Below are 460945 nucleotides of genomic sequence, written 5' to 3' on the forward strand. Positions count from 1 at the left end.
TAAGTAATTTCAGTCACTATCTCACCCACACCATATTAATGTCTCTAAAATAGGTATTTTCTGAGAAAAAGCTTTCAAAATAACACTAATTGGAGACTACGGTTTATTTCAGAGTTTATTTCAGCTTATTTCTAAATACAGGGTAGAAAGGTATCAGCAGAATAGATTACATCGAGTGGACTGAACCATTCTACGCGTTTAGTTTCCAATAGATTGTTCCCACAGAATTCTCCTGCTGTGTTTAGATAAATACCATAGCTTTCAAAGAGCGCGATATGTTTCACAGCGCGGAATTATACAGAAGGTTCACCATGCTGTCTGTGTCAGGTTGGTTTAGTGTCATTTCTGTCGCTGTATTAATATTATATAAAAGTATTAATACTTTACGTTCACGTCGAGCTCCCCAAACTTGTTGCCCAGGTTAAGTTTGGGTGTGAATTTTTCTTCAAATCTTCTTATTCGGGCACTGTGAGTGAGTGACCAAAATTAACGGGCATGGTGTGTTTTATACAAAGTCAGATCTGCCCCAAGTTACAGAGATTTGGGAATGGGGGGGGGGGGTGGTGTGGGGGGTGGTGGTGGGGGGAATCACAGTCACAAAAAAAACAACCCATAACACGTCATGGAGTGCTAAAACAACCTGGAGCTGTTACAGACAATCTGAAAGCTACAACCTCTGTCTCAGTCTGTGTCACTGTCACCGGCTCCAGTTCATCCGCCTCATTTCTGGAATGACTTTTAGGCAAATAAAATACAAGTAGATATGAAGTGTTGGCATCTTGTTTTTCTTGGCAATTCTCCACAAGACGTTGCTTCCCGCTGAGGTCTAACCAATCTCACCAGGCACCAGACACTGCCTCGCTGAATTGGCAATTCTCCACGAGGGAGGCGGGACAGCGATTGGTCGGCTATTCAACTGCCAGAGGCATTACAACCAAGCCCAAGCCCATCCTCGCCTGTCTTCCATACGTCCAATAACCAGCGGGGTCACTGAATAAACGATCTGCTTCCCCCTCCCCACCCCCCTCACCACCTTCCCCCAGGGGTCCTGAGGGCAATTGTAGTATCCTTTCTGTCGGCCTGGCTGAGATGATCTAACTCGGGAATAGAAACTGGGATCTTCTGCTTCCCAGGGCTCCGTTCCATTCTTTGCCAACTGATGCAGGGGGGGTTGCAGTGATATTTTTTAAAAAACAATACTGTACTCGTTGTAACAACAGAAAATGCTGGAAAAACTCAGCAGGCCAGGCAACATCCGTGGAGAGAAAATAGAGTCAACGTTTCGAGTCAAACCCTTTGTCAAGACTCTATTTTCTCTCCACGGATGTTGCCTGGCCTGCTGAGATTTTCCAGCATTTTCTGTTGTTATTTCGGATTTCCAGCATCCGCAGTATTTTGCTATCGCACTGTACTCGTTGTATTGGAGTTCCCTGAACTGATCTGAAAAGCTATTTATGTCACACTGTGCAGGCTATGTCAAACTGACTCATTCTCACACCAGAAGGGCATTTGAAAGTGATTTCCATTTCCCACGGATCCAAACCTCTGTAGTTGGGTGTTTATCTGACCAAAGACCATTCCGAGAAGGCCTTGAGTTTGACGCCAGACAGTATAACTCCACGACAGCAGCCCAGTGATATACAAAACATTGCTGAGGGCATCATTTCAAGCTTCTGCAGAGTGTATAAGTAAATCAGTTTACTTCAATGTTTTTGCGAACGTTTTGCTTTCCAAACCGTGCTCTCGAAACGGATAAACAGGGACATAGGGCACAAAAGCAAGGAAGTTATACTAAACATTTATAAATCACGGGTTAGGCCTCAGCTGGAGTATTGTGCCCAACTCTGGGCATCACACTTTAGGAAGGATGTCAAGGCCTTGGAGGGGGTGCGGAGGAGATTTACTAGAATGGTGTCAGGGATGAGGGACTTCAGTTATTGGGAGAGACTGGAGAAGCTGGGGTTGTTCTCCTTAAAGCAGAGAAGGTTAAGAGCAGATTTAATGTAGGAGTCAAAATTATGAAGCATATTAATACAGTAAATAAAGAGAAACTGTTTCTAGCGGCAGAAGGATCGGTAACCCGAGGACACAAATTTATGGTCATTGGTATAAGAGCCAGAGGGGAGATGAGGAGAGTTTTTTTTACGCAGCGAGTTGTTGTGATCTGGAATGCGCTGTCTGAAAGGGCGGTGGGAGCAGATTCAATAGTAACTTTCAAAAGGGAATTGGGTATATAGTTGAAGGGGGAAATGTTGCAGGGCTCTGGGGAAAGGGTGGGGGAGCGAGGCTGATTGGCTAACTCTCTCAAAGAGCCGGCACAGGCACAATGGGCCGAATGGCCTCCTTCTGTGCAGCATCATTCGATGATTGAACATGATGCTGTGGTGCAGTGAAAGAAACAAACCCAGAGCTTTCTGCCGGCCCAGAGAGCCCGAATTGCAGTCGGACTGTCTAAGCCCAGGTGCTGGTGGCTGCACACGGAGACTGAAGCGACTGAGCTGAGATGGGGAGCTGCCGTCCAGCCGCAGCCACTGGTGCTGGTGTGACACTGGTGCTGGTGTGACACTGGTGTGACACTGGTGCTGGTGTGACACTGGTGCTATCGCCGCCAGTTTGGCTTCACACTGATTGTTGCAACTCGTGCAAGCGCCAATCTTTAAAACAGGTAACTTTAAAAATCTTTAAAAAGTAACTACGCCACCCGACTGGACCAGAAACGGAAAATGCTGGAAATTTCAGTCAGCGTCAATAAAGTGAAAAGACAAGTTAATGTTTTGGGTGTGTATTCTTCATCTGAACTCCTCCCGCAGTCTGCTGGACCACTTTCAAGTTTCTAATGTAAGAACCCCGCTATTGAATTGCCGCCTTGCCCCTCCACCACCAGAGACATTGCCCTGGCCTCGGAGAAGGTGTCGAACCAATATCCTGAATACTGACACAAAATAGTGCGGAGGCTGGCAATCTGTTAACTCTTGTTTCTCTCCAGGGTGCTGCCTGACTCGCTGAGTATTTCCAGCATTTTCTGTTAAAATTCCTTAATACTGACCAGCTTCACACACCTCCCGTGTTGCCCTTATACTGCATACCATGAGTCTGTGCTAGCTAATCGCACTGGTACAAGAGGCGCGGTATAATCCCAGTGTAACTGTATCAAACTTGCATCAATTTGGAGTTTCTCTCGCTGTTGCAAGCGGTTTCAATCAGCCTGATGCCGAGAGTCAGCAATAACATAATTGCAAACTGATTGAAGTTGATTTTTTAAAAATATATAGTTACATAAGAACATAAAACGGAGGAGCAGGAGTAGGTCATTTGGCGCCTCGAGCCTGCTCCGCCATTCAATAAGATCATGGCTGATCATCGACCTCAACTCCACTTTCCTGCACTATCCCCATAACCATTGACTCCCTTATCGTTCAAAAATCTGTCTATCTCCACCTTAAATATATTCAATGACCCAGCCTCCACGGCTCTCTGGGGAAGAGAATGCCACAGATTCGCAACCCTCTGAGAGAAGAAATTCCTCCTAATTTCCGATTTAAAAGGGTGCCCCCTTATTCTGAAATTATGCCCCCTAGTTCTAGATTCCCCCAGGAGGGGAAACATCCTCTCTGCATCTACCCTGTCAAGCCCCTTCAGAATCTTATACTAAAGTTTAAAAAGGAACTCGGGATGTTCAGCTTCATATTTCTAATGATACGAATTTCACTGGAAATCGGAGCCAGGAAGCAGAGTATTTATTTGTTCCCCCACTGCGCTTTCCCCGAATCTGAACGATGCAAAAAGGCAGTATAACTGCAGTCGCTTGCTCATAAATGGTGCTGGTATCAGACTGGTACTGACAGTACAACTGGGGCAGTCTGCATGTGCGCAGGGTGACCTTTAGATAAAACACCGAGCACCCAATCAAGGCTGGAGGCTTTAAGTAAATAAGGATTTTGGTGTCATGTTCAATTAGGGTTTGCTCACTGGAAAACTAATGTAATTTTTGCCCAAGTCATCAAAATGCTGAGATTTTTTTTTAAACACTACAACTTCGCAGAGGATTAGCTGGTCTAAATGATTCAAGGAGTACTGAAATGCCATCGATATGAAAAATAGGAATATAACATAACATGATATTGGTTAACTAAAAGCACACTTCGGGGCTGAGAGAATAAATGATAATCCGTGTTCGTGAGTAATTATACGGCGGGGATCTAATGAAGGGTTCAGGCAAGGTCATGAACTGCCAGAGCAAAGTTTCCAGTGCCTTACAAACAACTCGAAGGTTGTGGGTTGAAGCTCAAGTCCTGTCCATATAATCCAGGCTGACACTCCATTGCAGTACCGAGGCAGTGCTGCATCGTCGGAAGTGCCGTCCTACAGTGGGCCAGGTGAACATTACAGATCCTGAGGCACCAGTCAAGAAAAAGTTTTCTTCCTGTCCTGCCCAACACCAGCAAAAACGGATCAACCGATTATTCATCTCATTGCTATCAGTGGGATCCTGCTGTGTACAGTATGCCACCGCCCCGCCCCCCCCCCCCAATTGCATCCCAGTCGTAATTAATTGGAAGTATTATGGGATGTTTTTGAGATGTGATCAGGCGGAATATAAAGGCAGGTCGGTATTTTTCTGCAGCACCTGAATTTTTCCGATTGGAGTGAAGCTTTGTCAACATTCAGAGGTACCCCTTCATCTATATATTGCTTCATCTTATCTGCGAGAGGCCGTTCTATCTGGGCCCAGCAGCAGTCGACAGTAACTATTCTTGCACATTGTGTTCACCAGATTACCGCGAGACCATCAGAAAATAATATTGTTGATAATCCGGGAAAATTTACATTTGATCTATAGCAGTTCAAGTGACGAAATATGTATATGAATTATAAAACAACTAAAACGGATACTAGTTTTTCATACATAATTTCAACAAAAATATTGAAAATTCATTTTTTAGATACATATCTAAATTATTACAGTAAAAATTACAGTTTAGAAAAATAATGGTTCTGTCAAATTCAACACAAATTTACTGCCACATTTGGATAGTCAGCTTCCGTTTTCAGTATTTTTTTCAGTGTTATTTTTCGGTTTCGATATGTTTTAACGGTGCCAAGGTTTTCTCATTTCAGTGACACTCCGAAATGCTAAAAGTACTTGTTATAAGTAGATTATATAGTTTCATATTTTGGCATTTTCTCCTTGCAATCCTTTAAATTGTACCATTAAACACGCAATATTTAAACGAGATATCTAGCCCTTATCTTAATTCCCGGCACGCCTCTCTGAACTTATCTAACTTGCTGCAGACAGGCAGAAATCGGTGCAAAAATATAATATTGCCTGGTACACATTTTGGAACTGCGTGAGTGTGTAAAATTTGCAATGGACACATGCTGGCGCAGGTTTGTTCTCAATACCTGGACATTAAATTTTTTGCCAGTCTTTCACTTCGATGCAGACAGCTTGACGAGAGTTTCAGAGAAATAAATCCTCCCTCGTTTCAATTTCAGCAAATTGCAAAAGCTAAAATAATTTCAGAACAGATCTCTATAACATTTTGAGGGCTGCTTCTCAAGACTGTGGCAGGAATGAGATTGAGATGCATGGTTTTGTGTCGGGGTCGCATCTTTTGGAACCCTCTTTGTAAATGTGGTCGTTACATTAACCATGGTATTACCCAGAGCGACCGGGGAAATTCTCACCTTTTAGTAACTAAGATTAGAGTGAATGGTTAATTGCCCCCCCCCAAAATGCATTTGGACCTTTAGTAAAAAGCCAGATCCACGCTATATCAGCCTGCTACGGGCTCCCCAGAATAAGATAGCGTACACATAGATTGTCGAATCTGTTTATTAAGCATCAGCCAGAGTGCAAATCAAACTTTCTTGTCTGTAAACTTTGGCCTTTTTGGGAGAAGGTTGCGCACATTCGATTAGAATGAGAAATGCCGTAGCTGCCAGCTTCAAGCGAGGAGTCAAACCGTTACAAATATTAAGAACTCGACAAATTAAGAAGAAAAAACCTCACGGAAAATGAGTGTGTTAGTCTGCAGCCAATCGAAGATCGCGACTGGGGATGCACTGAAAGGGATGTGGTCTTTATGGTCAATGCCTGATTGAAAAATTCGTAAAAGGTCCCGTTTTTAAAAGGAAAAATGACACCGTTTGCTGGTGCAGGGAGGCTGTGCAAGGGTATACAACAGTGAATAAATCACAGCAGCCCAGTCTTTACATTCCTAATCTATTGACAAAGCCGCAACTCAAGGTATGCTGTTAGAGGACATGCTGTCTTTTTTTAACCTTTAAAAACACTACTTTATAGATAATTATTTCACATACAAAAGGAAAACAAAAAAAAAGTTCATTATATACATCATATCCCGCATTACAACCTAGAAGCCGGAGTTGTAATGGCCATGCATATTTTGAATTGTATATCAACTGGATTAGCAAATATTTATCTGCAATAGTTATGTATATAACACTCTTTTTATGAAAGCTTTCTAAACCTGTCCACATGAAAGGGGAATTTGTCTTCTCAATTGAACAGGTATCATTTTTAGCCAGCGCTGTCAAGGTGGGAGCTGGTGCTGTACATTGATGGGTCAAAGGTCATATATTTAGGGTTAAACCGATTTTTTTTAAAAAAAAATAATCACTAGGCTCATACAGGTCTGTCCACCGCATATTGACACGGACTTAGGTTGGAGACTTGGTTCTGAACTCCTGGGTAGCCGAAATTGGTGTGCTGCTTGGCCTTGAGCCGGAGACTGGCGAGGCTGGAGTTGCATGTGTCCCGGTACATGTAAGGACTGGCGGTCGAGGCATAAGGACAGGCGCCGGCAGACACGGCCGAGTTGAGCGAGGGGCTGTTGAGGTTGTTCAAATTGCTTAAATTATTCAGGCCGGCCCCCGGCACCCCGCTCACGGCCGACGGGACCATGGGGGCTTGCATGGCCATGGAGGAGATGGAGCTGGGGGGCGAGAACATGGGCTGCGAGGACAGGGGACTGACGTTCATGGAGTTGAAGAACTGAAAGCTCTTGGCCGAGAGAGGGCTTGTCGTCAAGCTCTTGGTGGCCCAGTTGTTGTAGGAATAACCGGAATACATATCATCATAAGGTTGCATGAGTCCGTTAAACTGGGCACCGAATCCATTTTTACACAGCTCGGCCTGTTGGTTACGTTCCCTTTTCCTCCACTTCGCCCTGCGATTTTTAAACCATACCTAAACCAGAAAAGATAGATTTCATTAACTTTGGCTGGCGCGCGTGTGTATGGAACAAGTAATGGCCAAATAGATTCCTTTCCATTCAGATGTCGTTTTGCCCCCAAATACAAATGTTATTCCCATTGCATCTCACGGGTCTGGTCTGTACACATGGGAGAACATTTTGGTAATGATTAGGCTTTATTGATAATGAACAGAAAAGCGACTATTTGATAGCAAAGTTGAATGTAAAAAAAAAAATCAGAATGTATAATTCATAGGATGATACAGCACAGGAGGAGGCCATTCGGCCCGCCGTGCCTGTGCCGGCTCTTTGAAAGAACTCTCCAATTAGTCCCACTCAACCTGTTCTTTCCCCACAGCCCTGCAATTCTTTTCCTTTTCAAGTATTTATCCAATTCCCTTTTTTTTTTACTATTGAATCTGCTTTCAGGCAGTGCATTCCAGATCACGACAACTCGCTGCGTTAAATAAACGTTCTCTTCATCTGCCCTCTGGTTCTAATTCTACCCAGATCGTGCTTGAAACTTGGTTGTCAACATAACATGGTGATCGAATGATGCATAATAATTAATTCCGGGTCCCTGTAACTGCCAGCGTGGAAGATATATGAATTTCGCTACAAGATGAAAACAAATCTGAATCGTTCCTGGGAGTCTGTAAGGTCCAATTCTATACTGACCGTAATTACTTGAGAGAACACAACAACATATTGGCAGCTTCAGGCTAAACATAATATTGTTCTCTCACTTAAAATGCAAGGTTAATAACAGATGCCCACCGTTAACCACCTACAGCATGTCGAAATGAGCGCTACAACTCACAGTTTTGGAATTGGCCTGTAAATGATCCAGCAAAACCAAATTCTTGGAGATCCTACCAGATTCTTTCGCTGTTAACTTTTACTCGACATTTCTTGCATTGCTTTAGCACTTTGGAATCCTCTTGACTAGATTGCCAATAACTGTCATGCTTAGATCTGGATTTGTCTCGAGTGATCATAAAACTCAAACGCCTGGCTTGTAATATTATACATCAGTCATTTTAATTACTCATACTCCAACAAGTTCTAAATCAAAAACATGACATGGAATGTATTTTAGGGATCATGAAGTGTGTAGAAGTTACTGTCTTCAGTGTCTAGGGTAATAAAACAACGAATAACTGGGGGGAGAGGGAGGTGGGCAATAGGCTTTGATCAGAATCCTGCACCTCACTGAATGCTGGATCGGCAATCTGTCCACAGCAATGAAAAGGAGTGGGAAATGTGTTATTCTTTAGACTGTTTGACATTGGGTAAGTCTTTGGGATCAGGTATGCCCTTTACCTTTTAGTATTTCTCTGGGTTATCTGTGAAGCCATCATTCTACAACAACAACTTGCATTTATACAGCGCCTTTAATGTAGTAAGACGCCCCAAGGCGTTTCACAGGAGCGATTATCAAACACAATTCGACACCGAGTCACAGAAGGAGATATTAGGACAGGTGACCAAAGAGGTAGGTTTTAAGGAGCGTCTCAAAGGAGGAGAGGTAGAGAGGCGGGGAGAGAGGTAGAGACTCGAGACCCCGAGAGAGGCGGAGAGGTTTAGGGAGGGAATTCCAGAGCTTGGGGCCCAGGCAACTGAAGGCACGGCCACCAATGGTGGAGCGATTAAAATCGGGGGATGTTCAAGAGGCCAGAATTAGAGGAGCGCAGAGATCTCGGAGGTTTGTGGGGCTTAAAGTGGCCAACTTGGCATTTGGGCAATGACAATACTTTGAATGGGACCTATTATTAACTTTCATTCTCAGTCTAAAAATGGGACTTCACTCAAGACCGCCTTACCCTCACTCGTGCCTCGGTCAAGTTTGTCCAGACAGCGATCTCCTCCCTGGTTGACATATCAGGATATCGGTTTCTCTGAAAAGTTGCCTCCAGTTCCTGAAGTTGTTGGCTTGTGAAATGTGTCCTTTGGCGTCTCTGTTTTTTCTTGATAGAGGGGTCCTTTGAATCCGAATCATCTGTTTGGTTCTGCTGAGATTTCTCATTATCTGCGAAAGTAAATCCCATGCTCTAGATTAATCCTGCTCTCCTTTCCCTAAACACTTCCATAAATCCAGCTGTTTATTTTGTGGATTGTAGATAAATGCGGTCACAGGAAACATATATGTGCAGTAAATAACTGTAGTTGTCAGGGTTCTGAGTGATTGCAGCAAAGTTCTGTCACCAATACACTTATCGAGTTATGAACAAAACTAGTGTGGTTCAAATTGTTCTCTCCCCCTTTGATGGACCTATGGGATTTACAAAACTCTGTTTTTCTGAAGGTTTCGCAGAGCCGAGAAATTGATTTCGAATGTGTCGGGGCGGGTTAAAATTGCAGCTAGTCACAGGGCAAAACAGGCGCGTTCAAGCGACGGGCGGAAGGGACGCCAGACAGAGGGGCAGTTTAGAAGCAAAATGACTTTCTGTTAGTGCAAATATTATCTTTGAACGGTCTTTGCTTTAACCTTTTCCCGATGCATTTATAACCAGATCAGGATTGCTGTGTCATTTTAAAAGATGGTATTAATTTTACATGGCAATGGCGTATTCTGGGATGCCAAATTAAAGTAGATTATCAAAGGGCAAACGATGCTAATTACCCCTCACCTCTCACCCCCTCCCCCACATCCCCCCTCCCTCTGCACAACATTTAATCACAGGGACAGGGAGAGGTAAATACAACCTTACTTTATAAACAATAATAATCCAGCGTTCCTCAACCGATTTGGATCATTGATTTTTCTCTCCAGGAATCGGTTTCATTCCTACCTGCACATTGGCTGTTCGGGGTGTCGACCACATTTCTCAGTTGATCGGCGTATTGTCCTTTCGGGAATCGGAGCGTTTGAACATTGGCTGACATTGCAAATCAAAACACCAGGCGAATAAATCTCAAATCTAGTTTTATCTCCTGCCTAAACAGTCGGGCGTTCAGATTGCCTTAAAACGCAATCGTGTGCTCTGTCGCTTCCCAAGCCAGTAAGCCTCTCCCAATCCCGGGACCCCACAAAGGGCATTGATTTATCTGCGAGTAAATCCCCAGCTCAGACACACTGACAAGGGCAGGTATGAGGACCCCCTGGTCGCCGCCTTCCCTTTAACTCTTGTTTGTTAAAGGCTTAGCTTTTGGGGGCAGTTATAAATGTGTACTGGCTGAACCTTCGCACCTCTCCTTATTGTGAGGCCAAGAACCTCAAGGCGGGTCCGCCGGTGATGCAAGCTGTAAACTGACACAGAATGGCTGTCAGAAACCCTAAGCATCCGCGGAGAGCCAAAGAGAGAAAACATACACCCACGTCAGACAAAAGGGCAGACAATTTAGAATAAGCACAGCACTCTTGGTTTTTTTTTTGAATTTGGGAGGGATTAACTGCAGATAGAAGAGACGAAACAAAATATGCCCAACCCCGATTAGATTTCAAGAACTATTTGTAAGTTCAGTTTTCAAAGGCACAGACAAATCTTATAACACTGCGCTTTAGATTTTCTGTGCAACCGACACCTGGTGTATCTCTCTTTTGATTTGTTGAATTACCTGAACACAATGAAACTTATTGTGTCTCTCCAGTTTATATACCTTTATCGCAATATTATGGGATGCAATACTTTTGCAATTGCAAGGTTTGATCATATTTCTTCCATTACTCGTTGCTACTAATTCATGAAATCGACCTGAAATGAACAACTGGAAACTGCAGCTTTAAGTGAACGGACGGATAGAATATTAATTTATATAAAACGAGATTAAATTCATAAATAGCTCTCTTCACTGGAGCTCAAGGACTAGCGTCAAACGATAACAACGAGGTCACAGCGGTTTATATATGGATGAGTCAAATGTGTGAAATGTTAGAGAATTAACATTAAAACCAAGAAAAAAACAGCCCTGAGGTGAAACCTGTGTTAAGAGTTTATTGTGGAAGTGGAGGGTGAAATGCTTTTCCATTTTGAGCCTTTTTCTCTGCATCACAAGTTCCTGCAGTTCAAAGCAACTCATTGCATGTGAAGCACTACATAAATGTAAGCCGTTTACTTTTTAATTATAAATCTTACGATCAACCACCCCACGTGTATTTAAATTCGATAAGTAATAATGTGGGCAAAAGTTACATTATACGTCAAGAGAACATTAGGAAAACATGCCCCTTCATTACAATAACACCTCGGATGCAGTCAGAAACTCATGTTCGCCTCGTTCACTGTCTTGAGTTTGGGGCGCTTTCGGTGTCGGCCATAGATTGAGAAAATAGCTGGTGAAAAATAAGCTTTTGTCACCAGTCGGGAATGTCAACAAGCCGAGATAACTGGCCAAGTTTCGCAGAGATTTCACCCGCTGTCGGTCAGTTGAGCATTTTCTAGTTAAAATGTAAGCCGAGTTCGGCAAGTGGGTTTTATGGCATCAGAATTTCACGCCGTGTCAGCAAAAAGCTGCTAAATTTCCCGGTGCATATTAATTTAACAATAATTTATGATGTGTGAGTCCTCTTGGCGCCGCGTCAAACACTTACAGGTGAGAATGCGCATTTATTCTACCGTTTCCTTTAAAAAATATATAGATTTCAGTAACTCTTAACAGGACGCTACACTCCTCGGGCGGGTACCTATCAGTGTCTGCCCTCTGTGTTATTACAATACAATCATTTCAAATATCACTTTGCCTTTATTCCCAATTCTAACATTAACGGACTGTTCCCTAGGGTGAAAATATTGAATCCACATCTTGAATTATCCGAGTATCGTCGATGGAAATTCAGTAAAAGTTTTTTTATTTAGCAGTGAAAGAGTTAATATTCATGGTGTATAGTCATAATATTTGATGTACGTGTGGCTAGGGGAAAACTTCTTAAATATTCCTAAATGCCAGTTTCCCCAGATAGGGACTATTTACAAAAGCAGTCACAATATCTTCCTGTTCAATATTTGCTACTGTCTCTCTGATTGTAAATTCACTCCTGGGACGGCCCCTGGCATTTGTTCATAAACTGAAGCTTATTTTAACTCGATTTAAAGTATCCACATCACAATCTCCCCAGGTGATTGCACACTAGCTTTTAAATTGCGCGAGAAGCGTGACACGGAGGGTTAAAATGCGCACAACACTGATAACAGACTGAGTTGGATCTGCAACTGATCGATGAAAGAATCAACTCCTTAAATTGTTTGGAAAATGGACACAATCTGGGCTCTGTGTTGTTGCTGACAGACTGTGCAGTTTCTGTATCCGCACCAGAGAGAGGGCATCCCTCTCTTTCGTGCTTAAAATAAAAACCTGATTTAATAATTAGGAGGTAAAAAAATCATCATACCACCTATGGCCGTTTAGGATAACATTTATAATCTGTGGGTAATAGACATTATTACAGAGAAGCTGAAGTATTAAAGGAAGGGTTAAAGGCTTATCGCTGTGTACTGTTGGTGTTATCCGCACAGGTTTATTTCAGGATGAGGCAGAGTCCGAGTAGCCAGCAGTCTTTAATCAGCTTTCATTACAAATATAAGCATTGAGTTTAAAAACGGGAAGTTTAAATGCCTCAGGGATGTTCATTGCAAAAACTGGTTTTATTGGAAAATAACTCCCCGCAGAGAGAATGCTTTACCGAGCTGGATTTCATAATCATAGTATACGCATGCATTTTAATCCCGTTAATCCAACCGCATCGTAAAAGAGAGAAGGGATTAATATTTATTTTATTACGGTCTGAAAGCATCTATCTGAATTGTATTTGAAGAAGTGCCCCAACATTTGAGTCCAGGATCCACTCTCTCTCTTTTCGTGTTGTGTACAGATTTGTCAAAATGATTATAGGAAGACAGCTCGTTCATATTCAGTAGGGTTTAAAATTGAGAGGCACGCAGCCTATTAATTAAAGTGAAGATGGTGTTTCTCCTGCAGTGACTGGAGTCTTGCCTGGTGCCGGTACATTCAAAACAAATTAAGGTAAACATTTATTTATTTATTTCCAGCCGCTGGGAGGTTTAATTTATTTGTTGCAGTTTTTTTTCAGACATAGCATTTTGTTCACACCATGCTTTCTTTTTAAAACAAAGCGAGCAATTCGCTTTACAATTACTCGTGCGCTTTCTGCCCCAATATATTCAATGTTATTCTTTGCCAACGGCAACCGAATAAAGGAAATAAAAACGCCATCGCTAAACAATAAATATGGCGAGATACAAGTGCATTTAAAGAGGCTATTTAGGATCAAATTGTCCAGAACTCAAGAGGTGGCTTGTAAACAATTGTTGGGTTAAAAGTGTTTATTGACAAGCCTGAGGGTATGATACACCAAGATATTACATATATATTTACTCGGGGTATTCCAAAGTCTCCTTCCTTGTACCCAACCATAATATCAAACAATGTCATCACAGTGCCCGAGTCATTTGCAAGCACACAAAAAAATCTTCAACAGAATTCCACCCCAAAAATCACCAATGTATTTTTTTTGTACCGTGCTTAGACTGATCTGCAAATATCGGAATCAGGTCAATATTTAAATCGCAGTCACGAATATAAACAATCAGCTTTGAGCTAGACTTCAGTACAAGTCACAAGGGCCGATTACTGACTGAAATATAATGTTGATTTCAAGTGGAAAACGCGACAATCCCTCTCTGCTTGTAGTTTTTCCCCTCTGTCGATTATTTTTTTTACTACAACAGCCTTTCTCGCTTCCTTTCCGTCTCCCTTTTCTTTTTTTTGCGCCCAGGCCTCCACCAAATAAAGATGTGACTGATCTGTCAGTGAAAGATCAGCTTTTGTAAAGTAAATATTTTGATGGTTTTTTAAACAGAGAGCCCCATTGCGTGCCAGATCGCGGCGCCGCCAATCCCTTTTTAATCAACTGGCTTCAATTCAATTAAAAATCCCACTTCTAAAGCCGGCAACTGCAGGATCTGCCCCTGTCTCCTCACCTCACGTCCCGGCGCTGGGAAGAAAATGTCCAAAAATGTGGTGGTCTCTGGGTTTTAGAACCGGAAGTGCCCTGCTCTGATTAGATCTTTGTTGAAATGTATGCTTTATCTTGCTCACGAATTCTACTAAGCCTCATTAAAACTCGGGAGACCATTTCCAAAGAAAACGACGCCTAATTCGACCCTGCAAGCAGTCTACAGTATATACACTGATAATATAAAAGAGAATTTTATTTTTTTTAAATGGTGCAAACTTTGACCCTTATTTAGTGGGACACCAGCTGGTAGTGTTTGAAATGTGTTACAAGTTTGAAGGTTTTGGGTGGCGGGTCAGCCTTTATTTCACAGCCACATCTCTCCAAAAATGAACATGTCTCTTTATTTCGGGGCAGAGAAGAAAACATATTTTCCTGCGCTGTTTCTTAAGTTTGTGTTGAAATCAGCAGCAGGGGAGACCTGATAAATGACTGGATGCCCTCGACTGTCTTGAATCGGAATGTGGTTTGTATTTTGGTTAGAGGTTGAAATTATTTCAAAATATTTTAGGACTTCCATGCAAATACGGATGTTCTTTCTGGAAATGTTTACACTTTGACATTGTTCTTCCTTTTAATTAGCACTGCCCATGCAATTAATTAAAATCTCCACTGTACAGATATGTTCATTAAGGTTCCTGAGATGGAACAAAATCGCTGTGAATCGTCGGCATTAACGCTGTTTAGAACGAAAATATTATTTCAGCTAAACTATCTGCATGTGAGCAGAATAAGGTTGGATATGCGGTAGGCGGGAGCGGTTTTACCCCACAGAGATCCGTAAACAGACTTATAATAATGTGTGGTGCACGATACAGCCACAATTAATTTGATGGTCCTGGGAATTCTTACGGGGAATTCGTATGGCTTACGCCGAGATTTATTCCACTTTGTATATGATGTCTTTATTCCAAATCCAGTCCTGGTGGACAATTGTTTATTTTATTTGCCAGTTTGCAATACAACTAGATCAGATTCCTACTTGCAACCTGAACTATTAAAGATTTAATGGATTTTGTTATATGAAACCAGTGGTGTGTGCGCCGCAATTTATACTTCCTAACTTAATCCAACATATTTACAAATGGCTTTATTACAGTGTGAAGTTAATTGATATTTTATATATGTAATGGTAATCGCCGGTGCAATTTAGATTTTTGTAAATGATTCACAGGTTATTAAATGTCCCTACTTATATCACCAGTGTACATCATATAATACAGTAGGGATGTTTAGCATCCATATTTGTGATTATGTTATCACAAGAATATATACTATTTTATCAACTGACTTTTTAACATTTCAACAAACACACTTTTATCTTCCTGCAACCTGTAGCAAACCCAAAACAACCCACTTCCACGACAGAAAGGCCAAACTGTTTGCAGGGATGCCCCCCCTCCCCATTCAGACAGAACATGCCCACTCGAGAGGGACCAGGCGAGACATTGACAGCACCTTGAATCAAACTACTGTCACTGAAGGAATACAGCAAGGAATCGACAATGTGTATCTACAGCAGTGCTTCCGATATCCTGCTTTATCATTCCCCAATAAATAGGATTCACCAACTGCTGAACAGGTTTAAAGCCCCGTTTCAGTGCAGGTGCCCCGGCAGTAAGGGCAACAATCGCCATGTCCTTGTGCCATAGCGCGGAAATAATTAAACACGTGTTTTGTCCCTTTTCTTAATCTAGAGTTACAAGTGTGACCGCGGGCTGAGGCTGACCCAGACAGATGTTGTGACGACGCGCAATGAAACCCAGTCATGTCCCAGTGTTAAATGAATATGGTGATAAGGCGCCGGGTCATTCTGCCATCTCACCCAGCAGACTGCCTCCTCTCTCTTCACTTCAATCTGTCTTTCTTTCTTTCATATTGTTGTAATCCGATCGACTGGAGTGGATGCTCACTTGCAGCATTTTGAGAACTCCGTGCAGATTATCGACACCTATTTTTTTTTTACTTTGCAAACATGAGCAGGGGCAGTGAAAGAAATTACAGGTACAGTCGACACTATTGAGACAATAAACCTGCGTTTGCCGTTTCCCTGAGGCCCTTGTATTAAACTCAGCGGCCACTAGAGGTCGCCAGCTTTAAGAGTGATTCATTTTCAATCATTGATTCTTGGGCCCATTTTCTTCCCAATTGTCATCCTCCTTGCTTTTGTTCTTTGTCCCTTTTTAGGGGAAACGAGTCAGCTTTCAGCCTCTTTACAGTCTACCTCCCTATTTAATTGCTTGCTCTCCTTGCTGCCCCCCCCCCGCCCCCCGCCTCTGATGAGCTTGCAGTCATTCACAAGTGCAGTCAGAAATGCAACCAACTCACCGCTGCTGTCCTGCTGTGTCTTACAGATGGGTTCCCTCTGTGGGGTCCCGGAGTCTGAGAGGGTCAGCGGGCTGTGATCAGGAGCGTCCGAGTCGGTCAGAACCCCGCTCGACAGGTTGTATTCCATCCGATGGGCCTGTGCTGCCGGAAAAAAAAACAATTCACATCCAAGTCAATACACATCAGCAAACCCAGTCTGAACAAAGACTTCTCCTTCAGCAATTCTCTCTGAGCGGGCACCTTGCTTTTGCAGGGACAGTTACCAGTCTTGATTTCCCAGGATGTGACTATGCTGTGAATATCTTCACCTGAGAATTAAACCTATTCCAAAAACTGTAACTCAGGATTACCAGTTACCAACACACGTTCTGAAGCTAGCTTCCAGCTCTGGTTGGCGATTACATCTGAAGCTTGGAAAAAAGGACGGTCACAACAATACTGATGAGGATATTCCTATTAATAGCTAACTAAATCCCAACTGCGTTTTGTAAAATTCCTTCTCACTGTTTCATTCTTCTTTATCTTTAGAATTACGGTAATTCACAGCGGAAGCACTGACAGGGAGAAGACAAGTTCAAATGGGACAAGACAAGTTCACACAAGTCGCGAAGGCGGCCATTCATCCATTTCCCTCCTCCTCAATATCAACCGATTTTAACATTTTTTAAAACACCACACATGGTAAAATGTACATTATGGTATTTTGTAGGAATATGGTATTCTTCATTCCATGAAGTTAATATTATAATCTATCCATCCTAGTGACCCGTGTCTTGCCTTTGATCCCAAATATCAGGCGACAGCGCACACATTTTCTGAAATAGGGTCAGTTACAATGAGTGCATCACTGGACCATGCACTGGACCATGCACTGGACCCCACACTCTTGGCAAGAAAACCATTGAACTCCAATCTGAGCAAATTCCCAGCTTTTGCTTATTGTAACGGTGGCGTTTATTTCAAGCACATTAATCGATATGTAAGTTTGTAATTAAACGCTGCACTCGAGCTGAGAAGTGGTAGCTGTATAATTACTGTAAGTACCTTTCTCTGCTTTACTGACTGTCCAAAAAATGCAGTCTTGTTTCTTTTGTTGTGGTGAAACTTGTTTCCAAGAGCACGCGCCTATAGTTTGCTTACACAACAATAGTCACTGTGCTCCATAAAGGCATTTATTGTCTGTAAAGCGCGTTGTGGTGTTGCGGAGAGAAGTAATAAAGTGCGGTATAAATATAATCTTCTTTTGACCAAAGATTCAGACAGCAACGTCCATCAGGAGACCATCTCCAGCCAGTCTAAGAATTGAGATGTCGCATATGACAGCCTTTGTCACAATACAATTCTGTTCATTGAACTTTTAGTTTAGTTTGGTGCATTACAGTTGGTTCAAAACACGTGACGATACAATGGCAATTTAACCAAATGGGAGCTTTGTGCTGTTCCATGCTATTTTTATCCCAAAGACAAGTGCTTTCAATTATTTTCTTAGGATCGAAATTATGCTTTATCTAAATTCTGGCCCATTGAACGATATAAAAAGACTTGCATTTCTATAGCGCCTTTCACAACCTCAGGACGTCCCAAAGCGCTTCACAGCCAATGAAGTATTTTTGAAATGTGGTCACTGTTGCAATGTAGGGGGATATACAGGATTCATGGGATTGCTGCCTTGTACCTATCTTTGGTGACGTGGCTATTCTGCTAGGGCGTTTCCTGGGATAGTTATTTTGATTTTTTTCCCTTGTTAAACCTTTAGCTATTTATCACGCGAGTTTGTCTGTGATTTGGAAATTCGTGCAATGATGTATTCGCACTTCGTGTCAAAACTTTAATGTCATTTGAAATAAATCCAATCAAAAGACCATTGTACCGAAAGTCTAGGCCACCATATTTGATAGGGTCTTGGCTTCGGGTGAAACAATGAGGTGGAGGGTTCCGAACATGTGTTGTCCATAACCTAGGCTTAGGACATGTTTAAAATGTCACTTGCAAAATAAAAGCACGCACGTTAAATAGTATATCCTGCAATTCATGAAGTCAGATACCTCCATCTGTGACCAGAGACATAACTATGGTTTTACACAATCTGATAACACCTTCCACCGGGGGAGAGAGAGAGAAAAAAACATAAACGCGCCGTGAATTAATTTCTTGGATTAAGATTTGATTAAGATGTGTGTCAATTTGCCGTCCCATAACTTATTAAGATGCGGCGGCTCCCGGGCTGTCCCGATATATACATATATACAGATATAGATATAGAGGGAGCAGATGGAATTTTGACGGAATGTTTGTAGATGATAATTTCAGCGTTTCTGCCCCCATTTGCATCTGATTGCATCTGTCAGGCGCCTTTCCGATCTCCAGGGCTGCCTGTCTCGGGGTGGGAGGTGGGGGGGGGGGGGGGGTCATGTAGATCAGAAACAGCTTCATTTAATTCCAAGTCACATTTATTATCCAATCTGTTTGGACGCATTAATATTCAATATTGAGCCGAGACGGAGCTTATTCGTCTTCCGAGCCGTAGCGGAGTTAATTCAAAGCACTACAAAAAAAATAATAAACCCAGCGCCTGTCGCCCTGCCGTGTGTTGGACAATAGTGGGCTCTTTTCAGGGTCCAAACGGGAACTCGAACAGGCAACAATTTTAGGAGTTATGCTGCTACAGGAAGAACACTTTGGGTGGTTAAAGTCAATTTATTAACTGATTAATCGGTTAGTCGATACGTCTCCTATCAATAAAACACAAGGAGATAAGGATGTGTGATGGACATTATGTGTGACCTTCCCGGTGCATGGTTCGCCCTGTTCTTATTTTCTAAATGGCGTTATATTTTCTTCCGGTGAAGTGTCCCAGAGAGGGTTTACTGAGCAGAGACTGGGATTTAGTCGCACTGTACAGCGTGTGCTAGATGCACACACACACAAACACACATCAGTAACAAGCTTGAGTTGCCAATGCGAGCAATATCTGCGCTTTATTCGGATTTAAGGAAATTCCGAGCCCAAGATGATTGCGTTCGGAATGTTATCAGTAAATCTAATTTATCTTCACTTGGTGCAATTGCTATCTGCGGCCAGACACCTTCAGAAGGGACCCTGTCATTGTGATCTGAATATAAGGCCTTTGAAAAGGAAAGGGCGCCCATGTCTATTTCATAATTAAAATCAAGATCAGAACTTGGCAGAAACCCCTCTCTAATTTTTCTTATTAGTTTAACAGCTCGGGTCTTGTAGTGTTCAGTGCCATTTTCGTAGCATTTACAGAACTAATAACAGAGGAGGTCAATCGGCCTGTCTTGCCTGTGCCGATTCTCTTTTTAAATGTATCCATTTCCAAAAGTTTATTCCGTGTAGGGAAAAGAATAAATAAAAATCGACTGCAGCCTGTTTTGAGGGAGAACTGTTAAAACCCTCGTCCGTTTAATGTTCAATCTTTTGGTTTAAAATACTCAAAGACTAACTACTCGTGACATTTATTCGTCTTCAAAATAAGAGACAGTTCGTGTGAAATTACTCTCAGAAAGAATGCACACGCTGCCCTTGTATTCCTTTCGGATGGTCTCTATAATCAGTCCGAACGCTGCATTTCGTTTAGTGTCAGTAGCACAACCGCGCCGGGTGAACACACAAGGTGGCGAATTTGTTAGAATTTTGGAAACATGCGCCTTATGTTGTTCAGTCGTGTTCGTTTGTGCGGACTTATACCTCGAGCTGCAAATGTTAGTCTTAACGGCTCTTTCTGGAAAAATAAAGCGACGCCCGCCGTAGATTGTGTTACTGACTCTGAGCTCCTTTCCCTGTGAGCATATCTAAATTTGCCAGTCGCCTCAATCTGTTTCGAATCTGATACCGTGCGTATGCAGAGCAAGCAAACCACGCCGAGACACTTACCACTCATGCTTGTAAAAAGCAGCGCCACTATTATCCGAAACACGGGTGATATTTTCTCGTACAACTCGCAGTTAGCGAGCGCGCACGTTGATTCCACTGTTTATTTAAAATCCAGATTGATAGAGGCGTTTACCCCCCAACCCCCCCTTCTTACTGAACTCCAAACGCCCCGTGTTGTCTCTGGTACTTTCTCCAACTTGAGTGTTGTCCCTTGCAGTAACTGTGCTGAAAGTTTGCGGGTCTTATACCGAGTCTCCCGTGGCTAGGACGCACCTGCTGGCCATCAATATCCCATCCGAACCCGCTCGGCACAATCGTGAAAGATTCCTTTTGTTCACTGCCCAGCCACACACGGGACAGCAGAATATATTATATTTATATATATATGTATCTGTATTGTTTGAGGAAGCAGTTATTCTGTCCCGGGCCTACTTGGATTGGATCTGAAAGTAAGTGTCAGAATCCAAACCGATTTCAAATGATTCGCCCTTACCCTGGTGCGTTGAATAACGCCCAGAGCACTCGGTAATAAACCCGAACAACTGCTGCATTCTTTAGAGACAAGCCCATTAATTGTTTTGAGCAAGACAAAAAATATATATTTTACCACTTCTGAAAAAGGCTATTTTTAAAACCATTTTAGGCTGGATTGGTATTTTTCAATCTCTTTACATTTAAATAATAGTTTAAAAGTAGGCTAAGGTCTTTTCAATGTCTTTTCCTTCGGCCCGGATTTTTAAAAAAAATTTCAGCCAGCTAATATCAGCATAGTAATAATCTGAACATCATTCAAATCCTTGTCAAATCGTGGGTCTGTCGGCTCTTGCTGCGTTAGATGGAAGAATGTATTGTTGGATTTGCAGCTGCCCGCTCAGCGAAAGGGTGACATAATTTCAAGAGAATGTTACTTTTGCACAAACAAATCGGTCCTATTCCTGCCCACTAAAAAATGAAGCCTTACTTGCGACTTCACATAAATGGTTGGGTTTTACTATCACAAATATATTGCAATCTTTAACTCACATCGCCTTTTTGACATGTATTTATGATGTTTGCTCATTCATTTGGATCATCTCTCATTTATAACCAAACATCATTGGGACTCTGCTTTTTGCTGATAGATTGTTTTATTTCAGTCAGATTCTGGGTCTTCCAACAGCTGCCAAGTTACTTCCCCGCCGCCTTCACTGCCCTCTTCCTTTCAAAGGTAGCTGAAAGTGACAATTGCCGTTTCAAACCTGTTTCTGGTTATGTCGTCAAATAATTGTACGGAGTTCGTAAAATCGTTTCCTTCCTGCTGTCACCGTATTTTTTTTTTAAAAAAGGTATTGGACTTGACACGCGGAACCGATCGGCCCAGCCATGACTGTATTCGCTGGTAAAAGCTAGGAATTTAGCATTGCTCGAATAAAAGTGAAGCAATCCGTTTGGAAATATTTTCAATTTTTACACACTTGCCAAGATTCGCCTGCACTCTAAATGGAGAAGCCGCTGTAAACCCTGGTTCATTAATCATTCTCAAAATATCCCCCTGTTAGCACGCCTTCGATAGCGAGCCCTGGACATAATGGAATAGGTCATTGAGGCTTGAAAGGGAGTAAATCACAGACAATCTCGCGCTGTTGGATCACTGCTAATAGGGTCAGACTTCAAAAAAGTTCGGAAACAACCCCCCAAAACATTCAAACATTCTCAAACGATGCATTAGGTCCAAGGCGTCGCCTAAAATACATTTAATGCACAGTACAGCTGAACTACATATCATAGATTCAATTTCTGGGGGATTTCCTGTTTAAAGGAACAACGCATTCAATTATATATATTATATATATACATATACACGTATATTAGTTGTTGAGGATATACAACACCCGACATGACATCCCCGACGGCAAAAGGCATGCGGCAACTCAAAAAGACCCCCACAGAATCTCAAACATTTATCAATGGGAACAAGTCGATACCGACAATCACTTACAGCAAATCCCTCTTTAAATGAATAAATCCGGGGATAGGATAAGTTTACCGAAGATTAGTGGTTCCTGTAGCTGTCAGAATTAAGAGTTCCTTCGAAAACACGCGGCCAGGTCCTTGCACGGAGAGTCTCGGTGAAAGCCAAGCTGTGCGATCCCATTTGCTGGACAGATTGATTTTATGCCAATATCATCGGCTGCTACGAAACGACGCGACCACTGTGTGTGAGCAGAGAGGTCCAGCCCACTCGAGTACACGGCAAGTCCCAGCCCCTCGGATTCATTCAGAAGGGGTTAGGGAGACTGGATTGGATCTCTCCACACGCACGAATCCATTAAAGGCTGACAATTAACAAATTCACAGCAGGAAAAAAAAATGGCAATTTCTCTGGATTTCAGCATCTACCTTTTCCGGATTATGAAGCGTTTGATGGGCATCTGTTCATTCATTTACCTGTCGGAAATTCACGTGTCATTACAGGGGGTGATTTTTCGTAAGCTGACTATTTAAGATCTAAATTTGATATTGTCAATTTCCTAAATTCAGGCGCAGGTGACGCACGAGGTGTCTACCTCAGCTGAAACAGGTCCCCAGGGAGGTCCACGTTAAATATTACATGCTGCACATTCCCAATAAAGGGACGAGACACTGGGGCAAAGTCTGCCGTTTTAAGGAAATATTATTTTAAAACGCTCTTTGCTTACTTGGTTTAAATTCATTGGAATCAAGTCAGATTTTGACCCTGAAACAAAATCTGTGAAGTCACAACACTCACAATGTTCCCCCCAGATTTATTCGAATTCCTATCCCGACATTTTCAAGTCGGAAATTGTCCTGGGAATAGTCTGCGCTGCCACGGAAGGTCTTGTCATAATAAATGCATGGCTGGAGACACACGTCTGTCGTTATGAGTGTCACACCCTATTGCACATGGCAGGATTTGTTGTTTTGTGAGCGAGCTGAGCACTGCTTGCAATTCTCAGATCGTGCAACTTTCTTCATTTGACCATTATGCGTTTTACTGCTTCACTCATTGCTTGAACATCCACCAGCGCACAACAATAAAATGGCATGAGCAACCTTTCACGGGGCGGGCGCCACGTCATTTCTTTCAGTGCCAACAGACATTGCACAGAGTTCAGGGTTCACTGCAGAGTTCACAGCCAGGGCACAGGATCAAAAATAAACAACGCATGCTGATGGATTTTATCGCAAAGGAAGAGGTGTGTTGCTGCAGGGTGCAGAGGCTGTGTGTGTGTGTGTGTGTAAGGGCCAGGCTGGGGTTGCAGTGAGTTGGGAGGGAGCCAGTGTCCCAGGACCAGGGCTTGTCCCAGCATTGAGCATCCTGGAGGACTGGCCCGCTATCCCAGCAACCTCTGCGGCGCTGTCGGCTCCCACTAACTTGATGGCCGCGAGCCCGCCTCCTCCGCGCCCATTGGTCGCTCTCCCGACGCCGGCGGGCCAGACGGTGTTCCGATTGGCTGCGCCGCCCCGTCAATCATCCCGGCGGCCGCCAGCAGGTTAGAGAGGCGGGGGTGGAGGGGGTTTGCGCCTGCGCATCGCGTCCGTGGGAGCCGGGCCGGTTCTGAGCAGGTTTGGAGCTGGGAGCCGGGACTGGAATGTAGAGCGGGGACTCGGGCCTGCCATTGCTACTGCTACTGCCGCCGCCTTCTCCTTCTCCGGTGCCGGTGCCGGGGATGTCCGAGGCGATTGGCGGGGGGACGCTCGGTGCCTGCCAGCTGCCGTGGGAGCCCGGCCGCCGCCATCTTGGATGTGTTGGAAGCCGCCGCGGGGGGTGAGTGCGCCCGGTCCCGGCCCAGTGTGCGCGAGTGTCCGGGCCCGTGTCCGAGAGTGCCCGGCCCAGTGTGCGCGAGTGTCCGGGCCCGGCCCAGTGTGCGAGAGTGTCCGTCTGTCAGAGGCCGAGGCCGGGTTTGTGTGTGTGTGTGTGTGTGTGTGTCTGTCCCTCCCCTCCCGGTGCGAGGCCTGAGGGCCCCAACTGCGCCGTTAATCTCCCCTCAAAGAGGGCATTGGGCCAGCGCCAAAGGCCTGACCCTCAGCTAAACCTTTGGAAACCGCCTCCGGGGGAAGTCCGCCTGTCTCTGTCTGTGTGTGGATGTCTGTAGATAGACTAGATGCAGGAAGGATGTTCCCGATGGTCAGGGAGTCCAGAACCAGGGGTCACAGTCTAAGGATAAGGGGTAAGCCATTTAGGACAGAGATGAGGAGGAATTTCTTCACCCAGAGAGTGGTGAACCTGTGGAATTCTCTCACAGAAGGCAGTTGAGGCCAATTCATTCATGAAATATATTCAAGAAGGAGTTGGATATATTTCTTAAGGCTAAAGGGATCAAGGGATATGGGGAGAAAGCAGGGACAGGGTACTGAATTTGGATGATCAGTCATGATCTCATTGAATGGCGGAGCAGGCTCGAGGGGCCGAATGGCCTACTCCTGTCCCTATCTTCTATGTTTCTAGTGTTGGCCTCCCCCTCCCCCGCACTGACACCCTCCCGTCACAGTGCAGAGCTTGAGAGCTCCAACTGTACGGTTAATCTCTCTCCTCAAACGGGATTGGGCACTGCCAAAGGCCTGACTCTCCGCACCCCTTTCTAAACCACCGGGCTTGCCCTCTGCTGGAGTATTGTGTCCCAATTCTGGCCACCACACTTTAGGAAGGATGTCAAGGCCTTGGAGAGGATGCAGAGATTTATTAGAATGGTACCAATGATGAGTGACCTGTATATGTGGAGAGACTGGAGAAGCTGGGGTTGTTCTCTTTAGAGCAGAGAAGGCGAAGAGGCGATTTGTTAGAGGTGTTCAAAATCATAAACGGTTTTGATAGAGTAGATAGGGAGAAACTGTTTCCATTGGCAGAAGGGTTGGTAATCAGAGGACACAGATTTAAGGTGATTGGTAAAAGAACCAGAGGCGACATAAGGAATCTTTCTTTACGCAGCGAGTTTATTGTGATCTGGAATTTGCTGCCTGAAGGGGTGGTGGAAGCAGATTCAATTGTAACTTTCAACATAGAATTGGATAAATACTTGAAGGGAAAAAATTACAGGGCTATAGGGGAAAGGGCAAGTGAGTGCGATAGCTTTATCAGAGCATTCGCAGGCACGATGGGCTGAATGGCCGCCTCCTGTGCCGTATCATTCTATCACAATAGCAACTTACATTTATATAGCGCCTTTAACGTAGTAAAACATCATCAGTTGCTTACATAGAATTACATCGCATCTACAGCACAGAAACAGGCCATTCGGCCCAAGTGGTCTATGCACCACACGAGCCTCCTTCCAATCCCTTTTCATCTAACCACCATCAAGATATCACTGACATTTTTCCAAGCACAATAAAGATTAGAGATATACACAAGAAACAGCAGCGTTGAAGATTTGGTAATGGGTGTCAATGCCCTCTCACCAACAGCGTTGGCTCAGTGGGTAGCAGGTCCACTTCTGAGGCTTGAGTACAAAATCTAGGCTGACACTGCAGGGCCAGTGCTGAGGGAGTGGTGCACTGTCGGAGGGGCCGTCTTTTGGATGAGACATTAAACCGAGGTCCCATCTGCTCTGTCAGGTGGACGTAAAAGATCCCATAGCACTGTTCAAAGAAGAGCAGGGGAGTTCTCCTTGCCAATATTTATCTCCCAACCAACATCACTAAGCAATAGATTATCCTGTTATCACATTGCTGATTGTGGGAGCTTGCTGTGTGCAAATCTGTCTTAAAATACTCCTGTGCAGTGCCTTGGGATGTTTTGCCACGTTAAAGGTGCTATATTAATACAAGTTGTTGTTATATTGAGTATTTTTAGAGAGGATGTATATTATGGGATGCCTATATATATGAAGGTTTAGCACCAAAGATTTCAATCAAAATACTTATTCTGAAGAGTAAGCTTTCAGAAGTACTAACTTGACAATAAGTCCTTGCAAAATAGGAACACATTTTAAAAATTGACTTGAAATTAACGATAAGGCAGTTCAACTTAGTAATGCACATGGCATCAAAACATGAGAAATTAGCTGAAGTGACTTAATGTTAGTGGAATCTTGAGATTGATTTACTGCCTGAGACACACCCAAACATTTATTTATATTATGCAATCTATCATTTACAAATAATGTTCATCTGTTACCTTTGTTGCCTGAATGCCAGTAGAAGTAGTACAATGCAGGTGAAAGTATAATCAAGGTGATCCTGACATGAGGCTTCAAGACATTGTGCAGTGGGAAACTGCACAAATACCACTGCCTTTCTTAATAGCATATTTCCAGCAAACATATAACATTGTTTAATAATCTAAAAACAAAAACTGCTTATGGAAAGTATGCGCCAACTTGCACTTGTATAGCGCCTTTAATGTAGAAAAACGCCCCAAAGCGCCTCTTGGAGATGTAATCAATAAATGAATAGCAAGGCTTCTCCACCAACAGATCAAACTCCAATCTCAACATTGCTATTGCATTCTTTTTAAGGAAACTTAAATTCTCCCTGCAGTTTTGCAATTTATCAAAGACATTTTATCCCTAAGCTTAATGCGCTTGCTATAAAATTGCTGGAAGAAGGAACTTGCATTTGTATAGTGCCGGTCTCGTTCTCAGGATTTCAGAAGTGCTTTGTAGTCAATTAATTACTTTTGAAGTTTCATCCCTGTTATATAGGCAAACCTGGCAGCCAGTTTGCCCATAGCAAGTTTGCAAGAATAACAATTATGTAAAGGATCAGTTAATTTATTTCAGGGTGTTTGAGATAACCTGTTGTCGAGGGTACTGGGCGACCGCTCGTGCTCTTCGAATAGTGCCATGCAGGCTTTTATGTCCAACCGAATAGGCAAGGTGGTACTTTGGGTCAGTGTCTCATTCGAAAGGTGGCACCTCTGTCAAACCAGCACTCGCTCAGTACTGCACTGAATCAAATTTGTGTAAGCAAGGAAGCTGTTGTATGGCCCACAAAGAGCCCGAGAATGGTTTCCACTTCCTCAAAAAGCTCGAGGTAATTCATAATTTGATTGACACAGTTTATACCTGACCCTTGGAGTAAGGGAGTAATGTTGCTGGTGATGAGTGTTGGTGGAAACCGATACATAGACCTTGTCTTTGCTGCTCTGATAATGCTAGGTGGGAAGTGAATGTTAATAACTGAAGTCAACTCCCTTCTGATAAAGTTAATGACAATCCTTTGATCCTGGCAAATTCGATTTGGAGAGGAGTTTCACAGTTTTTGTTTGCTTATATAGTGGCTTCCATTAAATTTCCATCAGTATATTTAAGTAATAACTGGGGCAAAGGTAACAGTCAGTTTGGGGAGGTATTATTCCAGCAGGTAGATCGGATCATTGAAACTGGTCAGTGTAAGCCATGGCTCAGTTGATAGCACCCTCGCCTCCGAGTCAGAAGGTTGTGGGTTCAAGTCACACTCCAGAGACTGGAGCACAAAATCTAGGCTGACACTCCAGTGCAGTACTGAGGGAGTGCTGCACTCAGAGGTGCCGCCTTTTGGATGCTCTCTCGTAGAAGATCTCATGGCAGTATTTCAAAGAGTTGGGGAGTTATTCCAACATCACAAAACAGATGATCTGGTCATTATCACATTGCTGTTTGTGGGAGCTTGCTGTGTGCAAATTGGCTGCTGCGTTTCCTACATTACAACAGTGACTACACTTCAAAAAGTGCTTAATTGGCTGTAAAGTGCTTTGGGGCATCCTGAGGTGGTGAAAGGTGCTATAGAAATGCAAGTTTGTCTGTCTTTGGAATTTTGCAAATTATGCTGGTCCAGAATTGGGGACAATTACAGCTGACTCCAGTTTTGGGAGATTGGGTATTGATATTACTGTTAATTCAGTAGTTTTGGCACCATCTGCTATTTGTTAGACAGCGAGCTTTACTTTGTTTATTCTCTGTTCAAGTTTGGCATCTCTGAATAATCATAATTGATGTAACAGAGGTGTACTAATTTCCATTGATTATTTAAAAAAGATAAGCTTGCCCGAGGTCCTAGAATGTATTACTATGGAAAACAATTCCATGTATTAAATTTTCAAGACTGTCCATTGTTGTAGACACTTTTGGAAAGCTACAGGATTTTCCAAAGCAGTTTACTGCACTCTAAATGTCTATGCGAGTATTTAGTTTTCGGTAAGAACATGAGAAATAGGAGCAGGAGTCGGCCATACGGCTCTTTGAGCCTGCTCTGCCATTCAATAAGATCATGGCTGATCTTCTACCTCAACTTCACTTTCCTGCCCGATCTCCATATCCCTTGATTCCAAAAATCTATCGATCTCAACCTTGAATATACTCAGTGACTGAGCATCCACAGCCCTCTGGGGTAGAGAATTCCAAAGATTCACAACCCTCTGAGTGAAGAAATTCCTCCTCATCTCAGTCTTAAATGGCCGACCCCTTATCCTGAGACTGTGAGCCCTGGTCCTAGACTCTCCAGCCAGGGGAAACAACCTCTCAGCATCTACCCTGTCAATCCCCCTCAGAATCGTGTATGTTTCAGTGAGTTAATTTGTTGTAATATTTATGGGTTTAACTTAAAATTGGATACATTTTGAGGTATGACTATTTTAAAGTACAATTTTAAGTATAATTAAATGCACAAGCAACAAAGCTAAAGAACTAATCCTGTAGAATTGGTAATATTACAGCTACATTGCATCTACTTGACATTTTAACTTTGAAAGGTTGTGGTTGCACTCTTTAAGGTAGTGTCACCTGAACTTAGGTCCTGATCTTGAGCTAGTTTTGCTACTGTTGGCTGCAATTCTTGCATCATGAGGCTGAAACAGTTTCCCAGTGATGCAAACTATGCACTTTTCCATTGGGGTCAATGGCTAATCAGTAACACCGGCAATTCTTTCCCCCTTGATTAGCCTGGGAGTCCCTACACAGATTACTGCCATCATGGTCGCGATCCGCTATCACAGCAGAGACCTGGAATCTTCCTAATCTGCTCCCCTCCACACCTGACGCTTCCCACAGTGGAGGAGCTCACATTGAATTATATTACTGGACGTAACTGTATTAGAGGATGTTGATCAAGTTTGAAGTAACGTGTAAAGATTATTCCTTTTTCCGTCTGGGAATGCAGCAACTCCTTGGCCTTTTCATCTTTAATAATGCGGCTATAACTGGAAATGGAGAGTGAGCTTATGTTTCCAGCATTAAACATAATTTGGTATTTTTAAAAATTCATTCACTGGATGTGGACATCGCTGGCATTTATTGCCCTCGAACGTGGTGGTGAATTGTCGTCTTGAATATTTTATTTCAGAGGACAGTTAAGAGTCAACCACATGCTGTGAGTCTGGAGTCACATATCGGCCAGACCGGGTAAGGGCAGCAGATTTCCTTCCCTAAAGGACATTTATGAACCAGGCAATCGGTACTTTCATGGTTACCATTACTGAAACTAGATTTATTACCAGATTTATTTATTTAATTTGAATACCGTGGTGGGATTTGAACTCATGTCTCTGGATCATTAGTCCAGGCCTCTCAATTACTAGCCCAGTAACATAACCACGATGCTACCGTATCTCCTATATGCATACAGCTGAATGAAATCCTCACTTGGCCTGTTTTTAATCACCATTTTTCCCCATCCACAGATTCTTCACCATGGTAGATAAAAGCATTTATATTGTGCAAGGTGAAATAAGTAGCGTGGTTGGTGCCATAAAGCGAAATTCAAGATGGACCACGCATACTCCTTTGGTAAGTTTTCCTGAGGAACTTTTTCTTTTAGCTCTTCTGGTAGATCACATTAAAATAGTATGCAGAATACATGGTATGAGTGGAATGAGCCAGTGGGCTTTGGTGAGGTCAGGAGATTTCCTTTGTTTAATCAGTGTGACTGATTGCCAGCTCTGTTGGGGAGGACCCTTGAATCGGATTATGGGGGTTGGTAGCAGGGCTGCTCTTGTCTGCTAGTCAGTGTCTGGGTGTTGGTTGTGTCGCAATTTTGTGCATTTATACAAAAAGTGTCTCCTTCCTTGTGTGGTGCTTAAATCACGAAGTGAGTATTTTCCAGCTTGCTACCCAGCCACTGGCAGGAGGTGGGGAGTGGGAACCAGATTTTAGAAGCTACTTCATGAGTTGGCCTTTATGGATGTTATTTTTTTCAGACCGGGCTATTTTACCCAGTGTTACAAGTGCTATGGAGCTCAAAGGTTCACCTGCTGCCATCTCAGTGGGGTGAGTGGAATGAGCCAGTAGGCTTTGGTGAGGTCAGGAGATTTCCTTTGTTTAAGCCCATAGGATCACTGTGGACAGGCCCAGGAATCACCGCACTGGGTCCAGGCTGGTTGGTTGTGCTAGTTGAATTATTTTATCATTCAGTCGCATAGGGCTGGATCTTTGGGCGTGACCCAGGAATGTTGAGCATTGTGGCTGCTTATCTCCAGCGTTCTACTAACGTTTTATGTTCATGTTCATCATAAACTGTTAATCTAGAACCCACAAACTAGTCATCCATTTGGATTCACATGTCCTGATTTGAGAGCTCAAATCTGCATGGTAATTTAAGTTAGTTTTGTTCTATTTATTCTCTGTTTCCTTAATGACCTTATACTGGGAATCAGGGCTGGGGAGATGTGAAGAGAATAATTCATGTCTTACAATAACATTGTCCAGCTGTGAGCAGCAACTTGTTTATTTAACACCTGCAAGGAGAAAGCTTCATCAGGGTGGTCCACCATTCTTTCTCTTCCCCCCCCCCCCGCCCCCCCCCACAACCCGCTCCCCCTAATTCTCTGTTTCTCTCCTAAAGACACTGACTCCATCTGTGGGGTGGTTGCACAGGTGCTGGCCATCCTTGGCTATCTCATTAAACGGACCGTTCTTCATGTCTGAGTCCAGGCCATGTATGTTGGCAGATATTATACCAGACCATCATAGCTGTGCCTGAGCCTGTCCTCACCTGATATTCACACGTTTCAGCAGAAGCTATTCAATAGAAACTGTTCTCTTTCTCCTTTCTCGCCCAGGGTCCTGTGGTCACTTGTGTGCCCTTAATGGTGTCCCAAGTAATTTTTATGTAAGGCAGTTCACCCGGGTGAGGGTGGAAAATCTTTGTCTTTAGGCACTTGTATTGCCAATTCATTAGCCAAAATGCTTTATTTATATTCTAATGAAACTTCAAAACTGCCTTCAGGTTGGGCAATAATTATTTCGAAGGGTACGTTAGGAAAAATCCACTTTTCTGATTGACGTCCCATTGCTGTGCAGTGGTGAGATGTGGGCTTTCACTTGTAGTTCATCATGTGGGGACTACCTAACCGTGGCAATACCGACGCTGGGAGCTGCCAAGAGGGGGCCAGGTGCTTCCATGGTGAAAGAGGGAACATTATTAGGAGGCAAGCTGTCCCAGATAAGTTATGCTCCTTTCCTTGAGGCTGGTTACAGAGGAGAGTAGGGAGCAGTTGTCCACCTGTCATTGTCTGTGAAATGATGCATTTCACAGGACCATTAAAAAAAAAAGTGAGTGTAAAGATCTGCAAACCAGCGAGGCTGTCCCGACTTAGGAATTTTAGTTATTAAAGAAGCAGATCATTGATGTAAACTGCAAATGGCTGCATCAGTGTAAGTAACAGGAGGCTCTTGTATCAGAACCAGCTGGTAGCTGTTTCATTGTGAATTTCTTTTTTAAAGGTCCCTGTCTGGAAAACATACGAGGGAAGAATAATGTTCCTGATGGAGTTGTGAATTTTTATCTAAGTTTCCCCCCTTCCATATTTTTGTATTGTTTGTAACAATTGTAATCTTTCACTGCAGTAGCTTTCACCTGTCGAGAATTCATTCACAAGCCACCCCGTATGCTTGCTGGACAGTATGTGTCATTCTTTGACTTGGCCTGGGTAAGACAATGATGGAGATTTCCTACACGATTGGATTAAAACTCAAGTTTGGAGCAGTTTAGGTTGTTTTTCCAGAAATTTTGGCGATTGATTCAAACACGAGCACGTGTTGGCTTCCTTGTAGGGTTAAGTCACGTTGAGATACAGAATCGGAAATGAAAAGGCAACTTTCTGACCTGGCCATTTAGAAAGTTTCTGTTTACATCCAATGATGTTTAAACTAATTAGTGGGGGGGGAGGTTTCTAGAGAGCAAATAATAAAAATGACAACGGAGAAGGTCATAGACCTAGGTAGCAGTGGGGGAATTAAAAACCAGAGAGTGTCAGGAAGGGACAGAATGTATGGAGTAAAAGGTAAAGTAGTAAAAGGGGAAAAAGCAGGAATAAAGTGTCACAAAACATATTTGGAAGTTCTTTATCTGAATGCATGTAGCATTCAGAACAAAATGGACGAGTTGACGGCACAAATAACTACATATGGGTATGATCTTGTGACCATGACTGGGAATTAAACATATGAGGGTATTTAACAATCAGGAAGGACAGGCAGGAAGGAAGGGGAGGTGGGGTGGCTATGTTAATAAAGGAAGGAATCACTGCAATACAGAGAAATGATATTGGGTCAAAGGATCAGGATAGTGAAACAGTTTGGGTGGAGATAAGGAATAAGAAGGGGAAAAAACACTCGTGGGCGTAGTCTATAGGCCTCCTAACAGTTGCAACTCTGTTGGACGGAGTATTAATCAGGAAATAGTTGGGGCTTGTAATAAGGGAACAGCTATAATTATGGGGGATTTTAACTTTCATATTAACTGGACAAATCAAATTGGGCAGGGCAGCCTTGAGGAAGAGTTCATTGAGTGTATTAGGGATGGGTTTCTTGAGCAGCATGTAACGAAACCGACCAGGGGGCAAGCAACCTTAGATCTGGTCCTGTGCAATGAGACAGGATTAATTAAAAATGTCCTAGTAAAGGATCCCCTTGGAATGAGTGACCATAACATGGTTGAATTCCATATTCAATTAGAGGGTGAGAAGGTTGGATTTCAAACAAACGTACTGAGCTTGAATAAAGGAGACTATGAAGGTATGCGAGTGGAATTGATAGAGTGGACTGGGAAAATAGATTAAAGGGTAAGACGGTACATGATCAGTGGTGTACATTCAAGGAGTTATTTTACAACTTTCAAGAAAAATATATTCCACTGAGGAAAAAAGGGTGTAAAAGAAAAGATAGCCATCCGTGGCTAAGTAAAGTAATTAAGGATAGTATCCGACTAAAAACAAGGGCATATAAGGTAGCCAAATCTAGTGGGAGGATAGAAGATTGGGAAGTCTTTAAAAGACAGCAAAAAATAACAAAAAGATTGATTAAGAAAGGGAAGATAGATTATGAAAGTAAATTAGCAAAAAATATAAAAACAGATAGCAAAAGTTTCTATAGTTATATAAAAAGAATAAGGGTGGCTAAAGTAAATGTTGGTCCCTTAGAGGATGAGACCAGGAAATTAATGGTGGGAAACATGGAGATGGCAAAAACGCTGAACAAATATTTTGTATCCGTCTTTACGGTAGAGGACACTAAGAATATCCCAACACTGGACAAACAGGGGGCTCTAGGGGGGGAGGAGCTAAATACGATCAAAATCACTAAGGAAGTGGTACTTGGTAAAATAATGGGACTCAAGCTGGATAAATCCCCTGGACCTGATGGCTTACATCCTAGGGTCTTGAGGGAAGTGGCGGTAGGGATTGTGGATGCATTGGTAATAATTTTCCAAAACTCCCTGGACTCAGCAAAGGTCCCGGCAGATTGGAAAACTGCTAATGTAACATAGAAGATAGGAGCAGGAGTAGGCCATTCGGCCCCTCGAGCCTGCTCCGCCATTCTATGTGATCATGGCTGATCATCCAAACTCAGTACCCCGTACCTGCCTTCTCCCCATATCCCTTGATACCTTTAGCTCTAAGAAATATATCTAACTCCTTCTTGAATATATTTAAAGACTTGGCCTCAACAGCCTTCTGTGGTAGAGAATTCCACAGATTCACCACTCTCTGGGTGAAGAAATTCTTCTTCATTTCTGTCCGAAATGGCTTACCCCTTATCCTTAGACTATGACCCCTGGTTCTGGACTCTCCGACCATCGGGAACATTCTACCTGCATCTAGTTTGTCCAGACCTGTCAGAATTTTATAAGTTTCGATGAGATCCCCTCTCATTCTTCTAAACTCCAGCAAGTATAAGCCCAATCGACCCAATCTCTCCTCATGCGTCATTCCTGCCATCCCAGGGATCAGCCTTGTGAATCTTCGCTGAACTCCTTCCATGGCAAGAACATCCTTCCTCAGATAAGGCGACCAAAACTGCACACAGTACTCAAGGTGTGGTCTCACCCAGGCCCTGTACAACTGCAGCAGGACATCCTTGCTCCTGTACGCAAACCCTTTCGCTATGAAGGCCAACATACCATTTGCCTTCTTCACCGCCTGCTGCACCTGCATGCTTACCTTCAGCGACTGGTGCACAAGGACACCCAGGTCTCGTTGCACTTCCCCTTCTCCCAATCTATTGTCATTCAGATAATAGTCTGCCTTTTTGTTTTTGACACCAAAGTGGATAACCTCGCATTTATCCACGTTATATTGCATCTGCCATGCTTCTGCCCAATCACCCAACCTGTCCAAATCATCCTGGAGTTTCTCGGTATCCTCCTCGCAGCACACACACCCACCCAGCTTTGTGTCGTCTGCAAACTTGGAGATATCACATCTAGTTCCCTTATCTAGATCATTAATGTATATTGTGAATAGCTGGGGTCCAAGGACCGATCCCTGCGGTACCCCACTAGTCACTGCCTGCCACTCGGAAAAAGACCCCTTAATTCCTACTCTCTGCTTTCTGTCCGCCAACCAGTTCTCTATCCAAGTCAATACCTTGCCCCCAATCCCATGTGCCTTAACTTTACACGCTAATCTCTTATGCGGGACCTTATCGAAAGCCTTTTGAAAGTCCAAATACACCACATCTACTGGTTCTCCCTTATCTATTTTCCCAGTTACATCCTCAAAAAATTCCAGTAGATTAGTCAAGCACGATTTACCTTTTGTAAATCCATGTTGACTTTGTCCGATCCTGTCACTGTTTTCCAAGTGCTCAGCTATTACATCCTTTATAATGGACTCTAGCATTTTCCCCACTACCGATGTCAGGCTTACCGGTCTGTAATTCCCTGCTTTCTTTCTACCACCCTTTTTGAATAGTGGGGTAGCCCTCCAATCCATGGGTACAGTTCCAGATTCCAGTGAATTTTGGAAGATGATCAGCAATGCATCTACTATTTCTAGGGCCACCTCCTTAAGTACCCTAGGATGTAGATTATCAGGCCCTGGGGATTTATCGGCCTTCAATCCCGTCAATTTCCCTAACGCCATTTCCCTACAAATACTGATTTCTTTCAGTTCCTCCCTCTCATCAGACTCTATGTTCTCCAACATCTCTGGGAGGTTATTTGTGTCCTCCTTTGTGAAGACAGAACCAAAATATGCATTTAATTGGTCTGCCATTTCTTTGTTCCCCATTATAACTTCCCCTGCTTCTGACCGCAAGGGACCTACACTTGATTTCACTAATCTTTTTCTCTTCACATATCTATAAAAGCTTTTACAGTCAGTTTTTATGTTCCCTGCAAGCTTACTCTCATATTCTATTTTCCCCTTCTTAATTAATCCCTTTGTCCTCCTTTGTTGAATCCTAAACTGCTCCCAATCCTCAGGGTTACCGCTTTTTCTGGCCAATTTATATGCACTCTCCTTGGATCTTATGCTATCCCTAATTTCCCTTGTTAGCCACGGTTGAGTCACCCTTTTTGTTTTATTCTTATGCTAAACTGGGATGAACAACTTCTGTAGTTCATCCATGAGGTCTTTTGAATGTTTGCCATTGCCTATCCAGCGTCAACCCTTTGAGTGACATTCCCCAATCAATCCTACCCAATTCGCGCCTCACACCATCGTAGTTTCCTTTATTTAAATTCAGGACCCTAGTCTCCGAGTCAACTACTTCACTCTCCATCCTAATGAAGAATTCTATCATATTATGATTGCTCTGACCCAAGGGGTCTCGTACAACAAGATTGCTAATTAATCCTCTCTCATTACATAATACCCAGTCTAAGATGGCCTGATCTCTGGTTGGTTCCTCGACATATTGTTCCAGAAAACCATCCCGTAAACATTCTAGGAATTCCTCCTCCACAGTATTTTTACGAATTTGGTTAGCTCAATCTATATGTAAATTAAAGTCACCCATGATGACTGCTGTGCCCTTGCTGCATGCTTCTCTAATTTCCCTTTTAATGCCATCCCCAACCTCCGTATTACTGTTTGGAGGTCTATATACCACTCCCACTAACGTTTTCTGCCCCATGATATTTCTCAGTTCTACCCATACAAATTCCGCATCATCAGAGTTAATATCCTTCCTTTCAATTGTGTCAATCCCCTCTTTAACCAGCAATGCTACCCCACCTCCCTTTTTTGCCTATCCTTCCTAAATATTGAATACCCCTGGATGTTGAGTTCCCAGCCTTGGCCACCCTGGAGCCATGTTGCTGTAATCCCAATCAAATCATATTCGTTTACCTCTATTTGCGCAGCTAATTCATCCACCTTGTTCCGAATGCTCCTTGCATTAAGACACAAAGCCTTCAGGCTTGTTTTTTTAATGCTCTCAGACCAATATGAATTATTATTTACTGTGACCATGTTTGATTTAAACCGTTGAGTTCTTTGCCTTCTAATTTTGTTTTTCTCCTTCCTGTCTTTTGCTTTTTTCCTTGTTTCCCTTTCCTTTGTCTGTCTCCTTGCTCAGGTTCCCAACCCCCTGCCACTTTCGTTTAAACCCTCCCCAACAGCACTAGCAAACACTCCCCCTAGTACATTGGTCCCGGCCCTGCCCAGGTGCAAACCGTCCCGTTTGTACTGGTCCCACCTCTCCCAGAACTGGTTCCAATGTCCAAGGAATTTGAATCCCTCCCCCTTGCACCATTCCTCTAGCCACGTATTCATTTGAAATATCCTCCTATTTCTACTCTGACTAGCACGTGGCACTGGTAGCAATCCTGAGATTACTACCTTTTGAGGTCCTATTTTTTAATTTACCTCCTAACTCCCTATATTCTGCTTTTAGGACCTCATCCCGTTTTTTACGTATATCGTTGGTGCCTATGTGCACCACGACAACTGGCTGTTCGCCCTCCCCCTCCAAAATGTTCTGCAGCCGCTCCGAGACGTCCTTGACCCTTGCATCCTGGAGTCTCGATTGCGGCCGCCAAAACGCCTATCAATTCCCCTTACAATTGAGTCCCCTATCACTATAACTCTTCCACTCTTTTTCCTCCCAGCCTGTGCAGCAGAGCCACCCATGGTGCCAGGAAGTTGGCTGCTGCTGCCTTCCCCTGATGAGTCATCCTCCCCAACAGTATTCAAAGTGGTATATCTGTTTGAGAGGGGGATGGCCACAGGGGATTCCTGCACTACCTGCCTGCGCCTCTTACGCTGCCTGCTGGTCACCCATTCCCTTCCTGCCTGTACACCCTTTACCTGCGGTGTGACCAACTCGCTAAATGTGATATTCACGACGTCCTCAGCATCGCGAATGCTCCAAAATGAATCCATCCACAGCTCCAGTGCCATAATGCGGTCTGTCAGTAGCTGCAGCTGGACACACTTACCGCACACACAGTCGTCAGGGACGCAGGAAGCGTCCCTGATTTCCCACATAGAGCAGGAGGAGCACACTACGGGGCTGGGCTGTCCTGCCATGACTTGCCCTTTAATTAATAAAATTAAATGAATCCCACCAATTTCACTTCAATTAAATGATATACTCAAAGGCCCTTGCTTAATAGTAGTCCCCCCTACACAACAGAGACCTTAGAAACCACAAAATTTAAGTTTAGGAAAAATTTAGAAAGAAAATACTCGCCAACCAATCACTTACCTGCTTCTTGGTGATGTCACACTTCGATTACTTTTTGCTTCCCTCTCCCGGAACCTGGATTGGTAAGCTCCTTAAATACCGCCGCCACCTCTGGTGCTCCCTCGCAGGTCCTCCGCTCTCTCGGGGGCTCTGGGCCTCGCTGCTCGCTGCCTCGGGGCTGCTCCTTGTGTACCGCCGCCTCTGGTGCTCCCTCGTAGGTCCGCCGCCTCTCCGCTCTCTCGGGGCTCTGGGCCTCGCTGCCTCGGGCTGCTCCTTAAATACCGCTGCCGCCTCTGGTGCTCCCTCGCAGGTCCACCGCCTCTCCGCTCTCTGGTAAAAGGGTAGTAGACAGAAGGCTGGAAACTATAGACCAGTTAGCCAAACATCTGTGGTTGGTAAAATTTTAGAGTCCATTATTAAGGAGACAGTAACGGGACATTTGGATAAACATAATTTAATAGGACAAAGTCAGCATGGTTTTACGAAGGGGAAGTCATGTTTGACAAATTTGCTTGAGTTCTTTGAGGACGTAACATACAGGGTGGATAAAGGGGAACCAGTGGATGTAGTGTATTTAGACTTCCAAAAGGCATTTGACAAGGTGCCACACAAAAGATTATTGCTCAAGATAAAAAATCACGGGATTGGGGGTAATATTCTGGCATGGGTGGAAGATTGGCTATCTAACAGAAAGCAGAGTTGGGATAAATGGTTCATTCTCAGACTGGCAATCAGTAACTAGTGGTGTTCTGCAGGGGTCAGTGCTGGGACCCCAACTCTTTACAATCTGTAACGATTTGGAGGAAGGGACCAAGTGTAACATATCAAAGTTTGCAGATGATACAAAGATGGGAGGGAAAGTAGTGAGTGAGGAGGACATAAAAAACCTGCAAAGGGACATAGACAGGCTAAGTAAGTGGGCAGAGATTTGGCAGATGGAATATAATACTGGAAAGTGTGAGGTTATGCACTTCGGCAGGAAAAATCATAGAGCAAGTTATTATCTTAATGGCAAGAAACTGGAAAGTACTGCAGTACAAGGGGATCTGGGGGTCCTGGTGCACGAAACACAAAAAGTTAGTATGCAGGTGCAGCAGGTGATCAAGAAGGCCAATGGAATGTTGGGTTTTATTGCTAGGGGGATGGAATATAAAAACAGGGGGGTATTGCTGCAGTTGTACAAGGTATTGGTGAGACCACACCTGGAATACTGCATACAGTTTTGGTGTCCATACTTAAGAAAAGACATACTTGCTCTCGAGGCAGTACAAAGAAGGTTCACTCGGTTAATCCCGGGGATGAGGGGGTTGACATATGAGGAGAGGTTGAGTAGATTGGGACTCTACTCATTGGAGTTCAGAAGAATGAGAGGCGATCTTATTGAAACATATAAGATTGTGAAGGGGCTTGATCGGGTGGATGCGGTGAGGATGTTCCTAATGATTGGTGAAACTAGAACTAGGGGGCATAATCTTAGAATAAGGGGCTGCTCTTTCAAAACTGAGATGAGGAGAAACTTCTTCACTCAGTGGGTGGTAGGTCTGTGGAATTTGCTGCCCCATAGAGCTGTGGAAGCTACATCATTAAATACATTTAAAACAGAAATAGACAGTTTCCTAGAAGTAAAGGGAGTTAGGGGTTACGGGGAGCCTGTCCCACAGGGGAATAGGACTGCTCCCAGCCAGACAGAGGGAGAGATGCACAGGACGTACGCAATACCTCAGACAGAAACAATCCATTAAGAGACAATAAGCAGATGTGCAGCAGCATCTACTTCCGCCTTATGGATCAAGGACTAATTAATAGAAAGAACTGTAACCAAATTGTATTAACTTTTGTAGACAACTGATGTGATCTTTTTTTTCCCACACTTAGACACGACAAACACGTACCACTCTTTAACCTATCATAGTAAAAGATCAAACTTAACATGAAATCCTTATATATTTCGACCTGGAATATCCAAGGTCTACGCTCTTCACTGCGAGAAGTGAAAAGTAGGACCCCAGAGTTCATAGATGAAACTAAAGACCTAGATATTATCATTTTACAGGAAACTTGGTATAAAGGAAAAGGACACACTGGCTGTCCCCAAGGGTACACTGAGCTGGTGGTCCCCTCCAATAAATTACCAAGTGTAACCCAAGGCAGAGACTCCGGAGGCATACTGATCTGGTTTAAAACAGAACTTAAGAATTACATCAAATTTATAAAAAAGGGCGAAAACCATATGTGGCTCAAACTTGAGAGGGAGATTATCTCAAACACCCAAGATGTTTACATTTGCGCACTTTATATCCCTCCAATCGATTCCCCGTACTTTAAAGAGGACACCTTCTCCAACATGGAGGGGGAAATTATCCAATACCAGGCCCAGGGGAACGTGTTGATCTGTGGGGACCTCAATTCAAGAACGGGCGAAGAACCAGACTTCACCAATAATCAGGGAAACAATTACGTTTTCGGGAATAACCACTTTGACATCCCTTCCCTTCCATACAGGCATAACTGCGACAAGCAGTCAAATACCAACGGAAAACAGCTACTACAGCTCTGTCGAAACCTGGGTCTGTACATTGTCAATGGTAGGTTCATAGGAGACCTCCAAGGAAGATCGACCTATTGCTCACCTCTTGGCTGCAGCACAGTAGACTATATGATTACAGACTTAGACCCATTCTCTTTCAGAGCATTCACAGTCAAACCACAAACAACACTGTCAGATCACAGTCAAATTACTATGTTCCTCAAAAAGACAGAAACAAACAACATAGAAACACAACCCAGTAAACTGTACAACACCAAAAAATCGTACAGATGGGCCAAAAACGACACGGAAAAATACCAGAAAACAATTAGCAATGCATCAACTCAAGCTCTCTGACACCTTTCTGGATAACATATACACTCACAATAAAGAAGGCGTAAACCGGGCAGTTAGTAAACTAAACAATATTTTTGATAATTTGGCAACAAATGCAAACTTGAAAGCTCGCAAGAACAAACCCAAAACAAAAAACTATGAAAAATGGTTTGACCGAGATTGCCATAACATGAGGAAAAAACTTAGAAAAATATCAAACCAAAAACACAGACATCCAGAAAACGAGGAACTACGCCTTACTTATTGTCAGACACTAACACAATACAGAAACACACTCAGAACCAAAAAAGAGCAATATATTAAGAATACACTCAGCTCCATGGAGGAATCCATTGATTCCAATTGTTTCTGGGAAAACTTGAAAACACTACACAAAAAACAACACGACGATTTGGCCATTCAAAATGGGGACACATGGGTAAACCACTTTGAAAAATTATACCAGAAAAACACACTAAGACCAGAGCAACACCAAATATGCAAAAAACTGGAAAAGCTAGAAATGGCCATAAAAGATAACCAAAACCCGCTGGACGCCATAATAACAGAAAAAGAACTTCTTGAAAAACTCAAGGACCTGCGACCAGGAAAAGCCTGCGGGACAGACGGCATACTAAACGAGATGATTAAACACACAGACAACAAAATGAAACTGGCTATCCTAAAACTCTTCAACTTGGTTCTGAGTGTCGGTTATTTCCCTGATATCTGGAACAAAGGACTCATAACGCCCATATACAAAAGTGGGGACAAAATCGACCCAAAAAACTATCGAGGCATCTGTGTAAACAGTAACCTGGGGAAGGTATTCTGTAGCATCATAAACAAAAGACTTATAAACTTCCTTGAGGAGCACAATGTCTTGAGTAAAAGCCAAATTGGATTCCTGCCAAACTATAGAACATCCGATCATATCTTCACCCTACAGACCCTAATTGACAAACACGTTCACGATAACAAAAGCAAAATCTACGCATGCTTTGTAGATTTCCAGAAGGCTTTCGACTCCATCTGGCATGACGGTTTATTCCTGAAACTTATCGAAAGTGGGGTAGGAGGGAAAACATATGATGTAATTAAATCAATGTATACAAACAACAAATGTGCAGTTAAAATTGGAGACAAACAAACAAAATACTTCCCACAGGGGCGGGGGGTGACGCAGGGCTCGCCAATCTCACCGACACTCTTTAATATTTACATAAATGGATTGGCAAAACTACTTGAACAATCTACAGCACCCGGCCTCACCCTATATGAATCCAAGGTTAAATTCCTCCTCTATGCAGACGACCTGGTTCTGCTGTCACCTACTAAAGAGGGGCTACAGCAAAACCTGGACCTGCTGGAGTCGTACTGCCAGACTTGGGCCCTGACAATAAATCCCCAAAAAACCAAAGTCCTTGTGTTCCAGCAAAGATCCAAACATCAGGGACCCAAAATAAATTTCACAGTAGGAACAACCAAAATTGAACAAACCACTAACTACACATACTTGGGCTTAAAAATCAGTTCTACGGGAAACTTCAAACTGGCTGTGAATGAACTGAAAGAGAAATCAAGAAGGGCTTTCTATGCCATCAAAAAATCAATCCAAATAGAAATCCCAATTAGCATTTGGCTCAAAATTTTCAAATCAGTAATTGAACCAATTGCACTCTATGGCAGTGAGGTATGGGGACCGCTAACTCAACAAGAATTTGCAAAATGGGACAAACACCCAATTGCGATCCTACATGCAGAATTCTGTAAAAGTATCCTCCGGACTCAAAGGAAAACAGTAAACAATGCATGCAGGGCGGAACTAGGCCAATATCCATTAATAATCACTATCCAAAAAAGAGCCACCAAATTTTGGAATCACCTACAAATGAGCAATCCCCAATGCTATCACTACGACGCCCTGAAATGCCAAGAGCTGACCATAAAGAAGAATACCCTCAGTCAACTAGTCCTGGGACTCAGTGAAGTAACTACTAACAATACTAACAATAACCAGCCCCAGGACAGTGACAGGGTAACACAAAGAATTCGACCCAACACAATCGTCGCTAAGCAAAAGGAAAAATATCTGACATATTGGGCAGAAACAACAAAAACCCAAAGCAAAGTCAATTGCTACTTGGCCCTAAACAGACAATACAACATAGCTGATTACCTGACCATGGTAAAGGATAACAAACTGAGAAGAACCTTGACAAGGTACAGACTTAGCGAACATAGCCTAGCGATCGAAAAAGGCAGACCAGGCTGCCAAGAGAGGACAGGATATGCTCTCACTGCAGTCAGGGAGTGGTGGAGACAGAGATGCACTTCCTCACAGCTTGTGGAAAATATCAGGGCATCAGGGAGAATTTCTACCAAAAATTCTCACAAATATGCCCTGATTTCAGAAATCTGAATGACAACCAAAAACTCCCATTCCTACTGGGAGAGGAGAGAAGCTGTATAACACTGGCGGCACACTATGTTACAGCTTGCCATGAACAGAGGGACAACCAGTAAACTAAGAAAAGAATATATATAAACAATGCGAATGTATATTTATACACTCAGGGATATACCTGTTTATACACTATGAATAGAACTGCGTTTATGTGCTAAACCATAAATGTATTTTGATGCTTTGGCAACATAAGATGTAACTTATCATGCCAATAAAGCGATTTGAATTGAATTGAATTGAGCGGGCAGGAAATCGGACATGAGTCTAGGTTCGGATCGGGCATGGCCCTGTGGGTGACGGAGCGGGCCCAGGGGCCGTGTAGCCTGGTCCTGCTCCTACTTCTTGTGTTCTAATTCTGTGTTAGATTTCAGGAGATGGTTCTATTCACGGGGATTAGTGGAGACCTCGGGAACAGGCTGCCAGCTAGGAGTCCTTCAAGAGTAAATTGGGCCTGTTCCTGGCTGGGGTGGAGATCATCTTTTACAGAAGGTAAGTACTGCAGGAAATACAGGGACAGAGTGATCTCCTGGACGAGTTTCGATCGCCTAGATGGGTCGGAGAGGAATTTCCCAGATTTTTTCTCCCAAATTGGTCATTGGGTTTTTTAACTGGTTTTTCGCCTCTCCCGGGAGATCACATGGGTTCGGGTGGGATGGAGAGTGATAGTAGATTTGAGGTTAGGATCAGATCAGCCATGATCTTATTGAATGGCGGAGTAGGCTCGAGGGGCCGATTGGCCTACTCCTGCTCCTATTTCTTATGTTCTTATTACAAAGCATAATTAACCCATTATGTCTTTTGGGAACTTTTTTCCGATTGTACGGTTTAGCATTTACTTAATATATCACTGGAAGTTTAAATCAATGTGGGTTATTTTAAGCTGTAAAATCTGTTGTATTCAATATCCAACAGTCCAATGTGAGAGTGGTGGCAAAGTGTGAGACTGCATTAAATTCACAATACTGTACTTCAATTAGGGTCATTGTTAATCCCTGGTTTAATCTCTGCAAGTGCTGATAACAGAACAAGTAGAGAACAACAATCACGTGGGGGAATTGCTGTGAAACGATATAAAGAGTAACCAGAAATATAACAATACAAAAATGTAATTTCAAGTATTTACAGATAAGTTAGGTGACCCAGCAGTGCCCTTTAAGCTTGTTTGATGGTAACCTTGGATAATAAAATTAAGTTTCTGCAATGCCAAAAAACAGGAAAACAAACACTTATCTTTTTTATTTTATGACGAGGCTCTCAAATGATGGTTTCTTGAAGGTCAAAAAAGGTAAGTGTTCAGTTTAGTCGGCAAGAGAAAAATCTTTCAGCAGTTTGCACTGAAACATTTCTATACGCAGTCAGTTTGTTTGCTTTTGGTCACATTTGAATTACTTTGCCCAGGACTATCATAACTTTCTGCGTTGGAATTTTTTTTTGCTTAATGTCGGATCTTGCAGTTAAATTGTTGCTACACTGTGATGTAAGCAATGTGCAGCTCACTTTTCTAGATTTTTAAACTGATGAGTAACATGCATTTTTAATTCCTTGTTCTTTACCTTTAAAATATTTCATTATGAATTTTCCTCCTTTTCTCTGCTCCTCGTGAACATAAGAACATAAGAAATAGGAGCAGGAGTAGGCCATACGGCCCCTTGAGCCTGCTCTGCCATTCAATAAGATCATGGCTGATCTACCTCAAGTCCACTTTCCCACCCGACCCCCATGTCCCTTGATTCCCCATGACTCCAAAACTCACTCTATCTCAGCCTTGAATGGGATTGGGAGAAGGGGAAGTGCAACGAGACCTGGGTGTCCTTGTGCACCAGTCGCTGAAGGTAAGCATGCAGGTGCAGCAGGCGGTTAAGAAGGCAAATGGTATGTTGGCCTTCGTAGCAAGAGGGTTTGAGTACAGGAACAAGGATGTCTTGCTGCAGTTGTACAGGGCCTTGGTGAGACCACACCTTGAGTATTGTGTGCAGTTTTGGTCGCCTTATCTGAGGAAGGATGTTCTTGCCATGGAGGGAGTGCAGCGAAGATTCACCAGACTGATACCTGGGATGGCAGGAATGACGTATGAGGAGAGATTGGCTCGATTGGGCTTATACTCGCTGGAGTGTAGAAGAATGAGAGCGGATCTCATTGATACTTATAAAATTCTAACAGAACTAGACAGACTAGATGCAGGAAGGATGTTCCCAATGGCTGGGGAGTCCAGAACCAGGGGTCACAGTCTAAGGATAAGGGGTAAGCCATTTAGGACAGCGATGAGGAGGAATTTCTTCACCCAGAGAGTGGTGAACCTGTGGAATTCTCTACCACAGAAGGCAGTTGAGGCCAATTCACTAAATATATTCAAGAAGGAGTTGGATATATTTCTTGAGGCTAAAGGGATATGGGGAGAAGGCAGGGACAGGGTACTGAATTTGGATGATCAGCCATGATCTCATTGAATGGTGGAGCAGGCTCGAGGGGCCGAATGGCCTGCTCCTGCTCCTATCTTCTATGTTTCTATGAATATACAGGCGCTCACTCTTGCTAGGCTAGGTTTCCATTGGCGCTTGTCCCTCCTGTGCCACAGCCCAATTGTAGTTCTTTATATATGGGCCGAGATGAGTATCAATCCTGAGAATCCCAATCCTATTCTTGCCTGATGTCTGCACAAAAATACTTTCCAGCAAGGACCACGGAGTGCCAATCAGGAGCCAAAATCCTGGCTGATCTTATCTTTGTATTCATTGCTTGCCTGACCTAGGCATTGAGGCCAATTGGAGTGGCCCAATTGATGCCCTGGGTGATATCAGCTAACTCAGCACAGAGCGGGGATCGAACCTGGGACTTTTTAGACTGATTTAAAAAAAACATTTTTAATTTCTAACGTGTCATGCTAGATGGCATAAATGGTTTGGAATTTTGGAGCTGATAGTTTCTAACAATTGGATCTCTGATTTGTTTTTCAACATGAAGGTGGACATTAGTTGAGTGTGTCTTACACAAGTTTTTATGGATGTGGTGACGTTATGAAACGAATTGGAAGATGCTATCTTTTCTCAGCCGACCTGTCTAGTTCTTTGCTTCTTCATTCTATTTTTTTTACCGCTTTGTTTTCCATTTCCTTTGTTGCTGCAGACTGTGTTTCTGGGGGAGAGCAAAACAACAAGGCCGTATCAGGTATGTCATAGTAGTTTTACTGTGATGTATCTGCTGCGTGCTTGTTACTTAACTGTGGCACCAGGTGGATGCCAGATGTTTTTTGACAAGTCTCTTGTATGTCACATTGCTGTGTAGTGGCTGTAAACTGTCATGCAGTGTTTGCATCATTTGTAGACTAATTTGACAGTCAGTTAGACCTACTGTTATTTTTTGAGAGGTACGTTCCTCTGCTTTTTTGATGTACAAGAAACTTTCATTTAACCGGAGGTTAAAAGTCCGGAAAGCTCTATCTACCAGCAAAATTCAGGAGCCGTTTTCTATAAGTTTTTTTACTTCTCGTTGCTTTTTTTTTCCCAAGTCAGGCTCTGCAAGGTCTGTAGCTAAGCAACAGCTTCAGCTAGAGACGCTTGCAGCTGCAGCCGACTGTTTTGAAGCTGTTAAGCAACAGGGTTTGTTGAGTCACATTAACGCTGGTTTATACGGCAGTTTTGATCTAACGGCACCAGCTCGGTCCCGTTAGTGCCGGATACCAGAAAGTTTCCTGTATATAAATGACCTGGATATTGGATTACAGAATAGAATTTCTAAATTTGCCGATGACACCAAACTTGGGGGTGTGGCAAACAGTGATGATATTAATCGACTGCAACAGGACATAGAAAGGCTAGCAGAATGGGCAGACAAGTGGCAGATGGAAGTTAATAGAGAAGTGTGAGGAGGTTGAGGGGTGATTTGGTAGAGGTGTACAAGATAGGCTAGACGATGAAAGGCTGTTCCCACTAGTTGATGGTACAAGGACTAGGGGACACAGATTTAAGGTTTTGGGCAAGAGATACAGGGGGGTTGTGAGGAAAAACTCTGACACAGCGAGTGGTGATGACCTGGAATTCGCTGCCGACTGAAGTGGTGGAAGTGGAGTCACTCAATGTTTTCAAAGGGAGACTGAATAGGCACTTGCAGGGCTACGGGGATAGAGCGGGGGAATGGGACTGACTGGATTGCTCGACAGAGAGCTGGCACAGACTCGATGGGCTGAATGACCTCCTTTTGTGCCGTTATGACGGACGTTCAGCTGCTGTTTGAACACCTTCCCTGATGGCATGATTGTAATGTGAAAGTTGGAGTCTGTGAACAAATTTACAAAGAACACTGTGTGAGTCTTCTATAGGCATATAAATAGTAAATGGGTAGTAAGAGGTGGGGTGTTGGCGATTAGTAACCAAAAAGGAGACCTACGCATGGAGGCAGAGGGCATGGCTGAGGTACTAAATGAACACTTTGCATCTGTCTTCACCAAGGAAGATGCTGCTGCCAAGGTCCTAGTGAAATAGGAGTTAGTTGAGATACTGGATGGGATAAAACTTGATGAGGTACTAGAAAGGCTGGTTGTACTTAAAGCAGGTAAGTCACCAGGACTGGATGTGATGCATCCTCGGCTACTGAGGGAAGTAAAGGTGGAAATTGCGGAGGTACTGGCCATAATCTTCCAATCCTCCTTGGATACGGGTGGTACCAGAGGACTGGAGAATTGCAAAAGTTACAACCTTGTTCAAAAAAGGGTGTAAGGATAAATCCAGCAACTACACGCCAGTCAGTTTAACCTCGGTAGTGGGGAAACTTTTAGAAATGATAATCGGGGACAAAATCAACAGTCACTTGGACAAGTGTGGATTAATTAAGGAAAGCCAGCATGTATTTGTTACAGGCAAATCGTGTTTAACTAACTTGATTGAGTTTTTTGATGAGGTAACAGAGATTGTTGATGACGGCAGTGCGATTGATGTGGTGTACATGGATTTCCAAAAGGCGTTTGATTAAAGTGCCATATAATAGGCTTGCAAGCAAAGTTGAAGCCCATGGAATAAAAGGGACAGTGTCAGCATGGATACGGAATTGGCTAAGTGACGGGAAGCAGAGAGCAGTGGTGAACGGTTGTTTATTGGACTGGAGGAAGCTACACAGTGGGATATCCCAGGGGACCACTGCTTTTCTTGATGTATATTAATGACTTAGACTTGGGTGAACAGGGCGCAATTTCAAAATTTGCAGATGAGAGAAAACTTGGAAGTATAGGGAACAGTGAGGAGGATAGTGATAGACTTCAAGAGGACACAGACAGGCTGGTGGAATGGGTGGACACGTGACAGATGAAATTTAACGCAGAAAAGTGTGAAGTGATAGATTTTGGTAGGAAGAACGAGGAGAGGCAATATAAACTAAAGGGTACAATTCTAAAGGGGGTGCATGAACAGAGACCTGGGGGTATATGTGCACAAATCGTTGGAAGGTGGCAGGGCAGGTTGAGAAAGCAGTTAAAAAAGCATACGGGATCCTGGGCTTCATAAATAGAGGTATAGCGTACAAAAGCAAAGAAGTTATGACCAACACTGGTTTGGCTTCACCTGGAGTGTTTTATCCAATTCTGGGCACCGCACTTTAGGAAAGATGTGAGAGGGTGCAGAAAAGATTTACGAGCATGGTTCCAGGGATGAGGGACTTCAGTTACGTGGATAGATTGGGGAAGCTGGGGTTGTTCTCCTTGGAGCAGAGAATGTTGAGGGGAGATTTGATAGAGGCGTTGAAAATCATGAGGGGTCTGGACAGAGTAGATAGAGAGAAACTGTTCCCATTGGCGGAAGGGTCGAGAACCAGAGGACACCAATTTAAGGTGATTGGCAGAAGAACCAAAGACGACATAAGAGAAAACTTTTTTACGCAGCGAGTGGTTCGGATCTGGAATGCGCTGCCTGAAAGGGTGGTGGAGGCAGATTCAATCACTGCTTTCAAAAGGGAATTGGATAAGTACCTGCAGAAATTTTTTTTGCAGGACTATGGAGAAAGGGCGGGGGTGTGGGACTAGCTGAAGTGCTCTTGCAGAGAGCCGGCACGGTCTCGACGGGCCGAATGGCCCCCCACTGTGCTATGATTCTATTCTGTGATTCCAGTCATCAACAGCCAAGGTGTTAACTTGCAGCTCTTCCAACCCCAGAAAACAAACTGCTGTTGAAATATTAACAATACTTTTGGGAGGGACGTGATTGATGTGGTTCGGACCCCTCTTACCTTTCACATTTAGGACCTTGGTTTGAAAGCGGCTTTGACGATTTAAATCATAAACCTACATCTGTGCTTTATAAGGGGTCTAATATATAGGAACAGGAGGAGGCCATTCATCCTCTGGAGCCTTTGCTGCCAGTCAATGAGATCATGGCTGATCTGTTCCATAACTCCATCTACCTGCCTTGGTGCCATAACCGTTAATACCCTTGGCTAGCAAAAATCTATCAACTTCAGTTTAAAAATTATTAATTGAGATAGCATCTACTCTTTTTGTGGAAGAGAGCTCCAATACAGTGGTTACAATTACCTTGTTGCACAGACTATGAGTGCTTAGGTTTATATGCTTGATGCATTACAATTGTGCACACAATTAATTCTTCAGAAGCTTGGAGTACTGTCACCACCATTCACACAGGCCACAACTTAGATTTGTCTAATGCTTCTCGTATGCCTGGGATGTTCAACATTCCCATGGTGACGGTAGTAATAATGGTGCTACAAGATTTGGCCGAAACCGTTATCCGGGGTGTATGACCACTGCTGTTGGTATGGACATTTTGATGTGTGATTTCTCAGTCCAAGGCTTGAACTTGTGTTGGTGGGTAAGCTGTCACTTCACGACAATGTGACATCATGCTGTGAAAAAGATTCTGAGGCGCGTTCCTGCTCCTCTTGGATTGGAGCTAACAAAATGAGGCATTGCTCCTACCAATGTAGTTAGTGGTATTGCGTCAGCATGTCTGCAATTGAATGCTTCTGTTGCATTTGTCGTCAAATCTATGAATCTGGCCTCAACTGAAGCGGACACCACTAAAATGATTGTGGACCATTTCAATGTAGTTCATTTTGAGTGTGAGCTCGCAACAGAAAGTTCAGTTCTGACCGAGGTAGCTCACTCAGAGAGAGGCTGCTAGGTTTTGAGAATTCCCAATGTACTGTGTTTTTAAAGAAGCAGTCTGACTATGAAGCATCAATGGTCACATCTGCATTGACTGCCAGACAACGTGGTCAGAAAGTCTCGCTCTCAATTGAACATTGCCCATGGGAAGATTATAGATTTCATTTCTTTGTGGCAGCAAGCTTAAAATTTGCTGGTATTGCCACACAGTTTAGTTTGTGTGGTGTTCAATCTTGCAACATGTTGCCTTTGGTTCACAGTCAGATTTCCCAGTTTGAAAACTCATTAGCTAAATTAGGTAGCAATCAAACATCTGTTATAACTAGGATTTACTATATTTCAGCTAGGAAAGAATTGGGAAGAGTATGAAGCAATGTGCTGGACATGACTAGGTACTTCAAGTTCTAAATAGCACATTCCTCCCTTTGATTTTCATGTCCTGACAGGAAATAAATATTCCTTAAATCAGAATAATTGTTTTAATCTATATTTTCATACTTTATATGTTTTTATTTCAGGATGAAGAGCAAGACCCACTTCTAAATAGTTTCAACCATCTCAAAGAAGTGTTGAACAATATAACAGGTACCTACTAGTTCATTGATAACTATTAGACTGAGCAAATTGTGCATCAAACATTTTAAAGGTCATCTCAATCAAACTTCATATCTTGAGGTGTTGCATATCATTTCCTGTTCAGGAAATTTGTATTTCTGTGCACAATGTAAATACAGTTGCCGAAATCAACATTTAAAAAGCAAATAAATGTCATGATTTGTAATGTGCATTTCTCTAGTATGTTCGTGAAGTTAATATTCTCTTGAAGGTTAGTCTTTTTTAAGGTTAGTCGAATATATTCAGCAAATTCTTCTAATCCTGTGAGCTGCATTGTAATAAATTTCAACTTGGTTTGAAATGCCTTTTTTTTCCCTTTCTGTGCTGAGACTCGGAACTAAAATATTTGATCAGGTGTGGTAGAAATATCCATTGTGAAGTAGTGTTCTTTAGATTTGTCAATATTATCTCTTTTTCCCATTTTTATGGCTTTCAGAGTTTATTTATAATTTTCAGACTCCCTTAGGAAGTGGTAACATGGTCTGTTCATTATTTAACCAAAAATTGTAATGAAGTGAGCGAGGCAGTGTAAATGTTAAGCAGTGTTCCAGCGGTGCACAGTTTGCTCCTGTGTGTTGCCTGGTGGTATCTCTGTGCAAAGTGCTGCCCGTAATCCCTGACCCACCTGCACAGCGCTGTGCTTCAGTGCTGCAAATCGCAGAGCAGATGCTTACTGTAGCATAGCACACATTTAATAGAGTTTTATAATGTTTATGCTGGATAAACAAACCCATGTTAAAAATAGATGTATGTTGTCTAGACTATACTTGTTGGATTCATTTTTAAGATTCTAAAATAATGGTCACGGTTTAGGGGGTTTGTTTCTTTGAATGATGTTGATGTGAGCAAGATCGTGAGAGAGACACATTGGTCACAGCATTGTCTGTGTCTTGCCAAGTGTTGTTCAGTTCCTTTCCCATTGACACACTGCTACCGAAGCGCATCGAAGGCTTGGTTTTATTTTTTCCGATTTGATCTTTCTCTAATGGCTTCAAGTGATGTTCAGATACAAGGGTATTTTTCGCCGTTGATTATCATTCTTGTCGTCTCTTTTCAAAGCATTGTATGAACTATTGGCCTTTGTTCCTGACATTTTTCCTGAGTTTATCTCCGCTGTGAAGAAATGATTCTGGAGCTTGGCATCACCCAGTGGCGTAAACTTCGAACTAGATAAGTTGGTGATGACCCACTATACTACTGAGAGATCTGGTTCCTTCAGAATAAGGTAGATCTTTGATTGACCCCTGTGACATCAGTAGAGACTGCATTATCCAAGTGGCAGGCAAACTCGCTGCATTGGCTGAGCTCAGTACCATAAAGAACCAATCTTCATGCTTTCAAAGCAGATTTCACATAACTGTTGGTAACTTGGTACTGTCTGTTCCGTGGCATTTCAGTGATCATAGTGTATACTTCAATCTTAGTGCTGTTAAAATAGGTTCTTCACTATTTCCTGTTACTGAGTGTGGTGCCTTGGGCTGATTTGGTGATTGGTTATTGTAATACACTTCGACCACTCTCCCCATCTCTGTCACCTCTTCCAACCCTACACCCCGCCGCGATCTCTGCTCCTCCAATTCTGGCCCCTTACGCTTCCTTGATTTTCATAGCTTCATTGTTGGCTGTTGTGCCTTCAGTTGCCTTGCAACCTACTTTTGGTCACCTGTCCTAATATCTCCTTCTGTGTCTCAGTGCCAAGTTTTGTTTGATAATGTTCCTCTGAAGCGCCTTGGGACGTTTTATGATGTTAAATCTGCTATATAAAGGCAAGTTGTTGTTGTTCTCATCCACACTTTCCAGCAGGAGTCATAGGACGTTGATTAGGATTGGGAATCCAAGTTGATTTTCCCCTCCCATGTCAAGGGCATATTGAAGTGAATTGTAGCATCCTAACTGCTGCGTCAGCTGAGGTTAAAGAAAAGAAAGACTTGCATTTATATAGCACCTTTCACGATCACCGGACGTCCCAAAGTGCTTGATAACCAATGAAACACTATTGAAGTGTCGTCACGGTTGTAACATAGGAAATGTGGCAGCCAATTTGCGCACAACAAGCTCCCACAGACAGCAATGTGATAATGACCAGATAATCGGTTTTGCTGATGTTGGTTGAGGGATAAATATTGGCCCCAGGACACTGGGGAGAACTCCCCTGCTCCTCTTCAAAATAGTGCCATGGGATCTTTTACGTCCACCTGAGGGCAGATGGGGTCTTGGTTTAACGTCTTATCCAAAAGACGGCATCTCCGAGAGTGCAGCACTCCCTCGGTACTGTACTGAGTGTCAGCCTAGATTTTTGCACTCGAGCCCTGGAGTGGGACTTGAACCCACAACCTTATGACTCGGCCCTAACCAAATCAGCACCACTCAAGAATTAGGCATGAGCCCTTCTGGTCTGTATGGCTTAGCAATACACCAGTTTCATTGATTTACCCACTGTAATCCAAAAGTCTTTTACCTGGTTTAACATGCTGTACCACCTAACCGTTTATCATATATTGCCTTGCCTGGTTCCTTGCTCTTGTACTAAACATTTTGAATCTGGTTGCATTGTTCACATTATTTGCTCCGCCTCCTATTTCAGTATCGTTTGCAAGCTTGGAGATTTTATTCGTGATGCTCTCTCATCCAAATTATGAATATATAACCAGGATTCCAAGACTGCTCCATGGGGTACCCCACTTGTTACCTCAAAACCCCTGCCCAAGGAGATTACTTGGCATTAACAGCCGGTGTTATGCGGCAAACTGTACATCATTTGGGGCTTCCTTTAAATGTGAATGGCTGTAACCGAATGTATTGGATAGGACATTTGTAATAAGGGTCCATTTCCCTGCATTGCGCTGTCAAGGATGTACATTCTCTCAGTACTCGGGAACTTGCCCAGACCGTTGTGCAGCAGCAGGACATTGCAGTGGATGCTCTTTATTCACAAACATATTTTACAGTCTGTGGTATGCTGCTCTGTTTGCATTCAAGACTGTGTGTATCTTTACTATTTGATCTGTGGATTTGCCAGAGTGGTCCTTTCTGGTTAAGGTCCTCGATTAGTAAGCAAATGGAAAATCTCTTACTGGAGGATTAAGAAAGAAAGAGTGAACTTGCATTTATATAGCGCCTTTCGTGACCTCGGGGCACCCCAAAGCGCTTTACAGCCAATGAAGTTCTTTTGAAGTGTAGTCACTGTTGTAATGTAGAAAACGTGGCAGCCAATGTGCGCAGCAAGCTCCCACAAACAGTAATGAGATAATGACCGGATAATCTGTTTTAGTGATGTAGGTTGAAGGATAAATATTGGCCAGGATACTGGGAAAACTCCCCAACTCTTAGAATAGTGTCCTGGGATCTTTTATGTCCACCTTAGAGGGCAAACGGAGCCTCAGCTTAACGTAACATTTGAAATAAGGCACCTCCTGATAAAGCAGCAGTCTTATTGCACCGAAGTGTCAGCCTGGATTATGTGCTTAAGTGTGCGGAGTGGGGCTTGAAACCACAACCTTCTGACTTGGAGGGAGAGTGCTACCACTGAGCCAAGGCCGGCACCTATTATGAAAAATATTAGAGAGCTTCAAAACAATTCTGGATATGGGCCTACTGCATCCAAGAAGATCAGGAAACAGATGCCAGTCGGCCCAGATTCACTCACTTGTTTTTGTTTTAATGGTATTGCTCCATGTCATGGCGGATAAAGATCACTATCGTAAGTGATCTGCCAAAGGCAGGTTCTGGTCAGTTTTCCCTTCTCCCAACCACTCTGTCTTGTGCCACTCTTCAGTTTGTCAGATGATCTCCCATTCTTAAGGTTGTTCAGAAACATCCTACTTTTCCTCCCTCTTGGTCTTTTTCCTTCCATCTGTCCTTGTAATACCTCTTTCCACATCCCATCCCATTTCAGCACATGTCTAAACAATTTAATTCACCAGACTGATACCTGGGATGGCAGGAATGACGTATGAGGAGAGATTGGGTCGATTGGGCTTATACTCACTGGAGTTTAGAAGAATGAGAGGGGATCTCATTGAAACTTATAAAATTCTAACAGGACTAGATGCAGGAAGGCTGTTCCTGATGGCAGGGGAGTCCAGAACCAGGGGTCACAGCCTAAGGATAAGGGGTAAGCCGTTTAGGGCAGAGATGAGGAGGAATTTCTTCACCCAGAGAATGGTGAACCTGTGGAATTCTCTGCCACACAAGGCAGTTGAGGCCAATTCATTAAATATATTCAAGAAGCAGTTGGATATATTTCTTAAGGCTAAAGGGATCAAGGGATATGGGGAGAAAGCAGGGACAGGGTACTGAATTTGGATGATCAGCCATGATCGCATTGAATAGCAGAGCAGGCTCGAGGGGCCGAATGGCCTACTCCTGCTCCTATCTTCTATGTTTCTATGTTTTCTGATGACAAAAATCAAACTCTGTTTTTCTTGTATTGTTTCCAGCACCACCTCAGTGCTTTTCTTATCGATCCACTTTACTCCCTCAATGCATCACCCAACCCACATCTCATAATTCTCTCGAAGTCTGACCTCCTTTTCTCCACATCCATGTTTCAACACCACACAGTACCAAAGTCCATATCAACTCTTCACTCGCCTTTTCTTCAGTTCTCTATTGAGTTATCCACTCAATATCCTCTTCTTTCTGTTGAATGCAACTTTTCCCATTGTCATCCTAGCGCTCACCTCCTTCGCATATGCCATCTTCACTCATCATACTGCCCAGATATTGACCCTGATCCAACTGTTCCCTGTTTATTAAAATGCTCTTTCATCTGCATTTCTAGATACCTTCATAATGTTGGTCTTACCTACATTGATCTTCATTCCATAATCCATTGCTGTAGCAGTCAGGCTACCCACCAACAACTGTAGCCCGTTCACGTTACAGCATTTGCTACCAAGGCTTTATCAGCAAATCTGACCGCTTTCACGAGATAAAGCTAGGCTAAGAGAAATATGATTTGAAAGTTTTTAAAAGAAGTAATTTTTCTTGCTGCTCTGCAGGCTCTACCACCCTCCTTGCTGGGACTCTGACTTTAAGCTGTCCTGAGAACGAATCCGGAGCCACGGGACACAGGGTGGGGGTTAGAGTTGGAATTCTGTTCCCTGGGTCTTCTGCAGCTTCAGCCGATACCGCAAGTTCCCCTGGTTGAGTACCTGTTTGGCTGGTCTAAATCGTGGGTCCAATTGCTTCCAGTGGAGCTGCTCGAGGACATATGGAGCCTCCTAGTCAATGACATCATGGAGTTGCCTAGTGGGGGGAGGGGGAGAAGGCCTGACCTCTGGTGTCCTCCAGCAGGCAAGCATGCTTAAAAAGCACTCCAAATGTAACCAGATTTTGATAAGTCTATCTTTATCCAGCAAAATGGGGGCGTACTTTGTATTAGAAATATGTTTTAAAATCCCCCTCCCGCCCCCTCCTGACTTAACCTTTCTCATTAATGAAAGAAAGAAGAAATACTGTATGACCAGAAATAAGAATTTAGTCACGGCTGAGTGAATGAACGTGGAGGGAAAAAAGGATTATAGGTTCATTCAGACCAATTGAAACAATCGTATTAGCAAGCATGCATGATTTAATTCGGTGCAATTTGGGTTTTCTTTATGTTAATGGTTTTATCAAGTTGCAGAGTTAAAATGCCACCTCTTGACGGTGCAGAGTACAGATTGTTTTGCTGCTAATGAATAGAAACATTATGATCAGTGCTAGAATGCAAGGGATTGCTCTCTGCCTTCCGTGGACAGCTTTGCACCACATACAACACAGCTGGCTCCACAGGAAAGGCATTAGATGGACAAGCACTTGTGGCTGCGACATGGCAAACACCCTACAATGGAGTTTTATTCAACACCAAACTCCTGTTCGTGCTTGGTTATTCTGAAGAACTGCCACATGTGCATAACTCTGAACTGATTCTCTTTTGTTTTCTGCTCCTGCAACGATTACCATTGCTTGTTTGATGCCCGTCATTTCTTTGGCCGAATGTTCGTTTGACACTGAAGAGTTGCTGCCGTATGCAGAATATCTGTGCTGCTTCATGGTTTTTCGTTTTACTTTTGAAAGGGGGAGGGCAATAGAAATCTATGTGCACTTGGCTGCAATCGTATTTCCCCTCTTAAAATCCGGTTACCGAGTGACTGTGCAGTTGCTGATGGGGAAACAAAATACAAGTGCTTGACAAACTTGAATTGGTTCAAGTCATTATCTGTATTTTAAACTGTAATTTTCCCCACACACGTACGTGCCTTTGTCTCCACAGAGGGCCCAAGTGCACTCCACTAAATCTGCTGTGTTGATGTGCCAGTAACCTATGGTGTAATTTCAGAACCTTAATGTCTTCACTAAACTTAACCTATTGAAACGACTTCAGCAAATAGCCACTTTGAATGATGTGGCATTATGACACCAAAATGATTTTGAAACGCTGACCAGTTGTAAGGTTTTTGAGGGCTCAAATTAAAATTTTCTGTGTGGTGGGGGGGGAACAAATAGCAACTGATGCTTTTCGTCTAGTCTCAGATTTTAGCATGTTCCAGTGCATTTCTCTACAGCTCAATCAAAACCAGGAAAGGTAAGATTCACTCAAGGCTCAGTGACTGGGAATTAGCGGAGTTCCAATCCATTGGACCAATGAATGCCTGCCAGTGTTGACTTGTGCCAATTGCATTGTGGTCACAAGCATATTAAACTTTCTGCCCAGCGCACATTTTTTACATATAGATTCCGAGGACCACCTATGTCTAAAAGTTAAGCTAAGTTATGTTTTCTGTAATGTTGGGGATGGCAAGAATTGGTGGTTTTCATTTTTGACCAAGTATTTTTTTTAAGCTGTTTTGTCCTACAATCAACCATTTGAAGTTTTAAAATGCATAATTAACCTCCCAAAAAATGTAATTTTGGACAAATTTTTTTTTTTACATTGGCCATTTGTGCCTTTGTATACAAATGGAACCACTGGGCTGACCGAGGCTCGGGTTTAAAGAGGGACTTGAAAACCTTTAACATGGATACCACAAGCTGTGAAGATATTGCTAAAAGGCTACACTGGAGGGCTGTGCAACACCGGGAAGTAAAAGAGCTTGGAGAGGTGGCTGAGAGAGAGGAAAAAGACGAGAGCAGAGAGGAAAGCGCATCAGAATTCGAGAGTTAACACTGGGGACTTCTTCATCTGGTCCTGTGATTTACGTCTGCTTCACCTGTGGCACTCGAGAATTGGAATCTTCAGCCACTCTCAATGTTGCAGCAAAGTAACTGAACCACTTTAGCGCCTACACCATGGTCTTTCAAGACGGATGGTTGCCATATATATGGACTGGACATGACCGTGATCGTTGTCACCTTTGTGTGGCGTTGTAAATGAGAAATAAGAGGTGGTATTGTGAGCTGTGTCCTTCTGGTTGATCGTTTAGAAGCAAATATGCTCCCTGTTCCAACAAAAATCTTGGAAATACAGCACATTGAAAGTGCAGTTTTGTGGTAACCTTGATTGTGAACCATAACATATCAAACAGTTAAGCAGAACAGTTTAAAATCTTCAGTTTGTCTTTGCCTGGCACATTGAAATCTTAATTCCTATTATTTGATGTGAACAGATTTAAATTATAAATTCTACTCGTAATGAGTGCCACCCTAGGCAGCAGTGATTTTTTTATTTCAGTTGATTGAAACTTTTGACTTGGGGCTTGTGATTTATCATTTTTATATATGTTTAAAAATGCAGTTACTGCAGAGACTGAGCATATATTATACTATTCAGAGTGTTACGGTTAAATCATTTGGAAGAAATGGCCTTGTGATGAATTTTAGTCACCAGTTCATTTCCTAGTGCACTGTTCTCTATATCTTCTTTAACAAGTGATTGACAGGAACATGTGTGTATTGTGCAGCTGGAAGTATATCATCTGCAAATTCGGTTGGGTAAATATAGTAGACAGTCTGTCGAGTCGAGAGATGGATTGTTCTGGGAAAGGAAGTGCTGTCTATATTCTGAAAATAATTTCCTGCACTTCTGGGACTATATATTTTTTTACAAAGACAATACAGTGAGGGAATTGGCAAGTCTGCGTGCAATTGAGGAAACACTTGTGGTTGTCATGTTTGGGGGAGGGGGGAGAAATCACTGAAGTTGGAAGATAACTGATTCATTCCCCAATGGCATGGGTTTCTTTAGGTGCGTTCTGCTTTTCCAGAGATTTGCAGAGTAGCTGCCGAAATTGTGTTTGTTAGAGAAATGTATTCTTCAGTTATTGAGCAAAATTTATCCTGCAGTAATTTGTCTTTCTCTTTTAATGGTACTGTAAAACAGTAGGTAGACATCGCCCTTGCTTGTGAGATGTGCTTTTAAAAAAAAAAATCATTTTCTTGCTGTAAAGGTCAGAGTTTGATAGCTTTGTGGAGGAACAGAGCTGCTAAATCCCCTCATTTTTATTCATACAAATACAAGCATTTAGTGAATCCCAGACAACCACAAGGCTCAGTGGCAAGTTGGAGTTTGAGTGACAGCTGCAACAGGCTCCCCTTTCTCCCTCCACCACTCGCTTGAATTAAATTTACAGACACGTTTCCCTGTTAATAAGAAAAATGCAGTTAATAGTTCTCGTGTCAGTCTCTTTGGGTTGAAACCGGTTTTAGTTGGTCATTTTAAACATAGTATTTCTGACAATCTTGTTTGTCATCATTTTAAGTGTGTCTTCACAACCAGACCCTTATTTGCAAAAGAATGTTCAAGGGCGTACATAACGTGACACTATCGGGGATGAAGTCAGCAGCCAGGTTAGCTGTGAGAGGCTGTTTTGTTTGCTTTGGACAGGTGCCTATATTTATGCTTTCTTTCTGAGTATTACCATATAAGATTTAAAACCATGTTGTGTTTTCCAGGACATTGATTGATGCTTTATTTCCTGAAATAATAACTCCACTTGTGAAGGAACTACTTCCCTGGGAAGTAGAATTGTTGTACTTTATTTTTTTTTTTTTTAAGTGTCAAAATGGAAATACATTTCTATTAGCAGTAATGGAACCTTTAGAACATGCATCACATTGGATCTTGCATGCAGATGACGTGTAGAGAAATTATCCAATAATAAAGTTTCTTGCAAATCTTCATGGTACTCTGGCTACTACCAGTGGTCATTTTCATTAAATAAATGATGTGTACTACCTGAGAAGCTATTCTGAAGTAAATAATAGTGCATATTAGTCAGTAATAAATGTCAACTTGGTTAATCAGAACCATAATGTTGTTTTTCATTTCTCTCCTCAGATTTTCATTATGCCATTGGGGGAGATGCCAAGTGGGGGGTGTCAGATACTTCTCGTTGGGGAAGGGAAATGACGAGATAGTCATCCTATGCTACTCTTATAACACAAACTCCAGTGCTTTTTTTAAAAATGAGTAATACCAATAATTTGTAAGGATCATGTCATTGGCTTTTATCAAGATTTTCACTGCTGGCATTTGTTGAGGATAAACAGGAAATGGAGCCAGCTTGACTGCAAGGTGAAAAACAGGGAGTCAATGTTGAAATTTTTGGGAAATTATAGAAGGTAGAAACTTCTGACTTTAGAATTTGGAGTGTTGCAAATGTAATAGAATAATTTTGTTGCTAAATTTAATGGTTTCCCTAAACCTCTCCACCGCTCTCATTTAAGACCCTCCTCAAAATTTACCTCTGACCAAACTTTTGGTCACCTGTTGTAATGTCGTCTTCCTCGACTCCTTTTTTTTTTGTCTGATTTGTGCTCGAGTGAAGTTCCTTGCGACACTTTACTACATTAAGGATTGCTATATAAATGCAAGTTGTTGTTGCACATCAGGTTTGATTTGTTGCAATCAAAATGAAGGATTTGATGACTATTTTACAGCAACTAGTTGTTTTTAAAGTCACCACCGTTTACTTGCTGATCATTGAGGTGTGCAACATAAAACCTTTTTAAAATTAACTTAATTAACCCAGCTATAAATAGATTCATACAGCCAGCTGCCAAGAAATTGTACTTCGGGCTGTAAATCTGAGCCATTAACGGAGGTTTAAACGAGGACTGACAGCTCGGCTTAGGCCTGGTGTGAGGAAGGATGCAACTGTTGTTTTTTTTTTAAGCATGGTTCAGTTATATGTGCTGAATAATTTAAGTGTCCCAGCAGGAGGTAATTAATCACTTAGGTTTGTAACTTGGTGACAGAAACATTGTGTAAGACATTTACAGAATAAACTGGTGAACTTCAGAGGCAGTGCTCATGATGATGGGCATTGAATTCCAATGAGTAATGTTTGATGTAGGCCCCTTGTTTCCTGGCTATAATTAGCAGCCACTTAAATTAACGTTGGAGCTTTTAATTAATTGTATAGGGAGAAGACTGGCCTGCAATGGGAATAAAGAATAGTTGGATTGGTTGAAGCATAGTCCTTCAAATGTCCGATTTGAACTGCACTTTGAATCCTCAGATCTTCCTATTAGTTTGAAATCCATTGAATAATACAGTTTGCCACCAATATTTATTGTTTAGCATTGATCAGAAGCAATTGGATTATGGGCTCATTTTGCAGCTTTCAAAAGATATTGTCCAATTTAGGCAGTAATCAGTTAATCAGAAGTAAAGAAGGCTCTGTTATCACTAATGGTCAACTGGAGATGGTGGTGGACGCCCATTAGGGCAGTTGAGTTTGAAAGCACATCACCCAGCCAGTAAGATTGTGGCATTTTCAAAGCAGCAACAACTTCTTACTACATTAATAGCGCTATATAAATGCAAGGTGTTCCAAGGTGCTTCACAGGAGCGATTAGCAAACACATTTGGCATTGAGCCACAGAATGAGATGGTTAGGGCTTGGTCAAAGTGTTCGGTTTTAAGGAGCTTTTTAAGGGAGGTTAGAGAGACGGATGGGTTTAGGGAGGAAATTCCAGAGCTTTGGGCCCAGGCAGCCGAAGGCACGGTCGCCAATGGTGGAGCGATGAAAATCGGGGATGTGCAAGAGGCCAGAATTGGAGGAGTGCAGAGATGTTGTCGGGCTGGAGGAAGTTACAGGGATAGGCAGGGGCGAGGCCATGGAGGGATTTGAAAACTGGGATGAGAATTTTAAAATCTAATGTGATTGAGGAATGTAAATGTGCCCCAGAGTAAAATATGCGAGGAGCCTCATAAGAAATTAAATAGATTCGCAATTTTTAAAAGGATCGTGTATCAGTATTTCCATTCATTCATGTAAATATTTAGAGCCTTTATTCTTACTGTGAAGTTTTTTTTTAAAAACCTATGAGCAGTCCATAACTTCAAGTGATTCTCAAACCTACCAGGGCTGCCAGGTGACTTTGGTTTGTTTATGGCTAGGCCACCAGATGGAGCAGTACGTGAAAGCAAGAACGTGTCATTTGCTCCCTCTATGAATATGTAATTATTTGACCCTATGGAACAGAAAAGACGTTGCCTTTGGAATGGTTGTTCCATTACCAGTTAGTCACACTTAAGCCGTTTATCCACTGCATTGTTTGACTATGTACGTGCTGACACTTTCGAGCCAAATGCATTTTTTAAGGGCTTCGGGCAAAGTCTTGATCTTGACTACCTGAAAAAGGAAGAGCCTTTTGGTTTTCACTGGCAATGTGCAATTTGTCACTAATAATAGCTGACATTCAGCTTGGATCATTTAAAACATGTAAAACATGTCAACATCTCAACAAACTGTACGGATGTTCTCGACCAATGTCAGTATTTTCAACCCCATTCTTCCTTTGTGCAATAATTTTGGTGCTTTGTTCACTGTACCTATGTAAGTGCGTCTGTGATACTGTTGGCCTTTTTTAATACCCTTTGATTGAAACACTATATGCATTGCCTGTAGACATGTTACATTTGAGTAAAAAACTGGTCATAGTGAAAACTAACTGAAGTTAGAAGAATAAAAGAATGTGGACAATTGCCTGCCAAAATCTTAAATCACAGACTGCAGAATGCATTTAAAAAAAAAAAAAAAAAGGCTGTGATTAACAGGTTTCACAGAGCCCTGGATAGAATTGTGACATTTCATCCCCAAAATTGGTAAAAATCATGAATTCCATGCAATAGTAACTGAGTAAATAAATTCTGTTTTTATCAACCAATGGTCCTAATTGTAACTTTATGGAATTGTGGGATGCAATCCTCAAAACACCAATTGTTAAAATCCTGGAAACCCAGGTTAAAAATAGAATTTGACTTATTCCGTCACTAAACCAGTGCTTCGGGCTGTAGGTTAAACTGTCAGTTGGGTCAGAAAATTGACCAAGTGGACGCAGTCAGTCTAGGCATTACAAGCTTTCGTAGTAATTTCTGTAACTCTGGGATCAATAATTTGCTGCTGTCAACTGCATTATTTGTATGCTGCCTGTCAATCTTATCTACTGCTCAGACAGGTTATAATTCAGTTGAGTAAAAAAAACAGCGGTGTGGTGAACAAATCACTTCAGAGATCTGCACCATGGGATATGATTAAACTCGCACCTTGAATTGTCTTTTGTGTCTCCAAATGCCTTCATTAAAGTTTCACTTGAAGTTCTTAGCCTATCCTGAAAGCCTGGGCTTGGAGTTGATATTTTCACCTCGAGCTGTGAGCTGAATTTGGATTGTGCAGTCTACGCATGTGCAGTGCGCCCAATTTCCCAGGATGCATGCGTCCCATTTACTCCGCTATATGGAGAGATTTTTTTTTTCTTTAGCTTGTAGCAATTTCTGCCCTACATTCTTCAAAAATGTTTGAAGGAAAGGTAGAGGACAAATTTCAAAAGCTTTACTAAAGAAGGATTGAACAAGCTGGGATTAATTTCTCTAAAAAAGAGAAGGCTAAGGGGTGATTTGATAGAGGTCTTGAAGATTATGAAAGGGTTCGATGTAGAGAAGATGCTTTTTCTTGTGGGGTGGGGGGTGGTGGAGACCAAAACTAGGGGCCATAACCGCACTCCCTAACAACACTATGGGGGTACCTTCACTGTGCGGACTGCAGCAGTTCAAGAAGGTGGCTCACCATAAGCACATAACGTAAGAATTCGGAGCAGGAGTAGGCCATACGACCCTTCGAGTCTGTTCCGCCATTCAGTAAGATCATGGCTGATCTTTGACCTCCGCTCCACTTTCCTGCCTGATCGCCATATTCCTTGATTCCCCTAGAGTCCAAAAATCTATCCATCTCCACCTTGAATATACTTACCATCACCTTCTCAAGGGCAATTAGGGATGGGCAATAAATGCTATCCTTGCCATTGGAAATTCAGGCGAAACTTCTTTTCCCAGAAACTACTTTGCCCAGAGAATGTGGAATGTGCTACCATAAGGAGCAGAAGAGGCAAATAGCATAACGTGCAATGCCATGGGAGACCGACCAACACATATCGTGTTGTGCGTGCATGTAAAATGTACCTTATGTCCACCAAGGTGAGGTGCCGTTCCTCGAGCTTGCGTTGAGCTTCATTGGAACAGTGTCGGAGGTCAAGGTCAGAGTGGAAGTGGGATGGGGAATTAAAGTGACAAACAACTGGAAGCTCCGGGTCACACTTGCGGACTGAACAGAGGAAGCTTTTCTTGAAAGTGGTATGTCAATATAATATTTGTAAGAAGTCACACAACACCAGGTTATAGTCCAACAGCTTTATTTGAAATCACAAGCTTTCGGAGCGCTGCTCCTTTGTCAGGTGAAGTGTATTATATATTTATAATTGCAAAATACTGCGGATGCCGGAAATCTGAAATAACAACAGAAAATGCTGGAAACACTCAGCAGGCCAGGCAGTATCCGTGGAGAGAGAAACCGAGTCAACGTTTCAGGTCTCTCTCCATGGATGCTGCCTGGCCTGCTGAGTGTTTCCAGCATTTTCTGTATTATATATTTGTTTCAATAACTTTTGGCTAGCCACTTAACCTCCTGCAACAGTGCAGGTGGCCATTAACATATTCAGATTTACTGTTGGGTCCAAATATTCAAATTTAGGTTCCGTGATTATTATCTGTTCTAATAACATTTGAAAATTCAAGTTTTCGTGATTAAATCCCGTCACAGTTTCACATTTATAGACAAGTTTCCTGTATCTGCATCTTTGGAATGAAATGATCTGATATACGAGACATCGTATGGACAATTTAGTACGGTGGATGGTATGTTGGTCTTTATTCAGCTATTTGCAGAGATTTTGCTTGTATTATATCATTTAACTTCATCAGCCAACTTTGTTTCACAGTTGTCAGTGATATGTTGGTTTATGGGAAATGTTTGATACCACAGGTTTGAGTTTATCTGACACTTGGTCACAGCTCATCAGTCACATTTTTGATACATGTGTGATACAAACATCTACATGTATTTTTAGAAGCAGAAAATTTAGAAGAATGTTTTGATAATTAAAACAGATTACCTATTAAGTACTGCCATTTGTATGAATACGAGCCAGTGCATACATTCACACACACTTGTACTCGCGTGCTCTGGCTTCATCTTTCAGTGGTTGCCATTATATTTTCCTTTGTATTCAGATCTCTGCTTCTCCCCTTTTAGTTTTTTTTTCTCCAGTTTCTGTTTGTTTAATAAGGATATAGTGCAACCTCGGTTCGGTCTTTTCCAACTCTAGCTTTTACAGTAATGTCATGTTAGTGCTCGAGTTTAGTGCTTTTTTCATTGAGAAATTATGGAAAATTGTAGCTAAAATTAATTATTTTGCAGTAATGTTTTATAGAAACATAGAAGATAGGAGCAGGAGTCGGCCATTCGGCCCCTCGCGCCTGTTCCGCCATTTAATGAGATCATGGCTGATCATCCAAATTCAGTACCTTGTCCCTACCTTCTCTCCATATCCCTTGATCCCTTTAGCCTTAAGAAATATATTTTTTGGTTTTCATTTTATGTATGTACTGCCATTTAGATTATGGATGCAACAAAAATATAGTACTGTGCCTGCTGGAAATCTGAAATAAAAACAGAACATGCTGGAAATACTCAGATCAGGCAGCATCTATGGAGAGTCCATACAGATTATGGAGAGTCCATACAGACCTCAAAGACCCCGCTAAGAAAGCCCTATTCAGCCTGCGCCTCATAACCAACCTGATGACTCCCCGTGATTCAGAGACACGAGTGTCCATGGCGCCTGGTCTGCACTCAACGCCTCCATAATCAGCACCTGTGAAGAGACGCTTGGTCAGTCGACCAGGAAACAAGAAGACTGGCTCGACGAGAACAACCAGGAGATCCAGGAGCTAATCCGCAAGCGCAAGGCATTCCTGATCTGGAAACAGCAACAGAACTCGAGAGCAAGCAAGCCGCTCTACAGACACCTGAAGGCTGAGGTCCAACAAAAAACTGGTGACCTAAAGAACAGATGGTGGGTGGAGAAAGCGCAGGAGATCCAGCAGCTCGCCGACAACCATGACGTGCGTGGATTCTTTAGTGCAGTCAAGACCACCTACGGCCTAAGCATCCAAGGTCCTACCCCACTGAGGCCAAGAACGGAGAGGTACTCATCAAGGACAGAGAGGCAGTCAGTGCCCGCAGGAAGGAGCACTTCGAAGATCTCCTTAACCGAGACTCTGTCTTTGACGCGAGTGCCCTCAACACCATCCCGCAGCATGCTACCCGCCACAACTTCAGTGCAACCCCAGCCTGGCATGAGGTTGAAAAGGCCATCCGACAACTGAAGAACAAGAAGGCCTCGGGAGCAGATGGAATCCCCGCCGAAGCACTATTGGCGTGTATACATGAACTCATTTCTCTTATTTGGAAGGAGGAGAGCATGCCAGGGGATCTCGGAGACGCCGTAATTGTGACCATCTTCAAGAAAGGTGACAAGTCCGATTGCGGTAATTACAGAGGCGTTTCCCTGCTGTCTGCCACAGGGAAAGTCATTGTCCTCGATCGCCTTCTTCCAGTGGCTCAAGAGCTCCTCCCAGAGTTGCACTGCGGATTCTGCCCACTAAGGGGCACAATGGACATGATCTTCACTGCACGTCAATTACAAGAGAAATGCAGGGAACCGCACCAACTGCTGTACATGGCCTTCTTTAACCTCACAAAGGCCTTTGACACTGTCAACCGTGAGGGATTATGGAGTGTTCTCAAATTCGGCTGCCCTCAGAAGTTTGTTGTCATCCTCCGCCTACTTCACGACAACATGCAAGCCGAGATCCTGACCAACAGATCCACCACAGCCCCAATTCACGTACGGACCGGGGGCAAGCAAGGCTGTGTCATCGCACCAACACTCTTCTCGATCTTCCTTGCTGCAATGCTCCATCTCACGCTCAGTAAGCTCCCCGCTGGAGTGGAGCTAATCTACAGAACAAACGGGAAACTGTTCAACCTCCGTCACCTCCAGCCCAATTCCAAGGTCGTCCCATCCTCTGTCATCGAATTACAGTATGCAGACGACGCTTGCGACTGCGCTCACTCGGAGGTTGAACTCCAAACCATCGTCAACACCTTCACTGAAGCGTACGAGAGCATGGGCCTTGCACTAAACATCCGTAAGACAAAGGTCCTCCACCAACTTGCCCCCGCCACACAGTGCTGCCCCCCCCCCCCGATTATCAAAATCCTCGACGAGGCCTTGGACAACGTGGACCACTTTCCATACCTCTGGAGCCTACTGTGTGCCAGTGCAGCCTTCGGTCGCCTGAGGAAGAGAGTGTTTGAAGACCAGGACTTCAAACCCGGCAGCAAGTTCATGGTCTACAGAGCAGTAGTGATACCTGCCCTCCTGTATGCTTCAGAGCCATGGACCATGTACAGCAGGCACCTCAAAGCACTGGAGAGGTACCACCAATGCTGCATCCGCAAGATCCTACAAATCCATTGGCAGGATAGGCGCACCAACGTCAGTGTTCTCGCTCAGGCCAACATCCCCAGCATCGAAGCTCTGGCCACGCTCGATCAGCTCCGATGGACGGGCCGCATCGTCCACATGCCCGATCCGAGACTCCCAAAACAAGCGCTCTACTTGGAGCTCTGACACGGCAAGAGAGCCCCAGGTGGGCAGAGGAAACGCTTCAAGGACACCCTCAAAGCCTCCTTGGAAAAAGTGCAACAGCCCCCATCGACACCTGGGAATCGCTGGCCCTAAACCGTACAATATGGAGGAGAAGCATCCGGGAAGGCGCCGAACACCTCGAGTCTCTTCGCCAGGAGCAAACAGCGGAAGGAGCGCGCGTCAACCCAAGCACCCCACCCACCCGCCCCTTCAACCACCGTCTGCCCCACCTGTGACAGTCTGTAGGTCCCACATTGGACTCATCAGTCACCTGAGAACTCATTTTTAACGTGGAAGCAAGTCATCCTCTGTTCCGAGAGACTGCCTAAGAAGAGAAAACCTACCTCTTTTGTTTGATAATGCTCGTGAAGCTCCTTGGGACATTTTACTACGTTAAAGGCGTTATATAACTACAAGTTGTTGTTGCGCACACAATGTAACGAGTCATCCATTGAGGATTCTTAAATCAGTATCGCTTCTACTTTGAACGCATCAAAAGTTTTCTCCTGCACATACATTTTCGTATTTCAGTAAAGTAAAAGTGAAGTACAGTTTCTCTTCCGTTTTAATTTGTGAGCCAAAAAGCCACCCTGCTCTTTAATTTCCTCTTGTGATGTGGTACCTTCAGCTCCACAGACCTTTTTCAGTGATTGGAGTCTGGTAGTAGAAAGCGTTGCTCATCTTACGAATGTTAACTGCTTCCGTGTCAAAAACGTATCTTTTTTAAAGAAAATATTGAGGCATAAAATGGACTCTAAACTGTGGATGCACAGGGCCAACAATATGTTTGCCACAAAGCAGCATGTTTGGCAGAGATGTCGGGCAGAGATTTTTTTTAATTCATTCTTAGGATGTGGGCGTCACTGGCAAGGCTAGCATTTATTGCCCATCCTGAGATTGACATGATTCTTTACTGGAGGAGGAATCAGTGGGCGCATCTCCTTCAGACAAGCTTGAGCATCATTGGCAGAGAATTGGGAATACAGTGCCTCGAGGAGAAAATAAATAGTGAAGAAAAATAAATATTGAAAGAAGGTGCACTCGGAGGCCAAACAGGCAGATACTCATTTGCTTCCAACAAAGCTGAAGGTACCACATCACAAGAGGAAATTAAAGAGCAGGGTGGCTTTTTGGCTCACAAATTAAAACGGAAGAGAAACTGTACTTCACTTTTACTTTACTGAAATACGAAAATGTATGTTCCTGGGCCCCTTGTCACATTATCTACATGAAGTGTGTTTTGTTTTAGGCCATTTTGTTGCCAACGCCTGTTTGAATTGCACTTCCATCAATGGTAATAACCCTAGTGGGACAACCGTAAGCAACCCAGACAACCTTTCTTCATTTTACTGCCGACTGCCCTCCCACCCAAGTTGGAGGAGAGCACATCATGATTAGTATTCAGGAAGGGTTGAAAATGTAACGGGGGGGGAGAAGAAAGCCCTGTTTTAATTTAAACTGCTGGAGATTGAATGATTAAATGGATGGAGTTGCAGATAATTCTGTCGACAGAATTTTGCCCAAATCAGCGTATTTCTTGGCAAACCAGTTGTGCTGCTTATTGTTGGATTTAACAGGCGTACCACTTTAGGGTCCTGTAAAGTCCACTGTAATCCACACAGCATGTCTGTATACGTGGAACTGTACATTGCAGTACCTGAAGAGCTTCACATAGTTAACCTTGCTCTACTAAGAAGAACTAGCATTTGAAATGAGACAAATCCAGCCATTCTTGGCTGCTTTGGATGACAAAACAGGATAAAAATTCAGTTTTGATTCAACAAAATACATTTTATAGTTGTACTAAATTTTCACTTAATAATTTGAAATGCCTCCCTTTTTCATGGTGGAAGTTTAAAAAATGTTTGATTAGTTACCCACCCCAGCCCATGGGTATGAAGGAGCTTGTCTTCATGTCATGCTCTGTAAATCCATTTGCTTACTGGCAAATTGACCATGAAAACTACAGCTCTGCTACCAATGACCAGACCAGATGTCTTTGGTTGTTTCTGCACTGCACACTTTTTGCTTATGAAAATTATATAGCAGGCAATTTTTCATCTGAAAGATTCCATTAACATAGTTATACAAATCAATTTGTTCCATGCAGTGATAATTCAGTTTGTTCTATATTCTGCACATTTAAAACTACAGGAAAAATCCAGTTTTGAGATGTGCTGTATGGATGATTTAGTGCAGTCTTAGCTGGACGATCTTTTCCCAACATTCTTGCTCCCTGAATACAATTAGAGTATGAGGATTTGTGTAATTTAAGCAATGAATTTCCTAGCCACATGCACCCTACAGATACCAAAATGTTGCAAGCAAATACATTCCAACAAAATGGTACCAAATATTCTTTTCGGTATCATGAACCTGATTGGCACTCTTGAAGTTGAGAACATACCACCTCAAAGGATCTAAGTTTTTCAGCACAATTTCTTTTCTTTTTCTCCCTCTTCTTCCCCCCCCACCCCCCCTTCACAAAAGCATTTTACTTTAATCCATGTACCCGAGAACTCAACCATGCAGGTGAGACTAATGCACACTTCCCTTTGATAGTCTGTTCAAAGTCAAGAAGGCTCCCCTTAGGGGAGCATGTGGTCTGGCCTGATTACTTAAGTAGTTGAGTCCTAGATTCTCAGCCAACAGGTTGTAAATGTTGTGCTTCATTTAAACTTGCTTTGTCTTTTTCTTCAAATGATGAGCGGAGGAGCAGATGGAATGGAAAGCTGACCGTAACTTTGGTTACGCAGATTTCTGATTTTTAACTTCTGTTCATGATATAGCTGCCTTAATATTTCACTAACCAAATGCTTTAGCCACAACTTTATTTGTATTAATCTCGCATCCTGCACTAATTACTTGACGTCAGCCCAAGTAGTCATCAGGGAGAATTCTGAGTGTTGTATCACTTTAAAATTTTTATTTTTTAATATTGGTGTTCTCCAGAGGATCTGACCTTCCAACACCATCTATACGGGACAAACTGTACTCGTGACTCCGTCCCCTTTCTTGTTGCGAGTTCAAGCACTCACAAGACCACTTGCATTGTTGAGCAGCACTTTTTTTGGAAGATTGCATTGCCAAGCAGACTATGTCGGAAGCCTCTGTATGTTGCTAGAGTTGGCCACTGCACCATTGGGCAGCTGTTGGGTCAGATAAAACCAAGAAGTTGTTTGTCCTTTCAGGTCCTGTAACGTACGAGCACCACTTGATTATATATTATCATCGTGGCTCCTAAATCTTCGTTTGAAGCCAAGCTTTGTACATGTACATTTCACAGTCATAACAATTCTCTGCATTTTTTGCTGAAAGGTTCTTTTAGGACAATATTCTCCATAGCTCCAGATTTATAAATGCTGGGTCGGATCTAAATTTGGTTTTGGAGCCAGTTTGTTACATTTTAGTGGCCTTAAATTTCCGATATGGCAAACAACCTTGCTGGTGGCTTTAGCCAGCAGGGTGAATGTGCTCCAAGTATTGGTTGTCACACAGTAACTACCTCTTCTACAGGAGGATAAGAGTGATTGGACTTCATCTGAGGTTCATTAGGGATCACTTCTGTATTCTCTCTCTCTCTCGAGATTACTATTTCTGCTTTTGGATAGGAATAAATTGGATTGCTGAGATACCCAAAGATGCACCATCTAAAACTACTCACTTTTTAGTTTCTGCTGCTTTCTTTGCAACACCTTTCTTCTTGAGTGGTGTATGTTGGCACAGTGACGAGGTACTCTGTATGGCTGGGGTGCACATCATGTGTAAATATACAAAAGGCTACATCATACAAGGAGAATTTGAATCTGATGCCATGTCATTTTGAAAGTTTGTTTTGATCATTGTGTTTATATAAAAAAAAAGAAACCCTTTCATCATGCCGACAGGTATGTCAGAACGTTTGCACAGCTGATCGGAGTACTGCCAGCGATATTCAGAACAAGATGATTGTTGTGAATAAGGCGGTAGTGATTTGACATGCACTACAGCTCCAATTAATTTTTCATTTGGTCTAATGTGATCTTTGCTGTTCATCCACATTCTAAGGAAGGGCATTTGGGATGAACTATAGATTGGAGCAAGGTGAAATTGATGGGGTAGAAATTTCCTCTAAATTGATCCCCGAGTTCATTTATCGGATGCTTCTGCAGCCAAGAGGATAGATATACATCCTGCTCCAAGATCACTGCCATTGTCCCCGATACCTGCTCACCATGAGGCCTTACAGCTGTTTAGGCATGCCTTTCCTTTCAGTTTTTCTCAATCTCTCCCTGTTGGGAAATACTGCAACCTCTATTTAACATAACCCAGATCAGAAACATAGTCGGCTGGGATTCAAAGCCTGTGTCTGCTTGCTCTGTGGTTCTGAGTATTGGCACTGCAATAGTCGGCATGCTTGCTGCCCCAGCCCAAACAAGTATTTAATGAAATCTGAGTCATGAAATTTGAAATTGGAGGAGGATAATCCACTGTGGGTTTTTGGTCTGGAGGTGAAGCTAAGAAAATTATCTGCACACTTCACATCTATATCTATTTTTAAAAATTCATTCACAGAATGTGGGTGTCGCTGGCAATGCCAGCATTTATTGCCCATCCCTAAATACCCTTGAGAAGGTGGTGGTGAGCCGCCGCCTTGAACCGCTGCAGTCCTTGAGGTGAAGGTACACCCACAGTGCTATTAGGGAGGGAGTTCCAGGATTTTGACCCAGCGACGATGAAGGAACGGCAATATATTTCCAAGTCAGGATGGTGTGTAACTTGGAGGGGAACTTGCAGGTGATGGTGTTTCCATGCGCCTGCTGCCTTTGTGGTGGTGGAGGTCGTGGGTTTGGGAGGTGCTGCCAAAGAAGCCTCAGCAAGTTGGTGCAGTGCATCTTGTAGATGGTACGCACTGCAGCCACGGTGTGCCGGTGGTGCAGGGAGTGAATGTTTAAGGTGGTGGATGGGCTGCCAATCATGGGTTGCTTTATCCTGGATGGTGTCGAACTTCTTGAGTGCTGTTGGAGCTGCACTCATCCAGGCAAGTGGACAGTATTCCATCACACTCCTGACTTGTGCCTTGTAGATGGTCGAAAGGCTTTGGGGAGTCGGGAGTTGAGGCACTTGCCACAGAATACCCAGCCTCTGACCTCTTGTTGCCACAGTATTTATGTGGCTGGTCCCGTTAAGTTTCTGGTCAATCCCTAGGATGTTGATGGTAGGGGATTTGACAATAGTAATGCCGTTGAATGTCCAGGGGTGGTGGTTAGACTCTCTCCTGTTGGAGATGGTCATTGCCTGGCACTTGTGTGGTGCGAATGTCACTTGCCACTTATCAGCCTAAGCCTGAGTGTCATCCAGGTCTTGCTGCATGTGGGCATGGACTGTTTCAGTATCTGAGGAGTTGCGAATGGAACTAAACACTGTGCAATCATCAGCGAACATTCCCACTTCTGACCTTCTGATGGAGGGAAGGTCATTGGTGAAGCAGCTGAAGATGGTTGGGTCTAGGACACTGCCCTGAGGAACTCCTGCAGTGATGTCCTGGGACTGAGATGATTGACCTCCAACAACTACAACCATCTTCCTTTGTTAGGTATGACTCCAGCCAGTGGAGAGTTTCCCCCCTGATTCCCATTGAGTTGGATTTTGCTAGGGCTCCTTGGTGCCACATTCGGTCAAATGCTGCCTTGATGTCAAGGGCAGTCAATCTCACTTCACCTCTGGAATTCAACTCTTTTGACCATGTTTGGACCAAGGCTGTAATGAGGTCTGGAGCAGAGTGGTCCTGGTGGAACCCAAACTGAGCATTGGTGAGCAGGTTATTGGTGAGTAAGTGCCGCTTGATAGCACTGTCTATGACGCCTTACATCACTTTGCTGATGATTGAGAGTAGACTGATGGGGCGTTAATTGGCCGGATTGGATTTGTCCTGCTTTTTGTGGACAAATATAAATATAAAAACCTGTGTTTTTTCACAGATGAGTTGAATTTGTTTAAAAATCACGTGCTGAGAAGTGCTCAGATTTTCTCTCGGCTTCCAGATAACTAGGACTTAGTGTGTGTGTGTGGTAATCCAAGTGTCCGAACACCAAATAAATGGCTAAGTGAGGCATTGAGCCATACTAACTAGGACGGACCTTGTTTTGATCCAAGGCCTGTGCTGAGTCTGTTGATTTCAGTAGGGTTGGTTCCAGTGTGCATTTGTGTATGTCCGGTGAAAGCAGGTCACTGAGCTTGGTTGTCTAACCCCATGGTAGAATGGCCTGTCAGGAATCATTCTTCTGGTTCGCACGTGAATGACCTTTTGGCTGAGGTGTCAGAAGGCTGTTGGTGTTCGTGGAACTGTACCTCCGCATGGGCTCATGTGTTCCTGAGAGGAGGATTTGGGAGGGAAAGTGTACAGGCTCAGCAGTTTTCTGGTGGCCGAACTGTGCATCCAGCAGCCCTTACTAGAGCACTAACAAAGGTCTTCAATCCCCAAAATTGTTGCTAATGCTTACCACTGTCTCCCTAAAAGATAAGCCATATAAAATGTTCTCTTTGTAACAGACCCTTCTGTTACTTTATATTACTCTCATAGACTTCATTATGGAAGTTCTCACTGTAAATTACAATTTAAAAAATATATCATAAAAATGGTGCAACAATGACATGACCACATGCAACAAAGAGCCAAAAGCACTTTTCGATGTAACTTTGAAGGAAGCTAATGAGGATGGATATGCATAGAGTGCTTGGCTGTGTTAAAAGTCTGTTGACGCTGAAGTCTTGTGCCTTATGCATACTGACAGCTGGGGGTTGGGCTGAGAGAAGAAAACAATGTTTTTGAGATCTGCCTCAGGATTGTTTTTCTGTTTGTTGTAGATGGCATGATTGTTGGCGCAGTGGCAGGGCTGTGTTGCCATTGCTAAACATACATACTTGACAGCTTTATAATGGGTTCCAGGAAGTTCATTGGAAAATAAAAACAAAGCAACATTTATAGCTGATTGAACTTGAAAAGCTTTTTTTCTAGTTGAATAGGAAATATGCGTACTTCAGCATTCCATGTCACTGATGCAGTCAGGTTGGATGGGTTGACCTTGTATATGCAGAATGAACTGCAGACACTACTGCATGTAGTTTGTTCCTTGTATTGGAAAGTTTAGAGAAAAACATGACGATGTATGAAAAGCATTCAATTTTATAATGTTTTTTGCTGTTGTTTGCAAGTCTGCTAGAAACACTCAAACAAAAATGTTGAATTCACTTCAATTAAATTGCATTTCAAAGATGGTTTCCGTCACTCACAGTGAATGAGCAGTAATGATTCACTGGGAATGTTTTTTGCTTATGTTATACTTAATTAACTTGGTTTACTTTTTATAAGTAAATGCTTGTCTGTTGAAAATGGAAGATATATACGAATATGATTTGTATATAATATAATATACACACAAGTGCTGGAAACTTCTGCTCACCAGTTAGGCAGGGAAGAGTTGCTTGCCAGCTTTGGTGTATTAAAACCACACAGCTCGCCAACTTGCAAGTAACTCGGAAGTATTTTTAAGAATCCATTTTTTTTTTTCTATCCTTCATTTTTCTGCCCCCTCTGGTTTTTTGTAGCATTTGACTCGTTGCAGTTCTGTAGCACCAGCTAAGCTTTATCGAGGGTTCCTTGCTCAAGCTGGGGCTTGTATTGGAGCAAAGTTTTATGCACCTGCAGCCATCTTGTACCGCAACCAAATGGAGTCCGTTCTTGTGCGTGCTTTCAGAATGTCAGCTGGCTGCTGAATGATGGGGGTCATCACGGCTGAATTTGTTCCTGTTAATCAACATGCACTGAATCGTGATCAGTTCGTACGATTAATGTTTGCTGCATGCAGTGTATTATTACTTGGCGTAAATGTAAAACAGTGATATATCAAAACTGTTCTTGTGGGCAGTTCAGTCACTGTTGCACAGATATGTCATGTGAGTACTGTAATACAGTCGTAGTTGTATAAACATAGCTGAGAGCTTTCCGATATGGAAGTGTGTCTCTTGCAATAAATGAAGCCCTTAATTTTACTTGACCGACGAGTAACCCTCATTGATACATCTGGGACATATAAACAAAGAGGCCAACATTAAGTTATCCACACATACAGTTCAAAGTGTTAACTCAATAAGTGCAGCAGGGAATTGTTTGATTTTTCTGGCAGAGGGGGAAGGGAGCAGATCGTGCGAGCCTGAGTATTTGGTTGTGTCACCAGTGAGATGGGCAACGTCCTCTTCTCCCTCGACCACCCCCCTCTCCCCCCAATCATTTCTTTCCACTTTGTTTGTGGTGGAGTGGCGAGGAAGGAAGAAGAAAGGTGACTACACAGCCAGAGAGCACTGTGCCAAATGGTGGAAGGTGTTGAGGACTATGATATAGTGTACACACATTTTCCCTGAATACTGTAACAACAACTCTGATTTATATAGCGCCTTTAACGTAGTAAAATGTGTCCATTCTGTTCATGCTGCATAGGATATAGTGCCCTGCTTAAACTTTCATGGTGAAAGTGTTTGGTGTGCAGTTGTTGTACCATGGTCTATAGCTTTGCAGAGCATTTGCCACCTCTGGTTACTGGGATCATTAAATCTTTGCCCCACACTGTAGTTGTGGTTGTCCAGGGCCTCTGAAGTGAGGGCATCATGTTGTAATTATTAAGTGCAACCATCTTCAAACTTTAGGAAGAGGAAGAAATTGTTATTTTAGTATTTTTGATACAGGAAACTTTGTGCTATCCGGCACCGACGGGACCGAGCTGCTGCCGTTCCCTCAAAACTGCCGGACACTCCCGAGCTAATGTTGAAACATACGGAGATTTTCATCTCCGTATGAATCAACAAACCCTGTTGCTTAGCAACAGCCTCTAAACAGTCAGCAAGCGTCTCTAGCTGAAGCTGTTGCTTAACTACAGACCTTGCAGAGCTTGACTGTTCAAAAAAAGCAAAGAAAAGAAACGAAAAGAATAAAAAACGGCTCCTGATTTTTGCCGGTGGCTCAAGCTTGCCGGATGGTTCGCCTCCGGATAACACAAAGTTTCCTGTATTTTGAAATCAACCTCCTCTGGTATCTAAAATGGGAACCATGAGCAATTTCCAGCATAGCAATATAGGAAAACACAGGACTATAAAAGACCCTGCAATCCATTTGATTGATCCTAAAAAGTAATATCCCTCAAATGTTCACTATCGTTAAATCTCTATCCAATTCTCCCGTAAATTTTTCAGCAAGGTGTCAACCTTGGCTCAGTGGGTAGCACACTCGCCTCTGAGTCCGAAGGTTGCGGTTCAAGTCCACTGTAGGCTTTGAGCGCATAGTTAAGCTGACACAGTGCAGCACTGAGGGAGTTCTGCACTGTCTGAGGTGCCGTCTTTCAGATGAGGCATTAAACCCTGTCTGCCCTCTCAGGTGGATGTAAAAGAAGAGCAGGGGTGTTCTTCTGGTGTCCTGACCAATATTTATCCTCCAACCATTATCAACCAGATTATCTGGTCATTATCTCACGGTTTGTGGGAGCTTGCTGTGCGCAAATTGGCTGGTGAGTTTCCTTACATTACAACAGTGACTACACTCCAAAAGTAAATAAAAACCGAAAATGCTGGAAATACTCAACAATTCAGGCAGTATCTGTGGAGAGACAGAGAGTTAACGTTTCAGGTCAATGACCTTTCGTCCGAACACTTCAGAAGTACTTAGTTGACTGTAAAGCACTGGGACGTCCTGAGGTTGTGAACGCCGCTATATAAATTCAAGTTCTTGCTTTGTTTTCTTTCTATTTGCCTCCAGTGCATCCCTGGATAGTCTGACTGACGCATTCACCATCCTCTGCATAAAGTAGTTAAACCTATACTGCGTGTGCACTTTCTTCTGAGGTTGAGACTGTGTCACTTGCTTCTACAGTTTGTGGCAATCTCAAACACATCTGTTCCCTTCAGTGCTGCAGGTCTGAGTTGATCAGTACGTTGTACAAACTCACCACTTCATGCGATTTGTGCTGTACCCTCGGTCTATGCATCCTTTTCTTGCTGCTGTCACACACTGTTGGTTTCGGTGAACTATCCACCAGTATCTCTTGCTCCGTTACATGTGTTGGTACCTGTATCTAAAACTATTTCGTTTATATTCCTGAGATATATTTTCCTTCCCTCGTTACCTTGCATTAAATGCTAGTTGCCACTCATAAGCTCATCCTCCAAACCTCTCCAGATCTCTTGTATTTGACTATTCCAACACACGCCTGGCTGGCCTCCCACGTTTCTACCCTCCGTAAACTTGAGGTAATCCCAAACTCTGTTGCCCGTGTCCTAACACTCTCCAAGTCCCGTTCACCCACCATCCCTGTGCTCGCTGACCTACATTGGCTCCTGGTTGAGCAGCGCCTCGATTTTAAAATTCTCATCCTTGTTTTCAAATCCCTCCACGGCCTGGCCCCTCCCTATCTCTCTAACCTCCTCCAGCCCCACAACCCTCCGAGATCTCTGCACTCCTCCAATTCTGGCCTCTTGAGCATCCCTGATTTTAATCACTCCACCATTGGCGGCCGTGCCTTCAGCTGCTTGGGCCCTGAGCTCTGGAATTCCCTCCCTAAACCTCTCCGCCTCTCTTTTCTCCTTTAAGATGCTCCTTAAAACTTACCTCTCCTGTCCTAATATCTCCTTATGTGGCTCAGTGTCAAATTTTGTTTCATAATGCTCCTGTGAAGCGCCTTGGGACGTTTTACTACATTGAACCACTATATAAATACAAGTTGTTGTTGGCCTCTTTGGTTCTGTTTTGAAACCTCACCCCTCTGCCATTTAACCTTTGTGAACGACTTTTTTCCGTACTCCTTTCCAAGTGTATAAATAAAGCACTGGATATGCTGGACTTTTCTATAATGGGATCATTAGTAGATCCTCATGCACGTTCCCTGTTTGAGATGGCAGTCAGATGAGCAGCTCACAGACCCAGCGCTACTTTGCAACTAGCTAATATGTGCATGCGAGTGGGCCAAAAGGCCGAGTCTGTGATTTAGTTTTGAAACGTCGTCATCATTTTCTGTGAGGAAGCACCACACTCCACACGACATCTCAGTGAATGACTTTGAACTTGCTGGGTGGAAAGTTGCAGGCTTGAACTAGCACTTTAACATTACGTGATGTAGTGCACGTCAGATATCTGTGCTTCTGAGCTGCATTGCTGCAGAGGAATTTTTATTCATGTTTATCTTGTAGCAAAAGCACAAATGTGATATCCTGAGGCAGTTTCATGGAAATAGTAACAATATTCCCAGACACTTGTATTTAAATAGTGGCATGGTGTCAAAAGACACTGTTGTGCAAGTGCAGCTTATTACCAAATTACTCTTAAGGCCCTTTTTATATTGGAGAGCACTTCCTATATTGGGTGTCTTGTACCAGTTCCCTGCCCCACTGATGTTGGAATTTGCAGCATAGGTTTAGTGGCATCTGGATTGACTGAAGTAACTACCCATGTGCTTTAGAGTTCATGTGTTTGATTGCTTTCAGTAGGGACGGCTTTGCTGCCTGTCTAGAGGCAGATTGGAATGCTTTGCTCACTCAACCTGCCAGTGGGCATGGTTTTTGGGCTGCCTTTGTCTTGGATGGAATGCTGCATTGGTATTTACTTTGGAGGCTGAGGCAGTGCTCACTTCAATGGTGAGCATCACTTCTGACAGTCCTGGTGCTCTATTAACATTGATTGAGGGTGCTGCCAATGGTGGCAAACTCCTTACACAGATGAGGTGTGAATGTTAGCAACAACCAGCAACAAGTTTGTGTGTGGGACCATATACACCTTGCATTTCTGTTATTATACCTACGTTGTCTGCAATTTTAATCATGCATGGAATGGTTAGTAAATCTTTAGTCACTCAGTGCAAAAACAAAATACTGGGGCTGGCCGTTTAAGACTAAGATGAGGAGAAATTTCTTCACTGAGGGTTGTGAATCTTTGGCATTCTCTGTCCCAAAGTACTGTGGATGCTCAGTCGTTGAGTATATTCCAAGCTCGTGTAGCTAGATTTTTAGACTCCAGAGGAATTGAGGGATATGCAGATGGGGCAGGAATGTGGAGTTGAGGTTGAAGATCAGCCATGATCTTATTGAATGGTGGAGCAGGCTCGAGGGGCTGTGGCCTACTCCCGCTCCTAATTCTTATTCTTATGTACTGCGGATGCTGGAAATCTGAAATAAAAACAGAAAATGCTGGAGATACTCAGCAGGTCAGGCAGCATCTGTGCAGAGGGAAACCGTGTTAATGTTTCAGGTTGATGACCTTTCGTCAGGTGGGCTTTGACGATCCAATTTGAGGAGTAGTAATGCTTTCTCCCCGTCTCCTGGACAACATTTTACCCACTCGCATGCACTTACTTTCAGGTCGATGACCTTTCGTCCTCTTAACGTTAACTCTGGCCCAAAATTTGCGGTTGGAGGCTTCCCGAGGGCGGATGCCTCCGACTTGCAAAAAATCTACAAATTTACCTGGTGGTCCGGGAGTTTTGCAGATTCACGCTCCTGGGCCCCTCCGGGTACCCATGGGTAGAGGCCCATGTATCCCAGGGGCGCATGCGGTTCACAAGCGCCCCTGCTATCACGTGGGCCGGCCCAACCAATGAAAGAAGGGAATCCCCATTCATACTTATGGGAGTTCTGAACGTACGGATTCCCCTTAAGTATGAATGGGGTCACTTAAATACACGCACACATGAAATTAAAAAACATTGCATATTTAAAATGAATTAAAATGCCATTTAAATAAATTTTAAACACTTAAGTTTTCGCACATGCGCGTATGCGCCCGTAGGGGCTGCAAAATATGGCCCTCTGTTTCTCTCTCCACAGATGCTGCCTGACCTGTGTATTTCCAGCATTTTCTGTTTTTATCTCCGACACTCAGTGTTGTTTTAAGCAGTCTTGGCCTTCTCAACTCTAATGAGGACTTAACTTTAGGCGATGTGGAACTGGTAACCCGTACTTTGTTGGAAAAAATATCTACTCAATGTATAATACATTTAGAATGCTTCTATTTTGGGATGTATCTTGCACAATGCTATTGGGGATTGCTAGTACTTTTAAAATGCCAAATGAACAAGAAAGGAAATATCCTTGTATAATGTTTTATCATGTTGTTGAAAGGACTTAAAAGTTCTTGACACACATTATTTTTTTGAAGTGCAGTGATTGCTATAGAGGCAAACACAGAAGCCGTTCAACATACAAACAGCAATGAAATGAATGGGCAATCATTTTTTTGGCTGTACTGGTTGAGGGAATGCGGATGATCTGTCAAGACTTGACGGATCGCAAATTCCGGGTTTTCGCGCATGGCCTTCGCATGGATAAACCCAGAAGACGGGAAGAAATCACGACTACTCTTAAAATTGGATCTTCAGTACCCACCCAAAGCCGGCAAATGGGACCTTGTTTTATCATCTCATCTAAAGGATGGAAATTGTGCATCTGCTACAAAATACTGGCAAGGCTTTCGAAGATACTGCTGTGGGTTCCATCGTTGAAGTCGCAAAGTGTAAGCTAAAGCGAAAGTGCAACTCAAGTCAAGTCAGAATCTTGCACTGGCCATTGTGTTGACTATGTTGATGGTACTCGAGCACTCTACTATAACGGCCTTAATGCGTGTTTGGGTTCAGCGCCAACGCTCCCTCTAAGCTGCGTGGCCGCGCAGCCCATGACAGGCTTTTTTAATGTTAAATTTTACGAACTGTGAATTGGCCACGCAGCCCCTTAAAGGGTCCGCACAACCCCCCAAAATTAGGCGGAACATTGTTCAGGACTTGGAGGATTTTTTTTTTTAAATTGAGTTTTTTTTGTTTTAAATTAATCAATGTGCGAAATGCAGATGAAAATATTTTTGATCCAAACAGGAAGTTTAATCTACAATATTTATTTGAAAGTTATTGGAGGCAAGCGTTCAACATAAGTCAATGGCGAAGATAAACATTGTAACATTCACAGATGAATAAGGCCAAGGATGTCGACCCTTGTCAAGTTCTTCAATTGTGATTTATATATTTAAAAAATAAATTATTCCCAAATAAGGATTATGGAGTTAATTTAAAAAATCGATAGCCAAATTTGTTGTGTTCAGTGCAAGATATGACAAAAAATCAGTGCAAAACTCTCAACTACTCGGTGGTATTAAGAGCACTTTACTTTTCACTGCCGATGTGATACTTAATGTGTTTTGTTAAAAAATGTAAAATAAGAATAACTGTCTCAAAAGCATTCTGCATGCGCAACGCACATTCTCATGTGAAAGTGACCCACACTGTTTACAGCACAAAATTTTAATTTAAATTTGTGGTTGATTATACCATAACAATTTTTGGGTAATGCATCAATTGGACTGCTTCCCATTTGTTGAGTTATATTCGTTTTCAGGGTCTCTTCGAAAAATCACAGTTTTCCATATAAAATGTCAGCATCATTGGCTCTGGTCCCTGGTCTGACAAATAATTCTGCATCGGTTTTGGTTTTTTAAGACCAGTATTGTTGCTGCTTCGTTCTCGGGTGGGATTGACGATGTCTCTTTTCTATAATCTTAAGAAATGTGTTTTAACTCTTTACTAGTTACTGTGTTATTGCTGACACTTCTGAAGCCTACCCATTCCCTATTAATAGAAAATGTTTTGCTACTGAAAGAAAAAAAAAAAAGGAAGACTTGCATTTGTATAACTCCTTTCACAACCACTGGATGTCTCAAAGCGCTTTACAACCAGCGAAGTACTTTTGAAGTAACGTAGGAAATGTGGCAACCAATTTACGCACAGCGAACTCCCACAGACAGCAATGTGATAATGACCAGATAATATGTTTTTAGTGATGTAGATTGAGGAATAAATATTGGCCAGAACACTGGGCATATCTCCCCTGCTCTTCTTTGAAATAGTGCCATCGGATCTTTTGCGTCCACTTGAGAGGGCAGACGGGGGGCCGCTGTTTAACGCCTCATCTGAAAGATGGCACCTCCGACAGTGTAGCACTCCCTAAGTACTGCATTGGAATGACAATCTAGATTTTTGTGCTCAAGTCTCTGGAGTGGGACTTGAACCCACAACCTTCTGACTCCGAGGCGAGGGCGCTGCCCACTGAGTTACGGCTGACACTCATTGAGCAGCTATGAATAACGTGAGCAGTCTGAGATTATAAAACTGATTAGCAGAGTGTTGGAAAACAAAGGAATTAGTACTGTCATAAATGTACGGGTCTGAACAAAGCAATGGAAACAGATTTCATTGAAATCTAGTGGCAGGTGAGGAGAAGCAGATTTCGATTGTGATTGGAGAACATTTGCTATGCAGACAATAATGTCCCATTCATTACCAAGTTGCTGGCAGTGAATATTATAAAATCTTCATTTTTTGCTTCTTACATTGTTGTCAGTACAGTAATATGTAAAGTTTTATTACTGATTGTGTGCAACTTTTTTCATCCCAGCCTCTAACAGGATTTTTGTGCGTTTTATAAAATAAGAAAGACGACATTGAATGTTCTGTTTGATATTTTTTAACTGATTTGATTTTTGATAGCTGAAGGTAAAAGGAATGTATGAAAGACTGATTTTTTTTAAATTTAAGCTTGCTGTTTACCTCCGAGGAGCTTTTCAATCCAGAGTTGATGGATAACACATTTATCGTGAGGCTGCAGTTGACCTTTATTGCAAAGGGAATGGAGCATAAAAGTAGGGAAGTCCTGTTACAACTGTACAGGGCGTTGGTGAGACCACACCTGAAGTACTGCGTACAGTTTTGGTCTCCTTATTTAAGGAAGAATATACTTGCATTGGAGGCAGTTCAGAGAAGGTTCACGAGGTTGACTCCAGAGATGAGGGGGTTGTCTTATAAAGAAAGGTTGAGCAGGTTGGGCCTATACTCATTGGAGTTCAGAAGAATGAGAGGTGATCTTATTGAAACCTAAGGTTCTGAAGGGGCTTGACAAGGTAGATGCAGAGAGGATGTTTCCCCTCGTGGGGGAATCTAGAACTAGGGGCATAATTTCAGAATAAGGGTCACCCTGTTAAATTGGAAATGAGGAGAAATTTCTTCTGAGGGTTGTGAATCTTTGGAATTCTCTTCCCCAGAGAGCTGTGGAGGCTGGGTCATTGAATATATTTAAGGTGCAGAAAGACAGATTTTTGAACGAGAAACATAGGAACATAGAAGATAGGAGTAGGCCATTCGGCCCCTTGAGCCTGCTCCGCCATTCAATGCGATCATGGCTGATCATCCAAATTCAGTACCCGGTCCCTGCTTTCTCCCCATATCCCTTGATCCCTTTAGCCTTAAGAAATATATCTAACTCCTTCTTGAATATATTTAATGAATTGGCCTCTACTGCCTTCTGTGGTAGAAAATTCCACAGGTTCACCACTCTCTGGGTGAAGAAATTCCTTCTCATTTCTGTCCTAAATGGCCTACCCCTTATCCTTAGACTGTGACCCCTGGTTCTGGACTCCCCGACCATCGGGAACATCCTTCCAGCATCTAGTCTGTCTAGTCCTGTTAGAATTTTTATAAGTTTCGATGAGATCCCCTCTCATTCTTCTAAACTCCAGCGAGTACAAGCCCAATCGATCCAATCTCTCCTCATACGTCATTTCTGCCATCCCATGTATCAGCCTGGTGAATCTTCGCTGCACTCCTTCCATGGCAAGAACATCCTTCCTCAGATAAGGCGACCAAAACTGCACACAATACTGAAGATGTGGTCTCACCAAGGCCCTGTACAACTGCAGCAAGACATCCTTGTTCCTGTACTCAAACCCTCTCGTTACGAAGGCCAACATACCATTTGCCGCCTTAACCGCCTGCTGCACCTGCATGCTTACCTTCAGCGACTGGTGCACAAGGACACCCAGGTCTCGTTGCACTTCCCCTTCTCCCAATCTCTTGCCATTCAGATAATCTGAAGGGAGTCGAGGGTTGTGGGGAGCGGGCAGGGAAGTGGAGTTGAGGCCAAGATCAGATCAGCCATGATCTTATTGAATGGTGAAGCAGGCTCGAGGGGCCAAATGACCTACTCCTGCGTCTTATGTTCTTATGACACGGTGGGGCAGAAACCTGATGCACCAGTGGGGTGGGCTTCATGGAAAAGTTGGGAACACTGTACAGGATTAGAATTTCACAGGAATCTAATCTGTTGTCCTGCCACAAAATATAACAATTTCTATACAAAACACAGAATTATAAGTAATGGGCATTGCTGTTCAGATTTTGGTTCTAGTGACCTGAAAAATCATAGGTGAAACTCGAATGGGTTGTAAGCGTCATGTATAATTTTAATCTGGTACACTGAGGTACTCTTCTGTGTTTATAGATTCAGCAGCAGCAGACTGTATTTATACAATGTCTTTCACGTCTCTAGAAATATCAGAAAGCACTACATGTACAAAAGATTACTTTAAAGTGCAGTGACTATTATGTTGGCAATGCGGCAGCCGTTTTGTGGCAAACACAATTCTTGCAACAAGCAGTGGGATGAATGAGTCATTCACATCCATCTGAACCATCAGAACAGGAAGGTGGCAACCGGTTGCACAAAGCTTAGTGTGAAAGAATTCTGTATTTGTACTGCACACTTCTAGCATATCGCTCGTGTAGTGCAGCAGCGTCAGGTGCAAGACACTGATATTTGATGGAACTATTCGCTAACTTGAGAGGTTTAATGGAACTTATGCACTAACGCAATATCACAGCCATTATGGTTATTCTCGAAATTTGGATCTTGAGCATTAAAAACATAACTATTCTCAATGATTTGAAATTTCAAAGCATCATTTTAAAAGTGTGATGAGAAGCCACAGAAGAAGCCATTTTGAGACTCAGATATGGAGACCGTCATATGTTAATTCATTGACCCTTCCCTTTTTAGAATTCTTATCTCCTGTTGCTACTTCCCTTTCAGTCCTAAGGGTGTGATGGTCTGGACCAAAGAGTATTTCACTGCCACTAGTGTCACTCTGATTGGCTGATGGGAGGTGCGGGGGAGCGCTGCTGTAATTTTATTGCCTTTTCCCACACCTTGAAATATACCATTTCATTGGCATGCAGTACTCCATCTAATGGTAGGGCTGGGAATATGGACAAACCTGCCAATGAAAATACAGGAAACTCTTTGGTATCCGGCACCTACGGGACCGGGATGGTGTCGGTTGATTAAAAATTCCAGATAACAGAGAGGTATCCTACCAAGGTACGAGAGCCCTGTTACACGGCCACAGGTGCAGGAGTCCCTGTTACACGGCCACAGGTGCAGGAGTCCCTGTTACACGGCCACAGGTGCAGGAGTCCCTGTTACACGGCCACAGGTGCAGGAGTCCCTGTTACACGGCCACTAATATACAGTAAAACTTACCTGAACCTACTCCTGAATTTTGCTGGTTAAGAGAGATTTCTGGATATTTAGGTGCCGTTTAAACGAGAGTTTCCTGTAAGTAACTTTGAATGTCTGATGTTGGAAATTTGGAAAACATTCCACTCTATGCTCTGAGATACTAGGTTAACCATCATACACTTCGTAAAATAAATTGTTTCAGTGAAATATATTCCGGGTCAGATGTGGTTTTAATTGCATTTTAAAAGCACTATATTAGCAAAACTTCGAATTCTGTTTGAATAGATTCAGAAATACAAAGGTGTCTTAGCTGATCATCTCTCGTGGTTTCAGCATTGTTATTGCTCCAGCGTGTTTGTTCACTAATACTCCTGGGCAATTGCAGAAAAATAATTAGTGCTACTTTTCAATTCGGATTATATTTTATTTATTTTTGAATGTTACTTTTGCTGGCATTTCGAGGTGGTGATGGGAGGGGAAATGATCCACGTGGTCTTCGGTACAAGGAAGCAGAAGATTGGTGGCAGTGATGTGCTATGGAGTGAAATTCTGTTTTAAATCCACACAATGAAAAAGACTTGCATTTATATAGTGCCTTTCATGACCTAATTACGTCCCAAAGCACTTTACAACCTATGAAGTACTTTTGAAGTGTACTCACTGTTGTAATGTAGGAAATGCGGCAGTCAGTTTGCGCACAGCAAGCTCCCACAAACTGCAATGCAATAATGACCAGATAATCATTTGTTGGTGATGTTGATTGAGGGATAAATATTAGGCAGGACATTGGGGAGAACTCCCCTGCTCCTCGTCGAAATAGTGCCATGGGATATTTTACGTTCACTTGAGAACAGACGGGGCCTCGGTTTAACGTCTCATCTGAAAGACGGCGCCTCCGACAGTGCAGCACTCCCTCAGTACTGCACTGCACTGGGAGTGTCGGCCGAGATTTGTGTTTGACTTGAACCAACAACCTCTGACTCAGGCGAGAGTGCTACCCACTGAGCTATTTCTACTGATAGCCACAGTTGCTTCACATGGCTTTCAATTATAAATGTAAAGTGTAGCTTAGTATTCAGAAGTTGCAGCAATTTCCATTTAGTGCTCTTTAGGCAATGTGTTTCTTATTATTTCCCTGGTATTTTGTAGGTGGTGAATTGGGGTCGGGTATGGGCATGCTCCCAAGCACGTGTTTTTTTTTACTTGTATTTTTTCTATTCCTTCGGAACTTTGGAGGAGGTGATTGCAATGATTGACTGGCAGTTGGAGCTACGAATAACTGCGCGATAGGATAGCTGTAATTGAATTGGGACCCGGAATAATTTGAGTTCTTTAAAAGGCATAACCACACGACTCATTTTCTATCAACCATAAATAGGCCCTCTGATTTTTCAGGGGTTTTTTTTGACTTAAAAAGTTGTGTAAAAAGAGTAAATTTATAACTTTTTGGGTCATAAGTAATCATCATAACCTTCATAACCAGAAAACTTTTGGTTTAATAGGAAAGTAACAAAAAAAAAGTGATCAGTGTAACAGTAGGTGATGAACAATCTACATATTTGTAACACTCCTGGGCAATTACAGAAAACACAAGGATGTGCCTCGTGCTGTGACTTGTTTATAGCAAGAGCGCAGAGAGTCATTTTATCTTGTGATTTCCTTCGACTCAGAGGGAATTTGCGCTTGTTTTATCAAGTTTAACATCAATTTTTAAATTTATTTTTCAAAGAATGATTATAAAGGAAAAGAAAGTAGTTGCATTTATATAGCACCTTTCACGTCCTCAACAAGCCTTAAAGCGCTTCACGGCCAATGAAGTACTTTTGAAGTGTAGTCACAGTTGCAATGCAGGAAACATGGCAGCCAGTTTGTGCACAGCAAGCTCCCACAAACAGCAATGAGATAAATGTCCAGATCGTCTGTGCTAGTGATGTTGGTTGAGGGATAAAGATCAGCCAGACACTGGGAGAACTCCCCTGGCTCCTCTTCGAATAGTGCCATGGGATGTTTTACGTCCACCTGAGGGAGCGGACGTGCCTTCAGTTCCAAGTCTCTGCCGACAGGCGGCACCTCTGACAGTGCAGCACTCCCTCAGTACTGCACTAAACCCTAAAATGAATAGGGCAAATCAGAAAGCAGTCCTCCTTCCCAACAGAAACCGCTGACACAAAACTGGCATAATTAGATATGCAATAAGGCAGATAAGACTGTGGACTTGTTTGATGCTAAAATTCCATGGCAGCTTCAGTGATATTAGTTACAGGAGGAATATTGTGAATGAATGGCTAACGCTCACAAGGATCAGCTATCTGAGATTTGTGGTGTGTTTATTCATGGACTGTCTTGCAATATACACTGGGCTTTACTGCTATTTCATTTGGTAAATTAAAACTCGCAGGCGGAATGCTAAAGCTCTCATTAATCTTTTGCTTCAGTTTTGGATTACTTGTGGTGCTGCTGTTGCTGTCAGCACTGTGGACAATCTACGCCAGTTAGCTGAAACAACTCAGATTAATATTAATCCTCTTAATACTGCTGCTCATAATATAGTCATTAGGTGACTTGAAACTAATCCTGCCCACCTAACCAGGATGATTTATTAAATACACATCGCAGATTACCCATAATACAGCTTTGTATGAATAGGCATCAAATAAATGCACCCATCATCTCTGTTTTTACTGGTGGCTTGAATAATGTGCTTTTTACATTTGTGGGTTTATCTGAAAACTCAAGTGTCATATAATGCACAAAGTAAATTCTGTAAAGATGACTCGGTTTAAGTTTTTCAGGATCCTGCGTAGTCCTGACAGCAGAGGAAAAATAATGAACTCACCAGTGAAAACGTAAATGATGAGAGTTCAAGTAATTGGTCAATTTGTTTTGAAAATTGTCAAATTGGAGTTTGCTGCTTGAAACGGAAGGAAAGGAGGCCCTAAATTGTCTGCTGTGCTGTATTGCCAATTTGTGAAGGTACTATCCGGCAATGGCATCAAGATTCCTAGAGGGGAAGCGTACAGATGAGCTTACCATGAAGCTTACTGGACAGCTTTAACCATGTTCAGCTCATTTGTGCGCTGCTTTTACTGGTCGTTTCTAATGCAGAAATGCTGTCTACATGTAAGTCTGCTGTGCGTGGTTGAGGATTCTCACAATCCCACAGGCATGCCATTAGTGGGCCTGAAGGGACTGAGCAGGTGAAACAAATAAGGAGGAGGTTATTGCACAGTTGTGGATACTGGAACTTATCAGGACTGGTGTGAAATGTTGTCAGAGCTGGAGCATGTGGGGATTTTCTATGCAAACTACACACCAGCTGTGGTTAAGTGAGCGCATGAGGAGCACTGGGAATTGCTCCGTTCGCTGGTGCTTGTTTCTCCTCTTCGCGTGATAAGACATCCGTTATTTGTAAGTTGATGAAGCATAAACTATTTCATTATAAAAAAAAAAAAATGACCATCTATCACATTGTGATATAATGGGGGCCTGCAAAAGACATTAACTGTATGGTTTGCCTGACATTTTAATCCGTTAGAATAATACAGCTTCTGTTTCAAGCATGCAGCATAAAAAATGAATCCACTGTGCAAGAAAACAGGTGGTAGTTCGTAGCACTATATTCTTTTTCCCTCCTTCCTTCCCCCCCCCCCCCCCCCCCCTCCAAGTTTAACATTCTGTTTCACATCCTTTATGCTGTTTCTGCAGTGTACAGTGTGCTTGGCCTATTTTTGTTGGCTTTTACTTTTTGTACCCGAACGATTTAGAGTCTGCACAATTGGAATTGGAAAGCTTTGTGGTTGATCAGCATCAGTGCAAACCACAACAGTATCTCGTTCTGATCCACTGAGATTGAAATGTCGCCAGACCACAGTATGTGGAGGTTGGGGTGGAGTGGCGGTCGTGGGGGAGGTAGCAAGTTTCCAATTGAATAGCATCTCTTTATTGGAATAGGGAAATCTTAAAGGCCTGGAATTTGCAGTGGGTAATAACAGCGAAGGAACAGCGTTCTGTTATTACCCCTTTGAAACTGACCACAGCGTCAGGATTTGGCGTACGCGCATCCTAACACACAAATCCTGAAGTTGCAGTCAGTCATTCGCCGCTTTGACACTGGCTGCACTGTACGCTCCCCCCAAATAGCCGGTAATCGGTGAAACTGACAACTTGGGATTTTCTGCGGTAATATTGCTGTTAAATACCACATTAAAAGTTAAACCTTGTTGGATTAGGAGTAGCTGGGATTTTAACAGCGTGCTGACTGCTAAACAAAAGCAATGGCCCTGATCAACGAATTTAAATTTTGTGGAGTGTCATATTTCTCCATTTTAATAAAAATTCCAATTTTTAAGAAACTTAAAAAAAAAAATCATCTTTATTTCAGGTTTGCCTTTTCCCCATGAGAGCCTCAATCTTTGTTTTGCTCGCTAACATTTAAAAAAAAAAAAGTTAGAATAAAAGGAGCTTATTCACTTCCTGTGAGAATTCAGCATTGTGATTGGCTGCTTAGACAGCTTGTTGACTTCACAGCAGCTCGCGCTATGGAATTCCCCGTTAATTTACACTGATCGGACGGAAAAGTGGAGTTGAGGTCGAAGATCAGCTGTGACCTTGAATGGCGGAGCAGGCTTGAAGGGCCGTATGGCCGACTCCTGCTCCTAATTCTTATGTTCTTATCTCAACTGAACGTCAGGAAAGCCGAACTTCTCAGCACAGAGATCTCCAGACCTTTGTGGGAAGCTTACTTCGGGGCCAGTGGCAAGCGCTTTTGCTTCGCCGCTGACCGCAAATTACGGGCCAATATGTTTTGTGAGAATGCACTTTTTGATAATGGAATCGTAAATGTTTGATTCCACCGATACATGTCAAATATTGAGCATTTTTTCCCACTTCAGTTTCCCCTTTTTCGAGTAATTATTGCTTGCCTGCGTGAAAATTGAACCAGTTTGATTTCTGCAGGAGTGCTGCCATTTTGTAGGTTGACATTCTAGTTGTATGAAATTTGTCAGAAGTTTTGTTGAACTATTAATTTTAGGACATCACAAAGTTCCATTTTTAAAATCTTATGTAGGGTCGGTGGGGTTGCTGTTATTTTTTTAATAAAAGACTGAATTTGGAGAATTTCCTAATTGCCAATTTAGCTGCAATTAAAGCAGTCCCTTAAACTCTTTTAATCCCGATGTCAAGAGCTGGGGTATTCTGTAGAATATTTGGGAAGTTGAAGTCCCAAACTGCTTTGTCCTCCAAACTGGAGGTGGATATACAGTATTAAGCAACATGGAAAGAGGGGAAGAAAAAGCACTGGTGTATATATTGTGTACTGAACCACTATTTCCTCTCCCACACAATTTGGCACCCAAAGAAAGACTTGCATTTATGTAGAGCCTGTCATGACCTCAGGACATCCCAAAGCGCTTTACAACCAATCAAGTATTTTTGGAAGTATAGTCACTGTTGTAACATAGGAGATGCGGCAGCAAGCTCCCACAAACAGCAGTGAGATAATGACCAGATAATCTGTTTTAGTGATGTTGATTGAGGGATAAATATTGGCCCCAGGACATCAGGGACAACTCCTCTGCTATTCTTCGAAATAGTGTCATGCAATTTTTTACGTCCACCTGAGAGAGCAGACGTCTCAGCCAAACGATGGCACCTCCAACAGTAAAGCATTCTCTTGGTACTGAACTGGAGGGTCAGCCCAGATTGTGTTCAAGTCTTGGAGGTCTAATAGGTGATCTATTCCCCGATCTCTACCATTGTTCAATCAGCTTGAGAAAAGGTGCACAAGGATTTTCTCTCTCAGCTTTTGCTCCAATTGGAGCAATATATCCTCTGTACTTTGTGGCTCCCTCTGATGGCCCAATTGAGATGGGGAGAATTTACCTCTGCACTTTCTTCCAGATTTACATGATGGTTCTGACTTTGACCTTCCTGTCCCTCCTCTCGATTATTAGCAGATCCTTTGTGTTTCTTGGTTCCGCACTCTCTCATTCTCTCCCTAATCCTTGTGCTTTGCTGTCTCTCTCCACCTTTAAAAACTGCCTCAAAGCTGACTTCTTGGACCTTTCCCTAATTCTCCCCGTGTTTGCGTGGGTTTCCTCCGGGTGCTCCGGTTTCCTCCCACAGTCCAAAGATGTGCGGGCTAGGTTGATTGGCTATGATAAATTGACCCTTACTGTTAGGGGGATTAAATACACGGGGATAGGGTGGGATATGTGTTGATGTAGGGGTTACGGGGATCGGGTGGGATATGTGTCGGTGCAGGCTCGATGGGCCAAAATGGCCTCTATCTGCACTGTGGGGATTCTGTGATTGTATCCCTTTTAGCTGCAAAAAAGTGCCTTGGGCTGTTTACTACATTGAAGGCACTATATAAATGCAAGTTATTATGAAGTAGGCTTACTTCAAATTTTTCAAATGCACGTAATAATGTTTTTTTATGAATTGCATACTCTTTCAAGCCTGCAAACTGCAATTAGTTTTAGTTCACATAACATTTCACACTTGTCAGTTTTTTTTAATATGGCTTGCAATATGGAAGTCTTTATAACCTGACAGTAAATATTTGGAACATTAAAAATGTTTCCATGTTACTACACATTTTGCATACAATACTATCTTGTTGAAAGGCAGCATCATAAATTGATAAGGAAACCTATTAAAATCAGCTGCTAAAATGTGTTCTCTAAAGCTTCTCCAAATTCTGCCAGTGAAATGTTCACTTGTGCTTTGTGCAGACCATAATCAAAATGGTCATGAGCATGTGGTTTTAATGACGTGCACAAGGAGTATGTTGGACAGTTGCTATTGTTAATGACAGCTGTCAAAGTGGCTAATTTTCTTTACACACATTTGACGTTGGGTAGCAAAGTTCTACAATACTCGACAACCCCTGCCAGAGATGTGGTTCTGGTATCAGAAGGTGTTTTGGAAATAAATGATCAACATTCTAATAAACTGGTGTTTCGCTAACCAGTGAGGTTACAGGATTGAGTTTTTGTATACTCGGTGGATACCAATTATTTTGCAGCATGTCACACAGAACTAGGCACCGACCTGTGGTCACTGTAACCAGTTTCACTCCTTTTTTTGGGGGCCCCCCTCGAGTGTCTCTTCCTTTTCAGTCTCTAATTTTGTTCCCGACATCCACTTGGCCTGATGTCTCTGCTGCCGTTAGGGGTGATGGCAGGAAACACTTCTTCACACAAAGGGTAGTGGAAATCTGGAACCCACGTCACCACAAAAAAAGCAGTTGAGGCTGGGGGGCCAATTGAAAATTTAAAAGCTGAGATTGATGGATTTTTGTTGGGCAAGGGTATTAAGGGGTGCGGAACCAAGGCGGGTAGATGGAATTAAGATACAGATCAGCCATGATCTCACTGAATGGCGGAACAGGCTCGAGGGGCTGAATGGCCTCCTCCTTGGTGGCCAATGTCATCTTAGCCAAACCACCAGGAGGTCCTTGCATGACTAATATTTGCCTCCCACTTTGCGCCACCCTGCTTGATGCAGCTTAGATTGGGAGTTCAGCACAATGTCACTTGAACCTTTTGTCTGTCTTTGCTTTCCGGCCGTGAGTGTTGGGTTGAAGGCAAGTCTGTCATGCTAGCTTCACTCATTTTCAACTCGTAAGTTGTTATTAAATCTGTTGATGCCATGCTAAGCTGCAAAATAGTTCTACTGTAGCCTAATTTTAACTTGGATGAATATGTTTCCCCTGTACGAGATTTCTGAACATTATTTGGTGACTTGCTTTGTAAGCGATTGGGTGATTTTAGTGCACAGTACAGTCACAGACAGCTGATCGGCAGTAGTTCCACACAATTTGGTTTTACTGCTGTGGCTGTCGAAGGGCCAGACAGGTTAATGTGGAGTTTGCAGCTGTTTATTCGCATAGAATTCCCTATAGTTTTTTTCCCTCTTGGTCAGAAAACTTCTTTGATACTAAAGGGAGGATCGCATAGGAAATGAAAAAAAAACCTGTACGGCTTAAAGTTAAAATAAATGAAATGGAAGTTCATTGCTTCCTCATTTTTCCCTTCATTCTACAAGCAGTTAACTTTTTAATATTTCATCCCATCTTCTTTTCTTTTTCCCTCCTCTCCCTTCCCATTGATTTAACCCTGGAAACAAGTCAACATGGAATTATGGCAACAGATTTCAGATTTCTGGCTAAACCTCCTATCTGGAAGATCAGATAGTAAGGATATGGATTTATCCCTCAAAATATTTGTATGGTCCCTTGGAGGTTGTATCATCAGAAATAATCCATTGGTGTGTTCTCTTTCTAGAAAGTGGAATTGAAATGTACACACCATGCATTCTGTACTCAAAAGTCTTAAAAAAAAAGTAAATGGCAGAGTAATTCTACCAAATTTACTTGCCTGAAAATACTGAATTAAACTTGCATCTTGCACCAAAAGTCTTCATTTTTCCCCCTGTTCTAGTGTAGCCCTTTCTTCCAAAATATAAAAGTTAATTTCCAAATCCTCTACAATCCTTGCATTGCTCCACAGGTATTTCTCAGATTGTGAAAAATTAGCCTATCAATTTTTTTCAAGGAGTGAATTTTACTCTCTGGATTGACATATTTGGGATAGCAAGGGACTTTTTTGTTTAGAAACATGGGTATTGGTGAGCAAGTTTGGGAAATGAGATGTGGGCCAGTGATTTGGTGTCTCCTATTTACTCATCGATCTCCCACCTAGTCTATGATTACTGCAAGTCCTTTTCTCACTAGTGCAATTCTGAAGTTCAGAGGTGTTCTATAGTCTTTATTGTAGTGTCTTATCTCCGTTATCAAGTAGGCCCTGATGTGGATTGAGAGAAAGAGAAACCTGCAAGTGCTGGAAATCTGAAATATATGACGGGCACTACATAATCAGCCCGTGAGCAGCTGAGATAGGAAAGCGCGGTTCATACTTTGGGCCTATGCCCTTTGCCAAAACCATCACTTCTGATGAAGGCTCTGCATCTGAAGTGGTAAAGCATCATTTCTCTCTTCAGTTGCTGACGGACATGCTGTGTAGTTCAGAAGATCGCAAGATAATTACAGATGAGGAAGGTCATTCGGCCCATCTTAATTCTCTCCAGAGAAAGCTTAAAAGTTCCCTCATTTCAGCATCCAGATGTTCCTTAAGTGATTCAGGCTTTTCACCTTCACGGGAGCTAATATGCTGATCACTGTCTATGTGGAGAAGAATTTTCTGACATCAATCTTATATTGACCTTTTATTAGCTTGAGGCTTGTCCTGCTCTTGAAATTTAATTTAAATAAATATTCCAGATTTACCTTTAACTGATGCCCACATCTGACTCACAGTCGGTATTGCTTTCTTGGATTAAAACCTAAGCTGGATAGCAACATCCTGAGCACCAAACTGCCACTGGGAGATCGCAGCCCAAATGTGGATGAAATTTGAAAGTGACCGAGAAATTCCTGAGTGAGAAATCCCCAAGCAAAACTGTGTGCAGCACTCGACTGCATCTCTCTCTACTTTCTCTCCTATCTCCCCATATGCCCTCGCTAACCTCATCTTGTTCCTGAGACCCATCACCTGCTTCCTGGTGAACCTGTACTAACTGACATTGTAAATAGTTCCCCATCTCAAGTACTGCCCCCCTCCTTTTCAAAACTACTACCTCCGCTTCCTCAAAAAAAACACCCTCAAATCCTCTGTCCTTGCAAACAACCACCCCATCTCCATCTTGAACCTGTTGCCACATCTCAAATCCATGCCCATTTTTCCTGTGACATGTTTAAATGCTAGGTTGTAAAAATTAAATAAATCTTGCCATGTTATAGGCCTCTGATTAGGGTCACCATCTTTATCCGTTAGCTCTGAAGTACCCCTAGGATCTAAGCTTGGCCCCCTCCTATTTCTCATCTACATGCTGTCTGTCGGCGACATTATCCGAAGACATGTCCGGTTCTACATGTACGCTCACGACATCCAGCTCTACCTCGCCGCCACCACCACCACCTCTCTCGACCCCTCCACTGTCTGTGATGTCAGCCTGCTTGTCCTGTCCAACCCAGTCCTGGGTGAGCCGCAATTTCTTCCAATTAAACATAGGGAATATCAAAGCCATTGTATCGGCTTCGCCACAAGCTCTGTTCCTTTGCTACCAACTCGATCCCCCTTCCTGACCCCACACTCAAGCTGAGCCCGACTATTCTTAACCTCTGCATCCTATCTGACCTTGAGTTGATCTTCTCACCCCATATCCTCTCCATCACAAAGACCACCTACTTACACCTCCGTAACATTGCCCGTCTCCGCCCCGCCTCAGGTTATCTGCTGCTGAAACCCTCATCCATGCTTTTTAAGCCTCCAGATTTGAGTATACCAATGCTCTCCTGGTCGGCATCCCATCTTCCACCCTCCATAAACTTAAGCTCAACCAAAGCTCTGCTGTCTGTATCCTAACCTGCATCAAGCCCCGCTCAATCATCACCCCCTGTGCTCGCTGACCTACGTTGGCTCCCGGTCCACCAACGCCTCAATTTTAAAATTCTCATTCTCATGTTCAACTTCCTTCATGGCCTCACACCTCCATACCTCTCTAACCTTCTCCAGCCCAACACCCACTCCAAGATCTCTGCGTTGCTCCAGCTCTGACCTCTTGTGCATTTCCCACTCCCCAAACCAAATCCCTGGCGGCCATGCCTTCAGTCATGAGGCCTTAAGCTCTGGAATTCCCTCCCTAAACTTTTCTGCCTCCTTAAGACGCTCCTGCTCTCTATCCTATCATAGAAACATAGAAGATAGGAGTAGGCCATTCGGCCCTTCGAGCCTGCTCCGCCATTCAACGAGATCATGGCTGATCATCCAAACCCAAGCACCCGGTCCCTACACCGACAGCCGTCCCACCCAAGCCCTATCCCCGTAACCCCACGTATTTAATCCCCCCTAACACTAAGGGTCAGTTTTTTTTTTAATCATGGCCAATCAACCTAACCCGCACATCTTTTGGACTGTGGGAGGAAACCGGAGCACCCGGAGAAAACCCACGCAAACACGGGGAGAATGTGCAGACAGTCACCCGAGGCCGGATTTGAACCCGGGTCCCTGGCGCTGTGAGGCAACAGTGCTAACCACTATGCCACCGTGCTGCCACTATCACTGACCTTCCCTTTTGTTCTTTCATCCCCTCCCCCTTTTCCCAGCCCCTACACTTGCTTTCCATTTCCTGTTTTTTTTTTCCAGTTCTGACGAAGGGTCATCGACCTGAAACGTTGACTGTGTCTCTCTCCACGGATGCTGCCTGGCCTGCTGAGTGTTTCCAGCATTTTCTGTTGTTATTTCGGATCTCCTTAAAACCTACCACTTTAACCAAGTTTTTAGTCACCCATCCTAATATCTCCTTTGGCTCGATGTGAAGTGCCTTGGGATGTTTTCCTACTTTAAAGGTGCTTTTTAAATGTGTTGTTGCTCTGGACTATTGCTTCTATCTCCCCATTTTTTTCTCTCTGCCCTTTCTCTCCTGTCTCCACGCCTTCCTGTTACTTACTCGTACAAACTTTCTTTTCTGCATCTGTAAACCAAGTTTTAGTCAAAGTCAGGATACCAATCCAGTTTTCTGCAATAAGGTCGTGGCTGTTAAGTGCCTTGTTCATTAGTGAACAGACATTCTGGAAGGAAATGCAGGGAAAGATGGTGATTCTTGATCTGGCAGAGTCCACAGGGTTGGCGTGAGCTGAATGGGAAGGAGGTTGGCAAGATTAGCCTCCAGGGGCGTGCTGGGCGGGGAGGTTGGTGACGGAGGAGAATGAGGTTGCTGCTTCTGAGGAGGCAGCGACGGAGCCCTTTGGAGAATGCCAAGAGAGCCATGGAGGATAGCTGTGGGCTTAAGCCTGAGGCGGTGGCAGGTGAGTAGGAAGGCAGAGGGGTCACAATGGGATGGGGGGTAAAGTGCTTAAGGGGAGAAATTGAAGGTAGCATATCTGGGTGACGGGGAAGGGCCATAGAGGGGCCTAGAAAAAGAAAGACTTGCATTTCTTTAGCACCTTTCACAAACACCGGATGTCCCAAAGTGCTTTACAGCCAATTAAGTAATTTTTGATGTGTAGTTACTGTTGTAATGTAGGAAACGCGGTAGCCAATTTGCGCACAGCAAACTCCCACAAACAGCAATGTGATAATCTGATTTTTTTTAGTGATGTTGGTTGAGGAATAAATATTGGCCAGGACATTGGGGATAATTCCCCTGCTGCTCTTCGATATGATGCTATAGGATCTCTTACGTCCTCCTGAGAAAGCAGACGGGGCCTCGGTTTAACGTCTCATCTGAAAGACGGATGAAAAAAGGGAGATAGAAATAATAGGCTTGGTTCTGGAGTGGCAGTCAAAAATGTGCATGCAATTGGACACAGAGATTTCATGTTACATCGGTATGGCAGAGATTAGAATAGACATGTTCTGGTCATAAACAGAGGACAGGGAAGAAATTAAATTGAAGAGTCCAAAAGGTGAAGTCCACTGGTAGACCGCATGGAGCATCCACTAGATTTGTAGGTTGGTGTGGAGAGGCAGCTGATTCTGGAGTTGTTCGAGGGGCAGAGTATCAGTGGGTGTGCTGCTGGATGAGAGCCAGGTTTTTTTTTGTGGTAACAATAACGGAAAGCAGAAATATTTCTGTCTGACCAAACTGCTTTGTCAGCTGGTGGTGACAATCATTTTCACTGCCATCAGTTTCAGATGTAGTGTACAAATACATTCTGTTAGTGATTTGATGCAGAGTGGTTAATGTGCTTACTGTTTCAACTTCAACATGTGGATCCGTTGGCCAAGTGCATTCCAATAACTAACGTGCTAAGATGGTTGCTGCTGTACTTTGACACTGTGGCCACAAAATAATTTTTAAAAATGTAATTGTGCAGTACAGACCTGTATTCTTAAATGGTACAGGCTTAAATTTCTGCCAATCTATTTACTAGAATTTGAAATATTTGATTCTCCTCATCCTGACAGTATGTATAGTCATTCATGCAGGGGAGCTCTCCCCAGTGTCCTGGCCAATATTTATCCCGCAATCAACATCACTAAAACAGATTATCTGGTCATTATCGCATTGCTGTTTGTGAGAGTTTGCTGTGTGCAAATTGGCTGCCGCGTTTCCTACATTACAACCGTGACTACACTTCAAAAAAAAGTACTTCGTTGGCTGTAAAGCGGTTTTGGATGTCCTGAGGTTGTGAAAGGCGCTAGAAAGACTTGCATTTATATATGTCATTTATATTATTTCAGTAACACAAACTGATATGTATTTTTGTACTTCCATGGTTGGGAACTATCAGACAGTAGGGATTGGCTGAGAAATGGGCCTAATAATCCAGAGGCCTGGACTAATGAGCCAGAGACATGAGTTAAAATCCCACCACAGCAGCAGGGGAATTTAAATGAAATTAATAAAATAAATTAGGAATATTGAAAAAAAGCTAGTGTCAGTCATGGTGACTTTGTAACTACCAGATTGTCATAAAAACCCATCTGGTTCACTAATGTCCTTTTAGGGAAGGAAATCTGCTGTCCTTACCCGGTCTGGCCTATATGTGACTCCCAGCAATGTGGTTGACTCTTAACTGCGCTCTGAAATGGTCTAGCAAGCCACTCGGTTGTCAAGAAGGTGGCTCACCACCTCCTTCTCGAGGGCATTTAGGGACGAGCAATTATTGCTGGTTTTCCCAGCGACGGCCACATCCCGTGAATGAATGCATAATTAACTTGGAAGTTGCATTATTTTCATAGTTGAGAATCCAAGCGATTGATTTTTTTTACTAAGCATCTTTGAAATGTGTAAATGTTGCATAGATTATACATGAAAACCAAAAGTCTTGTGATTTTAGTCGCTCCAAACAGCTGTTTGTTTCCACCTTTTGAGTAACAATAAGTGAGGAGATTTGCGGATTTTGTTATTATCATTGATGTGGACAGTGTGTTTACAAACCGACACAGAATTACATCGAATTTACAGCGCCGAACAGGCCGTTTGGCCCATGGTTTGTACGCTGCCCTGTGTGTTGTGAATGTGGCCACCACATTTAAGAGAAGTAAAAAGTTGAAACGGTTTCTGTAATTAGACCAGGGTCGTGCACTGACAAATTGTCAGAATATATATATTTTCTGTACTGTAATACTGCACTGAATTAACAGAACCGTATATTAACCAGCCGGATTATTTTTCATTTCTGTATTTTGTTGAAAACATAATTAAATTTTGGTGCTAATGGCCTCTTTGTTTTCCTTTTTGGAGTTTTGAGTTTTTTACTTTCTTGAGAAAATGTTACAAAAAACAAGGCAAGTCGTGCATATTTATCGTTGAGCATCACATTGAAACCATTGAGTTTGACAAGGTTCCAGGCATTAACATGGTCCATCACTGTTGAAAGTAAAACTATAAGTAAGTGATCCATTTTCAGTAGTTTTACTTTGAAGCGTTTGTTTCTATGATTTGAGTTCCTTCAGATCATCCTGTCTAAGAAAATCCATAAGGAAACCACTGAAGCTTCAACATCTGCTGGTCTATATTCCAGTCACAGCCATTTTAATACAGCACGGGACTCGCAGATGTCACTGAATCACCTGAAAGTCATATCTTTACATACTTTTGATGTGTTGGGTTTGAAATTCAGAAATCTCAAATCAGTGAGGTCTGACTATGATGCACCTAATACCTGTGCTTTGTAGCTTGAATGCTTCATATTGTAGAGGTATTGCACACACAATTCTAGGTTATATAATATAGTGACCTGAGAGAACTGATTGAGGTACTGTGCGTAAAGATTGTATAGACAAAGAGACAGGACTGATTAAACAGCTGCTGTTTATCTAGTTGGAGCTTGTGCTGTGTTGTCACTTTTAGGTCAGGTTTGATTGTGGTTTGTCCAACAAATGACAGCATTATTGAGAGAGAACAAGGTCACCTAGAAGAGTAACCAAGGCAATCTCACGGAGGGTGTTGAGCAGTTGCTTTAATGACTGTGAGGATAATAAGAAAAAGAATATCATCTTTTAAGCATTAATGACCACTCCAAATGTCAAACAGATCACACGTACCGATAGAACCACTTCAAGCTTCATGGTAAAGTTTAGATTCTCGCGCAGTGACCTTGTCATTTCCTGAAAGACTGATTAGTTAAAAATAACACGTGGCATGGCTGATCAAGGCTTCACACAAAGGGTTACTTATTTTGCAATAAAGCCCAATTTGCTGATAAATAATCAGTGGTTATATGGTCACACAGTATGTGGCAACCTTGACTTCTAGATCTCGTCTGCTTTGCTGCGATTGTACCTGATTTTCAACTCTAGGATTTTCTCAGGCAAAGGTATCAAAATATTTGTAATTTATTTACATAGGATATACGGCACAGAAACGGGCCATTCGGCCCAACCAGTCCATTTGCCACTGAATGCACAGGTAAAACCCCCAGATTGTGATGCGCCCTGACTGCTCAACTGCATGAGTTTTCACATTGGTCGAATATTGTTTGTTTTAATGAATCCGTTAAATTTTTCAGAATGTAAGGACACATGAAATACTTGAATATATGCAGAGGGCTGGAGTTTATTTAAGCAGTTAGCTGAATACTGTATCACTTGTAACTGGAAGTTACAATCTTGTCTTTTTATCCAAGTCTTTTATCTAAGTTATATTGGCTAGGATTTAGGGGTATAAGGAATCTAAGGAGTGTTTTTGTTTAGCAAAGGTTATGTATCAGTGGTGAATTGGGTGGAGGGAGGAATATGGTCCAGTCCATACTAGTTCTCATTCGGGTATGCGTGACTCTTTAAAGTAGGGAAAGAAAATGTCTTCGTCCACATGTGTAATTGTACTTTGTCCTACCAAAAAGTAAATTCCATTGTAAGTGGCATCAAAATTTGAGTGTCTGTGTTCGGCAAGGAGATATTTTTAAAAAAACCTTGGCCTAGAAATTCACTATAGCCCCGTTTGGGGCGCCAGCCTCGCCAGGGCGCTAAAAGTAGCGCCCCGGAAGCAGTCGCGGCCGCCCGCCGGAAATTCAGTTTGCGCGCCCCAGAGTGAAGCGCGGCGCTACTGGAGGTGCCCTGCATCCCTCTTGGAGCGCTGCAGCTGAATATCGCTGCGCAACGTGCCGCAGCGCCACACGCTGCAGCACGGCACGCTGTGGTACTGCAGGCCTTCCTCCCCTTCTTAAAGGGGAGGGGCCTTGTGCAGCATGATCGAGGATCGCGAGTGCCGGCAAAAGAGCCCGGCACCGAGGAGAAGTGCCGGGCTCTTGAAACGCAGTCGGCACTCCGCGGGTGGGGGGGGGGGGGGGGGAGGTGGGGTGCTCAGGAGGCTGGGGACGGCAGCACGGAGGTGTGCTGGCAGGCGGCCAGCAAAAAAAATGGCTGCCCCGCACCTCCTTTAATTAGCGCCTCTACTGCCGCAGGTAGGCCCCTCTGAACCGGTCACAAATAGCGTCTGGTGTTAAAGCAGGGGGCGCATCTAAATATCGTGATTGGGGTGCGGCGCACACCGATGACATCATCGGTGGCGACGCAGCGCTAGCGGCTAGCGCCGCCATTAGCGTTCCGCTAAATTTAGCGGGAGGCGTGGCCAGTGGCTTCTGACCCACTTAGCGCCCTCTTAAGGTGCTAACGGGTGGTGCAGCCCACTGAATTTCTAGGCCCTTGTGTTTGATGATTCATGCACCTTGTTTTTTAATACTTGTTTGTGTGTCTGCCTGTCTGTATTGTACACCGTGAAGGAACAAATGCTTTTTCAGAAACTGCAGTTTAGCAAAAAATAAAATGTATACAGTGATTTTGCTGTATCCAGAATTTTAGTTGGAAATGGAGAATTGCTTTGTGTATTTTATTCCTATTGCTAAATTGTATTTGTGCTTCAACTTGGTGTTCTAGAGGCTTAAATATACTGTTATGAACTGGAGATGCAATTTAGTGGTTAAAAATGAAGATGTTAATTCTACACTGTGTTCATACAAATAACACTGCTTAAAACAAAATATTTAATTGACCTTTTCCTTTCCCATCCTTTCAATATTCTGACAGCAGGCAGTGGTTTTACCCATTGTGGGAGCCGGCTGCTTTGATCAGTTCTGACTTAGCAAGCACTAAGCTTCACCAAGAGTTCATCAAGTATTTCCAACTTTTCTGCTATAGATTACACAACCATTATTTGTATTTCAATTAAACATTTTGCAGTCATGTGAGTCCATTCTTCTGAAGTCGAATCTTTCTCTGCCCCTGTACTTCCTGCATAGCCTCATAGCTCTGAATTCAATTCTAATGACATTGCGATCCTTGATTCCTGAATGTTTTCCTGCTTCTAACTTACTGCTGTCACTAGGATTTTTAGTAAAGCAAGATAGATGCAGGATAAAGGGACCATAGGAGCTGCCAGGGTAGTGGTGGCACAGACCACCTTTACATTCTATGAATTGTAGCCTTTCCTTTTCATAAAAGGTGCCACGTTCTGGCGAAGGGCCGTATGGATCAATTATGCTGCTGGCCCTTAAAAGGGGAGACAATTCTTGAGGTACATTTGCCACATTAAAACCAATACACTTCAGTGTATGCTCCTCTTAATTTATGACAATTTTCCAAGCACCATCTGAAACCACCAAATCTTCTGCTACACAACTCCATATTCTCTACAGAGACAGCTGAGCTTTGGAAGGTCAAAACTCTTTGATTGCACTGCTAGGTGTATTCCACTGTTCAAGTGGATGTAATATGAAAATTTTACACACCCATCATTATGCTTTTTGTGTTATCACGAGAAAATTCTATAAAGAATCCTGTACCACCTCCAGAAACACGCACTCCCTAATTTACCTTAATTTACGTTCTGTTGTGCAGTGTTAGTGACCAGCTTACATTGCTAAGACAGATTGATTGGTACCAAATTAAAGGCTGCAATCTAATTTTTCTGTAACATCTACTTCAAAAGACCACCATATTATTTCAAACTATAGAAAAGGATCTTTTATTCCACTATGAAATTTGAAGTCGGAATTTGAAATGCAATACAGTACTTGGAATAGAACTATCTCTCTCGCTCTCTCTCTCTCTCTCTCTAAGACGTTCCTTAAAGCTACCTCTGACCAAGCTTTTGGTCATATATCTCCTTATGTGGCTTGATGTCAAATTTTGTTAATCGTTCCTGTTAAGTGCCTTTGGACGTTTTTTTGCTATGTTAAAAGTGCAATGTTGTTGTTGTAATTATTGTTGCACCAGTGGTGATCGGATACTTTCCGGAGGAATGAGGAAAAATCAGTGGATGTATAAGCTCACACTGCTCTTGCTTATCTCCAGTGGCTAGTTACAGAACCAAAAGGACTTAATCAAGAGAATGGGCTGGAGGCTTCTTGTTATGGGAAATGTACATTTATGAATAGGGTACAAGAGGAAGAGGAGAAAGCGAAGGACAAGTAGTTTGTTGGTCACTTCATCAAGTACACATTTCAAGATGGAATATATATCACATAAACAGTGCAAAAATGTTTAAAGGAATTAAAGCTTCATTGTATGCAGTTCCACTGATTTGGGAGATGCTTCAATCAACATCAACTACTTGTATTTATACAGCAAAAACCTTTAAGGTGAGAAACAAAATGTAAGATCACTTCAATACTAATAGAGGAAATAATAGTCCCACTCCCCAACCAATCATGTCCCCATCTCTTCCAAAGGCAGTGACGTGCTGGCTAATGGTTGCACAGGCAGCTGTCGCCCTCTTGCTTTGCTTTTCCCAAGTGGGCATTCTGCATGCGCGAACTACAACAGTTGAGTGTTGCTGAGCTTTTTGATCATGAAGGCATCACAGCCAAGTAAGCCCTCTTCTCATCTGATGTCTGTGCGTATCCAGTTTCCAGCATGAGTCACCAGATTGTTGGAACTGCACAGAAATTCCAACATGGAAGCGGGCCACTTGGCCCAATCAGTCTGTGTTGGTGTTTGTCCCCCACAATAGTCCTCATCCCATGTGCCGCACCCTACTCCCAGATTTTCTCCAGCTCAGGTACATGGAGACCAATTCTAGTGTCTCCATCACTGCCCCAGCTCTCGGTGGCTAATTCAGCACCAAGTTGGAATTGGGAGCGTCTTGATTTGTGTGGCTAAATACTACACAGGGTGGTGTATTTGTCTTCTGCGTCCTGGGGAGTTTGAGAAATGGTATTTGAAGAACTATTCCATGTCAGCAATTTTTTATGAATCAATTTCTGTGCAGCATTTTTTTTACACCACTAACGTTCAATTCTTTCACAAGGAATTACTAGAAGGCTGCTTTATTATAAACATTCTGCTACTTCCTGCGATTAGTGGAAGAAAAATACAGACTTCCCTCGACCAAAAATCAGTTAGACTTCACCTCATTCCCGAAATATTAGTCAGTGCTGCATGTGCTGCTTCAGCTGTGCACAGATGTGAATTGCTCTAAATTGTGTTTGGCCAAAACTTTGGGATAATACGGTAACTACTGTAACAAGGCTACTGAAGGCAACTTTAAAGGCACTAGCAAAAGGTTTAATTTCCCACGGGCTTCTAAATTGCTAGTTTTGTGCAATGTTGCTACTTTTTAATCTGGTGGGGACTCTTGCAAGCGAACATAAAATACCATAGTCAGATGTGCAGCATAACCATATATTGTAGAGCTCTACAACATGAGAGCAAGCCGACGATCTAATTGCTTTGTTTGACAAGTGCCAATTTCCTTCAGACAAAGTGCTTAAAGTTGACATGCATCAAAGTTCTCCGATATAAGACGGATGGATCTGAATGTCCTCCAGACTTCTGCTGGTGAATTGAAATTCTCTCAGGATTTTATTTAGTCTAGCCAACCTTGTTAACCAGTCCTTCTACGCATTAGAAGTGGACTTCAGAACCTGACTTAAATTCACAATGGTGTTACAGATCAATATCTATCAGTGTTTGGTTTTGGACCACTGAATTTGTCTTGGGGTGACTGCTTTACTTTGATTTAGTTTTATTTAGTAATTTCATTTTGAGTTGAAAGTGACTAGGGTGCCAGCAATTGGTCCCACGAAGGGCAAAGGCACTGAAGCCTGGAGTCAATATCCGTTAAATCTGTGGAAGATTTTTTTTTCAAACTACCATGATTTATTTGCATAAATTATTGTATTACTGCTGCGTTTACAAGAAAGCAATACAATAATCAATTTATCCAAGCACTGTTTTGAAATGGCCATGCTGCATTTGAATTGCATAACCTGCCTAATATTGCACTTAGATACTTCCCAAGTATCTTCACTTGGGAAGTATCTGAGGCATCTGCTGGCTGCTGTAGATTTATTTTAATCCTTCCCCAGATGACCTTTGACCTTTTCATGCAAAATCACAGCTCGCTTAGTTTTAGTGCCCTCCTCCCTGAGCCGGGCCCTCAAAACATGACCCCCTGCTAATTACATGTCAGTTAAAGCTTTAGAAGCATTTTAAATGTAATTCCTGATCTCCTGGGTTTCAGCAGTTCCTTAATGTAACTTCTAACAACTGTTGCCTGGTTGTCACTTCACACACACACAACATGAGTAGGGCTATTTTTATACCATACTATCTTGTGCAACATCATAAGAGAAATATGTTTAAAATTACATTTTGTCCTTCAGGTGTCTCAAATTTCCATCCTGTTGCTTGGCTGTGACCAACCCACATTTCAACTTTAATAACTTTTGCTTTTTTTTCTCATTAATCAGGCCATATGAGTTTTTTAAAAATCCATCCACATACATGCAGATGGGCACATGCCCTAAAAGTTTCCTTTTTCCTTCGGAAGGTTGGTATGGCCAACAATTAAATTGCGACATGCTTAATTATCTTTTTACTGTGAAATGACTTGTATAGTTATGTTTAGGAAACAGTACTTTTAGCGGCGCCCATGTTACACTTGAGGCTGCGTGGCCCGTAAATCAGATTAACTTCCATTCTAGAGCTACTTTAAAAGTGGCAGTATCTTCATATCACAGTGAAGTTGAGAAACAAGTTATCTGCACAGAATGAAGTTTGGCCTTGGAGTAAATGTAAAATGACAGGATCAGAAATATTGCTTTGCATGTTTCGGGTATTGCAGCTTTAATCTTCAACATTAATCAGCAGCGGTTCAAGAAGGCGACACACCACCACCTTCTCGAGGGCAATTAGGGATGGGCAATAATTGCTGGCCGTGGCAATGACGCCCACATCCCAGAACGAGAATTTAAAAAAAACTTCAACTTCCGTTAACATGAAAAGGTTCTATTTCTCCACGGAGTCTCGGTTTCCCCCGACACCATCACATAACCCAATTTGTCCATTCACCATTCTCCGCACAAAGCCGCTCTTTACGTCCTTGTACAGGAGTGCTGCAAATACAAGTAATTGGAAACGCAAGTTTTTTAAAACAGCGACAGCAGTAAAAATCCCGAGGGTGCTCTGAGAGAAATAAATGCCAATGATACTTAATCATAGGTCTGGCCTCTTTTTTATTGGCTTCTGGTCTTTTGATCTAACTCTGGGACTGTAATCCAGAAGTTCTCTTGTTGGTGTAAACAAAAACCCCCATGATGACTGGAAAATGGAATGAAAATAGAAAATACAGTAAACATGCTGTATGGAGGCTCGTGTTTTGGATGGATCTCTTGCTCAGAACTGACCCAAAAAATTAACCTGTCACTTTCAGCTGCTGACTGTTCTGTTGTGCATTTTCTGTGACTATGGAACATAGAAAGATTAATGCAAAAGCAAAATACTGCAGATGCTGGAAATCTGAAATAAAACCAAGTACTGGAAATACTCGGCAGGTCAGGCAGCATCTGTGGAGAGAGAAGCAGAGTTAACGTTTCAGATCTATCACCTTTCACCGCTACACTTAAAGCTTAAAGGGAGCATTGATTGGGTGGCAGATTCACTTCGCTGAAGTGTTAGTGAACCAGTTGGGTTTTTATGACAATCTGGTGACTTTCATGGCCATTATCTGGTGCTAGCAACAAATTACCAGATTTATTGAGTTCAGTTTCACAACTTGGCATCGTGCGACCTAAACTCAGGACCTCTGGGTTGCTAGTCCAATACAGTAACCACAGGCTATCATACCCAATGTACCATCTCACATAATGGCATGATCCTCCTGTAGTAAAGTGATGAAAAGTGTTTGCTATTCCGAGGTGGGTTGGTCCAGTGCTTCATACAGTCTCTTTATCACTGAGTGTTATTTCTCTGGCTATAACGCCACCTTTAAACATTCACTCCCTCCACCCCCGGCGCACCGTGGCTGCTGTGTGTACCATGCACTGCAGCAACTTACCAAGTCGTCTTTGACAGCACCCCCCCAAACCCGCGACCTCTACCACCTAGAAGGACAAGGGCAGCAGGCGCATGGGGACACCACCACCTCCAAGCTCCCCTCCAAAGCACACACCATCCCGACTTGGAAATATATCGTTCCTTCATCATTGCTGGGTCAAAATCCTGGAGCTCCCTACCGAACAGCACTGTGGGAGTACCTTCACCACATGGACTGCAGCGGTTCAAGAAGGCGGCTCACCACCACCTTCTCGAGGGCAGTTCGGGATGGGCAATAAATGCTGGCCTTGCCAGCGATGCTCATATCCCATGAATGAATAAAAAAAAACAAAGATCTTGTTTGCTTTCTTTACTGCTGTACATTGTGCTATCCGCCAGTCCACCCCAGGTCCCTCTTTGTTGTGGTCTGTACCTATGAATTTATATTGTCGTTGCACATTCACTTTCTGCAGTTTAGTCACTTTGCGTTTATTCGCATAAAACTACATCTGCTGCTTGTCAACCCAATTTCTGAATATATCCCAATTTAGTCCACTTGTCTTGTGTTATTTGTAAACCCCCCCCCCCCCCCCCCCCCAGTTTGGGAGGCAGTTAGATGTTACAGAATTAAGGCATTAATCAAGACAAAAGAGGTATCCTCGAAATAAATGTTCACTTCAGAAATGCTGCATGTTGACAGTTAAACTGTGCTGCCAATTTTGGTGGCTGCTCATTATTTTTGAACAGCAGTGTTTGTGTAACAAGTTTGCTCAATTTAGTTTGTCAACAGTAATGTGTTTACAATGATGTAACGCCTCTTCATTGTGTGGAGAGAGCGTCTGCAGCACTAAATTATACTGCTGCATCACACAACAGGCATTTTATGATTTGATGTGAATGCAAATGATTTTTATAAAATATGCTTTTCCTATTTCATTCTGAAACCTTGCCTCCGCCAGGTATATACTGCAGTTATAATGGTAATGATTTGGAGTCGGTCAGTTGCTTGCTTCCATTTTTCATGCAATTTTAAAAATTGATATTCTTAATGAGAAATATTCGCACTGACCGAGGGGTAGTCCAATATATTTCACATCTGAAAATTACGACCCTTCACATAATTACATTTACCCCATTACTTTTCAATCCTTTCCATAGGTCCTTCTCTGAAGCTTTCATGTAATTGAAAAAGCTCAGATTTTCTGATTTAGCACTGTTTTAACGCTAGGAGTAGCCCGATGATTTAAAATGAGTCACTGTCAGTGTTAAAATAATACAAATTGGAAAATCCAAGCTGTGGTTTCCCCAGTTACAGATAGAATCTTGAGTTACCAAATATTATTCTGCTTATTGGTAAATTTTTGAGACGCTGTTTCCAACAATTTCAGTCCTTTCAACTGCTTGTCACACCTACGCCCATGTGTTATTCTATACATTTGGTGGCTTCTTGTTGCTTTTTCCTAGATGTCAGCCTTGGCTCAGTGGGTAGCACTCGTGGATTTGAGCCCATAATCTCGCCTGGCACTTCAATGCAGTACTGAGGGAGTGCTGCACTTTCAGATGAGACGTTAAACCATTCAACAATGTTAGACCCACAATTCGAAGAAGAACTGGGTAGTTCTCCTGGTGTCCCAGCCAACACTTATTCCTAAACTAACATCATTAAAAAACAGATTATCTGCTCATTTTATTTTATCGCTGTTTGTGGGATCTTGCTGTGTGCAAATTGGCTGCCGCGTTTCCTACAGTACAACAGTGACCCGACTTCAAAAGTACTTCGTTGGCTGTAAAGGGCTTTGGGGCGTCCTGAGGTCGTGAATGGCGCTGGCCACTGTGGGTGATGGGCTTGTCCAGAATTGTTGGTCAATTCTCGTGGCTTGCAGATTAAACATTGATGTATGTATTTTCCCATTCACCCTGACTAGTTTCTTCCTACCAATCTGTAGCAGCAGCAGTTCCAATTTATCTTAAACTGCTTTCCATGATTTGCCCTGAAGTAGCTGTTTGCTTTTTCAGTGTTTTCCATTAAATAATAATAAAAGCACATGTCTGTTGTTGTGCAGTAACTGTGATCATCATGTGCTTCAGAACTTTGTGCCTGTCTAAGCCCCATTTAGTAGACTTTGGGCTTTGTCAGCCCCGTCAGGGGTGGGGTATATTTCTGAGGGGGGAGGAGAGAGGAAGCGTTCTAGCGATGTTAAACAGAGATGTGAGCAGCAACCCCAAAGTCGCCCACATAACAACAGACTCCCTGACAGTGAGCCTTTGTGAGTGCCATTTTGAGATGTTTTGGTGTGATAAGATGCTATATGTATTGTGAAAGGTATTCTAAAAGAATCACATTATACAAAAGTTGACTTTGTTATCTGGTGGTGGGAAATGAACTGATGTGATCTAGTGGACTCTTCAAAAAGAAGTCATTCGCTCAGTTGTGATTGGATTAAGCAAATACAATAGCATGATGAGTTTGGTGCCATCTGTCAAGTTGTATTTGTGTTTCCAGTGCCACTATCATGCTACTTTGAACAGCTATCTTCATTATGGTCATTTCATTGGCCAGGCTGTAAAGTTGTTTTACTTTCTGAATTTGCAGTCTATGGTTCACAAAGTAAGGTATGCCTTGGCATTTGTACAATCTTTCACACTAGGTCATTGGAATGTGTGAAATTATTCATTTTTAAAATATAAATTAGTTACTCAGTACATGAATTATATTTGTCCATGATTCTCTGGTTTACTACATCTCTCACAAAATTGGATGGCGATTCAATAGATAAGTCCTTGCTGAAAATGCTCGATTAGAACTCTTTAAACAATACTGAGGAAGATTATACTGCACCGAGTATTTAATTTTGTTAGAAGGAATTAATTGAATTACAGGATTTCCCTTTTGTAGGTTTTGGCCTTGCTGAAAAATTGCTAAAAGTAAAAATATTTGCCAAAAAAACCCAAAAGATTTTCAACATTGCATGCAATATGATGATGACCAAGGGCGCATCTACCCTACAACTGTAGCATCAGTGCAAAGCAGTTTCACTTTGCAGTGATGTTCCAGTTACAGTGTCAATGCAACTGGGACACGAACTGAAAATGAAGTGAAGAGGAGCGAGACTCCCTCCTCCACGGAGTGTCACTCTGCTCTTGTATCAGGACATCTCTCATTCCAAATTCATGTTACGTTTTTATGCCATGTTGGTACAAAGTGAAACGAGGTCACACCGTGCTACGGTTGCAGTGTAAGTGAACACCTTGTCACTGTATTTTACAACACCTGTCCTGTCAGAATATACAAGGGGAACGACAAATTGATGTTACAATTGATGAGACCCTTTTAATCAAGAAAAATACTTTGCTGACAGTGCTACTGTTAGCAATCAGTGTTTTCGAAAGAAAATTACAATTATAATGGATGATATTCAGAGTTAAGACAATAGAAAAATATTTTGGCTTTGGTTTGTTTAAATTGGAGTTTGATCAGATGTATCATACATGCACCGTTCCTCAATGAAGCACAGAAAAGTTCTCGCAAATGATAGGTGGCAAGTTTTGAGGACAATCCACTTCACTCCAGAAGTGCACTGAAGCAGTTGCTTCATTGTAGACCGTTAACTCATTAGGAATGTTGTACACAGGTCAGTGTGCTTGACCGTAAGAATTTGAAAGCTGTTTCTCATTGTTTGCTTGTTTGTCTTGCTGAATCTCTCTTTTTTTCTCCTGTGGTATTGAAAATTGATTTTAAGTATAGTGTCTTATTCTGCCAATATTGAAGAAGATTGGGAGGTTGTTAGAGGCAGCCTACTGAAAGTGCCCCTGGGCAGTGGATCAATACAGCAGAAATCATTTCATATCTCGTAGACGCACACAGAGTGGACAGGTTTTTTTCCCTGAGTTTTGATATTTAAGAGGTGATGACCTTTTCATGAGCTCTTCATTATCTACCATTGACAGTTTCTCCTCCACCCATTTACCCCCCCCCCCCCCCCCCCAAATATGAGCCAAGTAGCATCTTCGAAACTTTTACTCAGAGTTGTACATAGATATTTTGGCCCAGATTACGCGTAGACAATTACGTTGAGGCTATCCGTGCTCACCGTTGTAACGGAGAAAATCTGACAGCAACTTCTGGCATCCGCACGTGCGCAGTTAAACGTGGAAATCCAGAAGTTGTTGTCGGAGATACCCCGCTCCTCCACTGGGCACTCTGCAACAGTCCTCGATGAAAGACTAGGCACTGAAATCAAAGAAATGACGTGAACTTACTGAAGACGCTAGAAAAAGTTAAGGCTGGTGCATTCAGGTGTAAATGAATTTTTAATTACTGCCGAACAACCCCTCTGGCCCTGAAAATGTAATTTTACAAGTGTGGAGTCTCATTCCTTCAGAAGTTGATCAGTCTTAAAATGTTAAATTAAAAAAAAATCTTCTTTACTTTTTTTGTCTGTCTCTTTTGTCTCTCTTAATCCCATCTGGCTTTCCCAATCTTCATTTTGCTTTCTGTATATGATTTAAATCTAATATATACTTCCTGGTTTAGACTCTGCATGTCTCGATGAGGATTCTTCAATCCGATTGGTTGAAGAGCCTCACCGTTGTTTGTGCTGCTCACAGACACCACAGCTCCCCTGCAGAGGGCGCCGTGCTGGATCAGACACCGGAATACAGCAAGTCTACGCGCAAAAGCCCGAGAGAACTTTATGGGCAGCTGCCAGTGAGGTGAACGGCAAGCGCCGTCCCTTCGCCGCTGACTGGAAAATCCGGGCCATTGTGTTTAAAAGGTCTTTGCAGCACTTTATTTTAAGATGGTCCGAATTTAGAAATGCTTTTGCAAAGATGTAACGGAACAGCCAGTTGGTTAGAATTATCATTGATATAATAAATATCTTGTATATTGTATTTCACCTGGCTTTAATTATTGGCAATATTTAATTTCAATTATACAATAGAACTGTAATCAGTAGCAACATTATGCATGGTTAATTTAAATACATTTAATAGCTTTTATGTAGGTAGCTGATATATATCACTAGCTAAATATTACAAATCTAGTGTATACTGATAAATATAGACATGTGTTGCTATTGATATGGTGTTGGCATTCGCTTCTAGATAGGTAACCACACAAGAATGATGTAGGTGTCATCATATCGTGCCTCTAGTTGTTATCTGGAACCTTTTTGCAAATTTCATAGAAATCCATCAGTGTATCAAATGTTTTCCAACATGGCTGAAAATCCATTCTATACTTTGTTGTTGATGCACTAAATTTGGATGTAATGTCAGAAGTTTTAATAAATAAAAATTGCCTCTTTAGACAAAATCCCCGCTCCTGCTACTTTTGCCCAATATTTGCTTTTAGCTCAGTAGTCTGGACAACCTGATTAGCAATGGTAGTGCGGTTCTGACGTTGAAGGGCAGACTTGCAAGCGAGTTTTGTGCTTTTTCTGAGATGGATCACTGCAGCTGCTTTTACATTGCATTTAGTGCCGTGCCAGTGCTCTGGCTCCCGATGTGCTAGTCTTGCGCAGCCAAAGTAAACTTACCACATTCGCTAAGGCTGGCAGTCCAGTTTAAAGGAAACAAGTCTCTTCTGGCTGCTGGGCTTGAGTAAATCCAGCAAGTTTACTCGGGTGTTGTCGCGAGCTGCAAAAAATCTGCATGCCAGGAGCTGATAGCAGAGGCACATCCTGAAATGGAAACATAAAGACAGCTTTCATAAATCCATTTTTCCCATAAGAAACTAATTTGGGTGCAGCCCCTCACTGGACGAATTGTATATGGTCTGTTTTTTAAAAGAAATTTTTTTTTTTTTTTTTTTAAATTGCATTTATATAGTGCCTTTCATGACATCTGGACATCCCAAAGTACTTTACTGCCAATGAAGTACTTTTGCAGGGTAGTCACTGTTGTAATGTTGTGAAGGATCGCGCTTAATGGCAGTTTCTCAATGCCTTCCATGGTCTTGCCTAGAAGTGGTGCCTGGTTAACGATTGAAACTTGCCCATTGATGCAGATGAAATGTCTGAATGGTAATGTGTTGCTTGTTGCCAGGTCAGACATCTGCAATGGTTTTGTAGTTAAATGAGCAGCAGATTTATCCGGTGAGTCAGTCAGGCCAGGAAATCCTTGGGTTTAATGCCTGACCTGGGCTGGGTTTGCTTACCTCGGTAGGGGCTCGGCAATTGGCGTCAGCATCTCTGGGTTAGGTGAGGAAAAATTTGGCCAACAACAATTGTACTCCAGCAAGGAGGGAAAGGGAAAATATTGGCAAGAAAAAAAAATTAAAATGCTGATACATTCTGTCCTATTTATCCCTTGAATTGCTAGTCATTACATTTCTCTTCTTTCACAACAGATTCTTGATCATTTAAGCATTTAATTACCAAAATGTTTTCTTTTTACAGGTTGTTGTACTTGTGTGAATGTCTTGTTCAGTTCAAGTACTTTGCCATTCATATGCCTTGACCTAAATTAATTCTTAGCATTGCTAGTGTTCTCCATGTTAATAATTCTGTTTGAATCTTGCCAATTGACTGAAGGATTCAAGCTTTTTGCAGCTTAACACTATCAAAAACTGCATGCAAAAAGCAGCATTTTTCATAGTTTTTATTTTGCAATACAGTTTTACACGGCTGCCTTAACAGCAGGCCCTGGTATTATAATTACATACAAAACATAGAAAATAGGTAGAGAGCCACACTATCTCCAACATGCCTTGGTTTTTAAAAAATGCAGTATAGGTTGCAGGTTGTCCAACATCAACATCAATTTGAAGTGTTGGCCACTTGGAAATATATAACCAGACAGCAGTGTGCTGAGGATTTGAGTGCTCGGGTTCACAGGCTAATGGGCAAGGCAGATGAGAACACCAGCTACGGTACTACCTGACCCCTTTTACACTGGAAGTAATAATCAGACTTGATCCAACAAAAATCGTATCTAATATCCGATCCTGAGGATTTTGGACAACAAGACTTAATGTGTTGAGCAATGCCTTTTTTAAACTTTAGCTTGAAATTTCCAATAAATGCTGTTCACTTGTTCAAATTTCAGGGTCTTTTAAGATCTTGTGTGCTTGCGTGTCTTGTACTGCAGGTTGCCGATGAGGTCCTATGTCTGTTGACACAAGTAAGAGAAGGCCAAAATAATAGTGTCATAATAAGGTGGTAAAGGCCCATAAATCTGCAGCAGAAAAATGGAGTATCCGTACTGTTGATGAAAATGTGCTTTGTGTTCAGATTTTAAGTTCTTTGGCACAGGAGGTCAGTTTAGCCTTTGAAGTCCTTTATTGCATCTCGGCACAATTAAGCTATGTATGGCTTTTAATGGATTCATTTCTTACGAACTGCTGTCGCACTCCATCTGTATGAAGCAGGATCAGGTCATTCGGTGATTCGTGACTTTCAAAATTCTTGAATGTTGTTCTTACCTGTTTTATATTTTTCTGTGCACTTTTTCTGTTTTCATTAAATGGGTGTTATTAGAGCAGCTGATACCCCTGAGATGTTTTTCATCAAATTAGATGGGGCCTGCTTAATGTAGCTTGGTAAATGTAAAATAAAGCATTAATCAACTCATTCACACAAAGGAGCGACAAGAAATCTTATTTTAACTGACATTAAACGTCAACAGAAATCTTTGCTGCAGACTTAAAATCAGCAGCAAAACTGGCCACAAGCAAATATACCACAAACTTAAGACAGTCTTTGTAATGCTTCTTCTTTATGAGGAGGAGAAATGTGAAAATCTATCACTACTTGTTTTCGACACGGGCGTAGAATATTGCTACCGTAGCACGTGGGGGTGGAGAGAATGGGGGAGGGAATGGAGGAAAGGAAATCATGGGGGCACTGTCACTAAGAAAGTCTTCCCTTGAGCAGTGATTTCCTTCACTTTTCTGTATTAACCTCTCTACTCTTTATTGTTCTGTTGTTGGCTGCAGATTCCTGTTGGCTCCCATGACAAAAGTCTGTATTCTCGTAATTGATGAGCAGCTTGGATCTTCCTCCACATCTGTACAGTTTGGATGGAGGAAGCTTTTCCCCAGCTTCATTGAAAGGAGGATATATTCTGCTTGGCTTCAGTTTACTTGAATTCACTGTTTTTAAGTTTTTGCACCTCAAGCACACCGTCTTATCAGTGCTCAGTTTGGCATTCCTGTACCAATTCTTAGTGTATGAATCCTTGCACAATTGACTTGCAACATAATTTCTTACATTCTACATAATCGCACACTGTTAGTAGATGAAGCTTGCTACAGCCTCAGTGCAGGACTGAGTGTTGCAGGCTCAATCATCCAGATCAAAACTATGAAAATAAAAATCACCTGTCTGTGATGTATAAAAGAAAAACTCTTTCCCAGTTCTGCAACAGTATTCTTAAACATGAAGTTTGCGGTTAGCATACGTTTCGCTCCTCCTTTCATTTAAGTTTACAAGCAGCTGCAACTGCTTGCCAATTGACTTCAGGAGTTTATAAGTAGCTACAATTACCTGGATTGCCTATTTAGACCACTTACCACAGCGAGTACTTGAGCAGTGGCCCTGAAGGGACAGACCAGGTTCAATATAGCTCATCTTAGCAGCTGAACATCACAACTGTGTTTCACATTCCAGACTGTCTGTGACACCACAGGAGATTTGCTACTGGTAAAGGAAGGAAGGAAGAACGAAAAGAAGAAATTTGCGCAAAAAAAGATTTACTAGAATGATACCAGAACTGAGAGGTTATACCCATCGGGAAAGATTGAACAGGCTGGGGCTCTTTTCTCTAGAAAAGAGAAGACTGAGAGGTGATCTGATAGAGGTCTTCAAGATTATGAAAGGGTTTCGATAATGTAGATGTATAGATGTAGAGAAGATGTTTCCACTTGTGGGGGAGACCAGAACGAGGAGCCATAAATATAAGAGTCACTAATAAATCCAGTAGGGAATTCAGGAGAAACTTCTTTACCCAGAGCTTGGTGAGGATGTGGAACTCGCTACCACAGGGAGTAGTTGAGGCTATTAGCAGAGATGCATTCAAGGGGAAGCTAGATAAGCATATGAGGGAGAAAGGAACAGAAGGATATGCTGATGGGGTGAGATGAAGAGGGGTGGGAGGAGGCTCGTGTGGAGCAGAAACACTGGCACGGACTAATTGGACTAAATGGCCTGTTTGTGTGCTGTAAATACTTTGTAATACTTTGTAATCTCGGGTTGTCACAAAGTGCTTCACAACCAACAAATTACTTTTGAAATGTATTAAATGACCAATTCATCATTTTTGGTGGTGTGATTGAGTGAACAATATTGGGCAGGACACTGGGACAACTTCCTGCTCTATTTAGAAAAATAATTTAAGACTGAAAACCTGAAATACATGTAACCAATCAGAGAGCATAAGGTTTATTATGTTATTTATTCAAAATTACATTGCTGGGTCTCTCAGACTCCTGTTCTCACAGAGACTTTACTGCAAGACTTTTAGGGTTGATTAACGCTGGAAGTTTAGCATTGATTTGAAGCAGTTTCAGCTTTGCATCAATATTAAACTTGCATAGTCTACGTCTGGTGTTCAGGCCCAAACTGACTCTGAAGCAATGCAGTGTGAAATGTCCTTCTCCGGAGAGCTTCTGTTCCACTCCCGATTCAGGCTGCATTTACAGTAGAGGTGCGGCACGGTCCAGTGAAACTGCTTCACACCAATACCGTAGCTGTCATGTAAATTTACTCTTCGATATATCATCGAATAGAATCATAGCCATTCAGCCCATCATGCCTGCACCGGCTCTTTGAAAGAGCTATCCAATTAGTCCCACACCCCTGCTCTTTCAGCCCTGCAATTTTCTCATTTTTAAAGTATATATATATATATATATATCCAATTCCCTTTTGAAAGTTACTATTGAATCTGCTTCCACCACCTTTTCGGGCAGCGCATTCCAGATCACAACGCCTCACTGCCTTAACAAAAACTTCTCTCTTCTGCTCTGGATCTTAAATCTGTGTCCTCTAGTTATTGACCCTCCTGCCAATGGAAACAGTTTCTCCCGACCTACTCCATCATAACCATATAATTTTGAAAACCTTGATTAAATCTCCCCTTAACCTTCTCTGCTCGAAGGAGAATAGTCCCAGCTTCTCTAATCGATTAAAAAAAAATATATATATATATATTGCCTGGAGCCATGGGATCATCAGACAATTTTGGTTCCTCATTTGGTATTATATGCCCCCATATACAAATTTAGGATATATCTGATTTGCGTCAATGAAGTAATTCATTACTGTGGTAGGAAGCTGACTTTTTCTGAGAGCTGACTGTGTTCAAGCCCAACTTGTGCATGTAACTGATTTTAGGAAGTGCATAACTTAGAGATGTGTAAAGGATCTTCAGAGATACTGCTGATTGGATGCAGAATGCAAAATTTACAATTGGACACCAGACATAGTTTGAAAAATACAGCGCAATGTTTGCCTCCTGATGGCACACACAGGTTTTCATGTGTTAGTTTGCAAAAACCAAAGGGGTTGACCTTAAGCGCTGTACTCAGTAACAAAATCAAGCCCATGATGAAAGGCTTAGTCAATAGAATTGATGTAGAAAAATGATTACTGTAAGAATTGGTCTTTTCAGTGCTTTGACACACTATTTTTCCCATACAGCGCATTAATTATCGAGCTCTTACGAAAATAACCATCATCTGAAAAAAATGGGCCTTGAATTCTGTTTAAACGAAAGCGTCTTACTGTAATGTGAAGTTTTATATCCTGAAGGGGATTGCATTTGTTGAAATTTACAGCTTTCGGTCATTCACAGGGATACGGCTAACAGCACACACTTCAATGAGCATATCTGGAGAATCAGAGTGGAGAAAAAAAATCCTAGGCCATGCGTTTACTGTACATGTGTTAGTTATTGGCTGAAAGTTAATTATTTGTAACACGTCTCATACATGCATATCTCATTCAGCTTAACTCGGTGAAAGGGAGATCCAGTGTTGATGAATTTGTGGACTAGCACGAGATTTCTGTAACTTTTCAGCCAGGTTTCTGTCTCTTCCTGCATCAGGAGATGAGCATTTTATTTTTTAACCCTACCCTTGCATTCCTTTGCCTCCATGCTAAATTGCTTGATGGCTACAGCATTGCTTTTTTCTGTCATTTTTAATGGCATTTAACCCGTCACCCCTCTGAACACGGACATTTTTAAATGTGCTTGTTTTCGTTGTGATTTTATTACCATGCTGACGTATCAGTGTGTTTTTCTCTTTTTCCATTGCTTGGGTCTCGCTGCAACCTTTGTGGATAAGACTGGAGGCTCCACCTTTCCCACTTTTTCCACTATTTTGTCGTGACTTCTGCCCTGTTATACAGCTGATTTCAATGACTTACCAGTTGAAGGGTTCTGAACACGAAACTGCATCCAATTGTTCTTCTGTGCAGCTCACCTGAGGCTTCGGTGCATTGTGCCAGTGGGCACCACTTTGTTAACGACTTGAGAATTCTGCCCCCATAATGATGTAAAGGTTACTGTAAGACTGTAAATAAGATGCGAGGAGATAGTCTAACTGACTTCAGCTAGCAGAGTGGTGGTCTTAAAAATGTTAACGAGATTGCATCTAATTTTGAACAAAGTTTGAATGTGACAATGTTTATTGACAGATTGTTCAGGTGCGGTCTAGACAGCAAATCACCGATGGTATATAGCCGCCTTAAATGCCACACAAATTAATGGATCAGACCACATCTGTTATTCACTCAAACTCTTCTGGGGCAGGGACATTCACTGCGTCTACGTCCAAACCCCATGACTGGCTGGCATCTCCAAATGTAAATGCCAGTAACCCCTCTGGGGAAAATAAAGCTTCGTTTACACTGCAATATTGCGAGAATTGAATGAAATTGAAGTTTTTTTTTAAAGCTAACTTATTATGTACTTTACATTAAACAGACGATTGCCTATTTTAATTTTTCTGATGTGAAAGGATCTTTCATAGATTAACTCTTAAATGCTGAATAGGTGCACAATAATTACTGTATTTATATTGTTCATTGTGCTTATAATACTCATTTTCCAAGTCTGTGCAACAATGATTCTTTTTGATCAGCCACTCTACCAGCTTGTATTTTTTAATTATTTAAAAAGTGTATTTTTCTTAATTTGGAGTTCATTGTAAATGTCAGAAACAAATAGCATTCCACAGTTCAGCAAATCACACCTTTCCTGGCTTACTTTGTAGCATTCTTGTCAGAAAGTTGTTATTGCATGCTCCACTCCAGGACTCGCCTGGTTCCATTCTTACCTGTCCAGTCGTAGCCAGAGAACCACCTGCAATGGCTTCTCTTCCCGCTCCCGCACCATTGCCTCTGGTGTCCCCCCCACAAGGATCTATCCTCGGCCGCCACCTATTTCTCATCTACATGCTGCCCCTCGGCGACATCATCCGAAAACATAATGTCAGGTTCCACATGTACGCTGAATGACACCCAGCTCTAGCTCACCATTACCTCTCTCGATCCAAATTGTCAGACTGCTTGTCCGACATCTGGATGAGCAGAAACTTCCTCCAACTAAATATTGGGAAGACTGAAGCCATTGTCTTCGGTCCCCACCACAAACTCCGTTCCCTAGCCACCGACTCTATCCCTTTCCCTGGCAAATGTCTGAAGCTGAACCAGACTGTTCGGAACCTTGGTATCATATTTAACCCGGAGGTGAGCCTCTGACCACATATCTGCGCCATCACGAAGACTGCCTGTTTCCACCGCTGTAACCTCGCCTGTCTCTGCACCTGCCTCAGCTCATCTACTGCTGAAACTCTCATCCATACCTTTGTTACCTATAGACTTGACTATTCCAATGCTGTCTTGGCCGGCCTCCCATCTTCCACTCTCCGTAAACTTCAGCTCATCTAAAACTCTGCTGCCCGTGTCCTAACTCGCACCAAGACCCGTTCACCCATCACCCCTGTGCTCACTGACCTACATTGACTCCTGGTTAAGCAAAGCCTCAATTTTAAAATTCTCATCCTTGTTTTCAAATCCCTCCATAGCCTCGCCCCTCCCCATCTCTGTAATCTCCTCTAGACCTACAACTCTGAGATATCTGCAATTCTGGCCTCTTGGGCATCCCCGATTTTAATCGCTCTACCATTGACGGCTGTGCTTTCAGCTGCTGAGGCCCGAAGCTCTGAAATTCCCTCCCTAAACCCTTCTGCCTCTCTACCTCTCACTTCTCCTTTAAGACACTCCTTAAAACCTACCTCTTTGACCTCACCTAATACCTCCTTATGTGGCTCAGTGTTAAGTTTTGTTTGATAACTACTCCTGTGAAACGCCTTGGGACATTTTACTATGTTAAAGGCGCTATATAAATTGCTGCTGTTGTTGTTGACTTGAATGTATAAACTGAGTCCACACTCAGTTGCAGTATCGAGGGAGTGCTGCATTGTTGAAGGTGGTGTCCCTCAAATGAAACATTAAATCGAGGCCCTTTCTGCCTCTTCTGGTGGTTCAGGAGGACATTAGAGATCTGATGGTACTGCTTAAGGAGCCCGGCATACTCCCAGTGCCCCTGCCAACACTTCCCCATCGATCAACATTGAAAACAGATTAAATGGTCATTCATCGCATTGTTGTCGCAGAATCATTGTTGTATTTGCTGACACAATACTCATTGATCTTCTGTTAAGCCCTTTAAGAGGTTTCAAAGAGATAAGGTGCTATAAAAAAAAATTATAAACGTTGTGCATATCACATTATGAAAAAGGAAGTTTTGTCGGAAGTAAGGTAAATGCCATGGAATAGATACTTAAGATCTATTCCTGGTGCAAAGTACAGTATGATTTGGCCTAAAGCAGAATTATAGAGCAATGAAATGAGCAGGGTACATTACATTTCAGTATATGGGTGCTTCCAATAGGCCCAGTCTTCGATTTGATGATGTGTGGAATGATATCAAACTTGGTTTCCTTTTCTCTTGCAGAGCTCTCAGAAATAGAACCAAATGTTTTCCTTCGACCTTTCCTGGAGGTGATCAGGTCAGAAGATACAACTGGACCCATCACTGGGTTGGCACTAACATCCGTTAACAAGTTCCTGTCGTACGGATTGATCGGTAAGTGTATTTTCTTAATTGTAAAATGCTCTGCTGCTGAGGTATAACCATCACTACTAAATATTTGAGCAGAAACCGTCCTTCAGTTCTTCAAGGGATCTTACCATCCTCAATTTCTGAGGCTAATCACGAAAATATGTTTTAATTTGTAATTATCAGCTTGTATTTTGAAGATAAGGTCCAAGCTCTGGTAGGATTCCTTTTGACAAAACAACATTTATTTCTGGCCAGCTCTTTAAAAATGCCTCTAACCTTTAATGATGAGAGGTTGCAGTATTTTTATACTCACTCTTTCATTGAACATTGTTGCTATTGTGCAGCTAGCCAGTTTCCAAATCATTACTTGAAAATTTTCTCAGAAGCTTTTGAACCTTTTAATGGCAGTGAATAATTCTGTCCGTCCTTTTCAAGTTCAGAACAGTATACTGTACTCCGGACAAGAGGATCTCTGCAGTTATTGACCATGAGAGTGGCCTATTGTGACTCTGTCTCTGATGTTGCCCTTCCCACCATGTGTAGACATTTCTGGCCTTCTCTCCCAGATGGCAGAACTAAGATGAGCAAGTTGCTGGTGTTGGGATTTTAGTTGTGAGCCCAGGGCACTTCGTTATTCGATAGCAAAATACTGCAGATGCTGGAAATCCGAAATAACAACAGAAAATGCTGAAAAACTCTGCAGGCCAGGCAACATCCGTGGAGAGAAAATAGAGCCGACGTTTCGGGGCAAACCCTTTGTCTTGATCAAGGGTTTTCCCCGAAACGTTGACTCTATTTTCTCTCCACGGATGTTGCCTGGCTGCCTGAGTTTTTCAGCATTTTCTGTTATTTCGTACTTCCTTATTCCATTTTTACCTAGTTCTTTAGTTCTTCTTACTGCCACTTTCAGCTGAGTGGTCTGGACGTTGTGCTTCTCCATAGTCAATAGTCAATAACTGCTGGTCCAACATTTCCTGACCAGATGATGTTTAAAATAGACATGATTGCCAGAAAAAATACATGCATACTATTACTATTGCTCGATAATTGAGATAATTTCCTAGTTTTTTTTTTTAAAAGGAAGTTTTGTTTTGTTTCTATGTGGGTAGGGGTCATCTTTACCACTATCTGATTTATAGTTTTAAAAAGTCCTGAAACAAATGGGACATTAGTGCTTTGACATAGAGCACAGAGGTTTCCTCAGCATTTTAGGTAGCTTGATGATGTTCGTAGCTTAGACCATGGGTCAGATGGAAGATGAACTACTTATACTATTCAATAACTCTCCATCATACCTTCCACTTTCTGGAGGGGAGGGTAGTGGGAAACTTCACATTTATGATATTGAATTATGTGTTTTTCTTTCCCTAAATGTTTTAGTGTGGATTTTAATTGTCAAAAAATGCTTTCAGTAAATTTGCACAAGGCTATTTCAATTTACAATGACATTTACTTGTCTGTGTGTGTTTTTCTTCTCATCACATTTTGAATCACTTTCACAACCCCCAGATGGGGATCAGCTGATTTGCTTTGGTTTCAGCAAAGGAAATTTGGATTTTCTGAACCTGCAATATATTAAATAAAAAAAAAATGTTTTTTAAAGGCACAGTGTGAGTAATCAGCTATTACAGGGCTGCATACAAGCAAAGCACCATTCACGGAAACCAGAAAGAGAATTTTGGGGAGAAGGGAAAAACCTAATTTGTTCACTGGGAAACCAGTGAAACACTCGGTTGGACGGCTTGGGTGATTGTACACAGAAGTTGAATATTTAAAAAATTTCCTGAAGAATTGCTGTCGTGGGAAGCCGACACTACGATTTCATGGTACGACTTGCTGCGGCAGCTGTAGAGAGGTAGAATAGGACAATACTGTGTTCGAATGTACAAAAATGAAGGACAGGATAAGATCAGCTGGCCCATCCAACTAGCCACACTATTTTCTGGGCCAGGAAAAAGATCCTGAGAGAAATTTATCCAATACACTCTTGAGTGTTTGTCGTGGATTTGTGCGCATTGCACGAGTTGCCAACTTGTTCCATCGGTTGACTACTTTCTTTGAAAAGAGAAATACCTCCGACTCCTGATATCGCCTAACCTAGATCTGTGCTTGCATAACCCAGGCCTTCCCTTACCTATATAACGTAAATAGCTTAGCCACATGGATAGAATCTAATCCTTTCATTATTTTAAAGATACGCAGAATGCACAAGGAAGTTAAACATGCTGTGATGCCTGGTGCAGTGGGTGAGAAGGAAACGGTGATCTGAATTGGATCAAATGTATGCTTTTCTCCAAATTAATTTCAATTGGCCTAATTTGGAATTATAAAATTTTGATTCTGTACGCCTTTCTTGTAATAACCTACTTTTCGCAGAAAAAAACAAGCATCAATGACTATTATATAACTGTACATTCAGGCCAAAGTTGTTTTCAATATTTTTTTAGAACATTATAAACTTGTATCTTCCTGTAAAGCAGAATCCTCACTGGTTGAAAGGTGCACTCTCCCTGCAGACATTTTATTTTGTACTTTTGCTTGACGACTATGTACCGTATTTTATAAGAATCACTGTTTTGTACAGAAATGGGAATTTTTAAGAAGCACTGGGAAATCAAGTGAATTTTTTTTAAGTGAGACCCCCTGGAAAACTCTAGCATGTTCCTCAAAAATAGTAAAAGTACAAAGGAGCAGGAAGGTTTTATATTCGCTTGAATCCTCTCTTCAGTTTAAATTTGTCTGAAATACACAGTGGAATCTCCATGCATTGAAGTGAAGAGGCTGCCCAAAAGCCACAATATGTTGAGACTTGGAAATATTTGGATTTTTTGCTCCCTTTCTCCTCGTCTGACACGACTGATGTACCTGCGGTGGCCCAACTCTCCCGCAACAAGTGGGGCAATAGACCTCTTCATTATTCCCCAGCACTGGCCTGCTGTTCTCTCTAACTCCGACTCCCAGTCAGCATACCAAACAGTCAGCAGCAGAACGATAATTGCTCTCCCTACCTCTGCATTGGTTTGTTTGGATTTGGTGGGCCCCAGCAGCATTGGGGTCTCCGTGCTGCTCCCTCACTCGCCGAACCAACGAGTGGAGATACAGAATTAGTTTGATATATCTGAGAAAAATTCAACAACATTTTACTCGAGACTAGGAGCGAGCCAGAATTTCGGTTATATTGAGATATTCATATATATGTGCGTGTAATCAGCACTCGCACATCTCCCATGGCATTGCTCAAGTTGGAAGCGGGATGGTAAACTGTTTTATAATGAAAGGAGCATAATTTGTTGTTCTGCTGCCTTGCTGGCTCTGTGTTTAAGCTGACTTGCCCCTTTCAAGTTTAATTGTTGTAAATAAAGAAATCCTGCGATCAATCCGAGTTTAATTGCTTTTTAGGAGTGGAATTTTCAGATTGGAACGTGCATCAATTTCCAAGCAACAAGTACAACAAAGTGGCTATATCGCGTCTTCATTAATGTGCTCTCCAGCATTTGTCCCTCAAAATTCACTGTTAACTCTTCGTGCCATATTGGTGTTGAGAATGTAACTGTTGCTGAGAAATGTCTCGAGCTAAAATACTGATTGTAATTTTACTTGCGGTGGTTACTATACTACTTTTGTGGTGCCGTTTCAGCTTAATATGACTGAATATCTCCTTCTGATTGAGCCACACGGGGCTCGTTTGTTGAAGGATAATGTACAGTACAGTGCTGCCAGCCATCAGTAATCCCCTCCGAGGAATGTTGGTTGTGAAACCCAATTCCATCTTAGTGTGTGTGTGTGTGTATGTAAAAGTTTGGTTTATCTTTAATCTATATGCCTTTTTCTCCAATGTAGAAATTGAAATACTAGTTGAGTTCATCTTAAGGACATGAACTAAAAACAGGCTTCATTTACATTAATTATAATTAGAGTTTTGCAAGTAGATCTTGCATTCACGCCAGGGTAAAAATCTATATTTACTGAAAGAGTTAAATACTTTGTTTACATTTCTCATTTTTCTATTTTAAAATATAATGCTTTTTTATTGAGGCCTGCTATCTGAGACGCCATTGTGCTAAGGTGAAAGCAGTATTTGGGCATGATTTGAACGATTTGTTGGAGGGAGGGGCTAAGGCTTTGGTAAACAAATATGAGCAAATAATTGTTGCAGGCCAAGAAGTGGAAAGGAAATAATGTTCAGGATAAAGAGAGGATGTGATTATAGAAGGTGTTGCAACATTTCTATGCCAAGCCAAGGAGCATTGAAAATAAGCTATTGGTCTGAGAGGCATATGCAGCTTGTGAAACCTCTGACACTGGCAGAAACATGGCTCCAAACAGAAGACGGGCAAGAGGTGAAACAGAGAAGTGCAGAATGAGAGAATCGCTTTCTAGTGTCAAGAAAGAAGGACATTTTCTCGGATGATGTGCAAAGAAAATAATTCCTCCTAGAGGGAAAGAAAAAAGTAACCAGTCCATCTTAGAAAGAAGCTCAACCATTGCTTTAAAATGGTGTAACTCTGATTTCCTCACGGTGTGTGGTTGCAGCTTTCGTCCACATGAACACGGAGAGATGGTGAATGAGGGTTCTCGCCCCCACTTTGTGGGCACCTGTTCAAAATTCTGCTGGGTGATTTTTCTGATGGCTGTCTGTGGAAGTCCAGGCAGTCAACAGTTTGACCAATGAGAAGAACTAATTGTTGTTCACCGAAATCAAAGAAAAGTTTGTTAGACTGCCAAAAACTTGTGGGTTGCTTTATAGTTTCTAAAACCAAGGAAGCTTTTACACCATTTCGAGACCTCGGGGTTGTGAATGGTTGACCTTTTCCTACATTACAACAGTGACTACACTTCAAAAGTACATCATTGACTGTAAAGTGCTTTGGGGCGCCTTGCGGTTGTGAAAGGTGCTAGATAAATGTAAATTATTGTGTTCCTTGATCAGTGGAGAAAGTAAGATTCTCAGTAAATTTATTGCCATTGAGGTTTGCAGTGAAGTGTGAGTCCTTGTGTTAAAGCCCAAGTTCACTCTTCATATGCTGTGACCACTTCTTGGATCAACATTTGGGTGGTTCCATTCAAGACCATTGCAGCATTTTGGAGCAGTATACATTCTTTTGCTCAGCATTATTGCCTCCGCTTTATTTAGTTGATGACAAATGCTTTTCTCCAAGTTAGAATCGTTGAATCATAGAATGATACAGCACAGAAGGAGGCCATTCAGCCCATTGTGCTTGTGCCGGATCTTTGGTAGAGCTATCTAATTACAGGAAACTTTCTGGTATCCGGCACTGACTGGACCGAGCTGGTGCCGTACCATCAAAACTGCCGTAGAAACCAGCGCTAATGTTAAAACATACGGCGCTTTTGAGCTCCGTGTGAATCAACAAACTCCAACAGCTTCAAGAAAGTTGGCCGCAGCTTAAAAGCGTCTCTGTAGCTAAGCAACAGCTTCAGCTAGACCTTGCAGAACCTGACTAGAAAAAAAAAGCAACGAGAAGTAAAAAAACTTATAGGAAACGGCTCCTGAATTTTGCCGGTAGATAGAGCTTTCCGGACATTTAACCTCCGGTTAAACGAAAGTTTCCTGTAATCAACAGGAACGGTAGCATAGTGGCTATGTTACTGGTCTAGCCTGCACTAATGATCCAGAGATGTGAGTTCAAATCCCACCATGGTAGCTGGAGAATTTAAATTCAGTTAATTAACTAAATCTGGAATAAAAAGCTAGTATCAGTAATGGTGACAATGAAACTATTGTTTTGTCGTAAAAACCCATCTGGTTCACTAATACCCTTTAGGGAAGGAAATCTGCTGTCCTTACCTGGTCTGGCCTACATGTGACTCCAGACCCACATCAATATGGTTGATTCTTAACTTCCCTTTGAAATGGCCGAGCAAACCACTCCATTGTACATAAAACAATAATCAGAAAACCGGACGACCTTGGCACCGGCTTCGGACACGCCGGCACACACAGCCTGGTCGACCCTGCAAAGTCCTCCTCACCAACATCTGGGGACTTGTGCCAAAATTGGGAGAGCTGTCCCACAGACTAGTCAAGCAACAGCCAGACCTAGTCATACTCACAGAATCATACCTTTCAGCCAATGTCCCAGATTCCTCCATCACCATCCCTGGGTATGTCCTGTCCCACTGGCAGGGCAAACCTACCAGAGGTGGCAGCACAGTCAGGAGGGAGTGGCCCTGGGAATCCTCAACATTGACTCCGGACCCCATGAAGTCTCATGGCTTCTGGTCAAGCATGGGTAAGGAAACCTCCTGCTGATTACCACCAACCACCCTCCCTCAGCTGATGAATGTGGTACTCCTCCACGTTGAACACCACTTGGAATAAGCACTGAGGATAGCAAGGGCACAGAATGTGCTCTGGGTGGGGGACTTCAATGTCCATCACCAAGAGTGGCTTGGTAGCACCCCTACCGACCGAGCTGGCTGAGTCCTGAAGGACATAGCTGCCAGATTAGGACTGTGATAGGTGGTGAGAGCCAACACGAAAAACCTACTTGATCTCATCCTCACCAATCTACCTGTCACAGCTGCATCTGTCCATGACCGCTTTGGTAGCAGTGACCACTGCACTGTGGTAGTGCCACACAACACCAAGGACATCCTCCATCGTGTTGTGTGGCACTACCACCGTGCTAAATGGGATGGATTCCGAACAGACCTAGCAGCTCAAAACTGGGCATCCATGAGTTGCTGTGGACCATCAGCAGCAGCAGAATTGTATTCCACCACAATCTGTAACCTCATGGCCTGATATATTCCTCACTCTACCATTACCATCAGGGGACCAACCCTGGTTCAATGAGGAATGTAGAAGAGCATGCCCAGCATCAGGCACACCTAAAAATGAGGTGCCAACCTGGAGAAGCTGCAACACAGGACTACATGCATGCTAAACAGCAGAAGCAGCATGCTATAGACAGAGAGCTAAGCAATCTCTCAATCAACGGATCAGATCAAAGTTCTGCAGTCCTGCCACATACAGTCGTGAATGGTGGCGGACCATTAAACAACTAACGGGAGGAGGAGGCTCCATGAATATCCCCATCCTTAATGATGGCGGAGCCCAGCATGTGACTGCAAAAGATAAGGCTGAAGCGTTTGCAGCCATCTTCAGCCAGAAATGCCAAGTGGATGATCCATATCTGCCTTCTCCTGAGGTCCCCACCATCACAAGCCAGTCTTCAGCCAATTCAATTCACTCCACATCTCCACGTGATATCAAGAAACAGCTGAGTGCACTGGGTACAGCAAAGGCTATGGGCCCTGACAACATCCCGGCTGTCGTACTGAAGAAGCTGCGCCTCTAGCCAAGCTGTTCCAGTACAGCTACAACACTGGCATCTACCTGACAATATGGAAAACTGCCAGTTATGTTCTTTCCACAAAAAGCAGGACAAATCCAATCCGGCCAATTACCGCCCCATCTGTAAACTCTGTCATCAGCAAAGTGATGGAAGGTGCCGTTGACAGTGCTAGCAAGTGGCACTTACTCACCAATAACATACTCACTGATGCTCAGTTTGGGTCCCGCCAGGACCACTCGGCTCCAGACCTCATTACAGCCTTGGTCCAAACATGGACAAAAGAGCTGAATTGGTGAGGTGAGAGTGACTGCCCTTGACATCAAGGCAGCATTTGACCGAGTGTGGCATCAAGGAGCCCGAGTAAAATTGAAGTCAATGGGAATCGGGGAAAATGCTCCACTGGCTGGAGTCATACCTAGCACAAAGGAAGATGATTGTAGTTGTTGGTCAGTCATCTCCGCCCCCGAAAATCAATGCAGGAGTTCCTCAGGGCAGTGTCCTAGGCCCAGCCATCTTCAGCTGCTTCATCAATGACCTTCCCTCCATCATAAGGATAGAAGTCGGGATGTTTGCTGATGATTGCTGTGTGTTCAGTGCCATTCGCAACTCCTCATAATGAAGCAGTCCATGCTCAAAAGCAGCAAGACCCGGGCAACATTCAGACTTGGGCTGATAAGTGGCAGGTAACATTCGCGCCACACAAGTGCCAGGCAATGACCACCATCTCCAACAAGCGAGAGTCTAACCACCTCTCCTTGACATTCAATGGCATTACCAACACTGAATCCCCCACCATCAACATACTGGGGGGGGGGGGGGGCCACCATTAACCAGAATCTTAACTGGACCAGCCACACAAATACTGTGGCTACAAGAGCAGGTCAGAGGCAGGTTATTCTGCGGCGAGTGTCTTTCCTCCTGACTCCCAAAAGCCTTTCCACCATCTGCAAGGCCGCAGCTTAAGCTTAAGAACACGCAGGCAGAGGGGGAATGGGTGACCGCCAGACAGAAGAGAAGGACCAGGCAGGTAGTGCAGGAGTCCCTGGAGTGCATCGCGCTCTCCAGCCAGTATTTTGTTCTGAGTACTGGTGAGGGCGATGGTTCCTCTGGGGAGTGCAGCCAGAGACCACGGGTGGCTGAGCTTAGGGGGGGGGAGGATAAAGAAGAAGAGCAATAGTGGTTGGTGATTCAATAGTTAGGGGAGCAGACAAGTGTTTCTGCGGCCATAGACGTGACTCCAGGATGGTATGTTGCATCCCTGGTGCCAGGGTCAAGGATGGCACTGAGCGGCTGCAGGACAGTGAGGGGGGAGGGTGAACAGCCAGAGGTCGTTGTCCATATCAGTACCAACGACCTCGGCAGAAAGAGGGACGAGGTCCTGCGGGCAGAGTTTAGGGAGCAAGGCGAGAGATTAAAAAGCAGGACCTCAAAGGTGGTCATCTCCGGATTACTCCTGTGCTAGTGAGTACAGGAATAGGAGGATAGAACAGGTGAATGCGTGACTGGAGAGATGGTGCAGGAGGGAAAGCTTTAGATTTCTCAGGCATTGGGACCGTTTCTGGGCAAGGTGGGACCTGTACAAGCCGGATGGGTTACAGAGCCAGGACCAATATTCTCGCGGGGAGGTTTGCTAGTGCTGTTGGGGAGGGTTTAAACTAGCTTGGCAGGGGGATGGGCAGCAGCATATAGGAGTAGAAAAGAGGATAAGGTGCATAAAAGAGTGATTGTATTGGATAGTTCTAGAGAAGATCGTACTAGAGGCGGTAGTAGTACCATATTAGATAGGAGCAGACGAAGAAAGTCTACGAAAAGTTCAAAAATAGGTTTAGAATGCATGTACGTAAACGCTGTAAGTGTGGTGAATAAGGTTGGTGAGCTACAAGCACAATTAGCCGTGTGGCAATAGGATGTTGTGGCAATAACGAAACGTGGCTTAAAAACGGCGAGGACTGGGCAATTAATATTCAAGGGTACAAGGTGTTCAGAAACGATAGGGAAGGAAAAAAGGGAGGTGGGGTGACCGTGCTGATTAAGGAAGACATTGTAGTGTTGGAAAGGGAGGATGTTCTTGAGGGGACAAGGGCAGAATCCATTTGGTTAGAGTTGAGGAGCAAAAAGGGTATGGTCACGCTATTGGGGGTATTCTACAGGCCCCCAAATAGTGAGAGGGAGGCAGAGGAGCAAATCTGCAGGGAAATCGCAGAGATATGCAAGAGCTATAGAGCGGTGATATTGGGGGACTTTAATTACCCAAATATCGATTGGGATAATGCTAGGGTAAAGGGAAAGGAGGGGGAGGAATTTCTGAAATGTGTTGAGAATTTCCTTGACCAATATGTTCTTGGCCCAACGAGGAAGGAGGCATTGCTGGATCTGGTGCTGGGGAATGAGGTGGGCCAGGTCGACCAAGTGTCTGTGGGAGAACACTTGGGTACGAGTGACCATCGTACCATAAGATTTAGGTTAGCAATGGAGAGGTGCAAGGAACAATCTAGAGTGGAACTTCTAAACTGGAATCGGGCTAACTTCAATGGGACGCGAAAGGATCTAGCCAGGGTAAAATGGAACCAAAGACTGACAGGAAAAACTGTAATGGAACAATGGGTGATCTTTAAGGAGGAGATGTTCCAAGTACAGGCTAGGTACATTCCAACAAGAGGAAAAGGTAAGGGAACCAAAGCAAAGGCTCCTTGGATGACGGAGATGGAGAAGATGATGAAACAAAAAAAGAGGGTTTATGATGCATGTCAGATGAATTCTTCAAGGGAGAACCAGACCAAATACAATAAGTTGAGGGGGGATGTGAAGATGAAAATAAGATTGGCAAAGAGAGAATGAGAGTAGAATGGCGGTTAACGTAAAAGGGAACCCAAAAATCTTCTAACGGCATGTAAACAGTAAGCGGGTAGTAAGAGGCGGGATGGTGCTTATTGGAGACGAAGGTGATATATGCTTAGAGGCGAAGGGCAAGGCTAGAATACTCTGAGTACTTTGCATCAGTATTTACTAAGGAGATGGATGCTGACAAAATATTGGTAGAAGTAGAAAAGGTAGAAGCAATAGAAGGGGTGAAAATTGATAGACAGGATGTACTAGAAAGGCTGGGTATACTTAGGTGGACAAGTCGCCTGGTCCAGATGGTTTGCATCCAGGTTGCTAAGGGAAATGGGGGAGGAGATAGCGGAAGGGCTTGCCATAATTTTCCAATCTTCCCTAGATGTAGGGGAGGTGCCTGAGGATTGGAAAGTGGCAAATGTGACACCGTTGTTCAAGAAAAGGTGCAAGGACAATCCTAGCAACTACAGGCCAGTCAGTTTAACATCAGTGTTGGGTAAAGTTTTAGGAACAATAATCGAGGAAAAAATTAATAGGCACTCAGAGGTTTAAGCTAATTAAGGAGAGCCAACACGGGTTTGTAAAAGGAAGATCGTGTTTGATTAATCTAATTGAATTTTTGATGAAGTAACAGGGAGGATTGATGATGGGAATGCAATGGATGTTGTCTACATGGATTTTCGAAAGGCGTTTGACAAGTACCACATCGAAGGCTGGTTAACAAAATTGAGGCTTGTTGAATAGGTGGGTCAGTGGCAGCTTGGATAAGGAATTGGCTTCAGGACAGAAAACAGCGAGTTGTGGTAAATGACTGTTTTTCAGACTAGAGGATGGTAGACAGTGGTGTTCCTGAAGGGTCAGTGCTGGGGCCACTGCTTTTTTTGATATATATAAATGACCTGGATATTGAAAGAGTAGAATTTCTAAATTTGCCAATGACACCAAACTTGGGGGGTGTGGCAAACAGTGAAGATGAAACCAATCGACTGCAACAGGACATGGAAAGGCTAGCAGAATGGGCAGTCAAATGGCAGATGGAATTTAATAGAGAAGTGTGAGGTGATGCATTTTGGCAGAAGGAACAGGGAGAGGCAATACACATTTAATGGCACAGTTTTAAAGAGTGTGCAGGGACAGAGGGACCTGGGAGTTAATGTACATAGGTTCCTGAAGGTGGCAGGACATATTGAGAGAGTGGCTAACAAAGCATATGGGATCTTGGGCTTCATAAATAGAGGTATTGAGTACAAAAGTAGAGAAGTTATACTGAACCTTTATAAAACTTTTATTAGGCCACAACTGGAGCACAGGAAACTCTTTTTTATCCGTGACCGACGTGGTGCCGGTTCATCAAAAATTCCGGATAACCGAGAGCTATAGTTAAAAGATACGGAGAGCTGAGAGCCCCGTATAAAGCAACAAACCCTGTTGCTTAGCAACAGGTGCAGAACAATGGCCACAAGTTCCAAGCGTCTCTGCAGCTTAGCAACAGCTGCAGCCGCACCCTTGCACAGCAACAGATTGAGGAAGGCAAGTACAATATGAAGTAAAACTTAACTGAACCTACTCCTGAATTTTGCCGGTTAACCGAGATTTCCGGTTATTTAGGTGCCGGTAAATCGAGAGTTTCCTGTATTGCATCCAGTTCTGGTCACCACACTTAGGAAGGATGTGAAGGCCCTTGAGAAGGTGCAGAGGAGATTTACCAGAATGGCTCTGGGGATGGGGGACCTCAGCTACAAGGACAGGTTGGAGAAGCTGGATTTCTTTTCATTAGAGCAAAGGAGGTTGAGGGGTGATTTGATCGAGGTGTACAAGATTATGACGGGTTTGGATAGGCTAGACGGGGAAAGGCTGTTCCCACTAGTTGATGGTACAAGGACTAGGGGACATAGATTTAAGGTTTTGGGCAAGAGATACAGGGGGGATGTGAGGAAAATCTTTTTTATGCAGCAAGTGGTGATGACCTGGAATTCGCTGCCGACGGAAGTGGTGGAAGCGGAGATGCTTAATGTTTTCAAGGGGAGACTGGATAGGCACTTGAGGGAAATAAACTTGCAGGGCTACAGGGATAGAGCGGGAGAATGGGACTGACTGGATTGCTCTACAGAGGGCCGGCATGGATTCAATGGGCTGAATGGCTTCCTTCTGTGCCATTATGACTTTAAGTCAGGAGTGTGATGGAATACTGTCCACTTGTCTAGATGAGTACAGCTCCAACAATACTGAAGAAGCTTGACACCATCCAGGACAAAGCAGCCCGCTTGATTGGCACCCTCTCTACCACCTTAAACATTCACTCCCTGCACCACCGGCGTACCGTGGCTGCAGTGTGTACCATCTACAAGAAGCACTACACCAGTTTGCAGAGGCTTCTTCGGCAGCACCTCCCAAACCCACGACCTCTACCACCTGGAAGGATAAGGGTAGCAGGTGCATGGGAATACCATCACCTGCAAGTTCCCCTCCAAGGTGCAGACCATCCTGAGTTGGAAATATATCACCGTTCCTTCATTGTCGCTGGGTCAAAATCCTGGAACTCCTTCCCTAACAGCACTGTGGGAGCACCTTCACCACACGGACTGCAGCGGTTCAAGGCGGCGGCTCACCGCCACCACCTCGAGGGCAATTAGGGATGGGCAAGAAATGCTGGCCTTGCCAGTGACACCCACATCCCAGGAATGAATATTAAAAAACCCACTCCCTTGCTCTTTCCCCGTAGCCTGTAATTTTTTCCCTTCAAGTATTAATCCAATTTTCTTTTGAAAGTCACTATTGAATCTACTTCCACCACCCTTTCAGTGCATTCCAGATCACAACTCGCTGTGTAAAAAAAATGTTTCCTTCTGTCGCCCCGGTTCTTTTGCCAATCACCTTAAATCTGTCTCGTCTGGTTACCAATCCTTCTGCCATGGGAAACAGTTTCTCCTTATTTACTGTATCAAAACCCTTCAGGTTTTTGAACCCCTCGATCAAATCTCCTCTTAACCTTCTCTGCTCCAACGACAACAATCCCAGTTGTCCAAAGCATTTAAATCTTTCGAGTTCCACTGCCATTTTCTGTACTGCTCTGGTGCAATTCTCATTGTATGTAGCAGCTGAATAAGGAGCAATGCTGAACTACTACCTGTCGGTATGTTTTTGTGCCTTCTTTCAAAGAAGATCAACCATTGCTTTAAAAGCTTCCAGCCAACCTATTTCTCTGATCTTGTGTGACTCGGAAAAGCTTTTTATTGACTATTGGGGGTTCTTTTTCTAATTTGGAATTTGAATAGTGCTTGCTCTGGGAAAGGAGACGCTCTTTTATGCAGCAGAGTGGGGTAAGATCAGCTGACTGCCCAGAGCGTGAATCTCTTAAAGAAACTGTGCAGTGTGATTATTCTTGTGGGATGACAGCTGTTCCTATTTGGATTTTGGATTTAGGTAATCTGCCGTTCTTCCTAGTTTTTTCAATTTCCACATGCAAGAGGATATTTGTCATCCACTGCAGGAAATCACACGGTCACTTTAAAAAAAAAAAAAAAAAAAATTAGTTTGCTCTTTTAGTAGTCATGTGATAGCTTTCGTGAGATCAAGTACTGTAGGTCGATCAGCCAGCAACTAATAGTGAGCAGAGGTGAAGTTCACTCTCTTTGGACTCTATATGCAGGAGGGTTTACATGGTATTCAAAAAGTGGAGCTATTTGTAGAAAGTCACTTTAGAGCGAAAGACTGGCATAATATCTTTGAAGAATTCAGAATGATTACTCAAAGTGGTGTGAAGGGGTGACCTGATGATGTTCAGGATTATAATGAGATTTCAAATTTAAGATAGCAGAAAGAATTAAAGGGACTTCGAAAATATTCTTTACACAGAGGTCAGTGAGAATGTGGAATTCTCTGTCGCAAACCTTTGTTGAAGCGTAGTCCATGAATTCTTTTCAAAGGCATTTTAGATGGTTGCTTGAAAATGAATATAGGGTATAGGGAGAGAACAAGTTATCTGGATTAGACCAAGTGGTCCAATGGGAAGAAAGACACTCGTACAGACAATTGATCAAATGGCCAATTTCCATATGGTAGCATTGTATGGTTCTTTCAGGTAAGGATGGCAGTTTTCATGCTAGCAGGACGAGTTGGGTTTTTACAGTAATCCCACAGCTTCATGGGCACTTTTTAAAACTGAATTCAAATTCTTAAACTGTATGATGGGATTTGAACTCTGGATTCAGTCCAGGCCTCTGGATAACCAGCCCTGGAGCATAACCCGTACACTATGTATGCATGGCAGGCCACCCTCAATTGCAGAGGACAAAATGTTCATCAATATGGACAGTTTTTCTCCTTTTCAAATGAAAACTTAAATAAATCTATTAATAAATAAACGTGAACGAATGGCGTAGAAGACGTTGGGTTGGATACACCAGGGCAAATTTGGCAGCACGATTCACGTCACCTGCTCGATCCAATTGTACTTGTATAGTGGCTGTTCCTTCAGCCAACATCTGAAGGGTTCATCACCAAGTTTATTTGCATTGCAACATGGAGGCGGGCACCTGTATCCACTGAGCATTACTGTCTTACTGTGGCAGCTTAAGACAGAGTGCTTTGTTGCTGTAATGTTCCAAGCTGGCCGGAAGAACTAGGTCCTTGGAAACCTGGAATACTTTGGTATATTCCCACGTATATGTAGAGGTTGAACAAATTACTTTTACGTATTATCATTATTCGATTGAAGTTCACTCTCGATGCAGAAAACTCCCTTCCTGCCTACCTTTTAAAAAAAAATCCTGCATGGGTTTGAGTTTCTTACATATCGAATCAACAAAATGGTTTTTTTCTCGTATTTTTGAACCATGTCGCTGCCTCCTCTCGGGTAAGGACCAGAAGGTGAAGTCCAGTATGAGGTGGTGTGCATGTGTAGACATAATATTTTTGCGCAGTGTGGAAGGGGGAAAACAAGTCGACTACAAAAGCAGGAGACTTCTAAAAGGAGTATTCCCAGATGATTTGTCTTCTGATGAATGACATTTATCCAGTTGTACATGGAAGTAATACTTCAATCAAAGAATGAGCAAAATTAGATTTAAATGTAAGTCACCTATTATTTCCTTCTCCTCTCTCTTATTCTTAAACATACCATACATTTTTAGCCTTTTTATTTCTTTCTGCATTCCCTTGACTGTCCCTTCTGTGCTTTTTTCTCTCTCTGAACGTCATTCCTTACTCTCTGTGCTTTGTGCGACACCCCTGATTAGTCCGTGAACTACAACAGTTGCTGTTGCTACTCTTGGCCTTCCCAGCAGTGTCACTGTTCAGCACAGATGCACAAGCTGTAAGCCCATATGTTTGGCCTTGTAATACTGTAGTACCGTAGCTTAATTTTTTTTAACATTTTGCAAAATGAATGCTGAATTTTGACAATTGGACGTTCGTGAATAGAACAGGCACTTGTTTCCTTGCGCAATGAACCAACAGCCTGTCCTCCCTTGGTTCCACCCTGGCATGCATAGCTTCAAGTTGAAATGTCTGACCTCATAAATTTCAATTAAAGTCTCTATGGAGATGTGGCTAAACAAACAGGCTTGTCTGAAAATTAAAAAAAATTGTCTGTGGACACATTACTTAAACCCATTGGCTTCCCCTAACATTTATCCAGCATATCGATCATTTTACTGGGACAGTGTTTTTGTAGAGTACACAGGGCATCGATACTTGAAGCTGCATATGCTTAATATAAGGTATGACGCCCTTTAACACGTGAGATTATGCAGATTTAAATTCTACATCATTAGCCGAAACTTTAATGCAGTTTGACAATGCCTTTACGAAGCAATTTGAAGCTTTAGATACATTTGTTTTGAATCTTTACAACCTTTTTTCTATTGAAGAATATTCTCACTAAAATGACATGAATGATTTCACAAGGTTTCCCCAGTTCCTCCGTGTAAAGCTAAGTCACCTTCAGATGAAGAAATAAAGCAAAGTAACTCGGTCTTAAATCGGGTTTTCCCCTGGGAAAAGTTGATTTAAGACCAAAGATTAAACAAAATGCCCTGATGGTCTGGGAATTCTGTCAAATCCAAACATATTGTTCCTTTTTACCAACACTATGTTGAACGACGTAATTCAGACCAAAAACTAGACATAAGTAGATTTAGTTACCAGATGGAATGATGAGATAGGCAGTCAGAATATTGTATTTTTTAGATGCATGTTTTGTACATTATAAATTTTATCGATGAAATTTAAATTTTGTGATGAGTTGGAAAAATTATTCGAACAGTGAGTGAATATTTTGTCCTTGCTTGTATGCAGTGCCACCTATAGGCTAACTGAAATAAGTATTGAAGGCATGTTCCTTGATCTTGTGAATTGGAGTCCTAAACTTTATTAAATAGTCAGTGTAATTACAAGTGAGAAATTACATTAACAGTTTTGCAATGCTTAAAATTTAAAAGGAAATTTGAATACTTAAATAAATTTAAGTCATCTGAAGTTACAGAAAAATTTAAGGTCAATTATATTTTCTCTATAAACGGTTTTAAAGCATTCAATAACTTTTTACATTTTGCAACACTTTAGAAAATCATTTGTATGGTTACTGAAATTGTCTCTTTTCCCGCAAACGTTTCATTACATTTTTGACAAATGTAGTTTCAGTAAACTTTTCACTGTTTCTGATACAATGTCTCTGGAAATTCTCATTGAAAAGATACTGGCTCACTGGAGAGGCAGTAATGCAGACTAAATTTATATCCTAAACACACACTGCTGGCACAACTAGCTCTGAAAAACTGTGTCTGAAGTATTTAAATATACAGAGAACAGGAAATGCACACACGGAAAAGTCAATATAAGCAGAAAATGTTAGTACTGTATACTATTGGTTTATACAATTCACGAAACATGGAAGTGCCTGTTTGATGTTATCAAATACAAGCGTGCCTTAAAAGTACCTGTGTTTAAGAGGAAAATTATTAAAATGCAATACAGGTTTGAAATAAATTTTGAAAGCAACAGGAAACAAAGGAAAACTTAACTACAGCCCAACAATTCGTTTTTAATTGCTCTTCAATACCACCATATCTATCAAACCCTTATTTCTCCAGAAATATCTCGTGGTCACTTGACTCCATTTACTTCTGTGTCTTTCTCTTGTGATTTTCTTTTCCCCATATGACTCGTACCTCTATGTACGGATTAGTTCCACCTTGATTCCCGATTTGGTTCTAGTTAATAGATGTCCCCTGTATTTGAAATCCTTTATCATTGTGAAAAAATGGTCGATCAATTTTATTCACGTCTTCGTGACTTTGGAATCTTTATGCGGTCACCTTGATACCTAAGATCAAGCCCAATTTCCTTAGTCTTTTTAAATTTCTCAAATCTGCTATCTGCCTTAAACAGCACCATTTTCAGGGCAATTGTATCTTTCCCATGGTAATTCACACAGTTGGGTTTGAACTCGTACCATACAGAATAACAACAACATGAAAAAAAAAGCCTCAAAGAGGAGATATTATCCAGGTATGTTCATCACCCCATCCTGGTTGACCTCTGCAAGATCCCTGTCTTCCAACACACTGTATTCAAATCATTGTCCTCGTTCACAATTCCCCCCCCCCCCCCCCCGGCTTGCTCCAACCTGCCTCTGCACTCTCTTGCAGCAGTACGCCCCTGCATTCACCCTAAGGTGCCTTGACTCTGCATCCTGTGTAAACTCCCGTAAACTTGTTTGTCTTGCGACTCCTCTACCCACCTTTTATTTAAAAAAAAAAAAAAAAAAAAAAATTTTTTTAAATCTCCCTAATTCCTCTACTGTAGCTCAGTCCTGTTCTCTCTTGTGTTAAGTGCCTTGGGATGCTGTATTATATTAGAAGTTCCATACGAGCACAAGCTGCTGTTATGCAACTGAAGATGTTAAACAATGTAGATTACAGATTTTGAAATGAGGCACTTAGTGTAGACCTTAAATGGAAGTTAATGGGGTGTGCTTATTTGGTGAGAAGTAGCCCTTTCTGCTTGCCCATGAAGTATGTGAGTTGGTCTTAAAATTAATTGGCATGCTGAATGCCAGTGTGCATGTCTTTCTAGTCCGTTTTGGTATGAAAGAAAAATAAAGATTTGGTCAAGAGAGTGGGTGAGTAAAATGTGATTTTGATCAGAACATTTGTTTCGGACAGTATTACTTTTTTAAATGTCTGCAGTTTGGTAAAGTCAGGTCACTTAACATATTCAGCTCCAGAACAAATAATTAATGGGCCTTGGAGTTGTTTGTGGAAGTTAAAATGAAGCAGTGTGAAACTCTGAAAATGAAGAGGAAAATAAACCAGTGGGTGGGGGCTATGTGTCTTGCCTGAGAAATTTGTCTTTGACAATGAACGGAATGATCTGAAACTTCAGAAATAAGAGGTAAGACGTTTGATTAAAAAAAGTGCTGAAGTTCTATTTGACGATTGTGCAGTGGCTTCCATGCTTTCTCGCACAGCTACAGTGACTGCTTCAAATGTATTTGACTGTATGTGATGCATTTTAGGAACATCTTGATGGACGTGGCAAGACGCCGTATAAATGCACATCCTCTTTCCTTTGTTTCACGTTCTTGCTCCTTTTTTCTCTCTCTCATTAAAATGTAGATGTATTTTAGCAACAGTATAATCAAAATTCTGAAATGATAAACCAATTTTTATCTTCATTTGCTGCATTTGTTATGTTAGGATCCCATTAGCATCCTAGGGCAAAAAATGTGCCCCTGTTGACGATGTTAAATAAATTTCTCCTCCGTCCGAAAGAACAGATACAGCCTATAGTTTAGAATCGCTACTTCACAAATACTGGTTTTGTTGCATTTTGTGATTGCTTTGTGAAGACAAGCTGATTAAAGAATTAAATAAATTTGCATATTACTGCCACAAAAACCGAACAGTGGAAACAGATTTCCAGCATCTGCAGTATTTTTGCCTGTATTGCATTTTACTGTGTTGCTTGCTGTGAAATATGTGTGAGTGCCAGTTACATGCTGACATTATTTGTTCAAAAATAAACCTGAGCGATGATTTAAATTTAAAAAAGAAATTGTCATATAATTTGTCGATGTAGTCATGCAGTCCTCTGTACTCCACTCTTCCTCCCCTCTCCCATCTGTTTCATTTCCCCCTCCTCCTCCACGTTCCCCCAACAACGATCCCTTTCCCCATGCCCCCCTTTGACCATTTCTTTTCCCCTTATTCCGCTCCTTTTCTCGCCCTTCTCCACCCCCCCCCCCGCACATAACCCTTTCCCTCATTTTGTCACATCAGTGTATCCTTTTGAATTTGGAGGAAGTGAATGAGGTAGCTCTTTAAAAAGCTAAAATGGCATATTTTGTTTGAATACGACCCCCAATTAGAAGTGAACCAGAAACCGCATTCGTGGGCAACAAAGTAGTGAACGAACGGACTGCTGGACCTCACAGATGTTGCTTTTTTGAGTGATGGCATGATGGAAGTTAATTATAGTTTATGATCAGTGCAGTGAAAACAGATACTGTGCTGGAGCAAGTGGGACTAGTTTGTTTCTGAAAGAGCACCTGTAATGCCAAGTTTTAGTGATTACCTTTCTTTCAGTTCGTTCAGCGATGGCTTTTGTGTAGTGCCAGACACAAATAAAAAAGGAATTACTTTCAGAGATCAAGTGTCTCTACATGCCCAAGCTGTAAAACCCTTAAATTCTTTGGTGCTTTTTGTAAAATTAACTTTGATACTGCCTTTGTTCACTTTGGTTAAATGTGATGGGGATTCGAACACAGCACGGAGAGAAGATTACCTGTAACTTTTTTAATGTTAGGTATCAGCAGTAACACAGTATGATATTGCAACATAGCTTTCATATTATTTGTTGATCTGAATTGCTCTTATCTCTGCTGTCTTCAACATACTGCCTACAGCTAACCTTCCAGCAGGCCTTTGCCCGTGTTCCTTTTGAATGAGTTGCCAGGGTGCCTTGCACCCTCCATAAGCATGAGCTCGTCCAAAACCCTGCTGCCTGTATCCTAACTCGCACCACGCCCTGATCGCCCATCACTCCTGTGCTCGTTGACCCACGCTGGCTCCTGGTCCGGCAACACCTCAGTTTTAAAATTCTCACCCTTGTTTTCAAATCCCTCCATTGTCTCGCTCCTCTCTCTCTCTGTAACCTCCTGCAACTCTTCAATTCTGGCCTCCTGCACATCAACGATTTCCATCGCGCCACCATTGGTGGCCGTGCCTTCAGCAGCCTGGGCCCCAAGCTCTGGAATTCCCTCCCTAAAACTTTCCGCCTCGCTACCTCTCTCTCCTTTAAGTTGCTCCCTAAAACTTACCTCGTTGATCAAGTTTTTGGTCACCTGTTCTAATACCTCCTATGTGGCTCAGTGTCAAATTTTATTAATGCTCCTGTGAAGATCCTTGGGATGTTTTGTTACATTAAAGACACTATATAAATGCAAGTTGTTGTTACATAAGAAATAGGAGCAGGAGTAGGCCAATTGGCCCCTCGAGCCTGCTCCACCATTCAATAAGATCATGGCTGATCTTCGACCTCAACTCCACTTTCCTGCACTATCCCCATAGCCCTTGATTCCCTTAATACCGAAAAATCTATCGATCTCTGTCTTGAATATACTCAACGACTGAGCCTCCACAGCCCTCTGGGGTAGAGAATTCCAAAGATTCACCACCCTCTGAGTGAAGACATTTCTCGTCATTGCAGTCCTAAATGGCCGACCCTTATTCTGAGACTGTAACCCCTGGTTCTAGACTCCCCAGCCAGGGGGAAACATCCTCCCTGCATCTACCCTGTCGAGCCCTGTAAGAATTTTGTAAGTTTCAATGAGATCACCTCTCATTCTTCTAAACTCTGGAGAATATAGGCCTAGTCTACTCAATCTCTCCTCATAGGACAATCCCCCCATCCCAGGAACCAGTCTGGTGAACCTTTGTTGCACTCCCTCTATGGCAAGTATATCCTTCCTTAGGTAAGGAGACCAAAACTGTACACAATACTCCAGATGTGGTCTCACCAGGGCCCTATATAATTGCAGTAAGACATCTTTACTCTTATACTCAAACCCTCCTGTAATAATGGCCAACATACCATTTGCTTTCTTAATTGCTTGCTGTACCTGCATGTTAATTTTTAGTGATTCGTGTACAAGGACACCCAGGCCCCTCTGAACACCAACATTGCCCAATCCCTCACCATTTAAAAAAATACTCTGATTTTCTATTTTTCCTACCAAAGTGGATAACTTCACATTTCTCCACATTATATTCCATTTGCCATGTTCTTGCCCACTCACTTAGCCTGTCTATATCCCCTTGAAGCCTCTTTGCATCCTCCTCACAACTTACATTCCCACCTAGCTTTGTATCATCAGCAAACTTGGATACATTACATTTGGTCCCCTCCTCCAAATCATTGATACAGATTGTGAATAGCTGAGGCCCAAGCACTGATCCTTGCGGTACCCCACTAGTTACAGCCTGCCAACCTGAAAATGACCCGTTTGTTCCTACTCTGTTTTCTGTCCGTTAACCAATCCTCAATCCATGCTAATATATTACCTCCAACCCCACGTTGTTGTCAGGAAGCATATCATTGTAGCTTGGTGACAAATCTCCTCCTGTTTAATCTTCTTTTCCCTCCACTGCATCTACCTCGTGCCTCGTGACATCAACAGGTCTGAGACTAGCAGCTCAATGACATGGGGTTGAAAAAAGATGCTGCATTTATAAAGCACCATATCATGTTATGCAATTATCTAAGTGTTTTAGACAGTGAATAATTTTTTTTGGCGTGTATTGACTGTATTGTCGGCCGAGATAGCCATTCTGTGCTAGCAACATCAAGCAGACAACAGTAAGGTGAGTAACCTGCTCGTCAGTTTTTGGTTGAAGCAGGATGCTGGAAGAGCTGCATGCTCTCTGAATAGTGCCATCCTTCTTCTTAGGCAGTCCTTTGGAACCGAGGATGACTTGCTTCCACGTTAAGAATGAGTTCTCGGGTGACTGATGAGTCCAATGCGGGATCTACAGTCTCTGTCACAGGTGGGGCAGATGGTGGTTAAAGGGGTGGGTGGGTGGGGTGCTTGGGTTATTTGCGCTTGGTTTCTGCTTGCTCCCGGTGAAGAGACTCGAGGTGTTCGGCGCCTTCCTGGATGCTTCTCCTCCACTTTGTGCGGTCTTGGGCCAGGGATTCCCAGGCGTCGGTGGGGATGTTGCACTTTTTCCAAGGAGGCTTTGAGGGTTTCCTTGAAGCGTTTCCTCTGCTCAACTGGGGCCCTCTTGCTGTGTCGGAGCTCCGAGTCGAGCGCTTGTTTTGGGAGTCTCATATCGGGCATGCGGACGATGTGACCTGTCCATCGGAGCTGATCGAGCGTGGTCAGAGCTTCGATGCTGGGGATGTTGGCCTGAGCGAGAACACTGACATTGGTGTGCCTATCCAGCCAATGGATTTGCAGGATCTTGCGGAGGCAGCGTTGGTGGTACTTCTCCAGTGCTTTGAGATGCCTGTTGTACGTGGTCCATGTCTCTGAAGCATAGAGCAGGGCAGGTATCACTGCTGCTCTATAGACCATGAGCTTGGTGCCATAGGATCTTTAACGTTCACCAGAACCACTCGACAGATGACGGGGCCCCAGTTTAACTTTCCATCCAAAGGACAGAATACACTGTCCTCACTGCTGTGGTGTTGGAGCGAAAGGTTGGTGCTCCATCACATTGCCTATTTAGGTTTTATTAATCTAACAAATGCAATAAAAATGAAATTCAGAATTTTAATTCTCTTTCAATGATTTAACAATTCTGTGTTCCTTTTGAATGAACTGCTAGGGAACCTTGCATGCTCTGTACTGTAAGTATCTGTTCTATGAACAATAGTCCCTTCAAGTGAACCTTGTGTCCTATAGTCTGGCGAATAGTATTGGAATTGACCGATACACCGCCAGAGTTTTTACAAATTTATTTACATAGGAAGCACAAAAAATTGGCACATGTACAATCTCTGATATACATATGATGAGAAAGTCTAATGGGTTCATCACAATAACTCCAGAAGCACTGGGACTGTTTCTGTTGGCACCTTTTAGCAAGCCCAGGGATTGGATGGAAAACCCTAGGTACTGTAATTTGCTTTCCTGCTGATATCATGCCTTCAACATGATCTTCCTCGCCTTGCAGTAATGATGGCAGTAAAAGAAACACTTTGCTAGACCGTGGCTTGGGCTGTAAACGGATCAGTTCACCAGTAAATAGATAATTGAACAGAACCAGTGATGCTCTGCAGAATTACATAGTTACCAACTTAACTATACATCTTCAGAAAATAACAAAATAGTTGAATCTGCTCTGCTGAGTCGCGATGTAAACTGGACTCAAGGTGCCTCAATGTTAACCGTTATATGGCGGTTTAGTTTCTCTGTTGTGTGACCCACTTTCAATAGGCTGAGAAATAACTTTTGAAATTTGACTGGGCCAAATGAAATTTTAAATAGTTGTCTCACACTCCGACCTGCCAACTAAACATATGTTGATTGTGTTTTCACCTTCGTTACATTTGTAATTGCCTAGTGCAGAGAGGGCAATTGATGTACGCCAACTGCAATCAGCAAACTAAGCACAGACCTTCTGTGTCTGTATGGCTCAATTCTACATTGGCAAAAGCACTAACTAACCCAAAGCAGAGGATCTCCATAATAACTAGTGAAAATGCTTATGTCTCCTCATAGATTTGCAACTTTAATTCAGCAACTTTTATTTAGGGGTGAGGAATCTTCACTCTGAATTATGATCAAAAAGTAGTTTTCACTTTATTCCTGCCATAGTGCGATCCCTTCTGTGTAAAGATCAAGTGCTTGCACTACAGGGGTGTTTCAATAGACAGATGATTTTTTCCTGATTACATCCGATTTATTGGCTAGTTCCTGAGTGTTGCATTAACTGCTGTGTGCGCATGATGTAAGCTAAGTGACTACACAATTACAAAAGCAAAATACTGCCGATGCTGGAAATCTGAAATAAAAACAGAAAATGCTGGAGATACTCAGCAGGTCAGGCAGCATCTGTGGAGAGAGAAAGCGAGTTAACGTTTCAGGTCGGAACTGGAAAAAGCTGGAGATGGAACAGGTTTTTAAGCAAGTGTAGGGGCTAGGGTTGCAAAATTCTGGGAATTTTTAAAAGAGGAAACTTTCCATGGGAATTTTTGGGAATTTATGGGAATTTTGAGTTTTTTTGCACACTGATGGTTTTTGTCTCTGACCCTTATATTATCTTTGTCGTCAAAATAGACATACTGTTCCATACAAATAGAAACAGGCTTTCAAAACTTTATTTAGGTTATAATTTTGAACTTTATTGAACCCCCACAAAAAAGACCCATCTAAAATAAAATAAAAAGAGCGTCAGCTTATTTAGCCTGTAATTTGTCCTTATTTTGTCCCTTTGAGTCTTCTACTCATGAGTCTTCTGAGTCTTCTGCTCCTCATTGCTCCTCCTGATTCTCTGACTCTGGCTCTGATGTGTCCATTTCCTCCTCTGTGTCAGTGTCTAGCTGTGTGGTGGACACTTCTGTATCTGGCTCAATAAGTTGTAGGTTCGCCCGGATAGCCACCAGTTTCTCCACTCTCTTGTTAGTCAGCCTGTTGCGCACCTTTGTATGCGTATTCCCAAAAAGTGACCAGTTTCGTTCAGAGGCCGCTGATGAAGGTGGGATTTGGAGTATCACCGATGCAATAGGTGACAGGGCCTCAGATGCACAAAGTCCCTTCCACCAGGTATGTGCACTGATATGCTTGCATGATTCCCATATCCCATCCCCATTCCAAAGACCTTGCTTGGTAGAGAACTTTGCCAGACTTCCCAGAACTTTGCCCACATCCAGATTGAGATGGTGTGAGAGGGTAGAAATCACACTGTAAGCGCTGTTGATCTGTTCTCCAGAAAGTATTGGTCTCCCAACATGCTTTGGGTCCAGCATGTATGCTGCAGCATGAATCGGCTTGACACAAAATTCTTGACGCGTCTGTATGAATTGAACAATTGCCTTCTCCTCTGCTTTGAGCAGCAGGGATGTGGGTAGGGTAATGCTGATTTGTTCTTTTAAATCAGTAAAAAGCCTGAGAACATCTGACAAGACAGCGTCATCTCCTTCAATCTGAGCAATTGCAGATGCTACTGGTGAGAGTAGTTTAAGGCTGCTAACCACTCTCTCCCAAAACACATCATCCAGCAGTATTTTCTTGATGGTGGTTTCCATATCCCCAGACTGGGATATTGCCATTTCTTGCAGCGACTCCTTACCCTCCAGAAGGCTGTTGTACATTATGACAACACCACTCCATCTAGTGTTGTTGGGCAACTTCAGTGTGGTGTTCTTGTTCTTTGTCATTTGCTTGGAGTTGTAGGTTGCTGCAACTACCTGTTTTCCCCTGACATACTTAACAACTTGCTTGGCTCTCTTGTACAGTGCTTCCATGGTTCTCAAACCCATGATGTCCTTGAGCAGGTTAAGCCTATGAGCTGCGCACCCAATAGACGTAATGAGGGTAGGCCTCCTCCACTTGAGCCCAAGCAGCCTTCATATTCGCAGCATTGTCAGTAACTACTGCAAAGACCTTTTGTGATCCAAGATCGTTGATGACTGCTTTCAGCTCATCAGCAATGTATGTGCCTGTGTGTCTGTTGTCCTTCGTGTCTGTGCTCTTGAAGAACACTGGGAGAGGAGTGGAGACGATGTAGTTTATGATGCCCTCCCCTCGTACATTTGACCATCCATCTGAGATAACTGCAACACAGTCTGCCATCGCTATCGTTTCTTTGAGCTTTACTTGGACTCTGTTATACTCAGCCTCCAGCAAATAAGTAGACAAAGCATGTCTGGTGGGAGGACAGTATGCAGGGCGAATAACATTGAAAAATCTCCTCCAGTACACATTGGCTGTGAGCATGAGGGGTGAGCCTGTTGCATGTCCAGCTCGAGCAAGGCACTCATCTGCATTCTTCTGGCTATGGTTATCCATTGTATCAAAGAACCTTCCAAGTGGGCCAGGAGTTGCTGATGATAAGGAGCCTGATGCTGAATGAGAACCATCATCTTCTTGAATGGAAGCAGAGGAACTCTGGGCTGACTGCTGTGAGCTTTGAGTGAAGTTGTTGCATTTGGATAAATGCTGCTGCATCTTTGTGGCATTCTTTACATATGGCTTTCGACAGAGTTTGCACATGTACACAGTCTTTCCATCTTTAATGCCTGGGGTAAAATGCTTCCACACATCCGACGGTAAACGTGGCATTGTTCTATGCAGAGAAATAAAGGGCATTCATCTCTGTGTCGAACTGCGGTCGATCAGCACGATTGCAACAGGGTGAGTACATTTTTGCTGATGCTCCATGTGATGGAAGCATGACCTGTACACACACGACGCTACATCACCAATAGTGTATTATTATTTTGTATATTTTAAATTGAAGGACAACAGAGTTCAACAAGTAACTGGTTTATTTGGTATAAAGTCTGATTTACTTACTGCATCATCACAACATCAGCAGAAAACAAAATGACTTCCCTCAGGACCCCTAACCTGGATCTTAAAAAAACTATAGCAGTCTTACAGATGCCTGCAGGCCAATCACAATTCGATATGCAAATATTACAAATAGAGGGAGCTAATCGCTCATCCACTCATCCAACCAATCAGGACACATTTGTTCACAGTCACACACAAAACTTGTAATTATTAAAACAAGCCAAGTAAGAAGATAAATATATATTGATTAAGAAATTCCTTAATAATTAAGATTCCATCTCTGTTAGTAATTTTAAGAGAGGACCTGTGGGGAAATAAAAGAAAGAAATACAAAAAAAACAATATTATGCTAGCATGTGCTTTTTTGGGCAAAATTCCCAAGCTAAACTTCCCGTGGAAATTTACCGGAAACTTTCCACCCCTTTGCAACCCTAGTAGGGGCAGAGAGAGGGGGGAGGGGAGGAAAGAACAAAGGGGAAGGTCTGTGATAGGGTGGAAGGTAGGAGACAAAAGGGATGATGGTGCAAGACAGAAAGGAGATGGTAATGGGACAAGTTCCTTGTCCTTTTGCCTTGTACCATCTCTTAATGTCTCTTAATCTCTCCTGCCTTCCATCCTATCACAGACCTTCCCTTTTGTTCTTTCCACCCCTCCCCCCTTTCCCGGCCCCGACACTTGCTTAAAAACCTGTTCCATCTCCAGCTTTTTCCAGTTCTGACAAAGGGTCATCGACCTGAAACGTTAACTCAGTTTCTCTCTCCACAGATGCTGCCTGACCTGCTGAGTGTTTCCAGCATTTTCTGACTATACACAATTGTTCTGTTGAAAGGTGGCCGATTTAATGTAGAAGTTATGATGACGTTCGACAGAGAACCTTTTAAATGTTGACCCAGTTGTCAATATATTAGTTGGATCCTAGTAAATACCATTCTGCACTCATGGAAGTGATCTTTGCTGAACAGAAAGCTGCAGTATGATTCAGGCCACTTGGTTTGTCAGTTTATGATCGGTAGTGAAATCGATTTTTAGAAAAAGTAATCACGTGAGTAGTTTGCTCGTGTGCCGAGTCCCATTACAGCACCCTAAGTGCTGATACTTTTTCCTGAAAAGTACAATCAGTACCTGTGGAGGTTACTAATGGCAGTTTTGAACTGCTGGACTACATATGTAGCACTTTACAGAAACAGGTACAGGAATAGCTGGTTTGGAGATTGGTACTGCTTTGAACCACATTATCCTAACCAGCTGCAGTATATGTGTGTCTGATTTATAAACAACTTTTTCTTTTTGTTACTTTGATTCATTTCTCCTGTTGCTGCCAGTTTGAGACTTCTTAGTAATGAGAGCGCGTCCCATGACCAAAAGATGAATGTTGTTCTTGCAGTGGAGTACCATTGTAATAATTGTCTAAACATACAATGATTGAATTACTGCCTTATACCTTATTACCAGCAGTGAATGGCGCAGAACCCCCAGATCGAATTACTGCCTGGAGCTCTGCCAACTATTAGTTAAGCTTACTGAAGGTAATTTTTTTTCGGGGTGGGGGGTGCGGTTCTGCCACTAGTGGGGGAGCCTCATCTGCCAACTGCCTAAACGTGGCAATCTCTGGTCTGCTGCTCGTCATTACCTGCCTGCTAAAATAAATAGTTAGGAAATCACGGGCAGCATGCCCGGTTTGTGTGGGTGATGCTCCCTGCTGGTAGCACGAACTTCAATTGCTTAAGATCCAGTCAGTGGTTAGTATTTTTTGTGTAAAACTTTTCACTAAGTCATGTGCTAGGCATGCTGATCACAGTAGAAGTGTTCCTACTTTGAGCGTTTAATAACGAGATGCTTCACCACACTTTAGTATGAGACTTAACATTTCCTTCCCAGCAAATTTTGAGCAAGTTAATTGTACACCTGTATTACAATGCGGTTCTGTCCAACCCAGTGCGCTCACAGCACAGAAATATTCTTTCCCCATGCTGAGCTGTAGAGCACCTTTTCTGCTTGGGTAAGCGATGTCACAATTCTTTCTAGCCATACCAACGAAGGAAGCTCACTAAAAAATCTCCCAGTTCTACATCCAGTCAACCTGAAAATAGCCCCTTTCCCTGCCTTTGCACCTGCTTAACACGTGTTACATCTCTAACCTTTTCCAGTTCTGATGAAAGGTCACACCTGACACGTTGACTCTCTCTCTCTCTCTCCACGGATGCTGCCTGGCCTGCTGAGTGCTTCCAGCATTTTCTGTTATTTCAGATTTCCAGCATCCGCAGTATTTTGCTATTTTAATATCTGTTGGTATTTAGCTCCACAGTTCCCTCCTTCATTGTGGACCCCCTTCCTCACTGACGGCAGTAACATTATTTATAATCAATAAGACCTTCTGTAACAGTGATATAGTGAGAACGTTATTGATTTTCAGGTTCTTGTAAACCTGGTGTTGTGAATTTAAAACTTCCAGCCTTTTACTGTAATGTAACTGCGTTTTTCAGTGAACATAACATAAGAAATAAGAGCAGGAGTTGGCCATACGGCCCCTCGAGCCTGCTCCGCCATTCAATAAGATCATGGCTGATCTTCGACCTCGACTCCACTTTCCCGCCCGATCTCCATATCCCTTGATTCCCCTAGAGTCCAAAAATCAGTCTATCTATCTATTACTGATTGTTAATTGTAACGGGACCTTATTTAAAAGATTCTGGTTTCAGGAAACCCTTGAATATGAAGTCTGAGTCTGTAAGGGTTTGTGCGGAGCGCTGTGTTTCGGTTCGATTGTCGATGAATGGTTTGAAATTGGCGGTTGCACAAAGCTGGAGTTGGAGCTGGAAGATCAGAGGCCGCTCTCTGCTTTGTCTGTCACTCTTGACACTGTCTCCTCCCCTCCCCGCCTCTCTCGCTCTGCACTTTCTCAGTCAAGTCGGGGCCGGCTGTATAAAAGAGCAGCCAGAAGCAGTTTGTTTCTCATTCGGCAGCAGTTTGACTGAAGAATCGGTATGTCTGGCAGAGGTAAAGGAGGCAAAGGACTGGGAAAAGGCGGAGCCAAGCGACACCGTAAAGTGCTACGTGACAACATCCAGGGCATCACCAAACCAGCCATCTGTCGCCTGGCTCTTAAACTTCACACTGCTAATACCATGCTCTGTAGAAGCAGCAGTGATTTATTATATGGCTATTTATTCCTACATAATCCTAAAGCATCATCTCTTCACCCGAGTTCTCCCTTCCTCTAAACCCTCAAAATTGTCCATTGTCTCTCTCCACATCTATATCCAAAGAGCCCACAGCCACTTATTGCCACTGCCAGGGTGGCTTAAGATGCGCAGCAGCAACTTGGGTTGGGCTCATTCTTATTCCTTCACATACTACAGGAGGATTGCTTGAAAGATTCTGGAGAATCCATGTACTTCGTGGATACGTGAAAATGTAATTATGATGTTCCAGACGGGCAGTGCCATACAACACTGTCCTGCTTGTATTAAACCCCAGGGCCTACATCGTGGCACTGATGGTTGTTTTACAAAGGACCTCTAGTTGCTAAAAGTCCAGGACAAAGCTTCCTACCCTTCTGCACCTGGATGACACTGCCCTCACTTGGTTCCATTTTAGGTTGGTTGTTTGAGTTAATCCAATATATAATTAATATACCAGCACTTTACTGATCATTAAAGAAAGTCTCTGACCCTTACACAGCCAAGCCTATTGTGTATAAAAAATGATAGTGTAGGAATGTCTAGTTCCTATCAAGAGACTGAGGTCGACTCAGGCGATCAAACAAACGATGTTTAATGTAAAACTAATTGAGTTTAACAAACAGTTGCAAGAGAACTACGAATACAGGTCTAGTCAGTTCGGAGGTTCCACGAGGACTGCTTGGGCGGTCCCGTGGCTGACGTCATCACGTTTTCCCCGCCGGTGGGGATCACGTGATGAACGGGGCGACGTCATCGCGTTTGCCCGCGCTCTTAACGGGACCGCGCTCTGTACATGCAAACAGTATATAGAAAGATACAGACTCAGGCTGTAGCTAACATATTGTTAAAGGGAATTATATACATTTGATCGGAGTCCCTTAGTGGCTCCGCCACATGCGCCCCCCCAGAATTGTCTTTAACAGAAAAAGTGAAACGGCGAGGAGGCCTGACAAGCCTGTCAGAGCGACTTCTGTACACTTGGAGTGGAAGCTGGTGGGCGGTTGCACTTGATCTGGCACGGCGACTGTGGGCGGTCGGCCACGTTTTGGCGGCTGTGCGGTCTCGACCGGGCGGTCAAGGTCCAAGTGTGCCGGCTTCAACCGATCAACCAAAATGTGGCCCGGTTTACCTCCGATATCCACCAAGAAAGTTTTGTCTCCCGGCTCTAGCACGCGGAAAGGACCAGTGTAAGGGGCCTTGAGCGGATCCCGATGAGCGTCGTGGCGGATGAACACATATTCGGCGTTCTTCAGCTCTGCTGGGACGTGAGAGCTCTGAAAGCCGTGATGCGACGTTGGTACTGGTGCAAAACACCTGGCTGCCTCCTGGTGGCTGATGAGTTGATTGGATGCGGACCATGGCTCTGTTGGAGTCGGAAGGCAATCCCCTGGTACACGTAGCGGCTGGCCATAGACGAGCTCTGCCGAGGACGAGCTAAGATCTTCCTTGGGTGCCGTGCGAAGACCCAACAGGACCCATGGTAGCCTGTCCACCCATCCAGCGCCTTGGAGGCTGGCCCTCAGTGCGGCTTTGAGCGACCTGTGAAACCGTTCGCACAGGCCGTTTGCTTGTGGATGGTAGGCTGTGGTGCGATGTAGCTTGATGCTGAGCCACTGCGTTCCAGCGCTCAGAGGAAAATTGCGGTCCATGATCAGAAGAGATGTCCGCCGGTACCCCGAAACGGGCGACCCAAGAGGAGATGAATGCCCTGGCTACGTCTGCCGAAGTGGTGGATGACGAGGGAACTGCCTCTGGCCATCTAGTGGTGCGGTCTACCATCGTAAGGATATGTGTAAACCCATGAGAAGGTGGAAGTGGCCCCACCAGGTCCACATTCACGTGATCGAACCGTCGCTCCGGAACAGCGAAGGTGGCCAATGGAGCTAGGACGTGACGCTGCACCTTGGCCTTTTGGCAGACCATGCAGGTGTTGGCCCAGTCGCGGACATCCATATGCATGCCCCGCCAAATGAACTCGGACGACATCAGCCTTTGTGAGTCCTTCATGCCAGGGTGTGACAACCCGTGTATGGCGTCAAACACTTTTCGGCGCCAGGCGACCGGCACGATAGGGCGAGGATCTCCTACGGAGACGTCACAAAGTAGCGTGGTGCCTGTGGCGTGTAATTTGACGTCGGCCGCTTGGAGGCTAGAGGGGCTGGTTCGGTAAGCTTGCGCCTCTGGATCCGAGGCTTGATCCGCAGCCATGAGGGCATAGCCGATGCCGAGCTGGACTGCCTGAACGGTCGCGCGGGAGAGGCAATCCGCCACCAGGTTGTCTTTACCGGCCACGTGCTGAATATCAGTAGTGAATTCAGAGATAAACGTTAACTGACGTTGTTGTCGGGCTGACCACGGTTCGGCAGTCTTGGCCATAGCGAATGTTAGTGGCTTATGGTCTACAAAAGCAGTGAAAGGACGTCCTTCCAGCAAGAACCAGAAATGGCGGATGGCCAGAAAAAGAGCCAGCAACTCCCGGTCGAAGGTACTGTACTTCCGCTCGTTTTGCCGTAGTTGACGGCAGAAGAACGCCAGCGGTTGCTACGTTCCATTTACCCACTGTTCCTGCACTGTGTCGATGGTGAGGGCAATGGTGGTACCTGGCAGCGGGTATGCCAACATGGTCGCGTTGGCGAGGGCGCTTTTTGTGTCAACGAACGCCCGGTCCATGTCGACCGTCCAGCTTACCGGATCCTTGCCAGACTTGCCCTTGAGGGCCTCGTACAGGGGCTGCATGAGCAGAGCTGCCTTAGGCACGAAGCGGTGGTCCCGAGGAACTCCTGCAGGGCGCGGAAAGGATGTCACCGCCTCTACCGTTGCTTGCAAAGGCACCGCTCCCTCCGATGTGATGCAACGTCCCAGGAAATCAATGTGGGGCAGACCAAACTGACACTTGGCCGGGTTGAGAATTAGGCAGTGTTGGCTGAGGCGATGAAAGAGGGTGCGTAGGTGCACGATGTGTTCCTCCTTATTTCGACTGGCCACGAGGATGTCGTCTAAATAGACGAAAAGGAACTTGAGGTCCCGCAGCACGGAGTCCATGAGGCGCTGGAAGGCCTGGGCAGCGTTCTTCAACCCAAAAGGCATCCTCAAAAATTCAAAAAGGCCGAATGGGGTGATGACTGCGGTCTTCTGCACGTCCTGCGGGTGTACCGGGACCTGGTGGTAGCCTCGGACCAGGTCCACCTTGGAAAACAGTGTTCCCAGCCAAATGGGCAGAGAAATCCTGAATGTGGGGGATCGGGTATTGATCAGGAGTGGTAGCGTCGTATAGTCGCCGCATGGCCGCCATCCGCCGCCAGGTTTCGGTACTATGTGGAGAGGCGCAGACCAGGGACTATTGGACCGGCGAATAATCTTCAGGCGTTCTATCGTAGCGAACTCCGCCTTCGCGACCGCCAGCTTGCCGGGCCTGTGCGTGGACCGGGGGGCCGGTGGTAGTGATGTGGTGTTCCACACCATGCTTCATGGCTGTATAGGAGAACGTAGGTCTGGTCAGGTCCGGAAATTCACTGAGCAGGCGAGCGAACTCATCCGGAGTTGGGAAAGCGCAGGAGACGGTGCGCGACATGGTGGTATCACGGTGGCAAGGAATGGAGTGAAACGTGGCCGAGTTGATCAGCCGCCGGTTCCGCACATCGACCAGGAGGCCGTTGGCGCACAAGAAATCCGCGCCGAGGATGGCTTGTGAAACCCTGGCCGTAACAAATTCCCAAACAAATCGCTGGCCGCCGAAGCACACCTGGACCCGCCGTTTGCCGAAGGTCCGGATAGCTCCGCCATTAGCCGCTTCGAGTGAGAGGCCGTGCCTCCCAGCTTGACCATCAATAGCGGACGCAGGTATAATGCTGCACTGTGTGCCGGTGTCGCATAGGAATCGCCGACCAGAGATGGAATCAGTGATGAACAACAGCTTGCCAGAATTTCCGATTGCCATTGCAGCCGCGGGGCACCCGTCAGACCCGTTCTTCTTTTGCCGGGGTTGCAGTTTTTTTTGGGGAGAGAAGCTGCAGGGAGGGCGGCAACATCTGGCTTTCGTGCCAAACCGCGCGTGGTAGGAGCACAGCCCCGAAGGTTGAGGAGCTGGGGTGGCGTCTGTGGGGGATGGGCGCCTCGTGGCAGCGCAGTACTGCTGCGTCGCCGCGAAAATCTTGTCCGCTTCGGCAGCAAGCGCTGCGCAATCTGAGACTTCGGACCTGGCCAGGGCAACTTGTACTTGCTCCGGTAACTGACTGAGGAAAAGCTCCCTAAAGAGGAAGCATTCCGGTTCAGAGCCAAGGAGCGTGAACATTTGGCTCATGAGCTCAGACGGCTTGGAGTCCCCGAGGCCGGGCATAGCGAGCAGTCGGCGGGCGTGCTCCGACTTAGTGAGCCCGAAGACCTGTAACAACCGCGCCTTGATTGTTTCATACTTGCGGTCGTCCGGGGGGGTTCTCAAGCAGGCTGATGATCCGTGACGCGGTGGAGCTGTCGAGTGCGGAGACCACGTAAAAATATCGGGTCTGATCCGCAACGATGTTCCGTAATGCAAACTGGGCTTCGACCTGGACGAACCACGCGGTCGCTTGTTGCTCCCAGAATTGCGGCAGCTTCAATGCAACGGCGCTTGTTTCCATGCTTCGTTCCTTCTGCGAAAACCGTTCGCAAAAGTCGGGGTCACCAATGTAGGAATGTCTAGTTCCTATCAAGAGACTGAGGTCGACTCAGGCGATCAAACAAACGATGTTAAATGTAAAACTAATTGCGTTTAACAAACAGTTGCAAGAGAACTACGAATACAGGTCTAGTCAGTTCGGCGGCTCCACGAGGACTGCTTGGGCGGTCCCGTGGCTGGCATCATGACGTCATCACGTTTTTCCTGCCGGTGGGGGATCACGTGATGAACGGCGTGACGTCGTCGCGTTTGCCCGCGCTCTTAAAGGGACCGCGCTCTGTACATGCAAACAGTATATACAAAGATACCGACTCCGGCTGTAGCTAACATATTGTTAAAGGGAATTATATACATTTGATCGGAGTCCCTTAGTGGCTCCGCCACAATAGAGTATTGATTCTATTAATAGTTTTAGTCTGTGATGTAGCTGATTTGTATCGCAAATGTTAAGCTGACTAATCAATGTAAGCTTGAGGAACAGCACCTCCTCTTTCGATAAGGCATTTTACAGCCTTCTGGACTCAACATTGAATTCAACAATTTCAGATTATAACCCCCTCATTTTTTTCAGGTGGCAGCTGTTGATGATTTTGCCATCCCCATTTGCAACATTTAACCACTGCTGCCTTGCAATCTAGCACAGACTGTCCCTTCAGTTCTTTCCTCCCCTCTTTCTCCACCGCCCCCCCCCCCCCCCACCCTTTCCCTGCATCTGCTTAAAATCTGTTACATCTCCAACTTTTTCCAATTCTGAAGAAGGGTCTCCAAGCTGAAACGTTAACTCAGTTTCTCTCTCCATGGATGCTGTCTGACCTGAGTGTTTCCAGCATTTTCTGTTATTTCAGATTTCCAGCATCTGCAGTATTTTGTTATTGTAATCAGAAATGGCATTTGTTTAGCACTACTAAATATGATGACAAAAAGTTAAGGGATTTTTATATTCCTGATTTTCTGCAGACCCTAGTCATGAAGGTGCAGCGGAGGGAATTGAGAACATGGCTGACGCTGTCACACATGCTCGTTTCGTTGGCACAGACCCAGCAAGTGACGAAGTTGTCCTAATGAAAATTTTGCAGGTAATGCAGTCTGTTGGTTAACAGTAAGCAAAACAGCTGAACCAATTAGTCAGTGGTATTAAAATGAAATCTGGTTACTTGGCTAGTAATTAGAGTAATGATGTATTCAGTTTCATTCAAATCCATGTGGGAATACCATGTTTTGGCTTCAGGATTTCTCCTTTGTCTTTGTTGTGAGCAAGGGGATTACATAGTACTCTACATTGTTCTGATTAATTGCTTCTCTTGTCCTCAGTTGATTCTGTAAGCCTTTTTTTGGCAATTTTTCCCCCCCTGCTCACCTGAAGCTGGTGACTTATACTGGGGTTCGGTTACATGGGCACAATCGGGATCAAGCCTCAGTCGCCATTTGTTTGCCATCTTAGATACTGAGCGCTGGCAGACTGTTTAACCAAGACTCCACATGTCCTCAGTTGATGTCCACACGTACTTTCCAGCAGGGGTCACTCGAGACCGACGGGAATGGGGGATCCCGCCTGTTTTTTGTTCCCTCCCTTTACTCCCAACCGAGGCTATTTCTAGTGCCCTGGCAAATGCCTTGGTTGAGGCTAGCAAACTTTGCATAAAACAGAGAGTGGGGATTGAAGTTGGGTTCTTTTTGATCTATATGGCTTTGCACTCCATTGCACAGTGCAGAAACCCATTGAGCCATCTTCAGGGGGAGTCCTTTAAAACTTATTGAAGTAGAAATCTGTTGAAGGACAAAAGTGATTTTTTTTTTCCCCCCATAAATGAAAAGCAAAACCTTTACTGTTACGGGAGATGAGATATAGAACATGGGGGTGGGGAAAGAATACTTATGAAATGCAGTACTTCTCTCTCTTTTTCCCCCCGCCCCCCCCACACACACATGAAATATGGGTATGCTTTCCAAGTCTGTAATCTTGCTTGAAGTATTTGAGTTTAAAGTCACTTCTGCATGGAAACATGGAGCTACTGAGCTTTGGGTTCTGTCAGCAAGCAATACTGGCTGGATTCTTCCTGAAAAACATCCAGGACCGAAAGGCTACTGAACAGTCTTGTGCCCTGTGAAGCTGGTGAATCCTATGGCTGATGTTTGGAAGCCAAAAACAAAAAGTCCTCAAGTAGCAGAAATGACCTTAAATATTGAATACTGTGTGTAAAGTGCAAGGCTTTTAAAACCTTTTCTGAATTTACCAACAAAGGGGATTACTTAAAACAAAAAACGTCTGCCACACTTAAACCTACTTATTGAAATTCGAGATTCCATTAATAATAAAGCTTCTATTTCAAATTGTGGGCTCTACTTTTACAGATCTATAGCACTGCACCCATTCACTATAACAATCCAAATTGCCTTAGTATAAAGTCTTACTGCAATGCATCAGTATTTCTCCTTTCATGCCTCTTAGTATTTTACAGAATGTTCTTTTATTTCAAAAACTTATTGAAGTCACACGTACAAGAGTAATCTGTTCCTCTCCAGTCACATTACAAAATGTTGTTTTTTTGATTGTGTGATATCTGATTTGATGTTGGTTCCAGCAACTGGATCACCGACTTGTAGACACTAACTTCAGTAGAGCACAAAATGCCTGGACTATGACTGTTGTGATGGAATATCAGTGCAGTTAAGCTTATATCTTCCCAAGAAAGTTTCAAAGAACTTTGCTGATTCATGTTACACAATTTATTTTTTGCCACATTTGGAGGAATTTTGAATATACAGGAAACTCTCTTTACCGGCACCTAAATAACCGGAAAAATCTCTCAACCGGCAAAATTCAGGAGTAGGTTCAGGTAAGTTTTACTTTATATTAGTGGCCATGTAACCGGGGTTCCTGGATCTGTGGCTGTGTAACCGGGGTTCCTGCACCTGTTGCCATGCAACAGGGACGCCTGGATCTGTGGCCGTGTACGGGGCTCTCGTACCTTAGTAAGTATACCTCTCTGTAATCCGGACTTTTTGATCATCCAGCACCACGCCGGTCCCGGATAAAAAAGTGTTTCCTGTATATTAAAACACTTAACTTGTGCGTGCTTTCAATTTCTCAACTTTCCCTCTGCTGTTGAAAATGGAGAAAGGAGAAGGACAGATTTTTTTTTTTTCCTGATAGCATTTGAGTCTATCCATAATGACCAGTATATCACTCCGTAACAACAATCCTCGAATTTTAACCCAATTTAAATCGCTGCTTCTGATTAAGGCTTTGACTTCATTTAAAAATAGATAAACTGGGATTGGGTTATGTGTTGTCTTATCCATCAGATTACCAAAGGGATCACCATTTTTCATTTTGTTGAATTTCATGCTCTGAGTTGAGGATATAGTTTAGGAAACGGGTGATTTTCTGTATGTTAGTCAGCATCTACTATATACATTTACCCCAACCTGGGAAGAGCTGTCTCTGCTGTAACAAGCATGATGATCAGCAGACTTCATTTTAGTCCCAATTAGTGCTGAATTAAAGGAAGCCTTGTGTCTACTGGGAATTGACTTACACTCTCCAAATACATTATTTAACTTTGGCTGCGAGATAAAGAACTTCGATCCTTATTGGTTGGTGCTGAATTCAACTGTTGTGATCCCTTATTGTGAATAATCCCAATGGTCAGCAAGGTTGGGAAAATGATAAATTTGAGTTCTTGTGTGCTGTCCATGGGCTGTTGAAGGCAAGCTTAAATTGGGAACAGTTGCCTGTGCATTCTCTTAGTTGGGGAATAATGTGCGCTGATCTAAAGAGGCAAAAGGAAATAACTTAGAAAATTCAATAAGGAAACTAATCCCATCCAAAAAGGCTCTTTTTTTTCCTGCACTCTGTACTTTTCTAGTTAACAGTGCGTATGTCAAAACCTATAATAATTGGAAAGCATTTTAGTTTCTACTTCAGGACAGGAGTATTGTACTTGTATTATCAAAAAGGTTGTAATATTGGTGTATTCACTTGCATTTCGGAACATGTTTGTACATATGCTTTGTCCTTGTCTTGCATGTGTACTAAGAATGGATTTATTAATATGCTTTCTGGCATTTCCTCTCAACTGTCTTGGAACTTGCAGTAACTGCTCCATCAGACCAGCTGCAATCTGGGGAATCATTGTTCAAATTGTATACAGCCAGGAACCACATCGGTGGCCCTTGAATTGAAAACACATAATTACAGATTGAGTATATTGCCCGTCAGTTTTTAAAGTTTTGTTAATGAGCTTTGAAGAGTATTAACTCCACAAACTTATTAAATCAGACTGATGCAAGTAGTATTTGAAATACTATCTGCCTAATAGACAGCACAACATTCTTCATAAGTTAAACTTACTTTTGGCTTGTTCTAATGATGGGTTTATGTTGATGAAAGAGTTGTGTAGACAGAAACATGAATGTTTTATGTAATGTTTGATTCTGTCTTTTAGGTCTTAAGAACATTACTACTCACTCCTGTTGGTGCTCACCTAACTAATGAATCAGTCTGTGAAATAATGCAGTCATGTTTTCGAATATGCTTTGAAATGAGGCTGAGTGGTAAGTTTGTCTTGACTTAATGGGGGAATGGGACTGACTGGATTGCTCTACAAAGAGCCGGCATGGATTCGATGGGCCGAATGGCCCCCTCCTGTGCCTCTATGACTCTATGATAATGCCTATTTTACCATGATCTATTTGGCTTTTGGTATTCTGAGCACCTGCTGGATAAGGGAACTAAATAAGTGGCAACTTCACAGCATCCCACATGCAGACTCATGTCCCACATAGGCTAAGCGTTGAAAATGATAGCATGTAGTGGAGGTCTATGTGGGTTACATTCTCCAGATTAGCAGTTATGTGCAAGGTGTTCTACTGCTAATGGTGCTTTGCAGCAGTTAAATGTGAAAGGCCGACAACTTGGGAGTATCTCAGCGCAAAGAAATCATGATGGTCTTTGCATGAGTGTTATTCACCACTGCTGGTAGGATATTCTTTTCACTCTGGCCGTACAGCTTAGATTAATTTTGTATGTCATTATCTACTGTGCTACTTGCAATTGGTTTGAGTCCTCTTACAAAGGAGTGCAACTCTAACCAGGAAAAAATGATTAAGAAACATTACCTATTTCTTGAAATAACTCAGTAAAGTGGTCATATAATATATTTTGTGGCCTTTAAAAATACTTTCATTTCCAGTTGGAAAAACTGCTAAAATTTGCTATATATATATTCTATCTATATCTGAGTATTTTCAATATATTTTGCAAAATCACAGGGCATTTCTGTATTTGTTGAATAAAATCGGTTTTAATTATGGTTTGGACCTAAAGCATATTTTAAGTGTTATTTTCTTGTGCATTACACATCGAGTTTCAAGGTAAGTGCTTGATTATAACTGCAGGAAAACACCACGATCGTTGATCCTTTTGTGTGAAAGACTTGAATACACAGTGGGCTGGTGTTCATATTGGCCGTTAGAAGCTAACCATAAACAAAACAGACTGCCATCGAAAATTGAATGAGTATTTATTTCAGTAGCTGGTGTTTCAAGTCCATAACCATGGCTTCAGATCACTTAGTGTCTTCTGATTCTTAATTAGCGAACTACTTTGTAATTGCAACCAGTTACAGGAAACTTTGTGCTATCCGGCACCGACTGGACCGAGCCGTTGCCGTCCCATCAAAACTGCCGGACGAACCAGGGCTAATGTTGAAACATACGGAGATTTTGAGCTCCGTATCTGGCAACAAACCCTGCTGCTTAGCAACAGCTTCTAAACAGTCGGCCGTACCTTGCAAGCGTCTCTGTAGCTTAGCGACAGCTTCAGCGAGACCTTGCAGAGCTTGACTGTTGAGAAAAAAGCAACGAAAAGAAAACCCTAACGAAACGGCTCCTGATCTTTGCCGGTGGCTCGAGCTTGCCGGACAGTTAGCCTCCGGATAACACACAGTTTCCTGTAGTTCTTTTTCCTTAACTAGAAAACATACTGATTCTACAACAGATGAGGAAATAATTTTTTTTTTTTCTCTTCTCAAACTGTGGCCACAAGGGCAAGCGACCTGTTTCTGGGTCTCCGCCTTTGCTGTTTGGACTGAGCTCATGCAGGTGTGTGAGGGCAGCCTGGGCACGACTCTCCCTCTGTTCATTCTTGTCCCCTGCCCACCCACTCTCTTTCTCTTCCCCCCCCCCCCCCCCCCCCCCCCCCCATCCCTCGCGGTGCAGAAACACCTGGCCTTTCGTGACCACTTTTTACGGCACAGCATCTAGGACCAGGAGTTCAACTGTATCGGGGCTGCAGAGAAGCAATGTTAAGTTCTGAGAGGTGCTGTAAAATCAGTGTCACTTGGTGAAAAATAATTTTATTGCAGCAGGATTTAGTATATCTGCACAGTCTGATCCCACCATAGGCTCATAATAGGCATAGTGTAAGTGACTATAAATAGTCTATAGTGGAACAAGATGAGGAGGGAAGACGCCACTGGCCAATTGCTAAGCCTAAGTGGAACAAATTTCTGTTATATCCTGTTAGGAATATTTATTTCATGATATTTAGTTAACCTATGATGTATTTATCACCAAGAACTGTTTTGCACAGAAGGTGCATTGCTAGTTGTGTGGTGTGAAAAGTCTGGTTGCATTCCGTGCAGGTCATCAAAGGACCTTTGCAGCACCATGTTGATCGAAGTTTTCCATTCTAGCTGAAGGATGCCTTCATGATTTAACCCTTCGGGTACTGACCGAGCATTTCATCACTTAAAAAAATCCTTTGAGTAAGGTCCTAGAGAAGTGTTAAATGACTCTCTATTTCTCCCAGATTCTATTTTATAAATGTCATACTGTTGGAGATAAATAGGTAATGTTTGCAGAAATATGTGTATTTTATTTTAAAAGCAGTAAAAGGGCATTTAGTGCTCTGAAGGGATAAACAGACAGCTGCTCACACAATGGCTGACAGTGCTCTAGTGCCATCTTCCTTCTGTTTGTGTCAGACAAATGCATCGAGTTTAATTTAAAATGGTTTAATAAGCTCTGCTTAATCCTTGGTAAACAAAACTAGGAGGGAGGTCTACTTGTTGGAGCCTCTTGATAATATCACAATGCATAATGACACCTGTGTTATTTGTTTTCTCTCTCTGCAGAGTTATTGAGGAAATCTGCTGAGCACACACTGGTAGACATGGTGCAGCTGCTGTTCTCAAGGTAGAATACTGAGATTAACCTGTCACAGTTCTCCCTTGGGGCTAACCAAGGGCAGCTATCTTGTGTGTTGATACCTTAATAAAAAAAGTGGACTTGTTTCATTTAATCCTGGTATTGCTATTTTATTTTTGAGCAGTGCAAATGTAAGAATTTTTTATTGACCTGAAGAGGTTTTTTTTAATTTTTAATTTGAACCAGCAATAATGTTGAACAGGTATGTTATTTGAAAGAGTTAGATTGCAACTTTTTCCTGTGTACCCTGCTATGAAAATCCACAGGGTGTGATTTGTTTAAAGTTTTTTAATGTGCTTTTTATTCCGTTTGGTTCAGAGTTCTGTTTTTTGTTTTATCACCTTTGTGTCCTCCTGCCTCATCATTTTTCACCACCTTCAAATCTCCTCTTTCCATTCCCTCCGTACCATTTCCCTCGTTGAGCTGACAGGCAGGTGTCTCTTGCTGATATCACTCTTGAGCCAGCCATTAGGGTGTGTATGATGGCGGAGGGACAACGTGTCCTCTGACCTTGTTTCATGTATGTGCAGTGTAAGCTGACTGTAATGGACTGGTTGTGCATGGGTGTTCCGTCTGTTTGAAGTGGCTGCCCAATTTATTCTTCAAAGCACAGTAAACCAAGCAACTTCACCTTCATTTCCAGGGCCAGCTGTGGCAAGCCAGTTATCTCGTCTGCAGCTAATACCGCAGCTCATTCTGGCACTCAAATTTAAGTTTCTATGTTAATTGTGATAGAATGTGACGCTGTTATATTGCAACACTAGGATGACCAGCTGGAGTGTGGCTGAGTGGGTTCGTGACCAAGTGGATTTGGGATCGCCCTTACTGCACTGGCAGGGTCATTTGATATAGCTCCTGCTCATCTGATCCTCCTGGTGCTCTTTATCTGATCCTGAATCCCAAACAAATCAGTTGCTTAGAAGGGGATGCTATTTTTCCAATTGAAGTGTCATTTCGTGTCCATCGCAAGTAATACATTTACTATTGAAATGTGTGAATTTGGTTTGGGATTCCGATTTTGTCCATTGTAAATGATTATCCACGATGTAACTGCTATACTTTTCCTCCCTCCATGCTGTTTGTCTGTCCCTGTGGGGAAGTAACTTCCTTCTGTGGCCTGTCTGAAATTGTAAATTTGCAATGCAAGGTAACACGGGCATGAGTCTGTGTTCTGCCATTCGGTGGGATACAGCAATAATCCAGTGAAGTGCTCGTGCCACCAGCCTGCTTAATTCCTCGTGTGCATACTTGAAATAAAGTTTTTCTTCCAATGTTGCATGCATACTGTTAATTGTATATATTAATTTCTAAGTGCTTTCTAACATTCCTGTCCAGATTTGCAAATATAATTACTCTTTCTAGAAATTTCACTTTATAAAAAGTCTCTGATCATCATAGAATATTAGCCGGTGGGTATTATGGAAAAATTATCTGACAGATCCAGAGTAATAACTGTCCATGGATCAGTGATGGTGAGAGTTTACTTTTTAAAAACTTCCATTTGTTTTTAATATATAATTTTACCTAATATATATATTTTCTATGTCCTGTTTCTTTATTAAAAGCAAACTTGGAATCTCTTTCCTTCTCTTCATTCTTCCTCCTCGAGTCTCCTGCTGTCCATTTTGAGCACTTTTTAAAAGAAAAATGGTTTGGCTAAGAACCAGCTCCTTGAGTTTGTTCTTTAAAGTAATCTAAAACTAGGAGTGTAAAAACTGGCAGTTTTATTTCGGACAAGTTGTATGTCTCAAACTGTGAAGGGGTTGCTGGCGATTAGAGTAGGTTTACAGAGATTGATATGGGTGGTGAGTAAACTTGTGCAGCATGCTAAAAGTTAGAGATATGGTGGATATGGAGAAACTGTTTCCACTTGTGGCTGAGTCCGGAACAAGGGGGTTTGCATATAAGATAGCCACTAACAGATCAAATAAAGAATTTAGGAGGAATTTCTTTACAGCCGTGTCTCAGTGGATAACATTCTCACTTCTGAGTCAGAAGGTTGTGGGTTCGAGTCCTACTCCAGAGACTTGAGCCCAAAAATCTAGGCTGACACTCCAGTGCAGTACTGAGGGAGTGCTGCACTGTCGGAGGTGCCGTCTTTTGTATGAGACGTTAAACCGTCTGCGCTCTCAGGTGGACATAAAAGAGCCGATAACACTATTTTGAAGAAGAGCAGGGGAGTTCTGGCCAATATTTATCCCTCAATCAGCATCACTAAAAAAAAACAGATTATCTGGTCATTATCACATTGCTGTTTGTGGGAGCTTGCTGTGCGCAATTGGCTGCTGCGTTTCCTACATTACAACAGTGACTACATTTCAAAAGTACTTCATTGGCTGCAAAGCGCATTGGGATGTCCTGAGGTCATGAAAGGTGCTACATAAATGCAAGTCTTTCTTAACAGAGTGGTGAGAATGTGGAACTTGTTGCCACATGGAGTGATTGCAGTAGATAGGATTGATGCATTTAAGGGGCTGCTTGATGCATGCATACGGGAGAAGGGAATAGAGGGATATGGGGGCAGGGTGGGAAGAGGTGATTAGAGTGGGAGGAGTGTCCTGTAGAATATAAAATATATGTGGAGCCTATGTAAATTCTGTCTTTCTGAAAGTATAACTATCTTGATCTTTGGTAATTGTCAAAAGCTTCAGTGCGTTCCTTTCTGGTTACTGGAAACATGGCATCTCAACAAGTTCGTTCAAGTCCAATTCACAGACTAATTGTCACTATACTTGTGTTTATTTATGAATTCTTTGCTCTCATTACGGCAGTTTTGTTTCCTCTGCCTCTTCACTGTTGCACCCACCCCAAATTCTGCTTCTGGTTTTCATTGCTTCTCCAGCCCACATTTGTGATCTCTTCTAACAACCTATTTAATGCGTACTGCCACAGTTTTAACTTCACCGCCACTTTCCAAATGTCACCACTGAGTTCTTCAGACATGCAATATAAATGAAAATCTTTTTCAATTTCAATAGCACTTTTACCATCTGTTAAAATTTGGTGATTTGTTTTGTCAAGTATTGGAGATTTTTGTACTGATGTGTACACGTGTCTTCTCTGCGTTCTGTGGTGAGGTAGCATCAACATTTCTCATCCTGTAATATATTGGGAATTATTCAGACGCTTTGTATATGAGAAGCGCAAAAATTAAGTATGGTCCATCAGTTATTGTGTAACGTGCAAAAGGTTAGAACCAATCCTTAACTTTTTACTACACACTGTTAAGACCAGAAGCAGAGACACCTTTCTATGGTGTGGGTGTGGTTTTTAATGCTAGTACATCTTGCTGAATACTTGATGACTTTTCTCCAACGGTAGAGTTTTGTTCAGTCGGATGTTGGGGGACCTGAAAGAGATGCTTATTTTGTATTCACATGATTGCTCTTGGTAGTTCTGTTCCATGCGCATTGCTGATGAAGAGAGCTTATGGGAGGAGCAGATGTTGTGGAATTAGGACAATCACAGCACAAGTGGTAAAATACAAGATTAAATTGTACGGTGGGATTTAGAACATCAGATCTGTTTATTCTAAAGCTGTTTGTGGAGCAGCTTGTTGGACACTGCACTGATGCCCTTTGTTTTTGACCACCCACCTAATGCCTGATCTGTTAAGTATTGAGTTCTTCTATAATAAAGCAGCACAATTGACACAAATTGCAGTCACTTAATGGCTGTAGAGATTAAGTATTCTTAAAGAAGTACGTGGGCACTGCAACTAGAATAAAATTAAGAGTCCTATCATGCCTCAACACATTGACCAGTTGTTGCTTATATTTGTCAGTTACAGATTGGCTTTATAAAGTGCTAAGTATGAACTGTTACAGTTGACTGTAATAAGCAAGTGTGTTAAGACTATACCAAGGCATAATTTTTAAAAAAGTAAGTCCCTGATAGTTTATGGGATTTAAACAAGTGTCCTTTAAAGAATATAAATGCCGTCAAATAATTTATAAAGAGAATTATATGAAGTTTTTTTTGACTCGTTTTCCACTATTTTGAAATTACCATATTTTCTCCTGTGCTGTGAACCCTTTTTCAGCCAATTAGGTAGGCAGACACCAGGCTACCAAATTCCTCCTGATACCCCTCTTGAGCCAGAAGTGAATGATCGTTGTCCAACCAAATGCATTGTCTAGTTTTCCATCGCTGCTTATGAGGAAGTGTCTGGTCTTGGCTTGATGATCCCTCTCTCAGATGTAAGCTCACTTTATGCAGAACGGATGGGTGACCCCTTGCCCTATGACTTTGTGGTGCAGTGTATCGGTGCATTAATGAACTTTACCAGTAGATTAAATTACAGCTAATGATTCCTAACCTATTAGTTGTTTCTGAATGTGGCAGAAGTAGTTGCTTAAACTTTATAGAAGCACTTTCTTCCTTTTTTAATTTTAAGTTTCTTTGTTACCAATCTTGAAACAAGACTCAAAGCAAGCAGAGGCATCTGTATATTGGTTGGACAGTAATGGATGTGTGGGAGTAAAGTACATTGTACTTTGTGACCAGTGAGTCCTTCATTCAAGCAGAAGTCTTCCATTGACAGTGTGATGTAATTCGATATTCAAAAATGTTATTTCCAGGTCCTGTTTTTAAAAGGACATCATGTCTTTGGTTTCGAGAAACATTAGAGAGACAAGTGTGAAATGAGACTTTTTAAACAATGTTCATATCCTAGCTGTTAGTATTTCTTTGGCTTGTAAACAGTCACAGCAAAGTTAGTAATTTGATTAAAAATAAACCAGCCGTAATGCATTGCTTTCTTTGGTTCCATTGAGCTACCCAACACCTTGTATATGTAACAAGTGTAAGCTGAATTGGCATTGTGAATTGGTTCCTCTTAATTGTGCGTTAAAGAACCGGTAAGGAATACAAGGAAACAAATCGGGAATCGGCCATTTAGCCCCTTGAGCTTGTTGTGGTAAGGTTCTGCAGGATTGGAACCATTGTGTCGCTATTTTAAAAAAGGGCAACAAAATCGACCAGGAAAACTTCAGGTTCATTGGGGACAAGACGAGAGAGGGATAGCAAATTAAACAACCAACATGGATTTAAAAGGTGAGCATCCCGCTTGACAAACCATCTTTATTTTAAGATGTTGCAGACAAGGGTGCCCCCATGTCGCACATTTTTACATTTTCACTTTTTTTGTCGAAGTTCCACATGAAAGACTTTTTGAGTTAAATTAAAGGCAGTGGAATTCAAGCTAACATGAGATTATACAAGAAACTGGTTAGAAAAGAATGGAAATAAAAAGTACTTGAGAGTTCTAAAGTCAGACAGATGGAAAATGTTGCAGTTTTGGGTTTTTATAGGGGATATTTTCTCAGGTTCAGCATCCCAGACCAGCGGTGTACATAGTGAGTGTGCCTTTATTCAATATTTAGGTAATGGTAGTGAGCTCGGGCTGCACAGAATCCTTTTAAGAGGGACCAAAACAAAGGAATTTGAGGCCATTTATGTCCAACACAGAGTTGCTGATCAGGAATGTACTATAAAAAGGTTCACAGGTGCTTCATATTTGAGTTGAATGGCTTAACCTGGCAGTAGGTAAATCTGTCCCAAAACACTTATGATGTCATGTGTGATGTGTTCCCCACCCAAATAGTTAACAGAGGAAATTCTCTCCCCCCCCCCCCCCCCCAAAGCGACCTGCTAGATGTATTAAATCTTAAGAATGGTTCATAATTTTGAGCTGGCTGGTATTTTTTTTGTGATGTAGAATCATAGAAATTTACAGCACGGAAGGAGGCCATTTTGGCCCATCGTGTCCGTGCCGGCCGACAGAGCCCTCCAGCCTAAACCCACTTTCCAGCTCTTGGTCCGTAGCCCTGTAGGTTAAGGCACTTCAAGTGCCACATCCAAGCACTTTTTAAATGCGATGAGGGTTTCTGCCTCGACCATCCTTTCAGGCAGTGAGTTCCAGACCCCAACTACCCTCTGGGTGAAGAAATTTCCCCTCAAATCCCTTCTAAACCTCCTACCAATTACTTTAAATCTATGCCCCCTGGTTGTTCACCCCTCTGCTAAGGGAAATAAGTACTTCCTGTCCATTCTATCTAGGGCCCTCATAATTTTATAGACCTCAAAGGTCTATTGAAATATGTACACTTTTTTGTTTTGGAAATTTCCATCTGATTGTCTTTTATGTTTGCTCATAAGTTGTCTGCGTCCTTCATGTACTTGGAGATATTGACGAGCATTGATTATATAGGTTGCATAGTATATTAGCAGGATGTAGTGCATTTTTGGGTGTAATTATAACATATAACTAACACACACTGGACAATTATTATAACATATAACTAACACACACACTGGTGTTCCCCAGGGTTCAGTGATAGGACCACTGCTGTTTTTGATATACGTTAATGACTTGGACTTTGGAGGTACAGGCAACGTCCCCCATAAGCTGCACCGCCTCCTTCGCTGCTTGCATCCCCTAGTGCACGGCCCATTCAAGGTTTTGCGCATGCGTGGTATCTATACAATGGGAAAAGCTGTTGAGCAGCCTGCTCGGGAACTTGCAGATGACTGCGCAGCTTAGCGGAGACTTTGGGTGCAGGGCACAGTTTTGAAATTTGCAGATGACCAACTTGGAAGTGTAGTAAACTGTGAGGAAGATATTAATAGACTTCAGGAGGACACAGACAGGCTGGTGGAATGGGTGGACACACGGCAGATGAAATTCAGCGCAGAAAAGTGTGATGTGATGTATTTTGGTAGGATGAATAAGGAGAGACAATAAAAGCTAAATGGTACAATTTTAAAGGGGGTGCAAGAACAGAGAGACCTGGGGGTGTTTGTGCACAAATCTTTGAAGGTGGCAGGACCGGTTAGAAAGCTGGTACTAAAGCCTATGGGATCCTGGGCTTTATAGACAGAGGCAGAGAGTACACAAGCCAGGAAGTTATGCGAAACTGACATAAACACTGGTTTGGCTCCAGCTGGAGTATAGTGTCCAATTCTGGGCACCACACTTTAGGAAGGACGTGCTGGCTTTGGAGAGGCTACAGAAAAGATTGACTAAAATGGTTCCAGGGATGAGGGATTCCAGTTACATGGATAGACTGGAGAAGCTGGGGTTGTTCTCCTTTAGAGCAGAGAAGACAAAGAGGAGATTAGAGAGAGGTGTTTAAAATCATGAAAGGTTTAGATAGAGTAAATAAAGAGAAACTGTTTCCAATGGCTGATGGGTCGATAACCAGAGGGCACAGATTTAAGGTGATTGGCAAAAGAACCAGAGGCGACAGGAGGAAAAACTTTTACGCAACCAAAATGTATCACCTCGCACTTTTCTGCTTTGAATTTTCATGTGTCCACCCACTCCACCGGCCAAATGTTAGGTTTTGGAATGCACGGCCTGATGGGATGGTGGAAACCAATTTAATAGTAGCCTTCCAAAGGGACTTGGATAAGTACTTGAACTAGAAAAAATTGCAAGGCTATGGGGAAAGAGTTGGGGGGGGGGGGGGTGGGACTAACTGGATTGCTCTTCGAAAGAGCCGGCGCAGACTCGATGGGCTGAATGGCCTCCTTCTGTCCTGTACTGTTCTATGATTCTTTACATAAAATGTATATAATATATACGTATGTAAGACAAAAAGGATATTTATTTCAAAAACTGTTCCCTGATTCTCTCTTTGCTAATTTCTAATGTTTGCTAATTTTCTATAGGTTACCTCAGTTTAAAGAAGAAGCCAAGAGTTTTGTGGGAACCAGTATGAAGAAGGTAGTATGATATTACTTTTTTTGATTGAGTCCACAGTGGCTTTTTGCTTAAATACAGCAGTGTGTTTAATTTACTCCATCCTGTTTTTGTGTGTTTTCTTTGCTTGTATGCATTAAGATCTTATTTTGACTGCGTTGTGCTTGGCATTGGTTCCTCGCTGTTTCTCAGAGTTCAGAATTTTGAATAAAAACATTTGAAAGGGTGCAATGACGGTAAATCATTATTTGACAGGAAATTGAGGATTGAGTGTTCTTTGGAATTTTCCCAATGTAAAATCTGATGTGCCCTTTTTTATTGGTAAGAGGCAAGCAACGCAGCCTTAACAATTATCTTGGGCATCCAGTGATCTCACCTGCTCTCCCTGCTTTCGAGAAAGTAATTCTAAGTACTGGTGCAAGTGCTATACTGATAACAAATCTCCATAATTTTTCTACAAGGTTCAGATGTATGCAGTTTTATATAGGGAGAACAAATGTTGCCTACCAGTTCATATCTGATGCCAATGTTGTACTTGTAATATAAAGTTTGTGTTGTTTTGAAATCAGGGAAAGTAGCAAGTGATTTTGAACCAAGTATGAAAAACATATGGAGAGTGCAAAATTGCTCGACTTCTTTCGCCAAGCATGTTTTTGTAGTTCTGACTGATCTGAGGTGTTGCTAGTGCAGATCAGTAGGCACGGTGGAAGATGGTCCGAAGCAAAGCCAACCTTCGTGTTTGAAATTACAATCCTGCTGGTCCGAGAGCTGTTTCAGTTCTCGCATTTCCATTTAAATTATAAGCATTTTCACTGCGGTGTAGGCATCTTGGAAATTGTGGAAACTTCTGGAATTCTTCCCAGATTTTAAACGTTCCAAAGACTTCAAGAACTAGGAAAGAGCGGAGTAAGTGCAGAACAAGGAAACCCTCACTCTCCTCTTCTCCTGCACACTCACTTTCTCTTAACTATCACTCTTTTTCTCTCACTCACCCATTTCCCCCCCACCCCCTTCAGCCTCTCCAGTGCACACACATGCCTTTTGTTGTTTTTCTGAGGGATCCAGGATTAGGACCTCAATTTTACCCCTCCACTTCCAGCATTGTTCACTCCCCAGAACCGGAGTCAAGAACTACAGACCTAACTGTTTGGAGCTGGCCAACATCAGCTGTTGGACGAGTTGAAATTTCTTTCAACTCAATATTGATAAACAGAAGTCACCCTTTTACGCTTCTGCTAGCATTTACTTACCTGTGGCACAATCAACTCCCTGGTTGCCACCTCCAGATAAACCCTAAGCTGCAGAACTTTGCCATCCTTTTCAATCCTGAACTGAGATTTCTACTCCATATCTTTTCTTTTGTCTCATCTCCCTCACCGCTGCTGAAACCCTAATCCAGGCCATCATCACCTTGACACTCAGTTTATCAGGTGCTTGCCTTGCTGGCCTTCCCACCTCCACTAAATCCACCTTTGAACATTGTACTGTCATCACCCCCATCCTTACCAAACTCCACTGGTTTCCTTTCCACCATCAAATTGATTTTCAGATTCTCATCTTTGCTTTCAAATCCCCTCCACGGCTTCGCAACATCCTACCTGAAGGAGGTTCTCCACCTGGACATCCCTGCATGCATCGTAATTCCTCTGACACTGGATTACTACTTGTTCCCAACTCCATCATTAGTGACTATTCTTTCAACTGCTGTGCTTGTGTCCTCTACAAAAAAAACTCCTAAAACCCCTCTCTTCAGCTACCCCAATTTTTTTCTTCTTCTGTCTTCCTACATAGTGTCCATCTTTTCTCATCCCTATAAAGCACTCGGACCTTTTTTTGTGAAGAACACCGCAGAAATATAAATTGTACTTTCACCAGTACTAGTAGAGAATTTGTGTCACTAATAAATTACTGCATTCATTCCAAAATTGTGGCACAAAATACTTAGTCCTGAGTTCATTATAATACCTTTCCGCTGTATATAAATTAAAAAAATAAAGCTGCACTTTTTAAATGCATGGGTGAGCATGCTGAGAACTTGTAAATGGTTTCGGAGTATGTGTAAGATGGCATGTAACGTGGTAATATTTGAGCTTCTCGCTCTGAAGATCAGAATACATAGCTTCTGTACCCGAGGTAGTAGATAGTAGAATAAGAAATGGATAAGCACAAAATGACCTGCTGGTATTTGCAAAGAAGCACTACCGTAATGTATATAAACAATAGTTGAGCTTCCAGTTAAGACTTTGGTAATTGGCTTGTCTTGTTGAAGTGCAGGTAAATGGTAATTCCAAGTAAGGCAAAGAGGTAGCACTTTGAAATGGTCTATTGTGTCCTCATTATAAAGCCTTTAAATATGGTGCATGGTTTTCGTCAACTACTGCATGATGTGGTGCTCGTGTTTTTGGGGCTTCTCGTTCAAGTGAAGTTTGGCTAAAATGGATAACCCAAGGCATGAATATCTGTCTTAAATTCATACAAGGGTGCATTATAATGAGGATCTTTAGTTTCATGAGCTTTCAAATTTTAATTAACTAAATAACTGAACATTATATTTAGTTTAGAGTTTAAGTTTAGTTTTTTTTTAACCCCTTTATCACAAGTCATTTTGCAACTTATATTTTTTTATTTACTGGCAACTGCAATTTTTTCCTCCGAGGCTTACACTATCTTGTGGAAAAACAAACGAGTGCAGGTAAGGATGTTACACTGATGCAAGCTGTGTCAGTCCATGGAAGGTCACCAGATCTTTCCCGATGGTTCAAGGCTTTAACTGCGTTTACACTGGCGGGGGTGGCGGGGGGGGGTGGTGGAAAAGAGGGGTGTTGAATAGCAGTAACTTTATCAACAATGCTCAATATTCTTAAAGGTTGGAGGTCCTATGATGAAAGAACTGTTTATTGAAAGTTAATTTAAAATACGTTTTTATTCTGCATTTGATTTGTACCATCCTCCCCCAGAAATACCACATCCGCATGTATTGGGCGTATACCAAATAAGCGTACTTCTGCAAGAACAGACGCTGTGCTCTCGTGCCATTTCCGTGTTGTGCTTTGTCAGGGTGTGAATTCCAATTACTGATACACACCGCACTGTTGTACCCAATCCATCAGATGCCAGTCACTTGAAACTGCCATTAGCTGAGCACTGGGTTGATCTGTGTGCCGCCACCTTGGATATACTGGCAGATGTACTGGACTGCTCGAGATCTGTTGCCCAGAGATTTTTTGCTCTAACCTTTACACTGATAGCCACCTGTAGATAGGGTGTGTGCTTAAACACTGTTTCTCTGCATGTCACAGAATAAATGACAACCTCCATACATAACTGCATACTGTACTAAAATGTAAGAATCTGTTTGCAGATTTGCTAGGACATGCTGCTACTCAAGCACTCGGTTTTCTGTACTAATCATAAATTTTCTTTTACACTCGATAGTTGGAGGTTACTTTTCACCAGACGTTGATAAATGTTCTGAGATTTCTTGCGAATTGGACTTGAGAAAATTTATTTAATTTTTGGGGAAAAAGTTAGTTCACTTGTGAAGACTTCTGTAATTCTCTTGAAGAACAGTGAAGAGTTTAATGATGCTGCACTAATTTATTGCAAAAGAAGGTCTGTGTTGACTTGGTTTAGAGACTTTACGTAGAATAGCTGTATTTAACCAAAAAGTGGGCTTGTCAGCAATAACGGTGGGTATGATTAATAATGTAAGGATAATAGCAGTTATATTACTGTACAAACAAGGCAGAAGAGTACAAAATACAACAGCGCAAATAGTATAAACATTATAGCAAGTTCATCATACACTAGTCATGATTACAAGCATGTTTCAACATTAAAAAAGCACATGAACTGTTTAAATATTGGTAAAGATTAGGACTGTTTGTTACCCATGAGTTATGTGGGTCGGCAGCAGAAAACGCAAAAGGCGATTTACAGTTGTTTCACAGTTTAACAAGAAGGCAGTTAAAGTTGCAGCTAATGTAAGGGCACTGTGATTGCTGCATCCTGTTGGGAATGCTGAAAGCAAGACGGATAGAAATTCACCGCAATAGGGAAAGATTGTGTGCAGAGAGCGACATATACTGAAACTGAACGTGTTCTCTTAGTCCGTGCATTCTTGCAGCTTGCACTGGTGCCGCATTCTAAAAACAAGTGAACTGATTATATCCTTCGGGTGACTGTCACATTTATAGTTTTGTTTAATTTATTTACCTGCACAATCCATTTAGAAATATAGAAACATAGAAGATAGGAGCAGGAGTAGGCCATTCGGCCCCTTGAGCCTGCTCCGCCACTCAATGAGATCATGGCTGATCATCCAAATTCAGTACCTTGTCCCTGCCTTCTCCCCATACCCCTTGATCCCTTTAGCCTTAAGAAATATATCTAACTCCTTCTTGAATATATTTAATGAATTGGCCACAACTGCTTTCTGTGGTAGAGAATTCCACAGGTTCACCACTCTCTGGGTGAAGAAATTCCTCCTCATCTCTGTCTGGAATGGCTTACCCCTTATCCTTAGACTGTGACCCCTGGTTCTGGACTCCCCCGCCATTGGGAACATCCTTCCTGCATCTAGTCTGTCTCGTCCTGTTAGAATTTTATAAGTTTCAATGAGATCCCCTCTCATTCTTCTAAACTCTAGCGAATATAAGCCTAATTGACCCAATCTCTCCTCATAAGTCATTCCTGCCATCCCAGGTATCAGTCTGGTGAATCTTCGCTGCACTCTCTCCATGGCAAAAACATCCTTCCTCAGATAAGGCGACCAAAACTGCACACAATACTCAAGGTGTGGTCTCACCAAGGCCCTGTACAACTGCAGCAAGACATCCTTGCTCCTGTACTCTAATCCTCTCGCTATGAAGGTCAACATACCATTTGCCTTCTTAACCGCCTGCTGCAGCTGCATGCTTACCTTCAGCGACTGGTGCACAAGAACACCCAGGTCTTGTTGCACTTCCCTTTTTCCCAATCTATTGCTGTTCAGATAATTTGTCTTCCTGTTTTTGCTACCAAAGTGGATAACCTCGCATTTATCCACATTGGGCAGATGCATGGCAAATGCAGTATAATCACCCAACCTGTCCAAATCGTACTGGAGTTTCTCTGCATCCTCCTCACAGCGCACACGCCCACCCAGCTTTGTGTCATCTGCAAACTTGGAGATATTACATCTAGTTCCCTCGTCTAGATCATCATTTATATATATTGTGAATAGCTGGGGTCCTAGCACCGATCCCTGCGGTACCCCACTAGTCACTGCCTGCCACTTGGAAAAAGACCCATTTATTCCAACTCTTTGCTTCCTGTCTGCCAACCAGTTCTCTATCCAAGACAGTACCTTACCCCCAATCCCATGTGCTTTAACTTTGCACGCTAATCTCTTATGTGGGACCTTATCGAAAGCCTTCTGAAAGTCCAAATACACCACATCCACTGGTTATCCCTTATCTATTCTACCAGTTACATCCTCAAAAAAAATTTAAACTGCAAATGAGGTATTTTCAAAAATATATTATTGACTGTATGCAGTTTGTCAACTTTTCTTCTTTCTTGGCAATGCACATAGAAATTAATTTTAATACTCTCAAATTGAAACAAAAATACTGAATATGCAGAGAAGGTCTGCCAGCACCCGAGTAGAGGAAAGATGGTTTAATGTTTCAGGTATTAATCCTTCATCAGAACTAAAGGCTCTGAACCTTAAATGTTGTTTGTCTCTTTTCAGAAGTTGACAGACCAGCATTTTCAAATATGTTTGTTTTCCAGCATTTACAGTTTTCACTTACATTTACATAAAATGACCTAGACCATACGGCACAGAAACCGGCCATTCGGCTCAACCAGTCGATGCTGCTGTTTATGCTCTGCTCGCAGCTCCTCCCATTCTTCCTCATCTAACTCGAGCAGCATAACCCTCTATTCCTTTCTCCCTCATATGCTTGTCTTGTTCCCCTTAAATGCATCTATACTATTCGCCTCAACCACTCCCTGTGGTAGCGAGTTCCACATTCTCACTACTCTCTGAAGAAGTTTCTTCTGAATTCTCTAATGGATTTCTTGGCGACTATCTTATATTGATGGCCTCTAGTTTTGCTCTTCCCCACAAGTGGAAACACTCTCTCTGTATCCACTCTATCAAAACCTTTCATGATTTTAAAGACCTGTTAGGTCACCCCTCAGCCATCTCTTTTCAAGAGAAAAGAGGCCCAGCCTGTTTATCCTCTCCTGATAGGTATAACCTTGCAGTTCTGGTATCATCCTTGTAAATCTCTTTTTTTGCACCCCCTCCAGTGCCTCTATTTCCTTTTTATAATATGGCGACCAGAACTGTACTCAGCACTCCAAGTGTGGTCCAACCAAGGTTTGATACAAGTTTAGCATAAGTTCTCTACTTTTCAGTTCTGTCCCTCTAGAAATAAACCCTAGTATTTGGTTTGCTTTTTTTAATACTCTCAAAGCTGTTACCACAGACGACTTTACGTACACAATTTGTGGTTTTAAATGGCTATTGTAGTCCATTTTGGCACAATTGTGATTTATTTTTAAAGCTGCATATATGCATATATTTAAATCTGTGTTTTTGCCCCATGGAACAAGCTAAGCTTACCTGGAACCACTTAAGATGAACAGATACTCCTCCCCCCCCCCCCCCCCCCCCCCACTTCCCCAAAATCTCTTCAAATGTGTAATTTATAGAAGGGTTTTCATCAAATGATTCTGCTCTGGCCAACAGCATCTTTGAGCATTCTGTCTCCTACAGTATCTTGAGCTGTCACATTGATTCGCCTTGCGGTAAATTTAGATTTAGATGGTGCAGTGGAACTTAATTACCTTTGGCGGAATAAATTATTGGGCGAGTGCTCGTGTTAAAATATTAAATTTATGGCAATCTCCAGCTTTACTTGGAAGTCTTTAATTTCTATAGTATCGCTGCATTCTACAGAATACGGACTACTCCTGATAATTCCAAGGTTTTTTTAAGTTAGATTTAGTTGCAGCACACAAGACCAACTTTGGCGGTTCTTGTTGCAGCTGCTTCTGCCATTCTTACATTTACACTTGGGTATGCTGCCGCAGTGACTGGTGGTTGTGCAGTGAAGGAGAAAGATTTTTTTTTTTACCTGGGTCGTCTTTGTTCTTTAATAATATGCGTCCTCCAGACTATGATCCCACCCATTTTGGCTCTGCAAGGCTTTTGGATGAGGATTAGATAAATGGCTATTTAATTTCAGTTTAGCTTCAGATCAAAGTGAACTGGTGCGGTGGCTTAAGTGATAAGATTTTGTACGACATGATAGTCTCGACAGAGTCATTCTATTTTTTCCATGTATGCTCAGCATGTGATTTATCCAGAACCAATCAACCTAGGCTAGACTCCTTTGCTGTGTCTGGAATGCACTTAATTCAAGGATTGAATAAGACCCTACCAGTTATGTAATATCTTTTCTCGAATGTGCATACAAAGTTGAAAAAGTATAAACTATATATTTAAAAACAATATTATTTCAAGGATAAAATCTGATGCTAGAGTTCAGTTCACAATTGTGAGCCAGTGGAGAACTACACTCCTTAGTTTATAGTCACTTCTGAGCATCTTAATCTGATTATAACCTTCTGGTCACTCTCAGATCAGTGCTATACTTTATCTTTTTTATCTTTAATTGTGGTGTAGGCATGGTAACATTGAAGGGAGAATTTCATTCTGTAGAATTGTTTTTAGAATTTCTAAAATGAATGTAACAGAAAAACACTATCTTCAATTTGATTTTGAATTTCATACACTGAGCATCACCCACTGCAAAAAAAAAAAAAGCTAAAGGAAATATGCAAACCGGGAAAAATCTTTGTCTGGATCTCAGTATTTTAAAGCAGTGCTCATATCACCGTGTGTTTTAATCCAACTTGCAGCTTAAAATGAGAGCAGGAGGAATGAGTGACTCGTCAAAGTGGAAAAAGCAGAAGAAATCCCCACGGCCATCTCGTCACGCCAACAAACTTCCCCTCACACCGGAGCAGCAGTCAGTGCCAGGCCAGGTTTTGCACAGTTCAATAGGTGCTGTACCTCCGCTCTTGAACAATCATCCAGGTATGGTTTAGCTTTTTGCCCTTTGTTCCTGAAAAGGAAATCTTGCAATCAGTCCTCCTTTTTGTTTCAAATTTTGCTTTTGGAATATTCATCGTTTCTCTTGAACAGCAGCAGTGCTACCCGTGCAACAGTCTTAAAGGTATTACCGAGAATGAATTTGAAAGAGCACAAATTTAAGGTCATTGGCAAAAGAACTAGAGGTGACGAGAGGAAAAACTTTTTTACGCAACAAGTGGTTAGAATTTGGAATGCGCTGCTTGATAGAGTGGTGGAGGCAGATTCAATAGTAGCCTTCAAAAGGGAAATGGATAAATACTTCAAAGAGAAAAATTTGAGGGATATGAGGAAAGAGTGGGGGAGTGGGACGAACTGGATTACTCTTCGAAAGAGCTGGCGCAGCTTTGATGCGCCAAATGGCCGCCTCCTGTGCTGTACTATTCTATGTAGAGGTGAAATTAGTCCGAGTTAATGGCAACTCATTGATGATTGAGTCATCTCACATACTATCCGAATCTGTAATCATTTCCAACCAGCTCCCTCAATGTAATCAGTGGTTCCTAATTTTTAAAAAAACAATGGAAAGACTAAGAACATAAGAAATAGGAGTAGGCCATTTGGCCCTTCAATAAGATCATGGCTGATCTTCTACCTCATCTCCACTTTCCTGCACTATCCCCATATCCCTTGATTCCCATAATATTCAAAAATCTTACCGATCTCTGTCTTGAATATACTCAATGACTGAGCCTCCACAGCCCTCTGGGGTAGAGAATTCCAAAGATTCACCACCCTCTGAGTGAAGAAATTTCTCCTCATCTCAGTCCTAAATGGACGACCCTTTATTCTGAGACTGTGACCCCTGGTCCTAGACACTCCAGCCAGGGGAAACATCCTCCCTGCCAAGCCCTGTAAGAATTTTGTATGTTTCAATGAGATCACCTCTCATTCTTCTAAACTCTAGAGAATATAGGCCTAGTCTGCTCAATCTCTCCTCATAGGACAATCCCCCCATCCCAGGAACCAGTCTGGTGAACCTTCATTGCACTCCCTCTATGGCAAGTATATCCTTCCTTAGGTAAGGAGACCAAAACTGTACACAGTACTCCAGGTGTGGTCTCACCAGGGCCCTATATAATTGCAGCAAGACATCTTGACTCTTATACTCAAACCCTCTTCTAACAAAGGCCAACATACCATTTGCTTTCCTAATTGCTTGCTGTACCTGCATGTCAACTTTCAGTGGTTCGTGTACAAGGACACCCAGGTCTGAACACCAACATTTCCCAATCTCACCATTTTAAAAAAAAAAAAAAAAAAAATACTCAGCTTTTCTGTTTTTCCTACCAAAGTGGATAACTTCACATTTCTCCACATTATATTCCATTTGCCATGTTCTTGCCCACTCACGTAGCCTGTCTAAATCCCCTTGAAGCCTCCTTGCATCCCCCTCACAACTTAAATTCATAGAATAGTACAGGACAGAAGGAGGCCATTCAGCCCATCAAGTCTGCGCCGGCTATTTCGAAGAGAAATCCAGTTAGTCCACTCCCCCGCTCTTTCCCCGTATCCTTGCAATTTTTTCTAGTTCAAGTATTTATCGAAGTCCCTTTTGAAGGCTACTATTAAATTGGTTTCCACCATCCCATCAGGCCGTGCATTCCAAAACCTAACATTTGGCCGGTGGAGTGGGTGGACACATGAAAATTCAAAGCAGAAAAGTGCGAGGTGATGCATTTTGGTTGCGTAAAAGTTTTTCCTCCTGTCGCCTCTGGTTCTTTTGCCAATCACCTTAAATCTGTGCCCTCTGGTTATCGACCCATCAGCCATTGGAAACAGTTTCTCTTTATTTACTCTATCTAAACCTTTCATGATTTTAAACACCTCTCTCTAATCTCCTCTTTGTCTTCTCTGCTCTAAAGGAGAACAACCCCAGCTTCTCCAGTCTATCAATGTAACTGGAATCCCTCATCCCTGGAACCATTTTAGTCAATCTTTTCTGTAGCCTCTCCAAAGCCAGCACGTCCTTCCTAAAGTGTGGTGCCCAGAATTGGACACTATACTCCAGCTGGAGCCAAACCAGTGTTTATGTCAGTTTCGCAAAACTTCCTGGCTTGTGTACTCTCTGCCTCTGTCTATAAAGCCCAGGATCCCATAGGCTTTAGTACCAGCTTTCTAACTGGTCCTGCCACCTTCAAAGATTTGTGCACGAACACCCCCGAGTGTGTCTGTTCTTGCACCCCCTTAAAATTGTACCATTTAGCTTTTATTGTCTCTCCTCATTCTTCCGACCAAAATACATCACATCGCACTTTTCTGCGTTGAATTTCATCTGCCATGTGTCCACCCATTCCACCAGCCTGTCTGTGTCCTCCTGAAGTCTATTACTATCTTCCTCACAGTTTACTACACTTCCAATTTCCCACCCAGCTTTGTATCATCAGCAAACTTGGATATATTACATTTGGCCCCCTCATCCAAATCATTGATGTAGACTGTGAATAGCTGAGGCCCAAGCACTGATCCTTGCGGTACCCCACTCGTTACAGCCTGCCAACCCGAAATGACCCATTTATTCCTACTCTGTTTTCTCTCCGTTAACCAATCCTCAATCCATGCTAGTATTTACCCCCAATCCCATGAGTCCTAATTTTGTTTAATAACCTCGTGTGGCACCTTATCGAAAGCCTTCTGAAAATCCAAATACACCACATCCACTGGTTCCCTCTTCTCTATTATGCTAGTTACAACCTCAAAAAACTCTTCAAACACGATTTCCCTTGCATAAACCCATGTTGACTCTGCCCAATCCTATTATTATTTTCTAAATAACTAGAACCGTTCCAGAGGAGGTATGGGTGAATTCTTCTCACAGTTGTTGGATAATGACACCTGAGACCCTTTAAGCAAGGAGTTTCCAGACTTTTTTGTCTTTGTTGACTGCCTTGGAAACTTGGGGGGGGGAGGGGGACACTTGTAAATTTTAAATCGTGTTCCCATGAATTTGCATGAGCTGTGGATCTAGATCTTCTGGTCCAGCAATGAAGCAGTAGCTCTGAGAACAACATTTTTCCAAATGCAATACAAACCAGGGAATAAGAAATTAAAAACACAAATAGAACTGTGTTGCCGTGGGGTAAGTGAACCGGAAATGGCCCATAGCCCAGAATTTGGACACTCTTGCAAATATAACATCAAGTATCATGAGTTGAAGGCAAGAATTGAATAATTATGAATTTTAAACTTGTGATTTATAGATCTATAATTCTGATATCTTGGTTGCTTTTAAAGATGAAGCACCTTTCCTGGAACATTCAGTTGTATCTGCAAGCAGTGCAACTTCCACTTCAACCACTGTTTCTGAAAATCTGTCCACTGTCTCGAGCCCCACCACAGACAGTGGTATGGAACTTTCTTCAAAGACAACGTCAAAAGAAGACCTTACTGACCTTGACCAGGTCAATTCTGCAGGCATCACTCCAGCAAACACCCCTTCCACTGAGCCTGGTGAAGAGAAAATGATCGAACCACATGCACAGCAAGAGTCTCAGGTAAATGCTGCTGCAGATAGAGGTTTTTTAGCAATTATTTTTGGGTGGTATTGGTTGAGAGATAAATGTTGGCCAGGACATGGGAGAACGCCCCGGCTGTTTTTTAAGTTACTGCAATGGGATCTTTTACATCAACCTAAATAAGCAAAATGGGCCTTCGTTTAAAGCCTCATCCTGAAGATGGCACCTCCGATAGTGCAGCAGTTCCTGTCTACTGTATTGGAGCGCCAGCCTAGATTATGTGTTCGAGTCTCTGGAGTGGGACTTGGACTCAAAGCCTTCTGCCTCAGAGCTTAGAGTGTTACCAGTCAAGGCTGACAAGACAAAAATTTGGTAACATTATGACTGGGATACCATTACAGTGCATTGTCCCAAGTTAGCTAATGTTTTGAAGTTGCCATGTACTCTCTTTATTCCCTCTAAGATAGCTGCATAGCCATGATACTGCATCACATTATTGGCCTGTTATAAGAATTTAAGAATTAACAGAGCCAGAAAAGAGGATAGTAGTTCCTCTGACTGGTACTAACGTTCCAAAAAATACCATACTATGGTTTGTTTCTTCTGTTCATTGGATTGATTTTTTTGAACAAAAAAACTATCCATTAGCCCCTCAAATTTACCAATCCTGTCCTCCTCAACTGTCTCCCTGAGTAGTCTGTTCCATACATTCACCATTCTGAAGTAGTTCAATCTGAACTACCTGTTTACACCCTCTCTTCTGAGGTCAAGTCTGTGCCTTCTGGTTAGAGTGCTTATGGTCATGTCAAACAATTTTTTTCTTTCAGTTTATCTATACCCCTTAGTCTAGTTTGAGTACTTCCCAGTAAAGATCTTGTTGTATGTCAGTAGTGGCTAAGTAAGTTTTAAAAACTCATTAGGTTATTTATAATTGAGAAGGTTGGTCCTTTGCTGTACATGGGTGGTGAGCTTCCTATTCCTCAAGTAGACCGTTAGACCTTGACCACATAGGAGCTTTGTTGTTCACAGATGTACCATAATAAAGGATTTATAATATAATTGTACTATACAGTTGAGTTAACTTGAAGCTTACTATTTTTCTAGAAGAGTGGAAGAATGGAAGGCTTTTTACCAAAGGAAGAGAAGGCTAAATCCACATCAGTGGAATCTATTCCAGAAGTATTAGAAGATCGTGATTCCCTTACAGAAACATCTGATACTGCTTCAATCCATGAAGTACACGACATGGACTATGTTAACCCTCGTGGAGTTAGGTTTACACAGTCAACACAGAAGGAAGGTTTGTGTTAGTACTCGTATATCCTGGTATTAAACACAGTGTGCAAAATGGTGATAGAATGGTTGCTATTAATTGTAATCCTGAATCAAGAACTGACATAGAAACATAGAAGATAGGAGCAGGAGTAGGCCATTTGGCCCCTCGAGCCTGCTCCGCCATTCAATGAGATCATGGCTGATGATCCAGATTCAGTACCCTGTCCCTGCTTTCTCCCCATATCCCTTGATCCCTTTAGCCTTAAGAAATATATCCAACTCCTTCTTGAATATATTTAATGAATTGGCCTCAACTGCCTTCTGAGGTAGAGAATTCCACAGGTTCACCACTCTCTGGGTGAAGAAATTCCTCCTCATCTCAGTCCTAAATGGCTTACCCCTTATCCTTAGACTGTGACCCCTGACGAAAAGTCATCGACCTGAAACGTTAACTCTTTGTTTCTCTCTCCGCAGATTGAAAGGTTGTGGCTTTTTTCTTTAAAAAAGAGAAGACTTGAAGGAGACCTGATGGAGGACTTTAAAATTATGAATGGGTTGGACAGGGTAGATGTGGAGAGAAGGTTTCCACTTGTGGCAGAATCCAAAACTAGAGGCTATAAATACAAGATAGTTACTATTAAATCCAATAGGGAAATGATGAGAAATTTCTTTACTCGCAGGAAGTGGCGAGGCACATGGCTTAGATGCTTTCAAAAGGAAACCGAGAGAAATGGAAATAGAAAGATATGCTGAAAGGCTGAGATGAGGTAGATGGGGCCGAATGGCCAGTTTCTGTGCTGTATATTCTATGTAATTTAGACTCATGTATGAGTGTCTCTCTTTCAGGTGCAGCTCTGGTTCCATATGGCTTGCCTTGTATACGGGAGCTATTCCGTTTCCTTATATCCCTCACCAATCCACATGACCGCCACAACTCTGATGTGATGATTCATATGGGCTTGCAGTTGCTTACTATAGCATTGGAATCGGCGCACATTGCCAACTATATATCATTGCTTGGTCTTGTTAAAGATGAACTCTGTCGGCACCTGTTCCAGGTAAGAATTTGGTATTTCATGAGATTTTTTGGACTGAGCACATTTAGTGACTTTGTATCTGAGGATATTCAACAAAGGTGTTGCATATTGTTTGTTTTTCAGCTGTTAATTGCAGAGCGTCTTAATTTGTATGCCACTTCTCTCCGGCTGTGCTTCCTTTTGTTTGAGGGTATGAGGGAACATCTTAAGTTTCAACTTGAGGTAGGTGGAATTTAATGATGGAATTGAGTTTCAACAGAGTAGTCTCGTTTGGTCGAACCTGCTTCGCATATACATTAATCAGCATTCCCTGCAACTGACCGTGATGATCATCCTAATCCCTAGTTTAATCTTGGTATGGAGATACCGTCCTTCAGTTCAGGAGACCAAATTCTTGCACATTACTTTTTGATGCTTGTTCATTTTAAACTCAGTGATGAACAAATTGTGGTATCTTCTTTTTCATAGGATTATATTATGATTGTAGCAAAAAAAAATGAGACGTGCTAAACGATGCAGAAAGGGGCGATTGTGTGCTGGTCCTGAAAGGGCATTGATTCAGAATAATTGGGTTATAAAATGGATCTCTGCAATAATGGGCATAACTTTCAACTTTAGCTGGGGTGTAAAACAGGCGGTAGTGGATCAGCCGCCCATTATACACCCTGACCGATTATTCTTTCCACTGATCTCTGCCCAATAACTTCCTCCTTGTTCTTCTGCAGTGATGGAGATGATGGCTTTAATTGGTAAACGAGTTGCAAAACCGTCTTCAATGTTTCCATCAGTAGGGCTGTTTTTTTTTAATAGCCCACTGTAGGCAGGAAGGATTTGATGATTTCAAGATGCATTTTGTTTCGGGAAAGATTTTAAGCTCCCTACCTATTCCCGATGAGACAATTTTATGCATCTATTAACAGCGAAGAACCCGAGTTACATTTATCCAGTATTCTGCATGAAATCACAGTTTATCTTGCAGCTAGCTTATTTGCAAATGATGTGGCAAATATAGGTTTGTTTAACAGGCTTTGACTTCCACAAAGATGCTTCATTGGAGTTGATTTGTTGTGTTCGAGTTAGAAATTATATCAAAAACGGTGGGGACGCTGTTCAAAGTGAATTAACAAATTGGTATTTTTCAGTAAGAAAACTTTCTGTTGTCCACTTGCACTGTGACAAGAATATGTTTTGCAGCTGTAGTTGGGAACAGTGTTTAGTGCCTTGCTGATTGAGGCCGGCTGCAGGTCTGAGATGAGTTCTGTAAGGGTTTGGAAATTGTGACTGGCACTACGTGTGGAAAATTTATGTTTTTTTCCCCCCTAGATGTATTTGAAAAAACTAATGGAATTATTCACCTCTGAGAATCCCAAAATGCCATATGAGATGAAAGAGATGGCTTTGGAGGCGCTCGTTCAACTGTGGCGAATCCCAAGCTTTGCCACCGAGCTGTACATCAACTTTGACTGTGATTTCTACTGTTGTAATCTTTTTGAAGATCTTACCAAACTCCTTTCCAAGGTACATTTTGGTAAACAGACTCTAGGGAATTATTGGCCAAGTCAAATACAGGGTCTCCCTTGCCACATTAAAGTAGTAGTTTTTGGTCTAATTCATCAAATAAGGGTGTTTTTTTTTAAAGAAATTCAATATCTGTAATGCTTTAATAATTTACTGGAATGATTCTAAAACGGGAAAGTGGGTTTTAGAAATTCCGTTACAGAACAACTCTGTTGTGTGCCATTCACTGGAAATACACAATTTATTAATTGGAATTTAAGCTACATAATACTTTGCAAGGAAACATATTAAGTCCAAAACAACAAAGTCTTAGATGAGAATTAGCATAGTTGTTCCTGCTTTTCAGGACTTCCCTACATTAAATATATACTTTATATGCAAGTCCGTTTCAACCCATCCTTCCTTCAAGGTGCAATGTTTTCTAAATTCACAGTCTTTTATGATTGTAAGCAAAGTGTAAAAGAATATCAACCAAACAATCTCATTGAATTATTGATGAAAATGTGATTCATTTAGAGCTTTTGTATCTGCTCTGCCAGCTTTACTGAATTTCTCTTGCTGGTTCTTTTTGCAGAATGCTTTTCCTGTATCTGGACAACTGTACACCACTCACTTGTTGTCACTTGAGGCTTTGTTAACCGTTATTGACAGCACTGAGGCTCATTGCCAAGCCCGGGTTCTCAATAATACTCTGCAGCAGGACAAAAGAGATGGAGGCACTCCGACAATAGAAATGAACCAGAGCAAAGACATCACTAACGGTAAGGAGTAGTTCCAGTGTTGGCTCTCGGTAAAATAATGGGACTCAAGGCGGATAAATCACCTGGACCTGATGGCTTGCATCCTCGGGTCTTGAGGGAAGTGGCGGTAGGGATTGTGGATGCATCGGTAATAATTTTCCAAAACTCCCTGGACTCAGCAAAGGTCCCGGCAGACTGGAAAACTGCTAATGTAACACCCTTATTTAAAAAGGGCAGTAGACAGAAGGCTGGAAACTATAGACCGGTTAGCCTAGCATCTGTGGTAGGTAAAATTTTGGAGTCCATTATTAAGGAGACAGTAACAGGACATTTGGATAATCATCATTTAATAGGACAAAGTCAGCATGGTTTTATGAAGGGGAAGTCATGTTTGACAAATTTGCTGGAGTTCTTTGAGGAAGTAACATATAGGGTGGATAAAGGGGAACCAGTGGATGTAGTGTATTTAGACTTCCAAAAGGCATTTGACAAGGTGCCACACAAAAGATTATTGCTTAAGATAAAAAATCACGGGATTGGGGGTAATATTCTGGCATGGATAGAGGATTGGCTATCTAACAGAAGGCAGAGAGTTGGGATAAATGGTTCATTCTCAGACTGGCAATCAGTAACTAGTGGTGTTCCGCAGGGGTCAGTGCTGGGTCCCCAACTCTTTACAATCTATATTAACGATTTGGAGGAGGGGACCGAGTGTAACATATCAAAGTTTGCAGATGATACTAAGATGGGAGGGAAAGTAGTGAGTGAGGAGGACATAAAAAACCTGCAAGGGGACATAGACAGGCTAAGTAAGTGGGCAGAGATTTGGCAGATGGAATACAATACTGGAAAGTGTGAGGTTATGCACTTTGGCAGGAAAAATCGCAGAGCAAGCTATTATCTTAATGGCAAGAAACTGGAAAGTACTGAAGTACAAAGGGATCTGGGGGTCCTGGTGCACGAAACTCAAAAGGTTAGTATGCAGGTGCAGCAAGTGATTAAGAAGGCCAATGGAATGTTGGCTTTCATTGCTAGGGGGATAGAATATAAAAATAGGGATGTATTGCTTCAGTTGTACAAGGTATTGGTGAAACCGCACCTGGAATACTGCATACAGTTTTGGTGTCCATACTTAAGAAAAGACATACTTGCTCTCGAGTCAGTACAAAGAAGGTTCACTCGGTTAATCCCGGGGATGAGGGGATGGACATATGAGGAGAGGTTGAGTAGATTGGGACTCTACTCATTGGAGTTCAGAAGAATGAGAGGCGATCTTATTGAAACATATAAGATTGTGAAGGGGTTGGATCGGGTGGATGCGGGGAGGATGTTCCCGATGATGGGTGAAACTAGAACTAGGGGGCATAGTCTTAGAATAAGGGGCTGCTCTTTCAAAACTGAGATGAGGAGGAACTACTTCACTCAGAGGGTGGTAGGTCCATGGAATATGCTGCCTCAAAAAGCTGTAGAAGCTACATCATTACATAAATTTAAAACAGAAATAGACAGTTCCCTAGAAGTAAAGGGAATTAAGGATTACGGGGAGCGGGCAGGAATTTGGACATGAGTCTAGGTTCAGATCGGTCATGGCCCTGTGGGTAGCGGAGCGGGCCCAGGGGCCGTGTAGCCTGATCCTGCTCCTATTTCGTGTGTCTAATTCTGTTAGATTCAGGAGATGGTTCTGTGATAGTAGATTGGCGGTTAGGATCAGATCAGCCATGACCTTGTTGAATGGCAGAGCAGGCTCGAGGGGCCGATTGGCCTACTCCTGCTCCTATTTCTTATGTTCTCTCTACTCCTCAGATAGGCAAGTCCCACTAGAATGATTGTCATGCTTTTGACGAGCTCTATTGTTGAAAAGTAATAATGCTTGTACAAATAACCATATGTGTTAGATGAAGGTAATTGCAACACAGGAAACCAATTCAAGACAAATTTTTGTTCCAAATATCTGTCATTTGTTCTAGGTATCATTTGGAATGTGTAGGCTAAGGCTTGCTATTTACTTTGCAACTGAAGCTTAGGTTATATGATCTGCATGCTGGCAGTTATTGATATTGTGTCAATGCTCAAGGCAATACATTTTCCTACAATTCACTTTTAAAAACCAAGCAAAAATCCGAGCTGTCAGCATGTTAGTTGTTCTGATCTGGAACGCACTGCCTGAGAGGGTGGTGGAATCAGATTCAATAATCCCTTTCAAAAGGGAATTGGATATATACTCAAAGGAGAAAAATTTGCAGGGCTATGAGGAAAGAGCAGGGGACTGGGACTAATTGGAGAGCTCTTTCAAAGAGCTGACATAAGCATGATGGGCCGAATGGCCTCCCTCTCCTGTAAGGTTCTATGAACACCAGACAAATCGCAGGTGTGCCATTTTCACCCGAGAGTCAGTCGCATCCCAAGACTTCGCTTTGTGCTACAAAATACAAATGGTTAATAGTGGCAAGCTACCTAGACACACAAGGCATCAAGGGGTATGGGGAGAGCGGGAATATGGTATTGCGATAGAGGATCAGCCATGATCATATTGAATGATGGAGCAGGCTCGAATGCTCCTATTTTTCTATGTTCTATGTTTCTAAGCTGCACCCCTCACATGGGTTAAGGAGGTGGCCTGTCCTGAATTTAACCTGAGTTCCTGTCGTATTAGCTCAGATATGGCTGCCTTGAGTCACTGAATTTCTTCAGTTATTAGTGACTGAGTTGCATCACCAGGTTTACCACTGATCGCAACTTGATCAGAAATCACTTGAGAAGGATGGACATTGGCTGCAGTCTGGATACCGCTGATGCTGCATTCTGCCAGAGGTACAGAAAGTTTAAAGAAATCTCAGGTTGCCTCCTGTACCAACATTCTCATTTTAGCGATGGAAAGAAACTGTCTATATTGTTTGTTGATTATTTTAATCAGTAAAAATCCCACTGGGTTTGGGAGACAGTGGGCAGCGCTGCATGTTCGAGTGCCATGAATGCAGCCCTGCATCACAATGATGAGAGCAGAAAGTGAAAGCAAGGTTCTCATTTGAGTAGCTTGACAGTAACTTTAAATAGGCACATCACACTGAATCCAGACATAATCCAGTTATTTGAACGATCTGGATTATTGTCTTGAAGTTCACTGAAAGATTTCCATTGTCCTTTCATGTACTCGGAAGATACAATATTACTTTGTATATATTTGAAAACTCAGTTACTCCTGCAGGCAACATATAGTTAATTTACAGGCGTATTTTTATTAGGCTTCAGCAGTTATCCATTATTTTGTACTTTGGACAGTTTTAGTGGGGTGCCTAAGAAATTAGTGTTTGGAATTTTTATTACTGGTAAATGCCAATGTGCTCGTGACACCTGGATGTCATCAAGTCATATGTTTAAGGATTGCAGGACAAGCGTTAAGTAAATATTAATGCAATAGTTGAACAAAATTATTGGCCGTAATTGCAAGCAAGGTTGTGGATTGCATCTCTCTCCAGTCTCCAATAGAATACAGCACAGGTGAAACCAGTTTACTTGTTGCGGAAATGAACGAGTCACATTTTCACCGCTTCTAAGTTTTGAGGGTCAGTGAAGATGTCTGTCAAATACTAAATATTTTGAAAAGTTTATATCCTAAAAAGCAGTTTCTATGATGATTTGAAGTTTTAAAGTTTTAATCTATATACTTTTATTGTTGCCATTGTCCCGCTGGAGATCTGATGCAGTTTGAAGATTCACGGCTTGTGAAGGAGTTGCTGAGTTTGTGATGTAGGACCTGCCGTCTCTTTTTGTGAAGGTGGATTACAGGAAAACACATCAACTCATGTTCCTAATAAACTGCAGCATTTCTAGTTTATTCTGCAAAAACGAACGATAATTAACATTTGTTCCACCTCTTGCTCAGGTGTTCTCAAAGACAGACTTATGCAGCACATAAAATCATTCCAAATGTTTTCCAAGTTGCAGAGGAAGGTTCATGATCATTCCCTCATTTGCTAATGTATTAGAATTTCATGACCACAAACTGCAATGTTTGATGCAAAAACCAACTCTGGACGTAGAAAGAATTTTGTTGGGAGAAAGTCTATGTAGCCCTTATATTTTTTGCAGATTACCGAGCCTATGTACTCAACCTCTAAATTGTCTGCAAGGTGAGTGATTTGAGACTGTGTTTGAGAACTGGGATTTACAGCTGAGCTTGAGAGAGAATCAGGTTATGTAAATGATTGTAGTTTGCTCGAGGAAATATTGAATTGAAGAAAGATATTTTACATTTTTCTATATAGATTATTGAAATAAAATGATTGATTTTTGCACCATGTGTATTCTGTGAAATTTAGCGATGCATTGTCGGCCATGGCTCAGTGGGCAGCACTCTTGCCCCTGAGTCAGAAGGTTGTGGGTTCAAGTCCCACTCCAGACTTGAACACAAAATCTAGGCTGACACTCCAGTGCAGTACTGAGGGAGTGCTGCATTGTCAGAGGTGCCATCTTTCAGATGAGGTGATAAACCGAGGCCCCGTCTGCTCTCTCAGTTGAAAATAAAAGATCCCATGGCATTATTTTGAAGAAAAGCAGGTTCTTCCTGGTGTCCTGGCCAATATTTAACCCTCAATCAATATCACTAAAACAGATTATCTGGTCATTATCATATTGCTGTTTGTGGGAACTTGTTGTGTGCAAATTGGCTGTCGCATTTCCTACATACAACAGTGACTACACTTCAAAAGTACTTCATTGGGTGTGAAGTGCTTTGGGACGTCCTGAGGCTGTGAAATGCGCTGTAAAAATGCAAGTCTTTCTTTTACTTCCTGTGTAGGTATTGAAAGGACAGGTACTAGTGGCAGCTCACCTCCTTTGGATATGGAAACGTCACTACCTCACCCCCCAACCAGCGGTCACCTTATGGCTCAGAAAATGAAACTGGGACGGCAAGTTGCAGATGATAGTGAAACAGGTAAAGCTTCCAGCTCAGTAGAAAGGACCTGGGTTGTTTTTATATTATTGTGTGTGCCATATCATTAGAGTTTTGACAAAAGTGTGAAAGTCTTTGAAAAAATCTTATTGGTCACTCTGCTTGCAACTATCCCTTCTGGCAGTGGTTCCCTTTGGTATGTGATGTGGGCAAGAGGAAATTTCTGTGTGAGACAAATGCAGTAAGTTTGAATTAAATGATGGGATAGAGCTTTACTTAATTTTAGTACAGACCAGTTGGGAAAATAGCTGAATTGTGCGTCAGATAGACATTTTTTCCCTATGCAATTGCAAAATACTGCGGATGCTGGAAATACTCAGCAGGCCAGGCAGCATCCGTGGAGAGAGAAACAGAGTTAACGTTTCAGGTCTGGGACCCTTCATCAGAACTGGAAAAAGCTGGAGATGTAACAGATATTAAGCAGGTGCAGAGACAGGGGGGGGGGGTTAGGAGGGGAGGAAGAAATAGAAAGAACATACTGTACTTTTGGAAGAGGCAGGAAATTCCCATTTGCAACATTTTATCTTTCCTGCCTCTTACAAAAGTACAGGATGTTCTTTCTATTTCTTCCTCCACTCCTAACCACCACCCCGACCCCCCCCCCACCCCGCCTCTGCACCTGCTTAATATCTGTTACATCTCCAGCTTTTTCCAGTTCTGATGAAGGGTCCCAGATCTGAAACGTTAACTCTGTTTCTCTCTCCATTTCTTCCCTATGGTTTGGACTTGGATTAAAAAGTAAGAGATGGCCCTTTCCTGGTGAATTACGCGTTGTACTTAGTGACTGAGGCCAGGAAAGCCCCCAGGGTTAATACGTGGTCTGTGCTGAGCTAGCCAGTATCTCAGCTCAAGGTGAAATGGAGGTGCTGCATTTGGTTGCAGTGTCCATGGGGAGGGAGAAATTGGTTGCGGTTCCCATTCCTCATCCAGCAGCCCCCTATGTGTTATAGTGTTGGTGACCAGATTATGCATGGCTGGTGTGATCCACCCATGGCCAAAGAGATTGCATTTGTGGAAACCATACTATGTCACCTCAGTATCTTGAAAACCTTCGATATCACAACAGCTGCCTGTGGTTCCTTCTGGAAATGAGATGGATGGAAAGGAGAAGTTTATTATGTCCGTGTGTAATTGAGACACGGACTGCAGGAGTGGGTTACAACAGGTCTTTACTGAGTGGAGACAAACTGAAACTAACTATGCAAAGTTACTACACAGGCTTATATACAGGGGTGGTCACTACTGGTACTGCAGTATACAGGGGCTGCAGAATATAGTTCCTTCTGCAAAGTACATACACTACAAAGTTCAGCTTTGTATTTCTAAGATGTGTCCATTCAGTACTTCCTTTGTTAAAATCCTTCCTTATAGAATCAGGATTCACACACGAGATTCTGCTTTGTACCGAATATATTTCTGGTCAGAAAATCAGGAGTTAAAATGCATTCCTTATAGTATATATCGACATGCTTTCAATATTAACATAAGGTTTCAAGCTCTGATATGTTCTTTTACAGTAGAGAAGAGGACTTCCAAGAAACCACCTCGATTTTCTTCTTTCCTACCAAGTGCTAAAGAATTATCGGAGATTAAAAGCAAGAAGAAGGTAAGTGATTTATAAAATTGTGAGCATTTATTACAAAGTTAGTTATGCCATTGAAGCAAGAGTAAAACAGTCATTCATTTTGTTCGAATAACTTGCATGCATCCTGTTTCAATTCCAATTTGTACTTAATCTTTTAAAATCACTTCTCTTACTCTACCCTCCCAACTGCAACTGCTTTGTCCATGAGCTGGAGAATACTAACCTTGTTGCATTAGTACAGGTACAGGAAAATTGCTACTTGAATAGACTTAATACCATTGAGGCTTGGAGTGGCTTCCTCCTTTCTACACCTTGATGCTACCTCCATAAAACCCTCAGAGTCTGTTATTTGGAGGAATTTCTCTTCTTTCTCCCCCACCCCCTCCTCACCTCCCAATTTAGATTTCTTCATGCCTGACAAGTGTCAAACTGCTCCACAGCTGTCACTCATGAGCTGTGTGAATGTGGCCCATGTCATTCAGTTTTCCATCCCTCCTTTGTTTAATTGGGAACTTGCTGTGTGAGGAACTCTTAAATGTTTACTGCCAATATTTGAGTAAAATGCATCCAATAGGTATAAGTAACTGTTGTGTGACAAGACATGTATAAAGTATCTAATACCTGTTAAAATAAGTAACATAAAATGAAAGGGAGTTTCGAAAATTACTGAGTGATGTTAATAATGATGCTATGAGGCAAAATCAAGAACCTCACCACTGAAAGATGTCGAAAAAGACTGGATGGAACAGAAAGATCTCAATTTCTCCATCCTCCTCTATTCCCATCTCCCCCAAAATTGTGCACAAAACCATGTAGGGAAAAAGCTGGCAATGGTGGTTGTGAAAATAAGTATTAAATGAATAGACACAACATGATTAAATACCTTTTCTGGTTTGTCCCTCCCTATCTCCGTATGCTCCTCTTCCCCACAAACTCTCCGTTCCTCTGACTCTGGCCTCTTGTGCAATCCCCCTGTTCACCTACCATTGGCAGTCCTGCCTTAAGGCAGCTAAATCGCTCCACCTTCCCGCACCTTGTCTGTTATGACCCTCCTTAAAACTCTTCACTTCTCCTTCCTATCTTGTCCAAACTTATGTGGTAGAGAATCCGTTGCAGATTGACACGGTTTTCAAGTTGCGCTGTTGTGCAATCTATCATATAAACAGCTTAATGCAACTGTTCTGAGCTCGAGGAGATGATCTCATGCCAAATGAGGTTTTGCCCCAGCTGTATTATTAAACAAAAAGTTTAGTAAGGTCCCTGTGGATTAGCTTTAAGTTTTTAATGTTAATAAAGTGTGGGCTCTTTACTGGCAACAACATTTCAGAAGCATTCGGATTCTGGTTGGCAGAGATATTTATCAAAATATGCATGGTCAGGGATTTCCCCTGACTAAAGAGCAGTACTTGTGAGGCAGTGTCCGTTCTGGCTGCTTGTGCAACTTTTAAAGCAGATGCTTGTGTCAAACCTGCATAATTGCATCAGTAGAAAGCACATTTTGAAAAAAAGTAGCACGTTTATGCACTTCAAAAATGTGATTTTTTTCTTTCTTGTTTTCCCTCGTTAAGTTGCTTATTACAGGAACGGAACAGTTCAACCAGAAACCAAAAAAAGGCATTCAATTCCTTCAGGAGAAAGGCCTGCTCACTTCCCCTATGGACAACAGCGAAGTAGCTCAGTGGCTGAGGGAAAATCCACGACTGGACAAAAAAATGATCGGCGAGTTTATCAGTGATCGGAAGAGTATTGAGCTCCTGGACAGTTTTGTTGGGTATTGAAACTTTTTTGAAAACTTTATAAAAAAAAAAAAAAAAAAGTATATATATTTTCATATGAGTATCCTGTTTATGCAAATATTAACTGGACAGTAGGTCCATGGGGAACCCATTGGTTACACGGGAAAAGCCAAAGCAGTCTTTATTTTGGCCGTCGCCTATCGTAATGAGTGTACAGGTGGGCATGGCTACCTGCCCTCCCACTTTGAGACGCCAAAAAGCTAAGCTTTCAGTGCTGGGACAGACCCCATTGATTCCACCAAGCACCGATGTCCCTACATGTGTAATTGATTGCTGTTAATTCTATAAACTGTTTTCAATTTATTATTGAGATACATGGAATACAGTTGTTCATGTCATACATGGGACAGAATCATAGAAACATAGAAACCTAGAAGATAGGAGCAGGAATAGGCCATTCTGCCCCTCGAGCCTGCTCCGCCATTCAATGCGATCATGGCTGATCATCCAAACTCAGTACCCTGTCCCTGCCTTCTCCCAATATCCCTTGATCCCTTTAGCCTTAAGAAATATATCTAACTCCTTCCTGAATATATTTAATGAATTGGACTCAACTGCCTTCTGTGGTAGAGAATTCCACAGGTTCACCACTCTCTGGGTGAAGAAATTCCTCCTCATCTCTGCCCTAAATGGCTTGCCCCTTATCTTTAGACTGTGACCCCTGGTTCTGGACTCCCCCGCCATCGGGAACATCCTTCCTGCATCTAGTCTGTCTATTCCTGTTAGAATTTTATAAGTTTCAGTGAGATCCCCTCTCATTCTTCTAAACTCCAGCGAGTATAAGCCCAATCGACCCAATCTCTCCTCATACGTCATTCCTGCCATCCCAAGTATCAGTCTGGTGAATCTTCGCTGCACTCCCTCCATGGCAAGAACGTCCTTCCTCAGATAAGGTGACCAAAACTGCACACAATACTCAAGGTGTGGTCTCACCAAGGCCCTGTACAACTGCAGCAAGACATCCTTGTTTCTGTACTCGAATCCTCTCGCTGCGAAGGCCAATATACCATTTGCCTTCTTAACGGCCCGCTGCACCTGCATGCTTACCTTCAGCGACTGGTGCACAAGGACACCCAGGTCTCGTTGCACTTCCCCTTCTCCCAATCTATTGCCGTTCAGATAATAATCTGCTTTCCTGTTTTTGCAACCAAAGTGGATAACCTCACATTTATCCACATTATACTGCATCTGCCCAATCACCCAACCTGTCCAAATCATACTGGAGTTTCTCAGCATCCTCCTCACAGCGCATACGCCCACCCAGCTTTGTGTCGTCTGCAAACTTGGAGATATTACATCTAGTTCCCTCGTCTAGATCATTAATATATTGTGAATAGCTGGGGTCCGAGCACCGATCCCTGCGGTACCCCACTAGTCACTGCCTGCCACTCAGAAAAAGACCCGTTTATTCCAACTCTTTGCTTCCTGTCTGTCAACCAGTTCTCTATCCAAGTCAGTACCTTGACCCCAATCCCTTGTGCTTTAACTTTATACGCTAATCTCTTATGCGGGACCTTATCGAAAGCCTTCTGAAAGTCCAAATATACCACATCCACTGGTTCTCCCTTATCTATTAGAAACATAGAAACATAGAAGATAGGAGCAGGAGTAGGCCATTCGGCCCTTCGAGCCTGCTCCGCCATTCAACGAGATCATGGCTGATCATCCAAACCCTAGCACCCGGTCCCTACACCGACAGCCATCCCACCCAAGCCCTATCCCCGTAACCCCACGTATTTAATCCCCCCTAACACTAAGGGCCAATTTTTTTATCATGGCCAATCAACCTAACCCGCACATCTTTGGACTGTGGGAGGAAACCGGAGCACCCGGAGGAAACCCACGCAAACACGGGGAGAATGTGCAAACTCCACACAGACAGTCACCCGAGGCCGGATTTGAACCCGGGTCCCTGGCGCTGTGAGGCAACAGTGCTAACCACTATGCCACCGTGCTGCCACGGTTCTACCAGTTACATCCTCAAAAAATTCCAGTAGATTAGTCAAGCACGATTTACCTTTTGTAAATCCATGTTGACTTTGTCTGATCCTGTCACTGTTTTCCAAGTGCTCTGCTATTACATCTTTTATAATGGACTCTAGCATTTTCCCCACTACCGATGTCAGGCTTACCGGTCTGTAATTCCCCGTTGTCTCTCTACCACCTTTTTTGAATAGTGGGGTAACATTAGCTACCCTCCAATCCATGGGAACTGTTCGAGTCTATAGAATTTTGGAAGATGACCAGCAATGCATCTACTATTTCTAGGGCCACTTCCTTAAGTACCCGAATCATGTTTCACCAATCCTGCTGATTAATGCGAATGTTTCACGTGGGTTTTAAGTCCTTGGATGCAGCTGGTTGCCTGGTTGTTCATTTTTTTCTGTTCCTACACTGGTACAGACACGTACCAAAGAGCTGTGCCTGATCCAAGAGTTCACATGGTAAAGGTGTTTTGAGAAATTGACTTCGAGTCTTTTGTGCACTTTCTTCGAATTATGACCACAGTTTACGTTTTACACTGGCCTCATGTAGTTGCCAGGGGAGCACGCCTAAGAAAGAAGGACAGACTTGCATTTCTGTACCGCCTTTCATGACCACCGGACGTCCCAAAGCGCTTTACAACCAATGAAGTACTTTTTGAAGTGTTGTCACTGTTGTCATGTAGGAAACGCGGCAGCCAATTTGCGCACAACAAGCTTCCACAAACAGCAATGTGATAATGACCAGATAATCTGTTTTTGGTGATGTTGGTTGAGGGATAAATATTGGTCCCAGGACACGGGGGAGAACTCCCTGGCTCTTCGAAACTGCACACAGTACAGTTGTGTACTAATGTCAAAAGATTTGTTAAATACTGAGCTTCTTACACATGGCTGCCTGCTGTTACAGACAGAGGGGTCACATATTGTTTTGTATAAAAAGGTTTAAAAAAAACTTCATTTGGCAACTCGTGGTTCCCGTACGGCATTAACTTGATTACCTTCTGATCAGAAACCAGCCAGTTCCACATAGCGCTACTTTCTGATATCAGCACAGGAATATCACTTTTAAAAGAGAGGCAACTTTAAATGGTGGGTCTCCGTGGGGCTAAAATACAAGAGTGAAATTAAGAATACCTCGTATGAGGAGATTTTGACATTTTTTGCATTGCAGATTCAGTTGTGTTTTGCATTAAAAACATCCTCATTTTCAAATCTCTCCATGGCCTCGCCCCTCCCTATCTCTGTAATCTCCCCCAGCCCCACAACCCCATCTCTAATTCTGGCCTCTTGCGCATCCCCGATTTTAATCGCTCCACCACTGGCGGCCGTGCCTTCAGCTGCCTGGGCCCTAAGCTCTGGAATTCCCTCCCTAAACCTCTCCGCCTCTCTCTCCTTTAAGACGCTCCTTAAAACCTACCTCTTTGACCAAGCTTTTGGTCATCTGCCCTAATATCTTATGTGGCTCGGTATCAAATGTTGTTTTATAATGTTCATGTGAAGGCCTTGGGACATTTTACTACGTTAAAGGCGGTGTATAAATACAAGTTGTTGTTGACAAAATTGAATTGTCTAATACTTTGAACTAAGCAATCGAAGAACAGCAAAATGGGAATTTAGTGCTAAAAATTTGAATTGTCAAATAATTTGAACTCATTGACTGTTGAATTAAGAGGAGTTGACTGTATGATGGAAGTGCTTTTTATTGTAAGTTGCTTTACATTTTATCTTTTTAATTTTCGCGAGTTTTATTTCTGACATAGTGAAGATGATGCAGCTGCTCCTTCTGCTATTTCTATTCTATGTGAAGTAAAACTACCACACAGCAAACCCCGTGCTGATCAGGCATTCATTGGCTCATCCTTACCAAAAATATGCGTTTACAATGAAATAAAGAAAATGGTATTTTTCTGCAATCTCATAGAAGTGTGGTTTGTTTGAGCCAGATGGGTTTTGAATTTTCATATTTTGTTTGTACGAAAGAAGTGCGGATTTGTACATTGGTCCAAAATTGCTACCGTTCGGATTACATTGTGTGCTACAGTAAAGATTAACATAGACTAAAGAACTTTCTAACGTTATTCTAAAGAAGCTAACAGTTATTGACTGGTGCTTTTGTTTAAATACTAGGACGTTTACTTTCCAAGGATTGAGAGTTGATGAAGCATTGCGCTCATATCTAGAAGCCTTCCGACTCCCTGGTGAAGCTCCTGTCATTCACCGATTACTAGAAGTCTTCACAGATCACTGGCACGTATGTACTCTGCAAACTAACAAATAACAAGTTGTGAATAGTTAGAGGCTTGTATGATGAAGGTAATCCTGAAGAATAGTGAAATTGTGCAGGTACTTGCTGGCAGCTATTACCAGCATGTCAGACGATTTCTTTACCATCTCTTTATGCTGTTGGTGTACCTTCCAGAATGACGGCTGGCAGATTCCTGTTAAATAAACTGTTCGACTTATCTATTAGTACTAGCTTTTAGGGATCTATGTTTGTACTTAACACTGTAACAGAGTGGTAACGTTTCCTAATGTGGCATGTTCCAGTCTCGGTGCTATCCAGGGAGATGCTAAGTGGGAGGCACACTGCTTTACCACAGGCGGGAGGGAAAAGTGGGATGGATGGTGGGAGTCTCTGAGTGCACCTCCTGGGGTTGGATGAATAGCAGCTTTGGTGGAGGCTGGGAACATTTTATTTATATTCTTGGCTGGAAGTAATTTGTGATGCAAGAGGCAAGATTTTGATGCAGTCTATTCTTAATTCAAAGTTACTAAATTCAAATTAATTTTAATTCTAATTGAAATCATGTGCAAAAGGACACTTGCACTGTTTCACAAAAATATTTAATTGGAACTATTGGATAATTGTTTTTTGAGTAAAAGTGACTGATTTAATGGGAGTAATTGACTGCTGTTTTGTTTTCTCGCTGTAAGATGAACAGCAAATTTGTTCACAATGTTTTTAACCTGTTGCTGCATTGGATTGCAATCAAAATGCCATCACACAAATATCTTCAGTCATTGGCTGCGTGTTTGCAGTGGCTGGTGATAGAGGGAAAAGAGAAAGATACGTGGCCGCATAACTTGAAACGAGCCATGACTTTGTTTATTGAAATTATTAACCTGTGTGTTGATTCTGGTTGCAAAGTATCCTTTTGAACCAGTTGTTGCATTTTTGAGTGGGAAATTTCTGCATTTGCCTCTTCCTCTTTACAGAAAATTAACGGCTCACCATTTTCCAACAATGATGCCTGCTTTGCACTTGCCTACGCCGTAATAATGCTCAATACGGACCAGCACAATCACAACGTTCGTAAGCAAAATGTGCCAATGACACTGGAGGTGAGTGGATCAGGGGCTTTGTTGGTAAATGAATTTTTGCAAATATTGATTTACTTCTCCTCACACCGGTTATGTGGTATTATTGTTAAAAAGATAATAGAACCTGAGAGAGCATGGAAACCAGGAAAGGCTTTCCAGCTCAACCTCCCCAAATAAATGTGCAACCTGTCAATTTAACAAGTACAAAAACCACTGAATGCTGTCCTCGTAAGCGTTTGTATTACAGGAGCCATAATAGTTATATGGTCTTCCTACAGCCCTGCTACATGTAGTGCTTCATTGTGAAATCGTTCCTCTCGCCACCCTCCCATTATTAGCAGCAGTTTATATTCTGGGAAAAGGTTAATTGTTAATGTGTTTTCTGGATCTTTTGTGCCATGGGAATCAATAATAGCACAGGATTGTCTTGTGTAGATCCAGAACCCGCCGTAACATGTGAGAATTACTGAGCTTTTTTGTATGGGATGTTTGTTGTTCTGTTGCAGTCCATTATCCTAGGTTAAACAGGTAAATAAATTGGATTTGATGTTAACAAAGGGTTGTCTGATGATGACTGAAAATAGAATTTAACCACCATACAAGATATGATGGCAGAAAAGTTGTCTGTGGTTTTTAAGTTATTTTTGAGCATTGTGTCCTGACCTAATTTGTTTTGTAATTTAATGTGTGTATTTAATATTTGAGGCATTCACTTTAAAATCCACTTGTAGAGGACAATAAGGCTAGTGCCACACCCTGTCAGATTAAGGCTGCAGATGGACACAGACCACCAACTTCTGTCAGTTTTAAACTGCTACTCCCTGCAGGCCTGATGTTTAATTAAAATTTTAAAGGCCACTTAACCCTCTTTGCCACCTTGCTGATGATTGCACATGAGAGAAAATTCTAATAGAGTTACTTTGGTGGTACCTCTCCAGTGCTTTGAGGTGCCTGCTGTACATGGTCCATGTCTCTGAGGCATACAGCAGGGCGGGTATCACTGCTGCTCTGTAGACCACGAGCTTGGTGCCGGGTTTGAGGTCCTGGTCTTCAAACACTCTCTTCCTCAGGCAACCGAAGGCTGCACTTGCACACTGAAGGCGGTGTTGGACTTCGTCGCCGACGTCTGCCCTTGTTGACAGTAGGCTCCCGAAGTATGGAAAGTGGTCCACGTTGTCCAAGGCCTTGTCGTGGATTTTGACTCCAAGGTCCTGCAAATCCATTGGCAGGATAGGTGCACCAACGTCCATGTTCTTGCTCAGGCCAACATCCCCAGCATCGAAGCTCTGACCACGCTCAATCAGCTCCGATGGATGGGTCACATTGTCCGCATGCCCGATATGAGACTCACAAAACAAGCGCTCTACTCGGAGCTCCGGCATGGCAAGAGAGCCCCAGGTGGGCAGAGGAAACGCTTCAAGGACACCCTCAAAAAAAAAAAAAAAAAAAAAAAAGTGTAACATCCCCACCGACACCTGGGAATCGCTGGCCCAAGACCGCACAAAGTGGAGGAGAAGCATCCGGGAAGGCGCTGAACACTTCGAGACTCTTCGCCGGGAGCAAGCGGAAGCCAAGCGCAGGCAGCGCAAGTCAACCCAAGCACCCCACCCACCCGCCCCTTCAACCACCGTCTGCCCCACCTGTGACAGAGACTGTAGGTCCCGCATTGGACTCATCAGTCACCTGAGAACTCATTTTTAATGTGGAAGCAAGTCATCCTCGGTTCCGAGGGACTGCCTAAGAAGAAGAAGAGAGTTACTTTATCAGTGACTGCGTTTTAGAGCAGTCAGGGTTGCAGTGCTCCTCGGAACATTCCTGATGAGTTGAGAGCTGTTTATGCCAGTGTCATTTGAAAGGGGCGTCGTCATCTCTTGGGAAGATTTAATCCAGTAACGCCATCATGTGGCTGTCAAGAAAAGTTTGTTTTAATTTAAAGATGACGACATTTTGCAGTGTGGTTCTTGCATTTGTTGGTTTCCGGGATTCATTGCTGTAAGTTCGTATCTCTCATTTAACAGTTGGATACATTTTGTTAACGGAATTTGGATGATGGTTCCTTTGAGAAGAAAAAAATTACATTTATATAACACATTTCACATGCTCAGGATGTGCCAACGTGCTTCACAGCCAATGAATTACTTCTGTAGTCATTGTTTTGTAGGCATGTATGGCAGTCAATTTGCGTGGATCAAGGTCCCACAAACAGCAAATGAATGAATGATCAGATAATCTGGTGTTGGTTGAGGGAGGGATGTTGGCTGGAACACTGGACCAAGCCCCTGTTCTTTGAATAGTGCCCTGGGATCTGATCATGCAGCTGGGGCCTTGGCTTAACATCTCATCTGAAAGATGACCATTGATCAACAGTGCAGTACTGTGCTGAAGTGTCATCCTAGATCTTCTGCTCTAATCCATTGTGGAGCTTGACCCCACGACCTTCTGACTTGGAGGCAGTACTGCTGACAACTGAGCCAAGCGGACAGCGTGCGAGTTGGGGTCCTGTCAGGTGCTGCTGTGGCAACATCATTTGCACCTTTGAAATTGGTTGCCGCACATTCTAGCCCAGAATAAATTCAGGCAGCCATTTACTGTCCCATCTCTGGAATCATACAACCTAAAACACAGGAAAGTCCATTCCATTTTTGGACTATAATACCTGTGGAACATATCCTTTTTTCAGGTGTAAGTAGTTAACTATCTAATGGAGTAGACTTTTGAAGAAATATGTCTTTTGATGCCCTTTCTAAGCTCCATACTGACTCAAATTATTTGTGGTAATTCTGTAAGATCATTGCTTCATTTTAAATAATAAAATGACTATTCCATCCTAATGGAAAGATGAAGAAGGTTTCAATTTTACTAACATTGTCAAGATCAACATTGAAGTCTACCGTTTAAAACTCCAAGTGAAAGATACATTTTCTTTGACAGACAAAGTCAACAGTAATTACACTTGTTCACTGTAAAATAAGCTTTTAAATCCCTATACATACCTAAAGTGGTGCTGCGTTTCATCAGATAGCCTGCTTGACCTATTCCCTGAAATCAGTTTAATAAACTGAAAGCTAAAATATGTACCAGGACTGCACCTGTCCTTCATGTTGTTTATAGTAAGGAAAGTGAGTGATAGATTTTTAATGTTAATACATTAAGGTGACTTTCATAGTGTGTCTTATCCACCCCTTTTTTAATGTTGATTTGGGTAGGTGGGAGCAATATCAACTACCTGGCGATTATACCAAGAATTTTTGGTCTTAGTTTTGTTACCTTTTTTCCTGCTGCAGCAATTCAAAAAGAACTTGAAAGGAGTCAATGGTTCTAAAGATTTTGACCAAGATATGTTAGAGGACATCTATAACGCAATCAAGTAAGTAGGTTTCACTTAAAACTTTCACTTCCAGTCAGCTTTTAATTGCCTCACCACGTCAGCTTTTAATTGCCTCACCACCTTCATAGTTTTAACAGCAATCTACAGAGTGAGCTGCAGATATGGGTAAATTCTTCTGTTTATTTTGATAAAGGATATTTCTAAACCATGTTTTAGAAGTAAACTTTATACGATGGAAAGGAAAAGAAAGACTTGCATTTCTATAGCCCCTTTCACGTCCTCAGGATGTCCCAAAGCGTTTTACAGCCAATGAAGTACATTTTTGAAGTGTAGTCACTGATGTCAAGTAGGAAACGCGGCAGCCAGTTGCGCACAGCAAGCTCCCACAAACAGCAATGTGATAATGGCCAATTAATCTGCTTTTTTGATATGTTGATTGAGGGATAAATATTGGTCAGGACACTCTGGGTAACTCCCCTGCTCCTCTTTGAAATAGTGCCGTGGGATCATTTGCATCCACCTGAGAGTGCAGATGGGGCCTCGGTTTAACGTCTCATCTGAAAGACAGTATCTCCAACAGTGCAGCACTCCCTCAGCACTGCACGGGACAATCCGCGGGTAGCGCGGTTTATGCACGGCCGCTGACGCTCCCCCACCCGCTCTGTGTCTCGGGCCGAGCGGTTGTGAGTCCCGGCCCGAGTGACCCCAACTCACCTCCCACTCCCGGAGCCGCAATGTCGCAAAGGGAGGGGGGGGGTGGTTAGGAGGGGAGGAAGAAATAGAAAGAACGTCCTGTACTTTTGTAAGAGGCAGGAAAGATAAAATGTTGCAAATGGGAATGGCAAAAATCATACTGCATGAAAAATGGGGGCAGGGATAATTATCTGAAATTGTTGAACTCAATGTTGAGTCCGGCAGGCTGTAAAGTGCCCAATCGAAAGATGAGGTGCTGTTCCTCGAGCTTACGTTGAGCTTCATTGGAACAATGTAATAGCCCGAGGACAGAGAGATCAGAGTGGGAGTGGAGCGGTGAATTAAAGTGACAGGCGACCGGAAGCACAGGGTCACCCGTACGGACTGAACGGAGGTGTTCCGCAAAGCGGTCGCCCAATCTGCGTTTGGTCTCCCCAATGTAGAGGAGACCGCATCGTGAGCAGCGAATACAGTATATTAAATTACAAGAAGTACAAGTAAAGTACAGGATGTTCTTTCTATTTCTTCCTCCCCTCCTAACCACCCCCCCCCCCCCCCCCCTGTCTCTGCACCTGCTTAATATCTGTTGCATCTCCAGCTTTTTCCAGTTCTGATGAAGGGTCCCAGACCTGAAACGTTAACTCTGTTTCTCTCTCCACGGATGCTGCCTGGCCTGCTGAGTATTTCCAGCATTTTCTGCTGTTGTTTCAGATTTCCAATAGATAGATAGATTCGAGAGAGAGAATTATAAAGGAGTCTTACTTGCCACAGGGATTGAGGGTGTATTTACACTATAGGGTAAATTAGTGAGACCCTGCACTGAGAGCTGGTGCATATTCGAAAATCATAGCGAGCAGAATTTCTCCTTAAAGCTTTGCTGCGAAAGTGAACCAGAAATTATTTCGTGATACTGAGGTGGTCTGTAAATGCACTCTCAATTGCCCTCACTCTTTTACTTCTTCCTATCCCCCCTCTCTCTCTCTCGCTCCCTCCTTTCTTTCCCACCCTCTCTTATCCTTTTCTTTAAAGGGCAACAGCCTTGAGGTTCAGGTGGAGGCAGAATAGCAGTGGCTGCTGAGGCATGGTGGGATGGGTGTCATTGACACTGCTGTATGCTGGAGGTGGGGAGCCTGCTGTTGGATGTAGGGGCCAGAGCTGTTGGCAGCCTCAGGTTCTGTCTCTGTGAGTCTGTCTCAGTCAGTTGCTCCAAGCTGGGTTATTGCTCTCCTCCCACACCCAGTACAAATTTATGCAAATTTAAAATTAAAAGAAATTCTCGGGTAGTGATTGGGGCTTTGTCAGCAGGAGTGCACCAGATTGAACTACAGCGCCTGGTCCCGCCAGTGCTGCTGTCCTCCAGCCAGGCCCTTCCCGAGGAATCCACAATACTGCAGCTCCTGGTCCCGCCAGTGCTGCTGTTCCTCCGGTCAGACCCTTCCCGAGGAATCCACAGTACTGCAGCTCCTGGTCCCGCCAGTGCTGCTCTCCTCCGGTCAGACCCTTCCCGAGGAATCCACAATACTGCAGCTCCTGGTCCCGCCAGTGCTGCTCTCCTCCGGTCAGACCCTTCCCGAGGAATCCACAGTACTGCAGCTCCTGGTCCCGCCAGTGCTGCTGTTCCTCCGGTCAGGCCCTTCCTGAGGAATCCACAGTACTGCAGCTCCTGGTCCCGCCAGTGCTGCTCTCCTCCAGCCAGGCCCTTCCCGAGGAATCCACAATACTGCAGCTCCTGGTCCCGCCAGTGCTGCTGTTCCTCCGGTCAGGCCCTTCCTGAGGAATCCACAGTACTGCAGCTCCTGGTCCCGCCAGTGCTGCTCTCCTCCAGCCAGGCCCTTCCTGAGGAATCCACAGTACTGCAGCTCTTGATTGAGTTAGGGATCCCTGTGTGATTTTCCACAAGCCCAAGGAGATTGAGGCCAGTTATACCCCCCTCAGCTCCTTGGCTGACGAAAAAAACGTGCATTTATTTAGCAACTTATCACGTCCTCCGGGAGGACTAAGCAAAGACCAGGGATTGAAGCTCAAATTTTCTGATTTAGGGACACCAGTGCCACACCGCTTGCTGTATCTACTCACTGTGAACTGTTGGTGTAACCTTATAAAGTAACTCTTTAAAGAAGTATTTCTGTGGCTAATAGCGATTTTCAATTGGCAAGAAGGGTGAAGTTTTGCCTTTGGAGATAGTTCAATCACAGTTGGAGAGAGTGAACCCATTGGTGACCTGTTTCAGAAATGTAAAAAATGTATTTAATTCACTTCAAGGGCAAACCACTATAGTTAATAAATGAAAGACCACCGCTCAAGTATGAATAACCGCGTAACAAGCTAAAGCAATATTTGGCCACTGGCATTTGGTCCAGTTCATATGTTCCTCATAAACCTGGGTGGCTGTGATGTGGTTTTAAAAATAGAACTGCGGAGTATTAACGCTGTTTGAAACGCCAGTCAGATGTTTGCAAGCTATTTATATTGTTACCCTTCCTATCATGGGAGTCATTTCACTGTGGTCATACTTACCAAATGGCTCACACAAATACGTATGTTTTGATGCTTCAATGTTTATAAATTTATAATTTTTTGGGAAGGAAGAACTTGCCAAAGATTTTAGAAATATGGTAAATATATATTCTTGATTTAATTTAGTCTAATGCCCGGGATTGGTTGCTTGGAAGATTAAGAGCTCAAAGTGCCTGAGACGCAGGATGTTCATATTGCCTCAGATGGTTTCAATCTGGGACACATGCAATTCATAATTATTGAAAGCTACTTAACTTTTGCATTTAGTATTAAAATCTTTTATCTGCACCATATACAGAGATTAATGACTCATGGGAACATTTTATATTTCTAAAATTAACTCTGGGTGGGGTGAAAGTGCTGAGCATTTATAAAGTAACTTATCACATCCTCCGAGTATCCCAAAGCACTTTGCGTCCAATGAATTACTTTCTAACTTTAGCCGCTCTTGTTACGAAGGGACACGTAAGTTGAATATTTTACATGATCCAGTGTTGTAACTCTGAATATTGGAAGTTGTTGATCAGCATATGCTGACCTGTAAAACTGCAAAAAGCGTCTGAACAGGTTGAAAAAAAAACAACTCAAAAACAGCTCTGAATATCGGCCAATGACCGGAGTCATCGGTTTATGGTTACTGGATAAGTTCAATTCTTGTTATTGCGTGGGATTCTAGGATAGTTGTTGATTTTTTTACCAGTGTTTTCAGAATCACATTTGGTCCATTTATCTATGAAAACTAAAGCTAATTGGCCTGCTTGAGTGATTTTTATCAGAAAATGCAGATCCCAGTCAACAAGCCTTGCCGAGAGTAATGCTGATGGCTGATGTGAATGCACTCCAGGGACTGAACCTGGAAAAGTCTTTGTGTGTGGCTCAGTACCGCAGCAGGTGTGGAGCATTTACCCAATGAAATGCCAACATTTCTTAAAATCGTATTTAATAGATTCGCTGCTGTTCATTAATTTTGATTAAACCACCTAACTAAAAGACAAAAGTAGTTGTAAAGGGGCTGGAAGGTTGCAGAATGTGGCAACTAAATTTTGGTTTACTAATTAGCATATCATAGAATGATACAGCACAGAAGGAGGCCATTCGACCCACCGTGCCTATGTCAGCTCTTTGATCGAGTTATCCAATTAATCCCACTCCCCTGCTCTTTACCCATAGCCCTGTTTTTAAAAAAAAAAAAAAAAAAAATTCTTGTGAAGTATTTATCTAATTCCCTTTTGAACATTACTATTGAATCTGCTTCCACTGCCCTTTCAGGCAGTGCATTCCAGATCACAACAACTTGTTGTGTAAACAGTGTTTCCTAATGTCACCTCTGGTTCTTTTGCCAATCACCTAAATCTGTCTCTTCTGGTTACCGACCCTCCAAAATAGTTCTTATTTTTGCAGTAACTTCAGATTTTACAACCATGTTTGATGTTGCCCCTTGCTTCCATTTTGTGGATTGCATCTGGGCCAGATGAATGTTAATTGTACTTAATTTCCCTGTACAAGCTGATGTACAGTGCACAAATTGCAAAATAAACTTCTCAATTTTTTCCTCCTACCCAAAATGAAACCTTTACAAAATTTGACAGGAATATTTATTTTACCATTGGGGATAAAGTGTTAATTAGAAAATAGGCTCAAACTGAATTTACTTATTATTTACAGAGCCAAATGTGCCGTATCATTCCTGGGTTGCTGTATGTGCTAGTACAATATCTCAAATAATTTTCTTTTTTTTTACCCCAGGAACGATGAGATTGTGATGCCAGAGGAGCAAACCGGTTTTGTGAGGGAGAACTACATATGGAACGTACTTTTGAATCGTGGGAGTTCATCAGAAGGCATTTTCCTCCACGTACCTCCTGGAAGCTTCGATCACGACCTATTCACCATGACTTGGGGTCCCACCATAGCTGCGCTTTCCTATGTTTTTGACAAGAGCTTGGATGAAACTATAATACAGAAGGCAATATCCGGTTTCAGGTAAAAGTTATGGAACGTTAATCACTTGTGTGTCTTAAAATTAGTGCATATTATAAAGGAAGGGATCTCTATGGTAGAAAGCAGGTATTCATGTTTGGAAAAAGTGCATGTGTAGAAAAGGAGCTCAGTCATGCCACAGTTGATTTTGGTGTGGAGCAGTGATGGCTGATGATCTTGTGTGTATGATGCTAAGGAGGACCTTCAGCTGAGTGAAGCACTCCGCTTCACCTCTCGCTTTAATCAGCTTTGTTCCTTATTGCAACACAAAACGCATTCCAACACTGATTATACTTGTGGCTTTGAGTTGTAACACGCTAAGCCAAACCTTATAGTGAATCTTCATGGACTCTAATTGTAGATTAGGGAGATTGTCGCCATCAGTAACTCTTAAATCGAATATTAAGAATTTAGATGAACGCCTGTTTTTCTGTCATTCAGTTTTGCTTTTTGTTTTATTTGAGCATTCTGATAATTTCAGAGTGGAAATTGTTTGATCAGCGTGTATCTGTACAAGGGAAAATATTGAAAATTAATAAGACATATCGTTTAACTTGAACTCATTTATTCAGGTATCTTAGTATGTGTATTTCCATGTTCACTGAAATTGTTAATAACTGTTATGTTCCATTGAACTTGCGCAAGCCTGGCCATTCGGAGTGTTCGAGCTTAAGTGTATGATCAAATCATACTCGATGTTTACCCTTTTCCATAGTTAGAACTTGAAAGACTGATTAATCTTTCAGTGCAGTGATCATTTTTCTCTCTCCCACGTTTAGGAAATGTGCAATGATCTCTGCTCATTATGGACTGAGTGATGTGTTTGACAACCTTATCATTTCCCTGTGCAAGTTTACAGCTCTCAGCAGTGAGGTTGGTGCTTTATAATACTTCGCTGTTTCACCTAACTGCTGAGATTGTGTCCTGACAGGTACTGAGGTAACTGATACCCTGTACCACTTGTGCTTTGCTTTTGTTAACATTAGTAATGAAGAAATTAAAAAATATATATATTTTGGGTCAAGAATTTCTGCTCATTTGAATCTTTTGCTTTCTCTTATACAGGAGGCTAGTGTAAATGCAGTTAATTTTATTACATGGTGCAGTATTCATGATGGGTGATTTACAGTACTGATTATTCCACTTTGCTCTTGGCAAGGAATAATGCAGTATAATTGTCAGGCCTCTGTTAGACATATTTATCCAGTAGTGTATATTTTTGAGTGCGATATGAGGTCTATTTGATATCCTAACTGGGCCTTGATAATGAACAAGAAACAGTTTAAAAAAAAAAAAAAAAATATTTTTTTTTAATAATTTGTTTTTGAAGCTATGCAAGATTCATTTGACAGACTGTAAATGATTTTGTGGAAATGATGACAAAATTGCTTAAGTTACTGTCATAGTCATATATATCGATATCTGTGTTCTGGCAGCAAACACTTGGATCCATAGGTGGCAGGCTATGGAAAACGGCTTGAGCAGCATAAGCATTGGGTGCCAGGCTCTCAGAATCCAAATTGCAATATAAAAGCAGCCTAAGGGTAACAGAGTGTGGTGAAGAAAAGCAACCACTTTTGAACGTATTGTCTGTGTTTCAGCTATAGCTCTTCTGCTTCAACGTACATGACACCAGGGAGCATATTATCCACTTGTTAAATAACACTAGTGCGTTTATTACATCATGAGCCACATTGTTCAGACCTTCAAATAATTATCATCTTCGGCTTTAGCTGTCCCCTTTCAGTGCATCTTTAACAAGTGGATGCTGATGTTAGAATCAAATTTAAAAGAACAGTATAAAAGCAACTTTAATCGTGTATCATTGTGACCACAATCCCCCTCTTGTCACATAATCTGCCCACCAAATTACATTGTCTGATGTGGTACTATAATTGTGGGCAGGGAATTATATGTAAATAATTTAATCTAAAATATATTCAGAAATTTCAACATCAAATTTATTTAGGTACAGTGTTAATGGGAGCTGTATCTTAAAGTTGTATTCATTTAAATTCCTTTTGTGTTTCTAAATGTTTATGTAGTCAATTTAAATCTTCCTTACTTAAATACCGGTGTACTGCTTTGAATTGGATGATCAAGATTGCCCAGAAAAATCCATTTGCCGCAGCACTAGAACTTGAAAGATTTAACAATTTATCTGCTAAAACTTGCTTTCAAGAATTGTCAAACAAAAGTAAGCAAAAAAGTTTGTGGAGGAGAGAAAACTTCAGGAAAGTTCAGAATTAATTAAAACTTTATGTAAAATACCATTGGCCTGTTTTAAGGTGAGGACATTTTGAACAAAGTAAATGACAATATGGCGTTATGATCTGTAATGGGAGTTTTAACGTGGTGCATATGTAGTTGGAGAATTTAGTCGAGTTGGTGCTTGTGAGCAAAACCACTTGACAGGACATTCACAAGATCTACAAATGCAATGTGAAAGTTAAAATGGAGATATGAAAGTAAGTTATTGATTCATAGAAGATTCACAGAAACAGCATAGGAGGCTATTTGGCCCATCGTGCCTGTGCTGGCTCTTTGAAAGAGCAGCCGTGTTTAGTCCCACACCCCCGCTTTTTGTCCGTAACCCTGTAAGTTCCTCGTCCTCAATACCTGTCCAACTCTGTTTTAAAATTATTGATGGGACCAGCTTCCACCACATTTTCAGGTACAGGAAACTTTGTGCTATCCGGCACCGACGGGACCGAGCTGTTGCCGTCCCATCAAAACTGCCGGACAAACCAGCGCTAATGTTGAAACATACCCATATCTGGCAACAAACCCTGTTGCTTAGCAACAGCTTCTAAACAGTCGGCCGTACCTTGCAAGCGTCTCTGTAGCTTAGCAACAGCTTCAACGAGACCTTGCAGAGCCTGACTGGTGGAAAAAAAAGCAATGAAAAGAAAAAAAACCTAACGAAACGGCTCCTGATTTTTGCCGGTGGCTTGAGCATTCCGGACATTTAACCTCCAGATAAACCAAAGTTTCCTGTAGTGTGTTCCAGATCCCGACAACTCTGAGTGAAAACATTTCTCCATCTCCCCTCTAGATCTTTTTCCAGTGATTTTGAATCTATGACGTCTTATTGACCCACTCGCCAGAGGGAATAGTTTTCCCTTATTTACTCTATCAAAAAATCTCTCATCATCTGGAAAACCTCCATTGGGTCACCTCTTAACCTTCTCTGTTTCAAGGAGAAGTCTTAACTTTTCCGACCTCTCCTAACTGAAATCACTCATCCCTGCTAACATCCTGGTAAACCTCCTCTCTACCCTTTCTACTGCATAAGTACACTGATAATACAAAGCTTTTTGCACTTTTTTGTTTTAACTAATCATTTGAAATTAAGCAACATAAATAGCACGCCACAGTGGGGACTGAGCACTTAAATAAGAGATAATTAAACTGAGGAGTAGACTGTACATTATTAGAAAACTTGCACGTGAACTTCAAAAACATCGGAGGCATTTGATAGTGCAATGATCTGCCATTCAGATTTCTCCTCCATCCTAATTCATCTTGAATTTTACAGTTAACCTACAGCACCCTTTAGATCCAGAACTGCCAAATGTAAACTAGTCAGCTGCCAGTGGGTCATTTCACCAGATGGTCCTACTGGTGTGGACACGTGAGACACGAGCTTTAACATTCTAGCCCCAATTCAGCAGCTCATGCTATCAATACCATCCCCACTGTCGGAAATCTGGAATAAGATCTGCTTTGATAAAATAGTGGGATATAAAGTTCTGCTACCTCATTTAACGGACTTGCTGGTGAAGCATGTTTCTCTGTCAGTTTGAGAGCATGACGACAATTTTGCTGCTCCTTGTTGGCCTCGTCCCTTCTGCCTACTGCTGATGCCGTTTCCCCTTATGGGCCTCAAATTTGTGTCATTCCCTCTCCCTGCAATCCACATTGTTCTTGTTCCTCTTCCTGTCTATGTTGCTCAAAGTCTAATTGAAACTCATGCTCTTTCGGCTCAATCTCGCTCCTTCATTTTTTCGTGGATTGCCAACCATGCCAACTTAAGCTCGATCCCTTTTAATTAAATCAGTTGCAGTCACCACCATGCTTTTTTTTTGCTGCTAATCCATTGTATTGTGCTCTTTTTCTGCAGTCTGTAGAAAATCTTCCAAATGTTTTTGGTAGCAATGCAAAGGCTCAACTGGCAGCCAAGACCGTGTTTAATTTGTCGCATCGTCATGGTGACATTCTCCGAGAGGGGTGGAAGAACATTATGGACGCAATGCTGCAGCTTTTCCGTGCGGAGCTTTTGCCCAAAGCCATGGTGGAGGTAAGTATTTCCTCCTGAAGTACTTTTCATTGTTAAGTTAAATTCCGGTCAATACTTGTAACCCACGCACAAAAAAGAAATTTGACAAGTTTATGCTAAAATATGTGGCTGTTGTGACGTTTGTTTCTGTAAATCAATTAATCTTTGGCAATCATATAACGACATCAAGATAGTTATTGAGATGCGACAAAAGCATGCTTAATGTATCACGGTAAATTTTTCAGAAAATGCTGGTGCACTTTTAGCACAATCCTAATATAAATGCTAAAATGAAGAACTAATGCTGGTAGACAAGAATCTAATTTGAATTGCTTTCTTGAGTTTCTCAACTTCATTGTGCACAGATGTTCAAACAAAGAAGAATCTGGTGATGGTCCAAGTACAATAGCGGGTGGTGGTTCATATTTATTCTTTGGGAGTGAAGGATGTTTTCACTGCTTGGTGGAAAAATAATTCACTTGAATAAAGAATAAATGTACACAATAGTTGGCAGGAACGTTCCCCCCCCCCCCCCCCCCCCCTCCCCAAAACCCGGCATATCCTAAACAGCACTGGGAGCTCCTTCCTTCACCTCATGGACTGCAGCGGTTTAAGGCGACGACCCACCACCACCTTCTCGAGGACAACCAGGGATCGGCAATAAATGCCAGCCTTGCTAGCGACGCCCATATCTCACGAATGAATTAAAAAAAAAAATCAGAATTAGAAAGATCATTCATTTCTGAAAACAGAATATCTGAGCGTGGTGAGTCCTGGGAATTCTTTCAATAATACGCAAGAACATCCTTACTATTTAAAGAGTGGCGTGATGTCATTTCAAAGCCCTGTACAAGGAAGTTTCTCCCCCCGATTAAATTTGTTGACCGGGTCATGCCAGTGATGTCCAGGACCCTCTGCGCCAAATGCTGCAGTGAAGATTTGTGGAATTGGTATGGAGAATCTCTCAAAGTCAATAAAATGTATTAAACCGAAGTTAAATAAAAGATCGGGCAGCAAATGCTGGAAACATACAGCAATGTCCATCAACATCGGAAAAGAGCCCAGATTGATTAACATTGGGTGGAAACTGTTATTCAGAACTGGAAAAAGATATGTGAGGCTGATGTAAGAAAACTACTAGGCACTTGGTCTAAGCATTAAACAAAGCTTTAATCAACTGTTTTACAACATGGAGGTCTATTTGTGTCCTTCACTAGTTCCTGTTAAGAATGTCCTACGCAAGCTGGGCCCGTGCCCGAGTATTTATACTCTCCCTGGACAGCGCCACCCGCAGGCCACTCAGTATTATTTCATAAGTCTTTCTTTCATGAATGACTGATTCATGTCAAGGCCCTTTATAGGATTGACTAACATAAAGAGGGAGGGGACAACGAGAGGTGAAGTCAACGATACTAACAAGTTAATGGCAGTGTTAAAAATCTGGAAGAGCTGAAAAGTACCGGGTAGCGCACACAGGTTATCGCAGTCAGGCTGTGGAAAAGCGCGAGAAAGACATACGACGAGTACAGTAATTCCGTAATAGAAGGGAACAATGTGGGAACGTAAGTGGGAGAAAGAGCTCGGGTCAGAAATGTATAAAATTGGTGTTGAGACCGGAGGGCTGTAGAGGGGGCAAGGGCAAGGAAGTTGAGACTCTGTTGTTCAGGTTTGCATGGAGCTCACCGCAGGAGGCTAAGGATGGAAAGTCAGAGTGGGAATGAGGTGGGGCAGTCGCAGTGTTAACCAGTGGGAGGTTGGCCTCGCACTGACCGGCAATGTTTAACAAACCATATATGCATTATTACCATTATATCTTTAAATTGTGTTTTTGATCAAACAAAATACATGGCACTATCGTCCTATAGTAGTTCCACCTACACAAACAAGCTTTGTACAGAAGTACCTAGAGGCCACAATTTGAATTTCATTATTCTCATTTTAACTTTCCTTATCTGCTTAATGCCCTTACTTCTTCCTTAAATCGCTGTAAACCTACTGGTTCCATTTCTTGTGCAGTTGAGTTGGGAGGGGCAGAAACAGTTCTTTGTGGAATGTAGGTGCCCGACATTAGAACGAGAAAAATCATAACTCTGCGTTCAAGTGCCCATTATTGGTGAAATTGTAGTTCTATCAGTGTCCAGTCATGCTTCTGTGGTTATCTCCCTGTTCATCACCTGACCTCCCAAAGGTTAAGCATTGAAAGTTCAGTTAATCACTGTGGCAAGATGCTGGTTTTATTAATCTGCTGAAATCCGAGCTAGATGTTAATCTCGGGTACATTAACAGATTGCCATGATTTGAAATTTGCTAAGCGCCAAATTAGCGCTCAATGGTTTGAATTGACTCCTGTTTATTCCGGCTTGACAAGTCATAAATCCTTCGTCAGAAACTAGAGCATAATTTGAGAAGCAGATTTCAGTGAAAAGCAGCCACTTTTTCCCCCGTCAGAATCGCTAAATTGTTGCATTTCAAGCTAACATTAAGTAATGTTGTAATAATCACACCCTTGCAGAAAAACATACATGTTTTTTTTCAGTGAAATTCCACTGTGGTGGACTGGTGATGATATTGCAGATTTAGCCTGTTGAAAGTGATGGGACAGCACTTTCAATTCAGTCAGAATGGTTAGAAGCATGAATAGATTGAGTACAAGCCATGTCTTTCATTTTTGTGATGTGGCTGAAATTCCCTGTGCATACTGTAAATCTTGGATTATGATGCACATCTGCGCTTCAAACCATGAGCTCTAAGGAAAATTTAGTACTGTGCCTGATACTGCCTCCGCCCACCCCACACTCAAGTATTTTACCAAGACCAATATTGCAGCAGGGAAGCTTACGATAGTTGAGTGCACTGAGTTGTAACCATTAGGGCCAATGACAGGGTTCCAGTGAGACTTTGACGAGGTTCTTAAAAGAGAAAATCGACGAGATCATTCTGTGGAATAAAAATGTTTAAGTGCAGCCAGCGAGCTTAACGTCTGCAAAGAGAAATGCTGCATACCTAACATAGACGTCACTGAATCTGAAGGAAGATGGACTTCGACTACATCAAAAACAGCACCCAGGATGACGATGCTAGTCCATGCGCAGGATTTAGCTGATGCTATCTATCATGTTCTATTCAAATCTGATGATGGCTTCCAACCTTCAATGGGAAACACCCCCACAGCATTCATATCAGGCAATGGGTTGCAACTATAGACGGGCTGGAGAACAGTGGGTCCCTGGGAAGCCAGGCTGGGAAATTTGCAAAGGCGGATTTCTCCGTCTCCCAGGCTGGTCCAAAGTTATGAGCCCTTGTTGCATGTGGCTCGTATACTTCAGTTTGCTTGTATCCTTACCTGTTGTGTGTCAACATTTGAAATGTGTTAATGTTCTCTAAATGAACAGTGGAAAGAAGACAAAGAAACGGCTTTAATAAAGGAAAGCCTCTCGTTCTGATCGAACTTTGCTCATAACAGGGTGACACTGCCACCTGCTGTTCAGTTCCCAGATCATCAATTTTTAAAAACCATTTGGTATCTTTCTCCTCTTTCATTGAAGTGCTGTTACTTGTCAATGCGGTACGATTTAAGTCTGGGCTCTCCAGATCTGCTGCTACTTTGGTGGAGAGTCAGTGGGACACCACAGAAACAGCATAAATAGCCGTTAACGCCACTCCAGGGTTTCTGCTGACGGGACATTGGGGGAACCTGGACAGAAATTCTACCCCATTGCTTCTGCTCGTAATGATTAACGGCAGTAGGAAAGATTTATCTTACGGATAGACATTGCTAATTCTCTATAAAGCTAATGGTGCTTCAGTAAATCAAAGATCGTCGGATGAAACAGTAGGTAAAGTGCCCAGACTTTGCAAGCTCTTGAATAAATATGTTGCATGTATTTTCATCTAAAACAGTTGTTGTAGTGTGGAAACAGATGAAGTGCTTGATCGTGCGCATGAGATTAACTATAAGATCAGTCATGATCTCATTGAATGGCGGAGCAGGCTCGAGGGGCCAAATGGCCGACTCCTGCTCCTATTTCTTATGTTCTTATGTATTGTTGGTGTTGGTATAAGCAGCAACGGAATCATCAGTTATTACCTGTTCCACTGATGTTTGGGAAAGGTTTAGTGAAAGACGATTGTACAGTTAAAAACAATGTTCCCTCTAATTTATTTTTCGTGCGCGGCCCCTTTAAATTTGGTATCTTCCAGTGGCAACAGCTGGTGAGTGCCTGCACAGGACCTCCCGATTGATGCGCGCACCTTAGGGGGAACATTGGTTGAAAATGCTAAGAAATTATATTTCTGACAGATTGATGCATTTCTCAATTATCAGTCTTTTTCAATCAGTTCAGTGTTGCTCTGTTGAAAGCTTATGGGAAGTTTTTGCGAATGTACTGTAACTAGAGACAATAACTCCCAAGTATGGCATTCTCCTGCCAAGATTTGAAATTCCATTATGACATTCATACAGTATTCCAAATATTTTTGCCAATGTTTAAATCTTCATTTTTTTTTTGAAAACGTGATCATTTTGCTATGAAGTGATGTTTCACTCTGGCCCTTGCTACAGGAAACTTTGTGATATCCAGCACCGACGGGACCGAGCTGTTGCCGTCCCATCAAAACTGCTGGACAAACCAGCGCTAATGTTAAAACATACGGAGCTTTTGAGCTCCGTATCTAGCAACAAACCCTGTTGCTTTAACAGCTTCTAAACAGTCGGCCGTAGCTTGCAAGCATCTCTGTAGCTAAGCAACAGCTTTAGCTAGACCTTGCAGAGCCTGACTGGTGAAAAAAAAACGAAAAGAAAAAAAACTTACTGAACCGACTCCTGAATTTTGCCGGTGGATCGAGCATTCCGGACAGTTAACCTCCGGATAAACCAAAGTTTCCTGTATTTAATCTCTTAATGTTCTCAGTGCCTATTGTACCTGTTTGATATTGCATAATTACTTAGTTATGCTGACAGTTCTAGTTTAAAACCATTTTTAAACTGTGTTCTGAAAGCATTTGGATAAAATACAACTGACTGATTAAGATTCTGAAAGGCATTCTGTCATCAAACAATCTTTCTGTTCCTGTAGGTAGAAGACTTTGTGGAACCCAATGGGAAAATCTCTCTCCAGCGCGAAGAAACCCCCTCAAATCGGTAGGAGGCATATTTACATTGTTGAGTGATCTGAGAAGATTCAAATTGTGCTCGTCTGATGTTCGATTTTGAGTTTTGCCGCATTATAATCACTTAAAACCTCCACCTGTCCTGTTCATTTCCCAAGTGTTCCGTTTGATTTAGAGTATCAGTCAGTCTCCCATAGCATTGCTCTAGTGGAGTTGAGACCAGATGCAGTATTCAGGTCAGGCAGAGTTAGAAAGAGGGGATAACTAGACCCAGATAAGGGAGAAGGCAGCTGCAGGGGGAGAGGGCGAGGCATTGGGAGAGAGAGGGATGGGGAGGCGAGGAAAGGGGTTGAGGGGATATTGCTAGAAGGTGGAAAGAGGGGAGGGATAGGTGAATGGGAAGGCAAGGATAGGGCAAAGGGGGGACCGGGGGAGGGGGAATAATAGGAGGAGGGCAGGGAGGTGGAGGATATTTGGATGATTAGTGGAGGGTGGGGTTACCAACTCTGCTTGGACATATTCCCGGAGACTTCATCACCTGACCCACAGCCTCCGACCACCCCGCCCAGTCAAACAGCTTTTCTTCCCCATTTCCAATATTTTTGTAACAAAAGAGTTCATTTAAAAAATAAAAAATAAAAATTTAATGCCCCGATGAATTTTCTCAAGTTTGCTCACCGCAGTGTCCAGGAGATTAATCTTCAATTCCTGGAAACTCCAGGGCAATCCAGGAGGGTTGGTAACCCAGGAGGTGGTGAGGGTTGGGAGTGAGAGGGTTGGGTAGTTTCCCAGGGCCTGTTTTAACGTCGTTTGGAGGAGAGGGTCACAGGGCCAAGGACGATTTCCTTGTTCATTGCTTTAGGGTCATGCTTTACACCTTCACTCCTTGGCCGATGAGTAACATGGTCGGATATGTACTAATCGGTATTAAAAGAATGAACAGTTCAAGGGTTAATTATGTTCTGCTCTTGTAGTGTAAAGCTACTATCATAAAATAAGTAATTTCCTCCAATCCTACTGTAAATTTTATAGATACTGATATTAAAATGCTTTGTGCTACCCTCTATGTCCTTATGCAGTGCCATTCAAAATTATCACCATTAAGTAGAATGATATTGACTCTGATTTTAAATATTATATACAAAAACTGAACAGTTTCAACAAAAAGCTGGACAACACCATTTTAATAGCTTAAAGGATGTAAACATTTCTGCCATAATTTTTGTCAATTTTCTATACAACAAATACACTTCTCAGAATTCCTGGCAGTCCAGTTAACCCATCACCTATGTGCTCGCTGACCTACATTGGCTCCCGGTTGAGCAACGCATCGATTTAAAAATTCTCATCCTTGTTTTCAAATCCCTCCATGATCTCGCCCCTCCCTAGCTCTCTAACCTCCTCCAGCCCTACAACTCTCCAAGATCTCTGCGCTTCCCTAATTCTGGCCTCTTGAGCCTTCCCGATTTTAATCGCTCCACCATCGGTGGCCGTACCTTCTGTTGCTCTGGAATTCCCTCCCTAAACCTCTCCGCGCCTCTCTCCTTTAAGACGCTCCTTAAAACCAACCTCTTCGACCAAGCTTTTGGTCATCTGTCCTAAATTCTCCTTATGTGGCTCGGTGTCACATTGTGTCTGGTAACGCTCCTGTGAAGCGCCGCGGGACATTTTTACGACTGTACGTTAAAGACGCTGTATAAATGTAAGTTGTTGTTGTAAAATCCGATATTTTTGTTTTGAAATGTAGCGGTGAATCCACAGTTCTGAGCTTTGTCAGTTGGCTCACGTTAAGTGGCAATGAACAGTCCGGCCTAAGGGGACCCTCTATCGAGAATGAAGAGGCCAAACAAGCAGCCCTGCAATGCATCAAGGTAAATTTAACTTCATGCTGCCTGGAAGATGGCCATGTTTTTTTGGAAGATGTTTAACGTTTGGTGGACCTCTGTAGCTTCTAATGTATTAAACACCGCTTATCCTTGAATGTAAGCTGTGGTCTGGGAACAGGAAAATGGTGCTCTCTATAATTCGTTCACCTGCTCAGAATTATTGCATCGCATTACAGTATTTCAGACTTTTACCACTTGCCGTTTCTTTTTCTTTTAATCCCATTAATTTTGTTTGTATAATTTTTTTTTAATGATTTCTCAGTACCTTTTTAATAGGTTTGCCCGAGAGTAAAAGCATGCCTTCTATTCTAAATATACCCTTCTATTAGTTAAACACCATTTAGCACCAGTCGCGATCACGAAGTGTTGAAACGGTTCTCCTATCTTCCCAGTGTTATTTGCATTTGATGATGATGATGGGAGGAGGTGGACACACATTTATAATGGGCCTTGAAATTAAGCTGTGAATATCAGCGGGTGAATGCTTAACATGTCCACCTTGGGAAGAGCCACACAAGCTCTGGGTAATGTGGAGTCTTCAACTTCTACCAGGCAAAGCTTCCAAACACCATTTTATGTAAATACAACAGTGCGTGTCTTTAATAATAACTGGTTAACAGTGATGCAGATCAGCAACTGCAGTCGCACTTAATCTTCCACCTGTCCCCCTCCTTCTGTTCCTCCACAGAATCTACAGTCCCACCTTTCCTCTCCCCATCCTCAGGGGTTTGTGGAGTCACAGCATCACCTTCTCATAGCCAGTCCTTCAGCGTCATTATAAAGCAAAATTCCTTTTGCCAGCTATTTTTACTTTGCAATTGTTCTACCCCTGAACTTAAGACTACCGACCTTGTTTCAATTTTGCTATCTCCTCCCAAAAATTCTATAAAATCATTTCTTTTCTGACATTTACCAGAAATCTTGTACATGCCTCCTGATGGTTGTAGGTTCAAGTCCCACTCCAGAGACTTGAGCACAAAATCTAGGCTGACACTCCAGTGCAGTGCTGAGGGAGTGCTGCACTGTCGGAGGCACCGTCTTTCGGATGAGACATTAAACCGAGGCCCTGTCTGCTCTCTCGGGTGGACGTAAAAGATCCCATGGCACTATTTCGAAGAAGAGCAGGGGAGTTATCCCCAGCGTCCTGGCTAAATATTTATCCCTCAATCAACATCACTAAAACAGATAATCTGGTCATTCTCACATTGCTGTTTGTGGGAGCTTGCTGTGCGCAAATTGGCTGCTGCGTTTCCTACATTACAACAACGACTACACATCAAAAGTACTTCATTGACTGTAAAGGTCTTTGGGGCATCCGGTGGTCGTGAAAGGCGCTATATAAATGCAAGTCTCTTTTTATACCCTGTTCTTTCAATTGCTCGAGATGTGAAATGTAGCTTAATCATTTCGCAAACTATTTCATATTGTTTGACTTAATATCGCAGCGGTGTACTTTGCAGAGCGTACTTATCAGTTGAATCAATGTTTAGTGGCCCGTGATATACTACTCGGGAGTAACAACATTGTTGCCCATCCTGCTAGTTTTTTGACTCATCGTCCTTTGACCTTTTTATTCCAGCAATGCGACCCTGAGAAGCTGATTACTGAGAGCAAGTTCCTTCAGCTGGAGTCTCTTCAAGAGCTGATGAAGGTATTTATAAAATAAACATTGTACAAACTGAGGATCTCCCGTGCCATTACTCGTGGATAGTCTTGGGTCTTGCGCATGGTGATCTTTAGCTGTTCATGTGGCCTATCCCATGAAGGCCATTGCTATAATGAGGCAAATACGGGTAATTGCAGTTACTTATAGATTACCGAGGTTCGGTGGTGGGCAACTTACAAGAATTTGCTAAATTAAGTAAGGAGTTGCACTGCACTGTTTCAGCAACGTGGGATGTGTAGTATAACTGCCTCATAGTATGAGGGCACACAAATCTATCACATTGAACAATAATTTCTTCATGTATAAAGCTACAGGATTGGTCGTGTTGCATTCATAATGCAACGTTATTCTAATTTTGGTATTTCTTTTTTGGAAATTTATTAACTTGTTTAGATTTAGAGCTTTCTCGTTACCCCCTACCCCATATTAAAACTGGTTTACTTAACCTGTAATTTCACCAGGCTCTCATTTCTGTGACACCAGACGAGGAGACCTATGATGAAGAAGATGCGGCTTTTTGCTTAGAAATGCTGCTGCGGATAGTGCTGGAAAACAGGTACATGGGAAGCACCTGGGCCACTTCAAGGTTAATCTCAGAAACTGAATATAGATCAGATTTATTATCAATTATAGAACAGTTAACGAGCAGAAAAGGACAGTCCCTACTTTGGACTGTTGACAAATACCGGAGATAAATGGCTGGCCTGAATGCTATTTGCAAATGGGAAGCTTGTAACATGCCAAAAAAGCATACCCTAATTCAAGGGACTGACATGACAGAAAACATACTTGAAAAATGTGACGACATCCCACCAACTCTTCCAAGCTGATGTCGATAATCTGCGAACATCAGGGCACGAGAAAGAATTCACCCCAATCAGGCGAGAACTTGCTGTCTATTCCGAAACAGCAGACTCAAACAGGAGAAATTCACCATTCTCCCACTTTCACGGATTACTTAAAATCACGGAACATTGTTCAGGTTGCTTATTTTTTCTTTACTAATTTTTTTTCTCTCCTTCCTTACTAAAGAGACCGTGTTTCATGTGTCTGGCAGACTGTACGAGACCATCTCTACCATTTGACTGTTCATGCCACAGAGCAGTGCTTCCTTGTTGAAAGAGCGGTTGTAGGTCTGTTACGGCTGGCAATAAGGTTGCTGCGCAGAGAGGAGATCAGTCCACAGGTACGCAGGAATAGCACAACTGAACTGAACTAAAAAAGGCATAAGTTATTTTTGTTTAAACTTCAGCTAGTAAACCAAACTCCTACACATGGACATTAATAGAACCTTTAAATTTAACCTTGCAACAAAGGGCGCGATCTTGCCAGCCCTGGGGTGGCGGGACTGCCGGGAAAATGGCAGAATCTGGGGGCGGGTGCCCATCCCGCCTCCGTGCCGTCTTCCCAGGAGGCGGGTAGCCGACCAGCGCCGGGTCCTGTCTCCTGGAGGCGGGAAGGGGATTACAGCTACTTAACTGCCCGTTAACAGGTAGTTAACAGACAGATAAGAGGATTATCCCCATTTTACCCACACAAGTGCGGGCTTCCCGAAGGCTGCAAACCCGCCAGGGTCACCGAGGCGAGCAGTGGGTCTGTGGGGGTCAGAGGGGTGCAAAAGTGCGCTGTGAAGGTAAGTGATGGGTGCAAGTGTGGAGAGGTAAGTATGTGAAGTGAGTGGAAAGTGATCAAAAATGTTTACTTACCTTTGTTTCTTCCTGCAGGCTTCAAACGTTGGGGATGCAGAGAGTCCCACATCTCACCGGCAGAGATGACAGATGGCCGCTGTATTCTCCAATGCAACAACCATCTAATTTCTGCTAAAGAAAGGTTTGATGAGTCTTGAATACAAGGACTCATCAAACTACAGAGAATGTCGGTGTTTGACAGCTTCACAGAGCTGTCAAACGATGACAATTCATCTGTCAAAAATTTTTGACAGATGAAATGTCATATGCCGACGTTGTCTGTAACCGGCTTCCCCTTAATTGGCCTGCTAAACCCGCTGGGCGGGCTTAACAAGGTCAATCAAGGGAAAATAGCGTGGGTTGGCCAGAAGTCGATGGAGGCGGGACTGAAACCCGACAAGTGGGAGTCCCGCCTCCAAAAGCTCCCCATTGGCAAAATCCAACCCATCGAGTCACAACATTTTACAGCACAGAAGGAGGCCAGTTGGCCCATTGCACCTTTGTTGGCCCTCTGAAAAGAGCTTCGTCCTATCCCCATCCCTTAAGCCATAATCTTTAATTTTTCTTTTTATCCGCTTCTCTTTTAAAGCTATTATGGATGCTGCTTCCACCACTATTTCTGATGAGGCATTGCAACAATGTTCCCTGTAATATTTTTTGGCCCTGCACGTCCCCTTTATGGGGCTGCGTGGGCCATTTAAAATACCGCTCGTGAGGTTTTTACATTAAAAGGCCAGCTGTGTGGGTTCCCTGGCGAAGTACATTGCAACCTTCTGCATAAAAAAAATTCTCCTAACCTCCTTTCATTATTACAGCGATGATCTTAAATTTTTGCCCTTTAGTTACCCGTTGAAATAGTTTTTCCTGAATTATCTCATCAAAACCTCTCTTAATTTTGAGCACCTCTATCTTAGTTCCACTGAAAAGCGCCCCAGTGTATCTAGTCTCCACTTAACTAAAGCCTCTTACTCCTAGCATCATAATCATTTGCGCGCGCTCTCCCTGTAACCTTGACATCTTTCCTAAAGTAAGGCAGCCTAACCAATAAGTTGTATAGTTTTTGCATTACCTCTTTGCTAGGGATAACTCAATTTGATTTTTCCAAATGGAAATTGAACAATTGGAATAGCAGCAAAACACTGAGCAGTAGCACAGAGCCACGTTTTCAGTTATCTAAAACCCCTGGAATCTGATATTTTTAATCTGATGCAGAAGCAATGTTCCTTTGAATTTTTTTTTCTGTGCGTGGTCCCTTTACGTGCGGCTGCGCATGCGTGATATCTCTTCCAACTTGTGAGCGGCCTGTGCAGGACCTTCTGATTGCTGCACACCCATGCACCTTAGGGGGAACCTTGTGCAGAAGGAATCCTGTTCTGGTGACTGAGGTTAAAATCCTTTCTGCAACTGCTTTAGAGTAATCTGTGTAAAACCACGGGACAACTAAATCAAGTTACTGAATTTTCATAAATATTCAGTGAGAATTTTTTACTGACTCTGAAATAACATGGCTCATTTTTGTGGTGAATTTTGTGCTCATAGAGGTGTTAATGCTGCAGACTGGAACTCTGTGTTGGGCACCAAGTATAAAAATCAGGTATAACACATTTAGATGCAGAATAAAGCACCTTTCACTCGACCCCAATAGAATCTGTCAGTCCCAGGCTTGAAAGCACCTTGCCACTGCACCAATCCAACCTATCTAAACTGGAAGTTGCTGCCCATTTTGATTTTATTGGTATTGCTGTGAAGTAGAGATTATGTAATTTTTTTGGTAACAATAACTTTTTTTTATTCGTGTGGGTGTCGCTGGCGAGGCCAGCATTTACTGCCCATTGATGATGAAGGAACGGCGATATATTTCCAAGTCAGTATGGTGTGTGACTTGGAGGGGAACTCGGAGGTGATGAGGGCCCACAATAAAGTCCACCATGTCTTCAGTGCCCATCCAGTGAGGAATCTGACATCGACTCCTGTGGCACCTCTGCGATTTATTGTCCCCGTGATGTGTTGTCTAATGGCAGTTTTAAGCCAGCTACAAATACCTGAATAGAATAAGGGGAATGAATTTTTGTCTCTAATATTCTCATTTATCTTTCAGGTGCTTCTCTCCCTGAGAGTTCTCCTCATGCTGAAACCCATTGTCCTGTCCCGAGTGAGCCGACAGATTGCATATGGCCTGCACGAGCTGTTGAAGACCAACGCTGCCAATATTCACTCAAGTGATGACTGGTGCACCTTGTTTACTCTCTTAGAATGTATTGGTGCAGGAGTCAAACCTCCACCTGCTTTGCAGATAACATCTGGAGTCGATAGCCATGACGCAGGTTAGATTTCCAGAATAACCCCATTTGCTAAGTAGCCTCTCTGCTGTTATGAAAAGTGAAGCTTCATTCACTGATGAGCAGCTGGTGTTTTCTCCGTTTGTTAGTCGTTCAAAACAAAACAGACACTGGAGAAGGCGGGTGGGGGGGAAACAAACTGAAAACAAGGCCGCAAGGAGAATTTGAACACCAGGTGCTTCAGCTACTTTTAACTGTAAACAGAGTCTTATGATACCAGCTAGCTAATATATTTTATAAGACCTGCTTGATCTCGAACGGACTCCATTACTGAAAGATGTAGTGAATCTCACTAATTGCTCCAAACGCTGAACTTGAGTTGAGATTTTTTTTTTAATTTATTGTTCCTGGGATGTGGGCGTCGCTGGCAAGGCCAGTATTTATTGTCATCCCTAATTGCCCTTGAGAAGGTGGTGGTGAGCAGCCTTGAACCGCTGCAGTCCGTGTGGTGAAGGTACTCCCACAGTGCTGTTAGGGAGGGAGTTCCAAGATTTTGACCCAGTGATGATGAAGGAACGGCGATATATTTCCAAGTCAGGATGGTGTGTAACTTGGAGGGAACTTGGAGGTGGTGGTGTTCCCATGCGCCTGCTGCCCTCGTCCTTCTAGGTGGTTGAGGTCGCGGGTTTGGGAGGTGCTGCTGAAGAAACTTTGGCGAGTTACTGCATTGCATCTTGCAGATGGTACACACTGCAGCCATGTTGCGCCGGTGTTGGATGAGGTGCCAATCAAGCTGGCTGCTTTGACCTGGATGGTGTCGAGCTTCTTGAATGTTGTTGGAGCTGCAGTCATTCAGGCAAGTGGACAGTATTCCATCACACTCCTGTCTTGTGCCTTGTAGATGGTGGAAAAGCTATTGGGAGTCAGGAGGTGAGACACTTGCCGCAGAATACCCTGCCTCTGACCTCTTATTGCTACATTATTTATGTGGCTGGTCCAGTTAAGTTTCTGGCCAATGATGGCCCCCAGGATGTTGATGGTGGGGGATTTGGCGATGGTAATGCCGTTGAATGTCAAGGGGCGGTGGTTAGATTCTCACTTGTTGGAGATAGTCATTGCCTGGCACTGGTGTGGCGCGAATGTTACCTCCCACTTATCAGCCCAAGCCTGAATGTCGTGCAGGTCTTGCTACATGAGGGCATGAACTGCTTCATTATCTGAGGAGTTGCAAATGGAACTGAACACTGCAGTCATCAGCGAACATCCCCACTTCTGACCTTATGTTGGAGGGAAGGTCATTGATGAAGCAGCTGAAGATTGTTGGGCCCAGGACGCTGCCCTGAGGAACTCCTGCAGCGATGACCTTGGGGCTGTGATTGTCCTCCAACCACCACAACCATCTTCCTTTGTGCTAGGTATGACTTCAGCCAGTGGAGAGTTTTCCCCGATTCCCATTGACTTCAATTTTGCTACGGCTCCTTGATGCCACACTCGGTCAAATGCTGCCTTGATGTCAAGGGCAGTCACTCTCACCTCACCTCTGGAATTCAGCTCTTTTGTCCATGTTTGGACCAAGGCTGTAATGAGGTCTGGAGCCGAGTGGTCCTGGCGGAACCCAAACTGAGCATCGGTGAGCATGTTATTGGTGAGTAAGTGCCACATGATAGCACTGTCGACAACACCTTCCATCACTTTGCTGATGATTGAGAGTAGATTGATGGGGTGCTAATTGGCCGGATTGGATTTGTCCTGGTTTTTGTGGACAGGACATACCTGAGCAGTTTTCCACATTGTTGGGTTGATGCCAGTGTTGTAGCTGTACTGGAACAGCTTGGCTAGAGGCGCGGCTAGTTCTGGAGCACAAGTCTTCAGCACGATAGCCAGGATGTTGTTGGGGCCCATGGCCTTTGCTGTATCCAGTGCGCTCAGCCGTTTCTTGATATCACATGGATTGAATCAAATTGGCTGAAGACTGGCTTCTGTGATGGTGGGAACCTCAGGAGGAGGCTGATATGGATCATCCACTCGGCACTTCTGGCTGAAGATTGTTGCAAACTCTTCAGCTTTGTCTTTTGCAATAACTACCAAAAGTGGCAGATCTAATGCATTGGTAAGTCAGATATTTCAAATATTAAGAAAGATAATTAGCTACATTAAAAAGGTAAATGCTGTTACCATTTTCAGTGAAACTGGAGTAGTGTTGTGGTAGTTAAATGTTTCTTGATGTCCCTTACATTATCTTAATTTTGAAGTAGGAGTTAAAATTGCGATTCATTAAATATAATTATTGATAATATTGCAAAATATTGGGTGTTGGTTAAAAGGTGGAGAATTGCTGGCATTTTTTAATTGAGAAAATATCTGTTAAATGTTTACGCTTGGGTCACCCGGGAAGGACGTTTTCCTCATCAGATGCATAGAATTTTATTGTTTTATTAGCAACCTTCCAGTAGATTTGCTGAAGTTTTTTTTTTTTTTTTTTTTTTTAAAGGCTATAATTTCTCTCTTGCCCCAAGTCCCCTCAGGCTACATGTTTCTGCACAGGGTGGGCTGGTCAAGTGATCTGCTTTCGAGTCTCTACGAAGTCAACAGGAAGTTCACAAGTAGCCCAGGGTGACTGAGTATTCAATCTTTCCCTTTCTATGGAGAGTGACTAACTCCTGGGCTGCAGTTCTCCCAATGGCCTGGCTAAGATCTGGAACTAAGCCAAGGAGCAAATTGCTGCAGGAGATGGCGAGTTGGAGAACTGTTCTCAAAAGTATCTTTGGATGTAGGAAATCCAAGCTATGCGGAACTAATTCAGTATAAATCCATAATAGGAGGCATGGTTTTCAAATATATTGATCCTCTGGTAAGATGATTCCTACTAAACTGGGCTTGTATGAGATTGCAGCTGGCTGGAGACACATTGGTCTTCCTCCATTGGTTTTGCTCCCAGATTTGGGGAACCAACAACGTTGAAAATATGGGTTTACAAATGAGCCTTTGGCTGGAAGTAGCCAGTTTTAGTGAAGTCCATGTGTGAAACTCGCCCCAGTGTTAACCTGACTGATTATCTGAGGGTACTACCCTACACAGCTGAGCCCGGCATGATTGGTACCCAAAATGAAAGCTAAAAGTGGGAGAGTGACTCACCAATGTTTCTTTCTCTGTCGGGAACAGCGGAAAATCAGCTGGGGAAAAGTGCTGCGAAATTGCCTAATCTGTAGGTTTGTACATCTCAGGCACTTGTACCTCATTTGAGGTGAGTTCAGATGCAGGCTCCCTCATTCTAAATTGCAAAAAAAAGTAAATGACAGGAAATCAGACAGCATTGTCTTTAGTTTCTGCAGCCTGTGTACCTGGCGCCTTGGGTTATAGACAAATCATGAAATAGGATTCACTGTACATCAACAGAAAATGCTGGAAATACTCAGCAGGTCAGGCAGCATCTGTGGCGAAAGAAACAGAGTTAACGTTTCAGGTCGATGATTCTGACGAAGGGTCATCGACCTGAAACGTTAACTGTGTTTCTCTCTCCACAGATGCTGCCTGGCCTGCTGAGTATTTCCAGCATTTTCTGCTGCTTTTTCAGATTTCCAGCATCTGCAGTATTTTGCTTTTGTATTCACTGTACATCAGCTGTCCTTGCATTAATAACATTATTGAGATTTTAAAGCTGAATTCCCCACTCGTACTGGGGAAGACTTCCATTGTTTGCTGCGTATAATGAAATTGGAAATGTTGTCTTTATATGTACGCACAGTTCGTTTCTTTCTCTCTCTGTGCAACACGGTCTGATTGGGCTGAACGGCCTGTTTTGTGGTGTTAGTTCTGCGTATACTGCTTCTCCCCTTCCCCCATTTTCTGAAGTTGGCAGCATCGACAGCAATTTGGTTTTTATACAGCGCCTTTAAATTAGAAAAACGTCCCAAGGCACTTCACAGGAGCGTTATCAGTCAAAAATTGACACCGAGCCACAGATATTCGGGCAGGTGACCAAAAGCTTTGTCGGGGGGGAAGGTTTTAAAGAGTGCCTTGAAGGAGGAGCGAGACGTGGAGAGGTTTCGGGAGGGAATTCCAGAAATTGGGGCCTAGATGGCTGACGGCACGGCCACCAATGGTGAGGCGAAGGAGGTCGGGGATGGAATATCAGTTGAATTCAGATCTTAAATACACAGAGGTGAAGTATTTTTGTTAGAGCACTCTTCTCTTCCCTCCTTCCCCCCCCCCCACCCCCCCACCCCACCTCCCCATCAAACAGAATGTTGTCCCAGATTTCAGGCGGTGCTTATTGTAAATTTCCAAGACCCACATGACTTCTGCTGATTGACGTTATTGTGTTTCTTTAAAGGTGCACAGTCTGATAGTGAAATTGCATCTTACCATCTCAGTGAAGTCAATTCAGATCGTGGCTACACCTCCGACTCTGAAGTGTATGCTGAGCACGGCAAACAGACCAAGGTACACCGTTCCGTCACTGACGTTGACATTGCCAGCAGTGGCTGGCTGGTGGTGAGTCTCACTAGTGAACTGTACACATTTTGACTTTTCTGTGTTTCCATGTTCTTAAATAATCTATTGAAAGCATTTATTGCAAAAAGTCTGAAAAACTGCACTGTTCATTGATTTGCAATGAGCTGGTTGGACACGAACTCGTGAAATTACCTGATAATGTACAATTTGCTGCATGTTAAGATGACACCGAGCGCCTTGTTGTATATTAAATGCATTTTTCCATGCAACCAGTAACACTTTGTAGAATCATACAGCACTGAAGGAGGCCACTCGGCCCATCGTGCCTGTGCCAGCTCTCCAATCAGTCCCTCTTTCCCCGTGGCCCTGTAAATTTTTCCTTTTTAAGCATGTGTCCAATTTCCTTTTGCAAGTTACTATCGAATCTGCTTCCACCACTCTTTCAGACAGCGCATTCCAGATCACAACTCAACTCGCTGCGTTTTTAAAAAAAATACTCCTCGTCCTCTCTCTGGATCTATTGCCAATTACCTCTGGTTGCCGTGTAAGCGGTTTCAACTGAAGCAGTTGCAGCAGTTCTATAGGAAATGCATGTGATTGGTATGTCTGTATCTCTGTCTATCGACAACACTGGAAAATTCTCCTGTTCCCACACCAGCCATCTGAGTGAGATTTAGGTGCAGGTTTTCCACTGAGTCTGTGCCACAAAGATCTGGTTTGGGACTTTTTAACAATATTTCACTTGGAGCTCATACTGCCAAGGCAGTGAGGGCTTTCGTTCCATCAATCGGTGCTGCATTTGAAGCCAGATTCCAGAGGTATCTAAACCACTGCACAACACAGTCCTGATAATTCTGTTTGAACATCCCTGGGAATCCCTTCTCAAGGTTTTTTGTTTAAGGGCATGCTATCTTTCTGCCACCAAAATTTGAGAAGTTCCAGTAGGACCTGTTGATTATTTCTTTGATTAATAGAAAGCTCTTGATACCCGAGACGTGACCTCAGAAGGTGAGTGCTTCCTTGAGTTGATGGTCAGAGAAGACCCTGGTCACAGTGCGTTTTTCCCTGCCATGTGTCACAGTCACAAGCCCAAACAAAGAGACCGTTCTTTTTGTGGTGGCTTCCAACTGCATAATGCTTTGCGCACATTTAACAATTTTACTCTTTCACAGTATCAAGAAATTCTTGTGTGGCATCTTGCGAGGCAACTAAACATTGTGATACGTTTTGTGCTGCCTTTGTCTTAATTGCCACTCTTGTCTGCTATATTTTTTCCCACACAGCATTGGAATCTGGGATACTGCCAGACACTGATTTCTTTGACTGTGTGACACGTCATTTGGTGTTCGTGGAACGATATCCCGAACTGCACAAGCATTGTTTCTTCTCTCTCTTCAGGATAAAGGCAAACTTCTTGAGATTAAGTCTGCTAGTTACTGAATGTTGAAACATTGTCCTTAAATGAACATTGCTATCCTGTTTATACAGAACTGAGTTAAGTCGTTTTGAATTCAAGTGAAGTAACACTGAAAGACCAGTTACTTGAGTGGCTGTTGCAACACATTACAGACGGGCATTCTAGAATTTCCTACTTGTGTGTGAATTAATTGCCTGTGAAGTGTTGACGTCGCATCAAGCTGTTTTTCTGAAATTGGAACCAGGTCAAATTGTACTTCTAAAAAGATTTTAAATTAAAGCAGATTTCCTGCTATTTATGAATCCATATTCTGCCTCGTGCCAAGTCCCGTTCACCCATCACCCATTGTGCTCGCTGACCTACATTGGCTTCCAGTCCAGCAACGCCTCTAATTTAAAATTCTCATCCTTGTGTTCAAATCCCTCCATGGCCTCGCCCCTCCCAACTCTGTGTAACCGAGATCTCTGCGCCTCCAATTTTGGCCTTTTGTGCATCGCCCGTTTCCTTCGCCCCACCATTGGCAGCCGTGCCTTCAGTTGTCCAGGCACAAAGCTCTGGAATTCCCTCCCTAAATTCTCTGCATCTCTACACCTCTCCCCTCCTTAAAACTTACCTCTTTGACCAAGCTTTTGGTCACCTGTCCTAATATCTCTGTGGCTTGCTGTCAATTTTTTTCTGATAACGCTCCTGTGAAGAGCCGTGGGACATTTTACTCTGTTGAAGGCGCTATATAAATGTAAGTTGTATATAATGGGCAACATCTGTATGGTCATGAGGCAGTGTTTTGCATTGTCCCCTATATGAGGCGATGATATGAGAACAGTTGTGTATTTATTTATAGCCCAGTTTTTAAACTTTAAAAAAATCTTATTGCTCATGTTGTTTGCAGGTGGGGAGAGATGATTTAGATACCGGCAAACTTTCTGGCCAAGGAACAAAGCAGAGCCCTTCTCCTCTCGTCAATCAGTACAGCCTAACTCTAGGGCAGGATATGGGCTCACATGATACAAAGTCGCTGATCAAGTGTGTGGAGTCACTGTCGTTCATTGTCAGAGATGCTGCCCACGTGACGCCCGAAAACTTTGAACTCTGCGTAAAAACTATTCGCATCTTCGTAGAAGCAAATCTCAATGGCGGTAAGTTTGTAGAAGTGGTTTTTTCCCCTGATTTAACACTAGAAAAGTATGTTTCTCATTATTCAGCAAACTAGCTAGTACCAGTTTAAAGTTTTGTAAATATCCTTTACCATATGTTGCAATTGCAGAAGTGATAGTTTGGACCTCCTGTGCCTGACACACACCAACCTGAGGCAGTGTCGACTAATACATTAACCACATGTGACTAATTGGGAATCCAGGTGTGGCTAATTGCATATCTTATTAAATAAAAATTGAGTAATAGACAGTTGTTGGGGCCTGTGATCTCAATATTCATATTTGCACGGCGTATGTGTGTGAACTTAAACATTTTGTGCGTTTGTTGGTAAAATGGTCAGACAAAAAGCCGAGCGTGCAAGTGTTTATTGATCGTTGTGAGTGTTTGACTTCCTTGGTTACTGAATGGTGGTAGATGGTTGTTTAGTAAATATACACACGTGAAGTGCATTTTCCTATATCGTGCGTGTGTGTGTGTAGTGCGTTTTCTACTAAAGTGAGTGCATGTGGCTAAAACAATGTAACCGTACGGGGTATGTGGCTCCTCCGTGATTTCTACTGGACAGCACCAGGCTAAGGAAAGTCGATTTCAAGAAACAAACTGCCATGTGACTATTCCGCTTATTGAACTCTGTTGGTGTCTGTCGATTTTCAAAGTATACCCACCTGTACTGCTCTGGTACAATATAACAAGCCGTTACTGTGAGGCTTGTTTCCAGAGAGACATGCTGTTGTACTGTCAAACATGTTCTGGGTGAAAATGACCACCCCAGTTCCTAAGAGGGTGAATACTTGACCCAATTCACGTATGAACTGGGGTCAAGCAAGGCCGTGTCATCGCACCAACGCTCTTCTCGATCTTCCTTGCTGCAATGCTCCATCTCACCCTCAGTAAGCTCCCTGCTGGAGTGGAGCTAATTTACAGAACAAACGGGAAACTGTTCAACCTCTGTTGCCTCCAGTCCGGATCCAAGGTCGTCCCATCCTCTGTCGTCGAATTGCAGTATGCAGACGACGCTTGCGTCTTCGCTAACTCGGAGGTCGAACTCCAAACCATCGTCAACACCTTCACCGAAGCGTACGAGAGCATGGGCCTTACACTAAACATCCGTAAGACAAAGGTCCTCTACCAACCTGCTCCCGCCACACAGTACTGCCCCCTGATTATCAAAATCCACGACAAGGCCTTGCCTTTCTGTGCTGTAAAACTCTATGACTCTATGACAACATGGACCACTTTCCATACCTAGGGAGCCTACTGTCAACAAGGGCAGATGTCAATGACGAAGTCCAACACCGCCTTCAGTGTGCCAGTGCAGCCTTCGGTCGCCTGAGGAAGAGTGTGTTTGAAGATCAGGACCTCAAACCCGGCACTAAGCTCATGGTCTACAAAGCAGCAGTGATGCCCGCCCTCCTGTATGCCTCAGAGACATGAACCATGTACAGCAGGCACCTCAAAGCACTGGAGAGGTACCAGCAACGCTGCCTCCGCAAGATCCTGCAAATTCATTGGTAGGATAGGTGCACCAACGTCAGTGTTCTCGCTCAGGCCAACATCCCCAGCATTGAAGCTTTGACCACGCTCGATCAGCTCCGATGGACGGGTCACACCGTCCGCATGCCCGATATAAGTGCTCCCAAAATAAGCGCTCTACTCGGAGCTCCGACACAGCAAGAGAGCCCCAGGTGGGCAGAGGAAACGCTTCAAGAACACCCTCAGAGCCTCCTTGAAAAAGTGTAACATCCCCACCGACACCTGGGAATCCCTGGCCCAAGACCGCACAGTGGAGGAGAAGCATCCGTGAAGGCGCCGAACACCTCGAGTCTCTTCGCCAGGAGCAAGCAGAAGCCAAGCGCAAGGAGCGCACGTCAACCCAAGCACCCCACACCCACCCGCCCCTTCAACCACCGTCTGCCCCACCTGTGACAGAGACTCTAGGTCCCGCATTGGACTCATCAGTCACCTGAGAACTCATTTTTAATGTGGAAGCAAGCTATCCTCGCTTCCGAGGGACTGCCTAAGAAGAAGAATATTTGCCGGACTATTTAAGCACTCTCTTTTCATTAACGTGCAGATATTTTTTAGATGTTTGTAGTAAATAATTTATACCTGAGTGAGTTATTTGGTAGAAATTAGTGTTTTTAAAAGTTAGTTTGCACAGCAACTTTAGCCTTGCTGTGAAGGTTTGCAGTGATGCAAAAGTGAAGGTATATTTTAGAGCCGGGTCCCAAGTTGATTCTGGAGGACAGTATCACAAGACTTGGATTTCACACTGCCTGGCGTATAACTGAAGTATGGTGTTAAACCTGCCTTACAAAGTGCTCCCTTAGACCTCCTATGTACCTTTTAAACCTACCCTTACTTAACTCTATTGAGACAGAAGTCTCGCAATTGCAGCGACAGAATAAACAGTCCCTGAAGCTCCCGTGATCATTCTCCGACTACTTTTGTACCTGAAGGACACCTGCTCAATACCAAGCAATTAATGTCCCAGTTGTGTTCTTTTTTTAAAAAATGTAAAAAATTCTGAATAGTATTGTTTTTGAAAGTTGTAGCCTCTTATTGCAGGGTACAAAACACACGAAAGGAAATCTAAAACCTACAAGTTTGACAAATCTAACCGACTGAAGAAGAAGCAGAAGGAGAGTTCCATGAAGCGGTCGAAGAGTTTTAACCATCGTCCATCGAGGTCGCACAGCGATGATGATGAGGATGACAGTGTACCAGCGAGTTACCACACTGTGTCATTACAGGTTAGTCAGGATGTAAGTATAGCAGGTCTTTCCCATTCCTGTTCTTGGTTCACGCTACCTGTTCTCCAGTAAAGCTGTTCTGTCACTTTGCTGAGCTCGTAATTTGATTTTTATTCCACCCCCCCTCCTTTCCCCAAGCTTTGCATCATTCCTTCTTCGGAAACCTCTGCCATTTGCTCATTGATGAGTTGTACAAGAGTGACCCAGTGAATCTGCCCTTCCCGTTTCCTTTCAATTCCTACAATTTCCTCCCCACCCTGGATCAGGATGTGTCTCCCAGTGGTCTGACTCAAATTAGGAACTCCCCACATGGGTAATGGTCCACACATAAGAACATAAGAAATAGGAGCAGGAGTAGGCCAATCGGCCCCTCGAGCCTGCTCCACCATTCAATAAGATCATGGCTGATCTGATCCTAACCTCAAATCTTCTATCACTCTGCATCCACCCGAACCCATGTGATCTCCCGGGAGAGGCGAAAAACCAGATAAAGACCCAATGGCCAATTTGGGAGAAAAAAATCTGGGAAATTCCTCTCCGACCCATCTAGGCGATCGAAATTCTTCCAGGAGATCACTCTGTCCCTATATTTTCTACAGTACTTACCTTCTGTAAAGGCGATCTCCACCCCAGCCAGGAACAGGAATAAAACCATCTCCTGAAATCTAACACAGAATTAGAACACAGTAGGAGCAGAACAAGGCTACACGGCCCCTGGGCCCACTCCACTACCCACAGGGCCATGACCATTCCGAACCTAGACTCATGTCCAATTTCCTGCCCGCTCCCCGTAACCCTTAATTCCCTTTACTTCTAGGAAACTATCTATTTCTGTTTTAAATTTATTTAATGATGTAGCTTCCACAGCTTTCTGGGGCAGCAAATTCCACAAACCTACCACCCTCTGAGTGAAGAAGTTTCTCCTCATCTCAGTTTTGAATGAGCAGCCCCTTATTTTAAGATTATGCCCCCTAGTTCTAGTTTCACCCATCATTGGGAACATCCTCACCGCATCCACCCGATCAAGCCCCTTCACAATCTTATATGTTTCAATAAGATCGCCTCTCATTCTTCTGAACTCCAATGAGTAGAGTCCCAATCTACTCAACCTCTCCTCATATGACCACCCCCTCATCCCCGGGATTAACCGAGTGAACCTTCTTTGTACTGACTCGAGAGCAAGTATGTCTTTTCTTAAGTACGGACACCAAAACTGTATGCAGTATTCCAGGTGCGGTCTCACCAATACCTTGTACAACTGCAGCAATACCTCCCTGTTTTTATATTCCATCCCCCTAGCAATAAAAGCCAACATTCCATTGGCCTTCTTAATCACTTGCTGCACCTGCATACTAACTTTTTGAGTTTCGTGCACCAGGACCCCCAGATCCCTTTGTACTACAGTACTTTCCAGTTTCTTGCCATTAAGATAATAACTTGCTCTATGATTTTTCCTGCCAAAGTGCATAACCTCACACTTTCCAGTATTGTATTCCATCTGCCAAATCTCTGCCCACTTACTTAGCCTGTCTATGTCCCTTTGCAGGTTTTTTATGTCCTCCTCACTCACTACTTTCCGTCCCATCTTTGTATCATCTGCAAACTTTGATATGTTACACTCGGTCCCCTCCTCCAAATCGTTAATATAGATTGTAAAGAGTTAGGGACCCAGCACTGACCCCTGCGGAACACCACTAGTTACTGGTTGCCAATCTGAGAACGAACCATTTATCCCAACTCTCTGCTTTCTGTTAGAGAGCCAATCCTCCACCCACGCCAGAATATTACCCCCAATCCCATGATTTTTTATCTTTAGCAATAATCTTTTGTGTGGCACCTTGTCAAATGCCTTTTGGAAGTCTAAATACACTACGTCCACTGGTTCCCCTTTATCCACCCTGTATGTTACTTCCTCAAAAAACTCAAGCAAATTTGTCAAACATGACTTCCCCTTCATGAAACCATGCTGAGTTTGTCCTATTAAATTATGTTTATCCAAATGTCCCGTTACTGTCTCCTTAATAATGGACTCTAACATTTTACCAACCACAGATGTTAGGCTACAGGTCTATAGTTTCCAGCCTTCTGCCTACTACCCTTTTTAAATAAGGGTGTTACATTAGCAGTTTTCCAATCTGCCGGGACCTTTGCTGAGTCCAGTGAGTTTTGGAAAATTATTACCAATGCATCCACAATCCCTACCACTACTTCCCTCAAGACCCTAGGATGCAAGCCATCAGGTCCAGGGGATTTATCCGCCTTGAGTCCCATTATTTTACCAAGTACCACTTCCTTAGTGATTTTAATCGTATTTAGTTCCTCCCCCCCTAGAGCCCCCTGTTTGTCCAGTGTTGGGATATTCTTAGTGTCCTCTACTGTAAAGACTGATACAAAATAATTGTTCAGTGTTTTTGCCATCTCCATGTTTCCCACCATTAATTTCCCGGTCTCATCCTCTAAGGGACCAACATTTACTTTAGCCACCCTTTTTCTTTTTATATAACTATAGAAACTTTTACTGTCTGTTTTTATATTTTTTGCTAATTTACTTTCATAATCTATCTTCCCTTTCTTAATCAATCTTTTGGTTATTTTTTGCTGTCTTTTAAAGACTTCCCAATCTTCCATCCTCCCACTATATTTGGCTACCTTATATGCCCTTGTTTTTAGTCGGATACTATCCTTAATTACTTTACTTAGCCACGGATGGCTATCTTTTGTTTTACACCCTTTTTTCCTCAGTGGAATATATTTTTTTTGGAAGTTGTAAAATAACTCCTTAAATGTACACCACTGGTCATGTACCGTCTTACCCTTTAATCTATTTTCCCAGTCCACTCTAATTAATTCCGCTCTCATACCTTCATAGTCTCCTTTATTCAAGCTCAGCACGCTTGTTTGAGATCCAACCTTCTCACCCTCTAATTGAATATGGAACTCAACCATGTTATGGTCACTCATTCCAAGGGGATCCTTTACTAGGACATTTTTAATTAATCCTGTCTCGTTACACAGGACCAGATCTAAGGTTGCTTGCCCCCTGGTCGGTTCAGTTACATACTGCTCAAGAAACCCATCCCTAATACACTCAATGAACTCTTCCTCAAGGCTGCTCTGCCCAATTTGATTTGTCCAGTTAATATGATAATTAAAATCCCCCATAATTATAGATGTTCCCTTATTACAAGCCTCAACTATTTCCTGATTAATACTCCGTCCAACAGAGTTGCAACTGTTCGGAGGCCTATAGACTACACCCACTAGTGTTTTTTTCTCCTTATTATTCCTTATCTCCACCCAAACTGTTTCACTATCCTGCTCCTTTGACCCAATATCATTTCTCTGTATTATAGTGATTCCTTCCTTTATTAACATAGCCACCCCACCTCCTCTCCCTTCCTGCCTGTCCTTCCTGATTGTTAAATAACCTGGTATGTTTAATTCCCAGTCATGGTCACCCTGCAGCCATGTTTCTGTAATGGCCACAAGATCATACCCATATGTCATTATTTGTGCCATTAACTCATTCATTTTGTTACGAATGCTACGTGCATTCAAATAAAGAACTTTCAAATATGTTTTGTAACACTTAGTTCCTGTTTTTTCCCTTTTTAGTACTTTACTTTTTACTCCATACCTTCTGTCCCTTCCTGACACATTCTGTTTTTTAATTCCCCCACTGCTACCTAAGTCTATGACCTTCTCTGTTGTCATTTCTATTATTTGCTCTCTAGAAACCTCCCCCCCACTAATTAGTTTAAAGCCCTCTCTACAGCCCTAGTTATATGATTCGCCAGGACTCTAGTCCCAGCACTGGCCAAGTGGAGTCTATCCCAACAGAACAGCTCCCTCTGGCACCAGTACTGGGACAGGTGTCCCAAGAAGCAAAACCCATTTCTCCCACACCAGTCTTTGAGCCACGCATTTAACTCTTTAATTTTATTTATCCTAGCCAAATTCGCTCGTGGCTCAGGTAATAACCCAGAGATTATTACCCTTGAGGTTCTGTTTTTTAATTTGACCCCTAGCTGCTCATACTGCTTTAACAGAACCGTCTTCCTTGTCCTATCTACGTCGTTTGTACCAACATGGACCACGACAACTGGATCCTCCCCCTCCCACTCCAAGTTTCTTTCCAGCCCAGAAGAGATGTCCTTAACCCTGGCACCAGGCAGGCAACACAGCCTTCGGGACTCCCGCTCTTGACTGCAGAGAACCCTATCTATCCCCCTAATGATACTATCCCCTACCACTACAACATTTCTTTTTACTCCCTCCACTTGAATGGCCCCCTGTACCACGGTGCTGTGGCCAGGTTGCTCATCCTCCCTGCAGTCCCCACTCCCGCCCTCACAGGGAGTAAGAACCTCGATCCTGCTGGACAAGAACAAGGGCTGCGTCTCCTTCAACACTACATCCTGGATCCCTGTACCTTCCTCACTCGTAGTCACACCGTCCTGTCCCTGACCACGGACTACATCTGCAGTAATTAACTTCATAGGTGTGACCATCTCCTGAAAAATAGAGTCCAGGAACTTCTCCCCCTCCCTGATGTGTCGCAGTGTCTGAAGCTCGGTCTCAAGCTCCATAACATGGAACTTGAGTTCCTCTAGCAGCAAACACTTGTCGCAGATGTAATCACCGTGAGCCTCAATGGGGTTCACCGGCTCCCACATCTCGCAACAGTAACACATTACCTGCTCCATTCTATATAATTAATTTAATTTCTTATTATTAGTTATGAAGACCCTGCCCGGATATATATGATAATATCACACCACTATTCAATAGGACTTACCAACTTAAAGGTATAAAAGAGAAGAGAAGGAAGAAAACCAACCAACCAGCTGATCACCAACCTCCTCCTTGAATACTGTCTGTGGAGCCTGTTTGGTTGACTCGTCTCGCTGCTCCGCCTCCGCAGTGCTGTCTAAGCTTCAAATAATTGACTTCTTAACACACTAAAATTCACAAAATACACTTAAATGATTTTTCTCCCACTTAGCAAAACTCCAACAGCACTCAATGCACAATATTCACCCAGCCCGTTCCTTTAACTTCCTCAGACTCCTTCTAACTGTAACCTTGACTGATCTCTTTACTGCTGGTTGGGATTTCAGATTTTAAAGACCGCACATTTTTTAGGTGACTGGATAAAGAAATTTAGATTTTAGTTAAGTCACAAGGAGTATCGAAGCTTTCGATCCTATTTTGTTTAGTTTCGATGTAAACGAGCTCCCTCTCCTCTTTTGGGGAATGTTGTTCAACTAAACTCTCCTACACACGAGGAAATCTTTTCCCAAGTGAATAAAACTCCAGATTTCTCCTCACAGATAGAACTCCTGAATAAAGTGGGTCTGCATTTCATATTGAAGTTATTGTGCCTCTTCAGCCCGAATTATAATGTTTCCTCTGAAGCATGCGGTTCGATGATTCTGACACCAATCTGTTATTTATGCAACAAATTAATTCTTTGGTTATTATTAATGGAGCAGAAAAAGTTTGGAGAATGATGATAAAAATGAATGTTCTCTCTCATTCTAGATTTTGGTACTCAGAAATTCACATTACTATCAGTCTTCAAGTACAGGAAACTTTGTTATATCCGGCACCGACGGGACCGAGCTGTTGCCGATCTATCAAAACTGCCAGACATACAAAGCTAATGTTGAAGCATACGGAGGTTTTCATCTCCGTATCTGACAACAAACACTGTTGCTTAGCAACAGCTTGTAAATAGTCGGCCCGTACCTTGGAAGCGTCTCTGTAGCTTAGCAACAGCTTCAGAGAGACTTTCCAGAGCCCGACTGTTGAAAACAAAGCCACGAGAAGAAAAAAAACGTAACAAAACGGCTCCTGATTTCTGCCGGTAGATCGAGGTTTCCGGACATACAACCTCCGGATAAACCAAAGTTTCCTGTAATTGCACTTTGTGTATATTTTTTAATGGCTGCACAGGGTTAATAGATGTTGTCATATTTTGGGGTTTACAAAACATTCTACTCTGAAAACTCCCCTCGTACCCAGCATGTCAATGCCAGGTTGCATGATACAGGAAACTTTCGATTTACCGGCACCTAAATAACCGGAAATCTCGGTTAACCGGCAAAATTCAGGAGTAGGTTTTACTTTAAATTGTATTTGCCTTCTTCCATCTGTGCTGTGCAAGGGTGTGGCTGCAGCTGTTGCTAAGCTACAGAGACGCTTGAAACTTGTGGGCATTGTTCTACAGTTGTTGCTAAGCAACAGGGTTTGTTGCTTTATACGGAGCTGTCAGCTCTTCCTATCTTTTACTGTAGCGTTCGGTTATCCGGAATTTTTGATGAACCGGCACCACGTCGGTCCCGTCTGTGCCGGATAAAAAAGTTTCCTGTACTAGATACATCTTGTTGCAGTATAGCTTTCTAACTTTTATGCGGTTTCTTTCCTTAACCCTTTAAGATCTATATTGTTGTACCTAATTTGTATTAGAACGCATGTATTGCTCTGTCCTGTGTTTAAATGTGTAACTTGCAGGCTAGTTCATCAGGTGAGATCTGCACCGTTAACATCTATACTGGTGAATTCGTACTGCATTTTTAGGTTGTAGTGTCATTATTTGCAGAAGTTGCCACAGTTCTATTGAATGCAGTGTGCTCCGGGTGTAAACGTGTTCCGTTCCCGGAGCTGCACCTCCGGGAAGATATATCAGCCTTGGAGGGGGAGCAGCGCAGATTCACCAGATTGTTACCGGGGCTAAAAGGGTTAAATTATGAGGACAGGTTGCACAGACTGGGCTTTTATTCCCTGGAGTGTAAAAGATTAAGAGGTGATCTAATCGAGGTGTTTAAGATGATTAAAGGATTTGATGGGGTAGAGAGAGAAATTATTTCCTCTGGTGGGAGAGTCCAGAATAAGGGGGCGTAACATTAAAACTAGAGTTAAGCCGTTCAGGGGTGATGTCAGGAAGCACTTCTTTACACAAAGGGCAGTGGAAATCGGGAACACTCTCCCCAAAAAGCCAGAGGCTGGGGGTCAATTGGAGCTTTCAAGATGGATTTTTGTTGGGCAAGAGTATTAAGGGTTACGGAACCAAGGCTGGTAAATGGAGTTGATACGTGATCTAATTGAATGGCGGAACAGGCTCGAGGGGCTGAATGGCTTCCTCCTGTTCCTATATATAAACTCGCTGCATTTCTAATAGAGATGGGTTTGCTTGCAGGTAATTCAATTGATCCTATTGATTTGCTTGTGTTTCTGTTTTCAGCTTCTGGACTTGATGCACACACTCCACACTCGAGCTGCCAGTATTTACAGCTCGTGGGCCGAGGAACAGCACCACCTGGAGTCAGCAGGAAAGAAAATTGAAGCGGATGCCAGGACGCTGTGGTCTCACTGCTGGTGTCCACTGTTGCAGGGTAAGTCCGTGCAGCAGGAGCGTAGAGAGATTGTTCAGATGTTGAATATGTCTTGTTAATAAGCGCATCTTCTGCTTTCCAAGAGGTGAGAAGAAACTGACCATTATTTGTATTTCTTTTCCACTTTCATTGATTCAGTGCATTTAAATACTGACATTCCTAAAAGCACCAGGTATACCAGTGTGTAAACCAATCGCCCAATTATCCAGCCAAAATCAATCTGCAGACGGTTTCTGACTCGCGCATATAAGATGTCTCACTGACCGTCACAGCTCCCCCGGGATCGGGAAATTTGATTTTATGCTCGCTCGCTATTTCATTCCTGTCACTGCTGTGCACAGGCATGATGTGAGAAACTGGACTCCTGAGAACTTGGTGGGGGGGGGGGGGGGGGGCGGGCTGAAGAGTTCTCAATTGACAGAAAGTGGGAGCGGGAACAATATTCCACCTAATTTTAAATTTTGATGCGCGGTCCCTTTAACGGGCTGCGTGAGACTGGCAGACAGGCTGCGCGGCCACGCAGCTTAAGAGCAGACATTGGCCAGGAGCGGTCAGCGCCCCGTACTTTGTTTTTGGGATGTGAGCCACATTTATTTGGCCATCCTAGTTTCTCAAGAGGAGGTTCCCCACTGCTCTGAGCTCAGAGCTATATTACTCACCTTGTGTCCAAGCACATACAGTAAGTTTTTAAATATGTATGCAAGTTTTATTAGGCACATAACATATTCTTACTGCAATGCTGAAATGGTGCAGGTCTGCTTACCGCTACTGGTCTCCCAGCACTTCACTCAGTTGAATTTGGGCTACTTGGCACTGAATGACACTACACAGTCGTGTTACTGTAAAGCCAAAATTGCTTTATGCTGGCAGAAACTGTAAGGTGCAACTGCAAGGGTAAATTCCACATTAATCTAAAATTCACACAGAGGTGTCTGGTAGGCTGATGCAGTCGGATGGTTCTCTTGTATTTCCCGTCAGTACTGCTCGATTCCCATGACTGGAAGAATGCCCAGTGTCGTGCCAAAATAACATTCATGCTCTGTATGCTCTATGATCTGCTTTATGTGCTGAGCACGGGAGAGATCTCGAGGAGGAGCCATCAGTCCTGGAACTTGGGCTGCTCTTGGCGCTCATCATTTGCTTGAATAATCCTTAACCGTTCTGAAGAAGTTTTGCCTTTTCATGAGCTAGATTTTTGAACTGCTGTAGAATTAAACCTTCGTCTGTGCACTTTTTGATTTACATGGAGTTTACAATTGCAGTTCAAATTTAGATTGTGGGAACAATGTGGGATGGGCTTGAAGTGCACCCTGCTCGGTCCTGAGGGCGCCCCTACAATCTCCATGGCGATGTGTAGATTAACAGAAAAATCGTGATTGTGCTGAATTATTGCATTGAACAATGGCAGCAAGTACCTGTGCAAGAGTCCACGATAAAAGCATCTGTCGAGGGTTATTTTAAACATGCCTCTTACTCATCTCTGTACCTGTCTCTTCAGGCATTGCTTGGCTTTGTTGTGATGCCAGGCGTCAAGTCAGAATGCAAGCGCTCACTTACCTACAGAGGGCACTATTAGTGCATGATCTGCAAACACTGGATGCTTTAGAATGGGAATCCTGCTTTAACAAGGTATTGACCCACCCCACCTGCACCAAGTAGTTGAAAGTGTTAACTTTTTTAAAAGATTAAATTGAAACATAAACAAATTTGTTTTATGATGTTCCATGGCTGGTTTGCGTAGGTGTTGTTCCCACTACTGACCAAGCTCTTGGAGAACATCAGCCCAGCTGATGTTGGAGGGATGGAAGAAACCAGAATGAGAGCTTCAACTCTGCTTTGCAAAGTGAGTTTGTCACCCACAATGTACCTTGTTTTGAGAGGAGGCTTTCAACCAACTGCAGCACCTGACACCCAGTGATTGATCAGATACGGTGCAATGTGGTTTGTGTGTTTGTCAGTATGTTTTATTATACTGATAGAAAACCAGTGGCAGCTTTGAACAGTGTGCAGGTTGTTCAGTACTCGAGTTAATGCACACCGTGATATATGCTAACTCCATGTTGTGGCTCCCAGTGATGTATTTGTTTACAGTTATGTAGTGCACGCAGCACTCTACACTGCAGAATGTTTGAGTTAGTGAGACTCACCAATGCTTTGGGGTAGTTTTTGGCAGCTAATTGTTTGCACTGTATGAATCAGATAAATGCTGAACTAGAAGCCCCATATGTAAACAAAATAGGCAGAAACCCTCATCGCATTTTAAAAAGTACTTGGATATGCACTTGAAGTGCTAGAACCTGCAGGGCTACGGACCAAGAGCTGGAAAGTGGGATTCGGCCGGCACAGACACGACTGGCTGAATGGCCTCCTGTGCCGTAAATTTCTATGATTGTATAACCACATTGAGCTGAAAATAAGCTAGTTGGGCTGGGAAAGTCTACCCCGTTCTGTTATTTCCAGCTGAGTTCCAACCTTTGCAGTTAAAGAAATCTACTTTCTGCCAATTTTAATTTCCACTGACCAACCAATGACTGAAAATCAAATACACATTTAAAAAAAAAAAAAAAAACGACTTTAGATATTAGTCATTCGGGGATTTTATTTTTGTACCAAAACTGAGCTTTAGGGTGTTGCAAGTGCCTGGCTCTGCATATTTTCTCGGATCATAATAGTGTAATTTTGCATTAATTGGCTATTAAATATGTATATAGAAATTGTGTGCAGTATGGTTGCATGTTATGCTATTGACTGGAGCATTTTCCTATTTAAAAAAAGGACTGTTTTGTGCATTTTCTGCCAGAGAGAATATATTTCAATCTGTGCAGGTCCAATTGTGCCCGTATGAAATTGTATATCATGTGGATGATGTGCCTGGGAAGTCCCTCAGTTGTCATTCATTAAAGTAGAGACTGCCATTCTCATAAGGTTCAAGTATCAGATGGTACTACTTGATCCCAGAGTTATTCTGTTCTGGTTGCAGAGGTGGCCGGCGCATTTGTCTTGTATCATTTTTCTTTGGACTGTTTTGAGAACATTGACTTTCTGTTGTAAAGGTTTTCCTTTTCTGCCCCCCGAAGGTTTTCCTCCAACATTTGTCTCCACTGTTATCTCTGCCGACATTTACTGCTCTTTGGTTAACGATCCTGGACTTCATGGACAAATACATGCATGCGGGATCCAGTGACTTACTGGTAGGAAAAACGTATTAGAATTTGTACAACGTTTGCACAAAACTTAACTCAAAAATGATATTTCTCATGAGAAGCTGGTCTTAATTCTTTCCATGATCTCATAGACAATTTGAGAATTTTAAAATTAATTGTCTGGTGGTTTATCTCAGTATTTTCTCATGGCCTCGTCTCCTCCCTATCTCTGTAACCTCCTACAACCCTCCGAGATCTCTGCGCTCCTCCAATTCTGGCCTCTTGTGCATCCCCGATTTTAATCGCCCCACCATTGGCAGCCGTGCCTTCAACTGCCTGGTCCCTCAGCTCTGGAATTCCCTCCCTAAACCTCTCCGCCTCTTTCTCCCACCCACCACCACCTCCCGCTCCTTAAAATCTACCTCTTTGACCAAGCTTTTGGTCACCTGTCCTAATCATCTCCCTTCGATATGATAAAGATGGAGCTTATTACCCAAGTCTCTATCAAATCCATATAATTACAATATGTATCAACGCATTAATGTTACTTTTAACTCTTGTGTTTGTTATGCTGCAAACCAGTGACACTGTGAATGCTGCATCCATCTGATAGTGTGCTTTGGGTGTCAGTTGCCTGGTCTGTAATTGAAGCCTCAGAATTAGTACTAAATAGGCTTAATTTTTAAAAGGGCTTTGTAGAAATTATTGGAAATGTTATTCGTTTAATTCCAAAGTTAATAAATTACAGTTCAGCAATTTGATGGCATTAGGTGTTTGAAGATGGCACTTGGACAGATTAAAGGAATTGATTACATTGGACTCTCCAGTCTCAACTTCTGATTTAATTGGTTTCCTTCATACCATCGTAAGCTTCAGTAACCCATTGGATGCCAAAAGCAATTAACTGAGTAGATGATGTGCCAGAGATTTCCTTGAAAAGCATTCGAGAAACTGGCACGAACACACACAGCTAATCTGTACACACACACTTAAGTTTGAACTTTATAGTAATTTAAATCCCCGCAGTCTGGATCTCACAAGCACTGGTTTCATTATACGGCCCTTGCAGCTTCGAGCAACCACTGTTCCTAGTACGATGCTACAAAGAATTGTTTCTTAAACAAGTTTACACAGTTGATAGGTTTACAGAAGCAGGATAAGATGTTACAGGTGATCCTGAAACAAATTATTTACATATCTTTAATTTTAAAAAGGAAGTACATTTAGTGTTGTTCATCGAGATGTCTCCAGGGCATTTATTTACAGCATGAGCGTGCAGGTTTGTCTTTGTGGGCCTCTTGATTGCATTTATTGAGTAGATTGGGCCTATACTCTCCGGAGTTTAGAAGAATGAGAAAAGATCTCAATGAAACATGTAAGATTCTGAGGGGGATTGACAGATGCTGAGAGACTGTTTCTCCTAGCTGGAGAGTCCAGAACTAGGGGGCATAGTCTCAGGATAAGGGGTTGGCCATTTAGGACTGAGATGAGGAGGAATTTCTTCACTGAGGGTGGTGAATCTTTGGAATTCTCTACTCCAAAGGGCTGTGGATGCTCAGTCGTTGAGTATATTCAAGGTGGAGATAGACAGATTTTTGGACTCATGGGGAATCAAGATATGGGTATCCAGTGGGAAAGTGGAGTTGAAGTCGAAGATCAGCCATGATCTTATTGAATGGCGGAGCAGGCTCGAGGGGCCGTATGGCTTGCTCCTGCTCCCAATTCGTTTGCCGGCTGGCCTTTGGGCTGCATATAAAGTTAAATTAATGATCCCATTAACTGGCATATATTTCCAGTGTTGATACCAAAGATCTTGGTGTTCTGATTTAGGATGTATCCACTAACGAGGCAACAACACTGAACAAATTTTTCCAAACCAATTGACCCATGAAATTGAAACAGAAGAACCCAGCAGTGTGATCAGTTTTGCACTGTTTTAGTACAGAGCCTGCACAGATACTCCATCTTCTGTAATGTAAACTACGGTTCCAATGAGAGAGAAATATAAGCACATATACAACTGAATTGCCTTGGGATTGGGAGCTGAAATTAGTTCACTGGCCATAGTTTGGACACCCCGGTGCAGAGCGTGTTGGAGACATCTGCTCAGCGAGCAATAGTGAATTCCAGTTGCCATTGTGGAATTTGCCATCAGAAATTCTAACGCTTGCAGTGGCTTTTTTTCATCTCAATGTGGTATGCTGATAATTTCTTTCCTGTTCAGTTGGAAGCAATTCCAGAATCATTGAAGAACATGCTGCTGGTTATGGATACGGCTGGCATTTTCCACTGTGCTGAATCGAGGACTGGTTATTCCCAGCTTTGGGAGATTACGTGGGAGAGAATCGATTGCTTCTTGCCGCGACTGAAGGATGAACTCTTTAAACAAACAGTTATCCAAGGTAAAAAAAAAACTGTTCACCTCTCAAATTTGCTATTTAGGCCCAAGATGTGTATATTTTACGTTCCTGTGTCCCACTTGCACATAAATTCAACACAAAAATATTAATGAGAATATCATTCCTGAATGCAGATGTTTCGGAAATGATGATTAAATTGTCACGCTGCATTCCCTGCAGTGCCAATAAGAACTAGGCCTCCAATATGACCACAATCCTAAAGTGACAAAGGAATGTTGGCATTAATTGCCCAGCTCCTTTAGTGATCAGTCTAAAAGGACTGATTCACAGTTGTGAGTGCGGAAAATATATTGGACTGAAATCTCCTAAAACAGCGTAACCAACAAGTTACGTCCAAGTTTATGCCGATCTTGACGTTGGCTACATATGCTAATGAGATTCTCAGGAAATGTTAGCATATCAGAAATCAGTGTAAACGATCAGGGCCCAGGAAAGCGGTAAACTTGCATCATTTTCCTTCTTTAAGCCCCTTTATATATAAATAAAAGTTTATCAAATCATTATTTAGGCACAGCATGTTCAAGAAAATGTAATCGTGGAAGTTTTTCGATTTTTAATACAACTTGCTCTGCTGTGATGAAGTTACATTGCAAGATACAGAAAATATTGAAGCTCTTCCCATTTAAAAAAAAAAACCCCAAAAATATGACCAATGCCTGCTGCGCCTAATATACAGCCCACTCAGAACTGGCGCAAATGCAGGAATCTTGCTTTCTTTGGTCTTTTGCATGGGGCGGAGTTATGTTTGGCAGAAGTTTCATTGAATTGGTGTAAAACATGAGGAAACTCAGGTGCAGTAAAAACTGGTGGAAGTCACTTGCGCCCGAATTTCGTTAATCTTTGTGCCAATAATTGGAATTACGCCATTGTTTCGGCGCAAGCTTTGAGACGATTGTCGTTGGTGTGCAGCAGTAGCTTGTTTTGGATGTGTGTGGTCACTGTAGCATAGTCGTCCAAAACTTCAGAGTAGGAATTTTCTAACTAACTTTAAAAAAAACTTTTGGTTTTTAATTTTGTTTTATTTCCGGTCACACTATAAACTGAGGTAGAATTAGACAATAGCAAAAGTTCCATTAACCGTGTTAGCTGTGGCTCAGTGGGCAGCACTCTTGTCTCCAAGTCAGAAGGTTGTGGGTTCAAGTCCCACGCCAGAGACTTGAGCACATAATCTAGGCTGGCGCTCCCAGTGCAGTACTGACGGAGTGCTGCACTGTCGGAGGTGTTGGCTTTCTGATGTGATGTTAAACTGAGGCCTCAGGTGAATTTAAAAGATCCAATGACACTTCAAAGATCTTGCTGTGCGCAAATTGGCTGCCACGTTTCTCACCATTACAAGTGACTACACTTCAAAACTACTTCATTGGCTAGAAAGTGCTTTGAGATGTCCTGAGGTTGTGAATGGCGCTATATAAATGCAAGTTCTTTATTTCCTGCAATCTGAATTAATTTAGTTTGTTTAATTAATAAAGTGGAGTTCTGTGCACAAGTATATGAATTTTGTTTGATTCGTAGCCAGACAAGAATCAAATCTGTAACTACTGGTCTTGGATTGATAGCTCTGGTATAAAAGGAGCCTAAAAGATTTTGACTCCAAAATAAATGTGTATCTTTGTAGGAAAATGACAACTGGATTTTATCTTGTAGATCCTGTCCTCGGTCCACCAGTGGAGCCAGCTTCTCCAAATTCAATGCAGCATGTTGGCAGTGCACAAGCATCTATACTCCCAGGCTCAGAAGCAAATCCATCCAGTCACGTAACTGCATCAGAAAACCTCGCTGAGGCTAGTGCCAAAGGTGAGTTTGAGCTATTCAGTTCAGTAACTTTGTCAGGCTGGCAGAACTTTAATGCCCAAAGTCCTATGCTATCTTTCTACATTTTAAAAATGAGCCATAATTGGATTTTAGATTCGGTATCGGTCAGCATTATGGTTTACGTCCTGGAAGTAGTCAAACTTTCCTGCATTTTTCCATTCATCTAAAGCTTTCCATTGCTGATTTTGCTGCTCCCAGTACAACAAGTGTCAGCTTGGTTCAGTAGTCACCTCGAGTTGGGAGGTTGTGGGCTCAAGTCTCAGTCCAGGACTTGAGCACATAATCACAGCTGACAGTGCAGTCATGGGTTGTCGGAAGTGCCGTCTTTCAGATGAGACATTAAACTGAAACCCATGTAAGATCCTTTGTATGCTGCCAAATTTATTAACATTTCAGCCTAAGGTGCTTGGCGCATGATTGCCCCTGAATCAAACTGTCACGTCCTTTCTCCGGTTCCAGAAATGTTGCAGGCAAAGTTGCTAACACCTGTCAATCTACTAGAAAACTGTTTCTTGTACCTGCACTAAATTCACATTTGTGCCAACAGTAAATTGTAATGAGATTAATCCTGTATGTAAATACAATTTAAAATAATTCACATTTTGCAAGTCTTCCTATGTCTATAACACTGGGTTAAGTATGCACAGACTCTCCTGCAATTTAAACTAAACGAGAGCTAACGTAAAGGTGCCTTTAACCCTTGGCATCCCCAGGCGAGGGAACAAATCAACTAAGGCTCTCGCGCCTGATCGCTATTTACTAATTCCTGCAGGAAAGAGCATGTGTGGACTGTGATGCTTTCCGTGGTCAAACAGATGGGGTAGAGTTTCCGCTAGGGCGCAATCCGCCAAACCAATGCAAAAGATCGAGGAATTTCAAGCGCAAGTTACGTCCAGCGCAGAGTTTCCGCGTTCTTTTACACTGGTTTAAAAAACATCATGCTGGAAATCTGCCCATTTGCTGGTCTTCGAGGAGGCTCTTTCAAAAATTAGTAAGTATTTAATTTACTAAGAAACTGATTAGTGTACACCCATGAAACTACTAAATGGTTCTGTATAGTTTTTTTTTTGTCATTTTCGATTACTCACAGGTGTTGGACTAGACATTAAAAATGCTTTTTTTTTTTGATAAACCCATTTTCAGCTGTATTAATAAAACTGCACCAGGTTACCACTGCCCAATTGCGCTGGTTAATAGAAGATTTTAACTATAACTTGACTTTGAAATACTGGCACAATTTTGGCCCAGATTGCCCCCAAAGCGGAAACTCTGTACATGAAGAATGGCCATTACCCGTGGAACTATTCACCAGGAAGAGTCAGTATCTTCGGGGTTGGGAAGTTTCAAAATCCAGTCCCTGCAATGTGACAGAGAATTGAATAAAGAAAAAAATACTTTGTGTGTGTTATGTCTATTTTAACTTGCTCAGTATTGCTTCTAGTTGGAAGGATTTTCTCACTGTCCAGAAACTGTAAAATATTAAATTTATTATTGGCTTGACTTTTATTTTACCCCCCCCAGATACTGAAAACGTACGAGTTGGAGGGACTCCCAGCCTTACTCCAATAGCAACTCCGATCTCTACACCAGTGAAGATGAGTGTTGGGCCAGACGTTAATCAGTCACTCGCTCAGTCTCCATTAATTCTGCACCCTCTTACTTCTTCACTACAAATTGGTGTTCCATCCATGCCTTTACCCATCATACTAAATCCAGCTCTAATCGAAGCTACATCTCCTGTCCCATTGTTGTCCACACCCCGGCCTGCCAACACCACTGTATCCGAGGTGAACTAACAGATCTAGCTGGGGCAGGAACCAATTCTCTACCACACACTTCTGTGACTAGTCTGCGCTTTTCACACGCCCAGCAACTTGTTTTGTAGATGCATTGATGACAAGTCACTTTCTTCTGTCCAATTTTGTTTTATAATTCACTTGTTTCATACGAGTCAACCACTGGCTTGGTGTCATTATGCATCCACCACTATTAAGAATGTACTGCTGCACGGATAGCATTGCAGCTGTTCTTACAGCAGTAGCTAAAAGCCATATATTGTCAAACATCCTCCAGGTGGAATGTTGTTGAAGACATCTGTGGTCTGCGCAAGTTATGTTTCTAAAATGCTATGAGTCGTCATGTTATAGTTTACATGAGAATATTTATTATTCACAAGTGAATTATTAGTTCTGGCCATGAAGTAATGGTCATGCCCCCCAAGTCATAACTTAAATCACTGACTCGCTTTCCTTATAAACCAGCATATGCACATTTGAAAACTGCAGATCATACTATTTAAAAAAAAAACATTTGAATCCTACCTTTGTGTTGTAGCCTCTTATGTCCCTGTAGCTGCCCTGTTAAACTAATTTTCAGAAGACTCAACGGTGACACTGTGAAGGGCTACAACAGGATTCCAATTAAAGTACTCAGGTTGCATCATACAAAACAATAACACAGAGAAAGTTTTGTTGCTGTAATAAAATGCAAGATGGTTTAAGGAAATTCATGTGACAGGATGTTTTAGCTAACCTATTTCTGCAAACATGCGAGATACAATTCAGTCTGCACTGGCCTTTTTAAAATCCATCTCCATAATAGCACCATTTAATAGTATCACTTCCTTTTCCAAGGCCTGACCCACACTCCCCTCCCCTTTCAAATGCTAATTCATTACCTTTTGATTGGCACCACCCACTGCTCTAATCATTTGCTCGATCATTTTTGCCTGTATTTGCCAGGCGTATTGTCAGCTGTGGCTAAAATCGTTTCTGCACTGCACATTGTAACAGTCAACAAATGTGGACTGGGTTATGAGTGCAAAACATTAATGTAAATATAATTCATAATTTGCAGTAGTCTTGCTTTTCACTTGTACCATCTTTATATTTAGAAATTTGTGGAACTGCAATATTAAAAAAATGCTAGTGGATATGTTGAGCCTTGCTTTACATTCGCTTGCCATGCTGGTACCTAGGGTTAGTTGTAAATGACCTGACACCAATAAATAAATAGGCATGAAAGGCCAAAGCTTGTGTAATTTGAGACCAACAGAATCTATATTTAAAGTCTTTATGCTACTTTGTTCTAGATTTTGTACATTTCAGTCTCCAATTTTAATTTAATGGTAATGTGTGGAAAATGTCAGCAGGGCCTTCATTGTATCTGGTAAAACTTTCATGATCTGTTCCACTGTATTGTAAGGTTGGGTAAGAACAGGGGAGGGATGATAAATACATAATAAAAGGTAATGTATATAAATTAAGAATGGTAAAAACAATTTAAATGTACTTTTTACAGAGTAATAAATATCAAATGTAAAGAACTTTCAGTGGTGGTTTGTTGATTTTGTGGTAAATGCTCAGCTGTCAGTTCTTTGTTTCATTCAAACTATTATAGAAAAAAAATTACATTATCAAAATCTTTCCCCATCATCTTGTTCTACATCACAGATCAAGGCCAGGAAGTGTTTCAATGAAGAATAAGCAGGTGTTTTTTTAAATAACAAGTGAAAGATTGTAAGTTTCAACATGGTTCTTGGTGGCAGATCTTGTAGATAAATACCTTTTAAGTTTAACTTGTGCAGATACAATATTACAGGAAGGGTTAAATATTTGTGGTAGGACAGCTGTTAAGCTGGTCTGGTCCATTCAGATCATAAAGTGTTAACATAGCATCAGATACATTTGCCATCTGGCAAAGAAAGTATGAAATGATTATCGCTGTTTAGATGTCACCAAACACTTGAACATTTAATACAGATTTTCTAATTTTGTCAACTTCACATAGAAACATAGAAGATAGGAGCAGGAGTAGGCCATTCGGCCCCTCGAGCCTGCTCCGCCATTCAACCTGATCATCCAAATTCAGTACCCGGCCCCTGCTTTCTCCCCATACCCCTTGATCCCTTTAGCCTTAAGAAATATATCCAACTCCTTGAATATATTTAATGAATTGGCCTCCACTGCCTTCTATGGTAGAGAATTCCACAGGTTCACCACTCTCTGGGGGAAGAAATTCCTCCTCACATTTTAATCATTGGTGCAACACCAATCCCAAGCTTGCTTAGGGCAGGTGCTCTCCGACTAGAAGTTCGATAAAGGAGCAGGTGTGGCTAAACCAAAGCATAGTGTGAACCACATTCGAGGTGGTCACAATTTTAATTCTTTGTCGTTGCATTAACTCATCACAGTAGTGTGCTGCAGACTTGGGTAAAACAGGAAACTGATTTTATTCACACACCTATAGATCAAAGATGTATGAAATGCAAAGAATTAGGCACCCAGGCATTAATATGATACAATTGCAGAGGCATTTCTGATCCCCACAAATGTAAAAGTTATAGCTGAGAATTTATGAAATAGGTACATTAGGAAAATTCAATGCTCTCTCCAAGATTCCCCAAGTCCTGTACCAATATGCCATAATTTTTCCAACTTGAACCCTAAATCCGTCCGAGTGTACAGCACTAACAAACTAACTGAGCGTGCGTGTGCTTTGTTTGACCTTTAATTAGAAGAGGGAGTCAGCAATGGTAGCACTCAGAGTCAGAAGGTTGAGGGCTCAAGCCCCACTCCAGGCACTTGAGTTCTCATTCTTTTGGTGTCAGCGAGATCACGTACTGTCAGGGTGCTGTCTTCTGAATGACACGTTAATCAGGTGTCCTGTCCAATATTTATCCCTCAACCAACATCACAAAAACTGATTATCTGCGACTTGCTGTACACAAATTGACTGCTGTCTTTCACTTTGGGGAAAAAGTACTTCATTGGCAATTTCACGTCAGAGTTGCTATATATTTCTTTATATAATGGACCACCTTTGTATCCAGTTGTCGACAACAAATTACATCACTGCAATATCAAAAACAAGAGATCAAGTTTTTTTTTGTTTTTATTTTTTTTAAAAAGCTGCCACACTATCAAACTACAGCAAATGGTACAGGGAGATGTAATGCAGCCAAACAGCTGCTTCATTTTCCAACTGTTCCTTTACACACTGGAATGTGAAACCAATGCACTAGCTTAACAAAAGGGATACGTAAAACCACAAAGACATGGAGTCATAAAACAATGTTCAAGCATGAAACATCTTCCACTAAACTGTTAAATGTCACCTTTTTAAAAAAAAAAAAAAAAAATCTAAACTTTAAGTATTTCAGTAAAATCACAAAAAAAGTAAAGGATGCACAGTATCAAGAAGGTTGTTTTCTGAATTTCCCCCGAAAGTAAATTTCAAAACCTTTCCCCTGCTTGGGAGTACTATAAAAAATGTAATCAAAAGTTTACACTTCAACCTCAGAATATGTTCATGATCACAGAACTCATACTTTGCACCTTCTCATTTACTTTTTAAACACACACACGCACACTTTTCTGTATTGTTGGACAAAAAGCTGTTAAAATTCCCAGCTTTCCATTGCTTAAAAAAAAGATAAAAACAGGTTACTTTGTGTCAAGTTTTGCCATTTCCTGCACATAGATACCGATACTTTCACTGTCGAATAAGACAAAAAATATGTTCTTCAGCGATGATGATGTCGTGTTAACAAAATAATTGGAGATGGCCTTGAGGATCAGCTGTGCTGCGATGTGCTTTGGGAAACAATTTCTGATGGTAAAAAACCAAATTAACCATTAAACTTCACTTCCACATTTATTATGGCTGTGCACCAAACATCTGTAAAGGGCAAAATCTTGTAATACTTTGCAGATACCTGCAGTTGCCCAGCAGCAGGTTATGTACTGACTAGAATATTTACATTAGTAATTCAACTTGAAATTGATTACTGTTCAAAACCATGGTTAGGCCAGTTACAATACTGTGTACAGTTTTGACACCCCATTATAAAAAGGACAATTAAAGCCAGAGTGCACACAGCATAGGAACGCCACGAGGATGCCAGGGCTGGGGAACTATAGGTATAAGTTGAGACTGGAGATAATAGGACTATTTTCTCTGGTTGGGGAGTAATCAATTTTAAAGTTACTAAAGGTAAGAGGAGAGGGGTTAGGATATGATTTTACACACACAAGGTTGGTGGAGAGACCACTACATCTTTGAAGATACAAGTCTATCGAGAGAGTAAGGAAGTGGGATCAGTTTTGGATTGTTATATATCAAAGAACCAGCAGACACTATGTGCCAATGCGCTCCTGTACTGTAAACTAGAGCAAAAAGTTCTCGTCCCTTACATTTAAGTGACAGTGCAAAAATGAATATCCCATTACTGGGGCAAGTTATGCATGTGGCTAATCCTATTAAACATTTAAATTAGTTAGCCCACACATGCTCAGCTGAATAAAAAACCCTTTTCTCTGCCACACAAAATGCTGTCTGGGATTGTGACATCTGTGTTGGAAGTTCAATGGCAAAGTTGCTGGAGTTAGTACCATAGTAGAATTTCTTCTGGTGCTTAGTTCCTGGCTGCTCCTGCTTTCCACACAAGTCTCCTGGGTGTCTGATCCAGATTAAAATGTTTGTATCGCGTAAGAAAATTGGCCACAAGGTTCACTTCTTTAGAACCAATTAATCTTCAGTCTGAACCGGTACAATGATGTACTCTGCTGCTGCATCAGTGCACAAGTCTCATGGAGAATGTTGGTAGCATTGGCAGTCTCAAGTATCTTCAGAGAGGAGCAAGAGACCAAATAGAAATATCCTGGTCTCCATCAGAACTCCTTTGGGACCAACACTTAAGAGAACTTCTGACTAGTACTGTGATTAACTTGCAGCCTACGTGTTTAGCAGACTCGAGCCCATTATGTAATCTACCCATACCGCAAGAATCAAAGCTGGAGATCATTTTGGTCACGTATAACATGCTTGCTGCTTTGTGTTCTGTGCAGAACATCCAGGTCATGATGCCACAATCAACTGGTTATGGAGGAGGGCCCACTATCCTTGCCCCTTATTTAGATCCAGTTTTTCATTAGCCATTGCAATATATATCTCTATATCCTTGATTAGTATACTGCAACTATTTTGGAAAAGCTACCACCTGCCTATTTCCATGGTTCACCTACAGCTGTGTATTTGACCAATTCCAATCCATAGCTGACCAGAGGCATTTGAACTGCTCCAAGTATGATTGCACAATTCCTGTCTTACAGCAGTAGTCAGGTTTTCCTAGGCCCTCAAGATCATGCAGTCAGATTAATACTATAACATTGGGAAGCATTCATCCTGATCAACCATTCATAGCCTTCATTGAAGGCTATGATCATACATCAAGCAGTCATTTGGTGGACCAAGGATTTTCTAACTACCTACTGAAATGGAGTGTATAGAGCAAGATAAAGGAATTGTTGGGTACCAATGGCGGTGTCTCTCAAGGCACCAAACTTGGCAACCTACCCTTTCTAATAATAATGAACAATCTTCAGGTTCAAGGACAATGTTAAATATGTGGATGACCACCATAGTACAAGCATTTGAACATCCTACCTTGATTGGTTTGCAGACCGACCTGAAGCTCGAGAGCTGGTCCTGTCCAATGACATGGAAATCAACCCCAAAAGACAAAAGAGTTTATTATTAATTTTAGGAGGAGACTCCCTTCCCCCCATCATTCAGGGGTGATCTGCATTAAGAGAGCTCCCACCGTGAAACTTGCATTGAATTACAGCACAGAAACTGGCCATTTGGCCCAACTGGTCTATGCTGGCGTTTATGCTCTGCACAAAAGCCTCCTCCCCACTTTTGGGAATAATGTGGGGATTTAAACTGGGAAGCTCAGATTTCCCTTCTATACAAAGCAAATGGCTGCCTTTACCAAACAGTCAGGTAGTGGTCATCCAAAGGCAAGCCTTCCGTTAGATCAGCATTTAGAGGGGACATGCTAGTTAGGTCTGGCACACCAACTTTATGTTTAAGCTTAATGCCGAAACTAAATGGGTACAACAATTTTCCGTGGCTATAATGCAAAATGCTTAGCAAAACTGGAGTTTGTCGCTGGCCACTAATGCAGTGCAGGAAGTTTATTGGAACTATAGGTCCTTTGCAATCTTTGCTACTAGCTTACCTTTGAGCATCAACATATTTAACATTCGGATTTCAGTTAAGGGAGGAGGATGAAATACTATCCACTATATATATATAGCTTCAAAGTGGAGCCTGCTCCAGAAGAATTTTTATAAATTCTTGTTTGAAATTTACCTTGAAATCATCACCTGTCATCCCTGTCCACAACCACTGCTTTACGATTACAATTTTTAAATAATGGTTATGGTAGTAGGTAATATTTCCCAATGTTTTGCTAACACCGATCATCAGACTGTGATGTGGTACTAATAATTGATTTTAATGATGGGCTGTTAAGGCGATGTAGTTTAATCTTACAATGCTCAGTTACAATTTAAGAAAAGAATTTGGAGCCCTGGTCAGGCATTCTGCAGTTTCAGGAATCAAACTGTGTTGGCATACAGACTTTGTTCAAATCCCTCCAGGGCCTTGCCCCTCCCCTTCTCTGTAACCTCTTCCCGTCTACAACCCACTAAAAACACTGGACTGGTGCTTCCCCCCCCCCCCCCCCCCAATTCCTTCAACCCACCAGTGAAGGCCGTGCCCATCAGCCGTCTAGGCTTCAGGTCTGCAATTCCCTCCCCAAACCTCTTTACCGCCACCTTTAAGACACTGCTTAAAACCTACCTCTTTGACCAAACCGTTGGTCACCTGTCCCAATGTCTCCTCCTTTGGCTCCATGCCAATTTTTACCTGATTACGGTCCTGTGAAGTACCGAGACTTTTTGCTGTGTTAAAGGCACTATATAAATGCAAGTTGTTACCGTAGACAATATGTACTGACATGCCTGACTCTAGATAACCACTAGATCCAGTTGCAGATCGGCCTTTACTAAACTGTTCAGAGAACATACTGAGGTTCATTCAAGTGGGACCAATTTGAAAAAAGCCATGAGTGCTATTTTTGGTGTCTCCTGTAAATCCAAAACCCTCCCATAGGCTATAGAATAATTTTATACACCCCCTTCCAACACTTCAGGACAAACCATCATTAGACAAGATAGATTTATCATGCTCAAATTCTATCTAAGGGAGCCTCAGGGAGAGGCAGAGGTTTTATTTATTACTTTGTAGTAAACCTCATCCTAAAATTCAGGAGGTTCAACACCTTTTTGAGAAATATATGACAGTCACTCTTCTGACAATCCAGGAAGTACAGCCCAGGCCTAAAGCAACCAATGTGAAGAATGTCTGCTTTCATCCAATTATCGGGATTTTCTAGCGTGACCAAAAGTATAATTCCCCTTTCATTATACCTGCGATACTCAGTGATTTCATATGTCCAAGAATTTACTTAGGTTTGCAAAGTTCACATGTATAGCAACCTCAACAACTGGTTTGTTAAATGCACACCAAGGAAAGAGCTGAATTACATTCAGGACAAGCCACAGAGTGTTTCTATTACTTGACAAACCTATTCCAGGTTTCCATGGCAATCTAAATGGATGCAGCAGCAATTAGAACCTCGTTCGGACATCACACCCTTTATAGGTACCATGATCCAAGATACCTGTGGCCAGTTAACAGTTTTCAGGCAGAACTATTTAGCATCTGTAATCTTTTTCAATCTTTGAGCACAAGTAGTTTTCCAAACTGTAACAGGAACCCACTGCAGTAACTTAACTGGCAATATTCAGGCAGGCCTGTAGCTGTAGCCTTTGCTGCCCTCTAACCTCAACCATCAATGCCTCAGACTGTGGATAGGATTGCAGCCCACAGACACCTCAACAGGCTGGAATTATTGCTAGTCTAGTTTGGGCTGCAGTTCTTCAAGCCTCACTGCAAGGTTCATTCTCACTCCAATTGCCCAACACTTGGCAAACTACTGGATCTCCTCAGTGGGATTATGATCCGATCCAGTGAATAAATAAACCCTGCGTAGAATGGTAGACTCCATGATCTTGTATCAATTAGCTTGGCAACATGTGAATTCATTTGCTTCAAATCAAGGCAGCACAGCTGAAAATGTTGCTCTCTTCTTCCCCTTCACCGCCCCATTCATTTTCAATCACCAAAACCAAAGTAATATCACACCATATTGGTCACAAAATCCATGGCTTTAAGACGGTGTCCTTTCTGGTGAATCTTCATCATGTCCGAGTAGCCAGGATAGACGTCTCCCAGACGCAGAGTTTTTTTTAAGTGTCTAGTGCCACTCAGCTTGTGAGTTCATCTCAAAGGGGGCTACCTCTGGCATTATAAATACTATTTAACCACCCTATAAATCCTCCACTTTTTATATAATTGCTCAAGGAAAAAAGATAAAAACATGCAGTTTGGTAAGGCTGTTAAAGAGAACCCCAAAACGTCAGAACTTTTATGCACTGTAGAGCAGCACATTCATTGACAGCCACCTCAAGTTACTTTAACAGTGATGAGAATCTCGCCAAGAGGAAAAGAATGTTTTCATTTAAGGAACTTTGACTTTTTTCACCACTGTGGTTGACTTTACCCTATTTGGCAACTTTGATTGAAGAAGTACATTCAATACGATCAAGTACTATCCTTCCCCCACATTAAGGAAAATAGCAGGAGGTCGTTGTAGCTTCTGCTTTGTTTTTGCTCCCACTGTTTCAAGTCACTTTCTTGTCTCCAGTTGGCCATCCCCTGCCCGAAACGGTACTGAATCCTGCGGTCTTGTACATTTGCTGATTGGCAGCCACGGGCAGAGGGGTGTAGGGTTTCCTGTGGACCCACTGATGCTGCTATAACTGGTGTCAACCCATTTTCTTCCTCTAGTTCTCAGACCCCCAAATGGTTTGTCTCCGTAAGAGAGGGGAAGCTGCATTAAAATGGAGCATCATATCTTCAAATAGTTTGAGTCATCCTTTTATGAATGCCAATCGTGATTCACCATAAACAATCATGATCTCCTTGCTCAACTACAAAACATTTCTGTGCTCTATATATTATTTTTAACAAAAGCAGAATCACTCAGTACATTGAGTGGTGTTCTCTAACCAATGTAAAAATAGCCTTTACTTTCAGTAAGTTTTACCTGCTGCTGGCGATGGACGGGAAAGCGATTGATTTCAGTTTCTTCTCATCTGCCAAGGCCAGGCAATTCTTCACAGTTTTTTCCAGTTGCTCTTCACATTTATCCACTCCCCACTGTGGGATGTTGCAGTGAATGATGAATTTTGCTGGCAGTCCAGGGGCCTGACCCAAAACAGCTGCAACAGAACAAGGGGATTAACTGGCAACCAACTCCTCAAAGATGGCATTATTTGTACCTCTAAATAGCCTATCATCAAACAGTATTCATAAGCATGGAAATTTAAAGGCCAATTGTTAAGCTCGTACTCCTTTCAGTTATAGGTGTGTATATTTTAAAGGAAGGCCACTAATGAGCGTAGTTAACAATGTGCAGTGATGTTTCGATCGCTCAGTTTCTTCACGCTCAATTCTACTGAAGTGGTTGCTGCAAAAAGTCCTGAAATTTTGTAGAAAAATAGCTAAGTGACCTATGGAACGGCAAGAGTATTTGGTACCACGATTATGACTTACCATTAACATGGGACCTACTGAGCCAGAATCTTGCAAACTGCCGATCACATTTAAAAAAATCATTCTTGGGATATGTTCGTCGCTATCAAGGCCATCAGTTATAGCCCATCCCGAAGTTGCCTTGAGAAGGTGGTGGTGAGCTGCCTTCTTGAACCATTGCAGGTAGAGTTCCAGGATTTTGACCCAGCAAGGATAAAGGAACAGTGATATATGTCCAAGTCAGGATAGTGTGTGACTTGGAGGTGAATGTATTCACATGTGTCTGCTGCCATTGTCCCTCTAGGTGGTACAGGTTGTGGGTTTGGGACATGCTGTCAAATAGGTATACGAGGCCAGAAGGAATCTTATTTATGAGAGACTCTGCCCAGTGCCATCCCAAAATCAACCACCTCGGAAAGGCAGGTCCTACTTCACTCCAGTTGAACACTGTCAATTTACAAGGAAACTCAGTACCTCAGAACTCAAATGAACTAATCTAAACATCGATATATATTAAGGTGCTGCAGTCCAAAAAGGCTATTTCCATCCACAAGTAAGTTACCAACCCCTGTGGGTGCTTCTGTCAGGCTAAGTGATAGAACTTATTTCAGATCGTTTATTGGATTACATCAAACCTCAAAGCCTTTTGTGATTTGCTCACCTCCGCGTGACAAAAAGCAAGGTCATGTTTTGTGAGCAGATTGGCATTTTCAGAGGTGTCACTATTTTGAACTTCAGTACAAGAGTGTTGAAGTACATTAGGTCTGGCTGTTTTAAACCAGAGAATGAAGTTTCCTCTGCCCAAGCATGCAAAAAAGCAAGACACTTAAATGAGCCACATGGAGGACTGCATAGCTAAAGCAAAACCTCAAACAGATCTGGTCAATCTGGAGAGGCAAAATTCCCTGCGCTACAACTCCATGCAAAGGGTTATTGCGAGCATCTACACAACGTTGTTCACTTTCAGATTGGGAACAGCACTCTGAGCCGCTTCATGTCATGAATAAATGGAGCTCTGGGGGTTCATGAGCCTCAAACCTCATTTGATGCCATCAGCTTGCAGTTTATATCAGCTCCCACTTGTCTGATCAGGAGAACTACTGGCTCAGAAGTCAGACTTCACCAAGTGTTCCACTCACCTCCCCCCAGATCGGTTTCTGCTGCGTGAATTAATGAGGACGAACACTACCATTATACACAGTTGTATATCACAACAGGCTGTTCAAATAAGCAGTGACCCATGGGTCTCTACTACTAAACTGTAATCAAATAGGAGTCTGGAATGGCATGGTGCCATTTTGATATTTAAACATATTAATCATTTCCTGGTTCCCCCATAATGCCAATTGTGTTAAGAGGTCACAGGTGTAAAATACCCAAAAGCATTTTTCCCTGGATAAAACGTTAAGACATACTTGCAAGATGAGACTATAGTATTCGGAAGCACCAATATACTGTATTGTGATATTCATAATTGTTAAAATTTCACTATAAAAAGTGTCTCGACTATTTTAATACTGTATGTCAAAGCAGATTCCTCACTGTATTGTCCATGCAGACTGCAGATCTTTGAATGTGAATTTCTTAATTGACTTTAATAAAGTTAACTGCATAGAATAGTAAACTTAAAAACTACATTACAAATTACTACTTGCCCCCAGCCACTTCCAAAGGTCCATTGGATTTTCGCAGCTCTTTCACAGCATCCAAAAACTCCTTTCCACCCGCTTTCTCCAAAGCGTTACCTGAAATTACAATGACTGTTTAGAACATTCTGTAGGCTGGTTGATGGGTCTACTGGTGGTGTAGTGGACTGAACCTCATCAGAAGGATCCAACTGTAACACCAGTTCCACCGCCACCCCCCACCTCAATATGTAACAGTGCCATCTTAATAACAAAGGTGGTCTTAAAACGAAATTGTAAGCTGAACTCCCGGGGCTACCAGTGCTGGAAGTCTCCCAACATAGGTCTTTATATGTTGTTCACTCAGAAGGGTGGAAGATTGTTTTGTGCAATAAAGAGAAAGATCAAAATTTTGTTACACGTATAATAGTCAATACCTTTCTATATCCCTATAGTAATGAACAATATTACATTAGCACTGTAGAGCTTGGTAGCATTTTGGTACAAGAATACATTGAGTGAAATACATAGAAGACATCTCCATAGATATACACGTACATTTAAGTTCTTTTACTTATAGGCTCAGTCCATGGTCACCACACGTTCCCAGTTTATTAAACCCTTGTACCTCTAAGAATTTTTAAATGATTGCAGCTTGTACAGTGCCTATGCCTCACACCTCTGCGAGAACAGGTGCAGATGTGGAGTAAAATCCAGGTCATAAAGTTAAGTCAGGAAATGATCAGTTGACTCTGAACATGCAGGTTGGAGTTCTGCTTGGAGATGGGGGTGACGGGACTGTACTCGGTCATCAGTGGCACTAAGCTGCAGAGGTGTAAATCAGACCAACAACAGGAAAGCAGGTGGCAGGCAGAAGACAGGATTCAAGGTCATTCACTCACCAGGTTACAAGGCTTGTGTTTGGATCAGCACTGGCAAATAACCAACTCATGTGAGGGGTGCTATTTACACTGGTGTTAATTTGGAGTCTATAAATGGATCAAATCATATTAGGGGCTAATCTGTTCTTCAAAAGTCAGCAGAACCAAAGTTCAGATTCTAGCCATGAACTTTACTTTGGGCCTTTCCTCTTGGTGGATTGTGGTCACCTTTAAGAGGTCATTATGAACAGTTAGTTGATACCACTAACAGTGCAATTTTACAGACAGCCAATCAAAAAAAGAAGTACCTTTTACTATATATAATATAGTGGACCCATATTGCCACTAGAATTACTGATTTAAATATGAGCAGGGTGAGCAGACGAAAGCAGCACATCGTTACCCATTCCCATTTTTCCAGACACAGTTGTGAATTAGGGAACAATTCTTCAATTACATGAAGTTCATCGAAATAATTACTTTTCTGTGCACGTTTTTATTTTAAAATGAGTTTCCATTAGGATTATCAATTGTCCGAGGAAACAAGTTAAAAAATGACTAACTTAGAGCTGAAGAGGGGCAGTGAATCTTGCAATAGTGCACTCAAGATGGAGAATGAAGTAGTTGACTCAGAAACTAGGGTCCTCAATTTAAATAAAGGAAACTACGATGGTCTGAGGAGCGAGTTGGGTAGGATTGATTGGGGAATGGCACTCAAAGGGTTGACGGTGGACAGGCAATGGCAAACATTCAAAGACCGAATGGATGAACTACAGAAGTTGTTCATCCCAGTTTGGCATAAAAATAAAACAAAAAAGGTGACTCAACCGTGGGTAACAAGGGAAATTAGGGATAGCATAAGATCCAAGGAGAGGACATACAAATTGGCCAGAAAAAGCAATAATCCTGAGGATTGGGAGCAGTTTAGGATTCAACAAAGGAGGACAACGGGATTAATTAAGAAAGGGAAAATAGAATATGAGAGTAAGCTTGCAGGGAACATAAAAACTGACTGTAAAAGCTTTTATAGATATGTGAAGAGAAAAAGATTGGTGAAGTCAAGCGTAGGTCCCTTGCAGTCAGAATCGGGGGAATTTATAATGGGGAACAAAGAAATGGCAGACCAACTAAATACATATTTTGGTTCTGTCTTCACAAAGGACACAAATAACCGCCCAGAAATACCGGGGAACATAGGGTCTGATGAAAGGGTGGAACTGAAAGAAATCAGTATTTGTAGAGAAATGGTGTTAGGAAAATTGATGGGACTGAAGGCCGATAAATCCCCAGGGCCTGATAATCTACATCCCAGAGTACTTAAGGAAGTGGCCCTAGAAATAGTAGATGCATTGCTGGTCATCTTCCAGAACTCAAGAGACTCTGGAACAGTACCCAGGGATTGGAGGGTAGCTAATGTTACCCCACTATTCAAAAAAGGTGGCAGAGAAAAAGCGGGGAATTATAGACCGGTAAGCCCGACATCGGTAGTGGGGAAAATGCTAGAGTCCATTATAAAAGATGTAATAGCAGAGCACTTGGAAAACAGTGACAGGATCAGACAAAGTCAACATGGATTTACAAAAGGTAAATCATGCTCGACTAATCTACTGGAATTTTTTGAGGATGTAACTGGTAAAATAGATAAGGGAGAACCAGTGGATGTGGTGTATTTGGACTTTCAGAAGGCTTTCGATAAGGTCCCGCATAAGAGATTAGCGTGCAAAATTAAGGCACATGGGATTGGGGGCAAGGTATTGACTTGGATAGAGAACTGGTTGGCGGACAGAAAGCAAAAAGAGTTGGAATAAACGGGTCGTTTTCCAAGTGGCAGGCAGTGACTAGTGGGGTACCGCAAGGATCGGTCCTAGGACCCCAGCTGTTCACAATATATATTAATGATCTGGACGAGGGAATTGGATGTAATATCTCCAAATTTGCAGATGACACAAAGCTGGGTGGGAGGGTATGCTGTGAGGAGGATGTCATGAAACTCCAGTACGATTTGGACAGGTTAGGTGATTGGGCAGAAACATGGCAAATGGGCAGAAACATGGCAAATGCACTATAATAATGTGGATAAATGTGAGGTTATCCACTTTGGTGGCAAAAACAGGAAGGCAGATTATTATTTGAATGGCAATAAATTGGGAGAAGGGGAAGTGCAAAGAGACCTGGGTGTTCTTGTGCACCAGTCGCTGAAGGTAAGCATGCAGGTGCAGCAGGCGGTTAAGAAGGCAAATGGTATGTTGGCCTTCGTAGCAAGAGGGTTCGAGTACAGGAACAAGGATGTCTTGCTACAGTTGTACAGGGCCTTGGTGAGACCGCACCTTGAGTATTGTGTGCAGTTTTGGTCGCCTTATCTGAGGAAGGACGTTCTTGCCATGGAAGGAGTGCAGCGAAGATTCACCAGGCTGATACCTGGGATGGCAGGAATGACGTATGAGGAGAGATTGCGTCGATTGGGCTTATACTCACTGGAGTTTAGAAGATTGAGAGGGGATCTCGTCGAAACCTATAAAATTCTGTCAGGCCTGGACAGGCTAGATGCTGGAAGGATGTTCCCGATGGTCGGGGAGTCCAGAACCAGGAGTCATAGTCTAAGGATAAGGGGTAGGACATTTAGGACTGAAATGAGGAGGAATTTCTTCACCCAGAGAGTGGTGAACCTGTGGAATTCTCTGCCACAGAGGGCAGTGGAGGCCAGTTCATTAAATATATTCAAGAAAGAGTTGGATATTTTTCTTAAGGCTAAAGGGATCAAGGGATATGGGGAGAGGGCAGGGACAGGGTACTGAATTTGAATGATCAGCCATGATCTCATTGAATGGCGGAGCAGGCTCGAAGGGCCGAATGGCCTACTCCTGCTCCTATCTTCTATGTTTCTATATTTCAATACTTTCAAACAATTTTAGGTATACTAATGTGAATACAGTAAGTTCATGTAAATATATCCAGCAGACTTTCAACCATTTTATAAAGCTTCCCTCAGGTATAGAAATAATTACTGTAAGGCCCGGTGGGGGAAAAAACCCCAAAAACATACCTACGTCCTCTTTAAGGTCTATTTCAGCATTTGTTGGGTTAATGATGCACTCAACTTTAACTGAGCCAATGTTACTGATTTCACTCTGAGTCAACGACAGCTGAAAATAGAGAAGATACAATCTAGTAAACCACATTAATAGCAACAATTTAAAAGCAACAATTTAAAAGCAAAGATGGTCAAAATAGTTTAACCTGAAAACAAAGATTGATTTATATCATGTTAAATCAGAATATAGCTTTAATAGGTATCAATCTTCAAACAAAGCAGTAAAAAAATTGCAAAAACCGATAATATATTATGTACTGAACTGAAGTAAATACAGATGCATGTCCAAACTGTTGGATTAATTTAACTCTGAATTTGAATCAAAAATGCGTCACAAATCTTACCTTTTGCCCCAGGAAAAGGTTCTTTGTTGAAAGAATTGTGAATCCGTCACCAGGCACATCATCTGATGTGGAACTAGATGCCCCTTCCTTATTGCTTTCTGTTCGTTTACCCTGATGTAAAAAAACACATTGGTTTTGGTTTTTGGAAAACTTAATTTCTTTGTTGTTGAAATAATCCAAAACTGCTCCACTATTCCGACATGAGTATTTTTACAAAAGCAATGTGCTGCATTTCCCAATACAATTACAGACATTACTTTTGTTTGTTCCGTGCCATAGCAAAGCAATAGGCAATTATAACTCCAAAACTGACTCTGGTATTAAAATGTTGACACATTCAGTTTCTCTTACGAGTGTCAGTGACCCATTAATCTTGTTTGGAAAGCAAACCCCACTTGGCCTTCCTGTTTTTAAGCACATGGTATAACATATTCACAAAATGCTCAGGCATTGTGGTAATATGGTGATTCTGCTAAGACTATGATATGCAATCTGTTGCCCAGTAACTATTATGCAATATTAAAAGATTTCTATGGTGCCCGTATATTGGCAGATTCCCCTTTCCCATATCCTATTAGGCAGAACATCTATATTTCTATCTTTGTAATTTTTATATTTGTTGGATTGAATGTATGTGTTTCCATATGTTCAGATAAGAAAGCATCAGTGGTACTAGATGGGTTAAGCATTACTACTTTTGATCCTACAAATCTGTTCAAATCAAATCCAGAAAAAGGATTAATGTCATCTCTCATGGATAGCTGATCAACTTTAAACCACAATTTTAGCAAGTGTCATCTCAGTTCCTGGAGAATGTTCTGAGTCACAGCACAAAACTACCTTTATATTAACAATATCACTCAAAGGCTTTAATGATAATGTGGGAAATGGAAATGTCACTGTGATTAAATTGTGAGTTAGACATAAAGTAGGAATGTTCCCCTTGATGTAACAGACCTTGTCCTGCCTGATACTGGGTACAGAAAGACATGTTTGGGGTAGGGGAAACAGAATGTTACATTTCCCTGCGCTGACATCCCTCATTCTAATGGACCCAAAATGGTGAATTAATGCAACTCGAGTTACTTGTGACATGTTAGCGACAAGTGATCTAACAGCAACGAAGAATATTCACCATCGGTCTACTGGGTTGGAACCTAGGTCATAGAAAAGACAGTGTGCTAACCTGCTGCACCATGCTCGTCTTGCTCCATGTCAAATTTCACATATTAAAAATCAAGTACCATTGCAAGTTTTTATTCATCAGGGAGCTACCTCCATTATCCACCAGTGACATATTTTGCAGGATGAGGTTTTAAACCAGATGACGTTGTACCCATCCAAATTCACTTTGCCAGTAACCTTCACTTTCCAATGCAGACGTTTAATTTAAGATTAGACTTATCCTAAAAGTTAAATCAATATAAATTTTGCCAAATTGAAGATTTTTCTGCGACAAAACATCAGGTCCTTCACACTACTTTTCCCAGTTTGATGAGGGAAGTGCAAGATCAAAGCCCAGGAAAAAAATTAAATTACACTGCTTAAGCAGAGGTGAATTTTATGCTTCAAAAGCTATGTACGTCAAATGGAACTTTATGAAACACAGGATTAAAGCCACAATAGCTAATAATTAGCTACTAATTACTGGTCCTGTACAGTTTAGTGCTATTGTGCCACACTGATTGTACCTCCATACCATGTTCAAAACAATATGCCAGGAACTTCTGTGATGTGTACTTACCTTTCTGACAGATTTGGATTTTGTAGCCTTTTTGACAGATGCTTTCTTGGTGGATTTTTTGACTGGAGAAGCCTTTGCTTTTTTTGCCTTCTTTTCTGACGGTGTAGAAAGAATGGTTTCCACTTTACCTCTGGCACCACGTTTCTTCGCCAGAAGTTCAGGATGAATTCTGGGCAGCACACCACCACTCGCGATTGTTACTCCCCTCAGTAGCTACAGGCACAAAAGTAACAGCAGTTCCAAATACGGCAGATTTACTGTGGGTGTGCAGATATATATTTTCATTAAAAATGTTGGTAGATTGTGGCATCGCTATTCCAGCAAAATCAAACCAATAAATTAGAAAAGACGGGTTGAAGTTTGTTTTTGGTTCCACACTTTACACCACAGTTCCGGTTTGTGGGAAGCAGCACCATTAGGAAGAGGGAAACACTTCATTTATCCCTTGCACGGCCCATTAGAATCAGACGATTTCAATGCACAAAACTAGATGCACGTTTAATTTATATATAGAATGAAAATGGACAGTGTGCCTGATATTTCTAACATGCATCAATGTACCCCCTGGTGTTAGCAGTTAGCATTCTAAATAGTTGTTATAATCACAGCCAATCCATTAGTAGACTGTTGTTTTAAGGAGAAACCAGCACATTGCAGTTCTTGTTGCCTTTACATATTTATTAATTTGAAAAGAGAAACTTATACAATTATTAACTTAAGTTTATAATTTTTTTTAAAATTCAGAATGACCCCTTATGTGGTCTGAACATCTCAGATAATACACACATACAGTAAGAACTTGCATTTATATAGTGCTTCTCACATCCTCAGGGTGCCCCAAAGCAGCTCTGCAGCCAAATAATTAGTTTTGAAGTGTAGTCACTGCCGTTTATGTCGGCAAATGCAGCAGATAATTTGCATAAAGCAAGTGCCACAAGAACTTTTATGTCCACTTGGACAAGACAGTAAACCATCTGCCTGTTCAATAGACATCTCCTCCAACAGTGCAGCATTCCCTTAGTACTGCTCTGATGTGTTCAAGTCTTGCAGTGGGACTGGAACTTCCTGACTCACAGGTAAGAGTGCTACCAATGAGCCAAGCTGACACTTAACATCACTTCACTCAGATCAAGATAGATTATTGGAGTTTTTAACTACTCGCAACAGCATACCCCTCTCAAATTCTATCCCAACGAACATCATTCCTCGGTGATAGGGGCAGACGTTTACCAACACTGCTCTGTGACAGGCCACAGAAAGACCTGCGGCAACTCTCAAGAGTTGCAATGCCTCACAGCTGATCTCTCCATAGACAGAGTGAGGTAATGCAACTCAACTGCGCAAACAAAAACCTAACTAATTCCAGGGCACTTACATCCCAGTAGCAGAGATCAATGTAGCCACACAGCTATCCTTCACTCCTGCCCGATTTCTACCCACACCCACCCACATTTTCAAAAATCATTAAATCTTATAACACAAAGGAAGCCATTTGGTACATTGTGCCTGTGCTGCCTCTTTGAAAGCTATCCAGTTAGTCCCACTATCCCTGCTCTTTCCCTAGAGCCCTGCAGATTTTTCCTTTAAGCGTATATCCAATTCCCTTTTGAAAATCCAAGATTCCTGAAAGTATGTGTAAATCAACCATGTGAATTATTTGAGACAGATTTCAACTAGATCAGCACAAATAACATTACAAGCCTTACTTGATTTAGTTCTTCATCATTTGCCACTGCCAGCAGAATGTGTCTTGGAGTTATTCTACTCTTCTTGTTATCTCTTGCTGCATTTCCAGCCAGTTCCAGGATTTCAGCTGCAACAAAAACACGTCCGAGTTAATAGGTTTAGAGCAAGTTATACTCTAAATTATTATCTGAAGATTCAAAATAAAATGGTTCCCAAGATTAAGGGATCCATTTCTGTAACTTTCTTTCCTTCCAAAGAGTTTTTTTTATAACTGTAAACATTAACACTATGTTCTTTTCATTTTAAAATTATATTTCTTTTTTTTTTTTACCTGCTAGGTACTCTATGACCGCTGCCAAGTAAACGGGTGCCCCCATTCCAATACGATATTTGAACGTTGCTTTCCGTAAGTATCGCATCATCCTACCAACAGGAAAAATGACCCCTGCTCTAGCTGACCGTGACAACTTGGTCATCTTCTTTTTTCCACTTCGGGCCGACATCTTGCCTGTTGTGGGTCAGAATCTTACACCAGCTGTAGATCTAAAGAAATGCCAGTCACTTAGACATAGAATCTTGCCGCACAGAAAGAAGCCTTTCAGCCCATCATGGATGTGCTGGCTCTTTAAAAGAGCTATCCAATTAGTCCCACTCCTTGCTCTTTTCCCATTATCCTGCAAATTTCTGTGTGTGTATTGGAATCAATTGAACCATTTTGAGAGTGGTTTGTTGTCCATAACCTGTATCAGCAACAACTTGCATTTATATAGCGCCTTTAACATAGTAAAATATCTAAAGCGCTTCACAGGAGCATCATCAAACAAAATCAACAAGATGCACACGAGTATCTCAAAATTAGAGGAGTTAGATGGCATTAGCTGGATATAGGAGGGAGCTGTAGCAGATCTAGAGAAAAGGGAGCAGGCCTGTTCAATCTTTCCTGATGGGTATAACCTCTCAGTTCTGGTATCATCGTAGTAAATATTTCTTGCACCTTCTCCAGTGCTTCTGTACCCTTTTTATAATATGGAGACCAGAACTGCTCCCTGTACTCCAAGTGTGGTCTAACCAAGGTTAATAAGAACATAAAAATTGGAGCAGGAGTAGGCCATGCAGCCCCTCAAGCCTGCTCCACCATTCAATAAGGTCATTGCTGATCTTCTACCTCAACTCCACTTTCCCACCCTATCCCTAGATTCCTAAAATCTATCGATCTCAATCTTGAATATACTTAACGACTGAGCATCCACAGCCCTCTGGGGTAGAGAATTCCAAAAATTCAGAACTAGAGAGTGAAGAACTTACTTCTCATCTCAGTCCTAAATGGCCAACCCCTTATCCTGAGACTATGGGTGCGATCTTGCCAGCCGTGGGGAGGCGGGTATGGAGGTGGGACTGCCGGGAAAATGGCAGAATCTGGGGGCGGGTGCCCAACCTGACTCCGTGCCATCTTGCCAGGAGGCCACGCCGGGACCCCTCTCCTTGGAGGCGGGAAGGGGATTAGTGCCACTTATCTGCCTGTTAACAGGTAGTTAACAGGCAGATAAGAGGATTATCCCCATTTTACCCACACAAGTGCGGGCTTCCCAAAGGCTGCGAACCCCACCAGGGTCACCGAAGCGAGCAGTGGGTCTGCGGCGTGCAAAAGTGCGCTGTGAAGGTAAGTAATGGGTGCAAGTGGGGAGAGGTGAGGTAAGTGGAAAGTGTTAGAAAAAGTTTACTTACCTTTGTTTCTTCCTGCAGGCTTCAAACATTGGGGATGCGGAGAGCCTCGCATCTCACCAGCAGAGATGACAGATGGCCGCTGAATTCTCTGATGCAACAACCATCTAATTTCTGCTAAAGAGGTTTGATGAGTCTTGAATTCAAGAACTCATCAAGCTACAGAGAATGTCAGTGTTTGACAGCTTCACAAAGTTGTCAAACGATGAAACGTCATACACTGACGTTCTCTGCAACCGGCTTTCCCTTAATTGGCCTGCTAAACCCGCTGGGTGGGCTTAACAAGATCAATCAGGGGAAAATAGCGTGGGTTGGCCACAAGTTGATGGAGGCAGGACTGAAACCAGACAAGTGGCAAAATCCAGCCCTATGACCCCCAGTTTGAGATCCTCCAGCAAGGGGCAACAGCCTCTCAGCATCTGTCCCATCAAGCCCTGTCCGAATGTTATACATTTCAATGAGATCACCTCTCATTCTTCTAAACTCGAGTATATAGGCCTATTCCGCTCAATCACTCCTCATAGAACAACCCTCTCATCACAGGAATCAATCTAATTAACCTTCATTGCACCGCCTCCACAGCAAGTATATCCATCCTTAGGGAATGTGACCAAAACTGCCTGCCAGTTTTTGACTCCAAATTACCCAGGCCAGATCCTTCTCCAGTTGAGTATAGGGGTATGGTGGCATCATGGTAATGTTACTGGACTAATCCAGAGACCTGGACTAATGATCCAGAGTCACAAGTTCAAATCCCACCATGGAAGCTGGGGAATTTAAATTAATTAAATAAATCATAAATAAAAAGTTAGTATCAGTAATGGTGACCAGATTGATGTAAAAACCCATCTGGTTCACTAATGTCCCTTATGGAAGGAAATCTGCCACCCTTACCCTATATGTGACTCCAAACCCATAGCAAAGTGGTTGACTCTTAACTGCCCTCTGCATGGTCAAGCAAGCCACTCAGTTGTATCTACGAAAAACTATAATAATACCGGACAGACCACCCAGCATCGAGCTAGGCATCGGATTCAGACACGACAAAGACCCTGCAAAGTCATCCTCACTAACATCTGCTGTCCCACAGACTAGTCAAGCAGCAGCCAGGTACAGTCATACTCACAGAATCATACCCTTCAGCCAACATCCCAGACTCCTCCATCACCATCCCTGGTTATGTCCTGTTCACTGGCAGGACAGACCCACCAGAGCTGACGGCACAGTGGTATACAGTCAAGAAGGAGTAACCCTGGAGTCAACATTGACTCGGGACCCCATGAAGTCTCATGGCACCAAGTCAAACATGGGCAAGGAAACCTCCTGCTCATTACCATCTACCTCCCTCCCTCAGTTGATAAATGGAGTACTCCATGTTAAACACCACTTGGAAAAGGCACTGAGTGTAGCAAGGGCACAGAATGTACTCTGGGTGGGGGACTTCAATGTCCATCACCAAGCGTGGCTCGGTAGCACCACTACTGATGGCAGAGTCCTGAAAGACATAGCTGCCAGCAGGTGGTGAGAGAACCAACACGAGGGCAAATCCTACTTGACCTCGTCCTCACCAATGTCGCAGATGTCACCACAACAGTATTGGTAGGAGTGGCCATCGCACAGTCCTTGTGGAGACGAAGTCCTGTCTTCACACTGAGGACGCCTTCCATCACGTGGCACTACCACCGTGCTAAATGGGATAGATTCAGAACAGATCAAGCAGCTCAGAACTGGGCATCCATGAGGCGCTGTGGGCCATCAGCAGCAGCAGAAACGTATTCCACCACAATCTGTAACCTCATGGCCCGGCATATTCCTCACTCTACTAATACTATCAAGCCAGGGGATCAACCCTCATACAAGGAGGAGTTTAGAAGAGCATGCCAAGAGCAGCACCAGGCATACCTAAAATGAGGTGCAAACCTGGTGAAGCTACAACACAGGACTACATGCATGATAAACAGCGGAAGCAGCACTCTATAGATAGAGCTAAGCGATCCCACAACCAACAGATCAAAGCTCTGCAGTCCTACCACATCCAATTATGAATGGTGGTGGACAATTAAACAACTAACGGGAGGAGGAGGTTCCATGAACATCTCCATCCTCAAGAATGGTGGAGTCCAGCACGCGAGTGCAAAAGACAAGGCTGAAGCATTCGCAACCATCTTCAGCCAGAAGTGCCGAGTGAATGATCCACCTCGGCCTCCTCCCGAGGTCCCCACCATCACAGAAGCCAGTCTTCAGCCAATTCAATTCACTCCACGTGATATCAAGTAATGGCTGAGCGTTCTGGATACAGCAAAGACTATGGGCCCCAACAACATCCTGGCTATAGTGCTGAAGACTTGTGCTCCAGAACTAGCCACGCTGTTCCAGTGCAGCTACAACACTGGCATCTACCCAACAAAATTGCCCAGGTATGTCCTGTCCACAAAAAGGACAAATCCAATCCGGTCAATTACCACCCCAGCAGTCTACTCTCAATCATCAGCAGTGATGGAATGTGCCATTGACAGTGCTATCAAGTGGCACTTACTCACCAATGCTGTTTGGGTCCCACCAGGACCACTCGGCTCCAGACCTCATTACAGCCTTGGTCCAAACATGGACAAAAGAGCTGAATTCCAGGTGAGGTGAGTGACTGACCCTTGACATCAAGGCAGCATTTGACTTAGTGTGGCATAAAGGAGCCGTAGTAAAATTGAAGTCAATGGGAATCAGGGGGAAAACTCTCCACTGGCTGGAGTCATACCGAGCACAAAGGAAGATGGTTGTGGTTGTAGGACAAATATCCTTGCGGGCAGGTTAACTAGTGCTGTGGGGAACGGGATATTGCAGCAGGAGTTCTTCAGGGCAGTGACCTAGGTCCAACCATCTTCGCCGTCCCTTCATCGTCGCAGAGTCAAAATCCTGGAACAGCACTGTAGGTGCACCCTCACCACACAAATTGCAGCAGTTTAAGGTGGCGGCTCACCACCACCCGTGAATGAATAATGTACGAAAGGCTGATATTTAGTAGACGAGAATCATATACATATATATAAAATTCAAGTGTACCCACTGACCAAATAATATTACCCATAATTGCTCCTGGGTAACTAAAAAGCTAAGACTTGTTCAAAATGCAGCTGCAAAAACAGTCAAAAGCAGTTTTGACTTAAGTTCTGATAACAAACAGCCAGTGAAGGTTAAATTGCTAAATAACATATTTAAGTAGAAATTAGAATTTGCTTAACAAAACTAATTGCAAAGATATTTAAAAAATAATTAGTATAAAGACATAAATTGAGAAAGATCATGGAGATATGGTACTTATCTGGTAGATTAAAGTGAGATAGTCTGGATACCTCAAGACTAGTAAAACAGCGCTGATATGGGCCCTTGGTATAAAGGCCTTGTACCAGGGAGGCAGGAAATGAGAGATAAGTAAATTCCAATGGGGTGAAAAACTATAAACAAAATAAGACAGCAGGATAGGGTTGACAGAAAAATACTGGAAAGGCAGGATGCTACCTTAGTCTGAGTGACAATGGTATTTTAACCATTAGAACCAATTAAAAAAGGTGATTTTGTTAAAGACCATATATGGACACTGGCCAAACCAACTTTTGATAAAAGGGTTAAAACCTCAATACTCAAAAGAACAACTTTCCACAGACTTACTGCGAGAACAAAGGATCAGACTTAAGACGACGTCATCTGTGTCAGAGAGGTTCCAGAGGCCAAGGGCTGCGAGCTACTCGTTAAAACTATCGCCTAATGTTAAGTATGTTACGCTGTAAGTTTAATCTATTGCTCAAACATACTGGCTGCTGCCTATTGGTGTCTTGTCCAAGAACTCTGAGATCATTAAGATCTTACAATAATAAAGAAGTATTTTTATTCTAGATTGCTCCTTGTCCTTCTCCATAACTAATCTAAACCATACGATATTATAATCACTGTTCCCAAGATGCTCGACTGACATTTTCCACTTCATTCCCCAGAACTAGATCCAGCAATGCCTCCTTCCTTGTTGGGCTGGAAACATACTGATCAAGAAAGTTCTCCTGAACACACTTCAGAAATTCCTCCCCTTTTCTGCCCTTAAAACAATCACGGCCCCGTTCAATATTGGGGTTGTTAAAGTCTCACATTATCACTACTGTATAGTTCTTGCAACTCTCAGTAATTTCTTTGGAAATCTGCTCCTCTATCTCTTTCCCACTATTTGGTGGCCTATTAAATACACCAAGTAGCGTAACAGCTCCTTTATTGTTTCTTGTAATTAACTCCAACCAAATAGCTTCTGTCTTTGACACCTCAAGGACACACTTTCTAGCACTGTAATTTTCTTAATCAAAACTGCTACCCATCTCCTTTTTCCCCCCATTACTATCTTTCCTGAATACCTTGTACCCAGGAATGTTAAGCATCCAATCTTCCCCTTTTTTGAGCAAGGTCTCAGGTATCGACACCATGTCATATTCCCACTTGGCTATTTGTGCTTGCAGTTCACCAACCTTATTACATAGAAACATAGAAGATAGGAGCAGGAGTAGGCCATTCGGCCCTTCAAGCCTGCTCCGCCATTCAATGAGATCATGGCTGATCATCCAAATTCAGTACCCTGTCCCTGCCTTCACCCCATATCCCTTTAGCCTCAAGAAATATATCCAACTCTTTCTTGAATATATTTAATGAACTGGCCTCCACCGCCCTCTGTGGCAGAGAATTCCACAGGTTCACCACTCTCTGGGTGAAGAGAATTCCTCCTCATTTCAGTCCTAAATGGCTTACCCCTTATCCTTAAGACTATGACACCTGGTTCTGGATTCCCCAGCCATCAGAAACATCCTTTCTGCATCTAGTCTGTCCAGACCTGACAGAATTTTATAGGTTTCGATGAGATCCCCTCTCAATCTTCTAAACTCCAGTGAGTATAAGCCCAATCGACACAATCTCTCCTTGTACGTCATTCCTGCCATCCCAGGTATCAGCCTGGTGAATCTTCGCTGCACTCCCTCCATGGCAAGAACATCCTTCCTCAGGTAAGGTGACCAAAACTGTACATAATACTCAAGGTGCGGTCTCACCAAGGCCCTGTATAACTGCAGCAAGACATCCTTGTTCTTGTACTCGAACCCTCTTGCTACGAAGGCCAACATACCATTTGCCTTCTTAACCGCCAGCTGCACCTGCATGCTTAAGCAGGGGAAATTAGTTTAAACCGTTCCCCACAGCAGTAGTTAACCTGTCCGCAAGGATATTTGTCCCAGCTCTGTTCGGGTACAACCGGTTCATCTTGAACAGGTCCCTCCTGCCACAGAACTGGTCCCAATGACCCAGGAATCTGAAGCCCTCCCTCCTGCACCATGTCTCCAGCCACACATTAAACTGCCATATCCTCCTATATCTACTCTCACTAGCGCGTGGCACTGGGAGTAATCCAGAGATTACAACCTTCGAGGTCGTGCTTCTTAAACTGCCTCCCTAGCTCTTTCAACTCTTAACTGCAGGACCTCAAACCTCTTCCTCCCTATGTCACTGGTTCCGACATGGAGGACTCGTAAAAATCAACATTTCATTGTGCAGTACACACGTCTGCTGCATATATGACAAATAAAATTGAATTGACCACGACTTCTGGCTCTTCCCCTTCCCACCTGCAGAATCTTTCAGGATAAGTGGAAAGGACACAAGGAAATCAACTTTGAGCAGGAAGAACTCAAAAGAAGCAGGCGTAGGAACAAAAGTTGGCCATTCAGCCCCTCGCGCCTATTCTGCCATTCTAGCGTACATGGATGGGCTGTACCTCAACTCCACAAACCCAACAAAAATCTCAATCGTAGAATCATACAGCACAGAAGAAGGTGGCCATTCAGCCCATCGTGCCTGTGCCGGCTCTTTGAAAGAGCTATCCAGTCAGTCCCAATCCCCTGCTTTCCTACATTACAACACTTCAAAAGTACTACAGTGGCTGTAAAGCACGTGGGGACATCCTGAGGTTGTGAAAGAAACTGTATAAATGCTAGTCTTTCTTTTGTGCTTTCCCCATAGCCCTGCAAATTTCTCCCTTTGAAATATTTATCCAATTCTCAAGTGCACAAAAAATTCTTTTTAATCCACACAAAACTTGCAATCAATAGATAGGTTGGACACAATTACACTTTCAGCCACAATTTTTTTTTAATTACGTCTTTTTGAAGGACATTTCCTTCCCCAAATATAGTGAAGTTGTCAACAAAAAGAACTCAAAGCAAAAAGCTCGAGATTATTATAAAATTATATTAAAAAAGAGACCCAACTTATATTTAACGTAATAAAACAACAACTTGTATTTATATAGCACCTTTAATGTAGTAGAATGTCCCATGGGCTTCACAGGAGTGAAACAAATTTTGACACCAAGTCATATAAGGAGATATTAGGGCAGATGCTTGGTCAAAGAGGTAGGTTTTAAGAGGCGTCTTAAAGGAGGAGGCGGAGAGATTTAGGGAGGGAATCCCAGAGCTTGGGGCCCAGGCAGCTGAAGGCAGGGCCGCCAATAGTGGAGCGATTAAAATCAGGGATTTTCAAGAGGGCAGAATTGGAGGAGCGCAGAGATCTCGGCGGGTTGTGGGGCTGGAGGAAGTTACAGAGATAGGGAGGGGCGACCAAGGCGGGCGGGGTTACAAGTAAATCATTTTAAAAAGAGAAAGCATACACACAAACATTTTTTTTTAAGACGAGCTCAACAGCCCCCTTCCATCTTGCTGAGCGGGGAGGGGCGGCGCGAGCCTTTGATTCAAACTTTCGCCGCCAGCCGAATGGAAGCCTCGCGCCCGAATTCAAACCGCAGCTCGAGCGCCCCCAGCCAACCGCCAAACCGGAGCGACGGCGGCTCTCGCTCTCTCACACACGAGAGTCCGGGCCCCGCATACACACACACCGGGCCTCGGCTCTCTCACACACAGGGTCCGGGCCTCGTCTCTCTCTCACACACAGGGCCCGGAGCGGCGGCTCTTTCTCACATACACAGGGTCCGGGGCTCGGCTCTCTCACACACAGGGTCCGGACCTCGGCTCTCTTACACACACAAGAGTCCGGGCCCCGCATACACACACACACCACACAGAGTCCGGCTCTCGGGCCCCGCACACACCACACAGAGTCCGGCTCTCGGGCCCCGCACACAGGGTCCGGGCCTCGGCTCTCTCTCACACACAGGGCCCGGAGCGGTGGTTCTCTCTCACACACACACACACACACACAGGGCCCGGAGCGGTGGTTCTCTCTCTCTCTCTCTCTCACACACACAGGGCCCGGAGCAGCGGCGGCTCTCTCACACACAGGGCCCGGAGCGGCGGCTCTCTCACACACAGGGCACAGGACCTCGGCTCTCTCACACGGTCCGGCTCTCTGATCTCACACACACACACAGGACCCGGGCCTCACACACACACGGTCCGGAGCGGCGGCTCTCTCTCACACACACACACACACAGGACCGCGGCTCTCGGGCCCCGCACAGAGAGTCCGGGCCTCACACACACAGGGTCCGGGGCTCGGCTCTCTTTCACACACAGGGCCTCGACTCTCGGGCCCGCACACACACACAATGCCCGGGCCTCGGCTTTCTCTCTCTCTCATTCAGGGCCTCGGCTCTCGGACCCCCCGCACACACACAATGCCCGGGCCTCGGCTCTCTCTCACACACGGCCTCGGCTCTCGGGCCTCGCACACACACAATGCCCGGGCCTCGGCTCACAGGCCTTCCCCTCACACACACACAAACCAGGAACTCTGTGCGGTGAAAAGCTCGGAGTTACGAGGACCCCCCGGTAAGAAATTAATGTATTCCACCATTAGGAAAGGATTGTTTCTGAAGATATTTCTATATTAACCGACATATCTGAGGGCGGGCGGCATCGCCGCTCAAATTTACCTCCGAGGAGAGAAGGGCGGGAAAAAAAAATCGGCGGCTGCACGATCCGCCGCCCGCAATAAACAAAAAAAATCCTCTTTATATTTTAAAAAGTATTTAAAAAAAGATAAGCCTGGAGGCCTAAGAAAAGGTTCGTGTAAAATACACCAAAAAAACCCAGGCCGAGCGCTTCCCGCCGAAATTATCTTCCCGCAGCGACAATAAAAAATGTCCACCTTCTGCGGATGAAACGGATTTTTAAAAATATACGTATTAAAAAATATATATTTCTTCGCATTTTTAATATTTAAAACCGCGGCGGAGTTAAAACATCCAAGGCGCCGAGGACAAGCCTGGGTTACCGTCTCCCCCCATAGAGATTTTTCAAATCTATTTTGTGGCGTTGAGCAATATAGTTTTCTCCTTCATTTGAACGTACTGTGTTTTTTAATGTTAATTTTTAATGTTGAACGCACTGTAGGGCTTTTTTTAAATATATAAATTGAATAGATGTGTATATTTGGCGCTCACCTGCTGTCCCGGGCGGCTGTAGCTCCTATCCGTCCTTTAATCCCGTGTGCAGCAGGAAGGGGAAGCGAGCTCTCGCTTCTCGCATACCCATTTGAAAAATACAAACTCAGCCTATCAGCAAGGGCAAGTGAGCAGGAGGAGGGGTGGATAGGCTCACAGCGAGGAAGGAAAATCAAAAACACACACAATCTCCCCCCCCACAAAAACATAACCGTTAACACACATTTGGTCAGCCTTCGCAGCAGGGATCTAGCTCACGAACCAGTTATCACCTGCCCAGTGCCATTGGGACAGATGGTGCAAAAAAAAAACACAACAACCCCCTATACATTATATATGACAATCTGAGACACCTTTCTGTGCAGGAAATGGTTGTGCCTTTTCTCAGTAAAACTGGGTGGCCCCGGATTCAGCAAAAAAAAACTTGTGCCTCCCTTTTTTAAGAGGGGCGCAATTAATTGAAAACTATAAAAGACTTTGATTTCTCCAGCGCCTTTCACGACCACCGAACGTCCCAAAGCACTTTACAGCCAACAAAGTACTTTTTGAAGTGTAGTCGTTGTTGTAATGTAGGAAACGCGGCAGCCAGTTTGCATACAGCAAGCTCCCACAAACAGTAATGTGATAATGACCAGATAATCTGTTTTATTGATGTTGGTTGAGGGATAAATATTGGCCCCAGGACACCAGGGAGAACTCCCCTGCTCTTCTTTGAATTATTGCCATGGGACCTTTTACATCCACCTGAGAGCAAATGAGGCCTCGATTTAATTTCTCATCCGAAAGACGGCACCTCCGACAGTGTAGCACTCCCTCAGCACTGCACTGGGAGTGTCAGTTTAGATTTTTGTGCTCAAGTCTCTGGAGTGGGACTTGAACCTGTAGTGTATGTACCTTGAAGAAGGAACTATATTCTGCAGCCCCTGTATACTGCAGTACCAGTAGTGACCACCCCTGTATATAAGCCTGTATAGTAGTTCCAGTTTTGTCTCCATTCAGTAAACACCTGTTATAACCAACTTCTGCAGTCTGTGTCTCAATTACACACGGACATTACATTGGCGACGAACAGATCCGAACTTACCTACAGTTCTGCACCACCTCACGGGGATCCATCCCTGAAGCGAATTTATTAGAGGTCGAAGCCAGAAGGAAGAAATCCAAAAAGAAAAAAAAACAAACAGAAGAAACGGGCGTCGACCGTGGGCAACCGCCCTCTGATTCATCGAATTCGAAGATTTGCAGGAGAGGCTGTCGAGAGCTGGGCTTGGTTATCCAGTCTATGGTGTTCCAGCTAATCGGGCTGGTGGCAGGTAGTACACTGATCCTTCCTGGGCTGCGGCGGGCTAGAGCTCAATCGGGTGGCTTTTCAACGGGGCCGAGCAGCGTTGTTGGGAAGAGGAGAGAGAGAGAGGGTGGAGCACACAGGGCGCGGCCGGTGCTACGAAGCCGGGCAGCGTACAGACCCGAGAAGAGGGAGGGAAGTGTCCCATAGGGTCTGCTCGACGACGGGAACAGTAATTAAAATAAAAGAAAAAGAAATTAGAAGCGCAGAAAGCCGCGAGGAGCTGCAGTTTGCCACGGGGACCGCGGAGAGCGGCGTTGGCAGCAGCGCAGGGGGAAGTGCGCGAAGACCATAGGGCGTCGCCATCAAGGCATAAAAACGGCAGCAACAGCGCTGGCAGCAGCGGAAAAGACAGAAAGCGCAGGAGGCGCCATCTTAATCCAGCGGGGAAGAAGGCAAAGCACGGGAGGCGCCATTTTGTTCAATCGGGGAAGAAGGCAAAGCGCAGGAGGCGCCATCTTAGATCTCCAAGATGCCGAAGACTGGCAATATCACTGCCTTCGATAATGCAATAGAAGACTGGACAACGTATGTGGAAAGAGTCGAAGTATATTGCAAGGCAAATGAAGTAGCCGATGAGAAAAAGGCATCGGTACTACTAAACTTAATGGGCGCAAGAACGTACGGCTTATTGCGGAACCTGAACACTCCAGTCAAACCGATGGAGAAGAGTTTTAACAAAATTGTTCATATCCTACAGGAACACCTAAATCCTACACCACTGCTGATAGCAGAAAGATTTAAATTCCACAAGAGAAATCAGCATAAAGATGAGAGCAATGCTGATTACCTTACGGAACTACGCAAGCTATCAAAGCACTGCCAGTTCGGAGTAGGACTGGCAGATACCCTACGGGACAAATTTGTCTGTGGACTCCTGAGTGAAGGAACCCAGAAGAGGTTACTCTCAGTGAAAGAGCTGACGCTAGATAAGGCTTTCAGCGTGGCAGTATCGTACGAAGCAGCAGCAAGGGGAGCTGCGGAAATACAGCAAAAGCCACAGGAATACGGCACCCATGAAATGACACGGGGATTTATAAAATGTTATCGCTGCGGCAGAACAACCCATGACCAGAAGGACTACTGGTCTAAGGACAAAACATGCAGGCAATGCGGAAAGATGGGACACATTGCACGAGTTTGCAGGTCCGGGAAGAAGACTAACGACAACAAAAAGACTACTAAGGAAAAGTACAGGAAAGTACAAAAGATGACGGACAGTAGTTCCGAAGACCAGAAGAGTGATAGTGAATCCGGGAACAAGAGACTAAGCTGTCTCAAACTACACAACGTAATCACAAAAGAGGATCACCGAACCATTTGGGTCACCCTCACGATAGCAGGGTCCCAAGTCAAAATGGAATTGGATACAGGATCAGCTCTGACCATCATGAATCGACGAGACTACGAGCGGCTATTCTCACACATACCCTTGAAAGACATATCCATTGTCTTGAAGACTGATGCGCTATCAACAATACCAAAGACTACGAGATGGACTTAAATGAAGTAGGCTTTTATTGACTAAGAACTAGAGCATGCCTCTGCTAGTGAATCCATCCTAAGAGCTCTCGGGGGAAGGGTAGTGAGTCACCTTTATACCCGGGCTTAGGGATGGAGCCAGGGGCTGAGACATGCCTGGACTTGTACAGGGTTAACAGTGGTTTACCCCACAGGCATGTACAGGTTAACAGTGGTTTACCACATTCACCCCTCGTTTAAAAAAGAGTCCGACGGGGTGAAGTGTTTCAAAAGTTCGTATACGAAAGTCTCTCCAGGGGTCTTGTCTGCCGTAATGATCTTCGTGGTGCCGGTTGCGGCGGTTCTTTGCCCGCGGCCGCTTCTCGCGTGGGACGGAGCACTGGCATGTCGTCCTCTTGGGGTAGGGATGGCACCGGCATGTCGTCAGTTCGTGGTAGACACCCCGGTGGTGCGTCGTGGGTAGTGGTGGTGGGTGGAGGTAGTGGATGGTGATCGATGGTGTTTCGGGTGGTACCTGAGGGTGCGAGGTCTCGAATTGAGACCGTGTCATCCCGCCCGTCAGGATACGCCACGTAGGCGTACTGTGGGTTGGCGTGGAGGAGGTGAACCTTTTCGACTAGGGGGTCCGTCTTCTGGCTCCTCACGTGTTTCCTGAGCAGGACGGGTCCCGGAGACGTCAGCCATGGCGGTAGTCATGTCCCCGAGGTGGATTTCCTGGGGAAGACGAACATCTTCTTGTGAGGGGTGGCGTTTGTGGCAGTACAGAGCAGTGATCGTATGGAGTGGAGCGCATCGGGGAGGACATCTTGCCAGCGGGAGATTGGGAGGCCCTTGGATTTTAGGGCAAGCATGGCGGTCTTCCACACCGTTGCGTTCTCCCTCTCTACCTGTCCGTTACCCTGGGGGTTGTAGCTGGTAGTCCTGCTCGTGGCTATGCCCTTCTCGAGCAGGTACTGGTGCAGCTCGTCGCTCATGAACGACGAGCCCCTGTCGCTGTGGATGTAATTGGGGAAGCCAAATATGGCGAACAGGTCGTGGAGGCACCTGATGACTGTGGCGCTGGTCATGTCCGGGCAGGGGATGGCGAAGGGGAAATGGGAGTACTCGTCAATAATATTGAGGAAGTACGTGTTGCGGTCAGAGGAGGGAAGGGGCCCCTTGAAATCGACGCTGAGACGTTCGAAGGGGCGGGTGGCTTTAATCAGGTGTGCCCTGTCTGGCCTATAAAAATGCGGTTTGCATTCGGCGCAGACCTGGCAGTTCCTGGTCATGGTCCTGACCTCGATGGAGTAAGGCAGGTTGCGAGCTTTAATAAAGTGGAAGAACCTGGTGACCCCCGGGTGGAAGAGATCATTGTGGAGGGTCCGTAGCCTATCGACTTGTGCGTTGGCACATGTCCCACGGGATAGGGCGTCTGGGGGCTCATTAAGTTTCCCGGGCCGGTATAAGATATCGTAGCTGTAGGTGGATAACTCGATCCTCCACCGCAATATCTTATCATTTTTGATTTTCCCCCTTTGTCTGTTGTTAAACATAAATGCTACTGACCGTTGGTCAGTGAGCAGGGTGAAACGTTTACCGGCCAGGTAATGTCTCCAGTGCCGTACAGCCTCCACTATCGCCTGGGCCTCCTTCTCGACTGAGGAGTGTCGAATTTCGGGGCCCTGGAGGGTCCGTGAAAAGAAGGCCACGGGTCTCCCCGCCTGGTTAAGGGTTGCGGCTAGGGCGAAGTCGGATGCATCGCTCTCCACTTGGAAAGGGATGGACTCATCCACTGCGTGCATTGTGGCCTTCGCAATGTCCTCTTTTATGAGGGTGAAGGCCGCACGGGCCTCTGCCGTCAGGGGGAAGGAGGTTGACTTGATGAGGGGCCGGGCTTTGTCCGCATAGTTGGGCACCCACTGGGCGTAGTAAGAGAAGAACCCTAGGCATCTCTTCAGGGCTTTTAGGCAGTGGGGGGGTGGGTAGTTCCAGGAGGGGGCGCATTCGGTCGGGGTCGGGGCCGATGACTCCGTTTTCCACCACGCAGCCAAGAATAGCGAGGCGCGCGGTGCGGAACATACATTTTTCTCTGTTGTATGTCAGATTCAGCCGTTGGGCCGTACGGAGGAATTTTTCTAGGTTGGCGTCGTGGTCCTGCCGGTCATGGCCACAGATGGTGACGTTGTCTAGATAGGGGAAGGTGGCCTGCAGCACGTTCTGGTCAACTATCCGGTCCATCTCCCTTTGGAAGACCGAGACCCTGTTGGTGACGCCGAAGGGGACTCGGAGGAAGTGGTAGAGGCAACCGTCAGCCTCGAAGGCCGTGTACTGGCGGTCCTCAGGCCTGATGGGGAGCTGGTGGTATGCCGACTTCAGATCAATCGTCGAGAATACCCGGTATTGTGCTATCTGGTTGACCATGTCAGATATGCGGGGAAGTGGGTATGCGTCTAATTGCGTGTATCAATTGATCGTCTGGCTGTAATCAATAACCAGGCGCTGTTTTTCGCCGGTCTTTACTACCACCACTTGGGCTCGCCATGGGCTGGTGCTGCCCTCGATAATCCCTTCCCTCAGGAGTCTTTGTACTTCTGATTTAATAAAGCTCCTATCCCCGGCACTGTACCGCCTGCTTTTAGTAGCAATTGGCTTGCAGTCTTTGGCGAGGTTAGCGAACAACGGGGGGGGTTTGACCTTCAGGGTGGACAGGCTGCATACTTTGCGCGGCGCCGTGTTTAAATTCTGCTGGCTGCAGACTGTAAGTGGGGGCAGGGGCCCGCCATATGCCATCGTGACACTCTCCAGATGGCACTGGAAGTCTAATCCTAGCAGTACGGGAGCGCAGAGCTGTGGCAGGACGAGGAATTTAAACTCTCTGTACTCCACGCCGTTCACTGTCAGAGTCGCTACACAGTAGCCGCCGACGTCCGCCGTATGGGACTTTGAGGTCATAAAGACCTGGTGGCGTGTGCGCATAACCGATAGGGAGTAGCGTCGCACCGTGTCGGGGTGGATGAAGCTCTCCGTGCTTCCGCAGTCGAAAAGGCAATTTGTGGCATGGCCATTTACCTTTACGTTCATCATGGACCTGGCTAGTTGGTGGGGCCTAGATTGGTCCAGGGTGATGGAGGCCATCGTCGAGGTCGGTGGGTTGCTGTAGTATTCGCCCGCGCCGAGGGCCTGGTCCCGAGATGGTGTCCAAGATGGCGGCTCCCCCTCAGCTGGTGGTGTCCAAAATGGCGGCCCGCACGGCTCACACGTGGTTGGTGGGGTCCAAAATGGTGGCCTGTATGGTTCACACACGGCGCTGCTGGAATTGGGGGTCGATTTCGCCTTGCACACTCTCGCGTAGTGGCCTTTCTTGCCGCATTTGGAGCAGGTCGCGTCCTTTGCTGGGCATTGCTGTCTGGGGTGCTTGGCCTGGCCACAGAAGTAGCATTTCTGGCCTCTGGTCATTGCAGCTGTAGTTGGGCTGCTGGCGGCTTGTGGCCTTACCGGGTCCCAAGATGGCTGCTCCCGTGGCATCCACGTGGCCATCCGATCAGGGGGGTAGGCATCCATGTTCTGGAGGGCCACGTCTAACGAGTTAGCGAGGGCCATCGTTTTCTGCAGGTCGAGCCCCCTCTGTTCCAGCAGCCTCTGCCGAGTATAGTTGGACCTGATGCTGGCTACGTAGGCGTCTCGGATCAGGTCTTCCGTGCATTCCTTGGCCGTCACCGCTTTGCAATTACAGTCCCGGCCGAGGACTCTCAGTGTCAGTAAATATTCAGCGCCCGATTCCCCGGGGCGCTGTTTTTGGGTAGCCAGGAGGTGTCTGGCGTAGACCTCGTTAACAGGCCTCACGTATTGTTCCTTTAGCGTCGCGATGGCGGCCGCGTAAGTAGTGGCGTCTCGGATGATCGAGTAGACTCGGTGGCTCACCCGTGAGTTCAAGACAAGCCGTTTCGCGTCATCTGTAGTGACAGTAGTGCTGGAGGCCTCCAGGAAGGCTTCGAAACAGCTCAGCCAGTGTTCAAAGTTATTGGCTGCATCTGCTGCTTGAGGATCCAGGTCTAAACGTTCCAGCTACAAGATTTGCTCCATGTTGAAAATTAGTCAATAAAATTGATGCGCTATCAACAATACCAAAGACTACGAGATGGACTTAAATGAAGTAGGCTTTTATTGACTAAGAACTAGAGCATGCCTCTGCTAGTGAATCCATCCTAAGAGCTCTCGGGGGAAGGGTGGTGAGTCACCTTTATACCCGGGCTTAGGGATGGAGCCAGGGGCTGAGACATGCCTGGACTTGTACAGGGTTAACAGTGGTTTACCCCACAGGCATGTACAGGTTAACAGTGGTTTACCACAAAGACATATATGGGGCAGAAAGTATACCCCAGAGGGAAAATAAGGGTGCCTGTCGAATACAACGGCAAGGAAATACAAAATTGTATCTGTACATACTGCAAGATGGTGGACCACCGTTATTGGGACGTGAATGGATCAGAAAGATAAGTTTAGACTGGCACTCCATTCAGGCACTGACTGTGGCTGGTAAAAAGGATGATGACGTCACACCTGGACGATTCTCAAAAATCTTAGCTAACGCTAAAGAGGTATTTCAACAAGGACTGGGAACTCTTAAAGGCGTAACCGCCTCGATAAAAATAGAAGAGAATGCAATTCCCAAGTTTTTCAAAGCAAGACCGATACCGTATGCAATTCGCCCAGCCGTCGAGGCAGAGCTGGAGAATCTGGAGAATGCAGGCGTGTTACCTAAGGTAGACTGGAGCGAGTGGGTGACACCCATCGTTCCTGTCATGAAGAAAACATTAAACAATAAGTCTGAGGAGCCAAGGAAGGTTCGCATCTGTGGGGACTTCAAGGTGACTGTGAACCCAGTCCTTCACACAGTACAGTATCCTCTTCCGAGGATAGAAGATATTTTCGCCTCACTATCTGGAGGGAGACGTTTTACAAAAATTGACCTAGCGCAAGCATATTTGCAGATGGAGGTTGAAGAATCCTCTAGGAAATATCTCACGATAAACACTCACAAAGGTCTTTACCAGTATAATCGACTGGTATTCGGAGTAGCATCAGCTCCGGCTATATGGCAAAGAGCGGTGGAACAAGTCCTGCAAGGGATTCCGGGGACTCAGTGTTACTTGGATGACATCCTAGTGACAGGTGAAAATGACAGTGAACACCTTGCCAACCTAGAGCAGGTGCTCACTGGACTAAGAGAACATGGGCTACGAGCCAATCGCCCCAAGTGCGAGTTTTTTAAGAAACAAATATCGTATTGTGGCCACATGATTGATGAAGAGGGGTTACATAAGTCCCCTGACAAAATTGAAGCGGTAGTTAAGGCTCCAGCGCCTGAAAATGTGTCGCAACTGAGGTCATTCCTCGGATTGGTGAATTACTACCATAAGTTTTTGCCGAATCTGTCCACAATTCTGCACCCACTGAACGCCCTGCTACGAACAGGGGTAGCATGGAAATGGAGCGATGAATGTAAGCGGGCCTTTCAGAATTTTAAAGGCCTGATCACTTCAAAAGAAGTATTGGCTCACTACAACCCATCACTACCGATAAGACTGGCGTGTGATGCGTCTCCCTACGGCGTTGGAGCGGTACTGTCACATAAATCCCTTGATGGTTCAGAGAGGCCGATAGCTTTTGCGTCACGCTCGTTAACTGCAGCCGAGCGTAACTACGCCCAGATTGACAGAGAGGCCCTCAGCCTGGTGTGGGGGGTGAAGAAGTTCAATCACTACCTGCACGGACAGAAATTTACTCTACTAACTGATCATCAACCTCTTGTCTCCATTTTCAACCCTAAGAAGGGCATCCCAATAATGACAGCACAACGGCTACAGAGGTGGTCCCTTTTCCTAGGGGCACACCAATATGACATCGAGTACAAAGGAACTAAACAGCATGGGAATGCTGATGGATTGTCGCGCCTACCGTTGCCGATGGTGGAAGAAGCACCTGCAGTGGATCCTGTGGAGATATTCCACTTGACCATAGTCGAATGTCTACCTGTGACGAATGCAAATATAGAAAAGGAAACACGAAATGACCCGACACTCTCCAGGGTCTATGATTTAACGGTGAAGGGATGGCCAGCACATGGCGAACCACTGTTGCCAGCATTCTCGCCGAGAAGAGAACAGCTGTCAGTGTGCCGAGGAACCTTGATGTGTGGATCCAGAGTAGTAATTCCACCCAAATTGAAGGATAGAGTGCTCAATGAGCTTCATGAGGGTCATCTGGGAGGGGTAAGAATGAAGAACTTAGCCAGAGCGTTTGTGTGGTGGCCGGGAATCGATAGAGAAATCGAAGAGATGACCAAGAGCTGTACAGGATGCCAGAAGGTCCAAAACGCCCCACCACAAGCCCCTCTACATCCATGGGAGTGGCCCTCATCTCCATGGCAAAGGGTACACATTGATTTTGCTGGTCCATTTATGGACTCGATGTTTTTAATTGCAGTGGATGCACATTCAAAGTGGCCAGAGGTAATAAAAATGTCCTCAACCACCACAGAAAAAACTATCGCAGTCTTACGAACCATATTCGCCAGAAATGGGCTGCCTGAACAGATTTGCTCCGACAATGGACCACAGTTTGTGTCTGAAGAGTTCCAGAGGTTCTTAAAGAACAATGGTGTTAAGCATTACACATCCGCCCCATATCATCCAGCCACCAATGGATTGGCTGAGAGGTTCGTTCAAACATTCAAGAAGGCTATCAAGGCAATGTGTAATGAAGACATACCCCTACAACACAAGGTGGATAACTTCTTGTTTGCCTACCGGAATGCGACACATGCGGTTACCAACCAAACTCCAGCCATGATGTTCTTCAATCGAAGACTAAGATGCCGCTTGGATTTGGTTAAGCCAAACATCAGAAGAGATGTGGAGAACAGGCAGTTTCAGAATATGAATGAAAGGCCAACCAGGAGTTTCAAGATAGGTCAACCAGTTTTGGCCCGGGACTACCGCACAGAGAAATGGCAGCCAGGAACGATCTGCACACGGCAAGGACCTCTAATGTATACCGTGGACGTTGGAGAGAGCATTGTAAGACGCCATGCTGACCAGATTCTAGAGTCACTGGAAAACGTCAAATCTACACCACGATCCTATACACCTGGTGATGAAACCGAAGTACCAATTGCATCTACCTCAGAATCGGTGATATTGGAAGCAGACGAACCAAACAACGACGTTGATCCCGAATCAACTTTGCCAGAAGAACCTGATACCCCAAAGAGGCGTTATCCGGACAGAATCAGGAAGCCTCCTCAAAGACTGAATTTATAATTGATTAACTTCAGCTAATGTATATAGCAACTGTAATTGTAAATATGTTATTTAATTATTGATCGAATGTTATGTACTGTTTAGCTAAAAGGGGAGGAATTGTAGTGTATGTACCTTGAAGAAGGAACTATATTCTGCAGCCCCTGTATACTGCAGTACCAGTAGTGACCACCCCTGTAGATAAGCCTGCGTAGTAACTTTGTATAGTAGTTCCAGTTTTGTCTCCATTCAGTAAACACCTGTTATAACCAACTTCTGCAGTCCGTGTCTCAATTACACACGGACATTACAGAACCCACAACCTTCTGACTCAAGGGCGAGGGTGCTGCCCACTGAGCCACAGCTGGTTTTATATTTATATAATATATTTTAAAAAACGTATAAAATTAATTAATAACAGCCCATAATTTGCTGTCAAAGTAATGGCGAGTCTAATGGCACTCGGTGTTACTTATGTGCAAATGCTACAGCAACTTCAGGCGAGGGCAGATGCGTGCGATTAAACGCAGAAATCCAAAAGTTGTTGTCCAAGCGGGTTGCGCTGCTCCTCTTCGCGAAAATGGCGTCTGTCTCACAATTGAAATGCCTTGAGCAGTGTGAAGTTATTGTACTTACATGGCAGATACTAACTAAACGTGTCACAGGAAGTTAGAGCTGGTGACGCAAGGAAGCCTGTTTTGGAGCTGTTTAAAATCCGTGCATATTTAATTAGCCTGGATTAGCTGTCAGATTCTTTTAACTATGTGCTAATTGTTAATTACTGCCAATGAACCGCTCTGAAATCGAAAATTAAATATTACAAGTGTGGAGTCTCATTCCTTCAGGTTTTCATTGTTGTTGGATATTCAAAAAATGTGAATTTTTTTTTAACATTTGATTTCTGTCTGTCTCTTTTTTCTCTCTTAATCCAATCTTTCTCTTTCTGTACTCACCCACTCTAATTTGCTCTTCCTTGTCAGCCCTTTTGCGCTGTTAATTTCACAATCCTTCAATCTGTGGTTAAATATCATTGCGATTAAACTGGCAAGGGCAAGTCTAAGAAAGCTTTTGATTCACTCCTACAGCAAATTATGTCCCTAAATAGTCACCTGTGTCCAACAAGCCCTCCAGTCCCTGCAATGTCCACTGATTGCGGCATAGGAATGGTTGTGTGATGTGCTGCACACTTTCTGATCATCTTTAAGTGTCACTCCTTACATTTTCACTGATTCTGGCAAATAGTTGGCAATTGACCCAAGTAATTGCTTACTTTTCTTTTAAAATATGGCATTAATAAATAATTCTCAGCATTCCCCTTTCTCGCCCCCACCCCACCACCTTCTCCAATTTCGCATAGCAAGAGAGTGATGCAGTTGCTCTCTGCATTTCTCCAGAAATTAGCATTTTGCCCAAGCAAGCAGAACAGTTCTTGCAGCACCCAGGGACGGTCTGAGGACCTATGCAATTGCACGGGGCCTCAAACAGATCAGGTGAAAGGACACCGACGCAATTAATAGGTGATCCATGATCATTTTGTAAACTATTTTTATATTGCCAATTGCAAACTTGCCTTTTCATGATCGTACGAGTGTGGATTTGACAGCAGATTAAGTAGGTAGTCTAGTAAAATGTAGGCACCTCAAACCAAACCATTGCACAAGATGCCCACCGGTCCCTCCCCCTGCAAGGCAAACTCTTGGCCCCATCCAAAAGAAATTTAGAACAGTTCTTTCCCCTACCAGCACAATAGCGTTTGGCATTTAGCTTTTTTCCAAATCGTCCAACCTATGGAGAGGGAATGCAGCTAACTGAAAAATAGCAAGTCATACATCTTGAACAACATAACTGAGACTTGAGTAACGTTTTTCTGAAAACAGTGACCAACTGGCTTCAAAGTAATACCCCACAATAAGCCATCATAAATTTGCTTATCCTGAAGGCTTAGTTATTAAAATTAGTGAACTTCTTTCCATTTTTTAACGTACTTGCATATAGCAGGCTTCCCCATAAGCCCAGACATTTGTTAGGCTGAGGAAGGCTGGGTGCTGAGGCATAATATCAAATGTCTAGCCCAATGTTGCCATCATCTCTGTTTTTCATATTGAGTGGAGTGTCTCCACAACAACAGCGATGCCTGGGTGCGGCCAAGAGCAAGGTTTACCTTGCAAGGGCCCATGCACAGGTTTGGTTTGGGGCCCCTATGTTTTACTAGACAATGAAACTAAATACTATCTACTCAATCTGCTGTTAAATCCGCACATATATGATCATGAAAAGACATGTTTGTAAACTTTCAATGCTGTTTAATGACAGCATAAAAATGGCAGCCCTCTGTATCTTAGACCAAAGCTGGACAAAAGATGAGGATTTAATCACTGTACTTGGGGGCGGTGGGTAAAATGCCCTTTTATTCCCAATATTCAAAGTTGGGAAGAGCAGCTTCAACCGGCGTAAACATTAGGAATTATGCACATACTGTGGCTCTGATCTGGAAGCCAGCAATGCACTTTTGCACCTGAACCAACTTCTATTGAAATAAATGGGGAGACGAGTTGATCAATGATAAATGGAAAGATTTGGAAGAGGGTAGCTCTGGTAACTTTTCTGTTTGAGCTGGTGATTAACCTCAGGAGTTAGGGAGGAGTTTGGATAATGAACTGCTCATTTATCGGGGGTGGTAGATGACTCGTAATCCAGTTTTAGATACATCAGACTGCAACCTTTCACTAAACCAATTGGGTACTGCAGGAGTTAATGAACAAGATGGGGTAATAATCAGATGTTTGGTGAATTCTACACTCTTCTAGATAAGATTTAAAATTAAATGCTTGATTCTTAACCTCACCTGAACTTGGATCTGATCTCTAAATTATTCTTACCAGTGCTGATTGAGGACAACATATTCAAACACATTGCTATCTGGTTAAATTAGTCTCAGATATCTGGTTGTGATAAATTGGATTTCATTTTCCAAGATGTTAACTACACGATTTGAAAAATAATTCTTTAAGAGTTGAGGGAATACCCACTATGGGAGGCAGATAAGGCTGCATGGTAAGGAACATAAATTTTGTATGCATATTATAAAAATAAGTTGAAATTTAGGGAAATGGAGAACTTTGAAGGGAGAATTAAAAATTTAGAAAGGTAAAAGAGGAACTGTCAAATCATTTTGCATAGAACATAAGATTTGGGCGGATAAAGAGTCACTGAATTTATGTAGTGCCTTTAATGTAGTATGGTAGTGCCAATCGTAATATGATTAGGCAGAGTCAACATAGTTTTATGAAAGGGAAATCATGTTTGACAAATCTGTTAGAGTCTTTTGAAGATGTAACGAGTAGGATGGATAAGGGGGAACCAGTGGATGTAGTGTATTTGGATTTTCAAAACGCATTCGATAAGGTGCCACACACAGGTTATTACACAAAATTAGGACTCATGGGATTGGAGGTAATATATTACCTTGGATTGAGGATTGGTTAATGGACAGAAAACAGAGAGTAGGAATAAACGGGACTTTTTCGGGTTGGCAGGTTGTAACTAGAGGGGTACCGCAATGATCAGTGTTAGGGCCTCAGCTATTTGCAATCTATATTAATGACTTGGATGAAGGGACTGAGTGTAACATATCCAAGTTTGCTGATCATACAAAGTTAGGTGGGAAAGTAAGTTGTGAGGAGGACGCAAAGAGGCTGCAGAGAGATATAGACAGGTTGACTGAGTGGGCAAGAACATGGCAAATGGAATACAATGTCGGGAAGTGTGAAGTTATCCAATTTGGTAGGAAAAATAGAAAAGCAGAATATTTTTTGAATGGTGAGACTGGGAAATGTTTGCATTCAGAAGGACCTGGGTGTCTTTGTACATGAATCACAGAAAGTTCACATGCAGGTACAGCAAGCAATTAGGAAAGCAAATGGTATGTTAGCTTTTGTTACAAAGGGATTAGAGTATAAGAATAAAGAAGTCTTACTGCAATTATACAGTGCATTGGTGAGGCCACACCCGGAGTACTGTGTACAGTTCTGGTCTCCTTACCTAAGGAAAGACATACTTGCCTTAAAGGGAGTGCAACAAAGGTTCACTAGACTGGTTCCTGGGATGAGGGGATTGCCCTATGAGGAGAGATTGAGTAGTTTAGGCCTATGTTCCCTAGAGTTTAGAAGAATGAGAGGTGATCTAATTGAAACATATAAAAATCTTAAGGGGCTTGACAGGGTTAATGCTGAGAAAATGTTTCCCCTGGCTGGGGAATTTAGAACACGGGGTCACAGTCTCAGAATAAGGGGTCAGCCATTTAGGACTGAGATGAGATATTTCTTCACTCAAAGGGTTGTGAATCTTTGGAATTCTCTACCCCCAGAGAGCTGTGGATGCTCAATCGTTGGGTATATTCAAGACAGAGGTTGATAAATTTTGGGGAATTAAGGGATATGCGGATAATGTGGGAAGGTGGAGTTGAGGTAGAAGATCACCCATGATCTTGTTGAATGGCGGAGCAGGCTCGAAGGGCCAAATGGCCTACTCCAGCTCCTATTTCTTATGTTCTTATGTAGTTAAAAAGTCTCAAGGTGCTTCACAGGATTTTTATCAAACAAATGTTGATACCGAGACACATAGGGAGATATTAGAACAGGTGACCAGAAGCTTGGCCAAAGATGTAGGTTTTAAGGAGGTTCTTAAACAAGGACAGCGAGGCAGAGGAGAGGTTTAGGGAGGGAATTCCAGAATTTGGGGCCGGTGGAGTGATGAAAATCAGGGATGCGCAAGAGGCCAGAATTGTAGGAGCGCAGATATCTCAGGGTTGTAGGGCATTACAGAGATAGAGAAGGTCGAGACCATGGAGGGATTTGAAAACAAGAATGAGAATTTTAAAGTTGAGGCGTTGCCGGACCGGGGGCCAATGTAGGTCAGCGAGCACAGGGGTGATGAGTGAACGGGTCATAATGCAAGTTAGGATAAAATTATACAATAAGATTAAACCCTCCTATTTTATGAACATAAAAATGAGACAAAAAAGAATTAGTGCATACAATTAACGGGTGGGGGGAAGCTTTTCATTCCAGCAATTCAATTATTATTTGATAGGTCGATGACAAATCTAACTGAGATAAATAGCAAATTTATGAGGAATTTTTAATCATACCATTCGCATATCCTCAGATAATTAAGCAGTCCATGCCCACATGCAGCAAGACCTGGACAACATCCAGGCTTGGGCTGATAAGTGGCAGGTAACATTCACACCACACAAGTGCCAGGCAATGACCATCTCTAACAGGAGAGAGTCTAAGCACCTCCCCATGACATTCAATGGCAGTGTCCTAGGCCCAACCATCTTCAGCTGCTTCATCAATGACCTTCCCTCCAACATAAGGTCAGAAATGGGGATGTTCGCTGATGACTGGACAGTGTTCAGCGCCATTCACAACTCCTCAGATAATGAAGCAGTCCATGCCCGCATGCAACAAGACCTGGACGACGTTCAGGCTTGGGCTGATAAGTGGCAGGTAACATTCGCGCCACAAAAGTGCCAGGCAATGACTATCTCCAACAAGCAAGAGTCTAACCACCTCCCCATGACATTCAACGGCATTACCATCACCGAATCCTCCACCATCAACATCCTGGGGGTCACCATTGGCCAGAAACTTAAACTGGACTAGCCACATAAATACTGTGGCAACAAGAGCAGGTCAGAGGCTAGGTATTCTGTGGCGAGTGTCTCACCTCCTGACTCCTCAAAGCCTTTCCACCATCTACAAGGCACAAGTAAGGAGTGTGATGGAATACTGTCCACTTGCCTGGATGAGTGCAGCTCCAACAACACTCAAGAAGCTCGACACTGTAGTGTATGTACCTTGAAGAAGGAACTATATTCTGCAGCCCCTGTATACTGCAGTACCAGTAGTGACCACCCCTGTATATAAGCCTATGTAGTAACTTTGTATAGTAGTTCCAGTTTTGTCTCCATTCAGTAAACACCTGTTATAACCAACTTCTGCAGTCCGTGTCTCAATTACACACGGACATTACATTGGCGACGAACAGATCCGAACTTACCTACAGTTCTGCACCACCTCACGGGGATCCATCCCTGAAGCGAAGTTATTAGAGGTCGAAGCCAGAAGGAAGAAATCCAAAAAGAAAAAAAACCAAACAAACAGAAGAAACGGGCGTCGACCGTGGGCAACCACCCTCTGATTCATCGAATTCGAAGATTTGCAGGAGAGGCTGTCGAGAGCTGGGCTTGGTTATCCAGTCTATGGTGTTCCAGCTAATCGGGCTGGTGGCAGGTAGTACACTGATCCTTCCTGGGCTGCGGCGGGCTAGAGCTCGATCGGGTGGCTTTTCAATGGGGCTGAAATAAAGAATAGATTTGCCTTTCTAATCTAGGCTTTATTAACTTAAAAATCCTGTAGCACATCTTCAACACCCAGTCCCAACTAAAGGCTGGAAAGAACTGAATTTAAGATGGCCACCACAAATCACATGACATCAACTACCAATGAGATTACAGCATATATCCCAAGGCAGGAAACAAACAACCAATCACAATACTTCTTACTAAACATAAAGAATAATCACCACATTCACCCCTCCTTTTAAAATATACTCCAACCTAAATAACCGTTACAATTTATAATTAATTATTTACAACTAAAACTATGCACAGACAAAATAAAACTATTCAACATGACACAATACTAAGTGAGCAACAACAAATAGTAACATTGCACATAAGTATTAAGTATCTCTCAACTAAAACAATATAATATAATATTTCAACAATTTTAAAACATTACTATCAATTTAAAAGTCCATTTTCAATCGGTCGACCGGATATCTTGTTCGTGTCGACCTTCTTAACCTTGGTGAAATTCCTTGCCCTCCCACACCAGGAGACATAGAAGTATCTTCTGCCGGATGACTATCCATATCCCGATTTTCAACGGTTTCCGGATTAGAAATCCCACCAGGAGGTAAACTGGGATGGTCATGAACATCCATCGAGGGCTGACTAATAGAAGTATAATTATCTGTAGTCGGATTGGAAATATTCGTAGTATCTGTAACAGCATCCACATTATCTGAATCATGACTATTGTTAATATCCTCAGAAGAGGGCTGGCCACCACAAGGAGCCAAGTCTTTAATTGAAACGGTACTTTCTTTCCCATCTTGGAATCGAATATGAGCATATTGGGAATTTGCCTCCAACAGCTCCACCTCCTCCACTAAAGGATCATATTTTGACAATCTAACATGGCGTCGAAGCAGCACAGGTCCCTGCATAGTAAGCCATGAAGGTACCGAATATCCCGTAGTAGATCTCCGCGGATAGTTAAAGAGCCTTTCATGGGGGGTCACATTAGTAGCCGTTGAAAGCAATGATCTAATGGAATGCAGGGCATCAGGCAGTACCATTTCCCACTGTGTATTCTTAAGGTTCCGGGATGTCAAAGCCAACATAACTGCCTTCCAGATCACCCCATTGTATCATTCGCACTGTCCATTACCCTGGGGATTGTACAGGGTAGTTCTGCTAGTAGAAATTCCCCGACTCTGAAGGTATTCCTTCAACTGGGAAGACATAAAAGAACTTCCCTGATCCGAATGGATATACGCAGGCATCCCAAAGATGACAAAAAGTTGAGTCAGACATTTGATAACTGTAGCAGCTGATACATCTGCGCAAGGAAAAGCAAAAGGGAACCTTGAAAACTCATCCACAACAGTAAATATATATCGGTTTTGAGTAGTTGAAGGAAGAGGCCCCTTAAAATCAACGCTCAAACGTTCAAAAGGAGAAGTAGCCTTTATAAGATGAGCTCGTTGAGGCTTAAAGAAATTCGGTTTACACCGAGCACAGATAGAACATGATGAAGTCATCCGCTTGACGTCTTCAACTGAAAAGGGCAAATTCTTACTGCGTACGAAGTGTATCATCCTCGTAACCCCAGGATGGCATAAGGCATTGTGAAGATTAATAAGCGTATCTCCGTGAATCACAGAACAATAAGCCCTCGACAGCGCATCAGCAGCAACATTATCCTTCCCCGGACGATAAACTATATCAAAATGGTAACATGCCAACTCAATCCTCCACCTCATTATTTTATCATTCTTAATCTTTCCAAAATGTTTGACATCAAACATAAAGGACACAGACTTTTGATCAGTTACCAACGTAAAATGTCGCCTGATAAATAATGTCTCCATTTACGCAGTGCTTCTACTATTGCATACGCCTCTTTCTCTATTGAAGAATGCCTTTTTTCACTATTGTTCAAGGTACGTGAGAAAAAGGCCACAGGTCTTCCATTTTGGTTCAAAGTAGCCCCAATTGCAAAATCAGAAGCGTCCGTCTCAATCACAAAAGGAACCTGCTCATCAATAGAATGCACAACTGCTCCAAGGATATCCTTTTTAAAATTATCAAAACACGTCCTGGCCTCCCATGATAGAGGATATGTCGTAACCCGAATAAGAGGCCGGATCTTCTGTGAAAAATTTGCAATCCAATTAGAATAGTAAGAAAACAGTCCAACAACTCGTTGCAAAGCCTTAGAATTAGTAGGATAAGGTAAATCAATCAATGGTCGCAGACGTTCTGGGTCTGGTTTAATCTTGTTTCCCGAGATAATGTACCCCAGTAGATTTACCTCAGTGGTCGAAAAGGTACACTTCTCTTTATTGAAAGTTAAACCAACTTTTTCCGCAGCTTGAAGGAATCTTTCTGAATTAGAATCATGCTCCACCCTTGATTTGCCACACACCGTGATGTCATCTAAGTATGAAAAGGTGTCAGAGAGAGAGTTATCACTTATAAAAGCATCCATTGCCCGTTGAAAACAAGCAACACCATTAGTAACACCAAATGGTATTCGGCAAAACTGATACAGCTTTCCACCAGCCTCAAAGGCCGTATATGGTTGATCCTTCTTAACAATAGGAATCTGATGATAAGCACTCTTTAGGTCAGTAGTGCTAAAAACCTTATACTGAGATACTTTATTGATAAGCTCATCAATCTTAGGCAAAGGGTACGCATCTAATTGAGTATACCTATTAATAGTTTGGGAATAGCCTATCACCATTCGTTTCTTATGTCTCTCGTTAGTCGTGACAACTACCTGTGCCCGCCAAGGCGAACAACTAGGTTCAATGATTCCTTCCAATAACAGACGTTGAACTTCAGAATTAATAAATTCTCTATCCTGACTGCTATACCTTCTTGACTTGGTAGCAATTGGCTTACAATCCGGCATCAAATTGGAAAAAAGTGATAATGGAGAAATGGATAAAGAGGTTAATCCACAAATAGATAAAGGTGGCTTAGTCCCTCCAAATGAAAGACTGAGAGACTCGTGTAACTGAAGCACATCATGACCAATCAAAATATCCGCACAGAGATTAGGCAAAACAGATAGGCATATATCAGTATACATATTACCTAGAAGAATTAATTTCACAAGGCAACAACCAGCTACTTGTGAAGTGAGAGTCGTCTGAGCCATACACACCTGATAGGAAACAGGCGAAATTTTCAAATGCTTCTCCTTTGCAAACTGAAGACTTATAAAACTCTCGGTACTGCCCGTATCTATAAGGGCCTTCACTTCCAACCCATTAACTTGGGCCGTAACTATAGCTTTGTTTAGGCCATGAGCAAATGCAGCAGAAATTGATGCAATAAACGCCCTATCTAAAGGCTGAATAGTCACAGAGGAGGTAATTGAACCTGATGATTTACACACACGTGCGTAATGACCTCTCTTGCCGCATTTACTACACACAGCCTCCCGAGCAGGACACTTCAGACGAGGGTGCCGGACGTTCCCACAAAAATAACACTTCTGAATCCTAGCGGCAACAGCCACTGAAGTAGAAACTGTTTCAGAATCTAGTAAACCACTCCTATTAAGTCCACATAATTCCTTTTCATCCGGAACTGCCGAAACCACAGTCACAGGCCGATTAAAAAGAGCATAAGAATCCGAACTTCTCTGAGCCACATCCAATGTAGAAGCTTGCTCAAAAGCACACTTAAGATCCAAAGTCTTATTTTCTAACAACCGCTGACGAATTGATCTAGACAGTAATCCATTAATAAAAGCATCCCGTACCGATTCTTCCTTATATTCTTCAGCCGTCACGGCCTTATAATTACAGTTAATACTAAGGCACCGAAGTGCTTGTAAATAAGTATCCAAAGATTCTCCCACCTGCTGCCTACGGGCAGATAGAAGGTGACGTGCAAATACCTCATTCTTTGGTTTAACAAAAATCTTTTCCAATGTAGAAATAGCCACTTCGTAAGTTTTACAGTCCAAAATATACTTATACACATCCGGAGCAATGTAGTTGATCAGCATATTCAGCTTATTTAGAGACTCTTGATCCAACACGCCCAAAAAGTTTTTAAATGTACAATACCAGTGTTTCCATTTATCATCCACTCCTGCAGAATTAGGGTCAGCATTGAATCGTTCTGGTTGAAGATATCGCTCCATTCTGACATAAAGTTAATAAATTGAAATAAAGAATAGATTTGCCTTTCTAATCTAGGCTTTATTAACTTAAAAATCCTGTAGCACATCTTCAACACCCAGTCCCAACTAAAGGCTGGAAAGAACTGAATTTAAGATGGCCACCACAAATCACATGACATCAACTACCAATGAGATTACAGCATATATCCCAAGGCAGGAAACAAACAACCAATCACAATACTTCTTACTAAACATAAAGAATAATCACCACAGGGGCCGAGCAGCGTTGTCGGGAAGAGGAGAGAGAGAGAGAGGGGGGAGCACACAGGGCGCGGACGGTGCTACGAAGCCGGGCAGCGTACAGACCCGAGAAGATGGAGGGAAGTGTCCCATAGGGTCTGCTCTGACGACGGGAACAGTAATTAAAATAAAAGAAAAAGAAATTAGAAGTGCAGAAAGCCGCGAGGAGCTGCAGTTTGCCATGGGGACGGCGGAGAGCAGCGTTGGCAGCAGCGCGGTGGTAAGCGCGCGAAGACCGTAGGGCGTCACCATCTTAATCCAGCAGGGAAGAAGGCAAAGCGCGGGAGGCGCCATTTTGTTCAATCGGGGAAGAAGGCAAAGCGCGGGAGGCGCCATCTTAGATCTCCAAGATGCCGAAGACTGGCAATATCACTGCCTTCGATAATGCAATAGAAGACTGGACCACGTATGTGGAAAGAGTCGAAGTATATTGCAAGGCAAATGAAGTAGCCGATGAGAAAAAGGCATCGGTACTACTAAACTTAATGGGCGCAAGAACGTACAGCCTATTGCGGAACCTGATCACTCCAGTCAAACCGATGGCGAAGAGTTTTAACGAAATTGTTGATACCCTACAGGAACACCTAAATCCTACACCGCTGCTGATAGCAGAAAGATTTAAATTCCACAAGAGAAATCAGCATAAAGATGAGAGCAATGCTGATTACCTTACGGAACTATGCAAGCTATCAAAGCACTGCCAGTTCGGAGCAGGACTGGCAGATACCCTACGGGACAAATTTGTCTGTGGACCCCTGAGTGAAGGAACCCAGAAGAGGTTACTCTCAGAGAAAGAGCTGACGCTAGATAAGGCTTTCAGTGTGGCAGTATCGTACGAAGCAACAGCAAGGGGAGCTGCGGAAATACAGCAAAAGCCACAGGAATGCGGCACCCATGAAATGACACGGGGATTTGAAAAATGTTTTCGCTGCGGCAGAACAACCCATGACCAGAAGGACTGCTGGTCCAAGGACAAAACATGCAGGCAATGCGGAAAGATGGGACACATTGCACGAGTTTGCAGGTCCGGGAAGAAGACTAACGACAACAAAAAGACTACTAAGGAAAAGTACAGGAAAGTACAAAAGATGACGGACAGTAGTTCCGAAGACCAGAAGAGCGATAGTGAATCCAGGAACAAGAGACTAAGCTGTCTCAAACTACACAACGTAATCACAAAAGAGGATCACCGAACCATTTGGGTCACCCTCACGATAGCAGGGTCCCAAGTCAAAATGGAATTGGATACAGGATCAGCCCTGACCGTCATGAATCGACGAGACTATGAGCGGCTATTCTCACACATACCCTTGAAAGACACATCCATTGTCTTGAAGACATATACGGGGCAGAAATTATACCCCAGAGGGAAAATAAGGGTGCCTGTCGAATACAACGGCAAGGAAATATAGAAATTGTATCTGTACATACTGCAAGATGGTGGACCACCGTTATTGGGACGTGAATGGATCAGAAAGATAAGTTTAGACTGGCACTCCATTCAGGCACTGACTGTGGCTGGTAAAAAGGATGACGACGTCACACCTGGACGATTGTCAAAAATCTTAGCTAACGCTAAAGAGGTATTTCAACAAGGACTGGGAACTCTTAAAGGCGTAACCGCCTCGATAAAAATAGAAGAGAATGCAATTCCCAAGTTTTTCAAAGCAAGACCGATACCGTATGCAATTCGCCCAGCCGTCGAGGCAGAGCTGGAGAATCTGGAGAATGCAGGCGTGTTATCTAAGGTAGACTGGAGCGAGTGGGCGACACCCATCGTTCCTGTCATGAAGAAAACATTAAACAAGTCTGAGGAGCCAAGGAAGGTTCGCATCTGTGGGGACTTCAAGGTGACTGTGAACCCAGTCCTTCACACAGTACAGTATCCTCTTCCGAGGATAGAAGATATTTTCGCCTCACTATCTGGAGGGAAACGTTTTACAAAAATTGACCTAGCGCAAGCATATTTGCAGATGGAGGTTGAAGAATCCTCTAGGAAATATCTCACGATAAACACTCACAAAGGTCTTTACCAGTATAATCGACTGGTATTCGGAGTAGCATCAGCTCTGGCTATATGGCAAAGAGCGGTGGAACAAGTCCTGCAAGGGATTCCGGGGACTCAGTGTTACTTGGATGACATCCTAGTGACAGGTGAAAATGACAGTGAACACCTTGCCAACCTAGAGCAGGTGCTCACTGGACTAAGAGAACATGGGCTACGAGCCAATCGCCCCAAGTGCGAGTTTTTTAAGAAACAAATATCGTATTGTGGCCACATGATTGATGAAGAGGGGTTACATAAGTCCCCTGACAAAATTGAAGCGGTAGTTAAGGCTCCAGCGCCTGAAAATGTGTCGCAACTGAGGTCATTCCTCGGATTGGTGAATTACTACCATAAGTTTTTGCCGAATCTGTCCACAATTCTGCACCCACTGAACGCCCTGCTACGAACAGGGGTAGCATGGAAATGGAGCGATGAATGTAAGCGGGCCTTTCAGAATTTTAAAGGCCTGATCACTTCAAAAGAAGTATTGGCTCACTACAACCCATCACTACCGATAAGACTGGCGTGTGATGCGTCTCCCTACGGCGTTGGAGCGGTACTGTCACATAAATCCCTTGATGGTTCAGAGAGGCCGATAGCTTTTGCGTCACGCTCGTTAACTGCAGCCGAGCGTAACTACGCCCAGATTGACAGAGAGGCCCTCAGCCTGGTGTGGGGGGTGAAGAAGTTCAATCACTACCTGCACGGACAGAAATTTACTCTACTAACTGATCATCAACCTCTTGTCTCCATTTTCAACCCTAAGAAGGGCATCCCAATAATGACAGCACAACGGCTACAGAGGTGGTCCCTTTTCCTAGGGGCACACCAATATGACATCGAGTACAAAGGAACTAAACAGCATGGGAATGCTGATGGATTGTCGTGCCTACCGTTGCCGATGGTGGAAGAAGCACCTGCAGTGGATCCTGTGGAGATATTCCACTTGACCATAGTCGAATGTCTACCTGTGACGAATGCAAATATAGAAAAGGAAACACGAAATGACCCGACACTCTCCAGGGTCTATGATTTAACGGTGAAGGGATGGCCAGCACATGGCGAACCACTGTTGCCAGCATTCTCGCCGAGAAGAGAACAGCTGTCAGTGTGCCGAGGAACCTTGATGTGTGGATCCAGAGTAGTAATTCCACCCAAATTGAAGGATAGAGTGCTCAATGAGCTTCATGAGGGTCATCTGGGAGGGGTAAAAATGAAGAACTTAGCCAGAGCGTTTGTGTGGTGGCCGGGAATCGATAGAGAAATCGAAGAGATGACCAAGAGCTGTACAGGATGCCAGAAGGTCCAAAACGCCCCACCACAAGCCCCTCTACATCCATGGGAGTGGCCCTCATCTCCATGGCAAAGGGTACACATTGATTTTGCTGGTCCATTTATGGACTCGATGTTTTTAATTGCAATGGATGCACATTCAAAGTGGCCAGAGGTAATAAAAATGTCCTCAACCACCACAGAAAAAACTATCGCAGTCTTACGAACCATATTCGCCAGAAATGGGCTGCCTGAACAGATTTGCTCCGACAATGGACCACAGTTTGTGTCTGAAGAGTTCCGGAGGTTCTTAAAGAACAATGGTGTTAAGCATTACACATCTGCCCCATATCATCCAGCCACCAATGGATTGGCTGAGAGGTTCGTTCAAACATTCAAGAAGGCTATCAAGGCAATGTGTAATGAAGACATACCCCTACAACACAAGGTGGATAACTTCTTGTTTGCCTACCGGAATGCGACACATGCGGTTACCAACCAAACTCCAGCCATGATGTTCTTCAATCGAAGACTAAGATGCCGCTTGGATTTGGTTAAGCCAAACATCAGAAGAGATGTGGAGAACAGGCAGTTTCAGAATATGAATGAAAGGCCAACCAGGAGTTTCAAGATAGGTCAACCAGTTTTGGCCCGGGACTACCGCACAGAGAAATGGCAGCCAGGAACGATCTGCACACGGCAAGGACCTCTAATGTATACCGTGGACGTTGGAGAGAGCATTGTAAGACGCCATGCTGACCAGATTCTAGAGTCACTGGAAAACATCAAATCTACACCACGATCCTATACACCTGGTGATGAAACCGAAGTACCAATTGCATCTACCTCAGAATCGGTGATATTGGAAGCAGACGAACCAAACAACGACGTTGATCCCGAATCAACTTTGCCAGAAGAACCTGATACCCCAAAGAGGCGTTATCCGGACAGAATCAGGAAGCCTCCTCAAAGACTGAATTTATAATTGATTAACTTCAGCTAATGTATATAGCAACTGTAATTGTAAATATGTTATTTAATTATTAATCGAATGTTATGTACTGGTTAGCTAAAAGGGGAGGAATTGAAGTGTATGTACCTTGAAGAAGGAACTATATTCTGCAGCCCCTGTATACTGCAGTACCAGTAGTGACCACCCCTGTAGATAAGCCTGCGTAGTAACTTTGTATAGTAGTTCCAGTTTAGCCTCCATTCAGTAAACACCTGTTATAACCAACTTCTGCAGTCCGTGTCTCAATTACACACGGACATTACGGACACCATCCAGGACAAAGCAGCCCGCTTGATTGGCACCCCATCCACCACCTTAAACATTCACTCCTTCCACCACCGGCATACCGTGGCTACAGTGTGTACCATCTACAAGATGCACTGCAGCAACTTGCCAAGGCTTCTTCGTCAGCAGCTCCCAAACCACGACCTCTTCCACCTAGAAGGACAAGGGCAGCAGGCGCATGGGAACACCACCACCTCCAAGTTCCCCTCCAAGCCACACACCATCCTGACTTAGAAGTATATCGCCGATCCTTCATCGTCGCTGGGTCAAAATCCTGGAACTCCCTCCCTAACAGCACTGTGGGAGTACCTTCACCACACAGACTGCAGCGGTTCAAGAAGGTGGCTCACTACCACCTTCTCAAGGGCATTTAGGGATGGGCAATAAATGCTGGCCTTGCCAGTGATGCCCATATCGCATAAACAAATTTAAAAAAAGCAATGGCAAACATTTAAAGAATTAATTCATAATTCGCAATGAATATACATTCCCCGAAGGAATAAAAACCCCACAGGATAAGTAGTCCAAACGTGGCTAACAAGAGGAGTTAAAGATAATATTAGATTAAAGGAAGAAGCTTATAATGTTGCCAAAAAGAGCAGTAAGCCTGAGGCTTGGTAGAATTTTAGAATTAAGCAAAGGATGACCAAGAAATTGATAAAGAAAGAGAATATGAGAGTAAACTAGCAAAAGACATAAAAACAGATTGTAAAAGCGTCTACAGATATGTAAAAAGGAAGAGATTAGCGAAAGTAAACATGGTTCCCTTAGAGGCAGAGACAGGAGAAATTATATTGGCAATAAGAAAATGGCAGAAACATTAAAAAAATACTTTTTACCTGTCTTCACAACTAACATTCCAAAAATAGTGGGGAACCAAACGAGAATGAGGAACTTAAAGAAATTAGTATTAGTAAAGAAAAATTTACTGGAGAAATTAATGGCACTTTTTTAATGGGACAAAGTCAACAAATCCACTGGACCAGATGGCTATCATTCTAGGGTTATAAAAGAGATGGCGAGAGAGATAGTGGATGCATTGGTTTTGATCTTCCAGAATTCCCTAGATTCTAGAACGGCCCCCATGGATTGGAAGGTTGCAAATGTAACCCCACTATTCAAGATAGGAGGGAGAGAGAAAACAGGGAACTATAGACCAGTTAGACTGACATCAGTAGTAGGAATAATGCTAGAATCTATTAATGGGGACGTGGTAACAGGGCACTTAGAAAATCATAATATGATTGGGCAGAGTCAACACGGATTTATGAAAGAGAAATTGTGTTTGACAAATCTGTTTGAGTTTTTTGAGTTGTAACTAGCAGGGTAGATAAGGGGGAACCAGTGGATGTAGTGTATTTGGATTTTCAAAAAGCATTCGATAAGGTGCCACACAAGAGGTTATTACACAAAATTTGGGCTCATGGAATTGGGGGTAATATATTAGCATGGATTGAGGATTGGTTAACGGACAGAAAACAGAGAGTAGGAATAAACGGGTCATTTTCGGGTTGGCAGGTTGTAACTAGTCAGGTACAGCAAGGATCAGTGCTTGGGCCTCAGCTATTTACAATTTATATCAATGATTTAGATGAGGGGGCTGAGTGTAATGTATCCAAGTTTGCTGACAATACAAAGTTAGGTGGGAAAGTAAGCTGTGAGGATAACGCAAAGAGAACACAAAGAGGCTGCAAAGGGATATAGACAGGTTAAGTGAGTGGACAAGAACATGGTGGATGGAATATAACGTGGAGAAGTGTGAAGTTATCCACTTCAGTAGGAAAAATAGAAAAGCAGAATATTTTTTAAATGGTGAGAGATTGGGAAATGTTGGTATTCAGAGGGACCTGGATGTCCTTGCACACGAATCACAGAAAGTTAACGTGCAGGTACAGCAAGCAATTAGGAAGGCAAATAGTATGTTAGCCTTTATTACAAAGAGATTGGAGTACAAGAGTACAGAAGTCTTACTACAATTATATGGGGACTTGATGAGACCACACCTGGAGTACTGTGTACAGTTTTGGTCTCCTTACCTAAGGAAGGATCTACTTGCCTTAGAGGGAGTGCAACGCAGGTTCACTAGACTGATTCATGGGATGAGGAGAGATTGAGCAGACAAAGCCTATATTCCCCAGAGTTTAGAAGAATGGGAGGTGATCTCATTGAAACATATTATATTCTTAAAGGGCTTGACAGGATAGATGCTGGGAGGATGTGTCCCTTGGCTGGGGAGTCTAGAACTAGGAGTCACAGTCTCAGAATAAGGGGTCGGCCATTTAGGACTGAGATGAGGAGAAATTTCTTCACTCAGAGGGTGGTGAATCTTTGGAATTCTCTACCCCAGAGGGCTGTGGATGCTCAGTCGTTGAGTATATTCAAGACAGAGATCGATAGAATTTTGGATACTAAGGGACTCAAGGGATATGGGGATAGTATGGGAAGGTGGAGTTAAGGTAGATCAGCAGCCGTGATCTTATTGAATGGCGGAGCAGTTTCAAAGAGCCGAATGGCCTACTCCTCCTCTTCATTATGTTTCTTATGTTCTTACTTATGACCTTGTTAATAATGGCTGTTATAATATTATTGTACTGTAAAATGGTTGTAGACTTGAAAGAGACTCCTTTGTAGATCTTGTTCAGCTTCATATAACCCTTGTTTAAACTGTTGCTGATTTGAAGTGGAAGTTTGATCCATGCATGTTCTTGCTTTCTACTCTGCATGTATTAGTGAAAGCAGCATGGAGACTAACTGTAGACACTTAAATGAGGCCAGCTTCATTAAAGTTGGACTCAGGAACATGATTTCTGAGATTTAATTGGGCACCAGGGATGCAGTGTAATCAAGCCTTGAAAAAATTATGATTTGTATTCATTAGCTCCTCTGATTGCTGGGCAATTAAAATAAAACAGCAAAAATATGGTTATAAGCAGAGAAAATGGTGAAAAGTCGAGTTTCATTTGCAAAATAAAATACTGTTTCTGCTTGAGTTGCACCCTGTTAGTGGTAGGAGCAATAGATACCATTTGTGGCAGGGAAATCATATTTAGGAGTTATTTGCTGAAATACAAATCTTGCTCTATGGAGTTTCATGACAAGGAGCAGGTCCTGGGCTGCCAGCTTAGTTTGCACAATGAAGCCACCATGTTCACTGTGTGAATGCAGGTGGAACAGTTGTATATGTAAAGGCTGTGTCTCCTTCAGCATCATTTTGCGAAGTGGTTTTAGTGCTAAAATTATTATTTCTATTTCTATTGTAAAATTCTCTCTTAGGGTTAGAGTATAAATGCATTGAGTGATGTGATATTGAGTCACACAGAGTAGGAGCTAAGCGAAACTCAGTGGGGTGTACACTGTGTAGGCTCAGTGGGCTGAAGGGGAGAAAAATTGTCTCGTGCTTATGCTCTTGATTGTTGTCCAGTGATTTGATTCTCACCTATGGAACTATACCTCAGCAGGAGTCACTGCCTTGAGGAGGGGAAAGCAAAGTAAATTAAAAGGCATTGGTAGAAGATGCATTGGAGTCCAAACAACAGCCCAGTAGCTTCTCTACATAACACATATTATCCTCATGTGAGACATAATTTGCTTCTGTATGTAATTCAGGTGACAAACAAAATCCCTCTATTTCCAAAGTGAAAGTGTGCATTTGGTAGCCTAACCTTGATTCAAAATTGTATTGGACAACCAATAGAAGAGTGCATTAAAATGGGACGAAACCATCTGACCCTCTTTCCTCTTGAAAGACAATGCACAATCTACTCCTTTATGCATCTACCAACCCATTTCATCTCTGATAAAAAGGTTCTACAAAGTATATCCCAATCCTTTCCCAAAGGTAAATCATACAAAACTCCAGAATAAATATCTATTCATGCATCCTACACTATTCATCCTTGGTTTGTTGCCATAATTAAATAAGATAGTGGTGCTGGTTGAAGGTATTGATGTTGTAGAGGTTAATGAAAGTTGCCTGCGATACGCTGACTGGAAAAAAAAACTGTTAGTATCTGAATTAGGAACCTAAGCTAACATTAACCTCTTCCTCATCAATGTTTCTTCCTGGGGATCCTGAGAACGATTGCAGCACTGCCATGCTGCATGTGATTGCCTAACTAAGCACATTCATGGATTGCATGCCAGATCTTTGTAGTTTCTCTGATTCATTGCCACATCACACAGAGCACTTACCCACTGGGCCTGCAAGAAAGCCTTTTACATCAGTATGAACTGGCCAGACAATCTAAGTAGAACCAGGATTAAAAGAAATACTGAAGTGCTGGAAACTAACCCATGATATATTTTTTTAAATTATTCGTTCATACGATGTGGGCGTCGCTGGCAAGGCCAGCATTTATTGCCCATCCCTAGTTGCCCTTGAGAAGGTGGTGGTGAGCCGCTTTCTTGAACCGCTGCAGTCCTAGTGGTGAAGGTGCTCCCACAGTGCTGTTAGGGAGGGAGTTCCAGGATTTTGACCCAGCGACGATGAAGGATTGGCGATATACTTCCAAGTCAGGATGGTGTGTGACTTGGAGGGGAACTTGGAGGTGGTGGTGTTCCCATGCACCTGTTGCCCTTGTCCTCCTAGGTGGAAGAGGTCGCAGGTTTGGGATGTGCTGCCGAAGAAGCCTTGGCGAGTTGCTGCAGTGCATCTTGTAGATGGTACACACTGCAGCCACGGTACGCCGGTGGTGGAGGGAGTGAATGTTTAAGGTGGTGGATGGGGTGCCAATCAAGTGGGCTGCTTTGTCCTGGATGGTGTCGAGCTTCTTGAGTGTTGTTGGAGCTGCACTCACCCAGGCAAGTGGAGAGTGTTGTATCCGTGTGTTAATGGAGACACAGAATGCAGGAGTTGGTTTCACAGGTGTTTACTGAACAAAGTCTGGAGGTGAACTAACAGATACAAGACACTATACAGGCTTATATAGCCCGAGTGGCCATTACCGGCATTACAGTACACAGGGGCTCTTAAAGGCACATACACCACAATTCTTCCCCTTTTAGACAACCAGTACATAACATTTTAAGTAATCATTAATTAACATGTTACAAGAACAATAATCTACACATTTGCTGCAGTTAATCAATTATAAGTCAGTCTCTCTGGAGGCTTCCTGACTCGGTCCGGATAATGCCTCGGTGGTGTAGTAGTTTTTGGTGGTGTAGTAGGTTCTTTTGGCAAGGTCGATTTGGCTTGAATGCCAGTGTCGGGTTCATCTGGTTCCAGTATCACCGGATCGGAGGTAGATACTATGGGTATCTCTGCTTCATCATTAGGCGTATAGAGTTGTGGTGTAGGTTGTCCCTTTTCGGATGACTCTATGATCTGGTCAACATGGCGCCTTATTATGCTTTCTCCAATGTCCACGGTATACATCAGCGGTCCTAGTCATGTGCAAATAGTCCCAGGCTGCCATTTCTCGGTACGGTAGTCTCGGGCCAAAACTTGTTGACCTATCTGGAAGGTTCTAGTTGGCCTTTCGTTCATGCCTTGAAATTGCCGGTTCTCCACATCCTGTCTGATGTTTGGCTTGATCAAATCCAGCCGGCATCTTAGGCTTCTATTGAAGAACATCATGGCGGGAGTTTGGTTTGTAACCACATGTGTTGCATTCCTGTATGCAAACAAGAAGTTATCTACCTTATGCTGAAGTTTTATGTCTTCATTACCCATGGCCTTTATGGCCTTCTTGAAGGTCTGGACAAACCTTTCAGCCAATCCATTGGCGGCAGGATGGTATGGGGTGGACGTGTAGTGCTTAACCCCATTGTTTTTTAAGAACTTCCTGAATTCTTCGGATACAAATTGCGGTCCATTATCAGAACAGATCTGTTTAGGCAGCCCATTCCTGGCAAATATGGTCCTTAATACTGTGATGGTTTTGTCCGTGGTGGTGGAGGACATCTTTATTACCTCCGGCCACTTGGAGTGTGCATCAACCGCGATTAAGAACATTGAGTCCATAAATGGACCAGCAAAGTCGATGTGTACCCTTTGCCATGGAGATGAGGGCCACTCCCATGAATGTAGAGGAGCTTGTGGTGGGGCGTTTTGGACCTTCTGGCATCCTAGGCAGCTCTTGGTCATTTCTTCGATGTCTCCATCGATACCTGGCCACCACACAAACGCTCTTGCTAGGTTCTTCATTTTCACTCCACCCAGATGCCCCTCGTGAAGCTCCTTTAGCACTTTATCCTGGAGTTTGGGTGGAATCACCACTCTGGATCCACACATCAAGGTTCCTCGGCACACTGACAGCTGTTCTCTTCTTTGCGAGAATGCTGGCAACAGTGGTTCGCCATGTGCTGGCCATCCCTTCACCGTTAAATCGTAGACTCGTGAGAGAGTCGGGTCATTTCTCGTTTCTTTTTCAATGGCAGAATTTGTTACTGGTAGACATTCCACTATGGTTGAGTGGAACATCTCCACTGGGTCCACTGTAGGTGCCTCTTCTACCGTTGGCAACGGTAGGTGCGATAAACCGTCAGCATTCCCATGCTGTTTTGATCCTTTGTATTCTATGTCATATTGGTGTGCCCCTAGGAAAAGGGACCACCTCTGTAGCCTTTGCGCTGTCATAATGGGAACACCCTTTTTAGGGTTAAATATGGAGACGAGGGGTTGATGGTCTGTCAACAAGGTAAATTTTTGTCCGTGTAGGTAATGGTTGAATTTCTTCACTCCCCATACCAGGCTGAGTGCTTCCCTGTCGATCTGGGCATAGTTACGCTCAGCTGAGTTCAATGAGCGTGACGCAAAAGCTATCGGCCGCTCCGAGCCATCAGGGAATCTATGCGATAATACCGCTCCTACGCCATAAGGGGATGCATCGCACGCCAGTCTGATTGGCAGTGATGGGTTGTAATGAGCCAAAACTTCCTTGGACATGATCAAGCCTTTGCATTTATGGAAGGCACGTTTACAGTCTTCGCTCCATTTCCAAATTACTCCCGTTTGTAGCAGTTCATTAAGAGGGTGCAGAAGAGTTGACAAGTTCGGTAAAAATTTATGATAGTAATTTATCAATCCCAGGAACGACCTTAATTGTGAGACATTTTCAGGTCCTGGGGCTTTTATGACCGCTTCAATTTTTTCAGGTGACTTATGCAACCCTTCCTCGTTAATTATGTGGTCACAATATGATATTTGTTTCTGGAAAAATTCGCACTTGGGGCGATTTGCTCGTAGGCCCCGTTCTCTCAGCCTAGTGAGCACCTGCCCCAAATTGGCAAGGTGCTCGTTGTCGTTTTTTCCTGTTACAAGGATGTCGTCTAGGTAGCATTGAGTCCCCGGAATCCCTTGGAGGACTTGCTCCATAGCTCTTTGCCAGATAGCTGGAGCTGATGCTACTCCGAAAACCAGTCGATTGTACTGGTACAGGCCTTTGTGTGTATTTATCGTGAGATACTTTTTAGAGGCCTCTTCAACCTCCATCTGTAGATATGCCTGTGCCAAGTCAATTTTGGTGAAACGTTTCCCTCCGGATAGTGAGGCGAAAATATCTTCTATCCTCGGAAGAGGATACTGTACCATGTGAAGGACCGGGTTTACAGTCACCTTGAAGTCCCCACAGATGCAAATTTTTCTCTGTTCTTCAGATTTATCATTATTCAATGTTTTCTTCATGACCGGAACGATGGGTGTTGCCCATTCGCTCCAATCTATCTTGGATAATACGCCTGCCTTTTCCAAATTCTCCAGCTCTGCCTCGACTGCTGGACGAATTGCGTATGGCACCGGTCTTGCCTTAAAAAACTTGGGAATTGCCGCATCTTCCACTTTTATTGAGGCGGTGACGCCTTTCAAGGTTCCTAGTTCCTGTTGAAACACTTCCTTGGCGTTGGCCAAGATGTCTTTTAATCGTTCAGGTATGACGTCATCATCATTTTTTTTCTTACTGGTCACCGTCAGTGCCTGAATGGAGTGCCAGTCTAAACGTAGCTTCCTGATCCATTCACGTCCCAACAGCGGTGGACCACCATCTTGCAGAACGTATAAATACAACCTCTGTATTTCCTTGCCGTTGTATACAACAGGCACCTTTATTTTCCCTTTGGGGTATACTTTCTGCCCCGTATATGTTTTCAAGATAATGGATGTGTCTTTCAAAGGTATATGCGGAAATAGCCGCTCGTAATCCCGCCGACTTATGACGGTCAGAGCTGATCCTGTATCTAGCTCCATTTTAACTGGGGACCCCGCTATCGTGAGGGTAACCCAAATGGTCTGGTAATCTTCTTTGGCAATTACATTATGTAATTTGAGACAGCTTAGTCTCTTGTTTCCAGAGTCGCTATCGCTCTTCTGGTCTTCGGAACTACTGTCCGTCATCATTTGTACCTTTCTGTACTTTTCCTTATTGATTTTTTTCCTGTCCGTGGATTTTTTTTCCCCAGAGCGGCATACACGTGCAATGTGTCCAATCTTTCCGCATTGTCTGCATGCTTTGTCCTTGAACCAGCAGTCCCTCTGGTCATGGGTGGATCTGCCGCAGCGATAACATCTCTCGAAACCCTGTGTCATTTCATGGGTGCCGAAGTCCTGTGGCTTTTGCTGTATCTCTGCAGCTCCTCTTGCGGCTGCTTCGTATGATACAGCCATACTGAAAGCCTTGTCCAGTGTCAAATCTTTCTCAGAAAGTAGCCTTTTCTGTGTTCCTTCACTTAGGAGACCGCAGACGAATTTGTCTCGAAGAGAATCTGCCAGTCCTGCTCCGAATTGGCAGTGCTTTGACAGCTTCCTTAATTCGGTGAGGTAATCAGCGTTACTTTCATTCTTGTGCTGATTCCTCTTGAAGAATTTGAATCGTTCCGCTATCAGCAGCGGTGTTGGGTTTAAGTGCTCCTGTAGGGTATCAACAATCTCCTTAAAATTCTTGTCCTTTGGTTTGGCTGGAGTGATTAAGTTTCGTAACAGCCCGTATGTCCTTGCGCCCATTAGATTTAGAAGTACTGATGCCTTTTTATCATCTTCTATTTCATTTGCTGTGCAATATACCTCCACTCTTTCCACATATGTGGTCCAATCCTCTATATCGCTATTGAAAGCATTAATATTGCCAGCCTTAGGCATCCTGAAAAAAAAATGGTGCCTCCCGCACTTTCCTTTCTTCCCTGCAGAAAAAAATGGCGCTTCCCGCGCCTTCCTGCCGCTGCTGCTGCTGACAACGCTGTTCTCCGCGGTTTTTATTTACATAAGTTTTTTTTTCAATAGGTGGAGACTCGTTCCCGCCGGACTCTCTGGGACTTTTCCCTCCCTCTGCTTGGTCCGAACGCCGACCTGCTTTGCAGCGCCGGCCGTCTCCCGAGTGCTCCCCCCCCCGTCTCTGTTTGCCTCTGCCTTTGCTGCTCGGCCCCGCTGTAGAGCCAGCCGATGGAGCGCCAGCCCGCCGCCCAGGAAGGATTATTGCAGTACCTGCCACCAGCTCGGCTAGCTGGTGAAACCACAGTTTTTCTTTTCTTTCTTGTTTTTCTTCGACTTCCGTCTGAGGAATCGATCTCCTTGAGGTGCTGCCGAATTGCAGGTAAGTCCGTTTCCAATTCGTCGCCACTGTTGTATCCGTGTGTTAATGGAGACACGGTGGCATAGTGGTTAGCACTGTTGCCTCACAGCGCCAGGGACCCGGGTTCGAATCCGGCCTCGGGTGACTGTCTGTGTGGAGTTTGCACATTCTCCCCATGTTTGCGTGGGTTTCCTCCGGGTGCTCCGGTTTCCTCCCACAGTCCAAAGATGTGCGGGTTAGGTTGATTGGCTATGATAAAAATTGACCCTTAGTGTTAGGGGGATTAAATACGTGGGGTTACGGGGATAGGGTGGGATATGTGTTGGTGTAGGGGTTACGGGGATCGGGTGGGATATGTGTCGGTGCAGGCTCGATGGGCCGAAATGGCCTCTATCTGCACTGTGAGGTTTCTGTGATTCTGTGATTCTGTGATTCTGTGAATGCACGAGTTGGTTTCACAGGTGTTTACTGAACAAAGTCTGGAGGTGAACTAACAGATACAAGACACTATACAGGCTTATATAGCCCAAGTGGCCATTACCGGCATTACAGTACACAGGGGTTCTTAAAGGCACATACACCACAGAGAGTATTCCACCACACTCCTGACTTGTGCCTTGTAGATGGTGGAAAGGCTTTGGGGAATCAGGAGGTGAGACACTCACCACAGAATACCCAGCCTCTGACCTGCTCTTGTTGCCATGTTATATAAGTGGCTGGTCTAGTTAAGTTTCTGGCCAATGGTGACCCCCAGGATATTGATGGTGGGGGATTTGGCGATGGTTGAATGTCAAGGGGCGGTGGTTAGGCGCTTGCTTGTTGAAGATGGTGATCACCTTGCACTTGTGTGGCGCGAATGTTACCTGCCACTTATCAGCCCAAGCCTAAATGTCGTCCAGGTTTTGCTGCATGCAAGCATGGACTGTTTCATTCCTGACCATCCCCCCCAAAAAAGGGGGAATTGCAGAGGTGACTTGTGAGGTGAGCCACACACTGGAATTTGGGGAATCAGTGTCGCTGTCGGCAGAAGCTTGAGCCCTGGGTGAGCAAGATGGTCTTGTCCTGTCTTGTCTTGGTTGAGTCGTATATGCTGTCTCGATGTACTCCACCAACTTTGTAAGGGTGAGGTCATTGGCGCACACTACCGTGAAATTACTAATTCAAATTCTTCAGTTTATCTTTAAATGTGTCTAGTGAGCTTGCTGTTACTATTTCGTTATCTAACTGGTTCCAAGTTATCTAAGTGGATGGATTCGAGTGGTTGGGCTGTGCTCCTCATCGTGATGGTAGGATTCTACAAGGGCTGCCAGATGAACGGCGGGCTGGCTCGGAGCTAGAGCCAGACGGTGGGAGAGAGGGGTCTCGGCTGTGAGATTAGAGGGAGGGGTGGAGGTTTATGAGGTGGATACCATTAAGAAATAATTTTTTTTTAAAAAGGAGCTGGCTTCTCTCCTCCCATCTGTTTACTGGTTTACCTTTTACTTTTTTTTTTGACCCTGCTTTCTCCTTATAATGAAATATTGCTACAAACAAAAAAATAAAATAAAATGCATTGCACATGCACAAAGGGCCACAGTAACACACTGGCCTGGTTAGGCATGTATAGCTGTGCTTCACCTGTTAAAAAGGTCATCAGCCACCTCTGGGGAATTGCTGCTGTGCTAGTGACATACAAAATTGATCTGTTCAAATATTAAAAACATTTTATTAATCTGACCAATATTCAACAGCAAGTACCAGCATAAATGTCTATAGAGTAGTTGGATCCCACAGCACCTCAAGACTTGGTTGAAGTGTTGTGGGATTTGTCGTTTGAGCTGTTTGTGGACTTGTTGTAAAGCTTCTCTTCATGTATTTCCAGAAATGCATGGATCCAAGTGCTCTGCTCTTCACAAAAGGAGCAGTTTTCACAAGGTACCATTACAAGATACAGCTAGCTCCAGCAGACGTTGTCCAAACTCAGCTTCTGTTCAAAGGAGGAGTATGGGAGCTCCCTAATGGCTTAGTAACTTTATCCAGGTCAAACTTCCTACTCAGTGGGTGCTGAGCCACCTGATCTCAGTAGGAGCAGTACAACTCAGCGGTACAACGGATCATCCTCCGCCATTTCCGCCACCTCCAAAGTGATCCCACCACCAAATGCATCTTCCCCTCCCCTCCCCTTTCAGCATTCCGTAGGGACCGCTCCCTCCGAGACACCCTAGTCCACTCCTCTATCACCCCCAGCACCCTTCCCCTTCGCCTGGCACCTTCCCGTGCAAGCGCAGGAGATGTAACACCTGCCTTTATACCTCCCCCCTTCCCACTGTCCAGGGCCCCAAACACCCCTTCCAGGTGAAACAGCGATTTACTTGTACTTCTTGCAATCTAGTATACTGTATTCGCTGCTCACGATGCGGTCTCCTCTACATTGGGGAGACCAAACGCAGATTGGGTGACCGCTTTGCGGAACACCTCCGTTCAGTCCATAAGGATGACCCCGAGCTTCCGGTCGCCTGTCATTTTAATTCACCGCCCCATTCCCACTCGGACCTCACTGTCCTTGGCCTCTTGCATTGTTCCACGGAAGCTCAACGTAAACTCGAGGAACAGCACCTCATCTTCCGATGAGGCACTTTACAGCCTTCCGGACTCAATATCGAGTTCAACAATTTCAGATCATAACCTCGGCCCCTATTACATTTTTACTTATAGTTTTTATCCACACCTTTGTTTTGGTTCCCCCCCTGTAAAGTATGTGACTATACTTAATACAATAATGAGGAGACAGCTTGGAAGGTTCAACTTAGGTCTTTACTTCATACCAACAGGCGGGAACTGAGGGGAGATCAGTACCCACAGTACTATTTATACCCCTATGGCCAGGAGTGGTACTACTGTATCACTACGCCCTACAAAGTAGTGCTGCCCTGGCCATAGGTTTAAAGTAACATACATATTACATACACAACATTCCTCCCCTTTTAATTAAAATGTACCCGTGCAATTAAATCAACAGATGCACCATAACTAGGGCTAATAACATTTGGTAACACAACATACATAACATATTTACATCAGAGTTGTCTACTTATATATATATATATAAAAAGAAACATGTTATAGATTCAGTCTCTGAGGAAGCCTCCTGTCTCGACTAGGATAACGTCTTTCTCTAGTCGGTCTCGGTGTAGGCGGCGGTACTTCCGTCACCACTTCATCGCTGGAGTCGTCGGTGTCTGATGGCACATCCTGTGCCGTGGAGCTCACTGGAGTGATGAACTCCTCGCAATCCTGAGACTTCTGTAGTGACGAGCTGGGCCGTGATTCCGCTGGAACAATGTGCTGAGACGTTTGAGGTAGTGAATCAGTTGGGTTTCTGGACTCCACAAGTTGATCAGCATGTCGTCTGATTATACCGTCCCCTGTATCCACTGTGTACATCAAAGGTCCCTGGCGGGCCTTTATCGTACCAGACCGCCACTTTTCATTTCTATAATCACGGGCCAACACTTGCTGCCCCACCTCGAAGCTCCGTGTCTGTCTGTCAGGAGCCCTACGAAATACTCGGTTTTCCACATCTCTTCGGATGTTTGGTCTGAGCAATTCGAGGCGCGACCTTAACCTTCTATTAAAGAACATGACGGCGGGGGCCTGGTTGGTCACCGTATGTGCAGCATTACGGTATGCGAATAGGAAGTTGTCCACCTTGTGTTGTAGTGGCAACCTTTCCTCCCCCATCGCCTTGATGGCCTTTTTAAAAGTCTGTACAAATCGCTCTGCCAGCCCATTTGTAGCCGGATGATATGGTGCGGACGTATAATGTCGCACTCCATTCCTTTTTAGGAATGCTTGAAATTCTTCTGCCACAAATTGTGGCCCATTGTCCGAACAGACTTGCTCGGGCACCCCGTTTCGGGCAAAAATGGTCCTTAAGGCTGCGACCGTCTTTTCGGCTGTCGTTGATGACATCTTTATGACCTCCAGCCATTTTGAGTGGGCGTCCACTACAATAAGGAACATCGCATCCAGGAAGGGCCCAGCGAAGTCCACGTGGATCCTTTGCCACGGCGTTGAGGGCCACTCCCACGGATGTAGTGGGGCTTGGGGTGGTACGTTCTGTACCATCTGGCACCCTTGGCATGCTTTTGCTACTTCCTCGATGTCCCTGTCAATGCCGGGCCACCAGACGTAGACTCTGGTGAGGCTTTTCATTTTGACACCCCCCAGATGACCTTCGTGTAAGTCCCGCAACACTTTATGTTGTAATTTTTGAGGGACCACCACCCTGGCTCCGCACATCAATGTGCCCCGGCAGACAGACAACTGGTCTTTCCTTGCCGAAAACGCCGGCAATGATGTGTCACCCTGCGCCGGCCAGCCTTTCACGGTCAATTCGTAAACCCTTGCCAGTGTCGGGTCGTTCTGTGTTTCCCGCTCGATACATTGGCTGGTGATGGGCAAGTGTTCCATAACAGCCGTATGATATATTTCCACGGGGTCCTGTACTATCTCTTCGATCTCGGCAGGCAATGGTAGCCGCGACAGGCCATCCGCATTGCCATGCTGTTTGGTACCCTTATATTCGATAAGGTACTGGTGTGCTCCTAAGAACAGTGACCATCTCTGTAGCCTTTGGGCCGTCATCAGGGGCACCCCTTTTGTTGGATTAAATATGGACACCAACGGTTGATGATCCGTCAGTAGTGTGAAACGTTGCCCATGTAGATAGTGGTGGAATTTCTTTACACCCCACACCAGACTGAGGGCCTCCCTGTCGATTTGCGCATAGTTTCGTTCGGCTGTAGTTAACGACCTTGAGGCAAATGCTATTGGCCTCTCCGTCCCATTGGGAAATTTGTGTGACAACACTGCCCCTATACCATACGGGGAGGCGTCACATGCCAACCTCATTGGCATTTTTGGGTCAAAGTGTGCGAGCACTTCCTTTGATGTAATGAGTTGTTTACCCTTTTTAAAAGCAGCCTCACATGCTTCGTCCCAATTCCAGGAGACTCCCTTTTGCAGCAATGAATTTAGTGGATGTAAAATGGACGATAAGTTCGGGAGGAACTTATGGTAATAGTTTATAAGGCCTAAGAATGATCGTAACTGAGATACATTCTCAGGGGGCGGGGCCTTCACTACTGCCTCGATCTTTTCCGGGGACTTATGCAGGCCTTCCTTATCTATAATGTGACCACAGTATGAGATACATTCCTGGAAAAACTCACATTTCTGCTTGTTCGCCCTGAGTCCGTATTGTTGCAACCGCAGAAGTACTCGCTCCAGGTTAGCGAGGTGGTCGTTATCCGTTTGTCCTGTCACCAGGATGTCATCCAGGTAGCACTGCGTTCCTGGAATGCCCTGTAGGACCTGTTCCATGGTCCTCTGCCATATTGCTGGGGCGGACGCCACACCAAATACCAGGCGATTGTACTGGTACAATCCCTTGTGTGTGTTAATCGTTAGGAGCTTTTTCGAGTCCTGCTCCACCTCCATCTGTAAATAAGCTTGACAAAGGTCAATCTTCGTAAAGTGTCTACCCCCAGCTAACGATGCGAATATGTCCTCTATCCGCGGCAGCGGATACTGTACCGTGTGCAGGACTGGGTTAATAGTTATCTTAAAATCCCCGCAAATGCGAACCTTCTTTGGTTCCCCCGGCGTGTTATTTGCAGATTTCTTTATAACTGGGACGATGGGCGTGGCCCACTCACTCCACTCAATCTTTGTAAGGACACCTGCACTCTCTAAGGCATCCAGTTCTGCTTCCACAGCTGGCCGAATGGCGTAAGGCACCGGTCTGGCCTTACAAAACTTGGGGTTTGCGTCTTGAGCAATAGTTATTTTTGCTCTAATGTCCTTTAAGGTCCCCAGCCCTTGTTGGAACACCTCTGGCGTTTTTGCCAATATTTTCGACAGCCTGCTTGTAATGGTTGTATCATCCTTGGTGGTTTCTACTTTTATCTCGTGTATCGACTTCCAGTCGAAATGGATTTTTCTTATCCATTCCCTACCCAAAAGTGGTGGTCCACCGTTTGGTAGGACGTATAAATAAAGTCCTGGCACTTTTCTGCCGTTGTATTTAACTGTTACTTGCATTTTTCCCTTCGGGTAAACTTTTTGTCCCGTATATGTTTTTAATTTGATTTCGGTATCCTTTAAGGGAATGCGTTTGAACAGCCTGTTATAATCTTGTTCATTAATTACTGATAGGGCTGAACCCGTGTCCAGCTCCATATTAACTTCGACGCCTGCTACCTTCATTTTAACCCACATTGTGCTGTGGTCCTCCGTTTTGTCTACACCATATAACTTGAGACATCCCAGACCTTTAGGCTCTGCTTTTGTGCCTTCCTGTGACTCGTCTGAGCTACTGTCAGATATCTTATGTATTTTTGTCCTTGCCTTGGTACTGCTTGGATTGCCCCCACTATTGGGTTTCGTACCCGACCGACAAACTTTCGCTATATGCCCCTTTTTCCCACACTGCCGGCATATTTTATCACGAAACCAACAATTACTTTGGTCGTGGGTGGTTTTGCCACAACAGTAGCATTTACCTTTGTGAAATGTCACCTCATGGGTGTCATAGCCGGTTGTGTTTTGTCGTATTTGAGCAGCACCCTGTGCTGCTGCTTCATGTGCCGATGCTATTTCAATCGCCTGATCTAGGCTGAGCTGTTTCTTGGCCAGCAACCGTTTTCGTGTACTCTCATTTAACATGCCACAGACAAATCTGTCTCTGATCGCTTCCGCCAAAAAGGCTCCAAACTGGCAATGTTTGGACAACCGTCTGAGCTCAGCCAAATAGGCTGCCTGCGACTCATCATTCCTTTGGTCGCGTCTGTAGAAGCGGTACCTTTCCGCTATAAATGGTGGCTTAGGGTTTAAATGTTCCTTTAACGTATCAACAATTTGGGCATACGTTTTGTCTGCTGGCTTTTCTGGAGTAAGAAGATTCCTCAGCAGACCGTATGTTTTTGCCCCCATAGAATTTAATAAGGTTGCTGCCTTTTTGTCATCTTTCACCTTGTTTACTACGCAATAAAGTTCATGCCTTTTGACATATGCGTCCCATTCTTCTGTGTCCGCAACAAATTCTGACAACCAAGCTTCTCTGGACATTTTTAAAACTGCTGAAGAGGTTTTCCCGCCTTTTTCCACTAGATGGCGGTTGTTTTTATTTTAAACTGCAGAAGAGAAAAACTTTTCCCCTTTTGTCCACTAGATGGCGCTTTTTTTTTAATGTTAAACTGCTGCAGAGAAAAACTTTTCACCTTTGTCCACTAGATGGCGCTTTTCCTGCCTTTTTTCCCTCTGCTGTCAACGACCTCTCTCCAGCGTCGTTATTTTTTTCTTCTTGCAGCTCCCCTTATTGCCACCGCCGCTATTACAACGACCTTCCCCTCTCATGGCCCGCTAGTCCTCGTGGCTCCGTTTGTTCCCCAGATCGCCTGCCCATTCTGGCCCTTGCAGCTCGCGTTCCCCGGGAAGGATTGCAGTTTACCTGGCCCTGGGTGGGCTTTTGCCCCGTGTCTGGAGCGCCCGTTCAGCCTCTTCTCTCAGCTGCTGCAGCCTCCGCTGGAAACCTCTCTCTCTCGCTCCGTTGCTGCCGCTCCTCCCGAACTGGGCGGCCTCCTTCGGTCGACGCTGGACTCCGCAGGCTGGCTGGTAAGAAGCTTCTCTCCTTCTCTCTCCGTACTGCTACCGGTCCTTGTTGCACCGTGTACTGGTGAGTTCGAACGTAACTCGTCGCCAGTGTAAAGTATGTGACTATACTTAATACAATAATGAGGAGACAGCTTGGAAGGTTCAACTTAGGTCTTTACTTCATACCAACAGGCGGGAACTGAGGGGAAATCAGTACCCACAGTACTATTTATACCCCTATGGCCAGGAGTGGTACTACGGTATCACTACGCCCTACAAAGTAGTGCTGCCCTGGCCATAGGTTTAAAGTAACATACATATTACATACACAACACCCCCCACCTTTCCTTTTTTTTTTCTCTCTCCCACATGGCAGCTGTCTCCCATTCTGCCAGCGCATTTCACACCTAATCTAGAGCCATCTTTTGTATCCACTAGTCCTAACACCATCTCGTCTTGTTTTGAATACCTCTTAATGTCTCTTCTCTTTTGCTCTCTCCCAGCCCGGCCTCTTAATCTATTTCATTCCCTGTGCCTCTTTAGTCTTGATAAAGGGTTTTGACCCGAAACGTTGACTCTAATTTCTCTTCACGGATGTTGCCTGGCCTGCTGAGTTTTTCCAGCATTTTCTGTTGTTATTTCAGTTTCAATGCCCCTGGATTGACAGGGAAAATGGACAGGGTTCCCACTCCTGATCGTTATCCAGTGACTCCTTTTGGAAGTACAGGTGTGAAGACATGCGCTGAAGGCAAGATATAATTCGGCTGTGGTGCCCTCACTGTGTGTAATACGTCGTGACACTCATTATCAAAACTTGCGTAAGAAAAATAGTCACATGGGTTAGGCACCAGAGGAGAATTGGCACCTCTAGAGCTATACTCCAGCAAGGCTGGCCATGTCTTCGGGAGGGACATCATTGGTGGGAGAAAAAAAAGGATTTGCAAAGATCAACCATATGAAAAAGTGCAGAATAAAAAAAAAATTATGTGGTTTCAGTGGAAAAATGACCAAGTTAATTAATTGCAGCACTTACTAAAACTAAGGCATACAGTTGAATATCCTGTATTCTACTGTTTGCACACACCCCCTATGCAGGTAATCCTAACACTCTTAAAGGGGAAAAATATTCAATTGCACAACACGGATACCTCTACGCTAGCTAATGTACTTTAAATGTAATTTATTTCCGTGCTTAATGTGCAAAAAATAAATATTGATTCCCAATTTTTGATAATATTGGTTGACCCTCTTCTTGATCTCACTCGTTTTCAAATGATTACCATGCAACGAATTCCTCTCAGAAATCCCTAAACTGCTTACTTGGTCTCCGGACTAGTGTACAGAACAGCATTGTGTAACAAGTAACAAGTTACAAATCCTTGCACACCTTCATGCTTTCCTGGATCTCTTTGGATTTTAACATGAAAGGTGGGCACAAGATCTGGTCATGATCATGAGCTGGTTGTAAAAATAACCTGTATAAACTAAGCCAGTCTAAATCCCCAGATGTACGGTTTTATGTTTGAGGTATTGCTGCATTTTAACTTGCTCCAACAGTGATCTTCTTACTTTACTATATACAACTTAATGGGCATTAGTTCAGGCCCAAGTTCTAATGCAGTGTAAAAGAGAACCCAAGGCGAATTTTGATGACTTACAAAGCTAATAGCTTTGGGAGGGAGAAGATAGAACAATATCTGGGAGCTCCCAAAAGATGTAAAAAATAAAAGTAAAATTAAAATAATTTGAAACTAATGTATATTGAGCATTATTTTCATATGGGCATTATTTTTCTCTATTTTGATCTGTACTTTTGTCACCAAATTAAACCACTGTAGTTTTTCACATTAGCAATGGTCAAAGATGGCCAGACGTAAAATTAAAGCAATGCGAATATATCATTGAGCACTTGGTCTTCTCCTTGAATCACTGCAGTCCTTGTGGTGTCAGTGCTCCCACAAAAGTGGAAGGTAGGGAATTCCAGGATATTGAACCAATGACGATGACGGAATGGTGATATATGTTCAAGTCAGGATGGTGTGTGATTTGGAGGGGACCTTGGAGATGGCAACATTGGCACTTTTGTCTTTCTTGGTGGTAGAGGTCACAGTGAAAGGAGGTGCTATTGAAATAACCTTGGTGAGTTGCTGCAGTGCATCCTGTAGATTGTACATACTGCTGCCCCATTATGTCAGTGATGGACAGGGAGTCCAGTGCCAGGAGCCCAGATTAATCGAACTGCTTTGTCCTTGATGGTGTCAAGCTTCTTGAGCGTTGTTGTGGCTGCATCCATCCACGCAAGTGATTAGTATTCCATCATATTTCTGATTTGAGCTGTGGTAGATGGTGGAGCGGCTTTGAGGGGTCAGGAGGTGAGCCACTCATCATAGAATAGCCACTGCCCTTTTTATGTAGCCTTGGTGTTGATATAGCTGGTCCCATTAAGCTTCTGATCACTAGTGATCCCCAGGATGTTGGTGATGGTGGTGCCATTGAAGGTCAGTGGAGCTTTCTCTTGTTTGAGATGGTCATTACTCAGCATTAAATGACATGAATATTATCTGCCACTTATCAGCCCAAAGCTGAATGTTATCCATGCCTTGGAATGCTTCATTATAGGAGGGGGTTGTGAATGGAGCTGAATGCTACAGAATCACTAACTAATGGCCCCACTTTATAATGGAGGGAAGGTCACTGAAGCAGCTGAACATGGTTTGGCTGAGGACATTTCCTTGAGGAACTCCTGTCGTGATGTCCTGGGGTTGCAATGATTGACCTCCAACAACCACAATCTTGTCCCAGAACTATTGAGAGAGAGCACACGTATACTGCTTTACATATAGCACATTAGACCTGACGGAACATAACTGACTGTATGTGACACCGAATATCATTGAATCATTCTACTGTAGATTGCTTCTGTAAACTGGATTTACCAGGTCTGCAGTTTTGAATACCGCAGCAGGGTTGAGGCAGCTTGCATGGCACGATCAGATGAAGCAATTCAATTAGTGTTTCCATGCCCATCACATTTTGAATTTATAGCGACAAAACTGGCAAAAGCCAGATTAATGTGTCATTCAGGAAATAATGATCAATGCTAAATATATATTTTAAAAAGAAAAAGCTTACATTTTTCTTCAAGGTGCCTTATTGAAACTGTTTAGTGGGGACATTTGTGCAATATTTAATTTGGGGGGGATTTTTATTTTAACAGAGACAGGATAAAAACACTTCTTTCAGGATTGTGTTGTGTTTAGAAGAAGGACAAGTAATTTCTTTGCCGTAACAGAAACTGGAATGTGCCAGTTGTATATGGAGACATAGTTAGCTATAGAGAAAGGTGTGTATAGTTTGTGCCTTCCCTGAGGCGTCATACTTTGGCTTCGCACCTTACACAAATTTTGTGTGACATAAAATAGCACTAAATCACAACTGTACAGGTACAAAATGTACCAATCAGCAAATAGCAACCAGGAATGAAAACCACCACTCCTGAATTTCAAGAAACTAGGATCATTTTCACCTAACCACCCCAGGGGACACTGAGGCGATCGGATCAGCCCACTGTTTTACACCCCACCTGATTTTACTTTCCATATTGAGTTCTGCGCTAAGCTGAGCATTCAGTACTGGTAATAAGGTTTTAGCATATTATTAAAATACATGAAAATTACTAAATTTACATATACAGTTCCTATGTGATGAGCCTGAGCCTCGAATTCAGCTGACATATTATTGTCAGCTGAAGAGAATAAATGGTAGAAGCCTATAGCTCTCAGCATAGAACTGTGGCTACAACTTCTAAATCACAGGATGCACCTGGAGTTACTGTTAGTAAGCCTTGCCCTTCCAACTTCAATCCGTGTCAATCGATAGAGAAGCACTGACAGGATTAACCGAAAGGGAAATCCCTTTTAGGAGCAATGAAGGAGGACAAGAAGAATACTCGGGCACAGTCACAAAGGATGTAATTGGAGACTTAACGGAGCAGTCCAATTACTGTGACCAGGGTGGACGTTGTACTGAAGAAATACAAACAGGAAATTGAGAGAGAGGTGAGCACACAGCTGGATAATGACAGTTCATTCAAGGACCTTAGACAGGAAAGGGCGGTTATTTATGGTGCCACAATGGAGAGGACCATTGGGGTGGAAATTTTGAGGAAGGGGTGAAAATGGCACTTTTAAAGGGTAGTGGTGCATATGCAAAGAGAGCCATTAACAATTTCAGCAAGGACTGGATCAAAGAAAGGCAGTTGAGTAGATTAAAGTTGGAGTGGGAGAAGATCCAGAGAGGAGGTGGTAAGTATCATAGAGGAGATGAGCTGGAGGATATTGGTAAGAAGCTATAGAGTAATAGGGGGTTCAAGATGAGGGAAGAGCCGGGGTGTTGGGGAAGTAGGAAGAGGGTATGATAACTGAGGCAGGACATGGACCATATAGTCTCAAATTTTGAAAGTTTGAGACAAAAAAGCATTAAAAATTTGAAATTTACAAGAATCCTATAGAATAGCATTTTCTCTATTTAAAATAGCTCTACCAAAGTTTCTGTTTAAGACCTGTGATTCTGAGCAGCCCGAGGCTCGACTTCATGCAGCTTTCAGAGCTATCATTGTCAGCTAGAGACTCAACAGAATAATAAGACTCCAGCTCCCAGCATGCAGCTGTGTACACAACTCCCAGAATTATTTGACGATGACAAGACCATTCATAGCGTGCCATGATTTGCTGTTTGTAAGACCACGCCTTCTCCACTTCTAAGTATTGATGGAAAATAATGGAGGACAAAATCTCCCAAGGAAACCATTTCTAGGAGCAGTTCAAGTTGAAGCTGTGCAATAGTTATCTGACCATCAAATTACTGGCCCCAAATGTTCAGAGCAGAGATTTTGTGTAACAGAGTAGCAGACATCATATGAGAAAATTTACTGCCCAACCCTTTTGGGTTTTCTCTCAGCAACTGAAGAATATAACGTTATATAGAGGCAGGAACCCTAACCACATTTAAAAAGTACTTGGATGTGCACTTGGGATGCTCTAATCTGCAGGGCTACGGACCAAGAGCTGGGAAGTGGGATTAGGCTGGAGAGCTCCTTGTTGGCCAGCGCGGACACGATGGGCCGAAATGGCCTCCTTCCGTGCTGTAACTTTCTATGATTCTATAAGAATATAAGGTTAATAAATGACAGCCAACACGGATTTGTTAAAGGCATATCATGTCCAACAAACTTGATTGAGTTCTTCAATGAAATAACTGAGAGGTTGTGAAGGTCGTGCAGTTGAATTTATGTATATGGACTTTCAAAAGGTGTTTGATAAAGTGCCACATAATAGACTGGTTAGCAAATTTGAAGCCCATGGGATTAAAGGGGCAGTGGCAGCGTGGATACAAAATTGGCTGAGACAGAAAGCAGGGAGGTGTGATTAACAGTTGTTTTTCATACTGGAGGGAAGTATACAGTGGTGTCCCCCAGGGGTCAGTATTAGGACCACTGCTCTTTTTGATATATATTAATGACCTGGACTTGAGTATAGGAGGCAGAATTTAAAACTTCTGCAGATGACACAAAACCTGGAAATGTAGTAAACAGTGAGGAGGATAGTAGCAGACTTCAGGAGGACATAGAGAGACTGATAAAATGGGCAGACATATAAGCAGATGAAATTTAATGCAGAGAAGTGATGCATTTTGGAAGGAAGAATGAGGAGAGGCAACATAAACTAAATGGTATAATTTTAAAAGGGGTGCAGGAATAGAGACCTGGAGATTCACATACACAAATCTAACAATTTTGGACTTCTGGTGCCAAAAATCACATTAGTTTTCTGAACACAAACAGATGCACTCTCTTTAAATCTACAGGAAACTCTCGATTTACCGGCACCTAAATAACCGGAAATCTCTGTTAACCGGCAAAATTCAGGAGTAGGTTCAGGTAAGTTTTACTTCATATTCGTGGCCATTCCTGGATCTGTGGCTGTGTAATGGGGTTCCTGCACCTGTTGTTGCTGAGCAACAGGGACACCTGGATCTTATGGCCGGGGTTCCTGCACCTGTTGCTAAGCAACAAGGAAGCCTGGATTTGTTGCTGTGTACGGAGCTCTCATACCTTTTACTATATCTCTCTGTAATCCGGGCTTTTTGATAAACCGGCACCACGTCGGTGCCGGATAAAAAAGAGTTTCCTGTACTTCCTCTCATTTATGATACAATCCCACCCCATACTTTAGTAATGGATCACTGAGTTGCACACATGTAATATATCCTATCATAATTATTTAAATCACTTGAGGCAACTAATTAATATTTTAGATCAATTACAGGGGTACAAATCATTTTGAAAATTACACTTCACGCAAAAAAATAACCTCTTGTCCTAATTATATTTTAGCTGTTGGAGATTCAAAATTAAATGATACCAGTTACTCGGACATATAAGATAATTTTACAACGTGAATTGGTGCCTTCATAATGGAGCTAAATATTGCTAGTTGCAATAATTGATTATGTACCTTGTAGTATGAGTTCAGCTGCATTCAAGTACAGAAAACAGTATTTTTATATAATTTAGAATGTTTTCTCAAGATGGCTGAATGGAAAATTAGAATATTCAAGCTCCATAAGTGAGGAAAGGCCTGTTAACCCATTCAATTACCAATATTTAAATCTATCTTCGGGACCCACATCAATAATTTTCATGTCTCAATTAAGTACCAGCTTTATGTCCTTTTACTCTGCTGAATTGGGAATATGCCTAAATGGGTTTGAGTGCTTCAAACAAAACATTATTCATTGCACTAGGGGGCAGCCTAGTCCAAAAGTTAAAACTGTGAAGAAGCTATTGTGGGTCCTGAATTTGGGCATAAATGTTGGACTGCAGTATCTTTTTGACCCTAGGGGTATCCAAGCTTTTTGTCTTTGTGGACTGCATAGGTGCATAGCATGGAACCTCAGTGATCTCATATAAGGATAAATTAAACAATCTGGTGTTCTCGATGGGAGCACAGATAAGAGATACGGCTACAACACTATTTGACCAAGTATCTGAGCCATACTCCCTTTGAGCATGACTCCCCACAGGGAGCATAGTATCACTGTTTTTACCCTACAAAGTTTAAATCAGTGTTCCCACTAATTTAAATATATTTCAAGTTGTGATTACTAACAGATCTTGGTGTTCTGATATAGGATTCATCAATGAATGAGGCAACCAAAATTCAAACAGGAAAATCAAGGAGTATAAAATAGAAGTACAAATAGGATATTTTTATAGAGTTGTTTGGGCTTTGTGTACAAAATTGCTGGGACTCAGGGCCACATGTGGACATAGATTGCAGTTTGGATACTTCTGGCCTACAAGAATTTTGAATAACCCTGGATTATTCTGATTCATTTGTTTTGGCTATGATCTCTTTTCACAATCACCTTTAAGAATGTAGTTGGGTTAATTTGCCCAATATGTTGAGGAAATGAGACAGGGTTAATTAGCAATTTCATAGTAAAGGATCTTCTGGGGCAGAGTGATCATAATATGATAAAATTTCACATTAATTTTGAGAGTGATTTGTCTAAGTCCAAAACTAGAGTCTTAAACTTAAATAAAGCCAATTATATAGTATGAGGGGCAAGTTGATTAACATAAATTGGAAAAATAGATTAAAAGGTATGGCAGTAGATAAGCAGTGGCTAGCATTTAAAGAAATATTTCATAATTCTCAACAAAAATACATTCCATTGAGAAACAAAAACTCCATGGGAAAAGTGATCCAACCGTAGCTAAATAAAGAAGTTAAGGATAGTATTAGATTGAAAGAAGCAGCTTATAATGTTGCAAAGAACAATAGTAAGCCTGAGGATTGGGAGAGTTTCAGAAATCAGCAAAGGTTGACCAAAAAATTGATAAAAAGGGAAAAAATAGAACATGAGAGAAAACTAGCAAGAAATATAAAAGCAGATTGTAAAAGTTTCTACAAGTATGTAAAAAGGAAAAGAGTAGCAAAAGTAAACATTGGTCCCTTAGTGGTTGAGACAGGAGAAATTATTATGGGGAATAAGGAAATGGCAGAAATGTTAAACAAATATTTTGTATCTGTCTTCACAGTAGAAGACACAAAAAGCATACCAAAATTGGCGGGAACCAAGGGTCTAATGAGGGTGAGGAACTTAACGTAATTAATATGTAGAGAAAAAGTACTAGAGAAACTAATGGGACTAAAACTCGACAAATCCCCTGGACCCGACAGCCTACATCCTAGGGTTCTAAAAGAGGTGGCTGAAGAGATAGTGGATGCATTGGTTTTGATCTTCCAAAATTCCCTAGATTCTAGAATGGTCCCAGCGGATTGGAAGATTGCAAATGTAACACCGCTATTCAAGAAAGGAGGGAGAGAAAAAACAGGGAACTACAGGCCAGTTAGCCTGACATCAGTTGTCAGGAAAATGCTGGAATCCATTGTTAAGGAAGTGGTATCAAGTCACTTAGAAAATCATAACATGATTAGGCAGAGTCAACATGGTTTTATGAAAGGGAAATCGTGTTTGACAAATTTATTAGAGTTTTTTGAGGATGTAACTAGCAGGGTAGATAAAGTGGGAGGGGGAGGATCCAGTTGTCGTGGTCCATGTTGGTACCAACGACATAGATAGGACAAGGAAGGAGGTTCTGCTGAGGGAGTTTGAGCAGCTAGGGGCCAAATTAAAAAGCAGAACCACAAGGGTAATAATCTCTGGATTATTACCTGAGCCACGAGCGAATTTGGCTAGGAAAAATAAAATTAGAGAGTTAAATGCGTGGCTCAAAGACTGGTGTGGGAGAAATGGGTTTTACTTCCTGGGACACTGGCACCAGTACTGGGGCAGGAGGGAGCTGTTCCGTTGGGACGGGCTTCACTTGGCCAGTGCTGGGACTAGAGTCCTGGCGGATCATATAACTAGGGCTGTAGAGAGGGCTTTAAACTAACTAGTGGGGGGGAGGTTCCTAGAGAGCAAATAATAAAAATGACAACAGAGAAGGTCATAGACTTAGGTAGCAGTGGGGAAATTAAAAACCATAGCGTGTCAGGAAGGGGCAGAAGGTATGGAGTAAAAGGTAAAGTAATAAAAAGGGCAAAAGCAGGAACTAAGTGTCACAAAACATCTTTGAAAGTTCTCTATCTGAATGCACGTAGCATTCGTAACAAAACAGATGAGTTAATGGCACAAATAACTACATATGGGTATGATCTTGTGGCCATTACAGAAACATGGCTGCAGGGTGACAATGCCTGGGAATTAAACATACCAGGTTATTTAACGATCAGGAAGGGCAGGCAGGAAGGAAGGGGAGGTGGGGTGGCTATGTTAATAAAGGAAGGAATCACTGTAATACAGAGAAATGATATTGGGTCAAAAGATCAGGACAATGAAACAGTTTGGGTGGAGGTAAGGAATAATAAGGGGAAAAAAACACTAGTGGGCGTAGTCTATAGGCCTCCGAACAGTGGCAACTCTGTTGGACGGAGTATCAATCAGGAAATAGTTGAGGCTTGTAATAAGGGAACATCTATAATTATGGGGGATTTTAACTATCATATTAATTGGACAAATCAAATTGGGCAGGGCTGCCTTGAGGATGAGTTCATTGAGTGTATTAGGGATGGGTTTCTTGAGCAGTATGTAACTGAACCGACCAGGGGGCAGGCAACCTTAGATCTGGTCCTGTATAACGAGACAGGATTAATTAAAAATGTCCTAGTAAAGGATCCCCTTGGAATGAGTGACCATAACATGGTTGAATTCCATATTCAATTAGAGGGTGAGAAGGTTGGATCTCAAACAAGCGTGCTAAGCTTGAATAAAGGAGACTATGAAGGTATGAGAGCAGAATTGAATAGAGTGGATTGGGGAAATAGATTAAAGGGTAAGACGATACATGATCAGTGGTGTACATTTAAGGAGTTATTTTACAACTTCCAAAAAATATATATTCCACTGAGAAGAAAAGGGTGTAAAAGAAAAGACAGCCATCCGTGGCTAAGTAAAGAAATTAAGGATAGTATTCGACTAAAAACAAGGGCATATAAGGTAGCCAAATCTAGTGGGAGGGTAGAGGATTGGGAAAACTTTAAAAGACAGCAAAAAATAACAAAAAGATTGATTAAGAAAGGGAAGATAGATTATGAAAGTAAATTAGCAAAAAATATAAAAACAGATAGTAAGAGTTTTTATAGTTATATAAAAAGAAAAAGGGTGGCTAAAGTAAATGTTGGTCCCTTAGAGGATGAGACCAAGAAATTAATGGTGGGAAATATGGAGATGGCAAAAACACTGAATGAATATTTTACATCAGTCTTTACAGTAGAAGACACTAAGAATATCCCAACACTGGACAAACAGGGGGCTAAAGGGGGGGAGGAGCTAAACATGATCAAAATCACTAAGGAAGTGGTACTCGGTAAAATAATGGGACTCAAGGCGGATAAATCACCTGGACCTGATGGCTTACATCCTAGGGTCTTGAGGGAAGTGGCGGTAGGGATTGTGGATGCATTGGTAATAATTTTCCAAAACTCCCTGGACTCGGCAATGGTCCCGGCAGACTGGAAAACTGCTAATGTAACACCCTTATTTAAAAAGGGCAGTAGACAGAAGGCTGGAAACTATAGACCGGTTAGCCTAACATCTGTAGTAGATAAAATTTTGGAGTCCATTATTAAGGAGACAGTAACAGGACATTTGGATAATCATAATTTAATAGGACAAAGTCAGCATGGTTTTATGAAGGGGAAGTCATGTTTGACAAATTTGCTGGAGTTCTTTGAGGAAGTAACGTATAGGGTGGATAAAGGGGAACCAGTGGACGTAGTGTATTTAGACTTCCAAAAGGCATTTGACAAGGTGCCACACAAAAGATTATTGCTTAAGATAAAAAATCACGGGATTGGGGGTAATATTCTGGCATGGATAGAGGATTGGCTATCTAACAGAAGGCAGAGAGTTGGGATAAATGGTTCATTCTCAGACTGGCAATCAGTAACTAGTGGTGTTCCGCAGGGGTCAGTGCTGGGTCCCCAACTCTTTACAATCTATATTAACGATTTGGAGGAGGGGACCGAGTGTAACATATCAAAGTTTGCAGATGATACTAAGATGGGGGGGAAAGTAGTGAGTGAGGAGGACATAAAAAACCTTCAAGGGGACATAGACAGGCTAAGTAAGTGGGCAGAGATTTGGCAGATGGAATACAATACTGGAAAGTGTGAGGTTATGCACTTTGGCAGGAAAAATCGTAGAGCAAGTTATTATCTTAATGGCAAGAAACTGGAAAGTACTGAAGTACAAAGGGATCTGGGGGTCCTGGTGCATGAAACTCAAAAGGTTAATATGCAGGTGCAGCAAGTGATTAAGAAGGCCAATGGAATGTTGGCTTTCATTGCTAGGGGGATAGAATATAAAAATGGGAGGTATTGCTTCAGTTGTACAAGGTATTGGTGAGACCGCACCTGGAATACTGCGTACAGTTTTGGTGTCCATACTTAAGAAAGGACATACTTGCTCTCGAGTCAGTACAAAGAAGGTTCACTCGGTTAATCCCGGGGATGAGGGGATGGACATATGAGGAGAGGTTGAGTAGATTGGGACTCTACTCATTGGAGTTCAGAAGAATGAGAGGCGATCTTATTGAAACATATAAGATTGTGAAGGGGTTGGATCGGGTGGATGCAGGGAAGATGTTCCCGATGATGGGTGAAACTAGAACTAGGGGGCATAGTCTTAGAATAAGGGGCTGCTCTTTCAAAACTGAGATGAGGAGGAACTACTTCACTCAGAGGGTGGTAGGTCCATGGAATATGCTGCCCCAAAAAGCTGTAGAAGCTACATCATTACATAAATTTAAAACAGAAATAGACAGTTTCCTAGAAGTAAAGGGAATTAAGGGTTACGGGGAGCGGGCAGGAGTTTGGACATGAGTCTAGGTTCGGATCGGTCATGGCCCTGTGGGTAGCGGAGCGGGCCCAGGGGCCGTGTAGCCTGATCCTGCTCCTATTTCGTGTGTCTAATTCTGTTAGATTCAGGAGATGGTTCTGTGATAGTGGATTGGTGGTTAGGATCAGATCAGCCATGATCTTATTGAATGGCAGAGCAGGCTCGAGGGGCCGATTGGCCTGCTCCTATTTCTTATGTTCTTATGGAACCAGTGGATGGAGTATATTTGGATTTCCAAAAGACATTCGATAAGGTGCCACATAAAAGATTATTACACAAAATTAGGGCTCATGGGGTTGGGGGTAATATAATAGCATGGATAGAGGATTGGTTAACGGACAGAAAGCAGAAAGTAGAGATAAACGGATCTTTTCAGGTTGGCACGCTGTAACTAGTGGGGTGCCGCAAGGATCAGTGTTGGGGCCTCAGCTATTTACAATCTATATTAATGACCTAGATGAAGGGACCGAGTGTAATGTATCCAAGTTTGCTGATGATACAAAACTAGGTGGGACAGTAAGCTGCGAGGAGAACACAAAGAGGCTGCAACGGGATATAGATAGACTAAGTGAGTGGGCAGTAAGGTGGCAGATGGAGTATAATGTAGGGAAATGTAAGGTTATTCACTTTGGTAGGAAGAATAGAAAAACAGAATATTTTTTAAATGGTGAGAAACTTTCAAATGTTGGTGTTCAGAGAGATTTGGGTGTCCTCGTGCAAGAAACACAAAGCTAGCATGCAGGTACAGCAAGCAATAAGGAAGGCAAATGGCATGTTGGCCTTTATTGCAAGGGAGTTGGAGGATAAGAGTAAGGAAGACTTGCTATAATTGTACAGGGCCTTGGTGAGACCACACCTGGAGTACTGGGCACAGTTTTGGTCTCCTTATCTAAGGAAGGATATACTCACCTTGGAGGCGGTGCAACAAAGGTTCACTAGATTGATTCCTGGGGTGAGAGGGCTGTCCTATGATGAGAGATTGTGTAGAATGGGCCTATTCTCTCCGGAGTTTAGAAGAATGAGAGGTGCTCTCATTGAAACATACAAGATTCTGAAGGGGATTGACAGGGTAGATGCTGAGAGGTTGTTTCCCCTGACTGGAGTGTCTAGAACTAGGGGGCATAGTCTCAGGATAAGGGGTGTAGGCCATTTAAGACTGAGATGAGGAGGAATTTCTTCACTCAGAGGGTTGTGAATCTTTGGAATTCTCTACCCCAGAGGGCTGCGAATGCTGAGTCTTTGAGCATATTCAAGCCTGAGATAGATAGATTTTTGGACTCATGGGGAATCAAGACGATATGGAGATCGGGCGGGAAAGTGAAGTTGAGGTCGATGATCAGCCATGTTCTTATTGAATGGCGGAGCCGGCTCGAGGGGCCGTATGGCCGACTCCTGCTCTTATTTCTTATGTTCTTAGGAAATTAATTTAAAGCTGGGAATTGATAAAGGGGGATGAACAATGGATTGAGGTTCACTGATAAAATATCGCAAATACTCATGTCATATATGCAGAGATCTTTGATATGTTGCCTAGTATTTTGGCATGGTGTGCCAGTAAAATTAACGTGGTCCCATTTCCATTGTGATTGGAAAGCTCTGTGGCGTTAATCTAATAACGCTGATAGTGAGCTAAAAGTAACAATAACAAAGAAAAGGATAACTTTTCAGTCTCACGATAGCTTATTTAAACTTGCTGTAGGGCCATTAAATAGCGATTATTGGGGAAAGATAAGTATGTGTAGAATATTGAAAAGCGAAAAGCCTACTCCCTTTTTGGAAAGGTAGTTAATGATCAGAGTTTTTTTTTTAGAAATTCATGTGGATATTTATGAGATATTTCTCTGTTTGAATTGATTAAGAGAGGAAAGACTGTAAAAGGAAGCCAAGAGTTGCAAGCTATTTGTAAAAATGCATTATTAGTCAAATTTGTGTTCTGTCATGCATCTTGTCAGATTGTTTTTAATTTCATTCATAACTTATAATTATTTTCAGTCAACTAGCTGGATTATTTGATGATGAAGCAAATAATGGGCTGTATTTTGCGATCCCTACGGGTGCGTATGAGGTGCGCATGTGCCTGTAGGGGCCGGCAAGTTCCGGGTTTAGGCACACGAAGCGCATGCGCTAAAACCCGGCACTTGCGATCTGTCAAGAATCTTCCTAACAGATCCTCCGCGACCCCGGGAGATGGGTCTCTGCGGGTGGAGAGTTGCACTATTTGCCCAACTTCTGCCTGCTGAAAGACCATGGAATTTTTACGCCTTAAAAGCAGGCCTGCTTTTACTTGCATAAGAGTTTTAAAACATAGAAAAATAAAATGTTATCGCTCACTTATACATTAAAAACCCTGTCCAATAAGGTAAGTTTAATTTTAGCTCCGTTAAAACATAAATTTCTTTTTAAATTACATTTTTGTTTAAAATATTTAATTAAGTGCCATTAATTTTATATATGTCATAGAGTCATAATGGCACAGAAGGAGGCCATTCGGCCCATCGAGTCCGTGCCAGCTCTCTGTAGAGCAATCCAGTCAGTCCCATTCCTCTGCTCTATCCCCATAGCCCTGCAAGTTTATTTCCCTCAAGTGCCTATCCAGTCTCCCCTTGAAAACATTGAGGGGGAATTTTGCCAGCCCTGGGGAGGTGGGTATGGAGGCGGGACTGCTAGGAAAATGGCAGAAACTGGGAGCGGGTACCAACCCCGCTCCCAACCTGCCTCCGTACCATCTTCCCGGGAGGTGGGTCCCCGACTCGCGCAGGGACTAGTCTCCTCGAGGCGGGAAGGGGATTACAGCCACTTAACTGCCTGTTAACAGGTAGTTAACAGGCAGTTAAGAGGCTTATCCCCATTTTACCCACACAAATGTCGGATTCCCGACGGCTGCGAACCTCACCAGGGTCAGCGAGGCGAGCAGTGGGTCCGCGGGGGTGAAGGGTCGAAAAGTGCGCTGTGGAGGTGAGTGATGGGTGCAAGTGTGGACAGGTAAGTATGAGAGGTGAGTGTTACAAAAAGTTTACTTGCCTTTGTTTCTTTCTGCAGGCTTCAACCCTTGGGGATCCGGAGGTGCCTTATCTCAATGGCAGAGATGACACAATGGCTGCTGCATTCTCCGATGCAGGAGCCATCTGATGTCTGCTAAGGAGAGAGGTTTGGTAAGTCTTCAGTCCAAGGGCTTACCTTTGAACAGAGATTGTCAGTGTCTGATAGCTTCTCAAAGCTGTCAAACGCTGACAATTCATCTGTCAAAATTTTTTGACAGATGAAACGTCATACGCTGACGTCCTCTGTCACCGGCTTTCCCTTAATTGGCCAGCTAAGCCCACAGGGCAGGCTTAACAAGGTCAATCAAGGGAAAATAGCATAGGTTGGCCGGATGTCGTTGGGGGCGGGACTGAAGCCTGACAAAATCCAGCCCTGAGTGTCTCTACTTCCACCACTTCCATCGGCAGCGAATTCCAGGTCATCACCACTCGCTGTGTAAAAAAGTTTTCCTCACGTCCCCCCCTGTATCTCTTGCTCAAAACCTTAAACCTGTGTCCCCTAGTCCTTGTACCATCAACTAGTGGGAACAGCCTTTCTCCGTCTAGCCTATCTAAACCCGTCATAATCTTGTATACCTCTATCAAATCACCCCTCAACCTCCTTTGCTCTAATGAAAACAAATCCAGCTTCCCCAACCTGTCCTTGTAGCTAAGATCCCCCATCACCGGAACCATTCTGGTAAATCTCCTCTGCACCCTCTCAAGGGCCTTCACACCCTTCCTAAAGTGTGGTGACCAGAACTGGACGCAATACTCCAGTTGTGGCCTAACCAGCGCTTTATAAAGGTTCAGCATAACTTCTCTACTTTTGTACTCAATACCTCTATTTATGAAGCCCAAGATCCCATATGCTTTGTTAACCACTCTCTCAATATGTCCTGCCACCTTCAGGGACCTATGCACATTAACTCTCAGGTCCCTCTGTCCCTGTACACTCTTTGAAACTGTGCCATTAAGTGTATATTGCCTCTCCCTGTTCCTTCTGCCAAAATGCATCACCTCACACTTCTCTGTATTAAATTCCATCTGCCATTTGTCTGCCCATTCTGCTAGCCTTTCTAAGTCCTGCTGCAGTCAATTGATCTCATCATCACTGTTTGCCACACCCCCTAGTTTGGTGTCATTGGCAAATTCAGAAATATTAAAAAAATTATTTCATGTGTTTGTGTATTTTTTAAGTCATCCCCATTCATACTTATGACAGTTCCGTACGTACGGAACTTTCAAAAGTATGAATGGGGATTCCCTCCTTTCATTGGTTGGGCTGGCCCATGTGATCCCAGGGGTGCTTGCGAATCACATGCGCCCCTGGGATATGTGGGCCTCTACGTATTTCTACCAGGAGAGGCCCAGGATCGCAAGCCTCCGTATCTTCCGGACCACTAGGTAAATGCTTAGAAAATTTGATGATCGGAGGCATTCACCCGTGGGAAGCCTCCAATCGCAAATTCAGGCCCAATGTGATTGGAGTCCTGAAGCAGTGATTCAATGTCTGGACTAATTTTTTCAGGGGGTGGTTAGAAGATCTTGAGAATGATTATTGTCTGCCTCATTCTCAACAAGGCTTCATGATGGAAGAATAAGAGAAGGATCCAGAGCCATCATAGAACTGGAAGCTGAGAGTGAGAGGGAAAAAAAAGATTGGTGAAGTCAAGCGTAGGTCCCTTGCAGTCAGAATCAGGGGAATTTATAATGGGGAACAAAGAAATGGCTGACCAATTAAATACATATTTAAGAAAAGATATACTTGCTCTCGAGGCGGTTCAGAGAAGGTTCACTCGGTTGATTCCAGAGATGAGGGGGTTGACGTATGAGGAAAGGTTGAGTAGGTTGGGACTCTACTCATTGGAGTTCAGAAGAATGAGAGGCGATCTTATCGAAACATATAAGATTGTGAGGGGGCTTGATTGGGTGGATGCGGTGAGGATGTTTCCACTGATGGGTGAGATTAGAACTAGGGGGCATAATCTTAGAATAAGGGGCTGCCCTTTCAAAACTGAGATGAGGAGAAACTTCTTCACTCAGAGGGTAGTAAATCTATGGAATTTGCTACCCCAGAGAGCTGTGGAAGCTGCAACATTAAATAAATTTAAAATGGAGATGGACATTTTCCTAGCAGATAAGGGAATTAGGGGTTACGGGGAGAGGGCAGGGAAGTGGACGTGAGTCCAGATTCAGATCAGCCATGATCCTATTGAATGGCGGAGCAGGCCCGAAGGTCCGTATGGCCTACTCCTGCTCCTATTTCTTATGTTCTTATGTCTTCACAAAGGAGGACACAAATAACCTCCCAGAGATGTCGGGGAACATAGGGTCTGATGAAAGGGAGGAACTGAAAGAAATCAGTATTTGTAGGGAAATGGTGTTAGGGAAATTGAAGGGATTGAAGGCCGATAAATCCCCAGGGCCTGATAATCTACATCCTAGGGTACTTAAGGAAGTGGCCCTAGAAATAGTAGATGCATTGCTGATCATCTTCCAACATTCGATGGAATCTGGAACAGTACCCATGGATTGGAGGATAGCTAATGTTACCCCACTATTCAAAAAAGGTGGTAGAGAGTAAACGGGGAATTACAGACCGGTAAGCCTGACATCGGTAGTGGGGAAAATGCTAGAGTCCATTATAAAAGATGTAATAGCAGAGCACTTAGAAAACAGTGACAGGATGGGACAAAGTCAACATGGATTTACAAAAGGTAAATCGTGCTTGACTAATCTACTGGAATTTTTTGAGGATGTAACTAGTAAAATAGATAAGGGAGAACCAGTGGATGTGGTGTATTTGGACTTTCAGAAGGCTTTCGATAAGGTCCCACATAAGAGATTAGCGTGTAAAGTTAAGGCACATGGGATTGGGGGCAAGGTATTGACTTGGATAGAGAACTGGTTGGCAGATAGAAAGCAAAGAGTTGGAATAAACGGGTCTTTTTCCGAGTGGCAGGCAGTGACTAGTTGGGTACCGCAGGGATCGGTCCTTGGACCCCAGCTATTCACAATATATATTAATGATCTAGACAAGGGAACTAGATGTAACATCTCCAAATTTGCAGACGACACAAAGCTGGGTGGGCGTGTGTGCTGTGAGGAGGATGCCGAGAAACTACAGGATGATTTGGACAGGTTGGGTGATTGGGCAGAAGCATGGCAGATGCAATATAACGTGGATAAATGTGAGGTTATCCACTTTGGTGGCAAAAACAGGAAGGCAGATTATTATCTGAATGGCAATAGATTGGGAGAAGGGGAAGTGCAATGAGACCTGGGTGTCCTTGTGCACCAGTCAGTGAAGGTAAGCATGCAGGTGCAGCAGGCAGTTAAGAAGGCAAATGGTATGTTAGCCTTCGTAGCGAGAGGATTTGAGTACAGGAACAAGGATGTCTTGCTGCAGTTGTACAGGGCCTTGGTGAGACCACATCTTGAGTATTGTATGCAGTTTTGGTCGCCTTATCTGAGGAAGGATATTCTTGCCATGGAAGGAGTTCAGCGAAGATTCACCAGGCTGATACCTCGGATGGCAGGAATGATGTATGAGGAGAGATTGGGACGATTGGGCTTGTACTCGCTGGAGTTTAGAAGAATGAGAGGGGATCTCATTGAAACTTATAAAATTCTGGCAGGACTGGACAGACTAGATGCAGGAAGGATGTTCCCGATGGTGGGAGAGTCCAGAACCAGGGGTCACAGTCTAAGGATAAGGGGTAAGCCATTTAGGACAGAAATGAGGAGGAATTTCTTCACCCAGAGAGTGGTGAACCTGTGAAATTCTCTACCACAGAAGGCAGTAGAGGCCAATACATTAAATATATTCAAGAAGGAGTTGGATATATTTCTTAAGGCTAAAGGGATCAAGGGGTATGGGGAGAAAGCAGGGACAGGGTACTGAATTTGGATGATCAGCCATGATCGCATTGAATGGCGGAGCAGGCTCGAGGGGCCGAATGGCCTACTCCTGCTCCTATCTTCTATGTTTCTATGTTTCTGCAGGAAGACAAGTGTGGCAGGCACTAATACATGTTGGGGTAGATTCTCAACTTCACTGTCTGGGTGGTAATCTTGCAAAATGAATCCGTCCACCTTTTATAGAACCCACCCGATTTTCATTCCATTAATTTTGCCAACTTCCTACCCAGGTGGAGAAGATGAAAATTGACCCCCATGTCTTGGATCAATGGCAGCCCTTTAAAAACACCTCATTCTGCATAAAATCCAATTGCAGTAAATAGGCACACCTTGAAGTCAACTGGAGATTAATTACTGTTAATGAGGGAAGTTTGCTGATTGGCAGATGATTGTAACTTCCTGGCTCCAGTTGAGAAAAAAGTAGCATACTAATACTGTTGTTTTGTTTTTCTCTTTTTTAAATATATTTTTTACCCTTTGAAATTCAATATCTAAAGTGTGTTGGCCGTATGCTGGAAGAAATACATACAGATGGAGAAGTATAGAATTGTGCAATGCTCTGTGAATAGCTTGAATTTAATTCCCTGTTTTTCCATTACTTTTTCCCTCTTAGTGTCTATTTTGACAGAACTGTTCCCTTCCCTTTCCCTTGCATTGCATTGGATTCCGTTCCTTTCTTTCTGATTCTTTTGAGTACAGTTCAATCGTGGACCCCCTCTAATTTCCCTCTATACTGATCTTCTCTGTAACATAAAGATAACAAGTGAAAACTAAAACTAATTTCTAATCCTGTTGTTCATTAATGCAAAACTACACATAACTGTAACTCCCCCGATCTCCGTATATAATAATGTGAAAACTTATTTGCTAAGTCTTGGCCCCAAGATGAAGGCAGTCTGTGCACAGGAGTGCTGTTTGTGGTGCTCAGGCATTTTCTATCATATTCTTTACATTTGTCTGCTTATAATCCAAGGATGAGCACAACCACAAAAGAATCAGGATATTAAGCAGCTGACACCACATGAGGAGATGGCTCTCATCCTTTTTGACAGAGAAGCTGTAGTGAAATTAGCAAGGGCAAGTTTAAGTGTAATCACTCAACAATTATCCTCTGTTTATTATGATCTGTAACAGACTCGTCTTGTTTCTGGGTTGTTTTCCATCACAAATGGCATTTTTATATAGGCAGATCATTCACCTGACTCACAACCTCTACCAGAAGGACCTTTAGTCTGGTTCCCACCTTTTTGATTTGTGTGGCTTGGGTGGCCTACCAGAGTTTATACCCGTACCACCTTAGCTCTCAGGGTCATAGGAGTACACAAGCCATCCCATCAAATTACAGTTCCTAAGGAATATACCCAGTGGGGGGGGGATGGGGGAGAGGAAGAGGGGGTAGCACTTCATAGCCACTCTATGGGCTGGATTTTGTGAATGGAGGCGAGTTGGAGGCGGGACTGCTGCTTGTCATGTCAATGTCCCGCCTCTATCCTCGCCTGACCATTCAGAGGGATTTTCCCCTGATTGAGCTTGTTAAGCCTGCCCTGTGGGCTCAGCAGGCCAATTGGGGAAGAAGTCACTGACAGATCACGTCAACGTCAGACGTGCTATCTGTCAAGACTTCTTGAAAGAAGAAATGACAGCGTTTGAAGCTGTCAAACACTGACATTCTCTTTAGTTTGATGAGTCTCTGTGGTGAGGACTCATCAAACATTGAAAATTAGGAAATTTAAGATGTCTGATGGATCAGAGGGTCCGTCAGCCATTACCTGAAATTGCCCCGATCCACCGCGGCTAAAGGCTATAGAAGGAAAAAAGGTAAGTGGACACTTTTTAAAACTAATCACTCACCTTGCATACTTACCACTCCACACTTGCACCCATCACTCACCTCTACACCTTACTTCCAGGTGCCTCCGACCACCGCAGACCTCCTCCACGTCTCCTCCAACCCAGCGGGGTTCTCTGAGGTCGGGAAGCCTTCACCTGTGAAGGTAAAGTGACACTAATCCTTTTTTCTGCCTGTTAACTACCTGTAAACAGGCAGTTAAAAGCCTTTCCCGCCTCCAGGAGACGGGACCCGAAGCTGCACATCCTCCCGCCTCCTGGCAAAAGGGCACGGAGGCAGGATGGGGGCGGGTTTGCCACCCACCCCCAATTTCTCCGATTTTACGGGCATGCCCGCCTCCCCGGGGCTTGGAAAATCCAGCCCTTTGACTCAGAAGGTTGTACTTTTAAGTCACACTCCAGGACCTGAGGACGTATTTAAAAAAAAAACTAGGTGGATGTAACCCACAGCACCTTTTCAAAAGAAGAGCTGTGAGTTGTCCTGGTGTCCTGGCCAGTAATCATCCCTTAACCAACACCACCAAAACAGATTGATTGGCTGTTCATCTTAATGTTGATTGTGGGACCTTGTTGCGTGTAAATCAGCTGCCGTGTTTGCCAACAAAACAGCAATGGCTACCCTTTAAAAGTAATTACTTGGTTGTCCTGAGGACAAGAAAGGCATTATGGAAGTAATCCCTCCGACTGCAATTGTATAATTTTGTGAGAAAAGGTTATTTAAAATGGACATTATTCAGCCTGCAAATAAAGAATGGACATTTGGGTGAGTCTTTGGTGGGCCTTTTGTCCTTGTGGACCAATACCAGTATAAGTCAATACCTTTTTAATTAGAGAAGGGGGAGGGGATAGAAAAAAAAGGAATGGCTCAGAAGGTACAAAATTGCATTAGAAAGGTTTAGGCCTAGAAATTCAGTCTGGACACTTTTGGGGCGCTAAAGTCGGGCGCTCGCTAAAGTTAGCGCCCGCCGGAAAGTGCAGGCCACCTCGCCGAAATTCAGTAGAGTTGGCCAAGAGTTTGGCCGAGCGCTGAAACTGGCGTTGCAATGCTCTGTTCAGGCGCTAATCCGGCGATGCAGCCTGATAACGCCGAGGCCGGGCGCAGCGCAGGTGCGGTCATGTTTTGATTGACAGCAGACACCCTGATGCTGGCCTGCTCTTAAAGGGGGAAGGGTCGACTTTGACTGCTGCCACGCCCTGCATACTGGAGCCCTGCAGCTAGGCCTCAACACTGCTGGTGGGCCAAAATAGCGCCAGGAGACATGGAGAGGGCCCGTGAACGAGCGCAGCGCTTCTCCGAGCATGCTCTGAGGGTGCTCATTAATGGTGTGGAGGACAAAAGACAGATCTTGTGCCCGGACAGTGGCAACAAGGCTCCCAGGAGCGAGTACAGGAAAGCCTGGAGGAGAATCGCCCGCAGGGTGTCATCCACCTGCGATGTCCCCAGGAGTGCGGATCAATGCCGCAAGAAGTTCAACGACCTCACTCGGTTGGTGAAGGTGAGTACCCTTTCCAGTGTCCTCCTCATCCTTGCATGTGAACCTCACATTATGGGCAAAGGGACCTCAAAGGCCTAATGGGCAGCCCTCCTCCCGCAGCAATGGCACTGGCATGATCATCAATAGCACTTTCTGCACTTACCACACTGGCCAAGCTATTCCACCATGGGAGGCAGTGCACACAGCAACAGGGCACCACACTGGCCAAGCTATTCCACCATGGGAGGCAGTGCACACAGCAACAGGGCACCACACTATACTTAGAGTCCGTCCTTTCTCTTGCAGGCCAAGCTGGCAAGGAATTTGAGGAGCCAGACTGTCACCGGTGGAGGCCGTCCCCAGTACCAGGTGCTCACTGATCTGGAGGAGAGCGTGGCTGGACTCATGCGTTCCCGGGTGACTGGCCCTGTTGCGATCGGAGATGCGGACCCTGTACTGGAACCCACTGGTAAGGACATGACCGGTTGGACCTCTCTCGTTGCCCTAGCGCTTCAGATCTAGATCCTTTCCCACTGACCGACAAATGCACATAATGCCACCACTCAGGCCTCCCTCGCTGACGCCGTGTCCTCACTCTAAAGCTACTCTTATGCCTTCCTGCTTTCAGCTGCTGAGGAGGAGGTGGTCCCTGAAGCTCCGAGTGCCAGGCCCTTGGAGGAGGAGGACGACGAGGACCAGGAGGAAGGCGGCACATCGGGGGAACCCTCAGCCGCGCCAGGGGATGGCAATGGAGGGGGGACGTCTGGCCTGCAGGAGAGCCAGGGGAAAGTGTTGCAGGGGAGGGCAGATCCTGTGGCCAGTGGGGTTGAGGCACGCGGGAAGGGTCCGGCAGCACGCCGGCCTGCTCCCCAGAGGGGGGAGGTGTTGCAGGGGAGGGCAGATCCTGGGCGCAGTGGGGTTGAGGCACGCGGGAAGGGTCCGGCAGCACGCCGGCCTGCTCCCCAGAGGGGGGAGGTGTTGCAGGGGAGGGCAGATCCTGGGCCCAGTGGGGTTGAGGCAGGCGGGAGGGTTCGGCCAGCTCGGCCGCCTTCTCCCCAGAGGGAGAGTCCTCCCTCCAGTCCGGAGAGGGTCCTCGCCCAGGAGGTGCGCCTCCTCGAAGAGATCTCGGCGGCCTCTGAGCGGCGCCACCAGGAGTTCATGGGGGTTGTGGACCAGATGCCTCAGGCCATTCAGTCCCTGGCTCAGAGTGTGGTCGCATTCGGGGAATCACAGGCCAGGGGGGTGGAACAACTCGCGGCAGCCCATGACAGGGGTATCCAGCATCTCGCGGCAGTGCAGGACGCGACTCGCGAGATGAGTGGTGCCGTCCAGACACTGGCACAGCTGATGCGGCCACATACCAGGGCAGTTCGGGCACTCACTTCTGCCACACTCGCTGTGGCGCAGAGGCTGCGCCACGGCACCCGCCGCCCTGCTGCAGCACAGCGGTCTGGCCTCCACCAGATAGCTGCGCCTGCTGCACTGCCAGGCCGGCCGAGTGCCAGTGTCTCTGGCGAACATCGCGCGCCTGCCATCAGCCAGCTTGCCCCCCTTGGTGCAGCCGACACTGCCACTCCCTCAGCCAAGGTGCGACGAGCTGCTGCTGGCACTGATGCTGGCCAGCGACAGCTGCAGCAGTCAGCAGCCGGCCCCTCCCGGGACGTGCGTCGCCTAGGCCGACCCCCAAGGGCATCTGCCGACACGCCTCGGGGCCCTCATGAGCCTTCCCCCAGCCTTGTCCCAGCCACAGGGCCCAGGTTGAGGCGGAGCAGCAGGTCGGGCAGGGGCCGGGGAAGGCTGTCTAAGGACTCGCCCTCTCGGCACACCCACTAGAGTGTGGTGAGAGCGGTTTTTTATATATGGGGGGGCTTGTGTTTTGGGGGGGATTATTTTGGGAAGGCCGAAGATCAAGGCCTTGTTTGTTTTTATGGGGGTGTTTGTGTTGTGGAGGGGGGCCCTTATTTTTGTAAGGCCGATGTTGAAGGCCATTTGGATGGCCAAGTTTTGTAAGTCCTCCCCAGGTTTTGGGAGCAACAGATGTTTTTGACTTTTTTGGGGCTCTTGTCTGTTTTTCTGTTTCATGTGGGAAGGGCCCTGAGTTTGTGAAATAAAGCGTTTTATTTATTTAGCATGTCCAGGTGTCATGTTTCAAGTGGTTGTTGCGTTAACCGGCTGAGGGCTTGCGGAGCGGCTGCCTTCAGGTGCGTACATTTCCACAGCCCATTCCCTGACAGGGGGCCTAGAAGTGTCGAGCAATAAGCCCCCGGCGGACGGCCCTTGGACCTTGTGGCTCCCTCCTGGGCTGGTACTCCTCCTCCTCCTCCTCCTCCTCCTCATGGTCCTCCTGCTCGTCCTCCTGAGGTGGTGGTGCAATGTCAGGTGGCAGTGCCTGAGTCCTGCGGATAGCCAGGTTGTGCAGCATGCAGCACACGACGACAAACTGGGAGACTCTATCCGGCGAGTACTGTAGAGAGCCGCCGGAACGATCCAGGCAGCGGAACCGTTGCTTGAGGATGCCTATCGTTTGCTCTATGATGTTCCTTGTGGCTTGATGGCTTTCGTTGTATGCCTCCTCCACTGGGGTCCTGGGCGCGTGGAGCGGGGTCATGAGCCATGTACACAAAGGGTAGCCCTTGTCCCCAATAAGCCATCCCCTTGGTGGAGGCTGTGCCTCGAACATGTCAGCCACAGTAGTCTGGCGCAGGATGAATGCATCGTGGCTGCTTCCTGGGAAGCGGGCATTGACAGCTAGGATGCGCTGCCTGTGGTCACACACCAGCTGTACATTGAGGGAATGGTAGCCCTTCCGGTTGCGGTAATCCTCGGCATTGTGGATAGGTGCCCGCATAGCCACATGCGTGCAGTCAATGGCGCCCTGCACCACGGGGAAGCCCGCGAACCTGCCAAATCCGACTGCACGCTGCTCCTGCCTTTGTCGGGTCATGGGGAAGGAGATGAATTGGTGTCTCCTCACGAAAAGTGCATCGGTGACCTGCCGGATGCAGCGATGCGCGGCAAACTGGGAGATGTTCGCTATGTCCCCAGCAGCGGCTTGGAAGGAGCCGCTTGCATAAAAGCTCAGAGCCACCGTGCCCTTCACTTCCACCGAGAGAGACGTCCTGCACATCAGCTGTGGACGCAAATCTCTGTGAAGCAGCTGGCAGATCTCTGCAACCACCTCCCTTCTGAAGCGCAGCCTCTTAACACAATGCGCCGCAGTCATGGTGAGATAGGACACCTGCTGCCAGTATTGCCTGAGTGTGTAAGGCCTACGTTGCCAACGCCTGATGGCCCCTCTGCGTCTAGGCATGGCTGGCCCTCTCTCACAGCGTCTGCGAGCCCTTCGCACATAATGCTGCAACTCAGGGTTGCACCCCCATACAGCCCCCATAATGAAGTTGAAAACAGTGAAATCACAATGAGTCAAATGTCAAAGCACTGGCCAGAAGCCAAAAATACCTCTCCTATGTTGTCCCAAATCAGTTAGCTCTGTCCCTTGGTCTCTGTCCAGAAATCCAAAGCAGTAAAGTCATTGCAGCAAAATGGCTGGGCTTTATAGGTCAGTGTAAGTGCCCTTTAATTAGCGCTCCCTGAGGCCCACAGGGCCTCTGTTGCGTTCCACTTCACAGTTCTTAGCAGCGCCATGCCCACATTGGGCGGGCGCCACTGAATTTCCGGTTTGGGGCGCACAAACAGCGTTGCGCGACGATATGACGTCATAAGCTGCGCGCGCACCTGAGCGGGCGCAAACACTTTGCGCCGGCGCTAAATGTCAACTGAATTTGGGCGTCGGCGCGGATCGCGCTGCGCCCGGGCGCAAAGTGCCTAGCGCTGGAAGTAGACCCCTCTTATGGCGTTAACGGCTGGCGCTATCCACTGAATTTCTAGGCCTTATACTTCAAGCTAATTGTCATTTTTGACAATAAATTTGAACAAAACTCAGATTCAGTGGTTCTCAAACTTTTTTTGTGCTGAGACATCAGCCTACTGAGTATATAGTGGCAGTCCATCAGAAACAAAATTCTAAATTTAATTAAAATTCTGAAGCTAAAATGAAGGGGTTAATACCATTTTTCAAATAGTGGACAAAGGAATTTCAAACAAAAGTAAATACATTAATTACTAACATTGTCGAGTGCATTTTCATTATGTTTGTTCTACATGATTTTCAATAGTGAATGCTGACTGAGCACAATTTGTGTATCATGAGAAAAATGCACTGAATAAAAATTTTGTCTTAGTGGGTGCTTTATAAATGGTGAACAATTTGAAGGGAAGTTAATTCTGATGATTCAATATCTCATATCAGCAGTTCTCCAGGAGAAAAGCTAAAACACCGAGAAGTTGCCTCTGTTCGCTGATTACTAGATTAACATTGTTATATTAGATTTCCAATGGGGAAATACCACTAATGGAATCAGAGAATTTACAGTGACAATATTAACAGTTGGCTGAATATAATGTATTGATCTACAAAGCACAGCAGCAGGCACTCCTAATCATTACTTTTACCATAATCTGCATTGCAGCATTAAGCTTAAGTTATGTTGACTATAATTAGAGGCACATTGTTTTTATTCAACTGCTTTGTGGTTTTAAATCTGTATTGCCCTTGGTTAATTTGCTGGAGATTGCCATATATGCAATATTGAATATAATTAAATGAAGGATGATGGTGTGATGAGGAGTAGGGTACAAGACTTCCAGCATTCATCATTAGTATAAAATACAACAAGTGTTTTCTACTTATTCATAAAACGATATGTCAAGAAATAAATCAGAACTGAAACTATTAGTCATCAGGAGAGGGCAATAGTACAACATGTAACAAGCAGATTTTCTGAACTCCTCTTACACCACATGCCTCTCTTTCAGCTGCTCCAAGATATTCCCGCTGCTTTGCCCTGCAAATATCTGCCATGGATATTATCTAGATCCTCTGGGAAATATTTATAATTGTAGTTTGCGCATTGAATGTATCTGGTGTTGCAACCAGAGCTTCCTTGTAAACATCCTTTTTATCACAAATAAATACATTTTCTTATAGGAGGGGTCTTGCCAATAGTGCACCTTATTAAACAGTGGACATTTGCAAAGAGTGATGATTGATTTTTAACAACATTTTGTGTACACTTTCTATTTCTGTTGACCTTTTAAATATGTGATTTTTGTAAGGTTAAAAACTACAAATAATAAATATTTATCTTTAGGTATGTTTCATCATTGTTTTAAAACAATTTTTAAAATATCCAAATTCATACAGATATTCAAAATGTCTTCCATTTTGTTGATAAAACAGAGTGGTGTCAGCATCGAGAAATTCATTTTGATTTCCTCCCTATGATTAGTTTTGCTATTCAAACCCTTTCTTTCTCTTTTGGACAGTGAGTGCAGATGATACCGCTGGAAAAATGGTTCAGAGCAATTAACTGAAGCTGACGATGTGAGGGAGTTCAAATAAAATTGGTAGGAATATGGGTAGAGGAGGGGAGAATTTTAAGATTGGTGTGCATCAGACATTGATGTGGCAGAAATTAGCCATTGTGTCTTTACAGTTACTTTTCTGTCCTGGTGGTAAAGTCCTGATTTGAATACTTTAATTGATCACTAGTGGTGAGCATGGGGGCGTGGGATATTCAGCAGCACTTCAGTAGAGGGCAAAAGGCACATTGCTAAGCATATGTAAGGTAAATATATTAATATAGTATTATCAACTGTAGACCAAATTAACATAATCCTAAGCGGCAAAACAAATCAATCAAAAACGAGACAAAAAACAACTTCCTGCAGGGACAAAGGTGAGGGTGACCATGGATCCAGGCCATATTCAGGTGCCCTTGGGGCACAGGGCATAGCCCTACAAAATTCATCAACTTTGGAAAACGGGTGCAACTTTGACCAATTTCTATCACAATGTCTAGTTTCCTTTGGTTTGGAGAAATGGTAATAGCTGACCCAGTAAAACCTGATCAGTTACTGTAAATTGGAAATGTTTTACTGTCAATTCAATTTTGCTATTTTTGCAGTATGTGGACCCCACAAACTTAAATTTACCAAATTTAAAGCCTGTTAAAATCAATACATGGAGCAGACAGTGTACAGAATTTTTGTTGAACTGTGTCTATTAAATTTTAAACCTTGTTAATATTCTACCCTCTATTACCTTTCTCAGTTGGTTGGAGGTATAAATTTAACCTGATCTGTTCTTATTGTCTGATGAAGAGTCTATATCTGAAATATTAGCCTATCTTTTCTTTCTTTAGATAATGATTTTTTATTTCAGATTTCCTGCACTTTCAGTTTAATTTTTTTATTTATTTATTTTCTGGCATATGAGACGAGAAATGTTGCCCCACAGCAGCCTGTTTTGCTAATGCCAATATAATGAATTCAATGATTTATCAGCAGGATTGCGTAAAATATTCTTTGAGCAAATTTATCTTTGTGCTAACGTTTCTGGATTTACAGTATTTCCTTCAGTCATAATTAACCATTTGATAACCTGGGAAGTTGCTGAATATAACTGATTGTATGATACACATGTATTTGTAAATATGATGAAATATTGGAAAACCTCAGACCCAGATAATATAGATCATAGGTTTGTCTGTCTAGTATGTGTGCAGGAAGATTTGTTTACAGTTATGATGCTGAAGTTGCTCTGGATCTGAACTGGCAGTTATGACATCCACTGAAAACTAGCCCCAGTTAAAATTAAGGCCTAGGTTTCCAAATCTGTGTTGGAACATTCACTTTCAAAATGGACATTAGAGTACCTGGAAAAGATTATATGGGGGTGAATTTCTGTGGGAGTTCTCCTGTTTGTCTGCTGTAACTTTGGCAGAAGAGCCATAGAAACCTTGGGGAAATGGTGCGAATGCTGTTTACTTTGTTTTTCCAGAATTTCTGCAGCTCTTCCAGTGACAGTGGACGAGCAAAAAAAAACCCTCCGGAAATTCACCCGCTAATTTATGGAGTAAAAACTTCGTCTCCTCCCAGCACACATCACAAGATTGCACACTCCTATCTTGTGATTAGTCAGACATGACTTACCTTTACCAAATCCATGCTGGCTCTCTCTGACCCTCTCATACTTGTTCAAGAATTTTGAAAGATTATAACTAACACATCTGCAATTTCCTCTCCTACTTCTTTTAATACCCTGGGGTGGAAACCATCAGGTCCTGGAGATGTATCTATCCTAAGTCCCATTATTTTCTCTACTACCATTTTTTAACTACTGTAATACAATAATTTCCTCCCCTTGATTTATTTTTAGTTTCCCTTCTATCACCGGTATTTTTTATCCTCTTCCTCTAATGTGAAAATGGATACAAAGCATTTGTTTAATAAATCTGCCATTACCTTGCTATCTATTACTGTATCACCTGCAGCTGTCTTTAATGGGCCCACATCTCCCTTAGCCACTCTCTTTATATATTTATCAAAACCTTTACTGTTAGTCTTTATATTGCTTGCAAGTTTTTTTCATATTCCCTTTTTGCAGTTCTTAATATTTTCATTGTGTCCCTTTGTTGTTTTCTATATTGTAGTTCTCTGGATTACCACTTTTCTTGGCATTTATGTATATTATTTCCTTTAGCTTTATATTGCATCTTACCTCACATATTGACCATGGTTGCTTGACTGTGCAAGTGGATTTTTTGCTCTTTAGGGGTATGTACTGGTATTGTATTGTACTACATAGGCTGTACATGAAAGGTGGTGCTTCATTTTTGTCAATGTATTTTAACTGAATAATAAGCAGCCAAAAAAAATCTTTATTATTCTGATTTAGCTTAAAAGCACAACATTTACATATTTTTAGGGTGCATTTACACTGTAGTAATAGCATTAACTGCAGTTTAAATTAAGAACATAAGAAATAGAAGCAGGAATAGGCCACTTGGCCCCTCGAGCCTGCTCTGCCATTCAATAAGATCATGGCTGATCTAGGACTCAAAGCCACTTCCCAGCCCGCTCCCCATAATCCTTCACTTCCTTATCTTGCAAAAATTTGTCTATCTCCACTTTAAATGTATTTAATGAACCAGCCTCTACAGCTCTCTGGGGCAGAGAATTCCACAGATTTACGACCCTCTGAGAGAAGAAGTTCCTCCTCATCTCAGTTCTAAAAGGGCGACCCTTTATTCTGAGACTGTGCCCCCGAGCTCTAGATTTCCCCATGAGGGGAAACATCCTCTCTGCATCTACCCTGTCGAGCCCCCTCAGTATCTTATATGTTTCGATAAGATCACCTCTCATTCTTCTAAATTGCAATGAGTATAGGCCCAACCTGCTCAAACTTTCCTCATAAGTCAAACCCCTCATCTCTGGAATTAACCTAGTAAATTGTCTCTGAACTGTCTCCAATGCAAGTATATCCTTCCTTAAATAAGGAGACCAAAACTGTATTCAGTACTCAAGGTGTGGTCTCACCAATACCTTGTACAGTTGTAGCAGGACTCCCCTGCTTTTATACTCCAACCCCCTTGAAATAAAGGCCAACATTCCATTTGCCTTTTTGATTACTTGCTGTACCTGCATGCTAACTTTTTGTGTTTCATGCACAAGGACCCCCAGGTTCCTCTGAACTGTAGCATTTTGTAATCTCTCTCCATTTAAACAATAGTTTGCTTTTTTATTTTTCCTGCCAAAGTGGATAACCTCGCACTTTCCCACATTATACTCCATCTGCCAAATGTTTGTCCACTCACCTAGCCTGTCTATATCCCTTTGCAGATTCTTTGAGTCCTCTGCACAACTTGCTTTCCCACCCATCTTTGTATCATCCGCAAACTTGGCTACATTATACTCGATCCCTTCATCCAAGTCATTAATGTAGATTGTAAATAGTTGGGGCCCCAGCACCGATCCTTGTGGCACCCCACTAGTTACTGTTTGCCAACCAGAAAATTCCAGGCAGGCAAAAGCCTGTTACATTGCTCCGCTTCTGCCCGGCTGGAACTTTAACTGCTGTTTAGGAGAGAGCTCTGCGCATGCCTAGGCGCATGCAGAGGCAAACCTGTCTTTGAACAGTAAGAAATTAAAATGTTTAAAAAGTGGGGAGGGGAGAATCCTTGACCTATTAACATTTAAATTGAGGTAAGGTGGGTTTACGAAATGCCCAGGTGGTCCAACGGATCTCAGAACACTTTGTTAACCAGATTTGATACTGTACACTATTTTAACTCCATGCTGCATCAAACCAAAGCGGTGTGAGACTACTGCCAAAATTGTTTCACGCCAATGCGAAACGTGCATTGTAAATACATCTGTAGACTTCAGTTTTAACAGAAACACAAGAAAAATGTACAGACAGATGTTTAAAACGGCACAGAAAAATGCAGGAATCTACAGTAAAAGATCCCCAAGGGTTCTCCCGCTTGTCCACTGTAACTTGCAGAAGAGCAATGGAAACCCCAGAAAAATGGCGCAAACTCTCGCGGAAATTCACTGTTAGGAGTTCTGAGTCATAGCATAAACACATTCAGCAACTTCTTATGTCGTATCCCCTTACAATTGTAAATGTTAACACACTTACTTGCTTCCGTGAAACACATAAAAGGCAAATGAAAGTGATACCGTGGATCTAGAAAGCAGATTTTCTTTGGTCAAAATGTGTAGGAAAAAATGATCTTTTAATTTCCTTGCAGTGTATCATGTACAGATGTTTTCAAGAAAGTGAAATGTAAAAGCACCTGCTGCCCACAGCATTACTTTAGTAGTGGTCCTCAAGGATGATCTGGTGCCCTAATCAGGAGCTTATTGGATCTCTGTTATCATTACATCTGTAAAGTAGATAACACAGCAGCTATAATACCTTTAATACCATTGGACTGCTTTTCACTATCTTTGTTTATATGGCTCTCTCACTTTTACATCCATCCAGTACCTACAGGGATGAATATAAGGCATGAAATTGACAGTTCACTTTAATATATTTTCTGTATATGGTCCACTTTTCACAGCTGGTTCTAATACACAAGTTATTTATTCTTTATATTTCTAGCCCCATTTGATACCATCTTCTTTGTTTCCCAACATTATGCGCTGTTCCTTGTCCAAAAGAGTGAGCAGACAAGCTGCTCATATAACACTCTACAGTGGGTCACTCAGAGGTATATGGCAGCATCCCAGAATGATCAGCTGTGGCTCAGTGGGTAGCGCCCTCACCTCTGAGTCAGAAGGTTGTGGGTTCAAGTCCCACTCCAGGGACTTGAGCACAAAAATCTAGGCTGACACTTCAATGCCAGTACTGAGGGAGCGCTGCACTGTTGGAGGGGCTGTCTTTCGGATGAGACATTAAACCGAGGCCCTGTCTGCTCTCTTGTGGACGTAAAAGATCCCACGGCACTATTTCGAAGAAGAGCAGGGGAGTTATCCCCAGTGTCCTGGCCAATATTTATCCCTCAATCAACATCACTAAAACAGATTATCTGGTCATTATCACATTGCTGTTTATGGGACCTTGCCATGCGCAAATTGGCTGTCACGTTTCCTTCATTACAACAGTGACCACACTTCAAAAGTACTTCATTGGCTGTAAAGCACTTTGGGATGTCCGGTGGTCGTGAAAGGTGCTATAGAAATGCAAGTATAAACTGGGAGTTAAAATCTCCCTGGCCTAATGCTGAGAGGCTGGATGGTTTAGTGCTCACCTCGACCCCCACCTGCACGACTCCTGCCTGGAGTTAAAATCAAGGCTTTTGAAAATTTAGTACAAGCATTCTACAATAAAGACTGGAAAATACAAATGTTCCTTTAGTTGGTAGAAAAGCAGAGTTAACTTTCCTTGTGCGGCCCGGAAGAGCAGGAATTCTTCCCGATCATGAGGCTCTCCTGTAACTCCCTGTGACTTACCTGAGTGCCGGGGACTGTTCCTTCCAATTTCCAATTGTTGTAACAATACAAATGCCAGTTTTGTTCAAATTTTTTGTGTCTTATAACTATGTTCATCTGATTTTAAGGGAATAGAAATGAATGTTGTTTTTTGGAGGTACAGGAAACTCTTTGGTAACCGGCACCGACGGGACCGGCGTGTTGCCGGTTGATCAGAAATTCCGGATGACGGAGAGGGTTATCTACCGAGGCTATTTTTAACAAAGAAAAATAAAAAAATCAAGAAATGTGCAGTATACAGTAATTGGGTACTCACCTACAGAATGTTGTGTTAAATGGATGGTGGAAGATGCTTGATTAAGTACAGTACTGCCAGTTGAGGGTAATCCATAACTCTTTAATTACTTAACAGTAAAACAAAACTTATAAATGACTGCACAGTACAGTATAAAGTACTGTAGTTGACTACACTTATTCCAAGCCAACTGGTTCATCAGGAATATCCATGCCAGCTGGGTCATCAGGATCATGCACTTCAACAGATTCTTCAGGCACTTCCACTGCTTCAACTCTTTTGGAAGCTTTCCTAAACATGTCCCGGATGTCTGCTTGCTTAGTGGACTCTTGCCTTTTTTGTAGAAAGGTGGAATGCAGAATATGGAGGTGCATAACTTCTTGGGCAGAGTAGCAAGGCTGCCTTTCAGCAAATTTGAGGAATGAAGCAAATCCTTCTGCAGCTTTAGCCCAAGAAATCTTCTTCTCTTCAGAAATCTCATCCTCTCCACTTTCCATCTCACTTTCCTTTTCTTTCTTTGGATTCAAAACATTCTCGATTATTTCATCATCACTTAGCATATGCACAACAGCAACTTCTCTATCTGCATCAACCCACTGCACAATATCACTTTCACTGAGGTGACGTAGAGGGTTTGCTGGGCCTACATTTTTCACCATGCCAGCCATTTCCATTATTGTACTCCTCTTGGGAAGAACATTGAACCCATGAAATTCCTCCTCTGAAGAAGAACCTTCAGCAAACATTACAGAAGGCCACAATTTGCGCCAGGCTTGTCTCAAAGTGTGACCTTTCACCAAGTTCCAAGAACATGCAGCACTAAAGATGGCATCTTTAAGATTGTATTCCTTCTGAAATGTGTGAATATTGTCATCTTGGCTTATCAGTTTACGTAGGAAGTCTTTCTTGTAATGACACTTGAGATTTTGGATAACGCCCTGGTCCATGGGTTGTATGAGAGAAGTTACATTTGGTGGCAAATAAATGGTGAAAATATTTCCCGAATCCAACTCTGATTCATGCGGATGGGCTCTACAATAATCAAGCAATAAAATGCATTTGCTATCTTCAGGTTTCCCTATTTTACGGAAATGTTCCCTCACAAATGGAACAAAAATATGATGGAACCAATTCGAAAAGATTTCCTTATCCATCCAAGCATTTCTTTGAGCTTTGTACTCAACAGGTAAGTGCCTCACATTTTTAAATGCATGGGGATTTTTATACTTCCCAATGACAAGAAGTTTAACCCGGTGTGATCCAGCAGCATTCGCACATGTTAGCACGGTTTCACAATCTTTATTTTTCTTGTAACCTGAAGCATTAGCCTCACTAGCCCCAGTAAGCGTTGATTCTGGCAAAAACCTCCAAAATAAGCCAGTTTCATCGGCATTGTATATCTGTGCTGGCAACAAATCATGTTGCTGCACAATCCGATTGAAATAATCGCAGTATTCTTCAGCGGCGTCGTGATCAGCTGATACCTTCTCCCCGGAAATATTGAGTCGTTGTATCCCGTGCCGTAACTTGAAGCACGTTAGCCATCCCTTGAAGAAAGCACACTTGTCAGTGAGCTCCATCTTTACGTAGAAATCCTTCGCTTTCTCGATTAGCATGGGTCCGGAAAGTGGAACACCCTCTGAATGCTTAAGAGAAAACCACTCATAAAGCACGGTATCCAGCTCTTCAAGCTTAGGCTTACAAAGCGTACACCGTTTCTCTACACTCTTAGATGTCTCCTAGCTTGAATAAAACTTGCAGCTTATCCTTCTGCGATTTGATGTCGTAGATTGTTGACGAACCGATTTTGAATTCATTCATAATGTTGATACGCTTCTCTCCCCTTTCTAGTCGTTGGCATATGTCGATTTTCTGTTTTAAAGTTAACTCCACTCTCTTCCTTTTGCTTGGACCAACTTTTGGGATTTCCATAATGCAATGCAATGACTACCAGCAGCGTGGGAGACACACAGTACAAAATGGTGGATCAGAAGAGACTACTGGCAGCGCGGGAGAGTCAGACTCCTGTTACAGGGGTATTGAGGCGTTCCGACTTCCGACAGCGCCAAGAAGCCGAGTAGTGGCAGTTTGGAGAACTACCGCCACTGACTAACTCGGCCACTGTGGGAGACTCGGAAACATTGCCGGTTATTGAGGTGTTGTTTTCGGAGTGAGAATTTTGCAGGTTAATAGAGAATTCCGGATATTTAGGTGCCGTTTAAACGAGAGTTTCCTGTACAACTGACCACACCTAACACACTAGGAAAGTCAGCAATGGTGTACAGGAAACTCTTGTTTAAACGGCACCTAAATATCCGGAGTTCTCTATTAACCGGCAAAATTCATACTCCGAAAACAACACCTCAATAACCGGAAATGTTGCCGAGTCCGAGTCTCCTGCGGTGGCCGAGTTAGTCAGTGGGGATAGTTCTCCAAACTGTCACTACTCGGCTTCTTGGCGCTGTCGGAAGTCCGAACACCTCAATAACAGGAGTCTGACTCTCCCGCGCTGCCGTAGTCTCTTCCGATCCACCATTTTTCTGTTTACTGTATAAGTTTTGTTTTACTGTTAAGTAATTAAAGAGTTATGGATTACCCTCAACTGGCAGTACTGTACTTAATTAAGCATCTTCCACCACCCATTTAACACAACATTCTGTAGGTGAGTACCCAATTGCTGCATACTGCATATTTCTTGATTTTTTTATTTTTGTTTGTTAAAAATAGCCTCGGTAGATAACCCTCTCCGTCATCCGGAATTTTTAATCAACCGGCACCATCCCGGTCCCGTCGGTGCCGGATACCAAAGAGTTTCCTGTAAAAGGTTGATTATGTGGTAAGCTGAACCTGGCAGCCTTCAAGCAATGCATCAGCTGCCTCCTGAATGTAGTTAGTCATGGTGACTTGACCAATAGCACTGAAATCTCAAATTGCATAGAAACATCAGTCGCCAACAAATTCATGATTTTTATGACTTTAACAGCCACAAGCAGACCAGCTGGAGCTGCTGAAGAGCCTTCTAAATCTATAAACACAATCCTCATGCCTCAACAATTACCTCTCCTGAACCGCCAACGACATTTATTTTCTAATAAGGCCAGGTAGGTCACGCTGGGCATATATAGCTTTTCATAAGGGTATTTTCTTCCTTGCTGCCCTCCTATGTGGCCACATTTCCTGTTGTCTTTGCTCACAATAGGTGCTCTGATAGATGTCAAAGAAATTGCAGCATGAAATTACATTTTAAGTTTGTTGAAGTATTTAAACCAGGTCTAAATATGATTTGCACCACTGGTGTATATGTTTTAACAGATTGAAATATGCAGCATCACTAAAATTAACAGAGTCATCCTTTTATTGGCTAAATTGGTGCTTTAATTTCACTAGTGCTAATGATTTATTACTATTTTAACCCTATATCAGAATGCGTGGATCTGTATTAACATTATTCAAAGTGCCTTTAATGCCTTCACTACAATATTCTATCTTGTAGTAATTAAATGGTACAATTACTGCCATGATATATAGCTGCATCCAGAAGTTGACCTTGACTCAAAATTCAGAAACATTCAAATTGGACTTTCAGATCAGTTTGAATTCAGAGTTTTTACTTTGGAACCCTGCTATAGTTAAAACTCACCAATAATACAACATTATTGGTCTCATTCTTTGCATCCTTCTCCCTCAAACTGCAACTAGTTCCATGTCATTCCTTCCTTCCCCCCACCCCAGAATACGTTTATAAGGTTCAACTATCACTTTGATGTACAAGTGTTTAAATTCAACCAATTTAATAGATCTTGAGTAAAATTTTATGAGCTGGCCATCATTGGATATTCCAGGCAATTATTTGTACCAGACCTGTCCCTCTCCCCAATACAGCAACAGTAACTTTACGGGAAAAGCAAAATACTGCGGATGCTGGAAATCTGAAATAACAACAGAAAATTCTGGAAACATTCAGCAGGTCAGGCAGCTTCTGTGGAGAGAGAAACAGAGTTAACGTTTCAGGTCAATGACCTTTCATCATTGATTTGAGATGGCCGTCCATCTCGGCGACGAAGAAGCGGGCGCAATTTTGAGGCCCCCGCCTCATTTACATTGGACCAGCAAGCTGCGGGGTACTAAACGGGTGTCCAATATCTGGCTGCCCCAGCCAGCAACAAGGTAAATGTAGGGGTGGGGGGTCACAATCAGAGAGAGGGGCTCCCTGGGTGGCAGGGGCCTAGATAACTTTTGTGAGGCTTAGAGGTTTCCTGCCCCTCCTGCCTCCACAAAAAGCATTTAAAACATCTGTTGTGTATGTAATATGTGTGCTACTTTGAACCTATGGACAGGACTGCACTACTTGTTGGGCGTAGTGATACGCAGTACCACTCCTGGCCATAGGGGTATAAATAGTACTGTGGGTACTGATCCCCCTCAGTTCCCGCCTGTGGGCATGAAGTAAAGACCTACGTGTAGTCCCTACCTCCAACCAGTAAAGACCTGTTTTATTGTTACTGATTAAGTCTGAGTATTAATTACTTGAACAACTCACAGATTTAACACTGGCGACGAGTCTGATTCGGACCCTGCGGCAGTCACTCCACGGCAGCTTCGTCCACAGCCAGGACGTTGCAGAGAGGTTTCCACCCTCTCCACCCCACTGGAAGACATCCTGACCTCGGAGCCTCCATCGGCGACCGTCAGCTTCTTCTCCAGCTTGGTGGTGGGTAAGCCGTTGTCAGGGCCGGGCAGCGACGCGACAGGCAGTCGACCGCGTTGGCCGCACGAACGGGGCTGGGGGAGCTGGAGGAATAGGGCGCGAGAGCCGCTTCGAGCGGGAGGCGTTTCAACAGAGCGATCGCATCTCCTGATAAGAGCCGAGAGCCGCTTCGCGATCCAGCGATCGCACCCGCTGATAAGGGCCGCACTCGGGCGATCGCGGCGAAGATAAGGGCCGCACTCGGGGGCTGAAGGGAGACGGCGTTGGGGGACGGGTGAAGACCGCCAAGCGCGGGAAAACCGCCATTTTGTGGGCGGAGGACGACGGCAAGAGCGGGAAGCCGCCATCTTGGATAGCAGTAAAAAAAAAAATCTGAGAAATTGCAAATCTGATAAAGTACTACAATGCCTAAACACGGGAATATTAGCAACTTTGATAGTGACATCGAAGATTGGGCCATATATGTTGAACGAGTTAAAAATTATTGTAAGGCCAATAAAATTCATGAGGCTGATAAAGCACTAACATTATTAAATTTAATGGGTGCGAAGACATACGGGCAATTGAAACACCTGTTATCACCAGATGAACCGGCGGATAAGACGTTCGATGAGATTGTTACTGTCCTGAAAGATCATCTAAACCCCACGCCGCTGATGCTAGCGGAACGATTTAAATTTTACGACAGAAGGCAGCTACAGCATGGAAGCAATGCTGATTATTTGCTGGAATTGCGTAAATTAGCGAAATATTGCCAGTTTGGAACGGGACTGACAGAGGCACTTCGAGACAAATTTGTGTGTGGTTTATTTAAACAGGATACACAAAAGCGACTGCTCGAGGAGAATGAGCTGACGCTTGAGAAGGCGGTCACTATGGCAGCAGCACACGAAGCCGCAGCGAGAGGCACGGCAGTAATGCAGCTACGGTCACCGGAGCTCAGTGCACACAAATTGGGTGTGAGTTCTGGCAAATGTTATCGTTGTGGAAAGACAACGCATGATCAGAACCAGTGTTGGTTTAAAAACCAAGAATGTAGAACTTGTGGTAGGCTTGGACATATAGCTAGAGTATGCAGGTCAGCGAAGAAGACCAGCAACAAGAAGTCACCGCAAGGAAAATACGCAAAGGTACACAAGGTGACCGAACAGGAGTCCGATTCAGACGCTAGCAGTAATGAACTGGCTAGCTTAAGAGTACTCAACGCTGGTAAGGGTGCAGACCTCCAGACAATTTGGGTCACTCTTCAGATAGAAGGAGTCCAAGTAAAACTGGAATTGGACACTGGATCGGCATTGACGGTCATAAATAAGAAAGATTACGGAAAGTTATTCCAACATATTCCCCTACAGGATACGGGGATTATATTGGAAACATACACGGGGCAAAGAGTGTACCCCATCGGGAAAATAGAGGTTGCAGTGGTCCACAAGGGCGAAGACAGTCAAATAATGGACTTATATGTGATATCTGAAGGAGGTCCTCCACTACTAGGACGGGAGTGGATTAGGAAAATGAATATGGACTGGCATTTCCTACAAACAATAACGAGTGAGAACTCGGTGAAGATAGTCGGCCCAGACTCTGGAACGGATGATGGTAAGCCCAACTCAGGTGCAAAAGACAAAGTTTCAGCACAGAATTCCACTGAGCAACAACAACATCGTTTAACTGTGGATTCTGAGTCTGGCAAGTCTACTGATGTGCCCATTTCTGAGGGACACCGGGCTCGAACTCAACTCCATTTCAAACTACAACAGCAATTAGAACAAATGCTTCGCCGTTGTGAGCAAGAGTTGAATGCAACGAAAGAGTTCTTTGATATAGAGTTGGAGAATCTGGAAAGACAACAGAAGCAGCTGATGGAGAAAATGGAGCAGGAGCACACAAAACGTCTGACGTCAGAGGAGTTAACGGTCAGCCAACTCCTGCATATGCTGAAGGACAGGACTCTGAAATGGGAAAAACTTGAACACGAACTTCAATATTCAAACGAAAGGGGTTCGGAGCTCTCAAAGGTTATTGGAAGAGCTGAGGTGGCAACACAGACTGAGATGACTGCAACAGAGCAGCCCTTGGATGCCAAAAGTACGCTGACTCACGTCAACGTAGAACAACAGACCGCTGAAACAGCTGCTCCGGTAGAGGGATTGAATAGTCCGATCAATCAATCTCCAAAAGAAGTTGAAGTAGTAAAATCTCAAATGAGGTCATTAGTAAACGACTTGCTGAAAGCCCAGAAAAAGCTGGATGAAGAGGTACGCATGAAGAAGTCTCTTCAGGAAAGATGTCTGGACTTGGAACAAAAGCTGGCTAACGCCCAGCTGGGTATGGAGGAAATAGAAGACCCTCTCGCTGGCCTAGCTCAGGACGACACCGAATATTACTATGTCCTGTCCTGCCCAACTTGTAACTTCGACTCCCACCATACAGAAATCATGGAGGAGCACCGAAAGTCTACGGAACATCGGGAGAAGGTGGCTCTACTACGGAAAAAGGAGGGAGAGAAGGAGGAACTGCGCATGCAGCTGGCAGCTGACAGTGGAGCCCAGAGAGTCTCCAAGAAGCAGAAAAGGAAAAGTCGAAACAGAAGATGACCCATCTGAACCATTATTACCTCTACCAGATCACACACGTGGTCCCTCCGAACGGAGCCAATTCAGTTCGGAAGTTCAAACTGTTAAATCCATGGAAGGACTATTGAATGAGTCACTCCAGCAACGTGAACCGACTCCACCACAGAGATTGAATCTGTGAACTGTTTTCCGCAGAGACTGAATCTGTGATCTGTTTTGACATGAAGTTATCTATGTATCTATGTTATTCTGTTATGTAAACCTGAAGTTATATATGTATATATGTTATTACGTTATGTTAAATGGGGAGATGACTGTAAAGCTAGGAAGGGAGGAATGTTGTGTATGTAATATGTGTGCTACTTTGAACCTATGGACAGGACTGCACTACTTGTTGGGCGTAGTGATACGCAGTACCACTCCTGGCCATAGGGGTATAAATAGTACTGTGGGTACTGATCCCCCTCAGTTCCCGCCTGTGGGCATGAAGTAAAGACCTACGTGTAGTCCCTACCTCCAACCAGTAAAGACCTGTTTTATTGTTACTGATTAAGTCTGAGTATTAATTACTTGAACAACTCACAGATTTAACAACATCTTTGCTGGGTCTCTTATATAACATAAGAATATAACAAATTCGAGCCTGCTCTGCCATTCAACAAGATCATGGCTGATCTTCTACCTCAACTCCACCTTCCCGCACTATCCCATAGCCCTTAGTTCCCAAAAATGTATCGACCTCGGTCTTGAATATACTCAACGACTGAGCATCCACAGCTCTCTGAGGTAGAGAATTCCAAAGATTCACAACCCTTTGAGTGAAGAAATTTCTCATCATCTCAGTCCTAAATGGCTGACCCCTTATTCTGAGACTGTGACCCCGTGTTCTAGATTTCCCAGCCAGGGGAAACATTTTCTCAGCATTAACCCTGTCAAGCCCCTTAAGAATTTTATATGTTTCAATTAGATCACCTCTCATTCTTCTAAACGCTAGGGAATATAGGCCTAGTCTACGTAATCTCTCCTCATAGGGCAATCCCCTTATCCTAGGAACCAGTCTAGTGAACCTTTGTTGCACTCCCTCTAAGGCAAGTATGTCTTTCCTTAGGTAAGGAGACCAAAACTGTACACAGTGCTCCAGGTGTGGCCTCACCAATGCCCTGTATAATTGTAGTAAGACGTCTTTACTCTTATGCTCTAATCCCTTTGTCCCTTTGTAACAAAAGCTAACATACCATTTGCTTTCCTAATTGCTTGCTGTACCTGCATGTTAACTTTCTGTGATTCATGTACAAGGACACCCAGGTCCCTCTGAATGCAAAAATTTCCCAGTCTCTCACCATTCAAAAAAATATACTTTTTTTGTTTTTACTACTAAAGTGGATAACTTCACACTTCCCCACATTGTATTCCATTTCCCACTCAGTCAACCTGTCTATATCTCTCTGCAGCCTCTTTGCGTCCTCCTCACAGCTTACTTTCCCACCTAACTTTGTATCATCAGCAAACTTGGATACGTTACAGCCTGCCAACCCGATTATTCCTACTTTCTGTTTTCTGACCATTAACTAATCCTCAATCCATGCTAATATATTACCCCCAATCTCATGAGTCCTAATTTTGTGTAATAACCTCTTGTGTGGCATCTTATTGAATGCTTTTTGAAAATCCAAATACACTACATCCACTGGTTCCCCCTTATCCATTCTACTAATTACATCTTCAAAAAACTCTTAACAGATTCACCTGAGGAACTGATTAGAAAGTGCACGGTGCGTGTCCAGTAAATTGTCTTAAAATGGCAGTCTGGGTCCTATGTATGTCATATTAACAAGGGCCTACACCTGAAACAGGCAGCTACTTCAACCACCCAGCGATAGACCCCTTTCAAAATGGGTCAATTGCTGGGGTTAGCAGGGCAGTAACTGGTCCACTGACCCCATTTTTAGGCCCTTACTGCCCTGTTAACGCAAGTTTTCGCAAGTGAAAATTGGCTCCTATGTTTCATGAGTTATGTTATTAGCACTTATAATAATCAAGTTTGTCATGGAAACTAAATTTGAAATGTTCACAATACTATACTTGTTCAACCTGTAACTGTTGTGCTATGATTAGACAGGTCAGGCAAAATAATATTTCAGTACCTAAATAAAGACAATTCATTAACAGTGTAAAATGCTCCCAATTAGCATTATTTTCTACAGCAGGAGCAGGCATTTCCTACTTCAGTTCAACTGAGCAGCATTTTGTGCTCATAACCAGATCGTATGAAACCTCGAACCCCGCCCCCCCCCACAGAACATAATTCTTGACCATCCCTCCTCTCATGGTCTCTCCCATCTCCCCTCCTCTCCTCTCCTCCCTCCCTCCCCGCCCCCTCACCATCTTTCTTTCCCCCATCCACCTCCTCCCTCTCTCCCTTCCCTCCCTCCTCTCTATCCCCCTACCTCGCCTTCTTTTCCCCCTCCCTTCTTGCCATTTCCGTCCTCTCCTTCTCCACCATTAGCCCCCTAGCCTCTAACGCTGCTTACCCTGAATACTGTACTTGCACTTGACTGCCCATGTGCAAAGCCACGGGACATCAACTAAATGCAGTCATCTGCTTTTTCTTGCCCACTGACGAGCTTTCCTGTTAAAGTTTGCAATTACCATCATTACTGTTGTTACAGCTACAGACTTGCCATGTGACAGGAAGGAACTGTTTTACTACAAATAGCCCACTGTGGTTTACCAGGATATGCACTCTCCAACGTATATTGTGATCTGCATAGTTAGTGTGCCGAACCTGCTGCTTATCATTTTGTGTGTGCTCAATGCTGTCTGAGGGCAATATGTCGAATCCATCTTAACTGTAACAGTTCTGTTACAAAGGCAAATCTACCACTTCAGTGAAATGTCTTGAAGTTGTAGTCCATAGTAAAGTGTGTGTGAATGTCCTAACACACAGTGCCACTAAACAGTAGGACACTGTTTTCAGTCTCAGTTCCCCACACTACAACTTCCTAGTTTCAGCTATACCATCGGGGAAGTTTTTCCTCTACAGAGATGGAGAGAGAGAAAAAAATGACTCAACTCTTCAAATTCTGTGCACCTGCAAGTGCCAATTATACAGCAGAATTGGCAGGGGCTTGGTGTTAAGACACTTTGGCCTAGAAATTCGGTATAGCCGCGTTTGTGGCGCTAGTCCTGGCGATGCGCAAAGTTTAGCGCCAGGCGCAATTTAGTGCCACCTAGCGCGACATTGGGTTGCAGCGCCCCTAAAGGTGATTGTGGCACTAAATCAGGCACTGCACGTTACTCTTAAGGCGCTAACCCGGCGGCGCAACCCAATTTCGCCGCGGCGGGGCGCAGCGAGGGTGCTGTCAATAATCACTTTCCCTGAGACACACTGGCGCCGGCCAGCTCTTAAAGGGGCAGGTCAATTGGCATCACCAGACACACCCACTGCCTTGCAGGCCTTCAAAGCGGTGGGAGCCTACCTGTGGCGCACCAGCCTAGCAAGACATGGAAAGGGTGAGGCAGAGGGCGGAACGCCTCACTGCTGGGGCATTGGATGCTTTGGTTGGCACAGTGGAATCAAGGCCAAGGAAGATGGTCGGAATGTGATTTATGTTTTGGACAGTCTCCCGGGTGTGAGAGCCAGTTATGTGTCAGTGTATTGGTTTTGCTTTCTGTTGCCATAGCTTTCTCATGTTTGAAGGAACCACATTTTGTGTAATGAAACACTTTCTTCATTTACAATGGCCATGCCTTCTATTTACATGCATCTTGCCCTTCACAGGCTTGGGGGTATCAGACCGGTTCCATTCCTGTTCTTGGAATGGCAGCAAGCATTCCGTGAGAGGGGCCTAGAAGCTACTTCTGATCAGCCTCTGACGCGCAGCCTGAGAAGAGCCACTCGCGTAGATGTTCAGGCCAGCAGCCATCTTCTCAGCCACCGACAGAGATGTCCTGCACCTTATCTGAGGCTGCAGATCTGGCTGAAGCAGCTGGCACAGCTCAGTCACCACCTCCTTTCTAAATCGCAGCCTTCTGACACACTGCTCCTCCGGCATGTTCATGTAGGAAAACTGCTGTCGGAAAACCCTGCCAGCGTAAGGCCTGCTGTGGCGACGTCTGTTGGCCCTCCTCCGTCTGGCCATGCCCGCCCCCCTCTCCCAGCGTCTCAGTGCCCTTTCCAGATGATTCAGCAGCAGGACGTTCCCCTCCAATGCAGCCCCCATAATAAGTGCCCACAGGAAGGTTCCCCGTTGTCAAGGCTCACCAACAGCAAGGTGATGGTCAGAAGGCTGAAGATCGTCTGCCTGCGCTGGCTCAGTGGTCAAATGGCTCTCAGTGTGCAGCTCAGCAACTCGTTGTAGCTCTCGAGGAAGTTGTGCTCTAAAAATGGCTGCCGCTTTTAAACCACACCAGTCCCCTTTAAATAACGCTCCTCCAGCCCGAGAGCGAGTTGGTAAGGTCCAGGTAAGCTGTCACTATTAGCGCCAGGCGCTACGGAGGGGGGCACCACTGAATTTCTGGTCCGGGGCGCCCAAAAGGCATTGCACACTCAAATGACGTCATAATCAGCCTGCGCCCATGAGCGGCCGCTAAGATTTAGCGCCGGCGCTAAATGCATGCTCAATATGGGGCGAGGCGCTAAGCGCCTTGCGCCCGCCCGGAAATTGGCTAGCGCCCCACTTCTCGGCCTCTTTAGGCGTTAATCGGTGGCGCTAACAACCGAATTTCTCCCCCCTTGTATATCCTCTCAGTCATACCTGGCTTTACATTCCACCTTGTGGTCATGCATCTCTTCAAAAAAAGAATTGCCATGTTGTAAGAAATTAAATTGGTGTCAAAGCAGGATGGCATTGGTATTGTTTAAGGTCTCTAGTTCAGTCCTCTGCAAAAAAAGTTGTTTTCAGAGGTCCTCAAGTTTACTGAACAGCACACATATACTAATTTGCAAGTCCACGTGTATATCTGGATATTTATTGGCAACATCAGTAAAATCTTTAGAATTTTTTGCTTTTTCCGAATAACATGTTGTCTCACTAAAAAATCTTCAAGCAGAAAATTTGCTAAAAAACAAAACTATTCAGATCTGCTATAGATTTTGTGCACTCAGTGGCACCTGTCATGGAATCCCTTAACATTGTCAATGATGTAACCTGTCACTCTTTCTTCCTCCCCTTCCACACATGCAAGTCTCATCTTCGAATCATGATTCATGTTTTCTGTTCCTCTGGCTTTTGCTATTCACAGCTGGTGGCTGCACAGAAGCCAGACTTTCAACTTCTGTAGTGAGAGATCTGGACATCTGCTGGTAATTTATGCATGAGGAATATTACACACTGAACTATTAGAAACAGCTCAGAATTAACATTTTCTTTGGAGCACTGGAACCAAAAAAATGTGGGCATGAATCCCTAATTCAGCACAAGATGAACCTTGTTGTGGCTGGTTTCCCAAATCAGCAAAAGTATATCAGAACCTAGTTAACACTGAAAAACCATGTCGATTTTAATCAGTAAACCCTACATCTAAATTTTATATTTGCTACATTCTTTTCTTCAGTTCATTTTATATATTTTTTATATGTGGTCAGAGTCATCTCAAAACGATAGCTAAGCTGAGAGTACCCAATGAAGACCAATGTCAAAAACAAAATTGTTACTAGTGGTTAGAAATTGGTGAACAAGCTGTCAATTTAACAGGGCATTTCAATCGTTCAATATTTGGTTCAGGATGGAACATTGCTGTCAGCATCTTGATTCAGATTGTGATGATTTTGTAAGAAAATTGCCCGATTGGAAGTTGGAAATGACCTGAATGACCTCTGTTACCTGATCTCAAATCAAAATCAAATCAAATCAACTTTTATTGTCATTGTTAGTGCACAAGTGCAGTACAACGAAATGTAGGCTTGCGGCTCCCGAGAGTGTACAATTTGGATTAGGACACTTAAACATTTCAACATACATTTGTACATATATATTAGCATAAATATGACCATAATAAAGTGCATCGGCAGATGTGCAGGCTTTAGTGTTTATTTGTGGAGTTCAGTAGGATGACAGCCCTGGGAAAGAAGCTGTTCCTAAATCTGGTCGTACGGGTGCGAATGCATCTGTAGCGTCTTCCAGATGGTAGGAGGGCGAACAGACTGTGGCTGGGGTGGGTAGGGTCTTTGATGATGGACCGTGCCCTCCGTAGGCAGCGTTTCTGATATATATGTTCTATGGTCGGTAGCCGGATGCCGGTAATGCGTTGGGCAGTTTTGACTACCCGCTGCAGGGCTTTCCGGTCATGGGAGCTACAGCTGCCGTACCATACCATGATACAGTTTGTCAGGATGCTCTCTATAGTGCAGCGGTAGAAGTTAGAGAGGATCGGGGGTGACAGATTACATCCCTTCAGCCTCCTCAAGAAATATAGGCGCTGCTGGGCCTTCTTCACCAGAGAGGAGGTGTTGAGGGACCAGGAGAGGTCTTCCGTGATGTGGACTCCGAGGAACTTAAAGCTGGCCACCCTTTCCACCTCCGCCCCATTGATGTGGATGGGGGTGTGACTTCCGCCTTTGGACTTCCTGAAGTCCACGATTATTTCCTTTGTTTTCTTGGTGTTAAGGGCCAGGTTGTTGTCGGCGCACCACTTCACGAGATGCTGGACCTCCTCCCTGTAGGCTGACTCATCGTTGTTGGTGATCTGGCCTATTGTTGGACACTGAGCACAGAAAGACAATTTCACATTATTTCTTCGATGGTAGAAAATAAACCTGTCTTCACTGCATCAACACTACAGTGAAGAAACGTTCATGACAATGTAGTCAAATGGATGTGACTGGATTATAGTTACAGTATATCTAAAACTGTACTGGTTTGTTAAGTAACATATTGCTTTGCGGTCGATACAGGTTCTCGATTCACCACTTTGGGTGGAAGATTCCTTCTGGTTGCTATGTGTTTGCAGCATCATAAACATAACAGGAATATTTCTTCTGATAGTTACTTTTATAAAGTTATAATTCTGTTCTTTTAGAATACTTTTAGGATTTTTCTCAAAATAACAGAAACTCTTCTTACAAATTTTACAATATTGCTAATACATACTGACAGAGGAAATCTTTCCTAGCGGTGAGTTTTTAATTTTGAATGGGTCAGTAATGGAGGCAAAAAAGTCCTGTACAAAAGAAGAAAAATCAGAGGTCAAGTCAACCTGGGCTACTCTAGTGGATAGTTTAGCGGCATAGTAGAAGTCATAGGAACAGTTCATTTTTCTGTCGTCTTAGCTAGAGATTGGAACATAATATGTGTGGGACCTACAATCAGAGAAAACATATCTATAGAATTTGAGAATGGGGGGGAAAAAAGTAAAATAAAAGAACCAAACTGGTAATACTGAAGGGACTGTGAGCTCCAAAAATATAATTTGACTGGAATTGAAACAAACATGTTGCCACTGGTTGAAGATATTTGAGCCTGAAAATCACACTGTGTGATATTATTGTATGAACTTTTGATGGGTTTGTATTACATTTATTTGTCCCTTATTTTAATGGAGCATTAACAAATGAATGTCTCCATTAAAATAACAAATAGAAGACTTTGATTTGAATGAACTATGCATTCATTGGACATTGGATAATATTGTGCAGCAAAATTTTCAGAGTTAGGTATTTATTCTGTGCTAGTTTTCTTTTAAATTGTATTGATTTGATTTAATGTTTATTTATTTTCATTCATTCTATCATGCTAATTAGCCTTCTGCTGAACAGTGGATCTAAATGCCAAGTTAAGAGATTGGTCTGTTAAGTCACCAACTCTTTTTTTTCTATGTTGCATCCACAAAAATCAATTAAGCTATCTTATCATTTCTACAATTAATATGGGATCGATTTTCATTAAGCTGTCGGGAAGGAGGCAGGACTACAACTTTCGGGTTTTAGTCCCGCCTACATCGACGTCCGGCCAATCCACGCGATTTTCCCTTGATTGACCTTGTTGAGCCACCCGGCAACAGGTGACGTCACAGACTGAAATTTCATCTGTCAAGAGGTCTTGACAGATGAAATATCAGTGTTTCACAGCTGTTTGAAGCTGTCAAACACTGACAGTCTGACTTCTAACCTGAGTCCTTCTACACAGACTCAGTTAGAACTGTCACCGGCAATGAAAGCTGAAGGCTGTCACTTTTGACAGATCGCAGCCATTCAGCTTTCAGTGCCGGCTGAGTGATGGACTCCCGATGCCTACAGGAAGAAAGATTGTTAAGGTAAGTACAGGTAATTTAAACTTCTTTACACACTTTAGACACACCAAACACACTTACCTTTGCAGTCATGCACCCATCACTCACCTAAACACCGACATTGCGACCCCTCCAAGTCCTTCAACCCGACGGCCCGCCTGCTCTAACCTGGCGTGGTTTGGAGCCGTTGGGAATCCCACACGACACCCCTCAAAATAGGGATTAGGCTAAAAATTAGGCAGTTAATTGGCACTAATCCCTTCCCACCTCGGGTCGGCGGGTCCCAGTGCGGGGCGGGTACCCGCCTCCTCTGAAACTTACGTGGAGGCGGGTTTTGGGTGGGATGGTGTCGGGACCCCCGAATTCGGGATTTTTGCCCCCCGCCCGCCTAAAAGCCCGCCTCACAGAACACTGAAAATCTAGGCCTATGTGTCAAATGTTGAAAAATTGAAGATTCATAATACATTACCATACTGTTCCTTCTTTCAAAAAAATTGACAACCACCATCAGAGACCTTGGTAGTGTGATAGCAAAATACTGCACTGCTCCATTCCCACTCGGACCTCACCGTCCTTGGCCTCTTGTACTGTTCCACGGAAGCTCAACGTAAACTCGAGGAACAGCACCTCATCTTCCGATTAGGCACTCTGCAGCCTTCCGGTCTCAATATCGAGTTCAACAATTTCAGATCATAACCTCAGCCCCTATTTCATTTTCACTTATATTTTTCCACTCCTTTCCTTTCCCCCCCCCCTTTCCTTTTGTTTCTCTCTCACACCTGGCAGCTATCTTTTGCCCTGCCAGTACACTTTACACCTAATCACAGCCTATTACCATCTCGTCTAGCTTCTAATCTCTTTTACTTCTTTTGGTTCTTTTATTCTTTTGTCCGATCGCAGCCCTGCCTTCGATCTAGTTCCTTTTCTCTCCAGTTTTGAAGAAGGGTCAAACCCGAAACGTCAACTCAAATTTCTCTCCACGGATGTTGCCTGACTTGCTGAGTTTTTCCAGCATTTTCTGTTGTTATTACCTTGGTAGTGTATTTTGTTCAGTCCATTTACCCCCCGTTCCAATGGATCTTCAATTCGGTCTCTCTTCTACCTGGCCCATTCAAAGCAGCAGGCCCGATACCTGCTTCGCTTAAGGCAAGCAATTTTTTGGGATGGATCCGAAAACAGGCCCTTATTAGCCTATTCAAGATGCATAACCCCTGTTTTAGGCAACCTCCAGGGACACCTTTACAGCCCCCAAAACAATATGGTGCCAGACATTTTTCCATTGCTGTACCAGTGAGGCGGGTTGGCCCCCTAAATTGGACCTTTGTGCCCTGTTTTCCATCAAGAAAACAGGTGCCATAAGGTCCAATTTCATCCCCATAAACGCTACCTGTAAAACTCCAATTGGGAGGTCCATGTTTTGAAAAGTTAAATTGTGTCTGGGAATGTTTTCACATCTTTAATGTACCCTTAGGGGTTAGATGACCAAATCATTTAAATTTTGCTTAGGTGATTTATGCCATTATCTGAAGACCCTGAATATGTTAAAACATTCCAGCTATTATTAATCCTTCAGATAAAGGTGCTCCTTGTTTATGTTGATTGATGTAATTGTGAACTATCTTTATGACTGCCATATGAATAACCGCCCCCCTCCCTCCCCCCATCCAGTTCATGAGGATGGGATATGTGTTAGTGCCAGATATGTATACATCTATGTCATGCAAAAGCCTGTGTTGCTGTATTTTAATACAGCAAAACCTTTCTAAGATCAAGTTCAAAGCGCTAGCAGAAACATGATCTTAGCTGGAATGTGATCCTAACAAGGATCATCACCCACCGGACTACACAAGTTCAGCGAGCTGTACCAGAGGTCAGTTGCAGATGTAATTATGTATGTAACATAAAGCATAGTCCATAAAATGTAATCCTTATCTTGGGCAGTGTTCAGTGCGTCTTGTAAAAATGCTTGTGTTATTATTTATTATAAATTACAACATGGGTGGAAATGATTCACTAACCTAATGTTGAGATGAGAGGCTTTGAAGAAATAATGGAGAGAAACTTCAGTTGCTGAGATATATTTTACATCAGTCCCTCAGGAAAATTAGTTATATATTTTCTTTTAAATAATTTGATCTTTCCGTTCTTCTAACTGCCCCAATCTATGTTGTGTAGATATCTATTTACTGGGTTCAGAAATAAACTTAATTTAAATAAACTATAAGGTTTTCATCAGGGCTGTAAAGAGGCACAGCATGTTCAGATTCCACGTTGGCAGTACGTGGGTTGAGTTGCAGTTCCCTATAGGGTAAAAACCTGATCTGGAAAGGATGGTGAATGGAGACTGGATGGTTTCCCACTGGAAGGGACTGAAAATCAGAGGGGGAATCAATCTGGACTATTCCAGCAAACCTCCTAGCAGAAGACTCAAAAGCGACATTGGCACAGACACACGAGGATGCCATGCCACCTGCTTCATTTGACATTTGGAACATGGCAAAATGGGATTTAAGAGGGGAAAGGGAAAAACGGGTAAGATTTTTGGCAACAAGAGCTTTACACAGCTATTGAAAATTTGAATACACTGGAAAATAATGACAGGAAAACTTGCATGAAAGAAAGTACATTTTATGATAGAACAATCAAGTTAATGTGAACAGGTAATTTTAGAGTTAATTGGGACAAAGGACTCTGAAACAAAGGTAGGACATGGTAAAAACTATAAAGTTTCAATGGTAAACAATCTATGGGTTACTTTTTATTACTGTATTGTAAAAAAATCTTAAATGCTGTTATTGGTATATATGTTCAGCTACTTGATCCTAAGAATATTTTTGCATTTAGTACGAGGACAAGTTGATCCTGAATTGGATACAATCATGTTGCAGGTGATTTTATTGTTTTGTAGTACAGGTACATTGAATACAAAATCTCTATTGGGTTGTACAGCCTACAAGGTTTGGAATTCTCATGCAGTCAGCGGAATGGGCTTTTAAATTCAATATTAATATACATCCCAACATACCATCCTTTGCTGGCAAAAGCAGTGCCCGGATATGAGCTGCACTCTGTCCTTAATGTGCCCTCACTTTAGAATGTTGTATTAAAATAAGACAGTGATGCACAGCTTATTCAGAGGAAACAGTAAAGCTCACACAAACATCTCTGATGATTAAGTGAAGCTATCAAATTGTGAGCCACAGTGGCTGCAGCAGGGAAAGGATCTCTGATACAACCACTAAAAATAGTCTCTCGTCACTTTTCGTGGGAGATTTGAATGGCTGTATAAAGAATGATGTGTCAAAATGAAGGTGACTTAAATTTGTATCTAACATTTAAGACTGTTTTCAACTTATTTAGATATTCACATTTCCTTATTTTGAAATTATGTACAACTTGGACAAAAAGCAAATATGTTGAAAACCAAATTAAATGTACAGTATTAGGCTTAGCATGGTACTTTGGTGTTTCAGAGCACTACATAATGGTAAGGATATGTGTCTCTGCCTTCACGAATTGGATTTTCTCATCAGGCAAGTTCTTCATTATGCGCTAATCAGAGTAGAGACACTTGCCTATACGGATGGAATTGAAACGCCCATTTTGCATATCTGCCAGTGACTGGCTCAAGTATGAGATTGGCAAGATCTGGAAACGGCTTGCTTGTATATTCCCTCAGTTAGAAGTCTGCTATGGAAGGACAAAAAGCAAATATATATTGATGATTAAAATCACATTTTAAACACAACTTTATCCACTGCAATACTGCACCAGTAGGATTTTCTAGGTCACAAATGTGTATGTTATCTGCTTGTGTATTTAAGAGGAATGTGCTGAAAATTACAACCCGAGTCTTAAACATGTTCGATGGAGGAATGCATATTTTAGTAATATGTGGAGCATGCTTTTTAATTAAAAGGTACTAGGTATAAAAAATAAATATGAAATATATGCAGCCCAAGAGAATCTCGGGCAGAGCTTCTAATCAGGGGAACCTTCTGAGTCAAAAATTAAAGCCAAGAAGGCGCCATGCAAACGTCTCCCACCCCATTGCCCAAGAAGCATCCCTCGAAAGCATCAGTCTGCTGGAGAATTTGCTGTTATTTCTGGTTCTGCTTTGTGCCAATACCACCTGAGTCAGCAAAGCAATCCCAGTCAGACTAAAGTATTGCAATTAGGCAAAAGAACCATGGCAGACCACTGTAGCTGAGCTCTCCACAGGAGTCAAAACTTCAGCCGCATTTTTGCCAGCGCTCAGAGGGCGGGTTTGGAGGCGGGTCAGAGGGTAAAATTGCAAATATTGACGGCGGGGTCCGATCCTGCCATCAACCCACCTCCGCGCAACTTTCCCAAATGCGGGGTCCCAGACACCCGATCGGTCCCGCCACCAAGTGGCAGGAGAGGCCCTTGAGGCAGTTAACAGCTTGGATAAGCCTATTTTCACAGCAGTTTTTGATTTTTCCACATTTTCTGCGTGTTCCATGCTGTTCCCAAACCACGCCAGCTGATTGTGCTGGGTTCACCAAGTGGCTGACTTCTTGACAGCTGCAGCTCCAGCTTAAAAACAGAGCCCCCCAACAAGGCTCACTTACAGATGACAGAACTTTGTTTTTTCAGATCTTGGAAATCTTTATGCAGATCTACTGATCTTGTAAGTGGTGAAGCTGAGATCCATCTCCTCTGTGACCTCCTGGGAAATCCCTCTCCCCACATTGACTGAGCGCTTCCTCAACTGAGATATCTACCAGCAGCATGGGAACCATTTATACCCTGTCATCCTGGTCCTCGGATTCGGAGGAAGAGCAGCCGCGGCAGCAACAGAACCAGGCACAACAGCAGCAACATCAACAGGAGCGCCAACCCCCTCCTCACCCACCTGATGCGACACAGGGCAGAGGGCGTCAGCGCAGGACTGCACGTCGCCGTAGGAGATACCCCCAACACAGGGTTTACAGGCCGAGGATGACCTTCCTCAACATGACTGAGCAGCAGTGCCAAAGGAGGCTGAGACTTTCACGAGAGGTAATCGCTGACATCTGTGCAATGCTGCACCCACACCTGGATCACAGAGGAGCGGGTGGACAACCCGTACCAGTGGCTGTCAAAGTCGCCACCGCACTCAAATTTTTTGCTTCAGGGTCCTTCCAGAGCTCATCAGCGGCATCTCCCAGTCAGCCGCACACACTTGCATCACGCAGGTTACCGATGCCCTCTTTGCAAAGGTGCACAATTACATACACTTCTCCACTGATCAAGCAAGTGTAACCGCGCGTACGGTTGGCTTTGCAAATATGGCAGGCTTGCCAAGGGTGCAGGGCATCGTAGACTGCACACATGTGGCCATTAGGGCATCCCATCACAACCCAGATGTTTTTGTCAACTGCAAGGGCTTCCACTCCCTTAATGCATGTTTGCGCAAAGTACCTTGGCAGTTGCCATGACTTGTTCATCCTGCGGCAGTCTAGTGTGCCTCCGCTCTTCAATACGCCAATCCAACTTTCCAGATGGCTACTTGGAGACAAGGGCTATCCCCTGAAGACGTGGCTAATGACGCCGTTGAGGAGGCCATCGAACGAAGCTGAGGAGCGCTACAATGCCAGCCACATTTCGACCAACTCCATCATCGAGCAAACCATCAGCTTGCTCAAAATGCAATTCAGATGCCTTGACAGATCAGGTGGAGCCCCACAGTACTCAGCAGCCAGGGTCTCCAGAATCATCGTGATCTGCTGTGCACTGCACAACATTGCACAGCATCGTGGCTTGCAGCTGCTTGAGGAACAAGTGGCTCAGCACATAGCCTCCTCAGATGAGGAGGAGGAAGACCTTGCAGAGGCGAATGAGCCAGCTCCAGCAGCACGCAAGCACATTGCTGCCCGTGATGCAAGGGATGCACTAATCTTTGCCAGATTCACTTAGGTAGACGAATCAAACACATGTGGCTGGCACCTTCTTATCACACCATACACAATGTACAAGAACCTGTGGGTTCCTATCACTCTCACCACCATCATTACAAATGCAAGTCACCCTGAGCCCTCAATGTGCAACTTCCATTTCCCAGATCACATAGGCCAGAACTTCAACTGTTTGCCATCACTTCTGTTTAATACATGCACAAAAGGATGACAGTGCCAAATATAAAAGAAAACAAAAGACAACAGAACAGAACACCCAAGTGACTACTCTTGTGACTAATTGTGCTTTATCTTCCTCTTACGCGTGCTTCTACGTGGTGCTTCCTCTGTGGCTTCAGCAGATGTGGAGGCACCTTGCTCACTTTCATGCTGCTCCTGCTTCGACACCTTTGGCGGGTGATGTAAGAAAACTTACATAACTAGTTCCTAGTTACAAAAACGTCCTGAGCAAGCTGGGCCCACGCCCGAGTATTTATACTTTACTTGGACGGCGCCACCAGCTGGCTGCCCAGTGTTATCTCATGAGTCATTTCTACATGAATGGTAAGATTCATGACAGTGGGCGTCCTCTGGGTTTGTGAGCCTGTGAGGGCTCAGCAACAGCCTGCTCCTCCTGCGGCTGTGCAGGGGCTGAGACGCCCATCTCAGTTGGGTGAGGACTCTCGTGGGTCTCTGACTGAGGGCTACGCAGTGGCATGAGAGTGTGAGCGCTTGGAGAGGTGCCCACACTTCCTTGTTGCCTGCCACCAACATCCCTCTCATGGGTCAGCCCCACTTCAGTGCTAGCAAGTGGCTGGACAGCACCTTGCTGCATATCAGGGGGGCCACGAGGACTCATATCTGCACTGGCAGTCCTCCTCAAAAGGACTTCCATGAAGCTCTGGTTTCTCTGCTCAATAGCTGCCCATCGCGCCTCCAGAGATGTCAATCTATTCTGAACATTCACCATGTTTTCCTGACTCTGGCGACTTATTTCCTCCATGAACGATTTCCTCCATGAACGTAGCCAGCCTTTCCACGGAGTTTGCCATCCTTCCGTGGTGGAGCGTTCATGCGCCATTGCCTCCACAAAGGCACAGCTCATGTTAGACATGGACTCCTCCATCCTCTCCACACTTGCAGTAATCGTGGATGCGAAACCTGCCAGATACTCCTGCACTTGTTCCTGGAGTTCCAGCACCACTCTCTTTCTGGATGGCCCCAGAGGCACAGGGTCCACATGCAGCTGAGCAGAGCTGGGAGCGCCCTGCAACATCCGACGCGGACTCTCCACTGCTGTCCCTGTCTCCACCATCTGCTGATGCTCACTTGTGAGCTGTGATACACCAGGTGACAACACTACTCTATCTCGCAATGGTCCCACCGAGGTGTGCGTATCTGCGCTGGTGCTGGGTCCGCTTAATTCTGCTGACACTGCGCCCTCACAGGTTGCAGGTTCCTCTGAGGCGTCTTCAGGCTCAGGCTCTTCCTCCTGGACAGTGGGGAGGGGGGCTGTCGATGGTCCTGTGGAGGAGTAAAGGCATGAGTTAGACGTAATATTAATGTAGCATGCACATCGAATTGTACAGATGATCATAAGTCAATCTGTATGAGCATCAGAAGCCATATCAGTCACTCATGCAATGTAAATGAGAGAGATGCAGATCTATTCTGTCACCAGCTTGCTCTGCTGCGCCTATCTGACCGCCCCCCACTTCCAGATCCTCATCACCTCCGATGATTTCAAGTGCCACCTCCTCAGCATTGGTCAGATTGGAAATGGAAGGTGGCCCCCCTCCTCATAGCCCTCTCCCTCTTATTGTGGGCTCTCTTTTCTTGCAATGAGGGACACAAGTGGAGTTGGAGTGAGAATGATGGAGTGAGTGTAGAGAATCCAAAGCATAGATGCTTAGGAGATAAAGATGGAGTGAGGTGCCAATACCAAGGGCCCTCCCTGTGCGTTGTTAGTTGTTGGCATTGCATAACAGTGCGAGCGAGTGTGAGGGCAGCATAGTCGAATAGTGAAGTGATTCTGTACATAGAGAGAGAGGGATGGTTAAGGGTGCAAGGGATGTAAGGGTAAAGTGGGATGTGCAGGAATAGGTTGACAATGCAGAGTGCTGGTGATGAGAGGAGATGGGGAGCAGATTGAGGGCAAGTGTGATGTTATCCTCACTTTTCCTGAGCGTACCAGGTCGTTAAACCTTTTCCTGCACTGCTCCCAGGATCGAGTGCACAACGATCTGGAGCTGACCTCCTGAGCAATTTGCAGCCAGGTTGCTTTGCTTTGCTGTGGAGGCTTCCTCCTTCCAGAGGATGGAAAGAGTACCTCCCTGCACCCTCAGACTCCCTCCACAAGAGCATGGAGGGAGCCATCATCAAAACGGGGTGAGGCCTTGGCCCTTGAAGCAGTCATGGCAGCAGTTGGTAGCACGAAATCCAGCATCAAATAATGAGAGAATGAAAGAAGGCTGTATGTGCCCCTTAATTGCAGTTGGCTGACAGACGTCAGCAGAGGTGAGCAGCAGACCCAAAACCACTAATTGGCCAGGGTAGCACGCACGCAGGGACTCAATAGCCCAGTTAGGGCAAAATTTCAAGTTTTGACCGTCTGAAAGCGGCGGCGGGACCGGAAACTGCCGACCTCCTGACCCGCACACAACCCACCACCAATGAGAAAACCGCGACCTTCATCTCAGCCAGCGACATAATGTAAGAAATGTGGAGGTTAGTCCACTCTGGGCTAAAAATTGATCATTCCTTCACAGCCAATCTGTTACACCATATAATAGCACATCCTAGGGCACCATAATGGCAACACCATGAAAGTAATATTTCCTTTTTTTATCTGGCATATAGAATTAATTTTGTAGTAGGTGAATTTGGGTTGATTATAGGATTACGTCCAGTTGTTGGGTGAATTGTAGCAGTTAAGTGGGGGTAAATCTGAGTCGTTTTATAAACTGTTTTTGTTGCTGCCACTTTTGAATCTGCAGTTTTATTTGAGATCGAATGCAGCAGTACTCTGCAAGTTACATTGGTTTTAGCACTACTTTATTACACCTAAGATTAGAAACAGTGAAAGTTGGCAATGGAAGGCAGCTGTATTTGAATGATCGTCCTACGGTTGGGATTCAGAATCATAGGGCTGGATTTTATCAATGGGGGTGTGTTGGGGGCGGGACTGATGGTTGTCGGGTTTCAGTCCCGCCCCCAACGACATCCAGCCAACCCACGCTATTTTCTCTTGATTGACCTTGTTAAGCCCGCCCTGCAGGCTTAGCCGGCCAATTAAGGGAAAGCCGGTAACAGAGGACGTCAGCGTATGATGTTTCATCTGTCAAAAATTTTTGACAGATAAATTGTCAGCATTTGACAGCTTTGAGAAGCTGTCAAACACTGACAATCTCTGTTCTATGTTGAGTCCTTGTACTCAAGACTCACCAAACCTCGTTCCTGAGCAGAAATCAGATGGCTGCTACATCGGAGAATGCAGCAGCCATTCTGTCATCTCTGCCATTGAGATGAGGCACCTCCGGATCCCCAAGGTTGAAGCCTGCAGGAAGAAGTAAAAGTAAGTAAACTTTTTCTAACATTCTGCACTCACCTCTCATACTTACCTATCCACACTTGCACCCATCACTCACCTCCACAGCGCACCTTTCGACCCCTCTCGCCCCCGCAGACCCACTGCTCGCCTCTCTGACCCTGGTGAGGTTCGCAGCCGTCGGGAAGCCCGCACTTGTGTGGGTAAAATAGGGATAAGCCTCTTACCTGCCTGTTAACTACCTGTTAACAGGCAGTTAGTTGGCTGTAATCCCCTTCTCACCTCGAGGAGTTGGATCCCCGCCTCCCGGGAAGATGGCATGGAGGCGGTTTGGGAGCGGGTTCAGTATCCGCTCCCTGTTTCTGCCATTTTCCCGGCAGACCCGCCTCATGGCTGGGAAAATTCACACCATACTGTCTGAACAAAGTCCAAAGCTCCAGCGCTACCATTTCATAGGTAATTCATTATTTAATGTAAATTCCCAAACTAAGTTACAGCAAACTTTGTAAAATCTGGCAGTTCGGGTTGGCAGGCTGTAACTAGTGGGGTACTGCAAGGATCATTGCTTGGGCCTCAGCTAGTCACAATCTATATCAGTGATTTGGATGAGGTGACCAAATGTAATATATCCAAGTTTGCTGATGATACAAAGCTAGGTGGGAATGTAAATTGTGAGGAGGATGCAAAGAGGCTTCAAGGGGATATAGACAGGCTAAGTGAGTGGCAAGAACATGGCAAATGGAATATAATGTGGAGAAATGTGAAGTTATCCACTTTGGTAGGAAAAATAGAAAAGAGTATTTTGGGAGACGGTTTGGGAAACGGTGTTCAGAGGGACCTGGGTGTCCTTGTATACGAATCACTGAAAGTTAACATGCAGTTACAGCAAGCAATTAAGAAAGCAAATGGTAAGTTGCCCTTTAGTACAAGAGGATTTGAGTATAAGAGTAAAGATGTCTTATTACAATTATATAGGGCCCTGGTGAGACTACACCTGGGGTATTGTGTACAGTTTTGGTCTCCTTACCTAAGGAAGAATATACTTTCCATAGAGGGAGTGCAACAAAGGTTCACCAGACTGATTCCTGGGATGGGGGGATTGTCCTATGAGGAGAGATTGAGTTTAGAAGAATGAGAGGTGATCTCATTGAAACATGCAAAATTCTTACAGGGCTTGATGGGATAGATGCAGGGAGAATGTTTTCCCTGGCTGAGGAGTCTAGAACCAGGGGTCACAGTCTCAGAATAAGGGGTCGGCCATTTAGGACTGAGATGAGGAGAAATTTCTTCACTCAGTGGGTGGTGAATCTTTGGAATTCTCTACCCCAGAAGGCTGTGGAGGCTCAGTCATTGAGTATATTCAAGACAGAGATCGATAGATTTTTGGATATTAAGGTAATCAAGGGATATGGGGATAGTGCATGAAAGTGGAGTTGAGGTAGAAGATCAGCCATGATCTTATTGAATGGTGGAGCAGGCTCGAGGGGCTGAATGGCCGACTCCTGCTCCTATTTCTTATATTATTCTCCTGCACAATGCGATGATTTAGCAGCAGTCACATCACACAGAGAGTTGTGAGCAAAATGGAGGGGAAAAAAATCATTCAACTAATTTTATTATAAACCATGTTAGCCAAGAAATAAAAATTTGCAATATTAGCATATGAAAACTTAATGTTTGTTCAATATTCCTTAACCGATACAATAATCTAATTATTTTAAAGTAGTGTCATACGAATGCAATGGGCATATATATGGTAATATCTGAAGCAATAATTTCAATGCTTCTTTTAGTACAAAAGAGCATGGAAATAACATTTTTAATATTAATAAAACTGAAAGGCAGAAATCATTACTCCATACTTCTGAGAAAATCTACATGGAACAAGGAAGCAAAAGGATCATAATGTAAATGAGGTGATGAAGCAGTAATGTGGCTTTTAGGGGTAGATTTGAACTCTGAGCGGGTTTCTGATGGGAAGCCGCTCAGACTAGTTAATTTTCCACCCACAGGAGCAGGCGGGAAGAGGTCACAGCAACTGCCAGCTGCCGAAGATTGAGCGGCAGTTCACAGAATCACAGAAACCCCACAGTGCAGATAGAGGCCATTTTGGCCCATCGAGCCTGCACCGACACATATCCCACCCGATCCCCGTAACCCCTACACCAACACATATCCCACCCTATCCCCGTAACCCCACGTATTTAATCCCCCTAACACTAAGGGTCAATTTATCATAGCCAATCAACCTAACTCGCACATCTTTGGACTGTGGGAGGAAACCGGAGCACCCGGAGGAAACCCACGCAAACACGGGGAGAATGTGCAAACTCCACACAGACAGTCACCCGAGGCCGGATTCGAACCCGGGTCCCTGGTGCTGTGAGGCAACAGTGCTAACCACTATGCCACCGTGCTGCCTTTCGGCTTCCATTAAGTGATGGAGAGAGGGTTTTGGGAGGGAAGGGAGTCTGTTGCAGGGGAAGCCATGACTTAACTTGTTGGGCTGAGAGGAGCATTCCTGCTTCTCCTGGTCCCACAAAGGAAAGTTTTCCACTTGCCTTTTCGGCCTCTTCTTCCTTTCCGACAGCTTCTGACCTGATTTCACCTGGCAGCAATGCCGTGGCAGCTTCCCCATGCAGACCCGGATTGAAATGTAATTGGGGCCCTATTGATCTACTTGGACCCTGATTTGCATTGATTGATGAGGCATCCTGACTGCAGATCTCTGCAGGTTCGGATCACAGGTAGCAGGAACTGGGCAACATCCGAGCTGGTAAGAAACCCCCTCGGTTTTAACTGCCCACCTGCCTGGTTTGCACCGGGTGGGTAGGGTTAAAATCCCCTCCTTAGTGACAGTCACATTGGCATGCTCTTTAGTGGAGCTCAATGTTCCAACTTCAAGGACCAGCAAATATAATACTGTTAATAGAGCAGTAAACAGCATAGCCTATTATTAATAAACTTCAAAGTTGCTAAGTTACACTATATTGGTGCACATATCAATCCCTGCAGCTTTTGCAGCTGGTGCCATTGATATCTTGGTCAGAGCAATGCAGGAAAATTCAAATATGACTACTTTAAAATGTACATCAATATGTTTAGGCTTATTATTTTCAGTTATTCCGTGTTTTGGAAAACACATGGAATATGAGTATTTCAGTAGAAAATGGTCAGGTTCCAAATAAAGTGGGTGTCAATGTTTGCCGTTACTGAGCTGGCGAGGGCCAATTATACCATATAATCCTATAATTTTTATCTTTTGTTGTTATTTAGCATGTGAAGTATTCTCTGCTCATATTCACTGCTGTTTGTTCCCTGTTTTAGAAAAAAACACTGCTTGTGGATATTTTGATGGTATTTATGTGTTGTCCTGCATAGCTACTGATCAACCATTAGTTTGATCTACCACATTTTCATAATTGTAATTCATCAGCAATTGTAAATTAAGTCATTATGTTAAAATGCATTTTCAATAGTCCAATTAGTTCAGTTAGCTGGAAATTAGGCCATTCAGTAAGATATCAAACAGTAATACCAGAAATTTACAATAATGAAAATGGCATCTTTACTGAAAAAATTCAGGAAACCAAGATTTACCGAGCAGGAAGCTGATTTGATCATGAAGAAAGTGCCGAGGAGATCTTCTCACATAGCTAGGGCACACGTGTTTTATAGAAACATCAGACTGATGTTTAATTTGATTGCTAAACTTGAGGCAGCATACAACAGATATCTTGTCCAACTCTAAAGTTGGATAGTGGAATACATTTCCTGAGTTGTCCAAGGAACAGAAAGAATCTAAACTTGAGGGTTCCTAACATTTCTTAATTTAGTTAGATGTTACCTCAGTATTCTGCATAACTTTACAAATGATCGAATTGGAGGTAACTCACTGTAGTAAAATACTATGAGCTGAGGTAGATGCTAGATGCATTATTTATTAATGCAGTGTATGCACTGCAATGAAGTGCCCGCAGCCAGTGGTGGCTGGTGATCTTTTTGACAGGTGAGGCACAGCTATACATGCCTAACAACCCACGTATTACCATAGTAATGGACCCTTTACATCCTTAGTTCTGTATGAATTGTAGCCATAATGGGAGAGATGTACACTGGAGGGTATCTTGTCTCTAAACTTGGGGATTCAGTTGGTGAGGTTAGGATGGCAACATATGGGAGGGAGAGGCCAGAAATTTTCAGGGATCCAACAGAGTGTGACATGCTGTTTGTAGAAATACAGGGGGAGTTTATGAGTAAGATTATATTTTTGGTGAATTTTTAACATGTTTATTGTGTGAAATTTTATTTTGGAGTATATAATATGATGGATGAGGAACTGTCATGGCTGCTGTACATAGAATTTTTTGCTGGGATGTGATTGGGTACACTTTTTTGGTGGAATGAGATTAAAAAGAAAAACTGAAATTTGGAAGAAATCTTTGTGAAATATGATTGGTGAAAAACAAAAGTAGAAAATAGCCAATTAGGAAGCAGTAAAATGCAACCTGAGCACCCATGGGCCAGTAACTCTGTCGTCAGATTTTTGAAGGAGCTGTTTTAATTTCTTGTGCCTGATCATGATTCATCTGATTTGATTGCTGCACTTGAATTGAACTTTTAGTAGTTGGCTTTGGTTGTTCGATGACTTTTGAGCAAATGTGATATTCAACAATTCTGCCTCATCTACAGAGGTGTGGCACATGACGGCCTTTTTTCACAAGGTGGAATAGTGAAGATGGGGCCAATGTTAGAATTACCTTGCTAGCAACAAACTATGTTCCACTTAGCTGCCAGCGGTGAAAGGACAGTATAGTGACCCACTGGGCTACACAGTTCACAAACTGCATACTGTTACTTGCCAGATTCTTGGTAATATTAGTAATTCTACCACCAATAGTGGAAATGAAAGTATTTGGAAATTGGGTGGCCTATGGGTTTGTGCATTATCCATTCACCCAGCTCAGACAAGAAATTTCCAAAATTGGGCCTAGTCCGACTGGCCCCTTTTGTGTGTAGGATGGAATTATTTACCACACTTTTCCATCTTACTTTGATGTTTTAACATCAGGAGCTAAAATGTTAAAATAAAAATTATTTGAAAAATGTATGATTAAATAAGGTGATCCATTCAAGTGTAGATTGGCAGTGGGAAGAATATTCTAATGTGACTACTTGTAATATAATCCTTTGAGAGGATTTCAATTCACTCCAAAATGTTCACACGAAATACAAGACATGAGGATTCACACACATTTCTCCTACTTGAGGAAACTCTCTCTCTAGTGTCACAACCTGGAACTCTGTGCCTTGAGTGTAGCATTTCAAACATAGCGTTATCATCATGTGCTTGAGAAAGGCTGTTGGAGTGTGCATTGGGCCATAGAAAAGTTTTGGCTTGCTTGTTGATACTCCAACATAAATTTTCCAGTATTCTTCTGCTCTCAACAATCCCCAAAGTTAATTATAGGAGATATATGTACCTCTGCCTGCCCCTATTGCACCAGTTTATATTAAAAGTCCCAAAATAAGCCAATGTCTATTTATCTACCATTGCCGTTTAGGCAGATTTCCGCTGAGCTATTTCGATGTTATGTTCTAAATTTTACAAATACTTTAATATTTTTATCAGATGCCACATTAATACTTCATCTTGCCAGGATCAGGAAATTATGTCATGTAGAGATTGATTGTGTTCTCCTGTTTTAATGACAACAAATATCTGGTTCACGACATCAAAGGATGATACTGATGTGTTAAGTCCAACTTGATATCTCATATCAACCCTTAATTTGACTTGGCACAATGTTGAAAGTATTTCTTCAAAATGCTTTCTTATTTTCATTGTTTCAGTAGGATCCTAAGAAGGTCAGCAACAGATGACCTGCTAGTTCTCTGACTTTGCGATAAGACATAGGAATAGTAGAATAATTTTGGTGTGCTGGGTTGAAAATGGAAAAATGCCAAAGAGAAGTGCTTGACTTTAAACATCAGAGCATTACTTAGTAGTATTCAACATTGGTCTTAAAGCCAACAATCTGATTATGCCTTTGCATCCTGGAGCAGATGTTTTTCACATAACTGACAGTAAAGTCCTCTTCCTGCAAATCAATCTCAGCCAGAGGTATCCAACACTTCAGAACTAAATATACCAGAAACAAAATGATACCAGCTTATTGTTAACCTGAATTCTTACTTTGATTAATAATGTTCAGACTGCTTTTCCACAGAATTACTGACTTTTTACCTTAATGTCTGGCCTTCTCAATAATATTTATGTCAAACGAGCCTATTTTCCTAAATAAGGCAGTAACTCAGCCATCAATGCCATAGAGGCTAAGTTGTGATTCCATTCCAGGCTAATGATTCTGTGCTAGCTCGCATTCTAGGCCTTTAGTAGAAATACTTCACTTGTCACCATTCACATTTTGAACAAAAGCCAACCACTGAAATCAACAAATTTAAATATGAATAGAAGTGTCACCATTCTGAAGAGAAAAAGATTGGTGAAGTCAAGCGTAGGTCCCTTGCAGTCAGAATCAGGGGAATTTATAACAGGGAACAAAGAAATGGCAGACCAATTAAATACATACTTTGGTTCTGTCTTCACAAAGGAGGACACAAATAACCTCCCAGATATGTCGGCGAACATAGGGTCTAATGAGAGGGAGGAATTGAATGAAATCAGTATTTGTAGGGAAATGGTGTTAGGGAAATTGACGGGATTGAAGGCTGATAAATCCCCAGGGCCTGATAATCTACATCCTAGGGTACTTAAGGAAGTGGCCCTAGAAATAGTAGCTGCATTGCTGGTCATCTTCCAAAATTCTATAGACTCTGGAACAGTTCCCATGGGTTGGAGGATAGCTAATGTAACCCCACTATTTAAAAAAGGTGGTAGAGAGAAAACGGGGAATTATAGACCGGTAAGTCTGATGTCGGTAGTGGGGAAAATGCTAGAGTCCATTATAAAAGATGTAATAGCAGAGCACTTGGAAAACAGTGACAGGATCGGACAAAGTCAACATGGATTTACAAAAGGTAAGTCACGCTTGACTAATCTGGAATTTTTTGAGGATGTAACTGGTAGAATAGGTAAGGGAGAACCAGTGGATGTGGTGTATTTGGACTTTCAGAAGGCTTTCGCTAAGGTCCCGCATACGAGATTAGCGTGCAAAGTTAAAGCACACGGGATTAGGGGTAAGGTTCTGACTTGGATAGAGAACTGGTTGGCAGACAGGAAGCAAAGAGTTGGAATAAACGGGTCTTTTTCTGAGTGGCAGGCAGTGACTAGTGGGGTACCGCAGGGATCGGTGCTAGGACCCCAGCTATTCACAAAATATATAAATGATCTAGACGAGGGAACTAGATGTAATATCTCTAAGTTTGCAGACGACACAAAGCTGGGTGGGCGTGTGTGCTGTGAGGAGGATGCAGAGAAACTCCAGTATGATTTGGACAGGTTGGGTGATTGGGCAGATGCATGTCAGATGCAGTATAATGTGGATAAATGCGAGGTTATCCACTTTGGTGGCAAAAACAGGAAGACAGATTATTATCTAAATGGCAATAGATTGGGAGAAGGGGAAGTGCAACGAGACCTGGGTGTCCTTGTGCACCAGTCGCTGAATGTAAGCATGCAGGTGCAGCAGGCGGTTAAGAAGGCAAATAGTATGTTGGCCTTCATAGAGAGAGGGTTTGAGTACAGGAACAAGAATGTCTTGGTGCCGTTGTATAGGGTCTTGGTGAGACCACACCTTGAGTATTGTGTGCAGTTTTGGTCGCCTTATCTGAGGAAGGATGTTCTTGCCATGGAGGGAGTGCAGCGAAGATTCACCAGACTGATACCTGGGATGGCAGGAATGACGTTTGAGGAGAGATTGGGTCGATTAGGCTTATATTCGCTAGAGTTTAGAAGAATGAGAGGGGATCTCATTGAAACTTATAAAATTCTAACAGGACTAGACAGACTAGATGCAGGATGTTCCTGATGGCGGGGGAGTCCAGAACCAGGGGTCACAGTCTAAGGATAAGGGGTAAGCCATTTAGGACTGAGATGAGGAGGAATTTCTTCACCCAGAGAGTGGTGAACCTGTGGAATTCTCTACCACAGAAGGCAGTTGAGGCCAATTCATTAAATATATTCAAGAAGGAGTTGGATATATTTCTTAAGACTAAAGGGATCAAGGAATATGGGGAGAAGGCAGGGACAGGGTGCTGAATTTGGATGATCAGCCATGATCTCATTGAATGGCGGAGCAGGCTCGAGGGGCCGAATGGCCTACTCCTGCTCCTATCTCCTATGTTTCTATCCTGTGGTAATTTGCACGTGGCACTACATAACCCCAGGCGTTTGGAAATTCTTGCAGTGATTTATGAATCCCATACGGCACTTCTGGAACTACTGTTTCAAAATGATCACAGAATGAAAAGGCGAAAGCTGTATCATATTAATACAGTACTTGATGCTACATTTTCCAAAATGGAATCACTTCTTTAAAGCAAGTAATTCATTCATGCTCAAGAACTTTGTGTTGCAGAGCTTACTATCACATGGTCACGAACCTTTTTTATACTTCACTACTATCCATTGATGCCTAGGACTTTGAGAATGAAGAGACTTCAGTGGATACCTCTTCTGCATTTACTTCCTTTGTAAATGTTAGTACTTTGCCGTTTTGACCAGCACAGAGCTCAACGCTGATTCTTGGCATGTTTTAGGCACTCCATTCCAGCAGGTGTACAGATGATGAGGAATGCAGTTAAGTAAATCTAAGTAACTCTTTGACATGAAATAGAAATTATTTTTCTGAGGAACTGCAATTAGTAGAATCCGTACCACATGCACCATAAGGATCATATGAAAAGGGCATTCACTGAGATCCTCTTAGAGAAAAGTGTACCAAATAATTATAATCAAATTCTCTTCACAAAGAAAACCCAGATGATGTCTTTTTTCCAGCACCATTCCTAATTTTGTCTTTCAAGTAGCAGTTTTTAGCTATTTTAGACAGAGGGACAGAATAGGTTTGTACAGAAAAAAAGTATTGTCATTGGCAAGAGGTTGATGATCATAGGAACATAAATCCGTACAGCTCAAGAAATTATCTTTTCATTTGTCAAGCTTGTAGATTGGTATTGACAGCAGTCATATCTTTTTTTTCAAATTTCCTATTTCACAAAAATACTCATCATAGTTTAAGCTGTGCGCATTGGCACTTTTTTTAAAAACAATAGTTAACTTCCTTAAATATTCCATAGATATTTGCTTCCTTTCTGCCCCTTTAATTTTTAAATTAGAGTTGTCCATGAAAAATTCATGCAAGACTTCCTTAAAAAATAAAAGTTGAATTTGTTTAATTTCCAACATTAGATTCAGACTCGTCTGGTTTTGAATACCATCTCGTCTGGTTTTGAATACCTCTTTACTTCTTTTGTTCTATCGCAGCCTTGCCTTCGATCTATTTTTTTTCCTTTCCAGTTTTGAAAAAGGGTTTCGACCCGAAACGTTGACTCTAATTTCTCTCCACGGATGTTGCCTGACCTGCTGAGTTTTTCCAGCATTTTCTGTTGTTATATCAGATTCAGGTTACTGTTTTATGGTTCAAATCAACGAGCCTTTGGACAAATAAGCTGTGAATTTATTAAACAAAGAAAAGTACAAAATGAAATACTTACTTTCGTATTGTGCCGTTTCATATTGTTGAAATATCTCAGTGTTTAATTACTTACTTTCTGGACTGGAATGGCCGTTGTTAGGTAGGCAAAACCACATATAAACAGTATTTTCCTTACTCTTTCAGTGTGAGATCACAGGAACATAGGAATTGCTAGACAAAAAAAGACCAAGGTCCATCTAGTTTGCCTTCTATCATCCTGGTAGTCGCGTGATACAATGGTAATGGGGTTGTTGGCCTACATAGTAATCAATCTATATCAATATAGTCTACAACAGACCCAGACATGAGGTGAGGAAAGTTGAAGGGAGAGAATCTTCGCAGCCTCTCTGTCTGTAGGTTTGGGTCAGGATCAGTTGATTTGAGGAATTTGCTTTGGAACAACAGTACCATTTATTTTAGCCTGTAAGTGAGTCCTACCACTGGTAGTTTTACGGTACTGGTAATCCACCGATGTACTATTTCTTTTTCCAAAAGGAACTTTTGTTTTACTGTGAATAAGAGTGTGAAATTCTGTCAGAAAACATGGCATTTTGTTTGAATTACCTGCGTGGAAACATTGCACGAAAGAATCAAGATCCTGCAGCTATTAATAAAATCTGTTACTACCCGATATCCTCTGAAAATATGGAAGAGTGTTAGTTCCTTCTATTCTGTGATTTATTCTCCAGAAATGTTCATTTTCACTCGCGTTTAATTATCCATAAGGTGCTACATGAGGCGATTAGAAGGAGGGTACCACTGCAAGGTACTATCCCCATAAATTAGCATTGCAGCATCCTGGAAGAAGGTGGAGGCAGGCTTGAGGCTGCAGCTGACTGGTACTGCCACGAGCTTTGCTAGCCCCACGGTGTATATTAGCAGCAGGTATCCAGGCTCAAGCTTTTCTTGCAGTGGAAGCAATCTTTTAAATATATTCTATGCATTTTTGCACTATTTGAGTACAACTATTTATTATTAATGTCGTGTTTAATTTATTTACTATGAATTTTATGCTGATGTGAGGGATGTGGGTACAGATGAAGGAAACATATGAGCACAGGTTGGTAGGGTGAACTTTCACTTTACACAGTCACTGCTGGGCCAGGATTTGAAAATGTCTTCTCTGGCACAGTTGAAAGGATCCTTTGTGAAATCAGTTATGTTTAAGGTACATTGGAACAGGATAGAGAGCATTGTACTCTGGATCTAATCTACTCTATGCTTGAAATGGAAATGCTCATTGCTGATGTTGGATGCCTAAAGTGGAAACATGTTCCATCTCACAGTGTTGAAATCCTTGAAGAGCACAAAAAAATCACCACAATATAAATTAAAGCAAAAGTCCATCTTTTTTTGTATATATTGGGCCGTATATTCCGATCCCTACGGGTGTGTACGCGCTGTGTACACACCCGTAGGGACATCGGAAATGCCAGTTTCAGGCATGCCAAGTGCATGCGTTGAAAACCGGCATTTCCGATCTGTCAAGAATCCTCTTGACGGATCATGCGCTTGCCCTGGAGAAGGGCCTCTGCGGGCAGATAGTTCCGCTTTCTGGAGACCCTCCGCCTGCAGAAAACCCTTAGAAATCTTACACCTTACCAGCATAAGATTTGAAAAAAAGTTTTAAAAAAAAATTCACTCATTTATAATTTAAAAATACTTTAAAAAAGGTAAGTTTATTTTTAGCCCCGTAAAAAACTTAATTTCTTTTTCAAAAAATTAAATTTTTGTTTAAAATATTTAATTTATTATCATTTCAACTCATTTTAAAAATGTGATTTAAAAAAAGTTTATTTAATGTTTAGCAGCGTTTTTGGGGTGATCGCCATTCATATATTTGACGGGTCTATCTGTCAAGTGTATGAAGGGAGATTCCCTTCTCCTATTGGCTCCCCATGGCCCATGTGAGCCCAGGGACGCTTGCGAACCGCCTGCGCCCCCCCGGGATACGTGGGCCCTGCACATTTCGAGTTGGAGAGGCCCAGGAGCGGAAGTGTCCGGACCTCGGGTAAGTCCGTAGATTTTTTCCAGGTCGGAGTCCTCCGCACGCAGGAAGCCTCTGATCGGAAAATACGGCCCAATGTCTGTGACCACATAGCTATGGGTGGTCTGTGTATTGTCGGCCCATACTCCAGTTATAAGAACCAGCTTCATGTCTATGATTCCTTGCATCCAGACGTTTTGTTTTTAGGCATTTTGAAGCAGTCAGATCAATAGGGTTATTGGCAGATACTTGGTAGCAGTTTCTCTCAGAAGGGGAACAGTGCATAGTGCACTGAGACTAAAGGGGAAAAATTCAGTATCGACCATTCTAGGGCACTAACATCGCCTGGGCACTAAATTTAGCGCTCAGTGCTAATTAACGCGGCGACTGCAAAATTGAGTTTTAGCGCCCCAAGAGGGAAGTGGAGCGCTAAATCAAGCAGTGCACTTCCTTCTTGGAGCACAATCGGCAGCAGGCGGGGCGGAGACTTCAGCAGCGCTGCACTCTGGACCGTGCAGCGCTGCTGCGTTCAATGGCTCCGTCCCTCCCTTAAAGGGATGGGCCATCACTGCATGCTCTGCAATAGAAAAATGACCTACCTGGACCACCAAGGCAGCCACGATCCCGCGCAATCAGCCGGCTGATCGATTGCGGGCAGGAACCCGTGAAAAAAAGTAGAACAGGAAAGGTAATTTTGTTTTTACTTACCTCGGCCACCTCGTCTTTAATCATCGCCTCCGAAGCGGCTGGCCACCCGATACACACCTCCTGCAGTTGGTGTTATCGACCGGCAAGGCTGCAGGGGGTGAAAGTCAATTTCGGGACTGGGGCGATGCGCGTGGCGATGCCGTCACAATCTCCGGGTGAAGGAGATCGGGGCGCAATGCCGTAGTACTGCTGCAAAACTTCCGCCGAATATGGTGGAAGTCGATGTCAGCGCCGCGCCCGGTCGCAAAGCCATTTGCACCCTGTTAGCACCCCCCGGGGGCACTAAAGGGAGGCGCAAAGGCTCCCAACTTCTAGCCCTAAAAGTTTGCGAAGAAAATAAAATGCATTTTAAAGTGTGGTAAAAGAGAAATTACCACATAGACTAATTTTAAAAGTAATTACACTGAAAATACTTGCAGCTTCTTGTTCCCCTTTAAAAAAAAACTTTTGATCATCAAAACAATTTAGGACCTGTTCACCTTAATATTCATCTGAACTATTTATCTTGTTTGTAGTGAGCACAAATCTAATCTCCTGATTTACAACAGAGGTTGGTGCTCACATATGAAACTGATAAGAATATTTAACGGCCTACATCTTCTATCCACCTTAATTAACTGCAGACTGAGTACACGGCAACATCTGCCAACTATTGGTTAACATCTGGGCCCTGACTTTCCTCAATGTCCATCTTGCTGTTATCGTGCCAGAAAATAACACCACTCACCAGCAGGGGGAGCAGCACAGAATTCTCCTGGGTAAGTATGTGCAGTGCCATCAGTTGTGCTGTAATAACATTGTAAAGGTGCTGTAAGCAGCATAAGCCCCAGGAGCTTTTCATGCAGAAATGGCACAGAACACTTGGGGACAGCAAGGGGAAGCTGCAGAGATTCTTACCACATCCCCATTGCATTTGATCCGCTCAGGCCATCTCCCACCTTCAGCTGAAGTGCCTCTTGCCGGAACTAAGACCAGTCACAGGCCAACTGAGCCTACGGAGCACTATGACAAGGCAGCAGGTTGCCAAAATGCTGAGAATTTTTCACATGAAGACCTGGTAGAAGTGGAAGACAGGAAGGACAGATGTGCCACATCTGGTGTGTTGCACAGCAAGCCATCCATCATGTCAGCCTTGTTGCCTGCAGAGAGATGGTCCAGGCACTCAATGTCAACCCCCTCACACTGAGGACATCACAGCAATACTGGAAGAAGTTCAAAGGCTTGACCAGGACAGGCAAAGTAAGGTCCATAGTGCTTTGTCTCTTTCTTCCTTGCCCACCCTGGGCACCACCATACTCTTGACTGTCTTAAAGCAACATTCACACTACTAACCCTTCACACGCCACTGCTTAAGGGCACCAACAACTCCCTATCTCACACTATGGCCACACACCTCCCCTAACACAGAGCAACTACCTTGCACAACTCCAAAATAACATCCGCTACTAGCACCTACTTTCAAACCCATAAGAACATAAGAAATAGGAGCAGGAGTAGGCCATTCGGCCCTTCGAGCCTGCTCCACCATTCAATGAGATCATGGCTGATCTGCCTCAATTCCATTCACCGGCCTTATCACCATATCCCTTGATGCCCTTACTAGTCAGAAATCTATCGACTTCTGTTTTGAATATACCCAATGACAGAGCCTCCACAGCCCTCTGGGGTAGAGAATTCCAAAGATTCACCACCCTCTGTGTGAAGAAATTTCTTCTCATCTCAGTCCTGAATGGCCTACCCTTTATCCTGAGGCTGTGGCCCCTGGTTCTAGACTCCCCAGCCAAGGGAAACATTCTCCCAGTATCCACCCTATCAAGCCCTGTAATAATTTTGTATGTTTCAATGAGATCCCCTCTCATTCTTCTGAATTCAGGAGAATACAGGCCTACTTTACTCAATCTCTTCTCATACAGCAGTCCCACCATCCCAGGAATCAATCTGGTGAACCTTCGTTGCACTCCCTCTATGGCAAGTATAACCTTCCTTAGGTAAGGAGACCAAAATTGTACACCGTACTCCAGGTGTGGTCTCACCAAGGCCCTATATAATTGGAGTAAGACTTCTTTACTCCTGTACTCAAATCCTCTTGTAATGAAGGCCAGCATACCATTTGCCTTCCTAATGGCTTGCTGCACCTATCCTCTCCTCTCCTCTCATCCACTCCTCTCTTACCTCACTTCTCCCATTACTCTTCCCACACATTCCTTAACTACAAGCCTGTGGTATCTTGAGCTGGCCATAGATGGAGACAGACACAGGTTAACTCCTTAACATGGTTTAATCAACCCTTGCACATAAAAGCTTCTGCCATGAGGCAGCATAAACAAAGAGTACAACAGTACAGATCAGACTTAACTCAGGAGAGCAATTGCCACAGCACCACCTGGTGGATCAGGTTACTCATAACCTCCTAGGTTACTACACTCCTCCCCCCTTAAGATTGCCGTATGCAATTCTTAAACAATAACCCTTACTAGGTACTACGTTTTAATTAACCAGTATGCTCTAACCATGGTTAACCCCTGACTAATTTAACAGGTTTGTATAAGTCTTTCTGGTTGCTTGCTAATCCTTTGTGAACGTCTTAATTCCGCTTGTGGTGGATTCTCAGATTCATTCGCACTTGAAATTGGAGTAGTCTCTGATGTTGGTTTTACTCTGTCCCGCTGTGGCCTGGCAGTACCAGTGTCCACTGGCAGCTTATAAGCCGTGCTGGGTCCTGGAATGGCCTCCTCTACTGCCCTTTGTTCCATCTGAGGCAGTTCCCCCTGCTGCCAGCTGAAAAGCTGATCCACATGCCGACAAACCCCTCGACCATCCCCTAGTAACACGGAGTACGACACAGGTCCTGTAATGTCCTGGATTAGTCCTGGTATCCATTTAGGTCCATAACCGAAGTTCCGGGTGTACACAGAGTCCCCTATGGCGAAATGGCGAGCTTTAGTATGTTTGTCATGGTACGCTTTTTGGTTTGTTTGTTTTGTCTCAACCTTGCTTTTGAGATCTGGGTGTATCAGGTCTAACGTGCACCGCAACTTTCTCCCCATCATCGACTCAGCCGGAGAAAGCCCCGTGGTAGCTTGGGGTGTTATACGATAACTAAACAAGGCTCTATTGAGCTTGGTCTCCAGGGTGTCACCTGAACTCTTCCTCATGAGCTCCTTAAAAGTCTGCACGGCTCGCTCGGCTAACCCATTTGAGGCTGGGTGATATGGAGCCGAGGTGACATGTGTGATTCCATTCCTTACCATGAATTCTTTGCTCCCTTCACTAACAAAACACTGTGCATTGTCGGATACAATCATTTCTGGAATACCATGCGTGCTGAAGCTGTTCCTGAGACAATTCAGTGTGGCATCAGTCGTTGCAGAGCTCACTGGATAAACGTCGATCCACTTTGAGAGAGCGTCAACCAGCGCCAAAAACATTTTGCCCATAAAAGGTCCCACATAGTCTATGTGAATTCTCCTCCAGGGTTTGCTGGGCCACTCCCAGGGATGGAGTGGTGCCCCGGCAGGCGCTTTCCTCTGTTCCTGACATATAGTGCATGACTTTACCTTTGACTCAATTTCAGCATCCAAGTTAGGCCACCACAGGTAGCTCCTAGCCAGTCCCTTCATTCTAGTCATTCCTGGGTGCGATTGATGCAACTGTTCCATCAAAGTAGAGCGTCCCCGCTCTGGGACTGTGGGGGGAGGAGTGTAGTAACCTGGGAGGTTATGAGTAACCTGATCCACCAGGTGGTGCTGTGGCAATTGCTCTCCTGAGTTAAGTCTGATCTGTACTGTTGTACTCTTTGTTTATGCTGTTTAAGTCCTTAATGTCCTTGTTAGCCGTCTCCATGGCTTGTGCTTTTTTAAGTGCCGTCTCAAACGTTAATCCTTCTTCTGACAGCAACCTTTGCTGTATACTGTCGTCGTTAACTCCGCATACTAGTCTGTCCCTTAACATGACTGTGAGCGCATTTCCAAAATTACAGTCCTGTGCGAGCTTCCGAAGCTCCTCCACATACTTGGTAACGCTTTCTTCCGGCCTCCTAATCCTCAAATTGAATTTCCATCTCTGTACTATTTCACTAGGTTTCGGATTGAAATGATTCTTTAGTAGACTCACCAACTCGTCAAAAGATTTTTCTCCTGGCCGCTCCGGGCTCAGCAGATTCCTCATCCGTGTATAGGTTTGCGCTCCCACACAACTCAGTAAAATGGCTCTTTTCTTTTCAGCACTGTCCACCTCGTTTGCTATAAAGAAATGGCTCAGTATTTCAATATACTCCTCCCAAGACTGCGACTTGCTGTCAAAAGGTGCCACGCACGGTGGCACAGTGGTTAGCACTGTTGCCTCACAGCGCCAGGGACCCGGGTTCGAATCCGGCCTCGGGCGACTGTCTGTGTGGAGTTTGCACATTCTCCCTGTGTCTGCGTGGGTTTCCTCCGGGTGCTCCGGTTTCCTCCCACAGTCCAAAGATGTGCAGGTTAGGTTGATTTGGCTATGATAAAGTGACCCTTAGTGTTAGGGGATTAAATACGGGGGGTTATGGGGATAGGGTGGGATATGTGTCGGTGCAGGCTCGATGGGCCGAAATGGCCTCTATCTGCACTGTAGATTCTGTGATTCTGTGATTCTGTGATTCCTGCCATCCTTGGAGTCCGGTCACTTCAGCCAAAAAATCAAACTCCGTTTCGACTCCCGCGGCCTAGCCTTGTGCTTTTCTGACTAGTTTGCTAACCAACCCGAGCACCTCTTCTGAATACTCCAAAACTCTTCCGTCCTTTATTCTCGTCGCCATATGTGGTATCTTGAGCTGGCCATAGATGGAGACAGACACAGGTTAACTCCTTAACATGGTTTAATCAACCCTTGCACATAAAAGCTTCTGCCATGAGGCAGCATAAACAAAGAGTACAACAGTACAGATCAGACTTAACTCAGGAGAGCAATTGCCACAGCACCACCTGGTGGATCAGGTTACTCATAACCTCCCAGGTTACTACAAAGCCTAACCCTCATTTACTTAACTTGTTGCAGGAGAATTTGGCATATAACACCCAGAAGAGGCTCAGGACCATCAGGGGAACCCCAACTGCAGACTCTGGATTCCTTCCCCCACCCCCCACCCCACCAATGAGCAGACACCCGTGGACATTCTGGGGGCTTGTGTGGTCCCCTTGCTGCAGGTGATGCTGAGGCCGGAGGAAGTTTGCCAGTGTCAGGTGAGTACCCTTCTGCACTCAGAGGGTTGTGAATCTTTGGAATTCTCTACCCCAAAGGGCTGTGGAAGCTGAATCGTTGAGTATATTCAAGGCTGAGACATAGATTTTTGGACTCTAGGGGAATCAAGGGAAAGTGGAGTTGAAGTCGAAGATCAGCCATGATCTTATTGAATGGTGGAGCAGGCTCGAGGGGCCGTATGGCCTGCTCCTGCTCCTAATTCTTATGTTCTTACCTCAACACCCACAATCTTGCCCTGGCACTACCACACACAGTCAACTTTCCACCCATTTTTCCATCTCTCATTCATGCCGAGGAGGACACATAAGAACATAAGAAATAGGAGCCGGAGTAGGTAATTCGGCCCCTCGAGTCTGCTTTGTCATTCAATAACATCATGGCTGATCTGATCTTGGCCTCAACTCCACTTTTCTGCCTGATCCCCATAACCCTCGACTCCCCTGTAGTTCAAAAATCTGTCTATCTCAGCCTTGAATATATTCAGTGACTCCGCCTCCACAGCTCTCTGGGGTAGCGAATTCTAAAGATTCACGACCCTCTGAGAAGAAATTCCTCCTCATCTCCGTCTTAATTGGGCGACCCCTTATTCTGAAACTATGCCCCCTAGTTCTAGATTCCCCCACGAGGGGAAACATCCTCTCAGCATCCACCCTGTCAAGCCCCCTCAGAATCTTATATGTTTCAATAAGATCACCTCTCATTCTTCTAAACTCCAATGAGTATCGACCCAACCTGCTCAACTTTCCTCATAAGACAACCCTTCATCCCAGGAATCAACCTGGTGAACCTTCTCTGAAATGCCTCCAATGCAAATATATCTCTCCTTAAATAAGGAGGCCAAAACTGTACGCAGGTGTGGTCTCACCAACGCCCTGTACAGTTGTAGCAAGACTTACCTACTTTTATACTCCATCCCCCTTGCAATAAAGGCCAACATTCCATTTGCCTTCCTAATTACTTGCTGTACCTGCATGCTAAGTTTTTGTGTTTCATGTACAAGAACACCCAGATCCCTCTGCACCGCAGCATTCTGTAGACACTCTCCATTTAAATAATATTTTGCTTTTCTATTCTTTCTACCAAAGTGGATAGCCTCACATTTTCCCACATTCTACTCCATCTACCAAATTTTTGCCCACTCGCTTAACCTATCTATATCCCTTTGCAGATTCTTTGTGTCCTCTTCACAACTTGCTTTCCCACCTATCGTCAGCAAATTTGGCTACAGTACACTCGGTCCCTTCATCCAAGTCATTAATATAGATTGTAAATAGTTGAGGCCCAAGCACTGATCCCTGTGGCACCCCACTAGTTACAGTTTGCCAACCTGAAAATTACCCATTTATCCTGACTCTCTGTTTTCTGTTAGTTAGCCAATTCTCTATCCATGCTAATATATTACCTGCAACACCATGAACATCTTGTGCAGTAACCTTTTATGTGGCACCTTATCGAATGCCTTTTGGAAATCCAAATACACTACATCTACTGGTTCCCCTTTAGCCACCCTGCTCATTACAACCTCAAAGAACTCTAATAAATTTGTCAAACATGATTTCCCTTTCATACAATCAAGCAGAGTCAACATGGTTTTATTATGATTTTCTAAATGTCCTGCTACTACTACTTTAATAATCGATTCCAGCATTTCCCAATGACAGATGTTAGGCTAACTGGCCTATAGTTTCCTGCTTTCTATCTCCCTCCTTTCTTGAATATGGGCGTTACATTTGCGGTTTTCCAATCCGCTGAGACCTTTCCAGAGTCTAGGGAATTTTGGAAGTTTACCACCAATGCATCCACTATCTCTGCAGCTACTTCTTTTAAGACCCTAGGATGCAGGCCATCAGGTCCAGGGGACTTTTCAGCCTTTAGTCCCATTAGTTTGCCTAGTACTTTCTCTCTAGTGATAGTGATTGTTTTAAGTTCCTCCTTCCCTTTTGCCCCTTGATTTTCCACTATTATTGGGATGCTTTTAGTGTCTTCTACCATGAAGACAGATACAAAATATTTGTTCAGAGTCTCTGCCATTTCCTTGTTTCCCATTATTAATTCCCCAGTCTCATCCTCTAAGGGATCAACATTTACTTTAGCTGCTCTCTTCCTTTTTATATACTTGTAGAAGCTCTTACTATCTGTTTTTATATTTCTTGCTAGTTTACTCTCATAATCTATTTTCTCCCTCTTTATTTTTTTTTAGTCATCCTTTGCAAGTTTCTAAAATGTTCCCTCCTTCTCACCTTGCTTTGTTTCTTTCCAGTCCTTGAACATTTCAAGCCCAACAACAGCAAACCAACTACGCGGCATGCTTTGAAATTATAGACTGGGCTTTCCAATCGATTAAGTGCCTGTAACCTGCTGGAAAAAAGGTGGAGATCTTTAACTTCTGATATCTGCCCATTTAGTCCATCAAGTGCATTTCTGCTTTTGATTTTGATAGATGAAGGGAGATCCTGCCCGAAACAGACAGGATCTAAATTTTAATATGCTGATTAAATACCAGCCACTTCATATAGTTATCCACCATATTTTCTGTCATTCCTTCCTACATGACCCTCATTCATGTTCTCACCCATAAAATGTGGACGGCCAGGGTTGCTAGGCATAAATCTGGATATGAAAGTGGATTTTAACAGCCTTACCTGAAAATTGCTCAGGCCATTCTTAACCTTTTTCTCTTGTTTATCTTGTATTTTTTTTAGTTTAATTATGTTGGTGGTCAGAAACTGTTGTGGCACAGATATTTTTGGCAATGACAACATAAGTGGCACAATGGGTTTCCCATGGAAATCCCTTGGTACCTGCGATTTTTGGAAGAGGAGGCGGAGGACAGGCTGCGTCAGAGATGCTCTGTGCCCAAATGCCAGAATCCTCACACCCTCATTTACAGACTGAGATACACATACTTAGAACTGTTGGAAGAACAGTACTTGTGCAGGCTGTGCTTCACAAGGGAGCCTGTAACTGAGTTGTGCTACATACTGCAAAGTGACCTATGGCCAAACTTATCCACAGGCAGAGCATTGTCTATAGCAGGGAAATTCATAACAGCCCTTAACTTCTATGCCTTTGGATCATTCCAAGTTGCCACTGACAACATCACTCACATTAGTCAGTCTGCAGCACACAGAGGTATAAAGCAATATCATTGACCCATTGACAATCAGCTGCAGCATAAGATGGCTGTGTAACTTTACTGAATGGCAGGATTCCTAAAGGTCCAGGGAATTATAGATTGTATCCATTAATGTTATGCACTCCATTACAAAATAACACTACCTACTTTAATCAGAAGGAATTCCACTCTCAATATTTAGCTCATGAGCAACCATCAGCACCAGACTACGCTTGCTTCCCAGAGAGCTGCTGTCATGAATCCTTCATTTTAAGGCAGTCCATCATTCCGCCAATCTATGACTCCTAAAGGCACATTTCAGATAGCTCTAAGGTGATCAAGGCTAACTTAACTTCTGGAGCCATGACTCATAGCATCTTTACTGTATTTCTGGACACCAGATTAACACAAGTAAAATAAGATGGAAGATTCTACCTGAGTAATCATTGACCACTCCTTGACACATTGAAACAATGCTTAAGGTGCATGGATAGATCTTGGAATGTCCTGCAATACAGCCTGGCTGAGGATTTAAGGCTCATGGTAACGTGCTGCATGCTGAATATTCAGAGTGTAATTCCTTCCGATTAAAGTATTGTAATGGTGTGCATAATAATAACTGGGTGCAATCTATAACCCCGCCCTAGACTTTCAGGAATCTCGCCATTCCGTAAAATTACACAACAGGTAGGCCACCAAGAGGAGAAGGAGGAACCTGAACAGGCGAGTAACAGAAACTGTTGTCGGCTGCAAGAGCTGTAGTGTCCGTGTGTAGATAAAGACACTGAAGACAGGAGTTGGTTCATAGGTATTTACTAAGCAAGTCTGGGGGGGGGGTTTCTAAAGGATATACACAATACACAGGCTTATATAGCCCAAGTGGCAATTACCGACATTACGCACACCTGGGGCTCTTAAAGGCACATACACCAAAATTCCTCCCCTTCTAGCTAACTAGTACATCATATTTTAAGTAATTATTAATTACATGTTATATGCAAAATAATATACATTGCTGTATTAATTAATTATAAGTTAGTCTCTCAGGAGGCTTCCTGACTCGGTCCGGATAACGCCTCGGGGGTGTAGTAGTTTCTGGTGGTGTAGTAGGTTCTTCTGGCAAGGCTGATTCGGCTTGAAGGCCAGTGTCGGGTTCATCGGGCTCCAGTATCACCAGATCGGAGGTAGATATGGGTATCTCTACTTCATCGTTAGATGTATAGAGTGGTGGTGTAGGTTGTCCCTTTTCGGATGACTTGATGATTTGGTCAGCATGGCGCCTTATTATGCTGTCTCCGATGTCCACGGTATACATCAGTGGTCCTAATCGTGTGCAGATAGTTCCAGGCTGCCATTTCTCGGTACGGTAGTCCCGGGCCAAAACCGGTTGGCCTATCTGGAAGGCCCTAGTTGGCCTTTCATTCATGCCCTGAAACTGCCGCTTGACCAAATCCAGCCGGCATCTTAGGTTTCTATTGTAGAACATCATGGCGGGAGTTTGGTTAGTAACCATATGCGTTGCATTCCTATATGCAAATAAGAAGTTATCCACCTTGTGCTGAAGTTTTATGTCTTCATTACCCATGGCCTTGATGGCCTTCTTGAAGGTCTGGACAAACCTTTCAGCCAATCCATTGGTGGCGGGGTGGTATGGGGCGGACGTGTAGTGCTTTACCCCATTGTTCTTTAAGAACTTTCTGAATTCTTCGGACACAAATTGCGGTCCATTATCAGAACATATCTGCTCCGGCAGCCCATTCCTGGCAAATATGGTCCTTAATACTGTGATGGTTTTTTCCGTGGTGGTTGAGCACATCTTTATTACCTCCGGCCACTTGGAGTGTGCATCAACTGCGATTAAGAACATTGAGTCCATAAATGGACCAGCAAAGTCGATGTGCACCCTTTGCCAGGGAGATGAGGGCCACTCCCATGGATGTAGAGGGGCCTGTGGCGGAGCATTTTGGACCTTCTGGCATCCTAGGCAGCTCTTGGTCATGTCTTCGATGTCTCCATCGATACCTGGCCACCATACAAACGCCCTAGCTAGGTTCTTCATTTTCACTCCACCCAGATGCCCCTCGTGAAGTTCCTTTAGCACTTTATCCTGGAGTTTGGGTGGAATCACCACTCTGGATCCACACATCAAGGTTCCTCGGCACACTGACAGCTGTTCTCTTCTTTGCGAGAATGCTGGCAACAGTGGTTCGCCATGTGCTGGCCATCCCTTCACTGTTAAATCGTAGACCCGTGAGAGAGTAGGGTCATTTCTTGTCTCCCTTTCAATGGCAGAATTTGTCACCGGTAGACATTCCACTATGGTAGAGTGGAATATCTCTACTGGGTCTACTGTAGGTGCCTCTTCTATCGTTGGCAACGGTAGGCGTGATAAACCGTCAGCATTCCCATGCTGTTTTGACCCTTTGTATTCAATGTTGTATTGGTGTGCCCCTAGAAAAAGGGACCACCTCTGTAGTCTTTGTGCCGTCATAATGGGGACACCTTTTTTAGGGTTGAATATGGAGATGAGGGGTTGATGGTCAGTCAGCAAGGTAAATTTTTGTCCGTGTAGGTAATGGTTGAATTTCTTCACTCCCCATACCAGGCTGAGTGCTTCCCTGTCTATCTGGGCATAGTTACGCTCAGCTGAGTTCAATGAGCGTGACGCAAAAGCTATCGGCCGTTCCGAGCCATCAGGGAATCTATGGGACAATACCGCTCCTATGCCGTAAGGGGATGCACCGCACGCCAGTCTGATTGGTAGTGATGGGTTGTAATGAGCCAAAATTTTCTCGGATGTGATTAAGTCTTTACATTTATGGAAGGCACGTTTACAGTCTTCGTTCCATTTCCAAATCACTCCTGTCTGTAGAAGATCATTAAGAGGGTGTAGAATAGTTGATAAGTTCGGTAAAAATTTATGATAGTAATTTATTAATCCCAGGAATGACCTTAATTGTGAAACATTTTCAGGTGCTGGGGCTTTTATAACTGCTTCAATTTTTTCAGGTGACTTATGCAACCCTTCCTTATTAATTATGTGGCCACAATATGATATCTGATTTTGGAAAAATTCGCACTTGGGGCGATTTGCTCGTAGGCCCCGTTCTTTCAGCCTAGTGAGCACCTGCTCCAAATTGGCAAGGTGCTCGTTGTCGTTTTCTCCTGTTATAAGGATGTCGTCTAGGTAGCATTGAGTCCCCGGAATCCCTTGCAGGACTTGCTCCATAGCTCTTTGCCAGATAGCTGGAGCTGATGCTATTCCAAAAACCAGTCGATTGTACTGGTACAGGCCTTTGTGTGTGTTTATTGTGAGATACTTTTTAGAGGTCTCCTCAACTTCCATCTGTAGATATGCCTGTGCCAAGTCAATTTTTGTGAAACGTTTCCCTCCGGATAGTGAGGCGAAAATATCTTCTATCCTCGGAAGAGGATACTGTACCGTGTGAAGGACCGGGTTTACAGTCACCTTAAAGTCCCCACAGATGCAAATTTTTTTCTGTTCCTCAGAGTTATTTTTCAATGTTTTTTTCATGACTGGAACGATGGGTGTTGCCCATTCGCTCCAATCTATTTTGGATAATACGCCTGCCTTTTCCAAATTCTTCAGCTCTGCCTCGACTGCCGGACGTATTGCGTATGGCACCGGTCTTGCATTAAAAAATTTTGGAATTGCTGTATCTTCCACTTTTATTGAGGCGGTGATGCCTTTCAAGGTTCCTAGTTTCTCTTGAAACACTTCTTTGGCGTTGGCCAAGATGTCTTTTAATCGTTCAGGTATGATGTCATCATTGTTTTTTTCCTTACTGGTCACCGTCAGTGCCTGAATGGAGTGCCAGTCTAAACGTATCTTCCTTATCCATTCACGTCCCAACAACGGTGGACCACCATCTTGTAGAATGTATAAATACAACTTTTGTATTTCTTTGCCGTTGTATACCACAGGCACCCTTATTTTTCCTTTGGGGTAGACTTTCTGCCCCGTATATGTTTTTAAGATAATGGATGTGATGCGCTATCAATTACTCATAAAAGACTGAGAGTTAGAAGAGTAACTAAAGGCTTTTATTAACAACAGAATGGAGGTCTGCCTCGAGTGGTCGACAGGCCCAGGATACAAACGGCTGGGGAGCAGTCACCTTTATACTAGGACCTGTGGGAGGAGTCAGCCGAGGCATGTCCAGGCATGTACACAGTGGAATACAAACAGGACAAACAGGAATACAAACAGTGGTTTACCACAGGATGTGTCTTTTAGAGGTATATGCGAAAATAGCCTCTCGTAATCTCGTCGATTTATTACGGTTAGAGCTGATCCTGTATCTAGCTCCATTTTAACTGGGGACCCTGCTATTGTGAGGGTAACCCAAATGGTTTGGTAATCCTCTTTGGCAAGTACATTATGTAATTTGAGACAGCTTAGTCTCTTGTTTCCGGAGTCGCTATCGCTATTCTGGTCTTCGGAGCTACTGTCCGCCATCATTTGTACCTTCCTGTACTTTTCTTTATTGATTTTTTGTTTTCTGTCAGTGGATTTATTTTGTCCAGATTGGCATACCCGTGCAATGTGTCCAATCTTACCACATTGCCTGCATGCTTTGCCCTTGAACCAGCAGTCCCTCTGGTTATGGGTGGATCTGCCGCAGCGATAACATCTTCCGAACTCCTGTGTCATTTTATGGGTGCCGAAGTCCTGTGTCTCTTGTTGTATCTCTGCAGCTCCTTTTGCTGCTGCTTCGTATGATACAGCCATACTGAAAGCTTTGTCCAATGTTAAATCTTTTTCAGAAAGCAGTCTTTTTTGTGTTCCTTCACTTAAGAGACCGCAAACAAATTTGTCTCGAAGATAATCCGATAGTCCTGCTCCGAATTGGCAGTACTTTGATAGCTTTCTTAATTCGGTTAGGTAATCAGCGTTACTTTCATTCTGGTGTTGATTTCTCTTGAAGAACTTGAATCGTTCCGCTATCAGCAGCGGTGTTGGGTTTAAATGCTCCTGCAGGGTATCAACAATTTCTTTAAAAGTCTTGTCGTTTGGTTTGGCTGGAGTGATTAAATTTCGTAACAGCCCGTATGTCTTCGCGCCCATTAAGTTCAGAAGTACTGAAGCTTTTTTTTCATCTGTTATTCCATTTGCAGTGCAATAAACCTCTACTCTTTCCACGTATGTGGTCCAATCTTCTATTTCGCCATCAAAAGCCTCAATATTACCAGATTTAGGCATTTCAGAAAAGATATGGCGCTTCCCGCGCTTTTTTTTTTTTTTTCTCTCTGTAGCAACGATATGGCGCTTCCCGCGCTTTCCCGCCGCTGCTACCGATAACAACGCTGTTTTACTGTGGTTTCCGTTTATTCACTGTTGGAGACTCGTTCCCGACGGAGGTCTAAATGCTGACCTGCTTGCCGCGCCGGCCGTCTCTCGAGTGCACCCTCCCAGTCCGTTATTGCTTGCCTCCGATTTCGCTGCCTATCTCAGCTGTAGAGCCCGCCGCTGGAGCTCCAGCCTGACGCCCAGGAAGGATTAGCGCAGTACCTGTCACCAGCTTGGCCAGCTGGTGAAACCACAGTTTCTCTTACTTCCTTGAGTCTTCTGGACGCTGGAGGAATCGATGTTCTTGAGGTGCTGCTGAATTGCAGGTAAGTCCGTTTCCACTTCGTCGCCACTGTAGTGTCCGTGTGTAGATAAAGACACTGAAGACAGGAGTTGGTTCATAGGTATTTACTAAGCAAGTCTGGGGGGGGGGTTTCTAAAGGATATACACAATACACAGGCTTATATAGCCCAAGTGGCAATTACCGGCATTACGCACACCTGGGGCTCTTAAAGGCACATACACCATAATTGCTCTTAAAGGCACATACACCACAAGAGCCATTTGGCAAGCTGTCATATAGGAGATCTTCTATTATTTGCCATGTTCCCACTTCATTAACTTTCCTGTCTACATTTCCACATGCTCTCCATAAATAGATCTTCGCCTACAGTGTCCTAAGTCTTCCAGGTAGCTCATAAATGTCTTATTTCTGCAGGTTAATGAAACATGTTTGTAAACCTTTGCAAGAACACTCTTTGCTCACACAACTTCAGTGAAATCAGATCTTTAGTCTCAAACCATGTCATGTGTATGAGTTCCTGATATTTGCTTTCATGGTACTTTCCCTTGGTGTCAATATGCAATGCAGGAGTCCAGAACCAGGGGTCATAGTCTAAGGATAAGAGGTAAGCCATTTAGGACTGAGATGAGGAGGAATTTCTTCACCCAGAGAGTGGTGAACCTGTGGAATTCTCTGCCACAGAGGGCGGTGGAGGCCAGTTCATTAAATATATTCAAGAAGGAGTTGGATATATTTCTTAAGGCTAACGGGATCAAGGGATATGGGGAGAAGGCAGGGATAGGGTACTGAGTTTGGATGATCAGCCATGATCTCATTGAATGGCGGAGCAGGCTCAAGGGGCCGAATGGCCGACTCCTGCTCCTATCTTCTATGTTTCTATGTTTCTATACCTAGTTTTATGTTTGTCTAGATACTACCTGAGTGGCGAAAGTACATGAGGTGCTATGTGTGCATAAGAACCTCTTGGGATTGAAGGAGCTATGGGTCCTGACAGAGGAGTCCTGAGCTGGACTCACTGTGTATTCCACTACTTCCCTGCATGGGAAACTTGATCTTTTTTTTACTCATGTGCAGTCATCGGATGGGGTTGACAATCATGTCAGGTGTTTTGCCCGCTTGAGAGACAACACGGTCAACCATGCTGTTGCTGCGGGACACTGCCTTACCATGGTCACTGATTGCATGAGGGCAGCAAATGACACCAATTAGATCAACGGTGCCCTGCTTCTTGGTTGTTGCTGGCTGATCCCAACCTTGTCAAAGCTGTTACAATCTCTAGCTCTAGGCATCTATGGTAGCAGTTTGCACCACATAGCACATAGAGGAATCCAACTAACCTTAGAGTCTTAGGCATAGGGGTTTTGCTGCAGACTGGTTTTGCTGCAGACTGGATTTGCCACACACTCCATGTGGATTGCGGTGTGAACTCCTACACTTGAGCCACCATCCGCAGCATGCTGCTTGACACGGTACCCAATAACTGCACTGAAGCATAATGCTCAAACATCATTTTTCTTTTCAAAACACGCCCCATGAGGTCAAGATTCGTGGGCTCATTAGCTGAGGAATAACACAAGCTGACAACCCCCAAAGAGCATATCCCTGCTCTTCCTCTGTTACTGCTAGCTGCTCCTGCTCCTGCTCCATGTCTCAACCAATGCATTCCCCCATATATCACTGTATAAATCACTCTAGGTAGATTTACCAGAATTGATGCTTGGGAGAAATAGAACGCGTGACAGTGTGTGGTGTGAAATGCTAACAGACTGTTGTCACTGCCTTGACTTACTCTGGCATATATAGACAATATTGCCCTCATAAAATACCTTCACATACAGCTGCCAGTAGAAGTGACATAGTAAACGATATTGTTTGTCCCCCGTGAGTGAATGAGAAAATAGGATGAGAAAGAACAACAGGAAAAATGGGTAGCACAAACCTGTGCTGGGGCCAGTCCACATCTCCAGCCCTTTCTCCCCATAATTTGCAGGACTTCCTCCTCATACATTGTTAGTGCGTGGATGCCAGAGGTGCTTCTTCCATGCAGGTTCTCTCTCTGTTTTGTTATGGGCTCGGTAGAAGATCCGAGGATTTGCAATTGTCTTGAGGATACACAGTGATACCTAAAAGTCAGCAGGTAGTCCACCGTGGGTGTGACCTGATGCAGTTGCATCATTCAGCTGCATTACATGAAATGATTACTTTGGCTGGAGTGCATGCAACAATTTGAGTGAAGGAACACTTCCAGGAGAAATCTGTTGGTGCTAAATGCACTCTGTATTAAATGGGCATTCATGGCAATTTGAAATGAATCTAAGACAGTGTTGGGGGCAGGTAATTGTAAGTATCATATGTGCTTAGTACACTGAATTAATGGAATGTAACAGTGTGCTCTCTTACCTTGGCTGACCTAGTAGGGTCATTAAATTTCTTCCCAAATTGCCTCCACCATATGTGGTATGCTGCTCATGCCATTGATGATGTTTTCCACCTCCTGGCATTCTTTTTGGGCAGCTTGCCTGGGGGCCGGGTGTGCTTTGTTCCAAAGAGAGCCACTGTCCTGTGCCTCACTTCCTCCATCAGAATTGCTATGGGTCCTGCAGAACTGCTTCCAGACATGTTTCCAAATGCAACTCTACTGCCTTACAGACAATGGCTCCTGCCTCATTAAACTGCTGCAGGCGTTTTAAATCCTGCAATAGTATATGATTTTCCACACCGCAACAGGCAAGCTACCCGTTGTTTTCAGTGCCATGAGCTCATGGCGATTATGTTAAATGATGCTGACCTTGGAAATACACATGGGGTCACTATTATAGGTCAGGCAGGTGCTCTCCTCCCACCCCCACTTTGGTTAGACTTGCACCTGATCGGAAAATCTAGACTTACATCACTAGCTGTATTATATGCCATGTCCTTTATTTTACATTTATCTTTTCTTATCTTTTCTTATTACATCCAATTGAAGTATCTGATCCAGTACAACCTCAGATAATGAAGCAGTCCTTGCCCACATGCAGCAAGACCTGGACAACATCCAAGCATGGGCTGATAATTGGCAAGTAACATTGGTGCTGCACAAGTGCCATGCAATGACCATCTCCAACGAGAGAAACTAACCACCTCCCTTTGGCATTACCGTCGCTGTGACCCCACCATCAACATTCTGGGGCTCACCATTGACCAGAAACTCAACTGGACCAACCACATAGATGCTGTGGCTACAAGAGCAGGTCAGAGGCTGGGTTTTCTGCAGTGAGTAGCTCACCTCCTGACTCCCCAAAGCCTCTCCACCACCTGCAAGGCATAAGTCAGGAGTGTGATGGAATACTCTCCACTTGCCTGGTTGGATGCAGCTGCAACAACACTCAAGAAGGTTGATGCCATCCAGGACAAAGCAGTCTGCTTGATCAGGACCTCATCCTCTAGCCTTAACATCCACTCGCTGCACCACCGGCATACCGTGGCTGCAGTGTGTACTATCTTCAGGATGCACTGCAATAACTCACCACAGCTTCTTCAGCAGCACCTCACAAACCCATGACCTCCACCACTTAGAAGAAAAAGGACAACAGGTGCATGGGAATACCATCTGATCCAAGTTCCTCTCCAAGTGAAACACCATTTTGACTTGAACATGTATCATTGTTCCTACATCGTCACTTGCTCAAAATCATGGCACTCCCTCCCTAACAGCACTGTGGGAGCACCTTCACCGTGCAGCCTGAAGAAGGACCACCACCACATTCTCCAGGCAATGCTGGCTTTGCCAATGACACCCAGATCGCGAGAATGAATTAAAATGTTTTTTTAATAAACCTGACGTAGGTTGCCAATATTCAACAACAACTTCAAGTTCTGAAATGGACTAAACGGGATTATCAACAGGAGTCTCAATATTTTGGCATTACTACTGAGCTAAAATAGATGTGACAGTGAATCAATACTTCCATGTGGTGCATATGATAATCCAACTAAATTCATGCGATCCTGAACAAAATAAGGCATTAAAGAGAAGCGAAGTTTCCTGAAGCCTATCGGGTTTCATTCACGCAGTTTCCACGGTAAAAATAAACTGGAACTGCTATCACATTAATTCCAGCTGTTATTTTTAGTGTTGGCATTTAAACTTGGCTCAGATACTCGTCCCAGGAAATTCGTAGCATTTCCTCTTCCTATCAAATGATACAGCATCAGTATTTTGCTCTGGTTTGACCAACTATTAAAAATATATCATTAACTCTTTATAGATCAGGGTATTTCCGAGGATAATGCTGAAGACATTTTGTTGTCTGTGCGCTTATTGATACGAAAATTTACTTAGTGCCTAATATTGTTGTTGGCTACTGTCAGGTTAGATGTGACCTGTTTCCAATGCCAAATTCCTGTTACATTAGCTTAACAATGTAGCTTAACCTCAATCATAGAAGGATCTGTTAAATCTCAAAAAAGTGTCAATGAACCATTATAAAATTATTTAATAACACAATACTTTAAAAACAATTGCCAACATGTACATCAGATTTCCACACATACAGGATTATGGTGTAAATTTATCTTTAAACTGCATATTTTAGCAATACTAATTCAGTTCAGATATTGCATCTGCAGGAGTGTTTGCAGGCAATTCTGAAGAATCGCTTAATGCATACAAAACCAATGTCTTTTACATATTACTTTCCAGTACATGTGTTTCCTACAGTTGAGGCTTTTCACCACGTATTTAAGCTTGCCATCAGTAAACCTAGTCTTCCACAGTACTCAACATACTATGATCACAAAGTTACAGCTCCCAAATAAGCTGCTTGCTGAAATATTGAACTACAGTAACCTCGTACCGTTTACTGATAAACCAGGCTGTGTCAGTGTCTTCTTGAAGTCAATAAATGCACAACATCTAAGGAAAACAATCTGATAAATCGCGTGATTTTGAACTGGTTGATTAATAACGCATTATTGGAAATTACGTGAATTAATTTCTACATTGTGTTCTTATGGTATCTCTATTTCAGATTGCCAAATTAGAGGCAATTAATGCAAAATTCTAATTTGAAAGGTAATGTACTTAGTTTACATTTGGGAGTAAAGCTCCATACTTTCAAAGGTTTGTATAGTGTTGCAGATATTTTAGTATACTTTCAAAATGTTGATCCTTTGTGGACATATCACCAGAAGGCAATGACCATTTGGTTTTCTGTTGGGGGGTGAGGGTGGTGGTACAGGGTAGTGGAGATTGGCTCTAGTCACGCCCGTTGTTTTGGGTGAAAGATTATGTTGGGGGGGACCAATTTCCAGGTTTGATCTTGCGTGCCCAATCTCCCCCCCGGAATTGTGCCAGTTTGGCAGACTGAGACTTCCAAGTGCCCAGGGCACCCGCTTGAAATAGGCATTTGGCTGTTTGAATATACTAATCAGGGTTCTAATGCCTGTTTTAGGACCCCACTCCCAAATTCGGTATAAACTGGGCGGAGCATGCACTTTGCCATTTTTTGAGCCTACAGCAGCCTAACCAGTGGTCCTTAAAAGGCCCCTGATGAAAAGGTAAGTAACTTTTTTACTTACATTTATGTGGAGCCAGGAGGAGCAGGAGTGCTCTTGTTCTTGTTTCTCTTGGGAACTGTATGTTGAAAAGCAGTATCTGAAAATGTGGGGATAAGAGAGAAATAATGTAAAATTAGGTCAAGAAAAATTCAATGATTTTGAAAGAGAATGTCAGAGACTGAATGAATTAATTGATGTTGGCTATCTTGGAGGAGTGCCTGTTATGTTCACCTTTGTCCTGCTAACAGGTGCCAGTCTGAAGTCAAGCTCAGCATAAATGTAAACTATTGCAGAGTAAAGCAAATAACACCAACAGCGTAAAACTGGAGTTACAGATCAGCAACCCATTAGAGAAATCACATAATTTAGAGGGGTCTGCACTGGGTGATTCGTCGGGTATAAGTGAGCATTAACAGGTGGAGGTGGCAAGGTTGCTCTAGGAAACACCTCACCGGAGTGCCAGCTTATGTCCGAGCTCTACTGAAGAGGACAACCTTTAAAAGAAAAAAAATTCTGTGAACCAACAATTACTGAGGGCATTGGTCTGCCTACCAGGGAGCTTCTGCAACATCAGAGAGTGTGGAGGAGTCTTATGCGAGGTTCTAGTGTATGGAATCGACACTCCATGGTCATATGGTTGCCTCAATGGATGCTGCAGCTGAGCCCTCCCTGCACGAGTTTGTGACTCCAGTAATAGCATCTCTCATGGATGCTCATACTGGGGCGATAAAGATTCTGGACTCAACCTTCTGCTCCACCTTGGACAGGTTGGGAGACTATATGGATGGAGGTTTCAGTCAGATCATGAATGTCCTACAGTCAGCTTTCCCACAGATCAGTAGGAGTGCTGAACCACTACCTGGCAGAAGGGGAAGCCATGCAATGGGAATGGAACCTGCTGGCATCTGTAAAGATGATAATGTGTCTGGAGCCTGATGACCCCCTCACCAATGTCCATCCTGATGCCAGGAAGACAGCTGGGACAGACTGCCTTGGCAGATGCTGAGTTGCAATCTGCAGTCAGGCCCTCTCAGACCCAAGGTCCTAGAGGTCACTGACCATGAGCATCTTATGAGCCCTTGACTGAGCCACAGCAACCTTCCACCTCCCATGCTGCAGCCACTGAGGGGGAGCACCTCGTAGAAACACTAGGTAGATAGCAGAGCACTTCAGACAGGTACGAGGGACATTTCAGTAAGCCAGTTAGATATTGTTTTTCGAAATCTTTGTGTGCATAAAGTGTTCCTGTAGTGCTACCTGATCCAAATGAGCATATATGTATGAGGCTCCCGCCTGAAACACTCTGGTCGCGTGGATTGAGGTCTGCCCGGAAATGGGAATGGTTGGAACTCGGTGGTACAACAGCGCTTCCATTCCATGTGCTCTTTTGGTTCCACTACCGTCCCATCTTTTAGTGCAAATGGGGTGGTAGGGACATGAAAATAACACCCACCATGTTTTCTCCAAAAGGTCATTCTATTCATAAGAACGACAAATATTTAACTCCAATCGCCCAAATTTCAGCCTATATTTGAGCTGTTAAAGCATGGCATAACATTTTCTGTTGCCATTCTTGTGGTGGCTAGTCTATAATTTTAATGTTTCTATTCATTTTCTGAAATTACAACCTTTCTATGAAGTGCAAAAAGTAAATTGTTTTTTTTTAAAATTCCAAACAAAAATCTGAGGGCACGTACATTACTGAGAATAAGCTACTCATGGTTAGAAGGGCATGTACTACATTATTTTAGTTTTCACTTGTAGTCGAGAAACATTCAGAAGCATTGTATGGCAGATGAGGAATCTGCAGGCATTGTGTAAGTAGGTGTTGAGTGCTCTTTCTAAACTGGCAAAGAGAATAAAACCATTGAGTATTGTTAGGGGAACATAGTGTAATGAAACAATGACGAATGTGTTTGTCAGCAATCAAAATAGCTATGCGTGGATGACCCAAACACTTAAGCAGTTGGTTTTGATTTTGAATCCCAGCACTGCCTGTCACTCAAACCTGCCTTTCTCATTTGGATGACTTTCTCATTTTCTTGTGTAACACACTAAATGGAACACTGTGGGGAAGCAAAACACTGGGGAAAAACCTGACATTGCCAATCTCGCCATGGAATTGCACTGCTAAGAAGTTGTTGATAGAACTGACCATGCCAAACTCTCGGAGGTGAAACAGCATTGAGGTTGAAACAAAGAGGTGTTAAATAAAAGCTAGAGACAGATGGACATGATAACAATAGATATGGAAAATGGAACATGGAATCACTGTGTCATAATAACTAGATTTAAATGGGTATTATCTTGCATGAAGTATGTACATGGCTGGTCATATGATTATTTCAAGTGAGTCCATGGCACTAAGGTACCACCTGACAAAATTTGGCAAAAGTGGTTCACGTTGGAGCTTTTATTAACTGTTGCAGGCCTCATTGGATGACTATAGATTTACCCTTTTTCCTCCAAAGCAGATGGGAGCAGGATGTTGCAAAGGGACATGACATAGACAGATTAAGTGAGTGGGTAAAACTTTGGCAAATGGAATTCAATTTGGGAAGGTGTGAGGTCACCCACTTTGGACCCAAGTAAGATAAATCAGAGTATTTTCTAAATGATGAGAAACTAGAAACTGTAGAGGAGCAATAAGATTTGGGAGTCCAGTTACACAAGTCATTGAAAGCTAGTAGACAGGTACAAAAATAAATCAAAAAAGATAATGGAATGTTGGCCTTTATCTCAAGGGAGCTGGAATTGCAAAGGGGAGAAAGTTATGCTTCAGTTGTATAGAGTCTTCACACACCCTATCTCGAGTACATCGCACCACAGGAAGGATGTATTGGGCTTGGTGGGGGCGCAGTGCAGAGTCACTAGAATGACACTGGAGCTTAGAGCGTTAAATTATGAGCACAGGTTGCATTAAGTTGGATTGTATTCCCTTGAGTCTAGAAGATTGAGGGGTGATCTGTTTGAGGTATTTAATATGATAAGATTTGATAGAGTAGATACATAGAAACTATTTCCTCTGGTGGGGGAATACAGAACAAAGGGTCATAATCTTAAAATTAGAGCCAGGCCATTTCGGAATGAATTCAGGAAGCACTTCTTCACACAAAGGGCAGTAGAAATCTGGACCTTTCGCCCCAAAAGGCTGTGGATGCTGGGGGTCAATTGAAGACTAAGATTGTTAGATGTTTGTTAGGTATGGGTATCAAGGGATATGGTTCAAAGGGTGGGGGTGGGGGGGAATGGAGTTGAGGTGCAGATCATCCATGATCTGATTGAATTGCAGAGCAGACTCGAAGGGATGAATGGCTGACTCCTATTCCTATGTTTGTAAGGAGTCAGAAGCAGATTTTACTTGTTAGCTGGATTTCTGCCCTGTTAGCCTGCAAAAAGATGGTATTTCCAGGAAATGAAAAGAATAATCAGAAGAATCAAGACAGCGAGAGAACTCTGTCCAGGAACCAGTGGGAAGCTGGTGGGCGTCTGGATTCATCTGTGTGTTTGAAATAAAAATTGTTTAGAAATGAAGAAATTGATATTGAAACTTAAGATTCTCTTAAAGTACAATACTGAATGATGACAACTGATACATAAATAGGTTTTAAACTATCCTGCCATTTATCAAATGGTCAGCCACTTCAGCAAAAAAAGGCAGAGACCTGAGGCTGGAGGGGGAGAGTGGAAAGGCCAGGGGGAGATCGGAGGTGTGCGGGGTGAGAGATCAGAAGGGATGGGGGGAGCTTGGAAACGCCGGGGAGAGAACAGATAGGCTTGGGGTGGGGGGGGTGGGTGGGGGGGTGGGGGGTGGTGGTGGGGGGGGCGTGGGGGGGGTGGGGGGGTGGGGGGGGGCGGGGGGTGTGGGGGGTGGTGGGGTGTGGGTGGGGTGGGGGGGGTGTGGGTGGGTGTGGGTGGGTGAGAGATCAGAAAGGCCAGGGGGGTAAAGATTGGAGAGGCCAGGGAGAGATCGGAAAGAAAAGGACGGGGTTGGGGAGATTGGAGAGGCCAGGGTGGGAGATTGGAGGCCACAGCAGGAGAGCGCAGAGGAGGGAGGGAGGGATCAGAAAGACTGGTGGCGGTGGAGGGGAAGGGAGATCAGAAAGGCCGGTCGGTGGAAGCTTGTGGCTTGGGTGGGGGGGAGGGTTACGATAACGGGGGGGATATCAGCGAATCGCTGAGGGGGGGGGGGAAGTCGGCCGATTGCTGAGCGTGGGGTGGGGTCGGATGATCGCGTGAGTGGTTTGAGTGGTTTACAGGTAAGCTTGGAGCGGCGGTGGGGGGAGGGGGGAGCACTCCTGCTCCATCTGGCCCACAAACAGTGCTGAAAAGGCACTTACCTGGTAGATCCAGCAGTCCTCACCTCCACAATAGCAAAATACTGCGGATGCTGGAAATAAGAAATAACAACAGAAAACGCTGGAAAAACTCAGCAGGCCAGGCAGCATCCGTGGAGCGAGAAACAGAGTTAACGTTTCAGGTCAAAGACCTTTCGTCAGAACGCACCTCCCTTCAGCTGCTGGGTTTCCCAAGACCTGGGAAACCTGGCTGGCCAGGGTTATACTTAAAATGGAGAAAAAAATGAGTCACGCAATTGCATTAAAATATTTAAATGAGCCACTCACCTCCTGGGAGCGGGTTGGTTCCCTGTACCCCATTCCACCTCCGTTAAAACCGCAAGTGGCTGGGTTCAAGGCCGGTTGGGTTCAGATTTGAGATTTTAAACATTTTAACATTCTTTCCAACCCAAACCCATCTGTTTTTTGGGATTAAATTCCCCCCCACCATGTGTTCAGAAGTAACTAATGATATAATCAGAATGACCATCCAGGGAGCAGCTTTTTGGAACTGACCAGCAATATTCCCTGTAATTTTTTGGGGCGCTGCGTGTCCCCTCCAAAATACCGCAAATGCACAGATTTTTTTAATGTGAAATGCTGGCAAGCCAGCTGCGCGGGTTCCCTGGAGCGCTGTGCGGCCGTGCAGCTTAAAAGGAACATTGCTGACCAGTACTAAAATCAGTGACAACTGAAGGAACTAGTAAAGGAGATCTTCTTTGACATTACCATGATAACTAGGCTTGACCAGACTGAGGTAAGGGTAGTAAGTCAACGACATGAGGACCACGTTTTTTAAAATTTATTCATGGGATGTGGTCGTCCCTAATTGCCCTTAAGTGAGTGCCTTGCTAGGCCATTTCAAAGGGCTGTTGAGAGTCAACCACGTTGCCTGGAGTACACATATAGACCAGACCAGGTAAGTACGGCGGATTTCCTTCCCTAAAGGACATTAGTGAACCAGGTGGGTTTTTACGACAATCCGGTAGTTACGTGGTCACCATTACTGATACTAACTTTTTATTCTATTAACTGAATTTAAATTCCCCAGCTAACATAGTGGGATTTGAACTCATATCTCTGGACCATTAGTCCAGGCCTCTGGATTACTAGTCCAGTAGCATAACCACTATGCTACCGTACCCTTAATCCTATAGATTATTTACAGGTAGTTTATGTGATGTAATCTAGGCAATGTCAGTTTCCTATAACCTACATATGCCACGTACAGCATTATTTTCTCAAGAAAATACTAAAAATTTAGGAATATAAATGCACCACTGGTCTGATGAGAAATCAAATTCCTCTCGGTTGTTTGTAACCTTGAGTATGATAACCCACGGTCATATTGGGTGGTGTCAGTCACGGGAAGTGCATCCTGCTGACGCAGATACAATAGTTACTGACGTGCGCCATTTAGAATGGATAACACCAGAAAGGAAGCTTCACTGGAGATATAATTCACAGAAGAAAATGTTAGATAGTTTTGCTAACTCGCAACCTTAAGTAATGTAGGATGATGGTATTAATCTTAGATCCTGGCTATAATTGTGCTACAATTTCATAGGAAATAATGTTATTTAGAAAGAAATGGCTTATCCTAGTTGGACCAAGTTGTGATGTCTTCCAACATGTACAGCATTATTCATATTTGGAACTTTGCATGGAGATTGTTGACTCGCCCTATATTCTGTATTGTTACTGTCTCACAGTTGTAATCAATTTACAAAATTATTAATAGGTTTTGCAGGAGACTTAAATCATGGAGAAGTGCTATTGATGAGATTCATTGTAACTCTGAGAAACACAATTTCTAAGCCAATCTTGAGCTTTACCATGAGAATGATCATTTAGTAAATATTACAGTGGTAGTCTACAGTCATCCTTAAATTACTGCTCAGATTTATAAACAAATATTTCATATCCTTGCAGGCTCCTTGAACACAACATTTCTATTTAATGAAAAATGAGGAAATTACATTTTTCCTATAATTAATGATCCACTAAAAAGGGAACATGCAACTTTGAAACGTGCAATTTCTGAGAATGCATTTCATTAGCAGGTCACTAGTTAGAAACAAGCAGGCGCTGGTTAAGAGAACTTTCACACAATAGAATATAGTGACAAATCAATACTAAACTGAGCCAAACAAACTAGACTGATGTGTAACAGATTAATACCTGCGAAGAGCTGATTGATAACTCCTAACTTTTACCCTTTTCTGTACTAGGAAAGGTTTTTATGGGTTTATGAATCCACAATTTGGAAGAATTCATTTTGAGGTATAACATGCAGGCCTGGGCTGCTAATTGTGAGTCACTTAACATTGCTAAAGCCAATCGCAGAGTGACATGGATATGTTCATGAAGTATAAAAATTCACGGACTGCAAGGGAATAAAAATAACATGAAACAAACCATAAAAGTAATCTAGGTTCAAGTGTGGCTTCACTTCCTGCAGAGGATTATCCTATTTCCAAAAAGTGCCAGAATCTATGGGGTGATTTTGCTAATGGGAAGCTTTTGGAGGCGGGACTCCCACTTGTCGGGTTTCAGTCCCGCCTCCAACAACTTCTGGCCAACCCACGCTATTTTCCCTTGATTGACCTTGTTAAGCCCGCCTAGCGGGCTTAGCAGGCCAATTAAGGGAAATCCGGTTGCAGAGAATGTCAACGTGTGATGTTTTTTGACAGATGACTTCAAGACCCCATCAAACTTCTTTCTTTTACAGAAATGAGAAGGTTGTTACATTTGAGAATGCAACGGCCACCTGTCATTCCCAAAGCGGAGGCCCGAGACTCTCCGCATACAAACCGACTGAAGCCTGCAGGAAGAAACAAAGGTAAGTATGTGGCAAAGCCACCAACAGACTCCTGTATAAATGTATAACTGCCTTTAACAGAGTGCTACAGCACCTATGTTTGTTTACTGTATGTAAATAGCCATTCTGGATAAGCCCCAGAATCAGCGTGATGACGTCATCACGTTGGTCACGTGACACCCCGAACGGCAGGAAACGTGATGACGTCATGACATCAGAGAGTGGGAGGTTCCCAACTCAGACCTCGTGAAACTAGCACCAGAAAAGACCTGTTGATTATTTCTCCTGCATGCAATTGTTTGTTCTCTAGTTTCTATTAAACTTTGTTTTATTATCGGACTGACTTGACCTCAGTGCTTCAGTTAGGGATCTGACGATTCCTACATTGGTGACCCCGAGACTTCGCGGACAATTTTCACGGAGGACGCGCAGAACAAAACGATGGATGTTAATGCAGTGACTTTGAAGCTCCCTCAATTTTGGGAACAACAGGCGGCCTCCTGGTTCGTCCAAGCGGAGGCTCAGTTCCAGCTTCGGAACATCGTGCTTGATCAGACCCGTTATCTTTACGTGGTCTCCGCACTGGACAGCTTGACGGCTACACGGATCATCAGTCTGCTGGAGACCCCGCCCGTGGATAACAAGTATGATACGCTTAAGGCGCGATTTATGCAGGTTTTCGGCCTCACGAAAGCAGAGCGCGCTCGACGTTTACTCACACTGCCCGGGTTAGGCGACGCTAAGCCATCTGAGTTGATGAGCCAGATGCTCACGCTCCTTGGGTCTGAGCCGCAGTGTTTTCTGTTTCGGGAACTGTTCCTGAGCCAGCTCCCCAAGCAGGTGCAAGCAGCCCTCGCCAGGTCGGAGGCTACGGATGGTGTAGCGCTCACGGCCGAAGCCGACACCATTTATGCGGTGATGCAGCAGTACTGTGCCACCTCGAAGCGTCCTGCCCCGAAGAATCCCACCTCGGCGCCTCCACCGACCGGCCTCTGCTACTACCATGCCCGTTTCGGTCCAAAAGCCAGATGTTGCCGACACCCATGTAGTTTCACGCCAACGGCACCGAGGAAGCAGCAGCACCGATTGCGTGAACGGAAGAATGACCCTGAGGTCAGTTTTGCGTCTACGATGGCAGTTGGCGATTCTGGGAATATCGGAGTCGTTCGGACAGGCTTGTCCGACCTCCTCTGCGATTGACTTTTGAGTACGAATAGAACTGCGTTTATGTGTTCAACCATAAATGTATTTCGATGCTTTGGCAACATAAGATGTACCTTATCATGCCAATAAAGCGATTTGAATTTGAATTTGAATTTGAGTGGGAGGTTCCCAACTCAGACCTCATGAAACCAGCACCAGAAAAGACCTGTTGATTATTTCTCCTGCATGCAATTGTTTGTTCTCTAGTTTCTATTAAACTTTGTTTTGTTATCGGACTGACTCGACCTCAGTGCTTCAGTTAGGGATCTGACGATTCCTACAAGTACACTTTTAATAACACTTTGCACTTGCCTCAGATACTCACCTCTACACTCTTGCACCCATCACTTACCTTCACAGCACACTTTTTGCACCTCCCCGCAGACCCCCTACTCGCCTCGCTGAGCTGGCGGGTTTCGGAGCCTTCGAGAAGGCTGCAATTGTGAGGGCAAAAAGGGGATAATCCTATTTTTGCCTGTTAACTACCTTCCCGCCTCCAAGAAGACGGGACCCGGCGCGGGACAGCCTCCTGGGAAGATGGCATGGAGGCGGGTTGGGCACCCGCCCCCAAATTCTGCCATTTTCCCGGCAGTCCCGCCTCCATATCCGCCTCCCCAGGGCTGGCAAAATTGCCCACTTAAAAACAGAATAATATTTATCGCATTTTTGGACCAATGCTATAATTGTCAAGCAAAAGACTCCTTTGGCTGTGCTCAATCTGAATGATGCATAGGGTTGTTTCACTTGAGGGTCAATTTACAGTTAGTGAAATATTTATTAAAGAGAACCACTACAACAAAAAATAAAGGCCTCCCAGCTTCCACATTTCACAAACTTCAGCTCATCCAAAACTCTGCTACCCGTATCCTGACTCACACCAAGTCCTGTTCACCCATCATCACTGTGCTACATTGACTCCCAGTCTGGCAGCGCCTTGAATTTAATATTCTTATTCTTGTGTTCAAGTCCCTCCATGGCCTCGCCATCCCTATCTCTGTAACCTTCTCCAGCCCTACGACCCTTCACGATCACTGTGCTCCTTCAATTCTGGCCTCCTGTGCATCCCCAATTTCCATCACCCCACCATTGGCGGCCGTGACTTCAGCAGCCGAGACCCTAAGCTCCGAAATTCCCTCCCTCAATCTCTCACCTCTCTCTCCTCCTTTAAGACACTCCTTAAAACCTACTTCTCTGACCAAGCTTTCGGTCACTAGCTGTAACATCTCTATGTGGCTTGGTGTCAAATTTTATCATCCTGTGAAGCGCCTTGGGACATTTTTCTATGTTGAAGGCGCTATATAAATGCAAGTTGTTGTTGTCCTGAGCCATACAGACCACGAAGGTTCCAGAATCGAATACTGATCTGTGTTGAGTTAGCTGATCTCAGCTGGAGCAGAGGTCGTGCATCACTATTCGTCTAGAATATTATTTAAAGATAAGTCCGGTCAGCAGGACCAGTGGGCATAAATTTAAACCAGTGAAAAATAAAACCAATGTTAGAAAAAATGACTTCACTCAAAAGGTGATGGATGTTTGAAATAATCTATGTACAGTAAGGAATTAGATGCTGGTGTTCAAGAGTTCGATGAGGTACCCCATAATAGACTGATGAACAAGATCAGAGAATGCAGAGTCAGGGGACAAGAAGCAGAATGGATTATTGGCTGGCTTCAGGATAGAAAGCAGAGAGTATGAGTAAAGGGTAGCTATTCACAGTGGCAGAAGGTAGGTATCGGTGTTCCACAAGGATCAGTACTGGGACCACTGCTGTTCACAATTTACATTAACGATTTAGACTTTGGAATCAAAAACACAATTTCTAAATTTGCGGATGATACCAAATTTGGTGGGGGGGGGGGGGAAATAGTCAATACTGAGGAGGACTGCAACAAATTACAGGAGGACATCAATAAACTTGTGGAATGGGTATATAATTGGCAAATAAAGTTCAACACAGATAAATGTGAGGTATTACATTTTGGTAGGAAGAATACGGAGGCCACTTATCACTTGGAGAATGCAAGTCTGGGTGGGGTAGAGGAACAAAGGGATCTCGGAGTAGAAACACACAAATCACAAAGTTGCGACACAGGTTAGCAATGCCATAAAAAAGCAAACCAAGCCCTAGGGTTTATTTCTAGAGGGATAGGATTGAAAAGTAGGGAAGTTATGCTAAACCTGTATTGAACCTTTGTTAGACCATGCTTAGAGTACTGCGTACAGTTCTGGTCGCCATATTATAAAAAGAATATAGAGGCACTGGAGAGGGTGCAGAGAAGATTTACAAGGATGATACCAGAAATGTGAGTGTATACATATCAGGAAAGGATGAACAGGCTGTGTCTTTTCTCTTGAAAAATGAAAGCTGAGGGGTGACCTAATAGAGGTCTTTAAAATTATGAAAAAGTTTGATAGAATGGATACAGAGAGAATGTTTCCACTTGTGGGGAAGAGCATAACTAGAGACCATCAATATAAGATAGTCACCAAGAAATCCAATAGGTAATTCAGAAGAAACTTCTTTACTCAAAGAGGGGTGAGAATGTGGAACTCGCTGGGGGGAATTTTCCCAGCCCTGGGGAGACAGGACTGCCGGGAAAATGGCAGAAACTGGGAGCGGGTACCGACCCCGCTCCCAACCTGCCTCTGTGCCATCTTCCCGGGAGGCGGGTCCCCGGGTCGGGCAGGGACCCGTCTCTTCGAGGCGGGAAGGGGATTAGAGCCAAACAACTGCCTGTTAACAGGTAGTTAACAGGCAGTTTTGAGGCTTTTCCTCATTTTACACCTGCAATTGCGGGCTTCCCGATGGCTGCGAACCTCATCAGGGTCAGCGAGGCGAGCAGTAGGTCTGCGGGGGTGAGAGGGGTCGAAATGTCAGCTGTAGAGGTGAGTGATGTGTGCAAGTGTGAACAGGTACATACGTATGAGAGGTGAGTGTAACGTGTTGGAAAGATTTTCCTTACCTTTGCTTCTTTCTGCAGGTTTCAACCTTTGAGGATCCGGAAGTGCCTCATCTCAATGGCAGATATGACAGAACGGCTGCTGCATTCTCACATGTAGCAGCCATCTGCTTTCTGCTGAGGAGAGAGGTATTGGTGAGCCTTCTGTGCAAGGGCTCACCTTAGAACAGAGATTGTCAGTGTTTGACAGCTTCTCAAAACTATTCATCTGTCAAAAGATTTTCGACAGATGAAGCATCATACGCTGACGTCATCTGTCACTGGCTTCCCCTTAATTGGCCGGTAAGCCCGCAGGGCGGGCTTAACAAGGCCAATCAAGGGAAAATAGCGTGGGTTGGTCAAACATCGCTGGTGGCAGGACTGAAACCCGGAAACCAGAAGTCCTGCCTCCAGCACATCTCCATTGAGAAAATCCAGCCCGCTACCACAGGGAGTGGTTGAAGCGAATAGTATAGATGCATTTAAGGGGAGGCCCAGCATATGAGGGAAAAGGGAATAGAGGGTTATGTTGTTAGATTTAGACGAGGAAAGACGGGAGGAGGCTTGTGTGGAGCATAAACGCCGGCATGGACTGATTGGGCCGAATGATCTGTCTCTGTGCCGTATATCCTATGTAATCCTATGTAAAGAGTTAGAATATTGGACAGATAAGCTTCATGAGCCAAATCATCTTGACTTGTCCTTGATTTTTTTCTTATGTTCTTACAGATTCCTAATTTACCATAACGTAACAAATACTAATAGTATCAGTATACCTATCCTATCTTTATAGCTGCCATTTTGATAATGCCAACTATAAATTGCACATCAAAGCCATTATCTTATGTTTAAAAGGCATAAAAACATGCAACGGTCAAAGTTATACATCAGAATTTATGGTCGAACAATCTGTCAGTATAAGATTAAATTTCACAAAATAGAATGTGTTATGTGAAACTAATAATTATTATGGCATTGTACACCTATATTTTTCGGGGCCTTTAGAAATAACTCACAGTACTTCTACTTCGCAAGGTCAAATATTGGGAGAAAAAAATCAGTGTTATGAAATAATTGGAACTTCCTGAAGCAGCCACTCTGAAACAGTTATGATCACTTCATAAATGTGCCACTGTTGTTAGAATTCAGGCAGAAAATAATCACATTTGTCACTTAACACTTAAAAGACTTGCAACAGCATTTGTTGTAGTGATAGGCTAGAGTGCCTGCTTTTGAATTGGTCAGGAAGAGGATGATTTGATATATGCTGCCCTGCAATATGCCTACAATAGAAACAAGCTAATGTTGTAGGTAAGAATGACCATACTTGTCAGATTTAATCTTATTTAAATGGAAGTGGAGCTATTGCTAAAATAACTGTGTTTTTGTCAAATTTTAAGGTTATTAATTAAGTCTAAAAATAATCAGCCAAGGATAATATAAGGTTATTTAATGGAACTGGGAGCTCACAATGAGAGAATGTGAGTTTAAAATAAACATATTTTAAGCAAGGTGAAAACATACGAATTTTATTAAAACTATTGGGTAAGTAGAGTAGACTGCCAGTAAAAATACTAAATGCTTTATCAGTAAACACTTTTGAAAGAGTTGGATAAATGTTTTTTTAGGAACAGCGTTGAAGATTTTAAGGGGAGGCAACTGATCAAAGCTAATAAGGTTAGGCAAGGGTAATAGATTCAAATGTCCTGGAATCATTTAAGCGGTTGGATGCTGTGATGGGAGGACTGGCACTTCCATTGGAATGGATGAGCAGAGATGATCTGTTTCTATCTTGTGAATTTATTGGATGCATATTCTGAAGTTTTGACCAATTATCTTTAGGTGTCAGCTAGGAATTGTAGAGTTTTCCTTCTCCTGTTTACAGTAGGTTGCTGCAACTTCTTTTTATTCATTGTTATTATCTTCCAACACACAGCACCAGTGAGAAATATGAGAAGTTAATAAGAGCACCAGAAAAAGTGGAATGCGAGAAAACCATCAGGTCCAATCCTTCCACAGTCTATGTGTGACTAAGTCAATCACGGACTCCAACACCTGTACCACATACACATGCACAATGGAGTACATAAGAACATAAGAAATAGGAGGAGGAGTAGGCCAATCGGCCCCTCGAGCCTGCTCCGCCATTCAATAAGATCATGGCTGATCTGATCCTAACCGCCAATCCACTATCACAGAACCATCTCCTGAATCTAACAGAATTAGACACACGAAATAGGAGCAGGATCAGGCTACACGGCCCCTGGGCCCGCTCTGCTACCCACAGGGCCATGACCGATCCGAACCTAGACTCATGTCCAAATTCCTGCCCGCTCCCCATAACCTTTAATTCCCTTTACTTCTAGGAAACTGTCTATTTCTGTTTTAAATTTATGTAATGATGTAGCTTCTACAGCTTTTTGGGGCAGCATATTCCATGGACCTACCACCCTCTGAGTGAAGTAGTTCCTCCTCATCTCAGTTTTGAAAGAGCAGCCCCTTATTCTAAGACTATGCCCCCTAGTTCTAGTTTCACCCATCATCGGGAACATCCTCCCCGCATCCACCCGATCCAACCCCTTCACAATCTTATATGTTTCAATAAGATCGCCTCTCATTCTTCTGAACTCCAATGAGTAGAGTCCCAATCTACTCAACCTCTCCTCATATGTCCATCCCCTCATTCCCGGGATTAACCGAGTGAACCTTCTTTGTACTGACTCGAGAGCAAGTATGTCCTTTCTTAAGTATGGACACCAAAACTGTACGCAGTATTCCAGGTGCGGTCTCACCAATACCTTGTACAACTGAAGCAATACCTCCCTATTTTTATATTCTATCCCCCTAGCAATGAAAGCCAACATTCCATTGGCCTTCTTAATCACTTGCTGCACCTGCATACTAACCTTTTGAGTTTCGTGCACCAGGACCCCCCAGATCCCTTTGTACTTCAGTACTTTCCAGTTTCTTGCCATTAAGATAATAACTTGCTCTACGATTTTTCCTGCCAAAGTGCATAACCTCACACTTTCCAGTATTGTATTCCATCTGCCAAATCGCTGCTCACTTACTCAGCCTGTCGATGTCCCCTTGCAGGTTTTTTATGTCCTCCTCACTCACTACTTTCCCTCCCATCTTAGTATCATCTGCAAACTTTGATATGTTACACTCGGTCCCCTCCTCCAAATCGTTAATATAGATTGTAAAGAGTTGGGGACCCAGCACTGACCCCTGCGGAACACCACTAGTTACTGATTGCCAGTCTGAGAATGAACCATTTATCCCAACTCTCTGCCTTCTGTTAGATAGCCAATCCTCTATCCATGCCAGAATATTACCCCCAATCCCGTGATTTTTTATCTTAAGCAATAATTTTTTGTGTGGCACCTTGTCAAATGCCTTTTGGAAGTCTAAATACACTACGTCCACTGGTTCCCCTTTATCCACCCTATATGTTACTTCCTCAAAGAACTCCAGCAAATTTGTCAAACATGACTTCCCCTTCATAAAACCATGCTGACTTTGTCCTATTAAATTACGATTATCCAAATGTCCTGTTACTGTCTCCTTAATAATGGACTCCAAAATTTTATCTACCACAGATGTTAGGCTAACCAGTCTATAGTTTCCAGCCTTCTGTCTACTGCCCTTTTGAAATAAGGGTGTTACATTAGCAGTTTTCCAGTCTGCCGGGACCTTTGCCGAGGTCAGGGAGTTTTGGAAAATTATTACCAATGCATCCACAATCCCTACCGCCACTTCCCTCAAGACCCTAGGATGTAAGCCATCAGGTCCAGGTGATTTATCTGCCTTGAGTCCCATTATTTTACCGAGTACCACTTCCTTTGTGATTTTGATCGTGTTTAGCTCCTCCCCCCCCTTTAGCCCCCTGTTTGTCCAGTGTTGGGATATTCTTAGTGTCTTCTACTGTAAAGACTGATATAAAATATTCATTCAGTGTTTTTGCCATCTCCATATTTCCCACCATTAATTTCCCGGTCTCATCCTCTAAGGGACCAACATTTACTTTAGCCACCCTTTTTCTTTTGATATAACTATAAAAACTCTTACTATCTGTTTTTATATTTTTTGCTAATTTACTTTCATAATCTATCTTCCCTTTCTTAATCAATCTTTTTGTTATTTTTTGCTGTCTTTTAAAGTTTTCCCAATCCTCTATCCTCCCACTAGATTTGGCTACCTTATATGCCCTTGTTTTTAGTCGAATACTATCCTTAATTTCTTTACTTAGCCACGGATGGCTGTCTTTTCTTTTACATCCTTTTCTTCTCAGTGGAATATATTTTTTTTGGAAGTTGTAAAATAACTCCTTAAATGTACACCACTCGTCTTACCCTTTAATCTATTTTCCCAATCCACTCTACTCAATTCCGCTCTCATACCTTCATAGTCTCCTTTATTCAAGCTTAGCACGCTTGTTTGAGATCCAACCTTCTCACCCTCTAATTGAATATGGAATTCAACCATGTTATGGTCACTCATTCCAAGGGGATCCTTTACTAGGACATTTTTAATTAATCCCATCTCGTTACACAGGACCAGATCTAAGGTTGCTTGCCCCCTGGTTGGTTCAGTTACATACTGCTCAAGAAACCCATCCCTAATACACTCAATGAACTCATCCTCAAGGCAGCCCTGCCCAATTTGATTTGTCCAATTAATATGATAGTTAAAATCCCCCATAATTATAGATGTTCCCTTATTACAACCCTCAACTATTTCCTGATTGATACTCCGTCCAACAGAGTTGCCACTGTTCGGAGGCCTATAGACTACGCCCACTAGTGTTTTTTTCCCCTTATTATTCCTTACCTCCACCCAAACTGTTTCATTATCCTGATCTTTTGACCCAATATCATTTCTCTGTATTACAGTGATTCCTTCCTTTATTAACATAGCCACCCCACCTCCCCTTCCTTCCTGCCTGTCCTTCCTGATCGTTAAATCACCTGGTATGTTTAATTCCCAGGCATTGTCACCCTGCAGCCATGTTTCTGTAATGGCCACAAGATCATACCCATATGTAGTTATTTGTGCCATTAACTCGTCTATTTTGTTACGAATGCTACGTGCATTCAGATAGAGAACTTTCAAAGATGTTTTGTGACACTTAGTTCCTGCTTTTGCCCTTTTTATTACTTTACCTTTTACTCCATACCTTCTGCCCCTTCCTGACATGCTCTGGTTTTTAATTTCCCCACTGCTACCTAAGTCTATGACCTTCTCTGTTGTCATTTTTATTATTTGCTCTCTAGGAACCTCCCCTCCACTAGTTAGTTTAAAGCCCTCTCTACAGCCCTAGTTATATGATCCGCCAGGACTCTAGTCCCAGCACTGGCCAAGTGAAGCCCGTCCCAACGGAACAGCTCCCTCCTGCCCCAGTACTGGTGCCAGTGTCCCAGGAAGCAAAACCCATTTCTCCCACACCAGTCTTTGAGCCACGCATTTAACTCTCTAATTTTATTTGTCCTAGCCAAATTCGCTCGTGGCTCAGGTAATAATCCAGAGATTATTACCCTTGTGGTTCTGCTTTTTAATTTGGCCCCTAGCTGCTCAAACTCCCTCAGCAGAACCTCCTTCCTTGTCCTATCTATGAGTAGAATTTAACTTTAACTCAACTGGTGGTAGCGGATCAGCTGCCTATTGTATATCCTGCTCAATTTTCTTTTGCGTTGATTTCAATGTGCTCCACTGGGTTGCTCATCTCCGTCACATTGCTGTAAGGAAGTACCCCCTAGTAGGCTATAAGAGCAGCATAGACAGGCACACTGAAGCAAGTTGCGAGCCTGTTCCTTGATCAGGGGCTGGAGCATTGTACAGTATATAGAAAACACAGAGCAGAAGGGAAGAAGAACTAAAGAGAAATCTTCACTTGTGAACTGTAAGCTTGTTTAAATGAGTCAATGCCTGCCAGCTCTACGTGTCATGAGTGACAATGAATCACTAAATTCAAGTGCTGCACTGGTTAGGATCAGTGTCTGCTTATCACAAGATGGGAATAAGATACACAGCTGGGACTGATCAACTTTAGAAAGCCTTATGGATATAGCACATGTGTATTATTTCAATAATTTATTGATAGTTAATTCTTTAATACTCTTATAGAAGTTTAGCATCATTTGCAAAAACATGGTAAGCTTTTGAATCTTCTTTTCAGGGAAAACGTAAATACCATCTCTTAACATAATTTATGCAGTTCCTAATTCTTGTTTGTTTCTGCAGTGCAATTTTTTTACTAATGGAAGTTTAATTGCAAGGACAAGGGGGAAAACTGCCGGTAAAACCAGTGCTTGAAATGTCATACTCAAAGGTTCAGGAAACAACGTGCAAGATATATCTCCCCTTTCCCAGCTATGCAGTTCAACCTTAAAAACATTGTTGGCTTCCAATACTAAACCTCACTGCTTCATAAGAACATAAGAACATAAGAAGTAGGAGCAGGAGTAGGCCATACGGCCCCTCGGGCCTGCTCCGCCATTCAATAGGATCATGGCTGATCCGAATCTAGACTCACGTCTACTTCCCTGCCCTCTCCCCGTAACTCCTAATTCCCTTATCTGCTAGGAAACTGTCTATCTCCGTTTTAAATTTATTTAATGTTGCAGCTTCCACAGCTCTCTGGGGTAGCAAATTCCATAGATTTACTACCCTCTGAGTGAAGAAGTTTCTCCTCATCTCAGTTTTGAAAGGGCAGCCCCTTATTCTAAGATTATGCCCCCTAGTTCTAGTCTCACCCATCAGTGGAAACACCCTCACTGCATCCACCCGATCAAGCCCCCTCACAATCTTATATGTTTCAATAAGATCGCCTCTCATTCTTCTGAACTCCAATGAGTAGAGTCCCAACCTACTCAACCTTTCCTCATACGTCAACCCCCTCATCTCTGGAATCAACCGAGTGAACCTTCTCTGAACCACCTCGAGAGCAAGTATATCTTTTCTTAAATATGGAAACCAAAACTGCACGCAGTATTCCAGGTGTGGCCTCACCAATACCCTGTATAACTGCAGCAAGACTTCCCTGTTTTTATACGCCATCCCCCTTGCAATAAAAGCAAAGATTCCATTGGCCTTCCTGATCACCTGCTGCACCTGCATACTAACTTTTTGTGTTTCATGCCCCAGGACCCCCAGATCCCTTTGTACTGTAGCACTTTGCAGTTTCTCTCCATTTAGATAATAACTTGCTCTTAGATTTTTTTCTGTCAAAGTGCATAACCTCACACTTTCCAACATTACATTGCATCTGCCAAATCTCTGCCCACTCACTTAGCCTGTCTATGTCCTTTTGCAGGTTTTTTATGTGCTCCTCACTCACTGCTTTCCCTCCCATCTTTGTATCGTCGGCAAACTTGGATATGTTGCACTCGGTCCCTTCCTCCAAATCATTAATATAGATTGTAAAGAGTTGGGGTCCCAGCACTGACCCCTGCGGAACACCACTAGTTACTGATTGCCAGCCCGAGAATGAACCATTTATCCCAACTCTTTGTTTTCTGTTAGATAGCCAATCTTCCACCCATGCCAGTATATTACCCCCAATCCCGTGATTTTTTTATCTTGATCAGTAATCTTTTGTGTGGAACCTTGTCAAATGCCTTTTGGAAGTCCAAATACACTACATCCACTGGTTCCCCTTTATCCACCCTGTATGTTACGTTCTCAAAGAATTCGAGCAAATTTGTCAAACATGACTTCCCCTTCATAAAACCATGCTGACTCTGTCCTATTAAATTATGTTTATCCAAATGCTCTGTTACTGTTTCCTTAATAATGGACTCCAACATTTTGCCAACCACAGATGTTAGGCTAACTGGTCTATAGTTTCCAGCTTTTTGTCTACTTCCCTTCTTAAATAAGGGTGTTACATTAGCAGTTTTCCAATCTGCCGGGACCTTTGCTGAGTCCAGGGAGTTTTGGAAAATAATCACCAATGCATCCACAATCCCTACCACCACTTCTCTCAAGACCCTAGGATGTAGGCCATCAGGTCCGGGGGATTTATCCGCCTTAAGTCCCATTATTTTACCGAGTACCATTTCCTTAGTGATTTTAATCGTGTTTAGCTCCTCCCCCCCCCCATTGCTCCCTGTTTGTCCACTGTAGGGATATTTTTAGTGTCCTCTACTGTAAAGACTGATACAAAATATTTGTTCAGCGTCTTTGCCATCTCCATGTTCCCCACCACTAGTTTCCCGGTCTCATCCTCTAAGGGACCAACGTTCACTTTAGCCACCCTTTTTTCTTTTTATATAGCTGTAGAAACTCTTGCTATCTGTTTTTATATTTTTTGCTAGTTTGCTTTCATGATCTATCTTCCCTTAATTAATCTTTTAGTTATTGTTTGCTGGCTTTTAAATGCTTCTCAATCTTCTATCCTCCCACTAGATTTGGCTACTTTATATGCCCTTGTTTTTAGTCGGATACTATCCTTTATTACTTTACTAAGCCACGGATGGCTGTCTTTTCTTTTACTCCCCTTTTTCCTCTGGAATATATTTATCTTGAAAGATGTGAAATATCTCCTTGAATGTAGACCTTGAATGCTCTTGTACCGTCTTACACTTTAATCTGTTTTCCCAGTCCACTTTAGTCAATTCCGCTCTCATACCTTCATAGTCTCCTTTATTTAAGCTCAGTACGCTGGTTTGAGATCCAACTCTCTCACCCTCAAACTGAATTTGGAATTCAACCATATTATGGTCACTCATTCCAAGGGGATCCTTTACTAGGACATTTTTTATTAATCCTGTCTCATTACACAGGACCAGATCTAAGATTGCCTGCCCCCTGGTTGGTTCAGTTACATACTGCTCAAGGAACCCGTCCCTAATACACTCTATGAACTCTTCCTCAAGGCTGCCATGCCCAATTTGATTAGTCCAGTCAATATGAAAGTTAAAATCCCCCATGATTATAGCTGTTCCCTTATTCCAAGCCCCAACTATTTCCTGATTTATACTCCGACCAACAGAGTTGCAACTGTTAGGAGGCCTATAGACTATGCCCACCAGTGACTTTTTCCCCTTATTATTCCTTATCTCCACCCAAACTGTTTCACTATCCTGATCCTTTGACCCAATATCATTTCTGACTATTGCAGTGATTCCATCCTTGATTAACATAGCAACCCCACCTCCCTTTCCTTCCTGTCTGTTCTTCCTAATTGTCAAATACCCTTGTATGTTTAGTTCCCAGTCATGATCATCTTGCAGCCATGTTTCCGTAATGGCCACCAGATCATACCCATGTGTAGTTATTTGTACCGTCAACTCGTCTATTTTGTTACGAATGCTGCGTGCATTCAGATAAAGAACTTTCAAATATGTTTTCTGACAATTTATTCCTGCTTTTACCCCTTTTACTACTTTACCTTTATCATTATACATTCTGTCCCTTCCTGACACGCTCTGGTTTTTAATTCCCCCACTGCTACCTTGCTCTATTGCCTTCTCCGCTGTCATTTTTATTTTTCGCTCTCTTAAAACCTCTCCCCCACTAATTAGTTTAAAGCCCTCTCTGCAGCCCTAGTTATTCGATTCGCCAGGATTCTAGTCCCAGCACTGGCCAAGTGAAGTCCGTCCCAATGGAACAGCTCTCTCCTGTCCCAGTACTGATGCCAGTGTCCCAAGAAGCAAAACCCATTTCTCCCACACCAGTCTTTGAGCCACGCATTTAACTCTCTAATTTTATTTACCCTAGCCAAATTTGCACGTGGCTCAGGTAGTAATCCAGAGATTATTACCCTTGTGGTTCTGCTTTTTAATTTGGCCCCTAGCTGCTCAGACTCCCTCAGCAGAACCTCTTTCCTTGTCCTATCTATGTCATTGGTACCAACATGGACCACGACAACTGGATCCTCCCCCTCCCACTCCAAGTTTCTCTCTAGCCCAGAGGAGATGTCCTTAACCCTGGCACCGGGTAGGCAACACAGCCTTCGGGACTCTCGCTCTCGGCTGCAAAGAACCCTATCTATCCCCCTAACGATACTATCCCCTACCACTACAACATTTCTTTTAACTCCCCCCACTTGAATGGCCCCCCGCTCCACGGTGCTGTGGCCAGGTTGCTCATCCTCCCCGCAGTCCCCGTTTCCACCCTCACAGGGAGTAAGAGCCTCAAACCTGTTGGACAAGAGCAAGGGCTGCGGCTCCTCCAACACTACCTCCTGGAACCCCGTACCTGCCTCATTTCTAGACACACCATCCTGTCCCTGGCCACGGACTACATCTGAATTAATTAATCTAATTGGTGTGACTACCTCCTGAAACACAGAGTCCAGGTAACTCTCCCCCTCTCTGATGTGTCTCAGTGTTTGAAGCTCGGACTCCAGCTCTTCAACACGGAGCCGGAATTCCTCGAGCAGCCAACACTTACTGCAAATGTGATCACTGTGAGCATCAATGGTGTCCACCAGCTCCCACATATTGCAGCAGCAACACATCACCTGCTCTCCCATTCTATGTAATTAATTAAATTTATTAATATTATTTTTAAATACCCTCCGCCCCGATTCTAGATGATGAATATCACACCTTAGAAACTATAAACCACAGAGTTTAAGTTTAAAAAGAGAGAAATACTCACCAACCAATCACTTACCTGCTTTCTGGTGACTTCACACTTCGATTATTTTTTACCTCTCTCCTTTCCTCTGAGTTCCAAGTTCGGAGATTAGTAAGCCTTACCTGGTCTCTGGAGCCTTTTATAGCCCCGCTGCCGCCGCTGAAATTCCCGCCGACACTCTGAGGCCTTACCTGGTCTCTGGAGCCTTTTATAGCCCCGCTGCCGCCGCTGAATTCCCGCCGACGCTCTGAGGCCTTACCTGGTCTCTGGAGCCTTTTATAGCCCTGCTGCTGCCGCTGAATTCCCGCCGACGCTCTGACATGCTCAGGGTAATTTTAACCCACAAGAAATGTGGGTTTGGGTCGGGTGAGAAGTTAGAATTTCAAAAATTGCAAACACGCCCTCAACACGCCCATTCGGTTTTAATGAAGGCGGGATGAGGGGCAGGTGACCAATCAGCTTTCAAGAGGCAGGTCGGTCGGTAAAAGTTTTAAAGATGCTTGATGCATCCATTTTAACATGCTTTTTATTTTTAACCCATTTCGGCCGGGTCTTCCTTGCCTCAGGAAACCCGGCAGGTAAAAGGAGGCAAGAAGGGCCAGACCATAAGGAAAGTGCTTTTACAGCAATGCTTGTGAGCTAGGAGGAGCAGGAGTGTTACCTACCTCCAGTTGCACAACAGCCGACCCTTTTGATCTATTCCCCCCCCCAGTCCCGCCCCCACACCGCCCCGGCAATGATCTCACCCCTCCCCCCCACCCCCCAACCGAGGACCCCCACCCTCTGACCACGAGGCAGCCACCCCCCAACCCCTGACCACGAGGCTGCACCCCCCCCCCACCCACCCCCTGACCACGAGTCGGACCCCCCCCACCCCCTGACCAAGAGGCGGCCTCGCCCACCCCCTGACCACGAGGCGGCACGAGGCGACCACCCCCACCCCCACCCCGTGACCACGAGGCCCCCTGTGGGCTCAGAAAGGAAAGTTTATACTGTTAAGTGGCAGTCAATTTTGTGTAGAAGTTTAGAAGTTTTATGAAAGCACACATATCGATAAAGCATGTGACTGGTATGATATGTTCTATGGAAAATGAACGGACAGAGCAGAATAAGAACTGCATAGTTAGTCAGAGACCTGAACAGGCCAGTGCAGAGTAGGACATAAGACAGTCTCTTTGCTACTGCATAGTGTTTTGTTTTGGAAAAGCTTTTAAAGAACTTGAGGTAAGATTTCCTCTGTTCGTTATTTATATTTAAATCATAAATATGTTCTTTATACTCATGTTTACAATTTGTTACAAATACTAAACAGAGGAAATTCCCTTCCCCCTTATTTGTTTATTAGGATATTTTGTTCCTAAAAATGAAAGTACAGTAGCAACTATAATACTTCAGTATATATCTATATATATAAAAGGATATGTCTCTCTGTCTGTCTCTCTGTCTGTCTCCCTGTCTGTCTCTCTGTCTGTCTCTCTGTCTGTCTCTCTGTCTGTCTCCCTGTCTGTCTCTCTGTCTGTCTCTCTGTCTGTCTCCCTGTCTGTCTCTCTGTCTGTCTCTCTGTCTGTCTCTCTGTCTGTCTCTCTGTCCGGCTATACAATCATAAGTTATAGAGCGTACCTACACATATGTTATATCAAAAGAAAGCTCATCATTAGGGGACTCTTGTAGGCATATTTACTTTTTGCTCGGACAAAAATTGTGTCGACGGTCGGACAAAAATTGTGCCGACGGTATCCAAAAAATGTTCAAAATTCCGTTCATTATCCGCTCATTTGCATCGAGTGGGGGCGGGTTCATTGTGTGTGCGGGCGGGCCATCCTACAGTTGAGTGACGTGATGATTGACCAATCCTACAGTTCAGTGACCTGACGGTTGACCAATCGGTGCGTGTGTGGGCGTGCCTTATCATTCTGAACCGAGGTGAGTGGCCGCCATCTTGATTCCAAACTGTTCATTTCTTTTTCCCACTTTCTGCGTGTTTCTTTTCAAATCTACATTTCCAGCAAAAAAAAAGTTGCTTTTAAAACACAAATTGTTTTTAAAAAAAGTTAATTAATTTGTAAATCTTTCCTCTAACATCTAGAATTTTCCTAACTGCCACCGTTTTTCCAGGCCTGTAAGCCTGGGCCTCTGTTGCCCAGCCACGCCAGAGCTAGGCACCTCCCGTCGCGGTCAACAAGCGGCTCATGATCGCCGCCATCTTTGTGAAGGCTGGAGGGGGCGGGCCTGAGCCGAGCGCCGCCACCGCCACCATCTTAGTAAAGGCGGGTGGGGCAGGAGTCAGCGCGCGTGACTTGAGTCCGGCTGGGCTTCACGCAGTAGGTTGCGCGGCGGCGTCTCTCTCTCTGCTCTTGAAGCCGGCTCGGGCGGGGGGCGGGGCTCGGGAGATCGGGCCTCGGGAGATCGGGGTGGGCGGGGCTCGGGAGATCGGAGATCGGGCCTCGTGAGATCGGGCCTTGGGAGGGCGGGGGGTGGGGCTCGGGACATCGGGGGGCAGGGGGCGGGGCTCAGGGACTCCTCCACTCCCCCCTCCCCCCTCCTTCCCCCTTCTTCCCCCTCCCCCTTCTTCCCCCCTCCCCTCCCCCTCCTCCCCCTTCTTCCCCCCTCCCCCCTCCTCTTCCCCCCTCCCCCCTCCCCCTTCTTCCCCCCTCCTCCCCTTCTCCCCCTTCTTCCCCCCACCCCCGCTCCCCATTCTTCCCCCCTCCCCTCCTCCCCCTTCTTCCCCCTCCCCCTTCTTCCCCCTCCCCCTTCTTCCCCCTCCCCCCTCTCCCTTCTTCCCCTCCCCCCTCTCCCTTCTTCCCCATCCTCTTCTTCCCCATCCCCCTTCTTCCCCCTTCTTCCCCCTCCCCCTTCTTCCCCCCCCCCTTCTTCCCCCTCCCCGTTCTTCCCCCTCCCCCTTCTTCCCCCCTCCCCCCTGCTTCCCCCTCCTCCCCTCCCCCCTCCCCTAATTCCCCCCTCCCCCCTCCCCCTGCTTCCCCCCTCCCCCTGCTTCCCCCTCCCCCTGCTTCCCCCTCCCCCTGCTTCCCCTACCCATCCTTCCCCCCCCTCTTCTTCCCCCTCCCCCTCCCCCTGCTTCCCCCCCTTCTTCCCCCCCCCCTTCTTTCCCCTTCCCCCTCCTGCTTCTTCCCCTCCCCCTCCCCTTCCCCCTTCTTCCCCCCTCCCCCTCCCCCTGCTTCCCCCCTCCCCCTTCTTCGCCCCTCCCCCTTCTTCCCCCTCCCCCTCCCCCTTCTTCCCCCTCCCCCTTCTTCCCCCCTCCCCCTCCCCCTTCTTCCCCCCTCCCCTTCCCTCACTCCTTCTTCCCCCCTCCCCCATCTTCCCCCTCCCCCTTCTTCCCCCTTCCCCCTTCCTCCCCCCTCCCCTTCTTCCCCCCTCCCCCTTCTTCCCCCTCCCCTCCCCCTTCTTCCCCCTCCCCCTCCCCCTTCTTCCCCCCTCCCCCCTCCCCCTTCTTCCCCCCACCCTTCTTCCCCCTCCACCCTTCTTCCCCCTCCCCCTTCTTCCCCCCTCCCCCTTCTTCCCCCTTCTCCCCACCCTCCCCCTCCCCCCTCCCCCTTCTTCCCCCCTACCCCTCCCCCCTCCCCCTTCTTCCCCCCTCCCCTCCCCCTTCTTCCCCTCCCCCTTCCCCACCTCCCCCTCCCCCTTCTTCCCCCTCCCCCTTCTTCCCCCTCCCCCTCCCCTTCTTACCCCCCTCCCCCTCCCCTTCTTCCCCCCTCCCCCTTCTTCCCCCTCCCCCCTCCCCCTCCCCCTTCTTCCCCCCCCGCCTCCCCCTTCTTCCCCCTCCCCCTTCTTCCCCCCCTCCCCCCCTTCTTCCCCCTGTTAGATCCGTGGTTCAGTGGATAAATAATTACACGGATGCTGTACATAAACAAATAACAGGTCTTTACTGGAGGAGGGCAATCTCTAGACTGGAGTACAGAGGCATGCGCACAGCTTATATACCGGTGTGGTTACTGCTGGTACTACAGTATACAGGAGCTATAAAAAGTAGTTCTGACTTAAAGCACATACACTACAATTCCTCCCTTTTTAGATTAATAATACCCCCTTAATATTCAAATAACAATTACATTTTTACATGTACATTCAATAACAAAAGTCCATTTATAGATTCAGTCTTTGGGGCGGCTTCCTGACCCTTTCGGGATAGCGCCTTTCCAGGGGTTCTTGTTCTTGGTGCAGAGGTGATTCTGACCCCCTTTCATCGGGTAGTTCATCGGGTTCCACTTGTTAAGTCTGTGTGTCCCAGTTATGCTTATTATAAATCACTGGACACAGACCACAAGAATAACTTTTAACAGGTCTTTACTATTCGGAGGTCAGGGCTGAACTGCCCAGCAAATCCCTACACAATGTTTATATACCGGTGTGGTCACCACTGGTATTACAGTATACAGCAGCCAAGAGAAAGTAGTACATCTCTTAAGGTAGTTCTCTTAAGGTGGAACAGGTTACATACACCACAATCCTCCCTTTTTAGCTTAACAGTTATATCCCCATTTAACATAACATAATAACATATAGATATATATATATACAACTTCATGCCAAACAGTTCAAAGATTCAGTCTCTGAGGAGGCCTCCTGATTCGAGTTGGGTAACGCCTTTCAGGGGTCTCTGATTCTCGTTGCTGGGGTGACTCATCTAGTTGATCTCTTATGGATTGGACATCATCCTCAGGTACATTCACTTCTGAGGTAGCTGCTTCAGGTTCACTAACTTCTTCCACGGTTGTCTCTGCCGTAACCCTGGGTTCGACCCTTGTTCTCGATTCTACCAGTTGGTCAGCATGACGCCGTATTACATTTTCACCAATATCTACCGTGTACATCAGGGGTCCTTGTCTGGCCCGAATTGTTCCAGATTGCCATTTCTCGTTTTTATAGTCCCGGGCTAATACTGGTTGTCCTATTTCGAAACTCCGAGTGGTCTTGTTATTTATATGCTGGAACTGTTTGTTTTCAACTTCCCTCCGCACATTTGGTTTTAACAAGTCCAACCTGGACCGCAACCTCCTGTTATAGAACATCATGGCAGGACTTTGGTTTGTCACTGCATGAGTGGCGTTTCGATATGCCAGTAGGAATTTGTCCACCTTGTGTTGTAGTGGAATCTGATCTTCGCTCATGGCCTTTATTGCTTTTTTGAACGTTTGTACAAATCTCTCGGCCAACCCGTTTGTAGCCGGATGATATGGGGCAGAGGTATAATGTTTCACCCCATTCTTCTTCATGAATTTCTGGAATTCTTCTGACACGAACTGCGGTCCGTTGTCTGAACATATTTGTTCTGGCAATCCATTTCTTGCAAATATCATTCTTAGCACCGCGATCGTCTTTTCCGAGGTAGTGGTAGTCATCTTAATCACTTCTGGCCATTTAGAATGTGCGTCCACCGCAATTAAAAACATGGAGTCCATGAATGGACCAGCAAAGTCAATATGTACACGTTGCCATGGGGTTGAAGGCCATTCCCATGGATGCAGCGGTGCAATCGGAGGTGCATTTTGCACTTTTTGGCACCCTGAGCAGCTTTTCGTCAGATCCTCTATCTGTTGGTCGATACCCGGCCACCACACATAAGCCCTAGCAAGGCTTTTCATCTTGACTCCCCCCAGATGACCTTCATGCAGTTCCTTTAGAACTCTCTCTCTTAACTTAGAAGGAATAATCACCCTTGTTCCATACATCAATGTTCCTTGACAGACGGACAGCTGTTCTCGTCTTGCTGAGAATGCCGGTAACAGTGGATCACCATGTGCTGGCCATCCCTTCACTGTCACTTCGTAGACCCGGGACAGTGTTGGGTCGTTCCTGGTTTCTCTTTCAATACTTGCATTGGTGACTGGTAAACATTCGATGATGGTCGAGTGAAATAACTCAACAGGGTCAACCGTCGGTGCCTCCTCCCCTGTAGGTAGTGGCAGGCGCGACAGCCCATCAGCATTACCATGCTGCTTTGTACCTTTGAATTCGATCTGATATTGATGTGCCCCTAGGAAAAGGGACCATCTCTGGAGTCTCTGTGCTGTCATCACCGAAACACCCTTCTTAGGGTTAAAAATGGATACCAACGGCTGGTGGTCTGTCAGAAGCGTAAACTTTTGGCCCTGCAGGTAATGATTAAACTTCTTTACTCCCCACACAAGGCTGAGAGCCTCCCTATCTATCTAAGCATAGTTGCGCTCAGCGGAGGTCAATGATCTGGATGCGAACGCAACTGGCCTCTCCAGGCCATTTGGCAACTTGTGTGAGAGTACTGCCCCAATACCATATGGAGAAGCATCACAAGCCAAACGAATAGGGAGCGTTGGGTTGAAGTGAGCCAACACTTCCTCTGAGGTGATCAATGCCTTGCTTTTGCGAAAGGCCCTCTTACAGTCCTCGCTCCACTTCCATGGTACTCCCTTCTGCAAAAGAGCGTTCAGCGGGTGCAGCACCGTGGATAAATTTGGCAGAAACTTATGGTAATAGTTAATCAACCCTAGGAACGACCTCAACTGGGATACATTATCCGGAGCGGGAGCCTTCACAACAGCTTCGATCTTGTCAGGAGACTTATGAAGCCCCTCCTGGTCAATGACATGACCACAGTACGAGATCCGCTTCTGAAAGAACTCACATTTCTGGCGATTAACTCGAAGTCTATATTCTTTCAATCTGGTGAGCACCAGTTCCAAATTTGCAAGGTGTTCCTCGTCATCATCTCCTGTAATCAGAATATCGTCCAAGTAACATTGTGTGCCTGGAATTCCCTGTAATACCTGCTCCATGGCCCTCTGCCAAATTGCTGGAGCCGATGCCACTCCAAAAACCAGTCTATTATACCGGTACAAGCCTCTATGCGTGTTGATCGTGAGATACTAGCGTGACTCTTCCTCAACTTCCATCTGTAAGTACGCCTGCGCCAGGTCTATCTTGGTGAAGTGTTTCCCGCCAGACAACGAAGCGAAGATATCCTCAATCCGTGGAAGCGGATACTGCACCGTGTGAAGCACCGGATTAACAGTGATCTTGAAATCTCCACAGATGCGAACCTTCCCCGGTTCCCCCAGCTTGTTGCTCGATGAACGCTTCATGACGGGAACGATGGGCGTGGCCCACTCACTCCAGTCTACCTTAGACAGTACTCCTGAACGTTCTAGCCCTTCCAGCTCAGCTTCCACAGCAGGTCGTATCGCATAAGGTACCGGTCTGGCTTTGAAAAATTTCGGGTTTGCATGTTCTTCAACCTTGATGTTTGCCGTAATTCCTCTCAGTGTTCCCAGTCCCTGTTGGAACACCTCTTTAGCATCGTCCAATATTCTGGACAATCGTTTAGGTTTGACATCTTTTTTAACGGAATCTACCGTTAGTGCTTTTAAGGAATGCCAGTCCATATTTATTTTCCTAATCCACTCCCATCCCAGTAGTGGTGGACCTCCCTCAGGTAGCACAGATAAGTCCATTCCTCGGCTTTCTTTGCCCTTGTGGACCACCTTTACCTCTATCTTCCCGATGGGGTATACTCTTTGCCCCGTGTATGTTTTCAATACAATCTCCGTATCCCGTAGGGGAATATGTGGGAATAACCTTTTGTAATCTTGCTTATTCATGACCGTCAATGCCGATCCAGTGTCCAATTCCATCTTCACTTGGACTCCTGCTATCTGAAGTGTGACCCAGATTGTTTGGAGGTCTGCTTCATTACCAACATTGTGTACTCTTAGACTACCCAGTTCATTACTGCTGGAGTCTGAATTTGACTTCTGTTCGTTCGAACTGTTCTCTGTCACCTTGTGTACCTTTCTGTACTTTTCCTGCGGTGACTTTTTGTTGCTGGTCTTCTTTCCTGACCGGCATACTTTAGCTATGTGACCAAGCCTGCCACATTTTCTGCATTCCTGATTTTTGAACCAGCACTGGTTCTGATCGTGCGTTGTCTTTCCACAACGATAACATTTTACTGTACCCAAGACCATTTGATTGGTGCTGAGTTCCGGTGACCGTAGCTGCATTTCCGCAGTGCCTCTCGCTGCGGCTTCGTGCGATGCTGCAATAGTGACAGCTTTATCAAGCGTAAGATCATTCTCCTCAAGCAGTCGCTTTTGTGTTCCTTCTTTTAACAATCCACACACAAATTTATCTCTCAGCGCATCTGCTAGTCCTGTTCCAAACTGACAGTACTTTGATAGCTTACGCAGTTCAATTAAAAATTCAGCGTTGCTTTCGTCTTTCAGCTGCGTTCTTCTGTAAAATTTAAATCGTTCCGCTATCATCAGTGGTGTGGGGTTTAAATGATTTTTCAGGACAGTAACAATATTCGCGAAAGTCTGATCCGCCGGTTTATCTGGTGATAGAAGATGCTTCAATAACCCGTATGTCTTCGCACCCATTGAGCTTAATAAGGTTAGTGCTTTCTCATCATCTGGTACCTTATTTGCTTTACAATAAACTTCCATGCGTTCTACATACGTGGTCCAATCTTCGATATCGCTATCAAAGGTATTAATGTTCCCATGTTTAGGCATCCTTGCAAGTTTTTAAATTTTTCTTTTTCTCAAAATGGCGGCTTCCCGCGCTTGTCTTCTTCCCCCGCCTACTAAAATGGCGGCTTCCCGCGCTTGGCGGTCTTTCCCGCGCTCGTCTTCTTCCCCCGCCGACTACAATGGCGGATTCCCGCGTTTGCCTTCTTCCCCCGCTGGCTGCAATGGCGATTGCCGTGCTGCTGCCGTTCTCGCCTCCCCAGCGGTTCTCAATTCCCCGACGCTGCTTTTACTCCCCCGTGGTTCCCGTGGGCATTCACGCTTCCCCTGCTGTTGCGCCTCTCAGCCCCGCATGCAGGCCGGTCCTTTACACCGGCTGCGTTTGAGTTCTCCGCGGCTCTCGTGCCTTAAGCTGCCCCAGTCGCTGCGCCTCTCGGCCTCGATTGCAGCCCGGCCCTTTTCACCGGCCGTGGTCGAGTTCTCCACCCTTTTTCCTCCGTTTTCCCTCCCCCACTCCACAGTCAACGCGGCCGACTTTCTGCTCGTGTCGCTGATCGGCTTACCCGCCACCGTGGTAGAAGGGATGATCACTGCCTGTCGCTGATGGAGGGCTTCGTGGTCAGAATTTTTCTTTTTAACCCGGGTTCTCGATGCCTCCCGTGCGATGGTGCTCAGCAGGATGATGAGGGCAGATGCCTCTTCTCGACGCCCATTCTGAGGACGAAGCTGCCTTGGATGTAAAACTGCCGCAAGGTAAGATCGGACTCGTCGCCACTGCTAAGTCTGTGTGTCCCAGTTATGCTTATTATAAATCACTGGACACAGACCACAAGAATAACTTTTAACAGGTCTTTACTATTCGGAGGTCAGGGCTGAACTGCCCAGCAAATCCCTACACAACGTTTATATACCGGTGTGGTCACCACCGGTATTACAGTATACAGCAGCCAAGAGAGAGTAGTACATCTCTTAAGGTAGTTCTCTTAAGGTGGAACAGGTTACATACACCACACCACTGCTACTGGGTCTGAAGTAGATACTACCGGTGTGTCGGGTTCATCCCCAGGTACTCGAGACATGGGGTTGACGCATTCCTGTGATGCTAAGATCTGATCGACGTGGCGTCTCACAATGTTCTCCCCGACATCCACTGTGTACATTAATGGCCCCTGCCTTGTACATATTGTTCCGGGTTGCCACTTCTCTGTTCGATAGTCCCGGGCCAAGACTGGTTGCCCTACATTGAAGCTCCTTGTCGGCTTCTCGTTGATGTGCTGGAATTGTTTGTCCTCAACATTTCTTCGCACATTGGGTCTGAGCAAGTCCAGACGAGATCTCAACCTTCGGTTAAAGAACATCATGGCCGGGGTCTGGTTGGTAACTGCATGTGTCGCGTTTCGGTAGGCTAATAAGAAATTGTCCATCTTATGCTGTAGTGGAATTTCCTCATCGCACATGGACTTTATTGCCTTCTTAAAGGTTTGTACGAACCTCTCTGCCAATCCATTGGTGGCTGGATGATACGGGGCGGATGTGTAATGCCTTACCCCATTCCTTTTCATGAATTTTTGGAACTCATCGGACACAAACTGTGGTCCATTATCAGAGCAGATCTGCTCTGGCAACCCGTTTCTGGCAAATATGGTAGTAGGACTGCAATCGTTTTCTCTGTAGTGGTTGAAGACATCTTTATCACCTCAGGCCACTTTGAATGAGCATCCACTGCTATTAAGAACATTGAGTCCATGAATGGACCCGCGAAATCAATGTGCACCCGTTGCCATGGAGAGGAGGGCCACTCCGATAGGTGTAGAGGGGCATGTGGTGGTGCATTTTGGACCTTCTGGCATCCTAAGCAGCTCTTAGTTAGGTCTTCGATTTGTTGATCGATTCCCGGCCACCACACATAAGCCCTAGATAGGCTTTTCATTTTCACTCCCCCCAGATGACCTTCATGTAGCTCATTTAGCACTCTCTCCCTTAACTTGGGTGGAATCACCACTCTGGATCCACACATCACTGTCCCCTGGCATACTGACAGCTGTTCTCTTCTGGATGAGAATGCTGGCAACAGCGAGTCGCCATGTGTTGGCCATCCCCTCACCGTCAATTCATATACCCGTGACAGCGTCGTATCATTGCGGGTCTCCTTCTCTATATCCGCGTTTGTTACTGGCAATCGTTCAATTATCGACGAATAAAATGTCTCGATAGGGTCCACTGCTGGTGCTTCCTCCACAGTAGGCAGTGGCAGGCGCGATAGCCCATCAGCGTTCCCATGCTGTCTCGTGCCTTTATATTCTATTTCATATTGATTCGCCCCTCGAAACAGGGACCATCTTTGTAACCGCTGTGCAGTCATTACTGGCACGCCCTTCTTAGGATTAAAGATGGAGACAAGTGGTTGGTGGTCAGTCAGCAAGGTGAACTTCTGTCCATGCAGATAGTGGTTGAATTTTTTTACTCCCCATACTAGGCTGAGGGCCTCCCTGTCAATCTGGGCGTAGTTGCGCTCGGCTGAGGTTAGTGACTGAGACGCAAAGGCTACTGGCCTCTCCAAACCGTCCGGGAATTTGTGCGACAGCACCGCTCCAATGCCATAGGGTGATGCATCACATGCCAAATGAATTGGTAGTGCTGGGTTGAAATGGGCCAACACCTCTTTTGATGTGATCAATTCTTTACACTTCTGGAAAGCTCGTCTACGTTCGTCATCCCACTTCCATGGTACCCCTGTTTGCAGTAGGGTGTTCAGCGGGTGTAATACTGTAGACAAATTTGGTAAGAACTTGTGGTAATAGTTCACCAGCCCGAGGAACGACCTCAGTTGTGACACATTTTCCGGTGCTGAAGCCTTGACTACTGCATCTATCTTGTCAGGGGACTTATGTAACCCCTCTTCATCGATGACGTGGCCGCAATACGAGATCTGTTTCTGGAAAAACTCACACTTGTGGCGATTAGCTCGTAGCCCATATTCCTTTAATCTGGCGAGCACCTTTTCCAAGTTGGCGAGGTGATCATCGTCATTTTCGCCCGTGACCAAGATGTCGTCCAAATAACACTGGGTCCCTGGAATCCCTTGCAGGACCTGATCCATCGCCCTTTGCCAGATAGCCGGAGCCGAGGCTACTCCAAACACCAGCCGGTTGTATTGATAGAGACCTTTATGGGTGTTGATCGTAAGGTAATGTTTCGAAGCTTCTTCTACCTCCATTTGCAAGTACGCCTGGGCTAGATCAATTTTTGTGAAGCATTTACCACCAGATAGCGAGGCGAAAATATCCTCAATTCGTGGAAGCGGATATTGCACTGTGTGAAGGACTGGGTTCACTGTCACCTTAAAATCCCCACAGATGCGGACCTTCTTTGGTTCCCCAGGCGTATTACTCAACGACCTCTTCATTACAGGAACGATGGGTGTAGCCCACTCGCTCCAGTCCACTTTGGACAGTACTCCTGAACGTTCCAACCCTTCCAGCTCTGCTTCAACCGCTGGTCTGATCGCATAAGGCACTGGTCTAGCCTTCAGAAACTTTGGGCTTGCATTATCCTCTATTTTAATTGTTGCTGTTATTCCTTTTAGTGTTCCTAGTCCCTCCTGGAACACTTCTTTTGCGTCAGTTAGCATTTTTGACAGTCGTCCAGGTGTGACGTTGTCATCCTTTTTGGCCTCCACCTTCAGTGCCTGTATGGAATCTCAATCTAAATGTATCTTCCGGATCCATTCACGTCCTAGCAGTGGTGGTCCTCCATTTGGCAATACATATATATCCATATACATATATATCCATTTTAGGTATTTCCTGACCTTTATATTTCACTTTCACCCTTATTTTTCCTTTGGGGTAGACTTTTTGCCCCGTATACGTCTTCAAGACAATCTCTGTAGCTTTCAAGGTTATGTGTGAAAATAGCCGCTTGTAGTCTCTTTGATTTATGAGTGTTAGAGCTGACCCTGTGTCCAATTCCATTTCCACTTGGACTCCGTCTATCTTGAGTGTAACCCAGATAGTCTGGTGATCCTCCATTTCGGTTACTTTATGTAGTTTCAGGCAACCCAGCTCCTTGCTTCCGGAGTCTGTGTCACTTTTCTGTTCGTCTGAACCACTGTCCATCACCTGGTGTACCTTTTTGTATTTCTCCTGTGGAGATTTCTTACTGTTGGTTTTCTTCCCAGACCTGCAGACTCTTGCTATGTGTCCTGCTTTCCCACACTGTCTGCACACTTGGTCCTTGAACCAACAATCTTTCTGGTCATGTGTTGTTCTGCCGCAGCGATAGCCCTTCCCTGTTCCATAGGTCATTTCGTTGGTGCCATATTCTTGCGGTCTCCATTGTATCTCTGCAGCGCCCCTTGCGGCTGCTTCATGTGATACTGCCATACTGAAAGCTTTGTCCAGCGTAAGGTCCTTTTCTGATCGAAGCCGTTTCTGGGTTCCTTCACTTTGTAGCCCACACACAAACTTGTCCCTTAACGTGTCTGCTAGTCCCGCTCCAAACTGGCAGTATTTCGATAGCTTGCGCAGTTCCGTTAGGTACTCAGCATTGCTTTCGTCTTTGTGTTGGTTCCTTTTATGGAACTTAAATCGTTCTGCTATCAGCAGCAGTGTGGGGTTTAAGTGGTCCTGTAGGATTTCTACTATGCTTTCAAAATTCTTGTTTACCGGCTTCTCTGGGGTTATTAGATTTTGCAGTAACCCATAAGTTTTTGCACCCATGGAATTTAACAGAACCAGTGCTTTATTAGCATCTGGCACTTCATTCGCCCTGCAGTACACCTCAACACGTTCCACATATGCCGCCCAATCTTCGACTTCATTGTCGAACGTAGAGATACTGCCACTCTTCGGCATCCTTGGTTGTGCGTTAACTATCACCAATAGCGCCTCCCGCGCTTCCCCTTCTTCTCCGCTGGCACAAAATGGCGTCTCCCGCGCTTTCCTTCCTTCCCGCGCTCGCCCGTCTTCTCCGCTGCGGCTTCGCAAAATGGCGTCTCCCGCGCTCTTCCTTCTTCTCTGCGGCTCAATGGCGCCTCCTGCGCTCTCCCTGCTTCTCCGCGGCTCAATGGCGTCTCCCGCGCTCTCCCTGCTTCTCCGCGGCTCAATGGCGTCTCCCCTTGCTTCGCCTCACGGACCCTGACCAGCCCGTGATCCCTGGCTGTGCTCTACGCGTTCTTCACTTGATATTTGTCGACGCCGCTTAGTCTAGAACCCGGCTGTTTCTTATCCTCTCTCCGGTTTTGCAGTATTTTTCCTCGACGCTGCTCGGTGATCAACCCCCGGCTGCGACCTGCTCTCTTCACCCTTTTTGTTACCCCGTCGACGCTGCCCGGCTCTCTCTCTCTGCCGTCGGTCGGCTCCAGCCGCCGCTGCTCGGGACGGGTCTGCTCTGGACCTGTCGTCGGTCTCTTACTGCTCGTTGTGGCTGGGGAACCAAGCCCGGCTCTCCACAGCCTCCCCAGTGAAGTTGGATCTCTGCCTGACTGCTGGGCGGTTGCTCGCGGTCGACGCCCGTGTTCCTGGACTCGACTATTTTTTTTGTTTTTTTTGTTTAATGTTGCAGGTAGATTCGCATCAACACTCGTCGCCACTGTTCGATCCGTGGTTCAGTGGATAAATAATTACACGGATGCTGTACATAAACAAATAACAGGTCTTTACTGGAGGAGGGCAATCTCTAGACTGGAGTACAGAGGCATGCGCACAGCTTATATACCGGTGTGGTTACTGCCGGTACTACAGTATACAGGAGCTGTAAAAAGTAGTTCTGACTTAAAGCACATACACTACACCCCCCCTCCCCCTTCTTCCCCTTCTTCCCCCCTCCCCCTTCTTCCCCCCGTTCTTCCCCCCTCCCCCTTCTTCCTCCCCTTCTTCCCCCCTCCCCCTTCTTCCCCCTTCCTTCTTCCCCCCTTCTTCCCCTCCCCCTTATTCCCCCCTCCCCCTTCTTCCCCCCTCCCCCTTTCCTCCCCCTCCCCCTTTCCTCCTTCCTCCCCCCTCCCCCTCCCCCTTTCCTCCCCCTCCCCTCCCCCTTTCCTTCCCTCCCCTCCCCCTTTCCTCCCCCCTCCCCGTCCCCCTTTCCTTCCCCCTCCCCCTTTCCTTCCCCCCTCCCCCTTTCCTCCCCCCTCCCCCTTTCCTCCCTCCTCCCCCTCCCCCGTTCCTCCCCCCTCCCCCTTTCCTCCCCCTCCCCCTATCCTCCCCTTTCCTCCCCTCCCCCTTTCTTCCCCCTTTCCTCCCCCTCCCCTTTTCCTCCCCCTCCCCCTTTCCTCCCCCTCCCCATTTCCTCCCCCTCCCCATTTCCTTCCCCCCTCCCCATTTCCTCCCCTCTTCCCCTCCCCTCCCCCTTTCCTCTCCCCCTCCCCCTTTCCTCCCCCCTCCCCTCTCCCTTTCCTCCCCCCTCCCCCTTTCCTCCCCCGCCTCCCCCTTCCCCCCCGTTCCCCCAGTCGCTCTCTCTCTTCCCCCCAGTCTCTCGCTCTCTCTCTTCCCCCCAGTCTCTCGCTCTCTCTCTTCCCCCCAGTCTCTCGCTCTCTCTCTTCCCCCCAGTCCCTCTCTCTCTTCCCCCCAGTCGCTCTCTCTCTTCCCTCCAGTCGCTCTCTCTCTTCCCCCTAGTCGCTCTCTCTCTCTCTTCCAACAACAACATGCCCTCAAAAGACCCTTGGCACCGCCGGGCACTTCAGCTATATACAGTAACTTAAATCATGCAAATGTGCTCTAAACACTTAATCATCCTGTGGAATAATATCAATGATGTACACAACTTGCACCAGAATTTTAAGTTGTGGAACACCAGACAGCATACTGTGATCAGAAAGAAAGCAGCTGAAGGCAAGTTTTCCACTGCTTTGGTGGTTTTGCTATTTTTCTTGTTTCCAAGTCAGACACATTTTCCCTGTAGACATGAGAATACTGTAGCAGGACTTTGTTAGTAGCCAATCACCTACTGGAATAAAATAATCAATGTAAATTCTTAAAGAGTAAAAGAGAAACAGATGGGCAAATGGTCATGGTTTTCAAAGATTATTCATCACCTTCTGTGGTCCTCAAGCTTTAAATTGTATTAATTTGACATGATAGCTCAGTCGCATGGATTTATTTTTGATGCCTGTTCCCCAAGAAGTAATTGCTTCCTTTACAAAATGTTTAATATGCAAATTATCATCTTGGATACATCTTTGAGGATTGGAGATTTGCTTTCAACAGTGGCCAACTGTTGTAAATTTAAAACAGTAGTCTAACACCAGCAACTTTTTCTTTAAAAAAAAGAAATCAAGCAATAATATTAGGAGCAGGAGTAGGCCACTCAACCCCTGGTGCCTTCTCCACCATTTAATTAAATCATAATTGATCTGCACCTCAACTCCATATTCATTGATAACAAAGAATTATGGTCGAAACAACACTTTGGTAAAATGTTTTGCATTTTTTTTCATTTCTGTCTAGTGTCTCACTGGGCCAGACTGCATACCCTGACTACGAGGGCACAATTCTGCCTGTGTCACTCTGTAATACAGAAGGTCAGATGATTTTCCCTCTGAGTATTTTTCTCCCTCCATATGGGGAAACATTTGGCTTCCACTTGGCATTTCTCCACGATGGTAAGCCTGCAATGAAACACTTGCAATATGGCGAGTTGCACCTGCAAACCCACGTTATACTGTTCCTTGACACAGCACATTGGAGTTTCATAATATGGACAGTGCTAAATAAATCAGCTCAATAGCACCTCTTTCCTCTACTGTTGTTATAACCTCGTTAGATTAATTTAATGTGCAGCAGGGCATTAAAGCAGGGCGTTAGAAATCTATTGAACAGATTTTTGTAAAAGACTGGGGCCTAGAAATTCAGTTGCTTGCGCCAGCCGGTAGCGCCTTAGGAGGAGGAGATGTTGGGCGCTAGGCGGCTAGCGGCCGGGCGCAGCCCGATCTGCGCCTCTCCCCAACTTCACTAGAGATTTAGCGTCGGCACAAAGTCTTTGCGCACGCTCAGCTGCGCGCGCAGATCCTGACGTCATTTCATCGTGCAACGCCCTTTGTGCGCCCCAAACCGGAACTTCAGTGGCGCCGCCCTTCTTTGCGCCTGGCGCCCCCAGCGACTGGTAGAGGGGAACGGTTCCCAGTCGCTGCGGGGTGCGGGGGGCGCTATTTAAAGGGGACTCCTCCTGCATTATAAATGACAGCCATTTTGTGCCAATCCTTCTGTGTGAGAGACAAAGGCAGAGAGCTTTCTGCTTTGACTCAGCGCTCGCACAGGTACTTCTGGCTTCAGGCCAGAGCTTTGCACTTGGATTTCACTTTCAGTGCCATAGCCTTGAGTCGCCACATATACTGTAATGGGGTCTACAATGGGTGGAAACGTTGGCTTTCTGCATTGCATTCAAAGGGATCAGAGACGCCGTGAGAGAGTGCCAGTCATGGCCAGACGGAGAAGGGCCAACAGGTGTCGGCACAGGAGGCCTTACCCACCCAGGGTATACCGCCAGCAGTTCTCATATCTGAACATATCTGAGGAGCAGTGTGTTCGGAGGCTGCGATTCAGAAGGGAGGTGGTCACTGAGATCTGCCACCTGCTTTGCAGAGATCTGCAGCCACAGCTGAGGAGCAGGACGTCTCTGTCGGTGGCAGTGAAGGTGACGGTGGCTCTCAACTTCTATGCCACCGGCTCCTTCCAATCCGCTACTGGGGACATTGCCAACATCTCCCAGTTCGCGGTACATTGCTGCATCCGCCAGGTGACCAATGCCCTTTTCAGAAGGAGACATCAGTACATCTCTTTCCCCATGACCCTGGACAAGCAGCAAGAGCGTACAATGGGATTTGGAAGAATAGCGGGCTTCACCATGGTCCAGGGCGTAGAACTGATGAACCAGCATTGGTCAGGCCTTGCTTCAGGGCTGCAGTGCGCAGGGCATGGCAGCCAGACAAGTCCACCCTCCCCCTTTAAGAGCTGACCGGTGCCAGAGTGTCTGCCGTCAATCAGCAACTCGCCACACCTGATCTATTGCTGTATGCTTGGTTGTTCAGAAAGGCTAAGACCTGGCCTGATGTGAATACAAATGAATTGTTCAAGCCACTCTCTGCAGTGTCTGTACAAACAGGGAAATTATACAAAAAGGCATTCTTGATATTAGGGGAACCCATTTGATGCAGATCATGTATAAAATGTAGAGGTCACCTTATAGAAGCTGCCAAGCGTGGAACAATACTCCCAGGACCTCACTTTCACTTCTATCCTGAACAAACCCTCAATATTATTTACAATTACAAGTGCAAGAGCACTTGGCACCAACCAACCCTTGTCTTATTCAGTTTTGCAAGTTCTGTGCAACCTCAGTTTTCACGCTTGCTTGAAAGTTTCCTGTTTTAAACATGATGACTAAAATGACCTGACCCGAGGTTTACAAAAAAACCTTTCATTTAACTCTGTCTTCGTGTGATGCCATTTCTTTGAAAGTGATCCTACAGAAAAATGTAATTTTTCTGTTTTAGTGAATGCAGTAATTAACAAATGAATGAAATAAAATGTAACTTTAATTGAAAAGCAAAGAATGCTTTAAATGTTGCATAAACCCAGAAACAGCTGTACAATTTCAGCATGTAAATGCTCAACATGTGAATATAAATTCCCTCTACCCACTATTTCATTAATCAATTTATTTTAAATTTTATATTAATGTTAAATATTTGTATGGTATGTCAAACAGTAATTTCTAGGCTACAGCACTTCAAAAAAGATTTTTTTTAAAACAGTCTATGCTCAAAGAGAACAATGCAAATGTTCTCCACACACTTGATGCCCAGTGAAGGAATTCAACACAATTCCACTGATCATTTGTGATTTCAAATTTAAAATAAATGGAAAACGTAGGGATAAACGGATCTTTTTCAGGTTGGCAGGCTGTAACTAGTGGGGTGCCACAAGAATCAGTGTTGGGGCCTCAGCTGTTTACAATCTATATTACTGACCTAGATGAAGGGACCGAGTGTAATGTATCCAAGTTTGCTGATGACACAAAGCTAGGTGGGGCAGTAAGCTGTGAGGAGATCACAAAGGGGGTGATTTTGCCAGCTCTGGGGAGGCGGGTATGGAGGCGGGATTGCCGGGAAAATGGCAGAATTTGGGGGCGGGTGCTGGGTCCCGTCTCCTTGGAGGCGGGAATGGATTAAAGCCTATTAAGTGCCTGTTAACATAGTTAACAGGCAGAAAATAGGATTATCCCCTTTTTGCCCTCACAAGTGCGGGCTTCCCGAAGGCTCCGAAACCCGCCAGCTCAGCGAAGCGAGTAGTGGGTCTGCGGAGGTTGGGGAGGGGTGCAAAAGTGTGCTGTGAAGGTAAGTGATGGGTGCAAGAGTGGAGAGGTGAGTATCTGAGATAAGTGCAAAGTGTTATTAAAAGTGTACTTACCTTTGTTTCTTCCTGCAGGCTTCAGTCGGTGTGTATGCAGAGTGTCTCGCACCACTGCTTTGGGGATGACAGATGGCCGTTGCATTTTCAGATGCAACAACCATCTCATTTCTGTAAAAGAAAGAAGTTTGATGAGGTCTTGAATTCAAGACTTCATCAAACTACAGAGAATGTCACTGTTTGACAACTTCACAGCTGTCAAACGATGACAATTCATCTGTCAAAAATTTTTGCCAGATGAAACGTCATACGTTGACGTTCTCTGCAACCGGCTTTCCCTTAATTGGCCTGCTAAGCCCGCTGGGTGGGCTTAACAAGGTCAATCAGGGGAAAATAGCCTGGGTTGGCCAGAAGTTTCTGGAGGCGGGACTGAAACCTGACAAGTGGGAGTCCCGCCTCCAAAAGCTTCCCATTAGCAAAATCACCCCCATAGAGTCTGCAAAGCGATACTTACTAAGTGAGTGGGCAGTAAGGTGGCAGATGGAGTATAATGTAGGGAAATGTGAGGTTATTCACTTTGGTAGGAAGAATAGAAAAACAGAATATTTTTTAAATGGTGAGAAACTTTCAAATGTTGCTGTTCAGGGAGATTTGGGTGTCCTTGTGCAAGAAACACAGAAAGCTAGCATGCAGGTACAGCAAGCAATAAGGAAGGCAAATGGCATGTTGGCCTTTATTGCAAGGGGGTTGGAGCATAAGAGGAAGGAAGTCTTGTTACAATTGTACAGGGCCTTGGTGAGACTACACCTGGAGTACTGTGCACAGTTTTGGTCTCCTTATCTAAGTAAAGATATACTTGCCTTGGATGCGGTGCAACGAAGGTTCACTAGATTGGTTCCTGGGATGAGAGGGCTGTCCTATGATGAGAGATTGTGTAGAATGGGCCGATACTCTCTGGAGTTTAGAAGAATGAGAGGTGATCTCATTGAAACATACAAGATTCTGAAGGGGATTGACAGGGTAGATGCTGAGAGGTTGTTTCCCCTGGCTGGAGTGTCTAGAACTAGGGGGCATAGTCTCAGGATAAGGGGTAGGCCATTTAAGACTGAGATGAGGAAGAATTTCTTCACTGAGGGTTGTGAATCTTTGGAATTCACTGTCCCAGAGTATATTCAAGGCTGAGATCGATAGATTTTTGGACTCTAGGGGAATCAAGGATATGGAGATCGGGCGGGAAAGTGGAGTTGAGGTCGATGATCAGCCCTGATCTTATTGAATGGCAGAGCAGGCTCGAGGGGCCGAATGGCCGACTCCTGCTCTTACTTCTCATGTTCTTATAACTTAAAGGCAATTTTAGTTGCATAATCGGTCAATTGTAAATTACAAATTTGTAATACATACTGTGGTGTTTCCTGATAATCATCTGTTGATAATTGTAAACTGCAGTGGTTAAGTCACAATCTTTAATCATTTAGTGTGGAAGTCATCACACATCAGGGAATACATTGGCCATAGATGGGCGTCATGAAACCTGCTTCTGGCAATAAAAGGACTTGAAATGAAATAACCCTTTCACAGAACTAAATAGAAGGTTGTAAGAGTTTGAGCTTCATTCTCATGCTTGTCATCCTTGTTGAGATTATTAGCTTTGAAAATATGCTCTGCGAATATTAGCGTTCAACTGTTCAATGCAAACATTTAACGTGTTCCTTTCTCTGCTAATTTAAGTCAAGAGTTAACTCATTTATTTTAAGTCTTGTATAATATAATCTACCCATAGAAATTCATAGTAATAATTAAATTATTTTGCAATCTTCCATAATCATTAGTTCTGCAGTCTGATTATTGTCATTCATTGATGACATGGGGAGCGCTGTTTGCAACAATTCACTGACAGCGTATCAGCACAAAAGCTACCCAAAACTGAGCAAAATCCTCATAAAATTAAATATTTAAAAAATGCTCTGGAGTTATTTCAAGGCAGCAATGTAATCTTGGGGTCCAGTTGATTTTTCCCTTCAGTTCGATTACTTCCTTTAATATGTACAGCACACTGTGGCCTGAATTGCAATTGGCTGCATTTAGTTGGGTATTTAGCAATAAAGTAGTATTGTTGTCCATGTCACGTGAGTTTGGGTTTTGAGATTGTGTCTGTCCCAGTATTGTTAATTGTAAAATTATTTATTAATTTTATTGTGTCTTCCAAGCAATACTATTTGCATTATGTTTGTAAGAGGTAAAATGCTAAGTAATAATTATTCTCACATAATTGTTCTTGCATTGTTGTGAAGCACGCGATTCAATTCCCTTTTGGACTCTTCAGTTACATCTTTTGATCTGCTTTTGGCGAGTAACTTTCCATATCCCACTGTTCCTTGGTGGTAATTCTATGTATCCCTTCAAAATTAAATCGAAATTTATCTGAAAGTTTGAATTTATAAATCTATTCTCTCAAAATTCTAATAGAATATAATTTATAGCTTTCATTTGATTTCATGTCAACGTAGTTACTATATATACTCACATATAAGATTAGAAATTTATGACACTTGGGATAAAAGTAGGGGTAGTCATCTATAGATCACTCTGGGGAACTTCACTTGCTTACTCTTAGCCTGGTTCCAGTTTCCTGTTGTCTAACAGCTTCTCAGTAGGTGGGAAATGTGATTTTAATGCATGCTGACAGCTCCACATGCTGTCACCATAGTGCACAGACACAATCAGGGCGAGAGAGACTGGCAATCAAATCATTTTGATTAATCGTTAGAATGGAAATCAGAACAGCAACTTTTATGTAAGGATAATGATACAACTTAGATAGCATTTTAAATCTAGAGAGGGGATTGACAAACTCAGAAAAGGGCAGCCTGAGGTGAAGAACAGAAGAACGCTTAGATCAAAAAAAAATCACTTTGCCCCTCAAAAGCAGTGTTTCTGTGGCTCTTCAAGAACTCATTATACAGTTGGTTAACTGTTTGAAAATCTGTTATCTGCTGCTGTTTGAAGGTGGGCTTTGAGAGGTAGCCAGTAGTACTAATGTAATGTTGACCCTGTCTTTATGTGGGTCAAAGATTTTCTGGGGGTTTTCTGGGCTGCAACGTAGTGTTGTCTTGTACATGAGTTTTTTTTATATGCAAGTATGTATGGTTTGCCCGTAGCCAGTTATCAACAAATCAGCTGTTCACAAATGCAGTACCACTCTTTGGCCAAATCGAGGTGCTATCTAATTCAGATTGAGAGTTCCCCATTGAGCATTGCACATCTACGGGATTATTGTTGACTGCTCGTCTGCTCAGACTAAGCTAACATAAAACAGATGTTTTTTTTAAACTGTGTAAAGTATTAGTTTGGGAGCTAATGCTTCTCTTTGTAATAGAAAAGGTCCTGGTTAAATGAAATCTATTTTTACAATTGCTCTAATACAAAAATTAGTTTTTATTGTTGATGGTACACCAAGTTAATACACTGAGCTTTGTAGTTTAAGTGACTGATTATGTTTTTAGCGAAGTAATTTACTTGTCTGAATATCATGAATTGTAAAACCTACAAGCCAGTTCAATGCACATCTGTGGTGAGGTCAGTAGATAATGGTGCCACAAAGGCTCCTCCTATACCTGTAATGCATAAGCCACCATGAAGGAATTCTAAAATGTAAAGTTTTACTTTGATTTTATCATAATTAAAAATGTCTGTAATTTGAAATTCACCTTTCATTCTATTAGAGTATTTTAATACTTCACCAAATTTCATTATTGTAGGTAAGATGTAGCAGCTGTTATCAATCTCTATGACAGACACAAGTTACAAATAAACAGAAACATTTCAACAGGGACAAGCTCAGTTAAAATCCACACAGAGATATGCAGATGGATGGGATATTATTTTAGGAGTGACAGGCTGCTGTAAAAATGAATGAACCCAGAAATCACTCTTGATGATATTAGTAGACAGAAGCATTTCCACATCACATACCTTCAATCTACTATTTTGGGACAGTAAAATAATGAACAAAGAATGTTGCATGAGCGCATTAAGCATTTGTCTGCAATTGTTACCAACGGTAGTTTCCAAATTTTGGCTCTTTTTCTCTTCCTTTATGCAGGATCAGAGATTTTTCCCACACATTGCAATCACATATAATTGTGCAGTAAAATAAAAAGAATAAACTGCAAATGCTATAAATCTGAACTAGAAA

The 460945-nt window shown here is 43.6% G+C and overlaps 3 protein-coding genes across 21 annotated transcripts; 1 reads left to right on the forward strand and 2 right to left on the reverse strand.

Moving 5' to 3' along the window:
• Window positions 1–5825: 5825 nt before the first annotated feature.
• Window positions 5826–23707, reverse strand: pitx3 (paired-like homeodomain 3). 9 transcript variants are annotated; one of them, XM_085970705.1, is made up of 4 exons: window positions 23168–23707; window positions 16525–16665; window positions 9047–9252; window positions 5826–7216 (listed from the first exon to the last, which is right to left on the reverse strand). In XM_085970705.1, exons 2-4 carry the CDS (start codon window positions 16649–16651, stop codon window positions 6653–6655), a joined length of 897 nt encoding a protein of 298 aa, XP_085826831.1. In that variant the 5' UTR covers window positions 16652–16665; window positions 23168–23707; the 3' UTR covers window positions 5826–6652. The 9 variants fall into 9 exon arrangements, with proteins under 9 accessions (XP_085826831.1, XP_085826832.1, XP_085826830.1 ...); XM_085970706.1 differs by lacking the exon at window positions 23168–23707 and adding an exon at window positions 22445–23141 and having other exon boundaries at window positions 16525–16660; XM_085970704.1 differs by lacking the exon at window positions 23168–23707 and adding an exon at window positions 22397–23141 and having other exon boundaries at window positions 16525–16660.
• A 220-nt stretch (window positions 23708–23927) lies between these two features.
• Window positions 23928–255517, forward strand: gbf1 (golgi brefeldin A resistant guanine nucleotide exchange factor 1). 10 transcript variants are annotated; one of them, XM_085970692.1, is made up of 42 exons: window positions 23928–24187; window positions 30017–30122; window positions 46700–46741; window positions 51200–51266; window positions 122861–122992; window positions 158441–158559; window positions 161932–162040; window positions 164623–164683; window positions 172370–172424; window positions 175057–175092; window positions 180318–180495; window positions 183784–184043; window positions 185109–185304; window positions 186126–186337; window positions 186440–186538; window positions 187640–187834; window positions 188409–188595; window positions 193373–193510; window positions 195046–195134; window positions 196682–196884; window positions 201022–201145; window positions 202111–202236; window positions 205500–205582; window positions 210500–210736; window positions 211513–211606; window positions 214857–215033; window positions 220088–220152; window positions 221869–221992; window positions 223587–223658; window positions 224135–224229; window positions 224706–224859; window positions 227460–227685; window positions 231974–232083; window positions 234402–234648; window positions 237236–237432; window positions 244667–244817; window positions 246316–246446; window positions 246559–246660; window positions 247895–248008; window positions 250185–250362; window positions 252025–252174; window positions 253714–255517. In XM_085970692.1, the coding sequence occupies exons 1-42, from the start codon at window positions 24090–24092 to the stop codon at window positions 253986–253988; spliced, it is 5814 nt and encodes a 1937-aa protein (XP_085826818.1). In that variant the 5' UTR covers window positions 23928–24089; the 3' UTR covers window positions 253989–255517. The 10 variants fall into 10 exon arrangements, with proteins under 10 accessions (XP_085826818.1, XP_085826814.1, XP_085826813.1 ...); XM_085970688.1 differs by having other exon boundaries at window positions 185112–185304; window positions 231974–232134; XM_085970687.1 differs by having other exon boundaries at window positions 23929–24187; window positions 231974–232134.
• Window positions 255518–257067: 1550 nt separating this feature from the next.
• macroh2a2 (macroH2A.2 histone) lies at window positions 257068–283322 on the reverse strand. 2 transcript variants are annotated; one of them, XM_085970698.1, is made up of 10 exons: window positions 283210–283322; window positions 273403–273614; window positions 273092–273198; window positions 271386–271598; window positions 269642–269752; window positions 269250–269349; window positions 265356–265445; window positions 263213–263387; window positions 259639–259680; window positions 257068–257802 (listed from the first exon to the last, which is right to left on the reverse strand). In XM_085970698.1, exons 2-10 carry the CDS (start codon window positions 273572–273574, stop codon window positions 257637–257639), a joined length of 1176 nt encoding a protein of 391 aa, XP_085826824.1. In that variant the 5' UTR covers window positions 273575–273614; window positions 283210–283322; the 3' UTR covers window positions 257068–257636. The 2 variants fall into 2 exon arrangements, with proteins under 2 accessions (XP_085826824.1, XP_085826825.1); XM_085970699.1 differs by lacking the exon at window positions 259639–259680.
• Between the last annotated feature and the right edge of the window lie 177623 nt (window positions 283323–460945).

The sequence above is a fragment of the Somniosus microcephalus genome, chromosome 29 (genome assembly GCF_052327205.1).
Source record: "Somniosus microcephalus isolate GS21.2 chromosome 29, FLI_Smic_1.0, whole genome shotgun sequence".
NCBI lineage: Eukaryota > Metazoa > Chordata > Chondrichthyes > Squaliformes > Somniosidae > Somniosus > Somniosus microcephalus.

Excerpts from the sequence above, each read along its gene's own strand:
- macroh2a2 (XM_085970698.1), bottom strand. The coding sequence starts at position 273,574 with ATGTCGGCCCGAAGTGGAAAAAAGAAGATGACCAAGTTGTCACGGTCA. Across the intron at positions 273,199-273,402 it reads GGTCATAGAGTACCTAGCAG|CTGAAATCCTGGAACTGGCT; the intron begins GTAAAAAAAAAA and ends TTTTTGTTGCAG. Across the intron at positions 271,599-273,091 it reads ATGATGAAGAACTAAATCAA|CTACTGAGGGGAGTAACAAT; the intron begins GTAAGGCTTGTA and ends TTGTGCCTGTAG.
- gbf1 (XM_085970687.1), top strand. The coding sequence starts at position 24,090 with ATGTCCGAGGCGATTGGCGGGGGGACGCTCGGTGCCTGCCAGCTGCCG. Across the intron at positions 215,034-220,087 it reads TGCCCAAAGCCATGGTGGAG|GTAGAAGACTTTGTGGAACC; the intron begins GTAAGTATTTCC and ends CTGTTCCTGTAG. Across the intron at positions 234,649-237,235 it reads AGAAGCAAATCTCAATGGCG|GGTACAAAACACACGAAAGG; the intron begins GTAAGTTTGTAG and ends CTCTTATTGCAG.
- pitx3 (XM_085970700.1), bottom strand. Across the intron at positions 9,253-16,524 it reads GACACAGCAGGACAGCAGCG|ATAATGAGAAATCTCAGCAG; the intron begins GTGAGTTGGTTG and ends TTACTTTCGCAG. Across the intron at positions 7,217-9,046 it reads TGACCGAGGCACGAGTGAGG|GTATGGTTTAAAAATCGCAG; the intron begins GTAAGGCGGTCT and ends TTTCTGGTTTAG.